The sequence below is a fragment of the Hermetia illucens genome, chromosome 1, assembly GCF_905115235.1.
Source record: "Hermetia illucens chromosome 1, iHerIll2.2.curated.20191125, whole genome shotgun sequence".
NCBI classification, from domain to species: domain Eukaryota; kingdom Metazoa; phylum Arthropoda; class Insecta; order Diptera; family Stratiomyidae; genus Hermetia; species Hermetia illucens.
In genome coordinates, this window is record NC_051849.1 from 48,690,391 (window position 1) to 49,267,106 (window position 576,716).

The following is a 576,716-nucleotide window of genomic DNA, read 5'->3' on the forward strand; positions in this document are numbered from 1 at the left end:
GTGGGACGCCGGGGTCATTACTCCAATGAAAATGAAAATGAAACTTATACCAGCATATTCCAGAAGGACGCCATATATAGATGTGGCTCCTTTAACCTCGAAAGGAACTATAGGCGCAGAATATTATAATTCTAACCGACAAGCCAGCAACTATTAGGACACGTGGGCTATACCGGCTGAATTCCAAACTAGTGTCGGAATGCCGTAACAGACTGAACACTTCCGGCTTACACAACAAGGTCTGGATATTCCTGGTTCTAGGCAAGGCAATAAGGTGGCAGACGGTAAACGAACAGAAACCCCGCTACACGGGCCAGAGCCATTCTGTGGAGTCAGAAATGGGCCCATGTCTACTACGCTAAAAAAAAACAAAAACGAATGGTTAGAGGAACTGTACTGGGTGAACTCAACATGGTTGGAATAGTCCAGGGTGCTCATGGAAGGATATGGACCCATGCGCTAGGAAGATTTGCTAAGTCTCACCAAAAAGAGCCTTCGGATCATAGTAGGAATATTCGGTGGTCGTTGCAGACTAAACTATCATCATCATCAACGGCGCAACAACCGCAACAACTTAATAAGGAACTCCAGACATCCCGGTTTTGCGCCGAGGTCCACCAATTCGACATCCCTAAAAGCTGTCTGGCGTCCTGGCCCACGCCATCGCTCCATCTCAGGCAGGGTCTGCCTCGTCTTCTTTTCCTACCATAGTTATTGCCCTTATAGACTTTCCGTAAGGGAACATCTTCATCCATACGGATTAAGTGACCCGCCCACCGTAACCTATTGAGCCGGATTTTATCCACAACCGGACGGTCATGGTATCGCTCATAGATTTCGTCCTTGTGTAGGCTACGGAATCGTCCATCCTCATGTAGGGGGCCAAAAATTCTTCGGAGGATTCTTCTCTCGAACGCGGCCAAGAGTTCGCAATTTTTCTTGCTAAGGACCCAAGTTTCCGAGGAATACAGGAGGACTGGCAAGATCATAGTCTTGTACAGTAAGAGCTTTGACCCTATGGTGAGACGTTTCGAGCGGAACAGTCTTTGTAAGCTGAAATAGGCTCTGTTGGCTGACAACAACCGTGCGCGAATTTCATCATCGTAGTTGTTATCGGTTGTAATTTTCGACCCTAGATAGGAGAAATTGTCAACGGTCTCAAAGTTGTATTCTCCTATCCTTATTCTTCTTCGTGTTTGTGTTTGACCAGTGCGGCTTGATGTTGTTGGTTGATTCGTCTTCGGTGCTGACGTTGCCACCATATATTTTTTGTCTTGCCTTCATTGATGTGCAGCCCAAGATCTCGCGCCAGTCGCCGCCTGCTCGATCTGGATGAAGGCAGTTTGTATGTCTCGGGTGGTTCTTCCCATGATGTCGATATCGTCAGCATAGGCTAGTAGTTGGGTGGACTTGAAGAGGATCGTACCTCTTGCATTCATCTCAACATCACGGATCACTTTCTCGAGGGTCAGGTTAAAGAGGACGCATGATAGCGCATCCCCTTGTCGCAGACCGTTGTTGATCTCGAATGGTCTTGAGGGTGACCCCGCTGCTTTTATCTGGCCTCGCACATTGGTCAGGGTCAGCTCAGTCAGTCTTATTAATTTCGTCGGGATACCGAATTCTCTCATGGCCGTGTACAGTTTTACCCTGGCTATGCTATCATAGGCGGCTTTAAAGTCGATGAACATATGGTGCAACTGTTGTCCATATTCCAACAGTTTTTCCATCGCCTGCCGCAGAGAGAAAATCTGATCTGTTGCTGATTTGCCTGGAGTGAAGCCTCTTTGGTATGGGCCAATGATGTTCTGGGCGTATGGGGCTATCCGGCCTAGCAAGATAGTGGAGAATATCTTATAGATGGTACTCAGCAACGTGATACCTCTATAATTGCTGCACTGTGTGATATCTCCCTTTTTATGTATGAGACAGATTATGCCTCGTTGCCAATCGTCAGGCATTGATTCGCTGTCCCATACCTTGAGCACAAGTTGATGAACCACTTGGTGTAACTGGTCGCCTCCATATTTAACCAATTCGGCTGTAATTCCATCGGCTCCTGGCGACTTATGATTTTTTAGCCGATGAATTGCATGGACTGTTTCTACTAAACTTGGTGGTGGCAGTATTTGTCCGTCGTCTTCAGTTGGCGGGACCTCCAACTCGCCGATGTTCTGGTTGTTCAGTAGCTCATCAAAGTACTCAACCCATCGCTCTAATATTCCCATTCTGTCGGAAATCAGATTTCCCTCTTTGTCTCGGCAGGATGAGCATCGAGGTTATAAGGCTTCATCCTGCTGACTTGTTGGTAAAACTTGCGCGCCTGGTGCGGTTGCTCCCTGTACTTTTCTAGTTCACAGACTTGTTGGTTCTCCCAGGCTTCCTTTTTCCGTCTGTGAAGTCGCTTCTCCGCTCGACGGAGTTCGTGATAAGTCTCTGCGCGTGCCCGCGTTCTTTGAGAATGCAACATTACTCGGTATGCGGCATTCTTCCGTTCCGTTGCTAGCTTACATTCATCATCAAACCAGCCGTTCCGACTCCTTTTGCAGCTGGGGCCAAGTTTATTTGTGGCCGTATCTATGATAACGTTCTTCAGGTGGTTGTGAAGATCATTTGTTGATGCTTCATCTCCAGGTCCTCTGTTGACTGCGGTTATTGCGGCATCCATTTCCCTCTTATAGGTGTCGCGGAGGGTTGTGTTGTGGATGGCTTCAGTGTTCACTCTCACCTGATTGTCAGAGGGGATTCTAGGTGGTATTGTTATTCAAGCTCGGAGCACCATGCCAACGAGATAGTGATCCGAGTCTATATTGGCCCCCTGTATGTTCTGACATTCATGAAGGCTAAGAGGTGGCGGCGTTCGATCAACACGTGGTCAATTTGGTTGAAAGTGGTCCCGTCTGGAGAGGCCCACGTATGTTTATGGACCGCTTCCAGGTACTTCCAACAACCATTTCGTGTGACCCTGCTAATTGAATAGCCCGCAGTCCGTTATCATTTGTTTTTTCGTGTAAGCTATTGGAGCCAACGTATCGCCTGAATACGGGCTCCTTCCCTACTTGGCTGTTAAAATCCCCAAGTATGATTTTGATATCATATCTGGGACAGGCTTCGAGGGTTCGTTCTACTGCCTCGTAGAAGGTATCCTTCTCCGACTCTGCAGTCTCCTCTGTAGGGGCGTGAACGTTTGTGAGGCTTATGTTTCTAAACTTGCCTCGCAAGCGCAGAGTGCATAGCCGTTCGCTTATGTTTTCAAAGCCGATAACAGCAGGTTTCATTTTTTGGCTGACTAAGAAACCTACTCCGAGCACATGGTTTACTGGATGACCGCTATAATATATGGTGTAGTGGCTCTTCTCCAGGAAACCGGTCCCTGTCCACCGCATCTCTTGCAACGCTGTTATATCAGTCTTATATTGGGACAGGGTATCGGCTAGCTGCTTATCAGCCTCATATCTGTACACGTTCCATTAGAAAATGCGCAAATCGTTATTCCGTGTTCGTTGCCGAGTCCGTCGTTTTAAAATCCGTCCTATCCGAGGCTCCTGTTGTGGCTTCGTAACAAGTTGTTTTCCGTGTAGGGTTGTCAGCCCCACCCAACGCCCAACCTGCAGGACCAGTTGGTACAATTTGTCCCGTTTTTAGGCGCGGGAGACTCGCCTTCTTCATCCTTCTCCGTCTGCAGCTTTTCGTCAAGAAAGAGCTCCCAGCGGTCACCACGTGGAGGTGGAGATAGGGTTTGATAGTAGAGCTGTTGGTGTTGGTTCAGCAGGCATTTCCCAGGTCTTATACTTCATCGTGGGTACCAATCCATGTTTCGCCCCGGGACCTATACTACCCTTTGACCACCTAATCTGACTAAACTATCACTCCTTTAAAAAGCTAAGGCACTTAAAAAGAGGGTTATTATTGGATGATCATGGTAAAGTTTTATTTGTCAGCGATACCCTCGGAGAGGGAGATAATGAGGAGGGTATGTATGAGGAAGAATGGGGACTCTCTAACACCGCTAAAAAATTTTGGGGTTCAACACTGGTTGAACTTGTATTTTCGTAATTAAGAGACTTATTGGTAGAGCAATCATCATCGCTATGTGTATAGAGAGTTATACAAAGGGTGGAAAGGCGGGACCTGCCTTTCCTCTTACACACTCTCTTTGCCCTCCTTCTCTAAGGGTGGCGCTGACAAATCAAAATTTTCGACGACGATACTCCCCATTTCAAGCGTCATAATTCTTCGAGTGAGTGTTCGCACCGCTATTTACAAACGGAGTTTGAGGGGGAGTATCTCCTGCTGTTCCCCTTACACCCTCCTTTATATCAGAGGGGATGGAGTTGAAAGCGAAGGCGTAAAGCTTTGTCATGAAAATAACCCCATTTAGAAAATAAATAAAAAAAGCTCCTTGAGATTTTCTTTTATATAATTTACTGTCACGTCGCTTTCTGGAGATCTGCCTTCATTGTTTCTTCGAATGCAGATTGGTATTAACCCCATCTTTTTGATTAGTGCAAAAAACCCTGCATGAAACCGTTAGTCATTTTTTTTCAACATTTGAATATTTAGCTTGAAAAGAAGCTACTCATTGAGAAATCAATTCATCAAGTCTTGCGAGTTAAAAAGTGACAAACATTCGTGGGCTTACAAATAAAACGTCAAGAACGTCTCGGATAGGAAGTAACTTCACGGCTGTGACCATTCGCTATCTTTTTTGGTATGTGGGCCGCCCCTAGACAACGGTATCAAAGGTCCAAACAGTGCTCGTTTTCTCCAACTTGAGCGAGAATCCTGACGATATAAATTGCGCATTCTGGACCTAAATGAATTAAGATGGTAGAATTCTGGATAGTACTCCTCCCTCTCATGATTTACATTGTGCTTTCGTACTCTGTAAGGGCAAGTGGTAGCAGAGACTACAACATTACGGTCCAGTTTAAGGATCATCACAGTTGTACATGCTCTCCACCAGCGGAAATTTTCGATATAGTGGACAAGAATGCCTTCTATGAACAATCATATGTAATCAAGGGGAGGCTTCCTAAAGGTGACATTGTGATCGTAAAGGGGGATTTGAATGCCCAGGTGAGTTCTGACGACCCCGCCTTACCATTGGTGACACATTGTTCAAACACAGAACTTGCCTTAAGATTGGTTAGGTTTCAACTGACCGAAATCGTACGAGCAATTAGATGCAATCCGCTGTAGATTTAGGCCTTTTGGATGTTCGTAACAAAAGAGGCGTTTACCTTCGCCAGCATGCTGTCGCTTTTTACGGGGTTGGAAAGCTGCGACCCCCCAAGTTGAATATAGATCGTTTGTATGATCCTGTTGTTGCTTGATAGTGCTGGTCGATGAGCATAGGGTCGCTATCAGAAATGCTCTTTCTCAGGTACTGCACAGTTCGTCGGCCTCGTCGTCGAGTAATGGTGGGCATGATACGCTCCGACTCCGATATTGTGTGAAATCCCGGGAAGTTCAGCGTAGTGTGTCCCGTTAAAACAGGGAATTTGTTATTGCGCTGGTGAGGAAAGCTGAAGATGTCGCAGAACGTAATGATTACAGAAGTGTATATCACATCACGAAAGAGCTTGTATGTGATCGCAAACCGTTTGATAGACCCATGAAGGATGTTAACGGTCGACTCCTCATCCACGACGACGAGCAGCTAAAGAGAGTTCTTCCTCTTCTGGATGATATGGCCAGTCGCCATATGCAGATGTGGAGTGTTCTTCCAAGCAGAAGGAAAATCATTTCGGTCGTCAATGCACCCAAACGGAGTAAAGCCGCTGAGCTTGACGCTCTCCCCATGGAGTTATATATCGTTACACCTGCCATTTCTGCAGATCTGTTGCTTACACTGCTGTGGAAATCTTGAAAGTCCGAGAGAGAGAGTGGAAGAAGGAGATGATCGGTAAGATTCCAAATAAAGGCAGTCGTTTTGAGTGTGGCAATTAGAGGGATATCTGTGCGCACCATACCGTAGGAAAGGTAATAGCTAAGATAATCTTGAAACGCATAAAAGAATGCGGTTTCTGCCCCTAGCCACCTTACAATGACTGTATCAACCCCCCGCAGATTATTTTCGAACAGTATGCGGAGTTTATCCATGAAAAGGTGAGAGCTGCTATACTGTCCTTTGAACATTTCAAAGCACCTGGCATGGATGGCATCTATCCGGCAATGCTAAAGGAGGGTATGGAGCATTTAGAGCGACCTCTAAGAAATATTTTTCGAGGATGTCTTGCTCTGGGCTACGTGCCTTCTTCTTGGCAACAGGTTAAGGTAGTTTTCATACCGAAACCTGGGAAAGATGACTATTCTAATCCAAAGAACTTCAGACAGATCAGCCTGACTTCATTCTTGCTGAAAGGTTTGGAGAGACTGGTGGAGCGTCATATTCGTGGAAACGCACTTAGGTCACACCCACTTAGTGAAAACCAACATGCTTACCAACGTGGAAAGTCCTGTGAGTCTGCTCTTCATTCTTTGGTCACAAAGATAGAGGATGCAACTTTGAATGGTGAGTACGCGATGGGGGTGTTCGTGGACATTGAAGGGGCTTTTGACTGTGCGCCTTTTCAAAAACTTTGTGATGCCGCCAGAGCGCATGGTGTTGATGATGCTTTAATTAAGTGGATCCATGCTATGCTAACGCAAAGGTTGTTGTGCGCTGAGGTAGGGGTCGATCGCTACCTGACTACGAAAGCGACGAAGGGCTGCCCCCAAGGAGGTGTGCTTTCGCCACTTCTGTGGAGTATGCTGATCGACTCACTGCTTTGCGAACTGCAAAATTTGCCAATACACGCTCAAGCTTATGCTGATGACGTGGCTGTACTTGCTGTTGATCGGGATCTTGGAACGGTGTGTAGGAACATACAGCGTGCCGTTGATTTGATAGACAGCTGGTGCCTTAGACATGGTTTGTCAGTTAATCCAAATAAAACCACAATGGTTTTATTCACACGAAGGAGAAAACTGGATGGGCTTTGTCTCCCTGAGATGAGGGGTACTACCCTTCAACTCTCCGAAGAGGTGAAATATCTGGGGGTCACTCTAGATAAAAAACTTCTTTGGAACAAACATGTAGAGGTAAAGATGAAACGAGCTCTCACAGCTTATGGGCTGTGCAGACGGACCTTTGCCTCGACATGGGGACTCAGGCCTCATGTGGTAATGTGGATATACGTTGCCATCATTAGGCCGATGTTCGTATATGCATCCGTAGTGTGGTGGGTTAAGGTGAGACAAAAAGGTTTTCACCGTAAACTAGATGCACTGCAAAGAACTGTTTGCCTGGGTATCACTGGTGCCATGAGCACGACATCCGGCGCAGCTCTGAATGCATTACTCAATTTGCAGCCCCTGGATATATTTATTCAAAGCGCTGCAATGAGAGCAGCTCATAGGCTAATTCGATTAGATCTATGGGAAAACAACGGATATGGGGGGCACAGAGCATTGGAAGAGCTACTGAGAGGACTGAATCCAGTTCTTACAATGCCTTCCGATTCTCGTGTCCCCATACATCTGTTTGGTAGAAGATATGAAGTTACCCTGAAGCGTAGAGAGGACTGGGAAAACCCAGAGGAATGCGTGGCGGGATATACGGAAGTCTTCTACACCGATGGCTCAAAAACAGAAGAGGGTTCTGGAGCCGGAGTCTACCTCTCGAATAAAAACGAGAAGTGGGCTTTTCCTTTGGGACAATATGCAACGGTTTTTCAAGCCGAAGTTTATGCGATCCTAAGGGTGACAAACTGGGTGATTGACGAGCGGTTGAAGGGCAGGCGCATCGCAATCTGCAGTGACAGTCAAGCTGCACTGAGGGCATTGAGCAGTCCTTTGATCACCTCGAAAATCGTTCAGGAATGCAGAAACCGTTTGAACTCTATGTCTAGATTCAATACGGTGGAACTACTCTGGGTACCTGGTCACTGCGGCATAGAGGGAAATGAAATCTCGGACGCTTTAGCGAAAGAGGGGTCAATCTCCCCTGTGCCGGGACCGGAGCCAGCAATTGGGGTATCAGTAGCATTGGCTAAATCTGTTTTCAAAAACTGGGAACAAGTTTCCCATAACGACAGGTGGCAGAGCTTAAATGCTGCTCGACACACCAAACTTTTCCTGCCAGAACCCAACATACGTACCGCAAAATTTATCCTGTCGAAAAGCAGGAGGACTTGCAGGTGTATTGTGGGCATTCTGACAGGCCATAATTCACTAGCTGAGCATATGTTCAGAATGGGAATTACCGAAGATGATACGTGTCCCTCCTGTAATGAGGAAGCGGAATCCACGGAGCATTTCCTATGTGAATGCCCCGCCTATGGACGCATCAGGTATCAGATCTTTGGTGCCGATGTCCTCCAATTGCGACGGGTTGCATCACATCCACTAACGGAAATCCTGCGATACGTTAACGAATCCGGAATATTCCGTTAGACGGGGGAGGCGAGTACAATGGGCCAACGCGGCCTGAGTGCTCAGAAGCTGTAGCTTCTCCCCCACCATACACACACACACACACACATGCGGAGTTTAGATCTTCGCTTCACCTGCTCTTCATCGATTTCGAGAAAGTTCTCGATACGTTGAACAGTAATACTCTCCTTGGAGTGCTACACATAAGACGGGCATTTTAGAGAAGCCGATAGGTGGCATATGATGCCGCGAAATGTTACGTGCTGCATTGAGGTAAAATCTCAGAGGAATTTTATTTTTTTTTTATTTCTTTTTGTTATCGGTGACGCTTTCCATGCAGTCTTGTCGGAGCGGACGTTGATGAGTTCAATGGAATTATTTCTTCCAACACTTCGATGGTGATGGATCTTGGTCAATGGATCTGGTTTTGGAAGGACATTCAAGTAGAGTTGGACTGAAAATAAACCCCAAGAGTCTCAGCCAGGTTCTGAGTCTCACGGATCACCGCACTTTCCTTATCTGCATTGATGGGCCGAGCATGGAAAGCATATCTGGTAAGCGTGGTTTGTCCCGACGGTGGCACCAAACTGAATGTTTCCCGATACATTTACATCCGCTTTCGCTGCCCTGTTCAAAATCAGGAAATACCGCTATTTCAATACCAAAATCAGAGTCAGAGGGTCAAAAATCGGATTGCGTGTTACGCCATTCAGTGGAACCCATTATCCCAAGATCGCTTCAAGAGCGCTTGGTAGAAAGAGTGCGGGCATCTCGGAAAGTCCTGGGGACTGAAGCGCATTTCAAGTAAACAACGCAAACAATGGCACGTAGGTGTTTGTTTATTCAGTTTTAATATAATTTAATTAAAAACTTTTCAATTTTTAGAAATTTAGGACATAGAGCAGTTTATTGATTTTAGCTGCATTCGTGGGCCAACTTTAAAATAGGAGGTCTCGGTAGTTCTACTTGAACTATACGAAAATGGAAAACAATTCATCTATCAGATTTTGGGCGTTATTTAAATGAATTAATCCAGCTTTCTCTAATGGAAACTTTCTCATCTCTACCAAGTGGACTCATTCAAAAATGCAGATCGGTGAATACAACTAAAATCCCCGGAATATACTGAACCGGGATTTCCAACAAGGATCAAGTGTGTATAATGAGTTTCGAAATAATCTCAACTTTTCAATTAAACTTTTGATGAACTTTCGTGGAAATTGCATTATCTATTCCGGGTGCATGCGAGTGCAGACACTTGTTCACGTACGAATACGTTACGTTTATTTCGCAAGTTTCATGCCAACAAGTGCATGAGCATCAGCCTCATGTAGGCTACACATGCATGGGGTATACTTGGAAAAAAATTTAAAACAATTTACATTGCACGTTGCCTGGAAGCAAATGAAACAACCCCTTCAGAGTACGATGCAACTTCGGCGTTAAGTTACAAAATGGCATGTCAACGAGTTTGATAAAGAGTTTCCTTATTTGCATGTTGAAAACCGACTCCAGGAAGGAAGTATCGATGGTGTGTGTAGGCACGTGTTGCTGAAAACTTCAGCTTATGTGAGTAACCGAACGGTGAAATATGCATCTTTCTCAAAAAATATATCCGTGAGCAAAACCTCGTTACCCACATCCTCTCCGTTTATTTTTGGGTATTACACATGTAAACGGGAGTGACAGGAAAATAAAATCCACTTTCATTTGGAGCAGGAATTCACCTCCTCTTTTGTGTAATATTATTTGAAAGTGAAAAATTTATGATAAGTTCATATGAATTGGAAATTGAGGAAGGCAGGATTTTATGCTTCATAAAAGGAGGTTGGTACACAGATTAAATTCCTTAGGATTCGCTGAGTAGTAGTCAAAAGAGATAGTAAATGGGTCGTAATTTTCAGAAGGACGCTAGCCGTACCAGCACCCCTCTTTTACAGCAAATTTGATTTGATTGATTTTAATTTGACAGGAGTGTGGACCTATTGAGTGGCCTGATCTGATTATGATCCAGATTAAGGTTCCATTATTCGACAAGTCTTCCAACGATCTTCCGCGGTAGTCGCCGGAAGCAGTCGTCGGACAGACCAAGAGCGTTCAGGGACTTGGAGTAGTTTCATTCAACTGACAAGAATCTGTATGCTTTCTATTTATGTTGTAATGATATGAGTGGTAATAGGAGATCAGGCCGATTATCCTGAGTGGCCAATAACGACCTAGAGGGCAGAGCTATCCCGAAAAGCTAAACAAATTGGCAAAATTGACCGTGAAGGTCTGCCACAAAGATTGAAACTCTATCAAAGTGCTCGGTCGACACGTTCTTGCACGCCTCTGTGCTAGCCAGGCTCGGGAATGTGGGGGGGTCCTTTGAGCGCTTTGATCCCTCACGCTTCATTACTTAAAACAACGTGCCTTTTCCGATGCGTGGGTCCGCACCGGATTTTTAAATTCGATTTTACAAGGAATTTCGCGACGGCCTATCGATGGACAAACAGAACGCGAGCTAAATTGGAAAATAAAAAAAACCGGCTCGATCGCGCGCGTGGAGCCGTAAGTCTCCGGACCCGAGTGCCGCGATCAAGGAGGGGAAGATCCACGACGGATCACCGTCTCGATTGCCGTCTCTTCCGTCTCAGATCTTGTACGAGGCGCGGCCTCTGAGGTTCCCACCCTTCCTCGACATCCTCCGGCCAGTGATTCGTTTAGAGGATGTCCCTTCAATAGGAATTCTGCGGGAGTAAGGAGGAACTAAGGGGAGGAAGTCCTCAAACCACCATCACTCTATTCACATTTCATTGTTTATCAAATTCTATAATATTAATCATAACCACAAAAATGAAAATAAAAATAAACAATTGGTCAAATTCAAAGAAGAAAATAATAAAAAAAATGAAAAATAAATAAAAATAAAAAGAAAATAAAAAAAAAATCAAAACAATGACTCACCCAGGTCGTCACGCCGAGCTCGGTTGGCGGCTGGTGTACCTATTTTTTGTTTTTAAATTCAAAATATTAATAATTACAAGATATATGGTCCTTAGAAAAAAACTAACGTTAATTCACTTTCGGTCTATAATTTCGTACTTCACTTTTTATGTGTTTGTGTTGGCTTATACACAGCGCGGGAATTCCGACACTTTACTTCTGCCGCTAAATATTAACTTCATTCATTTGATATTTCGATTATCTGTCTTTTCAATTGTTTTTCTACTTTTTGCTTTAAATCACTGTGCATTTATTATTTGTTAACGATTGAACGATTTGTCAACGATTTGAACTTATTCACTGAATCTTCGTTTAAAAATCACTTGCGTTAGGGATTAGCACGAAATGGTGTTAGCTTTCTTGATTGAATTCCTTTCTTTCGCTCGCGAAAATCTTCACACCTTCGGATTAATGATCCTCTTCTCTTCTCCAAGACTTTAAAAATTCAATTTTTCCTCTTCCTCGATCCTCAAGCCAAAAAAAACACCGCTCCTTCTTTTTTTTCCTCCGTCCTCACTCAGCACCAAAAACCAAATCCCCTGCCGCCAAAACTCTTCTCCCCAGCAACATCCTCGCTGTCTTTGTTCGTGCACCGCTTCTATTCCCGCTACATAGCCTTTCTCACTCGGCAATGTTGCGGCAACATGCGCCTGCAGATGCGGCAAATCATTCGCCTCCTGTCAAGATCAATTCGCTCGTATGCATTGAATAATGTGCAATCTGCGGCGAACATTAAGGCGATTGCACACTATTAAATGCATTGTTTAAGCAAATTAATTAAGAAAGAGCCGAATGAAATTCCGCTCCCGTCGCGCAGCCGCGGTCACTACAATGTTTTATAAGCAAACCGATCTGGCAAAGGATGAACTGAAGCAATTACCCGAGGCTGTTCCCTTAGTACTGGAATCAGTAGTAACAAAACTTCAAGCAATGGTGGAACAGCATACGACGAGGGCTACATGGCCAATGGGGAACTTAGTCTTCAGTATGCGGATACCAGTTCCGAGTAAGACCCTTACCCTAGTGGCTGGGCTAGCCAGGGTAGATATTTTTCCCGGATCACCAGTGGGGTCAATACATGGATTCCAATTTAAAAACGAACGGCAATATAAGATAGAGATAAGTGTATGCTAAGCGCATCGTGGGAGATATCGAGGGGATCTCTGGGAGCGGGGCGGTAGACGAACTACCGATTTGCAGCTTGAAAACCACTATCTTCGAGTACCGACTGCAGTGCTACTTCCTCGAAAGCGTAGACGTCGGGGGGAATAAGGGCCGACAATAATGTCAACCACCAGAATGCAGGTAAAAATCGAAGGTGGACTGAAGTCCTCCTCTGAAGCTAATTCTGAGTATGTTTGTGAAGATTAAGCAGGCCGGTACTGCCGACGAGCGGGATGAAAATATCAGGCAGTTGCCCAAAAAATGCAAAAACAAATATCTGGGAAGCCAATAGAAGGCGAGACCTACCGCTTTGAAGCCCAAACGATCTCAGAATTAGGACAAAAAACAAGACAAGTAAGAAAACTCTGCAATCAGCGAAACAGCAACGGTCGACCAAAGAAACCCTTGGGCGACATAACCGGGAGTCATTTTAGGGTGTGCTGTCGGGTGGTGATTCCATTAGCGCAAACTTGCGCCACAAGTGGGGACCAGCGTTCACGATTGGCTGTCGTAGATACTCATCAAGCATCTCAGTAGATCACGTCTGATCGCCAAAGATTTACATTGATAAGAATTAGCTCGTTAAATTCTTCCATCTTCGAAATCCTAGGATCTCCATAGACGAATGTGTGGTGGTCAAGGAGAAGAAATACCAACTGAACAGCCTTTTCAACTCTGCATAAAATATTCATCATATCGAAACTAGACAACGACGCGGCCAAAGAATTGATGAGGAAGTTAAAGATCAACCTTCGACGGGGACTGATGAGCTGCCTACGTAAGCAGATCACGCGACAGCGTAAATAAATTTACAATACTTGAAGTCTGCCTTAACTGATCTGCTGATCTTCCTCCCAGAGAAAGACACCGACTTCAAATAAATACTGGATCTCCGGATCGAAAGAGGCCGAACTGTCAAAGGGCTCCAGAGTAAATAATGTCATGTATTGCACAGCACAAAGTAGATTAATTGGGATCTAGATTATATATCCTGCTCAGAAAGAGCCTGCGCCTCTTTCGGTGTTCACACCCGTGTTACAGCGAACTAACCGCGGTAAAACTGATGTAGATAGGAAAGTGGAGAACGTGTCCATATCCTCAGCGTACGACCGATTAACCCAATCGGAAGAATAACAGTATCTGACGTTTCTCATCGATGCGAAGAGGGCAAGTTTGATGATAGGTTACGCCAATATGAGGTACATGTTTTGAACGGTTCGAAAATCAGGGATGAGTTTTCCTAGGCTTCATTTTTAACACAAACGTAACCGCGTGTAACAGGCGCAATACAACCTTAAACTTTCCCACCTCGGTGAATTGTAACGGCCTGGAAGAGTTACTTAGTCTTTAGAGTTTTGTGACCGGAAAAACATAACAAAAAGGCGTTGATAACGTGAAACCTGTTAAATTTGAGGAAGCTGACTAGAGAGCCTTTCGATATCTACTACAGGCGTAACTATTAAGTCATAGCCGTGCTTGGTATAATTCGATTATTAGGACTACCAAGAAACGATCCTGGTTTGGTTAATAATAATAATCGTTGGCGCAACAATCCATATTGGATCAGGGCCTTGAATTGTGTTAAAGCACTTCATTTAAGACTGGAATGGAACACTTCAGGATTACAGTACCCTATAGGAGGCAATGTGGTCAGCATAGCGCTCGCCCGAGATTATTACCTTGATTTGACTCAGGTACTCATTCACAGCTGAGTCGACTGGTATCCGACGTCAAATCACGATACAAATTCCACTGCCACCAGTAAGATTTGAACAGCGGTTTGGTTACTGTGAGAATATTGAGAGCATCAGCGATTCTCGAAGAGTCAATGAGAATCTGGCTAAACATCATAGGAGGCTTTCTTAAAAGGTCAGAGGGCTTTTTGACGGAATATTCTTTCTTTTCTTTTGAGTAAGATTATTATATTATATATTATTATCTTAGCTGTAACCATGGATATGGAGGGAGCATTTAACAACGTGAACATCAAAGCCACCATGGATGATCTCCCCAGAAGAGGATGGGAGTCTTACGCGATGGGTAGTATCCGTGCTGCTGCCAGGGTAATCCACTCTGATCTGGAAGGTAGTCAGTTGGTCAGAGCTGTGAATGAAGGGACGTCCCATGGCAGCTCTCTGTCACTCTAGCTGATAGGGTTGAAGGAAATGTCGCCGATAGTCGACAGAAGCAGGGTAAAGATGGTGGCGTATACTGACGGTAATATTAGCGTCTAGGTGAGATTATGAAGGACGCTTTGAAAAAGATGTACTGGTGAGCTGCGGATCCAACCAAATGGAACTGGTACAGTACACCACCAAGACAAAAGCACCCAAATTATTGATACTTTTCTCCAATATAAACTATGTGGGTATAATTCTGGATCCTTAGTTAAATTAAAAACTAAACGTGGAACTGAACGTAACAAAGCTGTATGGCCATCTCTGTATGCATTAAGATCTTCGGATGGAAATGAAGCCTCTGGCGGACGATGATTTTTTCAATGAACACATCCGAGTGTACAGGTGGCTCCTGCCCGGCCTGATACCCTCAATGTACTCCTAAAGCTGGCATTCCATATTTAATGCGCTGCATCGTCGGTATCTCGACGAAGTTAATAAGACGAACTAGGCGGACCCTGACCAATATACGAGGCCAGATAAAAGCAGCAGGATCACCATCAAGACCATTCAACATCAACAACGGTCTAAAAGAAGAAAAAGAGGGGATGCCCTATCATACGTCCTCTTTAACCTAGCCCTGTAGAAAGTGATGCCCGATGTGGCTGTGAATGCGAGAGGCACCATCCTCTTTAAGTCCACCCAACTACTGGCCTACGCTGACGATATTGATATTATTGGAAGAATAACGCGAGATATATAGTCTACCTTCACCCTGGTCGAGCAGACGGCGCGAGATCTTGGGCTGCACAATAATGAGGGCAAGACGAAGTACATGGTGGCAATATCAGCGCCAAAAACCAAAGAACGAACAACATCGAACCGCACTGGTCGTACTTGTGTCCTTTGAACAGCATTCACGGTTTCAGGAATTGTGGCGTCAAAATGGTGCACACTATTGCTAATTGGGCTCGCCAGCGCGGCCACTGACACCTACCTACCCTCATTCGTGCCCCCTGAAAATTAAATAAAAAAAAAAATTTACTCTCTAATTTAGCCAGATGGAACTGCTTTCATTTATATTCTTGTGAGAAACATTATTTTGAATCAACATGATCTTGTTTCTCAGAATTATATTGCCAAAAACAGGTCTCCAGTGGAGCCGCTGCTCCGACGACTTAAATCTTGGATGGTGGCTATCCTAATGTGTTGAAAGGTCGTACGGTAGAATCGCATTCAAATTCTTGGTGTAGTCTGAAGAATGGAAGTCTCTTCCACCCCCAGCAACGCTGAGGAATCTTCTTGCACGGAAGAATGCAATTACGGGCCTATATACTGCTGTTGTCAAAAATGGAAGCTCAGCTAGTTACTTATACACCTTTATTTTACTCGGTTCTTAAGGCCCCTTTCGGTTTAGAGATCTAAAAAGCACTTATCTCTGCTTTTAACCGTGCCATGAACAAAAGTTACCAACAACCGGATCTCCTGGAATCAAGCGTCTGATCTTGATCACTTCCGTTTGCACGTTTCCATTTTAACGGAGAACTGTGAAACCTAAACGCTGACATCGTTACTCCCAATCCTTCTGCCGCAGATCTTATTATTTTTGAGAGCCAGCACTTAGGAAAATGGGGACTATGAACGCCCAATCATGCACTATGGTACATCATTTTACGTTGAGTTTAAAGGGGATCCCCATATATGCAATGGGGGATGGACATTTTTTTTACAGAACATGTGTCATGTGTGGTATTAAAGCTATAGTAGCTCAAAGTCGTCTCTCCTGTGTAAATTAACCTCAACCCAAAACACTAAATATTAATATCGCATTAAAGTGAGTAGAATAACATGCTAAATGCAGATGAATAAATGAATCAACTCTAATATCCTCACATAAGAAACACACAAAACCTTTCATAATTGAAGCGTCGAACTTCCAGTTTTCGCGGTATTCCTCAGTCCTCATGCATTTCAAGCTCTGGTGCGATTCGAACGCGTTCCAATAAGTACACGTGAAATTTTGTAAATAATACATATAGGGCTAAAGTGTCCAAAAAGATCGCCGGTTACATTCCCGAGCCTGGCTGCACTGAGGGATGCAAGGGTGTGTGCACTTGCATAGGTGCTGGCAGAACTTCACGGCTCTTTTCCTTAGGCTTTGGGATGAGCCTGGTGGCTATTGCCAATCCTCTATCCCTACGTCCATTATACCATTACAGGCGTTTCTTATAGTCTTTATATATTTGGCAGGTCAAGGAGGTTCTTATTATTTTTCCTTATATCCTTATCGTACTTTTTTTGCACTGAAACCGGTTTTAATGCTGGCAATGAATTGTTATTTCTGCACTAAGAGACTTTATTAGATTGCCAACTCCCCAAAGTAGCTTATGGTAGCTGAAAGTTGAACATACAAAGTGAAGATAAAACAAAAACAACTACCAATCCCTCCCCCACTGAAAATGATGAAAATGGTTTTTATAGCTTCCGTTGCTGGTTATATATTATTCTGCTGATGGCGACTCTAAACTCGTATCAACTGCAATTTTACCTTTTCGCTGGGAATTGAAATTCCACCAACTATCAAACTGTCAGAAGCAGTAAATGTTTCAGAGCGTATTTAAGCGGAACGAAAAGTTTCACCATGAAAATATATCATGGCGGGAACAAGAGAGGGAAAAAGAAAATTGCAGAAACCAATCGACAGGATAGGATTCAATAAGCTGAGTCAGTCATATTCTCGGATGAGTGGTGCTAATAATTCAGGATTATAGTAGAACATACTATATCTCTCAAAGTGAGCCATATTGTTGCTCAACTGGGCTTCCTATTCTTTTATTTATTTATTTATTTCGGAGTTGTTCTCAATGTCGAATCTGATTATTCTGTGATCAGATATAAGGGCTCATCTGACACCCTCCAATTCCTGACCAGCCTGTTCATTCGAGTATTTTCTAGAGAGTCAGATATTAGACATAAGTCTAATATCTGTACATAAGTCTAATATCTGTTGTCTAGCGCTGGTCACAAATGGAGTGTTCCCAATGTTATATATTTCTAGTTTATTGCTAGGAATAAATTCAAGAAGGTACTCAGTTCTTCGATTGGTGTCGCTGGTTCCCCAGACTTCGTGATGGGCGTTGGCACCGCAGTCGACGAGAAGTGGTAACGCCCTCTTCTCACAATATTTCACCAGTTTAGCAACTCTTCGAGGGCCTGGTATGCTTTCCCTCCGGTGTCTCCTCCGAGGTGTCTCTCCTCGGCTTTTCTCTGTGCACGTGTACAGGTACGTTGCCAAATCGATAGTTGATATGGCAATATGGCAACTCCAACGGTTGATTGCTTCCAGCGATCGGTCATCTACCCCAATTCCCATTCTGAGCGATTAAGAGGTCAATGAGATCGCCCGTCTCTATTGCTGCGGCTTTCGGGAGAAACATTGTCACCATGTGTGCCCAGATATAGCATCCCCACCACATGACGACAGTTCTGCTCCTTCGCAGCCTGGCAATTTGGGAACTATATTCCTAAGCCACTCTGCAGTGTCCTCCGTAGCGCGGTCCACCAGTATGTGATCTAATCGAAAGCATATCCCGGTGAACCCAAGTTTTGCAGTCCATCCCTTGCACATCTGCCTGATGAAAAGGTCATCGACAGTTTCCTGCTCCTTACGAATGAGTATTTTCTCGGAGAACTTTTTTGGCAATATGGTCAGTCGAATGCAATTGACCGCACTAGCATAGCTAATGGTGGTCTTCGCGATTCCTGTATTCACACCTGACCTACCCGGGTTTTCTCCCCTCTTGGGTTCAGGTTTGGATTTTTTGGGACTATTCTCCCGAAGCTTATCTCCGCTGCTCCCCGCTTCCTGGGCTCCGATAAAGATGGCTTATGTCTGCCCTGAGCCTTCTTAACGGCCTCTGCTGGTTTCAGACCTTCCTTCAGATAACACAGGTACCATTTAGCACCTACGCCACTGAGACTTATCTCCTTTCGGAAGGCCGATAAATTGATCTCAGACGTACTTTTGTTTGTCCCTGCTTTTTGAGTAGGGGGGTTTGTTGGTTCTTCTCCCGCTGTCTCGATATATTTCTACTAAGTTCTGTGTTCTGTGAAGAATTCCCTCCTACTTCTCCTGTTAGCTGTCAAAGCCACAAAAACAATTGACATACATTACATTGTGCGCGCATTATATTCTTTCAAACAATGAAAAACTTCGAAAACAGGCAAAGAAAATAACATTTGCGAGTAATATTGGGGATACTTTTTTGCCGCGAAAAATGGATAAAATATGATAACTCGAAGCGTCCGGCCAACCAGGAACATCGATGCAAAGCCGAATATACACGGCAATAAGGTAATGTTCTGTGTTTGGTGGGATAAAAAAGGGCAGTTCCATCACGAGTGTTGCTGAAATCAGGTGAAACCATTACGGGACAGCCATACAGACAACAGTTAATTCGTTTGAACGACCATTGATAGAAAAACGGCCGGAATATGACAATGCTGCTACCGATTAAAAATTGCCTCGAGAATGGTGGCTGAGAAGTTTTACCGCACTTCGCGTATTCACCAGACTTAGCGCTAACCGTCAACCATTTATTTCGTTCAATGTAAAACACACTTACTGGAACACGCTTCACTTCTGCACATGGTATCAAAAATTGGTTTGATTCTTTCTTGGCTTCAAAGGAGCAAACCTTTTTCCGAAGGGGAATTTATTTGCTACTAGAAAGGTGAGGAAAATAATCACAAGTCATGGATAATATTTTAAATGAAATGTATATTCCTTGATTAATTAAAATAAAGCATTATTTTCATTCAAAAAGGTTTGCTTTTGTAGCCGACAGCTAGGTGGCGATCACGGCACTTAGTTCCAACCAGGTAAACTCCAAACTGATATGGGAATGCCTTGAGAGACTGAATAAGCTCGGCTCGCATAATAAGGTCTGGACACTCTGGGCTCCAGGTCATGTTGCGTTGAGAGGCAACAAGGCCGCGGATTAACTGGCCAAGAAGGGAACAGGGACGTCTCTACATGGACCAGAACCCTTCTGTAGAAAGTAGCACACCATTAAAAATGATTGCGTAGGTTTCCCAGAACGCGCTCTTCTGTATTCTTAGCAGTTCCCCAATTTCCACCACTTGTAAAGTGGCATCAGCTCATGGTGTAGCAAGCGCAGAGTATAATCAGCACACTTTCGGTGAACCAGGGATCAGTGAAGGGTTTAGAGAGAATAATCACCAGGAGTATCTTCTCTTGTTTCAGAGTTAGCAATGACTCTGGTTCTTTGCTAAGCACTATTTGGATTTTCAGAGAGACCCTTCCCTAAAAGCTTTCCCAGGAGTCATCCCTCCCTCAAGTTTAGCGTTCGGTACATTTTGTAATGACCAAATGTGATTGGGCGGTTGTCAAAAGACTACAAGAAGGGAGAGCTATCCCGTGAACCGGAAAAGATGGCGAAATTGGGCCCGTACCGGATTTTGAAATTCCCAAATAGGGAATTCGCGGGAGCTTATCAAATTAAATAACACCTCGAGGGCCCGAGCGAAACCGAAAAATTCCAGACCCGAGTGTTGCGATCGAAAGGGAGAATCCACGACGGATCAAATCCTCGATCAGAGTTCCTCCTGATCCAGACGTATGTTGAGGCACGGCCTTAGAGTTTCCCACCCTGCCTTGGCATTCCCAGGCCATTCTATTAGAGAACGCCCCTTTATAAAGAAAGTTCTGCGCGGTCAAAGAATTCATGTTGTTAGTATATTCAGACATAGAAAAATAAATAAAATAAATAAAAAAATAAACAGAATAAAAGAAAGATCATAAATAGAAATAAAATAAATCCACAAACTTTTTTTTGGTAAGGATTTCAAGTAAAATTAAAACTCTCTCGTCAGATTGACGTTAGAAAAGATGACCCTCTGTCTTTTAGAGGGAATTTTCGAAACGTAACAAACAAATCGTCCAACAACTTTTTTGCCTTTGAGCTCTAAAGAACAATGGACTTATTAGCATTCATGGGGCATCCACAGAAATTATGTTAACACCGATCTATTCAGTAGGGGTTGGGACGTGCGTTTATGGTTCCTCTAAAGCCGTCGGTGCTCAGGGTTTGATTCGGTCCTATTGCCATCCATATTTCATTGTGGCGCTTGTCAGCATCATCGCCTTTTGTTGTCACGATTTTTTTAGTTATCGTTATCGTTGTTTATTCGCAGTCTCATGCGCTCATGATTTTCATAAACCCTTATACGAAACATAACGCGTAATTTACACCTACGTGCCCTTGTGCATCGTTTAAAACTTCAAGAAGCTTGCACTCTTCCAGTACTATTTTGTGACAAATGACTGTTGGGTGATACACTCGTCGACCATCGAGGGATAGTGAAGGTTTCGTTTTCTTCTTAAGAAATTGCCTATCCACTCCTACAAGAAAGGCAGTACTTTATCGTTTACGTGCCCGCTGTCCCCGATAGGATTACTAGTTAAATAGATTACACACTATTTAACAAAAGTAAGTTATTACAGAGGAAAAATATGACATTCTAATATTGATATGCTTTACTGATCAACTGGTGCTTCAAAGTGGCGAGGGTGTAGACGGGGCAGCAACCCTATTGACTGGATCAACAAGGGGCCAAAGTAAACCTCCATGCGATGCAGTAGGTGTATGATCCAAGATAATGAGACCAGAGTTTGCACGGGGGTCATCTTAAGTGGATTTGGTCACGAAGCCACACCATGGGGACAAGGATAGTCCATCGAGTTCATATGTCTCAGGAGAATAATGCGGCATACATGCTCGGTCCGGTTATTTGCGGCTGCGCCCTTAGTGGTAGTTTTATAGCGGCACATCGGGGGCACGAATCACAAGCGCATCGGAGTGCTGAATTCACCTTTGCTGATGCATTAAATGGCCTCGAACACAGGTGACTGCCTGAAAGGAGGCTGGGCCGAGAAAATGTCAACAGACTAACAGTCGGCATGAAGGGCCGAAAGAGAGAAGTTAAAGTTATTATTCGTTTCATCTGAGTTTTTTTTATTTTTTATTATTTTATTTTTTTTATTTATTTAACTTGATCAAGAACAAAAGGCCAAAGTGTCATGGAGGTTGTGGATACGCGATATCGCGGCAGAGCCCTTCGGGAACCAAGCATGTAGGTGCGCTGTTCGATTCGGGTGTAGTTCTTCTTTTTTCGGATGAGACTTTAGGTAGGTCTTCCATCCACCAGTATCAATACTGAATCCTCACTCGGTATAAAATGGTACCGGGTTGTCACAACAAGGCTCTTACTATGGTCACCACCACAATTAGAGCCTTGTTGTGATTAAATAATCAATCCCTGCCTTAAAAAGACGGTGATGTTAGGCTGACACGATGGGTACGTTAAATCATCAGGACGTAACTGATCAGCTCAGCTCGCAAGCACAGAATTCGTTGAATGACAGAATCTTTAGTTGAGTCCAAAATCTTAGACCAAAATCTTATAGACCTGAAAGCTATAATATTTAAAGGACAAGTTGGAAGGTAAGACAATTGAGAAATAAACGGGTAAAGATTTTCTCCAAAGTTTTTCCTCATTTTATTCCTTTTTCTATTTTCCTTTTAGCTCAATAGTTCGGGAAAGTTTCGTCATTATAGAAATACTCATTCAATCTATTTTTAGAGAATTCATTTCATTAGGAAACTGCTTATGTATTGTTATTCCTACGTTTATGGTCCTTTGTTGTTTCCCAGAATGATAACTGCGCTGGAAAATTTCCAGACTAGACCTAGGTTCTATGGAAATTTGAATACTTCTTCAATGAATGAAGTCTACGTAGAATTTAACTAGTTCATATGCATCCCTTACTTTTGAAATTCCAAACGAATGAAGAATTCTTACAATTGAAAAATACCCCCACTTGCTAGCTGCCCAGACGGACGTAAGTGTGCCATGAAAGTAGTCCTTCCGACGTAAGCCTAAAGATTGCTTGTTCCAGCAAAAAAAATACAAATTGCAGGCCTCGTTAAGCTCGAAGTGTTTCGGTTTTTCCGTGAAGGCAACAAGCACAAGTGTCCATTTGATACGTTTCCGCTATCCATCCAAGAGGAAAATTGCCTTAAAAGCTTTTTCAAAACTAATTTCGAATCCAAGCATATTGTTTTCAAGCCTGTATTCGTTTCCTTGTCGAAACTTGTTCCTTAGTCCTGTTGTCATTTTCTGTTGTTCTGACTCTCTTTAGAGTTCCACCCGATTTGAGGCTTTGACTCAATTTATGCCATTAGTTTTATCCCAACCAGGACAGTGCCATCGTGGAATGCGTTATAGGATAGGAGGGTGGGAATTTTATGCATTTAGGAAATTTATAGAGGGAAATGAACCGTAGAAATTTCACTTTACATTATAATTTGGTATATTAGCTTTTCGTTCTTTTTGAGGACTTTTTGTTTTCAGAAGTTTTGGAAGGTAGAGAGGTCAGGCATGTATATGAATAGTAAAGAAAGCATATCGAATGTTTGGCTATCTTAAAGGTGAACTAATTGTATGAGAAAGTTTAGTGTGCATGGACTTACTTTCATTCTAAATGATCAAAGTGTTCACATCGATAGGCGCATGTCATTTGGTGATTTAAGTTGTGCAGCGCCTACCATGAGATCTGGAAAAGCAGCGATATTAATTGAAGAGATAGAGAGTATCTTCTGGAATTCATCCTCAGTGATAAGTGAATATATAATGTAGGGAACACACCAACATTCGTGACCAGCACCAGACAAGTAGTACTAGACATAATTCCAGGGAACACTCTTATGAGCGGTTTGGGTGAGGATTGGAGGGTGTCGGACAACATTGAAGACAACTCGGAAGTAAATAGAATAGTAAGAAATCCTGGGAGAACAGACTCCGACTCCTGCACAAGACCCTTGTGTAGGACAACATGGCTGATCTACAGACGGTGGCATCATGGAACACAGTAACATCTAGGCAATATAAATTGATAGTCACACCTTCTGTCTGTCTGAAGAAGGAAGATGAGACATTTACTGGGAATGAGGAGGACATATTTTGTCTGTTTCTCAGAACCCATTTCCCGGGTCTTACTCCACGATGGACCTAAGGAAGAAAAAGGTGAACTGGAAACTAGGGAAAGAAGTATGCTCGGAAGTTAGAGTAAGGTGAGCACTGGCAACCTCCAAACTACTGAAATCACCAGGAGTAGCTAACATTTTCCGTACACTCTTCCAGAGCCTAAAGCCAAAAAAATATCTTAGGATCTCGCCTAAGAGTGGTGAGGCGCCGCACAACCTCACGATATATACCAAGTGCATGGAGACGGGCCAGAGTGTTTTCTATTCTGAATACGAATAAAAAGGATCTACTTCACCCTAAATCTTTCAGACCAATCAGCCTGGCATCGCTCGTATTATACTTAAAACGGTAGAGGAGGTCATAGACAACAATATTAGAACTAACGTTCGAATATGGAATCCCCCATGTCAGCACGCATACTCGCCAGAACTATCAACCAAAACTGCCTTGTATCAGCTGGCGGATATATTACGTGATACCATAGAAACGAAGAACTGAATTCAGCGCAACTTCCGGGGTGTTACATAAACTTAAAACACTGGCTTTTTTTCTGGTTGGAGGTGGAAATCTTAAAAAGACGCTGCTGCGCCAGGTTGCAGCAGTCTGTGGGATTCCCATCCACTAAAAGCACCCCCACTTCTCTGCCCATATCCTCGCGGGACCACCGTGAAGGATTACTTCCCGAGGAGGGCTCTGGTTTGCACCAGCACAACTAAGTCACGTATTCATCGCGCTTTCCGAGCACGTTCCAGTTCCTTCAGCTTCTCCTGTATTGCAATCACTGCTCTGTCGATCGCACTCCAGTTTGCTGGGCACCTCAGCATCTCCTCTACGAAATTATGGGACCTGATAACTGCATTGAGAGCATCGTTTAACCTCCCTTTTTCATTCGCGAATCTTGACAGTGAAACACAACATTCTCCAGGTCTTCGGGTGTAGCGGCGCAATCAGTCTGGGGACTCATCCATTCCAAAGCGATACAAGTACTCCCTGTACCCACCATGTCCCGTAAGGAACATCGTTATGTGGTAATTTAATGTGTATGGCTCCAGCGGCGTTTTTCGGAATTATCCCACCACTGCAGGCTATTTCCTATACAGCTCCTTTCCTAGTGGCTTTCGGCCGGATACACCCTCCTTCTCCGGTAGAGACAGTGTGCTTCATTCGCCAGAAGATTCAAGGGAATTATTTCCGCGATGACACACACTGCCTTACCTGATGCCGTTCTATATACAGTACACAACGTCAACGCGATTGCCCGGTATGCCGAACTTACCCTTCTTTGGTTCGCTGTGTTATAAAGTGCGCACGCTCAGACAGGAGCCGCATATAGCAGGGTGGATTTCTCCACCCCTGCGATGAGCAGCAAGCGACTAGATTTTGGCCTTCTAATACTTGGCATCATCCTTGCTAGAGACGAACTTAACTTCGCTGCTTTTCCGCGAGCATAGTCCATACTTGAAGCTCAACTTGGCATCGATCATTACCCGCACGTATCTAATGATCGATTTTAAAACGACCGCGTGATTTCCAACGCGGTTTTTACAGAGTTGTTTTTCTGCGATTGATAATAAGGACCGCCTCCGCCTTATCTTCCGGCAGTTCCAATGTCACCATTTGGAGCCATGCTTTAATAGCATGAATGCACTTGCTGACACAATATATTCCTTCGGTCCGTCGTCCGGCTCGTATCAAAGAAGTCTCTCCGAAAGGAAGCAGCCTGTTGTATATCACCCCCTCCAACATCTTCCCGTTGTGTCTAAAAGACAGATAGGGCGACATGAAGAGGGTACGCCAAGTGGCTTTTGGGGCTTTGGTACCAGAACCAACCTCTGTTTCTTCCACTGAGCGGGAAACACTCCTTCAACCATGCCTGATTCAAATTTACTTATGAACCATGCGGGCCTGAGTTTAGCATCCAACTTCAGGGCTTTATTCGGAATCCAGTCCAATCCTGAAGCCTTATTGTCCCCAATTCGTCCATAGATCTCCCGTAGTTCCTCTTCGGTCACACCGAGGATTGTGAAGACGTTCTGTTGAACCATTGGATGAAGTCGGCTTTCTTCTTGTTGTGGGAAAAGGATTGGGATTATTTTGAACAAGATTCGCGGGCACGTCACTTGGGGTGATTTTTGTCCACGAATCTTGTTGATTACAACCTTGTAAGTAGCGCTCCATGGATTCGTATTTGCTTCAAGGCACAACTGCTTGTAGCAATTTGTAGCAACTTTGAAGATCGCAGAATTCTTTCTACGACTGCTGATATTCTGGCCTCACTCTAGTCCTTTAGCAAAATGTCCTCGTTGGTAGACACGATACTCTCAACAGCATGATTTCTTGGTTTCACCAGTAGTTTGGTTTTCAACTGTGAAAGAACTTGCGATGCGGCATTGTAGAGTCACAGGCCTCAGTTATCCGTTGATATAACTGGCTCCCTTTCTCAGCGCCGTTGCCTTCGGGTCGTAATCTCCTTCTAAAGCCGCTAGGAATGCCTCTTCCTCGAAAGCTACAGTGAACCGCCAAGCTATCCTGGTTTTTCCGCTTTTGATGGTTACTCGACTGTTGCCTCCCCCGTTCCTGATGTCGAGAAAGATGGCTTTATGATCACTATGGGTATAGTGCTCTCTCAACCGCCAGACCTTCCCTCTCGCCAACGAGGTACTGAGGTAGGTTAGATCGACGATTGTGCCTAGTCCTCTACCTCGAAAGGTGGGCACGCATCCTGCGTTGGCGACTGCGATATCCACCTCCGCGAAAATATCCCCTGTCTGTTTGAAGAAAGAACATTGGTGGAACATTTACCGAGGATGAGGAGGACACGGTACACCATCATCTCAGAACTCATTTCCCGGGATCCTACCCCACAGTAGCAGGCGACGACATTCTGTCTGACACCCCAACAATGAATAAAAAGGGAAGAAAGGAGAAGTGGAAGCTGGAAAAAGAGGTATACTCAGAAGCTAGGCTAAAGTGGGCTATGGCAGTGGGAACTCTCAAACCACTGATATCACCCGAAGTAGAAGGCATTTTCGCAACATTACTCCAGAGAGGCCTAGGGATCATCTGAAGGTGGTAAGGAGAAGCATAGCCAAGGGGTATATATAAAGGGCATAGAGACGGGCAAAAGTGGTCTTCATTGCGAAAGTGGGTGAAAGGGATCCTTTTCACTCTAAATCTTTCAGACCAATTTGCCCAAATGCAAGATGCCCTGAGTCGCAAGGGAGTGGGAAATACTCTGACTTTCTGGATGGTCAAAATACTAGAAAGCAGGCAACTAAAAGTACCGACAGGTACAAATTTTATTGTCATGGATACTATTCTAGGTTCTCCACAGGGTGCGGTACTACCGCCGTTTATGTGGAGTATGGTAGTGAATGAACTCCTGGACGTGTCAACAAATACTGGAATACAGGTCCAGGGTTACGCGGACGGCATTGTTTTAATCTGTAAGGGCAAATGTGAGAATACCGTACGTGGTAGAATCCAAATTGGACTAAAAGCTGCTAGTGCCTTACCATTTACTAGGAGACGAAATCTTGGCCACCCGAGAGCCATAGGGATACATGGCATGGAGATGAAACGAGAAACAAAGGTCAAATATTTAGGAATTACGCTATATCAAAAATTACTCTGGAAGGCAAATATCGGAAACACTTGTAGGAAAGCCACGAGGGTCTGATGACTTGTAGGTCCATAGCAGGAAAAAATGGAATTGGAGTCCGAAGATACTACTTTGGATATACACTGCAATAGTAAGGCCAATGATTACCTATGGGGCGGTAATATGGGCAGAAAGAACTGAATTCAGCACACAAGGCAGGGAGTTACACAAGCTCCAAAGACTGACTTGCTTGTGTATCAGTGGGGCAATGAGACATGCCCAACGGCATCTCTGGAGGTCCTTCTGGGATTAACCCCTCTTCATCTGCACATACAGATCCAGGAAAGGAGGGCAATATTCAGGATGGCCGGGAGTATCAGTGAAGCGGGAACTGCCTAAACGGAAGGAAGATTGATATTCTTTCTAGGCGGTACCTCGAACTACTGATACCAAGGGATAATATGACAACGGGGTTTCACTTTGGTAAGAAGTTTGAAACACGCTGGAGTAACAAGGCAAACTGAGCAAGCGTGCTTGGAACATACTGCTTAAACCAGCAACTGATTACTTGGTACACTGACGGATTCGTCACAGCAGAGGGAGCGGGTGCTGATGTCATTGGTGCAAGGAAAATGTATTTGGAGCCAATCGGTGTTGCTATTCTCACCGATACCCAAGCAGCGATGAAGGTACTTAGGTCCGATCAGGCGAACTCTCAACTGGTATGGGAATACCTTGAGAGACTGAACATGCTCGGGTCGTTCAACAATGTATGGATACGATGGGTTCCATTCATGTTGGATCGGTAGGCAATGAGGAAGTGGATGAACTAGCCAAGAAGGGACGCCTTTACACGGGCTAGAACCCTTCTATGGAAGCGGAAACGGTTTCATGGCTATGACATTAAAAAATAAAGAGGAACGGTTAGGGGAACTATACTGGGCGGGCCAAGCAGGAATGGAGCAGTTTAGGGTGGTTATTGGATGATTAATAGGTACATTATAACCAGCAAAAAGGGGCACAATATTTCTTTGAGGACGCGTTGGCAAAAGTTCGCACATTTACTGTGGTGTTAGTGCCGTGTATGTGATGCAGTGTGTTGGTGTACGACCACGTGGGTGCGAGCATAGCTGTTTATGGCTTGCCACGTGGGATGGGGAAGCATAGTCAAAAAAACCAACTAGGCGTCATCGGCATGCCGACATGCGAATATATGAACGACAAAAGCCACGGGTCAGTAGCTACCTCGTATCTACCCCACCAATACACAATGACATTCCGTGCCCCCTTGAAACTAAATTTACTCCTCCTCCTTGCAGTTTTCCTCACTAAAGTTGAAATAGGCGTTGATGGGCAGTTTGGTAAATAATGCTTGCGCTTCCTATCTCAGAGGAGGATTTTTTTCATGGGCCTTTGGCCATCTTTAAACCGGCAAACTCATACCTGCGAGTGATGGTTGGTACTAATCTAAGCGCTAGAGAGCACCTAAGGCATGCTTGCTGTCCATAATATAGCTCATAGTGAGAGTCGTTCGTTCTATTCCACTATATGCATTGCAGGCATGATCTCTTGGCATACTTGCATGAGAAATAAATGTGTTGAGCTACACAAGGCATGTGAGCGGAAATGCAGAACGCAGAAAAGCGGCAAGCTCGATGTGCGCTGATAATGCACATTGGAGAAGTCCTTAATGAGCCAGTGGACGAGTAAATTTATTTTTGACATTGTTGGGGATAAAAGGAATGCATGGTAACCTATCCTCAAATCTAGGAATAGTGTTGGTGGTGGTTCTGTTGCTAATTTGCCTGTTGGAAACCCTCTTTGTTTTGGGCAAATGATCGTCATCATTTAATAGGTTTTAAATGGTTTTATTCCCCTTTCCCTTTTTCCTTTTCCTGAATTTTCCTTTCGGATCGATGTGAATTTATTTTGGAAAGGATTAAATAAACTCATGTTTCAACGATCTGTGGTCATTCTCTCGCGCTAAGACATCGAAGAAATTTGCTAACAGTACCAATGATAATTGAAATTTATTTATAAACAGTAATCAGCCAGTAAACGATGTAGTGCTTAGTATCTTTCGTAATACTGAGTATAAGACACAATCGTATATTTTCCTTTCGCTATTCAGTTTATATTTCAACTATACAATTGTTCGTAGCCTAACTGAATGATCACCACCAACAATTATAATATTTGCATTGTATTTAGTTACCAATCTTTATACAATCAATTATTAGCTTGATAGCTACTACTCGAGACTAATGGCCTAGGATTGCCTCCATCTAATCACAACTACTACCATATCTAAACATGTTCACCCTAATTGCGGTTAATTTGAACTTATCCCACATCTATCATATAATTAATTTCCACAACAGCCCTCATTGTTGTGTCAATTATCCAGGATATCTTATGGTTAACGGATAGGCTGGAGACCCAGGTATTCATTCAATTCCGAAATGCGGGGCGACACTAATTGCGTAGAATCCAGTCCATAAATGTCCGCATCGTTTCATTGAAACCTCCCTTCAAGGCGTCAGTGGTAATAATATTGTAATTCTTTTGCATAAACACCGCCCCAGATGACGCCACTCTGATATTACACGGTTGGGATGTCGTTTAAATTTATTTAATTCCTGTCGGCTTTTTGCAAAGTTAATGCAAGTTCCGCTTGTACGTTTCAGCACTTCAGAAAACGGAACGGAAGTTAACCTTAGCAGGAAAAGTTGGAAAAACATGGGAAAACTGGTTTTTCAGGAACATTATCCAGATAGCGCCCAACGTGGGGAAGGGTATGAAAGAAATCGGTATACATTTCAGTTTGACTGAGGATTAGAAAGTAAACCTTTCTCAATAAAATCTCTGAATGTCGAAGATACTCGGACAACCAATGTGATGAGCCTTGCAGGTTTAATCTGCAACACTGTGCGAACCTCCTAGGATTAAATGTTCGCCAGTATTACCTAGGAAATATATTTCCCTAGTTGTCACATTGCCTGGATATTTGTCGTAAAGTATTATTCTCGTGAAGCATCTGTGTCGGCGGAAATCTAGCAGAAATCTTAATGGATGTTCGCCCCCAGATACCCGAATATTTTGTCACTTGTTTTTAATGCGCACACGGGGCGTTTGCACGTAGACAAGAACTTATCAGAAATGTGGAAAATATTCCAAAAACATAGTTTCACGTTCCAAATTAAAATAGATTAGCTTTTTTCGTCAATTATTTTCCGCACTTCAGGCTACTGAATAGATGGAAGGCGTGACTCTGTTTGGCATGAATTTAATTCAATCAATTTAGCAGGGATTTCTTTGAATTGATTGCGGTAGTACTTTTTGGCACGATTTCGAGTTATTATTATTTGATGAATAGTATTTGATATACCTGATAGGTGTTATTATTATTATGCAAATAAGCCAGAAAATGGGGAAAACGAGTATTGCTTTCAAGAAATGTACGCATCAGATGCCATTAATGAGGGTTCATTTACATACATTTCCTGTGCTCATCAACTCGAATAAGTGTCAGCTGGGCAAGGAATAACAAGTACCACTTTTGAATTCCTTATGTCTTCCGAGAGATTTGGCTTCAGTTCGAAATTTTGTGAAGAAAAAATAGTTATCCATACTATGGTACTTTGTGGAAATTTTAACCAATTTTTAACCATTTTTCTCCATTATATCTCGCGCTATTGACTGACTAAAACTGGAAAATGAGTTAACTGCTGGATCCCTCTAGCTTTATATGAACCCATCGAGTCAGTCATTACACATTTAAGTATATTAAATTTTTGGTCACAGTTTCAAACAGAGCCAGTATAGTTGATTCATTGCAGGTTTCGCAGTGTATATGCTGGAAATAATGTTGTACTTTATCTTAAGATAAAAGTTGGGTTTACTGTTGAAACGCCATTTAAATGTTAGCGAGAGTTGGAATCGGACTTCAGAAAGATTTTGAGTTTTGATTAAGCGATATCCTTTCCCGATACTGGTTTATACTGAGTGCAGGCTCAGCATTCATACCGGTGGATACGAGGCCTATCTAAAACCTCTTCCACAACTAAGGGGTACGGCGTCCGAGTGTAAAGCCCCACTCCACACTTGAGCTCACGAGGAACTCCGCCCACGATAAGGGCTCAACTGAAACCACTTTAGTACTCCCATAAAAGGACCAAACGCGCATAACCCAACTGAGAGCACACTCCCCAGGAATACTTCTACAACATATAGAGCCGTGGCGAAAGCCACTTCAGATGAGTCCCTTGCAGACTTGGGTCTGATAGTCTTCCTCGAATGTGTAGGAACAGCACCGCCCGACGGATAGACTGGAATCAGCTCAGTGAGGAGAACTGCAGCTAAACCTTTTCGCTAGTCTATTTCTGCTCTGTGTACAACACAATACATAGGACATCACAAGACAACCCTAATAGAAACACACTGCTGGTGTCTACTACGGCAACTATGGTCATTCGCCCATCATGCTGCAGATGAATCTGCGTCGAGGAACTGCCTCCTTCATCGGAAATCAGCACAGGTGCATGCGTTAGCACATCCAATCGTATCACTTCTAGCAAGGGACTGGCTGAAATCGAAGATATCTTTCACTACGTGAACGCCCATGTCGTATAGATTAAGGATGTCACAGTACACTGGACTGGGTGAAATCATCAGTCGTCCTTTTTCACTTAATAATTAAGTGCTGGTCCCAAAAGGGGGGTTTGTGGACCAAAAAAATTGTACCACTCCATCATCAAGTGGATGAGAACTCTTCGAGCGCTCGTACTCGTATCCCCCCGTGAACAAGTAACGTTTCCTCAGCCGTTCCTCTTCATTTTTCAACGTCGTTGCCATGAACCAATCTTCAACTCCACAGAATGACTACGGCTCTTATAACGGGGTCGCTGCTCCTTTCTTGGCCAGCACACCCGCTGCTTCATTGATTTCTAACCCGATCCGACCTGGAACCCAGAGTATCCATACCTTATTGAACCAAGAGTGTTCAGCCCTAAGGGACTGACTGACTTTTACACACCAGTTTCGAATTTACTTTGAATTTATTTAAATGTATTAATAGCATAGCGCTTGATATATGTTTCTATGATTACCCATTAGTTTAAAATGCATTTTCCTTGGATCAATGACCCAGCGCCTGCTTCCTCTGCCATAAGGGATCCCTCAGTGTACCAGGTAATCAGTTGCTGGCTTAAGCTACATGTCACTTTCAGACTCTCCTAGTTTCCCTGTTGCTCCAACGTGTTTTAAGCTTCTTATCAAAGTGGAACCTCGTTGTCATATTATCCCTGGTATTAGTAATCTGGGATGCCACCTAGAAAGAATATCAATTATGCGCTTCCCTGATCGCATTGCTATACGTCTGCAATGCCCTTTCCTATTTCTACCAGTCACGGCTTGTTTCGCTTGATTGAAGAGTTTTCACATGTCCTTTCTTATTCTGACTAGGTTCCTGCTCCCTGAGTAGGTCCCTTGATGACTTGACTATCTGGATAGCTGGTCTCTGCACTGTTTCTAGCTCTACTTCGCTCTTGATGTCACCGCGCATCTGTAGATGGGTCATGTTTTCAATCAGGTGCCTTGAGTAGGAGCAGTCTGTTCTCGTGGGATTCCTTATTATTCTATTTGCCCTCAATGTCGAATCTGATTATTCTGCGATCCGATATAGAGGGCTCATCCGACACCCTCCAATTCTTGACGAGGCGTCATCAAGATGTTCCATAGAGTTACGTCTAGTACCCCTTGTCTTGTCATGAATGTTGGTGTGTTCCCTTCGTTTATATACTCCTAACTGATCACTGAAGACGAATTGCAGAAGGTATTTACTTCTTCGATTAATGTCACAACTTTACCAGACTTCATGGTGGGCGTTGGCATCGCAGTCCAGAAGAAGTGGTAGCGCCTTCCCCTCCCAGAATTTCGTTAGTCTAACAACTAATTGGAAGGAATCCGGGTGTCGTCTACTGATAAGTACCCTTATGTTACGACTGCCTCTCGAGTTCCTCCTCCGGCTTCCAATCAGACTTGGACAGCCACGAGGTTTCTAGTTAGAAAATCTGAAAGATAGATAAATCTTAAGTTTCTTTTGCGAATGATACAGGCCCTTGTCTTTCACCAGCGGAATCCAAAGTTACCTGCATATCTCCTTCTTGCAGATCGCGAATCTACCCCCGGTACACCAAGGGTTCCTGAGCCAGCACCTCTTCTTGTTACTTGCTTTTGCAATTACCGAAGATGCTGCTATTGCATGGTGGAGGTTAACCTGGGCAATTTTGTTTCCGGCCATGGGCTCTATTAGTGCGTCGAAGCATTTCATTGTGCGACTTGATCTCAAGAAAACCTAAATCGAGGTCGTCCAGTTTCTACTCTTTTGTAGGGGAATAGGTCCACTTCCCTGCTTGGTTCAGCCGGTTCAATCTCTAAAGCTTCCACGTTTCATTCAGGCGCCTCCGTAGGCTTACCTTGCTTGATTTCTCCCTGTGCATGACTACTGATATGTTACCAAATCTGTAACTAATGGGGCAGTTACGACGTTTAATTGCCTTGAGGGATTGGTCGTCTTCCCCTGATCGTGAGGAGTTCATCTTTGCCCTTTTCCTTGCTTCTATAGACTTTCTATAACCGCGTTTTTGGTAATGAAGAAGCTTAGAAGCTTTCCCGCCTCAATCACTGCGGTTTGGGAAGGTATAATAGATAGTCATCAAGTGTGCCCTGGTATATCATACCCAGCGCGTGTCGACAGTTCCTTTCAACCTGGCAGTGTAGGGACTATAATCCTATGCAAGTCCGACGTATTCTACGCTGCGCAGTCTGGCAGTAATACCTGGTCGAAAGCACATGCCAGTGAACACGAGCTCCTTATTCCATTCCTAACACATCTTCATGACGATGAGGTTCTCAATTATTTCCTGCTTCTCACGAGTAAGCATTTGCTCCGCAAATATTTTCGGCAATATAGCCAGTCAAATGGTCTTTACCATAATAGTATACCTAACACCGGGTCTCTTTGCTCCTGCCTTCACCCCTGATCGCCACGAGATTTCGCCTCTCTTGGGCTCGGGTTTAGATTTCTTGGAAATATTTCCGTCTTGAGGGCTGACTTCCGCTGCTCCTGGCTTTGTTGGTTCTGATGTTAAAGACTTAGGTCTGCACTGAGCCTTCTCGAGACCATCCTCTGGTTTCAGACCGTCCTTCAGATATTGCAGATAAGATTTGGCAGCTGCGCCAATGAGACTTGTCCCTGTTTTATGGACGAGGCCTTTATTGGTTGTGATCTTCGCAGTAGACCACTGTTGACCTTGGTTCCACTGCTTGACCTCCCAACTTATCCCTCTTTGGGTGGCCTGGCTTTCAGTGTTATGGAAATGTGCCCCCGTCTGATGGGCCAGTTTGTTTGCGATGAGGGGTCCCCTTTGAATATTTTTAGTTGTTTGCGTTCGTTTGTGTACTCATATGGTTCCCATGAGTATGGGGGTTTGGAGGTCTGCCGTACCATAGCCCTCCCTCACTCACTGAGGCAACCACATATCAATGAGGCTCCGTTCGACTACAGTCAGTTACCCCCGACTGGAAACTATCCAATGGCCAATGGATTTGGGGAGTTGTTTTTCGACTTCTTTGACTGAACCCGTCGGGTTTTGCAAATAGTAGGGTCACCTCGTACAAGGTGTGGCTATTATCACCCATAAGCGGTCTTGATTGATGAAAGGTTTGGCTTTTGCAGAGCCACACATCCAGCTCGAAAGAGATAAATTGGCTCCCAGAAAGCTGTATTCCACATCAGTCTAACCAGGCATTTGTTGACATCACTTACTACACCGCTTCATGTAGCAGATCTATCACAGAAATTTTCGGGGCGCTGAGCTCGAACTGTATTTCCACTACCCGATCGCGAGACTATGTTGGTGTTATAACGCGCTTCAGCTTGGTGTGTTAGACTTCCTCTGCTATAACAACAGCTAGCTATAGACTGAAGTTTCTAAACCCATTCCTAATAAAAAGCAGAACCTTCTCCGTCAAAACGATTATGTATGTCTTTGCAAAAACACCAATTGAATTGAATGGTAAGATACATTTATAAATCCTCCGGAATTTTAGTTTCATTTTCGGTTTACTATCCATCAACTTAGTTTCAAATGTAATTTAGTTCCGTCCGGAAGATCCTTACTGCAAAATGATGATGGCATCAGGTGAAAGAACGGAAAACTACTTTCTATAGTATCTGAGTATCTGAGAAAGTTCTTACTTCAACGTGAATTGCATCATTGTTACGCGTTAGTACTTCTTTGTCCAAATGCAGAGTGCTTCCCCCATCACCATCTTCAGAGTATGACGGTAGCAAGAACCAACAATAAAAGGGAAGAAGGAAGAAGCTAAATTCCACGAGACGGAATCTAGTAGAAGAAGCGTAAATCCGATCCCCCGGGGCGTCTTGACTTTGTTGATAACATGGAAAAGGAGGACCACATGAAAATAAACCGTGGGAATAGTTGTATTGTGGCCGACTTCTACCCTCTAACCTTTTCGCAATTGTTCCCACAATAAGGAGTCGCGGATAGGTTCCGCAGGCTTACCTGTTCAGGATTATAGTTCTTTCTCCAGAACATTACTCTTGGAGCGTATACATTTCGGAACTTGTTGTGTTCTACTTTCGTGCTTATTCGGCGGAATACAACCTCATTTCTGGAGGCAATGCAAGAGTTTGAAACAATGTGATGGATTGGAAAAAGGAAGTAATTGTTGGAAGGGAAAATGTCGACCTCCTTCAGCATTGAGCGATGTAGAGCAGACTCATTTCTATGATGGGACTTCCAAAGACAAAGGAGTACATTTTGAAAATGAAACTTTATTTTTGTGCGATGAGACGAATAATGTCCCAGAACGCTATTGTGAAAATGCTTTGGGATGTTGATGATTATAAATAAATGCTGTAGAATGTTGATAAGTAGAAGGATTATAGTGATTTTCGTACTATTAAACTCTTTTCATTCCATGGTAGAGTCGCTGATTACAACCTTATCAATGCAACATAAGTTGGAGGTTGGAGCTTTTTTCATTACAGAGTTTCATTTTGCTTAAGCTCCTATCCTTATGTATCTTTATTCTGTTTCGAGAATAAAACTACAAAATCATATTTCATGATACTAGATGAGATAAAACTTCAAATACTATTTCAAATTGGATAAAATGAGGCAAATGCGGTCAATTTCCTGCTAAAAGTCCTTACCTTAACCCTCCGAGCATAGAAGTATTTGGTCAGGAAATTCACCGTATTGGAATGATTCCAGAAATCCCGGAAATTGCTTTGAGTACGAGGGTTTACCTCTCATTAAAAACATTCTTATTTCAGGAAGGGGTTTACGTTCGCTGAATGTAATTTGGTAGCCCCTAAACTTCGCCATGTCTTTGTGGAAACGGAAGATCCAATCCATTAATTCAACTCTTACCAGAAATTTATTTAAAATAGGTTTTTGTTGATTTGTGTATTCTCCGACTTTGTCTTCGAATAGGGAGTACTTCATCCCTTAACCTTTCCAGTAATTAAAAATGAAACAACTTTGAAAATACAAAGGAAAGCTGATTAAAGGCAGGTCAAATATTGAAGTTAGAAGTAGAATCCTTTCCGTTGTATTCTAAATTAAGTGAACTAAACGTAGCCTGGGAAATTGATGGTTTATAAGAACTTCCTGGACGAAAGCGTCCCTGATGAAATTAAGCTTTAAAAATAGTCCTCCCTCGTGAAAATGATATTCAACAAAAGCGTATTTATAGGTTTGTCCTTGGTAGCTATCAAAGCGAGCACAAAGCTCATTGACGTTAGTTCTTTTTTTCTTCCAATTTCATCGATACCGAATTCAGAAACCTTCTTTCTCCCCAATTGAAGGATATTGACGCAAATATATTCGAGTTCAACGGCCATTTCGGGAGAGTAAACTATTGTAAAATATGTTCCTGGTACCGAAGATACCTCGAGACCATAACAAGTATCTGGGGTATAACAAAAAGGAAGTAGAAAAGGGAAATTATATTTCATAAGGCTGGTATGATTTTATGGCAATATAAATGTAAATCTTAGTGGGGTCCAATTACATAAATCTTACCGACAGATTTTGTTACAGCGGCAGTCTCCACAGGACTCCATCCACAGCTGAAACCGGGGGGCTTGAGTGAAAGTCCGTGGCGTAACTACTTCAGCTCGGCAAATTGAACAGGACACGCCGCTCGCGTTTTCGCTGATAGTATTTGTCTCCCGGAAGAAGCTTTTAGGCGAGCTATTGAAACCTTCTTGGGCGCGCCTCCGACGTCGAGAGTAAAGTATTGCGGAGCACGCTCCAGGACTTTGTGAAATCTGTCCTATGGTGACTGGAACGACCTCCGCACGTCGAGAACTGACTCGCTGGGAAGTCTCAGTATCTCCCCGTACACAAGTTCCACGGAGTTTGCAGCAAACTCCTTGCGACTGATTGTCCGTAGGCTAAGTTGGACTTGCGTCCTGTACCATCTTTCGAGCATCCCGTTGGACTGATGGTAGTAGGCAGTTGTCCGGTGGCATTTTAAGCCAAGAACTCTGCCTAACTCCGAGAAAAGAGAGTATTCAAACTGCATTCCCGGGTCGATGATCGCCGTTACACCAAAGCGTGGAATCTACTCTCGACAGAAGGCTAGACAGACAGACAGCTAGAATCCGCGCCAAAAAGGCGCGAGTTCCTTCCGGAAGCCACTGCAACCATAAAGATTGGAGCGGAGCCATTCCCACCATGTCCCCTGCCAACCAACTAACAGGGTGTCCGGTCGCCCAGCATGAGTTCCGTCAGTACCTGATTCAGCTTGGTTGTCTCACTCACTGACAGACCCCGTATTAGGTGTTGCTTTAGTATTCCATATGGGCGCTACATCCAACACGTCGAAAACGAGCCCAATTGATTCCTGAATTGAAACGTGTGGTGTCAAATGTCACGCCGGTTAGCGCAAATTTTGCTTCGAGCTGGCGGAACCACGCCTTGGAGCTCTTCCGCAATAAAGGTGGTACGCACACGACCACGGCGACAACCGGTTGTGTGGGAACTGTTGCACCTTTTTGCTAAGTGGTCATGACTAGAGTGGAGTGTAATGGAATAGGCACTAAAACAACCGCAGAAGAGTTACTAAAAGAACGGAAGCGAAAACTGCTCCAGCGGAGTACTGGAGCGGTGCGCACTACCAAAAAATTCCCACCGACACTTGCGGCGAGTGTACACTTTTTATTCTCGTATTTATATGTAAAAGTATATATTCAAGGTATAAACACGGAGTGAATATTGTACTTCGAAGACCCAAATGAACCGTTCGTTCCCCATCTACTCCTCTTTTCGATTTTACCGACTCAAAGGTTTTGGTTGGACTTCACTTGTATTGCCTGAATGGCGTTTGTTTTCCTCGAGGTATATTTTTCGCCCTTGGCCGTGTCATACATGTGCCGTGTCGAACATGGCCATGTTTTTAATTTGTTAGCGAACAATGTGTTTGTCGTTTATAAATTCGGACAACGCTATTATTTTCATTTGCAGCAAGGCGAAGGATAATTTGTCCTTCATTTGGTTTCCCATCTGTACGCTCCCGTATTTATTAGTTTTCAGGGAGCTTCCCCGACTTCTATCTTTCACTAACATTGGATTCGGGGAAAATCGCCAGATCGTCGGGCTTCTCCTAAATGTATACAGAACTAGTTCCTCCGATAAGTATAGTCACCCCACTGTGAGCTGATATGAAATGCAAAGTCTGTGAAGCATCTCGACACATCTTCGCAATGAGTGTTCTTGGGAGTTTGTACTCCTCTTAAGGAGTGAAGTATTCTGCTTCCGGTTTTAACTTCTTTTCTCTCTTTTGGACATTGAAGGATTCAGTGGAGATGCCATCCCTCTTCCCTAATCAAATGGTCTTCGATTAGTAAAAGGAAGAAACCAGGGTCGGACCGGATGTGGATATCAACAAAAGGAAAGTTTTTAGTCTTGAAAAATCGTGAAGAGAGTCCGTTGAGGTGCCATCTCCGCATGGGGATTAATGGGCCAGATAAGTACATAGACATAAGGAAAATAATTATGTAATCAAAATTTGAAAGGAAATAACGTTTGTCTATAGAACTGGGAATCTTGAATCAGTTGAAATTTTCTTCTTCGAGTCAGCCTAATAACTAGGAAAAAATCTCTTCGCAGAATGGATCATCATCATCAACGGCGCAACAACCGGTATCCGGTCTAGACCTGCCTTAGTAAGGAACTCCAGATATTCCGGTTTTGCGCCGAGGTTGACCAATTCGATATCCCTAAAAGCTGCAGGGTATGCCACGTGTTCTTTTTCCATCATAGATGGACTTTCCGGGCTGGATTATCCTCACTCATACGAATTAGGTGCCTACCGCAACCTGTTGAGCCAGATTTTATCCACAACCAGACGGTCGTGGTATCGCTTATAGATTTCGGTGTTATGTGGGTTACGAAATCGTTTATCTTCATGTAGGCGGTCAAAAATTCTTCGAAGGATTCTTCTCTCGAACGCGAACAAGAGTTCGCAGTTTTTCTTGCTAAGAACCCCAGTCTCCGAAGAATACATAAGGACTCGCAAGATCATTGTCTTGCACAGTGAGAGCTTAAACCTTATGGTGAGACGTTTCGAGCGAAACACTTTTTGTAAGTTCTGTCGGCAGCCAACGCAGATTTCATCGTCATAGCTATTATCGGTTGCGGTTTTTGACCCTATATATAATAGGAGAAATTTTCAATGGTCTCAAAGTCCTCCTATCTTTATTGTTCCCGTATTAGCAATGCAATTCGTTGTTGTTGGTTCTTTGGTTTTGGTACTAAAGTTGCCACCATGTACTTCGTCTTGCCTTCTTTAATGTGCAGCCCGAAATCTCGTGTCACCTGCTCTATTTGAATGAAGGTATACTGTATCAATATCGATACAATATCGTCAGCATAGGCCATAGGTCGGGTGGACTAGTGCCTCTTGCATTGACATTTGCATCGCGGATATGTCATCCACTTATCTTAGAGCGTTATTGATGTTGCAGGGAAAACTCTGATCGGTTGCTGATTTGCCTCGAGTGAAGGCTCGTTGGTATGGGTCGATGGTGGGGCTATCCGGCCTAGCAAGGTAGCGGCTAATATCTATAGATGTTACTCAGTAATGTGATACTTCTATAATTGCTGCACTGCGTGATACCTTCTATTTTATGTAGTGACAGATAATGACTCGTTGCCAGTCGTCAGGCATTGATTGGCTGGCACGTGGAGTATCAGTTGATAAATAGCTTGGTGTAGTTGGTCGTCCATATTTAACCAGTTCGGCTGTAATTCTATCGGGCTTGGCAACTTGTGATTTTTAAACAACAGCACTTGCCCTTCGTCTTCAGTTGGTCGAACATGGCAGTATTTTGGTTGTTCAGCAGTTCATCTAAATACTTGACCCATCGCTTCAATGAGCTTCGAGGCTTCATCCTGCTGACTTATTGGTAAAACTTCCGCGCCTGATGCGGTTGCTCCCTGTACTTTTTGAGTTTAAAAACCTGCTGATTTTCCCGGGCATCCATTTTTGGTCTGTGAAGTCGCTTCTCCACTTGATGGAGTTCATGATAGTCCTCTGCACATGCTCACGTACTTTGAGAGTACAGCATTGTCTAGTATGTCCGTTCCGTTTCTAGCTTATATTCACCATTGAAACAGCCGTTCCAACTTTTTTTGCGGCTAGGGCCAAGTGCGCTTGTGACCATATCAATGATAACACTCTTCACGTGGTTGTGAAGATCATTTGCTTATGCTTTTTCTCCAGGACATCTGTTAGCTGCGATTATTGCGGCATCCATTTCCCCTTTATAGGTGCTACGGAGGGCTTTCTTGTGAATGACTTAAATATCCACTCTCACCTGATTGTCAGAGGGGATTTTAGGCGGTGTTGCAATTCGAGCTCAGACCGCCATGCCAACGAGATAGTGATTCTAGTCTATATTGGCCCCCCTATATGTTCTGACATTCAAAAAGGCGGAGAGGTAGCGATGTTTAATCAATATGTGGTCAATTTGGTTAAAAGTGGTCCCATCTGGAGAGACCCACGTTGGTTTGTGGACCATTTTCCGCGGAAATTAGATACCATTTTGTGCGATACTGTGCGAACTGAATAATCCGCAGTATCATTGGTATCTATGGAGCCGACGTAACGCCTAAATATGGACTCCGTCCCTACATGACTGTTAAAATCTCCAAGTGTGATTTTGATATCATACTTGGGACAGCTTTTGAGGGTCAGCTCAGCTGCCTAATAGAAGGCATCCTTCTCCGACTCTGCAGTCTCCTCTCTATCCTTATATTTTCAAATTTGCCTCACAAGCGCAGAGTGTATAGCGCTTCGCTAAAGTTTTCCAAACCGACAACTGCAGGTTTCATTTTTTAGCTGACTAGGAAATCTACTCCGAACACGTGGTTTACTGAATAGCTGCTATAATATATGGTCTAGTGACCAGCGCATCTTCTACAGCGCTGTTACATCAGCCTTATAGTGAGACAGTTTACCGGCTAGCCCGGTTTGTACAGGGAGCGTACATTCTAGGAGAAAATGCGCAAATTGTTATTCCGTTTTCGTTCCCGGATTCGTCGTTGTAAAATCTATCCTGTTCGAGACTCCTTCGTAACTTCAGTTTTCCGTCTAGGGTTGTCAGCTCTACCCAACCCCCAAATTGGAGGACCAGTTGGTACAGTTTGTCCCATTTTAGGCGCGGGAGACTCGCTCTAAGACCTGTACTACCCTTTGACCGGCCGATTCACTTACAAGTATGTATTTACGATCCTTAAGACTTCAAAACAAATTTAACGATTGCAAGCCATCATGATAGCATTTTGAACACCATCTTAGACAATTCAGCGCAAATTCTTCTTGTACTACAACGTAAGAGGCTAGATATCACTTGAATTTATACGAGCCAAATGTAGGTAAATTAATGGTACCTATCTTTCCTGTAACTTTTCGAAAGGATTCCACCACCCCATGAAGCCTACTTATCAGTATTAGCATCTTCGTAAGTGTAGACATTTTTTTGCTTCAGCTCTCAACTTCAGCTTTAAGCATCTTAAGATCATGTGACCAACAACTTTAAACACAAACGTGTCTTGTTTTTCTTCAGTTTCCTTTTTTCCGGATATTCACCCGCATCTTCTTAGATTCGTTGTAGATGCCACCGTGTATTTATAGACGCACTTGGAAGTAACGTGTATAAAACGAATTGGTATGTCTGTTTACATACACACATTGTTCCTTTTCCTGGCACACTGTATTATAGCATAAAAGCTGTGATGCAAAAAGACTCCTTTTGCAAATGAAGTCTATGTTATGTCCTATGTGCTTGGCGGAACGCGGTGCTGAGATACCTCACCTACAGATATTTCTATTGGGAGAATAGTATCAGAAGAGACGATTGAAAGGAGGAACCTCCTCATAGCATTGGTAATAATGTACTCTCAGTGTGAGGTTACCGATGGAAACGAATCTGCTGAAATAAAAGCGAAAGTAGCTTTTCTCGGTTCATAACAAAGGAGCTGATTTCGTGCATACTTTTATTACGTAAATCAGATTTATTTGACAGATTTGTTGACAAAGGTGTTTGTTTAAGGAGGAAAATGGCGAAATGTTACGTAATTTTTGAGAGAATTGTTTGCCATAAATAGTGCTTAGAAAGTTTAATGAAATAATGCAGATGGGCTCTTGGGAAGGGGCAAGGAAGTTGAATCAGTTATGATAGTCGGCATGAATGGGAATCCACAGATTGACGAGCCCTTTGTTAGGTTTGCCTTTGTATATAGCATTATGAATTATATAACATACCTCGCTATTAATAAAACTTTGAAGGGGATGGCGTATTTCCTACTGTTACCTCTTGCTAAGACAGAAATTCTCATACCACACAAAAAGCAATAACAACGACTCAGCTCCTCTTCTTCCCTTTCTTCATTAAGCTTTGTCTCATCATCATCAACGGCGCAGCAACCGGTATCCGGTCCTAGACCTGCCTTAATAAGGAACTCCAGACATCCCACTTTTGCGCCGAGGTCCGCCAATTCGATATCCCTTAAAGTTTTCTGGCGTCCTGGTCAACGCCTTTGCTCGATCTCAGGCCTCAGGGTCTTTGCTACTGTAGTTATTGCCCTTATAGACTTTCCGGGCTGGGTAATCCTCATCCACCGCAACCTATTGAGCCGGATTTTATCCACGCCCAGACCTACACAGTATCGTTCATAGATTTTCTCATTATGTGACTACGAAATGCCGCATGGCAATGAGCAATTCTCAAATTACTGTCTGTCATACCAAGCCAGGGCTGTTTCGGTGGGCCTTGCGGTCGTTTGACATTAGCCTGGATTTTAAATCCAGCGAGACCTGGGTCTAGGCTTAGATTCTTCACTCATTCAACTACCGACCAATCCAATTGGGAGTCAATCCTTAATGGACGAGCCGAAGTAGGCCCCTTCTGTCAGTACTTCTGATCCCAAACTCCAGCCGTTGGGACCTGCTGAAGCTAAAGTCTTAGCCACCGGCATGCATCTGCCTTTGGGTAGAAAAAACCCTTAGGAAGAACTGCCTTCACACAAACTCCCTCCACAACTCCCCCTGCCAAACTTGAGGGGAAACAATCGTCCGACGCATCTGCAGCTAAGAGCAAATCGAAACAGCAGTGCCCTTTGACGGTTCTAACCAACTTAAGGGGAAATTCCTCCAAGGCATTAAGATCCGTTTTGAGTCCCTAGTTGTATACCGTAAAATGTTACGGCCAAAATTTGTCCACGAAAGCACGAACGAGTGACTCAGACAGTACCAATCTTCCCCCAACGATATATGGGAGGGGACCTCTGAGTTGTTTCTGTGGCTTCTAGAAAAGGAGCGTAATGTTGTTGGGTTTCTGGGAAAGCCAGCCTCAACTGCTCGGCAAAAAGCAGAAAGAGCCGGTTGGCCGGGAACTTTCCCTACTATCGGCTTTCCCGAACCGGATATTAAGAACGTTGGGAAACAAACGGACTGCCGGCTCTACTACGGACTTCGTCACGTTGCAATTGTCGACTTCTAAGATTATTGAAGGGGTCGTGCAGCCTACGGTATCTTCATTTGAAACGTAGATAAGGTGCCATCTTCTTTAAATGCGCAACTTTACGTGAAACAAAACTTCATTAAAATCGGTTTACTGTTTATCTGTCTTTCTTCATTGTTGGAAGGTACAAAGGTTTGAAAACTGTTACTTTCTCCTGTCACGTAATTATGTATGTCTCTTACTTACTAAAACGAGTTCCTTCTTCTTCCACTTTCCCCGCGGAGTTTGCTCTAAAGTTGAGGGGGAGCTGAATCACTTCTTAATTACTTCTTTCCTAACCTGCTAGAAAATAGTTCCTAACACTTTTTCGACTTGTTTTCAAGACTTTAGTGACTCCCGAATGAGCTCTACAATATTCTCAGTTGAATCGCCGTGCCTGAATCAACCAATCCATCTTCGAATATACGGAATGATTCGGCATGTCCAACGACCAGTTTGTAACGCATCCCTTCTCTTTTGCCATTCTGCGGGAGATTCCCCGGTGCCAACTGTCGTCGAAATGCGCTTGACTTCCCGGTTGATACATTTTATTGTAGAAACGCCGGCCTCCGTTTGCTAGGATGTCTATGGGGAGTATTCCTACTAACACCTATGCTTCTCCTAAAGTTATTCTGTAAGGACGGCATGCCTAGAGTTCTCTCAGCCTATTCCTAGTTTTCTACAATTAGCGCCCATACTGGAACTGTGTAGAGTAGCTCAAAACTAACAGCCCATGAAAAAAGAAGACGTGTTGTGGACCAGCAATGTTTAGTAGGATTCTCGAGACGGTTAAAGCGGTGCAAGACGCTTTAGTTGTTGCACAGTGAATGTGTTTCTTGAAGCTATGACTTTTTTCGACCATCACTCACAAGTATTTAAACGCTGGTTGGGAGTAAATTCTTCGAACTACTTCTGTTTTGTTTTCAGTAAGGGACCTTGGACAGAACCCTGTGCACACTGCAAGTTATTGGGAATATTTTCAATCTATCGTCGGAGTCGCAATACAGCTTTCTAACCAAGCGAAATTCAATAGCAATGTATACACCGTATCACGAGCCCATCGTGTGAACGCGTCACTCTCAGCTTCGGCAATAACTTGGCTGCTGCTACTATTTTGGCAGCCATGTCTTTTCCAGATCAATTCGCATGCGGTTACCTCATTAATTTAGTGCTCCGCCGCCACAGCTCACTAGCCGTTTGGCTAGAGGAAAGTCCACTCTGAAGTAAGCAAATGCAAGGCAAACTCCTCCCTTCTATTTCGACAATTCCGACAATTTTTAACAGCCACTACCTGACCAAAAGCACTTCAAATATGCTTCGATGTTGGTTTATCCCAATGGATACACCATAGGGAATCACATCAAGAGGCGAAGTCACTCTAGCTTGGTCACTTTTTCACTCTACGTGGCATACGTAACGGCCCTTTTCTCGTCTCTTATGCCTTCTGCAATTTATTTTGGAACCTTTCGACATTCTTCGTCTGCAATAAAGGAAAGATAGACCTGGTGGAGTATATGTTCGTCATCTCGTCTGCCAGGATATCAATCTGAATGATTCCCGAGATGACGAACGCTGCATCACCTGAGACAGTCCTGAAAGCAACGCACACCCTTAAGGCTTTTCTTCTGTAGACTGCACTCAGTTTGCGAGCGTTAACTAAAACCTACAATATCTTGCCCTACACTAGAGCTGCATAAAGCTGGATCGAGCGCACTACCCTCTCTATAAGCAACCTAGAACCATACCGTGGCCCTTCCACGTTCAGCATCATCTTTGTATGCTTTGTCGCAAGCATACCACACGTGTTGTTTTTAACTAAACTTCACCTCTGTCAACACTATTTGATCGCAGACATAATTTTATTTGCGGTGCTTGGTTAAGACGACTGCTTACGTTTTCCCGTCCGCAAATCGAAAACCAGAACTCTTTACAGGACTGATTGCTTCGCATGACAACTAGTGCTATAACATCGGGGTAATCCACCACTGTGGCTTGAAGATTAAGTACATGGTTTTACACAATGTTCCAAAGCAGTGGGTCCAGTGCGGAGCCCTGTGATATACCCACGGAGACTACGTAATCCGGGGTCCATTATCGGTGCCGTACAAAGCCTCAGTTCTGGTAAATAGCTATCGATAGTGGCAGGGGGATAGGCGGGAATACCAATCAGAGATTCCCGTATTAGGTTCCAATTCACTGAAATGAATGCACATCTCACGTCCACAATCACCACCACGCAATATTTGCTGGTACTACTCTTCCCATGAATTATATCTTCGGCCATGTCAATAACCAATTTAATGGCATCAATTGTTGAGAAAGAGATCTCCTTGGCTCTCAACAACCAGAAGTAACCTATTATAGAATACTTGCTTTTCTCAGTTTGCATTCATTGGAGTTATAGAAAACAATATAGAATGAAAATTGGTGTTTGAAATTTAAGGGAAATGAACCAGTTGGTAGATTGTTTTAAAAATAAGTTGTTTTAAAAATAACAGAAATGATGGCAATTGTGAAATAAAGAAAGATAAATGGGGTAAAATAAAGGGGTGGAGAAAAATGTGAGGGTAAAGAGACTATTGCACATTATCGAATGCATTATTTGGTCAAACCGGCCCCGAAAAAGCGAATGATATCCCGCTTCTGTCATTGAGCCGCGGACACCACAGTCTGTAAGAGGATGGAAGTTTACCAGCCTAAGGCAGCAGTACTAACTTCTACCGTGTCTATGTTGCAGAAAATATCCCCTCGGACAGGCACGCTTCGAACAGCTCAGTGAACATCCCCGGTATGGATTTCAAGGCAAGCTTAAAGGCACTATTCGGTATGCCATCTAGACTTCGAGCTTTGTTGTCTCCTATTCTGTCTCCTATAACCCCTCCACGGTTCCTCATAAAAGGATATGGCACGTGAAATGAGCGATTTGTCCTATCACGATTCTGTAGTCGCTTTCCCATGGGCGTACGTCCGTTTCCAAACAGAGCTGCTGAAAGCATTCCCTCTTGGCCGCTGGAGGATTAGAGGGATTTTTTTATAGGCGCGGTCTTGTCCATGATCGATTCTACCCATTACCTTCTGAACCACTCTTCTGGCTCAGCGGCAGGCTGATCGGAGGCTGGCTAGTCCAGTATACCACCAGTAGTTTGGTGGTCTACTGCCCAATAAGGTAGGTATGAACGCGTCATATGCTTTAGCAAGGAGGTGGCCGCATGGAGAGTATCTTTCCGTAAAGGCACCTGTTTTATTAAGTTTGTCTAACCATAACTCCATGAAGGATTGCCGTCTGTCTGTCGTATGCACTTTCCTCATGACCAGTTAAACCTATTGACACGAAATTGAGTAGAAACGTTGAGCGGAACACATGCGGTGAACTACTTCCTTCGTCGTTGAACTTAACATGTAAAAGATGGGTGCATTGCTTTTTTTACCGAATATTGTCATTTAGCCAAATTACCCTTAGTTAAAGGGGATGGTTACAAAACATTGCTGATTTCCACTGTAATCACTCCCTAGCATTTTTCGTCATATTACCCCAAGAGTTAACATAGATATTCGCATCGCATGTTAACTGGTATGATTATGGTGTGAGCTTCTTACCAATGAGAGGTGTTAACAGGAATTTTTCACTTTTAACGTTTATATGATAGCCGTGAATCTATGCAACTTTAAATCTGTCCAGACCAACAAGTTCTGAGTCATTTTCCTCTTAACGAAACTCCTAGCAGTGAAACCTATTTTCAGTGACTATCACTCCCGTCAGTGAGCCAAATAGTGTTAAATAGCTAGGCCGAGAACAATCCGTCAGGAATGTACACAAAACCACAACAATTATTACTCTACTGAATCCTACCAAGGAACACTCTAACCTTTGGAAAATTTCTATAAATTCTGACCCCATCATCACTTCTTGAGTAACATCAAACTTCCTTGATGTAAAATTTTTGCTTCTATTTTCAAATACCAAAGAATCATTAAAACCCCATTGAGCACCCACAGTAATAATTTTATCTAAACCAGATCACCATTGAAGCATGTTGCGTCCCGACTCCTTTACGTTATTATGAACTTTGAGCATTACCATAAAAAGACCGTAAAATGTTTTAATCAAGAAACTTTATAAATCACTCCAACGCATAGCAGCGATGCCTTCTAGCACTTTCCTATGCCACCCGACCATTTAGCGTCCTTAAATGTTCAGCTCTGACTCGCTTCGGAGCGTGTTGAAACCACTTCCCGAATTCTTTGCCTGCAGTAATAATTGGAATTCTGTTGTCTACCACCACAAGGAGGATTTGGTACATTTTCACGCTGCGAAGTGAATTGTTCGGGAAAGAAAAATTCTTGTATTTATACTAAATGAAATCATGTATTTTCCCAGGATTTAATGGACAATAGTATTAGTGGACCAAAGTAGGAGCGAAGCCGCTTTTTATTAAAAAAAGAAAATATTTTTGCAATCCTGATGAATGAAGGTACTTCAAATATAAAACTAATGGGTCAGAAGTGGTAACGTGTTTGTAAGTGCATCGCGTCTGTTAACGGCTCCTTTCATTGGAAACCTTTCCCAAAATTTCAAGCAACTCTTGTGTCTTTTCTCGGTTTTCGCAGACCTTTTCTTTGTGATTTCATTCTTTGCACTGTTCTTAATGCCCGAAGTAATGTGACAAATGGTTCCAGACTAGTTCTCTAATGATGGAGAGGAGTTTAATTGGTAGTCCAACGGAGTGCCGTAGAGGGAGTCTAACACTCTACGCCAACCCTCTATATAAAAACAAACTGTTCTCTAATTAGCAGATTTCTCTAAGGCGGTAGTTGCGTCTTTACCTCGATTTTGATGGCACAATGTGCCACGTGTACTGGCCCAAAAAGAGCAAGTGCCACTGCCATAGCATGGTTGGAGTTAACATAGTGGAAAATAAAGGACCAAAACCCCTCGCCCTACGCAAAAGTCAAACCGACCAATTTTTGTTCGGCCATGCTCCCATCAATACTGTCAGAATTGCAGCTCGTCGTGGAATTGGAACTGTAGTCTTCTCATCAAAGCTTGGGTCGAGTAGAACAAACTCCTGTGTTAAAAGCCATGGAAATAGATGCAACCTCTCTCACTAACAAGAACATCATTACTAGCCTACCTCTCCAACTAGGATCAACGCTGCATGATTCGTCCTTTCCCAGAGCTTCATATCCTGTTTTAGGCGAGTAGTAAAAAAAGAAGGCAACATTATCCCCCTACCACCGGTAGAGTTCATGGATACGATCGAAAACACTCAGTTAAATAATATCCCCCTTAAAATGGCAGGAGGACAAAAATTCTTTTAAATTACAATTCAAAACACATCAGATTGAAAAGCGGAAGAGAAGTCACCAACTACTTTATTGACCTCAATTTCGATGAATCACTTTTGTATTATCCACTCGCAAAACTTCAATGATCAAAAACCCCCGGGGGAGTTTTACAGACTGATAACCTTTACTCCACTTTCCCGCATCTCATTAACTTTCCCAGTTATAAGCCTAATGCCATCGCAACCGGTGACTTAACCGCTAGAATCTCGATCAATGGCAAACCCTACACCTCTGCTTTAAACTTCCTCAACAATGGAAAATATACCTTCACGGGTAAAACCAAATGCAATGTCTCCCACAGATCAGCCCCAGACAATCACTTTATCCATTGCAACAAACACTATATCGTCCTGGAACACACTGGACAATTCTACAATTCCACAATAGATGAGAGTCCACCCTTGAGAAGGCATCCCCTCATACCTGCAAACTGCATTCTCAAGTCATCCTTTCTGGTCAATCGAAAAAGAGTAAATCCCAAAATATGATGGCAGCCACATCTTAAGTCTTTTTAAGGTTTTGTGTCTGTCTGTCCGTCACACGCATTTTTCTCGGAGACGGTTATAGCGATTTATACCAAATTCGGTAGAAAGGTGGGAACTGTGAACGCTCACGCATGCAGTGAATTACATCCTTTTACGTTGAATTTAAGGGGGGGTCCCCATACATGCAAAAGGGGGGTGTCAATTTTTTTTTCATCAAATATAGTCACGTGGGGTATCAAATGAAAGGTCTCGATTAGTACTTTTCAAAGCCGATCTTAGTTTTGACATTCGTTGGAAGGGTGGGGAGCGCGGGGGGTTGAAAGTGATCACTTCTTTAAGGGGGCCATTCTCAGAAACTACCAAACCGAAAAATCTGAAAAAAATCAAGAGGCTGCCACTATATGGTGCCTGGGCTCCGAAATACCTTCCATGCCGATATCTGTTTAAATAAAGTTAATAATGGTATATTACTACTATTTTTTGTAATTGGCTAGAAACCCCCCTTAAGTTCATCCTAGTACCATGAAATTTTGCAGTGATATAGGCTATAATATAGAGCATGATCTTACCAAGTTTGGTGGAAATCGCACTATTACTAACAAAGTTATAATACCTCAAATTTGTTGCTTCTTTGAAAATTGAAGACTATGAATGTCAATATCACCCGAAAGTGGATACTCTCACATAATATATGGATATATTACGTGCTACCTACAAAGAAATACACAAAACCTTTCGTACCTGAAGCGTTTAGCTTCCGGTTTCCCGACTTGTTTTATTGCAAGAAAGGCAGCTTTGAGAGATTCTAGAGTTTTCTCCAACCGGGTCACCAAAGTTGGACTGAAGAAAACACAAACTAACTTGATGCGTGCGGTAAATAACTTGAAATGGAATAGAATGGATCCCGATACCACAGATTTCTCGCCTAAAATAAACAACTTCAAGTAGGCGCAGGGGGAAAACAGAGGAGTTTTCGTCATTTGAGACAGTCAAAATGAAAGGCTGAGCACGCTACTCATGCGGTGCCAGAAGCCTCTAGCCCCTATGGATTCCAAAATGATGTATCCCTTTGTCCAACAATATATTGCTTCATAGTATTTAGCAAGTGCAGAGGCCGTTTGGCTCTGAAGACAGACCGAATCACATACTAATATATAGCTTACGTTAGTCTCTAAGCCAAAGTGGTTCTCCTTGACTCTCTAAACCGCTTTGGGATACATCTCAGCCCGCCGAACGAATGAACTGGCATTAAAATCATTCCGATTCCTAAGAAGGGAAAAACCTCAACGACCTATGCAGTTTCAGACCCATTTCGCTAATCTGCGTCTTCACGAAAATTGTGAACTCTGTAACTAAAGACAGGTTGGCGACCTTGCTTTAGAACGGACAGTTTTTACCACCTAATTCCTACGCATACAGAAGGGGCTTATCCACGTTATCTGCATAAAGACTTGCTTCCTCCACGTCATCGTTGCCAGAGGCAAGGGACGTTATACTTAGGCCACCTCATTCGATGTTATAAACGCATACGAAAAAAACAGATTTTACGATCCTGGAGAACATCTTGGTGTCGATTGAAGTACCCACCGCCATATCGATCTAGATATCTCTAGAAACTTCCTCAAGGCTATGCCCTCAGTTCAGTATTGACTAACATATACACTCATTCCTCTTATACCAAAATATTCAATGAGATTATCATTTTCTAGACAGTAGCTTCACGAATTTGCAAACAGGGGTTCTATGGTCAACCTAGTGGTCAACCTCGAAAAATCAAAGAACTTTTCGATTAATGGCACCTGCCTAGAACAGAAAAAAATTGTGCCTAGGGTCATAAGCAGTTCGTTTGCCAGAAGAACACAGATGAGGTGACTTCATCATCATCAACGGCGCAACAACCGGTATCCGGTCTAGGCCTGCCTTAATAAGGAACTCCAGACATTCCGGTTTCGCGCCGAGGTTCACAAATGCGATATCCCTAGAAGCTGTCTGGTGTCCTGACCTACGCCATCGCTCCATCTCAGACTGGGTCTGCCTCGTCTTCTTTTTCTACCGTAGATATCACCCTTATTGACTTCCCGGGCTGAATCATCCTCATCCATACGGATTAAGTGATCCGCCCACCATAACCTATTGAGCTGCATTTTATCCACAGCTTGACGGTCATGATATCGCTCATAGATTTCGTCGTTATGTAGGCTACGGAATCGTCCATCCTCATATAAGGGGCCAAAAATCTTCTCGAGGATTCTTCTCTCGAACGCGACCAAAAGTTCGCAATTTTTTTTTACTAAGAACCCAAATTTCCGAGGAATACATGAGGACTGGCAAGATCATTGTCTTGTACAGTAAGAGCTTTGACCCTATGGTGAGACGTTTCGAGCAGAACAATTTTTGTAACCTGAAATAGGCTCTGTTGGCTGCCAACAACCATGCGCGGATTTCATCATTGTAGCTGTTATCGGTTGTGATTTTCGACCCTAGATAGGAGAAATTATCAACGATCTCAAAGTTTTATTCTCCTATCTTTATTCTTCCCATTTGACCAGTGCGGTTTGGTGTTATTGGTTAGTTGGTTTTGGTGTTGACGTTGCCACCATATGCTTTATCTTGCCTTCATTGATGTGCAGCCAAAGATCTCGCACCGATAGCCGCCTGCTCGATCTGGATGAAGGCAGTTTGAGGTGCAAAGTAAAAAAAGTCGCTTAATGATATACAAAATCGTCATCAGATCCTTAATTGACTACGTAGCTACATCCATCCTACTCGCCGTCAGTTATTCCAAATCCAACCTGAACTCTTTGTTGGCTACAAATTAAAAACTCTTCTGCTTGGGAGATGCCCAACCACCTTCCAAATAGTTCAAGGAAATCCTGGCTGTAAACGGCCTTTCCGTCTTGACATATTGTGAGTCAACAAGCGATGAGCACCTTGTCTGCAAATACAATCTCAACTCCAATGTTTGCAGGCGAGCTATAGCTAAGACATTCGAACAATGTACCTTACAGCTAAGTCGAGAAGATGTCATTCTTACGGGGACTGACGCCGCTCACCGGAACAATCAGACCTCATGTGACTGCATATCCCCGATATTAACTTTGATAGAAACCATATTCTGAACTAAGTCTCCATCACTACAGCCAAGCTAGTTGCCATCTTTCTAGCCCAGGAAAAAGATGTCAGCAATGTGGCCATAGTCACATATGAGTTCCATATCTGCGATCTACTAGCTTCCAAAATACCTAACAATTTTATGACACAAAGAATTTTCAAAATCCCGGGTCATTTTCTGGCCCAAAAAGTTCATCGGGCCTTAGGGAGCAACAGCCTTGAGAAAGTATGCCGACTGTAATGCCCCGGAAACTCCGGCAATGCTTGTGTGCTATTGCACTAGTCTGCTTAACGATTTCTAATGACGTCGTTACGAATTGAAACTTTTATTTAAACAATCGAAAATAATTTAATAAAGGAAAAAATATATTCAAACCATAGAAAATAATTTACGAAAGGAAAGAATAATGGAACCACTTTTTGAACAAAGCGAGCGATCCGTCGTCGTTTAAGGCTGGAGGCAGAAGAGAAAACGAACCGTCTCCATGTGGTTCTTTCTGCCCCCAACTCATGGCACACTTTCCTCGCTAGTCCTCCACTCCCGTGGTGAGCTCTTCAAAGTGGAAAGTTCCGCGCCATCTATTTATTCGCATTCGCAACATTCGAAATAAATTTCCAATGCTGCAAATCCTGCCGCGCCAAACTTTAAATGAAATGGTCCATTGGCTACCCGGCAACGCAAATGCTCAAAGAACCACCCTGAACATACCATATGCGTCGGTGGACCTTTAGGGGTCATGAATAAATCTATGATGGAGAAACGGAATAGCCACTTCCAGAAAAAAAAGAGTTTATTTCCTATATGGCTTCTTTCCTCAAATACCTCAACTACGCTCACGTCTATTCCCTCTCTCACGAGTCATTGACGTTCTCCAAATGGCTCTGGATTTGGTAAGCAAGGTAAGTAGAGTTGAACACGTGCAAAACGAAGTTCTCAGTCTAACGAGTAATCGTCATCTCCCGTGATTTCTGCCTGCGGTGGCACCATTTCGACTTTTTTTAGGAGCAGGTTAAGTGAATGCATTTACGCATAGTGTGTTGGACTCCCGCGACAGTGCGCAGTCGGAATACCAACCAAACATCTCCCTGTCATCAGAGAACCAATCTGGAACCGTTTGACACATTACTTTGGGCTAGTCCCTGCTCTCCCGTCTCCGGGAGCCTTTAAGTCAGAGGAAGGGGGTACCTTTCTCCGTTCCGTCGTCCACCACTCCATTACAACACACACAATCACGAAATCACGCCTTCCCAATCCTGTGCAGGTAGAATTGAAAACGTCCATGCCCACTTAGAAGTTTGGTAAGAAAGTAATCTATTTCACCGTGCGTTTGGTTCAGTCATGGATTAAAATTATCGATAGGCCACGCAGTCCATCTGTCTCTTCGCTCAGAGAGAGTTGCCACTCAGTAAGGGTGCGTTGGCGTTCTTCACGAGCAACTACCTGTCTTCGCCCTTACGGCTGTAGATAGCTTTACATTCCACCGCCGATCACCATCACGCCCAGTTCTGAGACTTCTCTGCACTTGTGCAAGGCGCTTACGATGCATTTCCTTATCAAGGGCATCAGCCTATACCTCCGCTAACTATAGCAGAACGGACTGCATTGATCCATTAGAATCTCGCCATTAGCGTATTCAACACCGAGACTGCAGCTGCAGGACTGTCCGTTATGTGGCTATCTCGTCTACATAAACGACCAGGCCCGCTTCTTCATATTGAGTCTCTGCAGACTATCGTAAAAAGAGTTCCGGAAGTCCGGCCCTAGGATGGATCATTGTGCTACTCCCGACGTGATTTCCATCCTCCACTGGTTCTCTAGCGTTCCATAGAGCAGCGAGCGGTCTTTCTTATAATCGCTCAATATCCCCAAAAATAGTGGCTACCATATCTGTCCATCTTACGGTATTGAAGGCTTTTCTGACACCAAGCATTATGAAGAACACTACCCCTCGGCGGCTGTGTGCCACGGCTCGATGAACCGCATCCACGACTTGCATAACATCACCGACAGTGGATCTCCCTGTTCCGAATGCGAACCGCATTGGAGATAAGTCTACAGAAACGCGGATCGCTTCAGCGAGTCTACTCTCAATGAGCTTTAATAGCACTTTCTTGTCCGTGCCAAGCATACGCAGCTGTCGGTATGCAGACGGCAGTTCCGCGTCTCCTTTTTCCTTGTTGATCAGCGCGAGTCTCGCTACTTTACCGCGACAAAGAAAAATACCCTCCTTCAATCAAGCGTTGAACGCCCCGTGCATCAAGCCGGCGGAATACCAGTTTGTAAGCTTCCGCGAGGATACCATCAGGACCTGGTGCCTTCTTGTTTTTCGTGGTGAGAAACGCTTCTTCGAGTTCTCTTATCGTATAAATGGGGCAATCCTTAACACTTTCCACGTTATTGACATCAACCCGTACGGGATGTTTAGGGAATAATGCTCGTACAATGCGATCCATCTAGTCGGTACTTAGTATGCAGCGCTTCCGCAGAGCCGCGAATTTTCAGATGACAAGCTTACAGCCAGGCTCCCCCCCAAAGGTCCCGATTCACCTCGTTGACCACGCCTTGCAAGCCACGAGTTTTGCTTCGATTTATCGCGCTGCGGAGTACCCTTTTTGTTGACCTATACTCTGCCTTTATGACGCATGCCTATTCGATTGCGTGTAAGCGTTGTGCCAACCTGTGGAGCTTATGACACTCCCTCCGTAGGTCAGCTATTTCTGCCGTCCACCAGCACATAGAAGGCTTGTCACCGCTGGGGCCTCAACGGGGCATGGAAAACTAACACGCTGTCGTTATCAGGTTCATCACTGATTTTACGATAGTATCAGCTGCAACGCTACCAGCCCCCGAAGCAACCTCCAGCGCAACTCTGCCTGCTCCAGAAGCTTCGACGAACTTTCCGATGTTCACCCTCACGACATTCCAGACGCAATGGGAGTCCGGGCTGGGGCACACGCGAATACGATGTACTGGTGATCACTTATCGAGAAGTCTTGCAGGACTCGCCACCAGTCCACCGATGAGGGCAGAGATTCCGACGCAAAAGTGATGTCAGCTATGCTTCCTTCGCAGCCTGGGCCCCGAAACGTTGGCGTGGGTCCGGTGTTTCAAACTACGAGTCTGGTTCTCGCCGCCATTTCCAGAATCCGTTTCCCTCTGGCTGAGGTATGCCCCATTCAAGGGTGCTAGCATTAAAATCACTACCTACTATGATTCGCCCCTCGTGCCCGAAACAGCGTCCTCCAGAGCATCTAGCCGGTGTCGAAAGTCCGGCATCGTCTCATTTGGCTTCAGGTAAACGCTAAAAAACATTATTCTTAAACACCGAATCCAGACAAAGTCATTCCCTCAACCACGGACTAGAACACGAAGTCGGCCGTCGTTCCGAATTCAGTCGGCACTAGATTAGCATTTACCTCCACAGAAAACTGCGCAAGCAGATGGTGAACGCTCGCACTCCGGTGCGAGTTTCCTCACATATTGCTAAGGGACTTCCACCACGGCGAGTTTTTGACCTCGAGTATTTACAGAGGTGATATCTTTCCGGTCATTGGTTACCTCGGGGCATTCACGCTTTATGGCCTTCTCCACAGACCATTTTTGTGAGGTACTCAGGATCTTGGATTTCTAGAGAGCACATAGGTTCCCGACTAGAAACAAGAGCCTTCTCCTTCACTAACCCTTTGACCGCTTCGCCAGACGTACTCTTGCTAGTCGTCTTTGGGCCCAGTTCCACGAGGACTCCGCCACCCATATGGAAGAAACCTCTGCCCCGTTGTCTTCGGGTGTCATCCTGTAGTGGATTTCACTTAGAAATTCTGCAAATGTCTTGCCCTTCGTTGGCTTAATGAGCAGACCCAACATCTAACCCTGTTTCTTTTCTCATTTTTTCTGCTAGTAGCTTTGGACAGAGTAGCCTGTTTTTCCATTCATCCTTCTTGGTCTTCTTTTTTTGGGCTCTGGAAACTACTTCCATAAAGCCTCCTTCAGGCGCGTCGTCCTCTTTCCGCTTTTTCCCCAGTCCTGTTTGCAGCAGTCTTTCTGCCGTCCGTTTACTGCCAGCAGTGTTCTCAGCAAGAAGTGCGGCTGTTTCTGCTTTTCAAGCACATGCTGCTCTCTACGTCCGCCTGTAGAAGAAGATACCGTCCAGTAGTTCCTCCAGTTCCATCACCCCGTTTTTGACCTCTTTGCTGACGTTCCTCTAAAGGTACGTTGCCGATCGAATACGCTTGACCACTGCCGCGTATTTCCTTATGAGCCTTTCGTCTTCGGCTCTAGCTAGGGCGGTCGATTGCATTTTTACTTGGTTCGTGTCCGAATCTAACTGCTCAGGACTAGCGATTCTGATTGGGCTTTTTTCGAAACAGGGGCACTACAGAGTGTTGGAGTTGCCGTCCCCGCGCCGTCAGTCGCGCCACTTGGTATTTCAGCACTCATTGTCTCTTTCGCTGATCGCTGCGGTGAATGACGCATTTTTGTGCTGCACCGAAACGCACTCAGCCTTCCTTCTTTCCTGCTATTTTGTGTTTTTTTTGTATAATTAGATTTATTCCTCATGGAAAATTCACAGCCAGTAAGGAACAGGTGTACCCTCAAGGACACAGCCCCTGCCCCAGTTACCTGAGGTCTTACCTACGCTTAGCTAATCCCGGAACTCACGGACAAATCAGCCTTCGGTCGGGGCAAAGCGGTACACTAACACCCGTTCAATGCAGACTACCTAACCAGAGATCCGAAGGGACTGGCCCCTGATTCACGCCACAAATATCACATTTGCAGAGCTAGGCTCACATCACCCCATCGACAGAGAGCTGTCGACGGCTCCGGGGACTCCCAGTGTCTCGACGTGTACCGATCATTCGGAATTCTCTCTTCATCGAGAGGATTTCTCGAACTCAAGTATACTGTCTGATAGAGAGTCAGAATTACGTACTCGGGCACCTCGGAGACGTCACTCCCCGTGCCTTCTCTAAAATTTGGAAATGTATAATAGTTATCTCAATACCAACATCTACTTGATAATTTTCTGTGCTGATGTTTTTTGTTTATTGCTATATACGAGGAACATATGGAAAGTGACCAAAACTGTCCCACGCCTCCGTCAAGACCTGTCTACTTCGTATCATCGGAGTACGCTGGCCTGATACTATTACAAACGAAGAACTTGTTCGGCGCTTAGTGCTGACAACCATACGGAATGTGATCGACAGGGGAAATGGCAGTGGATAGGTCACACACTAACGAGGGACAAAAACTACATTGCTGAGTTATGACATGCAGTGCAATCCTCCCTCCTGAGATGACCGACGAGTGACGAGTGTTTTTGTCTAATTTACTTCAAATTACTTTTTTCTTTTCAACGCCTCGTTTATCTTTCACACTTTTGGTTGACATAGTGTTGTTACGGTCAGATGTCAGAATATTGGCCACCACCAGCTCACTGGGAACCTTCTCAGACCTGAGTGACAAACAAGTCCCACAAAGACGCATATACTATTATTACTTCACGGAAGGAGTCTTCCTTAATATATCGACTACACTGGTCATATAGGCACTGTCCTAGCTACCACTCCACTTTGCAGACCTGGGTGATAACCAAAACTAACACCCACACACAATTTATGTTAATACTTATTCTACTATAAGCCCCGTAATCTTTATCTTTTAACCATCAGCTGATGCTCTACAACAAGGAAAACAATTCCAATGTACAACAAAAGCGATTTTTTTCAATTCCCTTAATAGGATCAATACCTCCTTAAGTGGTCCCCGAAGGGCAATGGCGCTCATGAAAATAATTATATCTAAGCATGGAAATATAGATCTATTTTTCACCCCGCTAACATTTCCGGGTTATTCGAGAGCAAGGACTAAATATGCAACCAAGCGTACACACATCTGCATTTGGGCTGTGGAAATCAAGGATCAATACTGGGATCCAATTTAATTTACCAATCATTTCATGCTCCCCGAACCACGAATTCGGTCTTTCTGAACCGTACCATCCAGCAAAGGTTGCTCCTTCACAAATTACCCCAATTTTCATGACATTGACGATGGGAAAGGTCCTTTGTTGGTTACAAATCTGACAATCTATCACCTTCCTCAATAGCATTAATTTCGCGTCTTTTTTATTTAAACAATCGACCCAAAGACGACAAAAGCTATGAGGTCGCCTCTTGATTAAAATTTGACCCAGGCCGTTTCTGGGAAACGAAGGATATGACAGATAAAGTAACGAATGCCACAAAAATGAATTTAAAAGGATATGAGTCGATTAGAAGATTTTTCCACGAACTTTCAGATGTTTCTATTGTTATTTATGAGATGAAAAGAAGTTCCCCAAAGGCCATAAATTATGCATTTTTGAAACTTGGAACCCTAAAGTATTGTTTTTGATTTTTATTCTAGCACATACTTATACAGGTGAATTTAAATATTCAGGAAAGACTTCATTGAGGATAGTCTCTCACCTGCATTTCTATTTACATAATACAAACGCGACTATCAAATGATTGCGTTGATTTGAAAAGATGCGACCTGATTTTCTCAATTCCTTCTCAAACGAATTTCTCTACGAGTTTGCATTGCTGAAAACAATTTTAAAAGGATAATGTGGAATCCTAGGCCGGGATTATCTGCTCTTTTATGTATCTGAAATATTTCAAGTCTGCTGGAGACGTCTGTATCTCGATATTTGAATTGCAATTTATAATTCTAATAACCATGTCTAGACGTTCATGGATGTTAGCATTTACATTGAATCAAGGCCAATAAATATTTATCAGAAATGATTGGTTAAACTTTTTGTATGCATGTACAAAAGATACGGATTGTAATATTAAGTAAAAAGTTGGGCTAAACTTTCTTGAAGTAGACTAATTTCTAGTTGAAGAGCGATTCTCATTGATGCATGCATTGGGCTTACTCCGTTCTCAGTCTCAAATAGCATGATGAAGGTGAAAACTTTAAGATTTTTCAATAGATTGGCGAATAAGTGCGTAGGTAACTTGTTAAGATTTAAAAATAGCAATGGCAATTCTTTAGCTGAATTTCGGGAGTTATTACTGTGAAGTCTGAAGGATGCCTTATATAATAGCTTAAAAGATGTTCCAACAGCGCTTCTAATATACTGAGTCCGCCATAGCTGATACCAAGAGAGTATGAGGGAAGAGGAGGAAATTTTGAAAAGACACTAGCCTGAACACGTCTGTGTATGAGATTTTTTCCCCCAAAACCACTCTCGACTCCTCCCCTGCCATTAACTCACTCTAGCATAGTCTCCTTTCTTCTAGTCTAGTGTCTGCAACAACGCTTTTCTCATTTCCTCTGTCTTCTGCGTCTTGGTTTGGATATATCCAATTAGGCAGCTGATCGCATCGCAATCCTCCTGATATGCTAGTATTCCAGGCACAACATTTTCTGGAACTAACACCTCTCTTAGAGTTTCCTTTAGGTTCGACCTTCCTCCCGTGGCGAAGCGAGCAAATTGTACGACATGCATTTCTCTTGCTCTTTCCTTTCGCTTTTTCCAGCACTCGTTTCTCCCGGGTGTCGTTTCTCTTTACGGGTCATTTCATTTCGCTTTAATGTATCTACGGATAGAATGGAGACAGGTCCCTCAATAACTGCGTGGCAGTACCCCGTTGGCCGTCACGACAGACGAAATCCATGAGTCCACGTACGACCCGTGGTGACCCCATTCTCGTGACATATTAAGCCAGATAGCTTAGCTCTAATAGACGGTGGCAGCGTTAAAATTTCTTTCTAAATTGACAGAGACAGTCGGTGCTTTGTGTTTCGCAAGTAAAGCTAGACCACGGTCTAAATACGCTTCCCGGAAAAGGCGATCGAGTAGTAGGTCGGTGGGATCTTCGGCAAGTACTACTGCCACCACCATAAATTCGCTGCAAAAGCCACAAAGTGTACACCTGCACTTTCTCCTCAAAAAAATAAACTTGTCGGGAGCTCTGATGACGGCTACTCGAAATACAGCAACAGGTCACCTGACAATTTACAACCCCTTGTGCCGGCGCTATTAACTTGTCGATACAGGCATTGAAGACTCTATTTCCGCAGTAATTAAAACTCGCGGCAGAAAATTCCCCTTTGATCCACACGTATGGCTACAGGCAGGTGAAGATAGTCCAGGACTTCGTCGAACATTTTCTTCGCGCTTTATTATCACGGATATAAGCGTTCCCATCTTAGGTACAGGTTTTCTGTGCTTCTATGGATTGCCAGGGACGCCACACAACAGATCTTTTATCGACCCCACAACTTCCTTTCGGTCATCATGAGATTCCTTGGCCGCCTGATTGCCACTGAAGGTATGCATCCGACCCCAGTCAAAGTGCAAGCGATTTGAAGCTTCCCGCTTCCATAGGTAGTTGAAAATGTTAGAAGGTACTTGGGCATGTTAAACTTCTGTCGTTGTTTCTTGACCAAAGCTACCCACCATCTTATATTTTCTGGGCCGAAGACCAACGACCCCACCTGATTGCGTGGTCCCCAGAGACTACCTAGGTGTGTACCTTGAGACTACCAAGAAATAGCTGGTGAAAGCTACAATTCTCGCATTCTCTCAGCAAGATGCACTCCTAGCCGTATCCAACGATATCTCATCCCCGTAGGCGCTGCCCCTTAGCAAAAGGTAAACCAAATTTGGCAACTGTCACCTACGAGCTGGCACTTACGATCGTGAGTTATTAACCGGGATCCTAGCAATTAAATACTTCAGGTAATCCATTGAAAGCACGCAATCGAGAAAAATTGGGTCTGTTCCTGCACAACAAAATAAAAAAAACGTTTTTTTCTAAAAATTCCACGAGGACAGTGGAAATTATACTCTCCAGTTCCTCTTTGACTCCGTTGCAGTATGGACAATCGGGTGAAGTGTTAAATGTAAACTTGTACAAATAGTGGTGATATCCTACGTCACATGAGAAACTGAGGGAGATTATAATTGATCTGGCTCTGTCGTTTTTCCGGCCACTTCTTGATGGCAAAGATCAGCCGGCGTGTCTACCGACTTTTTCCTGATCCTCTTGCCATCTATTTACAGATCTCATTTCTGAGTTGACGAACCCTGCAAAACCGGTGACAGTCTCGAAGGCAGAGCACACCCTTAAGGAGGACATCTTCCTCCCTGTAGACTGCACTGAGTTCATTACCGGTAAATGAGATCTGTAATGCCTTTCCCAAAACTGGGGCCGCACAGAGCAAGATCGAGTTCATCACCCAACCTATAAGGAACCTAGAAGTATACCCTGATTCTTCTATGTTCGGCATGATCTTCGCCAGGACCATAGTGGTAGACGATGCTTTGTTACTAACGCACTGTACGTGTTCCTTGTAGGAATAATTTATTTCACGATACTTGGTAATACTCTCTAACCCTTACCAGCACTGATCCCTCCCCATGATTATAATCCATCATCTTCGAAAAGCTTGATGACTGCAACCAGTACTATTTTGTCGTTGTAAACCACCACCGGAACTGGAAGATTAAGTACATCTTTGCGCACGACGTTCGAAAGCATCGAGATAGATGGGAATATTAATCGTCGCCAAGGATTCTCATATTTTTTCCGCCCGTTTAATTTTCGGCCCATCGGACCGGTGTAATTCGAACGACTCCGCAGAAATTGCCGGTCTGAATTTCATGGTGACCTTACTAGCCCTATTTAGATGGCAGTTGAGATCTGGGGTTTCGCTGACACCGATTTTAGCCTTGATCTTCAGCAATTCGTTTCAGGTAACGGCAGAGCCGTCGTCACATTCAGAGGCCGCTGTAAGCCGTCAGTGCTTCCTTCTTGATAAGGAAATAACCCTTGGATGATTTGATAAGATGAGATGAGGGTAGAGCACGTGGTCTGTGAAAACGACCGACCTTTAAATCGTCTCATTTGAATTCTATATGCACTCCCCCAAGAGTTCCTTGAAGCATTCCTTGTTATCCCGTTCTGAAGATTTGGTGGGTGTCCTTATGGGCATTCTTCTTTTGCTCCTGATAGACCCTACTTACCGTCCTCTAAGCCTGTCGTACGGCTTGCTGGAATGCTAATCTAAGGCTGACCGGTTCACTATTCCACCAGTTGTTGGGTCTTCTACTGGGGAATGAGCATCTCCTTGGCATGGAAATGTCATATATTTTACTTTATTAGCTTGGTCTAGCCAGTATAGAATTGCTATGAAGCTCGGATCATTCAAAGCTTTTGTAAACCAGCCTGAAATTTGTTGGGTTTCAAGCGTGGTGATGTTCTGCCCCTTGGCTCCCTCCATAGTTCAAAGAAGATTTTCTAGTGTTTCCCTGAAAGTGTTGCCTTCGCTGATGCACCATGGCATACCACGGGCCAGTGCAGAGGTGACAAACGTCAGACTTACGATTGAAGGGGGTCCGAAAGGCGCTTACATCACCTCGGTCGGCGGGAGTTACGTCCAACTGCCCAAAAGATTGTGATAGATATCGCCCCCGCATTTGCTTGTATGCTAACGTGCTCCCTCGAGTTCAAGCGCAGAAGTCACTAGCATTTTTTTTTTTGGACTACATTACCTTGTGTCGAGGGCAAGATTACCAAGCATTTCCTCAAATTCAGATAGGCTGCCCGATTCGCAATACTTGTATTGCTCGTCGATCGAGCGGAAAATTTCAGGAAGTTAAGCATAGCGTGCGTTGTGACAAAAGGTAATCTAGTATCGCGCTGGTAAGGGAGTGTAAAGGTATTGCAAATAACTATGGTTACATAACGGAAGAACTTGCTATTGGTCACAAGTTTCTGGACGATCCTATGAGGGTCGTTATTGGTAGACTCCTCATCCATGATGGCGAGCAGCTTAAGTGGTGGAGGGAACACTTCACCACGATTCTCAATCATAAAACATCTGATGAAGTTCCACCTCTTCAGGAGAAAATGGCTAGTCGATGTAACATGCGAATATGGACTACTCCTTTCCTCCTTTTCTAATCTTTTTTGCCATCAATAACGTCAAACGGAACGAAACCATTGCGCGCCGCTTCATACTATCGCTGTCGAACTAGGTAATGTGGCAGCTCGTCTCCCCGTGTTTTCACTCAAGTCATAACCTGACGTTAGAAGTGAACCTGTGCGTCCACCAACCCTCTTTAGACTCGTCCCATCTATAATGCCAGAGATCATACTTGACCTTGCCACATTTTTGCGTTGTGTGTGCCCCCTTATAAGTCTTGCATAGCACACCGCCCTCATTTTTTTCGGCAGAATGTCGATTGAAATCATGACCGCTACTACAACGGCTGCTCAAAGCTATCAGATGGTAAACCGAATTTACCGGCTTTCTTTTGTAAGGGTTTGCAAACGCCTTCATACACACAGGCGACACGTAAAACAGAATGGATCGCACCACTCAAGCTAGAAACAACCTCCGACAATATTTCGACTGCTACTAGTTGCCTTTAGGCATGTATACTCTACTTGCTCCCTAAAGCTCAGTTTGACGTTAATCATCACCCCCAGGTATATGATTGCCGGCTTCACACGACCGTATGTTCACTGACTTTCAATTTCACGGTTTTCTTCTTTCTATAGTAAGTCATTAAGACCACTTCTGCTTTCTGGTCCGCCAAGGTCAGCCCGGCTCTTTCTACTCAGGACTTTTTTAATCTTGCAGTTTCCGCGGCATAGAGCTCTACATCCTCGGGGTGCTTTGCTGAAATAACTACACCAACTTATTATACATGACATTTCAAAGCAGGAGACCCAGTATCGAGCCTGGTAGTATTCCCACTGTGACGATGTCGCTTTGAAGCCCTCATCTGTATCGCGCATCTCGGAGAGGTATTTTTCGACCGGATTTGCCAGCGCTCCTTTAATGCGATTCTAATAGACGGAGCTAAATGCATTTTAAACATCTAATAGCAACATTGCACAACAGCTGCCAGAACTCAGCACGTCTTCTGCCAGATTTACCAGCATGCTAATTTCATCCACCCTAGAGTGTGCCGACAACCATACTACCGCACCAATTGTCCACTGCTGCTTTCGACGATAGATAGCAATCTCTTGACTTTCTACATCATGTTCTCTATTTTATCCAAACGGTATATATATGATTGCCTTTCACCACTTGGTAGGGTATAGCGCGTCAAACACACCTACGTCCCACCGCTCGCAGTTACCTAAAATGCACTTCAGCTCCCCGCACGACATTCTGAGATGCCCGCACTCTACTGTTCCGCGCCAAGTGCCAATCGGTAAATCGGGCGACTAGATACTTTCCAGATAGCTTACTAGGTTTGGAAAGCGACACCAACTTTTGCTTTTTCATCTGAGCATATTCTCTGTTCAGTTTTAGGTTTTATTTTAAGCATGCTTCGAAGATGTTGACCAAAAGGTCGAGCCTAGTCTTCAGAGGGCCTTTAAAGCTCGGTTAGGAATACCGTCCACCCCTGGGGCTTTATTGCGTTTATCCTACAACATATTTCCTAGAGCTTCTCTTAGGTTATTGGCGGAATTATGAACTCGTTGGGCTGAACCAAAGTTTGCCTTCCGCTGTTTTGCCGATAAGGAAACAGAGTGGCAGCAATCTTTTTCAGAAGGCGCGGGCATTTCCTTCGATGAGAGATGGCCTCCGCAAGTTTTCAGTTCCTTTTGCACCCATGATTGGCTTATTTTAAGCAACCACGCAGTTGTCCGTGTATCTCCTCTCGATCATCGCTACTAGGTTTTCCCCTAAGCCTCAGGTAAAGCCTCCTTGCCGGAAACGTGCCGAAAGCAAAGTTGCAATTTTGTTGTTCCACGAGCGTTACCATCGAAGGCTATATAAGGCTTGAGCCTTGTGGAGAATGTGTCCTTTTCAAAACCCCCCTGGCATTCCATGATACACCCTTGATTTCCATGCAGGTTGCCTGGTGATCTGGCCTATATGATATCAAAAGTTTACGAAGGTTTCTTTGGCTTTGTAACTGCGGAGGTGTCCATTCTGACAACAACTGTCCTAGTTGCAAGGACTTGAATCAGAAAAGACGTTTATTTACTACAGGCGTGAGTGGAACTTCTGGCATGCCTACTATGTGCATCAAATAACCTAGATTTGGTTTGGTGTTCGATAATTATTTATTATGTATGGAATAACTGACTATAATTTCAGCAGCAAATCAAACATTACATATATATACCATTTCACTGACTGAATGTCAACTTCTTGATCTTGTCGGTCCGAGTTTGTGTTTATTTTCCACCACTCTTATATAAATGGTTCCCATTTACCCGTTGGTTATAGCGCGTCAACCATACTTACGGGCCATCACTCGCGATTACTTGGCTCTATCAGCTCCCCCAACTGTTTCTCGAAACGCCTGCATTCCTTCTCAACTGTCCTGTGCCTTCGGGGTGACCCACTCGTTGGGCATCTTGGAAGAGTAAGTTCGACTGCATGACCTAGCCAGCAATGCAATTGTCGCCCCTCTCAATGGGTGATCTATCCACTGCTACTTTCGCCTTCTGATCACATCACATATGGTACCAAGCCTGCTCGCAGACCAAGTTCTTCGTTTGCAATGGTATCAGGCCAGGGTGCTCTGATGATACGACGCAGACAGTTTTTAACAAAACCTAGCCTTGAGCTTTTGAGTGAAAATGAGGTCCCTTATAAAAACATAGAAAAAGCATTTACACAACAATTCCAACTTGGACTGGGCGTTGGGATAACTGCATTTCTAATTTTTTAACAATACAGCGAAAGCAGATGTAGCACTGCTATTGCGTCGAGCGACGCCCAGTTCGGTACCACGGAAGCCGGAAACCACGCTTTATAAATAATAGTTGATCAACGCTTTCGATGCCCTGCCCATTAGTGCAGATAGAGAGAGTATCATGACCCGTCAGACTGTGAACCTTGACTTTTTTGGTGTTTATCTTCAGTCCAACTCCACCTGGCTTTCTGTCCAAATCCAGAGCCATTTGGCCAAATTCCATGACGCGATGAGATAGCAAACAGATGTCGTCTGCGTAGTCGAGGTATTTGAGGAAAGATGTCATTGTCCATTGAACTCCTCCATGTCTTCCGGACATGTCACCATGAAGAATGTCACCAGTCTTGTTGTTTTTCATTTGTACAACATTAAATGTTTTGATAATGAAACTCGAGTAGTGTCTGATTGAAAATAACAATCAGAATAAAAAGGCTGTGCAAATACCATACACTCCATTAACATATCACAACCCAGCATCACAAATCTACAGTTTTTCTACTCGTTGTACAAAGAGAGGTAGCTGCTTTCGAAACTGTATGGGAGTCAATCACAAAGTGTAAGTCATCCTTCACAAAATAACAAATATTTTCCGATATTAAAGTATCCTTCTTTGCTTCATGGAAGAGAATCCAATAAATTCTCATTATTGTTTCTACCACAAATATTGTAAGCTCTGTCTGCCTAAGTAGTATTTATTCGCGACCTATCCCAACCCAAATCAAATGAGAAATCTTCGCAAGGATCTCGAATCGCTCCCGCCTTATAGCGTATTTCCGAGAATCACAATGGCGATTCCGTCACGTTTCCATTCTTAGACACTTGCCTCCTGCGTTCACTGCATTATTCAACACTAAAATTCAACTAGTCACTTTTGGGAGATTCTTAACTGCAATTCGTATTCATGCAAGCGAGCGAAAAACGGGTTTGAGAATGTCCTTATAAATAGAATACAGAATTCGTCATTAGTGCGCTTAAAGCATCGTAGAAATTCAAAGCATGTTCCGGTTATCGTCATAATGTCCACAATAATTTCGCAGGATGATGGCATACATGCACAGGAGATGATTTTTAAGAAGAAAGTCACTCCCAAGCAAGGCCGCATCCCCAAAGTCCCATGACGGTGCTTACATCTCGTACTACTTCTCTGCTTTGTGTATAGCTGGGTCGATATAAGAGTCATTCTCAGGAGCTAGTTTTCAATGTGTACACTGGCTCTCTTGTTTGGCAAGTGTATTTGATGTCAACGAAACGTGAATGAAGAAAGTCCTCCACTAGGGATTTGAAGGCAAAAGAACTTTCCGTCACTTTTAAGTATAAGTTTCATAGTTTGGGGATGTGATACCATTAAATTAAGGAACTCAGGAAAAAACAGGCGCCTGGGTTTCTGGTGGAGGTGCAGATATTTATACAACTTTATGCATCCAGCGCTGGCATAGGTCCAATGTTATCTTTAACTGGCAGCTATTAGTCTGTGCTAACATTGCTCGATATGCAAATACTTTTACTACGGGAAAACCTTAAGTTCTGCTCAGATAAAGACATGGGTTTGATGAGTTTTTAAAAAAACTGCTTCGTTGAAATAACTTCAGAATCCTTCTGCCGTTGATACGTGCAGCCGAGCGTAAAACAACCCATTTTAAAAATAATATGGAGGGTGGAAAATAGTTCAACTTAAAAGTTCGGAACCCGAAGAGAACACGGGAGGAGGGTTTCTTTCCATTTCTTATCGATAATAATCGAGGAATGCTCCACATTTGGAAATGTTGAGAAAAAGGATAGGAGAGTCGAATTATGTCAGCTTAAAGTGAAACTGGGTCTTAACATGAAGTATTCTGTGAGAAAATGCACTAAAGTCGTGTACCCCGAGAGAAATGGAAATAAAATGGAAACATCTTCCTAGAAATTCTTCGTATGTGCTCACATAAAAAAATTCATGTCTTCATAGCTCATAAGTGACTTTCCTGGAAAATGTGATCAGGACAATGAAGGAAAGACACTAACTGAAAGGGTTGAAAACACACGAAAACAAACCGATAAGTCCTTTAAAAAATGACTAGAAGAGCAACCAATTCGCAGAAGTTAATCATACCTCCGTAAATTTGCCTTGTTGACCACCCTCGATTGAGAAGAGTGTCAAGAAAATGTATCATGTCAGTTTTGAGTTACGGATGTAATGCTGTTGGGAATAGAGTTCACTGAAAGGACAACCACATTAGGGTTCTATCAACAAATGCAACAGCCACATTCTGATGAGACAGCAGATAGCTTGCATTATAATAAAGTAGTTGCTATACTTAAAATTAGGGGGGTTTGAATGCAAAAGTTGTCACAGTACTTTCTAGTTAAGTGTAAATATTAGCAGATATATGTATATGTTATAAACTATTTATCCATCCACAGGACCAATGTACTGCGTATCACCCACTCACAACTTTGTGGAGCATAAGCCCAGTTTTTTGGTATTCTTTTTACTGTTCTACGCCAGTGCCCTTAGTTAGGCATACTAATCCACCTTGGACGAGTAGATTTCACAGCATGACGCAATCTGCAATGCAATTGTCGCCCCTAATTAATATGTGTCCGATCCACCGCCATTTCTGCCTTCCGATCACATCATATACGGGCCTGCATACCCGTCGAGTTGTTCGTTTGTAATAACATCAAGCCAACATACTCCGGTGATTCGACACGGACAGGTCTTGACATAGGCTTGGAACTTTTGAGTACCAGTGGAGGTTACTTTCCATGTGCCACCTCCATATAACAACACAGGAAAGACGTCCAGACAAAAATAGCATGGAATAATATCGGTGACTAAGCGCAACCCGCTTTGAACCTCAAAATCCTCTGAGATTTTACCCCTAGAACACCCATAATAAAGAGAAAGAAGGATGTGCCGAAGGGGGAACCGTCAAAAGATGTAGTCACACCAACCGCATCTGAGCGTAAAGGATTCGGGGAAGCACCTCAGGATCGAGAGCCGGACCCATTTAGGAGAAGCTCATTATGACATCTCAGTGTTCAAGGCGGTAAAAGGCCTTGGCCAAAGGAACTCCGTTAACATCCCATGTGGAAAGAAGAATAGAGGTTACTCTCGACAAAAGGCGCTGGAACAGAAATCCGACCAGGTAGAGTCATATTTCACTTTGCTTCAAGCGAAAATTGATGAGATGTTGAAATTTTCCAAAGATAAACACAGTCAAGCATATTATAAGATCCATAAGGGTTCTATATAACAAATCGTAGGAAGCTGTGAAAGTATCGAAGGGGATCCCTAGATTACTCCTTTGATGGTAATGCCATCAACGCAGATGACACCCAATCGTATACTCGAGGATGGACAGGTAAAACCTGGATGCGGGAGAAGGAAGACGAACATCCAGGTTCCCAAGAAAAGTGTATCGTTCACTTTGAGTGCTTAAACCACTAGCCCCGCCAAGGGAGCTAGATATTCTATCAAAAAGTACGCGACGATTGAACTATGGTTGGGTCAAAAAATCTAAAAAGTAGAAGGAGAGAATGAGGGTCCGGTTCAAGGTCCATCATTTCAATCACGGGTACTAAACAGACATACTAAGAGGGGTAAAAGCTGATCCTGATCTACCTAAACCTAGACAAGGTCATTTCTAAAGCAGAAGTCTGCACTGGCTTAGCAGAGCGGTTAAAGCTGCATAACTTTTAGGAGGCATATATTGTAAGCATCAGAAAAGTGCATGGAGGCACACAGACGACGACCATCCGGCTACTAGCAGAGGTAGCGTAAAAGCTTCTGGATGCAGGAAGGTCCGTACTGAATAGGTAGTATCTCGCCTTTGTGTGTCTCATGTACAGAAATTTGGCGAGGACATACACAATTGCTGTTGATCAGTCTGACCGATGTAGACTATGTGAGGAAACGGGTCATATTGCCCAGAAATGTTATAAGGATCTCAAATGCATGTTGTGAATGGACATGAATATTGTGAACCGGCAAGTGTCCTGAGTTCAAAAAGCGCTAAATACAGTGGGAAAATGTGGTTAACCCAAATCAACTTTATTGGCTGTTCAACATCTGTTGCCACCCATGAACCGGAGGTGCAAGCGCCTATAATAAGTGAACCCTACCGGTGGGACAACTTTGTGAGTATGCGGGGACAGAAATGGGTATCGATATTGGACGAATTGATCTTGGAGGCAAAAGGATGGAGACCAAAAGTCATCGTCAGTTCATTGACGAATGCAAAAGGAAGTTATCTCTTAGAGGCTTTCGAAGCTCTGACCGTCTCCACCTTCCCGACACGCGACAACGGAGATGTTTGAACACGTCTCGAGGTCCCTCGAGACTTGTTCACATATTCGTGTGGACCCTTCTCGGAGGCCGCTGCAACCAGCAGCGATCAATCGTTCAAGGTCGACGTTTGAGGCGGGGCCAAGTGAGCGTCCTTGTCGAAGCTTAAGGCTTTCGACGACCCGGCGGCCGCTTCAAAAGAACGTCCGCGAAGTGTCAGATTCACCCGGTGACCAGCCAGTTGGGTGGTTTCAGCAGGGAGCGGAGTGGTGTGGCAACACATCGGAGGCGCGACCCTGAACACCCCCACAAATTCGCCTCTGTCACCACATTAGACGGCCGTGAAAACTGCTGACGCTCTGACAGGAGACCGAGATGAAAGATGTCAAGATGACGAAAAAAACTCTCGAGTAACGGTCGGCGCGAGAAAAGGTCACATACCAGACTTCGGAGAAGAGTAACGTCTTATCAGACCAGATCAGCTCGCATGAAGGAAATTCTCCCAAAAAATCCAGACCTGAACCCAAGGGAGGAGAAAACCCGGGCAGGTCAGGAGTAAAGGCAGGACCCAGGAAGCCCGCCATTAGCTATGCTAGTGCGGTCAAGGGCATTTAACTGGCCATACTGCCAAAAAGGTTTCTCGAGCAAATATTCACTCGGGAGGAACAGGAAATCATTGAGGAACTTGTCGTCAAGCAGATGATCAAAGGTTGGACGTCGAACCTGATGTTCACCGGGATACGCTTTCGACCAGGCCTGATACTGGTGGACTGCGCGACGGAAGGAACCGCAGAATGGATTAGAACCATAGTTCCTAGATTGCCAGGCTGGGAAGGGGTGGAACTGTCAACATGTGCTGGGGATGATATACCAGGAGCCCACATGGTGACAGTTTTTCTGCCAAAGGCCGCGGCAATAGAAACGGAAGACCTTATGAGACTCCTAATTGCTCAGAATGAAAACCTTCATACTCGACTATGGAGAGTCTTCAGAAGCAAGGTGGAGGGCAAGAGCAAACTCCTCACGATCAGGGTAGATGACCGATCCCTGGAGGCAATTAAACGTCGGCGTTGTCATATCAAATACCGACTTGGCACCATACCCGTGCATGTGCACAAGGAAAAGCCGAGGAAAGAGACCTCGGAGGAGGCATCGAGTGAAAAACTTACCGAGGTCCCTGAAGAAGTCGCGGAAGCCATAGAGGCGGAAAGAACTGGATCAACCAGGGAAATAGACCTGCAGCCCAGTGAAGAGCAGAAGCTGGACGACCTAGACCTAGGACCCCTAGGGCTCAGGGTGGACAGCGACGCGCAGGAAAGCGCCATGTCGGAGGAGGAGGGTGACACTCCGACAGTGGAGTAGAGCTCCAAACAATAACGGAGACAATGGCCAGCATTAAGATAGCCCAGATAAACCTCCACCATGCGAGAGCTGCCTCTGCAGCGATTGCAAGGGCAAATTCCAAGGAGAACAGTGGAATAGTGCTGGCTCAGGAGCCCTGGGTGTACCGGGGGCAGATTCGCGGTCTGCAAGGAGGAGGCATGCAGGTAATTTGGGACTCCTCTTGTGGAAAACCAAGAGCTTGCATAATTCTCAAACGTAATTTAAAATACATATGTCTTTCAGAGTTCTTAACCGGGGACCTTGTGGCTATCCAAGTCACATTGGAATCCGGGAGGAGCACTCGAGAAGCAGTTGTAGCATCGGGATACTTCCCAGTAGACGAGAGCCGGGCTCCACCGGAACAAGTCGCAAAGCTGACGAAGTATTGCGAGGAGAGGGTGTTAACACTTCTTCTCGGTTGCGATGCCAACGCCCACCACGAAGTCTGGGGAAGCAGCGACACTAATCAAAGAGGTGAGTACTTTCTCGAATTTATTCTTAAAAATAAGTTCTAAATTCACAACGTAGACAGGAGGTACTAGATATAACTCTAGGAAATACCCTTATGAGCGGGATGGTCAGGAATTGGAGGGTGTCGGAAGAACCCTCAATGTCTGATCACCGGATAATCAGATTCGACATTGAGGGAAACTCCGAAATAAAAAGAATAATAAGGAATCCCAAGAGAACGGATTGGGAATCCTACACAACGCACTTGAGCAACAACATTGCCCACCTTCAAGGGGGCGGTGACATCAAGAGCGAACTGGAATTAGAAACGGTGGTGGAAAACCTCAACACAATCGTCATTGACGCATATGAGGCCAGCTGTCCGGCCAAGACAGTCAAGTCATCAAGGGATGTACCATGGTGGAACAAGAACCTAGCCAGAATGAGAACAGAGGTTCGAAAACTCTTTAACCGGGCAAAACAATTCGGGGACCGACGGAGGTATAAAAATGCACTGACTGCGCATAGCAACGCGATCAGGGAAGCGAAACGGAACAGCTTTAGGGAATTCTGTGAAGGGATTGAACAGATCACAGAAGCAACCAGGCTGTACAAGGCTGTAGCCAAAAACAGGGGAATATCCTCTGTCTGCTTGGAAATGGAAGATGGGACATTCACCGAGAATGAGGAGGACAGGGTACACCTGCTTCTCAGAACTCATTTCCCGGGGTCCTACCCCTCGGTGGCAGGCGACAACAATCTGCCTGACACCCCAACAACGAATAAAAGGAGAAGGAAAGAGAGCTGGAAACTAGCAAAAGAGGTGTGCTCAGAAGCTATTCTTAGATGGGCAGTGGGAACTTTTAAACCAATGAAATCTCCCGGAGTAGATGGCATTTTCCCAGCACTTATCCAGAGAGGCCTAGGAATTATCTTAGAGTCTCTTCTGAGGGTGGTAAGGGGGAGCATAGCACTGGATTACATACCAAAGGCGAGCAAAAGTGGTCTTTATTCCGAAAGCGGGTAAAAAGGATCCTTTTCACCCTAAATATTTCTGACCAATCTGCCTAACAACGGTGGAGAAGGTCATAGACAACTATATTAGAACTAACGTTCTAAAGCGTAATCCCCTACATCACTATCAACACGCTTACCGGGCAGGACGGTTAACTGAAACTGCTCTGTATCAGCTGACAGAGGTACTACGGGACGCCATAGAAACAAAAGAAATTGCACTGTGCGCGTTTTTGGATATCGAAGGAGCATTCGACAACACATCGCACACAGAGATACAAGATGCCCTGAGTCGCAAAGGAGTGCGAAACACCCTGGCATTCTGGATGGGCAAAATGCTAGAAAGCAGGCAAATAGATGTACCGACAGGTACAAATTCTATTATCATGAACACCACTCAATGCTGTTCACAGGGTGGGGTACTATCGCCCCTGATGTGGAGTATGGTAGCGGATGAACTCCTGGATGTGCTAAGAAATACTGGAATACAAGTCCAGGGTTACGCGGACGACATTGTTTTAATTTGTAGGGGCAAATATAAAGATACCCTCCGTGGTAGAATCCAAACTGGACTAAGCATTACTAGTGCCTGGTGCAGGAAGGTGGGACTGTGGATTAACCCAGCCAAAACCACCATAGTACCTGTACACTGTACACTGGAAAGCGTGAGCTTGATCACCTGAGCCATAAGATTACATGATATGGAGGTGAAACGAGAAACAGAGGTCAAATATTTTGGAATTACGCTAGACCAAAAATTACTCTGGAAGACACATGTCGGAAACACTTGTCGGAAAGCCACGAGGGCACTGATGACTTGCAGATCCATAGCAGGAAAAAAATGGGGTTGCAGCCCGAAGATACTATTTTGGATATATACTGCAATAGTAAGGCCAATGATTACCTATGGAGCGGTAATCTGGGCAGAAAGAACCCAACTCAACACACAAGCCAGGGAATTACATAAGCTCCAAAGGCTGGCTTGCGTGTGTATCAGTGGGGCAATGAGGACATGCCCAACGGCATCCCTGGAGGTCCTTCTGGGATTAACCCCTCTCCATCTCCACATACAGATGTAGGCAAGGAGATCAATATTCAGGATGGCCGGTAGTATGAGTGAGGCGGGGAGCTGCCTAAATCGAAGGAAGATTGATATCCTTTCTAGGCGGTATCCCGAATTACTGATACAGAGGGACAACATGACAACGAGGTTTCACTTCGATAAGAAGTTTGAAACACGTTGGAGTAACAAGGCAAACTGGGAGAGCGTGGCTGCGACATACGTCCTAAACCAGCAACTGATTACTTGGTACACTGACGGATCCCTCACAGCACTTTGAGCCAATGGGCAGGTACACTAGCATATTCCAGGCGGAAATATACGTCATAGACAAATGTGCCTCCTTTAATCTGCAAAGGAACTACAGGGGGCAGAACATAGCTACTCTCACCAATAGCCAAGCAGCGATCAAGGCACTTAGGTTTAATCAGGTGAACTCTAAACTGGTATGGGAATGCCTTGAGAGACTAAATACACTCGGCTCGTCCAACAGGGTCTGGATACTTTGGGTTCCAGGCCATGCTGGGTTGGAAGGCAACGAAGCAGCGGAAGAACTAGCCAAGAAGGGAGCTGGGATGCCTTTACACGGGCCAGAATCCTTCTGTGGAATCGGAAACGGTTTCATGGCTATGAATCTAAGAAACGAAGAGAAACGGTTGAGGGAACTATATTGGGCGTGCCTACCAGGGATGGAGCAGTTCAGGGTGCTTATTGGGGGATACGAACCCATGCGTACAAAGGATTGCTTAAACCTCACCAAAAAGAACCTCCGAATCATAGTGGGAATTATCACTGGTCATTGTCGGCTGAACTATCACCTAGGGAAGCTAGGGATATCTACGGACACTGCCTGCAGGTTTTGTGAGAAGAATGACGAAACCTCTATACACGTCCTGGGACAGTGCCCGGCACTTGTGCAAAGTAGGTCGACGCATCTAGGAGAACACTTAATACTAGATGCGAAGCTAAAAGAACTGGAAGTAAGGAACATACTAAAGTTCCTTACGGTTATAGGCCTGCTTGAGATACTATGATCAATAGGTACACTATAACCAGTAAAAGGGGCACAATAGTTCTTCAAGGACGCGGTGCGACTTTCCCTTAACGGAATAATAATAACGTCTTAAAGTAAATAAAGTCTAGTAAAAAAAATAAAAACGGGTTTTTATTTTACATCGGATGAAATATCTCCAAAGTTTTTATTTTTTAAGGGAAAACCCATCTCGAAAGTTTCATGGACATGGGGAAATTGGGGGTTGTTTTAGTAGGTAAAAATCCTACAAGGTGGTGTGTCCAGGACAGTGTCATTTGAAGATTTGCCTGAAACCGATTTTAAAAAGCTTTTGTTTTATACAAAACCTTAAAAAATAAGCTAAATGTTCCTTGAGTGTTTGAAACTGTGGTTTCACCCATTTCTCTAATTTGACGTAAGCTTAACACCTGAAGACACCAATCAAAAGTAAAGAGTTAATAATTACACTCTTAGTTTCAGTAAAAATGTTGGCAGAGCCTTTTATTCAAAACCATTAACCGTGGCATTAATTTGTAAGTAAGTATTCCACATGCGAACGATAATCATCGTTATCATCGGCCCATCAACCGGTATCCGGTCTAGGCCGGCCTTAGTAAAGAGCTTCAGATATCCCGGTTTTGGGCCGAGGGCCGCTAATTCGATAATGCTTAGATACATTTGAAACAGCTGCTTTCTATCGGTATCCAATTAAGTGAAAAAGTTCTATATCCAATTTGAAAGTATGGACAATTATTAGATATTCGTTTTCGTGCAATTACTGCTAATCGGGTTAAGTAAAGTCTTCCGTTTAACCAACATCGAATATGAAGTATCTAATGCTTGAAAATCTGCAGAAACCGCAAGTTCAAGTAGCGGTTATATCCCATTTAATGAGAGAATCTGGCAGTTTGGTCAATTAAGCGGGCGAAGTCTGTTTACTTAATTTCTTTTAATTATTTTTCCACTTACAGCCGAGCATCTCATCTGCTTAATGGAGCTACGTATAAACTTCCTGTTGCATTGGCGTCAATGCTAAAATCAAAAATTCCACTCTGAACGTTTATTTCGTCGACATTTTAGAGAATTTCGCTATCGTTTGCCATTTACATATCCATTATCATCCAAACTAGCGGTAATCCAGTTTTATCTAACCAAGAGAAGTTCACAAGCACCACCCCGCCCACACCGTAGAACGGGAAAATACTATTGATCGGTGGATCAGGTGGATTGCGTGCTTTGGCCATATGTTCCGACGAATTGGGAAGTCTCTTGACCTACCTCGATACCTCCTCGGGATGGGGCCGGCCACATGTTTGATTGGAAAGATTAATATTTACATTTTCGATGGGGGCATGTGAAGGTTGTTAGTCCGCATATCTACATGACTACACGCCAGTATCTCCGCTTTAATGGATGTGAATTTTTTGGGGCTTTAAGATATTTAGGAAAAGTTTAATCTTTTCTCTATTGCAATTACCTGCATATAAGATATTTCTTTTATGAGCGAAATTCAGGTATATCTCAATGTATCTACGTTAGTTATGTATCTAGTTAGGTCGGCATCGGAAAGTGATCAAATAATGCAAATATCAGGTCCCCCGTGGTTAACCAGCATTTTGAGATTTTTCCATCGCCAATCTGAGCTGTGTGTTCCGGCACACTCCCAGCCACGTAATCTTTGTATCACTTGATCTGCAGATTTTTCGCCATATGGTCTGGATAATTTGTTTTCTGAATGCTGATCACTTAAATAATTCTACGAATCGCATCTTTCTCTGTCGCTGTAGATATCGGATCATATGTGTGCGGAGTACAGGTTAGTACACAACGCAGCCCACCTTCCCCATTAAGATCTTAAAATTCTTGGAACACGTTCACCTACACATATGCGTCAGTTATTATTGTGAAGCCGATATTCAGTGGTGTAGTTTTAGATAAATGGTGAAAGACAAAAGATCGATTTAACAAGCTTAATTTTGTGTCTATTCCATTTTTTTCAGAAAAATCATTTTTGGGTGTAACTATGCTAGTGGCAATATTTCAGTTATCTAATCTGATTATCTGCATTCCAAAGGAAAAGCAACCCCTATTAGCATAGATTCCCTTTCTACCCGTCGGTGTGTAAAACAAAACCTTATTAGAATCGGTCTACTGTCTATCTGACTGTCTTTTTTTTGCGTTGGAAGGTGGAGAACCTACTGCTGGCTGCCATGTAGTTATGTGAGATTTCTACTCACTAAAACGACTCTCATTCTCATGGCTTCATTCAAACCATCTCCGAATATCCAGAATAATGCCGTATGTCCAACGACCAGTCTGTAACTCGTCCCACCTCTTTTCCCACTCCTCGAAAGATTCCCACCGTGTCAGCTGCCATCGAAATACGCTAGACTCCCCATCTGCATACGTTTTGTCGTAAATTTGCCGACTTTCATTAGCCAAGATGTCTATGGGGAGCATCCCTGCTAGGACATATGCTGATTCTCCTGATGTTGTCCTATACGTACTGCATACCCGGAGTGCACTTAGCCGATACACCATTTCTAATTTTCGGCAGGTCACTTTGTTATTCAGAACAGTTGCCCAAACTGGATCTGCGTAGCGTAGTACGGAGCTGACTATCTTTGAAAGCAGAAGACGTCGACTTTGTCTTGGCCCACCAATGTTCGGTAGTATGATAACTTCGAGATCGTTGCCGCGATGGAAGACGCTTTAGTTGCGGCGCACTCATTGTGTTTTTTGATGTTGAGTCTTCTGTCAATAATTACTCCCAAGTATTTGAGCGATGGTTGGGGGTAATTTGTTTGTTCTTTCTTCTCTTGCTGATGTGAATTACTTCTGTTTTGTGTTCAGCAAGTGAAAGGTCGGAATTCCTCCACCAGGAATTGCTCTCCCATATCGCTTCATTTGCGTAGATCTCGACCTCGTCTGGATACTTTGCAACTATTGTTATTCCGATATCATCGGTGAAGCCTATAGTTGTCACGTTGTCCGGAAGGCGTAGCGTTAGCACTCCATCATACATAACTAGCCACAGCAAGGGACCTAGGACAAGACCCTGTGGCACCCCGCAAGTTATCGGGAATATTTTCAGCCCATCGTCCGAGTCAGAGTAAGGTCTTCCCCCAAGGAGAAACTCAACAACAATGCGTACAATGTATTTCGGTGCCTGTAGCTTGCCGAGTGCCTCGATGATTTTTTTCCATTTTGCAGTATTGGACGCATTATTACTTCGAGGGTTATTACTGCGCTGCATTCTGCTTCTTGTATTGCAGCCCGAGCCAAACCAGTCACCATGCTGATTGCGGCCACAGTTTATTTCGCCTTACGAAATTCGAATTGTTTGTCGGAAAGGCTTCCTTCCTCTTCTACAACAGCGAACAGTCCTGCCGCTGTCCTGACGGCTACTTTCAGGGCAATGTTAGGGACTCCATTTGGTCACTCTCAGTCAACCTTTTCGCTGCGTCTAGAACCTCCTCATTTACTACTACCTGAATTTCATCGAGATTTAAATGTACTGCTGGATGACTTGTACAATTCACATCTACTGGGAACAGAGTGTTCACAATATTCTGTAACAACTCTTGACAAGTAATCTGCGGGGAGCGCTCGCCTTTTAGTGATGACATCACCGACCTGTATGCGTCATCTCATGGGTCAGAGTCAGCTTCAGTACATATTCGCTTGAAATGTTCGGATTTGCTATTTGTGGTAACTACTTGCAATATTTTCCTCGCATTTTTATATTGCACGTATAGCTCGTCGAACTCAGGTCGATTTCTCCTGCGCTGGAAGCGTCTCCTAGCTTTGAGACACTTTTTCCGGCATTCCTCAATTTCTAAATTCCACCAGAATTTCGTCTTCGGAAAGTGCTACGCCGAAGTATCGGGGCGTCGCATGCCCGCTACAATTTTTCTACGACCGTTTTTTCGAGAATCACTTCCTCGAACATTTCCGCGTCGAACTTCTTGGTTCCCCAGCTCATCGTTATTCTTTTTAATGATGATAGCCTGACGATTGTTGTGTGTATACTCCTCGCTGCACGCCACCGCAAGTCTCTGACTAGAATATCACTGACGAAGGTGAGGCCTACCCGCGATTGAAATTCTCCCCTCCGAAATGTGTTGGCTCCCCCAGAGTTGGCAAGTATCACGTTCAAGTGCGAGAATGCCCTCAGCATTATTCGTCCTCTTGCGTTGGTTTCTCTGCTACCTCATTCTTCTGCCCATGCGTTTAAACCACCGGCTATTACTTCGGGATTGTAGCGACTTCATTGAAGGATAGTTTCTCCAACAATGATGTGAATACCTCTAATGTGAGGCTCGGTGCTGCGTCACAATTATAGATGTATATCCTCCTATCTTGGCACGGGCAAACCCGTCCTCTGGATGTTTTTCCGCATCTTCCATAGCTTGACTTTCGCAGCTCCATATCCCTTACTGTTTTTGTCTGCTAGCCATACTCCGCTATGCAGATTCTCATATTGTTCGGATACAATGGCAACGTGGACGTTGTTTTCAAATACGCATTGGGAAAGTAGGTCTTGGGTCGCTCGACAGTGATTTAGATTGATTTAGATTTTTTTCTTTTCAGTCTGTCTGTCTGTCCGTCACACGCATTTTCTCGGAGGCGGTTGTAGCGATCCGCACCAAATTCGTAGGTAGGAACTGAGAACGTTCATAAAGTGCAGCATACAGTGAGATACATAATTCTACATCGAATTTAAGGGGGGAGTGTTCATTTTTTTCCATCAAATATAGTCATGTGAGGTATCAAATGAAAGGTCTCGATTACTGCCTTCCGAAGTCAGTCTTAGTTTTGATATTTGTTAGAAAGGTGGGCAGTTCGGGGGGTCGAAAGTGATCATTTCTTTAACGTACCCATTCTCAGAAACTACCTAACCGAAAAATCTGAAAGAAAATTCAAGAGGCTGCCACTATATGCTGCCTAGGCTCCGAAATACCCTCCATACAGATATCTTTTTTAATAAAGTTGCTACAATTTTTTTTACAATTTTCAGAAATGATCGAGCCAATCTATGCTATTAACTTGGATGAGTTCATATCTTATGATGTGGAGAGTTGAGTTTCGGAAAATGTATTAAGATCACGCGTCACAAATACAGTATTTAGCTAAAAGTTCTCACCACTAAGGATGCACCAAACTTACGATTTTTCCTGAATGGGGGAAAGAAAAACCAGGAACTAAGTGAAAAGGAACCGGACTAAAAGGAGGTATTCACTGTAATGCCCAATTTTGAGAAAATGGGATCTAATTTATGTTCGAGCCGGATCGCGTAATTAATTCTTATCCCCAGGAGAATAAAGAGATATCAGATCTACCATGAGAAATAATATAAAGGTATCGAGGAGGGCAAGCCGAAGTTTCGCACAACTAGTGGATAACTGGCTCACGGCAGGCCCCAGGATTGAATTGGAAAAACGGACTAAGGATCAATTGAAAGATGAAACGGCGGTCCAGAAAAACGGAGCGGAACTTTCTACATGTTTTCCAAAATATGTATGTCTTTGCTTTGGCAGTTGTTAGCAAATTTCGATGCTAACAAACTATTTCTCCTTAAATTTGCATTCATGATTGTCCTCTTTAATCCAAAGTGTTAGTGGCTATGCGCACTAAAGTGGTTCTTTCTTATTCTGCCTTTAGCGTAGGAACACTACATCAATAGTGTTATTCAAGAAATTAGTTCTCTTGTCTACTTTCGGTATTTGACCCCTGCCATGAGCACGAAGTCTCATTTTGTAAACCCCACCTGCAACTGGCACGCCACTGTCCTTTAATTGAGGTATCGTACTTTGCAAAATAACATAACATTTACATATGCAATAACGTGATCATTATACATCATATGGGAGGATTACAGACTTTATTAGTGATCGCTTGGATTAAAACTGACGCGCTCGTCTTTCTTTGTGGCAGCTTGTCCCCGCAGAAGAGCTCAGGCGATTGTCCCAAAGCTTTATAAGGTTAAAATAACAAATCAACGGATTATCTGATGGCAATTTGTATTATAAATTACTAATATCTCGACTTATTATCCACTTGGATAAATGTGAGAGACTCACTTTAAATTGTGTTCTTATAAATCAAATATTATTTGTTAACAGGCAACGCATCTACCTTTAACGTATCTAGTAAGAGAGAGTATCTGTTGGAATAGAAAACAGATTAGTTATCTTTTTTAAACAAATGTATTATTATCTCCTTCTTACGACCAAAAAGTTGGCCGCATTAGGGATTAGGTACTCTAGGAATTCCAGCATTTGATTACCCTAACGAGTAAAATGAAACGGGAAGACATCATAATGTAGCAAATATTAAAACTACCCTAGAAACGTCCGCTACAAGGTCATATTTTCCAAATTATGTGAGTGATTCTTAAAATATTTAAAAAAGCTAAGAAATGCTGATATCTTACGATTTAAGATAAAAAGATGGCCAAAATAAGCAATAAAATGTAGCTAACTACAGTTGCCCTGGAAGCTTACTTCAACCATCCTTATCAGCATAGCGTTAGATTTGTTTACTTAGGAGTTGTTTTCTAAATTTGCGTACCAAAACTAGTCCTGACATAGGTCTCAAAAGGAACTATCATTTCATCGGTTTTCTTCAATTACGTTTCGCTACTGGACCTGCTGGCAGACGAACTGAGCTTCCGTCTCCAAATTCAAAACCGGTCGTCTTTATGACTTTTGATTGTCGTCCAATAGTAGGAAAACCTTCTTACTACGCAAACGATAAAAATTTTAAGCAACTCGCCCGAGAATGTTAAAGAGCACTGGGTTGCCCTCAAAAGCCTTTGTTTTTGATGAGGTGAAGTTATCGGCCATGACCCAAAAGGACATCACAGGACCCAGCTGATTGCGGAAACGTCGGGATGGATGGATGAAAATAAAGAATGATAAATGGCATCAAGGTATTCAGCTTACAAAAACTGTTTCAGTGATTTTTTCAGTCCTCATGTATTCCTCCGAAACTTTTTAGCAAGAAAAATGTCGAACCCTTGTAAAACCTTGTAAAACCGATATATCTGGGGCCTAGACATGATACTGGTTGTTGTGCCGTTGAAGATGATCAAGGAACTCAAGTGGAAGAAAGCTGCGACCTTAGGTGGAGGAAAGAAATGGTCGTTAAGATTCCGATGGAGGGCAGCAAATTGCTTAGCTAACTATCTAGAAATATTAGCGAAAACCACCTGGAAAGAACATCTTGAAAGCCGGGACGACACAGGGGAGAATGCATTTCGCCCTAGATACTTCTGTAACGATGACATCAACCTTTGCAAGTCATTGTGGACCATTGCACGGAGTTCATACCCCGCGTCACTTGCACCTCGTTGATGGCGCAATATGTCACATACTCAATCGAGAGTAAAATTTCAGAGGAATTTAAAATCCAAAATGGAGTTCATCAGGATTGCCTTCTGCTACCGATATTATTTCTCCTCGTTATCGATAATGTTCTTCATGCCATTTTGGCTAGAGGATATGGAAGTTCTCAACGGATTATGACTTTTATCTTCAACGAAAACTACGCTGATGACATCTGCTTGTTCTCTTAATGGGTCATTGAGCTGTGGATTTGGAAATTTAGAATGAAGAGAAACAACAGGCATTAAGGTTCTCAGCCTGACCGTTATTATTTCCCTGAAAAGGCAGACATCGAACAATTTATGTATTTAGATAGTGTTTCTTCTACCGTTTGCAGTGCTAACCTAAATGTCGCACTACATGCAATTAACTGGGGCAATGGTTCCCAAACCAGAAAAACGCACCTACATGGACGCAAAAAGCTTCCGACGGATCAGTCTGGAGTACTTTCTACTAAAAAGACTGGAAAGACTAATCGATCGGCTCATAAACGATACTTTCCCAAGTGGCGACTTTACTATAGCCACCAAGGCTACCTGAAAGAAAAATTCACGGAGACAGCACTCCAATGAGCCAACGGAAAAAAATTAAGAGGCAATGTCGAGAAAAGGATACGCCTTTGGCGCATACATGGATATCGAAGATTACTTCAAATTTGTCTCATTCGCGGCATGAAATCGACCGGCTGATAATCAGTTGGTTCCTGAAATGATAGAATGAAGGAAAAAATCCTCATATTAGGCGGTCAGAAGTCTATTGAGGGCTGCCCACAAAGAGGGGTTCTGTCCCCTCTGTTACGATGACTGGAGGACACAAATGTCTTCGTGGAGGCATTGGTGGACGATCTAGTCATAATAATTACAGCGAAGTCTGCGGACATAGTATGCGACCCTCGGACATCATCTCGGCGTGGTGGGCGAGCTTGTGGCAGTTTAGTACTGCACTAAGGGTGTCCAAAAGCACATCAAGATGGAAACAAAGATAGTAACTTTCCATGTGGTAAGAGGCCACAGACTTCGAATCCACTCGTAACCTTGAGAAATCAGGTCGTGGTCGAGGCACAAATTTTGGAGGCCTCACCAAATTCATGTCCCCAAGGAGAAATTTGTGAAAGACATATACCCAGTGTCTACGTTGCGGTCAGCAATAAAGGATAGTACAGCAACTACCTTGATGAGGGGAACCGGAAACCAGACTAAGACCGGCCTGCCGGTGCAACTATTGCCTTACTTTTCTAAAATACGGGAGAGGACGGCTCGGCAGAAGAAACTTTAGCCGCAAAGGAGAAAGAACTACAGGCTTGCCTGTCAAAACCTTCTTCTCCGCTTGCACCCGGATAAACGGAAGAAAGGGAAGCTGGTAATGCGGACGTAACTCGTCTAAGCCGGTATGTGGGAACAGATCCATGCAGCCCGGAAACCATGAACCTGGAGGGGGGGGGGGCTTCTAGTCAACGACAGCAAAAGGCACTGCAAAAGAAGGCGAGGTTTCTTAGGAGTGAGGACATGGACGTTGTTAACCACCAAGTGGGGCGATACCCAAAGAAATCGGACGCAAGAAAGCGGAGCTGTTCTGATAACCGTGAATGTAGGGTGCGCCCCTACGTTTGTGGGACCAAGAAGAAGTGAAGTAATTGACCTAAAAATATGCACTTCAAAGTTGTTAGAGATGATTAGAAACTAGCGAGTGATAGATAAAGTCTCCCTCTCAGAACACTGTTACTTAGAATTAATTCTGACTATTGCAGGCGACCAGCTGATAGAATCCCAGGAAAATGGATTGGACAAAGTTCAATAAACTTCTTGGCGACAAAGTTGAGCTCCCCAGGCGACTAAAGACTCCTTTGGCGATAGAAGATCAATTGACAACTCTGAATTGCGCACTTTTAGAGTGCTTTGAAGAGGCTTGTCGTATTTCCCGAGGCCAACGTGATAAAACGGTTCCATGGTGCAACCAAGGAACCGAGAACTGCAAAGACTCAGGAAATCAGCCAAACGACTTATAAATCGTGCTTGCAAAAGCACTTTCGCAACTCACAGCGTAAATGTAAGAGACTCGTAAAGCATTCGAAATGAAACTATTTTAGAGCATACAGTGAACTGAAAGATGAAAGGGAGACTTCGAGGCTGTGAAGAGTCCTTAATAAGGATAAGTCAGTCAAGTTGGACTCTCTTAGAGAACCGGATGATACTTTCACGAACTCCAAAGTTCAATCTACACAGACTCTCTTGGAAGTACACCACCCGTCTCAGAAGTGGGAAGAAGTGAATTGGCGGTTTCTGCAAACCCTTCAACATAAAGGTGTTGCAAGGAGAATTGAGACACTATGGGAGCAGTTGTTATCAATGAAAAAGCTAGAGCTGCTATGCTATCATTTGAACACTTCAAAGCACCTGGTATGGATGGCATCTACCCAGCGATGTTAAAGAGAGGTATAGCGCAATTAGAGCAATTTCAGAGAAATATTTTTCGAAGATGTCTTGCTCTGGGCTTCCTCGTGGCAGACGGTAAAGATAATTTTCATGCCGAAGCTTGAGGAAGATGACTATTCAAATCCAAGGAACTTCAGGTAAATTTACTTAACCTCATTTTTCTTGAAATGTTTGGAGAGAAGTCGCTAAACTCGCACCCACTAAATGAAAACTAACAAGCTTACTAACGTGGAAAGTCCTGTGAGCCTTTGGTACGTAATTATGAAAGGCGAGCAGACGATGGGGGTGCTCGTGGACATTGAAGGGGCTGTGATGCCGCCAGAGAGCATGATATTGACGAAACTCTAACAGAGTCAATCTACGCTATGCTGACGCAGGGATTGCCCTGTGTTGAAGTGGGTGCCCTCGAGAAGGTGTGCTATTGCCACTTTTGTGGAGTATGCTAATAAATTCACTACTATTCAAGCTTATGCGGATGACGTGGCTGTGCTGGCTGCTATTCGAGATCTCGGAATGATGTGCAGAAATACACAACGCCCCGACAATTTGATTGACAGTGGGTGTCAAAGGCATAGATTTTGATATCATTTAGAAAAAGGAGGAAACTGAGAGAGCATTGGAAGAGCCATTGGGAGAACTGAATCAAGTTTTCACAATGCCTTTCGATTCTCGGATCCCCATTCATCTATTTAGTAGAAGATATGATGTTATTTGAACCGAAGAGAAAACTGGGAAGTCCCAGAGGAATGCATCTCAGGATATACTCTCATCTTCTACACCAATAGTTCAAAAAAACAGAAAATGATTCTGGAGCTGGAGTTTACTTCACGAATAAAAATGCGATGTGAGCTTTTCCCTTACACCGGCTTTCAGGCTGAAGTGTATGGGATCCTAAGGGCGGCAACCTGGATGATTGATGAGCGGTTGAAAGGCAGGTGCATCGCATTGAGTAGTACTTCGATTACTTTGAAAATCGTTTAGGAATGTAGAAATTGATTGGATTCTGTTTCTAGATTCAATAGAGTGGAACTGGCTCTGGGGTGATCTCTGTGGTTAGAGGGAAATGCAATCTCGGATGCTTTAGCAAAAGATAAGTTCTTGTCGGAAAGCGAGAAGACTCTCAGAAGTATTGTGAGCATTCTGACTAGCCATAAATTCCTTGCTGGCATATGTTCAGAATAGGAATTATCCAAGATGGTAAGGGTCCATCCTGTAATGAGGAAGCGCAACATTTTCTATGTGAGTGTTCCGTCTACGGACGCATCACACGTCCGATTTTTGTTGCTAATGTGGTCCAACTACAGCGGGTAGCATCGCATCCACTCGCGGAAATCCTGCGATATATAAACAAATCCGGGATATTCCGTTAGACGGGGAAGCCGAGTACAATGGACCACTAACGTGTGAGTATTCAGAGGCTTTGGATCAGAGAAGGATCACCCACTGAAATCCACGTTTTATGAACCTCTGGAAACGAACCTATTTTGGCATCCCTGAAAAGCAATTTCTCATATATTTGACCAATATATATTGGTAGCCTATTCTGCCACAAAATCAGAAATCATTCAAACCGCATTTTTATAATTTCAGCAGAACTGCATCATACTTCCGAAGACCGTGTTTTGTTCTGCCCTACATACCACATAATAACCCCGAGTTACTTGTTCATTTCTTGTATCAAATTTCCGATTCTTGCAAGTAAAAAGTGACACAAATTTTCATCGATATCTTAACTTCGGAGGGAAATGTTTTTTATGAAGTAAGAGCGAGGAAGAAAATATTGTCAGGCTCGAGGATATAATTCTCTAACTTGCAACGACTGGCAAAATCAACCGAGATTCCAAAGCCCTATCTTACTAGCCATCGAAAAATACGACAGACGGTCTACAAGAAAAAGTTGAGAATTTGTGTCGTTGTCGTCGCCATGTCCGGGTTGTGTTCAAGAATTAATGGAAGAAATATTATTGGCTTTCTCGAGGGTAGAGGACATTACAACAAGAGCAGCCAGTGAGTTCCGGGAATATCGATTCACTTTGGATCAGGTGCTTTTGTGCCCTTCACCGTTTTGCAGGCTAAGTATTTATGTACATTCGGCTCGAGACACCCAGCGAGGTGGAACTACTTGACGGCAGGGTATTTCCTGATAATAAAATTGAAAGAGGGCAGGACGAGAGGGATAAATTGCTGCCATAAATCTTAGCGGGAAAAATCTTAACTTTCGCATTAAAAAGCCATTTAAGCAAATCCGGATGTCTACAGAGATGGAGTTCCGAGTTCATTTCAAAGGAGGTAAGAAAGTTATTGTTCGTGGATCAGAATTGTAGTCACAGCTCCATTGCTCCTCAAAATCTTTTGCTTAATAAACGCAGCACTTCACTCCCGACCAAGCAGTGATAACTTTCAAAGGATATTCATGCACACTCTCTTGCTTCTTTTACAGTCAAAGCAAATCCAGCTATTCCGAGGAGAAATGGATACTCTCAATCTCTATTCAATAAAATGGGATGTAAATATCAATAAAATCGTATGCTAATAAGATTTCCACCCAATTGTTGGTTTTGATGATAGCGAAAATTATTTGATCCAATTTTTTATACAATATTGTGTAAACACTGCACGAAAACCCTACATCTACTTTATGTACTTTCAGCAAACAATCTAGATCAAGATTGATGGACTCCATCTCCTTTGTTTATTCTGTAAGTTCGTTGGGAAGTTCCCAATTGATTTGTTTGCTTTCTGTCTAAGATCTTCCGGTGACGTCTAAGGACGTCTGATATGACCACCCAACTTTCCTCGTGATAGATGTTTCTTTATGTAATTATTGAAAGCAAACACATGTCCTGAAAAAGGTACAAATGCAAGTCATAACGTATAAGTCCAGTAAGAGATAAAATAAAATGGATGCAGGTATGACTAGGTTAGCTTTTGTAGAAATTTTGAAAGTTCTTAGAAGAGTTAATTTCAATGTGTTTGAATTATCAGGCACAGCGTATAGATAAAAATAGGAGTATTTGTGGGAATCTACCAATAGAGAATAATCATCGCCAAATTAGAAAATTGCAGCTACTTATTTTTCCCGAATACATCTTACTTTCAAGGTCGTTAGTAGAACAAAACCTTCCCAGGTGGGGCTTTTTTTGAGGTATTATGTGAAACAAAAGCTTACTAAAGTCGATTCAATATCTGTCTGTATGTCCATATGTCTTTTTTGGCGTTAGAAGAAAAGGTTTAAAACCTGCTGCTGGCTCTTACCATATGGTTATGTGAGACTGACTAAAACCATCTGCTTCTCTTTCGCTTACCCCGGGGAACGACATTTTGGGTACCACCTCGTAGAGCAGGATCAGTTACGAACTGCCACGCATGTCGTTATTTGCTACTTTCCTCCGAAGCTTTCCACCGCCCTCACAGTTGTTTCAGAAGCTAGCAAGTGGTCCACGATATTCTCGGGTGACAATCGCGCTCCGGTGTCAATTTACGCCTCCGCTCTATGTATGGCGAACCTCTGACAGTTAAAAACCATATGCTTCCCATCCTCCGGAATCATTCCGTCATATTGGGCAATATGGGGACTTGTCACTACCGAAGCGATAAAGGTGACCGATTAGGAATTGAACTAGGTGAAACAGAAAAATAGAATAGCTAGATGGGAGATATTAGATCCGATTGTTGATACAATATTTCAAGCTGCGAATCATCAAATCTATTTTGCTATTCCAAAATAGCTTCACTTCGTGCTAATTATCGACGAGAGGTTTAAGATTCGCTGACCCTTGTTCGCCAAGAGGCCATCCTTGCTATCACACAAGCGGCTTCGTCTGATGACGTTAGCAATGCACTCAATCGATGTGGCACTGCGATTCTTCTTCTATTTGCTTCTAACTTCAATGAGGATGTCCAGACTGGAGTTGCATAAAGCGTGAGAGAACTGACAACTCTACTCTGTCTAGGACATTCTTGCTAGCACAATGTAGCAACTCTGGAAGCTTTTGTTATTAAAATCTCGAGATGGGACTCGAATCTCAGTCTTTGGTCTATCACGACCCCCAAGTATTTAAGCGTTGGCTGCGAACGTATGATGTGTTCGTCAATTCCAATCTTTATCGACATTTGCTTCCTTCACTTGGTGATCCACTTGGTTTTTTATTCTGCGATCTTTAGACCGGCGTCTTCTAGCTAAAATCTAATTTGAAATGTTGCCTTATTTGTGAGGACCTCGATCTCATCAATATCGTGTAACTCGAGAGTCAGCCCGATATTGTCTGCAAAGCTAATGATTGGGCAGTTGCAACTTCAAAATTTTGTCATAAATTATTATCCATAGGAGAAGACTGAGGACCGATCCTTGTTCCATAAGGATCGGTTGTTCTATACATCTTAGGTCCGTCGTCCGAATGATAACGAATTAGCTTTCCCCGAAAATATTCTATTTGCACTAGATATTTGGGAGCGCACAATTTTGCCAAAGGCTTTCTTCACATCGAGATTGACTATCTTCATCGCTTCCTCTGCTACTTTCGTCACCATTTCGATCGCATTGCCAATAGATCTTCTCTTTCGGAATCCAAACTGCCTATCTAAGAGACCACTTTCCTTTCTGCGATCGGTACAAGCCTATTGAAGATGACGCGTTTGTGTGTGACACAGGATTTACTCGAAAACGGCTGAACCGATTGTCACGAAATTTCTTAAGAAAATGTGAATGAAATGAAGATAAACGCCAGCTTCCGGTATTCCGACTTGATGCCAGACTCTACTGACTAAATCCAACCAAAAGTTATCAATACTCACTCAGTAGAACCACTGTACTGGTACCGACTCACGAAGCTGGTCCAGTCACAGACTGCTTTATTTTTCCAATGCATAAGATTACAGTCGCTATCTGTTTGAACTGAACAGTTTGGATCAATTTGCATTTCCTCTCAATTTCGGCTTGCCTCAGTTGATGAGCTATTTGTTTCATTGGTGTTACCACTACCTTTCTTCTTCAAACATATAACCCACCATTAAGCACCTGTTGCTGACTAATTCTGTTCCAAAGTTTCTTCTTACAATTGTAAACCTAAGGAGAATAAAGACGACATGCCTCGAATCTTGCTCCGCTCCTTGATAAGTCTCTAAGGCCTTTCGTTAGGACATGCATGGCAGTGTCTTTTGGTGACAAGTCCCGCGGCAGGCCGACCAAGTAAATGCATCCAATATCTTTAAAAATTAAATGACCGTGTTGAATCCTAAGTCAGGGAGAAATGCTAGGGGGTTACGCAGGACAGGTCCGGGCCCATCCAGAAATGGGCTAGGGCTCTTGATCCCTGGAGGGCATCAGGACATAATTTAATTAGTCCTAGCTTCACTTCAATGCATATTCAATATTAACCAGCGAACCGGTCAATTTTGCCGAAATTTTAGCTTTTAGGATATATGTTGAAGAAATACGGTGAGTTGAACGAGACCTCAAGTAAGAACCTCAATTCACAGTGCTATTGATGACATCGATGTTGTCTTCATATTATGCCCATCAAACTCATCTTATTTTACATTCAAATCAATTGAAATAAAATGATAATAAACGTTGGGTCGATACTTATGGACCAAGGCTATGATGCTTATTAGAGCACTTTATTGAAGACCTTAACGGTGCACTACCGAACCACAGTGCAGTGTAGGCGACAATGTAGTCAGCATTGTGCCCGCCCATGATCAGAGTAATCTCTGATTTTACTAAGGTACTTATTCACAGCTAAGTCGATTGGTATACAACATCCAGTGACAATACAAATCCCTTTGCCACCAGCGACATTTAAACCGAGACCTTTCGCTGTCAGAGCCTAGTGCTTTAACTACTGAACAATTTAGAGATGAAAAAGGCCTCATCAAATGGTTCAAATAGGGTTTTCAACACTAATAATTTCAAGAACGGCCAATGTATGCGTTGCGAATATTCTCCACTTATTTTAGTTCTGCGTGCACAATGCCAATATTCCCAAGTATTTAACCGCTTTAGACTAAGGAACGGATACGCCGTAAAGCTTGACTAGGAGGCATGTTCGGTTTTTCAATGTGAAGATGTTAGGAGAAAATTTCGTGTCATTGACTTTGATTCTCCAATGGACCATTGCTGAACTGGTTTCATTTTATTCTCGGGGTCTTAAGATGCAATCCTGGGGTATATGTGCAGAGTACTACCATATCGTAAGAAGACTGTATACAGGAGATTCAATTCCCAGTGCATTGTTCGGAATTCAAGCGGTTCATCCCCTGATGCTCAAGTTCTGGCAGAGTGAATTAGTGCTTGACAATTGGCAACGAGCCATTATCCGCCCCATACATGAAAAGCAATTATAGAAATACTACGTTGCTGAGTACTTTCTATGAGATATTCTTTGCTATCTTGCTAGGTCTGATAGCCCCATAGGCCCAGAACATCTTTTCAGCAATCGATGGAAAAACTGTTGGAATATGGACATCATCTGCACCACCTTTTATCGTCTTCAAGGCACCTATGACAGTATAGCCAGGGTAAAACTGTTCAAAGCCAAGATAGAATTCGGTATCCCAACGAAATTAATTAGACTGACAACATCAACAAAGGCCTAAGACAAGGGGATGCCCTATCATGCACCCTTTTTAACTTGACCCTCAAAGAAATAATAATGCTAATTCAAAGGGAACCGTCATCTTCAATTCCACTCAACTACTCGCCTATGCTGACGATACTGACATTATGGGAAGAACCACCCGAGATGTACAGTCTACCTTCATCCAGATCGACCAAATGGCGTAAGATCTTGGGCTACACGTTAATGAAGGTAAAACAAAGTGCATGGTAGCAACACCAAAAACCGAAGACATAAAAGCATCAAACCGCACTGGTCAAACAGGAAGAATAAAGATAGGAGACTACGACTTTGAGACCGTTGATGATTTCTCCCATCTAAGATCGAAAATTATAATCGATAACCGTTAGGATGACGAAATCCGCGCACGATTGTTGGGTGCGAACGGAGTCTATTTCAAGAAGAATTTTGCCTCCCTACATGAGGATGGATGATTTCGCAGGGTCTATAACAATGAAATTTATGAGCGATACCACCGCCGTCTATTTATCGATAGAATCTGTCTATGGATAAAATCCGACTCAATACGCTGTGGTACGCGGGTCAAATTATTCATATAGGTGAGGATAATTCGGCTCGGAAAATTGATAAGGGCAATATCTATGGTAGGAGAAGATGACGAGTCAGACTCTGTATCAGACGGAGCGATAACAAAAGTCAGGACGCCAGACATTTTTTAGACATTACAAATTGGTGGATCTTGGCGTAAAGTCGGGATATCTGGAGTTCAAAATATGCAATCCTTTGGCAGGCGTATAAAATCCGAATATTGCATAGACCAAGACCAATCGGCAAAACATCTAACGGTGAATACGGACTACTATGTCTAACCGCCGAATGCATAATCCAAATTCTGCCGCAGAGCGGATAAACTTGCCCCAGGATATGCGGCTGTTTGTAAGACGTATTCTAGGCTGACTCCACTCAACTGGAAAGGTCGAGGTTTCAATACTCTGAGTGGGGTAAAGTCAAACCAAGACTGGATCGATGAATGGAAGTCGAAGGCAATACACGGTAGACATGTGAATTGCCATTTGTCGAACAGGTGGCTGTGTTCAGGACAGCGTCCTTATGATTCGAACGTTGGAGCATATTATTTCTGGCAGCACTGTTTTGGCACCTGTGCAGTGCATGAACAGGCAAACTGCTTTATGTAAAGTTATTTGTCAAAATCTTGCCTACAGGAAGTTCTAATTGATCGCGATAGACCACACAACAAACTTAACGCGCTGCTAGTTGACATGAAGGAACGCTCCGTGTATATGATTTATATTGCTATTTCTCATAATAGCGATTTACTGCAACTCTCACGTCTGGTTGAAGCCATACAGAAGTATATCATTGTGCATACGTGCTCGATGTTGCCAAGAATTTCCGATGAGTTCTCCCATTAGTCTGGTACCACCAGTGGAGCCCTTGGCACTGTATTAGGTAAAATCCGAGATTTGCAGAGATTGTGACAACTCGGAAATAATAATCGTTGGTGCGGGAAAGTCATGGTCTTGAAGCGTTTTAGAGCACTTTATTCAAGACCGTAATGGTAAGCTGCAGTACACTGTAGGAAGCAATGTGGTCAATATTGCGCTCGCCCGTGGTTATTTCCCAGATTTGATTCAGGTGCTCATTCACAGCTGAGTCGACTGTTATCCGATATCCAGTCACGACACAAACCCCCCTGCCACCAGCAAGATCTGAACTGCGGCGTTCCGTGCGACAACCTTGCGCTCTACCCACTAAGCCATCAAGGCACGGTTTAAATGAGCTGCTAGAATTGCAAGTCTTTCGATGGTCCAGTTTAAAAAGTCAACACAAGGCTCCTCAACCACAATGACGTGCAGCTTAAGAGGTGGAAGTGGCACTTTACCACGGCTCCCAACCGTATGCCTTCCTACGAACTTGTGCTTGTTGTTTATGAAGTGGCAAGTCAAGATAATATGCCTATGAAACCATTCCTTACAATTAAGCGTAGTAAAGGACACTGGTACCCCTGCAGAATTGTTGACCACAGCCCCGCTAGTTCCTGTAAAGCTCCTGCTTCCACTTTTCGGAAATTCATTCGAATCCGATATTTTTCTCACGGAGTTCAACAAGGTGATGATCGTCGAGATAGTGACAAAGGGCACCCATCATGAGCGCAAAAACTGGAGGGGCATTTGCGTGCTTCCACCGTCGGAAATATAATAATTCTGGAACATGTCAAAGAACACGATAAAAACTCAATCGATGGAGAGCTGGTTGCTTTTGACTTCGGGTCCTATTCCACTAACCACATCGACACCTCCCGGCTAATTTTGGGGTTTAGATGTCATCCGCACCAGCTTTTAACTGACTTGAAAGAAAGCTTTCGACATCGTCATTGGAGAGTGTATCTCGAATGCTTTGTGCAGGAAGGATATTCCCGAAAAATTAATAGTCATTATCAGACCGATATGATATGATGGCGAAAAGTGTCGCGTGCTCCACCGAGGTAAAATCTCAGAGGAATTTGAAGTCCAATGCGGAGTCCGCCAAGGTTACAGTCGGCCACTGATATTATTTCTTCTTGTTATCAGTGGTATTCTACATGCTGCTCTGAAGACGTGGAAGGCTTCAATGGATCAAACCATCTTTCCTCAAACCCCTACGTTGTACTGTTAACTACCGACATATAAACCTTGTCCAATGAGTGTTGGGTTTCGACCAACAGCAGCCACCTTTATCACTTTATCATTATCAAACTTTTCCCATTTCTCCTCTTTTTATAGCTCTAATCCCAAAACAACTCCAAACAGAAAATTGTGTTATCCCAAGCTTCAAGTAGCCGTGAACGTTCACTGGAATAAGGAAATGGAATAAAAGAATTAGATGATTTTATTGCTGACAATGATATGCAGTAATGCAAACAGGTGAATCACCCCCGGGGCTATCTTTTGCATAACATTGAAATATCTTTCTGCATCAGAAGTATCTCTCATGACATAATATCAAGCACCAATATTTGACTGGGAGTCTTCTTCGCAAATCTTTGCTCAAACAGGAATTAAATTCCTGGGAAAAGAGGTGACCTGAAATCTTAATATTCAAATGCTTGCTAGAGATCTCAAAACTTGCTGCATCTGTTCTTCTGTATCTAGTGTATATTAGAATGATTCATCTCCACTGCAAAGGCTATTGCCTGAATAACCAAAGAGGATAAATTTTCAATATTTCTTTAGGATACAGCACGATTGTTGCGCTTCCCCTTTTGCAGAATACTACGGTTACCATAATTCCCCATCGAGTACTGCGCAAACTCCCTATAAGTCCTGTTGCTTATTTCTCCAGCATGAAAATATTCCCCATCTTCCCAATCACCAACTGTTGTTTCTAGTCAATAAAGGATATCCATGTGCATCTCCTTTGCAGCAAGGAGCCCCATACAATATGAATGCATATACCTGAGGTCTAGGATACTGTGGCAAATGGGGACTGGTCTAACAAAAACTGGGGTAGGAGGACAGAATATTAGGTTCAAGCCAAATTGAAATTGGCTCAGTCCCGCGTTCGTCCTGAAACCGTTCGCGTGTAACGAATCATCGAGAATTACATTCAACGCGTTTGAACGTTTTAGGCTTCCCTGTAACCATTTCTACTGAGCAGACTCTGTTCCCAGTTAGAAGTGAGACCAGGTAGGAAACGGAATGAAGCGAGCAATTTCGCGTAAGTTGTAATGTGTCACCAAAGTCTGGACGGAACTGGTGCGAAAATCTTAAAGCAGTTCGTTTTGAGAGTTTACTGAAGGTGGTCGGTGATCGGGATTCTCGCGCAAACAGAAAGTATCTTTTAGGAACTTAGTGATTATAATGTTCTTCCACTTCAGTGGGTTGTTTCGAGAACGGAAAATATATTGGACTCCGCGGCTTTTGATTCCTCATATGGAGTGCTTTTGAATCTTAAGATACAGCTAAGCCTAAATCTGGTGTCTAAGCTGTTGACGATTGGCAAACTAGTATCTGAATCAACCTCGTTTTCTATAGCGCCAGCCTACGTGCCACTATCGGTTCGATATAATAACTCCTCTGCGCTGAACATAGTCTTTGGCGTGTGACTGAACATTCGGCGTGCTAATGGAGTAGGCTGACTGCCGCGGAAAGTAACGGACGCTACCAAACTTTGCTTCAACAAGAATGGCGCCAAGTCGTTAAGAAGCATCTTATGGTTCACTACTAACGTTCGTCTTGTGAAATGTTCTACATATCCCCGGGTGGAATTTAATAAGGACGTGAAGTTCCAAACTTGTGCATTTCTCGAATTTTTTTCTGGAATTTAAAAAAGAATTTAATAATACAAATCGCTATCATACCGGTTGGTGTGGGCAATCTTTTGTGGAATTTCACCTTCTAAAGTTACTAAAGTGCGTGTGCGGGCGCTTGAAGACGCGAGCGATTTATTGGAGCAATTTTTACATGAAATCTTAAAATTTGGAAAAGTTTTGTAAGTGTCAGATATAAAGGTGATTTGTTGATAAAAATCGTAATAAATCCGAAGAAAAGTGGATGAGGTAAACGACTCCGAAATAAATCAAAGTTGAGAAATTTTGTATTGTGGATAAATTCTGTGGAGAGTCGTTAAGTGTTCCATTCATCATTTATGAAAGCAATATCTGCAGCAATATCCAATCTATTGATATTGATCCAGTCGTCGTAGGCCAGATATCCGCACTAAATACTTTGCGGCCCACATGTTTTTAATAGACCTGGACCGGCTTTGATTCCGGCAACTAGCTTCGGCCGCAACGTTCCGCGCGACGTAATGTCTTGGAAAATTTAATTGCTTGTAAGTAGCATCTTAGAAGACATCTGAGGTTTAAACTTGTTTTAATTTAATGAACTTAGCCTTAATTGGGATATCCTTCTTGATAAGCTCCATCCGGTGGTAAAAAATTTGCGATAGTTTGAAAATGGACTGCAAAAATGATTGGTTTGTTGTGTATAAACGCTTTGGCAGGGAGTGCCAAAAAGTAACATTTATGGAGTCAATAAAATTTGATTTTTGCTTCATTGCTGTTCTGTAGTTGAAGGTACGCAAAGATTGGAGCTGTGCGCCAGGTTTTTGTGAACAATAGATAGATTAAATTAGGCATTGTATTTAATGTACATGTTTACAAGGCTGTAGGAGGATGGTAGGATGGCTATAAATGGAAACTGGTATCATTGCCAACTCGCTTTATGATGGTTGCTTCGTAGTTAGAAAAGTTTTTCAATAATGTGTTGTTGCAAAACAATCTAAGATGGAGTGTGTAAGTAATTTTCGCAATCTTAGTGAATTCTAAAAAGACTAAGGAAGATAGTATTGCTTGAAAAAATTTTGTTCTGAATCAGAGGATCATATGCAAAAGAATTCCCTGACTAATTATGAAACCATTCAACCTTGACTTACCTGGGAGATGGAGAGACATTTTTCGCAGCAGGTGTATGTAAACTGGCTTCACTATGTGTGCTAATCAAAATAGAAGGCTCCAAAGGAGGTCTTAATTTTTGAGTGGCATAATACGAAAGAAGTTGCGAGTTTAGAAGGAATTCCATGCTAAAAGTGATTTTCATTTTACTGTTAAATTGTTCAGAATTTGGTTTGCATTGGTGGACAGTATGCATGTTTCTATTGGCTAATGATGTATAAAATAGCCTGATGTTCACAATTTTGTTTTGTCCAATGAGTCCATTGAGGATGTTATACGAGGTTTTTCCTTTTTCGAAAAATTATCAAGTTATACAGGGTGCGGCGCCGGAACTTCCCTATTTGAATTCCGCGCCACACAGTGGCCGCTAATGTTATGAAAGGGCGACTTTCTTTCCTCACAATCCTTCGATTATCGCAACTCAGCGTGCATTTAGAAAAAAAAAACAAGTCGGGAAACCGGTTTGTGTTTCCCTATTTGGGGAGCATAACGTGGTTTTCCATTGGCTCTGCGATTTAAATATCTCGAGTCAATGTTACCAGCCAATGCAGAACTGCGTAATGAAATTGTGTAATCATTAGAAAAATAGAAGGATCAGGTCGATCATCCTATGTGGCCGACAACGACCTAGAGGGCGGAGCTATCCCTAAAATTTAAACAAATTGGCTAAGTTGACCGTCAAACCATCGGCGCGCGTGGAGCCGTAAGTCTCCGGACCCGAGTGCCGCGATCAAGGAGGGGAAGATCCACGACGGATCACCGTCTCAATTATTGCCTCTTCCGCCTCAGATCTTGTATGAGGCGCGGCCCCTGAGGCTCCCACCCTTCCTCGACATCCTCAGGCCAGTTTATCATTTTGAGGATGTCCCTTCTAGAAGTTCCGCGGGAGAAAGAAGGAAAAGGGAGGGAGGAAGTCCTCAAATTACAATTGAATTACTCAACCATAATTATATTATCATCCAAATAAATTTATAAACATGAATAATAAAAAGAAATAAAAATAAAAATAAAAAAAATAGTTAAATTGAATGCAAGACTAAAGGAGAAAACAAAAAAAAATATGTATAGAAAGCAAAAGAAATTAAAAAAAATAGAAAAAAAACAACTTACCCAGGTCGTCACTCCGAGCTCGGGATGATTCTGGTCTACAAATTCTAAAATTTTTATAAAAATAATTATAAGAAAAATTAATTCATCATTATATATTTATGTTATTCTAACTTGACGATTCCTTCTCGGGCAAAATATGAAACACTTGGCATCAAGCAGGCATATTGCTTAAATTCTTACACAAACGATTATGCTAGAATCCACACGTTTCTTAGCTGTTTAAAATCTGTCGTTTCCTACGAACGACAACCTTTCCGGAATTTCTATCAACGTTCGAAACTTCCAATCACTCCCGTTTCTTCTCTGATTCAAAACTCTAGTCCTCTACCAACGACAATTTTTCCCGAATTTCTATCAACGTTCGAAATCACTCCTTTGCTTCTCTCGCCCACCGTTCACCAGCCAAAAGGAAACTCAACTCCTCCTTTTCTCGCCCACAGTTCTCCAGCCAAAAAGAAACCCAACTCTTTCTTGTCTCGCCCACAGTTCTCCAGCCAAATAGAAACTCAACTCCTTCTTGTCTCGCCCACAGTTCTTCAGCCAAAAAGAAACTCAACTCCTTCTTGTCTCGCCCACAGTTCTCCAGACAAAAAGAAACTCAACTCCTTCTTCTCTCGCCCACAGTTCTCCAGCCAAAATGAAACTCAACTCCTTCTTGTCTCGCCCACAGTTCTCCAGCCAGAAAGAAACTCAACTCCTTCTTCTCTCGCTCACCGTTCACCAGCCAAAAAGAAAACTCAACTCCTTCTGTCTGTCCCGCTTCGTCTCCTCTTTTCTCCTGCGGAACTTCTAGAAGGGACATCCTCAAAATGATAAACTGGCCTGGGGATGTCGAGGAAGGGTGGGAACCTCAGGGGCCGCGCCTCATACAAGATCTGAAGCGGAAGCGGCAATAATTGAGACGGTGATCCGTCGTGGATCTTCCCCTCCTTGATCGCGGCACTCGGGTGCGGAGACTTACGGCTCCACGCGCGCGGTCGAGCCGTTTTTTTTTCTTTTCTATTTTCCAATTTTAGTTCGCGTTCTGTTTATCATTCGATAGGCCGTCACGAAGTCCCTTGTAGTGTCTATTTTGGAATCCGGTGCGGGCCCACGCATCAGAATAGACACGTTGTTTTGTAGTAATGAAGCGTGAGGGATCAAAGTGCTCAAAAGACCCCCCCCCCCCCACATTCCCGAGCCTGGCTAGCACAGAGGCGTGCAAGAACGTGTCGACCGAGCACTTTGATGGAGCTTCAATCTTTGCGGGCGGACCTTCACGGTCAACTTAGCCAATTTGTTTAGATTTTTGGGATAGCTCTGCCCTCTAGGTCGTTGTCGGCCACTTAGGATGATCGACCTGATCCTTCTATTTCCACTCAAATCATTACAATTGCTTCACGCATTAACGCAACCTGGATGAACTAGCATTCCACAATTGGTGTTCTTTGTGATCGACGTATCAGCGCACATCCCAAATCTGAAATTTACTGCAATGTCGTCCGTCTGACGCTCTCTATAGTTCTGAGTATTAGCTGACTATAAAAGATAATGAACGGCGTCTTGCGGTAATGGGGACGAACATGTTGCATTGCGCTGGTGGCGTGACATGTTTTGATCACGTCTGAAATGAGAATATCCCCAATCGACATGGGTTTGCACCGATCGTGGAAAAACTGCGAAAGAGGCGTTTTCGATGGTGTGGTCATGTAATTCACGCTAACGGGAATTAATTTACCAATATTGGTCTGAACATCGAAGTCAATGGTAAGCAACCAAAAAGTCGGCCGGAACAACGGTGGCTTGATATGCTGGACGGCGATTGAAAGGCCTCGCGATTACATCCTGATCAGGCATTTGATAATATAAAATGACGAAACCGATCACGACGAGCCGACCCCGCTTGTGAACGGAACAAAGGCTGAAGAAAAAGAAAAAGATGTGAGGAGCGACGCGTGCACGACAGCTCCGTGTCACATGACTAAAAAATTCAATGCCCTCTATTTTTTAAAAAGCGGATGGATGATGGAAGCCCCTGTATTGATAATAGCCAACCTCATACGTTTCACACTCTGAGTTTAATATTATTAGTAAATTCCAAGAATGTAACCTACATCAAATCGGGAAATCGGAAGCCGGGCGGTTCAGTTATGAAAGGTTTTGTTTGCTTCTTGTGTGAGTATATTTGTGTGTAGAAATATCCCATTTGTACGAAGCCTGTTAAAAATATGCATTTAGCATGTCAGATTTAGTACTTCGGGTTATAAATTTACACGGTAAAGACAACTTTGAGCTACTGTAACTTTGTTACTAATAGTATGATTTTGATGAAGCTTGGAAATAATATGCTTCATATTATATTTTATACTACTACCCAATTTTCCCAAAAATATGATAATATACTATTATTAACTTAATTTGAACAGATATCGATATGGAAAGTATTTTGAGGCCTGGGCACCATATAGAGGCAGCTTCAGGAATTTTTTTCAGATTTTTCGGTTGGGTATTTTCTGAGAATGGGTCCGTTAAAGAAATCATCCCTTTCCACCCCTCCCACACCCCGCTTTTCTAACAAAAAACTAATACCAGCTTCGAAAAGTACTAATCGAGACCTTTCATTTGATACTCCACATTCTCTACATTCTGCACGCAAACATTCAGTTGCTCTTAGTGTTTCTAATCGCACAGTAAAGCGCATTCTTCATGAAGTCCTAAAATTTCGTTCATACAGACATTGGTGCAAAAACTTATTATACGCGGTTTCAATTCACGAAAAAGGGCCTGTGAAGCCTTTGTCGAAAACCTGCCTTTTGACGCGTCTGTGTTCTTCAGCGATGATTCACCTTTTCAGCAGGCGATATGGGGGTGTCGCGAACCCCCGAGAACTTCATGAGGAACCCCTGCATGCAGAACGTGTGACTGTGCATTATCGAGAGATGGCATTATTGAACCCTGGTTTTTTCAAGAAAACGACAAAGCAATTATAGTTACTTCTGGACGTCATATCCAGGTGATTGAAGAATTTTTCCTTCCCAAATTTGAATAAATGAATCTGAGGGATGTGTGGTTGCAACAAGACGGGGCACAGCCCACACGGTGCGAACATCAATGGCTCTCCTTTTCCTGAATGCGTTATCTGTTTGAAGATTCGCCTTGAATGGCCAGTACGCTCGCCAGACTTAGTACCCTATGATTTTTTAATAGGTATATTTCAAATCCTTCGTGTATACTAACCGTCCAAAGACCTTGGGTATGCCGAAGACCAATATTCGTGCTGTTATTGTTTACCTCGACACGGACACACTGGACAAAGTGGAATAAAACTTTCGATTTTAACTATCTCAAAGTATTGGCCAGAACGGAGGTCACCTTCAAGATATTATTCTCAAAAAGTAATTAAATAAACTTTAAATGTACCTCTATGTAAAAATAGAAAGGTTAAAATGACATTTCCAACAATTAGTGATATTTTCAAAAAGGAAATTCCCGCGCCGCAACCTGCATTAAAGTCCGCTTCTTGAAAGAGTTTAGCCATTGCTCACCAGTGCATTTCTATATAAGGTACGTTTTCAAATTATAGAGAAACTTCAAAGCATTTCAACCTCTTTAATTTGGTAATACCTACAATGGTTTGTAAAGCAGTCCTCACCTGCTTAAACTTCTGTCTCAAGAATCTCTAACTCGCCGATATTTAGCTTGTTGATCATCACTTCGTAAATCAGACTTCCCTCTCTACCCATCGGCAGGATGGGCACCGAGGTGGATATGATTTCATCCATCTTGGGCGCCTGGTATGGTTATCCCCTGTGCTTTTCGAGTTCGCAGACGTATTGATTCACGTTTTTCTGTCGGTGAAGTCATAGGATTCTGCGTGTTCTTTAAGAGTGCGGTATTGCACGATATGCAACATTACTCCATTCCGTTGTTAGCTGACATTCATCGTTCGGACGAGTCGTTTTCACTTTATTTGCTACTGGGGCCAAGTATTTTTATGGCCGTCTCTATTATAACGTTGTTCAAGTAGTTGGGAACATTACTTGCCGATGCTTCATCTCTAGGATCTCTGTTGGTCACAGTTATTACGGCATCCATTTCCCCCCTTATAGGTGTCACGAAGGACTCTGTTATCTGTTATCAGTGTTTACTCTCACCTGATTGTCAGAGGCAAGGTGGTATTACTATTTGAACTAAGAGCACCATCCCAACAACAGGTCCGAGCCTCTATTGACACCCGTTCATATTCTGACATTCGTCAGACCCTGAGATAGTGGCGATCGATCAATACGTGATCAATTTGGTTCAAAGTGGTCCTGTCTGGAGAGGCGCACGTATGTTTGTGGACCGCTTTCTGCGCAATCCAGGTAGTTTCAATAGACATTTCGTGTGACACTGCTGATTGGATAATCCGTAATCTGTTGCCATTTGTAATTATATTAATAATAATAACAGATCACCTGATTACGGGCTCCATCCCTACTTCGTTGTTAAAATCTCGCAGTATGATTTTGATGTCGTACCTGGCGCAGACTTCAAGGGTTCGTTCTACTGCTTCGTCGAAGGTATTCTTCTGGGACTCTATAGTCTCCTCTGTAGGGGAGTGAACCTTAATGGGTTATATTTCTAAATTAGCTTTGCACACACAGAGTGCCGTTCGCTTATATTTCCTATAAAAATATAAATCGAAATAATTATTTCACAAGTCTATGAGTACTCGATAGTCGCCTTCGCGGCTTGTGCTAGTAAATATTGCAGCCCACATCCATAGTTATTTAAAGCCAAGAATCTGCATCCCCACATTCACATGCACACGAAATACTTTTCTAACCCCGGGCAGAAGAATAACAGTAAAGTATACTCAGCATCGGCATCGTCGATTTTCTGCAAAGAACGGTAATGTTAAGTGAAATCACTTTTGTAATGTGGTAATGTTTGGTAATGCAGAGATGTTGGCAATGCGGCGATATTTGGTACTGCTGTGATGTTAGGTGTAATGTTTGGATTGCGCTCGGTGATGGTAATGTGATATTTCCCTTTAAGGTGATATCGCTTTTGTGATATTACAAACATCACCCGCCGATCTTTAGTCAAATAACAAACTCCTTGCTGGTTTGCAACATACTCTTATTTAAATTCTGATCAACAACTTTGGAAGTCGTCGTTTAAACTCAAGTCAATTTATTGTGAATTATTCGATAATCATTTTCGAAAAGGTTGCACGGTGTTCCTTTAGCGTTCATCACGGCTAGCTTTTCCCATACTTTTTTCACCTGGCGTCACCAGATAAGATGGTTTCATAACTCTCTTCTTAGGTTTTGTTCAGGAAATACAGAAAGTCTTGGCTGCAAACATTCAGACTTCATAGCTTTATATAATAGGTTCAAACTAATACTAATTTTTTGATATGCCATATCATCATCATCAACGGCGCAACAACCGGTATCCGGTCTAGGCCTGCCTTAATAAGGAACTCCAGACATCACGGTTTTGCGCCGAGGTCCACCGATATCCCTAAAAGCTGTCTGTCGTCCTGACCAAAGCCATCCCTTAATCCGCGGCGGGGTCTGCCATGATTTCCTGTTCATTCTTTACCATAGATCTGTGTGTGGCTGTGTATGTGTGTGGGGTAAGGAAGCGGCCTCTGAGCACTCAGATCGTAGTGGCCCATTGTACTGAATTCTCCTGTCTAACGGAATATGTCGGATTTGTTTATGCGTCGCAGGTTTTCCGTTAGTGGGTGCGATGCTACCCGTTGTAGTCAGGACGCCCGCAATACTCCTCCAAGTCCTTCTGCTATTCAATAGGATATACTTTGCAGGTTCCGATAAGAAAAGTTTGGTGTGTTTAACAATATTAAGGCTCTGCACCTGTCATCAAGGGAAGCGTGTTCCAAGTTTTTGATAGCAGCATTAGCTAATACTGCTGATACACAATTACTGGTCATAGTTCGGGAAAGGAAAATTTAACTCTCTTTTGTTAAGGCATGCAAGATTCCATTTCTATCTACACCAGAATAACCAAGTGCCCAGAGTAGTTCCCTTCAACCACTCGTCAATCACCCAGGTTTCTGCCTTTAGAATCGCATAAAGTTCGGCTTGAAACACCGTTGTATATTGTCCCAAGGGAAAGTTCCATCCTCCCGCTTTTATTCGAAAGGTAGACTCCTGCTCCAGAACCCTGTTCTATTTTTGAGTCATCGGTGTATAAGATGTCAGTATATCCTAACAGGCATTCTTCTGGTTCGTCCCAGTTTTCTCCTTGTTTCAAGGTAACTTCATATCTTCTACCAAACAGACGGATGGGGATCCAAGAATCAGAAAGCATTGCAAAAAGTAGATTAAGTTCTAACAACATTTCTTCCAATGCTCTGTGCCCACCATGTCTTTCGGCTACTCTTGTTGCAGTGCTGTGACTAAGCAATTTCCGGGGTTGCAAAATTGTGTAGTGCATTTAGAGCTGCACCAGAGGTCGTTCTCATGACACTGGTAATATCCAACCAAACAGTTCTTTGCATTGCGGTTTGCTTGAGCAAAAACCTTTTTGTTACATCGTAACCCACCAGCCTATGGATGCATAAGCGAACATCGGACTAATAATAGCAACTACATAACAAGAAACCTAAGTCGTCATGTCGAGGCAAAGGCCCGCCTACACAACCCATAAGCTGTGAGAGCCCACTTCCAGAATAATTCCCAGGTATTTCCCTTCTTCGAAGAGTTGGATGGTTGTACCGCTCATCTCTGGAAGGTAAAGGCCATTCAGTTTCCTCCTTTTTGTAAGTAATACAATACTTTGTTTTATTTGTATTTTGGTTGGATTTACATACCTGAGTCGCCAATTGTATGAACAGCGCGTTGTGTATTTCTATTCACAGCGACGTCATCTGCATAAGCTTGAGCATGTATTGTCAGATTTTACAATTTGCATAATAGTGAGTCGATCAACATAATCCACAGAAGCGGTGAAAGTACACCTCTTTTGTAGCAGCCTCTTTCGCTTCCCTTGTTAATAATAATAATAATCGTTGGCGCAACCATCCATGTTGGATCAGGGCCTTGAAGTGTGTTAGAGCACTTCATTCAAGACCCTAACGGTACACTAGGAGGCAATGTGGTCAGCATTGCGCTTGCTAGAGATTATTACCCTGATTTGACTCAGGTACTCATTCACAGCTGAGTCGACTGGTATCCGACGTCAAATCACGATAAATCCTCCACCAGTGAGATTTGAACCGCGACTTTCCATACGGCAGCCTAGTGATCCAACCAGACAGGGATATGGAATTGACGGGCCTCGGCGTAAAACCGGGATATCTGGGCTTCCCTTGTTAGATAGCGATAAACATCCACTTCAGCACACAGCAATCTCTGCATTTGCACATGATAGATTCATTTAATTAAAGTTTCATCAGCATCATGCTCTCTGGCAGCATCTTAGGCTTATGGAAAAGCGCAACCGACCACAAAGGTCCCATCGCGTACTTGCCTTTCAGAGTTGCATTCTCTATCTTTGATATCGAAGATGTGGGAGTAGATTCACACGACTTTCCACGCTGTCAAACGTGTTAGTTTTCATTTAGTGGGTTCGACCTTAGCGCCTTCTTACGAATATGACACTCAAAAAGTCCCTCCAGACATTTCAGCGAAAATTATGTCAAGCTGATTTGCCTTGAGTTCTTTGGATTTGAATGGTCATCTTTCCCAGGCCCCATCTGCCACGAGGTAGGCACATAGCCCAGAGCACGAGATCATAGGAAAATATTTCTCAGAATCTGCTCTAAGTGGTCAATGGCCCTTCTTTAGCATCGCCCGATAGATGCCTTTTGCGCCAGGTTCTTTGGAATGTTCAAAGAATAATACAGCAGCTTTCGCTATTTCTTTGGTAACAACCGCTCTCTCTGTGTCCCAATTCCTCTTGCAATACTTTTGTTTTTGTTTTGCAGAAACTCCCAGTTCTCTCCCTTCCAGTTCTGAGACCTGTTCTGTTGGGGGTGTACTTTCAAGAGAGTCTGTATAGACTCAGCTCTGGATTTCGTGTTCCATCTGGTTTTCTAAGAGAGTCCAATTTGGGCGACACATCCTTATTAAGGACTCCGCACAGCCTGGAAGTCTCCCTTTCACCTTCCAGTTCCTCACAGTCTGCTCTAAAGTTGTCTTATTTCAAAGTTGTGAGTTATTGAATGTTTAACCAGTCTTCATTCTTATTGCTTCTGCAGCACGATTTATAAGTCGTCCGGTTGATTTCCTAAGTCTTTCCAGTTTTCGGTTTTTCAGTTCCACCACAGAACCGTTTTACGACTTTAGCCCCGGGAAATATGACAAGCCTCTTTAAAAGACTCTGAAAGTGTGTCATTCTGAGTTTCAAATTGATTTTTTATCGCCAAAGTAGCCTTTAGTCAACTAGAGAGCTCCACTTTGTTGCCGAGAATTTCATTGAACTTTGTCCAATCCGTTTTCCTAGGATTTCATCTTTATATTAGAGTGTGTTCACCTGTAATATTTAGACTAAATTCTAAGTAAAGCTGATATGAGAATGAGACTTCATTTAGTAGATTGTTGGACCAATTCCGTCAATTCTTCTTTGCCCTACGAACGTAAAGGCGTACCCTAAGTTCGCGGTCATTAGATAAGCTAGAGTGATAAAATCAAACAGCCTATGCTTTTCTACACTTGCCTTTGTTACTTCCCCAACAAATATGCTGAGCGTTCGCATCACAACCTATTAAGAGGTCGAGGCCATTTGATTCTGCATACACTACCAGATCCCTTAGCTCTTGCGTTGGTGGAGTAAGCAGACTAAGTAAGCAGAAACAGCTATGATTTTTTTTCTCTTACCATTAACCTGGTATTGTAAATTGACGGCCAAATTGTTTCACCATGGTTGCCTCTAACAGTTTTGAAATTAAGACACAGGTCTTCGGTCTTAAAGACCTCTCACCGGAAAAGATCCTAGTCCTCTCTGCTGATCCGATACCACAGATTTTGTTACAATGGACTCATGGTTCTTGCACCAGAAATATAAAAGGACAGTCCTGCAACTTGTCAGTAGAAAGGAAGGCTTTGGCATGCTCCAGGTTAATTTTGCTAACCTTTATATTAGTAGCCATAAATGCAATCTAATGTGAAAACCACTACTATCTGAAAAGTCTATTGCGTCCAGTGTAGAGACGGAAAAGAAGGTTCTGACAAGCGAACCTATAGTTCCCTCTCCTTTCCGGCTGAAGTGTCCTTTTGCCAATCCTTAGTATTTTCTGGAACAATTAGGCAACACTGTCATCGACAGGTCGACCTTAATCAAGTTTCCAGTTCTTCCCATCAAGGAAATTGCTGTTCTTTTGTGGCTGTCCATACGGTAGACACTGGGAGTAGGCTTTCTACTGAAGTCGAGAGTATGTCTTACAGAGGTCTCTCCACGGGGGAACATTAATCTGATGAGGCCTCCGAAATCCGCGCCTCGGTCACGACCAGATTTATTAGAGTCGCTGATGGTTTCAAAGTCTGTGGCTCCTTACCACTTGGATAGGTACAATTGATTGCTTCCATCTTCATGTGGACACTCTTATGACCTCTAGTAGTAACCTACTACAGGCTTTTCCACCACGACAAGGCAATGTCCGAGTGAGAGTACCATAGATGTTATCCTTATAGACTTTCTGGGCTTGATCATCCTCACACATATATATTAGGTAACCTACCCACCGCAGCCTACTGAATTAGATTTTCTTTCACGTTATCTAGGCTTCGGGTTCGTTGATTCTCTACTCTGCTAATAAGTGGAGTGCAAGTCTGGTTAGAATGAAACTGGTTAAAGGAAATATGAAGAACGACGACTGAAATTAATAATGCAACTCAATCAACTGTGCTACATAACTAACGACCTAATCCCAATTTACAACCTAAAACCTATGAGGCCTTCGATTCTAATGGAAATTGGAGGAGAAAACTTCAATAATTCGATTTAATTTTCAAGTTTTCTTCAGGATGGTCCTAAAATAAATTACCCAATAGAATGTCCTCAAAGGAAATAACTCCTTTATATGTGCAAATGCAAACTTTCCAATTAACATGTCCAAAGTCCTCAACAAGCAAAGCCCGCACTAAAAAAGTTTCGTCCCCAAACCACTTCATCACCCTCTGCGACAGTGCCATTGCCTGCCAAGACCACAAATTAATCAAGTCACTTGGGCAGTCTATTTTCAAACCAATTCCATTAGCATACATCGGAAACCTCGATTCCAGCAAATTTGCATTTACCCCTCTTAATGTTATTTCAACTAATGAAAGTATCAATCATGACTTGTGAGTGTATACGTGACGATAAGGACAAGGATTTTACGTAGAAAGTTTGCCAAGGATTCGCTTTGATTATAATCGGCTCAGACACTATTTGGTCGTTAGACGGAACCATTCGCAAACAATTTCGTCCTCGTGGCTTGGAGCCGCCCAATAATGTCATGGCAAGCATGAAGTTTTTCGGTATGAGATGGATTTTAGTCATCCGCAGGAAGGTTACATTCGAAAGGTTATTGCCTCCAGGCTAAAGAGTGAATGTTTTCTGTCAATGAATCATAGTCACATCCCTTTTCATGTTACTTTGTTCTGCATTATTAGGATCAATGTTGAAGATGTGGGAGTGGGAATTTTGGAATTTGCAGCTTCCGGGAATGAGCTACGTTTCCTCGCTGGTGGAGGGTATAGAGTTAGCAAAATTTTTTCTTGGAAGTTCTGTGAATATGGAATATTCATTGAGCAAACATTTTGCTGTTAGCTTAAGGATACTTGGATTTGGCACCAGTAAATTTCCGCTTCTAATAATGGAGCAACATTTGGTTTAGAAATAATTTGTGTGATTGATTTTTTACAGCCTTGTTCTACTTGTTAGAGTTTACCAGTCTTCTCGGTCGAAAGTTTGATTCAGCTAAAACGGAGACTTCATCGCCAAAGAAAGCAGTTCTTCGATTACGGATCCAACTGTGACAAAAAAGGAACAGTCTACAGCTCGTAAACTTGAGGAATGGCCAAATGCCGACGGCAAAAAACGACACAAGGAGAAAAAGAAGACTCGTCCGGAAGTAATTATTATTTCCACGAAGGAGATATGTCCTACCTTAAAATCCTTCGCAAAGCCGATCCGGAACTGGCAAACCTGGGTGGCAGTGTTAGCCGTACGCAAAGGGGGGATCTGTTGGTGGGACTAAAAAAATCTAGCGAGAAGATAGTGGATAGCTTTCGCGGCCAGGTGAGGAAGCTGACGTGAAAGCACGGAAGCAACAAATAGTGATCGAATACAAAGATCTAGACGAGGGGCCATTACGACAGGATATCTGTGCGGCGCTAAGGGATCAATTCAATCGTAGCGACCTAGAAGACCGTACCATCCAAAGGATGAAGAAGGCATACGGAGGTACACAGACCGATGTTATTAGCTTGCCGGTGGAATCAACGATTAAACTGATTACCGCGGGCAAGGTAAGAATAGGTTGGATCGTATGTCGACTTAGGTAGCAAATATCTGCTGCTGATGCTTCAGATGCCTCGGCTTCCCTAATTTTGCAGCAGCATGTACTAGCGAGTACAATAGGTCGAGAATGTGTAGGAAGTGTGGAGAAGAGGGCCACCTTAGCAAAGATTGCACTGCCGATCCGCAATGCATGTTCTGCAAAGGGAGAACGGGAATAGATGACCGGCAAGCTGCACGTGGTGGCAGGTGCCTGGCATACAGGAAGGAGCTGAATCGTAAGGTCAAATGAGGTTGATAGAAATCAATCTCAACCATTGCGAGGCAGCTCAAGACTTGGTCTCGCCAACCATTCGAGAGTCGAAAGTGGATGTGGCGGTAATATGTGATCCGTACCGAAATTACCTTAGTGCTACGTGGGTGAAAGATTCATCGGGAAACGCGGCGATATGGGCATATGGACGGCAAGTCATTCAAGAAACAATGGCATTCTCGGGAGCCGGCTTTGTACGGGCAAAAGTCAAAGGCGTTCATGTCTACAGCTGCTATGTTCCTACTAGTGGTTGCAACATTAGCGCAATATGAGAAGATTCTAGACAGCTTGGTGTTGGACGCTAGAGACCACAGCCCCTGCCTCGTTGGCGAGAGGAATGGTCTGACGGGTGAGTGAGCACTATACTCACAGTGATCAGCAAGTCATCTAGGGAGGCGACAGTCGAGTGAACATCAAAAGTGGAAAAACCCGATACATGGTGGTCCACTGGAGTTTTCAAGGAATTGACATTCCTGGCAACTTTAGAAGGAGGTTACAATACGAATGGAATGGCTCTGGAAAAAGTGAACCAGTTACGCCAACGGATAACTGAGGCCTGCGATTCGACAATGCCGCGACGCAAGGTTCTTCACAGTAGGAAACCAAATTACTGATGGAACCAAGAAATTGCACTGTTGAGAGCATCGTGTCTGCCAGCGAGGAGGCTTTGCCAAAGGACCAGAGGGATGACAAGAATATTGCCATATTCGAAGTAGTAAGAAGGCTATACGGGAAAGTAAGCGGAATTGCTACAAGCAGTTATACCTTGAAGCAAATACGAACCCATGGTGCGCTACTTACAAGGTTTTAATTAACAAGATTCGTGGACAAAAATCACCGCAAGTGACGCGCCTGCGACTCTTGTTCAAAATAATCGCAATCCTTTTACCACAACAAGAAGAAAGCGGACGTCATCCAATGGTTCAACAAGACGTCTTCACAATCCCCGGAGTGATCGAAGACGAACTACGGGAGATCTGTGGACGAATTGGGGACAATAAGGCTACGGGAATGAACGTGATTTCGAAGAAAGCCCTGAAGTTGGATGCTAAAATCACGCCCGTATGGTTCATAAATACATTTGTTTGAAGGAGTGTTTCCCGCCCAGTGGAAGAGGCAGAGATGTTGGTTCTGCGCCGAAACCCCAAAAACCACCTGGCATACCCTCTTCATATCGCCCTATCTGTCTTCTAGACACTCTGGGGAAGATGTTTGATAGGGTGATATACAACAGGCTGCTTCCGTTCGTCGAGCTAGTGGGTGGTCTATGGGAGGGGCAGTATGGGTTTTGTAAAGCGCGGTCCACGGTTGGTGCCATTGCAACGGTTGTGGGAAACATAGGCCGCTGGTGAGTGTTGCGCGGTGGTAGCGCTGGATGTTAGGAATGCCTTTAACTCAGCCAACTAAGGGCACCCTGGCTGTCTGGGTGTTCCTGGTTACTTAGCTCGGATAATCGACAGTTACCTTTCGGAGAGAATTCTTTGGTACGAAACGGACTACGGAACCACACACACGCAGCAGGTTTTCCCCAAGGTTCCGTACTGGGGCAACTGCTGTGGAATATAATATATGACGGAGTGCTCGGCCTTCGCGTGCCAAGGGAGGCAACATAGATTGGCTTTTCAGACGACCTGGCAGGGATAGTAGTTGCGAAACATCAACAGGACGTGGAACTGTACGCAAGTGAAATCATTCATGCTATCAAAGCATGGCTCCAAATGATGAAATTGGACCTGGTGGAAGATAAAGTGCAGGTGGTCCTTATTACCAATCGCAAGAAAACAACACTGTCAAAATCCGGATTGGTAATCACGAGGTCGTTTCAAATTCGATGGTTAGATACCTGGGGTTAATGATCGATACTTAGTTGAGTTCCAAGGGGCACCTAGACTATGCTCGCGAAATGGTAGCAAAGGCTAGTTCATCTCTAGCAAGGAGATTTCAAATATTGGGATGCCAAAATCTAGTCGGCGGCTGCTTATCGCAAGTGTGGTGAAAGCCATTCTGCTATACCCGCTATATTTCCACCTCCACCCATGAAAAAAGTTGCTTTCCATTTTCCTCTTTTTATTTGTTGTTGGGGTGTGAGGCAGGGTATTACTCTCTTCCACTGTGACGTTGGGTCCCAGGAAAGCGGATGTTTCTTGTCCTTCTCATTCTCGGTAAAAGCTTTGTATAATAGGAATCCTTCTATGGTTTCTTCGATCCTTACACAGAATACCTTGAAGCTGCTTCGCTTTGCTTCCCCCATTATCAAGGATTTGTTGTACATCTATCAATCCTCGGTTTGTTTCGCTCAGTTAAAAAGCTTTCGCGCCTCAGTTCTGTTTTTTCTAGGTTCCTGTTCCATCAAGATGCATCCTTTGATGACGAGGCTATCTATGCCTAAAAGCTAGCTTCAATTGCAAATAATAATAAGGCTATAAGGACCACAGTGGGCCTAACTCGAGGAAGCCTTAGCCTTAGTCAGAGGTTATGTATGAGAAAAGCGGAAATTGCTTATCAGCCTGCTCAGTCAAATCATTCAGCCAGTAGTTGATGCTACTTCTGTCATCTTTAATATGCCCATAACAGTGGATGTATGTAACCATTAACATCCTGAAATGAATAACAACAGGGCATCGGTTCCTTGTCAAGTTTTTAAAACGAAAGTAGAGCATGATAATGGTAGCGTGAGTTTCCTCGAAACTTTCTCCTTTAAAGAATATTACTTTGTTGGACGTTTCTGAAACAAAAAAAAAACTGAATAGCACCGGGAGCCAAACAATAAAAAAAATGCAGCAACTGTTCAGGAGCCGTAATTTCAACAGCAGAGTTTCGAAAATCAAGGGAAATATATGTCCCAAATATAGTTCAACTCATTAAAAGTATGAAAGCTTTTACGTTAAACTCATCTTTTGAATATCGAACCTTTTGCCCCAACTTTACTAGCGAAACAGACTTCGTGTTTGCATAAAGGATTATACTCCCACACAGAATTTATTCCAGCTTGCAAGCATATCAGAGCTTTTTGTTAAATTATACGCTACAACTGCTCTCATCTAGAAGGATTTATTTTCTGATCCATTCCCATGATTGACTGTCTAATCCATCTATTGATTTTCTGATTCTTTCCTTTTCGAGTGAAGTCGTGCCAATAGTCCGTGAATTTTGGGGCAAATACTGAATGATTCCGCCCCGAGGAGTTTGGTTCTCACCGCCTCAGTGCATACCTTTGCCCAACAAAGTTGCCTCGGCACCCACATTCGCCATCCATAATTTATCGATCCCTTCTAGTCATCGCTGGTGATTTCTTCCATTCATCCATTTGAAATCCTTCTGAGCTCTATACGTATTTGTATAGGTGCTGCACAATTTTTCCAACTTTTCATCACTTTTCGCAGACCGTCTTGAACTTGACGTCCTAACTGAATTGTTGCGGAGACTTCTGAAGAGCGTGGAATGGAAAATGGATTCGTTTTCTTAAGATGCTCGCTCAACAAATACAAATTCGAATAAGCCACGCTTCACTTCAATTTTCCTCTATTCCTACATTTTTAGCTTTCCCGAGGTTATCATTTTAACTTTTTATTCTCGAGTGCGTCCGACGTTTGAAAGTGCAAAGGAGAAAAGGAAGCCAGTTCCAAATAGAATGAAAGGTTCCGACAAAGTCTTGACACGTGCATACGTCTTTTGACAGCCATACACATCTATCGTCGGGTGCTGTTCATTTCTTGCTTTTCCTTGCCTTTTTCAGCAAAATGAAAGTTAAACAGTTTTCAATCTGGAGCTATACACTTACATAAATAGATGCAGATACAATGTATAGCTACAGGTATGTATCCAAAAGTTTGAAAACAAGTTCATGCCTTCCATTCATGGTCGTCCTTTCAGTGAACATCCATTTGAATAAAACATGTCTCCTGAGGGAATTAAAGCGAAAGTTAAAAGGTCCTCTTTGTATACCGCGAACAATACTTATCCGGGAACGGTATACCTACTCTTTATCAAATAATAACTTGAAATGGATAAGAGTATCTATAATTAACCCCTTTCATGCACTTAATTGAAATTACTATTCTTTACTTGGGCCTGAATTTTATGAAAGTAAATAATGGAAGAATCCTTTTTAGATTTTAGTATGTTCTGAAGTGATTTTTAGTTGGGTACTCATTTGTGTGTGTGTTTTAGGTGGGGGGGCCTCTGAGCACTCACAACTTAGTGGTCCATTGCATTCGCCGCGCGCCTAATGGAATATCCCTGATTCGTTTATGTATCGCAGGATTTCCGTTTGTGGACGTGATGCTACCCGCTGCAGTTGGCGCACATCAGCACCAAAAATCTGATGTCTGATGCGTCCATAGGCGGGGCCCTCACATAGAAAATGTTCCGTGGAGTCCGCTTCCCCATTATAGGATGGACACCTATCATCTTGGATAATTCCTATTCTGAACATATGCCCAGCTAGTGAATTCTGGGCAGTGAGAATGCCTACAATTCTTCTGCAAGTCTTCCTGCTTTTCGACAGGATAAACTTTGCAGTATGTTTGTTTGGACGGTTTTTGAAGTGATCAAAGTGCTACTCAATGCCCTCAATGCAGCTTGACTATCGCTACAGGCTGTTTAGATCGCTTACACTTCAGCTTGAAAGACCGTTATGTATTGTCCTAAAGGAAAAGTCCACTTCACTGCTCCAGAACCATTTTCTGTTTTTGAGCCATCGGTGTAGAACACGTCAATATATCGTGACATTCTTCTGGTTGGTTCCAGTTTTCTCTTCGTTTCAAGATAACATCATATCTTCTACCAAATAGATGTACAGGGATCACTACCTGAGGCCTAAGTCCCCATGTCGAGGCAAAGGCCCGCCAGTCCACAAGTTGCATACATACATGTTTGCTCCAAAGAAGCTTCTTGTCTAGAATAACTCCCAGATATTTCACTTTTTCGGAGAGTTGAAGGGTTTACCACTCATCTCTGGAAGGCAAAGACCATTCAGTTTCCTCCTTTTTGTAAATAATACCATTATGGTTTTATTTGGAGTTACTGAAAGTCCATGCCTGAGACACCCACTGTCATAAGCTTAAGCGTGTATTGGCAGATTTTGTAGTTCGCATAGTACTGAGTCGATCAACATACTCCGCAGAAGTGTCGATAGTGCACTTTCTTGAGGGCAGCCTTTCGTCGTTTCTGTTGTTAGGTAGCAATCAACACTCACTTCAGCACACAGCAATCTCTGCGTAACCATAGCGTTGATCCACTGTATTGGAGTTCCGTCAACACCATGCTCTATGGCGGCATCACAGAGCTTTTGAAAGGGCGCACAGTCAAATGCCCCTTCAATGTCCACGAGCACACCCATCGCGTACTCACCCTTCAGATGTGTATCCTCTAACTTTAGCAACCAAAGAATGAAGAGCAGACTGACAGAACTTTTCACGTTGGTAAGCATGTTGGTTTTCATTTAGTGGGTGCGACCTTAGCGCCTTCTCGCGAATGTGACGCGCAACCAGTCTCTTCAGACGTTTCAACGAAAATGATGTTACGCTGATTTGCCTGAAGTTCTTCGGATTTGAATAGCCATCTTTCCCAGGCTTTGGTAAGAAGACTACGTTCACCTTCTACCAAGAGGAAGGCACGTAACTCAGAACAAGACATCCCCGAAAAATATTTCTTAGTGGTTCCTCAAAGTGTTCTATACTTACTTTTAGCATCCCTGGGTGGATGCCATCCATGCCAAGTGCTTTGAAGTATTCAAATTATAGTATAACAGCTCTCGCCTTTTCATTAGTAACAACCGCTCTCGAAGTATCCCAATTCCCCTCCCCGCCTGCGTATTGAAGGGTTTGCAGAAACTGCCAATTCACTTCTTCCTACTTCTGAGCCCTGTTCTTCCGGGTGGTATACTTCCAGGAGAGTCTGTATAGACTCGACTCTGGAGTTCACGCAAGTGTCATTCGGTTTTCCAAGAGAGTCCTACTTGGCCGATTCATCCTTATTAAGGACTCTGCACAGCCTGGAAAACTCCCTTTCACCTTCCAGTTCGTCACAGTATGTACTAAAAGTTAGCCAGTCTTCATCTTTATTGGTTTTGAAAGCGTGATTTAGAAGTCATTTGGTTGATTTCCTGAGTCTCTGCAGTTCTACCACTTTGGCCTTGGGAAATAGGACAAGCCTATTGACAGCATTCTAAAACTGTGCGATTCAGAGTTTAATTGATCTTCTATTGCCAAAGTAGTCCTTAGTCGCTTAGGGAGCTCAACTTTGTCGCCAAGAAGTTAAACTTCGTCCAACCCGTTTTCTTAGGATTTCGTCTTTGTATTACAGGCTATTCGCCTACAATAGATTAAATTCTAAGTAACGATGATCTGCGAGTGAGACTCCATCTAGCACTCGTCAGTTTCTAATCAACTCTAATAACTTGGAAGTGCAGATTGTTAGGTCATTTACTTCATTTCTTCTTGGCCCCATGTACATAGGGTCATCAGACCAGCTGAAGTGATAAAATCAAACAGCTTCTGCCCTAACAAATATGCTGAGTGTTTGCATCACAATCTATTAAAAGTTCAAGGTCACTTGATTTTGGATACACTACCAGATCCCTTAGTTCTTGCGTTGGCGGAGAGCGGAAAGAATCCTAAGGTGGTCGTCAGTACCAGCATACAGCTTGATGTCATCTAAGTACATCAAGTGTGTCAGTTCGCACTTAGCACGTAGGCCATATTTGATTGCAAAACCATGCCCTGTAGCATCATTCAGTAGCCATGAAATGGGTTCAATGCCATGCAAAGCCAGAGGGGACTCACCGAATCCCCCTAGAAAATGCCCTCCTTATACAGATGGGCTCTGAGGTATTTTTTTTTTTAGTTTCGGGAGTAGAGTAGGTGAATGCGTTTATGCACAGAATGTTGGACGCCCTCAACAGCACGCTGTCGGACCACCAACTAAACACCTCCCTGTCATCAGAGAACTAGCCTGGAACTGTTTAACACATTACTTCGAGCTAGTCCTCCCGCTCTCCCGGCTTTGGGAGCCTTCAAGTCAGGGAATTCCTTTCACTAACGGGAGGGGAGGGGAGGAAGGGAGTTTTTGTTAGTTGAGGAAACCCCTTATCGTTTGATCCCTCCGCCGGTCGAGTTCGATCTTCTTCGCAATGTGCAATACGATTCCAGCTGTTAGCGCTGTTCAGCATCTCTCTGACAATGTTGTCTGGAGAGAGCTCCCTGTGTCTGCACAAAGCCGCTGATGAAAGCCCTACCCCAGTTCCCTGAGGCCTGATCTACGCTTAGCTCATTCCGGAATTCACAGACGGATCAGCGCTCGCTCGGAGCAACGCGGTCTACTAACACCAGTTCAATGCACACTTCCCGACCAGGGTCCCGAAGGAGCTGGCTCCTGATACACACCAAAACTACCACCTTGGCAGAACTACGCTCACATCACCCTGTCGACGCCGACTGAGAGTTGTCGACGGCTCCGGAGACTCCCAGTGTGTCCCGACGTGTATCGGTCATTCGCGGTTTGCTCTTCACCGAAAAGCTTTCTCGAGGCTACTACCTAGGACGCAGGTATATTGCCAGCTAGGGGGTCAGAACTACTTACTCGGGCACCTCAGGGACGTCACACCCGGTATCGTAAGCGACCCGTTAAAAGTCACTAACGACCCCTGGCTCTGAGGTATTACCACCCTCGGATGTACGCAACTGATAAGATGGTATGCCACCTTTGCATGACTGTCGCACAAAACTTTATTAGTTTCGGATCAATGCGATTCAAATATAGGACATCGATTAGTCAGATACACGGGACGCTATCGAAAGCCTTGGCATAATCTATATAGCAACCAAAAAGGTTTCTTTGGCCTCTAGTTGCTTGTCCTACAATTACCGAGTCGATAATGAGTTGCTCTTTGCAACCCCTTGACCCAACTCAGCAGTCCTTTTGCTCCCCGGACAGAATGTTATTGGTCTCGAGGTGCGCATTGACCCTTCCACTAATAATGGACGGTTTGAATTTGTAGAGGGTTGGTAAGCAAGTAATCGGTCTTGTGTCTGCGGGTCCTGCACCGTGTCCTTCTTTGGGATAAGGAAAGTAGGTAGGTAGTGAGGAATGGTGGAAACTCCTCCGGCTAACTCATGTCCTGATTTATACTGTGTGCTAACCAACTATGTACACTGGTAAATTTCTTATACCATAAATTCTGCACCCGATCCCGACCTGGGTCCCTCCAGTTCTTCGAGCTGTTTATGGCTCGTCGAACTTTCTCTTCGGTAACATCCGCAAAATTCATGCCCGGCGTTTTGGCATGGCGGGTGCCTTCGGCTGTGATCCACTCAGCATGCCGGGCGGGTGATTCCCAGAGTCCACTTCAGTATTCTTACGCTTCCGTTACCGAAAACTGCACTGCCTGGACACTCTGCTGGGATTCGTTGAGAAATTTGAACAAGCTTCGCTGGTTTCTCGCGTGTGTTGCATTCTGGACACGTCTGGAGTGATCTTCGCCATACCGTGGTAACCGACTGCATACGATAGAAAATTTCTGCTTTAGTGTCTCCAGAATTTCAACTACGGGAGTGTCACTGGGGATGGCATAGTTTCTGTAAACCCTCTGCACTTTATTTCGCACCCGTTTGCTGGCATTGCCAGTTCTGATTTGTATCAGCCTTGCAATGTCCTGCCTTAGTGAGTCCCGCCGACGTTCAAGACAATTTTCCATGGTAGATTTCCTTAGTCACTCAAACCAATAGCACGAAAGCGAATCTTCTAACTGGGCAATCTGACAGCCGGGACTGTTCCACAATACACAAGTGATTGTAGTTGCATTAGCGACATATCAGCATACAGTCGAGATGCAATCTCATCATTGATTCGAAATAGAATTCCCGGAGTTGCTGGAGATGCATAGAGCCTGGGAATACCTGGTTTATGCATTTGTGAAAGTTCTATACACGCTCTTTGGAATTCGTCCCGAACCTCAGCGGAAATCTCGGCTGGACGGTGGAGAAGAGTGCTTCGGCGAGTACTGAAACTGTTGCCTACAGTGCGGCGTGGTGTTTTTGATGCCACCGCCTCTGCCCGCACCGACTCCTGGCAACCAGTTTTTGCGATCATCTGAAGTCGAACACGCTCCCAGATGATGGTCGGGATTGTGTTGCTGCGAGTTATAAAGCGGTACTAATCTGTGACTCGCCCACAGTCACGTGTACGAATTGCAGGAAACGCTCGACGAATCTCTGGTGCAACAAAAGGGCGGTAAGATATTATACCCGCCGCCGCCGTTATTTCATAGTAGGAGCGGATGGTTAAGAGGTTCATTGCTTCAGTCTACTTCATCCATTGCCTCCCCGAATCTGCTGATGTGGCTGTCACAGATTGTAGCGAAACAGCGGCAGCAGGCGGAGCAATGCTCCTGGTCGTCGTGGCACCGCCCCACGACTAGCGGTTTCGACGCCGTGTTGACCATTATGGGAGCCCGATCCAGTCACTAAGTCAGCCGACTTCCGCTGGTTATCCGTACCGGACCTCAAATTTCTCCTTCTTCTCATTTTAGGTGGTGGTTTTTTTCCGTAGCTGGCAGGTGTAGTGATAGCTTCCTCAGTGAATAATCTGCAGGACTGCAAAGTTCCTGCATTTTCCTCAGCTACTCCCTGAGACACTACGCTGGTGAACAACCATTCGGACCGAAGCTATCCATCCCTCCTCCTTGGGCTTGGGACCGCCTACGGAGGAGTTATTATTATTATTAAGACATTATCCTGCAAGTTGCAGCTCCTCTCTGGTAGGATAGAATATTTCTCTTTCGGTTCGTTTCTGCACCCAAAAGGGTTACAAACCCTTTCCCAATTGCGTCTGTGGCCCTTTGCAGTATAACGTTAATTTTAAATTATGATGAAACAGAGCATTAATCCATTAATAGTGGAGTAATGAAGATGAATAAATGGAGACTATGGGGATGCCCTCTATTCCATGTAAAAGAATAAAGCTTAAAAGGAAAGGGCCTTCGCTTCAGTGCTCTAATTCTTTCACTATATATACTATCCATGTACGTGTGTACAACCTTTCCTATTTCGAAACCTCCTGCAATCCTATGTCCTGAGAAGTTGACTCCAACAGCAAGCTATGCTTGTTCTCGACGTCCTTTTCTCATCCCTCCCGTCGGAAGTTTCGCTCAAATGAAAAAAAGTTAATCCTGCAAAAAACACTATATGAGTGCAAGTTAGCGAGAATTTTTTTAACGAATGTTTTACCTTTGAAAGTTCAGACAATGGTTTTGTTTTCTCTTTTGTCTTGAATTTTAAAATTTTTATAATACTTTGAAGAAACTATGGAAGGAACAACAAAAAATGCACAATCAACATCATTTTCAGAAAGGATTGAATAAAGGTTTTCGGTCTTTTCGTTCACTTCCTGTGAAAGTTTCTTGCTGCTGTTGTTCTCGTCTCGGGGAAATATTGCAAAAAACTATGATGGTAACCTCCTGTGTATAGTCAGGCTAGCTCTTTTCGCATCGTTTGCTAAAAACACCAAGTCCTTTGTTCTAACGCAGAACTGAACTGATTTAGTTTCAAGGAAAGTTCATAATGGAATAAGATATGCTTCATGAAATGGGGAGATTGACATAGAGTGTGCACTGTGTATAACAAATGCAATTGAGGAATAAAGGAATGAATATGTAGCTAAGAGTGGCGAAGCGAGTACAACCTTTGTGGTGAAACATAGACGCAACAATTAAAGTGGTTGCTATAAAAATTATATTCAACTGAATTGACGTCCGGATAAAATTTCGGATGTCTCATACCATCAAGTCAAACTCCGGTTGCTTCGGGTTTGAATTTTTTTGCAGTTCTCCTACGTAAATGCTGGCTATGTCCACATGGTATGCCATACAATCATTTGGTATGCTAAGTGGTTAAATTTTGTGTAATATTCAACCAGTTTCCTATAGAATGCCCACCTTTGGGTTGTCGTACCTTTTGGAGAATGGAAGAATTTGTACCAAAATTTGTGCTCTTATGGTGTGCATTCCATTTTATGCAGGCTAAAGTAAGTTACTAAGATGATTTGCGAAGGATTCTCTCCAGTCTGAGATCCATTTTGAATGTCACTGCATTGCAAATATATGCATAGTTTGCAAACTTGCATTACTTCATGGCGATAGGTCCAAATCACTTTCGGCATAAGTTACCTGTGAGGTATATAAGGTAACTATGACGCTACCCGGGGTCTAACTGTCCTGTACAGAAAAGGGCATAAATAAGGCAAGGAGGTATCCAGCTATACTCCCTCATCTTACGCGAAAGTATCCATTTACGCTAGGTGGACACATGTAAAATGAATGCAAGGATTATCTGATTCATTTAGGGCCCTTCCTCATGTTGGACCTCTTGTAAAACTGGAAACGGACTCAGTAGAAAAGCATTTTTGTTATGATATTCAGATACGTATAAACACAAAATTTTACATTCCTCTTCCTGATACCGTTCAATACCAGCATTTGAGGAACTCTGAAATTTCTTTTTCCAGCGTGAACTAGGTGGATTAGTATGCCAGTGAACCGGGTGGATGTTTTGATCCCATGAGCAAGTCGGTTGAGCATTGCGCTATAGTAATCTTTTCAGGTTTGCAGTGCCTACCGCTTTGCGGCACGAGCGACAGTTCAATCACCTTGTCCAGTGACAATCTGATGGGAGAGTGCCTTTGTCATTATGCAGCTTTTCTTCTTTTCTCACGTCTCAGTACCCTTTAGCTTCTCCAGTACACTTCTTTTGATTCCCTAATTCCTAATGTTTGCTATTACCATCACCAATTTAGGAGGATCAACGAAAGCAAAAGTGACATTTGGACAGCTGGGCTCAAGTAGTATGTAAAAAACTGCTGCCAGAAGAAGATTCGCCGCAACAGGCACGGACATAGGCGAAAGTCCTTTTATAGTGATTTGCTAGAAAAAAGTACCGAACAATAACGAAAAATGTGGAAAAAATTTAATTAAGCGACTTTGCAAACAGGAGCATTACATTGGTTGCGTTATCGAGTAACTAACTTAAGAAAGAAAGCATAATGATCATTATAGAGAAACAAGAGACGTATTGCGCGGGGGAAAATTGGTCAGCTTTGTCGAGGTTATTCTGGGTTGATTAGATTAGCAAGGTTGGGAAGGAATGCCACCGCATGTGGTACTCTGGTGATTGGATGTTGTTGCGTGACGACCTGTGGCTAATTCTAATTGTTCCACGAAACGCAATCAAGGAGAGACTTTCTTGAGCAGCCGAGAATCAAGTCCAACGATACTGGAGGGGTCTTCATTGTATAAACAGCACGGTATGTGACTACACATCGGATAATTCAATGCTTTACCTATACTCGGAACGCTTATCGGTTTTTCAAGCCATATTTTCAAGTCAGCGTTTTTTCTAACGCACATTGGCGCCAAAATTTCGGTCTCCTAGTGGAATTTTCAAATCTGGCTGGGAACTCTAGAGGTTGGATCTGATGATATATTTGAGGCAGGAGAAGCAAGCAGTGAGGACGGGATCCGCCGTGGATCGTAGCACTCGGATCCGGAGTTCTACGGCTCCACGCGTGCGTTCGAGCCGTCATTTTTCTTTTCTTTACCTTTTCTAGGTTGGGATGATTTTTCGTTAGGTTGTCCCCTGCTTGGTTTTTTTAAGGTTCCGGAGCAAACCGACGCATCGGTTAAGGACACGTGAAACTTCTGTGAGATGTCAGGACCTAAAGTGTAGAATCCCTTCTGTTCAATGATCCACTACCACGATCTCCAAATTAGCCACATCTTATGACGACCATCCCCGACGTGGCCACCGACCTGCGGAGCACCTGAGAGAAAGCATTTTTAATGGCGGCCTAATGCTCATGGATATTCTCATGTTTTTGACTCAGGATGTTTGTCGTCCGATCAGGAAGATAATTGCCTAGCGACAGCAGTTGCAGTTCTCCAACCCTGCGAAAAGTGGCGGACGCAATACGCAACCGACCGTAAGCGACTATCAGATGGTGATCACTTTCGAGGCGGATATTAACGCCTCTCTTGTTGATTGCAAAATGAGTAATTGCTAGTGGAAGGTATACTTCTCAACTATATCGGAAATCTCTGTTTGTGCATTGCACTATACAGTAGTCATCATCATCATCAATGGCGCAACAACCGGTATCCGGTCTAGGCCTGCCTTAATAAGGAACTCCAGACATCCCGGTTTTGCGCCGAGATCCACCAATTTGATATCCATAAAAGCTGTCTGGCGTCCTGATGATCGCTTAATCTTAGGCAGGGTCTGCCTCGTCTTCTTTTTCTATACAGTAGTGACGCCCTTTAATCTGGACCAAAATCTTTCAGTAAAAACTATGTCAGAATCCGTCTCTCGGGCCAAGAGAAAACATGCCTTGCGGTTACTGTCAGTAGCACTCCGACACCGAATCCACGTCTATTACCACTTGGTTTTCCAGAGTACAAAAGCACAATACCACAAGAGGGGGAGGAGTATTCTCCAGAGTCCCCCGATCTTACTTCACTTAGGCACAAAATATCCAACTTATATCGCGTGAATTCTCGCACGAAAAAAAAAGCGGGATGCTGGTGACTCTTGATATATTAATGTCTGTGCACATTCCAGGAATAAATCGTAAACTGTTTTCGATAACTAAAAGTCGCATTCGTGATGTCAGTCACTATCCGAAGCTTCGTAGTAAAGTTTGGAAATTTGCAGGTTGCTCGCCCACAAATTTCCCTAGCTTTCTCTTTTTCTGTTTTTACGGCAAGTAGGGATTACTCTGAGTGCATTCTTAAACCTCAATTCACATGGTAACGTTGTTAGCTAGCCGAACATTTCGAGTTGCTCTTATGGTAAGCAGTTCTGGTGGTCGCAAATTAATTTTCAAAAATAAGGTTTTCTCTGCAACACCTGTCAGGCTTTGTAACTACGTTCAGTCTCTTACAATCATCGCTAAGCATTCATGTACCGTATTTTTTACTAACCTTCCATGCTTAAGGACTTTTCGAGGGACGACAGAAACCTTTCTGCATGAGATATTCGAACTCGGAATTACTTGGTTTAAGGCGCGCCAGCTTCTTCAATATAGTGATGGACTCCGCTCTGTGTTTCTGCTTGAGTGGCTGAGTTCAAAATGTTCGGGTAAAATAAAACGCTTCCTGATGGTGACGTTCCGGAAGAAGTGACTGCACTCAGGAGACTTCTCGAGGAGTCTTTGCTGTGCGGATTTAGCATGAATGACTCCTCATGTGTACTACCAGGTAAATCGGCTCCAGTAATTGTGTGAAAGACGTTGGCTACGCAGAACTTCCCGGCGAAATCCTAAATCGACCATTAACGTTTTCAGCCCGTATGTACCGATGTTGGTGGCATTGGCGGCATGCAGTGAGAATGATACTTGTTCACATTTGTAATGCTGATCTTTCCTATGGATAACAGAGGCCTTCTTGCCTGTCGCTGAAATGTCGAAATTGGATTAGTTCTTTTCCTGATCAATGCGGCATGAGCACCGATCACGCCACTAACGCGTGGCGGATCCAAATGCATTGTTGAATTATATATTATGCTAGCTCCACTCTAGTATCAAGTTTTGAAGCCGACGTTGAGATAAAATCACAGTTTTCAAGAAATTATTGATCAAACACATCACGTGAGGAAGCTGGGACTTCTTCTGATTCCCTAGTCTGACCATACTCATACGACTGATCGATATCTTCTACCTAGGTCAACATTTCCAGCCAGCTCACTGACAACTTTGCCAAATCGAAGATGGCTAAAGTAGAAAATACGACCCTGACGTTAATCCGGTCCAAGTTGACATAGCCACGTTGCTATAGAGGACATCGCATCAGTAGGTCATTTCAGAGACACTTGTCCCAAATTGTATGTCACGCGAAAGAAAGCGGTGCTGGAAAAGCATAAACTAAGGTTCGCACCCTACGATCTGAATCAGTAAAATTCAAAATACATAATGTATAAGTGAGGTTGATATATGTGATTCGCAATCACAGTGGCGTTTTTTGATAAGGATCTGGTTGAATTGAAAAAGCAATTAAATTATCAAAGAAGCGCGTAATAAATATGAGCTGAATAACATCATAATTAAAGCGAAACTATCCAAACTACCTGACACCAGCGAACACATAGAAGGCTATGAAAGACTGTGAATTTCGGTTGCTGGGGATGTACCTAAACATCATTCACATCAACACTTATTAGGGGTTTGCTAGTGAATTATCACAGGAGTCGTTCGTTATTTAATGGTGTATGGCAGGTGTATCAAAACCGCTTTGTGTCTCTGTTGGTGTTCATCAAAGAAGCACCCTCTCACCACTCCTCTTTGTTCTTGTTATGGACACCGTCCAGTGCCCTCTACACTGCTTTATGCAGATGATGTTTTCCTAGCATCTGATATCAAAAATAATCTCGCGCAACTTGTCCAAAAATGGAATGATCGCTTAATGCAACTTGGTCTCAGATTGAATCAACCGATCCCGACGAAACAGGCACAATCACTGTCAGCGGCAATAACCTGCCTAGAACTGAGCGATTTAAATACCTCGGATCAACGTTATCAGCCAATGGAGAACTGCGTTATGAAATTACTTCACGCATTAACGCAACCGTATCGACGTATCAACGAACTTCTCAAATCTAAAATTTACCGCAGCGTCCTATCGCTTTCCATAGTTCTGAGTGATAGCCAACTATAAATGAACGGCGTCTTGCGGTAGTGGAGACGAAGATGTTGCGTTGGACTTGTGGCGTGACACGTTTTGATTGGGTTGCATTGATCGTATGGTCACGCAATTCGTGCTAACGAGAATTCACGTGCCAAGATTGATTTGAACATGGAAGTCGAAAGTAAGCGAGCAAAAGGCCGGCCGAAACAATGGTGGCTTGATACGCTCGATGGGGATTTAAAAGCCTCGAGATTGCGCCCACATCAGGCATTCGATAGTGTCAAATGGCGAAGCCGATCATGACGAGCCAACCCCGCTTGTGAACGGGAGAACGGCTGAAGAAGAAGAAGAAGATGGTAGGACTTAACATAACGAAAATTTGACGCAAGGTTTCTTGACTGAGGCATCGGATTCTTGATTAAAGCGATCGGTAAGCAACCAAGATTCTTCTGAATTGCATCAATTAATGGTTGGTACTGATCATATAATATGAAGCAGAAGGAAGTCATTCCTTAATGGCTAGTTACTCCTCAGCAGCTTAATAAAGTGTTAACGGAAAAATGAAATCGCAAACATACCGTCGATATACTTCATTATGAGTGGACATTATTCATATATACATATATAACATAGGGAACACCCCAACATTCGTGATCATCACTAGACAAGAGGTACTAGACATAACACTAGGGAATACTTTGATGAAAGGGCTGATTAGAAATTGGCGGATGGCGGATGAGCCTTCTATGCGAGATCCCAGAATAATCAGATTTGACATTAAGGGCAACTTCGAAATAAAAAAATAGTAAGGAATCCCAGGAGAACGGATTGAGGCTCCTAGGCAACGCACCTGAACAACAACATGGCTCGCCTACAGAGGGAACTAGAAACAGTGGTAGAAGATTTCAGCAAGGTTGTCGTTGACGTATATGAGGCCAGCTGTCCGGTTGAGCCAGTTAAGTCATCAAGGGATGTAGCCTGGTAAAACAGGAACCTGGCCAGAATGAGAACAGTGCCCCTAAAACTTTTCAACCGGGCAGAACAAATCGGAGACCGGCTGAGGAAGAAACATGTACTGACTGCCTATAGCAGGCCAATGTCTTCTGTCTATCTGAAGAAGGAAGATGGGGCATTTACCGGGAATGAGAAGGACAGGGTACATCTGCTTCTCAGAATTCATTTTCCGACATGATAGTCCATGGCGGAAGGCGACAACAACTTGCCTGACACCCTAACAATGAACAAAATGGAAAGAAAGTAGAACTGGAAACTAGCAAAAGAGGTATGCTCGGAAGCTAGAGTAAGGTGGGCAGTGGAAACCTTTGAATCACCCCGTGTAGATGGCATTTTTCCAGTACTACTCCAGAGGGGCCTCGAAATCATTTAGAGTCTCTTCTGAGGATGGTAAGGTGCCGCATAGCCTTGGGATATATACCAAGGGCCTGGAGGCGGACAAAAGTGGCCTTTATTCCGAAAGCGGGTAAAAAGGTACATTTTCACCCTAAATGTTTCATTATAATTTTCCTAACGTAGCTCGTACTCAAAATGGCAGAGAAGGAAATAGACATGCGCAATCCCCTACATCACCGAACGGATGTATCACGGTATACCATAGAAACAAAAGTAATAACACTGTGTGCATTTCTGAATATCGAAGGAGCGTTTGCTAACACATCGCACGCAGAGGTACATGAGGGGAAATACCCTGGCTTTCTAGATGGTAAATACCAACACTACTATGATACTATTGTCATGAATACTACTTAACATTGTCTACGCGGCACCATGACCGCTTATGTGGAATATGGTAGGGGATGAACTTCTGGATGAGTTAGCAAATACTGTGGAATACAAGTCCAGGGTTACGCTGACGACATTATTTTAATTCGTAGGGACAAACATGAGGATACCCTATGTGATAGAATCCAAACTCAGGAAGGCGAGGCGGGGCTCTTAATCTGCGAGCCATAAGGTTACATGGTATCGAGATAAAATTAAAAACAGAGGTCGAAAATTACTGTGAAAGACACACGTCGGAAACATTTGGTGAAAAGCTACCAGCGCTTTGATGACTTGCAGGTTCATAGCAAGAAAAAAATAGGGTTCCACCCTGAAGGCACTACTTTCACTGCAATAGTAAGGTTTATGATTTACTATGAGGCAGCAATCTGTTCAGAATGAACTGAACTCAGAACACAAGGCAGCAAGTTACATTAATTCCGTCTGCATGAGTGGGGCAATGAGGATATGCCCAACGGCATCCCTAGAGGTCTTTCTGGGATCAACCGCGATCTCCAGGTTGGCCTAGAGTATCAGTGAGGCGGCGAGCTACCTAAATCGAAGGAAGACGGTACCCCGAGTTATTGATGCCGAGGCATAATATGACAACGTGTTTTCATTTCGGCAAACTGGAAGAGCGTGCTTGCGACATACGAAACCTCCTTCCACGTTCTGGGACAGTGTCCGACATGTAGGTCGAGCCACCTAGAGGAACGAATATATTAAAATTGCTGACTGTTATTGGCTCGCTTGACATACCATAGTTAATCGGTACGCTTTAACCAGTGAATGGGGCACAATAGTTCTCTAAGGATACAATGCATGTTGCCTTAACAGAATAACGATAATACTCAATTCATTTTCAGATCAGTAGCCAGCAGGGCAACCAAAGCAGTTAGATCTATGTCTCCCGAAAGTCAGCCATTATTGCTATTTTCTTAACCCTACTTTATTTAAAGTGTTCGCAAGATCAATACTTTTTTGTCCTTGAGAAAGGTATTAGCGTTTTCTAATTGGTCTAATTGATTCAGATTTCGACGTGAGCTACACGAAGAGAACGGGGTGGTAACCTGCTTTCTGTTAGTTTCTATGCTTAAATCTCCAATACATCACTAGGTAGGCCTGCCAATTACGCCTGAACTGTCTGCAATCCATCATCATACACGCACCGCTAAAACGGACGATACGACCAGTTTCCAATGTGGCTGTGAAAGGTTTTGGGACGTAAATTTTAGATATTTTGATGTGTGAGCATTTATAACAGAACGCGCACTTACTGTCTAGAGGGCCTGTCCGACGACCATCCACCTGACGCTTGAACCCACGTATGCACCGGTTTGCCTGATCTCTTTTCCGCCCAGCTGGATGACTGAATGGTTTTTCAATCGATCATCGAATAAAATTCGTTTGTATTAATTACTTTTTCAACTAGTGACATTTATGTAGTTTCCTTGTTACCAATTCCATCAAAATATGTGTCAACTATGTCCTATTTTGTCAAATTATTTCTTGTATCAATTACATTCAACAGTTGGAATAGTTTTATTTACTGAAATAATTTCCAAACTTCATTCCATACAGAAATCTAAAAGTATTTCTTTTCTCCATTTCAGATATCCCCATTGACTCTTTGGAAGGTTCGTGCCTAAAAGGCTCCAATTGCTATCAGTCGCTTGAAATCTTGTGCCAACAAATCCATCCAAAAGACTCATTTTGTGGACACACGCTAGCCCAGTGTCTATATATGGTTCATTCAATTCATGGTATTTGTCCAGCTGTAAGAGCTAAGGCTTCCCATGTTTGTCGCCGTGAAGTGCGACTAGACGGAACTCGAACCAAAAGTGAAAATAAAGGACACGGAACAAAGGAAGTCCTGCGAGTGTTGGTCGCGTGAACGGCCCACATCACACAACGCCCAAGCAATAAGTAACTGAAAAAACAGCCAATATGGCCATGGAGTGGATAACAGCTATCGATAAGAGGTAAGTTGAAATGTTCACGGCGCTGAATCAAGGTTTCTCGTTGAATTGTTTTCTGCTGGAAATGGGGCTATGTTGTGGCAAACATTTGGTTACTTTATCCATTCTATTGGTTGTGGTGTTGTGGTTAGATGTGTTTGGTACATGTGCAAAAATAATATGAATTTTTCATTGATTTGCTATTTTGACCTGCTTCTTGAAGGTAGTATGGAACAGAGTGGGTGTCGAGGATGAAATGTAGATCATTTAACAGGTCCGAATTAAAAAGAATTAAATGCGCTAGTTTCTGCATGAAATTAGGAAGGAAAATGGAGAGTCCTTCAATACTATTTCAAACGAAGAATTCTTTGCGTTTAAAAGAGAACTCTTCCCCTAAATTTCTGTTCACTAACTACATAGAAAATATTATTTTTTGTTTAGACAATGTATACACGAGGAATAATAGGAGGAAAAGAGTACTATTTCTAGATAAGATATTAGATATTTGCATACCATAGTGTCCGTATAGCTGAGTGGTTAGAGCACAAGGCTGTAATACGGGTGACAAATGCTGACCACATTACCTCCTAAAGGGTACTGTAATGCTGTAGTGTACCGCTACAGTGCGCTAACACACTTCACTGATCCAATTGGATTGTTGCGCCAACGATTATTATTATTATACCATATGCAGCAGAAGAAGATAGTCTTATCCAAAATGAGGAAATGGATCCTCAAAGAGAAAAAAAAGCGCTTTCCGCCATTATTAGACAACTTTAAATTTGGAAAAGTCTGCGAGCCGGACAGGCAAGAAGTCTTGCAAATAAACATACCGGGGAAGATATTGTAGGTTGGGCGACGTACATTACGGGAATTAAGAAAATAACGCGGATGATTACTACTAGGATGGGAGTAACTAGCCAAAACACCTGTCCACTCAACATGCGAAAGAACGGTCAAGCACAATGGTAGAACTCGGATTTGACAAAACAACAAGGGCGGTACTCAATCGAGATTTGAATTCTGATTCAGCTGTTGACTGGAATTGATACAGAGGGGCTCAAACTAACTAACAAGCTAAACGATCACCGAGGGAAGCTTTTACGAAAAGAGTAGCTTCTCGAAATGACCGTAAAATTGAAGTGAGAACGTAGTCAGCAACTGGTAAGCTATGTTTATTGACTGGTAAATACACAAGAGGCGATTTAGAAACGAAAAATTCCGTGAACTGCACTAAAATACACTTTCCAGGGAACATCCGAAATAAGAGCTCAGGTCCGACAGCCGTGCTTAAACCGCAGCCTGGAAACTAGACTTCGGCATGCAAAATATTGTTATTGTGGAAACCCAAATCCACCAACACAAAAAGGTCCTAGCCTATTTCCTTTTTACTAAAAGGACTGGAAAGGCTAGTAGATTTGCTCATAAGGGATATAAGGGCAGTTTCTTTATAGGAAACTTGCCTTCCAGAAAGGTAAATCCAAATAAACAGCACTCCTCAAACTTACGGCAAAAAATCAAAAGAACTATTTTTTCACGTTAGCCCTTATACTTCGTCCCTGGAGAACCATAGGCCTTTCCGCAAGAATTTATGGACGATCTAGCCGTAATACTTGTCGCCAAGGTACTAAGAGCTATGCGGTGCTACTGTGGTGCGGAGAGAGGTGGAAATTCAGTTCACAGCCAAATATCCCGACTTTTGCTAACATGGAAGCATTTCAACCAAGAATAATATCAGAAATACAGTGGAATGCTCTGCTACTGCAATAAGTAAAATCTGCGTATTTTCACTACCAAGGGTTCGCTGGATGCACGCATCCATGATTAAATTCATTTTTAAGGTTGTGTAAACACAACCAGCTTAACTGATTCGTCGAAATCATATGACGCTCCTCCGTCCGTGGTTGACAGTAAAACTGCCAAAATGTCCAAGGGAGAAAAGCAACTTTAATGTTGTTGAGGGACTCTGGTGTCCCTGGTATTCCACTTAGCGAATTTAAAGTTGTGTTTCCAATTTTTTTGTCACAAATATTGAGGAAACAATCAGTCTTAAAACAGAGCCTCAATGTTCCAATGGTTGAGGTGAGCTGCTGGCATATTTCGTCATTGCGTTTTATCCAATAGGCGCGTCGAGTCCTTCACCCCGAATTGTAGTTTTTTTTAGGGGGCTTCTTCTGTCGGACGCGACTACTTATTTACATTATAACTTTATTAACCTTTTTAAGCTGTAATATTCGTAGCTGACTCGGTAAGTCATGTCATTATCCATAACCTATGACACACGCCTGGTCACATGCAGCTCTGCATTTGCAACTCAATTCGGAATTAACTTGGTACGTCGTTCTAGGTTAAAATCTATATTTACAATTCAAGCTAAAAATGGGAAATTCGTGATATCTTTATCTGAAATTGGTCCAAAGATTCTAAAGAACTATGTCATCCTTTTGAGTTTCTACGATTGCTAAAAAAATCGATAGTGATGTGAAAGTGATCTCAGGCACTTTTGAAAAAGCATCCACAATACAATTTGCTTTACCCGAAATATATGAATACCAGAGCTAAATTGGTTGACATAATATGGCCCTCTAAGTTGGAAAATAAATCGTCTACCTCTAGAGAGAACATGGCATACATATTTCAGGCTTTAGGCAGTTAGCAGTTGAAATAATAAAACTCGTTTTTAAGGTTTTGTGTGAAACAAAACCTTATTAGAATCGATTCGATGTCTGTCTGTCCGTCTGTCTGTCTTTTTTTTTTTGAAGAGGTGGAAATCTTCAAAAAGACACTGGTTTGGACACACCAGCGTGTGGGATTTTTACCCACTAAAACCACCCCCGAGTCCCTCCCTGCCCCGCGGAACCACCATAAGGTATTACATCACGGGGCGGAGTCAGCTCCCTTTAGCTTTGTCACCTTTCTTCTATACGCGGCGCACGTGACCGCGTTTTTCTCCTCTCCTCTGCTTTTCGCAGTTTATCTTGAATAGATGCGATCATGGAGTTGACCGCATTCCAATTTTCTTGATATGCTAGCATTTTCGGCACCAGATTTTCTGGTACCAGCACCTCCCCTAGAGTCTCCTCTAGATTCCTCCTTTCTTCCACAAATCTCGGACAGTGGAAGAATACATGCTCTGGGTCCTCTGGGACTGCATTGCAATTTGGACAATCGGGTGAGGTCTCCAATTTAAACCTGTGAAGGCATTGGAAATATCCTCCATGCCCCGTGAGAAACTGGGTGAGATTATAATTAATCTCACCGTGTCGTCTCTCCAACCACTCCTTGATGGCAGGAATGAGCCTGTGCGTCCACCGGCCCTTTCCCGAGCGTTCCCACCGCTCTTGCCATCTATTTATGGATATCTCCCTTTCAGTCTTCTTCATCTGCGATGGGGAAGAGGTTGGCTTTGCATTCTATATGTTCGCCATCTCATCTACCAAAATGTCAATCGGCATCATTCCAGAGATGACGAATGCTGCATCATTTGACACAGTCCTGAAGGCAGAGCATACCCTCAGGGATGTCCTCCTGTAGACTGAACTCAGTTTGGTAGAGTTCCCTGACATCCACAACGCCTCCCTCCAAACTGGGGTTGCATAGAGCATGATCGAGGTCACCACCCTGGCTATAAGCAACCTAGAGGTGTGCCGTGGCCCTCCAATGTTCGGCATCATCCTCGCCAGGGCCATACTTGCAGTGGATGATTTGTCGCAAACATACCGCACATGTTGCTTATAGCTAAGCTTCCTGTCTATCACCACTCCCAAGTATTTGATGGTCGGCTTGGAAGCGATGATATGATTCCCGATTCTAATACAGGCGTAATTTCTCTTCCGGCGCTTAGTGATGAGGACCGCTTCCGTTTTTTCCTCCGCAAGCGTCAGACCAGAGCTCTTTAGCCAACTTTTAACAGCACCGATTGCCTCACTTGAGTATAACTCAGCATCTTCGAGATGCTTTGCGACAACAACCAGTGCTATGTCGTCAGCGTAACCAACCACTGTGGCTTGCCCCGGAAGGGGAAGATTAAATACATCGTTGTACATGATGTTCCACAGTAGTGGGCCCAATACGGAGCCCTGCGGGACACCCGCGGAAACAACGTACTCCTGGGGTCGGTCATCGGTGTCATACCAGAGCCTCCTTTCAGTTAAATAACTATCGACGATAGCAGCGAGATAGGCGGGAATACCAACCTTCGCTAAAGATTTCCGTATTAGATTCCAATTGGCCGAATTGAATGCATTTTTCACATCCAGGGTTACTACCACGCAATATTTGCTGGTACTACCCTTTCCGTGAATTGCATCTTCGGCCAAGCCAGTAACCAATTTGATGGCATCAATGGTTGATCTGGCTTTACGGAACCCATACTGCCGATCCGAAAGGCCGCCTTGACTCTCAACAACCGGGAGTAATCTATTATAGATTACCCGCTCTAGCATTTTGCCCACCGTGTCCAGGAGACATATGGGTCGATATGAGGATGGTTCACCTGGAGGTTTACCTGGTTTAGGCAGAAGTACCAACTTCTGCCGCTTCCATGCCACTGGAAATATTCCCTCGGACATGCACGCTTCGAACAAGTCAGCGAACATGTCCGGTCTGGATTTCACGGCAAGCTTAAGGGCCTTATTCGGTTCTCCGTCCAGGCCCGGCGCTTTATTGTCTCCTATTCTACCGCAGATATCCAACATCTCGTCTCTGGTGACTGGCGGAATTGCCGCCACATTCAGAGGTGGTTGGAATGTTTCGGTGCTCTCCTCTTGCGGGGGGAATAACCCCTGGATGATTTTTAGCAAGAGGGTGGGGCACGTGATCTGCGGAGATGAACGGCCTCTCAATCGTCCCATTACGATTCTGTAGGCATTCCCCCACGGGTTTATGTTCGCTTCTGAGCAGAGCTCCTTAAAGCACTCCCTCTTGCTTCGCTGGATGGCGAGCTTGAGGTTTTTGCGGGCTGCCTTATAGGCGCGCTCTTTTTGTCCCTGTTCGACTCTACCTACCGCCCTCTGAGCCACTCTTCTGGCTCGGTGGCAGGCTGATCGAAGGTCGGTCAGTTCATCATTCCACCAGTAGTTTGGTCTTCTGCTGGGGAATGAACACCTTCTAGGCATGGACGCGTCACACGCTTTGGCAATGCATTGAGCCAGATGGACAGCTCTTTCCGTAGAGGTGCCTGCTTTATCAGGCTGATCTAACCACACCTCTATGAAGGTCTCCTCATCCAAAGATTTTGCAGACCAGCCTGAAATCTTTCTCGGTTTCGGGCATGATAGCTCTTTGGCCTGTGGCTCGACACATGTCTCAAAGAATATTGCCTGGTGATCGCTGTGGGTGTAGCGTTCACTGACGCACCAGGACATACCACGCGCCAGCGAAGGGCTGACAAAGGTCAGGTCTACAACCGAGCCTGACCCCCCTTTCTGGAAGGTGTTTACAGCGCCTTCGTTCGCCAAAACTATGTCCATCTGTGCAAAAGCTTCTAATAAACTGCGCCCCCTAGCATTTGATTCCCTACTACCCCACTCTAGGGCCCAAGCATTGAAATCACCAGCAATCACCTTTGGACTTCGTCCCTTCGCGTCGAGAACAAGATTATCAAGCATTTGCTCGAATTCAGGCAGTGTCAAACTTGGCGGGGCATAGCAGCTGTACACATATACACCACTTATTTTCGCCCACACGGAGCCACTGCCTGCCTGACTTGCAGTACATTGTATGGCCTGTCGACCGCAAGCCCATATCGCCGCTCCACCCGTCGAATCTTTGACCCATATGCCACCGTGACGGTGTCGATACGGTTCGCTTATAATGGCGATTTCCATCTTAGATTCAAACGTGGTCTGCTCAAGTAAATCCTGAGCGACCCTGCAATGATTCAGGTTTATTTGAATAAACCTCATTTTCTCATTGCAGTGAGCGCCTTCCTAAATTCTGGACATTTACCACTTCCGGCAATATGCCGGTTATCCTGTCCCCCTTTTACTTCACACAATAGGCATTTGGGGTCCCTATTGCAACCTCTGGCAATATGACCTTTCTCCCCACACCTTCTGCATCGATCGGATCGATCAATGCTGCTGGTGCATGCCTTCGCGAAGTGCCCAAACATGAGGCATTTAAAGCACCTCTTCAGTGAAATTTGTTCCCTTAAACGGCAGACAACCCATCCAATCCGAACCGTTCCGGCATCCAACAACATCTGTGCTGCCTCCGCTGGTACTCGTATTGTGACCGTTTGAGTACCACCATAGGCTTTTCGCAAGCCCACAACTGACTCCTCGGTAAGTTCTTTCAACTTGAATTGCTCCTTCAGAGCAATACAAATTTCTTCTTTCGATGTTACTTCATCGAGATCCTTACATTGTATATAGATCTCATGTTTTTGGGCACGCACTGCGGCATTCTCCCCAAGTGAGTTTTTCACTTGAGTGCGAAAGTCATCAGTTTTGCCCACGCTGGATCTTTTCAGTTCGAACACGAGATCCCCTTTCTGGGTTCTTCGAATTCGGTTTACATTTCCGCTCAGATCTTTTAGATCGGGATCCGCTGTGACCTTTTTGAGTATCTCCACGTAGGACAGATTGCCCTTACTGGAGATAACAATTACATCTGGACGAGTTCGCACTTTTGCTTTTCGTTCCGCTTTTTTGTTGGTAACTTTAGTCCCATCCATCCATCGTTTTCGCTGGTCTTGGGCTTCGCAACGCTGGTCGAGTTTCCTAGATTTGCTGTACGGTTTCCTCCTTCTGGCCTGTTAGTGTTGGTTTTCAGGATGTCCTGTCCGCCTTTTTTTCTCTTAGGCGCCTGCTGATTATTTACAGGGTCCCCCTCTTTTTCACGTACTCGCTTATTTCGCTGGAATTCGATGGTAGTACGGTTAGGCGTCACTTGGGTCGCTTGTGATACTGTTGGCACAGCGGGGTTCGGCGTGTTCTTATTATTCTTTTCCTCCGTCTGTGATCTATTGTAGAGCACTCTAATAGCCCTCACCATATTCTTTATGGCTTGGTGCACGTTGTGCTTGTCCTTGATAAACTCGGACAGCTCAACTATTTTTGCCCCAAGCTGGGTGAAGGGTAATTCCTCCAGATCGGGACTCTGTTCCCTATAAGTCCCGGCAGGGTTACTCCTTTTACATGGTCCTTCACTTTTGGCGTTTATTGACCTTGCCTGTACTTTGTCCTTCATCGTCTTTGGCATTGGTGGAGATCTCAAAGTTGATGAGCTTCTTTTGAATGGATCTCTTCCTTGTTCCTGGATCTTGTATTACGTTTCATTCGCAATATTTTATTATTCTTGAGGACGTTAAGTAATTATGGTGAACCTGAATACTCCGATAGAGCTTCAATATTTGCAGGCCTCGTGATCGGCTCCAGACGCTCTTGACAGTGCCCAAAGGCGACTCGACATTTTCTAAATTCATGGCCCAACATTCGTTTGGATTCGATAATTAAATGAGTGGGAAATAGTCTACTCTGGCTCTTGGCTTTGGTGTGTCCGATAGAGGTACAATAGTTTCTTAACGTTGATCCCTTTCAACTTTTTGATTTCATGACTTTTCCCCAAAAGCTAATGTTCCTTTTCCCATCCGATCATGTAGAATAGAGTTTCCTGCCCTATTCTTGGTAGTATACTATAAGAGCTAGTCGTTTGTTGTGTTTGCCTTGGAGAGTGAACGCCAATAAGTGATTGCCTTTCAGAAGTCTCTGGATCTACGGGCCTTTGCGGCTATATCCTGGAAGGTATTGCCGTCCGAGCTTCTGAGAAGTGTCTTTCCTGACCTTTTTGCGAAACATCAATCTCAACTGTCGGGATGAAGATACTGGTGAAATGAAACTTTGGTGGGATACGGCGGCAGTTGGCAAATGCTATACTTAGTAAAATCGGTTCACTGTCTGTCTGTCTGTCACACGCATTTTCCTCGGAGATGATTGTAGCGATTGACACCAAATTTGGTGAAAAGGTGGGAACTGTAAACATTCCCGCATACTGTGAGTTACATCATTCTAGGTTGAATTTAAGGGAGGTCCCCATACATGCAATAGGGAGGTGACTTTTTTTTCACCAAATATAGTATATGGGGTGTTAAATGAAAAGTTTCGATCAATACTTTCCGAAGCCGGTCTTAATTTCGACATTTATTAAAAAGGTGGGGAATGAGGAGGGTTGAAAGTGATCATTTCTTTAACGGCGCCATTTTCAGAAACTACCCCAGCCAAAAATCTGAAAAAATTCAAGAGACTGCCACTGTATCGTGCCTAGGCTTCGAAATACCCTCCATACCAATATCTGTTCAAATGCAGTTTATAATATGATAGTATGTTACTATAATATTCAGTAATTGGCTGCAGAACCTCTCTCAATTTCAACCTAGTACCATGAAATTACAGCAATATAGGCTATGATATAAAGTATGATCGTTCCAAGTTCGGTGAAAATCGCACTATTCGTAACAAAACTATAATGGGTCAGAGTTGTCACTTCTTTTCAAATTCAAAACTTTGAGTGTCAATATCACTTGAAAGTGGATATTCTCACATAATATGAGCATATACTGCGTACTATGTACTAATGGGACAAACGCGGACTCAAATATTTTTATAAAAGAAATACACAAAACAAAAGAAATACACAAAAAGGGTTCAGCTTCCGGTTTCCAAACTTGTTACCTTTGCTTTTTAAGTTCTCTTCCTATTTTGTGATATCCTCATATCTTTCAGTTGGTTTTCTCCGAGTTTTGGTTGCTTCCGATTTTGAAAAAATTGCCGTCAACTTTCATCTTCCCTTAAGGTCAATGGAGCTCTGCTGAGCTAGCCCTTCGCGCGCACCGCGCTGATTAACGGTGCCACGGAGCCACGTACTTTTACATACTTGATGATAGGTCTGGATCCGATAAGTTTCACGGACATAACGACAGATTCGGAACTGATCCCAGGGACGATTGCTTAATTACATCTCAGCTGATTGTGTCTACACAATTATCGCGTTCTGAGAGCTGGTTTTAGATGCTACACCCGGATATTTGCCCATTAACCAGTTTTTATTCTGCATGAAGGCTTTGACACACTCAACCTTACAGGGAGATTTCGGTCCGCTGCGTACTAATATATAAGTCCTTTTCAGAGATAGAACAGCAGATTGGTACTGGGTCTATCAGTTTTGGGACGAGCAGTAGCCAGCAGTTCACCTCATTAGATGACTGATATATTCTTGAACATGTAACGCTGCACGCAAAGTCCAAGATTTTGGCAGTTATTATAAAGTTGTGCGTTCGCTAACTGCGAGGCTGGAAAGATCCTTAACTTAAGAAAAATTCAAAGAGATGCTACGTGGAGTGCTAAGACCCGACGTTCGGAGGCAACTTCTCTACTTTCCGGCTAAGACGGATCGCGAGCTTTGTAAGTTAGTGTCCCAGAGTGATGAATTAGAGAACCGTCCCGCAGGTTGTCGAGGTGGTGAATGTGAAGGCTCCTCAGGAAGTCCTCATTCTGGGAATCGTGATTGTGATTTAAATTTTTTCTGTTGGAATTGCCAACAGTTTAGACATTTGTGGGAGGATTGTTCGAAAGATTCCGAACTCCATGATAATGGTTATGGTTTTGCAAACGTGCCTATGCCCTTGTGTCCAAAATGTTGAGTTGCAGAGGCCAGTGTTTTATCTTCTTTAAGAACCAACCAACTGTCCTCTTCTTCAGTATTTTATCTTCCCCCGAATTACGTATTTGTTTAAATTAGATACTTTTAGCCAATAAAACGGAAAAATATCTTCCAAGACAATTTTCATTTTAAGATTTCGGCTAACAAATTACCTCCTTATTCAAACCAATTCTGTGAATATTTAAGGCATAACGGACATTTCGCATATTGTCCTCGTGAACATCTTCCTTATGAGTGTCGCTCCACTTATGATATATCCGTATAATCCTACAAGTAATAGTGGCATTCTCCCCTATCTGCAGTGTGGGCTATTGACCTAAATGAGATTGAGGCCCACATAATGAATTATTATTACCGAAATCCGAGTTACTTTACCACCGTATAATGCGTAATAATAGTTTTTCTCTTCCGTTAATTCTTCGTGAAATAAACGTTAGAAGTTGATAAATCAGAAGAAGCCTCATCCTTTTGGCAAAAAGGTGAACTCTTAGCTTCACTTCCAACTCCCGTCTCCCTTTCCAACCACTTGCTCTGACATCTGACATGCCCAATTTGTGCGTATATCATTATCCTTCAGGCTTTTATGTAAGCCACAATTTCTTTCTTGGTAATGAGGGAGGTTACGTCTGAGATATTAATTTCGTATAAAAGTCCAATCCTGATAAGATCTTAAAGGAGTATAATTAAGACTGCGATTACCTCTCCTTTGTATTGTACTTTTCGTCAACCATCATATCGATTTGGTTACCAGACTTTCCACCACATTTCAGAAATTAACGGGGATGGTCAGCAGCATATCGATTACATTAGCTGCTCACCTCTAATCAGCTCCTTCGTATTGCCTACGAAAACAGCATGCACGCATCTAAAATCAATTTCCAACAGCCACGTGAAGGCAGTAACTTTTGCTGTTACTATTTATAGAAGGTCTTACGGGCTCAACGCTATCTTCATCTAATGTAATCGAATAGATATCGCCACAAAGCAATGACTTTATTTATTTGCTGAGGTTTTCCACACACACTCCAATACCAGTCATGAATGATGAGGGATGACGCTTGCAATACGGTCAAGTTTCTTTCACAAGTTTTGATCCTATTTATATCCAATCTTGTACTTTTTTGCTGATTCGAGGTAATAGGAAACCTTCGGCTTGAAGGTTTGATGTCATCAAGGGTAGATGTTTGCCGTAAAAGTTAAAAATATCCTTGAACCTAGCGTGAATCACTAAGTATGAAAATAGGATCGACTTTTGAGCTTCGACGCGTACCTTATAATTATTGACAATGAGCTTTATGTAGGTGCTAGGAAGTGATTTCGTGTAATCAATTCGTTTGAAGTGAAGTGATATCTATTTTTGGTCAGTTTTCAGTGACGCATAAACTTCGGGATATTTTTGTGAACGAAAGGCTGGCAGGACGTAAGTGGGAGTTACATTGCAAGGAACTTTATTTCAGCTGATACTCAATATGCTAATCTGTACATATGAACATATATGCATAGTAGCTTTATTAGAATGAAAACTAATCTAATCTGAATATGCTAGGTCTGCATACTGCCTTCTTGGTAAAGTCACAATTTATGTGTAGCTCCTTCATACTATTTCAAAATTGTGATATTGTTTTCGACCACTTTCTTCCTATTTGGTGTCATCAGCTTGCTGAGTATGCCTTCAAAAGACAACAGTAGTAAAGAGCTGCTGAATATTGTCTTTACTGAAGGCTGTACATATAATGTGAGAATATGCAGTTGGTCATACGATCTAAATTACGTTATTCTTTCCATTGGCAATATGCCACAATATAGGAAGATTCCTTTCCTAGCAATATTAGGTAATCCAAAGTCAAGAAAAAACAGGAACAAATAAATAGCAAACGGAAAACTATAACCCAAGAGACCCCACTGACTTCAAGGTCAAAGAGCGCAACAACACCAAATGGGGCTCCCTAACTTATTAGACATACAAGGCACTTTATTCGGTCAACTAACACCGGAGCCTATGACAGCATAGCCATAGGGTAAAACTGTACACGGCCATTAGAGAATTCAGTATTCCGACTATGTTGATAAGACTTGATTAGGTTGACCCTGACCAATGTGCGGGATCAGATAAAAGCACCAGGATCACTCTCGAGACCATTCAACATCAACAACGATCTAAGACAAGGGGGATACCTTATCAAACGTCCTCTTCATCCTGACCCTGCAAAAAGTAATCCGTGATGCAGATGGTAATGCAAAAGGCACCATCCTCTCCAAGTCCACGCAACTACTGTCTATCCTGCCGATGTTGGCATTATTGGGAAAACGACCCGAGATCTTCCGTCATTTAGATCGAGCAGGTGACGCGAGATATTGGGCTGCACGTTAATGAAGATAAGACGAAGAAAGTGGTAGCAACGTCAGCACCAAGAACGAACCACATTGAATCACCCTAGTCAAACGAGAACAATAAAGATAGAAGACTACAACTTTGAGACCGTTGAAAATTTCCCCTATCTAGCTATGACGATGAAATCCGCGTACGGTTGTTGGCTGCAAACAGAGCCTATTTCAGCTTCCAAAAATGGTTTCGTTCGAAGCGCCTCAACATAAGGTCAAAGCTCTTACTGTGCAAGACTATGATCTTGCCAGTACTTATATATGCCGGACTTGGGAGGAGACTTAGCAAAAAAAATTGCGAACTCTTGGCCGCGTTCGAGAGAAGAATCCTCCGAAGAATTTCTGGCCCTTTAAAGGGGGACGGAAGATTCTGGAAGGTGTATAATGATGAAATGTATCAGCGATATCGCAACGGTTACGGTGGGCGGGTCATCTAATCCATATGAGTAAGGATGATCAAGCCCGGCAAGTCTATAAGGGCATTATCTATGGTAGAAAAAGAAGACGAGGCAGACCCAGCCTAAGATGGAGCGATGGCGTAGGCGAGGACGCCAGACAACTTTTAGGGATATGGAATTGGTGGACCTCGGCGCAAAACCAGGATGTTTGGAGTTCCTTATTAAGGCGACCCTAGACCGGATACCGGTTGTTGCGCCGTTGAGGATGATGATGCTTGGCGGATGGGATCTTTCCTGAAACATGGAAAAAACAAAGGTTAGTGTTGTTGCCTAAACCTGGTAAACCTCCTGGTGAACCATCTTCCTATAGGCGTATATGTCTATTGGATACTATGAGGAAAATGTTGGGGAGAAAAATCTACAGCAGATTGGCCCCGGTTGTAGAAAATCTAGGAGGCTTATCAAGCTGACAATTCGGCTTCCATATGGTCAGATCAACGGCCGACGCCATTAAACTGGTCACTAGTTTAGCTGAAAATGCTATGCTATGCAAGTATTGTGCTGGATTACCTTTCACATGCAAAATGCGTTCATCTCTGCCTGTTGGAACCTTATAACCAGCATCAAGGTGTGGACGAAGAAAACGCATGGTGAGATAAACTATGATCTCACACAGTTTCTCACTGGACATGGCGGTTATTGTAAATACTTCTATAGTTTTAAATTGGACAGCTCACCCAAATGTCCCAGCTGCGACGGTATTCCGGAGTATGTTTTCTTCCATTGTCCTAGATTCGCTGAGAACAGGAAGAATCTAGAGGAGACATTGGGAGGAACACTAGCACCGGAAAATATAATTGGAAAAATACTTGCATGCCAGGAGAGCTGGAATGCAGTGAACGACACTGTAGGGCGGATTCAGTGCAGATCAAGAGAGGCAGAGGAGGTGAGAAAGGCGCAGTTGCGAATGCAATTGATAGGCGAAGAAAGAGGCTAGAACCATGTCCACCCCGCGGTGAAATACTTTGTGGTGTTTCCACGGGGAAGAGGGCAGGAGTTAGGGGGTGGTTTTAGTGGGTAAAAATCCAACACGCTGGACCATGTGTACCATTGTCTTTGAAAGATTTCCACCTCCGGAAAAAAAATAGACAGACAGTAAACCGATTTTAATAAGGTTTTGTTTTACATAAAACTTTAAAAATGAAACTTTGGTCCTCTGGTCAGTTTATGATACCCCTCTCAAAATGGGTTGCTGCGACTTAATTTGCCCAATTGGTATTCAACGTGGGTTCTCCCTAGTTATGGAAAAATATCACAAATGACCATTCTTACCAAAGAGTAAACTCCACTGGGATGATTGAAACATCACTAGCAAGTTAAACTCAGAGATGGCACACTGAATGACGTTTATTTGAAAATCTCTTGAGGACGGATCTACTTTGAAAAGGCTGATGAACATTGCCGCTGGTTATATTACTAGGTTTCGGCTCATAAGAACTATGAAGTCTATCTTGGTCCACTTTTCTTTAGTCGCAACTAAGACCTCAAAAAAAAAAGTATATGCAGCGGTAATAAATCGTAGTGATTTATTGGAGCATTTGCTTGTCATATCAACTGTCATGCTATTATTCCTCAGAAAATAAAAGATACCAGGGAAGGACGAGTAGCATCTCGCGGCATAAGCAATAGATGGTTTCTCATCTGCAACTACTATGTTGGCTTTACCCGTAGTGAATGGTGTGTAGTAGAAGGACGAATCAGAGGTTTGGTGAGCTAGAAAAGGCTACAAGTGTAAGGGCAAAACATGCCTATAGATTATATTTTAGCGACTAGGGGCAGTAAGTTCCAGTATCTTACGCAAAACTTTACTTTCTTCTAATCTGGGTAAGGAATACGATTTTCATTAATACGCCAAAACACTTTTATCTTTTTAACATTTCTACATCCTCCTTTCATTTGAAATTCAAACCAAATAACCTTCACATACAGGATCTCAATATCAAAATTTCCTGCTTAAATATCCCTTAAAGAGCGACTGAACATGGAAAAGGATTAAAACTTTCACTTATCTCTTCACATGCTTGGAAAGTTTTGTAGAAATAAGTCCTTGAAAATCTGCTGAACGAAAGTCGATGTAGTTTCTCTTTGTTGCTTGATGCCTTTATATCAGATTACACATCCCCCTGTATAGCTCCAATGAGCTTCTGAAGTACTCTGGGAATGGTTTCATGAATATTCCACTTGACCACAGTTCTAAAGATGCTGCTTAGGAACTACATGTGTGTGATTACCATATAATGCTCTCTACCATGAACGACCATATCATTGATATCGAATGGTTGCGCTTAAGACCGCTATTAATTTTATTGAGACAAATATTTACTTATTCACTCAATTGAAGGGAATCCAGCACTATCATATCTATTTGCAGTATCAAATGAAATGAATGGAATGTGAAGTAAAGATTGCATTTCTATCGACTTATGGATGTGAGTAAATGCAGACCAATGGATTTATGTTCGCTATAAATGCACAGCTACATAAGCTGTGCATTTACCGTATTGATGCATTGCCTGGGAACATCCATCAGCAGAAATTGCATGTAATCCTCTTCGTTTCCACACCTGGTTCAATTCTTCAAATTATATAGCGGAGCTAGTAGATTGATGGATTTGTCCTAACGTACCATTCGATTTGTCCTGCGAAGCAATGGCTTTTTAGGGATTTCAGAGTAAGGGAATAACCTCAGGCTCGCATACTGCCTTAAAATAAATGACCTTTCGACGTGAAGACGTTTACCTCAGTCTACATAAATAGGTCGAAAGGCTGAAGTGAATAATTGTCCATCCTTAAAATCAGAAGCTTAGACTGTGCTTTTAGCGAAAAAAGACTGGTGAATTTTATCAAACAGGTTTCCCCAAATGTGACTAACTTCCAATTGGAAGATAAATTTTCAAACTCCAAATTACCTTATAAAGATACTATTATCTCTCTTGTAAATGTAAATCTAATTATATTGATCAATTCGTCTTTCAATTTAGTGTGTAATAAAGTGAACATTTAAGAGAGTGAACACATTTCTATATTAATAACCCGAAACAATCCAATGGGATGTGTTAGAGCACTTTATTCAATACTGTAACGGTACACTACAGGATTACAGTACCCCATAGGAGGCAATGTCAGTATCAACTATATCTTCAGCTGTTTCTACTTCTCCTTCTGGTAAGCATGACTTAACCAAGCCCAGCGATTCAACACAATCATTGAATTGCTATCGACGTGTTTTCGGCGGATTAGGAGACTTCGACTTCTGAAAAGGCACTTTCTACTTTGGCTAATAGTGTAGCCTCAACATCTTCTCAGGCGTCTGTGCACCAGGCCTCTCAATCTGAGTTGATTTCATTTGCAATGTCTTCCTACATCAGGGTAGCTTCAACTGGCTCTACACCCCTGATTCAGCGGCCCCTATGCGACGAGTTAGGGTCTACCGATTTCTAATCCGGTCTCGCTCCACCGCGCCTTCAACGAGACAATATCCGCAGCCTCCTCAGCAGGTCACGAAATGGAACACAACCACTCCACTTTTTGACATTGTTCCCGTCGCCAACGAAGCTCCACTGGAGTATATAAAGAGCAAAGTTGGTTTACTTTCTCCTCTGTCCTGCGAAAACTGACAAAAGAGAACAACACAGACTGGGTGATTGCGTCTTTCAAGGTGACTTATCCGGACGAACCTGACATCCCCGGCAACCCTTCTTTCTGGCCTGAACGTGTATTCATGAAGCCATACAAGCACCCCAATTCGAGGATAAATTTCAGCACAACCCGCCTGCCTCGCCGTAACTGGATTCATGTTAGGGGTTTAAGAACCAAGCTGGGGGCCTTCAATTTATCTGCGCTGTCTCAATAACATCATGCCATCTGTATGTCCGAAAGCTGGCTGGACTATGCCAGATTAAAGTTCGAGCTCCCAGAAGGGTATTTCACTTTGCGATGTGGCAGGGACCATGATGCATCTCGTAAGTCTACCGTCGGTTGGGTTTGTCTTAACTGGTTACTGTCAGATTGCCTTTCCTGAAGTGTTCGCATCTTTCAACTTAGTTCATATATTAAGCCCCAATAGCCCCGTTAACCTCTTCCTTCTTAACTGTAGAAAGCACATTTCTCTCCCTCTGTGTATAATCTACAACAAACTTCTAGAAAAATGCTGAAAAGAGACCCTTATTATCTCTATCCTCAAGAGCGGAGACCCTTCTCTTGCTGTGAACTATTGCCCCATTTCTATTCTCATCTCTTGCTCTAAAATCCCGGAAAGATACGTCAACGACTGGTTAACCGCACACTTTGGTCACCTCATTGTCAAAAAACAGCTTGATTTCATAAATCATAGATCTTCGGCTTCAAACCTTCTGGTTCTTACCAACTTCTTTAATTTACGACAAGTGATACATGCTTTTTATGCTGATTACTCCTCGTTACTCTTAGAAACATCCATGAATATTGCTGTGTAATCTAGTCCCCCTTCCGCATCCGTGACGGTCGTGCTCTCGAAGCTGTGTAAATTCACCCGGACTCTCTTTTATGAAAAGAACCTTCCAGGGGTTGACTATCCGTCACGACTCCGCACCCTCAATCTCTCCCCCCCCCCTCCTGCTGCAACGCTGCATCTTCCTTGATATGTGTACTTTTTGCAAACTTTGAATTGCCTGATGGAGTGCTTTGCCATACGTAACGCGGACCTTTTTGAAATACCCTCTGAGCTCGAAATTTACTTTGACTCCCCGATCCTGAGGCTATGCCGGTCCTACAACACCCTACAGCTTGGGTCTTTTGACTCTGTCTCCTTCTCTAATTTTAAGCGTAAGGTAAGCTGTCTCTGAGTAAATAGGGTTGTGACAGACAGACATTAGATCGAATCTAATAAGGTTTTCTTTTACACAAAACCCTAACAAAGCGTAATCTGCGTCGTCCACCATTCTTTCTCTATTTTGTACCTTCCCAATCTTGCGCAGGTAAGGTAGAACACTTAGAAGTTGAGTAAGGAAATAATCAATCTCAGCATTCCTTTGCTTCCACTACCTAAACCTAAATTGCCAATGAGCTACGCAGTGCATCTGCGTCTTGATTTATTTTGCCACTTAGTTAGTCTAGCTGGCCGTTCTTCATATGCAACCACCTCTCCTTAATCTTCTCCCTTGCCTCTTAACAAGGAGGGTGACTGGAACTGTTCACTACCACAACCCGTTCTGAGAAAATACGGTCGGCTGATGCCACTCCCAAACTCCTCGTCTTTACGCTTGAGGAAGGCGCTTACGATAGACCTCCCTACCAAGAACACCAGTCCATACATCCGCCCCGTAAAGCAGAACGGACGGCGTTGCAATCCTCTTCTAGTATATAAAGGGCCCCAATCATTCGCTATTAACTAGCTTAAGGACGAGAATCCAGCTACAGCTTTGTCGGCTGCTGTTCTGATTTGATTTCTTGAACAAGCACGATCTTCAAGTCGAGCGTTCACCCAGGGTTGGTTCTGACCGTATAGTCAGCCCACCGATCCGTATGGTTGGGGTTATCCTTCAGATAGAGATGAGTACTTCAGTTTTTTCCGGCGAAAGGCTGAAACCATGCGCAGCCATCCATCTGCTTACACGTCCCATCAATATGCTAAGCTTGCTTCGTGCCAGTTCAACAGTGGGGTCGGCAACAAATGCCGCAACATCATCCGTGCAACTGGTCAGGTACGACTCTACAGGCAAATCGAGATTTAGCAGACTATGATAGGATGTATTCCAAAAGTTCGACCTTAGATTAGATCCCTAGATCTCAAATAATCTATCTATATTTTCAAAAAAAGGTTGGGGCACGGAGTGAATTTTCTGATGTGCCTAGTATATCTGCCCATCTTACAGAATTGAAAGCATTTCTTATAGCAATCGTTACCAGGAACACTACCCGTCGACATCAGCGGCTGTGTACCTCAGAATCCTATCTGAGGGCTCCATAGCAACATCCACCCTTGATCTCCCAGCTCTAAAACCGAACTGCCTTGGAGATAAGTGCTTGGGAGTATGTAACATACAGAGTGGCCGATATACAGATGGCAGCTCAATGTCTCCTTCCCCTTTCCTAATCAATACGAACCTCGCCATCTTCCTACGGCAAGTGGTGAACGCAACGAGCAGTAGGTCTGGCCGATGGTGGAACACCAGTTTATATACTGCTATCGGGATACTAACTAATCTTTCATAGTGGGAACTGCTTCCTCAAGCTCGTTTTGTGGTAAAAAGTAAGCAATCCTTGGTGCCTGCCTCACTATTGCCGTAAGAAATGTTTAAAGAATAATGCCCGTATAATGTGATCCAACTGGTCAGCATTAAGCGTGGGGGGTTTCCGCAGAGCTATGATTTTACGGGTGACAAGTGGAGTCCCCACGAATTCCCATTTACCTCGTAGACTAGGTCCTGCCAACAGCGAGCTTTGTTTTTTTCTAAGCTGTGTGGTCCCTTTTTAACAGATTTGTACTCTAAGATTGTGATACATTCCTTATCCGGGGCATTTAAAAGTTATGACAAATAGCGAAGCTTGTGGCACCCCTTCCGCAAGTCGCAATTTTCACCGTCCACCAGTCTTGGCTGAGTGGCTTGTGGGGCATGGAAGCTTTGCAGGGCATTGTTATCATTTGCAACTGCGTCAAATGCAACCCTACCTCTCCAGCGTGACTCTGCCTGTTCCGCGATGTCCCAGGCGCATGAAGAGACCGGCGCTGCATGCCGGCAAATAGCGTCAACCACTTTTAAAGAGATGTATTGGTTTTTACTTACCAGGACGACGCTAGTGATCCCGATGCAAAGGTTACGGCATGGATGCTGCCTTTGCAGCCTGGTCGCGGCAATGTTGGCATGGATTCGGGATTTTAAACCATAGGCCCGCGATTTCCCGGGGATGTTTCCCTCTGGAATCTATTGTTATATTCGTGTCTTAGCCCTTTTGAGTTCTGCTCTGAAGATTGCACATAGCCCCGATCCCACAGTGTGTGCCATATTCTCAGTAAATGCGCACGATTTCTGGAGAGAAAGCAATTCTCTTTTCGTTGCAAGCCTTCACTTTCTCACTTATCGAGCCGCATCTACGGCATGCTACTCTCCTTTTAGATCCCCAGAATTTGTAGATGTGTACCCATAGTTTAAGCACCTGTAACACTTGGTGCCGACTATCTGCTTTCATACCGTTCATAATACCTATCCAATTTTTATTTTCCCCATGTGAAGGAACTTCCTTGTGTTTTGCTAGGCAACTCATACCACAGTGAGTTTTTGGCCTCAAAAATTCGCAGAGTTGATATCAATCCGGGCATTAGTTACCACTGGACATTGATGCTTAATATTCTCCTCTACTTTGACTTTTTTCTTCTTTTTCTTTCAAGGTTTCGAATTTCAAAAGAGCCCACAGGGTCTAGACTAGAAACTAGAACTTTATCCCCCAATAGCCTTTGGATCGCCTTGCAGAATATTTTCTATTTAAGTTGTCATGGAGACAATTCTACGAGGACTCTGCCAACTTCCGTTTTTCATATGGAAGACATTTCTGCTCAACTATTTTGCTGGGCTTGATCTACCGGAAATCTCTTGCCTTCCCTCGCTTTAATGAGCAAAGGCGATGGTCTAGTCTTCCTTCGTTTCCTCGTCTTTTCAGTTGATGAATTACTATTCAGAGCCGCTTAGACTTTGGACATACAGTTCTGTGGTGGCTTCGTGTGTTGTCTCTTTTTCCTCTTCTTTACCTTCTTTTTTGGACCATTTGGATGAAGTCTCCCTCAGGGGCCTCTTCCTCTTTTCACTTTTCCACTATTCACTTTGCAATGGACTGTCTGCAAACCATTTGGCCTTTACAGTGTACTCCTTTCCCAAATTGAGAGTCATTCAGTCAAGGTCCATGACTTGCTGAGGGAGGAAGCAGATGATATCAGCGTAGTCGAGGTATTTGACAGAAGAAGAAGTCCATTCAAGCGCTCTAAATTTTTCAGCCAAAACAGCAAGAAGAACGATAACAAGAAGAAGTTATATCGGTTGGAAAATTCACCTTTGTGTTTGATTTTATTATATATTTCTTAGAGATTGATTGATGCTTCATGCGACACATAAAATGTTGCATCCTCATATGTCGTTATGATAATTAGTTTTCCGGAAATGGCCACCTCCCGCATAGGGCACTTGAGATATATTCCCGATTGCTTTCGACAGCCTTCCCGAAATCGATAAAGAGCACGTGAAACGGAAGCGCAGGGTTTCATCCCGGATTTTATCACATCCCACAATATGGGAATAGTTTCCTTTCGGCTCCATGAATGGGGGGGAAGTGTTATCCGTATCGGAAGAAACCTATGGAACATCCGGCTCCTTCTTGATTGTATCGCCGGAAAATACATTCTCTCCGCAGAGCACCTGTTATATGGACGATTTGCATTGTGCACAGGACATCTGATCTATCTAAGTCTCCGTGATAAGTATAATTTCTAATTATCAGAGGAAGAAAAACCTCTAGTTTTTTGGCACACAACGTAGACTGCAGTAATAACATCCTTTTAAGGACTGCATCGTCCAACCTCCAACAAAAAAATGATAATACAATGGGAAACATTTTTCTGGATCTTGTGGCTCTACGCAATTATCCTCACGTGAACCTTCCATTCCTACATACCATGGGAACCCACTCGCTGCGCCAGAATTTAAACAAGACGGTATTGCAGACTGCACTTTTAATTTTCAACGAGTGAAACTAATGATGAACTCTGAAAGAATTTATCTTGGTCACAGGCCTGCCAAGGGGGGAGTGAAAAGAGGCAATTCCCCCCGGACCAAAGCTCTTCCAAGGGCTCGAGATGGGAATTCACGCCAGATCCGTACCATTTTCACCCCCAATCCGATTTTTTTGCATAATGTTCATCTCGCGACCAAATTTTTTCTCTACGGCCCTGCTTGGTCATGATATCTTCCGGATGATCATTCGAAACACTGAAGCTAGCTTAATAGGGGAAAATGCCAATAAATGTCTCTCACAGAAGAACGAGTCTGCAGAGATGATATTCTGATCGTTATGGCAACTGAATGTGCAGATTTCACGACTTGAAAAGCAAAACGCCTGGATAATACTTCTGAAGCTAAGTAACCAGAAGAAAATTTCGGTACCATTTTGGGCCGTATGAGGCTGGCAAAGTCATCGTAATTTGATTTGAGTATCCGGAGCCACTGGGGCTACATTCTTGGAAGCAGCGTTGTTTTAACTATTTTTTCACTTGATTAATTTCTTAACCCATCTACTCGTAGATACTAGAAGATACTAGAAGGCATTTCGGTAGTTAATTTTCTTCTTGCTTGATTTTTTCCGCTCTTCCTACTTTCCTTGTTTCGAGGAAGGAAAATTCCATCTCCATCGAGTCCGAAATCGCCTTTGGCGGGTTGAATAATGACCTTTCATCGGTCATCTGGTAACGTTTCCGTAGAATGACTGCTTCAGGTTTGTGCAAAAACGCTGCATTGTATTCGTCCCTAATGGCTTTTCACTTCTCCAGGTCGTCTATCTGGAATTCCGTTCACATCCCAAAGAACTAATGCCATTAGCCCTGAGCGCCCTATTCTTCCGCCATTACTTTACCCCCGGCAAACATATTGTAATCCGATTTTTGTTCGTTACTTCAGGACGCCATAGAAAACTATAGTGAGGGAGAGTCTATGTACTTTAATATTTCCAAGTAGTCTGAGATATATACGGAGTTCCTGCTTTGGAACAAGGAGCTGCGGCAGGCATCTTACCCAAAGTTTTTCATGTGCAATTTATTCTGAAAAATGAAATATGCGCCCGAATGAATTAATAAATTATATTCTCTTCCGTCTTCAGTTATGAGAAGTTTGCTTTTGAAAGATATTATTTTTTGTAAGGATATTCTTTCTGAATGGTTGGATTCCTTTTTATTCAGTTCGTGATAAACCCATTCCGTTTCCATTTTCCATTGAGTGCAGGACTCATAGCGTCCGAAATAATTAAACATCGCCTGGGATTTTTCATTCAACTTCCGAACCATTTTATAAATTAAGGAACATCAAAGATGCAGGTGCTCGGGAGCACTTTTTATCCATTTTAAAACTCCTATTCATGCTATACTGTTCCATCGCCTGCAGCGCTGTGTTCATGCACTAGTATATATCGGATTCCGTCCGTTTTATCGGAATTAACATTCGGTGACTTTGCTCTGCTTGTAAACTACCTTCCTTTGTACCCAAATGTCGACATTTCGTGCAATTGAAAAACTCGATTACGATCCCTTTGAGCAGTGGAGGCAGAAATTGAACCTTTGAAACCAGTTCACCTACTTTCCAAGTTGGAAAAACTTTTCCAGTAATCCATTTACTGAGGCTTTATGTGGTAGTCTGGAATCAATTATCGGGAGCAAATGGTTTTTTGCTAATATGATTGCCCGATGTGAAGTTGATCGGAAAACAAAATGGACTAAGGAAACTGTGTTATTTGATTATGGGGTGAAAGTCGTAAAATGAGTTCTAGTTCAAGGGGGGAAGTTTGTAGCACGAGTATCTAGTACGTAATTGTAACGTGTAGATGAATGAAGCTACTGTAAGGATGCATCCTGATTCGAGTCTCATTTCACCGTGAACATAAACATACTATCGATGAAGTGCAGGAGCAACAGGGATACTTCAGCTTGACAACGTCGTTTATATTCGTACAACAAAAGTTGAGAAAAGCTTCTCCGATAATTTTATTATTAACAGAATCGGAGCAACAGGAGCAAATTCCAGTTTAGGAAAGGAATTGTGATACAAACTGGTAGGAAGTTGGGCTGTAGGAAGTTAACGGAAAATGTTTTGTAAGACTTCGTATCCCAATATTCCCAAATAGTAACACAATTACCTACCCTATAATGCAGAATTCGGATCATAAGAAGGGATTTTGTCATTATGAGCCTAGAGCGGAAAAGGAGCTGAATAATGGAGGGTGAAAAACTCTTCTTTTTCGTTAGAAAATCACCATTTACCTCGCCATCGTTTGCGCTTACCTGAAAAGCCCTTTAGCTCGCTTCACGACTTCCCAAGATACCCCATTCCTCCTCTACTGTTCTACGCTGCCCTGGAACAACCCGCTTATCGGCCGCCTTTGCAGAACGGATTCAACTACATAGCGTAGCCCGCAATGCAGTTGTCACTCCTCCTTAATGTGTGACTTACCCGGGTGTTACTTACGACTTCCGATCACAGTGCTTACGAGGGTTAGGCCTGTGCCCTGACCAAGTTCCTGGTTTGAGATAGTGTCAGGCCAACGCATTTAGATGATGCACGGCAGACAGTTACCAATGAAGGATTGGAACCGTTGAGTAACAGTGGAGTTCACTTTCCATGTGCTATTCCTATGTAGCAACATAGAAAGACTACTATCACAGAACAGTTTCAACTTGAATATGGTGTTGACAGAACCGTATTTCGCGGTTTATGCAACACAACGAAAGCGAATGGTGCGCTGTTAATTCGTCGGCCGATATTCAGTTTGGCGTCATCTACGGTAGCAACCACACTTCCTAGATATGCAAATTGATCGACGCCTTTGGATGCTCTGTACAATAACGCAGATAGAGCGGTTTGTTTCATTGTCCAACTCTACTTCGCTCTCTTTCCAAATCCCGAACCATTTGGCCAAGATCCATGACCCGGTGAAAGGGCAAACGGATTTTATCAGCGTAGCGGAGGAGAAGGAAAGGAGGGAAGATGCCATAGTTCATTGAACTCCGAAAACAAGACGAAATAATATCGGTGACAGGATGCAACCCGGACGGATTTCGTTTGGAACCTCAAAATACGATTTGCGATTTTACCCCGATGCAGCACGTGACATCCTATGTCGCTCATGATGCACATTATTTTCACTGGAATGTCCCTCCGGTATGTAGCATTCCAGATATACTCCCTGTTTTCCACTCTCCGGGAAAGGTCTAGGATTACCAAGAGAGTGGAAGCTGCAGGTGCGGCGGTAAATAGTTTAGTTTAGTTAAATGGGGGGGAGCCGCAGCTCCGAGCACTCAGGCCATTATTAGGCCCATTGTAATATCCCCGTAAGTTGCCTATTCAATGGCTTCCCGCCTACGGTGTTCGCAGGCTTTAGCGAATCTGAGAACATTCTCAAGAGGCAGAGAGTGTGCAGATTCCTCATTGAAGAAAACCTTGCCAAGGTGTCTTCGTCTGAGATCTGAGGATGCCGGGCAGCTGCATAAAAAGTGCAGGGCTGTCTCCTCCTCCTCCTCACATTGGCTGCACACAGCCGAAACCACTACCCCAATCTTTTCCAAATGGTAGTTTAAGGGGCAGTGTCCCGTCAAAAGCCCTACTAGGGTTTTCATGTCCCACTTCTTAAGGGACAACAAAAATGCCGCTCTAGTGGCCCTAGGCTCCTTCACAAGGATTTTCGCTTGCCGGCAAGAGTCCAAATTTCTCCACTCGGTTGCATGAATCCTTGCAATTTCACCCTTCAGAGTAGACTTGACACTAGATGGTCGGTTTCCAAGAGCTGGTTCTGGCCCCACCATTGTGGATCCAGACCCGCGGCGAGCCAGTCTATCAGTCCCTTCATTACCGGCGATTTTAGAGTGCCCCGGCACCTACATCAGAAATGTTTCGTTCAGTCGGCCAAGTTTCAGCAGCGCCTGATGACAACTCCACACCAACTGGCTTGATATGTTATTGCCATTTAGTGCTGATAATGCCGCCCGACTGTCGGAACAGATTCGAATGGTGCGACCCCTCCATTTTTGTCGCAGACATTCTTCTGCTGCCTATGAAATGGCATATATCTCCGCCTGGAATATGGTCGTCATTTTTTTGAGGGGTCGGGCCAGTTCTATAATCGGATTCTCCGAGAACACACCTGCACCCGATCCATCCTCCGTGACTGACCCGTCAGTGAAGATTATTAGGTCTGTAATCTGAAAAGGCTCATGGCCACTTGTCGACCATTCTTCTCTTTCGGTGATTACGATAGTGTATGTCTTTTCAAAGACGAATCTGGAAACCATATGATCGGTCGGCATCAGGGCTACCGGATGTTTTCCAAGGAATTTCCAGATAGACGCATGCCCGTTGGATTGGCCGCCTTTCCACGCCCCAATGGTATCGAGCCTATATGCGTCGTTGGCTGCTTTCCGTTTCACCTCCAAATGAATGGGGGGTAAATTTAGGATAGCTTCAAGTGCCGCAGTCGGCGTAGTACTCATTGCTCCAGTAATACTTAGGCAACCAAGTCTCTGAATCTGCGTTAGCAGCTTCCTGCTGTCAGCAAAGTTCAGTCTTGGCCACCAGACGATGCATGCATACATCAAAATGGGTTTTATTATGGATGTATACATCCAATATATCCGTTTAGGTGAGAGTCCCCAGGTCTTACCTATCGCATTCCTACAGCACCAGAGCAATCTGCAGGATTTTTGGTATTGTTCCTGGATATGATGCTTCCACTTTAACTTGGAGTCGAAATGTACTCCTAAGTACTTGACTGTTTGTGCCAGCTGGATTTCCGCCCCTGCTAAGGTGGGTAGCGTATAGCTGCCCCACCTGGCGTTCCTAGTGAACATAACTAGTCCAGTCTTCCTAGCGTTAACCGTGAGTCCATTGCGGAGGCACCAGCTGTGGATTACATGCAGAGTTGCATTCAAGCGGTCACATACTGTGTCCGCAAACTTGCCGGTAATTATTACGGCTAGGTCGTCCGCAAATGCTTGCGCGAAGACTTTTTTGTCCTCCAGGAGTCACAGCAGGGTATCCATCACCAAAAGCCATAACAGTGGAGAGAACCCCTCCCTGGGCAGCCCCTGAGACATCCTGCTTCAATAGACTTCTGGCCGACCGATATGTGGATTTTTCTCCGCTCTAGCATGTGAAGGATCCAACTGATTAGCAGCGGTTCGATTCCATGCTGTCTTGCCGTATCACAAATTGCCGCAAATGAGGCATAATTGAAGGCACCTTCGATGTCCATGAATGCGCCTAAGGCGTATCCTTTATCGGACATCGCCTTTTCAATTTTTGCCGTAAGTTCATGGAGTGCTGTCTCCGTGGATTTGCCTTTCTGGTAGGCGTGTTGACTTTGGTGAAGTGGCCATTTAGGAATGTGTGTATCCCGCGGCGGTAAATAACTCTTCGGGAAGACCTTCAAGTCTAGCAGCTTTACTCTGTTTCAGTGCATTGATCGCAGAAATGATTATGTTATGATTATGTTATGACGACTTGTGAATGAAACGGCATCTACAAGACGAGGAAGCTCATCGGATGTGATACGGTTGATAACCGTGGTGAAGTGTTCTTTCCACCTCTTCAGTAGAGCGTTATTGCCATCCTAACCATCAAGAGATTGATGAACGGAAATCATGGCATTCAGCGTCATCTTCCACTTCCCTAATCAGCGCAATAGCAAATTTTCTCTTGTCACATGCGTACACTACATTGAACAAGCGTCACGTCTGTCATCGCTCGCAGCGGTCAATAGAGCTTTCAGATGGTGATTCCTTTGCAGGCTGATGCCAGCGTCTTTCTTGTTAAGCACGTCCAACAGACAACTCTTAAATCTACTGCTGACCCCAAAGCGGTCGATCTGATTGCTCGTACGGTGCTAGTCAGTTGAAACCCAGCTTATTATTACGGTCGCCAAGGCCGCGTTTCCCCAATACATTTTCAAGCAAGGTAGGTTCTGGCAACGCCCTATCAGATCAGCCATCATGATCACAATGTTACCTTTTAGGAAGTCTCCCCTGAACTTGCTTTTAATTACTCAAACATCGTTTCTCCACCATATTCGGAACTCTCCGTTTGTGTGTGACGCTCCTTAATCTGGACCCGGATTTTGCAGTTAGAAGTTTGTCAAAAACTCGGTCTCAGGTCCAAAGAGCGCGCCTTGCGGTAGAGGTAAAAAACAACCCGACACCGGATTCGTGTATCCTACCACTTGGCTTTAGTGTCGCAGGAGGGAGAGGAGTATTCTCCAGGCATACAATATTCAGTTTATATCGTTGGAGGGTTGAGGACCATTGCTACTGTTGTCGAGGAAAATTCCAGAAACCAATCGTATTCCATTTTCGATAACGTCATCGGCGTGAGGTCAACTCATATCCTCTTACGACAAACAGGCAAAACAGCAGCAGAAAAGATTGGTGAGTGAGCTGCCTCACCACCAGCGGGTGCCAGGTGTTATTTACTCCCTTAATTCCCTTCCCTTAAATTGATAGACGCGACATGATTATGAACTACATTCAGGTCAAAAACTACTTACTCTGATATTAGTTTGAGCATTGAGGGGATCATCAATATCCACTTGATGGCGGACCGGACTAATTGTGGAGAAACTTTCCCCCACCTTTTTGGAATGTAAATGCTTTTAATCATGGTGCCCTACGGCGGAGATGAAGTAACGTGTGACAAGTTGGGTCTGCCTTTCAAGAAGTCCTATTTCTTTTCAACTGATGTTGGTTACTGATCTCCAAAGCCAGCTTGCTCTTGTAACTTCACAGATAGAGCCTTCGGAATTCTAAAACGCCTTTATATTGTGCTATACAGCTTTTCAATACCAATTGGGTTAAAAAAACCAAGAGAACTCCACTTAATGCAAACCAAATTAATCGTATTATACTCTGCTCAATTTTCATTATGAACGTGATCGGGCGGGCTAACACCCACATCTAACCCAAATTAATTAGTTCATGAATTTAAGTAGCACCTGGTGGCAGGCTCATATCAATTGGCAATATTTATTTGGTACTGATGGCGCTGTTAAGTTATTGGAATAGATTAAAAGCGTGCGAATCTAGCAGTTTTCATGTTGGCATTCTTCCCCTGGTGCTATATAAGTCCTAAATATTGTCGAAATTTTTCTAAAGGGTGGGGTGAGTTTTAATCTTTATAACTAGAATTTATAAAAAATATATTACAATCTCAATAACTAGGCTTTACTTAGCGCATATCTCATATTCTTCTGGGAAGTTAGGATTCTTTTTTCATGACATCCGAGGCTCGGAGCAATCGACTCTTTTGGTTCAAATGATGGCTTCTTCCAGTTTTTTTGAAAAGTGGGCATTGTGTTAGTAGCTTTGTCCAACGAGTCCTCTCATCAGTTTTGGGGTTTTGCAGGTGGTCGTTTACGTTTAGCATCCTCACTGAGCACAGGATTCCTTCAAGGAATCGACGGTTTCGTTATTGCCTTTTTGAGAGTTGTTAACAAAACTATCGACTTAATCCCTTGGTTGGCGTCTATCTTCAAGTTTGTATCATTATTTTGGTCTTCTCTTCGTTTATTTTGACTTTGTTAACAGACTCTGGCAAGTGCCAAAGACAATCCGATCTGAGCAAACCCAACAAAGAGAAAGAACACAGCTAGTTCAACAACCCAAAAGAACGGAGATAGTGCTTTTCACCCCGCATCTGTAACTTTACTTTGATCAATTCCTGAATTTTTCGGTCTGCCTTCGAACTTTGCAATGCCCAACAACTCATCCATGCGATCTATTAAAATATGGTCTTATGACCATTAGGAAAATATCCTACGGCCAACAATCGCCGAGAGTCTTCCACCTCCGTTTCTCCTTAAGCGCTTTTCGTAAAATTCCATCATGCTGAGAATCATCCAGCCAATTTCTGTGTTTTCGTATTCTACGTTCTAGACATTTAATTGATTCGAAGCAGGCACTTTAATTTTGAAAAATTTACCGAGGTTTTTACTAAAGACTAGTAGCAAATTCCAAACAGCTCATCCCATGATAACTATCTACCACTTTACTTTCCACTTCATGGACCTTCTCGTCTTGGGACTCTCGGAGCAAAGAAAGAAGCTAACGATCATTTTGATATTTGACAACTTAGATCCATTGGCAGTCCCCTAGCTTGGTTTCAATCCGCAGTCTGTGCCAAAACATCTTGTTAGCTGGTTTTGTATCCCTACTTGAGCTCTAAACTGAACCGACAATTATCGTTCTGAACTTCAAATTCAGAGAATTTTTAGTTCAGTACCGAGTACATGTAATACTGGAGCGCTATACTAATCTTGCCCAAAATCCTTATTCTTCCTAGTCCTCTTTCTCCTTCCCAGAATACATTTATAGCTTACAATCGCGTGAAAATTTATACCATCAATTACATGGAAAAAGTGATCCCAGATCCATTCCATCCATAAAGAGAAACAACCAAGAACGGTTACTTCAATAAAACCAAATGTCTCCATTAATCATATCGGGTGGTAGATTTTATTCTTCCTTTTCTGAACGTACACCTCTAGTGATAAAAGTCACGAAAATTGAAGCGGAAAACTGAATCGTATAATGAGAGCCGCAATGAGAACTTCGCACGCAATAAGGCTATTCATAACTCCACGGAGGTGGAAAGCAAGATAGGAATAGGAGAGAGCAATGCCATTTGACGAATTAACGATTTCATTCTGTTTTAAGGAAGCACTAAAGCAAAATGGGTAATTACAGCTTGGACTGACTGAATAAAAGTTACCCTTATCCTACCCAGTAGTAAATGGCATATGGGGGAAAGTATTCATTACTCAATCATTTCGCGGTAATGTCTGCAGCTGAATACATAATAGAGGCTTTTGGGTTGGAACATATTCGTACGGATGATATTTCTTACAAAATGCATTGTATGTATATCTGCTTCCCAACAATAAAACCTGCTATGTCTGCTATCCACCCTGCTACTTTTCTATTAATTTTACTACTAGTTCTCTAATCAAAGTGAAGGGATTGGAATGGGTAGGAATAATGTTCAAATTAGCTAATTATGTATCCAGAAATTAGATTTTTCTTTGACTTTGTTTATCTAGAAAAGCTTAGCTACGCTCTGACTAATGTCTTAATTCTTTTCTAAGAGGGATGTTGGCGCTAAATAACGAGCAAGACAAGCTCCACCAAGCACCAATGAGGCACTAGTCATTAAAAAATAATATAAATTCCGTTTGATTTCATTTTTTGAAGCATTTCATTTTCTTTGAAATTGCTTCAATTTTATTATTGATGTTGCAAACCAAATTACATAGATAGCATCATTACAAGGCAGTAGAGGCTACAACTCCCCCAACTCGCCCATCGCATTGCCGAAACTATTAATCACAACAAGTTATTGACTTACCAACATTCAAAGTACATCTAACAGAATTGAACATTGAACGCTGTAGACATCGATATTAAAGGAATATCTCACGCCAAGACTATGCTAGTACCAATATAGAGATCAAGATTTGACAATTCGCGATTGTTATTCACCAGAATTGGCTCTGCTTCATTCCTTGCCCCCCCCCAGCAAAAGGGCCATGGGGTACTACATGACCGAGTAAGGGTCATTCTAGTCCATTACCTTTCGATTCAAAGTAGTCGAGATTCTATTTAAGATAGATGTATTTATTGGTCCTATGGAGACACGCCGATTTATTAAAAGTCCGCCTAACTTACCTTCTTATAACCTTTTGTACAGCGCTCCAATGACAGTTCCTTCATATTGAGTGGTACACTCATTTAACATAGTACCATCAAAAAGAGTTAGGCGATTCGATGGCCAAGTTGGTTAAGCAGCAGCGAAAGGGTCTCGCTACTCCGGCTTCAAATCCAAGTTCGCGGTTGGCTTATCGCTTGCTCTACGCTCCACAAGAGGATGAACAGATATGTAGCAAAAAATATGATCCCTATTTTATCCCGAACGGACTGAAGGGCGACCAGCCCTGGGAGGGGGCTCTTGACAAATTCTGAGAAAATCGAAATAGGGACGAACTCCAGTGTAATTACACTGTATTTCAACATATCCCTTCTAGATACTTTCCTAGCTTTTGGAGGTAGTCATAGATCACTACAACCCGGGGCCGCTGTTGCAGAGCTGAATACTTCCTCACTACTAATGATAAAAAAATTCTGGGTACAAATTTAAATTCTTTTAACGGTATACCAAATGCATGAAGTCCGTACGCAACGTGGTTGAGAATCGCTCAATAACATCACAGTGGCTTTTCATCCTTTGGATATCGTTAATCACCATGAGTGGAATATATAGACGTCACATGGTTTGAACAAACCAACCGAATGGGTTTATCGTTAACGCCTATTACTGTGTCACAGATTAAGAGTGAAGTGCTACTGAAATACAGGATGCGGCAGCATAACTTCCTTTTTTAAAATGCGCGCCACTCAGTTAGTTGCTGTCATAGCGGAGCACTAGTGGTCTCGTTCAAGAGGGGATACTGTAAAGTTTTGTCCCGACACGATTCAGTCGCCATCATGCGTTGGAATAGTGAGAAGCGTGCCTTTGCCGTTGAGGTTTACTTTTCAAGCGGATGTTCAGTTATTGCAACACAGCGTGCATTTCGTCGTGTGGGTCGGTTAACAAACAAAACATGCGCTACTGGGCTGACACCAACCCTCGAGAATTGCATCAAAAGCCTTTGCATTCACCCAAAGTCACAGTGTGGTGTGTAATTTCCTCAGCTGGAATTATTGGTCCCTGGTTTTTTGAGGAAAATGAGGTTACAGTGACAGTGAATTCGGACCGGTATGTAAACATGCTACAGAATTTTTTTTTCCCACGGCTAGAAAATTTGGATTTGGGGGACACTTGGTTCCAACAAGACGGTGCAACAGCACACACTTCAAGAGCACCGATGGCTGTTTTGAGGGAACACTTTCCAGAGCGCCTTATCTCAATTAGAGGCGATTTGGAATGGCCGGCACGCTCTCCCGAACTGTCTCCTTGTGATCTTTTTCTATGGGGTTTTTTGAAATCCCGTGTTTATGTGAACCGTCCAAGAACCCTACAAGATTTGAAGACCAACATCCAAGAAGAAATTGTCAACATAACACCTGCTATGCTAACAAGAGTCATGACAAACGCCAGAAATCGGTTTACGCAATGTATGGAGAATGGGGGACGTCACCTAACAGATTTGATCTTCAAAACAATGTAAATAAAAACTTTAGACATGTACCTACATTATAAAAAATAAATAAATATTTTCCGATGTATACAGTAGTTTTCATTGAGTTTTGAAAAAAGGAAGTCATGCTGCCGCACCCTGTATAACCAATTGGTCTTCCTAACTAGGCAATAAATTGTTCATGAATTTTCATTTGAACTCGGTATGAAGTTAACAATTAACCGGACTGATCAGAAGACAACATGAGTATTTCATCCGTAAGGCGCCCCATCAACCCAGTGACCAGAAGGTTAATAACTGGGATTGGTGACAGAATTTATAGTTAGTCACATTGACGTCAGTGGAATTTTGGGTGATTGTTTCGCTGGTGAGATTTTTGTCTCACAGGGTTCATAGCCTGATTTATCTCTCCACAATCAACATCTTTGAGTGAATAATAGAGGATGTACATGATGTGTTTTACCATTCCGAGTCTCTCGGCTTTAGAAGAGAGTTGAGAAATTGAAAAAGGAAATTAGTGGCGTCATAGAGGCAAATCTTGGAAATTCATCACGAAGTGTGCATGGATATGACACCCAAGTCATTTAAAATGACCACCATCCCACTGATATGCAAATCACTAAAATCCTCAAGGCGGTAAACCAGAAACAATATATTCTTATTGCATCCACATTGAGCTTCCAACAAAGGAGAGACAGCACCTTATTCTCCCAAAACTACACAGGATTTTAAAACAATCTGAATAACTCCAGTCTGGATAGCAGCTTCAATCTACGTCAGGCAACAGACTTCTAGAGGAGCTTTCTTAGTTTAACCAGCGACGGCAGAGGGACTCCCAAACTTTATGTGTTCATGTGAGCCTTTCCTCGGAATGACTACGTGTGATATTTCCGAAAACGAAAACCGCAGGTAATTCTAAGGTCAATGTGTTTGGAGTTAACAAAATACATAACTTTGGGTAAAGCCCAACACAGAATACTGAGACACCTTTTAATCAGATGATTACTGATCCAAACCTAGTTCCACGATTCTTCATCAAAAAAATAACTTATCTCACCCAAAGAAGCAAAGTGTTTCTCACCCTTCGTAAAGTTCACCAATTACTTCACACCACCTACAGGATTCTCACTTCAGTTTCCTGTGAGAACATCAGGTTTCTTGACGTGCATAAATTGACAGCTTGGGAAACTCCAGAGACTGTAAAGAATAAATAATAATCCATGCAGTGATTGTCCAGCAATATAGCTACTATCAACGTCCATGTGGAGCATAGCGCGTCGACCGGTTCGTGGTTCTTCACCATGTGCCTTAACTCACTCAATGATTTTCTAAGCAACTTGCATTCCTGCTCCACTGTTCTACGGCTTGTCACACTCGTCCGACATTATGGGATTGTGGATTGCGTTGCATGACGTAACTGACAATGCAGTACGCCGATAAAGTTCTCCATATATTATTGTCTTATTTCAAAATACTCCGATGATATGAAGCAGATATTAACTAATGAAATCTTGGAGGTTTTGAGTAACAATGGTGATTTCTTTCCATGTTAGTGATGAGATAATTGGATTTTAAAATTCAAGATTTTGAACGAAAAAGTAACAGCGAATTTAGGGCATCGAGCTACGTGAAGTTCGGTAAGATCGTCGGGGAGAAAATATGTTTTGCCATTAATGCAAACATGAGGAGTGCGATTATCGGTCAAATTCAAAATATTTGGTTGTTGTTATTTATCTTCAGACCGGCCCTTCTTTGATCTTTTTCCAAATTCATTTAACGAAGGTCCGTGATTCGGTAAGAGAGAAAGAAGATATCACCGTAGTTGGGAGGTATGAAGAAAGATGATATCGTCCATTGAATCCCACCATGTTCTCCAATCAAGACAGCATGAAAAATGTCGCCATGCTACTAGACGCAATCCTGACGGATTCCGTCATACGTCACCCCTGAACGTTCCTCGTGCGTATGGAATTCCAAATGCCCCGTTCACGCTGCCAAAATCAGTTAAGAACACGTCAAGCGGTGATCTAAGCTCCTGAAACTGTCCCACAACAATCGGAAGGATGTAAATGTGGCCATTACAGGAGGTGCATTCTCGGGAAGGGGCCTGCTCTCGGTCTATCAATTCTTCAAGGTGTACCTTGATGCATTCCACGATGATTTTAGCTAACATCTTAAATACCCCTTCAATTGTCGTACTCAGGACTGGTGCCCTTAGGTGATCATCCTCATCATCCCAGCATTTACGAACGAGAAAAAGGAACAACTCTGCACCCGAAGTTCCATAGAGACCAGTCGCGTCCCGAAAAGACAAAATTTGATTTGAATGCAGAAAGGTAGAGGCGTATCGATCAACGAAAAGAGGTTGGAGTTATGTTGATCATTGAGAGGGAGGACAAGCGTTGCATACACAAGCTTGACTACTATGAAAAAGTATGAGAGGTGCAGGGAAGGCGCAAGAGAAACGGGAGGCTGCCTCAAATTACTACAAATTACACCATATACCCTATTACCAAAGATCTAATAATGTATTATCATATTATATTTTTAACTCTGTTTTAGCAGACAGAAATTAGTTTGAAACCTGCCATATAGAGGCATCATCATGATTTTTTCTTTCAGACTTTTTGGGTGTTTAGTTTGACCCCTTAGTGCAAACGGCCTCTTTCCGCTTTCACCCACTGCCTCACTTTCAGCTAATATTGAAACTAATCAAGACCTCTCTCTCCTTACGCCACATTGTATGTATTAAGAACCCCACACTCATCGTGAAACGATGTCGCTAATCGTTGTATGTGCGTTTACAGTTCCAGCCTTTCCAGTAGATATCATGTAAATAGTATTATCACTTCAGAGAAAAGACAGACAGAAGGACGACCCATTGCAAGTAATCTACCATAGATTGCTCCCAGCTATTGACAGCCAACAAGGTGTTTCAGATCGGCAGTATAGGTTCCGTAAAGCTTGGCCCAAAATGTGTTTTACGGAAAGGATAGTACCAGCAAATATTGAGTAATGATGACTCTGGACATTAAGAATGCATTTAAACTATAGGAATTGTACTCAAATCTGCCATTCGGAGCCTAAAACGTTAGTTCCGGGCAACGGCTGGTACTTGCAAGATTAAAGGCACTGGTATGGCATCGGTGATGGACACCACGAGGTTAACGATAATTTCTGTTTATATATTTGCAATGAATACTGAAGTAGTGAGTTTGAATTGAATTGAATCTTACTCGGTTGTAACCCGGAATAATATGATGGTGAAACATTTTGGCATAGCACAGAAAATTGCCTCCACGTTCTACCAAAGTTTTCTCTCACCTTGTGCTTCATCTCGACGAACGCAAAATATTATGCAATTCCTCAAATTGAATGGAGGGACTTTCACTTGATATAATGATAAAAGAAGACACTTCTCAGAAGTTTGGTGAGCAATACCTCCCAACATACAGTTGCGAAAGTTTGTAAATCCAGGCATTACTGGAAGTCAGTCCCCTACTAGACTTCTTCTTTTTCTTTTTCAGGGTTTGTAGCGCTCAGAAGCGGGATAGCCTCGTCTTGACCGGTTGTGGCATTTTTCTCTGTCAAAAGTTTGATCTGGACGCAGTCCCGAGGCTTCCAAATCACCATCCAGCATTACAAGCTATCATTGTTTCGACCGGCCTTTTGGTCGATTCCCATAGAATTCGATGTTCAGACCAATCTTGACGAATTACGTGAGCCTAACAAACATCTCTCTTGCAATTTTTCCACGATCGATGCAATCTCTTATCGATTGCGGATATATTTATTTCTGATACTTTCCATTACGGTGAGCCTCGTTCATTGTTTTTATAGTCAGCCAATACTCAGAACCATGTAAATTTTGTATCTAAGACGTTCGTTGATGCGTCGATCACAAGGGACACCAGTTGTGGAACGCCACTTTATCCGGGTTGGGCTCCAACGTGAAGAAATTTCATAACGCAGTTCGTCATTCGCTGATAGCATTGATCCGAAATCAGATTTCCCTAAACGCTGCCTGACTGGTGCGCTTGCTCCCTCTATCTCTCGAGTTCACAGACCTGTTAGTTTTCCTAGACTACCATTTTCTCTCTGTGAATTTCCATTTCCGCTCGACGTAGGTCGTGATACAGGTATGTCTGTAATTGTGGCAAAATATGTTTGTGCCTGTACTAATGAGAACATTTTTCAGGAGACTGTGAAGAATTTGTCGATGCTTCATATCCAGGATTTCTATGCTGTGGTTATTGTGGCATCGATTTCGCCCTACGCTTTCGCTACGAAGAACCTTATTATGGATGGCTTGATGACTTCAGTGTCCATTTGCACTTGGTTAATTTTGGCTGAAAGTGGTCTCGTGTCTATATTTGTTTTTCAATCTTGTTTTTAAGGGTTTCTGTGAAACAAAATACATGTGAAAGGGGAGTGTAAAATTTGTTTCCATCGAATATGGTCATGTGTGGGTATCAAAAGAGAGGGCTCAATTAGTACTTTCCGAAAATGGTCTTGTTTCTGATATTAGGTGAAACAGGGGGGGAGTGCGGACCCAAAATGTGTGCCCCAAACAGTGAAGCAAGTCTCGTTCTCAGAACCAATTCATTCGAAAAAAATCACAGTGGCTGTTTTGAGACCTAGACGCCTAGAGGCACTAACCTGATTTTCTTCTTTTTCTATTTTTGGATTTGACCTCTCATTTGGTACTCCAGATAAATATATTTACACCCCTCTTTTATTCACTTACGAATATATTGGGACCCCACGTCATTAAATTCAGCAAAAATCAATGTCACTTGCTGCATGCATATGGGATCATAGTTCCAACATTTTCACCAATTTTGTGTCAATAGTATCGCTGTTTCTGAGAAAAGTCAGTATGATAAACGGACGACAGGTAGACATACAGGCAGATGACCCGTTGGAACGGGTGACCAACAACGGATTGCTCCAGGTCTTAAGAGCCCAGAAGATGGGTTCCATAAAGCCAGATAAACATAAACCCCTGATGCCATAGTTACCATGGTTGCTGGCGTGCCAAGTATGCGCTTAATGAAAAACATCATCGAGTACCTTATAAGTGAAATCTTCAGAATGTGTCTTAAATTTATCCCGTTTAATATTCTCAATCTCGAACGAAATGTCACTTGGTAAAAAATTCGCCTACTAGTAAGAATGGTAAAGTGATTTACATATTCAATGTTGATTGACAGCGTCCTGTGTTGAAGCATATCTGCACCCCAAGGGTTTCAGTCAAAAGTTGTGAGTCACCCACACTGTATGAGGCCACCCGCTCCTCATGATGGACGGTATTATTATCAAAATGCTCAAGGGAGAAATGTCACTATCATAATGTCGAACGCCACTGGGCTTCCATTCGAAATATGTAAATTTGCATCTTCAATTCTATTTTCACGAGCAACGAGGAAGCATTGAACCCTGCAACAGAGTCATAAATTTTGGGGTATAGCATAGAAAGGAAGATAACTGGCGCGAACTGATGTGCAGTATGCCATCACTGTAATTCACTCAATCAGTCTTCACCGGGATTTCGAATTTTCGATGATGGTATCCTCCTTCAAATCAATACAAGAAGGAGTAATCTGGTGGTACTTGTATAAATTCCTTCTACACTTTCTATTGGAATAAAGCTTAGAATAAGAATGAAATGGAAACAAACCTTAAGGACAAACAAATCGCAAAATACGAATTGCTAATCGAAGTCATTCTAGATCATCAATATTCCTGCGGAATTGCAAAAAAGCCTAGTCGTATTATTATTACGAATAAAACCCAACGTTTAGAGCCACTACTCCTCCTCAATTGTTATGTAAATGTTGATCCCAACAGATCCCTGTCTTTTCATCTTGTGTCCTTCGAAGGAAAAGCATTTGCCTTTCCTCCCGCTTAGTCAGTCAGTCACTCATACAGATATTTACATACAAAGTCTGGAGTTTGTTTGATCCTTCCCATTTTTTATACGAGGAAATATACATCCACATTTTATTTTCATCCCGTCAAATATCTCACCTCATTTTGACAGGGAATTCCCTGCTTTTCTTTGTTGCGGGAAAACTCACTTTGCTGATTGATGTGGTGCCCAGATTTATGTTGCTTTAACGAAACCTAACACTTCATAAATCCAAATTTAGAGGAAAAATAATAACCAAATAAGGACATTTGCGTGTGTATGTATGTATATATGTGAAGCACATTTGGCTGAACAGAAAGGAATTTCGTATTCGCTTTCCACATGTTTATGTGTCATTTCGTCCAGGATTTTCCGACGCATCACGCAGCGATGAGTCAATAGACGGCCATGAAAAATGGGCGAAATTTTTGTGTGACGGAAACATATTCTTTATTTGGGGGAGCTAAAGAATGTAAGGTTCAACAAAGCTTGAATAGATGAGTATATTTCGTTCTAAACCGCAACAAGGTGGAATGGCACAATTCGTGGCAGATCGATATCAGAATAAAATGTTGAACTTCAGAGGAATACCTTGAGCATGCTTTTAAAATGTATATCAATTTAAAGGTCAAAGGAGCTCAATGAATGAATCAATTTATAATAAACGATTTATTTTATCAACGAAATGTAGGCGGAAATTATTGCTACCGAGATTGATCAATACAGTTATTATTATTCCCTCCTAGCTAAATTCATCCGGTCCATGGTTCAGATAATTTATTCACGAATCGCAGCTACCTTCCGCCTTCGGGTGAATTTCAATTTTTATTTGGGTAATTCATAACTGGCTCCTGGGATAATCGTCGGCATTATAACAATAACAATGCTCTGGCCTTTAAGTGCGTTAATTATTCGTGACATTTGAATTCAAATATTCAAATACGGAAGCAGTGGAAGGGTATTCCGCGTCTATGAAACCGATGAAACTCAATAAAGTTTCCTGAAAAATGTCCAATCGTGATAAACTTTATTCGAAATTTGTCGATATTTCATATATGCTTAAACGAGACCACTGACTCGCACACGCTGCCTCTGCTGTGAGGGATCCGTCATTGTACCAAGAAATCAATTGCTGGTTTAAGCCGCATGTCGCAGCCACGCTCTCCTGCTTTCTTACTCCAACGTGTTCCAAACTTCTCGTCGAAGTGAAACCTCGTAGCCATGTTAGCCCTTGGTATCATTAATTTGGGATACCGCCTAGAAAGAATATCAATCTTCCTTTGGTTTAGGCACCTCCCCGACTTACTGATACTCCTGGCCATCCTGAATATTGCCCTTCTTTGCCTTCACCTGTATGTGCAGCTGGAGAGGGGTAATCCCAGATGGACCTCCAGGGATGCCGTTAGGCATGTCCTCATTGCCCCGCTGATACACACGCAAACCCGTATTTGGAGCTTATATAATTCCCTGGCTTGTGTGCTGAGTTCGGTTCTTTCAGCCCAGATTACCGCTCCATAGGTAATAATTGGCCTTACTATTGCAGTATATATCCAAAGTAGTATCTTCGGGCTGCAACCATATTTTTTCCCTGCTGTGGACCTACAAGCCATCAGAGCCCTCGTGCCTTTCCGACATGTGTCTTGCAGAGTAATTTTTGGTCTAGCTTAATTCCGAAATATTTGACCTCTGTTTATCGTTTCACTTCCATATCATGTAATCTTATGGCTCTCAGGTGATCAAGCTTACGCCTCCTAGTGAATGGTGGTTTTGGCTGGGTTGATCCGCAGTCCCACCTTCCTGCACTAGGCACACATCACATAGGGTATCTTCATATTTGCCCCTACAAATTAAAACAATGTCGTTCGCGTAACCCTGGATTTGTATTCCAGCATTTGTTAGCACGTCCAGGAGTACGTCCACTACCATACTCCGCATTAGCGGCGATAGTACCCCGCCCTGTGGATAACCTTGAGTAGTGTTCATGGCAATAGAATTTGTACCTATCAGTACTTATATTTGTCTGCTTTCTAGCATTTTGCCCATCCATAATGCCAGGGTGTTTCCCACTCCCTTGCGGCTCAGGAAATCTTGTATCTCAACGTGCGATGTGTTGTCGAATGCTCCTTGGATATCCAAAAACGCGCACAGTGCTATTTCTTTTGTTTGTATGACGTCCCGTAGTACATCTGTCAGCTGATGCAGAGCAGTTTCAGCTGACCTTCCTGCCCGGTAAGCGTGTTGGCAGTGATGTAGGGCATTACGCTTTAGAACGTTAGTTCAAATATAGTGGTTTATGACCTTCTCCACCGTTTTGAGTACGAACGATGTAAGGCAAATTGGTCTGAAAGATTTAGGGTGAAAAGGGTCCTTTTTATCGGCTTTCGGAATAAAGCCCACTTTTGCCCGTGTCCATGCCCTTGGTATATATCCCAGTGCTATGCTCCCCCCTTACCACCTTCAGAAGAGACTTTAAGATAATTCCCAGGCCTCTCTGGATTAGTGCTGGGGAAAATGCCATCTCCTCCGAGTGATTTTAGTGGTTTCAATATTCCCACTGCCCATCTTAGCCTAGCTTCTGAGTATACCACTCTTGCTAGTTTCCAGTTCCCCTTTCTTCTACTTTTATTCGTTGTTGGGTAAGACTCGGGGAAACGAGTTCTCAAACATTTACCTTATTCTCGGTAAAGGTTCCATTTTCCTTCTTCAAACAGATAGCGAATATTCTCCCGTCATTGGCCACAGCCTTGTAAAGCCTGGTTGCTTCTGTGATCTGTTCGATCCCTTCACAGAATTCTCTGGAGCTGTTCCATTTTGCTTCTCTGATTGCGTTGCTATACGCAGTTTGTGCATTTTTGTACCTTTGCCAGTCCCCGGTTTGTTTCGTCCGGTTGAAGAGTTTTCGTGCCTCTGTTCTCCTTCTGGCTAGGTTCTATAGGGCCACATCCCTTGATGACTTAACTATCTTAGCTGGACAGCTGGCCTCATATACGTCAATGGCGACTGTGTTGAGGTATTCCACCACTGTTTCTAGTTCCGGTTCGCTCCTGATGTCACCGCCCCCTTGAAGGTGGGCAATGTTGTTGCTCAAGTGTGTTGCATAGCATTCGCAATCCGTTCTCCTGGGATTCCTTATTATTCTTTTTATTTCGGAGTTACCCTCAATGTCGAATCTGATTATCCTGTGATCAGACATAGAAGGTTCATCCGACACCCAATTCCTGACCATTCAGTTCATTGGAGTATTTCCTAGAGTTATGTCTACTACTTCCTGTCTAGTGCTGGTCACAAATGTTAGAGTGTTCCCTAAGTTATTTATTTATAACTTATAGCTAAGAACAAATTCAAGAAGGTACTCGCCTCTTCGATTGGTGTCGCTGCTTCCCCAGACTTCGTGGTGGGCGTTGGCATCGCAGCCGAGGAGAAGTTGTAATGCCCCTTTCTCACAATACTTCACCAGTTTTGCGACTTGTTCTGGTGGAGCCTGGATTTCGTCTCCTGGGAAGTATCCCGATGCCACAACTGCCTCTCGACTGCTCCTCCCGGCTTCCAATGAGAGTTGGATAGCCACAAAGTCTCCAGTCAGGAACTCTGAAAGACATATGTATTTTAAATTACGTTTAAGAATTATGCAAGCTCTTGTTTTTCGCAAAAGGAGTCCCAAATTACTTGCATGCTTCCCCCTTGTAGACCGCGAATCTGCCCCGGCACTATTCCAATGCTCTCCTTGGAACTTGTCCTTGGAATTACCTCAGATGCAGCTAATCCATGGTGGTGTTTTATCTGGGCTATCTTAATGCTGGCCATTGGCTCCGTTATTGTTTGGAGCTCTTCTGCACTGTCGGAGTATCGCCCTCCTCCTCCGACATGGCGCTTTCCTGTGCATCGCTGTCCACCCTGAGCCCTAGGAGTCCTAGGTCCTGGTTGTCCTAGTTCTGCTCTTTACTGGGTAGCAGGTCTATTTCCCTAGTTGATAAAGTCCTTCCTGCGTCTATGGCTTTCGAGACTTTTTCGGGGACCTCGATATGCTTCTCACCCGGTGTCTCTTTCGAGGTGTCTTTCCTCGGCTTTTCCCTGTGCACATGCACGGGTATGTTGTCAAATCGGTAGTTGGCAACTCCGACGTTTGATTGCCTCCAGCGGTCGGTCATCTATCCTGATCGTGAGGAGTGACCCTTGCCCCTACCTTGCTTCTGAAGACTTTCCATAGTCGCGTATGGAGATCCTCATTCTGAGCTATTAGGAGGCCCATACGGTCTTCGAATGTCTTCATCTCTGACCTGCCCGGGTTTACTCCCCCTTGGCTTCAGGTTTGGATTTTTTGGGAGCATTCCCTTCATGCGGACTGATCTCTGCTGCTTCCCGCTTTCTCGACTCCGGTAGAGATGACTTAGGTCTATCCTGAGCCTTCTTAAGGGCCTCTTCTGGTTCCTTTAGATAGTGTCGGTACCATTTAGCGCCTATCCTGTAGTGCGCTGCTTGACCTCCAGTGAAGATTAACGACGGATCAAATGTCCAAATGTCCGTTGTTCATCTTTCCCCTCAATCGCGGCGTTTGAGTTTCGAGTTCTTTGACTCCGGTATTTTTTTACTTTCCATTTTATTTGCCAACTTCGGACACCACCTCAGGCGATGTTTTGATGTGATTCAAACGCACTGGATCAAGGAACTACGATGACTTGGTGAATAACATAAGAGATACTTTAGCGTCGAAAGGACTCCCACCCTCAACGTTCCGAGTCTGGCTTGTGCAGAGTGAAAGCACATGTTGAAGGCAGTATTCAGATACTTCAAAGTTCATTTCCATTTTTCAAACTTTTAGCTACACGCTTCTTTACGCCTGCCTTATTCCCATCCCTAGAACACTTCTCTTTCCTTTCGCTTGATAGTATACTTCAAGATTGTGTTCGTGCTTGTGTTGGTCTTCGAATTTATCATCTGGTAGCTGACTGCCTTGCAGAAGTCTTTGGATTTTTGTTTTTGCGATTATATGCTGAAAGGTATTGCCCTCTGAACTTCTAACGATTGTCTTTTTTTATCCTTATATGAAATGACAGCTTCACATCAACCACAACTACGCGCCATCGCTCGCAATTGTCGCCCCTACTTACAGTTCGGTACCACCGTCTGGAGAAACCACGATCCTTAGATATAGAAACTGATCGATGCTTTCGATGCTCTGGCCGTTGGTGCAGATGGGTAGAGTACGACGACCCGTCAAACAAAGATTCTTGGTTATCTTCAGTCCAACTCTACTTGCCTCCCTTTATAAATCCAGAACCATTTGACTAAGATCCTTGACTTAGTGTGAGAGCAAACAGATGTCATCAGTGTAGTCAAGGCGTTTAAGGAAAAATGCCACAGTCCATTGAATTGCTCCACGTCTTCTGGAAAAGAGATGTCACCACTAGCGAGAATAAATAACATCCGTGATAGGATGCAACCTTGGTGGACTCCGCTTTGTACCTCAAATTCCCCCGAGACTCTACCTCGATGCAGCACGTGACACTTTGCGCCATCGTATGTCGCTCTGGTAATAGCTATTAGTTTCTCTGGAATGCCCCTCCTGCTTATAGCACTCAAGATAAACTCCCTGTTCACGCTGTTGAAAGCTTTCTTGAAATCGTTGAAGAGCCCCAGGGAAGATCTAAGCTCTGCGTACTGTTTCAAAATGATCCATAAGATGCTGATGTGGTCGATGTAGCACGATCCCAGCGAAAACCAGCCTGCTCGCTGTCGATCAAGCTTTCGAGATGTCCTTTGATGCGATCCAGAATTATTTTAACTATTATCTTTGCGACGGTAGAAAGCATGCGAGTACCGTTTCAGGTGCCGTACTCAAGACGAATGGCCCTTTCCGAAATCTTAACTATCGACACCTTTTTCTAGTCCCTAGAAAAGTTCTCGGATTCCCAGGATTTCTTTTTAAAATGCTCTCCAGAAAGGAGTCGGGAGACCGTCAAGCCCATCCATCTTTTTTAATTCACTGATTGAAAAAATTAAAAACGTGGATTGGTAGCCACGAAAGTTCTCGGATTCCCAGGATTTCTTTTTAAAATGCTCTCCAGAAAGGAGTCGGGAGACCGTCAAGCCCATCCATCTTTTTTAATTCACTGATTGAAAAAATTAAAAACGTGGATTGGTAGCCACGATGGAGCATACAACCTGGGAAACGCCTGTTGAACCAACACCGGCAGCTCTTCTACCAAATCTTGTCTCCACCTCCGCGTGATAATCGCTGGAAGTTCTTTCTTAATGAAAAACTACAGACGGAGAAGGATGAAGGCGAGTCCTCCACGCCAAAAAAGTGGGACAAATTGTACCAACTGTTCCTCCAGGTTGGAAGCTGGGTACGGCTGACAACCTTACATGGAAAACCGATGTTAGGAAGCCGCAGAGCGAGCCTCAGACAAGATGAATTTTGCAACGACGAACTCGGCCATGAAAACGGAATAACGATTTGCGCGATTTTGCGATTTTTTCTTATGGAACGTGCGTTCCCTTTACAGACCGAATGCTGTTCAGCAACTAACCGATACCATGTCCCAAAGTAAAGTTGATGTAAAAGCGCTGCAAGAGATGCGCTGAACTGGGAACCCGGGAGCCAAAAAATGAAATCGGCTCTGAAAATATAAGCAAAAGGCTATGAAATTTGCATTTGGGAGGCAAATTCAGAAATATAAACCACATAAACGTTCACGCCCTTACAGAGAAGACAGCAGAGTCGGAGGTAGTTAGCGGACTCACGTAGCCTCTCCCCAGTATGTACCATACTGGTATATTTCAACAAACACATATCCGGCCTGTATCGCGAACAAAGTTTTCGTTTGTTATTGAGTCAGAATGTTCCGATGATACGACGGGCATTAATAAAAGTGGGGATCACTTTCCATATACTATTCCCGTATAGCAGCAAAATGAAAACACCGGTGCGGAACAATCTCGATTTGGTCCTGATGTTTGTAATGTTTGGCATTCACCCCCTTCACGTCTACGCTTCATCGTCCACAGTTCGCTGAAATGCGTTTCAATTCCACCAGGATTTCCTTAGGTCGCTCCCCATTCATCGTTCATCGCAAAGTGCTCTTGGAGCAGCCCGCTCATCAGCCATATTTGGAGAGTGAGTTTCCTGCATGGCTTAGCTAACAACGGAATGGTCGCTCCTCTTTCATGTGCGATCTGGGTTTTATCACACTTCCCGGGGCTCTCCCTCGTAGCGGAGGGATTTGCATAGAGGCTGAATATCAAATTGCAGTCGACTCAGCTGTGAATGAGTACCTGAGTCAAATCGGCGTAATAATCCTGGGCGAGGGTAATGCTGACTGCATTGCCTCATGTAGTGTATTGCACTGTAACGAATAAAGTGCTCTAACACACTTCGAATCCTTGATCCAATTGGACTCTCGCAACAAAGATTGTTATTATTATCTTCGGTCTCTCACTACTTGCTTCTGTTTCCAAATACAGAGCCTTTTGGCCAAAGTCACGGCGCAACCAGATGCCATTAGCGTAGTCGACATATTTGAAGAAAGATATCATGGTCCATTGAACTCCTCCACGTTCTCCGAACAAGCCAACCTGAAAGACAAGACGAAACCCCGGCAGACGTCGCTTTCAACCTTAAATTCCTCTGGGATTTTACTTGGGCGCACTAGGGGCATTTTGCGCCATCATATCTCGCTCAGTTTTTATGGAGTACCCCTCTTACGTGAGCGCCCCAGATACATTCCAGGCTGCCACTGTAGAAAGTTTTATCGAAATGGGTGAAGAGTAAGTAAAGCTTAGATCTAAACTGCACGGTTTGTTCCAAAATAGTCCGTTGGATGTTGTTGTGGGCAATGAGGAAGAATCAAGACCGGAGATTAACCTGCACTCTGCCGATCAAGTTTCTGAAATGTTCTTCGATGCATTCTAGGATTATCATTGCGGGGGAAGGAATACGCAGATTCCCTTTTAGTTACCGCATTCAAGACGAATGACATTTTCGAAATTTGAACGATCGTCCCCTTCTTCCACTCCCTAGAAAGCCCTCGAATTCCCGGTATTTTATTCAAGTTGAAGAATACGAACACTCTAAGGACCGTCGACACCGTTATCAACGAGCGTAAGCACATTCCACAAACAATGCTCCCCCTCCTCGTATGCCCTGATGCGATAGTCGCAGGTTGTTACTAGTAGGGCAGACCCCTTATCCGACATGGGGTAACGTTTCTACAGCAGGAGAATTTCGAAATCTGCAAGGTTTTAGCCGTAGGAAATGCTCTGAATAAATGTACAATACCCACCTCAAAGGGAGTCATTGGCTTAGTAGGGTAAATATGCAATAAATTAATAGCAAATACTACTGGGGACTCCACCTACCCCCTGAGAACCTTGGCTGACACACAGCTATTCAGAGTATAACGACTCGTCCCTCCTCCTTTCTTACGGGCTTAAAACTGTCTTTGGGGAAATTCTCTCGATAAATTTTAGGATGAGAGCCTAGTGCTAGACCATCGCATTTTCTAAGACCTCATGGAAGCTCTTTCGTGGCGCGGCTCCTATGTTCAACCAATGTGGCGTCCATTTAGGGCCGGTAAAAGCTGTAGAAATTTGGGAAATTTTCACTATTGTCATTACGGTCACCAAGAATGTACCTGCTCATCGCATATCCCATTAAGGTGTTGTTAAAGCCCACTTTAGAATTCGCATCCTCAGGAGTCTCTTCCTAGACTATGTGCGGTTGCTCAGAGGAAACGTAATTGTGCTCTGTATCTACCTTCATGTAAAGTTTTTAAATTATTTTGCGCCACCTAAATAAATCCAAATGCGCAAGCCTGCATGGCAAGTTCATCAACTCGAATTTCCTCGAAGAATTCCAACTGTTTTCCCGGGAATCGATGGAGTTTATCTACAAACCCGGCAACAGCTGTCGAATGAGGAACTGCCTTGCTCATCAAAGTATTACTTTCTCCCATTTTTAGCTTTTCGAAATACCATATCTATGAAGGTGAAAATACATTTTCGTCCTGCTCGATAAAAATTCTGAAAGGCGAAGGGAACTGAACTGAATTGCATATAACACCTCACAGAACTTCACCCTTTCAGCCAAGAAAAAGGCTAAGAAACTCTGGTATTGTTACACTTTGGACACTTTTAACTCAAACTCGTTCGCACGTATTGCTTCCGAGCATCCTTCACAACATTCGATTTCAATGTTGGAGCGTTATCCGAAGTAAATTTATATGCAGCCCCTGTTGTCCCGATTATACGAGTTGAGCTCTACTCCCCTTGTATGCTCATGTGTAATCGATAAATATCCCATATTTTTCAAACCCCTAAGGATGTGAGAAAGCGAGTGTCATCACTTTACAATTTGTTAGATACCTCAGATGCTGCTAGCAAGGATGAAATATGCAGGACTGGGTATATATCGTAAGTGAGTCATGACAATGAAATGCCAGAATTAAGAAGAAGATCGTGCATAACCGGGTTATACTGCATGAAAAGGATGCTCCACCTGAATCTCTTGTATATCATTATGATTTTTAAAATCTTAAAACAGCCATAAGAAAGTAGAAGGATATGAGTTGAATATTATTAAATCGCACTCGACTCATGATGATGCTCGTCGATTATGGAATTGTCGCATCGATCCGGGAAATCTGCAAGGAAAACTAAAAGCTAAGGAGCGTTACTTCCTTATATTTATCTACTATAAACTTGCAACCAACACTTACATATATATTTTATTTCTTTCCTATAGCTCTTCACACCGCTTGACCCATTAAAGTAAGCTCTTCCAATGGGCTGGGTTAGTAGGACTCTTTCTCCTTAATTAATTGAATTTTCCTATCCACTCCGAAATTTTTCAAGAGGTCCCCCGTCCGTTACTTTTTATGAGACTTTGGGGACTTTTTACTACCTGTGGGCTCTGCCTACGAGTATTTCTCTGTTGAAATTTTCGTAAATGATGAGAATCTTTTATTTTATTTTTCTACAATTAATAATTCAACTTATGAATACTTCATCATCTCCTATCTACCCTCATCAATTTAAGGTGTATATTCGGACGCAAGTGATAGACATTGTCTCCAATAATTTGATTTTGGTTCTCATTAGTCATCGATTGGAAAAAGATACATATAGGAAATCGTATGTGTCAATAAGTGACATCCTTCATCTGATGCGAAACAGTTTACCTCTTCGAAATTGAAGGTGTTGAGCGTCATATTTACATACACAGATCTTTGCCTTGGATTCGTTAGTGGCCCAAGCCCGTGATAGGCATCTCTAGACGTGAGATCAACACCACACCGCCCCACAATATCCACCTTATACCACCTATATACCAACCAATTAACTCCACACTGTCCACACTACAATGCGACATCCCGGTTTTTTGCCGATGTCCACTAATTCGATATCCCTAAAAGCTGTCTGGCGTCCTGTCCTACACCATCGCTCCATCTCTGCCTCGTCTTCTTCTTCTACCATAGATATTAACGTTGTAGACTTGCCGGGCTGAATCATCCTCATCCATATGGATTAGGTGACCCGCCCACTGCAACCTTTTGAGCCAGATTTTATCCACAAGCTGACGGTCGTTTTATCGCTATGGAATCGTGCATCCTGCAGAAAATTCATCGGAGGATTCTTCTCTCGAACGTGATCAAGAACCCGGGGTTCCCCCTTTTGATTTATGGGACAGATAATGTCTCGTTGCCAATCGTCAGGCATTAATTTGTTGTCCCATATTTTGAGCATAAGTTGATGAACCGGTTGGTGTAATTGGTCGCCTCCATATATAACCAATTCGGATGTTCTGGCTGTTGAGCAGTTTGTCAAAATACTCAACCCATTACTCCAATATGCCCGTTCTGTCGGAAATCAGATTTCCATCTTTGTCTCGGCAGGATGAGCATCGATGTGTATAAGGCTTCATCCTGCTGACTTCCGTTCCGCTGCTACCTTATATTCATCGTCGCACCAGCTGCCTCGTAGCAGCCATCCTTTTCCGACTCTGCAGTCTCCTCTGTAAGGGCGTAAACTTTTATGAGGCTTATATTTCAAAATTTGCCTCTGAAGTCCAGAGTGCATAGCCTTTCGTATATATTTCCAAAGCCGATAACAACAAGTTCCACTTTTTGGCTGACTAAGAGACTGGCTCCGAATACATGGTTTACTAGGTGGCCGCTATAATAAATGGTGTAGTGATTCTTCTCCATTAAACTGGTCCCTGTCCATCGCTTCTCTAGCAACGTTGTTATATCACCCTTATATTGGGACAGGGTATCGGCTAGCTGTTGAGTAGCATTCCGTCGGTACATGGAGCGCACATTCCATGAGAAAATACGCAAATTGATATTCCGTTGTCGTTGCCGGGTTCGCCGTTTTAAAATCCACCCTGTTCGAGGCTTCTTCCGAGGCTTCGTAACAAATGACTTTCCGTGTAGGGTTGTCACCCCTACCCAACCCCCAACCTGGAGGACACAATTTGTCCTGTTTTTAGTCACTGGAGATCCGCCTTCAACCTTCTCTGTCTGGAGTTTTTCATTATGGTAGAACTGCCAGTGATCACCAGGTGGAGGTGGAGGTAGGGTTTGGTGGTAGAGCAGTTGGTGTTGGTTCAGCAGGCGTTTCCCAGGCTGTATGCTCCGTCGTGGTTACCAATCCACGTTTTAGCCGTTTACAAAGATACTTGCATCAATACGCACACTAGATTCACGCTACTTAAACTTACTTCATTTGCACTTAATTTAGATGCAGATATGGGCGTTATTGTTGAACATAGAACCTAGATTTTATGGTGAGACGGTCAAAATATGGATTTTTCTAAAAACCGTGGTCCTTCCAATATGCATAGCTAGATAGCATCATGGTCCAGATATATAACTCTAGATGAGTGTATTATTAAACAACATAAAATAATTTGGATATAAGTCTAGATGAAGAGGAAGAAGCTCGCCGAAGGAAAAGCCCTGAAGTCCCGACAACAACCCACCACAAAATTTTAAGAACAATATCAAAATCGAAAATGGATTTTATATGGAAATTCCTTGAGTTCTTAAAAATCGAAAAATGGGACATCATCTGCAACTCGTTTAACGAATTTAATGGGAAATATATATGTGTATCTACGGTTTCTCGGTTTACTCATTCTTTGGTGACATACTGCGCGCCAAGCACACTTACGTGCCATCGTTCGCGGTTACCAGAAAAGCCCTTCAGCTCCCCTCATGGCTTCCCGAGACGGTCGCACTCCTCCTCCACTGTTCTGCGTCAAGTGCCTTTGGGGCGACCCACTCATCGGTTATTAAAGTAGACTCCACTGCATGTCGTAGGCAGCAATACAATTGTCACTCCTCCTTAATGTGGGACCTATTCATTGTTACTTCCGCCTTCTCATCACAGTGCATATGAGCGGCAGGATTGTGCGCCAACCTAGTTGGTCGTTTGCGATAGTGTCAGGCCAGCGTACTCCGACGACACGACACATGATATGCATTTTCAAATTTTAGACAGGCGCGAAAGCGTATCTAGTCCTGTTAATGCATCGGCGAATATGCAAATGGCAGAAACCACGCTTTCTTGATATATAAATTGATCGAGGCCTTCGATGCTCTGCCCATGAATGCAGATAGAGAGAGTGCGATGATCCGTCAGACTGAGAACCTTGGTTTTCTTGGTGCTTATGTTCAATCCAACTATACTTACCTCTCTTTACAAATCCAAAGCCATTTGGCGAAAATCCACGACCCGGTGAGGGAGCTAAAAAATATCATCAGCGTAATCGAGTTGTTTGAGGAAAGATGTCATAGTCCAATGAGAACGTCACCAATAACAAGAAGGAATAATATCGGTGACACGATGGAACCCTGGTGGACTCCGCTTTGGACCTTAAAATTCTCCGAAATATAGTCTCGGTTAACGCTTTCGAAAGTTTTCTCTAAATCAATGAAGAGAAGCAGCGATGATCTAAACTACGTTGCGTGACACTTTTTGTAAAGGCAATTTCAATCGTATTGAATTATGTCGAATCACTCGTCACTCAGGCAAAAACACTAAATTTACAACTGATCCTAATGTACTCTCAAATTAATTTTTTGTAGATAAATTTCTTCTTCACTTCGAATATGGGGTGATGGGGAACTTGGAACATTTGGAGTCCGACTACAGGCTCTGAAGAACTACGTTCTAGTCCAGACTAATTGCCGAAAAATCGACTGCGGCTGAGATATTGATCTCGGTGATAGGAGACGAAGTATCAGCGACTAAGTTATCTTTGCCGGATACATGTTGAAAGCCCGATGTATACTCACTGATGAAAGCTAAGTGCCGAAGTTGACGAGGGGACGATTTTGCGTATGACAAAAGCTAGAAGCTTATGGTCCGTGAATAAAATGAACGAACTGCTTTCAAAGAAAACGGAAGTATTTGATACACAGATACGCGGCTAGTAATTCACCATCATAAGCGCTGCAACTCGGTTTAACGAGATTCAGGTGCGTTGAAAAGAAACCCAGCTGTTATCAGCTTCGGATCATCATCTGGTGAAGAGCAGCGTCTACTGCGTTGTCTGAGATACCGACGAACACGACTAAGGGTGCATCCGGTGGAGGAAATACCGAAAATGTAGTGTCCACCAGCTGCTACTTGGTGATTTCAAATCTTTGGACAGCTTCCCGAAGCCACAGTACCTCCCACAATTTTTTAATCTTGGGACCAGACAGGAAGGAGTTAAGCAAGGCCTGTTGGTAGTCAGCTCTGGGCAGGAAACGACGGTATAAGTGTACCATGCTCAAGAACCTTTTAAGATCTTTGAACGCCGTTGGCATTGGAAAATTGGCGATCGATTGTACCTTGTCTGGGTTGGGTTGTATGCGGGCGATGGAATGGCCTAGAAATTTCATCTGCTGCTAGAGAAAATTGCAACCTTAGGAACTAGCCATTATCGAACAAATGTTGAAAAATGCACTCGAGATGTGTCAAATACTCAAACTCGATGGAAGAGGTGACCGAAACGTATCCAAGTAAACAAAACGCAATTGGAAGGTTTGCATATGCCCTGGTTTATCAGTCGGTTGAATTTTTTCAACTTCACCAGCATACGCAGAAAGTTTGCGACTACTATGGGAACACTCTGGTAGTCTGTGTCTACCAGAAAATTCTGCTTACTAAGGGGGTGCACTGTAAGGTGTCGTGTTACTGCGATTCAGATTGACCTCATTACGTCCCTTACCGAACTCAGTTTTTTGGAACATGGACTGTTATTTTTAGTGGCCTGATCTGCAAACCTGCGATGGTACCACCACACGTTTGTCAGTGTGGGACACCAATGTAGGACACTCTAATAAACAAAAACAACAAACAATCAACCCAATTTGGTCAAAGACTTTATTTTTTGGTTCCCCAAGAGATTTCCAGGAGATTCTTACTACTTCCCACTCAACAGGCTTTGTTCATTGTTTTAAATAAAATTTCAATAATATTGCCTGCGTTGCGTGGAGGTCCATATAAAAGGCCAATTGCCCCCAATCAATGACCATGTAATGAATTCATTGTCCGTTCGGAAAGGAACAATCAATACCAAATAGGATTTCTATTAGCATAGACTTCCCTAAACCATTTCTTCAGTGCGGCTGACGAGATGAGAGGTGCTTTTTGCAACCAATGAGAGGAAAATACAAGGCAACTTCACGTTTCATATACAGCCTAATGCTTTTCTCAGCACAAAGACGAAGCTACCACGGAAAGGACTTTCTCATCGAAAAATCAACAAACGATCGGTTTAGGGCGATGACCTCAGTTTTTTAGACGGCGGGGAGTAGTTTTAATAGCAGATTTAGGGGATGGTCCAATTGGCTTAATATAACTGTGGCTGCTCGCCCGCCAATAGGAAAAGTGTTCGCATTCTCAAGAAAAAACTGAATCACTTTAATACCGATAGCTACAGGCGTATCGCTATCCTATCTTCCTCCGCCAAAATCTTCGAGTAGACTATAAAATCGCAGATATACAAGCACTGTGGTGCCAACAACTCAATCCCTGACTTCAAGTTCGCCAACTGACCCAGACACGCGGTTGATCACGCCCTCTTCATTTTGAATTCGGGCATTCTTCTGAGATTAACCAGTAACCCCCGATAAAAGTCTATTTCCTCGATCTACGGAAGAGTTTCAACTCCGTATGGCATTACGGACTCGCCTCTAATCTTTCCAGAAGCTTAAACTCCTACCTTCTGCAATTCTATCCTCAGCTTCCTAGATGGGTCCAAGTCCCAAGTCCACATGCAGTCACACCTCTTGGAATTTCACTCATTTCTTGTTGGCATTCCACAAGTACCAGTTCTTTCTACCACCCTCTTCCCCTTCCTCACTGCCGATCTCCCTAAACCACCGTCACATCCGCACCCCATCCAAGTCCTCCAATACGGTGACGATTTGATCCTCTATACCACCACCAAAAAGATCCTGATAGGTCAGGCTTATCTGAGTTGTTATTTAGAGGAGCTTCACAAATACTTCTCCAAATGGAAACTTGCAGACATGGGAGACAGTCCTATTTCATAAAAACATCTGTTTGATGGCGAACATGCGGAGGGATTACTCTATCCCTCAAAATCCACGACACTCCAATTCCAACCGTTAAAGAAGTCACCTATCTCAGGGTGACCATGAACTGCCATCTGTCGCACGTACCTCGATGTCACCACCACTAGGCCGTGCATCCTAACGCCCCCGAAGGTTAACCTTTTTTGCTATGAACAACTTATCCGTCCCCTCCTCATTTTGAGCTTTATTTTCTGGTCCGACTCTTCCTCACTGCGGCACCAAGAGCGCTAAGCCCTCCCCCACTGTCGTAACACCTTCAGAAATCATGACCTGCCCAAATACAGATCCTGTACGATTCCAGTCAAACCCCGCACATCGACCCCCAGCTTTTAATGCCCCTCAACTTCCTGACCAAGTGCCAACCTCATCCCAACCAACTTACCGCCCAGGCCATGTAGATCGAGATCGTTGAAGAATACCTGCTGAGAACTCTTCTGCTCCCTCAATTTCTCCTTACCCTCCAATCCCAACACCGACGACGACGTAGTCTTCTCCACGGGTAACTACTCCCAATCCCAATTCTGCAAACCCCCCATCATTAGAACGCATTCCTGCTTTTAGTCCCAAAACTCCTCCCGTATGCCTCATATCCACAACCTCGATCCCCCCATTGCCCACCCTGTTTTCTAAAAGTTTCAGCGAGTGGATTAACTTGTTAGATTTTGACCTTAGTTTATGCCTTCAATTAAGATAAACTGTTAAGATAGTTCCTTAGTTAGCATTTAGTTTTGCATTGTAATTTTCTTAGGAGAATAAAAAATATTGTTTGCCAAATGTTGTTTTAACTGTGGCTGCCCTTCCTTCAGCCTACTTACTTACAATAATACATGAACGGTTGAGTAGTTTGGGAGCCCTGAGGCCGTTCAGTTGGTTTTGGTAGAATCACTAAAGTTGGCCGTTATCTTGCAAGTATGACAAGGCTAATCTGTCCTTGTTCAGAGTTAAAAATCCTTTTGTCCTCAATCCTGCAACAGCAATTTATGTCATCCTATGTTGTCTCGCCTTTCCGTTCCAATTTTTTGTCGATGTTCATTGCCACCCTTTCTATTCAATATGGAGCTTACTTTCTGGATTGCTAACAATAAAATCGTCTTTGAGCAGGTTGGTTGACGCCAGACTGATGATCACAAAATATTTATTATCGCTTTCCACTCTGGTACACATTCCCACTTTCAATTGCATCTTTCTCTCCCCACAGTTTCTGCACATGGTTTAACTTAATGGCAGTGCTAATGGTATATAATTTGCCTGAACATTCAACCACTCCTCTTTCCACCCTCGTCTTCATGGTATCCTTACTCTCCATTTATCTGTAGTTCTGCATTTTTTGCTATCCCTCGATATCATTCTATTCCCATTAGATTCAAAACTATAATCATAAACGGAATTTATAGTCAATCGTGCCATCTGCTGCAGTCGGAATGTACCCCAATGTTGCCCATTCAAGCTTCCACTTGATAGCAGGAGCTAATGTAAGCGTTCATGCAAAATATGGTACTATAAAAATCGATATCCTTTTGCGGAAATTGATGGCACTTTTCCACGTATATGCTAGTTTGGGATGTTCATCGGAAAACGAAAACTACTCTGTTTCCTTTTCAAAAGTTTTTGAATGGACGCTCAAAAGGATTATCGAGTTCAGAGGATGCCGAAGTAAACATTTAGAGGAAAACCAGGTTACTTGGAACTTATTCGAAGTATTGGAACTTTTCAACGATGAGCTAAAGTTGATTGAATTAGTAGAAATAGGAGGAACTTACAACCAATAAGTAGAAGAACATTAAAAACTTCCTCTTCCCTTTTTATTTCTTGGAACTACTTTGGCAATTACAACCCGAAAGCCGATTTGAGCCTTTAAGTCAGATAAGACACAAGATTTCCCTTAATTTATCCAAAGCTCTCTCTATCCCTCCAGCGAAGGAAGACCACCTTCACATTAGTACATCCATCAGGAGTAGATGCACATTGAACACACTCGCATGATTTCCGGAAGGTATCAAGGATTACGTCCTAAAAACGTGACCGTAATAAAATTGCAAAACCACTCTACCAGGTCTCGGGGCTCAAAGAATAACGACCATAAGTTTCCTCTTCCTTTGGTGTCTTAACTCCTCTTTGGTACAACATATGGATAAAGCCATTTCAATAGTCTAAAGTTTTTATTCCTTTTTCTTGATTCCAGACCGTGCGATAGGAATCTACGAGATGCCGAGCTCATATCCTGCCGTCTCCGAAGAGTGGAGCCACTTTGTCGTTTACCGGGATCTGCCTTACAGCAGTTGGCTATGTGCGGTTTCTATGAAGACTTGGAGAAAGGTGTAACATGTAAGTAACTGTAATTTCGTTATTTGAAATTTCAAATAAGATACTCTCGTTTGAGGTGGGGAGCTCTGTAATTTTAAAGCACGTCTTAAAGAAAATATTTTTAGCCAACTTTACCTTAGATGAAACAGAAATAAATACAACCAATGGATGGAAAAAACAAGACTGGCCAAACGCTCCGGATGGCGTAGCGGTTAGAACACTAAGCTATCGCAGCAGGAGAGCGCGGACGGATTTGTATCATGAATAGAAGTCGGAAATCAGCCAAGCTCTGAGCCAAATTACTATAATTGTGCCGTACGAACTCAATACTAACCATATTGCCTCTTAGTGAACCATTACAGTGTTGAGCGCTCTAACACTCTTCAAGTCCTAAACTTATGGATTGTTAGATTATCGGTGATTAGTAGGTAAATCCGTCGAAAACTCCCTGTAACATCGAGCACCTTTGCAAAATGGTATATTTTTACTTGTTATGAACCAGATTGTGCGAGAGTTCCAGAGCATCAAGGGAGGTCGTAAGAGATTTGGGTAGAATACCTGAAGCTGCCAATATTATGCAACTACAGCCACCCTCTTGAGACACCAAATTTCTCTAAACGTGTCTTATATTTCACCTTCTTCTCTGTGTATTTCCGCTCAATGTTGCTGTTGTAGAGAAAAGCAACATTAATAAGAATCATCTATCCCTTCAAATAACAGGATATCAGGCTTATTGTTTGGAATATGGCGAACAGTTAAAACTTGCCGGTCCTGATGCGTGCAGCATTATCAGAGTCAGGTGAACCAACTTCTCTAACGCCGAACCACAAATTCTGCACTGGTCGTTCTCTATCCACTCTTTCACTATGAGCTTTTTACGGGTGATGATCACGCTGTGCTGGATCGTGTCCATAAATAGCGACGTGTTAGCAAAGATTTGCTCGCGCATAGCCATCTGTCTGACATATGGATACCGACAAACAGCTGCCAGAGAGAACTTCATGTTTACGGGGCATTGTCTTTGACTTTAATTCATCAATCTGCTCTTGCTCTGACTTCACCCCACTCAGAGGATTGAAGGATCGATTTTCCAAGTTGAGTGAATTCAGCGTACAATCTGCCTCTAAACAGCCGCAAGCGAGGAACTCGACGCTTCCTTGATATAAAAATTAGCGATTCGACTTGCTTGTGGAACCTCTATCTCCAATGGCACGAGACATCCGCTCCACGGTAGAATTTGTCTGAATCCTCCGCTGAACGTGTTTCATATCGGTCTTCGTCCACGGCAATATTCCGAATACATATGTTAGCAAAGGAGTAGTGGGTACATTCATGTGCTTATTTTATTCTTCCCCGAGAAATGCGAACTCAGCACCAGCTTCAACGTGGCAGTCATTCGGACGAAGGAGCATCCTTCAAATGGCGAACCCAAGCACGGGGCAGAGTTCTTAGATACTTGTAGAAATCTATTTGCATCATAGCTTGGATGCGGAGGTCGCCAATACTATGTCCGGGTTCGACACTAGTTTAATTCCATCCGAATTATATAGCTGAACGCCATACTGTTCGTTACAGTCCTCTGAGATGGTCATCAGTTTCAGCATACAACTTGATGCCAACTCAGTTCATCAAGTCTATCAGCTCGCACCTACTACCCAGATCATATTTTTTTGCGAAACCATTCGTTCTAGCATCGGTAACCATGAAAGGAGGTTCAGCGCCATACAAAACCTAAGGCGGCTAAATGAATCCCTAGGTTTTGTATGGTGCATATGTGAGTGTGCTCTGAGTTGTTGGTACCTTAAGATAAGAGCTCTGGTAAAGTGGTATTCCTTCTTTTCATGACTGTCCACGAGAATTTTATTAGTTTGAGATCAATGCAATACAGACGTAGGACATCAACCAGTCAGGTTCGCGGAATGCTGTCACAAGCCTTAACGTTATCAATATAGCAACCAGTGCCAGTGCTGATTTGAACCAGCCTAGCAATTTCCTGCCTTGTTGAGTCCCACCGACGTTCCATCTCTTCAGTGACTCAAAACGATAAAACTGAGAGTAACTGAATTCATTTCTGAAAATCATATACACGCTCTTTGGAATTCGTCCCAAACCTAAGCATGGACTTTAGCTTTGGGAGTATTGAAACTGTATACACATCGTGGTGTCATGTTCTTTATACCGCCACCTGTGCCTGCATCGGCTCTTGGTCACTGATCCCCGCGATGACCTCCGGTTAATGACGACCAGAAATATGCCGCTGAGGCTTATTAAACGAAATAGCTACAACAGGCGAAGCCATACTGCCAGTCACCGTGACGCATAGACATAAAATTGCCCTACGATTAGCGGTTTCGACACCGTGCTGTTCATTACGGGAGCCCGACCCAGTCACCAGGTCAGATGACTGACGCCGATTATTCATGCTGCACCTTAGACTAGATTTGAAAGTAACGCGTAGATCGATAAGTACGCTTTCATTTAATATAACATTCATTGAAACAACTTTACACATCCCATCGGAATATACGAGAGCCACCAACCTAAAAGTTGGTCAAGATGATGTCATGCATCGGTCTTTGCAATTCCGATATTCCCACGAAATCTCGCATGAATGGATATAACCGCTTGAGGAACTATTACTTGAGACTGACCGTCTGCTGGAAGTTGCCAGATTGCTCATCAGTAGCGTCCCCTGCTGCGGATACGGCTATGGGAAATCCACCCGTGATAAAACGACGAAATTGAAGGAAGAGAAAAGAAGAAAGCGTACTGTCCAAGGGTTTGGAACACTAGAACTAGTTGCTCTTGGAAGTGGGCAAATAGGCTCTTCGCCATTGAGAACCGTTGACTACTGTTCCTTACTGGTAGAAAACATTGCCACCATGATATTTGATTCTATAAGCAGCTTAGAAAAGGAAGCGTTTAAATCCAGTACAACGATGCCAAGAACTCCTACAGCAAAAACGCAAGAGGATTCTCCCAGGAAAAAACAATAAGTGACATGTTTAAGTATTTATCATTACTTATATTTATTATAATATTTAAGTTAACATTTATTATTAAATTAGTTATACATGTTATTTGACCTAATTTTAGTCGGCGGACTCAACTTCCGTTTTCCTATTTTTAATTCAAAGGACTTCAGTATTTATTCATATATTCGAACTTAATATTACAAATCAGAGACATTTACGAAAAACATAATTACTGCATTAGATTAATTTTTTGTGTGTCTACTACGTTTTAGACAACAACTCATGGCACACTTTTCTGCGATCTTCCACTCCCGTGGCGTGCTACGCAAAGTGGATAGATCCGCGCCATCTATTCGCTCGCACTCGCAACATTCGAAATAAATTTCGAATGCTGCGAATCCTACCGCGCCACATCACTCCGCCCCCAGATGAAACCTAGGGGTTTCGGCGACTGATCCCCGAACTTCGTTCGCCGTTAATCCACAAAGCGGACACGACGTTGCTTCGGGGCGCACGCGGGTGTCTGCTGAGGGACAATCTCCGACGCATCAAGGCGCCACCACCCACTCGACACTCGTCCATACCTGCCAGTTCGCCCAAGGAGCTGGACACTTGCACGCACGTGCTGATCAGGACGGATGCCGTCCGGAAGCCGCTGCAGCCTCCATATGAGGGCCCGTACCGCGTTCTCGAGCGGGGAGAACATTTCTTCCAGCTCGAGATCGGTGGTCACAAAAAGGCGGTCTCTTTGTCCAGGCTGAAACCCGCGTGCGCCCCGAAGCAACGTCGTGTCCGCTTTGTGGATTAACGGCGAACGAAGTTCGGGGATCAGTCGCCGAAACCCCTAGGTTTCATCTGGGGGCGGAGTGATGTGGCGCGGTAGGATTCGCAGCATTCGAAATTTATTACATATTAATAGAGCTTACTCCAAGCACAAATATTAACTAATCAAATATTGAAATTCACAAAAGTTGAATTGAGAGCTGCAGCTTGTAGAGACCAGGTTCTGCATTTTCCTGTCAATATCTACCATTGTTTGACACTACGTGGTATCAGCTTTTCTATTCACCTTCTCAGTTTTTCAACATAAATCACGAAGTTCTAAAGTAATTTACTGGCAATTTGTTCTCTCATTTGCAAACAATATGTTGGTAGAACTGGAACTATCATTGTTATTTTAGTTGGGAGGTTTCTGTTTGATAAACTTTTTTCTTATTTCCATCCAACTTGGACTTATTTCATGCCAATTGCCGAAATCGAGCACCACTGCCAGTTCACTCAATTTTTTTGTACTGATCGAATCGTGTTTTTGTCCTTTCAGCATTCGCTGCTGAATAGACACTTTCTCTCCAATAAACTCGGATTTCGCTAAAGGTTTTAAAACACTTCGTCCTTATTGTGAATCTTCCAAAGATTTGGCATTCAGAAAGCTTTCGGGTACGGGATTACTGCACTATTACTCTGCGTTTTACTAACACAGCATGGCACACTGATGCAACTGCAAGGTCCGCCTGGGCAGCATGGATTCGGATAACATGGATCTTGATAGGATCCACTGTTATCTGTACGTGGGCAGCATGGATCTGGACGTGGGCAACATAGGTCAGCAGATGGTGGGCAACGAGGACCAGGGGGAGCTGGGCAACAACTAGCAGTAGGACGGCCATAACAAAGATCGTAAGCAGTCAAGGTCGGAAAAGAACGCTTGGCTGGGCGGCAAATTTCATAACAAGGGGGAGGATATACTGGACAGCAAATACAGCAAGTTCCACACTCTTTCCCAGGTCGACATACTATTTGTTTTGGTTCGCATGGCTTACAAATCTTCATTGGCTTGCAGGGCATACAGCACTTTGTTGTAGATTTCGGAACTTTGCACTTCTCCACACAGTATGGTCGGCTGCAGCCCATATTCCATGATTGAGGAGTTGCGTATACCCAGATCATGCAAATCCTTGGGGTGTAGATCTGAATTTTACCACAAGAATCGATGCCAATTCCTCCAACGGGACCGCATTCGAATGTAGTTATTACGTTCAATGTACTAAGAACTTGTGCGTTATCTTGACAAGAGACTATCTTCTGTGTTAACGAGTATTTTGATATTACATAGTTGGAAACTGCCAGCGATACTGCTCCCTCTCCGTTGGCGTAGCAAACACCACGTCCAGCAAAATTGCAGCTGCTGTCAGCAGCGAAGTAATTGCCACACATGTCAAGCACGCAGATCCCGTATAAATTATAAGGCTCGGTGCAATTGTTAAGAGGCATTTTACATTTAGAAGCAATTTTCTTCATGGCTTCCAGAGCCACGCTCCTTGCCGAGGCTTTTTGTTTTAAAGCGTCTAAAGCATCGAACGTAATCAATTTTAGCCTCAATTTTTTGTGTGTCTACTACGTTTTAGACAACAACTCATGGCACACTTTTCTGCGATCTTCCACTCCCGTGGCGTGCTACGCAAAGTGGATAGATCCGCGCCATCTATTCGCTCGCACTCGCAACATTCGAAATAAATTTCGAATGCTGCGAATCCTACCGCGCCACAATGTGATGGTAGGGACCAGAGGATGCTGCTCAGGATCAAGAACTGCATCTTTGAGGGAGAACTCATTGAATCTGAAATCTCCTTCAGTTCCTACGACGGTGGGAAACGTGGGTTAAAGCAGAGAGGTCACCTTGGCGCTGAAAAATGTCAGTCTTGGAAGAGTTACCTCCATTTCACTTAAAACTAAAATTGTTGGGCTATTAGAATTCGTTAGATACAAGCACAATCCTCAAGAACCAGTCAAGAAGAAAGTAAGATTCATGAGAGTGTGGGGAAAAGCATCAGCAGGATCGGGAGAAACTAAAAAGTGATCTGAAAAAATCCGGAGAGAGCGTGGCGATCAAGTCATACAGGAATGTATCATGCAGCTCCCAATTGGCTTCGTATGGACCAAAATAAGCGAGATATACATCTAAATTTGCTGTGCTCCTCCAAGGCTTATGTTGGCTGAGTCTGAGGACATGCTGTTCAGGCTAGTTTTGAACGAGAAATGTAACTCATTGCTGGTTACTTTATTACATGAACCACGGGATGAAGAAGTTCACTAACGAATGCAAGAGGACATTGGGCTTTGAAAACCTTCGACCAGTTGAACATGATATTCGCTGATGGCGCTCATGAAAAGGATGCTCAGTTTGGTTATGGACCTAATTTTCGATAGTCCTTCATTAGCTCGTGATACGTCTTAGAACGGTTGTAAACAGAGACCTAGCTCGCTGGTTAGTTAAGGCCGAACGTGTTTGGGAAATTCTTTAAGGAATTCTTTCTGGTATGAAAACATCAAAGGCTACTTCGGCTATGTGTGTGTTTTTTTACATATAACATAAATGGCATATGCCGGTGTTGTCAATCAAAAACTCACTGAGGAAGAGGACAATTGGTCTTTGAAATACCGGTATATTAGGATTAAAAACTTGTCCTTCGGCATTTAAAAAATAAAATTGGTCTTTTTTCCATCAAAGGTTAGTATTGTTTCATAAAGCTAGTAAGCCTTTTAATGAAGCATTCTCATATAGACCCATAAACTTACTGGTGGGTAGAAGAAAATGCTGAAGCGAGTAATAAATAATAGATTGTTCCCTTCTCCTTCTTTATAGTCAGATCAATCAGACCATTAAAATGGTTTCGCTGACACTGCAATACATGGAAAGATTGTATAACAATTATTGCAATAGTGCTTAGTCTTAATTTTCAAAATACATTCAAACTGGCCAATTGGAAGCTAGCAACGATTGGTGTAACCGATTATCAGGCTACACTCGTCTATAGCGACATAAGCTAGCCGGCTACCATTATGGTTCGTGCCTAAAACAGGGCGATGGTTTTTGCAAAACATTGTAGGGAAACGATCGCTCGCACCAGTGTGGAAAGATAGGTAGGTAGGTATCAGCGGCCGTTCCGAGGAGTTCAATCAACGCCTGGTACGCCGTTTTGATCCTAAGACCGTGACTGCTGTCATGAGAGCAAGGAGGTAGAGTAGAGTCAGCCCAGATGTTCAGAACTAACTCGCAGCATTCACGAACGAAAACAGCTCTCTCGCCCTGAAGCTAGAAACCTCTCCGAGGTCCCCAAAGAATGGTTTACCTAGTGTCCGTTACCTGGCAATAGCTAAATCTGGGTAATCGCAAAGAAAGTACCTGAGGGTTTCCCCATCTTCCCTGCAGCTCCGGCAATGCGAATTGTAGGGTATGCCGAGCCTGGTGCATAGTCCACAATGAACCGTGCACACTGTCGCATTCTTGAATGCATTTGCACGCGTCTGGCATAGAAGCTCTTGCGATCGAGTTCTGTTCTAAGCAGACAAAATCTTTCTTGGCTTTGTACAGGTGATAAACTTTCGCCATCTGAGGTACGCGGCTGCTAAGTAGTGCGAGTAGATTCCGCCCGTGACAGTCATCAGCAGTACACAAACTGTACCTGCCGAAGGACTGCCAAAAGCAGAGCCCCCCCCCCCCCCAGAAGAGGGTCAGATTAACCGTGCCACCCACATTGCTCAGCATGTTTCTGCACTGCCCCATCAGCCTGGAAAATGTCGTCGCTAAGTGCAAGGCCTTAATCGCCGCTTGGCTATCGGTCAGAAAGGCTATATTACGCTTGGGCTCGGATCATGCCTAGCCATCGACAAACTTCCAATGTCGAGAGTAATTCCGCTTGAAATACACTCGCGAAACATGAAAGACCATACGACTCGGATACATTTCGTGTATTCGAGAAAACCCCGTACCGACCATCCACCTCCACGGACCATCTTTGATTCATCGGTGAAGAATACCGTGTCATAGCCTTGCATAACGCCGCCTGTCTTCCACTTTGCTGTGGTTGAAAAGTCCACAGCAAGGTTTATCGTAAAATTCAGCTTGCATGTGGCGTAGCCCGTGAGGAACGCCCAGAGTTCCCAAGGCACTTCGTCTAGGATGTTACTATGGCCGTAGGCCGTGTCCACCATCCGGACTCACGTAGTTTGACGCACTGAATGCTACCATGTATTTAATGTGGAAGTATAGGAGGAGAAGATACAGGAGTACATTGAGAGCATCTGCCGGGCAAGACTGTAGAGTAGCACTTACAAACGCGGTCAACTTGTACTTCCTCAGGCACTCCTTATATGGCCTCCAATATTTGCGCCTGTAGCAGATGTTGAAGATCTCCCTGATCAGCTTGCTTAGGCTGGACCGATTCATTCCACCACCACCATGACAGTGGCAGTATTTTTTTGCTGTATTTAGCAGGGCACGACACATTTGATTCCAGTTCGTCTGTCGTGCCAAGGCTGCTAATTTGCGCACCGGAGAATTTGTTTTTGATAACTTGATCAAACTTCCTCCACTCGATACTCCTGGGGTCCCTAAAAGACTTGGAGACCTCTGTGGTGAGATCTAGACTGAAAAGTATCCAATTATGATATCAGAATGATCTCTACGACTCTTCTACTAACCAGTTCTTCACCCTAAGAATCCCGTTGTCGGGTAGTAGGATGATCACAGTTCTCCGAAGTGGGAAAATGTAAGGTTGGTGTACTGCCCCGGTTACACGCGGATAAGTTTGCATTAATAATATAATCAAAGAGTGACTCACCTCTTTTATTGATTTCTGAGCTGCCCCAAAGCGTATGTCTTGCATCGGCCTTGCAGCCTATCAACAGGTTGGCCTTGTTTGGTGCGATGGTGATCGTCAAATGTTACAGTTCTCTTAAAGGAGCAGATCGATATTGGACTGTGGCGCGGCAGGATTCGCAGCATTCGAAATTTATTTCGAATGTTGCGAGCGAATAGATGGCGCGGATCTATCCACTTTGCGTGGCACACCAAGGGAGTGGAAGATCGCAGTAATTATGTTTTTTCAGACCTGTCACTGAATTTAATTATTAAGTTGAAAATTGCTAAAGAATATGGAAGTCCTTTTTGAAAATAGAATTTGAGTTGAGTTTACTGTATAGAATCCAATTAAGTAATTATGATTACTTATTATTTTTATTGAAATATTTAAGCGAACTCAATGCGAATTTTATACAGCAAACTCAACGCGAATTCTATACAGTAAACTCAACTCAAATTCTATTTTCAAAAAGGACTTCCATATTCTTTAGCAATTTTCAACTTAATAATTAAATTCAGTGACAGGTCTGAAAAAACATAATTACTGCGATCTTCCACTCCCTTGGTGTGCCACGCAAAGTGGATAGATCCGCGCCATCTATTCGCTCGCAACATTCGAAATAAATTTCGAATGCTGCGAATCCTGCCGCGCCACAGGACCATGTACGCCGAGTAAAATATACACGTTATCTGTCCCCGCTTGCTCCATTTTGAAGAAAAGCGTGCAGACTCTTCCTTGCGAGGATACATACCCTACGTCTGTCCTGGTCAGCGTCTTCTGTGCTCTCGAATAAATTATAATATTTTCTTTGAAGCCCTTTGGTGGTTCGGTCTCCTCTGATCCAAGGCTCCTGTACTAATGCGATCTCTTTCTCTAGTAGGAAGACAGTGAAGCCCATGGTGTTTTACGTATTCACCTGACTTAATCCTACGGTCCTCTTAAGACACGGATTGATTTTGTGACCACAATCAGAGCCCCGCTGAGACAAACAACAATGGTACCAGTCTATACCAAGTGCATGGCTTAGCATTCATACTGGTGGATGCAAGAATTACTTAAATCTCTACCGAACTATGGAGTACTGCACCCGTGTTGATACGCAACACCACGTCGAGGCCCGAAGGTCTCTTCTCGCTTGAGCATAACCACAACCACCATGAAACTCCCACTAGGGGGGCCAACCGCAAATAACCGAGCTGTATTCACATACAACAGGAGTTCACCCGAAGTATGTGAGTCCAGGGGCTTTCCCGGTTCCCATGGTACCAGTATACCCCTGGTAAGGTTTCGTGACCAATTTGCCACTTCAGATGAGTACCCGTGCAGACTCGGGTCTGATCGCCCTAATTAGGCCTTTGGAGCATTCGCCTACTGAATCACGGTCGGCAAACCAAAGTGATTACAGCGTCTCCCGGTGCCACCACTATCGAGGTTCTCCTCGGCCACTTGGTTTTGGTATGGCCGATAGGGTTGCCGCCCCATCTTCCTCGCCGCCACCTCTGAGCACCTCTAGTAGGAAGACAAGCAAATTTGCCGAGGGCAATCCGACGGCTGGAGATTCATTTGCAGTTTCCTCAGCATGATCTGCTTGCATGGGAGCTAGTTAGTGCCGGTCGGACCATCATCTTCTCCAGCAGCTCGGTGGTGGCGTCGATTGGATACCGGTCGTCGTGCAGTTTTGCAGAACTGGACACTTTCACCATTGAGTTCCTGACTCTGAACCACACTTTATAGTCCTTTTGCAGTGCCTACAAGCCATTGATATGGAGATAAAATGTTTGGCTGTTCATCCGCGATTTCTCCTCGTTAATCGCTACCTAGTTGTCCATGGAAATCCTGGTGTTTTGAAAGAGGAGGCATTGGACGAGCTTGTCGTTATCCATGCAGATCTTCGTCAATCAGATCCAAGCAACCGGTCCCCTAGGAATCTGCCCGGAGGGGATAACTTTCAGCCTTGGAACCTCTCAGATGTCTTTGATTATAAGAACACATGAACCGAGAAAGTTCCTAGAGAATTGGTCGTTGTTAACTGACAGGTATCAAAGCAAGGGATGCGTCCCATGCGTTCGCCTTTGGCGTTCCAGGAGATGACCATCTAAGACAGCCAAGTCTCAGCAATCGTCCACATCTCCGGTGCTGGTTCGCCTATAGCGAAATTTTCATTCGACAGCACCACACGCAAGTGGCTGCTGGCCGCGTCGCTGAAGGGTTTCGCAGTTCGTGGCTCGTCGGCTGGATGTTGCTGCTTACCTTTCTGCATAGGTTGTTTAGCGTTCGAGCTCTTGGACGCTTTACTCCGTTTGTGTTTTCGTTCGACCTCGTCTTTTGATCGATTGTGTTTGAGAACGGTGGGCCTCGTCTTCAACTAGTCTGCCAGGCGTTTGCTGTTATATTCCGCCAAAAGCGCCTGGTATTTAGTGAGGTCCTTTTCATTCTGCTCGTCGACAGTGCCGGCCTCTTTATTTCCAGCAACCTTCTGATAATATGCCTGGTCTTCTCGTACTGGCTCTTGAGCAGGGCCTTCGCTTATTAGCCTTCTTTCCGGTGATCGACTTTGTTGTGGATGTTTGCTTTTGAAGGGTCCGCGATGCACCGATGGTTGCGCGTTAGGAGTACTATGGCTGATACTCGCTACACCCAGCTTGACGGTTGTGTATTCCAAGCCAGAGACCACTAACCCGTCTGCTGCCTCACTCTGGGAGGTTCCTGTGGTTGGTTTCAGCACAGCAGTGCTACTGCTTGTATCGATTGTACTGCTCTCTTGGCTACTGTTTCCTGGCTGGATGCCAGCAGCTCGTCCTTCCATGATGCGCTTGGCATCACCATAGCTTCTTCAATCGTGTCTTTTATGTATTTTTTCTTGAGCCCATGTCCTGGTCCAGTAACCAATTCAACAAAAATATTCCTTTAGTTTTGATGAAATTTTTGGCATAAATTTTGAATTTTGGCGATTTGGAACTCCAGTATTATCAATAATCTATCGTGGGTGTTGCCAAATAGGATGCAATAGTGTGCGGCTTATAGCTTTATAATGCTTTGCCCAGGTGCCAATTTCAGCAGCTTCACGGTATACCACGTGCAATGCCCAAAGAAATTAGCACCGTTTACAACGAGATCGAATTAACAGTATACTGTGCCTGCAGAATTGTCTCAAATGATGCAGCCCACGCAGTAACCGAAAACGAGCAATCATTGAGCAGATGACAATAATAATGGAGCCGATGGACTCTCAGTTCCAAGACCATGTTTTCCTGTATTGTCCTAGTTTCTTAGAGGGAGAAGGAATCTAGAAGGGACATTGCGAAGGAGGGTAACACCAGAAAATCTAATTTGGGAAATGCTTAAATGCGAGGAAAACTGGAATATAGTCAAACCCATGGAGGGGCAGATTCAATGTAGGTTGCGAGAGGAAGAAGAAATGAAAACGTGCCCGCGACTAATACGCAGATCGAGCAGGTGGCGCGTGATCTTAGGCTGCACATCAATGAAGGCAAGGCAAAATATATGGTTTCAACGTCAGCACCAAAAACCAACCAACCAACAACATCCAACCGCACTGGTCAAACAGGAAGAATAAAGATAGCAGACTACAACTTTGAGACCGTTGATAATTTCTCCTATCTAGGGTCGGAAATTACAACCGATAACAGCTACGATGATGAACTTCGCGCACGGTTGTTGGCTTATTTCAGTTTACAAAAGCTGTTTCGCTCGAAACGTCTCATCATAGGGTCAAAGCTCTTACTGTACAAGATAATGATCTTGCCAGTCCTCATGTATTCCTCGGAGACTTGGGTTCTTAGCAAGAAAAATTGCAAACTCTTAGCCGCGTTCGAGAGAAGAATCCTCGGAAGAATTTTTGGCCCCCTACATGAGGATGGGCGATCCCGTAGCCTACACAATGGCGAAATCTATGAGCGATACCATGGCCGCCAGGTTGCGGATAAAATTGGGCTCAATAGGTTACGGTGGGCGGGTCACTTAATCCGTATGGATGAGGATGATCCTGCCGGGAAAGTCTATAAGGGCAATATCTATTGTAGAAAAAGAGGACGAGGCAGACCCTGCTTGAAATGGAGCGATGGCGTAGGTCAGGACGCCAGACAGATTTTAGGGATATCGAATTGGTGGACCTCGGCGCAAAACCGGGATGTCTGGAGTCAATTATTAAAGCAGGCCTTGACCAGGTACCGGTTGTTGCACTATTGATGGTGATGATGCAGAAGTTAAGAGAAGGTTTTAGTGGCTAGAAATTCTGTGTAATCACAACATATGTTTACGTATCTTTTATGGATTTCCAGATCAGCAAAAAAGGACAAACGGGCAGATAGATAGGTTGACACGGACAGGTAGTTCGACTGTGTGGACAAGCAAGTTGCTGGAAGCCATCGAGATCAGATGGGACAGCTGTACGATTAGAGAGGAAGTACCTTCTGCTACGGCTATAGCAGCAGTACAAGTAATCATAGATGATTTGACTAAAAGGACGCGGGGTAAGGAATTACTAGCGAGACCCCGAATACATTTTTTGAAAGATACAGGCTTTGGTGAGAAAGACAAGGAACAAATGAGATCTATTCAATAAAACCACAATCATTTTACGGTCGTGGACAACCATCTGTATTGCAAGCATCAATATCTTTCGTGAAGGAAAAGTATGCTTAGTGGCAGTTGGTACTTTCATAACCAGTGCTCTTAGGAGTAAAATGGCCCGACTAGATACAAACATAGTGCCCATCAAGTTATACTGTTACTGCGTAATGGAGAAGAATGATGTATCTGAGAGACATAAGGTCATGTCGTTGACATAGAAATGTTCACTAGCTTATTTAGGGAAATTATCAGCAATGCGTTCGCAGTTGGTAATAATTCTATGCCAAGTCACAGAAATAATGCTCCAGACTAACCAAATCTTGTTGGAACAACAAAACCAGGTAATTGCGTAGCCGTGAAGACGAGTTCATAATTTCCTGGGGAAAGTTAAGAGTGAGTAAACCCCCCAAGTTGCCCAGGATACCTAATACCCACATGCGAACGAACTTCGATCAAGCTAATTAAGGAATACCAAACTTAAAAGACAGAGACGGCTACCGGTAAGAACACCTCACTTACTCGAGCGAAAAAGTGCGGAATTGTGGAACTTCACTAACTGGAATGATACACATCATTAGAAGGCCCAAACTCACCGAGAAGGCCCCCATATAGCGTGCATATCTACTAGGCACCAGTTTGGCAGATGGCCCTTAGTGCTAAAGCGCACAAGTTGAAATTATCGGCAGTATGTCATCTCCAGAGATTTTTATTGTGACGGGCTGTCATATATCAGTCGACTCTGTTATAAATGAGAACCTCAGTCATATCAGGGTAATAATCTCGGGTGAGGACGATGCCGACCACATGGCCTCCTACAGTATACTGTAGTTGGATGAAGTGCCTTAACATGCTTCAAGGCCCTGATTCAATTGGATTATCGCGTCAAAGATTGTTATTATCATTATTATATCGTCTGAGGATAGTAAGAGTGACGAATACATTCCGAACAACGTCAGATAAAGCAGTATTCGCAATTGCAGGAATGATACATCGAGGTTTTGGCTGTGGGTTGCGTAGAGGGTACGGTAGGAAGGTACGCCCATGCCTAAGAGCAGCAATGGAAGGAATGAACGCGCATAGCTAGGGTGTACCATGAGTATTGTGATACCCACCAAGGAAGATGAACACCGAGATGGACGAACAGACAGACATACGGCCAAAGAGGCAGTAAACCGATTTTTTTGATGGAAAACCTTGAAAAATAAAAAGTTTACCAACCAAGCATCTTCATTGGTTTTTAACATCGTAGGGTTTCCTAAAAACTATCTTAAGAGAATTTTATTTCGAACCTGTAGAGAAACCAAAAGTATGTGACAGATGTTATAAAGGCCATTCTTCTTGAGAACGCGACACCACTGTCAAGACTAGGAACAACGATTCCGGCGTTGAAACGCTTTTCAAGGAAACTAGGTTAAGAGTAAGAAGTATGGTAAATAAAAAGTTCATTTCATTCATTTTTCTACCACACATTGAGGATGAAACTTTGTGCCCTTGACTGTTTTATGTAAATAATCAGGACACGTTCAATAAAAAACTCCTGCGATGAGTCAAACGAATTTGTAAGCTACCAACCCGAGTTTAAGCTAGCAATAAAATGCAATATTTTCGGAAACAGTAAATCCATGTGACTACTCTCTGGAGCATATGTGAAGGCCAAATAAAATTGGCACCAATTTAGTCCATAGATACGCTACGCTAGCATATTTCCCAACATTTATGACCCACCCTCTTTTTGTCTATACTCGCACGTATGCAAAATTTAACTTTAATTTGAATTTCACCCCCCAAAATTGACAAAAGACTTTTACTTACCGAAAATGAATTGTTTTTCCCTTACAGTGTTTCGAGCCGGAGAGCAAGGTCGTTTCTGGTATGCCGTCCTGGGTGGCTCGTTGGAAGTACGTTATCATGCACCTGACACCGAGAGCAAGGTGAGTTGGATAAGTGGTGTAAGTAAGCATAAGACATTATGTTCTCTTGTGGATTCCTTGTTGTAAGTTTAATCTTGATTGGCATTCCTCGGACAAAGAAAGGAGGAAGTGTTCTCTGCTCATGCAACTTGTGTTCTTGTGGTGGAAGTGTTTCGAGTTAGTTGGTGTCCTGGAAGCATTCGTAGCACCGACAATAATAAAGTCTTGGCCGAGGAAGTGTAATTGTTTTGGTTGACGTAGTTCACCCTGCCTTTAGTACGAGTTCTTTGTTTTACTTAATAAATTATTTGTAGTAATCATGTGTGAGGTGGGATTAAGTAAGTGTGGTCAAACAATGGTATTTTAATATGACAAAATTAGGAAACAATTTACTTCTTACTACTTTGTTTCGAATTTTATGGTTATATTACTATCCTGTCAAATTAGTTTCTGTTTCTAGCTACTAAGCTGTTCAGATTGCTTAGTGTAGGACGCATCTTTCACTCCTTCGTCGAATATAGAGTAACCACATCGTTCCTATCCACATTTTTCCTTTATTTATTGTCGATGAGACTATGCTTCAATTTTACTATCATCACACTTAATACTACGCAAATAATCAACTTGCAGCAGTCCAAAACAACGTTATCTAGAGACTGATGCTTAATCAACTCAATCATCGCGCCGTCATTTCATTCTAGGCACGAATTTCATGAAATAAAAGCAGATGGATATAATTGGACTAGTGGTTTCTAAAAATTTATTCTCTAATTATCGTGTAAATTAGCGAAAAAAAAAACAGAGCCTAACTAAAAATGTAGTGGGTTTTGGCCATTCATTCTGTTACTTACGAACCATATCAGGTTAGCGAAGCGCTCTGTTTTTTCACCCTACTGAAGGAAGGCGTTGCACTAACTCTCTTTGCAGAGTTTAACCGGATCCCTTTTTCAATGTTAAGAGAAATTCAGGACAGCTTTTGTAATAGATAACAAGAGTTTACTTTAATTGTAAGATTTGAGTTAGGAGGCAGTAATCAACATCGGAATGGAGGGATCACCAATGTGGCGATAAAATTCTATATGGCACGAAAGGGAAGCGTAAAAAGGGAACAAAAAAAGGGTCAACCGCATGGCTGACTGACACAAAGACTGATTGGAATGCCTCCGCCGGTGAACACGAACTATAATACTTTACTCCATTTTCGAATTGACTACCCCAACTCGGGGCTGCACGTTTTACAACTTGCCTAGTGGCATCGAAGATAAAGGTGCGATTGACGTTGCGAAACACCATTGCCGCCAAATAGATTTTTACACTTCATTTTTACAGAGATAGAAATAGCATAGAAATACATCCGGCATATTGATATACAGTTGTCAATTTGAGATGTGCGTGTACGATATCTTCATTTTCAAAAAGCATAGCTTAGACAATTTTAAGTCACATCAAAGAACACTTCGAATATTTGATCGAGGAGGAACAAGTTGACTTCCGCTTGAGATTCACCAGCGTAAACAAAATAAAAACCATCCTGATCTGATTATGAGCAATAAGTGGTATCTGTCATATCCTTTACTAAATGCATGTGATACTATATATCTTTAGTTACAGCTGCCTTTGGTTAAAAAGTACCAACAGATAGGTATATAGTGAACCCATTCTAATCAAGGCCCGTCAATTTAACCTAAAATTGGGGTAGGATTACTGCTAAAAAGTTTGAGAAATCGAATAAAATAGTAGTGGCGTAGCAATTTGTCACTTTGCTTCAAGGTTTCGTTCCGTTTAAAAGTTAATAATACATATTTTCCGAATAATCCTAGTATTGCAAATGACGCCCAACGCCCAAAATCCCTAAAATCATAAAGCTTCACGGGGTATCGTGAATTTGCTTCAGATTGACCACTTGTGACAGAACTAAGATCTGTTTTGGACAGTAATAACCGAGACCTTGTATTTGATACCATATGGCTGTTTAGGTAAACAAAAAATCGTACAACCCCGTTCTGCAAGTATGAGATCCACCCTCTTTAAACTCAATTTAGAATGACGTCCTTACTGGATGCGTGATGGTCCATAATTGCAACTGTCTTACCTGATTTTGCATCAAAACGTCTAACTATCTCTGAAAAGAGCGTATGACAGGCAGACCGTTTAGCTTTGCAAGAATCCATAATTAGGAGACTTAACAATGCATATGGAGGCACGTCAATGCATACAAAGTGGAGGAGAAGGTCCTACATTCGAAGGGCCGAAAGTTGACCCTGGAGTGTTGGTAAGAAAAAAACGGCGTCGACTGTCAACATGTCGCAGATAGAGAGAAAAATCTCAAGTGTTTAGGAAAGGATGGGCTGTAAGATGTTTTAACGGTGCTATCGTTGAGGGGATAGAGTGTTAGCCTCACGGTCTTGTTGCTCCGGGTACGAATTCCGGTCGTCATAGATGTGTTTTCTTCTTCTTTATACTTGTATCGGCTGCAGTAAGCTTATCATTTGCGCAATAGTGTGTATATGAAGTATGGTGGAACTGAAACTGCAGCACAGACCACAGTAAACGGCCATAACCAGCCAATCTTATCGCAACAATAACAGCCGGAATGGGCCAAAGATGTAAATGGAGAGGCGGCAAGAACGTGAGGAAATCCAAGCCATCCAAGAAGTGGTCGAGTTTCCAGAAGTTGGATTCATCAAAATTGAAATAGTTGGCAACTACATATACGGTTGTTATACACCGCCAACGATGGCGCAATACAAGGAAATACTAGGTGTACTGGTTTCGGATGTAAGAAGTCGAAACCAAAAATGTATAGCGGCTTGGGTATAATAGACGATTTGACGTGATATGTGAGTACCACCTTGGGGAGAAGAATGATCTGTTTTGCTAGTGAGCACTATTTTCACAGCGAACCTCACAAAATTTTTATTCACACCAAAAATGGGTGGTGTGCGATCCCGCGCATAGCGAACTGGAAATCAGGGTTGGTTGGTGAAACCGTTCGAAAGGGATGATCCCGATGGTGTGCCTACAGAAATGATAACACAAATAATGAAACCCATCACGAAAGCATGCGATGGTGCCATGCAGAGACCGTGAACCCCCAAGGTGAAACTATTGGTGGAACGGAGAAACCGCGACGCGCGCAGACTTTTGAAGAAGGAAAATCTTCCAACGACTCAAAGAAAGATGTAAGAGTCTACGCGGGCTTTCGAGGTAGACTTAAGCAAGCTGCACATACCATCAAGCACGAATATTTTAAACAACGTATGGCTTGCTATAAGAGAAAAGAGGGGGCGAACACCATAACTGACCTCCTTGCATCTAGTTCCCGATATAGTGACGGCGTATCCCCCAATCTGCCTAAGCCCTAAGAACATCGTCAGGGAGGTGCTGAGGAGGAAATTCGCTGCGCTCTGTAATAAGAAGAATTTAGCTGAAAGTTGGGAAAGCAGAGCGCGTAAAGAGAAGGCGAAATGCGGAAGACTTGGTTGCCTTCTGTCCTTCCAAGCAATGTTTTGTGACCAATCCGTGAGGAACCTAGCTAGAGTATGATAACTTACTAAGGTAAGAGGAGAGGTGATTTTAAAATGATACAGAATATTTTCTTGCTTCCAGCAAATAAAGATAAATGTGATATTTAAAAGATAGCAAGTTTCATAAGAATCTTGCATCAATCTTGGCAAAGAACAAAAAAGAATCGAATGGAATAGTTTTCCATCGTGACGATCGGACACTAGGTTTGGTTGCAACCTTGAACTCATGTTCCCATGAGGAAACTCAGATCCTTCACATATTCAATTTAGAACAAATTCAATTTGAGCCCGGTCGTCGGCGGATTATCCGAAGCAGGCCCTTTCTCCGAATGCCCCTGATGCTGGAGTGAATTGAAACAGCGGCAGCACTCTGACGTTTCAAATATGCCAACCCAAACTTTAGCAAAAAAAGCTCAACCGGCAGCAGCTTATTCGCGCCGCGATTTGAATATAGACCTACCAATTCCCCGCATTATGCGAGTTGCTGCACTTTTCTTTCCAGCCGACCTTTCGTAGACATTGAGTCTAGGCTTTCCACTGAAGTGAAAAGCATGTCTTCCACAGATTTCTCCGTGGTGGAACGTGAATCTGGCGAGTCCTCCGAAATCGGTGCTTCAGCAGAGACTTTATTGTTCAAAGTCTCGGGTGGATTCGAAGTCTTTGACTTCTTATGACTTAAATAGTTCAAACTCGGTGTAGTGAACTGCTACAAGCTTCTTCTTCTTTTTCTTCAGCCTTTGTCGCGTTCACACGTTCGGTCGGCTCATCGTGATCAGTTCCGCCATTTTATTTTATCAAATGCCTGATCTGGATCCAATCTCGAGGCTTTTAAATCAACATCCAGCGTATCAAGCCACCGTTGTTTCGGCCTGTGTTTTGGTCGTTCACCATCGACTTCGATGTTCAGACCAATCTTGGCAAGTGATTTATCGTTGGTGCGAATTACGTGACCATATCATCGAAGACGCTCCTCTTGTAGTTTTTTCACGATCGGTGTAATTTCATGTCGATCGCGGATATCCTCATTTCGGATGTGATCAAAACGTGTCGCCACTAGTCCAACGCAACATATTCGTCTCCATTACTGTAAGATCCCGTTCATCGTCTTTTATAGTCGGCCAACACTCAGAATCATAGAGACCGATAGGACCGACGGCATTGCCGTAAATTTTAGTTTTGAGACGTTCGTTGATACGTCGATCACAAAGAACAACCGCTGTGGAACGCCACTTCATCCAGGTTGCGTTAATGCGTGAAGCACTTATCGTGTTGCATGAGGCGATCATTCCATTTTTGGACAAGTTACTCGAGATCATTTTTGCTATTAGATGCTAGGAAAGCATAATCTGCATAAAACAGAGCATAGGGCGCTGGATGTCCCATGTGACAGCGTTCATAACAAGAACAAAGAGAAGTGGTGAGAGGGTGTTTCCTTGATAAACACCAACAGAGACACGAAGCGATTTTGATACATCTGCCACACTTCGAACTTTACTTTTCGGAGCCCATGAGTTTTTCTGGCACTAAGGGTTGTCGCAGAGCATACCAGATGAGTTCGTGTGGTACACGGTCAAAAACTTTCTCTAGATCCAGAAATGCAATGTAAAGAGAGCGATGTTTCTCACGGTGTTTCCCCATGAGTAACCGCGCAGCGTGTATTGTGCCAGTAGGTCCACAGTTCTTGACAAATCCGGCTTGATTCATGGTTATTTCAATTATTTCCCAAATACGGTTGTCAAAATTGCGTTCATTCATTAACGAATGAAGCAGTGAATAGTGGGATCAGCTGATATAATAGTGAGCTTTATCAGCCGATCATCAAATCGTTCGACTTCTTTAATGGTATCACAGCAATCCTCTGAGACGGCAATGACAACACCGTATTGAGTGTGTCGGCTACCAAAATAGAGAAGTTTATAGCCACTTTTACCGCGTTCGCGTTCTGTATCGCAGCTTTTGGCACCAGACGATCGGGTTTCTTACAGAGCGCAGATATCAATGCGCACCTCCCAAAGGGCTCTTGCGAGTTTCCCGGTCTTTCCGGTTAGGGTGCCAACATTTGTTTTGTTCAGACAAACTTACTTACTTCCTAACGCCGTCCATGCATCAAGAACCCTGTGTCGCGTCGACTGAGGAGGACGCCCCAGCATTTTTCCGAGGCTTGTTACTCGATCCGATCATCTTGTTTCTAACAACATTGGATGCATTTTCGTGGTCGGCTTGTCAGGGAACCTGTCACCAAGAGAGATCAGTTAGGATTAAACATAGTGGAATAACTCCAACTACACTTTATTTATCACTTTCCCTGGTCTCAGCATGTTATTTTGGTTTTACTGAGGACAGTACAAAGTACATTGCCTCAAATCCTCCTCCTTTACTTGGGCTTGTGACCAGCATACTATGTTAATAACATGGCGGAGTTATTACTCTGCTGGATATATTTACATCTAATCATACAAATCACTTTTGTTTATTTCTAAGCAATCACACCTTTTCTGTCCACCTATCAAAGCTGCTGACCGGTATTTACCTGTCAGAAAGCATTTCTAATAGGAACTAATTGAACTGAAAAGGTTCAAAGGTAAAAGCACCCTCCCACGTGAACACATGGAAAGCAATTGGGAAAGTTTCCTGTGTTTTCTAATTAGAGAAGAAATCGATTGAAAATTCGATCATCCTTATAGTTTTTTTCGTGCCTTTATTTCCAATGGCACATTTATATATAGATAAGTATGCTATCCGTAGATTCCAGCTGTTTCAAAGGAAGCCTGAAGTTTTCCAACAGAAGGTTCGAGCTAAATTCAACACTTAACCCGGAAGGAGACTCTGAGTGACTAAATCCTCAAAATACCTTTCTAGATAATAATGCTGCCAGTTTCACGAGAAGTGCACCAATTTAAAAGTGTCACCACTTCGCCACAATTTAGGCACTTGTAATTGAAACCCTAGGAAGTGTCACTTTGAAAAACATCTTTTCCACAATTCAAGGAAGATCTCATCCTCTTCGAATAAAACCCTCGTCTGGTTTCACTTGCGCTTCAGACAGATTCATTAGCAATTTTCACCTAAAAAGTTCCTCCATACATCGTCCTTTGATTTACAATGAAGTTGCTGTTTCCCTGCACGTCGTCCTTCTCCTCCAGACCTGAAATCTGATTCTTTAGCGAAAAATTTCAAAAGAAAATTGGGGTCATGTGAAGCGTTTTCTCTTTAAAATTTTCATGAGGAGATACAAAGGAGGAGCTGCTGAAAAGGATGACAAAGTCGTTCTAGGTCCGTGCTAGAATGGCTTATACAAAATATTCTGAAGACAATGGGCCCCGTTTGGTTTCACGACGCGTATGTACAATAACGAATTTTCAAGAAGTGTCGGGATTAATTCATAAATACGTTCTAGGTGTTGGCAGTGAAGAGGCCTTCGCTGAACAATGCATGGCTTATTAATGTAATCATAAGCTGGAAGGCGAATTCACATGAACGGATTTTCTCAAAATGAGAGTTTTAATTAAACAGCGACAGTAAAAGCGCTTTATAAGATGGGGACGAAATCCTCTTTTTCATTGAGATTTTCTTGAGAAATAACAAGCATTTTGTTATATGAGGAGTTTGGAAGTCATTATCATATAAATAAAGCCACCCATATAAATGGGAAGGGTTCACGCTGTGCCAATATTTGCTAAACAGTCATTTATATGGCAAACAAGATGTTGACAATTTGAAGTCGCTAGAAACTTAATCTTTAATATAGAAATATTTAAGGACGAATTCTTCAGAAGTAAAATTGCGGCTCACTTCCCAAGTTCTGAATTTTAAACTAATATCATCGAAAACTGATTTCGTGGGGTACAGCAGATCACCTACAATATTCCGCCTTAGGTGATATGGTCTTGGTAGGTTAAATTGTCACTTTGACGTTTCTGAGGATGCCTTGCAGACGAAGAGCCAACGGAGTCGAAATGTTGGTTGTTGCTTGCTGGATGCTGGGTGCAGTTGTAAAGAATTACATCACTAGATGGAACTTGGTGGTGCCACCTTATATGCTTGGGAAGATGCGGATGTTAACGAACACCGGAGAATGCAACGGAGAGGCTAGAGTGTATGTACACATCGATCGGAAATCAGCCAGCCGTGACTGTAGTGATCTTGAAGTTGAATCAGCGTTAACTGAACCTCAAATGGTATATTAATGACATTAGGAAGCTTTGAGAATACGTGCAGGCACGAATTGAGATCCTTAGGGGCAAACGGCGACCTGTTGCTACGGTAGAGAGCAATTTTGCGGTATCCTTTGGGAGGTACTAAACAAAAAATCAACGGAGGAAGCATTTGAATCCTCATTACGCAGGCACCAAGACTGAGTAAAACCATAGCAAAATGTCAACCCAGCGGGGGTTTTCCACGCAACATATGATGGCAGCTTTTAAGAAATTTCCATGTAGACCGATAAGGTTAAATCCTAGTCCTCATACAAGCTAATAGTTTAGCTGTAAAAAGCGCTGGCTCGAGTACCCTGGTTTGTTCACAAAGAGGCTTCAGTTATAGAATTTGGGGATTGATCGACTAACTGTATGGCTTTTGGACAAAACAAAAATCTGCTTAACATTGTTGATCAATATCGACAACAATGAGAGGATGGAAATGGTCCAACGCTATCCAAATAGAACCCTCTTGTTGGAGATTTCTTCTTTATGTAGCTTCCCGATCTGGACTTCTAGGAGCTGATACATCCGCGAGCGCAAGAGATTCTCTCTGCGAACCGTTGAACTGTCGACCTAGAGTTAACATAGGTGTTTTCCCACTTACAATGTTTACCTGAGTAATAAATTCACGTAGCTCAGTATCCTTTTTTCGCTTAGCTACGAGCTCGTCTGTATGGATATCCGGTGGAAAGGTATTGGCGTCTAGGCAAGATAACGTGTCAGTAGTGAAATTCGTGTGGAAAGCTGTCTCTGCCTATGGAGACACGCTTTATTGGGTTTTTATGGAAATGCGATTACAAGGGGTCTTAATAAATTTTCAATCATCTTCGGATTGCCGCTTCGATTGACAGTGAACAGTATCTACAATGGAAATTTGGTTCAGTGTACGGAGAAGCTACATAAAAAAAAAGCACGTCTCGCAGACAAGTGACGATATACTGAATGAATTTCATAGGCTACCGAACAGGGACTGCGATGGTATTTAGACGACAATAACTGTCATATTGTCTGCACGTTCCGTTCTTGTCAGGTCCCAAATATTAAGGGCTCGCTTAAGAGCTGCCAAATAAATGGCTTCCCTTTCTAAAGTAAATAGTCAAACTCCTGTTTGGCCGCAGGAAGTCGGCGCCAAAGATGAGTTGGGAAATGCCGACAACATAAAGTTTCCAAGCAGATCGACGTCTCAGACATTGGCTAACATTTAGTATTTGTTAACAGTGGGTATTTTCTCTTTTTTTTTTTCGTTGTAAACAGTTTCAGACCAGATATTGTTAGCTCCTTTAATTATAAAGAATCTAGGATTACGGATATATCCGTATCCAAGTTATTCAAACCGTGGTGACCAATTGAACGGTCAAATACATAATACAATTTAAGAACTTCATTGACTTTCGCATGACAAGTAACGGTGCCACAAGTTTTCCTGCTGATTGGCCCAGATGCATGGTTGCCTACGCTTTTATGAGCGCCACTAAATTTGGTGTGAAGGTATGACAGTTGAGCGTTTGAACTTGACTGTCTACATGGTGAAAGATGAGCACGCTATTTTAAGCGAGTGATTCGTCTATGATCACGATTTTTTCTAGACCAACCAGAGACGCAAGGATGGCTAATAATTCCTCCTTGACATGAATCGTGAGGAATCGTGGGAATCGAGGATATATTATGTTGTTCCCAAATTTCCAGGATACAATGGGCTAAGGGTTACCTAGACGTTACCTGGCAACCTCTGAAACCATTGCACGAAAATCTCATCAGCAACGGACTCACTGAAGTAAGGGCTTATTTCCAAAACAGTACGGTTTTAGAGCAGCATTGACCGTGGATACATCAATGCTGTCATGCAAGTCGTGGAGGGGTTCATTAAGCTAAGGCACACAGCCGCCAATCTCAACGGGTGGTGCTCCTCGTAACGCTTAATATTGGAAACGCTTTTACTTCCGTAAGTTAGAAATACATGATAGGCACACTAGACAGTTCATTCCAGGTGCCTGGTTATCTCTTGGGCATATTGTGGGATCATCTGGCAAACCGCTTCTTATTTGGTGCTAGAGAACGGAGATCATACCAGGGGTACCATAGGGATCCATACTAGGGCTGGACGTCTGGAATGCCTTCTAAGGCAGCCTGCTAAGATCCGACAAACCCGTCGTGCCTGATCGATTATGCACATGATAAACACTGTTGACCAGGCGCAAAGCAGATTTGAGATAATTACGTGATGGATAAGTGGATGGATGACTTGTCATGGTTTTAGCCTTCCTCTGGAAAAAACTGAAGTAGGCATACTGATTAAAAGGAGAATCTGGATCTTGCGTCTGACACCGAGTGGAGAGTAAATAATGAGTCAAAGTCAACAGCTAAGTATATTGAACTGACGCTCGACTCGAACATAAGCTTTTTCGAACAGATCAAGGCAACAACGGACTAAGTCGACTAATGGCGAACATTGGGGGCATTATATCTAGCAGGTGACGTCTTCTAACCAGCACAACGGGGTCTGGGCTCCTTTAAGTCGCGGAGATATGGGCTACTGCTCTGGGCAATGAGGTGTATCGCAAGCGCCTTGCCCAAGTATAAAGATGGGGAGCTATATAGACACCATGATCAAATACGCGGGAATGTTTCCCGATGCCCATTAGCAGCTTTAGCCCAAGCAGGAATGGAGGCTTTCAGTCTTCTCTGCATAAGATTGGGGAGGTACGATCGCAAACAATTATTTCTTCTGTAAAGGGGCTGTGGAAGATGTCGATTACACCTAGTATTTTTCGATGCCAGTCTTAGTTTGACCATTTGTTGGAAAGGCGGGGAGTGAAAGAGATCCAAATTGATAATTTCTTTATCAGACCCATTCTCAAAACCTGCCCTACCCAAACATCTGAAAAAAATCATGAAGCTGCCTCTATGCGGTATCCAGGCCTCAAATACTCTCCATATCGGTATCTACTCAAATTAAGCTAATAATAGTATATTACTATACTTTTTAAGGTTTTGTGTAAACACAAAACCTTATTAAAATCGGTTTACCGTCTGTCTGTCTGACTGTCCGTCTGTCTGTCTGTCTGTCTGTCTGTCTGTCTGTCTGTTCATCACACGCATTTTCCTCGGAGACGGTTATAGCGATTGACACCAAATTTGGTAGAAAGATGGGAACTGTGAACGCTCACGCATACAGTCAATTACATCCTTTTACGTCGAATTTAAGGGGGGGTCCCCATACATGCAAAAGGGGGGTGTAAAATTTTTTTTCATCAAATATAGTCATGTGGGGTATCAAATTAAAGGTCTCGATTAGTACTTTTTAAAGCCGATCTTAGTTTTGACATTCCTTGGAAGGGTGCCGAGCGCAGGGGGTTGAAAGTGATCACTTCTTTAAGGGGGCCATTCTCAGAAACTACCAAACCGAAAAATCTGAAAAAAATCAGGAGGCTGCCACTATATGGTGCCTGGGCTCCGAAATACCTTCCATGCCGATAGCTGTTTAAATAAAGTTAATAATAGTATATTACTACAATTTTTTGTAATTGGCTAGAAACCCCCCTTAAGTTCATCCTAGTACCATGAAATAGTGCAGTGATATAGGCTATAGTATAGAACATGATCTTACCAAGTTTGGTGGAAATCGCACTATTACTAACAAAGTTATAATACCTCAAATTTGTTGCTTCTTTGAAAATTGAAGACTATATATATATATAAGACTATATATACACAAAACCTTCCGTACCTGAAGCGTTTAGCTTCCGGTTTCCCGACTTGTTATTTTTTGTTCCGGAGAAGGTAGAGCTCAGCCGGTGGAGAGTCCGGACGGCAGGGTTTCCTTGAACTAACAATTCCCTTCCTCCTCTTCTCACTTTTCTTGGTGAAGGGGCTCTATGTTCTCTCTCTAGTTCTGTGACAACATGAAGGTGTTTAGTTGGTAGCCCGACAGAGTACCGTTATGGGAGTCCAACACTCAGTGCGTAAATGTATTCTCCTACTCTACCCACAAAACAAAAATTCTGTAAACCATAACGTATATGACTCACTCCCCGACGCTTTTATGCCACCTTTTATTTCATTGCAACGCTAGTTTTTGATTTGTTGTCATACCAGTCTACGAGACACGATTGACGGTACCAGTGTTCCAGCTTCTGACAGGTCTTCCGGAGAATTCTTTTTTTTGGTCTCATTGATCGTTTTTTGAAGTGTATGCTAGGCGTCGAAATTATTATCAATTTCGACCCAGGTCGAAGCAATGAAGATTTGACAATAAATACTTTTAACCTAGAGGAGTTTCTCCCATCTGCTTCCTGAAACACCTTATTGTTACATGACCATTAAGGCTATGGGAACTGTTCCTTCCTCCTCTCTCAAACGGACCTGGGACCTTTGTTGGCAGAATTCTATGTTTTATGATTGGAATTTATATCTATAATTTTAGCGATAAAAGGTGGACATTCTGCGACTAAGCAAAGTAAGATAGTGCAACTCCGACAAACAACCCTCTGCCTCTGTAACACTGTGTATTGAATTTTGGCAAGCTAGGCGGAAAGAAGCGTGAATATAGTGACGGATTAATACTTAGCGCAACCGGTAGATATGTCCTCGAGCCCATGAATCGGTACCAGACAGACTACTAACTGCAAGATTTTGGTCTAGAATGAATAACATATCAATAGCACAACGTGAAGTCTCGATACAGAAGAAAAGAAGGCTTTCTATGAGTAACTGAATGCAATCCAGGAGAGACTTTGTAAAGTTGACATTGCATGGTGATGGTTGATCTGAACGTTATAGTGGACTCTGAAAACATCTTGTTCAAACCTATGATAGACACATAAGGTCTGAGAGACCATAATGACAATGGCGATAGGTTCACAGCTTTTTGCAGCTTCCACTGCTTCGTCATTGGTGGCACACAGTCCAAACACAGATTTTGCCATTAGATCAGCTGGATTTTAACTGACCGGTAAAGTTCTACTAATCAGATTAACCACATGGTGTTCACCAGTAAATTTAGGATGTGCTAAACAAGATACGCGCTAACATTGGCCTCTCGAACGAGATCAATACTTGAAGAGTCTCGACCCCTGAAGCTCAACACGGGGCGCCTTCAGAGCCTAGCGGCCGCTCCATAGTAGGGAAACTATGTATCTAGCTGGCCCGACAGCGGGCATGTTGAATAATCCACCCAATTGATTAGGCCATCATCCATGGTGTTTCTTTCTTTGATGCAAGTGAAAATGACGCTCGTAAGGGATTACAAGCTGGAGGAACAGAAGATAGGAGCGACATTTCACCACCCTTCTTAACCGTATAACATTTGGGTATGCCACCTATTGAGCGTATTGGAAAGAGGAAGAGTAAAGAAGGGAAAATTATTTACACTGTAGAAAGCAACGTCCTGGGAGAGGTTGCAATTCCGAATTTATTGCTACTACCATCATCGTTTTTCTTGAATTGATTTCGAGCTCGAACACCATAACTATATCTTTAGTAGCATAAAGTTTTTAAATTTTATTTACAGTATCTTTCTGTATCTTTCTCGCAATAAGTCCCAAGGACTTATCCCATAAAAATAACGCTATTTTAATATGAAATACAACACATACCATAAGTATCCTTAATTTCGAATATACTGAATTGAAAGAACACAAACATAATGAATTCCTCCAAGCTTGCATAAATGTGCCAAAATTTGTACAGACATAATTTAAGGGCGTAAGGAAATACTCCCTCACCCTCATTCCAGAATATTTACCTATGCAGTTCCGTTTGGGTGCATTTGTAAAGATTTTGCATGCATCGACTGGAACACTGAATTCGAGTACCTTCCAGCAAACTTTGCTTGTTGCAAAGCAAAATTTTGAATTTCAAAATGAGGAATGTAAAACAGGATTCAAATGAAAATCACACATGGAAGAGGAGTTTAAAATAACAATGGAATTCGCATTTCCCAGAACATAAAATATTCAAATTCTTCTGTTCACCACGTCCCAGTTGTGCATCCTCCTTAGGAATAATGAATGATTCCGAACCTGGGAAGCTGTCAACCTGCCAGCACACATTTCACTGAAGGTTATTTACGAAGTTTCTTAATTTTCTGTCAGAAACGTAACGTGTAACTTTGACGCTTTTAATCCATCATTTTCCCACAAATCTGAATGACTGAATGATGGATCAACAAATCTTTTGCTGGAGATTTCCGAATATTGCAGTGAGCCAAGCATCGATTTATGACGAATTCGTCACAGATAACTTTTCCGAATCCAATCAGCGCTTTATTTTCTTTTCGTGATCAAGTTATTCAGTGCAACCATGGGAAAAACGTGTAATTTTGTTCCAGATTGGGTAATAAGATACACGGCGTGATGTTATTTCCGCCACATTTCTATTTGGATTTTATGTTTTTCCAAATGCATTCGGAATTGGTGAATGATCATGACTTCTGATGGAATCACGATTTGCGCTGTTTTTATTCCAATCAATATGGTTGAATGAGCTATACGAAATGCATTAAGGAAATATATGTATGTATGTATATTGAAGACGAAAATTACACCAAAGACATGGTTGGTCAACAAACAAACTTAGAGAAGTTTAGAAAAAAACGTAAATTGTTGGAAGATATTTGGGAATTGGTTATTATCGCCGGCAAGACTGAACTATAACGAACAAAAAATTCGTCTGCAGAAAAACGATCCTTGCTGAAGAACTGATAACAGGATGAAATCGGTTTTATCAGTTTTATAGCAGAAGTTATCAAAGACGGAACATGACTCTGTGGACGGAAAAGTAGGAAAAATAACTGTAGCCTGAATGGTTTGAAAATATACGCCCTTTCCATTAGTTGTGGTAATTATGCTAGTACAGCAGATATTGTCTATTGTGGTACATTGACTGTTCCTAGGTAAGTGTTTCCTGTACTAATTCTTATACCATGTATTTACTTTTATTTGTATTAATGTTATTCCCTTTATAACGAATATTTAATCAGATTAATCACATTGGCCGTCAACATTAAATCGAGGAGATGATTTCTAGGTGTACATTGGTTTAGAAGGAGATCACCACTTGATGGTTTCTTTCCCTTGCTTGCATGTCTGGTACGGAACCTATTTACCTATTTATACTGCCAGAGTGCTTGGGTTCCACAAGTACCACAAAGCCGGTTTCTGATTGTTGTCCGGAAATGGGAAAATTATTTCTCTGACCTTTCAGCAGACAATTCCACTCGGACAGAGAATACTGTTGAGCACTAAGCCGTCGTCACAAGTGCTTTTTCTTAGGCAAAAACCCGAAGGGAGTGACTGACGATGGGAATACAGCCCATCAAACAGCACAGGAAACTACAAGCTCATCGACGAGCATAAGAAGCTGGAGGTGCTTGACCTGTGATACGGTGTCATATCTCGGGAAGCGCAACGTCAGAAAATAGAATCTACCGCAAATAGCATAATGACTGATAGCGTAGACTCGGACGGCTTTTTCAGGTGTTCGGTCCGGTTCAATCAACAATGTCAACAGTAGACCCTTAATTGGCAAGGATAAGCTACTGGTAGGCGGGAAGACACTTCGTGTAGTTTTCAACCAAGCATCTACTAATTTTCACCTCTTCTGAACAGAATGGCCGACATGTATTAGCTTTTCGAATAGGAGTAAAATCATTTCGGCCACCACTGCATCCAAGCGTGTTAATGTCTCCGGGCTTGGTCCGCCAGTGGCATTCTTCCCTCCAGTCTACCCATTACTATTACTTCAACTTGCTTTAAAAGCCTGAGAATCCGTTATGAAAATATCTGACAAAATGTGGAATATTGGCGATTCTTTTGCTGTTCCTGAAAAGTACTGGCATCTCTGCCTGAAGATTCGCATCGAATAGTAGTCAATTGAACCTATTGGATGGTCTACAGTTGTCTACCCTAAAAATTTTACTGTTCATTATGAGAGTAACATCCAGCTATTGTTTTTTCTTAACACTTGTTGAGGCGAAAGTGAGGGTTAAGCCTATTTTTTAGAAAGGTTAGTCATCATCATCATCATCCTCATTACCAATGGGGCAACCACCGGTATCCAGTATAGGCTTGCCTTAGTATGGAACTCCAGATATCTCGGTCTTGTGCCGGGGTCCACCAATTCGATATCCCTAAAAGCTGTCTGGCGTCCTGACCCACGCCATCGCTCCATCTTAGGCAGGGTCTGCCTCGTCTTCTTTTTCTACCATAGATATTGCCCTTATAGACTTTCCGGGCGGGATCATCCTCATCCATACGGATTAAGTGACCCGCCCACCGTAACCTATTCAGCCAGATTTTATCCCCAACCGGACGGTCATGGTATCGCTCATAGATTTCGTCATTGTGTAGGCTACGGAATCGTCCATCCTCATGTAGGGGGCCAAAGATTCTTCGGAGGATTTTTCTCTCGAACGCGGCCAAGAGTTCGCAATTTTTCTTGTTAAGAACCCAAGTTTCCGAGGAATACATGAGGACTGGCAAGATCATAGTCTTGTACAGTAAGAGCTTTGACCCTATGGTGAGACGTTTCGAGCGGAACAGTCTTTGTAAGCTGAAATAGGCTCTGTTGGATGACAACAACCGTGCGCGGACTTCATCATCGTAGTTGTTATCGGTTGTGATTTTTGACCCTAGATAGCAGAAATAATCAACGGTCACAAAGTTGTATTCTACTATCTTTATTCTTCCTGTTTGACCAGTGCGGTTTGATATTGTCGGTTGGTTGGTTTTCGATGCTGACGTTGCCACCATATATTTTGTCTTGCCTTCATTGATGTGCAGGCCCCGTCAGCATAGGACAGTAGTTGGGTGGACTTAAAGAGGATCGTACCTCTTGAATTTACCTCAGCATCACGGGTCACTTCCCCCAGGGCCAGGTGAAAGAGGATGCATGATGGAGCACCCCCTTGACGTAGACCGTTGTTGATGTCGAATGGTCTTGAGAGTAATGCTGCTGCTTTTACCTGGCCACGCACATTGGTCAGGGTCAGCCTAATCAGTCTTATAAGTTTCGTTGGGATACCGAATTCTTTCATGGCCGTGTACAGTTTTGCCCTGGCTATGCTATCATAGGCGACTTTAAATTCGATGAATAGATGGTGCAACTGGTATCCAGATTCCAACAGTTTTTCCACCGCTTGCCGTAGAGAGAAAATCTGATCTATTGCTGATTTGCCTGAAGTGAAGCCTCTTTGGTATTATTATTATTCTGTTAAGGGAAAGTCGCACCGCGTCCTTGAAGAACTATTGTGCCCCTTTTACTGGTTATAGTGTACTTATTGATCATAGCATCTCAAGCAGGCCTATAACCGTCAGGAACTTTAGTATGTTCCAAATGTTTCAGCTTTGCATCTGGTATTAAGTGTTCTCCCAGATGCCTCGACCTACTTTGCACAAGTGCCGGACACTGTCCCAGGAAGTGTATAGAGGTTTCGTCCTCCTCCCCACAAAACCTGCAGGCAGTTTCCGTAGATATCCCTGGCTTCCCTAGGTGATAGTTCAGCCGACAATGACCAGTGAGAATTCCCACTATGATTTGGAGGTTCTTTTTGGTGAAGTTTAAGCAATCCTTTTTACGCATGGGTTCGTATCCCCCAATAAGCACCCTAGACTGCTCCATCCCTGGTAGGCCCGTCCAATATAGTTCCCTCAACCGTTTCTCTTCGTTTCTTAGATTCATAGCCATGAAACCGTTTCAGATTCCACAGAAGGGTTCTGGCCCGTGTAAAGGCATCTCTGCTCCCTTCATGGCTAGTTCATCCGCTGCCTCGTTGCCTTCCAACCCAGCATGGCCTGGAACCCAAAGTATCCAGACCTTGTTGGACGAACCGAGTGTATTCAGTCTCTCAAGGCATTCCCAGACCAGTTTAGAGTTCACCTGGTTGGACCTAAATGCCTTGATCGCTGCTTGGCTATCTGTAATAATAGCTATATTCTGCCCCCTGTAGTTCCTTTGCAGATTAAAGGAGGCACATTTGTCTATGGCGTATATTTCCGCCTGGAATATGCTAGTATGCTTGCCCATTGGCTCAAAGTACATTTTCCTTGGACCAATGACACCGGCACCCGCTCCCTCTGCTGTGAGGCATCCGTCAGTATACCAAGTAATCAGTTACTGGTTTAAGCCGTATGCCGCAGCCACGCTCTCCCAGTTTGCCTTGTTACTTCAACGTGTTTCAAACTTCTTATCGAAGTGAAACCTCGTTGTCATGTTGTCCCTCGGTATCAGTAATTCGGGATACCGCCTAGAAAGTATATCAATCTTCCTTCGATTTAGACAGCTCCCCGCCTCACTCATACTACCGACCATCCTGAATATTGATCTCCTTGCCTGCATCTGTAAGTGCAGATAGAGAGGGGTTAATCCCAGAAGGACCTCCAGGGATGCCGTAGGGCATGACCTCATTGCCCCACTGATACACACGCAAGCCAGCCTTTGGAGCTTATGTAATTCCCTGGCTTGTGTATTGAGTGGGTTCTTTCTGCCCAGATAACCGCTCCATAGGTAATCATTGGCCTTACTATTGCAGTATATATCCAAAGTAGTATCTTCGGGCTGCAACCCCATTTTTTTCCTGCTATGGATCTGCAAGTCATCAGAGCCTTCGTGGCTTTCCGACAAGTGTTTCCGACATGTGCCTTCCAGAGTAATTTGGTATGGGCCAATGATGTTCTCGACGTATGGGGCTATCCGGCGCAGCAAGATAGCGGAGAATATCTTATGGATGGTACTCAGCAACGTGATACCTCTATAATTGCTGCACTGTGTGATATCTCCCTTTTTATGTATGAGACAGGTAATGCCTCGTTGCCAGTCGTCAGGCATTGATTCGCTGTCCCATACCTTGAGCACAAGTTGATGAACCACTTGGTGTAACTGGTCGCCCCCATATTTAACCAATTCGGCTGTAATTCCATCGGCTCCTGGCGATTTATAATTTTTTAGCCGATGAATTGCAGGGACTGTTTTTCCTATACTTGGTGGTGGCAGTATTTGTCCGTCGTCTTCAGTTGGCGGGACCTCCAACTCGCCGATGTTCTGGTTGTTGTTCAGTAGCTCATCAAAGTACTCAACCCATTGCTCCAATATGCCCATTCTGTCGGAAATCAGATTTCCCTCTTGTCTCGGCAGGATGAGCATCGAGGTGTATAAGGCTTCATCCTGCTGACTTGTTGGTAAAACTTCGGCGCCTGGTGCGGTTGCTCCCTGTACTTTTCGAGTTCACAAACTTGTTGGTTCTCCCAGGCTTCCTTTTTCCGTCTGTGAAGTCGCTTCTCCGCTCGACCGAGTTCATGATAAGTATCTGCGCGTATCCGCGTTCTTTGAGATTGCAACATTACTCGGTATGCAGCATTGTTCCGTTCCGTTGCTAGCTTATATTCATCGTCAAACCAGCCGTTCCGACTCTTTTTGCGACTAGGGCCAAATATGTTTGTGGCCGTGTCAATGATAACGTTCTTGAGGTGGTTGTGAAGATCACTTGTTGATGCTTCATCTCCAGGTCCTCTGTTGATTGCGGTTATTGCGGGATCCATTTCCCTTTTATAAGTGTTGCGGAGGGTTGTGTTGTGGATGGCTTCAGTGTTAACTCTCACCTGATTGTCAGAGGGGATTGTAGGTGGTGTTTTTATTCGAGCTCGGAGCACCATGCCAACGAGATAGTGATCCGAGCCTATATTGGCCCCCCCTATATGTCTGACATTCATCAAAGCTGAGAGGTGGCGGCGTTCGATCAACACGTGGTCAATTTGGTTGAAAGTGGTCCCGTCTGGAGAGGCCCACGTATGTTTGTGGACCGCTTTCCGCGCAAACCAGATACTTCCGACAACCATTTCCTGTGACACTGCTAATTGAATAATCCGCAGTCCGTTATCATTTGTAATTTGGTGTAAGCTATGGGAGCCAACGTATCGCCTGAATACAGGCGCCTTCCCCACTTGGCTGTTAAAATCCCCAAGTATGATTTTGATATCATATCTGGGATAGGCTTCGAGGGTTCGTTCTACTGCCTCGTAAAGGGTATCCTTCTCCGACACTACAGTCTCCTCTGTAGGGCCGTGAACGTTAATGAGGCTTATATTTCTAAATTTGCCTCGGAAGCGCAGAGTGCATAGCCGTTCGCTTATGTTTTCAAAGCCGATAACAGCAGGTTTCATTTTTTGGCTGACTAGGAAACCTACTCCGAGCACATGGGTTACTGGATGGCCACTATAATATATGGTGTAGCGGCTCTTCTCCAGGAAACCGATCCCTGTCCAACGCATCTCCTGTAGCGCTGTTTTTCATTAAGAAACAGCTTCCAGCGTGGAGATAGGGTTTGGTAGTAAAGCTGTAGGTGTTGGTTCAACAGGTGTTTCCCAGGTTTTATGCTCCATCGTGGGTACCAATCCATGTTTTGTCCTGGGACCTATACTACCCTTTAATCACCAATTGCAGGCTGATAACTAAATTAATCGATAGAGAGAGGAAAAGACAGTAAGATAGATAAACAGATGGAGAGATAGACAATGAATTATTTGACCCATGAAAATTGCGTTAGATTTGGGCAGCTCTAAAGCATGTTGATCAGTATGTGCCCATGTGAAATTATGTAGCCTTGGATTGGCATCCTTATTTACTGCATAGTAACTGTCTATTGTCATTGTCAGTTCTATGGAAGCGATGTTATCTGGTTTGGTTTTGTTATATTAATTTCTATGCAATTGAATCCTAGAGCAACGTTTCTGTTATATCCTTCGAGTTTAATTATCGCAATAAGAGCTCTAGGCGCAAATTTCTAGTATATAATAGCCTTGTTTATGCAAACGCATCAGATTCCATCGTTAACAGTCCTCGAAGTGACCTCATTAACCCCATGCATTTCATTCTCATTCAATTTCAAAATATCATTTATTTACGTACATCGCCCATTGTTCCAACTGGAACCCACATGTTTTTTAATTACTCAGTGGGAATCTGATTACAGATGAATACGATATCATTCACCCAATTCCTTGTGTTTCATATCATGCGTTGCAGTCAAAATCAACAATTATCGTTCGATTTACACGCATCCATCATCGCCGCCGTAAAATAAGATACGAAAAGTATGGATCCAATTGCCTCAGAATTCTCCCAACCACTATGGCACTTTGCCATGATGAGCACTCCAGTAACTTGAGAATGCAATCGCTTGGAATAATTGTCTGGCGTTTGTTATTTTATCTCTCCAATAAATACGATCCCAATAAACACAAGATACGCACGTTGGTGCAGCGCAATCTGTAAATAACACAATCTATAATAATCAGCTTCATCACACATTTTCTAGGCGGCATCCAGATCGGGGTTGCCTTAGTACGTTAGCGTGAATGTGGGATGAAGTCTGACATATATTTTAGATTTGAATGGCGTTTTTACTTTTATTAGCTAATTCAATTAAAAATAGATACAAAAATTAATAAAAGCGACTTTATCTTTCTTTCTAGGTAAGTCACGATATCACATCATTTATGCTCAAAACTAACGTCAGCGGAATCGAATAGAATTTTTCTAACAAGTGAGTATGCATATCTTTTGCTGCATTTAGTTTTCCTCTGGAAATAATAGAATATCTTCAATGCACTTAATTCTACGTCACTTTTAATACGTTAGAAAACCAGCACCAGATATGAGCATGTATGGTGGAACCTATAAAGTAAATTCAGCTGAGGTAAAATACTTTAAACGAGCAAAATTCTTCTAGATATGTAAAAGATGGATAACTTCGTACGAAGAATCGTTTGTTGAATCATAGAATTCAGTTGAAGCAAATATAATAGTTTCTTAACTTAGCCACGATTATGATAATTCATCCCTTAAATTACTTTTACCTTCCTCTCAGAATCGGCTGCTATGAAGTCTCAACATCTATACGTCCATTTTCTGGCGCTCAATATGCAAAAAATAACGATCTCAAAACTACCCCCAGGAGAGTTAAGCATACCCAAATGTATGTACCCCTCTAGAACTTCAAACTCCAGGAAGGGTAACACTTTCAATAAATGCGGGGGTGTAGAAAATATGTCGGATGCATGCCGCGAATTTCTGTTTGAAAATTTCAACAAGAGAATCGTCATCTCATCATTAACAATTTAGAATCCGTCGTTCATCGTTCAAGTGTGCTGTCCCAAAACACAAACAAACGAAAGAATGAACAAACACAAGAGCGAACAGACGGACATCTTACAAGACGTATCTGTTCGCATACAATATCCCAATCAAGCATTTAAAGTAAGAAAACGGAAGGAATTAGCCACGGAGATTAGTGGGTCTCTATGGAATTCAGGGGATTAAATATAAGAGCGGGTTGCCAGAATGAATAGATGGGAAATTCGGTCTTCTCATTCTACGTATAAAGTACTCATCTACTTAGGAAGATATCCAAACTTTTCGGTCAAATGAACAATTCGAATTTTCCCACAGCGTGGCGGAGGTATTGCGCTATGCCATTTCGTTCCAGCAGATTTTGAAATGGCTCAAATTGGTCTATTTATTTGTGAGGAGGATAATACCCTATCACAGCTGTCCGCACACCAATTGCTTGTTCGAGAACAATTTCAAATTAATTGCCCCAATTGGCTTACTTCCGGAAAAGCGAGTAATCTGATCCGATTAATTTGACTCATTTACTGGGGGGAATTTGTGCAATCTTTCGGATGTGTAGATTTACTCAAGAGCATATGCGGAGGTTTCATCACTCTCCTCATATAATCTACAGACAGTGTCCGTAGATATCCCTAGTTTTCACAGGTGATAGTTTGCAGGGACCAGTGAGTATTCCAACTATGATGCGGACGCTTTTCTTGGTGAGATTTAAACAATCTTTGAAGCGCTTGAGTGCCTATCCCCTCATGAGCACCTGGAGAGTTCCATTTCTGGTAAGTTTGCCCTTAAAAGTCTTCTCAACCGTTCCTTTTCATTTTGCAATGTCGTAGCCATGCACGCATTTCCGACTCTACAGAATACCTCTGGCCCGTATAGCGGCGTCACTACACCTTTCCTAGCCAATCTCATTGCCTTCTAACACAATTTGGCCTGGAACCCAGAGTCTCCAGACGTTGTTGAACGACCCGAGCGTCTTCAGCTTCTTAAGGCATTTCCATACCAGCTTGGAATCTACCTGGTAGGACCTAAATGTCTTAATAGCCCCTTAGCTGTTGGTTGGAAAAGCAATGTTCTGTCCTCTATAGTTCCTTTCGAGGCTGAAGGAGGCACATCTGTCAATAGCATACATTTCAGCCTGAAATATGCTGATATGCTTATCCATGGGTTCAAAGTGCGTTCTCCTTGAACCAATGACTCCGGCGCCCGCTGCCTCTGTCGTAAAGGATACGTCACAGTACCGGCTAATCAGTGGCTGGTTTAGGCCGTATTTCAATGCCACGCGCTCCCAGTTTGCTCTGTTGCTCCAACATATTTCAAACTTCTTATCGAAGGGAAACCTTGTTGTCATGTTATCCCTTAGTATCCGTAGAGAACCAGATACCACCTAGAAAGAATATCAATTTCAGTCGATTTAGGCAGCTCGACTTTTCACTGGGAGTGCCAGGCATTCTAGAGATCGCCTTTGTTGCCTGCATCTGTATGTTCAGACCGATAAGAGTCAATCCCAGAAGGACTTTTAGGGATGCCATTAGGCAAGTTCTCATTGTCCTACTGATCCAAACATTAGCCAGTCTTTGAAGTTTTTGTAACTACCTGACTGTTTTATTGAATTCTGCCCTATAGGTAATTATTGGGCTTACTGTTGCAATGTATATCCAGAGCAGTATTTCCCTTGCTATGGACGTGAAATTCATCAGAGTCCTTATGGCTTTCCGACATATGTTTTTAAAATGTGTCTTCAAGAGTAATTTTTGGTCAAGTGTTATTCGCAAATATTTTACAACTGTTACTCGTTTCACTTCTATGCCATGTAATCCAATGGCACTGAGCTAATCAAGCTTTCGTTTCCTAGTAAATGGTACTATATTGGCTTTGGATGGACTCATGCCTTCTTGCAGCAGTTGCTAGTGTTTCGCAATCTGGTTTAGATTCTGTCACATAAGGAATATTCATATTTGCCCCTACAGATTAAAACAATATCATCAGCCTAACCCTGGACCTGTATTCCAGTGTTTGTTAGCCCTATTTGATCAGATTGGTCTGAAAGATTTAATTTTCACTTTAAATCTTATTCTTTTTTACCCACTTTTGAAATAGAGACCAGTCTTACTCGTCTCAGTGCACTCGGTATATATCCCAAGGCTACGCTGCCCCTTACCACTATCAGAATCATCCTAAGATAGTTTCAACATATCTCTGAAGTAGTGTTGGGAAAACGCCATCTACTCTGGGTGATTTCACTGGTTAAAGGTTCCCAATGCCCATTTTACTCAAGCTTCCGAGCATACCCCTTTTGCTAGTTTCCAGTTATCCTTTCTTCCCCTTTTGTTCGTTGTTGGGGTGCAAGATAGGATGCCATTGCCCTCCGATGTCGTCAGTCCTTCTCATTTTCGGAAAATGTCCCATCTTACTCCTTCAAAAAGTCATTACATCAGAAAGATATTGCATAATCTTTGGCTATTGCTTTATATAGCCAGGACGCTTCTGTGGTTTGTTTTATTACTTCACGGAATTCCCTTCAGCTATTCCATTCTGCTTCCCTGATTGCGTTGCTATACGTCGTCAATGCCCTGTTGTTCCTAGAAATGAGCCATGTCTTGTGTGAGAGTCTTAGTCTATTTTCCTAGGATTCCTTATTATTCTATTTACTTCCGAGTTGCCCTCAATATCGAATCTGATTATTCTGTGATCCAACATAGAAGGCTCATCCGACACACTCCAATCCTCGACCAGGCCGCTCATCAGATTGTTCCATAGAGTTTTGTCTAGTACCGCTTGCCTCGTCAGGAATAATGGCATGTTCCCAACGTTGTGCATTTCTAACTTATTACTGTGGACGAATTCCAAAATGCATTCGTTTCATCGATCGATGTTTTTGCTTCCCCAGGCCTCATGGTGGTGTTGGCGTCGCAGCCGAGAAAAACTGGTGCCGCATTTCTCTCGCAGAACTTTGCTAGTCTAATGGTTAATTTCGCAGGGTTTTTAGCCAGCAACGTTATCCTTTGAACTTGCCCTCCAAATTACTGCAAATGTGCCGTTTGCATGGTGGGGGCTTAAATGGGCTATTCTATCGCGTACGGAAGGTCCCGGTTCAAATCTCACTGGTGCCAGTGGAATTTGCATCGTGATTTGACGTCGGATACCAGTCGACGCAGCTGTGAATAAGTACCTGGGTCAAATCAGGGTAATAATCTCGGGCGAGCGCAATGCTGACCACATTGCCTCCTACAGTATACTGTAGTGTACAGTTTCGGTCTTGATTGAAGTGCTCTAACACACTTCCAAGGCCCTGATCCAATATGGATAGTTGCGGCAACGATTATTGTTATTAGTCTATCGCTGGCCATCAGCCCGGTTAGTGTTTAGAACTCTTCACCTCCTAATCCGACAAGGCATCTAGAAGGTATAGGTCAAGGTTGTTTAGCTTCTACTCTTCTATGGCCAGCAGGTCCACTTCCCTGCTCGGTGTTGCCCTTCCAACCTCTATGGCCTCTGCGGTTTCTACTGCGGCTTCGGTAGACTTTCCACCCGATGTATCCTGGTGTTCAGAGGTGGCGGCGAGGAAGATGGGGCGGCAACCCTATCGGCCAAACCAAAACCAAGTGGCCGAGGAGAACCTCCATAGTGGTGGCACCGGGAGACGCTGTAATCACTTTGATTTGCCGGCCGTGATTCAGTAGGCGAATGCTCCAAAGGCCTACTCAGGGCGATCAGACCCGAGTCTGCACGGGGACTCATCTGAAGTGGCAAATTGGTCACGAAACCTTACCAGGGGTATACTGGTACCATGGGAACCCGGAAAGCCCCTGGACTCACATACTTTGGGTAAACTCCTGTTGTATGTGAGGACAGCTCGGTTATTTGCGGTTGGCCCCCTAGTGGGAGTTTCATGTGGTTGTGGTTATGCTCAAGCGAGAAGAGACCTTCGGGCCTCGATGTGGTGTTGCGTATCAACACGGGTGCCGTACTCCATACTTCGGTAGAGATTTAAGTAATTCTTGCATCCACCAGTATGAATGCTAAGCCATGCACTTGGTATAGACTGGTACCGTTGTTGCTTGTCTCAGCGGGGCTCTGATTGTGGTCACAAAATCAATCCGTGTCTTAAGAGGACCGTAGGATTAAGTCTCACGACAGGTGCCTACGTAAGACACCATGGGCTTCACACCCGATGTATCCTCGGTAGTACCCTTCCTTGATTTTTCCATGTGCACATACACAGTTATTTATGTTAAAGTAACTAATAAAAGTGTCCAGATAATTGAGTGGTTAGAGCACAAGGTTATCGTACGGAAGGTCGCGGTTCAAATGTCACTGGTGGCAGTAGGATTTGTATCGTGATTTGACGTTGGGTACTAGTTGCCTCAGCTCTGAATGAGTATCTAAATCAAATCAGAATAATAATCTCGGACGAGCGCAATGCTGACCACATTGCCCCCTACAGGGTACTATAATCCTGTAATGTACCGTTACGATCTTGATAAAATGGGGTAACGCACTTCAAGTCCCTGATCGAATTGAATTGTTGTGCAGTTAATTGAAGCTAATAAATGATTGTATACAGATCTTCTCCAATTGGAATGAGATTCGCAGTTGACAATTTTTTTCGAAAGCCAGGTTTTGTTTGAAACCCTATTAAAATCGGTTTACTGTCTGTCCATCTATTTATCAGTATTTTTTTTGGTTGGGGAAAATCTATGAGGGATATGCATTTGGGTCGAGGGCATGCATGCCGTACTCTTATCGATTAAAACCTCCCATATTTCGCCACACTCTCTTCACGGGACCACTATTCTGGTTTCGCTTCGCGACGCTATTTAGTCGCTAACGACTCACCACAGACGAAGATGAATTAGACGGTACTGTTCTATGCAGTGCTAATTACAGTAGCTTTGCTTCTATAACTCCCTTCACCTTCTGCGGCCTTTAGCTGCTCGTGTATCCGCTTCTCTGTTGCAATTACCACGATATCACTTACAAAGTTTTCCACCATTAAGAGGCGGCCCTAACTTGTATTTTTGAATCTTCGGCAGGGGAAGGAAACGTGTTCTGCATCTGTGGTTGCACTTTTAGATGTAGGACAATTGACCGATTTATCCAAACCAAATTTATTGGAGGTGCTCGCTTTACCCCCTTGCTCAAGAACTAAATCATATCATATTTCGTATCACCATGGTTTTCACATACTTATATTCACGATGTTCGCCAACCATTTTTCGGCTACTCCAATTCTGTTTTTCACACAACCAATGACTTTATTCGCTCAGATTAATCGCCTAGGCTCGCTTCCTTCTTTGAAATAATAAAAACTTCTTTTTCTTATTCGCTAGTGTAGATTTTTATTTTGCAAATAGCGATATTTCGGGAACCACTTGTTCCCTTCATCAGTGCTTTCTTCTTCCCCTATAGGCAGCTTGTCTCATCGGTTCAAATATCCACACGAGACGCAGCATGTTCAGAGAGAGCAGATATTCAGCCTAAAACTTTCTGCGTTTTTTAGGATGTTTATCGCTTGTGCCATGCATAAAAGAGCAGAACTGACAACTCGTGATAAAGGTAATCGTTGTTTGCGTTTTGGAATACCTATATTTGAAAAAATCGTTGCTAATGTTGCACTGACAATCACTGCTTTCTGCCCAATAAAATTTAAACGGGATTTAAAGCACAGCTAGTCAAAAGTTACTTCCAGGTAGTTCAGTGATAGCTAAAAGCAAGCAATACGTGCGCCGATGCGAATTTGAACCATTTTCTTTTTTCGCCGCGAAGTTTTCATACAGATCCCGACGTCAACGGCTTGTTTGGTACTGGGTAGCTCCGCCTTCTTTGCAATGCCTTCTACTGTCGTCAGTTCACATACCGGTGTTAGATCAGCTGCATTCTCATCACCACCTTCCACATCTTCAACTTTTCTCGGTAGAGACGGAGGGGCAAGTTTTTTTCCTTTGTGGCAAAAGTTTTCTTGTGCCATACCTTCCGCTTTCTTTTTCTAGAAAGTTTAAGCGAAAATGACACGGACAAACTAGCCGTAATCAAGTTTCCATTTTCTCCCATTATTAGAGCTGTTCTGCTCTCCTTTCTAGCTGATCATGCCATAGGCATTAAGTTCAAGCTTTCGACTTAAGTGGGGAGCTTGTCTTCCACAGATATCTCCTCTGTAAAAACATGAATGAAACCGCTAAGGTGCATCCCTCGGGTACGACTTGATTGCCCAAAATCGCGGTTGGTTTCGTAGTCTTTGACTTCTTAGCATTTAGAAAGTCAATATCCGCTGTTTTTATGTTTTGAAGACTTTGAAACTGAAACGTGGTGTCGAGTGCATGTTCGGCATCGGCTGGCTGCTGGAAGTTGACGTACGCGTAGCCCAGGGACCAGCGGGTGCCCAAGCCGCGGCAGACGCGAATCGACAGCACGAGCCCCGTCGTCGAGAACTTCCCGAAAAGCATCGCTTCCGTGATGTCCTCGTGCAAGTCGCTGACATACAGTGACGCCATTTGATAGTTGGGTCCCGCCGCAGGATTCACTTTCGCACTAGCTCCCGCAGTTCACTTTCCTCCAGATGAGAACTCCGATGGTGACTTCACGACGACTGATCACAGCCCCTGTACTCCTCACTCCTCGCAAACTTCTGGAACGGCGACAATGACGACGCGGCTGGCTCCAAAGATACGGCTGCTGGAGAAAACTTGGCCAAATCATTTAAACAATGCTTATATCGGCGTCTGTACCTATAAGTAACCACATTTTTGAACTTCAGTCAGACATAGACATGCGTTTTGATGGAAATGAAAAATGGACCGAGAACTTTGAGATCTCCGCTTGGATGGATTCACGAAGTTAATCCACCGTTTAACTGCGCGTGTCTCCCCTTGCAGCTCTGCGAGCTGACTCAGCAGTTACTGAACCAATTGTGTTAACCGTGTTTCGGCTACTGAAGGCGATGGTGTTTGTATGGCTGACGTTGCTTCCATGATGCATGTTGTCGAGAAAAGTGCAGCGTAGCGACGGAGGCACTGAAAGGGTTTCTCGTCACCCGTGAAAGTGCTCTCCATGAGCTACCTTGTTTTCTCCTGCTGAATGGCACACAATTGCTTTATTAATTCCTCGCGTAAGCGGTTACATAGGCTGTTTGCCACGGACTCTGTAATTTTGTAGCAGACTTCGGTGACATATCGCGGTGCCAGCACCGCTACGAATTGCAAATATTGCTGTTGTTGGTCTTTTATGTTATACCTCACAAAAATTGCCTCCACGATGTTAGACCAAAAATAAGTTGTAGAGATTGCAATCTGAAAAACTTGGTACTCAGTTTACCGTGGTCAAAGTCATACTATTGCCTGCAGGCGGGTTGCAGGTTCTCGGCGTTCTCGTTGTCACTGCTTTTGCGTTTACCTTGAACCCGGCACTTTTGAAATAGTCAGGGTAGGTCGATGGCAGAAGTCGAAAGAAAAGCCTTTTATATACATAGGCAATTTAGAAGATATTTTTTTTTCAAAATTGCACGGTCCTAAGTCCACATCCACTTGATGTCGGATCGGACCAAATGAGGAGCAACTTCCCCAGACCCCTCGTTTAGGGCTTAACACCCAAACTTTCAAAATATTAGGCGATGATGGCTTTACGGTTTCATACCAGGGCATAGGCAAATCCTATGCCTTGGGAGCAGCGTGACCGAACCGACTCGGAGATGTTAAGTGCTTCTTTATATAATTCGCAGAACATAACATAACTACGAATTTGATTGGGCATAAATCTGCCAATATTTGAACAAAAGGTGGCCAGAGCTAAACATATTTTTCTTAAGAATTGCGGACCCCGTGTGTTCTGCGAATTATATAAAGGAGCACTTAACATCTGCGAGTCGCTTTGGTCACGCTGATCACTGGGCAAAGGTGAGGCAGCGGGTTTTGTTTACAAAATATTATGTGTAAGAATTCCAAAGGAATATGTTTTAATAAAAACATGATTTTATTGGGTAAACCGTCGTCGCTCGAGTGACAAAGCGATCCTTTGGTATTGTAATATAGAACAGAAATACTTTTCAAGCATTTCAGTGGAAAATGTCGTGCGATAGTTACCCACAATATTACCCTAACGACTTTGTTATATCATGATTTCCGTCGCTTCGGATAATGCAGGACTTCCGGCGAGAATACCATTCACAATCTCAATTCTCTCTTTATATATGGACATACACTCAAGATAGAACCATTCCCGGTAAAAGTAAAAACCATCTGAATTTTCTTTGTCCGAATAAGATCGAAAAATCTAAAATGCATCAAGAATATGAATCTTCATAAAGTAACGTAAAATCCCGGGAAACTTCCCATAGTTGACAACACAGAGCTAAATATCATATAATTATGCATGCGCCACAATCACATGAGACTCCCCAACATTCCACGGCATTTCTCTAGTTGATCAACAAAACCGGTGGCTGGCTAGTGAGATGTGAAGGCCGCCGTTTCCTCCTCTACTTTTCGTCGTGGAATCCGCTCTCTACCCAATGTAAACAAAAGCGAAGAAAAGCATATTTTTAAGAAAAGTTTGCCGACTTCTCAAGTGCGTCGACAGAATAGTGACCGTGGAAAACTATATGTTTGCCCCTATACCCAGTGGCTGGGTAACTATCGTCCAGTGTGGAAAGCCGGAACTCCGGCTAGACATCCAATTTTCATCGTAGTGTATCTTCAGATAGTGTATTTTCATTCATACTCACAGTTTGTTTTGCTTATCTCCTCCATCCGCGGCAAGGTTTTCTCAGTGTCGAAGAGATTTTTTCGCCCATGGACTATCTGGGTACAACCATCCACACATCTTGAAATCGTGAAGACAGAAGATTGTGCCTGTGACAAGATAACAAGGGAATACTTTTCTGTGCAATCGTACATATCTTTGAAGTGGTCTCGTGTCGCCGATTAGAAGATTATTGGCAATTTTCCAAACGAGAAGATATCATTTCCTTAGAAAGATCAAGATTTTGTTTTCGACGAATTGGAATGAAGACAGAAAACCTTGAGAGCACGTGAGTTGTGGAGATTCGGCAGTGGAGTGAATCGCATCCTTTATTGTCCTTGATATGTGCTTTGTGTGCCAAAAGTCGGTATAAGTGTGTTTTTTGTTGAAGTGGTATCTTGCCAACGCGCATAAAACAGGAAATTAATCTCTGGAGAGGATATTGTGCTCGAAGCAGAATTTGGAAATGTTTGCTCCTTAATTGCACCAGAAGAATAATCCGGAACCATGGCGGTTGCCAAGGAAGCTACGAAGCATAATGGTAAGGAGATATTTTATTTATGTATGTACGTTCGATTACATGAATTTCTTGGTGAGATTTTTACTCTTCTTTCATTTTATTATACTTACTCTAATAAAATGTCACTTTTAATGCTTTCTGCTCGAGGTAGGTTTTCTTGGCAAACTCTTTCCCAAAATAATGATATAAGAAAGATTTGAATTGGCAAATCTTCGACATATAATATACATATATAATAGATATATGTTTTTACTAAGTAGCAAGCAAAACTTTATAGCTGGGCTTAGGACGTCATTTTCTTCCTAAACCAATTTTAAATTCTTATTTAATGTCATCATGATCTTCGTTTGAGATATTATACGACCACGGAGCCCCACTAAAGGCGATACGATTTTAAAGAAAAAGAGGGAAAATTATTATGATTCCTTAAGGAATAAGTACATCTTAGATACTTACTGTCACTCGCTTGTGAACTTTGGAGTTAACTAACAGTTGCCACTGCTGAAATTCGATTAAAGTGTAAGAAATCCGTGTATTATTGAAAATTAATTGATGTCGCTTTCTCTTCGATTCCATCGGTGACGATCCTGAATGCTGATACTTCACCGCGAAAGCAAATGTTTCTGCATACACCACAAGAATGATGTGGCGAAAACTGACCATGCGTCTCCACTACCCGGAAAAAATGCGTACCCTAATCTGTTGGTTATTAGATCTGTGACAAGATGGAACTTCGATTCCAAATATTGCCAAAAGATAAGGTTGAACTTTCCAGGGTTTCTATTCAGAAGTGCATCACTCAGCTACGCTGGATGAAGGAGAGGGGATACCATTTTTTTAGCCTTGTAAATTTCAGGACGTATCCGGATAATTAAGTGGTTGGAACACTAAGCTGGCATACAGAAGGTCACGGTTCAAATCTCACTGGTGGCGGTGGGAACCCCCAAAGTCCACCCCATTATTTTCAGTTTTCGGTAAAGGAAACAAATTTCCTTTATCGAAAACTGCACTGTCTGGACGCCCTGGTGAGATTCGTTGAGTGATCTGAAAAAAATTCCGCTGGTTTCTCGTACATTGCATTCATGTCTAGAGTCTGGTGTCTCACTCGGGATGGCATAGTTCTGGTAAATCTTCAGAACTTTATCTTTCACTCCGTCTGCTGGTGGCATTGCAAGTGCTGATTCGAGTCGGTCTACCAATGTCCTGCCTTAGTGAGTCTCGCCGACGTTCCAGATGAATTTACAATAGTTGATCTCTTCGGACACTCAAACGAATCTTCTGACCATGCAATCTGACAGCCGCACGACGAGATACAAGTAGTTCTACTTGCAGCGGCGACATATCAGCACACAGTCGAGAGGCAATCACATCATTGACTTCAGATAGAATTCTCGGAATTGCACGTTCCCTGATGATAGCCGGGATTTCGTCGCTGCGAGTAATAAAGCGGTACTGGTCTGCGACTCACTGGACAGTCACGTCCGCATATTACGGGAAACGCTCGCCGAATCTCTGGTGGAACAAGGGGCGGTAAGGCACACTGTTATTTCGTAGTAGGAGCGGCCGATAAAAAGGTTTATTTCCTCAGCCAACTTCATCAGCTGCGTAAACGAGCCTGCTGAAATGGTCGCCATAGATTGTAGCGAAGCAGCTACCAAGGGCGGAGCCATGCCTCTGGTCGTCGTCGCGCCTAGACATCGAACCGCTGCACGATAAGCGGTTTCGATATCGTGCTGTCCATTACGGGAGCCTGACGCCGTCAGCACGCCAAACGGCCGCCTCCGGTTATTCATACCGGACCTTCAGTTTCTCTTTCCCCTCATTTTTGGATTTGAATTTTATATCTAATCGCCAGGTGTGCCGAAAGATTCCTCAGTGAGTAATCCGCATGACTACAGTGTTCCTGCACTCACCTACCACCAAGCACGCTGCGATTACGGGCACCCATTCAAACTGAAGCTATCCACCTCCCCTTCTTTCACAACCGGGCTTCAGATCGACTACGACGGAGTTTTTGTTCTTATTATTATTGTCTGAGTTGCCACAATCTCGGCAGATCCCCAATTTTACTTAATACTACCACTAAGTGCCAAGCGTTTAGGCTCGGAGGATCCTACCTACTTAAATTATAAAGGGACGCTGATTGTGGTGGTCAGTGATAGGTTAATGGGAGAATCCGCTGAGAACTTTCTGCAATATCGAGCACATATGCAGAATGGTGTATGTCGAGGGAAGCCGTGAGAAATTTAGGTCAACACCTGTAGCTGACATTATTATGGAAACTTGATTCTTTGATTTTCCAAGTCATGGCTCACCGTCTTCTCCACATATTTCCATTCGGTCTTGCTATTAAGGGGGACAGCAATATCAATAATATACGCGGAGCGACCCGTCTTGTCAATTAACACGACATCAGGCTCTCATCAACTAACAGCACGTCAAACACTTAGGCCTGCTTTCTGCATAACGTTTAATACGTTAGCTCTTGTCTTCTGGATAGGTCAATGTGAAGCTTGTTTTCACTTCTTCGCTTTTCAGTTTCTGTGTAAAACAAAACCTTCCTAAATTGGGTTTACTATCAATCTGTCTTTTTGTTTTTATGCCGATGGAATATGAAGAACTCCAAAAGCTACCGCTGGCTCCTGCCATACTTTCATGTGGGACTTTTACCCACTAAAACCACCTTCTTTTCCTTCTACTTTCCGCCCGGGAATCCCATATGATATGACTTCTCGGGGCTGGATCAGAATTTATCCTACGTTCGTGTTAACATGCGTATTTATTACTCGTTCTTTCTCCTCTCCTGTTTAAGCTTTTTATCGATGGCTGCAATCAAATTTCGATGTCGGTCTATATTCTCTTTGATTTTATTATACGTGTCATTGCATTTTCGGGTGTAAAGTGCTCGCCGGTTGTAGCTTCCAATTCAACCCTCTGGCTGCGAATATCGGGCGATGAAATAAAACGCGCTCTGCGTTCTATGTAATATTCAGGCACTTCGGGCAATATGGCGCATAGTAATAAGTACTACTTTCGTCTTATGTTCTGCAAGCTGTAAACCATCAATATCTAATCAGGATTTCATGTCATAGATTGCTTCATTTTCATAAGCCTCTACTTCTTCGAGGAGGTGTTCAACAATCGTCACACCAATGTCATTCGTCAAGCCAATGGAGGCCACACCAGTAGTCAGGTTTAGCGTCAGTACTCCGTTATACATAACAATCCACAAAAGTGGCTCTAGGACGCGGACCCTGGTGGAACTCGACATATTGTTTGGTATAATTTCATTCTTTCATCTGATTCGCAGCACTGAAGCTTATCGATTAGGAAATCGAAAACAATGCGCACCTGGTACTCCAGGATGTCTTAGTTGATTAAGGACTCAAGAATCTTGCCCCATCTCGCAGAATTGAAGGCGTTCTTCACATCGAGTGTCATCACTGCACATCATTTATCCTCGCCAAGAGTGGGGTCTTAGCTGTGTTAGCCACTAGGATATTCGTTGTAGACCCCCCGCCCCCCCATTGGAAAATTCTCTGATTCTCAGAGAGAGCGCCTTCTTATTCTGCAATTGGAAGTAATCTGTTATAAATGATTCTTTCGAATAGTTTGCCGGTATTATTTAGAAGACATATCGGGCTGTAAGATGAAGCTTCACCCAAAGGTTTGTTTGACTTGGGGGCTAATATTAGTTTCTGTCTCTTCCATTGTGTAGGAAATGCTCCTTCTTTATGGCATGTGGTAAACGCCTTAGCAAACATATTTGGCGCTATTTTCACACAATTGTGACCACATTGCCTCCAACAGGGTACTGTAATCCTGTAGTATACCGTCACGCTTTTGACTGAAGTGCTCTGACGCACTTCCAGGCCTTGATCCAATTGGATTGCTGCGCCAATTATTATTGTTTTTATTATGTGCTGCTGCCTGGATTGTGGGCATTGTCTATTTCACTTACACTTCACGCAGAAGAAACAATTGGGTCTTTCTTCGCAGTCTTTTGAAATGTGACCTTTATATTGCTTATACGGTACAGATCGGACTTATCATGTATGCTAATACAGTTTTTGGCCACATGCCCAAACTACGAATACCTGAAACACCTTTTCTGTTCTCGCAGTCGGAAGATGACCTAACCAATCCGGACTTTACTGGCAGTGATTGCTCTTTCGGACGCTTCGAGTGTTAGACTTATGTACGCAGTTTTTATGCCGCCGTATGCCTACTGTAACTGTAGAATACATGTCTTGTGGATTGACTATATTCCCAGCTGAGATCGTAGGGCTTGGTAAATTTCCTCCTTCGCTATAATCTCATCAATAACTACGCGATTTTTACTTAACTTCGCTTCTGCTGTCTCACCCAATAACGACGTGATTTTTTTCGGCAGGCCTTCTGGCTTCTTTTCGCCTGGTTTAAATTCTGCCAATGAGTCCCCTTTTGCCTCTGCCATATGCGGTTCACACTTTACCTAGCTCTGTCAACAAGGTGTTTGTTTTGACCTTGAGCAGAATATCAGTGTATGTAACTTCAATTTTTTTCGTTATTGTTAGCGTATCGAGCCGGCCTCTCTTTTGCAGCTTTTCTACCTTAGTCCAACCTTGAATGCATTTACTGTTTTTCGCTGTAGGAGCTGATAGTCTTTCGTGTTATTGCTTGCTTATTTGCCGTGGAGGCGTTTTCTCTACTTTCTATTTTTGGCTGTGTTGTGGAGATTGCGCTTACCCATTAGACTCTCTCAGTCTTTTACAGAGCTCCGGAGTTTACTTTGTGCCCACTATACGTTGTGCTGATGCATCCATAATAGTGAAGAGGCTGCTCTTAGAAGAGAGTGCTCTGCCGATTTCTGCCGGTTTTTTACCGTCATTACTTTCTTTGAATCCCTCTCGTACTTCAAGATACGCAGCTCTAATAGGATGCACCTGATCTTTCATTGCGTCATGGACATTGTGTCGACAACTGACATACTCTAGACAATTTTCTCTCATCATTCCAAGCTTTGCTGTCCCCTCAGGCTCGCTACTCGCATTATTCACCGAGGCGCGTTGGCTAATTTTGTCACTATTATCAGGCTTCGCTATCAGCGATCGTGTTACTTTATTACTCCTCTTGAATTGGTCGCTGCCAATATTTACCCCTGGCGTCTTCTCGCCGCACCCTTGCTGCTGGGAAGCAGATTGGACACCAAATCTAGTGGAAAGATGGGAACTGTGAACGCTCACACATACAGCGAGTTACATCATTCTGCGTCAAATTTAAGGGGGTTTCCCTATACATTCAAAAGGGGGTGTATTTTTTTTGTTCATCAAATATAGCCATGTGGGGTAATAAATGAAGGGTTACATCTTTCTGAAGCCGGTTTTAGTTTTGATATTTATTGGAAAGGCGGTTAGTGCGGAGGTCGAAAGTGATCACTTCTTTCACAGACCCATTCACAGAAACTACCCAACCCAAAAATCGGAAAAATGAAGGGCTAAGTGGTAGCCCTAGGCCCTGAAGTACCCTCCATACCGATATCTGTTCAAATAAATTTAATAATAGTATATTACTATAATTTTTAGTTATTGACTGCAAAACTCCCCTTAAGTTCAATCACAAAATTGCAGCAATGTCGGTTACAACATTGGTCATGATCTTATCAACTTATTATAGGGCAAAGTTGTCGCTTCTGTGCAAATTCAAGACTTTGAATGTCTGTATCATGCTAAAATGGATGTCCTCATATAATATATGCATACATTACGTGCTAGGTACTAATGGGACAAATGTCACTTTTTATAAAAGAAATACACAAAACCTTTCATACCTGAGGCATGAAGCTTCTGGTTTTCTGACTCGTTTTGTATTGTTACCGAGTTTCCAGCCTTGCGGACGTGTGCCCTATACCTCAAGTCTGCGTATGGCATGTTTGTAGTATTTATCTCCGGAAGCACGATAAGTTGAGTTTCAATTGTTGAGGTGACCAGGTGTTAGTTTAGCTCCGTTCGAATACAGTTACTTCCAACTGCAAATTATCTGATTGACCGGGTTCGCAAATCATCCTGAATTGAGGGACGATGAGGGAAGGTCGCCAATCTAGATTTATAGCCACACACTTACGGCTTTGGTAAACCTAGGATCGATATTTTACCAGTAGTTTGTGCCCTACAATTCCCTGCCCTACAAAGTTAATACTTCTTTCTATGGTTGTAAAGTTTAGTATTGTCTTGACGGTAACAGATAGAGCTTCGTTAAGGATGCCTACTAACCTTGGGGCTCAATTTTGGACAAAAGCTTCACCATGCTTTAAGGGAGTCCTTTCATGTTTATTTCAACGACTTGAACTTACCTCAAGGTTGTGTAGATTATTCTCGCTTAAAAATTGGGGGAAAAGGGAGTTGTTTTTATCCTCCAGCAAATCAGGATTAATAGTCGATGGCGTCTTATGTCATAGGTTATGGTCGGCTTCTTTGGAGTTTTTCAACTTCACTTTTCGAAATTACTGTTTAGTGTACCTTCTTTACCATGTCATTTATCATACGGGCGCTCAAATTTAGGTCGGTTTCTGTTCCACTAGCTGCGATTTCTGGTCCCGCATCAACCTTATCGCATTTTTTTTTTTGTTTTCCTAACATACTTAACACTATTTCTCTGATAAGAAAGGATGTCTAACAGTCATTGCGTGTTACCTTAGGTACCATTTTGAATGCCCTTTCACTTTTTGCATTGGGGGCAGATAAATTATTTTCGTATTTTTAGAATTTCAGTACGGCGGTCTCACTTTATTTTATTTTTACCTTTGTACACAGTGTTCAATTAATGTTCGTTGTGTTATCCCGACCTCAATTTTTACCACTTGCCCAGCTATATTTTGAACATTATAACTCGCTAAATAAGAAAGGAGCATATTCCAGACAGGAAGCTTCATTAGTGCGCGAAAATCTTCGACACTAATTATTTCTTAATTTTGACGTATTAAAAGCAAAACGTGGGCTGTCAAGTGTTATTATCATGGAATTTTCAAGTGAGACAAGTGACTAAAATTTGATGCACAAAAATAAAATCTCCTTGTCCAAGGCCTAAAACCGGACCCATATTGATCATCTCTTCCAATCAATAAATAATGACATTTTCTGCCCCAAGTACAAATGTAGGAGTACTTGCTTATTATCTTCATATAAATATATCCACTCATTTGTCTCCATTCTCTCCACATGAAATCGAATAATCATCATAATCTTCATTTCCCAATTGCCCTATGATTCTTGACATTTGCCCAGTCTGTAATATCACTTATACGGGTAGCCATTTTCTACCATCTTAATGAAAGACATAATAAAACTCAGTATTATTTCGCCGAAAGTCCCAGCAGGGAGTATCCTTCCGTGAGACGGAAGCTAGAAGGCTTTGAACCATTTTCCTGAAAACTCAAGGCAAGAAAATTACTGAGAAGTTCATTTGCGGAAATGGTAAATTGAGGGTCAGGATATTTTTTAATTGCACAAGTTCATTTGGCGAGAAAAGGTCAAATTGGATTTCTAAGTTTGACTTCTGCAGTTAATTATGTGGGTGCTGGCAGAGCTTTTTACCATTTTCCCGAAGGTATTAGCGATTTCAGAAATATATTCTTAATAAGTCGAGAAACCGTAGCGAAAGGTTTCTTCAGATACGGAAAGTCTTCTGGTTTTTTTTGTCAAGCGAGACATTTGGAGGCGTGATTATTCCATTGGTATGCTTGTATGCAACTAATCATTTAGTTGTACACCGTCTTTTGTCACCCGTTTGCACAGTGAATTTACTTTGGAGAGGATAGTGCTGCTGTAAAAGGTCCCTTGAATTGGCATTAACCTCTTATGAAGGAGGAGCTCTCAATTAAAATAGATAAAAAAAAATGAATGGAAAAAAGTAGCTAATTTAATTATTATTTTAGTCAATTCCTCTCTATTTCAAGATTAACCGACGAAAAAATTAAAGGTTCCCTACTTTTGGTCCCCCATCTTACTTCTAATCACTCTCAATAACGCTCAACTGATATGCGGGGGCAAAGGAAGGTATTCCTTCTCAGACACCATCTATTTCCAAGAGATATTAATTTTTATTGGAATGAAATGTTATGAAATGCATTGTTATGCCATAATTGTAATGAACAGGCCCATGGAGAGGATGAGGGGATTTCAATCATGGGGGTGAAGTAGAGAAACTTCAACAAAATTAGAAAAATTATGCAATTTCTAAGAACCTGCACGATTTTCATTCCAGGACGGGTTTGCTTTCCTTACAACGCTGACAATTAGAAACTTTCCCATTGGTTAATCTTTTTTTTCTATTAGCAGAAAAAATCTATGAAAGGACACTCGTTTTTCTGGTGGAAATTGCACGTTTTTTTGACACTCACATCTCACTAAACTACGACCAATCTCACGATCATCGACTTTTCCTTCGTATTCAATGCCAAGCGGATTGTGAAAGTTATTTTATATAATGATTTTCTTGTAATTTTTGTGATACCCCCGGTTCTACGGTATTCAAATCATCTTGTTTTTATATTGTCTTGAGTGGGGCTGCCGGAGAAATTCATTTGGTTGTACTCAGTATTTCTCTTTCTCCTATTATATTCCTTCTCATTTCCAATTTTCTAAATCCCACCACAAATCCACATAAATAATAACACCGATCGACAAAACACATTTTTGAAAAGCTCTTTTGATAATTTTGACAATTTTTTGATGCGCTGAATCTAAAAATGAATTTTGCTTTGCCGTAGCATATCATGTTTTTCCACAAATAGGGTATCTATTTTTTCATTTTTTTCCCCGACAAAGATATAAGATGTGGATATGAGAAATCCTATTTATTAATATATTAAAAATCGTCATCATCAACGGCGCAACAACCGGTATCTAGTCTAGGCCTGCCTTAATAAGGAACTCCAGACATCCCGGTTTCGCGCCGAGGGGCCCCTACGCCGTCGCTCCATCTTAGGCAGGGTCTACCCCGTCTTCTCTTTCTACCATAGATATTGCCCTTATAGACTTTCCGGGTGGGATCATCCTCATCCATACGGATTAAGCGACCCGCCCACCGTAACCTATTGAGCCGATTAAAAATGGTTCTTTCTAACTTGAAGGTGCTTATTAAGGGAAGGTAAGGTTCTTCGTGGTACCTCTTATGAATAGCGTCTGTAATGTCCCTCTGTAGTATCCAGCAGTACTCTGCCATCATTGTTATGCTCCAATTTCCTCGATATGTTGATGGAAAAGCCCAGATGAGATTGAAGAGGTGTACCTTTAGTTCCATGAGGCTCGAAAAGACTGTAGCATTCTTCTATATTTGTGTAATCAGGATCCTTATTGTTCCCGAAAAGCTTCACCACAGCATCCTTAAATTCAAACCATCATTGGTTCTGCAGATCTGCAATCATGTTGGCAAACTGCTAATCCATAAGTAACTTTCTCATATCTGATCCAACAAATCAACTTTCCTTCAATTTCACCTTCGAGAAACTTGGAAACTTTTTTTTAGCCAAGTACGAGTAGCTGAGTGGTTAGAACACAAGGCTGTCGTATGGAAGGTCGCGGTTCAAATCTCACTGGTGGCAGTGGGATTTGTATCGTGATTTGACGTCGGATACCAGTCGACTCAGCTGTGAATGAGTACCTAAGTCAATTCAGGATAATAATCCCGGGCGAGCGCAGTGCTGACCACATTGCCTCCTACAGTGTACTGTAGTGTACAGTTACGGTCTTGAATGACGTGCTCTAATGCACTTCAAGGCCCTGATCCAATATGGATTGTTGCGCCAACGATTATTATTATTATACTTGAAACATTCTCCATCTCTTGGAAGAGATTTGACAAATAGTTGTCTAACTTAAAGATAATTTTTCCCGGAGGTACCAAGTTTTCTCACAGACTAACATATTGTTTTGTCCAACCATAAGCGCACTTGGCTCGCAACTCTCAATCGATCAGCATTTTCTTGGTCTCGACTGTCCCAAAGACTAAAACCAGTCGGAGAACTGGAAGCTCGACGCTTCAGGTATGAAAGGTTTTGTTTGGTTCTGATGTGAGTATATTTGAGTTCAGAACTATTGTGTGTAGCCCGTATATGCATTCAGCTTGACAGACTACCCGCTTTAGCGTGATACTAATATTTAATACTTTGCGATACAGAAAACAGGCAGCTACTGTAACTTTGTTAGTAATAGCATGGTTTTGATCAAACTTGGGGATAACACTGCCCATAACTCTAGGATAAACATACGTGGGCTTCTAGTCAATTTCCCCAAAAATATAGCAATATACTATTATTAAGTTAATTTGAGCAGATGTCGATACGTGATTTTTTGGGTCTGTTAGAGAAATCATCAATTTCGACCCCCTGCACTTCCTGCCTTTTCAACAAATGTCGAAACAAAGTAGTAATCGAGACCTTTCATTTAATACCCAGCATGGCTATATTTGATGAAAAAGAAATTTCCCTTTGCCCGTCAATTACATTACAAGTGGGTCTTTCTCACCTCTTCTGCCTCCCTCAACCTGCTTTGAATCTCGCCACCATGTGGTTAACTGCATTCGAGTTCTCCAAGGTTACAAGTATATCCCAAATTGAAATTTTCGGTATTACTGTGCTTCCGAATTCCTCCTTCCGATGTCTTCTCTGCGACCACAGCTTGATGCTGGAAGTCAGCCTATGCATCCATCTACTTGACATCATTTCGATTACTGCGTAGGTCGCTTCATCTGAGATTGTTCTAAGGTTTTTAAGACGGTCCTCCCACAAACTACACATGAGCATTGCATTTGGTATGCAGTGCAGTTGCAGCGTGTAGCAGTATGGAGCTCATCGCTGTTGCTATAAACTGTCTGCCTGTATGCCCTTTTGTCTGTCGCACGCATTGTTCTTATTATTATTATATGTATTACCTGCATTGCTAGTAACCCCTCTTAAGTCAATGCTAGATATTCCAAATCTAGCAACAATACCATAATAGATCTCCCGAATTCCGGAAAGTTTGATGGAAATCCTACTGCTGGTGACAAGGTTATGGCCGGTGAAAGTAGCGAGTTTTACGTAAATTTACTGCATCCTAAAGCATAGGCGCGTTCATAGAATGTCAGTATCACAATAAAGTGAACAGTCTGACATGATGGCTTTTTGCAATGGCCAAATTAGATTTGTCAATAGCCAAATGACTATCCTAATTACCCAGAGACGACCAAAGAGGAGAACTATCTCAGCAACGTAAAAAGAAAAGCGAATCTAAAGGAAGATAAACAGGCGCACTAAATCGGGAAATTAAAATTAAGAAAATAACGAACGGGGAACCGTAAAACTCCGGACCCGAGTGCCGTGATCAAGATGGAAAATCTACGACAGACCGCATTATCAATTGATACTTCTCCTGCTTCAGATGGAGAGGCACTACACTTGGAGTTCGCTCTAACTCCCTTGGCATCTACAGCACATAACTTTGGAAGATGCCCCTTAGCTTGTTGTGAGCCTTGCGAGTAAGTGCAATCACCACACCATTATATATACTCTTATTTGTCTGAAATCGTCAATGAGATGGCTGACCTACCATATTTCTTCCTCCTTACAAAGAGTTGACAATGAAATTACGACGAAATCCAGACCAATCTATTCTTCGCTATTTGAAAATCGGAAAACTAGCCGGAGATGAAATATTGGAGGACAGCCAGGCACAACCTCTTGCTACCTACCCCTGTATTGTACCGAATACTCGCCTACAACCAACATTGTCCTCCGACAAAGGAGAAAAGACCTCTTCAATAATCATGAGTATCGAAACAAGGGCATTTGCATTTCAATGTATTCTATCAAAAGCGAGAAAGAGCGAAATATTGATCATAGCCTCATGCTACGTACCTTTATTTGCAACCTAATACGAATTATCTCGGCTCTCATTCCGGCCTTTCTTCCTTCCTTTGAATCGGCAGCTAATCGAATGTTGAGGATTGGGGGCGGCCAGGGGCAGTTCTTCGCTACTTACCTCAATTTCCATCCTGATGTGCGCAGACTTCCAGCTTCTTCATCGCCACAAGAGAGGGAGGATCAGTAATCGAGCGTCGAAATGTAGAAAGAATTGTCATTCATATAAAGGAAGAAGAGACAATTCCCAAATTCAACACAAGCGAAGGCCAGGACATGACACTCCACAGGGTCTGGATGCATCTCCAACGACACCTTTAACAAAGCTAAACACCCTAACAAGAATGACTCAACTTCCATGGTATAACATCAGGAAAGGATAGGAAATTGTACAAAGTGACTTGAAAAATGAGCCTTAGTAACACAATAAGTTGAGAAACTTTTTTATCTCTATCCGATTCACTAAAACAAAGTTGGGAGTCGGAAAGGATTATCTTTCACAGGTTTACCTAACAAATATTGGGCCATGAATCTAGGAAATCTGTCAGAATGCCAAAGCAAGGTGGAAGCTCCAAAGTGAAATTCGTTTGAAGTAGTTGGGCTCGAAGGAAATGAGGGATTTTCTTTCAGATCGGAACAATTTAAGCTTCATTCCAGGTAGATGCCGTTATCAATCAAATGAAAAATTTAGGCAGACAGAGGTAAATTTTTAATAAGGAAATGGGTAGTTCTATTAGGTCCGGTGGGCTTCTTACCGTTTAGATTAAGAGTCGAGAGATTGTGTTGTGGAAGACTCAGAAAATCATGCGATTCCACTGGTTTGACTGCAGTATTTTTAACCAAAAAGGTCACTAACCTAGTGTATGTAGTGTTCAAAGAGGAAGTTTTTGCTGTTTGTTTCAAAAATTAAGGTCATTTTGCATATCGGTGACAGGAGAAGCATTGATTGATCATGCGATCTGTTGCGGATTTTTCTCCTCGATCGCGGCACACGGGTTCAGAGTTTTTTCGGGTCAAGGGGCGCGGTCAGGACGTTATATTTTTTTGGTTTTAATTTGCAAATTTAGCTCGCCTATTTATCTTAAATTAGATTCGCTAGATATTGGGTTGGTTGGTTTTTTAGATTCCGGTGTTATTATCAAAACTTCGTTGGAAGAAACATATTTTTGACTTCTCAGTTAGCAAGCAGACAGTCCTTGTAGTGATTTCTCAAACGAAGGTTACGGTCCTTCTGTGTAGATTTGACTCTTTTATCGAATTGGCTCAGGCTCTAATGATGGCAGAGGCAGCCTTTGTCTCGTGGGCTTCGTATGATCTGCCTACTTGCTAAAGTCTCTAAATCCATGAAGTTACTTATTATTGTGAATTCCCGAATTCTTGCAGACACTCGTTTTAAGGAAATCTGTCTAAGTATTTGCTCTTTGCCTGACAAAACCTTGGCCCATTCTAACTGGAATGACAATTTATTCTTTGGGTCGTCAATTTTGCATTCTTCAAAGCGTCAAATTTGTTGTTCTCCCGTGGGTATGCGATGGTCGAAGCCTGCTGAGGTATAGCTGAATTTTGAATTATGATTGCTGATTTTGGAAGCAGCGAAACTGATTTCCACGTGTGCTATCCACAATTCAGGACAATCCTTACAAATAGCGAAATTTGATTTCCGACTACGGTGTCCGACTTGGGGTCGAACCAGTCGTCTTGCCATGTTTTGCTGCTGCTCGCATCGGTCTCGTGTGATAGCTACCAAGCTGCGATCATGACTTTTTACTCCAACAGTTACTCTCATCTCTGCACTGCCAGCCCTGACTAGAGGGAGATGGAATGGGGAGATTCCCGCCCGGCCTGAAATTGTCTCCGCGACCGGCCTAGAAATTTCATTGCAAAAAGATATAATAGGAGGGCCCGCATAATTTTCGACCCAGGCCATGTTTTTCCGCACAATTTTCACCCCCGAGCGGACTTTTTCTCTATGATCTATCACTATGCTATTTCTGGCGGAATAACTTGCTATCTTGCCAACTAACTCATGTGAAGTTCTGACAATGTGACCGGTTAGTAAACAGCAAGAACTTATTGACAAGTTTTGGTTAGAGGTCAAAATAAACTGATGAATAATGCTTACACTGCAAGAATTATTTGCATTTGGAAATACTAAATTAGATATTACCCAATGAATTCCTTTCATATCCAGTATGTGATATTTCTTTTCATACCTAGTTTGAACGACACCTATCCACCTGATTTCAAAATTTAAATCTAGACACGAACTACGACTCCTTTAAAGCAAACAAATCCTGCATCATGTTTACATCATTCAAATATCTTCAACGTTCCTTTCGCAACAATCTTATTTATAACCTTCCACAATGTATCTTGTTCTTCTTCTTGCTTGGCAGAATAACCCTTAAAGCTACTCCAAAATTAATTCAATTCCTTAAACGTGCTGTTTTAAGATCTCCAATATTTTCTTCAGCGAAGTTTGCTCCTGGTTTCTGCCACCATTATGTCCTGTCCTCGTGTACGTCTCTCACTAGAGTGACTCTAAAAGTAAACTCGCCTTCCATCCGATCGTGTACGTTGTTTTGTGCAATGTCCTTCGATTGTATCGTGGAAGGAATTTTAGAAATTTAAGAAATTCGTAAATGGAAGGTAGAGACAAGAAGCATTTACTTGGTCCTTCCGTTCCACTGGTCTGATAAATGGACCATTAAGCGGCCACATTTTTACTTCAGTCGTTTTCGTTTTACAGCTTCGAAGGTGTTCCGTAGACGGTGGTCCTTAAAGTGAAGGATACTCATTCAGGAAGCACATTGGAGAGCACAAATTGTATTGGAAATGAACCTCATAAACCTTCATTAAATTAGGAAATAAATGGCAATTCTGAGGAATGGTTGAACGTCAACAGTTGTTTGTTTTCAATGATAATTCAATGTCATTCATTCTCCTGTCGAATAATAATATATCCACAGTTTAGCGACCTAGTTGTTCTGGTTAATTTCTTCAAGTCTCTGACCTGTTGTAGCCAATTTATTATTAATTTCCCCCATCCTTAAAGGTGAACCAACGGAAGAATGGCGGAATGGTCCTGTTGTCAATGAGCGAGGAGGGCAGCAGAGTTGAATTCATTAAATTTTTAGGGCGTTAGATTCATCTTTAGTTTTCAAACAAATTGAAATTTGCTGGCGAGTCAATTTTCAGCCAGAGGAGGTCCAGGAATTCCTTAAAGCAAGTCAAAATGTATTCATAATACGGTTTGATTTTTCTAAGAATTTCACATTTTTTGCGATGTTACAGTCGATTTATGGCTCAGCATGTTAGCTAAGTAACAATTTAGCCTGGTGTGCCGTGGTGACGAGTTCTATATTTGTATTCCTTAGAAGATAATTAGTTTAAGAACAAAACAACTGCCTTCTTCTTCTCTTTGTTATTTACCCCACTTATTTGAGGTCTGCTTCTCCTATCCTAATGGCCCAAAATTTCCCCACATTATTCTTCAAATTTTCTTGCTGTTTGTCAACAGTATTCCGGGCCAGCGATATGGCTACATCAATTATGGAGCACACTCGTTCTTCCTTGACAAGCAGAACTAGATCAGGTCTATTGTGATTAATGGTGTGGTCGGTGTCAATAGTGTGATACCACAGTAACTTGACCCGATTATTTTTCAAGATTCTTTGCGAAGTATACTTGTAATAAGGATGGTAGATTGCCACAAAGTTATACTTCAATGCAAGGTTTTGATGGAGAATCTCGCAAATGGAGTTATGATGGTTGGTGTACTCGGTACTGCTCAACATCCTGCACGTAGATGTTATGTGCTGGATGGTCTTCCTTTTGCATTCGCATAACCTACAACTGGAGTTGAGGATTGAGGAGTCGTGAAGGATGTACCGTTTGTAATTTTTACAAAGCATTCTGGGATGAAGTGAGTCTCATAGAATAGTACATCGTTAGTCAACCATTTGCTGGAGGCCTCGATGTCAATGCCTGGCAACAACAAATTTTTCATATGACTTCCGTGAATGGGTTTTTCTTTCCACATGTCGATCTTCTGTTGGACTGAAGTAACGTTCAAAATGGGATCCCATTCTCAGTTTCGGAAGTCCAAAGGAGACAAATTATTGTCTACCATGACGCTAGCCTGATGTAATTCACTAGAGGTTGGTTTCTCGAAGAAAAACTCACGAAGAGATTGCACTTGATTGTAGTGGAATGCTTTCAAATCAAGTACCCCCTTCCTCCCTTATGACGTGGGATGGTTATCCTCAATTTTTCGGTAGTTCTGTTATGCATGTTGCTTATTGCAAGAAAAACTCTTGCTCGTTTATTGACAGATCGGTATTACTCCACTGTATCACACAGAAAGTATATGGAAGGCCGGGAATGACGAAGGTGTTGATTGCCTCGGTTTTATTTTCATGAACAGTTCAGTTTTCAGGGCAAGATCGAGACGCCGTTCACATTCCCCCACCAACTTAAATTTGTTTGATTTTCGGTGAAAGCTCTTTTAATACCTGCGATTGGAGCATACCGCAAGTTTCTACTTCAGCACCTCGAGGATTTCTTCGACTAGCTTATTATTAGACCTACCATCTGCCCAATGATGTTTGCAACGTATCTGTTCATTCGTGATGGATTTCCAAGAAGTGCTTGCCAATCTTCTTTTTCAACTTTTCGACTCTTTTGTGAAGTCGAAACATCCACAATGGTAAATTCCTCCTGCGCGTACCTCTGTTATTCGTTCCAAGATGTTGATTGTGAACCAAAAACCATTGCAGCCGCAACGTTGGCCAGGCTACGAACCTCTGTCACATTAATCTCGCTAGCCAAGCGATCAGCCAAAATTTTGTCAACGGCAGCAATGATGTTTGTAAGAAGTGCGGAAGTAAACTCTGGTTTTGTGATCTTTGACCTAGCGTCTGAGAGAATCTCTGCATATTCTGTGAATGCGACCTGGAATGCGGTCAAAGCCTCATTATAAATTGGGGCGACATCCCCGGTTAATAAGCTTCTCCTGATTACTGGCTTTTTGGACTGCCTTATAGGTGGAGTATTCAAGTTGCTTCTTTATTCAGTCCAATTTCTTAAAGACTCCAGACCGAGCTCGAGTGAAATTTCGTGGAAAATTTGCTGCCTAGTTCGTAGGGCAAGTCGATTATTTATCACTATCACTCGATATTTATTGACGACGTTCTCCTCCGGAACATGTCTTAGTTGCGAAAAGCGGATTATGAACGGGTCATGGGGTCGGTATCTGTACACTGATGGATTCCGTTCCAAATCCGTGACACGGTAACAGGCGCAAAGTTAGTTCGTCCAAGCCATACGACACCTAGGTCTTCCGTTCCTGGTGATTGACGTCATGAACGCCAAAACAACTTTCAACCATATTGAGTACTGGCTTCGTGTTCCATGGGTCTCATAAGCGGAATTTAAACGATCATCCCCAATTTTATTTCCACGGGGAATCAATCAGCCTTGCAACACAGCCCCAATCTTGCAATGCCCCATGGTTACCTTCAAAGGTAGGGAAGGTATTTGGAGGGGAGCCGCTGAAATACAGTGTAGCATCACTGCAATTCATCCGATCGATAGGAGCGTCGATTTTTTCACCCTGGATTACCGGATTACAGCCACTTATTTTCAAGGTTATCTTGCGATATTCCTAGTACAGCCGCGGAAGCTACAGCGGGCGCGTGTGGGATTCGCATCCACTAAAAACCATCTCCGATCTCTCCAGTCCCAGCCCCGCGAGACCAACATTAAAGTATTACTTCGCAGAGTAGGTTTGCCCTTAGGCACTCGTCCTTCCAGCTTTTCTTTCTCTTTGCTCCTTCAGCAACTTCTCCTGTATTTTCACGATTGCTGAGCAAACTGTAAGTCAGTGCTCCTTCGACCTCATCACCTCCGAAATCAAGTTCTCTGGGCCCACGCTTCTGTCCAACGCTTGGCTTAAGTCCCTTCTCTCCATTATGAACCTTGGGTAATGAAATAAGACTTGATCTGGATCCCCCGGTATGTCACCGCATCTAGGAGAATTTGGTGAATCATCCAACCCAAGGCGGTGCTGGTACTGCCTGTATCAACCACCACGTCCTGTGGGAAACTGGGTAATGTGATATTTGGTCTCCCCATGTTTTCGCTCAAGCCACACGCTAATGTTGGGAATGAGCCTGTGCGGCCACCGACCCTTCTTAAGCTTAAGATCATGTGACTCTGTCCTTGTCGCATTTCTGCGCTCTGCGTCTTGCATGGTGCAGCACACTCCTTTCTTTCGCCAGAATGTCGACAGGGATTATACCTGCTACCACCAATACTACATCATCTGATGTGGCTCTAAAGGCACTGTAAACCCTCACACCTATCAGTTGGTAAACCGAGTTCACCTGCTTCCAAGCGCCTCAGCCCACACAGGCGACGAGTAAAGCAGGATGGAACGCACCACCGTTTTTTGCTTTGGGCAAGGTCATCCTGGCCCTTTTTAGCTAAGACTTTACCGCTTTTACTATTTGCGTTCCGTAGACCTCCACATCTTCTGGGTGTTTTGCTGTAACAACCACAGCTAGCTCATCAGCAAAGCCGACAACGTAGTTCCCTCTGGGATGGTAAGAACAAGCACCAGATAATGCATGGTATTCCACAGCAGAGGATCAAGTGCCGATCCCTGTGGGCCTGGACCTAATCCGTCCCGTACCAGAAAGTCCTCTCTGAGAGGCAGTTTTCAACCAAATTCGCTAAATACTCGGGGACACCTATATCAGCCAATGTCCCTTTAATTTTGTTTCAGTTGGTCGAGTTGAACGCGTTTTTGACATCCAGCGCCAACACGGTACAACAGCCTCCAAAAATCAGTGCACTTTCATCGTAGAGTGGGAACGTCGGAAACCAAACTGGCGTTGGAACCATTGGTGGCTTCGACGATGGGTAGGGGCCTGTCGTAGATGAGTCTCTCCATCATCTTCTCCATTATATCCAGCACTCAAATAGGACGATACGATGCTGGGTTTCCAGGTGGCTTATCAGGTTTCGGAAGTAACACCAACTTTTGCTTTTTCACTGGAGAAGGAATACTCCTTCTTTTAGCCACGCCTCGAAGGTGTTGGCGAAAAGATTACGCCTAGCTTTCACTGTCAGTTTCAAAACCCGGTTAAGGATGCTATCCAAACCTGGGGCCTTGTTGTCACCGATCCTAACACATATTTTTCGCAGCTACTCAGCAATTACTAGAGGTATTATGCCCTCATTTAGCTTGACAATAATTTGCCTTCCCCTATTTTCGTGGTGACGGAGCAGAGTGATAACAATCTGTTTCAGGACGCGCGGACATGTCACCTGGGGTGATCTTTGCAGCCTTTTCATTACCACTCTACAGGTATCGCCTCAAGGGTTTACGTCGGCATGGTCATACAGCTGTTTGAAGCAGTTCTTTTTGCTCCTCAGAATGACTTCTTTTAGGCAGCCACGCAGTTGCCACCAGGCTTTCCACTGAGTCTCTGGCAAAGCCTCCTTGCTCGGAAATATGCATCTCGCAAACTTACGGTTTGGTCGTTCCATCTATACTTGGGTTGCCTAATAGGGAGCAATCGCCTTCTAGGCATAGTAGCATCGCATGCAACGCTGTTACCCATTGGGTGATTCGGATAGCTTTCTGTCTAGCCGTACCATTCAGGGATATGTTGGGTTTGAGCGCCGCGGAAAACGTATCCCCCTCTAAAGCTTTCGCTGTCCAGCCGAGTATATCACCCGGCAATCTGCGGGAACTCTTTTTCTAGCTCGATTCGCTCTGTCACCGTGAATATAGTCCTCACTGACATGCCAAGCAACTCTACTGGCTAAAGTGGCACTCACGTATGCCAAGTCCACTGTAGACCCCAGGTTCCTTACCCGGAAAACAACATTCGCCAGTACCACGTCTAGCTCCGCGAATTCTTCGAGGATTTGCTGCTGCCTGCATTGTGCCGATGGTTCAGCCCCTCCTTCCCTTTGCACAGTAGACAATTTGGGTCTTCTCCACAGTCCTTACTGATGTGGCTCTTCGCTCCTCATCTCCGGTATTACTTCGACCTGTCATCGGCACTGGAACATGCCTTGTCGATATGACCGAAATCAAGGCATCTAAAGCACCGCTTTGGCGATACCTGCTCTCTAAAGCGAACCTATTTTAACTCTCTCCTATCAAAAATGATATATTTAACCCATTTTATTCGAACTTTGCTAGCGGTCAACAGTTTCTTCTATGTGTTATATTTTAAGCTCGAATCAGTGGATAAACTCGAAGAAAATTAAATCAATTTTCAATGGTAATGTTAAAAGAAGTTTCCACGGTTTTTGCTTTCTTCATTCATTTGCGAACAAAGGGCCCTAATAATATTTTCAATTTCCCCATCCCGCTTCTGAACTTCAAGCTTCCTATTTCTGGCATCTATAGAAATTACACCCACTATTATCAAAAGGAAAAACATCTCCGCCCATTCAGAAACCAAAAAAACTGTTTACCGAACCTAATTTTTGAGCACCCAACATTATTCCAAGCAATTTCAGTTCCAATTAGAATAACGAATATAAAACTGACCTTGAACAGTCTCTGTACGCATTTGCCGATCCTGTACTGAGAAAAGGACATCTTATTTTTACCCATATTTTGTTCGTCCATCTTTTCTCATTTTTCTTGCCTCCACATCGATGAAACCCACAGTCACGCTAAGTGGATGCTCTCCTGCCGTGTAATTGTTCCATCAAAACTGGACAATTAGCAACAGCGCGCCTTTATTACTCCTCTGCTGATAAGCAATTAAATAAATTTCATTAATTAGCCGACAGGATATATTGCTGGAGCTGTTGGTGTATCCTAGAGGAGAGTAGAGAAAATGGAACGATGATATTAATAGCTCCTGCACAAACACAATAAATATTCACTTCTAGAAGAAGGGAATGAAATAATAGGGTATTTCGCAATACACAAGCATCTATAATTAAAAATATTTTTTTATTTATTTCCTGCATTGGATTCATGATTAAATCTAAAGCTCAGTATTAGAACTCGCGTTGGTTAGACACAGCGTCTGGTGCCATGTGTGCACCTTACTTCGGTTCCACTGGCTGACCGAATTTTTTTATTTATTTTTATTAATATGTTTAATATACAATGGAGGTTGTATGTGAATGTAAAAAATATTTCTTTCGGGATCCTATGTTGAAGGGATTTCATTTTAATAAAGACAAATTGTCCACTTGCTGGCAAGAGCTAACGCACGATCCAAAAATCAGTGTAAAACGTGATTGGTGAAACCTAGCTTTGAATTGACATGGGGTGAGACTACTGCTATTAGTGCCAATCCTTTCTGTATCATAATAGTTATATCATTATAAAAGGATCCGATGGAAAAGGAAGTTATATCAAAGCGAAAAGCTCTATTTCGATGACATGATGTGCTTCAACTTGAAAAATCGTTGCATATGGTCCCAAAAGAAAAGCTCACTTCTGGTTTTTGTTCAAGAGGCAGACTTCGGCTGCAGAACTCTGCTCAGTTTTGAGCCATCCGTGTAGAAAACCTGCGGGTATTCCGCCACGCATTCCTCTGAGATTTCTCAGCTCCCTCTACGTTTCAGGGTAACTTCAAATCTTCTACCAAACAGATCAGATTCTACCCGAGAATCGGAAGGTATTGTAAGAACTTACATTACATTATTGGGTGCCTCTCCAAACCTTTTAGACTGAATGATGTGAAACTTATTTGTCTGAAGTTCTTTGAATAGAATAGTCATCTTTCCCAGGCTTCGGTATGAAAACTACCTTAACCTTTTGTCATGAGGTAGACACGTAGCCCAAAGGAAGACATGCCAAAAAAATATTTCTTAGCAGTCGCTCTAAGTACTCCATACCTCCCCATAGCAGAAGTGTTCAAAGAAAAGTATGACACCTCTCACCTATTCATTGGTAACAATCGCTTTCGCACTTTTTCACTTTATTTTGCAAAACTTACATGTTACTTACACAGGAGTTGCAGGAACCGCCAATTCCTCCCTTTTCTTACCACTTCTACCGAATGGTGCACTTAAAGAGGATTTATATTGATTCCAGTCTGCAGCGCGTGAAAATACCACCGGGTTTTCGAAGAGAGTCTAACTTTGCCAACTTATCGCTTTAAGGACCTTGCACAGGCTTGAAATCTTGAAGTCCTTCGCTTTTAAATTCATTCAGTTCATTGAACTTTCCTCAATTCGTTTTCCTTAGGTTTCCTGTTTGTATTGTATTATGGACTGTTCGCCCACAATAGCCAGATTGAAATCGTAATTTTGTTGATCTGAGAGTGAAATTTCGCATAGTACCCGCCACTCTGTAATCAGCTCTAACACCTTTGAATTAAAGATTGTTAGATTAATTACTTCATTTCTTCTCGGTCCGATCGCATTGCTCCCTTCTGTGTGAGTCGAAAACCATCATTGTTCTATGCTCTGAAATTGGAGATGTTGCTCTAAAATTTCCTGATATGATCATTCTATCTTTCTATCTTTCGAGGAAAAAGTAAAGCACCATATAATGATTGCCCCTGACTAATTTCAGACTCTTTTGGTCCAGTTCGAAACTTGTGAGACTTTCCACGTTTGTGTATTGGTCCTCCCTGGTATTCATGAGTTTTACTGTACATCCCCGAGCCTTGTTCACCCAACAGGCGGATGATGTCCTCGGCCTTCCTTCGTGGGCTATGTATCCAGCAGTTTCTGTCCTGCGGAGCTCAGTGTACACAATGATGAACTTGGGCCGACTGCCAGAATTTAAAGCCGGAATTACCTGCTGGAACTACTTCAAGGCTGCCTCGTCAGGGCATTCCAAATGGAGGATCCCATCGCGAAAACTTAGATTGGTCAATCTTGGCTTAGTTAAAACTCCAGCATTTTTTACACAGGCATTCCCAGAAAATGATAAATTGTCCCTTTGCCATTTGACCATCCTTGGAGGAATCTTTCATAGTAGCGGTCAGAAATGAGGCTGCAGGTTGCGAATACGTCTTCTTCCTTCCCACTTTCGTGTCCATATTCCTATGGAAGGGATCAGCTTCGTTTAGATCTTTCTCGCTAGTTTGGTCACCTCTCGGCATACCCGTCCTAATCCTCACAGAACGCACGGATATTGGCACTGGTGTGTAGCACATTTAAACTTTACCCACCACAGATGTGTTGGTTTTAAGTTTCTTGCGAGCATTACCTCTGACAGGGGAATCCGGTGCATCCAGTGTGGATCTCACCGGGGTTACCAGTTTATTCCCAACTTCCGCCGAAGATTTCGCTTCCTTGTGCAAAATTTCTCTAAAAATTACCGCACTAAGTGTGTAGTCACGTCCATTTCCTCCTCCCCAAGGTGCTTTACCTGAACTTACCTTCCAGATTCTCGATATCCAGGTTCCTTTTCTTCCACCCTTCCCGGTAAGGGTGAAGGAGAAGTTTCTGACAAGCCTAGTGTTCTACTGCACTTGAGCCATTGGGAGTACCTAAGCCTCGCGGCCAAACCCCCCTCCCTTACGGGACGGCTTATTGTTTAATGTAGCATTAATCCTACGGTCTTCTTAAGACGCGGATTGATTTTGTGACCACAATCAGAGCCCCGCTGCGACAAGCAAACAACGGTACCAGTCTATACCAAGTGCATGGCTTAGCATTCATACTGGTGGATGCAAGAATTACCTAAATCTCTACCGAACTATGGAGTACGGCACCCGTGTTGATACGCAACACCACGTCGAGGCCCGTCGCTTGAGCACAACCACAGCCACAATGAAACTCCCACAAAGGGGCCTACCGCAAACAACGGAGCTGTACTCAGATACGACAGGATTTCTCCTGAAGTATAAGAGTCCAGGGGCTACCTCGGTTCCCATGGTACCAGTATACCCCTGGTAAGGTTTCGTGACCAATTGCCAATTCAGATGAGTCCCCGTGCAGACTCGGGTCTGATCGCCCTGATTAGGCTTTTGGAGCATTCGCCTATTGCATCACGGCCGGCAAGCCAATGCGATACTGCGTTTCCCGGTGCCACCACTTGGAGGTTCTCCTCGGCCACTTGGTTTTGGTTCAGCCGACAGGGTTGCCGCCCCGTCTTCCTCCCCTCTACCTCAGAGCGCCAGAAGTTTCTGACAGGTTGAATTCAACCTATGATTTTCCGCTTAGTGGCTGAAGTTTTCTTCTGCTGAGCTTTTTCTTCCACTTACGAGTAGATTTCGGCCGTAGTACCGTGGACCCAAGCGGAGAGTTGCCGTACTTTCTCTTCCAGCTGGCTTCAAGCTTTCCATTGAGTTGGGAAACATGCCTTGTACAGATTTCTCCATAGGGGACATAAATTTGATGAGGCCACCGAAGTCTGTGCCTCAGCCGCGACCTGATTGCTCATAATTGCGGGTGGAAATATGTGATTTCTTACTACTTAGAGAGTTCAAGTCTGAGGTGAGACAACAACCCGATTTTTTTTCATGAGATGAGTGGTCCTGACTCTCCTTAATGGTGAACCGCGAAAAATTGAGGAATTACTTTTTCCGTCTAGTTCAGGGTCCAGGGTGAAAGCTCAATTTTTCAAAAATCTGCCAAGACTGAGGCTTAGACCAATTAAGGTTTTTGAATTGATGTATACGGTGCCAACAACACCTGTAGCTGCTTTCTGTTATGTAGCTATTTGAGGGATGTCAACCTTGATTTCCATGTCATTTGTCATTAATGGACAGTAATGGACATGAACTGCAAAATAAGAAAGTGTGAGAATGAAAATGGACACTGATCTTGGATCGTTTGAACAGAATTTAATCCTAATGACCTCCGAAATCTTAAGGAGGAGGAAAAAATGCTAACATTGCTGGATGCTATCATTTATTTTATTTTCGAGAATTGAGCTGCAAAAAGCGAGGTATAGTTCTACTAAGGAATCATTATGGACGCTCGATATTGTTACCCTGGTTGACTTAGGAATTTATTTACAACTGAATAGAATGATAAGCGACATCTGGATCCTACCAGAGTTAGGTCAAACTAAAAACAACAATTTTTAGGTATTAGTATGAAGCGATACTGTGAAGTATGTTAAGCCGATCGGTTGAACTTTTCATAAATTATTCTATACATCAATAGTTCCAGTCCAAATCACAATTATGTATTTTCATGGTTTGGCAAGAGACATTGGACCATCTCATTTCCAGCTGCACTGTAATGGCACCGGGACAATACACTAAGAGGCATAATGCTATATGTAAGGTGATTCATCAAAACTTTGCATATAAGCATGGGCTGATCACGAGAACCTGCCCGATTTACCGAAATGAGCTACAAGCAGTACTTGATAGTTTCGCTTACAGTATGTATTGAGACTGGCAAGTTCTAACTGATCGGCACATTCCACACAACAAGCCTGACGTGCTGTTAGTTGACAAGACAGGTCGCTCCGCGTATATTATGGAGTTTGCTAGTCCCCATAATAGCAACATTAATGGAAATACTTAAAGAAGCACTATAAGCCACTGGCTCCGAAATCAAAGAAATTTGGCATCTCGAGAAAATTGTAGTTGCACCTAAACCCCTCACGACTTCTATCGATGTCCTGGGACTCTTACATAGTCTGATTCAAAGCATGCAGAAGTACACAATTGTCCATATGTGCTCAATGTTGCGGGGAGCTCTCAACGGATTCTCTCATATAACCTACCACCAGCCACCCAGCACCTACCACCAGAGCCCCTTTATCATTTAAGTAGGTAGGATCATCTAGACCTAAATGCTTGGAACTAAGTGCTAGTATTAGCTAAAATCCGGCATCTGCCAAGACTGTGACAACTCGGGGATAACACGTAAAAAAAGGATTGAAAAAAAAAATTTTACAGAAAAAAAAATGAAAAAAAATAAAATATCAAGCATCACCTAAGGAAACCCTGGAAAGCCCCTATAATTTACACAAAGGAAATGGTCGAATTTTCAACCCCTCTAAATTGTGGATGGGAAAAGGGAAGGTTCACCACTTGGACACCGATGAGAGCTAATGGTAGTAACGCCACCCTCATTAAAATGTTATAGCGCTTCTTACTTTTCATTATTACCATATTATAATTTTCGATCCTATTCAATGTAGGGTGAAAAAAAAGGTCCCCCTCGTACATTCCGTTGAGGAATTGCGTAAGCCCCCGGAAAGTTACAGCGCTTAAAATTGCGCTAGCTGTCTTCATACTTCCCTTTTTTTAAAACTCCGTTAAAAATCACACTGGCCGTGTCCCCTCTCTCCCATTACATGGTACACAACAACTCGAAGCGATCGGTTTCCCCAACTGGAGTAGGACAGTATCCCGAAAAAACGCTATTTTCATATTTTTTAACGATATACTTCTCGGGGGGACATTTATCACCGCGATCTGCACGGGATTGGAGAGAGGGGCTCACTTTCCTTTCCATTCCCAAACAGTTCTTATAATAGTTTCCCCTCCCTCAAAAATATTTATTTCGTGTAGATAAATAAAAGTCGGCGAGGTACTAAAGAAAGGGTAAGTTGCTTCTGAAATGCGTACCCACAAGAAGTTAACATGTTTATGGGCTCGGAAATTACAGCTTTCGATTATTAGAACAAAAACTACAAGAATGGAAAACGACAACTATTTTATGCGGACAGTTCCTAAGTTTCCTTTCGTTTTAATAAAAACTTTACATATCTTTTCCTTCGATTGTGCTACAGCCCAAATGGGGCCTTGGTCTCCCGGATGAATTGACTTCAATTATCTCGACCCAAAGACCGCGTCTGGCAGCTAAAAGATCTTAGAATTGATCTGCAACCTGCGTTCACTGAGTCCTCCCAACTGTTTCAAGACTTCCCCTTTGGTCGGCTATCATAAGTTTTGCCTTTCAGCACTCGTTTCGGGATCCTTCCCTGGTGCATTCATTCGATGTGGCCAGCCCATTACAATTTCCTGATTTGACTAGTCTCGATGTTGGTGGGTCGTCAAATAATTCATACCATTCATGATTGTATCTGATTTGCCAGCCATCTCCATCCTTTACGGCTCCGAAAGTTTTCGGAGGACTATTCTCTCGAAGATATCGATCCGACATTTGCGTGAAGGTCCACGTCTCGCATTAGAGCGGGACAAATTAATATCTTGTAGATGCGTAGTTTAGTGCGTCTGTTAATTTTTCTCGATTTCATTATGGAGAAGACCGCATAAAATGCTTTACAGTAGTTATCCGCCTTTGATTTCCGTGATTTTCGTTTCCGCCTTTCAATAGTAGGGTTCTTAGGTGGACTAATTGGTTCACCTGTTCGAAATTATGCTCACCCATTGAGATGTTCTGTATACTATCAGCCGCCTTTTGAATTTGGGTCATGGATTTCATTTTACATTCATTGAACAACTCGATCACTTTCTTCGCACCAAGCATCAATCGGGTAAGAATATCCACGTCGTTTGCATGCGAGTTTTGTTACGCGGATTTTACCAGTAACATACCTCTGGTATCAACTGAGTACGTATTCGAACACCAAGTTAAAGAGTGTGGGGTCGAGACCATTCCCTTGCTTAAGTCCTGACACTATAGGAAAGCTTTGTGTTAATTCATTTTAGATTTTTACCTGGCACTCGTTGTTAATCATTGTAACTTTCACTATCCGGACTAGCTCCGGTGATATTTTGATCTTGATCATTATCCTATACAGATCATACGAATTACGCTATCGTACCCCCGACAGAAATCAACGAACAGTCGGGGAATACCGGTGTCTGGTGCGTTGTCGATTGTCAGCCACCTTGGTATTATCAGATGATGTTTTCTGTATACTCTCTCTGTACATATAGCTTCATTTAAACGAACTTACCTATCTAGTTGAGTTTTCCTACCTCCACCTACGTTGCCAAACTGTTCTCTAATTGTTACCCAAAGTAATCCCAAACTGATTAGAAACGAGGCTTTTTTCCACATGAATTAGTCCTTCTAGCTAGCTTCTACCTTCTCCTAAGCAAATTGGTGAGCTGCAATCCAAAAATCTTCTGATAGATGGTTTGCTACAAAGGATCATTGTGCATCTTTGATTGAAACTTCCGAAAACACTCTTGCCACTTGCCTAGATTCACTCTGTGTTCTTCAACAATTGCGTCTCTCCTCCTCCTTCATCGGTCCGAAAATCCTGAAGTTGGTCTTTACCCTTGAAGGTGGTTTGCCTCTACCCCAAGTCGTTTGGACTTTTCCGCCTCCATCACAAATTTATTTTCCTTTTCTTAGATGGAAAATTTAACCTTTTTTCGACCTTCAATTGATAAACAGAAGCTGCTAAACAGATACTTCACAGACGCTGTGATATCAGGTTTTCTTGACGCCAACTTCCTCTGCGAACAACGAGTCAATTGATATTATCAAGTGATAAACAATTATCTTTATGTCATTACATAATATTGACGCCCCACACTGGATGCGTACCGAGCATCCAGCAACTTTCCCCAGTAAATATTATCTTCTGTGTTTGTTGTGCCCCTGAAATGATGGCTTTATGATCAATTATACCTAATTAGTTTCATCAAACTCATATTGAAAGTCGTGATAAATTCTGCTTTCCTAACTAATGATGGAGTCGTTTAGAACATTATGGAATCTTGGTTGGAGTGTTTTATGAAAACACTCATATACTCTGTGTACATATGTGTCCCCCCTATGAAGTGTATGAATCAAAGTGTTGGCTTAATGTCGCAGCAATGAAACACTGTAACATCACGCGAATCCCGCGTTTCGGTGACATTATAAATTGGGACTACAAATTTGATAGATTTGGTATGTCTTGCTAACATATTGTAGCAAATTTGTCAGAAAAGAGATTCTGAATATAATTTTATAAGATTGTTGTGTTTTTTATGTTATTTGCGATGTTATTAGTAATAAAAATGTTTGTATCAACATTTCAAGATTCTTAAGTAAATTTTACTGGATACGTTTTGAAAAAGTTTCAATTTTACAATGAATCATCACAAAGAATGAAGTTAAGTCCCAGTTCCGGTTGAACCAGATACAGCTTTTCTTTATTAAAAAGAGAATGTTATGAAAAGAAGCGTATTGGAGTGGGCAGATTTCCCTTTTGCAATTAAATTATATGATCTGCGCTAAACCCTGGTTCGTGCACAAAGATGAAAAAAGATACTTTCCATTTCATTCGGTCTGACATCGAGTCCCTCAATCCTTAAACAAAAAGAACTGTACGAAGTCCCATAGGAACACAACCAGTGTGACTCGGGGCACGCTGCGCAATACTGCTGCCGTGCTCCTGAATATCGCGCAGGCTATCCGAATGCAATTCTATTCGGTTCCGCCGTTTATCACCTCTGTCTTGGAGGAGAACAAATGGCGATCCTTCCTTCTGGCGAATCTTCTTGAGGGGCTTCCTTCTATTTTTTCCTAAAAATGAACATTCACAACTGCCACCCTTTTTAACACTTTCTGGCCCGAACCTTGTCTGGATCCTGGTGGACTCCTTCAGGGGAAATCGTGTGGCCTAAAAACTTTGCCTGCTGTTGAAGGAGATTGCATTTTTCAACGTTCAGTACAAGACCGGCCCGAGGAAGACTATGAAAAATGCATTCGAGATGTTCCGAATGTTCAGAGTCAGAGGAAGAGGTGACCAAAACATCATCCAAGTATATGAAACAAAAGTTTAAGTTTTGCAGGGCAGAGTGGATGAATCTCTGAAAAGTTTGCGCTGCACCGCACAGACCAAAAGGCATCCGTTTGAACTCGAAGAGTCCAAAAGGTACATATTACGGTTTCTGGAAACCCTTCTGGAAATACAGGGATTTGATGGTATGGAATGGGAATGGTCTGAGCATTCAGACGTCTGCAATTGACATATGGTTTCCATTTGCCTTCAGGCTTGGGGCAGCTATTTGATGGTCTGCAAATTCCCTGCTTTAAAAATGAATAGAATTCTTTCTTAGCAACAGGAAGTTCTGGGGCAGTAATGGACGCATCTTATGGATATTTGAGCCATATCGGGACGCATCATCTTTAAAAATGATTGAAGGACTGATAAAAGAGCAGGTTTCAAGTTTTCCTGAAGACCTGAGCAAATTTATGGGTTCTATAAGATATCTATTCTGCAGATTCGCTAGCAATCCATAGTTGCCTAGAAAGTCTGCACCTAATATGAAACTGCTGATGTCCGCTACAACAAAACACCATGAAAACGTTCGTTGAAGTCCCAGACTTACGTCCACTTGCCGCTATCCATCAGTGTGTATGGTTGATGAATTTGCTGCCTCTCGTTTGAGTTACTGCGGAATCAGTTTGTGATTCTGCGATACCGGGCGAACTGAGACGTCTGCGCCTGTGTCGATCAGGTAATGGCGCTTGCTCAAGGGATCATATATTGTTATGCGGCGTGGAGCTGCGTTCTGGGTAACCGCCGCTGGAACTCCCAATGAGTTCAGTTTTTTGCAACCATAAACGATCAGGGGCTGGTATACTTCTTTGCTTCGTCGGCAAAGATGCGGTGATACCAGCAAATTGCAGGACTCGTTGAAGTCCCCAACGCGCGATCGCTCATTTTGGTTAGCATACCGCGAAGGAGTTCGGGACCTACACGCCGAAAGCAAAGCTCCTACTGTTGCCGCGCCAGCTTAGAGACGGTAGCCGTGAGGGTTGCCATCATCTGCTGAAGCTCGGAAATTTGGCCCCTAGCCTCCCGCAACACTAGACTGACCACGTGGCGCGCATGCTCCTCCTGGATTTCGTCGACTGTGTTTGCAAACAACTCTAGAGATCCGGAGTCCCCACAGACTAAGAAGGCCTGGGCGCTCTCTGGGAGTCGCTGCAACCACAGCAACTTCAGAAACTCAACCCCAACCTTATTCTCGCCCAACTGCTTCATCTTACGCAGCAGTTGGCTTTGAGAACGGTCACCTAAGGTGAGTTCCGTCAGCAAGTGATTCAGCTTACCGACAGTCAGTCCTGGGAGTTTAACTTGAGTACCTTAATCCCACGGTGTTCTTGAGACAAGGATTGAGAATGTGACCACCATCAAAGCCCCGCCGAAGCAAGCTACAACGGTACCAGTCTATACCAAGTGCATGGCTCAGTATTCATACTCGTGGATGCAAGACCTACCTAAATCTCTACCGAACTAAGGAGTACGACACCCGTGTTGAAACGCAACACCACCCCGAGGCCCGAAGGTCTCTGCTTGCTTGAACGTAACCACAACACCCATGAAAGGGCGATGCAAGCGGTGGCGTGAATCTTCGTTGAGTTCACTTCAATTTCAACAAAGTTTCGCAATGTCAAGGTAGAAGTTATTTGGACGATGCGTGGAGTGGAAATTTGTGCATCCAAGTAAGGTGTTGTGGCCTATCAAGTTGTTTGCATTTCCGAATCCCATAAAGTATAGATGCAGCGTCTGGTATGGTGCGTTCAAGTCTGCAGTACAGATCTTCCTCACCCCTTTTGCTCTGCTCGCTTTGATCGCCTTTTGCATTTTCACGGAATTCAGGAGGTCAGCTAGTTGTTTGCTTCTTAATCATCACTCTGCACGGTAGTTAGGTCGCCTACGGTTTATCGTAGCATTGTTCACAGCCAATTAGGATTTTTGTGTCACGAACACGAACATTTTCACAGCGCACTGTTACTAAATAATCCCTGGTCTTTCCAATAGTAATTTAATTTTAATTTTTTTTTCCGCGGTTTCCGATTATGAGATAAATGTTAATTGTTTTGTTAATTCATTTATATTTATTATATGATTATTCTTTTATGTTTTGGTTGATGGCTCTCTGTTTTTTTCCCTGCTGACGGCAAACTGCTTCTGGGAGATTGCTTCAACGATCCCGTGACTGTCAACATGCTGCCAACAGGTAGGCGAGCCACTCAGCCGGGTGAATTTCGAGCCGTGGTGATACGCTACTTTGGTGTGGAGCTCGGACGAATCTCCGGTAAGCGGCTTCGCACTGCAGCGCCTCCACACTGTCAACGTATTAGGTTATCTTACACTGTTGTTGAACGAACACGGCATCTTAAAAGTGGGTGGCAGGCTTCAAGAAACAAATTATCCTTCTACGCTAGTACTCCATATTACTACCGGCATCTGACATAAATATGTGGATGCCCAAGGTCTTCTAACAGCTTTCTAATGTTCCATGGTAGCACATTTCGCCTCCAATTGCTGTAGTTGCATCGGAGTAAAACAGTATCAAAGAATATTTTAGAACCAGATAAAACACTCATTCACCAAGGAAGAAAGCCCCCTTCAGAAAAAAATCAGCCTTTTTTCTATCAAATTCGGCGTCACACTTTGGCCGAGAAAGAAGAATTTAGCCGTAGCAAATAAGGCTTTTTGGATCATCAATATCAAGTACGAAAGATCTGAGGTACCCGATTCACCACACCAAAGGCAAACTTTACTCGTTTCGAAGCATTTATATCGTTTAGATAGTTAACCACTATCGATTTTGGAGCAGTCATCAGCAGCAACATAAAAATGATGCTGTCCAAAGTCGCAATTCCCAAATTCAATGGAAATTACCTGATTTCTTTTTCTTCTCCAGCTTTTTGTCCCATTCAAAAGCGAGGTGGGCTTATCTTGATGGGCTGGCCCTATTGACTGGGCCATAGGCCTGATCTGGATGGAGTCGAGAGGCTCTCAAATCACCGTCTAGCATGTCAAGCCATCGTCGTTTTGGTCGGCCGCTTAGTCGTTGTTCACCAACTTCTTGGCAAGTAGTTACTGACACTAGTCTATGAATATTTAGGACCTTCTTTTACTGGACCTACTAAGTCAAAACCTCGTAAAGGATATGCATACATTATATCAAGAATCGCTTACTCATCCATGGAAGCGACAGTCTATGACGGATTTTGCAGTATTTTTGCAAAACCTGTTCCAGGCATACGAAGCGCTGAATACCAAACCGAAACCGAAAGTCACGGGAAACCACAATCCCCAACAAGGTCTCTAACACCAGTTATACCAGTTATACATAACTATCAACAATATATTGTTGACAAGAAGAACTCTTGTACATTCTACTTACTACAGTTCAAACAGCCTAGATACGGGGTAATAGCAGATACTGAGAAAATTGGCTGTCAGGTTGGACTTCGTCGAGCATATAGGAAGTTCCAACTGAAGCTTTGAAGACGCAACCCAAAATAACCCGTCAGCCCTCTAAACTTTGTTACACATGGTACGCAATCGGCACAATATCTAACAGCATTTGGAAACCTTGGACATAAAGGAGCAGACCCTTGAGGGCCCAGTTGTTGGAGCAGACTTAAAATGGCACCACCCTAACAAGTTATCAAGGGAGTTGGGATCTTGATTACAAAATTGACTTTTAATAATGCAAATGACTGAAGCCTGAGCAGATTCAACGATACCGACGCAAGTGAATATGATAAAATTTAATTTCCGGTTCAGAACAATTAATACAATTCAAATAAAATCCGGCAATATTGCAACTTTTCCGTTATTAAATATGCCGAAGCAATTATTTAGTTTGTGCAGATTTCGCCTTTCAAATGGAGCTTCTAATTAACAAACGCATATTATTTCACGGGATATTATGCAAATATAGAAAATATAAATGGTATTGACTCAGAGATTCAATTATTTCCGGTGAATATAAATTATTTACAATTATCGAACTAACACCATCAGCAAATTACAAAATTAGAATTGAATTTAGCCAATAAATATAGAACCAATAACGACTTCACACCACCGCCGTTTCCATGAATTCAAAGGCCTCATGTTTCGTCATTAAATTCTAAAATGCCAATTTCTCAACCCATGCATTACTCACTGGGAAATAGGAACGAAAATCGATTTTCCAGCATATAAACATGTTTGTGTGTATGTATTTTGGGGAGCTGAATGTCGGAACGTTTCGATTTGGAGCCCTAAAAAATTCTGTCTTCTATGTGTGAATTATAAATAAGAAAGGCATAAACTTCTCTAGCGAAACACGCCAAAAATAGAACATTCACTCCAAAATAGTTCAAGGCGGATTTTACGATTAGACACTAATCTTGCCAGGGAGTCATCTTTCACAGATGACCTACATGGCCAAATGGCTTTGCCACTTTTAGGCAGAATGATTAAGATTTCATCTTTGTGTACCATTCGTATGTGCATTGGAATCGCTTACAGAAGATCTAAATTAGATGGACCTATGTATCGATTTCTCGTAGGACTTGACTCCGAAATCTTTGTCAGGTATTTCTTCATTCTGCGAAATTCACACCTATTAGTAGGGTTTAAGTCCTTTCGAAATAATTTTCCAATCAGCGCCTATGAAGCAGAGGATGAAAAGCTTCTGCCTTCGTGTAGAGGCCAAGTTTCTTGGGTAGGGTATCAACCTAGTCAGCACCAAACTGCGGTAAAATCAAATTATTTGTCAAATACTATTTGACTCCCATGCAATTTGGCTTTGCTAAACATCTACCGTACGCTTGGCGTAATTACTTCTACGGGCATTGCTAAGTTGCTGATCAGAGTAAGTGTTGTCGATAATGATTACTTGACGGTAGCATCTAACCGCCTCTTAGCAACCTCAGTATTGGCACAATCTCTCATCAAGGTCTAGACAGCGGAAGCAGCAGAAGCCTATAATTTTCGCCGTAACGTATCGTAAAATGTTTGCTCGGGAAAAATATAGGCATTCGAGCCTTTAAGAGAGAAAGTCTCTTTGCTTTCATAATAAGACTAGATTGGTACTCACTCCTCAGTCTGAAATGAAATCTTTCAGCCTGAACGTTTTTGAAAAAATAAATCCTAAATTGGTTTGACATTTATTTTTAGAAGCCTCCCTTGCTTCCATGGTGCTATAGTCCGATGTCGGCCCTTAGCCTCCCGAGATTTTTGTCTCTATTCTTCTCTGTTAAGAGAACGCGTTTTCCAGTTTCGGAAACCGCGCACTGTATAAACCACGTTATCCACTGAGTTCTCCCATCTGCTTCGTCGTTTTCCTGGTAGTCATTTACCTTTCACCTTGCCTTTGACTAGTCGTCTGGGAGTTTTTTCGTCATCTGCATGGCCTGCCTAATGAAGCTTTCCATGTTAATATGGATGGTAACTATATCATTCACGTTGTAAATCGCGTTTTCTTCGGCCTGATTGGTGTTTCACGTCTCGTTGCCGTAACCCGATCAAAATTTTATATATTGTAATCTTCTCCTCCTGTGTATATTTTTCTTTATCAGAAAAACAGTAAATTTTTTCGCTGTTTCTGTCATAGTTTCTTTGTTTATTTTGAAGCCAATTGATGCTGATTCATCAAGCTTCACCAGAGTTGAATTTACCCCGCCTTCGGACGGTGTCAGATATCTATATCATACGCATAGATCTCGGGTAATTTACCATTCAGATTCACTGGCATTTTTTAGGTAATGTACTCCAGAGCGATGACAAAAAATGTAGAGGTCTTATTTTAGTCGGGAGGCTGTATTGAAAAATTTTGTTACTTGGTTTCAAATAATATTTTATAATGTACCGATTGTGTGAAATTGTGGAATTGTGGTATATAAGAGTAAAAAAGTTTAAAGGTTTGGTGGACATCAGTTTTTTATTTCGACCATTTCTTCTTTAATTTCCCACGTTGATATTCTCCCTAATATTTGCCAGCAGTATTTTTGCCAAGGGTTTTGATTCCTTCTGTATGTGGGCTAAATGGGTCAGGGTTACCTAAAGGGCAAATGACACCTTTGTGTCATTCTTCCGCCATGGTTTCGTCAAACCAAATGCCGTATATATGCTCGTGGTCGCTTTCGCAATTTGCCTCCTGGTATGAGCGTTCCTCAAGAATGAAAAATTGATCAATCTCATTAAACATCGTCCATCTGGTGAGGTCCATATGGTGTTGTGGAGACTGCAGTTAGGAAAATAAGTCCAAAAGATTATCATATTTCTATTGGAAGCAAACCGTACAAGCCTGCTTCCGTTGTTGTTAGTTATGTCGTGGAGACTATGCCCCCCGTTAGTTCCATGGTGGAGTAGCTCTTTTCCAAGCATTATGTTGAAGTCTTCGGGTACTACCTTTGCGTCGTTCGAGCTTAGTGAATCGAATACAGACTCAAGGCAAGTATAGAATTCGTCTATTACTGAGTCATCATTGTCTTCCCTTGAAGCATATATAAATACGTTCATTAGACAATCGTCGAAACATTTTGTTTTACTCGAAACCCACCAACTCTTTTCTTGACTGGTTTGATGCGGGCGAAGTTCTTGTGGACGATAAAAGCTATACCGCATTCTCGCGTTCCAGATTTTTCCCACTTTTGAAGACATTGTACGTTCGGAGTCAAATTCCTCACTATCTAATAATTTCAATTCCTGGATCGGCAAGTCATTTTTAATGCACTTTTCGAACTATTCAATGATTCCTCTAAGAGCGTTAGTTCTGAACAAGGAATGCACGTACCAAACTTCTAGCCGTTTTTTCCTTTGCGGTTTCGTAGTATGTCCGATCCGATCTGAAGCTCATTTTTAGTGTGGAAGCGAATAGAATGTCAGCCTGCTGGGCAACCCCCAATCTGGAGAACCAGTCGGTTCATCTTTGTTCTGCTTATGCCTAGTACATGGCCACGATCTCTCGTCTGAAGCTTTTCATTACCCAGCCGTCACCAAAGTTATGGCAATAGTTAGATTTCGTAGTAGAGGTAGTGAATAGTGAATCAGCGTGTATGACCCAAACATTTATTGAGTATTGCATGTTGAACTACTACTAAAATGCAACAGTGAGGAGCATCTTTTGTAAGGAGTGCCTTACAAACGGTTTCGATGGATCAACACCGCAGTAAAGTAATAGGTAATAAGCCTCCAGCAGCGGAACGGCTCAATGGCGAAAGCAAACCCGAGGCAACGAGGCGAGTAGTTGACGCTCAGTTAATTGGACCATCACACTGTGGTTTCTTTCTTACAGTAGGTACCCTCACGTTTTTCCTTTAGTTGTGTTCCAGTTTGATACTAGTGGCAGTAGTGGGAAAAGTTTTTCATCCAATGAGATGGAACGCTTAGTCAGCTTTGCGTCAACGGAACGGAATGGAACGGAGAGTTTCAACCAGAAATAATTGAAATATGGCCACCCTCATCAATAACTCGTACAAGAACTCACTGAGCTACAGTAATGGATACCACCCCGTCGCTTTCGAGAGCTTAGATGCGATGCCGTCAGGTCCTGTTGCTTTCCCCGATTTCATGTGTTTTATTGCTTCCTCGACCTCAGTTGTGGAAGGCAGAAGTGGAGGATAAAAAAATTCTTCAGCTCAAATCTGCTGGAAATACTGCCACCATATATCCATCGTGCCTGGTCGATCGGTAAGCCAAATTCCGTTCTTGTCATTAACACTACAGAAGTGTTCGAAATCCTTTGTGTGTTGGTGTCGATTTTTGGCAAATCGATGCAGGTCTCTCTCACCATCCCGAAAGTCCAGTTTATCATAAAGATCTTTACAATGGACTGCACGGGTTAAAGTGATCGCTTTCTTTGCTTTTCGGTTGGCATTCTTGTAAATTTACCAATTGGCCAGTGTTTTATCAACGAGAAATTTGTGATAAAGGCGTTTCTTTGAGAAGCCAGTTATTTCAGTAGATGAACCGCTTACCAGGCTTGGTGACCTCGAGAGCTGCATACGCCACTTTGTGGATCGTGTTTTGAATTTAGTTCCATTTTTTTCGACATTCGTTATGGCTGGTAATTGTATAGATGACATTCGACAGACAGTCAGTGAAGGTGGCAAAATAACGCCGTTTGTGAGCATGTAGCAGATTTGCATTTTATTGTTTCCACTATAAAATGTAGGAGGATGAGGCAATTGTTTGATAATAATTTATATTGAGCAGCGCCAGGACAATCGCACCTCCAATGCGGGTCCAAATACAAAACCTTAAAAATCAAAGGAATTTTACAAAAGTTCACACAGCTTCTATGGGTTTTTACTATGTCTGATAATTTACTTTTTAAGGTTTTGTGTAAAACAAAACCTTATTAAAATCGGTTGACTGTCTGTCCGTTTGTCTTTTCTTTGGGCTGTGGTAAATCCATCATGGATACACATTTGGAATCCAGGACACGCATCCCGGACTTTTACCAACTAAAACTTCCCATATTTTCTCTACACTCTTCCCGTGGGACCACCGTTCCGATATTGCTTCACGGGTCTGTTCAGTTCTTAGCTGTTCACTCTAAATGAGCTACTATCACTTTGTGTGGCATTAATTGCAGTAGCTTCCCTTCTATTTCTCCGCTGTACTTCTGCTGCTTTTAGTTGCTGGTGGATCCGTTTCACCATTGCAACTACCGCGTCGCATGCTGTATTTGATTGCACCATGTACCTTATCCGATTTTCCACCGTTAAACGGGTATTTAGCACTGTTTCAAGCTTTTTGCTTGAGGTTTTAAATCTGAGGCAGGCGAAGAAAGGTGGGATAATCGGGTGATTCATCTAGACCGAACCTATATGGTAACTACTGTATCCACCGTACGCGGTTAAGAACTGAGTCAGATCATAACTCGTCTCACCGTGGTTCCGCATAGTCCACATCCTTATGTCTCGGATAAGCCTGTAGTCCACTGGCCATTCTCCGCCTGGTCCTATGCTGTTTGCCATGCAGCCAGTGACCGCGACGCTTACTTTGTTTGTTTAGGCTTGCTTCCTGATTTTCGTAAAGACGACTTGCCTCATCGGTTAAAATATCTACTGGGACCATCCGCGCAATCACGCATGCTGCCTCATAAGATGTTGTTCGGTAGGCGCAACATGTTTGGAGAGCGCTTAATGAGCCATCAGGTGATTACCACTCAGAAGCCACTTATTTACTGGCCAATTCGCCATTTAGGATACTTTTTCACCAAGCTAAGATAAATATTTTCATCGTTTTTCACTTATTTCCCCAGTGGACGTGACCTTCAGGAGCATCAACAGGCCTAAGACTCCACATAAATTCTGAATTTGATACTGGTTTGGATTTTGAATTAATGATGAGTCATCTACCCAAAGATAGTTATTTATGGCTAATCGCGTAAACCAGGCTGTCTACCTTTAAACTGTGCAACGATTGGCCTATATTTCAACGGTTTTTAATTCTTCTCTCCTATAGAAAAACACAGCCCCTAAAGTACTCTGATTGCCCTGCTCTGTTCCGATGACGTCAAAAAGAAGGGAATTCCGCAACAAAATACCCACTCTCCCGAAAACATCTTTAACCTTGAAGGTCGCTTAGCACTCACGTCGAATGATTTCAATGTAAATATCGCATTTCTGGGGATATTCGTGAGGCTAAGCATATTTCGGAAGTTAACGAGCAGATGTGTTACATTTCCTCCTCAATGCGGGTCGATCATGTGGGCACGCATATCTGAATGGGATATGAGGATGTGGGGAGGCATCTATAGAATGCTATTCATCTGAAGCTCCCTGCTTCTGCCAAATACCTGACAATGAGGTGTTTATACGTGTGTGTCTACGGGTGGAAGTTCGACTTGTCCGGAAGGGAATTCCTTCTAGCAACATTTCGATTTGACTTGATTTATAGCATCCCAGCTTGCTGGATCAAGTGAGCATCGCTGTGCCCGATGGATGGTTGTGAAATTTATAGATTTTGGCCGGGTAGATGTAGCCCATGGAAGGGTAGCATTTGCTATGATAAAATTCTATGGAGGTTGCTAGAAATGAACAGTGGAAGGATTTGTTATAGTGAAAATATAAGCTTTGGGAGTCAGGTGTATGTGGAATGAATGTCCTGAACAGGAAGTTCTGCGAATATTCAGAAGCAAATGTACAGAGAATATTGGGCTGAATTTAAACTCTTCATATTCATGGAAAATATTTGATGATGAATTGCAGCCTCCAACATTATTGAACGCAAAATGGGGAAACTGGATATTGTTCCTAAGCTAGGAATAGACATAGTCGATTAGCCCGCAAGGGTGTTTCTGATACCAGTATCAATGGCTGAAACCTAATAACTCGTTGTTTTGATGTCTGGAGCTGAGCTCAAATCAACATTTCTCATCTCTTCTGGGCATTTCATGTAACCACACTATTTACATTTGCAAGCGTTGGTGTATCTCCACCCCGTGTTTAATGGCGAATTCCTCAAATAGCTACAGATGCTGACCGTCAGATCGGATGACACCATACAGAAAAATAGCCAAGCGCAACAATGCGTTCAGTAAAAATTGAAATGACTGAACCGGATGATTGCTGACCACTGAGGCTGGCATTTTCTGGCCCCGACAGAAAGTACTCATTCCAAAACAACGAAAATGAAAAATGATGGAAATAATCATAAAAGTTGAAGCTGCTGGCACTATACAAACTTTGCTTCTGATGGAATATGAAGCTATGATGACACCGTTTCACTGCAAATTCCTGCACACGCTTGAATATGAGACAAAGCAATTAAGGGAGTAAAACAAAAGGCAAATGCATGAAATTTATAGAGTTTTTCCGGAGCTCTAAAGCATATATGGATTACATCACTTTATTTCCGATTAATGTTTGATGTTGGATAAATTAACAGAGCGGCACATGTAGGTCATATTTTACATTTTTGGATGCACCTAATGCGTACAAATCACTTTAGCACTTTATTGAAAACGATATTTTCTCTCATTTTGAGTGATCACAGCAAACTTATCCAAAAATTTAAACATTTCGCACTTTTGCCAAAGTTAAACAATCTTTGGTCTATGTATCTATCTATCTATGGTACAGAAAGTTCCAATTACACGTTAAAAATTGATGTCGTCGTACCAGTATGTGGCAACTTCCTGAAATAATATTGAAAGTGAGAAATGAGGCACTCGGAAGACAAGCAGCGTGTTGACTTTTATTAATCATTGGGACACGGTTAAAGATTAGAGATATATAGGTGATATGAAATATCACAAAAGTGATATCTCCTTAAAGTGTAATATCACATTACCATGACTGGGCGCAATCCAAACATTACTCAACATTACAACAAGGAGTTCAAGTCGAGGAGGATTTGGCCTATAACATACCTATAACAGAACTAGCTCGCGAGAGCTCTTGGGGCTAACGCGTGCCAATGCATACAAGATTTGATGGTCTTGCCACGGACCACTGGCCTATAGAGTACAATGCCGCCAGATTCGGCATACTCTACAATTCGCACTGCCGAAATTGCGGAGAAGGGGGACACACCCTCAGACACTTACTTTGCCCAGCTCCAGCTAAATCCAGGCTACTATTGTTTAGGGACCTCAGAGAGATATCTAGTTACAGGGTGGGACAGCTGCTTTTCTTCGTGACTGCTACGGGCTGACTCTCTCCTAGCTCTTTTCACAGCAATCATGACATCGTTTGTGGCATCAAAACGCGATTAACAACCATTACGAATGTGGGAGAATCGTGGAACCAAATTAAAGACAAGATCCACAAAGCGGCCTCTACAACCCTCGAGGATACCGAATCAGGTAAGGAGCACATCAACCGGGATACTTGGCTTTGGAATGACGATGTTGAAGTGAAGATTCGTGAAAACAAGCGTCTACCACAAGTTTCTTGACGGTGAAACCCTTGTCAATTGGCAAATTTATAAGAATACCAACCGGGAAAGCAAAGAAACCGGCCGCCGCCACACATTACAAAAATCCTTACGATAAGGTGGATACTCGGGATGGCGAGGGAGACCTGTATCGACTTGAGAAAAGCCGATATCGGATATCAAGAACGGTACTTTGCTTACCGACCGTCGCGGCGGATAGATGGCGACAATATTTCAAGCAGATTTCAATTGAAGGATTTGTTCATCCTCCATTTCCACATTTGCAGCAATTCACCTGTCAGCCCAACTGAAGTCTAGCAAGCAATAAAAGGAATGAAATCGGGGAAAGCCACTGGATCTGATGACACCGCATCTGCATTTTTTAAAACGAAGAGCTGGGACCCAACACTGAGGCTTAGTAAATTCTTTAATAGCGTTATTCATTAAGGTAGAGCACCATCTGATTGGCAAGAAAGTATCACAGTTCCAATATGGAAAAAGAATCAACCTGTATTTGTCACGAACTATTGGCGCAACACACGCAACACCGTGAGAAGCATCGTCTTCTTTACATTGCATTTCTGGATCCATAGAAAGCGTTTAACCGTGTGCCATACGAACTCATCTGGTATGCTGTACGACAACACTTAGTGTTCTACCACTATCCGAAAAGTAAAGTTGGAAGTGTGACGGGTGTGTCAAAACTGCTTTTCGCCACTGTTCTTTATCCTTGTTATGGACACTGTCACATGGCACCTCCAACGTCCAGCGCGTTATATACTGCTTTATGAAGATTATGTTTTCCTAGCATCTGATAACAAAAATTATCTCGAGCAACTTGTCCAAAAATGGAATGACCGCGTCGTGCAACACGGTCTCAGATCGAATATGAATCAAACTGTATTTTTGACAACCGAACCGAACGGGTACAATCACTGTCAATGGCAGTGACCTGCTCAGAACTGCACACATTAGCGCAATCTAGATGAACGTTCCACAACTGATGTTCTTTATAATCGACGTATCAACGAATTTCTCAAATCTAAAATTTACCGCAATGTAATCCGCCGTGCTGGTCGACTATAAAAGACTTGCGTTAACAGAGACGAAGATGGTGCGTTGGACTAGTGGCGTGACTCTGATCACATCCGAAATGAAAATATCTGCGATCGATATGGGATTGCATTGGTATGGTCATGGTAAATGGTATGGTCATCTATTAAGAAGATGTTTTGCGCATCTTTGCTAGAAATCAACGAATAATGACATTAGACCCTGCTCGCATGAAAGAAATTACGCAGCTTTATCAAACGAAATTGATAGCGAAGTTTTTGGCACTTCTGTCTCTTCTTGGCCACAAACATACTTGGCCCCAGTCGCAAAAGGAATCGGAACGGCTGGTTTGACGATGAATGTAAGCTAGCAACGGAACGAAAGAATGCCGCATACCGAGTAATGTTGCATTCTCAAAGAACGCAGGCACGAGCAGAAACATATCACGAACTCCGTCGAGCGGAGAAGCGACTTGGCAGACGGAAAAAGGAAGCCAGGGAGAACCAACAAGTCTGTGAACTAGAAAAGTACAGGGAGCAACCGCACCAGGCGCGGAAGTTTTACCAACAAGTTAGCAAGATGAAGCCTTAGACCTCTCGATGCTCATCCTGCCGAGAGGGAAATCTCATTTCCGACTGAATGGGCATATTAGAGCGATGGATTGAGTATTTTGATGAACTGCTCACCAACCAAAATATAGGCCAGTTGGAGGTCCCGCTAACTGAAGACGACGGACAAATATTGACACCACCAAGTATAGGAGAAACAGTCTGTGCAATTAATCGGCTTAAAAAACGTAAGTCGCCTGGAGCCGATGGAATTACAGCTGAATTGGTTAAATATGGAGGCGACCAATTACACCAAGTGGTTTATGAACTGATGCTTAAAGTATGGGACAGCAAATCAATGCCTGATGAATGGCAAAGAGGCCCATACATAAAAAGGGGAATATCACGCAGTGCAGCAATTATAGAGGTATCAAGTTGTTGAGGACCGTCTATAAGATGTGCTCCGCTATCTTGCTAGACCGGATAAGCCCTATACGCCCACAATATCATTGGCCCTTATCAAAGAGGCTTCACTCCAGGCAAATCAGCAGATCGGATTTTCCCCCTCGGCAAGCGATGGAAAAACTGTTGGAATATGGATATCAGTTACACCCTCTTTTCATCGACTTCAAAGCCGCCTATGATAGCATAGCCAGGGTAAAACTGTACACGCCCATGAGAAAATTCGGCATCCCACCGAAACGAAAATAAGACTGACTAGGCTGGCCCTGATCAATGTGCAAGGCCAGATAAAAGCAGCAGGATCACCCTCGAGACCATTCAACATCAACGGTCTAAGGCATGGGGATGCCCTAGCATGCGTCCTCTTTAATCTGGCCCTGGAGAAAGTGATTCGCGATGCTGATGTACATGCGAGAGGCACCATCCTTTTCAAGTCTACCCAACTACTGGCCTACGCTGACGATATTGACATGATGGAAAGAACAACGCGAGATGTACAGTCTAACTTCATCCAGATCGAGCAGGCGGTGCGAGATCTTGGGCCGCACATTCATAAAGGCAAGACGAAGTACATAGCACCAACGTCAGCGCTAAAACCAAAACCGATTGAACGAACAACGTCGAATCGCGCTGGGCAGACGAAAACAATGATCTTGCCAGTCCTTATGTATTCCTTGGAGACTTGTGTTCTTCGCAAGAAGAATTGTGGACTCTTGGCTGCGTTCGAGAGAAGAATCCTCCGAACAATTTTTGGCCCCAAATGAAGATGGACGATTCTTTAGCCTACATAATGACGATATCTATGAGCGACAACAGGTCGCGATGGGCGGGTCACTTAATTCGCATGGATGAAGATGATCCAGCCCGGGAAGTCTATAAGGGAAATATATATGGTAGAAAAAGAAAACGAGGCAGACCTTGCCTGAGATGGAGCGATAGCGTTGGTTAGGTCGCCAGACAGCTTCTAGGGATATGGAATTGGTGGACCTCGGCGCAAAACTGGGATGTCTGGAGTTCCTTATTAATGCGGACCTAGACTAGATACTAGTTGTTGCCCCGTTGATGATGATGCATTTGTGATATTGCAGCGGATGAACCTGCATCGTGATATCGGAAGTAGGGGCGTGGTTAACGTCGTGGGGCAATATCACCGTCAAGTTGACTCGCTGCGCACTTATTTTTGCAGTAATGAACAGGAGAGTCCATGTGGTTGTTTATAAGAAGGTAGACTGTGTGCTGATTCCACTTAACTTTAAAAGTCGATCCCTCAATTCTCTGAGTGGGAAGGAGCGAATGGATAAATGGAAGTCAAAGGCAATACACGACAGACACGTAAATTGTCTTTGGCATCCACTTGTCGGTTTACATTTGTCAAACAGATGGATGAATGCTGCGGATCAATTTGCTGAGACGGAGGGATTTATGTGCGCCATTCAGGATTGTATGATCTCCAACCAATCTTCGGGAAAGCGACTGGAGAACAACTAGTGCAGAATGTATGCTTCTGCGTTAGCGACGTTGGAATATTTCATTACCGGCTACACAGTAATTGCACCGGTACAATACATCACCAGGTATAATGCTGTATGCAAGGTGATTCACCAAAAGCTTGCACACAAGCATGGGCTGACCACAGGAACGTCGTCGAGTTACCAGTATGAGCCGTAGGTACTACTTGATAGTTCTGCTTAGAGATGTATTGGGACCAGCAAGTTCTAACTGATCGCCACATGTCGCACTGCAAGCCTGACGTGCTGCTGCGTGCTGACAATACAGGTCGCTCCGCGTATATTATTAATGCTGCTATCCTCCATAATAGCAACATTGAACGGAAAATACGTGGAGAGAAAGGGAACTAGGAACCACTGGCTCAGGAAATCAAAGAAATTTGGCATCTCGGGTGGGTGGTTGTAGTTCCCATAATATTATCAGCTACTGGTATTGTACCTAAATCCCTCACGTCTCTCCTTGATGTCCTGGGACTTTCACACAGTCAGGTCCAAAGCAAGCCCACTTTCACACAGTCTGGTTCAAACCGTGCAGAAATATACCACTCTATATGTGTTCGATGTTGCGGAGAGTTGTCGACAGATTCTCCCTATCCTATTTTTACTTTATTAGCTAATTCTCCTTCCGGCAAGAACAGTCCGCTCGCTGGCTCGACTGCTGCCAACCGCCCATGGATAACGCTTTTCTGATCAACAACTATCTTTTCACAGAATAATCGAAGAAGTTAATTTGATGATGAGAGCCTGAAACCATCACCGACGGTAGAGAAAGATCGTCAATGTACTTAGAGCGCTCAACCAACAAACTTGAATGGGCACACCTAGTTACTGGGCCTTAGAATATACTAGTTTTTTAGCATTGCTTTTAAAGGTTGGAGTAAAGTATGTTTGATGTGAAGAAGGAACAAAATCAGTTTTGCCGAAAATCATTTATTTATTAAACAAACTGCGTTCACGCTCTCTCCTCAAATTAAATCCAATTGAGAATGGAAAGCGCTCCTTCCTAAAGCTGGCACCATTATTTGTTCATTTAGAATCACAGTAGGAAAGACTTAGCAGCTGGAATAGGACAGTCGGTTTTGAAAATATCGACATTTATGATGACGATATCTATTCCATCATTAATTTGTTGGATGTAGGAGGAGAGACATAAGATTGAGGCTTTGAACATAAATCACAGGGAAAATTTGGCACCTTTTGTTTGTCGTTCCCGTTTTGAGAGTCCTCTGCCGAAATGGTTCTGGTGTTGGAGTGTCATCAATTGTCCTCATGTCGTCACAATTGTAATTTCTTAATTAAAGTCCATCAAATTCCATCAAATTTGCACAGCAAATGTCATACTATGAGGTATTGTCAATTTTGTAGACTTAACTTGCTCTATTAGTAAAACAAGACTATGAACATTCCCGCCTACTTGGACACTGTAATTGTAAAGGATAAGAAGTAGGCACGGCGAAGATTCCATTCGGAATTGTTTATTATGACCTTCTACCTGTTTTTCTTTATGGGAACTCAGGAAGATTCTAATTAAAATCGGATTAATTTCCTTTGGAATATTCAACATGTTTTTCATCTACGAAAAGAGCCTCTGAAGGTTATCGTGTTCATATTACGTCATTGTCATCTTGCGGTTACCTCGCACTCTAAAAGACTCCCCAAAAAAATGCTCAAGATGAAAAGAACCAATCCCATATGGTATAATGATTTCCGATTCACTAAATTACATTCTCAATTCGTTTATAATGCTCAACATAACAATCAACAACTTGAGGATGTCCCCAAGATCCCTTGAGACGTGCCCAAGACATGACTCAAGCGATTTTCCTTCTTTGTCTTCAATTTTTTCGGCGATTTCCCGACAGTAGCTCGAGTGTGTCATGGAATACGGCGGAAAGTTCACGTCTAGCATCTTAACATTTAACACATAATGGATGGGACGAAATGCTAAGCACTATCATGCCGTCCTATCTCAAAAGATGGAGGAATCAATTGCTTTCAATAATTGGCAGGATGCTGACGAAGATGAATGATGCTGAGAATCGCTGAGGTTAGACCTACTCGAATTACCGCAGTTAAAGATGATAGCATCGTTCTCGGAAACCGTATTGCGGTTGTCCTCACCCTCAGAGGATATGGCAGGATACATTTGTATGATCACATTATAATATTTATGTATATGCTCATATATGCCCAATGATGCCATGACAATGACAGAAGTGCCTGCACTAGAAATACAATTGAGCCTCTACAGCAGCACCTTGAATATCTTGAATAGGATAATGGCTTCGTTACGTGACTGCCACTGTGGCTCATGGTTCGTTGGTTTCCGTCAAGAGGCTGAGATTATGTTAAAATGAGGATTGATGATGATGTGTTCGGTGTTCTGGAAGGGTGAATAAGTTTCCATTACTATCAAAGAAGGTATAAACTCCTCAGGGAGAGTAGCTTCCCGTTGGGAGTGGTAGGAAAAATTTGAGGAAATTTATCTAGCACCTTTTCCTCCATTGAAAAATTTGCATTTTTATGGTTATATTTTTTCAAATTGAACTTCCAGCTAATGGGAAAGGCATGGTGTAGGCGTTTTCAGTATCCTACGTAACACCGGCAACCACCATTGTGAGCGAAATTAGGATGAGTTTAGGGTTTACAGTACTTTGGCTTCATTGTTTTTAGATTTTAACATTTTTTCTATTTCCTCCGGTTTTTAATAAAGGTATGAATGGATTTGAAATAGATAAGGCTGCTGAGTGCGAAATCCCAATAAGGTGGATGAAAACTTCAAAATAGGGATGAATGCAATTTCTTTTTTGGGAAGCGCTTGAAGAGCTTAAGGAATCTTGAGAACTAACCTAGGAAATTTAAATTGGTTTAAGAAAGGCTCCGTTGAATAAATATAACGAAGAAAGCAGTAGGTGGAGAGTTAACAGGTTCCGACTTATCTCTGGGGAAGGTTTAAGATCTAGAACGCGAATAAGTCTGGAACCCTTTGTCACATTACTTTTGGCTAGCCTTGCCGCTCTCTCGGCTTTGGAAGCTATAAAGTCTGGGAATTGGAAACCTGGGAAAGTCTGGGAATTTATTCCGCCAACGGAGGAGAAGTTGTTAGTTGAAGGAAACCCCTGCAATTTAGTCCCTCCACTAGTCGAACTCAATCTTCTTTACAACAAAAAGAAAACAAACATAATGCACAACATGACTCTATTTCTACTTCTTCAGCATCTCTCTGACAACGTTGTCTGGAGTGAACTCCCTTGTGTCTACATGAAATTTCTGACGAAATCAATCACACCTTAAACGAGAGAAAGAGGTGTCATCGGCGGCGTCCGCCACTCCATTGCAAAACACACTATCAGGGGATCGTGCCATCTCAATCTTGTGCAGGCGCCATACTTTCAATTTAGCGACGATCTAAAATACCTATCAGTCGCGCAGTCCATCTGTTTCTTGGTTCATTTTGCGAAGAGAGTTGTCAGTCGGTTAGTGTATGTTGCCGTTCCTCAGTATTTGTTGTTGCGGCTGAAGACGACTTTACGTCTCTTAGGAATGAGGGCAACGAGGATAACTCCCGCCGATCCTGAGACTGTGCGATAGGGGATGCTAGTCGCTAAGCTCCCCGCCTTAGGCACTTAGTATATAGCTCCTTGCGAAGGGCAGCAACTCATACCTCCGCATCGTAGAGCAAAATGGATAGAACGCCGCCAACATTTACCATTAGCAAACCCAAGGTCGAGACTCCACCCGAAATCTTGTCGAGGTGTTTAAGGTATTTAATCGCTATCTGGCCTCTCATAGAGCAGGGAGTGGTTTCTCAGATAATGCCTGAATACCCAAAAGAGATAGCCCAGCACGTGGAAGGAGTTTTTTTAATGTGCCTAACATATCTGACCATTTTACGCAATTAAAGGCGTTTCTGACACCAAGCATTATGAAGAGCACTATCCATTGGGATCGGCAAATGTGTGCCTTGGCTCGATGAATCGCATTTACGACCTCCATAGCAGCATTCCCCAGCAGCACGGATTGCTTCAGCGAGCCTACTCCTGACGAGCTTTTTGAGCATTTTACCGGTCATGTCAAGCATACACAGTGGTCGGCATACAGATGGCAACTCAGGGTCTCCTTTTCCGTTGCTGAACAGCGCGCGTCTCGCCATCTTCCAGCGACAAGGAAAAATGCCCTACATTTAATGCTTGAACAGTTGATGGAACACCAGTTTATATAATATCCGTCCATCTGGTCGGTACAAAGAATGCGAGGTTTCTGCGGAGCCCGGATTTTCCGGTTAACAAGTTTGCAAAGGAATTTCCTCGCATCCCCATTTACATCGTTGACGTTAAATTTCCGCTAGCCGCAAGGTTTGCTTTTATCTACAGCTATGCCTAATAGCCCCATACGATCAGCACAAAATCGACAAATACCAAAGAGGATGCAAATCTAAGGAACACGACTAATTTAACTGCAGTCGATGCAAACATATCCGGTAGCAGTAAAACTTTATAAGGTCGTGACAGCATTCGGTATCGAAAACTAAATAGTGGGTTCAATGAAACTCATTGATGTAAGCATCCCACGTTGGGCGCCATGGTTCATCTTAATCTGGTTTATTGATTCGAAATAAGTAAGGCTTCATTTCCGCAATTCACTTTTGATTTTTGTCAATTTTATCATACATTCTGCGACGACGAGGAACTTGTCCGACGCATTAATGCCAATCCTAGCAGACCTAGTATCAGTAGATACTCTTAAATTCTCCTTCGCAAGAAGCTGGTTTATTCTGTTATATCAGATGTTAGCAATGAAGATGATTAAAGAGTTCCAAAGCAGCTGCATTTTAGTGGTGAATTTTAGCAAAGTAAGCTTGTGTGATTCATGTTCCCCAAATCAGTGAATATACATATCTCTCAGTGAAACCAATTCTTTACCGTATATCCGCATGTTGGATCTGTCTAAGCCAAGCTGCACCACCTATCTACAGTCTGTGGCTTACCAGAGTTACTAATTAACAGTTACAAGTTGGCCGAGTACGAGTTCCCCAAAAAATCCAAATCGGCGGTTTTCACTAAAAGGTGTCGTAAAACTTTTCAGCCCAGTGAGATAAAGATATCCTGTTTATGTAACCATCGGTTTTAATATTCGTTATCCACTTTATAAAATGCTACTTGTCCATGGATGGGGTAGGTAAGTTTATGAGCTGAATATTGGACTCCCGTAACGTTAAGCAATGCGGATATGAACTAAATTCTTTCCCATAATCAGATAACTAGTCAGGTACCGTTTGATAATTTAATTCGGGCTAACGCGCTCCCACCTCAGGGAACCTCCAAATTAGAGATTTTTATCACTAACGGGAGGTAAAAATAGAAGGGAAAGTTGTTCGCAACCGATCTATCCGACGGTCTACTGAAAAGGAATGCGAACTTCTCTTAGTTCTCTTAAATATCTCTTTGACAATGTTGTCCCAAGAAAGCTCCCTTGCGTCCGCATAGAGTTACTAACGAATCCCATCCCATCTTCCATAAGAAAACAAGCTGTAGCTTTCTCCTTTACAGAAGAAACAGCCAAATAATTATGCAGGTAAGTTTGAAGGCCCCTATGCCCACTTAGAAGCCAGATGCGGAAATAATAAATCTGATTATGTTTTTGGTTCTGCCACTGACCAAAATTTCCTATGACTCGCGCACTCCATCTGCGGCCCGGCTCATTTTGCCAAAAGAGTTGCCACTCACCCAGGACATGTCTTCGTACGTCGGGAGAACCACCTTTCTTGAGCTCTCTTTCTTGAGCTTGCCGCCTGGGCATTTGCACAATATGCTCGCTATACACACCCTTGCTAAGAGCACTAGCGCATGTCTCCACGCCGTGGAACCTGTGGAGGTAGCGCCCTCAATGTTTGTCATTTGCCGATTTAAGGCAAGGGTTTTGATTTGCTCGAAAAAGCTCATCTTTAAATCGACCATTAATCTTCTTCTTTGAACTGAATACTTTGGTTTTTTTAGCTTAAGACTCATAAGTATGTTCATTCCTTTACTCGTCCCACCAATATGCCAAGTCTGCCTTCCATCGGTTCAACAGTGCGTTCGGCAACAATCTTAGCACACTATCTTGAGACATTTGCATTTCTGTGTCACTACCTACGTGATCTCTAGTCTCCTAAGAACCTCGAGCGTCTCATAGAACAGGGAAGGAAAAATAAATTAAATTAATAGCTAAGGAAGGAATTTTATTGCGAATCTATCGTATTTTTCATCTTACGGAATTAAAGCCATTTCTAATATTGAGCATTACTAAGAGTTCAACCCGTCCAGTATTTCTTAAGAGATGCTTCAAATGGGGAATGTCCCTTCTATATCCAAAAATGCACACGCTCTTTATTTTGTTTCAATGCATCCTGTAATACATTCGTCACCTGATACAGAGCAGTTTCGGTTGACCGTCCTGCCCGGTAAGCGTTTTGACACTGATGTAGTGGTTTCAAAGTCCCCAATGCCCACCTTACCCTAGCTTTTGAGCATACCTTTCTTGTTAAATTAAAAGAAGGACATAGACGGCTACGGTTTCTTACCAGAGTAAAGGCAACTCTTGCGACACCGCCTAATCTCTATCCTGGGAGCAGCGTGACCGAAGCGGATCGCAAATCTTATATGCTCCCTCTTATAATTCACAAAACATGACAAGGGTACGAATTATAATCAACGTAAATCCGCCTACAGTTCATACCAAAAGCTTGGCTGGAGCTCGACAACTTTTTTAGGGATTGGGAAGTCCAAAGTCCGAACCAATTGAAGCGTGACGGGACCAAATGGAGAGCAACTTGCTCCCGATCTTGATGGTCCACGGAGTCCTCTCTTTGGGTTTAACACCCAAGCTGCTCCCCATTTGGTCCGGTCCGGCGTCAATTGATGCGGACTTAGGAATCCGCGATCCCTAAAAAACTCTTTTGTTAGTTTCCAGTTCTCATTTCTTCCCTTTTTATTCGTTATTGGGATCTTAGGCAAAATATTGTCGCCTGCCGGTTCATAAGACCCCAGGAAATGAGTTCTGAGAAGCGGGTATAGCCCGTCCTCCTCTTTACCGGGAATATCGCATCCTCCTTCTTCAAAGAGACAGAAGACATTGCCCCGCCTTTGGCTACAGCTTTGCAAAAAATAGTTGCTTCTGTGTCGTCGAACTCGTCATAGAATTCCTTTCCGTTTTAGTTTCCTGATCACTTTGCTATACACAGTCAGTGCAATTTTATACCTCTGCCAGTCCCCGGTTTGTTTTGCCCGGTTGAAGAGTTTTCGTATCTCTGGTTCTGGTGAAGTTCTATTCCACCAGAGTACATCCCTTGATGACTTAAGTGTCTTAGTCGGACAGCTGGCCTCATATGCGTCACGGACGACTTTGTTGACCTTTCCACCACTGTTTCTAGTTCCAGTTCGCTCTAAATGTCACCGCCCCTTAAAGGTGTACCATGTTGTTCCTCAGGTGCGTTGCGTCGCAATCCCAATCCATTCTGCTGGGATTCCTTGTTATTATTTTTATTTCCTCAATGTCGACTATGGTTATCCTGTAATCGGACACAGAGGGCTCATCCGACACCCTGCAAATCCCGACCAGCCAATTTATCAGAGTATTTCATAGAGTTTTGTCGAGTACCCCTTGTCTAGTACTGGCCACGAATGTTTCAGTATTTCCTATATTACATATTTCTAACTTATTACTAAAAATTAATTCAGAAAAGTACTCACTGCTTCGATGGTGACGTTGCTTCCCCAGACTTCATGATAGGCGTTGGCATCGCAGCCGAGGAGAACTGGTAACGCTCTCCTCTCACAGAACTTCACTGGTTTAGCGACCAACTCCGGTGGGGCCCGGATGTCGTCTCCTGGGAAGCAGCCCGATTAGCCAAATTACCTGCATGCTTCCTCCTTGCAGACTGCGAATCTGTCCCGGTACACTCAGGGCTCCTGGGCCAATACTATTCCAATGTTTTCCTTGAAACTTGCCCTTGCAATTACCTCAGATGCAGCATGGTAGAGGTTTGTCTGGACTTTCTTAGTCCTGACCATTGGCTCCCTTATTGTTTCTTCTCCACTCTCGGAGCATCACCGTCTTCCTCCAACATGGCGCTTTCCTGTGTGTCGCTGGCCACCCTTAGCCTTAAAAGATCTAGGTCTAGGTTGTCCAGCTTCTGCTCTTCACTGGGCAGCAAGTCTACTTCCCTGAATGATCCAGTCCATTTCGCTTCTATAACCTCCGAAGTTTTTTCCGGCGACCTCGATAAGTTTTCCACCCAATGTTTCCTCTGAGGAGTTTTGCCTTGGCTTTTCCCAGTTCATGTGCACAGGTATGTTGGATATGGCAACTCCGACGTTTGATTTCTTCCGGGGATGGGTCATCTACCCCGATCGTGAGAAGTTTACCCTTGCCCTTCATCCCTGCCTCTGAAGACTCTCCGTACTTGCGCATGGAGATACTCATGAGCCTGGCAATTTAGCAAGCCACTTTGCAGGGTCCTCCGTCGCGCAATCCACCAGTATGTGTCCTGGTCGAAAGTATATCCCCGTGAACACAAGTTTCATAGTCTATCCCCTGCATGTCTGCCTGACGACAAGACCTTTGATAGTTTCCTGCTCCTCACGAGTGAGTATGTGCTCGGGAAACATCTTTGGCAGTATGACCAGTCAAATAGCTAATGGCTCCGTTCAAATACAGTCAGTTACCCCAGACTGCAAACTATCTAATGGGCACGGTTTGCATGCCACCCTGGATTGGCGGAGGTGTTTTTCGACTCCGCAGTCTAGATCCGTAGCGTTTTGTTAATAGTAGGGTCACCTTGTACAGGGTATGGCTATCACCGCTCAGTAATGGTCTTGGTTAACAAGAGGCTTGGCTCCTGGAAAGCCCTACCCTAGAAAAGAAACAGATCACTCACAGAGAGAGATAGGTTGGCCCTAGGGAACTATATTCCGCGTCAGTCTATCCTGCAGTGCACTACTTGACCCCTTCCTTTGTTGTAAGATAATCTAGGTATCGGATTTATAAGCCAAAGACCCTAGGCTAAAAGGCAAAGCCTTTTCTTCCAGTAGCCCCGTGACCAGCCACCAAATGTACACTTATCCTCTGTTCCTGCACCTATATATTTCATCGAGGATTCCACCAGCTTCTATTTTCCGATTGGAGGACACTTCTGCTGCAGTGTCTTCAGCCTTGATAATATAGAGGACCTCACTGAAAACTTGCACCTTTTCATTTGTTGCTCCGCTATTCGTATCGTCCTTGACTTTTGACAGGTCGTCTTCACTTTTGGCGTCCCGTCTAATCCAGAGAAGAGTTCCTCTTTTCGTCTTTTTTCAGTTCGTTCTGAAACACTCACTGTCTAATTCCACTTGTGGGAAGGAATGCTGTCCAGTAGCTCTTCCAATTCCATCTGTTCGTTTTTCAAGGCTATGCTGACGAAATCGAATTAGGTCTGAGTCTATAGCCTCTCTCTCTCTATGACTCTTACGATATATAAGTCATGTCGAATAGCTTCGTTTTATTTTAGCGCAACATATACATACATTAGGTATTTCGTTTCCAATAATGGACTTTAGCGGTATAATTTATCACCAGGCCTTTGGTAAAGGTAGTACGTAAGCGATAATTATCAACCTCGATAATGGCTTCGAGCTAGAGCCTTTTTTCACGTTCTCTTTTATGTTCAAATAGGACGATTGAAATGACCAGGACGACCGTAGTGGAGCCGTACAATCATCTCAATCTCACTGTTAACTTCGTTTCAATCACCTCATTGAATCCGCATTACACAAAAGGACATTAGCTCCTCGTAGAGGGCCTATTGATTTCACTTGGTAAACTGCCTGTTAACGAGTGACGCATGGCCTTGCAAATCAATATTAGAATGTCGGGCATTATGAGCTCATTACAAGCGAGTGTTTGATATTGATATGCTGAATGCATACGTAATTCGCCAACGCAGGACAGATTTGATTGCATGCTGTGAACTCAATTAGGAAATTTCTACGGATGACATGACGCACAGGACGAATGAAAGTAATTGGATTCAAGTTTCAGTCAGATTGACTGCCATGAGGTGTATGACACGCATAGTGGAAAACTGTGTGAGCACTTTGTAGAGTGACTGGGAGCTATGTAAATCTCGCCGGAAGGATCTTGTGGCATTTGTCTAGTAATTGGTTTTCTCGTTCCCAATTACAAACTGATGTGAGGTTGTACGTACGTCCTTAGAAAGTCCCTGACAGGCACAGCAGTTAAGCGATGAATTCTAAACACATTCTGCTGACTGGCATAATTTCGTTTCAACATTTACGCTGATTTATTTGTATTTCCCCAAAAGATTTCGGAAAGAATTCGGTGAAGAGTGAATGGCTCTGAGTGGCGTTCCGCGAGGCAACCCCAAATATCAATCAGGGAAAATCATTTCATAGCCAAATCAATATTTGTTCATGAAAATGTTCACCCATCTATTGAGACTAGATTATAGTCTTATCGAGCCAATTTTGATAGGAGTACGTTAACTTGTTTGTGTACCTATCAATAAAATTATCGAAAGTGGTTTTTGATGAGCGCCTCCTAGTCTTATCGATGAGTCACTGGAGTGCTCGAACAGATTTGAGATAGTAAGTATCCAAATCAATATGATGAAGCTCGTTGTTGGTTCAGTTATCGCCCCATATTTTTAATTAGCTTCGATGTACTCAGATTTTTTTTGCTCTCTTGAAATTAATCCCTCTTTCTATCCTAAAACGGAAATTACGAACTAAATGAATTGGAGGATGATCGAATAAATAAGTATTCTTTCTTATAACAGATTTCATTTGGGTGGCTCTGCTTTTTGATGAAATGTACCGCCCAGGAGTGGAAAGTTTGTACTTCACTACGAGATACTGTCAGTCAGATATAAAAACTTGGAACACTGGAACTTAGAAACACGAAATTGTGCAAGTTCCTAAAGTCGTTCTAGAAACAATGTCGGTCCTATTTGAATTAAAAATAAATGATTGGCAAAGGAAGTCTCTGGCATCCGAAATTTAGATATTTATAGAGGTGGAAATAATGATGTGTCCTTTAACATAAAAGAACATTGTCCCAAATCGGGCGTCTGATTTAATATCCCAAACGTATAAAAAGAATCGAGTTAACTTCTCGTCTGTGAATATTAATGTATGCACGCATCATCGTAATGCAAGAGGAACGTTAGAGTGTTAAAATTACCTGAGAACCAATTCCCTTTCGGTTGGGTATTTTCTGAGAATGGGTTCTTGAAGTAATTGACCCCTTTCAGATTCGCGCACTTCATCCCTTTATAAAAAATGTCAATATTAATCCCTGCATCAAGTACTCCTCGAGACCTTTCATTTGATATCCCACATGGAAATATTCGGTAAAGAAAAATTGTACACCCCCCTTTTGAATCTAGGGGACCGCCGACCCTCAAACTCAAAGTAGAGCGATGTTACTCATTGTATGCTAAAGGGCTTTCGCAATTAGTACCTTTCCACTAAATTTCTTATCAACAGGAGTAACTGTATCTGAGGAAATGGGTATGACAAATAGGCAGAGAGACGGACGGCCAGATAGACAGACCTTAACAATGGAAACTTAATAGAAAACCTCCCTTGAATTCACTCGTCCTTTAATATTATTGGAAAGATGGCTAGCGGCAAATTTAAACCACGGTTTAGAACTAGACCATGTCGATAGTTCAGCAGAAAAGCTAATTCCGATGATGAGGTGAGAGCCTGAAGTTTTCAAATAAAAATAGCCGCATATAGTACTTCTGCAGCCAGCAGAGGACAACATGGAAATCGGAACATAGAACATCAATTAAATAGCAGCCCTGCGTTGACTTCCCTTTGTGAATTGTAGCATCACCTTTGGAAAACGTGATTCACTACGCCCCGTTACCTCCTGTGGCTACTATCCGCAATAGAATCTCGAAATACTGGTACCCGTGTACTGTCATGGTATGATCGCTGGTAATGCCTGACCACCGTGGAATGCGAAAATAGATTAGGTCATCCAAGCGACGGTGAATCCAACTTTTACCATCGACTCCGAAAAAAAACTAGTTTCAGTCGAAGCCTGCTATCGAGAGAAACAATATGAAAACCTTTCCCCAGCCAAAATAAGCACCACGAGGTTAATGGGTCACAAAGCCGATCGAAAACCTCATGCACTTTTAATACCCCTATCCCTTTCAGGGCTTTTTCAACCCCAAAACAAAATTTAGGTAGGTAGTATAAAGTAATTATTAAATTCCAATATATTTTTATTCCCATTAATAAATTTTTTAAATTACAATTACGGCTGATGGCTGACTGCAGAATGAACAGCCTAGTTCCTAAGCTGGCTCCGCGGCTGTTATCCTACTACCAACAGGTAGCGAGTCACTCAGGCGGGTGAGTTTCGAGTTGTGGTAAGTTGTGCTGCGGTACTTTGTTGTGGAGCTCGGGTGAATCTCCGCCAAGCGGCTCCACACTGCAGCACCTCCACGGTAGGCAGGTATCAGTGGGCACTCCAAGGAGCGCCATTAGTGCTGTGGCGCGCCGTTTTGATGCCACAAACGCCTAAAACCGTGATTGCTATTGTAAGAGCAGAGTCCAGCCGGTTCAAATCTTCAAAGCCAACCCGTCGCTTTCACGAAGGAAAGGAGCTTTATCATCCTACAACTAGAAATCTCCCTGAGGTCCCCAAAAAGTGGTTTACCTAGTGTCCGTAGTTCGACTCTACCTAGGGTAATCGAAAAGGAAGTGGCCCCTCCTCCCTGCAGATTCGGCAATGCGAATTGTAACGTATGCCGAGCCTGGCGGCATGGTCCTCTATGGGCAAATGTTCCCTGCAGACGGTCGTAATTTTCTATGCATTTGCATCCATCTGGCAGAGGAATTCTCGTGATCGGATTTTATCATAAGCGGACTAAATCTTTCTTGACTTGGCACAGGTGGTGTGTCTTCCCCATCTGAGCTCCGCGGCTGCTAAGTAGTGCGAATAGATTCCGCCCTTATCAGTCACCAGCGGGACACTGACTGCTTCGGATCAAGGATTACACTCAGACACTTTACAGGAGGAAAGAGCCAGTCTTTGTTTATTTAACCGCGGTAGGTGCAATTCAGGTAGCCTTGTATCGGTGGTAAATGACATCGGTTCCCACTGGCACTCCTTCCCCAAAGTTCCTTCCATGATGCCACTCAGAATGGAGGGAAGCGTCTCTGGCACTAATATCACCAAATCGTCGGCATACGCCATCACCTTCACCCCGTTCTTCCCCGAGATTCCCAAAGTTTCGTCCATCACTATTAACCAGAGCAGCGGAGAGATGGCGCCACCCTGGTTTGTGCCTCTGTTCACAGTTCCGGTCAAGTTGTTGCATCCCAGATCCGACTGGATTATTCTGTTTCTTAGCATACATATTATCTAATGCGTAAGATACCTCTCCAATTCAATACTGGTCAAAGCTTCCGCTCCGCTGGCCGGAAAGTGCCTTTGGAATAGCAGCCCCAAGGTTTCACCAGAGGCCTTTCGCCTTTTTAAGAAAGGTTGGGGTCCTGTGTTCTTTGGACAGAATCTTACTGAGCCTTGCGGAACTTGACCAAACTTCTACCAATAAATCCTCTAGGGGTTTGGAGACCTCTGCGGCGAGATCTAGACTGAAAAGTAGGTAACTATAATTTGAGAAGGATCTTTTGTCAGACACTCTCCAGTTCTCCACGCTAAGAATCCCATTGTTAGTTAATAGGATGATATCAAGGACCAATCGATTTTTATTAATAATAAGATCAAGAAATGATTCATTTCTTTCATTGATTTCTGAGTTGCCCCAAAGCGTATGTTTTGCATTGACGTTGCAGCCTATCAACAGGTTAGCCTTCTTTGTTGTTATAGCGGTCGTGAAATGTTTTAGTTCTTCTGGCGGAGCTAATCTGTCGAAAGCTATGTAAGCGGAGGAAATATACACGTTTCTACCCCCACCTGCTCTAGTTTGACCACGACTAGGTCGCTGAAACTCAGGTCCGGACACAAAAAAACCCGCAAACACTTCCTCGTGGTTCAGTCGCTTACAATAGAGGACTCCTGTACTAGTGTGATGTCAATGTCTTCCTCTAGATGACAAGCAGATTAGCCAAGGCACACTTCGAGTTAAGCAGATATATCTGCGTTACCCTCAGCATAATCTGCTTGTGTGGGGGGTTCGTCAGTTCCAGCCTATTCGTCTGGGAGTCCCCCTCCTTGATAATTATCCAATCATCCTTGGGAATCCAGGGATTTTTAAGGCGCAGGGATTGGACTAATTCATGCGAATTTTCGACAACCAAATGCGAGCGACCGTGAGGAAACCTCTTAGCGACACACGAACCGATAAAGTCCCTGGAGAATCGGACGGACCAGCTGAGAAATGCTCTCAATGACTATCTCCGACAGGCTCGCCTCATCGCTGGTCTACAACTTCGGCGCTAGTTTGCCGCTAGTGGAATTCCCATCCTCCTGCGTCACACGTAAGTAGCTCCTGGCCGCGTCGCTGAAGGGTTTCACAGTTCGTGACTCTTCGGCTGGTTCTTGATGAATTTTTATCTCCAGAGGTTGCTGAAGTTTCGCAGCAGTTGCTCCGACGATTCTTCCATGAGAGAGATGCGTTTTTGGATAGAATCGTCATCTGTGACGAAACTTGGATGCATCATTACACACTCCAGTCGAGGTGGCCAGTATGGAGTGGAGGATGAGCAGCAAGGGGGCGCGAGTGAAGACCAAGGCGACATTGTCAGCCGATAAGGTAATGGCAACTGTTTTTTCTATCGAAATGGTGCTGTTCATATCAATTTTCTCCATGAACGATTGACTATTGATGCACAGTATCGCAAGACGCTGGATGCCGCAAAATCATCAGAAGCATGATTCTTCTTCACGACAACGCAAGACCTAACGGAATACCGGAAGCTCGCGCTTCGGGTATAAAGGTTTTGTGTTCATCTTATGTAAGATCCAACATAATCCTTCATATTTTTCCAAACTACGAGACATACGTACATATTACAGCCATAGATATTAAGCTCACCCTAAACAAACAAACTGCCTATTTCCGAATACTGTACACATATATGCACGTATATAAATTGATCGTACCCATAATTCCGATTTACTTCTTATATCTATTTGAATTAGGCACTACCCGCAAAATTCATTAGCACGCATATATTATATACCTTCATACACACATGTCTGGTTGGCAAATAACTAGAAAAACTAAAACAAAATAATTCTCTGCGACCCAATTCATAAGAACTCATTTCGTTGTAGTATTGACGAATTGATATGTGATGATGACGTCATGCAGGTTGTAGACTGCACGAGATTTACAAAAAATTGTAAAGTTTCACCCCCTATAACTTTGTTAATAATAATTGGATTTTCTTCAAACTTGACCAAATTGTGCATTATGTTCTTCATTACACGCATGCCACTTCTGTACTTCTAGGGTGAACATAAGGGGGGTGCCGGGTAAATTTCTAAAATGTGGAAATATACTATTATTAAAATTATTTGTGCAGATATTGGAACCGGATATATTTTGAGGCCCAGATTTCGTAGAGATGCATCACTGTGATTTTTTTCAGATTTTTCAGTTGGATAGGTTCTGAGAACGAGACTTGTTACACTTTTTGGGTGTCATATGTTGGGCCCTCACTCCCCTATGTTTCACCCAATATCAAATATTGAACCAGTTTCGAAAAGTACTAATTGAGACCTTTCATTTGATACCCCACATGGCTACATTCTATGAAAAAAAAATTTGCACCCTCCATTCACATGTATGGGGAGCCCCCCCTTAGACTTAACGCAAGGTGCCGCCACTTACTGCATGTAAAAGGAACACCAGATTACATACTCTCACCAATTTTCGTGGCAATCGGTCCAGCCGTTTCCGAATAAATCGGGTGTGACAGACAGACAGACAGACGGACAGACGAACAGACGGACAGACGGACAGACGGACAGACGGACAGACGGACAGACAGACAGACGGACAGTGCGATTCTAATAAGGGTTTGTTTCACACAAAACCTTAAAAACTGGACTCCTTTAAATGGGAAACCTTAGGACATCCTCAGTAAAGTCCGTACTTGTCTCCTTGCGATTTCCATCTTTTCGGGCCACTAAAAGAAGCACTTGGAGGATTGGCGATTTGACGACGATGCAGCAGTGAAGGTGTTTATGTGCCACTCGTCAAGAATGCCCAAAGAAATTTAATGCCGACGGGATTCAAAATATCCCAATTCGGTTTAAAAATTGTATTTTCTTACCAGAAGAATATATACCAAAATAAAACACAAATCAGAAGAATTTTTAAAAAATTAGACCCGCTTATATTTGATACGCCTAATTAAGTTAATTTGACCAGAATTTCTAAAGTGCCATTCAGGATTGGCATTTCTAGATGGATACGCGACGGGGACCCGTCCGGTGTAGGTACATTACCTTTGGTAGCCGGCATATATGGGTAAATGTGTACGCTCCTCCAAGTCTTATTTTAACAGAGTTCAAAAACATGCTTCGGCGGACTGCTCTGCGACGCCCATGAATGCACACAGTTGTGGGACAGACATTCGTTAGTTAGTAATAGAGCCAGTAGTAGATTTGCAAGGCCAGAAAGGAGAAAACTGTCAAGCTGGCCAGCGAAAGCAATGGTCCAGCAAACCTTTATAGAGGGAGAGAGCTTTGTACATGAAAATCCTGGGGGTTTAACGTGAGTACCTGCCGTGAAGGCATAATCCCACGGTCCTCTTCGCACACGGATTGATTTTGGGACCACAATCAGAGCCCCGCCATGCAAGCACAGCGGTCCTGATTTATACTGAGTGCAGGCTCAGCATTCATACCAGTGGATGCGAGGCCTATCTAACACCTCTGCCGCAACTAAGGAGTACGGCACCCGAGTTGTACAGCGCAACTCCACGCTCGAGCTCCGAGGAGCTCTGCCCGCGATGTAGGCATAACCACAACCACCATGAAACTCCCACTAGGGAGCCAACCGCAAATAACCGGGACGAGAACAGATCCTCCAGGAATTCTCCTGGAGCATATGCTCTCAGAGGGCCGTCCCGGTTCCCATGGTACCAGATAACCTCCGGTGAGGCTTCGTGGCAGAGCCACTTCAGATGAGTCCCTTGCAGACTCGGGTCTGATCGCCCTCCTCGAGTACGTGGGGACGGAAGAGAGCTTTGTACAGAACAAAGGGCAGATCAATGTTAAGACGAGTCACATTCCGTGAACTGCCTAAATTTTGCTCGGGTTGACATCGAGTAGAATAGCTGCCCGGAGAGCGATAGGCAAAACTTTTAAAGAAGGAAGAGGGGAAGTCTATAAAGAAACTTGAAAAACGGTAAGGTAAACAACTAGCTTACGGTTTTTCAAAGTAAGGCAATCTCTTGAAAGGATTCTACTCCCGGTGGAACTGGCCATACGGAGCATATACCTGCATTAATTTCATAATCATTCAGGTGTTATTCCTCAACTTATCAAATAATAATTGCATCCGCGGTAATAATATAAGGACATAAGGTTTTGGGTCTGGAAACCTCTGAGGCCTTTAAGGTCGTAGTAAAGACAAGGTGGAACAGATTTGGCAAGTTGCGTCTAACATCTATTGCAAATTAGATTTTTTCAGCATTAAGTTGATGGAAGAAGCTTGCGTTGGTATCTAAAGCTGATAAGTCTTCAGATGAGGCATCTTTTAAGAGCTATAGAGAAATTTCTCAATTGGGGTCTGATTGCTATGAAGAGCTTATGACCTAGACGATTTTCAGGTTGGCAGTTTGTCTTTCCTGTACCGGATGCTGAAAATCTTGGGATATGAGACTGCATCAAATTTGGTCATTGGAAGTCAAATTGTAGAGTCACTAGCGGCAACTGATATCAAGTTTGCTTATAGCTTTTCCCAAGGAGGCGCGGGAGAGCAGCGTGATTATGAGGCAACATTTCATGAGTAGCAATTGCGCTGAATGAAACTGCAAGACGTCTGTTTTCTTTTTAAATTGGGTGCTTAATCCAAAAGAGGAGGCCGTGGACGAAAAAAGTGGGGAAAGTTTTATCGTTTTTAAGTGGATGGGGGATTCATGACTCTCTCAATCCTAAAACAAAAATAAGTTCTGTTTCATGCGGCTTAAGCTTGATCTAGGCGAATTTTTCGCCTTTAATGAGTTAAATCCATGCCGTGCTTGTGGATCAATTTATATACAGTAGCGAATAACACTTTGCAATCACTTTCAGGTACATTTGTGCAGGGGAGAGCAATGCGAACGTGGGGTCCTCAGTAGCATTTCAAGCTCAGTGATGATGAACTGCGGATGGTGAAAGAGGTACAGTAGAAAGTTGTGCCTATTACACGATGAGTCTGGCGCCTATTGAAAGGCAAGGTGAACGGGAAGCAACCGCCAGAAACCCCCCGAAACGGTTAGAGGACTCAGTGAACAATACCAATTGCAAGCTGTTCAGTTTCCAAAATGGGAAGGTGCTCCAGAAAACTGGAGACCAAGATTTTAAGAGGCCGAAGACCAACGTCGGTTCGTAGTTCCATAGAAGGAGATGAGAAAGGACTATAAGAAAAAGAGAGCGGTCTAGGCAAGGATTATATCGAACGCAGGAGATATGTGTCATACTTTTAGTTTTCTCGGGCCTGAAGAGAAGAGTGAAGAAGAAGGTGATTCTCACCTCAACTGCAGGATGATAGAAAGGTCCACATTGTTTTTTTCCCAACGGCCCTGCCTGTAGTACAGAATTATCACTATCACCACTTGCATTTAATTAGAGATACTTGTGCTCACTAGCTAGCAACGAAAGCTTTTGACCAACCTAACAAGACTTCGGATGAAAAGCTGACTTGAGTTACCTTTGAATCTTCAACCTTCCACCGTTTTCAAATTAATTACACTTGAAAATTTATAAAATCCCTTATCTTTCATAGAGCAAGAAGTTTCTGCTTTCCCTATTTCCTTCCGTGTCATTGGGAATGAATGAAACTCATTAGAAGCTTCGAAAGTAATCAACGGAAAAGCAAAATTTCCTTTTCGGCTGTTTTCTGATCTAATTTAATTGCATTCAACAGGACTCGATGGGAATTCAACAAAATTGGAAGACCCGTCGGTTCTAGGTGAAGTGGAAATTAAAAGGAAATCTCATTAGAAAATTATCGAAAATTCGATTGAAATTGAAAACGGCAAGGGAAGGCGGTTATTTGTGAAATTGGAACGTAATTATGAGCTCTTGGGAAAAGGGTTACCTAGGGAAACTTCGTAGGGAAAATGTTGATAATTATGCTGAAAAGGTTTTATTGCTCTTGACAACTGAACTGAGGGCGCTTTCCTTTACTTTTGGGGAGGTTAAGAAAACCCTTGACAATCTTTCGGTCAGTAAACAATTACGAAAATGCCCAATACAATTCCACAGTTTAGGCCTCAATGACGCAGACCACCTCTATTAGCGAACTACTTGTTTTCCTCTGCAAGAACAGTCAATGTCCATTACCCGAAAAACTGTGAATGTCAATGTCAATTACCTCAGGTTAAATTTTAAAATAGCAAGAGTCCTTGGCTGGCGTGGAAGTCAAATGCTATTCCGTTGTAATCACTTCCGACGGAAATTCAACTAAATATCAAAATTCAACTCCAATCCTCTGCTTAGTGCTAGCAATTTTGTATTTTCGATGGTTGAATTGCGTCTCCCATCAACTTCCAGTTGGTTAATTAAACATGAAAGCCGCCATAGACCAAAGTACATGCGAGAAATAAACCCGCGGATATTCATTTTCTAATTAACCTCCAGCAAAGAGTTCACATCGTCGATACGCGCGGAAACATGGGGAAAACTACCATCTGCCATATGCAATTTGTGGCTGGAAACAACATTTTATTGGGTACCTGTGCATGCCTCCACAGAATGTAGTGTTTTAAAGGTGTTCGATCGAATTCCAGAATAAATGACTGAAACACATTTCGCGGTTTATTATGGAAGGCTACATATTTTATGCACGCGCATTGGAAGCATTGATGGGAAGAGAATCTCTCCAGCTCCCCATGGGTACCAATCGCTCTCGGTTATTGGGTTTCAATGGGGGACGAAAAATGGGGTCTGGTGTTATGAAAATCGGTTTCGTGATGATAATGGAGGGAGCCACTTTCAATAATGTGCTGCAGTACCACATTTCATAATCAGCCCCGGATATTGTCACGATGTAGGGATTTATTTATTGATAAGCCGAGATGTGCTATTTTTAGGACAAATATATCGATGAAAGTGGATTAGGGAGCATGGACAATATGCGGTATTTGCAGATAATGCGAAATAAAAGTGTTTTCATTTGGATAAACGACTGAGTTGCGAAAATGCGCTTCGAAAAGGTGAATGAAATGCTGAAATGGTAATCCATCGAACTATCTGATAAATGAGGCCAGTTACGATGAGCTGATATAGGGAAGGTCTAAGCTTATTAGCTGCGCCTTAGCTGGAATTTGACCGAGATACTAACTTTTGTGGTTATGAACTCAAAAGAGAATATTCAATGTTCAATGTTATTACTATCCGCAAGGTTTTCTGTATTATCCTTCCAGCTTATTTCAGATAAGATTCCAACTGCGAAATTTCTGTCGATGTCGAAAGCATAACAACTATTATACATTCTTCCCAGAATTTTCACCAAAGTGATAGCTGAGTCCATTTTAGTGGACGTCTTTTAGTAGCTAAGGAATTATATTTGTGTCCAAGAAGAAGGAACCTCATATAAGAGCAAGGTAAGAATAACTTGGCCCCTGGCTTGTTGCGGATAAATTTGGGTCCTAATTGAGGATATGAGTTAGTAAATCCAAGATGATGAAGGCTCATAAAAGGAGTATAGCGGACCAATCACGCCTGCGAAATGTGAAATGTGCTTCAACACACCCACGACTTTCCCAGAAGCTTGCATTCCTCTACAACAGTTATGTGTCATAATCCAAGCACGATCTAAACGACAGCCATCCTGGATAATGAATTATATTGCATGGTATAACCAACAATGTAGTTATCGCCAACATTAATGCGTCAACTTTCAACTTTTGGTACTGTAGCCCTTTGGTCAAAATGTTCACAAGTATCTGGTTCGCATGTCAGCAATCTTCTCCACTTGTTATTGTTCAGTCCAGAATACTCCGATGACAGCTTGGAGTTTTTGAGTAACAGTGGTGGTCACTTTCTATGTGCCACTCTCTTATAACAACAGCGAATATCTGATCAATTTGGAAACTCTGGTAGCGATGATCGAGAAAAAACACAAAGAGAACTACGTGGCCACTTAAAAGAAGCAAACGGTAGTCCAACTCAACGAGTGGGTAATACCTCCAGTAACTGAGGAGGAATTATGGGAAATATGTGCTAGGATCAGTAACAACAAGTCCTCGGGACTGGGTAGTATCCCTGACAGAGCTTTGGCAGTCAAGACTGGACCCAACTTTTTTGCTGCCATCTTCTAGGCATTCTAATAGAAGGAATGTTCCCCCCTCAGTGGAAAAACAAAACACACTAACCCACCTGGAAATCCAGCATCATATCGTCCGATTTGTCTGCTGGATACAATGGGGGCAGGTGATCGAGAGAGTTATTCACAACGCATCGTCACAAGCAGCAGCTTGTTGGAGTGCCAATATGATTTGCAGCGCACCCACTGTACGATGGATCGATCTGACAAAAGGCGCGCTAGTTTCTGACAGCTGCTGTGCCGTGTTGGCATTGGATGTCAAATATGCCTTGAAGTCCGTCAACTGGAATCAAATTAAAGAGACGTTGGCTGACACAAGTGTTTCCGGATATCTGATGGAAAATTACCTCACGAAGAGGTCTCTCTAGTAAGAGACGGATGGAGGTCCGCAGGAGCACCTCGTCATAGTGGGTAAAAACGGTAAAATCCTGACTGGAAAGGCCCGGGTAGACCTTACCTTTATAAAGAACCGCAGAACGAAAAACACTGTGAAGATGGAAGTCGGCAAACATACGGTCGTCTCAAAGGAGACTATCAAATTAAGGAGAGGGGACCAACTGAACTTCAGTTACTTCCAAAAATGTTGTGAAATGACGAAACACTATCGGCGCTTGCTTCTAGCCGGAATGGTGCGATTCATTCTGCTTTATGCGTCACCTATGTCACCCGTGGTAGTGCTTGCAAACGCTCTGAAATGAAAGTAAATGAATTTTAGTTACCGGGTAATTTGAGAGTTTGCAGCGCTTTTAGAACCATGTCAGAGGAGGGGGTCTGATGGCGATGGGCGTGATCTCAGTCGGCATTCTGGCTAGAGAAGTGGGCACACCGAATGCAAGACTGTGACAAGGTCAGAATCCTATCATCTTTGGAATGAAGATGGAATTAGTCTATATAGAATCGCTCTTCGCAAAAGCTCATTCTTGGCTTTAGGGTATGATTTGAGCGGAAACATGGGAAGATCAATTATCACATTACCCGGTTCTTCACAGGACATGAAGGTTGCCACATCCAGTATCTACATCACATTGGGTTGAAAGATACACTGAATTGTCCTAGATCCGGTGGCATGCCGAGGAAGTCAGATCCAAGCGGAGTGTGAGCACGAAAAATGTAGTTGCGAAGATAATTATACAGAAGGAACTGCTAAAGTAAGAAAGAAAGCGAAAAGCAGAAATGGGGAGAAGCACAAGCACCTAAAGACAAACCCACTCCACGCAAAAGTAATACCTAAATCGTGGTCTCGCAGCGCTGTGGCTGAAAAGACCGCGGGTGGTTTTTAGTGGTTACAAATTCCACATGCACTCGTTCTAACTGCAAAGTTCGCGCGGTTGACTTGGAGCGAACGAGGCTTTCTAAGAATTTCCACCTCCGTGTACGGAAGAAAAAACAACTTAAACTGGAGTCTAGGCACCATATGATGGCAGCCTGTTGATTCTTTTTCAAATTTTTCGGTTGGGTAATTTCTGAGAATGGGTCTGTGAAAGAAATTATAATTTACGCCCCTTGCACTCCCCATATTTCCAACAAATATCAAAACGAAGACCTGCTATTAACCGAAAGCTTTCATTTGATTTCTTTTTAGGGATTGAGCGGTCCTAAGTCCGCATCCATTGAATGTCGGACCGGACCAAATGGAGAGCAACTTGCTCCCACTCTTTATGGTTCACGGACTCCTCTTTTTGGATTAATACCCAAAGTTCAAAAATGAAAAGAGAGGCGAGCCACTTCGGTCACGCTGCTCCCAGGGTAGAGGTGGGGCAGCGTCTGAGGAGTTGCCTCTGCCCTGGTAAGAAACCGTAGCCGTCTTCGTCCCTCTTTTCACTTCATTTGATACCTCACATGATTATATTTGGTGAAAAAAATGTACATTCCCCTTTCAAATATATGGGGACCCTCTCCCTCTTAAATTCGACGTGGAACTCACTGGAGGTTCACAGTTCCAACCTTTCCCAAAAATTTGGTGTCAATCGCTGTAACTGTGGGTGTGACAAACAGACAGACAAACAGTAAACCGATTTTAATAAGGTTTTGTTTTACACAAAAGGCATGTAAGGAACCTAAAAATCAAAGAAGTGGATCCATCGTCCCAAAATCAGTAACGAAACGGCAAGCATGGGCCTGTCAACGGGCGTTTTGTTTCAGCTGCATTTAGTTGTTGGCGGACCTAGTTTGGATATCCAAAGTTTTTCAGGAGGGTTTCCTTCGCGGGTCATAATGTTCAATTGCGATAATTATTCTTTACCATTCCATTCTTCTTTGTTTACTAATAACGTCGCCCAACGTTGGGACAAAAAATCCACCCCCCCACTTGTTGGCGGACTGAATTAGTTGAGAGGCAACTTACTTCCATCGTTGTGGTCCACGGACCCCTCAGTTTTGGGCCAGCACTCAAGTTGTGCTGCTCCCAGAAGAGAGGTGAGGCAACGTCTGATGAATTGCCTCTACCCTGGACAAATCGTAAGTACAATTCTTTTCATCTTTCTTGTTTTGGCACACTTTAGAAGATAGTCATTTTGTCTCCGTGAAGGCGGATCATTGTATCTATATACACACCTATATGCTAAAAAAATTCTTATTTGATTGAAGCGCGTCAATTTCTTGTAGGTCGAAGGAGGTTAACTTTTGTAGGTACAAAAGTATAAGATGGACATCCCTTTTTAAGCTGATCAACCGGATAAAATTAGCCAGCTCTCTTGCTTAGTCAAGGTTTTGACCAAAATATAAATATATATAGATCGTTCATAAAATCGTCTGTATTTAACTACATGTATATTCCAACCCCATTATAACAGGCAATTTGCATCTAAAATATACTACTGGACTTATTATTCTTACTTTCGTTTTCTTCTTTTCCAGGTAAGAACATGTTAACGCAGCTTTCGAATTGACTGACAAATGAATGACTTTCTATAGTAAGTAGTGTCCCTTTTCTCAATCATTTAAAAACGATCTAGGTCTTGTAACTATCTGCAAGTTTACGAAAAAAGTGTGTGATTGCAAACTTCGATATGTACACATAGTGAGTGCAAGGAAGGCTGGACTATTTGTGCTTATTGGTAACTCTATCGGAGCTAGCTACAGGATAACAACTCTATCAGGGTCTATTATTCTCGACTTCAAAATAAGGGACAAAAAATACATCCAGAAACAATGTTGAAAACTTTTTACTTCAGTCTGATTTGAACCTGAATGGAAAAATTTGAATTGACGGAAAACATTTTTGTCAAAATACCAGAAGCCAAACTCTTAAGAGGGATATCAAAACCCCAGTTGTGCACCTGACAGCAACTGCTCCTTAGACTATTATCTGGAAATAATCCGAGGAGGCTTCTTCGGATTGAGATGAAAATATATCAGAAGAGTCTTCCTCAATGAAGAATCATACAATGGGTATACTATACAAAGTCTAACTGTTTGGTGCTGCAGCTCGCCATAATTTTTCATCATATATAATATAGCTTTCCGCAGTCTATATAACGACAAAATTTATGAGCGATACCATCATCGCCTGGTTATGGATAAAATCCGGTTCAATTGGTGGTGGTGGGCGGGTCGCCTAATCCGTATGGTTGAGGCTGATCTAGCCAATATCTATGGTAGAAAAAGAAGGAGAAAGCGTGGCAGACCCTGCCTGAGATGGAGCCATATGGTAGGCCAGAACGCCAGACAGCTCTTAGGGAAATCGAATTGGTGGACCTCGGCGCAAAACCGGGATGTCTTGAGTTCCTTACTAAGGCAGAGCTTGACGGAATACCGGTCGTTGCACCGTTGATGATGATGGTATAATATAAATATCGACCCCATTTATCATGAAATATAACTTCAATTATACTTACTAGTACTAAGTATGTGTTTGCACCAGACGGCCTGGCGAACGTTGGCCTCCAACTTGTTTAAAGTAACTTAATTCATAGTCCGAACCGAAGACTTCGTCCTCTAGGTGTTTGAATCTAACCATGCTCAACTGGTCAGGTCATTCTAGTTTGCCACGTCCTTTTTATAACTATTCTGAACTCCGTACTCCACAAAACAATGCCGGAATTAACTTCGTTCTCACGTTTCATGGGTGTGCTTTCATTCCTTCTCGCTCCATCTGGGTATAGCGGTATCTGTCACCAGCCATTTCCCTTCTTATTCCTCCCAAAATTGAGTTAGTTATTTATAAACTTGACGGCAATGTGGGTTTCCATGGGTCTTCTAAAGTTTTTATGCTAAATACCCCCCACTTCGCCCTTCCTTTCTCTTCTTTGTTTCGAAGTCTGCAAGGCAAATGTATGTTAAAGATTAGCTGACCTCGCGCAATATGCGTCTAGTAAATGGCAGCACTGCTTCATAAGAGATCATTCCAAAACCTCCAAGTTTCTCGGTTTTACCATCGCTATTGCTAACTATTAAGCAAGATGATCTACATCATTTTCTTTAATCTGTCTGAAGCAAGTAGTTAAACAGGGGACTCTCTTGTCAAAACTTAACGCCTTTTTTTTCTCGATCTATGAATCCTATGGAATATTTTCCACATGCTCTAAGATAGATCAGGGTTTCTATAAGTAACTGAATGCAGTCCATAAGAGGCTTCCTGGAGGTGACACTGTTATTGGCAATTTGAATCCGAAGGTTGATTCTGATAACACTTTATTGGGACCTATGAGAGCGAGATATGCTTTAAGGGCCATAATCACAGTAGTGAAAATTGTGTAGCTTTGTTCAGCTTCACTCCATTGGCATTGGCGTCAAGTTGTTTGAGTGCAGACTCTACCGTTCCGCGCTAAGTGCCCTTGATGCGACCACTTTGGAAAAGTGAATTCATACCATGCAATCGTTGCCCCCCCCCCCCTTAATATGCGACCTATCCACTGCCACTATCGTATGGGCGCCAGGTTTCTTCGCGCGTTCTTCGTATGAAATAATATCAGGCAAGCGTACTTCGATGACATGCCGAAGGCTAGTGTTCCCGAAGGCTTGGAACCAATATATGACAGTGCGGGTCACTTTCCATACGTTACTCACATATAACAACACAACAACAAGAACACTACACAGAATAGTCTTAAATTGACCTTGGTGTTCAGATAACTACGTTTCCAAATTTTGAACAAGGTAGCGAAAGCGAATCTAGAGCCGCTAATCCGTCTATGATGCTTGAGAAAAGATATCATAGCCCAATCAACCCCTCCACGTCCTCCAGATAAGGCAGCACGAAGAACGTCACCAATAACAACAAGAAATAATAACGGTGATACTCTCCCTCTCCTCCTAACTATAAGGACTGCATTCTCGCCAATAAGTGTGTTACTGATGAAAACGCGAACGAGTGGCTAAGGTGGTGCTGCTCCCTCCTTAGCAATGTGTGAGAGAGTGTGTTACTAATCCTGTAAAGGGACTTTGAGCTGCCATCGTTTAAAAAGTACTTCCTCGGGCTTGCTGAGGAAAAACTAATGGTGCTGAGATTTTGGAAGGATTTGATGTACAGAACAATCTCAACACCTCCGTATGGATGCTGGTCAGGCGGCAGAGAGGCGATATCCCGGGAACTTTCCTTGCTATTGACGTTCCCGGACCGGATGTTAAGAATGTTCGAACCCCACTTTCTTCAACTTGGTCAATTGAGGGGTCATCGACATTACGGTGGCATCCCCTGACATTGCGCTTTTGTCGGGGAGTGGAAAGTATCAAACAACATAACACTCTTGGATCACAGGCGCTTTGCTTTTGTAATGCGCATGGATCCCTTTCCAACCACTCCATGTTGGAATTGGGAAGACAACCCAAATAATCCCAAGTAGATAAGAGAAGCTTACGAAGAAAACTGTCGACTGAAGACACAAAAAAAGGTACAATACCATGGTGGGGCTCGGATTTGGCAAAACAAATCGTGCTCTGAAGTCGGACAGAAGTATATTGAAGCAGGATGCCTTAGGCGCTGTCCACAAGGAGGGCTCTCTCTCCTCTGCCATGGCTCCTGGTAGTGAAAACCTTGCTATAGCTCTTCGAGGATGCAAAAGTGTTCGCACAAACATTTACGGTCGATCTAGCCGTTATATTTATTGGCAAGTATGCGGGCCCATCTTTTCATCGACTTTAAAGCCCATTCGACATCAACGACAAGGGGATGCCCTATCATGCGTTATCTTTAACCTGGCGCTGGAGATCGGTGATGCTGAGGTAAATGCAAGAGGTACGATCCTCCTTAAGTCCACCCTACTACTGGCCTGGTGACGATATCGACATCATGGGAAGAACGACCCGAGACGTTCAAAGTGCCTTCATCCAGATCGAGCAGGCGGCGCGAGATCTTGAACTGCACATCAATGAAGGCAAGACAAAATATATCGTTGCAAAGCTAACCCACCAAAAACATCAAACCAGACTGGTCAAACGGGAAGAATAAAGATAGCAGACTACAATTTTGATCCAATTGATAATTCTCCTATCTATGGTCGAAAATTACAACTGATAGCAGCTACGATGATGAAATCCGCGCACAGCTGTTGGCAGTCAATAAAGCCTATTTAAGCTTACAAAAACTGTTCCGCTCGAAACGTCTCACCATAGGGTCAAAGCTCTTACTGTACTATGATCTTACCAGTTCTCATGTAGGCTTGGGTTCTTAGCAAGAAAAATTGCGAACTCTTGGCCGCGTTCGAGAGAAGAATCCTCTGAAGAATTTTTGGCCCCCTACATGAGGATGGACGATTCCGTAGCCTACATAAGGACGAAATCTATGAGCGATACCATGATCGTCAGGTTGTGGATAAAATCCGGCTCAATAGGTTACGGTGGGCGGGTCAATTAGTCCGTATGGATGAGGATGATCCAGCCCTGGAAAGTCTATACGGGCAACATCTATGGTAGAAAAAGAAGACGAGGCAGACCCTGCCTGAGATGGAGCGATGGCGTAGGTCAGGACGCCAGACAGCTTTTTAGGGATATCGAATTGGTGGACATCAGCGCAAAACCGGGATGTCTGGAGTTCCTCATTAAGTCATGCCTAGACCGGATACCGGTTGTTGCGTCGTTGATGATGATGATGGCACAGTATGTGACCGCTTGAATGTAACACATTAAATCGACAGTTGGCGCCTCCACAATGGACTCATGGTGAACGCTAGGAAGGTTGGACTAACAATGTTCACAAAGAACGTTAGGTGGGACAGCTACATGCTATCTACCGTAGTGAAGATGGAAATCCAGCTGGTACAATAATCCAAATATTTAGGAATACATTTCGATTTCAAGAAGGACTCCCTGGAAGGACCGTATCCTGGAACAATAACAGAAATACTGCAAATTGCTCGGGTGCTGCAAGATTGCGATAGGAAGATCTGGGCGCTTTCACCGCAATGGATTCCCTGGATGTTTATATCAATAATAAAACCAATTTTGATGCAGTCGAGACTTAGGTTCATTGAGTGACTGATTCAAAGGCTAGGCTCTCTAAGTATTACCACAGGAATGAGTACTACGCCGACTGCGACTCTCGAAGTTACCCTAAATCTACCCCCATTCATTTAGAGGTGAATCGGAAATCAGCCAACGACGCATATAGACCCGATAACATTTCAGCGTGGAATGGCGGCCAATCATACGACACGATCATGCATCCATCTGGAAATTCCTTTGCAAACATCGGGTAGCTGTCATGCCAGATGATTTCCAGATTCGTCTTTGAAAAGACATACTTTGTCGTAATCACCAAAACAGAAGAATGAGCGGTAAATGACAATGAGTCTTTTCGTATTACATTATACTCATGGAAGATGGATCGGCGCAGGGGTGTTCTCAGGTAGTTCAATTTATAGAACTGGTCCGACCCCTCGTAAAAATGACGACCATATTCCAGGCGGAGATATTTGCCATTTCATTGGTAGCAGAAGAATGTTTGCGACAAAAACGGAAAGGTCACGCAATTCAAATCTTTTCCCGCAGTTGGGCAACATTAACAGCACTATAGAGCAATGACATGTCAAGTCAGCGTGGAGTTGTCATGGCCATCTGAACAAAGCATTCCATTCCATACCACAAAGGGGTTGTCCTTAAGAAGTGGGACATAAAAACCCTAGTAGAGATTTTAACGGGACACTGTTCCTTAAACTACCATATAGAAAAGATTGGTGTGGTGATTTCGGTTATATGCAGCCAATAAGACGAGGAGGAAGAGACGGCCCTGCACTTCATATGCAGCTACCCGACTTCCTCAGAGAATGTATCTCAAATTCGCAAAAGCCTACGAACGCCGTAGACGGGAAGCCATTGAATAGGTGATAATACAATGGACCTAACAAAGGCCTGAGTCCTCGGAGCTGTTCCCCCCATTAAACAAAACTAAACTACCTCTCTGAAGGGGTCCAGCTCATTGGCGACCAAATAAGGGTAAGATATCTTTGGACTTCGGAAAGGAATAAACAACTATGAGTGGCAGGAAAAGCGAAAAAAAAATTGAGCACGCAGAACGATGAAATGAGTCATTCCTTGTTGTGTATTAAGCGGCGTTACGGCAAAGTATATAAATAAGTCACAGCGGAAGCAGAAATTATTGATAAAGATTAGGATGACTCTACAACTGTATTGAGTATTACAATGCGCCGTATGCAGCGGTTGTTTACTATTCTGTTTCAAGAGCAAGAATGTAGAATATGGGCCAAGGGATCATATAAAGTTTCCGCTGAATTAAATATAGGTTTAAATAAAGGTAATGACGTAGACTCTTTATTAGGCACGTCCATTCACTAGAAAAGGTAAACAAACAATGAGTCGCCATGGACAGGGTTTCGTATTACGCAAAGCGTGAAAAATTAAAGATAACTACAAATGGCAAAAAAGTAACAATTTTCATTTCAGGAGAAGAATTGAAATCAGATATTCTTTGTTCAAAAACTAGTGTTCCCAGAAATATAACTCAGTCATACGTCTACAATTTCGTTGAACTAAGTAAGGCGTAATGTTAGGAATTAACTTTATGTCTATTTAACGCTGGAGGATCTTCATTTCAAACAGCTCAAGCCAGACATAGTGCACAGAAGACGCAACTTTCTCGGCCTAATTCCCTTCTCAGTGAAACATCTCATGTTTGTGAACTACTACAAACCGCAGAAAGTTAAAATTCCCAAAAAGAGATCTCGACTTAACCATTCGCTACACTTTGCACATACATATGTTGCAATTAAACAATTCACAAGCTTGTCTGAGCAGCCTAGAAAAACCTACTGCTGTTTACGAATTTTTGCGACAATCCGGCATGTGCCGAGTATCTGTATCTGAACTACCGGTTTCCAAGCTTAACTCCACCAACTTTTACTATACGCCACTGCCAAAAGTGAGTCTGAACCCAGTCTATAACTGATACTGGACCCACGCGACCGCGGATAGCGGTTTTCTCGCGTATGAAGCGAGCGTGCAGTAAACATTCAATTGGCGTTTAAAGCTCGGAATCAGTAAATATAATGTTGATTAGCTGTTGATCTGTTTGCATCGAGAGTGCGGCGTTCCCATGCGATCCATGTCATTGGCAGTTTATCAGTTTATCATGATACCGTAAAGCTACTTGTGATAGTCCTAGTCGTGATATGTTCTAGTCCAAGTGTGATAATACCCGCTTTGTGTCTCCCATTGCGCTATCAGTAACCCCGACTACTGAAGTACTTCAACAACCTAAAGTATTATGAAATTTCATCAAGTGTTCAAATAGTGATAGCCACCTTGTGAAGTATTCTATGCAATTGAGCCCGAACGCAGAGCTGTGAATAATCCTTGCAAATTCAGTTCCCAAACCCGATGGCCTGTTGTGCATAATTCCCTTTACAACGTCCTAAATAACCGCGAACAGCACAAAAGGACCATTAACGGTCCTTGCTCTCGCTCCCAACAGGCATCATGTGGCTTGCCCAGAAAGGAATTTACGAGGTTCAAAAAACTTTCGAGCGACAACAAAAGGTATTTAATGGAATTTTAAGCTTTGTCTCCACTTCAAGTACGCAGCGTTTACGTGTGCTTTTTGTTTTATGGCTAATTTTGTTCTGAAACTCATATCGTAATGTATTATTCATAGTGTAAACAAAATTCGCGACAATAAAGTTTTCTGCGATAGTACCATTCGGCACACGGCCAAGTGGCTAATGCACTTGTAGCGAGCTACATTCAGGGGTGAACGGTTGAAGGCAGCCACTACCGACATTGAGTTGGTGGATAAAGCCGGATCTTCTTGCTTCGCGCTTGACAGTAAGCCTATTAGCGGATGGTATCAACCCTATGCCTGAACAACCTTCAATTTCATTACCAGTTCAAACCCATTCCGAGGAACAGCACACAATGTTTCTTGTTCAATTATGGGAAGGGGTATAAAATATGGGACATAACATTTTACGAGCTAGAAATACCTAAGCTTTTATAGGTGCAAATTTTACTACTTCAGTAAATTCAGGCTAGAAATACCATAAGAAAAGTGTTGAGATGTCCTAAGGAATTTGTATCTTTACTAAGCATTGCAACCTTATTTGATGATATAATTTTTTTATCTTATTTACGGAAATAATTTACATGAAGACACTTGAAAAGATCTTTCACAGCACTCGTTTCTGCCGATAAGACTCCCATTTTCTAGTGATTTGAGCCAAGAGATTCCAACTGGCGAGTTTGAAGTTGAATAATCTGTGCTTATAAATAATTTGACTCTGAATCATGGCAAATTTCAAATTCACATCCAAGGCCTTTTATCAGAATATTTTCTGTATTCACCAAGACCTAAGATCGTGACTATTGCAGGAATGGCAATACGAGCAGAACCTAGCTAGCTCAGATCTTCAGAGCAGCTTGGAACTTAGAGATTTTTTTGAGTCCCGAAGAACTGCGTGCCGAGCCTGATGGCATAAACCCGTAAAGACCAGTGGAAACCGCCATAAATATATATGCATTTGCGCCCGTCTGGTCCTCTCGAGGTCAAGTTTGGTTATGAGGAGGTAGGTTACTCCTCAGCTTAGTGCAGGTGGAGATTCTTTTCTATCTAAAATCATTGGCTGTCAAGTAGGTAGGGAGGACTATGTCCACCGAAACACTACCAAGAGCAATGGCAGAACTGCACATACACACGCGGTTCTTTAATTCCTATTAAGCTTCTTTCTATTGTACTTCCTGTTCAGCGCCTGCCATCATATAATGGGTGGGTGGATCGAACCACGGCTGTGTACATTTAAAGTCCTCCTTGCCGAAGGCATCATTTTTCAACAAAAGTCATATTGTTGGCAGAAAAGATCATCCATCCCTTATTAACCCTGAATTCTATGTTCAATCTCCAATTTAATGTAAGATTCAGGATCGCACCCAGATAGTTTCCATTGGAGGAAGGGATGAATCTTTTATTAATTAAGACGCGGGAGATGGAATTTTGGTATCATTGGCTTGGTGGTGAAAAGCGTTTGCTCCGCTTTTATTGGATTTATGCCGAGTCCGCATCTTGCAGCCCACGGGCTCACTTTTTTTGGCGATTCGTCGATGATTTCACTTACAATAGAGGGAAATATCTCGGAGATTAATATCAGCAAATCGCCGGCATACAAAACCACCTTCCCCCGCTTTTGTCCAATATGCGTAGAATTTCGTCCATCACTACCAACCAGAGCACCGTAGAATGGCACCACCCTGGGTCGCGTATCTCATAACTCTTGTTTTGTCAGAACAACTGGATTGTCCTAATTCTTAGCGTGGATACTATCCAATGCATAAAATACTCCCGCAACCCTATTTTGGTTAGAGTTCTGCTGGTACTTGATACTAACGCTGAATGTTCCCTCTACATCCAGGAGCTAGAGTATATTGCTTGCACTGCAGCGGCCGCTCAACCATGGTAATTACCTCGTGAAGAGCGGCTTCTGTTGATTTGTCTTTGAGGTAGGCGAGTTGAGATTTGGAGGAGGGCATTCTCTCCATCATCGTTCTTAACTGGTTATCTAGAACACGCTCTACCGTCATCAGAAAGGTATCACAATATCGCGGTTCTAGGTTCAAGTCCCAGTCGCCATGGGTGTCTGTGTTCGTCTTGTGTTTGTCCCGCTGCTGTGAGCTTATCACCTGCACAACGTTAAATGTCTGATAGTGAAACTAAAAGCGTAATCTGACTGTGTGGATGGTCTATACTCCGCCAAGGAATGAATAGGAAACACTATAAATGGGGCACCTTGTATAGCCAGACTTAGACTGAAAAGTATCCAACCGTGTTCTGACAACAATCTTTCATTATACATTCTCCAATTCTGCATCTTGAAAATCCCATTGTCGATTACAAGGGTAGCATCAAGGATCTCTTCCCAGTCGTCGCAATTCTCCGAGGTTGGAAAATGAAAGTTTGATAGTTTTTGGTCTTAATAAAATGAAAGAGAGACTCACATCTTTCGTTGACTTCTGAACTGCCCCAACGCGTATGCTCCGCGTTGGCATTGCAGTGTATCACCAGGTTAATCTTCCACGCAGCAATGATAGACGTCAGACTTTGTAATTCTTTTAGTGGACCTGATCGGTCAGTAGTGGAGCCTTCTAAGAGGAAAAAATGTACGTATTCCCCACTCCCGCTTGCTCCAGTGTTACCGAGGTTAGCTAACTGGAACTCCGGATACAGAAAAGTATCTTGTCTCTTTCTCTAGGCTCATCTCGATCAGTATCTCTTGTAGTTCGCTTTTACAGTACTTCTCAGTACCTTCAGTGCTGTCCATTTATTCAGAGTAGGAAAGGTTGGTCCCTGCCAATAACACAATTCTACAAACTTCTCTCGTTTGAAAATTGGCCTATATCACTATCGAAACATCAACTTTTGACGGTAGGTTGCCTACATTTCTTGAAGGACAGCCTTTTGACCCTGTGGCTCCGCGTTCAAATGCTTGCTCAGCATTAATATTTGCGTTTGACTTGGTGTTTTCTCCACAACTATAGTCAGCACAATATTCTGTGTGATGGTAAAGACAGTGATCATCAATTTGTTGGGGTCGTGCTAATTTCTTGGAGCTTACTAAGGTAGATGAGTGCGGAGGGGAATGGGGACAGAAGCGATTTAGCTTGAAGCCACCTCACTTCGTTTAAATTCAGAACAGCCAGTTGCTGTTCTCGGCATTTTTGTTTAAGTTAACGACAGGCTTACATGAATTTGCACTATCAAGCTTAATTCGTAAATTTCTATTCATCTGTAGTTACAACTTTGAAGGGCCCTCATTTCCACAGTCCGATCTACCCCCTTGGTTTTCCGAAGTTTTCGCCTTTACTCTTCTTGATCGAGCGACTGTATCCCCAATATTGCAAACCAAGCAGCATGTAAATTGCATTGTTTGCTGAGCCCTCTTGCATGTTTAGGTGTTTTCCAAGGAATTTCTTCCTTTCCAACTTGCCTGGAAATTATTGTGTTCTCCATATGTTTTTAAAAGCCTATCTGCTGGAGCTTTCGAATCTCAATATGGTAGGCACCTTTTCGTTGGACTTATAATAACTTTCCGGCACAATCTGTTCTCTCTCATTCTCCTCAGGCTGTACACCTCTAATGGACCCAAGATTTTGCTGAGGACTCGTCGTTCGGAAGCATTGAACTTTTGCTTTCAAATTCTCACTGCCTATGTATTTATCTGTTTGTTACACGCACTTTTTTTCAGAAACGGTTCACCTATTGACATTTGATAGAAAGGTCAGAACTGTAAGCCCCCACATTACATTGCGGCAGGTTGAAATTAAAAGGGGGGCTATGCACCGGAAGGAGTGAGCTTCCAACTCCATTTATTTGCAATTTGGGATCGATATCTTACTCTGATTAAATAATGTCTATTTATCGTAATTCACCGCGGAACAATCGTGCGAAAAGGGGGTTAGAAGCAGCTCGTTCCTCAATGACGACGCAACCAGTCTATCAATGACCCTATCCGGTGAGGCCCAGTTCTCTAGTAGGTCCTACGATAGGAGAAACAAATCGATTAGATTGCCATGATTATGCTGGAGCGTTTTCGGAAGTTTTTCCGTGGAGACTGCGTACCATAGCATTTCCACGGTGGACTAGCTCTTTTTCAATCTTTGCGTTGACATATGGCTGCTATTTACCCCTTGGTGGGGTATAGCACGTCAGTCATACCTACGCGCCATCACTCACGTTACCTGAAATGCCCTTCAGTAGCCCCCTCGACTTTCCCAGACGCCCGAACTCCTTCACGTCTCTCGGGGCAGCATGAAGAATGTCAACGGTAAACACAGGAAATGATATCGACTATAAAATGGAAACCTACCGCTTTCGACCTCAAAATCCTCCGAGACTTTACCACAATGCTGCACGTGACATTTTCCACGATCATATGTCGCTTTGATTGAAGCTTTAAACCTTTCAGGAATACCCTTCCTGTGTAGAGCATGCCAGATAAACTTCTCTTAGCAGCCCCTTTTTTGGACGGCGCGATGGTTAAGGAGATAGAGCGTCGGTCTCCCAATCGCTGCTTTTATCTGACTTCACACTTTGGTCAGGGTCAGCACGATCAGTCTTATCGATTGGGTGGGGATACCGAATTATGTCGAGACCGTGTACACTTTCACCCTAGCGAAAAGATGATGCAACTGATGACCATATTCCAACAGTTTTCCCATAGCTTGCCGCGAAGAGACAATTTGATCTGTTGCAGATGTGCCTAGAGTAAGGCCTCTTTTTTATGGGCCAATGATGTTCTGGGAGTTTCCACTATTTGGCCTAGCAGATAGCGGAGAATATCTTATGGATGGTACTCAGCAATGTAATACCTCTATAATCGCTGTATTGCGTGCTATGTATGGGAAAAATAATCTCTCATTACCAGTCACCCAATCACGCTGCTCTGGGTTCGAACCGCAGTCCCCATCGTCATGGGTCTCGATGCTTTGAGCTTATCACTTACACAACGTTAAGTATGACGATAGTGAAACTCAAGCGCAATCTGGCGTATACTCCTCCATGTATGAGCAGAAAATACTAATCCCCTTCTTCCACTCTCTGGGGAAGATTTCCCAAGATTTCCGCATGAGTTGAAGCAACAGTCCTGCAGTAACTGCAGGTACAGCGATAAATAATTCTGCGGGGAAACCGTCAACCCCAGCGGCTTTACTCCGTTTGAGTGCCTTTATGGCTGAACGATTTTCCTTCTGCTTGTAGAAGCATTTCGTGTCCACATGTGGCTAGTCAGCATAACATGGGGATATGCGTTGCAATTGCCGAATAGTGTTTTCCCGTCTTTGGAGAACAGTGAAACAAATAGTGACTCAACGCGACCCTATAATTTGCAATTGCCTTCGGTTGAAACCTGCATATACGTTAATTACCCAAATGTCCAAGAATTTGTTTTTTACTCGAAGCATACCAAATATTTCATTGATTGAAATCATTTTTGACCACAAAACCTATGCGGAATTCTAGCTTCTCAGGCATTTGTCAGCTGTCAGACAGTTCTGGAAAGCGAGCACACGCTTCAGGTTCCTTTCCCCGTTCCATTACTGTAGCCGTTTTTCTATTTCCGATCTGATCAGAGGGTGAGCACAGGATTCCAAGACAATAGCATGCTTCGATCAGGTTGTCAGTTTGTTGCACAGCTTTCAGCCTATACACCCAAAGTTGTCTGGCGCCCTGGCCATGCCATCGCTCCATTTCAGGCATCGTCTGCACGTCTTCTTCTTCTACCATAGATAGTACCCTTAAACTCGTACACCTTCTGAGCTGGATCATCCTCACCCATGCAGATTAAGTGACCTGTCCACCACAACCTATTGAGCCGGATTCTATCTAGTGCCAAACAGTCGTGGTATTGCTCATAAATTTCGTCATTATATAGGCTACGGAATCATCCATCCTCATGTAGGGGGCGAAAATTCCTCCAAGGATTCTTCTCTCGTACGCGTGGAACGATATGAAATTTTTCAAGTCTCCGAGGAATACATGAAGAGTGGCAAGATCATTGTCTTATATAGTAAAAGCTTTGATCCTGCGATGAAAGACGTTTCGAACGAAACAGTTTTTGTAAGCTGCAATAGGCTTTGTTGGCACCCATCAACTGTGCGCGAATTTCATCGTTGCAGCTGTTATCGGTTGTGATTTCCAACCTTAGATCGCAGAAGTTATCATTTAATCAGTGCTATTTCACGCTATTGTTGGGATCTTTTTGGTGTTGACGTTGCCATCATGAACTTCGCCTTGCCTTTATTAATGTGCAGCCATAGATCTCGCGCTATTTCCTCGATCTGGATGAAGGTAGATTTCTGGTCATTTCTCCCATGATGTCAACATCGTCAGCGTAGGACAACAGTTGGCTGGACTTGGATAGTGCCCCTCACATTTACGTCAGCAGCGCAAAACACTTTTTCCAGGGCCAGGTTAAAAGGGATACATGAACGCATGATTCAGCATGTCCCTGTTGTAAACCGTTGTTAGAGGTAAATGGTCTCAAGTGTGACCCCGCTGCTGACCCCATGCACTCGCCAGGATCAGATCAGATCAGATCACACTTTTACTCTAGCCGCCTCGAAGTCGATGAAAAGATGGTGCAATTTATGGCCATATTCCAACAGTTTTTCCATTGCTTCCCGTACAGAGAAAATCTGATCTGTTGCTAATTTGTCTGGAGTGAGGCATCTTTGGTATGAGCCAATGATGTTCTGGATGTATGGGGCTACCCGACCTAACAATATAGCGGAAAATATATTATAGATCCGCAACGTGATACTTCCAGAATTCCTGCTTTGGGTGTTATTTCCCTTTTTATGCATGGGGCAGACAATCTCTCTTTGCCAGTCATCGGGGATTAATTTGCTGTCTCACACTTTAAGCATAAGTTGATGAACCACTTTACGAATTGGGTGGGGTTCCATATTTAACCAATTAAGCTCCTGCGACTTCTAATCCTTAAACCGATGAATTGCTCGGAGTATTTTTCCTTGCTTGCTGTTACCAGCCTTTGTCCGTCGTGTTCAATTGGCAGATCCTCCAATTCACCGATATATTGTTAAGCAGCATATCAAAATGCTCAACCCATTACTCTAATATGCCCATACACTCAAAAAACAAATTTCCCTCTTTGTCGTGACAGGAACGAGTATGGTGCGGTATAAAGCTTCATCCTAATGACAGTTTCTACCAGCTACTTTCTCCCACCTGATAGGAAGGCCAGCGTGTAGCTGCCCCCGTTACCATTCCTTGTCAACATAACTAAAACCGTCCTAGTATTCACCGTAAGTCGATTATGGAGGCACCAACTGCGAATTCAGCTGCATTCATCAACATCATCATCAACGGCGCAACAACCGGTATCCGGTCTAGGCCTGCCTTAATAAGGAACTCCAGACATCCCGGTTTTGCGCTGAGGTCCACCAATTTGATATTCCTAAAAGCTGTCTGGCGTGCTGACCTACGCCATCGCTCCATCTTAGGCAGGGTCTGCCTCGTCTTCCTTTTCTACCATAGATATTGCCCTTATACACTTTCCGGGTGGGATCATCCTCATCCTTACGGATTAAGTGATCCGCCCACCGTAACCTATTGAGACGGATTTTATCCACAACCTGACGGTCATGGTATCGCTCATAGATTTCGTCGTTATGTAGGATCGTATCTCTTGCATTCACATCAGGATCACGTATGACTTTCTCGAGGGCCAGGTTAAACAAGACGCATGATAGCGCATCCCCTTGTCGTAGACCGTTGTTGATGTCGAATGGTCTTGAGAGTGATCCTGCTGCTTTTATCTGGCCTCGCACATTGGTCAGGGTCAGCCTAGTCAGTCTTATTAATTTCGTCGGGATACCGAATTCTCTCATGGCCGTGTACAGTTTTACCCTGGCTATGCTATCATAGGCGGCTTTAAAGTCGATGAACAGATGGTGCAACTATTGTCCATATTCCAACAGTTTTTCCATCGCTTGCCGCACAGAGAAAATCTGATTTGTTGCTGATTTGCCTGGAGTGGAGCCTCTTTGGTATGGGCCAATGATGTTCTGGGCGTATGGGGCTATCCTTCCTATCAAGATAGCGAAGAATATCTTATAGATGGTACTCAGCAACGTGATACCTCTATAATTGCTGCACTGTGTGATATCTCCCTTTTTATATATGAGACAGATAATGCGTCGTTGCCAATCGTCAGGCATTAATTCGCTCTCCCATACCTTGAGCACAAGTTGATGAACCACTTGCTGTAACTGGTCGCCTTCATATTTAACCAAGTCGGCTGTAATTCCATCGGCTCCTGGCGACTTTTGATTTTTTAGCCGATGAATTGCACGGGCTGTTTCTCCTAAACTTGGTGGTGGCAGTATTTGTCCGTCGTCTTCAGTTGGCGGGACCTCCAACTCGCCGATGTTCTGGTTGATCAGCAGCTCATCAAAGTATTCATCAAAGCTGTATTCAAGCGCTCCCATACTGTGTCCGCAAACTCCCCGATAAATATTACGCGTGGGTCATCCGTAGATGATCTTTCTGTTCTGTTGTGTATCAAAGTGTCCATCACCAAGAGGGATAACAGAGGAGAGAGAACTCCTCCCCCCCTTTTGGCAGCTCCTAGGATATCTTCCTTCATTAGATTTCCGTTTGACCATTTTTTGGATCTTTCTCCACACTAGTATCTGAAGAATCCAACTGATCAATAGCGGATCGATTCTGCTATCTTCCCCGACCACAAACCGTCGCGAATGAAGCATAATTGATGGTACCCTCTGTATTCATTAATTTGAATAAGGCGTATTCCTTTTCGGATATCGCTTTTTTTATTTTTTCCGTGAGCTCATGCAGTACTGCCTCCGTGGATTTACTTTGCTGGTAACCATGTTGGCTACAGCCATGCGGCGGAATCAATGCATCACTTACAAACCAATGTTCTATGTCCCAGTCCTTTTATTAGAAAGAAGTTGACTGTTTGGTTGGAAGCTTTTTGCGTTTATGTGGGTGGGTTTTCCGACTTTGGGAATAAGTACCAGCTTTATTTACATCAAACCAAGCACCCCTAGACTTGTATCGCTGATACAAGCTAAAAGTCCATTGTACTCGCTCCAGTGAAACGACCATTCATACTAAAGTCAAGTCTCTTGAGTTGCAATTTTGGGTGCTGCCTGGGAAGCGCACTTCAAGCGAATGGTTTGCCATTTCCTTATCACTTCTTCGACCTGTACCTCCCGCTTTGTATCTCTTTCAATGTCGAGGTTGCCCCAAGTCAGTTAGTCTCTTTGAAAAAGCGTCATCATGATGACCGCTTAGTCGACCTTATTATAGTATATTTTAGAGCTTCCTGAGCATCATTGTGCCAATTGCAACCGATAGCTGAATTAGACTTCAGAGCTAAGTTGAGTGGTGCAGTTGCCGTTGTCCTTCATTTTGCCAAATCTGAGTTCCGAGAAGGTGTTTCACCCTTCTTTGGCATTTCCATTCCCATACTAGTTGTGATCATCTGGGTTGTTTTCTCAACTCCACCAATGGATTGAATGGGTTTCCCTAGGATCGTAATTCAGGAGCTCAGTTCTCCTTTGCACGTCGCTCAATCTGTCTTCCACGGATTCTAAAATGTAGCAGAGGCCGGTGGTGAGTGCAAAGTGCCTGCAACATGATATCGTTCAATAATGTCCACTTTCCGACAGAAACAGCCGTGATACCGGTAACTTCTCGCTTGATCGCATTGGAGGAAGTAGATTCACTACCCCCAAGTTGAGGATCTGAATTTCGGTTTGTACTAGATATTCTAGTAGTCTCAATTCCTTGGGTTGATGTTAAAAAAAACCCCAGCAGATATGATGGGCGTTAACACCGCATTATAGTATTACCCCATTGCCGCAAGTTCTAATGAATGTTCCACTAGAAACTTCGTCCTCGTCGGGATTCCCGAATTTCGAAAGTCTCACTTTTCTTTGAAAAAAGAAAGGCGATGTGAAAGTAGCTTCTTCTCCGGTTTAGGATGCTTATTAAAGGCTCCGCATTTACAGACCATTACTGTTTGCGCCAGTTCCATTCATAAAATGTCAGTGATTCCATGTTCAGGCAATAATGTTAATCAGTTACAATGCAAACTCTGTTAATGAACAATGAACAAACCACACATGCATATTTAATGAAGACGGATCTCGAATGTGTACATGCTCGCATTCCCTACACTGTTTGAATTATTCACCTGAGTGCCGAGTAGCCTTGTTGCCGTTACATCAGGTGAGATATGGCTTATTACTGCTTGTTCCACTGTACGTGCGTTGTATAACATGAAATGTGCGAAACACGTACTGGGGAACTTTTAAAACGTTACCCGAACTTGAGAGGTGGAGGACGGAAAGCCAAGTGATAGGGAAATTAACTGATAATTCAGGTGCAATGTAGCCGCAAAAAGTTTCAAATTCACTTGACCATAAAACAAGGTACACACTTTCCTTCTCAGGTTTCACGGCGAGAAAATGGGCAAAATGGATAAATTCTTGTTTACAAAGTTAGGCCGATTTTCCGCTAAGGTGGGGTAGCATTTATCGAGGCATCTAGCAGGTTCCATAGTTGCATTAAGATACTATTAAAAGCTATTTGTTACAGGTGAGTCGAACAAGTGCAGCGAAAGCCAACCTGAGTAGTTATTCGCGCAGCCCGGCATAACCATTCCATATTTATTAATTGTCCAACTGGATTTATTGCCTGTTATGAAACACTCATTTGTTTGCGAACAATAGTTGAGCATTTAAGTTGTAATTACTTAAAAAATTCAAACAATTTAAGCCTCTTAAGAGCATTTACTACGTAATGGTTGTTTAGGCTCCGAATACCTAGACGCCGCAGGTTCACTGAGAGCACAAATTGCATAATAATCTAAATTTTATTTTCCGACAAATTAACCAAATGTGCTCCATCATTTAGTTGGAAGTTTTTAAAGATATTAAAGCCATCTTTGGAGTATCTTTATTTTTCCTCCGGTCGCTCTTGCGTCAAATTTCCTGAGTGCTAGTTCGCATGCGGCTACTAATTGACCCAATAAGGCCATTTTGCCAACAAGTCAGCATTTCCAAGTGATAAATTTACTATTTCCGATACATTTCCCATTGCCACTGGCTTATATGCTCATGTATGCAAATGTGTCCGCATATGAACGCGCGCCTTTGTATCTTTGTATCTTATTTATTATTGTTTACACTTTTTATGAGGTGTGCGCCCAATTTCCATTGATGGCGAGGCTGCATTTATCAATGGTACTCATCAGCTATTCATTGCAAAGTTGGATTCAAAGAATTCATAGAAAAATGGCGCTTTCATAAATGGCGGTGGTAAAAATAGCAATAGCTTTTGTTAGCTTGGTTCAACGTGTAACAGTTATCCGTTCGCAAGAACTTGATGGATTTTTATATGCACATTGGAATCGTAATGTTGATGAGGTGCCGCTAAACATTGGCTAGGAAGCGTAGAAGGCGGTCATGCAATTTACACACAATACGGTCGTGTCTGCATATTTGGAGATCGTGCTTGCTTTGACCTTTCATCATAGCATATTTCCTTACAGTTTGCTATTGTAGTATTGCGTTCTTTGCCATTCATAAGTATCTGAGCATAATAGTTCGTTGGTCAGGTATCTGACTTAAAGCTAATACACCATAAAATTGTTCTTACGGTTGGGGTTCATCGTAATGCAATATTTGATTACACATTGTACACAAGCGTTTCCCTCTTAATGAGTTGACCACAAAACCCAAATAATTTAGGGAGATGGATTGCTATCAAAACAAGTGACCGGCACTTGATCTTAAGCTGTAATTGAGGTTTTACCTGTAAAATCTAATGATCTATGAAAAAAAAGTTTCAACTTCGATACTTTCTGTACAGTTGCATCAACGTAAGAGGAAGAGAGGCCACCGCCGGAAATTTTGAGCAATTTCCCTCGAAACAATGCACCTCTCGAAGCTATTGATTAAAGGCTGAGTGTTTGCAATTAACAACGTTTGAAGAAAAATATGTTTACATCAAAGTCAATTCAGGTTTCACGTCGCCTTCGGCAGGGCCGACAGAGGCCATCATTGCATTTCAACACTAATGTGACCACTTCAAATATTGAAATCAAATTGATATGTAATATCCGCCAAGCATATTTTCCCCTTGTATTTTTGCAGACATTGCCTCCTGCACTTTTAGTTCACTGGCCCCACAAAAATTTAGTCACAGAAAATTTTCATCGTCATCATCATCATCAACGGCGCAACAACCGGTATCCGGTCTAGGCCTGCCTTAATAAGGAACTCCAGACAGCCCGGTTTTGCGCCGAGGTCGACCAATTCGATATCCCTAAAAGCCGTCTGGTGTGCTGACCTACGCCATCGCTCCATCTTAGGCAGGGTCTGCCTCGTCTTCCTTTTCTACCATAGATATTGCCCTTATACACTTTCCGGGTGGGATCATCCTCATCCTTACGGATTAAGTGATCCGCCCACCGTAACCTATTGAACCGGATTTTATCCACAACCGGACGGTCATGGTATTGCTCGTAGATTTCGTCATTGTGTAGGCTTCGGAATCGTCCATCCACATGTAGGGGGCCAAAAATTCTTCGGAAGATTCTTCTCTCGAACGAGGCCAAGAGTTCGCAATTTTTCTTGCTAAGAACCCAAGTTTCCGAGGAATACATGAGGACTGGCAAGATTATAGTCTTGTACAGTAAGAGCTTTGAGCCTATGGTGAGACGTTTCGAGCGGAACAGTTTTTGTAAGCTGAAATAGGCTCTGTTGGCTGACAACAACCGTGCGCGGATTTCATCATCGTAGCTGTTATCGGTTGTGATTTTCGACCCTAGATAGGAGAAATTGTCAACGATCTCAAAGTTGTATTCTCCTATCCTCATTCTTCTTCCTGTTTGACCAGTGCGGTTTGATGTTGTTGGTTGATTCGTCTTCGGTGCTGACGTTGCCACCATATATTTTGTCTTGCCTTCATTGATGTGCAGCCCAAGATCTCGCACCGATATCCGCCTGCTCGATCTGGATGAAGGCAGTTTGGACGTCTCGGGTGGTTCTTCCCATGATGTCGATATCGTCAGCATAGGCCGGTAGTTGGATGGACTCAAAGAGGATCGTACCTCTTGCATTTACATCAGGATCACGTATGACTTTCTCGAGGGCCAGGTTAAACAAGACGCATGATAGGGCATCCCCTTGTCGTAGACCGTTGTTGATGTCGAATGGTCTTGAGATTGATCCTGCTGCTTTTATCTGGCCTCGCACATTGGTCAGGGTCAGCCTAGTCAGTCTTATTAATTTCGTCGGGATACCGAATTCTCTCATGGCCGTGTACAGTTTTACCCTGGCTATGCTATCATAGGCGGCTTTAAAGTCGATGAACAGATGGTGCAACTGTTGCCCATATTCCAACAGTTTTTCCATCGCTTGCCGCACAGAGAAAATCTGATCTGTTACTGATTTGCCTGGAGTGAAGCCTCTTTGGTATGGGCTATCCGGCCTAGCAAGATAAAGGAGAATATCTTATAGATGGTAGTCAGCAACGTGATACCTCTATAATTGCTGCACTGTGTGATATCTGCCTTTTTATGTATGAGACAGATAATGCCTCGTTGCCAATCGTCAGGCATTGATTCGCTGTCCCATACCTTGAGCACAAGTTCATGAACCACTTGGTGTAACTGGTCGCCTCCATATTTAACCAATTCGGCTGTAATTCCATCGGCTCCTGGCAACTTATGATTTTTTAGCCGATGAATTGCACGGGCTGTTTCTCCTAAATTTGGTGGTGGCAGTATTTGTCCGTCGTCTTCAGTTGGCGGGACCTCCAACTCGCCGATGTTCTGGTTGTTCAGTAGCTCATCAAAATACTCAACCCATCGCTCTAATATGCCCATTCTGTCGGATAATCAGATTTGCCTCTTTGTCTCGGCAGGATGAGCATCGAGGTATATATGGCTTCATCCTGCTGACTTGTTGGTAAAACTTCCGCGCCTGGTGCGGTTGTTCCCTGTACTTTTCTAGTTCACAGACTTGTTGGTTCTCCCAGGCTTCCTTTTTCCATCTGTGAAGTCGCTTGTCCGCTCGACGGAGTTCTTTCTTTGAGAATGCAACATTACTCGGTATGCAGCATTCTTCCGTTCCGTTGCTAGCTTACATTCATCGTCAAACCAGCCGTTCCGACTCCTTTTGCGGCTGGGGCCAAGTATGTTTGTTGCCGTATTCATGATAACGTTCTTCATGTGATTGTGAAGATCATTTGTTGATGCTTCATCTCCAGATCCTCTGTTGACTGCGGTTATTGCGGCATCCATTTCCCTCTTATAGGTGTCGCGGAGGGTTGTGTTGTGGATGGCTTTAGTGTTCACTCTCACCTGATTGTCAGAGGGGATTCTACGTGGTATTGTTTTTCGAGCTCGGAGCACCATGCCAACGAGATAGTCTTCCGAGTCTATATTGGCCCCCCTATATGTTCTGACATTCATCAAGGCTGAGAGGTGGCGGCGGCCGATCAACACATGGTCAATTTGGTGAAAGTGGTCCCGTCTTTAGAGGCCCACGTATGTTTGTGGACCGCTTTCCGCGCAAACCAGGTACTTCCAACAACCATTTCGTGTGACCCTGCTAATTGAATAGTCCGCAGTCCGTTATCATTTGTTTTTTCGTGTAAGCTATGGGAGCCAACGTATCGCCTGAATACTGGCTCCTTCCCTACTTGGCTGTTAAAATCCCCAAGTATGAATTTGATATCATATCTGGGACAGGCTTCGAGGGTTTGTTCTACTGCTTCGTAGAAGGTATCCTTCCCCGACTCTGCAGTCTCCTCTGTAGGGTCGTGAACGTTTATGAGGCGTATATTTCTAAACTTGCCTCGCAAGCGGCGAATGCATAGCCGTTCGCTTTATGTTTTCAAAGCCGATAACAATAGGTTTCATTTTTTGGCTGACTAAGAAACCTACTCCGAGCACATGGTTTACTGGATGACCGCTATAATATATGGTGCAGTGGCTCTTCTCCGGGAAACCGGTCCCTGTCCATCGCATCTCTTGCAACGCTGTTATATCAGCCCTATATTTGGACAGGGTATCGGCTAGCTGCTCATCAGCTTGATCTCTGTACAGGGAGCGCACGTTCCATGAGAAAATGCGCAAATTGTTATTCCGTTGTCGTTGCCGGGTCCGTCGTTTTAAAATCCGTCCTATCCGAGGCTCCTGTTGTGGCTTCGTAACAAGTTGTTTTCCATGTAGGGTTGTCAGCCCTACCCAACCCCCAACCTGGAGGACCAGTTGGTACAATTTGTCCCGTTTTTCGGCGCGGGAGACTCGCCTTCATCCTTCTCCGTCTGCAGCTTTTCTTTAAGAAAGAGCTCCCAGCGTCACCACGTGGAGGTGGAGATAGGGTTTGGTAGTAGAGCTGTTGGTGTTGGTTCAGCAGGCATTTCCCAGGTTTTATGCTCCATCGTGGGTACCAATCCACGTTTCGCCCCGGGACCTATACTACCCTTTGACCACAGAAAATTTTACCAAAGTTTAAAATTAGTTAATTAAGTATCAAATTTTAATACTTTTCCAAAAAAACTTTTTCGGGAGCCCGACATGTGCTATAAAAAGAGGCATAGGCATTCGCTTCGACAGGGGCGACGGATCCTTGATTCTCTTAATAGACTTATAAAATGAGAAGAAGCGAGAGTATTATCTCGAACATCGTAAAGCTAGATACATGTATGAGAGGGCAACATTAAAGTGTCACCTTATTGTGATGCGTTCTCAATATTCTATTCATACCGGCGGTAGCGAGGGTGAAGTATTGGAAAATGTATAGGACATTTACCAGTCACAAGTTTCGAAAAATAAACTACATCATCAAAGCTAGCAATTGTTCAAGTGTATATGTCAAATTGTGAATAGAGCATGTTGCATTTTGTTTTTAAAGCACCGTTTTTTTAGACACTGATCAATAATGAGCACAACGCAATACACCAATGGAGAACCAAGAAGACCCAAAGCCGAAAACCTTAAAACCAAAAGTTAATCTCCATAAGGGTCCGTTCGGTCGAAACGCATCCTTCGAAATTATCCGTTACGAACATGACCATTACTGGCCGCATGTGCATGCACTGGTCCCCCTAAAAGCCGATAAGTAAGCGGAGAATGCTGATTCCTAATTAGCATGACGCCTTCAATCTGGAGGTCGGGATATTCCGTCGTCACTTGCTACGAAATTTGAGAGTGGCCGGGCACTCATCTCGCCAGCGTCGCAAAAACTCCTAATGACCTCGGCGGAACCACTGCCATTATTTGGTTCGGTTGACTGCAAGATTAGGTACGTAGGTGCTGACATCGCAAGAACTAGTTGTCCAGTGATAGAGGTGTGACAAGCCTGGAGTTAAGGCAAGCTTTGATCCAGATAGCAAGTGCGCCTAATTTCTCAGCTACCTTCCTACCAAACGGGTCAAATACAGATCATATGCAAAAATGTGGCTCTAGTTCTACCGTTGCGAATCCAAACCCTTGTGGAGCCAGTCTGTCAGCTTCCTCATTACCAATGATATTTGAGTGCTCTGGCCCACACAAAATGAATGTTTCTTTTAGTCAGCCAAATTTCACCAGCAACTGGTGGCAACTGTTCAATGTTAATAACGCTGCTTAACTGTCGAAACAGATTCGAATGGTACGACCCCGTCATTTTTATCGTTACCATTTTTCTACTGGCCATAAAATGGTATATATCTCCGCCTGGTATATGATCGTTATTTTTCCGTGGGATTGGACAAACTTCATAATCGGGTTTCCCGAGAACACCCCTGGGGTGAACTTGTTAAGAGAATGTTACCATGGAGTGCCTTAAGTTTTTTTTTTCTTTAAATAAGTGGCCATGCTCAGAGAAATCAAACAGAAGTAGATCGAGTTTCTGGCAGTGCGGTGTGAAGAAAACCCGGTTATTCGCTGAAGGTGGTACACGCGTCTATGTGCTTTCTACTTCATATTAGACTGAGCTTATGTGGAAAAGCATAAAGGATAGTCAAATTAACCTGCAGCATGCCAAAGTCTTCCCTATCTGCTGGCAGTGAGGCTGAAAAAGCTGTAGAATAGTCCCAGCCATAGATCCGATCTAATAAAATCCATGTCATCGGGTCAGTTAAGGAGGCTATGATGATGGTTTCATAAGATCAAGAGACAGTTATATTTCCAGGACCTAGTGACGGTTATCTTATAATGCCAGATCAATGGCGAGAGTGAAAACATCATAGTTGCCCCTGTTTATTTAGCCCCTGGCTTTTTGTGCCCTCTACTGACGCAAGAACTAAGATATCTGGTAGTGTATTCAGACTCAACTGTTTTCGAACTTTAATTAGGTTGCAATACGAGCATATTATGTTTGTTGAAGGAATAACAGATGTAATACTAGAGAAGAGAAAATATTTTTTCATCACTTTCTTTGTTTTTTTTTTTTGTTTTTTGTTTTTGCTCTTCTTTCTCTTCAGCGCTTGTCCCGTTCACAAGCGAGGTCGGCTCATCGTGTCGGTTTCATCATTTCGTTTTATCAAAAAACCTGATCTGGATGCAATAGTGAAGCTTTCGATGTTCAGACCTTGGCGAGTGAATTCTCGTTAGCGCAAACTACGTGACCATACCATCAAAGACGCCTCTCTCGCAATTCTCTACCCTATATCGATCGCGGATATCCTCATTTCGGAAGTGATCAAAGTGTGTCACTCCACTAGTCCGAAGCAACATCTTCGTCTCCATTACCGTAAGACGGCCTTAATTGTCTTTTATCGTCACCCAACACTCAGAACTACAGAGGGCGACAGGGCGGACGACACTGCGGTAATTTTTAGATTTTAGACATTCGTTGATACACTTTCACAACAGAGTTGTCCTGTGGCTTATAACATTGATTATGGACTGGTGGGTGTTTGAAGAAATCTCACTGTCAGATAGCCGATACCTAGAATTCAGTCAGCATTTTGAACACGAAAAGTCTATAATGTAAATACGGTATCCTAGGAAATCGAAGGAAACGCAGAAAGCATACCGCAAGGAACTGAAAGCGAAAGAGAGACTTCAAGGCTGTCTTGAGTCCTTAAAAGGGATAAGTTGGTCTCCTTTGGAAAACCGGATGGTACTTTCACGAACTCCAGACCGGAGTCAGCGCAGACTTTCTTGGAAGTACACCCTGCGGGAGAACAAGTGGAAAAAGTAGAAACGGGCACCTTCAACTCGAAAGTTGTCCAAGAGGAACTAGAACACTGTGGAAATAGTGGTTACCGACGAAAAAGTGAGATCTGCTATATTGTCTTTCTTACACGTCAAAGCACCCGAAATAGACAATATCTATCTAGCGAGGGGTATAGAGCATCTGTTGAGAAACATATTTCGAGCATGCTTGTTCTGGGCTACGGGCCTACCTCCTGGCAGAAGATCACAGCAGCCTTCATACCGAAACCTTTCGCAGTTGACATGCCTTGCAAGCTGTCAACCGAGATCTCGAGGCGGTGTGCAAAAATATACAACGCGCTGTTGATTTAATTGGTAGTTGATGTCTTAGGCATGGACTTTCAGGAAATTCAGGTTAAAATTCAATTATATTATTTACAAAAAGGAAAAAACAGGATGGTCTTTGCCTTCGGGAGACGACCGGTACAACCCTTAACTCTCCGAAGAACTGAACCATTTGGGAATCATTCTTGGTGAGAAGCTTCCTTGGAACAAATATTTCGGAGCGTACGAAATTTTATTTCTCAGAAATATGACCGAATGGGGTATGAAATGAAAAGGATTAACCAGCATTTTTCGAAACTGGTTAGAGTACTAATAAATATATAGATTTATTGTTGGCAAACGCGGAAAGGGTAAAGGGAAACGGGCGGAAGGCAGAGGGTTGATTTTGTGTGATTCAGGAAAATTGTTTCTAACTGCGAAGTAATAGCTAGCGGCAGAAGATTATTCTTCTTTTTCTGATCAATCCAGAAGCACAAATGCTTCCTGTTAGTTAAGGTTGTACTTTACATCTTTAGCGCTAGATCGGTCGATTTTATTAAAAAAGGAAGCAGCACTGTCTATTGTTGAGACTTGAACTGAAGTATGACCAAAAGTAAACTTAGCTGAATTCGTTTGAGAAAATTTCTGTTTTTTGTGCGAATTTTTAAAATCTAAGTCCCTGCGTGTAAAGGTTTGAATCCGCGGTAAGCAGTAGCTCTAGTCTAAGTCGACTACGACGGCAACATCAGCTTTAAAAAAAAGATAAGGGGCAAACCGCGATCAGAGGCTGTTCTCATCAAGTCGAAAGAAGGGAGATCTTTTGCAGAAGTTCTTCAAGAAGTCCACAACAACGCTAAACCAGAAGATACTTGGGTAGATGTTAAATCTATCCGGCGACTCGAGCCGCCGATATTCTTGTTAAGCTTGGGTTGAAGACCGATAAGAGGAGTACGTTCTGCAAGACGGTGCTGAGCATTCTAGTCACAAAACAGTGATCTCCAGTCTAGAACCCATGTGCGCCCTTAAATTACGGGATCTGCATTGTCGCACTAATACGGAATCGATAAAAAGGAATTACTCAGATGTCAGCAACCTTAAGATGGGAGTTACGTCTGTCAACTCAAGAGGACAAAAATTGTCCATTGTCATTGTCCCTGAGAAGATGGTCGCCGGCTTCTCTATTGCGGAAAAGTAAAGATCGGGTGGCTTATTTGCAGAATAAAGCAAAGGGCGGTTCCAACCCGATGTTTTAAGTCCTGGGCATACTGACACATAGCAGGGTCTTACGAGGAGTGGGACAGAAACACTTTGTGTTACCAGTGTGACGAACCTCGCCACCAAACGAATACCTATGAATCGACAAAGCGTTGTATCCTTTGCAAGGACCACGGTGTGCTCTTGTTTCCGATTCTAGGCGGGGCCAGGTATTCAAACAATTGTTACAGAAAGCAAAACATCAAACACCATGATCCAGCAAGCAAATATGCATACGAGTGCGACTGCTCATGAACTGATGGGGAATATGTCCCAAGAGAAAGAGCCAACTTGTTGCTTCTCAGCGAAGAGCACCGAGATAGAAGCTCACCATCATGGTATGCCGATATATCTGGCATTGGGGTGAGAGATACAGTTAACTTGTGAGTGCGGGTCCATGCTCTAGGAGATGGCTTCATTCTGCGGAAGTGACGTTTTTCACTCACTCCGAACAAATCTATCCCCGCTTTTCACGATATGCTCGTCGGCGTAGAGGACAAGATTCGAGACACGGAAGGGAGAGTTCTAGTTGGAGAAGGCTTTAACGCCAGAGCCCTCGAACGGGGCATACCTTAACCAGATTCTCGAGACACAAAAATTTTGGAGATGGCTGCCAGAACAGGACTTATTGCCCTAAACAGTGGCAGCTTCCGAAGGCACTATTCCTGACGTAACTTTTACTACGAAGTTCTTAGTCTCAGCGATTTATCGATGAAGTGTTCGTACGTAAATGCAAGCCGATCTTGCTGCTCGACGCAGTGCTAGTGAGGCAAAGGCAACCTCGAGGCATCGTCAGCATATCAGGATCTCATCAAGCCAAGGTTGACTGAGGTAATCGTTGCTGCTAGAGACTACTCACCAACACAATATGGCTTTACAGCGGGGCGATCCACAATTCATACTACTGTAAGAAACGCCTTCAATTCTGCGTGGTGGTGCCAGATGCTTGAGGAACTGGAAAATCGTTTCCATACTCCAGGCTACCAATTGTGCATATTGAGGGGCTATTGAATGGACGGTGCCCTAATCTACAAGACCTGAGATGGACAGTGTTGAATAAGGGGGGGGGGGGGGGGGATCTATCCTCTCCGAACATTGGAAAACGCCTTATACGATAGTCTTCTACGACTCGAGATGCCGAAGAATCGCAGCTGATTGGATGCGCGGATGATTATCGCACCCACGGTTGAACAAGCTCATCGCTTACTGGGAATGGTCATGTGGCGAATAAGCGTTTTATGAAGCCAGCGATATTTCACCGCAAGATAAATATGAAGATTCACTTCTTCGAGCAGATTCACAATACCGCAGACAAGCTTACAGCTAGAATGAATGCGATTTGCCGGCTGATGTCCAGTTTGCGAGGTCTCTTTCCAGGAAGCATCGCTTGCTGATGAATGCGGTTCAGTCCGTCCTTCTTTATGAAGTATGAATTGACTCCCTCAGTAAGGAGATGCACCTCGAGCGTCTAGCGCAAGTACAAAGATGAGGAGCTCTGCGAGTTGTGCCCGCCCCTTGTACCGCCTCGGAGCCTGCAGTAATGGTGATAGCGGGAGTAATTTTGGTCGGTCTTCTTGCGGCCGACCGGAGGTTTATATATCTCAGAACAGGCGATAAGGACGTTGTCGCTTGTAAAAAAAGAGCCCGTACTGTCTGCACATGGCTGCAATCTTGGAAAAGAGAACCGAGGGGGAAGATGGACCGTGCGTCTAATAAAAGACGTACGACCATGGATCAACCGATAGAACAGTGAGCTTGACTATTACCTAACCCAGCTACTCAACGGACATGGATATTTTCAATCTTAACTGCACATATTCGGGAAATCACTGTCGCTTGACTGCATTTATTGCTAGGATGTGATGGATGATGTCTGCCACACCTTTTTCTACTACAAAAGGAGGGAACACCATCGTCATCGCCTTTCAATAGAATGATGTCTTGGGTCCCAGAACACCATAATTAAGGCTATGCTGCAAAGCGAGCGTCGAGTGGCACGTTACACTCAAGGCATTCTTAAGGCGAAAAAAGGGGATCAGAGATTCCAAAGTAGCTGAGACTCCCTGAACCCACGGGGTTTGGCTTCTGTACTGAATAGACCTGATCTGAGGTAATGTGTCAAACGGTTCCATAATAAGGCATGAGCAACATTGAAACTATTGTCCTCCTCTATGTTGGCTTTAAGGTTTTGTATCAAACAAAATCCTTTAAAATTAGTTTGCTGTTATGTTTAAGACAAACGCGTCTTCAAATGATGCTATTAGCGAAATAATGAAATCAACGAGGATAGCAAATATTTTGTATATTTAGAACCTCATAAGAAAGATGGATCGATAGCGGTTAGAACACTTAGCTGTCACAACGAAAGGTTCATTGATTACAGCGGGATTTGTATCTTGAATAGATTTCGGATACTAGTGGACTCAATTGTCAAAGAATTATATAGGAAGCCCAGGTTACAAACATTTTGCTCACCCAGGAAAAAAGAAAAACAAATAGGATAGTGCCATCGGTATTCGGTTTAATTTATCCTGGCTCTTGTTCTGACTAAGAGGAAAGTAAGTTTAGAGGCCTGAGAAGGCCAAGGACGGATCTCAAACTTTGACCATGAAGGAAGATGATCGAAAGTGTTAGAATACTCATTTCTACGTGTCATGCATATGCATGTATATGAACAGGTAGAATTAGCAAAAGTAAATTTAGCCTTCACGGCATGACTCTGTATTTTAATGATTGAAGCGTTTACAAGTTTACACGTCCAAGACGATATGGCGTTGATATTACAGACAAGCTGGGCAGCAATTCATCACTTTTCATCACGCTCAGTTATAATTACTATTTTCATCATATCTGCCTAATCTCTTAAGCTCTTTATATCCAATATCAATCTGAAATTTTAATATGGCCCTAATGAATTCGGAATTGAAGTATTGAGCGCTCGAATGCGGTATTGCGAAGTCGAATTAATTTTAGCTAAACGTCGGAAATATCATTGCATTTACCTGAAAAAAAACTCCATTATCCATAGCATGACGCAGCGCATCTGGCAAAGGCCGACAAAGCCTGACGTTGCAGAAGCGAAAGTCCAATGAAATTGTAGCGAGCACAGGTAAAGACTTGAATCCAATAAAAACCTGACAAAATGCAACATTACCAGTTCTTCGGCAGCTAATTAAATCTTATGCCAAAGGTAAACAAATTCCAAGGTGCGAAGAAGCCGCTGCACACAAAGCCTCAAATTGGAATTGTGCAATAACCATTTCAGTACGCATTTTTCCTGCCGAGTATGCAATTACAAATAAGTACCCGTGAAATTAACACCCAGCGATTATCACACATCAAAGCTGAAGAAGGCAATGATAAATTGGTTCAGATCTGCTATCTTAAGATACATATCTCGGAAAAACCGTAGCAATCATTGTTTGTGTAACATCGACATTGAAAGCGATTAAACTCGACAAGATGAATCCAATTTGCAACAGTTACACAATGAGCGAGATACTCGTATTTATGCATGGATCTCGGATGATATAATGTTGAACGTGTGAGATACATGGTTTGAAGCAGATTCATTTTGGTAGATTCAAGCAGAAAAATGTATAAAATTATTAAATTTCTTGTGTGATCCACATAAACAGTGGGGCTTATTGCTTTGTTTGGCCACAACCGCAAACCCGATCATTTTAAAGGTCAATGCTGCATGAATTTTTGAATTATTGAATTGATGAGCGTCTACCAATTTAGATTTTTCTGGTGCTAGCAGTTTGGGGGCTGAGAACCGGGCATGTGGCTAGATGTCTACTTTTCGATTGTTGTTTCAATTGTTTCAAATGATTAGGCTGGAAGCGACACAAGTGGATAATGCTCTCAATTTAGTGGTGACAACTACGATATTGAGGTTTTTACGTAGTTAAGATATGGACCGAGATGTATAGAGATGGAGCTTTTAGAAAGATTTCATATATAGTCTGTTCTAATTGTCCCCTACCCAAGATATCTACATGCAAATGTGTAGATATGTACTTAATTCAGCAATTGTTCACACTTATGAGAATGGTCTGATACGTAACTCACTTAGAAGCAGCACCAGAGAACGACAGGGAGGTCTACATTAGAATTTATTGTCTTTTTATTTAGATTGAAAACAACGATATATTTTCATAATTCATAACTAAACGAGGGATACATACATATATCTTCTTAACTATTGTTTCAAAATATATACCATTCTTTTCAAAGTCAATTCAATTTATAACAATTACATCAGATTTTCATCTGGTAAATTATTTATATTGGCTGCCCTATATTCCCGAAGCAGATTCCTGGCTAGAAAGTTAGGGTGAGAAGTGTGTTTTCCTTTCCAATTTACTATGTGTTGTGAGATTCGTCTCTTATCGCTGGTTTTTGAAAGCCTCTGTGTATATTTGTTGTATTTGCCGAGGTGTTTATCGCACTGTAGGCACAAGAGTCTCATTTCAAAAACTTGCACATATAAAACGATCCATCAACGAGTGAAAGTTTACAAAGAAGAAAAAAGGAAAGGGAAGCTTGTGAGCTGGGTCTTAAGAAAACACTCAAGGTCATCCTTGCTCGTGTTCAGAGGCGGCTAAACGGGATAGGGTGCAAATTTTGAAACTTTATTGCTACCGAAACGTTAACAACGCCTTGCAGTCCCTATCCAATCCTATCTCACGTCAACGACCTTTGGCTTTCGAAAACGGACTATGATTGGTTTCTGGAATGTAGACACATTTCTTGATAGTCCTCAGAATGCTCGCTTTCTCCAGCTTGAGCGGGAATTCCAATGACATAAGCTGGATATGCTGGGCCTAAGCAAAGTAAAATGATGGGACTTTGGAGAATAGTCCTTTCTCTCTTACGGTAATGTGCTTTTGTACTCTGGAAAGCCAATTGGTAGCAGACGCGAATGAGGTGTCGAGTTGCTTCTGACCACTATCGCAAAACGCGCTCTAGTAACTGCAATATTCTGGTCCAGATTAAGGAGCATCACAATTGTATAATCCTATGCACCAACGGAAACTACCGGTACAGTGGAGAACGGTGCTTTCTAAGAGCAATTAAACGCAGTTCGGAGGAAGATTCCTAAAGGTGACACTGTGATCGTGATGGATGATCTGCTAAGGTGGGATTTGACAACAAATTGCTTGGACATGTGATGTAGAAACACAATCTTAGCGACCGCAATGGATAGATTTTTGCAATTACCGTCCCCTCATAGGTGGCACATTATTTGAGTGCAGAACCTGCCATAAACTCGACCACTTTGCGATCAGCAATAGGTTTGGGAGTTGTCTCCGGGATATGCATAACAAGAGAGGATTGGGAAGCTGCAGCGAAATTTAGAGAATTTCAGCATTGTGCACGCCATGGGAAGAGAAAATTTGCTATTCCGGTCGTAAGGGAAGCGGAAGATGTCGCAGACCGCAATAATTTCGGAACTGTACCCTGCATCGCAAAACTTTCGATGATCCTAAGAAGGACATTAACGGTCGGTTTCTCATCCACAATGATTGAAGAAGTGGAAAGAATACTTCACCACGGTTATTAACCGTATCACATCCATACTTCCTTTTGTGAATGAAATGACTAGTCAACGTAACATACGGATATGGATTGTTCCTCCAAGCAGAAAAGAAATCATTTCGGCCATCAATGCATTCAAACGGATTAAAGCGCTCGACGATTTCCCCGAGGAGTTATATATCGCTGCACCCGCAGTTAATGCAGATCTACTGCTTCCACTCGTTTGGAAATTTTTGGAATCCGAAGCCTTTGCCAAAAAGTAACCAAAAGGGGATGATCATCAAGATTCCAAAGAAGGGGATCCGTTTTGAGTGGGACAATTAGATGGGTATCTGCGTGTTCCTGCCGTTGCAAAGATAATAGCTAAAATAATACAGGAACGCATCAAACAACATTTCGAAGGCTTGATCGACAGAGAGCAGGCTGGTTGCCGCTTCGAAACCTCCTGCATCAAACACATCAATACCCTATGGATCACTTTGGAACAGTGGGCGGAGTTTAGATCTTCTTTGCACCTGCTCTTCATCGATTTCGAAAAAACTTTCGATATCGTGAACAGGGAGTGTATCTAGAGTGCTCCACGCAGGAGGGGCATTCCGGTGAATCAAATAGCTATTATCAGAGCGATATATAATTGCGCAAAATGTCACGAGCTGCACCGATGTAAAACCTTGGAGGATTTTGAAGCTCGAAGCGGAGTTCGCCAGGGTTTCATCTTGTCACCGACATTATTTCTAGCAATTCAGTGGACGATGATATCCTTCTTCAAACACCTCGACTACGCTAATAATATCTGTTTGCTTTCTCACCGGGTCATGGACCTTGGCCAAATGGCTCTGGATTTGGAAAGAAAAGCAAGTGGAATTGGACTGAAGATAAACACCAGCAAAGCAAAGGTTTTCAGTCTGACAGGTTATCGCACTCTTCCTATCTGAATTGCTGCACAGAGCATCGAAGGCATCGATCAATTTGTATATTTAGGAAGCGTAGTTTCTGCTGATGATGGCACCGAACTGAATGTTGCCCGACGCATTAACAGCGCTAGATCCGCTTTCTCTGCCTTGCCTAATATCTGGGAATGCAATTATATCAACATCAAGATCAAGTTAACACCGTTCTATACTAGTGTTCTTTCTGTATTGCTATATGGAAGAAGTATTTGGCTAGTGTAAGCTTTCGTCAATACCTGTCAGCATCGTATCATCGGAGTACGCTGACCCTACGCTATCGCAAATGAAGAACTTGGTCGGTGCAAGCTTTTTGTGAAAATGTTTTATTTTATTATTTGCGAAAGTCTGAGTTTGATTTGAAAAAGGGTTTATTTCATTTATTAAAGTGTTAATTTTATTTGCAATAGCGTTAATTTGAAATCTTGAAACGTTAATTTAATTTAATGAATCGTCAATTTGCCTGTCGAATTGTATATTATGAACTTTATTTTCTTATGTTCATTTTTATTTTTAATTTACGAATGGTAACAAGAACTGTGTAAGAGAGTAACTGACTCACGATATGTCGATATTTGCAATAAATACACTGGATTTATCCGTACTTAAAAGACGGTCTGGTCCTTTTATTTATATTCTGAAGCCAACCCCAGGTCAAACACCAAAATCACGAACAAAGTAAAATATTTTCTTGGCAAGCATGACGTGTCTGTTGATTTCATCTATTTCGTTGTTGTCCCTTCTGAGGGGTTATCCCTATATCCACAAAACTAACGCTCTTTCCAAGTTGTAATAATTTAGTACTGCATTTGCCGCCTTTCTCTGGGTTGTATCATAATTTTGGTCTTCTGTTCGTTTATTTCTAGGTCATCGCTATTTCGTCAATTTTCCCTGGCGTCTCCTTACCACTCTCCCTGGATCGTGCCAGGATATTTATATCGTCCTTATAGGCAACTGTCTGGTATGATTTGTATAGAAGCATACCAAGGAGATCCCCTGTTAACTTTCGAATTAATAAGCGTTGTTTAATAATACTGGCTAGTGATAGTTTCGTAGTTCTATTGAACGCGATTCAAATGGTTTCAGAAGAAACTCGACGGCTGCCGGTTTTAGTTCACCTTTTGGTGAAGTTCAGCGTTTGAGACATCGACGAACACGGCTAGGCGTGCATCTTGTTGAGGGAATGCCAAAAATGTAAAGTCTACTAGCTGCTTCTTGGTGATGTCGTTCATCTGGAGGGCTTCTGGAGATCATCTGCTATTGCTTGGTTTTAGGACCAGACAGATGGCGTTCATAAGGGACTGGTGGTGAGCGGGGACAGGAAATGACAGTGATAGTTTACCAAGCCCAACATTCTTCTGAGGTATTTTGCCGTTTTAAGCAGCGGGAAGCTCGCGTCTGCTTGTGCTTTGTCTGGGCTGTATTGTACGCTGGCAGGGATGATGAGATAGCTTGGAAATTGAAAAAACCTGTGATTGAAAAAATTTGCATTTTTTAACAGGCCCACACCTACTCTACAGACCGTCTTTGATTCATCGGTAAAGAGTACTGTGTCATAACCTGGTAACAAATCGTCGGTCTTCCACTCTGCCCTGGTTGGAAAGTCCACAGAATTCCTCTTCAAGCTCAGTTTACGTGTAGCGGAGTCTTTGGGGACGACTCGGGATACTTCGTCTAGGATGTTACTATGAATTGACAAAAAAAAATTTGCTGAACCGAAGCGTTCCATCAAATCAAAAGTTAGAATTTTTAAGTGGATCGCTATAAAGAAGTCGGAGTTTTCTGAAAATATAAAGAAGGAGAGGGCTCCAGGTGAATATAATAATTACTGTACATAAAGATAAGAGTATTGTAAGAAAATAATAACGGAGAAGATATAATGTTTGATAAAGAACATATAGAATTCGTAGCGAACCCACGAATTTTTCATCACATATTTACTACGTGCATAAAACCTTTTAAGAGAGGTTTTCTCGGTAGATTTAGGATATTTTGCATTTGATGGTTATGAAAAGACATAACGGCGGAAACTTGAAGCATTATTCCCGCCAAACAAAACATTCCGGTAAAATAACACTAAAAGGTCTGCTGAGTTTTCCCAGCTAAATTTCCAGAACAAACTATTGCACTGTTCTGAAAAACGAAAAAAGTCCAGTCGTCCTTTATACCATCGACATTCTCGAACACACCTTGTATACAAGAATTAAGTTGAATCTCCTTTGAACATCATCAGTCCCATCTGGTCCTTTAGTACTCTTTTATCCAGTCTACATCGTTGTCTCCTAATTACCAACTTGCAAGAATCACAGTGGAGATAAGCCGAGTAGGAAACGAGGAAGCGAAGGAAGTAGAACGTAGGAAACTAGATATTTAGATTTGCATGCGAGGATGTTATTTCCATTTATTGCTTTCTACAGGATTTCTGTTTTTCTTCTCTACATTGCAGACTCCGGTTACGCTATGCAACCTAGGAGTGGGTGCAACGTTTGGAGAATCCATTCTTCATGACTTGCCGCGAGACAGTACGGTCGTAACAAAAACAACGTGCGAGTTACTACGTGTTGAACAGCAGGACTTTCGTTTAATCTGGGAGGTAAGTTTTCCCTTTGAGTTTAGTTGTACATGGATGTTGAATGGTGGCTTGGTGTTGAAGTTTATCCTTACTTCGAGCTGTAGAAATTTGTATCTTAGTCCTGGTGTTTGTACTGCACCAAATGAAAATTCAAGCCAGTGTGAGAACCTGTGAATGAATGCAAAAGACAGAAGGTCTCAGCTTTCCCTGGAACTTTCGAATGCTCAAGTAAAACCTGTCCGCAATGCAGTTCAAATGCAATTTAGATTATGCTCGCATATATCTGATGCAGCAAGTATTCTTCTCGGAATTCAAATCACAATTCCATATCTATTGACGTACCTCGTCTACCTAATTCCGGATAGACATATAAAACATAATGAAACCTGAAAGAGGGCACTCTTATTTTCTTGCTACACATTTTATAAGCGTAATAGGAAATGAACATCCGCAGCAGCGGCGGTGAATCTATGTCAGCGCCATATAAGTTACATTCCGAATGCACTAAATCGTGCACAACCAACTAATCGAATTCCCTACAATCAAAGCCACGGAAATTAATTTCTCCCAAGATATCGTTTCGATGCTATCTCGGCTTTATCTTCTTTGTAACCGTCGCTAAATACGATGTCATGAAAATCTTATCTTGATGGCTCGATTTTTCCAACATTTTCTTCTTTTCCAATTATACTCGTCGTCGCTGGTTCTGTGACTCATACTAGATGTTGTCGCTTACCTTGCTGCACCAGCGGTGGCAAGCTAACCGCTTTGAATAGAATAGAATAGAATAACCGTTCCGCCCTGGAGCCGTAGATAAATTTATTGCAAACATTCTCTTGCTATCTTTACGGTCCGTGTAATACGAGCCCCGAGGAAAGTTAGCTGGGAGAAAGACGAGAAACAGGTGCAGCGCCCATTTTACCTGGAGCTTACTTAACATTCTCGTTGATGCGATAAGATAAGATTTTTGAAGGTTACGTTCTATATTTGGGTAAAGATATTGCGATATTGAACCCAAATTTGGATTTGTCGAGTAGAATTTGGGTGCGTGTGATTTACGCATGAAGTGATTATAATTTTCCTGATAGTGTTTTTTCTAATTCGATTGTGTAAGATTTGAATTGACCATTATTGTGTTTTCAAAACAAATGTTAAGAGTGAGTAACGAACTCTCGATATCTTATCACGAAGGCATACGTCTATACATTGGGATTATGTGCATATCTATACCTATTAGTGTGGGTTTTATTAAGTGACGTGATCTGACACACGCAGAGGAAAGAATAATGAGTAAATTAGAACCGGGTGGATCAGTTAGTTTTGTTTAAGCTTTTGTTTCTCCCAGTAGAGTGGAAGTTGTACATTTTTCCGAAGTCGAGAAGGTACCCGTGGGTCTGAAAATATGCCATAGTGTAAAAAGCAATCAACCGAGGATTCCCTCCCCTCCGGGAGATGCCGAAACCTCTTTTTGCTCAGAATAATTGTAATTTAAAGTATTTACTTAGAACTTTTCATAGTTTTCCATTTAAAGAAATAATTGAGTGACAAAGCCTTACGGATTTTTTGAATGCTTCAAAGATACTAGAATCTCGTTGGAACAATATGTGGAGCAAATTTGCATATCCATTTTGCCCTTATGGTCTTATATAGGTTAATAAATTTGCTCTACATTATCAACCCATTATAATTAATTGCAGGACAATTTTGGTTGACCGCCCTGCCCGGTAAGCATGTTTATATGGATGTAAGGGATAACGCGATATGGTCAGCAGCACTCTCTAAATGATCGATGTTATTAATCAGGTTCTCTATCTAAGCGCCCTTGAATTCCTTTCTACCCTTTCTATTTCAAAGCGGTCCTCAATATCGAACCTAATTACTCTGTGATGCGATATAGAAGCTCAACTTTCAATTCTTAACCAGCCCATTCATAAGGATATTCCGTAGAGTTTGTAATGATATTAAGTGGGTAGAATGATCAGAGCGATCATCCTAAGTGGCCGACAACGATCTAGAGGGCAGAGCTATCCCAGAAAATAATAATAATAATAATCGTTAGCGCAACAATCCATATTCGATCAGGGCCTTCAAGTGTGTTATAGCACTTCATTCAAGACCGTAACGGTACACTACAGTAGACTGGAGGAGGCAATATGGTCAGCATTGCGCTCGCCCGAGATTATTACCCTGATTTGACTCAGGCACTCATTCACAGCTGAGTCGACTGGTATCCGACATCCAGTCACGATAACAAATCCCACCGCCGCCAGTGAGATTTGAACCGCGGCCTTCCGCTACGACAGCCCAGCGCTCTAACCACTTGAGCCATTCGGACACACGCTATCCCAGAAACCTGAAAAAAATGTCTAAGTCGACCGTGAAGGTCCGTCCGCAAAGATTGAAGCTCCATCAAAGTGCTCAGTCGACACGTTCTTGCACGCCTCTGTGCTTTTTAATTTTCTAGCCAGGCTCGGGAATGTGGGGGGTCCTTTGTGCACTTTGATCCCTCACGCTTCATTACTACAAAATCAACGTGTCTTTTTCGATGCGTGGGTCCGCACCGGATTCCAAAATAGACAATACTAGGGAATTCGCGAAAAATAAAAAAAATGGTTCGACCGCGCGCGTAAGTCTCCGGACCCGAGTGCCGCGATCAAGGAATCAAGGAGGGGAAGATCCACGACGGATCACAGCCGCGATTATTGCCTCTTCCGCCTCAAATCTTGAATGAGGCGCGGCCCCTGAGGCTCCCATCCTTCCTTGACATCCTCAGGCCAGTTTGTCTTTTTTGTTTTGAGGATGTCCCTTGTACAGGTTCTGCTGGAGCAAGGAGGAAAAGAGAGGGAGGAAGTCCTCAAATTACGCAAGAATTTATATTGTATTACGTATTAAAAAAAACAAATATATAAATATATAATAAACAATAAAAAAAAATTAAATTAAATTAAAGAAAGGAAAAAGGAAAAAAAAACTAAAAGAAAAAAAATAACTGCAAACCAAAAGAAAATTTAAAAAAACTTTCGCAGGCCGTCACTCCGAGCTCGAAGGATGATTCTGTGGTACAAAGGAAGTTCATAACATTACAATATGAAAATTCCAAAATATAATTTATAATTGATTAGTTCATTTCTTTGTTTTTATTCTTTTTATTTTGTTGAACTAAAAAAGAAAACCTTTTCGTGTTCGTTGGCTTCTGCATATGCTGCGAAAACAACTCTGCCAAATCCGCTAGGTGAATGTGTTGTTACGGGCAAGCCTCCCCGAAAATTTCACATCCACTGGAGCCGCCTCTTCGCCTTTCTTCCGCTGTTCACTGATGTAACAATTTATTTCCACGAATGTTATAATTTTCTAATGTTAATATTAATTTAAACCGCGTCACGGCTAGTTTTCGAAGCAGTCCCGGAGGCTTCCTTTGTCCAGAACAGAGACGACAAAGGGTTCGTGCGGTTCACGTCTCTTCAAAATTTCCCCTTAATTCCTCCACCAAACTACTTCCTCGTCGCGAATTCGATTCTTTCTTCTCAATAATTCCTCAATTGAAATCTTCAAAAATATCTCCTTTGGGGAAAAGAAAAGTCACTTTCAACTGTTCACTTCGCTTTTCTAACTCTCTCCACAATCTCTCGCCAAAAAAAACGGTCATCCCAATCCACCCGCCAACAGTTCAAAACAGACTCCCCTGGCCTTCGGTCTCACGCCTTTTTTCCGCCCAGCACCGCTTCACTTGCCGCTAAGTTGCCTTGAACTCTGTCTAGTCAATGTTGCGGCAACCTGCGCATGTGCCTGCGGATGCGGCAAATCATTCGCCTCTGCCAAAATTAATTCGCCCGAATGCATTCAATAATCTACAATCTGCGGCGAACATTAGGGTTCTTGCATATTATTAAATGCATTATTTAAGCAAATTAATTAAAAAAGAGCCGAATGGGATTCCGCTCCCGTAGCGCAGCCGCGATTACTACAAGTTATGTCTAGTATCTCTGGCCCTCAAGAAGGTACTCTCCAGATCTAATTGTGTGGAATGGTATCGCAGCCGAGGAGAAGCAGCAATGACTTCCTCTGCAGAACCTCATCAGTCTAACTACCAATTCCGATGGGATGCAGGTGTCGTCCCCTGAGAGATAGCCTGAACTCACGACTGCCTCCCGAATTCTCCTCAGCTTCCCACGAAACTGGGGCAGCAACGATGTTTCCGGTTAGGAACTCTAAAAGACACTATAGTTTAAATTAGGTTTAAGAATTGTGATTTTTCGCAAGAGGAATCTCAAATTACCTGCATACTTCCTCGTTACACAATAAAAATCTACGAACGGCACGCCCAGAATTCTTGAGCCAGTACTATTTCAATTTTGCTCTTCGTAATTGACCTTGAAATCACTGAACATGCAGCTGCAGCATAGGTTTACTTGGGTTCTCTTGGTCCTGGCTCTTGGTTCGATTAATCCTTGTAGTTCGTCTCCTGTGACAAGGCAATCCACTTGGTCCGGTTATCCAACTTGGCCCAGAATATCCAGGTCTACGACGGGCGGACGCCCTTCGGGGATCTCATTAGGCTTCTGATGTGTCCTCCAAATTATTTTTCATTTGTTTCCTCCTGATAAGGCAAATACGGCGCCTAATACCGCCAGGGATCGTCCATCTACTTCAATCTGAAGAATTTGCCTTTATTTTCCTCCTTGTTTCTAAGGATTGTATATTACCACGTGTATTCTAAATATTTACAAGAGCTGTTTGAGAACACACTTCCACGTTCGCATCATTCAGAGGGTTTAATCGTCGTAAGAGGACTTAGCTACTCCTCCCACGGGTGAGAATGTTTTACCCAAAAACAACGGGGTAAAAGGGAACTCCCTATCGAGACGTGTTTTACTGAACGAAGTGCAGAGTTGATCGATGACAGCTTGTTATCCCAATATCTTTGGTCAAGACCGATATAAGCGTATATTGCAGACAACAGTGAGCGAATTACCTTCTATGAGGCGTTTGCTTGCGGCAAGTATAAAGCAGTGTAAATATGTTGAATGTCATACTAATCCAGAAGATCTTTGAAAGCCGCCGATTTAAATTGCGCCCCATTATCAAACGTTCTCGATTCAGAGATTCCAATCACATGAAAGATCTCGTTCTTCAAGTATTCAGTCACCACATTCGCGGTAAACCGTTTAATCGACTCCACGAAGTGAAACTTCGAGAGAGAATTGAGAACGACTAATAAATCAATGCTTCCGGCGCAACATCTGGGGTATGGGCCAATCAAATCGATACACAAGCGCTGAAGCACCCGATCCGAGATGAGCGCTTTTCCCATTAGAGGCTGAAGCGTTTGGTTGGAAACCTATGATGTGTTGCACGTTTCACAATTATGTATGATTGAATGAATGTAATCCATGATCTGTGAAACCATTTAGGCCAATAAAATCAGAACCGTTGTCTTCTCAAAGATCTACCAACCCCCCCCCCCATTTGCACTTCAGGGACGACCTCAGTCGTCAGCTCCTCTGGCACCGAAAGCTTTCAATTTTATTGCTCTTGCAGCTTATCTCCTAAAGAATGGTTGATTCGTTTGAATACCACTCCATTGTATACCTGCAGATGTTGTAAACTCTTTAGTTGTGTGAGGTAAATAGTGAGGAGATTGCTTAGTTCGGCCAATTTCTTGTTTTTCAAGCTACAATCTAAGTCTAAACGGTATTCGGGCTGGCAAAGTACATGTATTTTCCAGCTGGCTCGGGTGGGCTAGAGGTTGGCTGGAAAGGTTTTTACTGATCTGTGGACGGTAATAAATTGGGATAGATTGAGGTCGGGTTCGCTGACTAAGTTTTCAAAACATTGGTCGCGGATTCATCATCATCAACGGCGCAACAACCGGTATCCGCCTTAATAAGGAACTCCAGGCATCCCGGTTTTGCGTCGAGGTCCACCAATTCGATGTCCCTAAAAGCTGTCTGGCGTCCTGACCTATGCCATCGCTCCATCTCAGGCAGAGTCTTCTTTTTCTACCATAGATATTGCCCTTATAGACTTTTCGGGTGGGATCATCCTCATCCATATGGATTAGGTGACCCGCCCACCGTAACCTATTGAGCCAGATTCTATCCACAACCTGACAGTCATGGTATCGCTCATAGATTTCATCGTTATGTAGGCTACGGAATCGTCCATCCTCATGTAGAGGGCCAAAAATTCTTCGGAGGATTCTTCTCTCGAACGCGGCCAAGACTTCGCAATTCCTCTTGCTAAGAACCCAAGTCTCCGAGGAATACATGAGGCTTGGCAAGATCATAGTCTTCTACAGGAAGAGCTTTGACCGTATGGTGAGACGTTTCGAGCGGAACAGTTTTTGTAAGCTGAAATAGGCTCTGTTGGCGGCCAACAACCGTGGGCGGTCATTCTTCCCATGTTGTCGATATCGTCAGCGTAGGCTAGTGCGTGGACTTAAAGAGGATCGTACCTCTTGCATTTACCTCGGCATCACGGATCACTTTCTCGAGGGCCAGGTTAAAGAGGACGCATGATAGGGCATCCCGTTGTCGTAGTCCGTTGTTGATGTCGAATGGTATTGAGAGTGATCCTGCTGCTTTTATCTGGCCTCGCACATTGGTCAGGGTCAGCCTAGTCAGTTTTATCAATTTCGCTGGGATACCGAATCTCTCATGGCCGTATACAGTATTACCCTGGCTATGCTGTCATAGGCGGTTTTAAATTTGATGAAGAAATGGTGCAACTGATGTCTATATTCCAACAATTTTTTCATCGCTTGCCGCACAGAGAAAATTTGACCTGTTGCTGACTTACCTGGAGTGAAGCCTCTTTGGTATGGGCCAATGATGTTCTGGGCGTATGGGGTTATCCAGCCTAGCAAGATAGCGGAGAATATCTTTAGATGGTACTCAGCAACTTGATACCTCTATTGGTCGCGAATTCGTGGATTTTATTGAGAAACTGTTAGTGAGCGTTAGGCAATTGGAAATGGAATTCTCTGGGTTCTATGCACTAACGGATATGTTGCAAATATATTTCGTACATCAGCGTTTATAGGTAAACCATACAATTAAAGATGAATGTGAGGGTTTGTGTTGGTGGTGCAGGGAGGTGGGAATGCGGATCAACCCAACCAAAACTACCATAGTACCATTCACTAGGAAGCGTAAGCTGGATCACCTGAGAGCCATAACATTACATGATATGGAGGTGAAACGAGAAACAGAGGTGAAATATTTGGGAATTACGCTAGACCAAAAATTACTCTGGAAGACACATGCCGGAAACACTTGTCGGAAAGCCACGAGGGCTCTGATGATTCGCAGATCCATAGCAGGAAAAAAATGGGGTTGTAGATGGATTGGATATATACTGCAATAGTAAGGCCAATGATTACCTATGAAGCGGTAATCTGGGGAGAAAGAACCGAACTCAGCACGCAAGCCAGGGAATTACATAAGCTCCAAAGGCTGGCTTGCGTGTGTACCAGTGGGGCAATGAGGACATGCCCAACGGCATCCCTGGAGGTCCTACTGGGATTAACCCCTCTCCATCTGCACATACAGATGTAAACCAGTAACTGATTACTTGGTACACTGACGGATCCCTCACAGCAGAGTTAGCGGGTGTCGGTGTCATTGGTCCAAGGAAAATGTATAATACTTTGAGCCAATGGGCAGGTGCACTAGCATATTCCAGGCGGATATATGCGCCATAGACAAATGTGCCTCCTTTAATCTGCAAAGGAACTACAGGGGGCAGAACATAGCTACTCTCACCGCCAAGCAGCCATTAAGGCACTTAGGTCCAACCAGGTGAACTCTAAACTGGTATGGGAATGCCTTGAGAGACTGAATACTGGCTCGTTCAACAAGGTCTGGATACTCTGGGTTCCAGGCCATGCTGGGTTGGAAGGCAACGAGGCAGCGGACGAACTAGCCAAGAAGGGAGCAGAGACGCCTTTACACGGGCCAGAACCCTTCTGTGGAATCGGAAACGGTTTCATGGCTATGAATCTAAGAAACGAAGAGGAACGGATGAGGGAACTATACTGGGCGGGCCTACCAGGGATGGAGCAGTCCAGGGTGCTTATTGGGGGATACGAACCCATGCGCACAAAGGATTGCTTAAACCTCACCAAAAAGAACCTCCGAATCATAGTGGGAATTCTCACTGGTCATTGTCGGCTGAACTACCACCTAGGGAAGCTAGGGATATCTACGGACACTGCCTGCAGGTTCTGTGAGGAGGAGGACGAAACCTCTATACACTTGCTGGGACAGTGTCCGGCACTTGTGCAAAGTAGGTGGAGACATCTGGGAGAACACTTAATACCAGATACAAAGCTGAAAGATCTGGAAGTGGGTCACATACTAAAGTTCCTAACGGTTACAGGCCTGCTTGAGATACTATGATCAATAGGTACACTATAACCAGTAAAAGGAGCACAATAGTTCTTCAAAGACGCGGTGCGACTTTCCCTTAACAGAATAATAATAATAGGTGAGGGTTTGTTTTCTACAGATCAGCTTTCTAAGAAGGATGTAGAATTTAATCATTGCTTAATTAATCTGGTTCAATCAGACCACAACTTCCTTAATTGTGCATCACAACTGAAGACAATGCCCCTTATTGAGTCCTTCTGCGAACTGCTAAGAGGTATTTGGGTGTCGAACTGAAAACAATAGAAGGTTTCCCTGAATTCCCATTGCTGCTAATATTCTGTGGAATCTGTTTTAGGATGTGGTATCCTAAATTTGTAGATTCATATCATTTATACCAGAGGATTTTACTCCGAAACAAATTTCATGTTCGGAAACCACTTTAAATTTTCCATAAAGTTCTGGTTGAAATTCAATGCTATTCCCTGGCTCGGGTGAGATAGTGGCTTATTGTTCCATCAGAATAATCGATGTAAATTTTCCATTTCAACAAACGGTTATCGTTCGTTATGATTAGCTGCTTCAAGGATATCGTTGTAATGTTGTTAAAACGGGACGCAAGCCGGAACCGGAACAGTTGTGTGGTGTAATGAACACTTTCCGCCATTGCATGAATTATTCAGAGGTGCTAATTGAAAAGGTAAATTTACATATCAGCACCAGCATGCACCGCTTTGCATAGCCAGCGAGGTGGATATAAGGCTAATGTAGGCGATAAGCCTATTCACATGGCATAGAACCTTATCGGGCTCAGTGCTAACGTGTTAAGTTATCAGGTGTCGTTTAAGTTGATGTCTGACTTGGTTATCTAGAGATTGCCCGTGAGTAGGGAGTAGTTCGCGCTTTGGAAGTATCGCAGTACGTGACTGTTAATAGAAACTTGTGGACGCTTGACAGAATATGTAGGTATTTTATCTTGTCCGAAACAAATTAGACTTGTTTGATTGAGCCAGTTTTTTTCTCATATTTATTTTGCTTTCAGATTAAGTTAAGCTTTCCTATTGCTGGAAAATGTCTAATAAATTGCAAAGAGCATCCAAAATTACTAAGTTTAATATCGTTTTAAGTATGATGTGAAAATGTTTTTATTGCTTGATTTTTAAAAGATACTCCTAGACTTTTAGAGTCATTAAAGCTTGCCTTTTGTCATCTGAGGACTCGATTGGACTGGTAAGGTATGCTGATCAAAATTCTATGACCTTCTGTGAACGGTCGTTCCGATAAGGGATTCAGTAATTTCTCCTAACTTCTGGCTGCTTTTCCGCAGCTAAAAGCCTTGGCGATGTTTACTGCATAAATGCAATAATCTTTGTCCAACGAAGAGGGGTTTCCTTTACATCAAAGTGTATTTTGATGAAAATGTCGGCCATTCAGAAGCAAATCGGGTGCGCCAGGTGCCTTGAGTATTGAATATTGGTTCACAGTAAATTTTCAAAATATAATAATGTATTATTATTAACTTTATTTGAAGAGATATCGTAACGGGAAATATTTTGAGGCCTAGATACCAAGTGCATGGACTACCATGATTTTTTTTCAAATTTTTCTATTGGGCAGTTTCTTGGTCCTTCAACTACTTGACCCTTTCGGACCTCCGCATTCCCAGCTTTTGTTAACAATGTTCAAATACGTAGTTTGAACTAATAATCGAGACCTTCCGTTTGATCCCCAATATGACCATACTCGGCCACAAAAAAGTTTGCACCCATCTTTAAGCTATGTCGGCACCCCCCTTTAACTTCAACATGCAGCAATGTAATTCACCACTTATGTGCCGGTTCTTAGTCCCCCACCTTTACATCACAAGCAGACAAACAGACAGCGATTTTAATAAGGTTTTTTCTTCAGCAGAGCGTTCTACCGATCGATGGAGAGGGTTTATACGTTTTATACGTACTTGTAATTCGCCACTAGTTGGCGCTCCACAGGATCAATTTCAGCGAATAATGGCTCCGTAGTCTCATCTGTTATATGAGTCTTTATGTAAAAATACGGAATATAGTTTCCACAACCAACTATTAAATCTCGCGTCCACTCACAATGACATTAGTTGATCGATATAATAATGACTATTTGCTTGGATGGTGAGATGTTAAATTCTGAAAATTATTGAAAATTCGACCCGAAATTTCGGAGATTGGAAGATCAAGCAGACATGCACGGCATCTGCGAGCCAGTAGAATTGCTAAAATTATGAAGAACGAGACTCACGGCTGGAAATAAGACGAATCAGAGTTTCTACTTTAGGAGCTGCTAAAACATGAGCAGGATAAATAACACGCCGGTATGAGAGCATATCCCCCAAGAATTCTTGCGGGGCATCTGCTTAAGAGGGCCACCCCGGTTCCGGTGGTATCAGGTAACTCCGGTAAGCTACGTGATAAGAGCCACTTTAGATGAGTTCCAATGCTAGTACGCGCGGACGAAGTGCAAGGACAAATGTATCATCTGGGTTTTGTACTTCTTCTAGTGCACGAAGAAAATCCGCAGTTTTTGCAAATATATCTAAGCAGAACAACGTCTGCAGGTTCAGCTGGTTTGGTATGAAAATACCAAAGGAAGTCTTGGCAGATTCATTGTCCATGCTGACTGAGACCTAAGCATTTCCAACTCCGTTTCCGTTCCGTTTCTTTGAAGTCCATGTCGGTACTACTGCAGATGTTAATAATGCTGATAATTGAAGTGCCTGGTGTACAAATATCAAAAGTTCTTTGCTTTAGTGTAGACTCTTCGCGTCTCTTCAAACCAGTCTTATATACGGATAAGTGCTTTCTATAATATGATTTTGCTGTGAACAGAGAAAGGATAGGAGAGGGATTAAGGGTGCGCTGCTTTGATTGTAAATTGGATGTGATTGTGATAAGGCACACTATGTGCAGTAGCTACGACCCTTATTTGCTTCTCTGTTGAGCAGACTGTTATCAATATTACAAAAGTCGAAAACTATTTCAGCGGAAAAATCTTTCATGCTTTTCTGGCATCTTCCTAGCAATTGCGCCGATGCCTGACATTTTGGAGATTTTATATATGATATTATACTATCGTGGTTTTCTAAGGTTTTGTGTAAAACAAAATCTTATTAAAATTGTCCGCGACACGCGTTTTTCTTGGATACGGTTATAGCGATTCACACCAAATTTGGCGGAAAGGTGAGAACTGTGAACGTTCACGCATAGAGTGAGTAACATAATTTTACATCGAATTTAATTTAAATATAGTCATGTGGGGTATCAAATGAAGTTCCCGATTAGTACTTTTCGGAACCGGTCTTAGTTTTTGACATTTGTTGGAAAGGTGGGGAGTGCGGGGTGTCTAAATCGATCATTTCTCTAACGGCCCCTTCTCAGAAACTACCCAACCGAAAAATCTGCAAAGAATCACGAGTCTGCCACTATTTGATGCCTAGACTCCAAAATACCCTCCATATCGATATCTGTTCAAATAAAATTAATAATAGTATATTACTATAGTTTCTGGTAATTGGCTGTCAACCCCCCCTTAAGTTAATTTCAGTACCACGAAATTTTGCAACAACGTGGGGCACATTATGGATCGTCAGTCTACCAAGGTGGAAATCCCACTATTACTAACAAAGTTATAATAGATCAAAGTTGTCGCTTCTTTGCAAATTCAAGACTTTGAATGTCATTGTCACCTGAATGTGGATATTCCCACATAATATTGTATATGCATATATTACGTGCTAGGTAATAATGGGACAGATGTCTTTATAAAAGCAGTACACAAAACCGTTCATGCCTGAAGCGTCCAGCTTCCGATTTCCCGACTTGTTAATATACCTGTACGCGGAGAATTGTTCTCTTCTTAGGGAGTGACCTCTCTAAATGACGCAGAGAAACATCGGTTTAGACGAAAGATCTAATCGAAGACGATGAAAAGTTTAGTTAATTTTAACTTGGATGTTGATTTTGAGGTAAATTTTTTGAAGCATAGCATTGGATGCAGAAATATCTAAGCATCGTTAAGAGAGAGCTTTTCTAAGGCAATGGACGTTGAATGATAGTAGATGACCTCCTCTACCGTAGGGGTTACTTAAGGATTTTAAGGATTGGACATTTACGCTGGAAATAATTTTAACTTTATTTTTATTTATTTTAATGGAAGGAGTTTTAGGGATTAAATAAGTTTGTGGTAGTGCTGGTCGATCAGGGTTTTGACCCTCTGCTTGGAGGTTTTAACGGATTCGGTAGGCTAGTTTTTGTCAAAAATCTGGCGACTTAATTAGTCTAGGCAACCCATCAAACAACCTCACAGCGAAGTGAACTTTCAACAAGTGTGGACGATTAGAGTTGGATACGAAGCATTTTTTCATGATGAAGACTAGAATTTTGTCAACACTGGTCTATGCTTCGGTTCTGTTCTACTTTATGATATTGGCGATCAATATTAGATAGTCTATGATCTTATTCGTCGTGAAATGATTGGGACACAAGGATAAAATAATGGTGACATTATTGGGATTGATAAGTTGTTTGAAACCGAATATGAAATCGAAGATGAAGTGATGGCAACCTCGGAAAATATAGGAAATCTTGCCGATGTTTATCAAAAACAAATATTGCTGTCTGGTTTCACACAAGATCGCTATCTAAGGTTTGTGTTCATCGTGTTAGAGCCAACGATGGCAACCAGATTTGGAGTTAATAGTCTATTCAATAATCCCAGCAGAAACTCCCTTCGCACGCAGAAAATAGGAAAAGTACCCTGATGGGATCGTGCGCTGATAAAATAGGATTCTGCCGCGAAAACCTTAAGGGAAAATTTTGCGAATGGAGGACAAAAAATTGTTGTTGTTGAAATCTCGACGCTTTAAGTATGAAGGCTTTTGTTGATTTTTAATGTAAAAATAGTTGGCTGCACGATGGTTCCACCTAAATATCATGTGCACGGACCATCAAGACCTTTTCTTCAGATTTTTGGATTGGTTGGTTTCTGAAAACAGGTCCTATCAATAATTGACTCCCCTCGGACCACCAACCAATGTTAAAACAAATACATGCTTCAAAAAGTTACTAATCGGGTCCTTTTATTTCATATCATATATATTCGGTGAAAAAAAATTTACACCTCCCTGTTACATATAACGGAACTTGACTGCATGCAAGGAGATTCAGAGTTCCCATCGTTTTACCAAATTTCATATGAAGAGAAGTAATTGTTTCTGAGAAAAAGAGTGTCGCAGACAGACAAACGGACATACAGTAAACCGATTTTAATAAGGTTCTGTTTTCAAGAGATTTGTTGTTTGTTGAGCTTTGTACGGTTGGGAACAAGTAATTTAGTTGGGCGAATATGACGTTTACGTGAAACCAAATACAATTCATGTTGTGGTGCGCCATTTTGGCACTACAACTCCCAAGATCATGCCTTGTATGAGGAGGAGAGGCAAAGTATGACTGGCTGGTGGGCTGGCCTTCTGAACAATGACCTCCAGCTGCCAAGATTTATTATATTAATCTTGGTATGTCACAGCTGAAGTTTCTTGGTGTACGCTTGCATCTGGAAAAGTGAACACAATTCATAGGGAACAGTAATGCTCTTCAGTGTTCTCTCAGAGCATTTCGTTTAGCAGAGGAAACTTTGAACAGCATCGTGAACACTTCGTATGATACCATTATCCATTGCTACGGTAAATCCTAACCTTGTGAATTATCCGAAACCATGAATAATAACAAAAATCTCGATTTTATTTGCATTACTGCTTTCGTTTTTTAGCACTGAAAATTTCTAGATTGTTGTCTCATTAGAGTCTTATCACTTTAATTTTCCTTTAAGAGGAGGAAAATCAGATAAGTAAGTTATTAAGTCGGAACTGAAGTCAGCAAAAAGCTTGAGAATTTTCCACTTTTCACATTAAAAATATCGAAAAACATTCATCGATATTCCACCCCTTCTGCACCGATCTTCACGAGTGCTTCAGGTGCGCTGGACAGGTGCTGAAGAGCTAGTTCACGGGTTGGCGTATTTATTGTGTTCGGTTCCGTTCCTCATAGTCGCATAAGTCACACACAGTGCGTCACATCATACTCTCTCCTCAGCTCGTGTCCAACTCGAGCTTTGTTCGCGGGTGGTAATTACCTGAAAGTTAACATTTAGCCAACGTCACCGCCAATAGAACTATCCGCAATTGTGGCGTACTGCATTTGTCATGTTAGCGAAAGGATTTTACGGCGCCTGGTCAAGATGACAGTCACACATTGGTCACAGGTTGCAACTGATAATTGCAATGGTTGCACTCTGTTGCGGTTCCGCGGGTTTAAGGACGGTGCTAGCTTCTATGAGCATGGAAGGTACCAGGTGCGGTTATGTTAGAGACTCTTTGTTTACGGATAGTGAAATGCCATAAAATGCAACTAAATGAAGTTTTCCAATGCAGACTTTTCCTAACATATCATCATTTCTCTCCTTTCATTACAGAAAAACAAGGAGTTAATGAACGACATCATCACAAACAATAGCAAGTTAAAGAATGGTAAGTAGAAGCGTTTCCTTCTATGAAAGATATGTAGAGTGTCGCAAGCTAGATTAAGAGCGCTAATTCGTTTCGCTACGTAACTAGAATACGTACGTACGCATATATGGTGCACATGTAAAGAAAGCGTTTATTAATTATTCCTCGAACTGAAAGTAGAATTTTATAATGAACTCTGCACTTAAGCAGGCGGACTGAGCAAATGAAATTATTAAAATCTAGATGGAATTATTTGCATAACTTTTCAAATATTGGATTTGTCGGAGAGCGTTTTAGATTTTGTCATCGTCCACATATATGGCTCTGTTATTTCTAAGTGCCAAGTTCCAATATGTTGGACTCATCGTTTGTTATAACACTTCTTGTCACTTTATATTAGGCAACTTGTTCTTCATAAATTTCTGGAGACACTTCTTTAAAATCTGCTTGAGCTGGTGTTTTCTATGAAATTATTATCAAAAATAAGGAATGCTATAATCCCATGAAGTATTAATTTTCAACTAACTCTGCAAACATTCAATAAGCTCAGAAAATATATTGACTGTTTTCATATAATTTATCCATATCTCTCTGATTTGTTTTCCAAGATAACTGATGGCTTCCTTATCAGGAACATGAACACATTTTTGGTGCTATCACCGGTGAAATGAACTTACTGATTGGGAGTTTTTGTAAAGCTTTCATGACGTTATTAAAGTTGATGTGAGGCTACTGAATTTTAACTTCGTGAAGATGTCAATCAATGAGGAATGAATATTTTGCATAAAAGTAATCTGCATTGCTGCCGAGGGATCAATATGTCTCTTGATGAAAAATTATCATCGCTAAATGCATATGTATGTGACCTTATATTTGGCCTAGCTGCAGTGGTTTAATACCCACATTTTTGCCCGATGATAGTTCGACTTTCCCACTGTGACTGTGACATTTCTACCTAACAGAACTCTCTTCCACCTTACCTTAGAAACAATCATAAATTTTCATAAAATTTCTTTTTTAGTAAATATCGGAGTTTCGTCCTTTTGTAAGCTTTCTGTGCATACACTCTATAACGGAATGTATCGAATCCCAACCCATTTTCCATGCTGATACTATCCGCTGACGATGTTAGCGATCCTCCCTATTTTCTGGGAGAAACGGACCAGTTACGGTCCTTGTTTTGTTTCTATCCTGGACTCTTCCTGATGCTTTTTTCTGAAACACCACCGCTCTCGCTTTAAGGTCTTATGTATGTAAACCTTTATTCAAATGGGTCTACTGTCTCTCTGTCTATAGATGTTAGAAAAAAAAGTTAATACTGCGTCAGTATGCAATGTGTGGGATTCTCGCTCATCCCAAAGGCCTCCACTTTCTCCTTGACTTCGAGGAACTAACTGAAGCCGCTGCATGTCACTAGTTACTTACCCTAAATCAATTGCTGATATACAAGCGCTTCTTCTCAGATCATTCATCATCATCATCATCCCTTCTAGGCCTGCCTTAATAAGGAACTCCAGACATCCCCGTTTCGCGCCGAGGTCCACCAATTCGATATCCCTAAAAGCTGTCTGGCGTCCTGACCTACGCCATCGTTCCATCCCAGGCAGGGTCTGCCTCGTTTTCTTTTTCTATCATAGATATTGCCCTTATAGACTTTCCGGGTTGGATCATCCTCACTCATACGGATTAAGTGTCCCACCCACCGCAAACTGTTGAGTCGGCTTTTATGCACAACCCGACGGTCGTGATATCGCTCCTAGATCTCGTCGTACGGAACCTTCCATACTCATGTAAAGGGCCAAAAATTCTTCGGAGGTTTGTTCTCTCGAAGGCGGCCAAGAGTTCGCAATTATTCTTCCTAAGAAACCGGGTCTCCGAGGAATACATAAGGACTGGCAAGATCATTGTCTTGTGCAGCAAGAGATTTGACAATATGGTGAGACCTTTCCAGCGGAATAGTTTTTGTAAACTGAAATCGGTTCTGTTGGCTACCAAAAACGTCGTAGTTGTCATTGATTGTGATTTTCGACCCAAGATAAAAGAAATTATCAAGGGGCTCAAAGTTGTAGTCTCCTATCTTTATTCTTCTCGTTTGACCGGTGGGATTTGATGTTGTTCGTTCTTCGGTTTTTGGTGCTGACGTTGCCACCATATATTTTATCTTGCCTTCATTGACGTGCAGCCCAAGATCTCGCGTCGCCTGCTCGATCTGGGTGGAGGCAGTTTGTATATATGCATAATTAGTTACCTCCATATTTATTCAATTCGGCTGTAATTCCATCGATTCCTGGCGATTTAAAAATGTTAATCCAATGAATTGCAGTATTTGTCCGTCGTCTTCAGTTGGGAGTACCTCCAACTCGCCGATGTTCTGTTTGTTCAGCACTTCATCTAAATGTTCAACCTACCGCTCCAATATGCCCAATCTGTCGGAAATCAGATTTCCCTCTTTGTCTCGGCAGGATGAGCATCGCGGTGTGTAAGGCTGCATCCTACCAACTTATTGGTAAAGCTTGCGCGGCTGGTGCGGTTGTCCCCTCTATTTTTCGAGTTTGCAGACCTGTTGGTTCTCGCAGGCTTCCTTTTTCCGTCTGTGAAGTCACTTCTCCATTCGCTGGGCTTCGTGATAAGTCTCCGCACGTGCCTGCGTCCGGTATGCAGCATTCCCCCTTTCCGTTGCTAGCTTACGTTCACCGACGAACCAACCGTTTCGACTCTTTTTGCGGCTGGGGCCAAGTATGATAACGATCTTCAGGTGATTGTGAGGATCATTTTTCGAGGCTCCAAGACCTCTACTGATCACGGCCCGACAATTTACCCTTTATAGGTGTTACGGAGGGCTGTGATGAGGATGGCTTCAGTGTTGACTCTCACCTGATTGTCAGAGGTGATTGTAGGTGGTGTCGCAATTCGAGCCCGGAGCACCATCCCAACGAGATAGTGATCCGAGTTTAAATCGGCCCCATATTGGGAACCACTTCGTGTGAAATTACTAATTGAAAAGTCCCCAGTCCGTTATCATTTATATTTTGATGTAAGCTATGGGATCCAACGTATCACCTGAATACGGACCCCGTCCCTACTTGGCTGCTAAAATCCCCAAGTGTGATTTTCATATCGTACCAGGGACAAGCTTCGAGAGTTCATTCTGTTGCCTCGTAGAAAGTATCCTTCTCCGACTCTGCAGTCTCTTCTGTAGGGGCGTGAATGTTAATGAGGCTTATATTTCTAAATTTGCCTTCCAAGTACAGAGTACATAGTCGTTCGCTTATGCTTTCAAAGCCGATAATAGCAGGTGTCATTTTTTGGCTAACTAAGAAGCTAACTAAGAGCGCATGATTTATTGGATAGCTACTGTAATATATAGTGTAGTGGCTTTTCTCCAGGAAAGCAGTCCCTTTCCAAAACATCTCGTGCTGTTCCAGCATATTGCGACAGGATATCGGCTAGCTGCTTGGAACAGCTGGTTGGTACAGGAAGCGCACGTTCCGTGAGGAAATGCGCTAAATGTTGTTCCGCTTACGTTCGTAGTTTGTAGTCGTTGTATTGTCAGCCGAGTTCAAAGCTTCTTTTGTGGCTTTGTAACTCCGATTTTCCATGTGGGGTTGTCAGCCCTACCCAACCCCCAACCTGGAGGACTAGTTGGCACAATTTGTCCCGTTTTTGGGCGCGGGAAAATCGCCTTCATCTTTCTCCGTCTGTAGTTTTTCGTTAAAAAGAAGCTCTCAGCGGTCACCACTTGGAGGTGGAAGTAGAGTTTGGTAGTAGAGTTGTTACTGTTGGTTCAGAAGGCGTTTCTCAGGTTTTATACTCCATCGTGGGTACCAACACAAAGTTCGCCCTGGGACCTATACCAACTTTTGACCACTATCATTACTAGGTATAAGACGGTGCTGGGAATCACTTCGGCCACAACCAATATGAGACAATACATATCCCGACCAACCAATATTGTATATGTTCGTGCTAGCGATACTCTTTTGTCGTTCTCTCTTGTTATGACAGGTTTGCATGAAGCCATTTGCCAGAAAGGAAAAAAAAGGCCAAATAACTGCTCAATTTTCGATTATGGTAACGCACTGCCACTCAATGCCGTCTCATTAGTAGTGAATTTTTAGCTATAGATGACCGAGATCGCCCGGTTACAAATGCCTACTTTACGAGACTGACCACTGCGTTGTGGGCATGCACTATTGGACAGCTGCTGGTGCTTTGACATGCTTCCTGTTACGTTTATGCTTTCGCATACTATCCAGTAAAGGATAGAAGCGATACGGCGATAGTTGTCCAGATACTTTGTCACCCTTGGTAGAAATCGAACCGTTTGTTTGTTTCACTCACTCGGGACGATGTCCTTTTTCAAACAGTTATTAAATGTGGAAGTGAACCTCCCTGGTCTCTTCTTTTTGTCGCCGCCTTCATGGCTATGCTTGGTATTCCGTCCAGCATGAATACTTTGGTCGTCAACTTTTCGCTGGCATTAAAGGACTCATCTTTTGTCACAGCTGGAATATCATTTCAAGGGTGCATTCTTTCGTTCACAATTGTATTGCCTTCCTGCGAAAATAGGGTGGCCAATATCTTCAGCAATAAAACTGGGCAGTTGGTTTCCCGAAGGGGGTTGGGGGGCTCTGCCTTCTCCCGGGTTGATATCGACCTTTTCGCAGGGATCCTCAAACGATTTTTTTTCCTCAAAATCCCTTTTAGCAGTTTATTCGGCAACCTTTATATGTCCCTCTTTTCAAGGTAATAAATAATCTGCTCATCATTTGCGCGGAAGTAATATCTTCTTACAGGCTTAGCCTACTGTCGCCGGATTTTATCATTGTACCAGGGTTTCGGTAGTCTGAGCCTTGGTATAGATACATCAAAAGCTGCAATTGTGTTGCTGAAAATTTACCTAGATTTTGCTTTCACCGTACCTACTGGTATGGAGCTTACTTCAAATATACCAGTTAATATTGCCAGGTTAGTCATCCGTCCTTCGAATATACCGTTCTCCTGCTCTCTATAACACTAAACAGTCCACCTTATTGGCCACTATGCGTGTAATGTTCATTAATGTGATAGATGACTTCCCTCATCAGCCCACATCTAACAAAGATAATATCTTCCACTAGGACAACCCTCTCTCTCGGTATAGGTACTTCCGATACTAGCAGCAAGCATAATGACCAACGTCGGAAGGGTTTTCAGCAGTATCGGTCCACTGTTGGTCACAACTTTGCTTCCCTGGCCGTTAGACCGTGAAATCTGTCCGTCTATAAGTCTTCCTGCCCATTTGCCACATGTACTTCGTTTGTTATAAGTACTGATACTAAAAATTGGAACTGTGAACCACATGCAATGAATGACATCTTTCTAACTAGAGTTTAGGGAGGAGGGTCCGCATGTATGCACCAGGACGTGTAAATCTTTTTTTATCGACATAAGTTGTTAAAAAGGGGTGGGGATTTAGAAAGTTGTCACTTTTTCGAAAAGTTCACTTTTCGAAACTATTCAGCCAGAAAAAATTCTGGTGGTGCTAGTACTTGACGTTCATGGCTCAAAATACTATCTATCCGGATATAGACTCAACTTAAATATAGACATTACAATATTTTGTAAATGTGATGCAAACACCCCCTTAAAGTTATGATAGAACTTACAAGTTTTTCTAATAATATAGATCATAATATGGAGTACTACACTCCCATGCTTTTGAAAATCATAATCCTAAATTCTGTGAGATAAAGAACTTTTAAATGGTTGTGCCTATTATTGAAAATTAAAATGTTGCTTTCAAATATTACTTCCAAACCGATCCTTTGATACAAAACACGGATATAGCCGGAGAAAAAATATACATTCTTTGTAATTAGGGTGAGCCTCCCCTTCCCTAAGCTCCACACAAAATCATGCCATTCATTACATTGGATTCCACAGCCTTCGTATGTCCACCAAATTTGGGATCAGGTACAAGCATTTTATTATTATGATGACTTAGCAGTTGTTTATTTAGTGGATCGCGGATAGTCTAGAGATGTTAATGATGATGTCTAAATGGGCGACCTATTTTACTGTTAAAGTGGGAGTTATTTTAAGTTCCAGGAACAGCCATGTGATGCTCGAAACTTCATCCTGTTTTTTCTTAGAAGATAATTGTTTCACGTATTCTTCGTATATTTGTATATCGTGACATCATTAGCATACTACGGAATCTTGATTGAGGTAGGTGTTTGAACGGGCTTAGAATTCTTCGCTGCGAAAAATGAAAACAGCGCTGCAGACAAAATGCCATCTTACTGGATTTGGGCTAGGTTGGGATATGGGGCGGCTTAGCTATTGTTGAATTTCTACATGGGATTAATCATCATCAGCAACGGCGCAACAACCGGTATCCGGTCTAGCCCTCCAGAAACTCCAGATCTACCGGCTTTGCGCCGAAGTCCACCAATTCGATATCCCTAAAAGCGGTCTGGAATCCTGGCCTACGCTATCATTCCATCTCAGGCAGGATCTGCCTCCTCATCTATACGGATTAGATGAACCGCCCACCGTAACCTATTGACCCGGATTTTATCTACAGCCAGACGGTCATGGTATCGCTCATAGATTTCGTCGTTATGTAGGTTGTGGAATCGTCCATCCTCATGTCATGTCAAGTCTCCGAGGACTGGCAAGGTCATTGTCAGTACAGTAAGAGCTTTGACCCTATAGTGAGACTTTTCGAGCGGAACAGTTTTCGTAAGCTGAAATAGGCTCTGCTGGCGGCCAACAACCGTGCGCGGATTTCATCGTCGTAGCTGTTATCGGCTGTGATTTTCGACCCTAGATAGGAGAAATTATCAACGGTCTCAAAGTTATAGTCTCCCATCTTTATTCATCCCGTTTGACCAGTGCGGTTTCATGTTGTTGGTTGGTTGGTTTTTGGTGCTGACGTTAACACCATATACAGTATTTTGTCTTGCCTTTATTGATATGCAGCCCAAAATCCCGCGTTGCCTGCTCGATCTGGATGAAGACTGCTTTTATGTCTCGAGTGGTTCTTCCCATAATGTTGACATCGTCAGCATAGTGCACCGTCCCCTCGCATTTACCTTAGCATCACGGATCATTCTTTCCAGAGCCACGTTAAATACAGGGTGCGGCAGCATAACTTCCTTTTTTCAAAACTCAATAAAAACTATTGTATGCATCGGAGAATATTTATTTATTTTTTATAATGTAGGTACATGTCTAAAGTTTTTATTTACATTGTTTTGAAGATCAAATCTGTTAGGTGACGTCCTCCATTCTCCATACATTGCGTAAACCGATTTCTGGCGTTTGTCATGACTCTTGTTAGCATAGCAGGTGTTATGTTGGCAATTTCTTCTTGGATGTTGGTCTTCAAATCTTGTAGGGTTCTTGGACGGTTCAAATAAACACGGGATTTCAAAAAACCCCATAGAAAAGAATCACAAGGGGACAGATCGGGAGAGCGTGCCGGCCATTCCAAATCGCTTCTAATTGAGATAAGGCGCTCTGGAAAGTGTTCCCTCAAAACAGCCATCGATGCTCTTTAAGTGTGTGCTGTTGCACCGTCTTGTTGGAACCAAGTGTCCCCCAAATCCAAATTTTCTAGCCGTGGGAAAAAAATTCTGTAGCATGTTTACATACCGGTCCGAATTCACTGTCATTGTAACCTCATTTTCCTCAAAAAACCAGGGACCAATAATTCCAGCTGAGGAAATTCCACACCACACTGTGACTTTGGGTGAATGCAAAGGCTTTTGATGCAATTCTCGAGGGTTTTTGTCAGCCCAGTAGCGCATGTTTTGTTTGTTAACCGACCCACACAAATGAAAATGGGCTTCATCGCTAAAAAAACAATAGCACCCTCGGGAAAGACATCAAGAAGAAGCTCACACGCGTTCATCCGAGAATTGAAGTCACGTTCTGAAAGTTCCTGCAATATCGCCATCTTATAGGGATGAAAATGAAGATCATCACGAAGAATTCTTCTCACAGAACGATCGGATAGTCCAAGTGTAGATACGTGTTTGCGCGCAGAACGCCGTGGCAATCGCAACATTGACGCTCCCACTGCTTCAATGTTCTCAGGTGATCTAACGGGCCGAGGGACTCCAGTTCTTCCTTTTGTCGCACTTGTAGTTTGTCTGAATGTAGTGACCCATGCAACAATTGATTTGCGGTCTCGGAAGGGAGCCAACGGGGCTAAATTAAAACGATTCCGAAATGCACGCTGTGTTGCAATAACCGAACATCCGCTTGAAAAGTAAACCTTAACGGCAAAGGCACGCTCCTCACTATTCCAACGCATGATGGCGACTGAACCATGTCGGGACAAAACTTTACAGTATACCCTCTTGAACGAGACCACTAGCGCTCCGCTATGACATCAACTAACTGAGTGGCGCGCATTTTAAAAAAGGAAGTTATGCTGCCGCAGCCTGTAGGACGCATTAAAGGGCATCCCCTTGTCGTAGACCGTTATTGATGCCGAATGGTCTGCTTTTATCTGGCCTGGCATATTGGTCAGGGCCTAGTCATTCGTATCATATTCGTCGAGGTACCGAAGGTACCGAATTCTCTCATGGGCATGCACAGTTTTACCTTGGCTACGTTATCATAGGCGACTTTAAATTCGATGAAAAGATGGTGCAACTGATGTCCATATTGCAACAGTTTTTCCATCTTTTGCCGCACGGAGAAAATCTGTTCTGTTGCTGATTCGCCTAGCCTCTTTGGTATGGGTCAATGATGTTCTGGGCGTGTGGGACTATCCGACCTAGCAAGATAGAGGAGAATATCTTATAGATGGTACTCAGCAACGTGGTACCTTTATAATGGCTGCACTGTGTAATATAACCCTTTTTATATATGGGGTAGACAGTGCCTCGTTGCCAGGCATTGATTCGCTGCCCCATACGTTGAGCTTGGTGGTGGCATCATTTGTCCGTTGTCTTTAGTTGGCGGCACCTCCAACTCGCTCCAATATGGCTCCGGAAATCAGCTTTCCCTCTTTCTCTCGGCAGGATGAGCATCGAGGTATATAAGGCTTCAACCTGCTCACTTGTTGGTACAACTTCCGCCTTGGTGCGGTTGCTCCTTGTGCTTTTCAAGTTCACAGACCTGTTGGTTCTCCCAGGCTTCCTTTTTCCGTCTGTGAAGTCGCTTCTCCATCCGATGGAGTTTCCATTCATTTCCCTCTTATAGGTGTTGCGGGGGTATGTGCTGTAGATGGCTTCAGTGTTAAGTCTCACCTGATTGTCAGAGGGTATTGTAGGTAGTGTTGTTATTCAAGCCCAGGGCACCATACCAATGAATTAGTGATCCGAGTCTTTATTGACCCCAAACCAGGTTCTCTCAACAACCATTTCGTGTGACACTGCTAATTGAATAATCCGCAGTTCGCTATCCCTTTGTATTTTTATGTAAGCTACGCGAGCCAATCTATCACCTGAATACGGGCTCCGTCCCTACTTAGCTGCTAGAATCCCCAAGTATGATTTTTATATTATACCTGAGACAGCTTTTCGTTAAGAAAAAGTACCCAGCGGCCACCACTTCGAGGTCGAGATAGGGTTTGGTAGTAGAGGTGTTCGTGGTGGTTCAGCAGGTGTTTCCCAGGTTTTCTGCTCCATCGTGGGTACCAATCCTCCTTTCGCCCTGGGACTTGGTATGAAAGCATTTGCTGATTTTTTATGTCAGAATATTTGGCTACACGATGGTTCCATGGCTCGTATTTTACATAAGTTGAATACACCCGATATTCAATTCGATGTATTACTAACATTTTATTCGGTGGTGAGTAGTTATTTGTCGCGAAGTAAGGAATTTTGACCTACTATGATTTTGATAATAATAATAGGTTTTCCAAGAAACTTACCAATGTGATACTTCATATTACTGCACGGATCTAGGATGAAATTAAGGAGTATTAGTAGTAAAGTTTCAAAATATGGTTACGGAGAGTATTTGGGTAGTTTCAAAGAACGAGTACTTCAAGTAAACAAAACCTTCAAAAACCAAATGTTAACAGCAGAGGTAACGGTGGAAGTTGAGGATAATGAGAGTGTTTGTTAACTTGTAAATGAGCCAATCCTGCCATTTGGAGTCGAAAAGTTTTCTTAAATTAAGAAAGAAAGCTATCATAAATATCTTCCGTTGATACCGAGTAAGATTTGTTGGTTGACGATTAGATAGTCGGAGATAATGTCACTACTATCGAAATATAAACCTGGGATTTGATAACCTTCCTGAATAGTTTGGCTAGGCCTGGAAGGATGGAGATGACTATGAAAAAAGATATTATTTTAAATCGTCTTGGGAACGGAAACGGGCACATCTTCTGTTTGCAGGGAGGTGAACGTTAATCACGTAGTAATTTATAGGCAAGGACAACTATGAACCAACGAATTTCCAGGATTACGGTTGGAACTTTATTAAACTCCGACATTGTGTGTGCCTTAGAAAATGATCCAGGTTAGACTTTTGAGGCATACACAATTTTGTCGTCAAAGCGATTGAAGGGTAACATGATTGGAACCGTTGCCGAAAATCCAGCTCGATTAGTGTACAAAGGGGGTAGTTATGGATGTGATGACAATAACTGGGAATGCTACTTCTTTGCAACAAAAAGAAATAATTCCCTGCTATCCGGGCAACGAAAGTTTCCATTGCAACTGGAAAAAAATAGATGTTTCATCTGTTCAAATATAGCAGTTTACGCACTCTAAAAAGATAATTGAAGAATAGGAGAGGAATTCACCAAATTTTTCATCTCTGATTCCAACAAATATCTTTTCTCCACCAACTTAGGTAGTAGTGTATTGCGATGTATATATTTTCTTACTCTTGAGCATCTTGCGTGCGGAATACTAAATTCCTACCTTCCGTTTTCATCTCCTGTAACAAAAGTAATGTAATATCGGCGCTGTCGTTCTTGTTGGCATTGTCAACGTCGTTGTCGACAATTACCTGAAAATTATCTCATTTAAGTCCGCAAATGGTTCGTAAGCGTTTTGTTGATTTATGTATGTGCTTGGAATTTTTGTTGGGTTTTGATACTCTCGGTTTACTCCGATATTGGTACTCGTAGATTGCTGTGATGTGCGATAAGATTAGATACCGGATCGAACGCTCAACGTTTAGACTGTTTACTAAAGTCGACCGCGACGGGTTTAACCCATTTTGTTGATATTTTGTCGTAATTCCGCCTTGAAATGGATTTATATCCATTTGCGTTAAAATTGCCGATTGTTTGTGAATTCACGTGAATTTCGATAAAAAGTTATTTTGTATGCAGCACATAAATGAGTTCATTTTCGACAACAAAAATATGTGAATCAAGTGCAATCAAAGATCGATAAAACATGATTTCACTGTTGCATACATCTCGTGTTGCAATTGATATAGCAATAAGTGAGTTAAAAAATTCATTGCATTTACATATGTATTATTTGCCGAAATGGAAAGCTGGACTGGCAGTTATTTACTCGTTTCACTGAATTCGCAGATAGGACAATGGTTTCCTGAATACGAGCAGCTTGTTTTGAAGGGCAATTCAAATTTTGAGAAAGTTGGAAGCTTTCTTTGAATCAATTCATAGATGCCTAGTTGACCGGTGTAGCCACTTTATTTTATCAAAAACCTCATCTGGATGCAATCGCGAGGCTTTTAAATTCCTATCCAGCCGCCGTTGTTTCATCCGGTCTTTTGGTCGCTTACCACCGACTTCGATGTTTATACCCACCTTGGCAAGTGAATTCTCGTTAGCGCGAATTATGTGACCATACCATCGAAGACGACTCTCGCAGTTTTTCCACGATCGGTCCAACCCCATACCGATCGCGGATCTCTTCATTTTCGATGTGATTAAAACGTGTCACGCAACTAGTCCAGCGCAACATCTTTGTCTCCATTACCGCGAGACGCTGTTCATAGTCTTTTATATTCAGCTAACACTCAGAACCATAGAGAGCAACAGGACGGACGACATTGCGGGCGATTTTAGATTGGAGACATTCGTTGATACGTTGATCAGAAGAACACCAGTTGTGGAACGCCACTTCATCCAGGTTGCATTAATGTGTGACGTAATTTCATAACGCAGTTCTCCATTGGCTGATAGAGTATTTAAATTGCCCAGTTTTGGACAGGTTAGTGCCGTTGACAGTGATTATGCCTGTTTCATGGGGATTGGTCGTCAAAAATTGAGTTTTATTCAGATTCAATCTGAGACCGTGTTGCATGAGGTGATGGTTCCATTTTTGGACAAGTTGCTCGAGATCATTCTTATTCTTAGACGTTAGGAAAACATCATCTGCATAAAGCGGGGTATAGGGCGCTGGACGTTAGATACCCTGTGTGACGGTGTCCATAACAAGAACAAAGAAGAGTGGTGAGGGGGCGCTTCCTTGATGAACAACAGAGACATGAAGCGGTATTGATACACCCGCCACACTTCAAACTTTACTTTTCGGGTCGTGGTAGAGCAATTGAACCCAACGCATGAGTTCTTCTGGCACTGAGTGTGTCGTAGATGCCTGGTTAAAGCGAAGTTATATAGTTTGACTGATTTAAATGGTTTTAAAGGACAGTAGATTATCCAGAGGGAGCAATATTTTATGATAATTTTGGGTTTTCTTCGAAACTCATTTTGGGTGTTTGTTCGAAGATATTATTTTAAATTAGATCGAAGTATGCATCGTTCACGACTTTTATCACTTTGTGGTTATCTCCACTGAATCCATTAGCTTCCCAACTGATGGGAAATATTTTATCGATACGAAAAGATGAATTTCCTTCTTGGAAATAGGTAATTATAGAAGCGATTTGGCGTACGGATTTTCAATGTACAATGCGCAGTTAAACTTCTTTCACGAAATATGAACTGTAATCCCTTTTAGGATTATGAGTATACTTTTTGACTTTAATGTTCGTCACCACGATAAATACATAGTTGTACGAAAAATTACATCAAAAATAAGTAAGTGATATCGGAAATACAACGCTCGTTGGCCAATTGCTTTTCCTTGAACTTTGTCGTAGTTTATAGTTGGTTTTTAAGTGTCTCTCATAGACATCCCGCCGTAAGTTTTCTATTCGCCGAAATAGTACCTGAACCCCCTTCAAGCAATTATATCTTGGATTCATCACTCAGCTTATTTGTATTCACTCCATTAATTTCATAGTTTGTAATATGAGTCAGAGGTTGTGAAAAGTGCACAGAACTAAAGGCACGTCTACCTAACTGGAAGCAAGAAAATGCCTATCGTTATTACTAATTGACCAGCATTCATTTTAGTTAGTTTCGAATTATTTTTTGAGCCATAGTAGCAGAAATAGAAGTGTAAGTTCGGGCTTGGTTTATAATTCAAGTGCTGAAACTGAAAACGTTTTAGGAAACAATTCTTTCGAACGAGTGAGTAAACTGCCTTTCTTTAAGATGAAGAAAAACTACAAACGTAATAAGGTCGTTGGGGTTCATCTTTTATTGGTTGGTACTCCGAGAGGTTGACCTGTGGTTTACTCTTGTTGGCTGTCGAACTAAAGGGAGTACGCGTATCTTTCCTCTGGGCGGCACTGGGAATCCATATGATATGTGGTGTTGATGAGTCTAATACCTCGGGCCATGAAGCAATTGCTCAACGCACAGCGCAGCCATACATGACGACAAACACTCAAATCATACCCATCAATGAAAAGGAAATCTAACGTTTAAGTTATTTGGAAATGCATCTAAGATTTATAAGAACATGGGGAGAAACATCATCGCCATTAGTGGTGCGATAACCGGCTAGGACCTAACCATATTCAAAGGTTGAATTTGCGTCATAGAAAGCAGGGCCTACTCCATTGTCTCTTACGATATTGTCCTTATGACATTCCTCGCAGACTCTTCCTGGTCCACACCTTCGCGTCATCGCTCGCGGTAACCCGAAATGCACTTCAGAACCCACCAGGACTTCCCGACCTTCCCCCATCTATTCGCCGGCCACCATGGGAGAGTGGATTCCACTGCAATACAATTCTCGTCCCTCCTTAATGTGTGAACTATCCGCTGCCACTTTCATCTTCGGATCATATCCCCCACGACAGGAATGTCCGCCGGGTTTACAATAGTGCCCGGCTAGCGTATTCCGATGATGCGACGCAGACAAGTGAACACAAAGGCTTGGAGCTTTCGAATTGCAGTGGGGGTCACTTTCCATGTGCTGCTTCCATATAGCAATAAAGAAACAACATTAGCACAGAATAGTTTCAACTGTATCTTGGGGTTGAGATAACTGCATTTCTATATTTTAGACAGGGTAGCGAAAGCGGACCCAGTACTGCTGATGCGTCGGGCCGTCGGAAGAAATGACGCTTCCTAGACATACAAATTGGTCGACGCCTTCGATGTTCGTCCCTTAATGCAAATGGATATTGCACGATGACCTACCAGACTCAGAAATTTGTTTTGTTGGTGCAGCGATAAATAAATCTGCGCAGAGACCATCATGCCCAGCGTCCTTACTCCATTTGGGTGCATTGATAGCCACATTGATTTCTTTCTGCTTAGAGGAACATTCCGTATCCGCGTGTTATGATGACTAGCCATTTCATCCATAAGAGATGGAACTTCCCCAAGTGGTATACGCTTAAGAACCGTGATGAAGTATTGCTTCAACCTTTATAGCTCTTCGTCATCGTGAATGAAGTGTTGACCGATAACTTCCACCGCAGGACCATCAAAAGGGTAGCGACCGCATACAAGCTCCTTAGTGATGCAGCATACACTTCTGAAATCATTGCAATCTGCGGCGGGTTACTCAGTGCATCCGCCGTCCGATCAGTAAGATAGTTCTTTCACTGTCGATCGGCAGCTGTATCTCATATAGGCGAACGATATTGAATTTAGGGAATTGAAGCTCTCCCACCCTGCGAGAAGCGGCGGACGCAACACGCCAATGAACATGAGCGACCATCAGATGGTGATCCCTGTCGAAGCTGACGTCAGCGCCTCTCTTGTTACGCACATCTAGGAAACAGCTTCCAAAGCTACCTGTGATCGCGCGATCCGATTGCTCGTGAGACGTCGGTTAGTTGAAACCCAACTGGCCTTGTCACTGGCTGTGCGCTCGAGCAATGTGCCATCAATGACGAGGCATTGGAAGTTGCACCAATCTACGACCCCCCTACTATAACGGCTGCGAGAAGTGGCGGACGCATCACATTAACGAACATAAGTAACCATCAGATGAGGGTCCTTTCTTGTTACGCACATCCAGAAGACAACTCGTAAATTTATTGCTGATCTCAAAGTGTCGACCTGATTACTCATGCTGTGTCGGTCAGTTGAAACACAACTGACCATATGGCAGGCTCTGTAGCAATACCAATAGCAAACAAGACTGTATTTCTCCATCACATGTTCGAGCAAGAGGCTGAGCCCATTTTAAAATTCAGATTATCCATCACGATCATAATGTCACCTTTAGGAAGTCTCTCCAAAACTGTGTGCAATTGCTCATAGAAAGCAGCCTTCTCCACCATATTAGAAGTTTCCGTTGGTGCATAGCATTGCAGAATCGTGATGCTTCCGTCAGTAGCCGGCTCCCAGGTTAAAAAATCGTGCTTTAAGGTAGCTATCAGAAACAACCTAACACCCCATTTGCGTCGACTACCAGTCGGCTTTCCAGAGTACAATAGGACATCGTCTCAAACGGGAGAGGAGAACTCTACGTTCCATAAACCAACCACAGCCGATTTTCGATAGCCAAAGGTCTTCAGCGCGAGGTCATTCCGTATCTAAGGCGTCGCTGACGTTTCGGTAGCAATAGAGTTTCAAAATCTGCATTTTTTAGTCACCTCTTGCAATAAGCAGGAAAGACTTTGAGTGTATCCCAAAGCCTCAACTCATTGGCGTATTTCTTCTGATTCCAAGCTGCAAAATGAGTTAACTAATTCCAAGTTGACTAGTACGTCTTGAAACTGTTTCCTATGATATGGGTCAAGTTATAGCTTTGAAGTTGATACCTTGACCGGATTTAGTGCATCCCCATTTCAAAGGGCAATGCTAGTAGCTTATGCCGTCTGTACCTGCAAAGTATATTCCAGATGTTTTCATCCATTAAAATAGCATTTCATATTCAGTTTTGCTTTCCGTAAAGATTTAATTAAAGCTCTTAAGAAATTTTATTCATAATACTCCCGACCTTCTCCTCGGAAGGCCATTCCGGCTCTCCTTGAATATGACATTAATACTATTGCCTGGACTTATCAATCTCGACATCCTGAAGATCATCTTCTCTGGTCCGCCCCTATAATCTCGATAGAAATGATTTACTTGCCAGCTTTCAGGGAGGAAATATTAATTGAATTTTACGAGCATCATAATATTTTATGACTTTAATTACATTACATTACCCCATGTAACATCCCCACTGAGCACACTTGGAGTGAATTTTAATGGTGTTTTAATAAAATTCTACAGGTTTCGGTCAGGGCGTAAGTCCTGCAGCGCCCCCATCACCCACGAAACGGCCACTGAGTCCAGATCACCCCAATCCGGCGTTCCCAATAACTGAGGTGAGTGCACTTATTTTATGTTCTGGTTTTAATACCAAAGTTTCACGGGAAAGTAAGTATCGGATCAGAAGGAGAGATTCCTGTGGCTCTGATAGTATCGGAAAATGAACTTTTTAGAGGTTGTAACGATGTCCTGTTAATGTCTTTCCAGTCACCGAGTCCTGCTATGTCCCGGATGGGATGGGCGCTCAGAACTCTTCTCGTTGCTGATAGTGGTAGCTGTCTTCGTGATAGAAAGGTAAGTAGGGGGAGAATTTGAAAGTTGACCCTTAGATGGTGTACCGGGTTGTTTGTCTTCATTCAACTTTCCCAGACATTAATATTAGATGCAAAGAACAAACTAAATATACCAAATTCAAATACCAAACTGCAAATTACAAAACTGTTTGGGTATACATATAAGAAACACCGACCCATTTTCTACGTTCAACAATCCCCACGTTTAATCCCCGTTAATAGTACACGACTCCTGATATTGACCTTTCTCTGTTTCTTTACCTCTTCATGGCCACATTTAATCCATTCGTTCCACGCAAAAACTTGGCGCTCTCCTTGCTAACAACGACGTCGGACTTTGAAGGTGTCTGGAAAATTAATTAGAAAGTGTGCCCCAGGAACGGAGTTGGTTGACTGGCTCCAGAATTTATCGCCCATAGTTCACACCAGAGCCCAGGCAGCGGGGATGTGGCAGGCCCTCCTAGAGGAAGGAGTCTTGGCACATGGTAAGAATTGTGAATCACAAGATGAAACGAAAGCTTATAGCGATGGCACATTATGCAAATTCATGACTCGTTTCGAATTCCAGTTAATAAGGAACAACCATTTAAGGATAAGTGCTTTTTGTATCGGTTTCGTGTTGATGAGGAGGGAACGGGCGGCGGTCCTCCACAAAGTGATGATATAAACGCCGCCAATGAGCACGTTCGAGAAGCTTTAAGTAACCTCTTACATCGAGGACCAGATGCTACGCTACGAATGATTTTGAGAAAACCGTAAGGACTTTCTTCACGTTAAATATATTTTGTTACAAAAACAAGTTTCAGGATTGCTTGCTTGGTACTTGAACGTTTATTTGTTTTTTTCTCTTCTAGGTCACACGAAAGGACACAGGAGGAATTAGAATTAGTCTTCGAGGAACTTTTGCATATAGCAGCGCTGAGTCATTTATCAACTAGTATTAAACGTGAACTAGCGTCGATAATTGTTTTTGAAGCACATGCGCAGGCGGGAACAATACGTGAGTTGAATATAATTAGGGTTGAATAATTGTCGACTGCTACTTTTGGAAAAGAACCTTTCGGCTTTAGTGCTCATTATGCTTCCCCGTAAGGAATGTAAATAGGACGCTGAAGCCACATTTTTGAAAAAGAAATGCCATATGAATGAGAAATAGTAAAATTACTTAGCCCCTCAATGTACGTATTCACATCATCGTCATCATCAACGGCACAACAACCATTATCCCGTCTAGGCCTGCCTTAATAAGGAACTCCAGACATCTCGGTTTTGCGCCGGGGTCCACTAATTCGATATCCCTAAAAGCAGCCTGGCGTCCTGTCGTACGCCATCGCTCCATCTTAGGCAGGGTCTGCCTCGTCTTCTTTTTCTACCATAGATATTGCCCTTATAGACTTTCCGGGTTGGATCATCCTCATCCAAACGGATTAAATGACCCGCCTATTGAGCCGGATTCTATCCACAACGTGACATTCATGGTATCGCTCATAGAAGTACCTAATTTAAACTTGAAGGGGAACTCGCAGCACCTTCCATGACACGGGGAAACTGGCTGAGATTATAATTGATTTCCCCACGCGTCTACACTTACATCGCTTAAGGTGATGAGGCTGCTGCCATCTACTTATTGATTTCTCCCTTGAGGTGCTCTTTATCTGTGAAGAAATGAAGTTTTTACTACTTCTATCTGTCAAGATGTCGATGGGCATCATCTTCGAGTTGTTTCCAAAGACAAGCTATACTTTCAGTGCTTCTCTGTAAATCACACCGATTGCATGCATATAGTGCTATTTCTTATATTTTCATTTCGTAAAGCAAGGTAGAGCTTATAACCGTGGCTCTAAACGCAGCATAGTAACCTATATTGAGCATTATCCTGGATGGTCTACCGCCAAAATACTAAGAAATTAAGGCCTCATTCAGCACGTCCTCATTTTTGTAAGGTCTATCGCTATTTTACGGAAATTTATTTCTAAGCCTCTTAAAGTATTCCTTCCTTCTTTATCGGGCAGCTAAGTTGGGCCCGGATTTTTCGGGGGGCTGGGTGTAAAAATTTCTATGGACAAAAGGGATATTAGGGAGGGGGCACGTGATTTTTACCCCAGACTCGTATAACTTTCATCCGAGATCTTATTTTTCCCACAGTTTTCACCCTGACCCGGATTTACTTTCTACGGGCCTGCGTGTATAACACAATGAATTTCCCTGCTTTTTCAATAAATAGCCACTAACTATACCTTGGCCCTCTGATATTGCGATATTAATCATCATCCTCACTAGGGATGAACTATTTCTTGCTGCCTGCCTTCGGGCATAATCATCTCAGATTAGCATAACTAATTATCCACAGGTTTCGAATGCCAAGTTCAGTTCTTTGGGGTGAATCGTATTTACAACCGCTGCCAGGTCATCTATAAAATCAATTAACGTTTCATTCTCTGGCACGTCGAGGGGATAGCATTCCGTCATACATAACGTTCCGGGATAGAGCAACCTTGCAAAATAGCTGTTGCCGCAATGTATTATACTTCTTGGCCATTCGTTGACATCGTACCAAAGAAGTTTTTTCAAGAGGCCATTCTCAATTAGGCGAGTTAACTAACTGGGGACCTGATTGACTGATTTATAAACATTCCTCATATTTAGCGTTTGCTAGCCGAATACACTTTCAAACGACTCGGACCTGTACTTAGAAGCTTTGTTAACAAATCTTGCTGCTTTTAACTTTGAATGTGTGAGGTCCCTCCGTCCCTAGTTCGCATCCCGAGGCATTTTACGCGCCAGTTGAAACGCTTAAAAGGTTAAATCCGCAACTGTATCTGGTTTGACAGTGGACAGTGGACGTTTACATCGCCTATGCTAGGATCACATTCTCTTCAGCAATATGTCCGCTATCCAGTCTCTACTTTTCTTCACTTAGTATGCATTCGGGGCCTCAGTTGGACTCTTTGGTAACGTTTCCCGGCTTCTTACTTTCTACGTCGGTACCGTTAATCAATACCGCTTCAGAATACCGCATTCGCGTACTGAAGTCACATCTTTCAAACGAGAGGCAACCTTTCCAATGTGGACCATTCCAGCGGCGTACTGTTTAATACAACTACATGCTATTTTGAAACTTAGAATAGATTTCTTGGTTCCCCTGAATACAGCTCGAATGTTTTGTGGTATGCACTTTGGCATATTTAGCGAGTTGTACACTGTTATTAGTTTCCTTGCCGTCCAACATATGCCTGTTGCTACCTATATCCTTAAATGTCTCTCGTCTCGAAGCGATTCTCGCCACTATACAATTTCCGTCTGCCAACTTATCACCTCTTGAATAGTCATCCCCTCCGGCTCTACTCCGACACTATCCTGCCAGGTATGCTCACCCTGCTTACAATTTTTTTTCTCCTGTTCCCTACCTTCTTGCATGGCCTCCTCCTGTCATTTTACACCTTCCCCTATGAACTCCTCTCCATGGTCTACTGCTTCGCGTTTGTTTCGCTCCTGTTGTTTAGTCGCCTCCTGACTGATCACTTCTTGTGGTTCTCGAATATCCTGGTACTTTCATTCAACTTGTCAACTCCCCCTGCCATTTTTTAATTTCTTCGACCATCTCTTCCATCGGCTTTAGAATTTCATTAGCGTTCTCACGCTGTATCACTTCCTTCTGTATATTCACTTCCTGATACATTGGCTTTTCATCTCGTCACTCTGCAGTTCTTTCTTTTTTGATGCCTGCCTCCAAATGCTTTTCACTTTTTGTTTGTTTTTCTGTTAATTCTTGAATTTTTCCCTTTTGATCTATAGTAATCTCAGTCTGATCGTGAAGTCTTCTAAGTGGTGCCTTATATCTTCCTTAATAGACGTTATAGCATTTTCCCATTCCCTCTATAAGTTTTGACTGCTTTTATTTTGTTGTCTTAGAAATTCGTCTGTTGCTTTCTAGATTATTCCTGTTGATTTCTAGTCGACTCATCCATTAATTTTTCCTGCATGCTCGAGAGCTCGAGACTCTCGATAGTCGATGCAGGACCATACTGAACTTCACGTTCCAGAACGTTATCACCTCACAACTGCAAAGTCGCGAAATCTCTTTCGTAATTCCACTCTGTTCTCCGTTGTAGAAAGTCCTAATAACGCCAGCTGACCTTGAGTTGCTCCATACTTAAATCCTCGAATGTAACCATTTTGGCTTACTCAATCCCACCACCACTGTCACCAGTTGCTACGTTCTTGCTTGATGTAGCTCCTATCACTGGATTGCTTACCACGAAACGAAAACCCGTCCTATAACTTTCATATAAGCGTTTATTTTACACTAAATTATACAACCATACTGCATAATGTATAACAGAGCAATTCCTTCAAGTGGTAAATATTGACGCGTATTTAAATCCGACGCAATCTGTTCTACCTCTAGAACTAGACTGGCTTCGTGGACGGACCTCCGACTGCGATACATTCCAGAAAGGTATATAAAGACTTTCCTCAAAAACTACTTTGCCCATTTGACACGGTCTGTTATACAATGTTGGTATCCTATTTGACCGTTTCTGCCAGTTGGATTTTCACCCTTGATAAGGTACTTGACCGTTGCTAGACTGTTTATGCCAGCGGGACCTCCATCCTTGATAAGGTGGCTTGCAGGTAGTTGCCATATCTAACGTTCAAACATAAATAGTTTAGTCTTCCTAGAACTCACTGCGAATCTGTTATGGAGTCACCAACTGTGTTCTCTATAAAGTAGTGTTTAAGCGGCTTGGTGATATCGTTCACGACGTAGTCAACTCCCCAAATACTGTCTCTGCCCTCGGAGCAGCATGATCCAAGCGTTTCACAGGTGTTAAACGCTCCTTTTTATTTGGAAACATTTCCACACAAAACATAATGTGAGTGCGAATTATATCGACCGTAAATTCGCCCTTCTTCAGAGCAAAGCTTGGCCCGAACTAGAATTTTTGGTTAGAAACTGAGGGATCCTAAGTCCGCATCAATTTCATGCCAGACCCGACTAAATGTTGAGCAGCTTGCTCCCAATATTTTGGTTCATGGATCCCTGCTTCCGGGGTTAGCACCCAAGCTATCAAAAACTGGAGACGAAGACTGCTTAGCGGTTTCGTTTCATGTTTCGCGAATTATAAAACGAAGTGTTTAAGACTTGCGAACCGCTTCGGTCATGCTGATCCGAAGGCAGCGGTGAACCACCGTCTGATTAGGTGTCTCTGTACTCGATGAAATGGTTAAGCTGTCTTGGCTTCTTCTTTTTGATAACGTGGGTTCTAAGCCCATGCAAAGGTGAGAGCTGCCATACTGTCCTTTGAACATTTCAAAACACTTGGTATGGATGACATCTATCCGGCAATGCTAAAGGAAGGTATGGAGCATTTAGGGCAAACTCTAAGAAATATTTTTCGAGGATGTCTTGCTCTGGGCTACGTGCCTTCCTCCTGGCAATAGGTTAAGGTAGTCTTCATACCGAAACCTGGGAATGATGACTATTCTAGACCAAAGAACTTCAGACAGATCAGCTTGACTTCATTCTTGCTGAAATGTTTGGGGAGACTGATGGATCGTCACATTCGTGGAAACGCACTTAGGTCGCACCCACTTAGTGAAAACCTACATGCTTATCAGCGTCGAAAATCCCGTGAGTCTGCTCTTCATTCTTTGGTTACAAAGATAGGGGATGCGGCTTTGAATGGTGAGTACGCAAAGGGGGTGTTCGTGGACATTGAAGGGGCTTTTGACTGTGCACCTTTTCGGAAACTTTGTGATGCTGCCAGAGAGCATGGGTTGATGATGCTTTAATTAAGTGGATCCATGCTATGCTAACGCAAAGATTGCTGTGCGCTGAGGTAGGTGTCGATCGCTACCTGACTGCAGAACCAATGAAGGGCTGCTCCCAAGGAGGTGTGCTTTCACCACTTCTGTGGAGTGTGCTGATCGACTCACTGCTATGCGAACTGCAAAATTTACCAATACACGCTCAACCTTATGCAGATGACGTGGCTGTGCTTGCTGTTGATCGGGATCTTGGAACGGGGTATAGAAGTATAAAATGTGCCGTTCATTTGATAGACAGCTGGTGTCTCAGACATGGCCTCTCAGTTCTGAAGTTTGCCTCCCTGATATGAGGGGTACTACCCTTCAACTCTCCGAAGAAGTGAAATATCTGGGAGTCACTCTAGATAAAAACCTTCTTTGAAACAAACATGTAGAGGTAAAGATGAAACGAGCTCTCACTGCTTATGGGTTATGCAGACGGACTTTTACCTAGACATGGGGACGCAGGCCTCTAGTAATAATAATAATAATAATCGTTGGCGCAGCAATCCATATTGGATCAGGGCCTTGAAGTGTGTTAGAGCACTTCATTCAAGACCGTAACGGTACACTAGGAGGCAATGTGGTCAGCATTGCGCTCGCCCGAGATTATTACCCTGATTTGACTCAGGTACTCATTCACAGCTGAGTCGACTGGTATCCGACGTCAAATCACGATGCAAATTCCACTGCCACCAGTGAGATTTGAACCGCGACCTTCCGTATGACAGCCTAGTGCTCTAACCACTGAGCTATCCGGACAACCAGGCCTCTAGTGGTAATGTGGATATACGTTGCCGTCATTAGTCTGATGTTCGTTTATGAATCCGTAGTGTGGTGGGTTAAGGTGAGACAAAAAGGTTTTCACCGTAAACTGGCCGCACTGCAAGGAACTGTGTGTCTGGGTGTCACTGGTCCCATGAACACGACATCCGGCGCAGCTCTGAATCCACTATCCAATTTGCAGCCCCTGAATATATTTATTCAAAGCACTGCAATGAGAGCAGCTCATAGACTAATTCAATTAGAACTATGGGGAATCAATGGATGTGGGAGGCACAAAGCATTGGAAGAGTTACTGAAAGTACTGAATCCAGTTCTAGCAATGCCTTCCGATCCTCGTGTCCCCATACATCTATTTGTTAGAAGATATAAAGTTACCCTGAAGCGTAGATAGAACTGAGAAGTCCCAGAGGAATGCATGTCTTCTACACCGATGGTTCAAAAACAGAACAGGGTTCGGGAGCTGGAGTCTACCGCTCAAATAAAAACAAGAAGTGGACTTTTCCTTTGGAACAATATACAACGGCTTTTCAAGCCGAAGTTTATGCGATCCTAAGGGCGGTAAACTGGGTGATTGTCGACCGGTTGAAGGGCAGGCACATCGCAATCTACAGTGATAGCCAAGCTGCATTGAGGGCATTGAGTAGTCCTTTGATCGCCTTGAAAGTTGTTCGGGACTGCGGAAACCGTTTGAACTCCATCTCTAGATTCAATACGGATGCTTTAGCGAAAGAGGGTTCAACCTCTCCTAGGCCGGGACCGGAACCAGCAATTGAAGCATCAGTAGCATTGGCTAAGTCTGTCTTCAAAAACTGGGAACCGAAAAGTTTGCCAGAACCGAACATGCGTGACGCAAAGTTTATCCTGTGGAAAAGCAGGAGGACTTGCAGGAGTATTGTGGGTATTCTCGCAGGCCATAATTCACTAGCTGGGCATATTTTGAAAATAGGAATTACTCAAGATGATACGTGTCCCTCCTGTAATGAGGAAGCAGAATCCACGGAGCATTTCCATAAAACCTTTGGTGCCGATGTTCTCCACTTGCGACGGGTAGCATCACATCCACTAATGGAAATCTTGCGATACGTAAACGAATCCGGAATATTCTGTTAGATGGGGGTGGTGAGTACAATGGGCCAACACGGTCTGAGTGCTCAGAAGCTGTAGCTTCTCCCCCACCACACACACACACACAAGCCCAAGAGGAGGTGTCGTGGACATTAAGTGGATGCGAATTTAGAATCGCTGCGAATTAAATCATCCGGAAGTGTTCCTAAAAAGATCTCTTTGTCCCTTATGAGCTATATCAAGGAAGAGAGAGTTCAAGGCACTTTCCATGTCCATGTACATGCCTCAATCCTTTCCGAATATTGCCTTTACAATTTTTGCCGTTACATTTAAAATACATTGAAAAATAAAGGAGTTTCTGCATTGTTTCTTTTTTACTGTATTTCTTCCGAAGTGAATTCACATAATATTTTATGGGATTTTCTCTCCGTACTGTGCATTTGAATGCAGCTACATTCAGCTTCTTCCTGCCTCCAATTCCTTTAATGATGTCTTCTATCCACTTTCCTTATACATTCACCTTTTTCTGAACAGGATTCTCTGTAAATGCAGAACGCGCTTTTATATCCCTGCCAGAAACTACTGCTACCTAGCTGATATTAAAATATTAAAAAGTTCAACGTCCTGTAGTAGATTCCGATTTGTGCCCTTGCCAATTGTTTGGTTTTTGAATTTAAGCTTAGTCGTCACAAAATCGATATCAATATCTTCGCACCACCTACCCCAATAACATCTCAAATGTATCTAACAAAACATTTCAATTTTTCTCTGTAGCCAGAAAGGTAGACGCTTTCACTCGGGTAATTTCAAAATGACACAGTTTTCTCTGCTTTTCTTTATGTAGCCGAAGTCAAAGTCCCTTAAGCAGCCTAAGGCTAACCATTTTCAGAAGAATTTATTAATTTCGAAAATTTCCCCAAACTGTTTTCCGATTCCAATGGAAAACAATGTTCAGGATCATTGCCTTGAGAAAAGTAACAATGCCTTCCTTCTATTTTTTTTACTTCAATTCAACCCAGGACAAATTTAATGATGTTTTCTGTTTTCCCACGATTCTACTTACAGTCTTTAATCAAGGTGACGAAGGTCGCTCGTGGTACATTCTCCTGAAGGGATCCGTTGACGTTGTAATTCACGGTAAAGGAACAGTAGCTACCCTCAAGGAAGGTGACGACTTCGGAAAATTGGCGTTAATAAATGATGCGCCACGGTAAGTCTGGATTTTTTTTTCTGCTTTTCAGGTTTGTTTTGTTTTTTTAATACACTCAATTTACATAGTAGTTACTGGAGGACATTGTTTTCGGATCGACAATTTAATTAAGATTAAATTTCGCTTGATTGCCTCCTTTATTAATTGACAATGAGCTTTTCTACATTGAAGTTTTGAATGGGTTGAATACTAATAGCCAGGGCTATTGAAAATCGTTTTATTTTCAAAGCACGTTGCCAAACCTGAATTAAATTTTCATTGTTGCAGTTTCCAATCTGTTGCCGGAAAATGTCGTTACCTCTACATTTTACTTCTCAACACTTCCTTGGAGTTTGAACAGTGTCACCCATCAAATTTTAAATGTAGAAAAGTTCGCTTTATACTAACAAAACATGTTAATATTAATAATCTCCCAAATTTTAACAACAATTAATCTAGAGCTGCTACCATTGTACTAAAAGAAAACAATTGCCATTTATTACGGGTGGATAAGGAGTACTTTAATCGTATTTTACGTGACGTCGAAGCGAACACGTTACGACTTCAAGAACATGGAAAGGATGTTCTGGTATTGGAAAGGGTAGCTAAGCAGCGAGGACATTCTGCTTTTAAGTATGTTCTATATTTCGTAGATATTTTAACGTTAATGCAACTATAGTTCATCCCCACCAGCATCACTTTCATTACCACAAATACACCATTTCCATTGCATTGCACATTTTGCATATTTTTTTTACTCCCTTCGCATTATATTTTCATTTCATAAAAACATTCCTTTGGCATAAGATCGTTCGTTTTTTTCAGTCAGTAGAAATTTTTCCAGTCCAGTCATTATCATGAAAACTCAGATCCTCTGTGCACGGTGTTTCATAAAATCAGTCCTTCCCTATTGGGGAAAAGAAGACTAATTAACCAGGAAGAAGTATAGTCTAGGAAAACTCCGATTTGCTAGAAGTTATAATGACGCATTTCCATGAAAATGTTTCATCTTTGCAGAAATTATGATGGTCACAAATGACGATAAAAAATGAAATGCATCAGCATTCGATGCAGTTTCTATTCAGCTTATTTTCAAGTCCCTACAGACAAGATGGGGTGGCTTAAAATCTGTGCTCTCAGCATTTGGACTCTGAAATTATTACCTGGAAAAAATATTTGAATCTTTTGACGCAAGCAAGCGTGTTTCCTACCCCATAGTATTTCAAAGGATGCAATTTTGAATAGTATAGTGAGTACCCGGTTCTTCCTTCCAAATGGTAATTTGTGGTTGGCGACTGCTTTGATGATTGCCTGCTGTTTTGATTACTCCAACTTACTTCACCGAAAGATTAAATCTTATAGAGCATCCTTATATTTCCAGGCAAGTTGCTAATTAATGTAAATAAAGTTTGCGTGGTCTCTGGATCCATTGGATCCGATTACGTCTGATTATGCGCTCCTTAATTAGGAATTTACTGTCCTTTTTTATACCGGTTTGAAAAGATTTTTCGTAGAAATAGAAACTCACTTAGTTCCAATATCTTCTAAGTAATTTGAATTCGTAGCGGAGATGTTCAATGTGCCCTACTATAAAGCCTTTCTTATTTCTCTAAAAAAATAAGTTTCGATGGAAAGGAAAAAAGAATGGATTTCTGTTGTTAGCAACAAACTTGACTGATCAAAACAACATCCTCCCAAAATTGACGATATATTGAAAACACCGACAGCTTTGGTGACCTAGTTAAAAACTAGGCAAGCTTAGCTGGGGAGTTTTGATCCAGCTGCCGTAAAAGTACTTGTCGTTTTTTTGACCAGCGATAGCTTATCGAACATAATGTACAATATTTTAATCAAAGTCCTTTATTTGATCGACCGAGGTGGGAAGACCCACGATCTTTTGTCTCAGGTGAGGTGCGGTTTATGAGATTTCCAGCTAACTCGGCATCTCTTGCTTACAAAATATGCGAATGCCCCTTTTATGAAGGGTAAAAGTTGAAATCATCAACTCAACTCCCAAACCCCGATGAAGTGATATCTTTTTGATATCGACCAAACTTTACGTTTTAATTTTCAATCTAAGCTCTGTACCAATAGGTAATAGATAGGGAGGGTATATTAGGCGAAAAAGAAGGCACCTCTCTCTAACCCTTTTAATATATTGTGGCGGTCACCCCAGAGGGAAGGGCCTCCTTAAAAAGTGATGGTATCTTAAGGTGGACTTATTTGTATGTTGTAGCAGAAAGGTTTAATTTTTTTCTCGGAAAAGGTAACGAGGAAATGGGGACAGGATGTCCCCTCAACCCCGGTGAAAAATTGCATTGTTCACGTTTTCTGACAAAGTTTTGGGGATATGTAGGAGAAGGAGAAATGTCTTTACTTTCTAGCCGTTTTGGGAACTTCTACCTCTCCATGAAAAAGACACGACGCCCTCAAAGGCTGTTAAGGCAATTGTCGCCGCAATTTACAGGAGGAGGAGGTTGTGACTGGTGTTAACATTTGCATAAAAGGAGCATTTTCCGCAACGAACTATGCCCACTTTGTCCGTTTTGTTGAACACAACATCTTATTAAAATCGGTTCATTGTCTTTTTTTAAGGAGATTGGAATTTTTAAAAGACTTTGGCCTGGACAATCGACCCCACAAAAAGTGCGGGATTTTTGACCATTAAAATCGGTGTGCCTTTTTTTCTTCGTTGGAAAGTGAAAAGCTTCAAAAACCACCATTGGCCCCTTCCGGGCGGCTATGTGGGACTCTTACCTTCTAAGACCACCTCCTTTTCTTTCGTCCCGCGGTACTGCTATTTGGTATTACGTCACCGCGCTGAATCAGAATTTATCATGCATTCGTGTTTACGATCGTGCGTCTTGTAGCTTCTAGTGAGGCTCTTTAAACCCTGGCATTAAAATAACACATAATCTGAATCCTCTGCCATGTTCGGGCACATTGGACAATATGGAAACTCCTCATGAACAAATCAATGGAAGTATGCTCGATAGCTTCCGTGTCCGCTCAAAACTTACGTTAGGGCGAAACCTACTTCGCGTGAAGTTGCTCGATCCATATCTGAATATCCCATATGATTCTGTGAGTCCACCGGCCTTTCTTTCGTTCTACTATTTCTTCCACTCCGCGATGGTTTCACTGCCTCCGACGGGTAGAAAACTTTGCGGTGAAATACGTTCGATCATAAAGGCGTTGTCCTTCTCTCGCCAGAATATCAATTGGAATCATCCCTGCATTAAGCAGGTCACTTCATCGAATAGCGTTCGATAGACGCAACATGATTGGAGTGCAGTTAGACGATATGCAGCTCCAGTTTTTCCTTAATTTTTTCAGTGCATCCGCTCACACTGGGGTTTTATATGATAGGATCGAGCTAAGCGTGCCCCACGAAGCCGATGGTGGCCACATTGGTGGAAAGATCTAACGTCGGTATTCCGTTATACATAAATATCCAGAAGAGTGGTCCTGGGACGGACCCCTGTGGAACTCCGCATGCTGTTTGATATGATTTACGTCATTCATCTAAGTTGCGGCACAGAAGCCTATTGATTAAAAGGTCGGTATTAAGCCGCACCAGGTACTTTGGCCCTCCCAATTTAATTAAGGCCTCTAGTATTTTGCTCTATCTTGCGGAATAGAAGACATATTTCACGACAAGTGTTACCACTGCACGATATTTGTCCTCTTCGAAAGTGGCTATGTTAGACACCAAGTTAACCGTAGCAGTTGTAGATCTTTTCTTTTGGAATCCGAACTAGTCGCTTCGCTTTTACTTCTTACTATTACCGCATGTAATTTTTTCCGGTCCACTTTGGATTATACATGTAGCTGGTCCTATCCAGGTCGGTTTCTGTTTCGTTAACTGTGTCGTCTGGTTTCGGGGCAGCCCTTGCGGCATTCCCTGATTTCAGAATTCCACTAGAAGTTCGATTCTCGTCTCTGGGAGACAGTACGCCTTGACGTGGACTCGTCGCATGCTTGTCATAACTTTTCGTTATAGCTACTGGCATGAATTTTGGTAGAGAGGTTGGAACTGTGAATCTAGGTCATAATAGCACCATACTGAAAAGTTTAGTGGAGATCCTACTATTATTAACGAAGTTACAGTAGGTCAACGTTGCCTCTACTGTTTCAGATTTCTACTGCCCACCAGATACAATGTTAGTACTACATCGAATTGAATATCGGGTGTATTCAACGTACATATATATACTTCAAGCTTTGCAAAAATTGAAGTACTACATCCTTACATGAAAAATTAACAAACCTTTCATACCATGTTCTTATTCATGTCGGCGATCAAACCGAAATTCCCCATGCCCATGATCCTGTTTAAAAAGTTCCATATAAGGTTCAGCTGCTTGGTGTTTATTTTCTAGCAGCCCAACCGCTGTTACTGCTTCGACTAGTAAAGATATCGAGAAAGTGTAATCTAGAATTGACATTCTATTGGATTTTCATTTGTTCGGTCCCCTTGCTTGTCCCATAGATTTTGCGGTCTGATACCTTGGGAGAATTTCGGTGCAGTCGAGAAAAGAGAAATATGGTGGACAACTTCTGTGATCGCATAGAAAGTTAGGTCACCATTCACCAAATGTTTTCTAATTGAAAGTGAGCGGCAACGTTGTATGCAGAGGGGTGTTTCCACATGCATTACTTCTTTCAGAGGCATACGTGTGATGATCAGGGAAATCTTTGAATATAATATGTGTTAAATAATCGTTATCGAAGACTGTATAGGTGCAGCGGACCTTTCGTCCTGTTTCTTCCACCGTTTCCATTTTCTCGGCTTCAGAGGTTTATGGAGGTTCTGTGTGACTTGCTTTAGTAGCTTAAGTAAATTAAGTACTATTAAAACCTATATCTGTGGAGGTTTTTCCATTTGGGGATCCCTTTCCCTCCCCATTTTATTTGCCTCTAAGACTTACTTAGCAAAAAGACTGAAAACTCCATACGTCCAACCTTACTGATCCCTAAGGCAAAAAACGTATCAAATAAAAGTTCGATCTGTTGCGTATCTACTCCTGTCGATTGCTTACATGATTCTTGGCTTGTCTGCCTTAATACGCAGTCCAGCTGTTATCTTTATTTTATCATATTTCGAGGTTAACTTCGTCCTTTTCAGAACTTTTTGGATTCTAACTTCATTGTGCTGGGAATTCTGCTCGTCATGGTATTAAGACTCGTTCTGTACATAACGGAAGGGAACTGAAGTATCCTTACGACCCTTTCACATTCCCAAGCCTGGCTACCAGAGAGACAAAGAAACGGGTGTGGCAGGGGAGTCTCATTGAAACTATACTTAGATGCTGGCATATGCTCAACTTTCGCCACTTCCGTTTTTTGGAAGGTACAAAGTTTTGCTCTCATAATTGACCCATCATCTCCATAACTACAAAGTACCATAAGAAAAAGGTTGAATTCAATCGAAAAATACGAAAGAACCTTTCCTCAAAATCTATACATGTACATAGTAGGCAGCCTCTCTAGATGAAAGACCAACTGTGATCTGAATCTGATTTCCGGTTAAAAAGATCTGCTAATGTAGACTCTGAATTTTCTATTAGCTAATACTCGTAACGTTCTCCATCTTGTCTGATTTACAAAGGTAATTTTTAGATTTTAAAGGGGGCTTATTAGGTAGATAGCTCCTCATTGTTGGACCATTCGAGATGAAATGACCCAGGGAAAAGGATCCAGCTCACCTTTTTTTCCAATCTGAAAATGGGTCACTCGCCTGTTACCTGAATGTTTCACCATTTTTGCTTATACAGTTCCTGGACAATTACATGTATTCGTGGATGTGCGATTGGGTTCCAACTGTGTTGGGGAAGCAATTTTTTGCCTTTCACCCTGCCTGATATTTTTGAATATTCAAGAAGTTCCCCTTACTATACCACAACACTTGACATTGAAGATCTTAACATCAATGCCCACATACCCGGGTACCATGTGGTTCACAGAATAAGATACCAAGGGAAGATATTCCCCATTGACGTGTCGAGAATTGGCCGAAATAGTGAAGCTTTGAATCTAAGGCTAAAGAAATCATCATGGAACGATGATCTGGTTGAGCACACCACGAGAGGGCGAGGCAATTCAATGAGATGCGGGAGGTTATTTCATCCTCTTCGTTCTAGATCGTTTGTAGATGCTTCCATAGAGGGCAGTGAGCGCTTGTTAGACGTGTGAAGGTCCTCATGTAGCTCCCAGTTCCGAACTGGTGTTCTTAGAGCACCCGCCGAACAGGTTGGAAAGTATGAGATATACGTCTCGGCGGTCCACGTGAGAGTGAGAGAGACACTTCAAACCAATCAACGAATTGGCGCGTTTCCTGTAAAAGGTAAATTTTTCAACGCGCTTGGCTAACAAACGTGTAGGGTCCAACGGCCTTGTCTCAGTTATTATTCGATTACCACGTGAACCACGCACATGTCGACTTGTGAAAATAGCACATGTCGACTTGAAAACAAAACACTTCATGAGCTCACGGTAAAATTGAGATAGAATATCCCAAAAAAATACACTTTAGGATCACTCATGGACATCGAAGGCAGGATAGCATGGAATCTATGGTGGAAGGGGCTACCCACATGGAGGGCTTTTCTCCTCTCCATTATGGTGCCTGGTAATGGATACCTTTCTATGGTCCTTGGAGTACTCAAAGTTCTTCGCACAGCCATTTGCAAACGAAATAGCCGTAATAATTATAGACAAGTTTGCGGAACCGTATTTTACCGTTTGAATTCAATTCGCTTGACGGAGAGGAATAGAGATGACGACTGACGTCGAAAAGTAGTGCCATAGAAGAAGAAAGAGGTCCTGACTCCCAGCCTACATAGTTTTAGTGGTTATAATATGCCGACCTTGTAGCGTTTCTCATATCTATGGCCCACCTACCGATTATTCCGAGTGTAGGTTGCAATCCCAAGATGGTTTCCTGCAAGTGGATTCCCCCCCGCCCCTCATTGCCATCAATGACTTTGTGCCACGCTTGCATTTCAATATTATTCGATTTTTGGCCGGCAGGGTTTTGAGGTTTAATAAGATTCCCGAACCAGTTTGAATCTGGTTATTACCGCCTGAATGACAGAAAGAATATGAATTTGATCAAGTTTGCACTATTTCTGCAAATTTTCTTTGATACACATTCGAATAGTAATATGTTGACCTGATTCTGACATATTATGCTTGGGCTCCATCCTTACTATTCGGTAATAAATATCTTCGTGGTAGGTTTGTTGCTCAATAATTTTCATCTGTCATCCTGGGATCTCGTGCGGTGGAAAAGGATTTCCTGGAGACACCACGAAGGGGTAGTCTCCCGGCTTGATGTTTGTCGATAATTTAACTAATGTATGTGTAGTTCTGGCGTTACTCCAATCTTTACAACATTTCAAGTTCAGGTGAATAGTGAGAGCTAAAATCAAAAAGGAACTCCTAAAGGCAAATTATACATTAATACACTTACGGCTTCAAGAGTCGCGGAAATCTAAAGTACTCGTATCTAAAATTTTTCTTAACTTTGAGATATACTATTCTATCTGGTTTAAAATCTTCCATGAAGTACGATTAGCTATACTGTTCAGAAGGCTACCATTTACACTATATCATAAGCAGCAGCAATTATTATAATACAAATCCGAGAAAGATAGTTTAGGAGCCAATTTAAAACCATTCGATTTCGCTCGACCAAAGTAATTAAATACATATATTGGGAAATATTGAATCTGAAACATTTATGTCAGAAGCACTACTCGTAGTTGATATAAATCAGATTCTGTCTAATCGATGACTAGCTTGCTCGTGCAGAAAATACCATTCGGATTCGTAAATCCATAAATCTTATAATTCCAAATCAATGCATAACAACTTCTAAACATGTTCATAAAAGTTATCGAAACCATAAAATCAATTTAATACAAATATGAGCTAACATTTAGTACTTGCTCAAAGATTCATCAAGATAATAAACTTAGCAAATGAGCCCTGTAAACACCATTGTCATACAATATTTCCCATTACAATAAAACTTTTCCTAAAGTAAACCGTGCTGTGAATATGTATTATCCATGTATATGTACAAACTTTTCCCACAAAAGGTGACAACTTTTGTATAGAAGACAATAAATACCTGGAAGGTATCCATAACTGTCACCCTTCGCTGTTCCAATTGTCGTTTGAATGAAAATATTACGTCCCAAACATCTTAAAGGCTATATTGCTATCGTTTCTATTTTATTCTTCGTTTTGTTTCAGCTAATTAGATGCAATATATTTCACATAAAACGTTACGCACAATTGGCTGGACTTTATGAAGAAATGCTCTCCAATATTTCTTCAATATATCAAAGTCCAACATCCTTGGTGGATAGATATATCTGTCCATATGGCTGCTACGTCTAAATAACTTATTTCTTCAACAAGTTTAACCTTGGGAAATTCCACTTAAATGAAAGAACCATTCGATACTTTTCAAGTTCACTTGAGAAGTTTTGGGAATGCCAATGAGCCCCCCAAATATTCAACATCTTTGAGGCTCAACCCACAATTCCTCACTAGAGGATTCTCGTGAATCAACTAGTCAATATCAAATTCCGAACTGAAGACAAGCAAAATATCTGTAGTCTCACAAAGATTTCTTTGTATTTCATAAATAAAAACTTTTCCACATTGTAATATGTTATGAAAAACATTTAGATAGAATATGGGTGTTCCCACCAACTTTATGCTTTGAGGGTTGCCTGGGAAGATGCCACTATTTCAGTATTTCATTTCCTCTTCAAAGAAAAGCTATCATTTCTCTACAGGAAACTCGTGAAATATTTATGCACAGCTCAATAACTTTATTCCGTTCTCCCTTTGAATGTTCATCCTTCTGAGTTGTGATCATTTTGATAGGTTCAAAATTGCGGTGCTACTTTGTTTGCCCTAGGGTGAATGTGAATTCGAACTCCGAGAAATACTTTACACTCTGACAGGCAAATTAGAAAATTTTCAAGTGGAGGTGGGAAAATTGTAAACGAGGTCCTTATTTGTAGAAGTAGACGGGGACTATGTAGAATAAATATATTAGACGATGTGTTGTAGGGAGCTTATGTGGGCCGGAAGCTGGGTGGAGGGATACAGGCAAAAGGTAGTGTAATAATTTATCAAGTTTGAAAATAATTTTCCTCAGATATAATGAAGTCGTGAAATGGCTAAACGGCAGCTTGCCTATTTACACGAGCAATAAAGTGTTGTTTGTGGGGAATTGGTTTTTATTGCTCGAACTATGATTTATGGAGCTGAACACATAGCAAGGATAAAGGGAGAGTTTTAGTATTTCGCTTGTCTGCAGTATCGTACGGTAGTAATACTTCTGTGAATAAAAGAACACTAAAGTCTCTGATTTAGATTCGTGCTCATTCTGACAGAAATAAAAGGTAAGATTTATGTATTCTGTACCGTCCCTTTATATCTTCAGGTTGAGCACCCACCACCGTTATCAGCTTTTGGCCATACTTTTCAATTCTTTCATGGTCTTCCCTCCAAGTTTACAATCCTCAAGTGCGGTCCGAAATACGTATTCAGGGAAATAAAAACTAAAATCATTGACAAAAAGGAAAGTAGAATCTGGTTGTTTGTTCGGACATGAATTCTGACAATGTAAATACGTCGGGCGCAACACGCAATACAATTTGTAACAGAACTGTTTACGCACTCTGTACATTCGGAAAAACAAAAATGAACACTCGGTTGTACTCATTACATATGTAGAGCTTTACAGTCTCCACCAAATTTCATACAAATAGGAGTAACCGTTTCTGAAAAAGTGTGTTTAACAGACAGGCAGATAGACAGACGGACGGTCTTCTTTATAAAGAAACCTGAAAACCCTGTAAGGTAGTCATCCAGTGTAGCAAGAGAGGAACGCTTGAAGGAACTCTGCTCGGAAGTGAACAAAACATGTGGGGAGCATCTGTAAAATCGCCACGGGCCGAATCAGAAACCATTCATTTCTGCAGATCAAATGCCTGACCCTCATGTTGAAAAACATCCAGGGCTTATTCCCCCAGCGCTGACACCTTCCGGCAACCTCCGAAATGACGGCGATTGCCGCAGTCACTGAAGAGATGTTGCCCCGGGCCTGGACGGAGTACCGACTATGACCCTCAATCTCACCATGAAAACTAGGCCTGACATGTTCGCTGAGTTGTTCGAATCGCATATGTCCGACCAGATATTTCCTGTAACATGAAAGTGGCAGAAGTTGGTGCTGCTGCCTAACGCTAGTAAATCTTCAGGCGCGCCACACTCGTATAGACTCGTATGTCGCTTGGACACAGTGAGGAAAATGTTAGGACAGGTAATCTATAATACAAGTAGATTGCTTCCAGTTTTTAAGACCCAAAGGAGCCTTTTTGATTGTATATATGTACTCCGTTGAGCTAGGTCAGTCATTGATGTCATCAAGGTGGTCCGCGGGTGTCGCAGATGGCTTTGTATTGGGCCCACTGCTGTGGAACACTATGTACGACGATGCCCTTAATCTTCTGGTTCGGGAAGAAGCACCAATGATGAGCTACGCCGACATAACACCGGTTGTGGTCGCAAAGTATTTCAAAGATGCCGAGTTGTACACATGCGAAGCAATCAGTGCTATTAAGACTTGGATAGAGAGTTATGGTCTGACATTTGCGGAGAGAAAAAACGGAAGCGGTTCTCATCAACAAGCGCGGAAGAGAAATTATTCCCGTATTCAAATGGGGAACCATATCATCACTTGCAAGCCCACCGGAAACTCATTAGACGCTGCCTTACCTCTTCCCTGAAGTTCACTTGTATATATAATATTTCGCAATAATTACCAGCTGTAGCCGCTTTTAGTCACCCTGCTTCCTGGAGACGAAACCGTCAGTTACGCTTTTGAAATTTTTGAGTATTTCACTCAACAAAAAGGGGTTCGTGGACCACAAATGTGGAAGAAAGTTTCTTACCAATTGGTACTGTCCGGCATCGTCTCGTTGCGGACTTAGGACTCACTCATTGCTCAAGGAAAAATAACTTGCAGTACATTTGCGACCAGGCACCCACTGTAAATATCTCAGTTTAAGGAGAGGCATTGTAGATCTCAGTTAACGCTCCTAAACTGAATGCAGTCTGCAGAAGGACAGCCCTAACGCTAGACTGCCTCCGATGATGCAGCGTTCGCCATGCTGGTAGAGGAAACACCAGTTACGAACATCGTTTATATAAAATAGCAAAAATCTAGAAAAACGTCTGCTAATCGGGAAACAAGGACATGGCCTTCGCAAAAAAAAAGATAACTATGGGCTTTGCTTTTGAGCCATTCCTCTAATGCAGCGTAGGCAATACTCGCGCTGAATTTAGTCAAACTCTTATGTGCTTGTGAAAGATCTACCTTTTATAGTTAACAAAGGAGTTTTAACCTTCTGGTACTTACGCCAAATACGCCAGAGACACTTCAAGTTTTCGGAACACCTGGGACAATTCTACACTGAGTTCAGGATTCATCATTACCTTGTGCAGTTTGGTTTTAGCAATTTCCAAGGATCGCCTCCTTGAAAATATCTAGAACGCCCACTAATTTCTTTACAATTTTCCGCTCTTTTTAAGTGAAACGGGTGCTAGTAGTAGTAAACTAGATTAAGGGTTTTTAGGCTGTATAAATGGGGAGAAGAAGAACATTTTTAGAACTAATTTTAAAACATAAGGTAATAAAAACAAAGCAAATATATTAAAAAGATATATATCTTTATAAGTGTAGATTCCAGAAGAAAGAGACGAAGGAACTGGGATAGAGGGAATTATGAAAATACTATTTAGTGGTCGCGCTATCAACCTCTAAAGGGGAAATGATACAGTGAAAGTGGCAGTGGATAGGTCATGTATTCAGTGGAGCTGATTATGTCTGGATAGCTTATGAATAGATCACTCTAAAAACACACGACGAGCAGAACACATTGTGACAAGACGGTAACGATAACGTGTAGGTATGATTTTTACTTCCGACACAGAGTTAATGACAGACACAGACAAATAACTACAACTACGGATTCACCGGAAGGAATCGGATACCATAAGAAATGTTTAATACTGGATCTTTTATACTGGACCATTACTTTAGCGATGATCTGGTGGGTGTGTCGGAACAACAAAAGACCATTTCGGTGCAAAGAGGGTGGCAGGGTCTGCTAAAATATGATGTATTTTGTTCGACTCCTTTCGGATACTCTTTTCTAAGATGATGCTTTCAGTAAGACTAGGTTCACGCTGATAATCCAGGGGTGGAGGGCCGAGGATGTGCTTGGTTTCATTACAGCGGAAATTTGATGTCTCGCGAGTCCAAGTCATCCATCATACTATCCTATATCAATTTTGATTCATTGTGGGGAGATATCGCGAATGTGTGAGAATTGATCGCCGACCCAAACGGCCCAGGTACTGTATACGTCAAAGGAGTAAGGGGCGAATATAGCCAGTATCACTATCTTCAATCCTCCTGTCGCAGATGTCGTCATCGTAAGAAGCTGTTGTGACGGAGGGGTATTTGAGGTCCCCTTAACAACTCTGACTGCAGCGGGCAATACCAGCCAACATGCGTTACGGCAACAGTTCAACCCAACTGATTGCAAAAATCCAAAAGCCCGTATTGAATTTACACTAGCTCTTTAATTCGAGGATCTCTTCTTCCCTTTCCTCCTATTTTCCCGTTGACGTCATACAACATATAAAAGGGGCATTCGAGTTACGTGTTTTTTTGCTCCACGTGCGCAGTTGAGCTTTTATTTTTTTTTTGCTTATCAATTTCTGCTTCCCGTACGATTTCCTAACTTCTCAAGATATTTTCCGTTTTGTATCTCATGTTATGGTGCGGTCTCACTGATTGGAAGACGGAAGTGGCAGTGAATAGGCCACACATTAAGAAGTGGCATAAATTGCATTGCGGGCTAGGCCATGCAGTGGAATCCACTCTCCCAAGATGGGTAAGGAGTAGGTCCCCCAAGGACGCTTGGCACAGTACAGAAAATAAGGAGTGCGAGCGTCTCGGAAAGCTGTGGCGGGTGCTGAAAAGCATTTCAGGTAATCGCGAACAATGGCACATAGGTGTGGTTAACGCGATGTACCTCACCAAGTGGTGAATGGCAACTATATGCTATTATTAAAATCCTAAAATTTGGTTTTTGTAGCACGATTCAAGAACGTTTTCGGGTGTCATGCAGTCGGTTAATGGAAGAGCTTTTATTGGCTCTTCATTGACTGTTTGTAATCTAATATCCCATATTTACTACCAGATCGTTAAATTATCCTGAGACCATTATAAGGAGGTGACTATTCACGTTCAGTTCCAGATTTTCCAACATTTTTTTGAAATTCTCGCAAAGCCACTCGACATTGCTGTAAAATTTGGCACGCAAAGGTTTCTACAGATCCTTTCTTATATCATTTTCGCCTACGAACCCTCATATCATCTAAACTCTTGCCCATCAAAAATCAACATCTAATCAAAATAGAAAACCGTCTTGAAAATGTTACTAAACTTCACCACCATTAAGCAGGGCGAACTGTGTATTGTTGACAGGCAATTGTCTCGAACACATCTTCATCATCAAATTTATTTCGCCCGATTACACAATGGGAAAATTGTTGAACTACTGCCCACCAAACGCTTCCTCTATTGTGAAATTTTAGCTCGGGAGTAAGGATCAGAAGGGTTGATTTTGGGAGCATAATCAAATGTTCTTATATTAGTGGGGCCATCCGTGAATTTTGTTACGTAAACAGTGTTTTTGCCCCGTTGTAGTATCGGCCAAGGTGGGTCTATTCAAAGGATATGCCTTTTAAGTGAATCTTCCAGAAATCTTTAAGATCAACGCCAAACGGGTCAAGGTTTCCCTAAACAATCAAAGGTTAAAGTATCAAATTGAACCTTTGAATTAAGTACACCTGGCACCAAAAATGATAAATATTGAATGCCATTTTAAGTGAGTTTTTATAGATTATTTTGAATGGGGGCTACTTTGCTTTGGTGGCCATGCACTTTAGATTTTATTTGATTATTATTTATTCATGCTGAAAATGAAGGTAAACTACATCAACAGAAAATTAACAATTCGTTCTCTCGCCATTTCATTCCCATAGAGAGGAATAATGCATTAGTTAGTCCTGGAACTGTAGGATAATCACGGATTGGAATGAACCCATGCAAGCCAGTGAGCTGCATGCGTTAGTACGTTGAATATAATGCGATTATCGTTGGATCCAACTTCATTATCCATATATGTAGAAATGTATAAAACTTTATATAATATAAATTCCAGACACCCCACGCTGTAGTCGAGAAAATATGAGGAATTTCATTTCTCCGTCATTTACATGGACCATACGAAGTTGCCTTGGTATTTAATATAGTATGCCATATAAAATTTATTCGGAAACATCCCTTACTCCGGGTGGAAGTTGAAATGAACTGGCTAATATTAAGCCATACATACATGAAGCCATGTGAAGATTATTACATCTAAGAGCAATAATGGAACTAATAATGGAACAAGAAAATTAAATTTATAATTGAAGTTTACAACCATAGCTCCACTCTGACTTTATTATGAGTGAAGCACAAAATGGTATTTTACGTCACTTAAGCTGAGTACATTAAGTATCTTAGAATAGATGATGAAAGCAAGAGTTGAACAACTTTCAGATAAAGTGAATTCTTTTTTAAAGATGACGAAAGAACTGAGATAACAATTTTTGAAAATTTCTTTGTAGTTTACGTCAAGCTAGCCGCATTTCTTCTATAAGGCTTGAGGTATCCTTCTTCCGCATCTTGGTTGATGACGGAGCTTTCCAATTTTTCCATACTTTTCTTATCAGCACCCAGTTTGTTTTTTCAAAAAGGACTTTCGACAATTTCGTCCAAGGGAGAGGCAACTCATCAGTTGTTGCTTCACTTCTCCTTTGTAAAATATAACTATAAACCGAAGATCAACGAGTTACTGATAATCTGTTGTGCCAAATTATAAAGTGTAGAATTTGTGAGTAAAAGTTCCAAAAATAACATTTTAAATTGAAGTGAAAGTAGAATATAATTTTAACCCTTTGTAACTTTTCCAAAACTTACTCGCCTACTTTGTAAGTATTTCTACGCCTTATCTACACTAACAACGGAGCTGAATTCAATAATTAATTTTTTTTAAAGGTTGTTTTCATTAATTCATCCTTACATACATTGATGCTCATTAAAGTTGATAATTCATTCTTCCATATCATCCTTCATTCCTTCAACTTTTTTATACTTTTATATTTTAAGGTTAAAAAAAAAAACAATATTTACCTATATTCAACTTTTTCAATTACTGTGTTGACTAAGATATTTGAAAATTTCTCTAACAGATACACCGTCATGTCCGGAACACCGTCAAAAATGCTAGAGCATTTGCTTGAAACACGATTAGGAGGACAAGTGGGACCAAATGATCCATTTTTGGATGACTTTTTATTAACACACATAGTATTTATGCCAGTACCGCAACTAGTCGATGATTTAGCGAATTAATATCCTTTTCAAATCACTATCAGAAGATTTTATTATAAATATTTAACCTTAGCTTAAAGATAAAAGATTAAATCTGTTATTATTGCATAACAGACACTTTTCCAGATATTAATCGAAGTATATCGAAATGCTCATAAAGTTAATCTATTGCACTATTTTGTTAAAGTTCCATTTGAAAGTATTTCCTTAACTCACAATGCACTTTTCATAGCGAAGGTGAAGGTTCGCAGAGTCCCGAGGATCGGGAGTATATGATAACGTTCCGTAAACGTGTCGTTCAATTTGTACAAAAATGGGTTATTGCAGTGCGACATGCTGTATTCGATGACCCGATTGTCTGTGATTTTATTGAGGTGAGTACATTGACTTTTGCTTTGGTAGATTTTTTTCATCCTTTATTTAGTAGTTGCACGATTATATAATAGTAATCAATGAGACAACATTTTAAATTTAGACGCAAAGACACACGAGGAAAAAATGTGGTCTCTATTGCGTTCACTCTTGATTATTACCCTCATTTAAATTAAATATAATACTTATTCGCAACTGGCTTTCGAGGTCCAGTCACGACACAAGTCCCTCTGCTACCAGTAAGATTAGAACCGCGATTTTTCATTGCAACTCATTTGTGCTTTAAACACTAAACTAAACAAAGATGAAAATGCCAAAAAACACAATTGTATACTTTTGAAAACTAAGATAATCATTTACCCTTTTTTTAGCATTGTATTGCTATGTACCTGTTAATGCTAGTGCGCAATTAAATACATTTTTGCTTAACGTATCAGTGCATGCCAAAAAAACTACATACAGGCGAAGTAAATCTAGGCAGCATGGAATGTCATCGCATATACGCGAGTTAGGTACGAGGCGGCTAACTGGCGCGTATCTCGATAGCGCCTAAATGGTTTTCACACCAATGTCGGACCTTGTCCCGATGGGCTAACCTCTTCCATCTTAACTATAACAAACGCATTTCGCTCCTTCTGTGTATAATATACAACAAAATTCTAGAAGAATGGTACTTTCCCCATCTCTGAAAAGAGGTCCTTATCATTCCTATCCTCAAAAGCGGAAACCCTCATCCTGCTGTGAACTACCATCCTATCGCTTTTCTCTGCTCTTGCTCCAGAATCCTGGAGAGATACGTCAACGACTGGTTGACGAGGCAATTCGGTTACCTCATTGTCAAGGAGCAGCATAATTTCATGAAACAGATCTGCTGCTTCAAACTTTCTGATCTTTTATTTTTTTTATTTGACTCTGTTTCGTCTCCGCTGTCTGTGTCTTTTGCAGTCCAACCTTGATACTTTGGTTGGTTGGTGCGCGGTTAACAAGCTGACACTGAATTTCAGCAAATGCCATTGGATTTTCTATTCGCTTAGACACTCCCCAACACCCCTTTCCTATTCTTTTAGTGAACAACCTTTTTCACTACTGACCTCCTTTCGAGAGCTGGGTGTAATATTCTATGACGAACTTCGTTCCAATTCCCACTTCGCTCACATCAATCGAGATGCTTTTTTCCTACGTTCCTGCCCCGACTCAATTCAGCCTTCTTTAATACTCTTCAACTCCTTTGTCAGAAACATTCTTCTTGTCTGGTTCCACTCCCGCATCCGTGACAATCGCGCTCATAAAGTTGGACAACGTAAATTCACCCAAAGCCTCTTCTTCAAAAAAAACTTACTCCAGTTGACTATCCGTCACGGCTCCGTACGCTCAATCTCCTTCCCTGCAGCAACGCCGCATCTTCATTAATACGTGTACCCTTTTTGAACCGTGTAATTGCCTGATGGACTGTGAATTCTGATATTATTTACCGCACTGCCTTTTATAGTGGACGTAGTGCGGACATTTTGGAAGTATCCTTTGCGGAGCTCAACATGTATTTCCGCTCCTCGATCCCACGGCTATGCCGATCCTATAACGTCCTGTAGCTTGCGTCCTTTCACTATGTCTCTTTCGTTTTAAGCGTGAGGTAAGCCATTTACTTGCTTCTCCCTCTGAGAGCAATATGTAACAAGGAATTTGCTTGTTTATATATTGTCCTTAATTAAATAAATAAATAAATTAGGATTTTGTAAATAATCCACAATCCGTGGCTTCGGAATAGGTTTACGATAAAATTGAAAAAACTGAGCGACTTATATTAAATAATGGACCATGAATGGAGAAGCTCACATTGAGGATTCATAACCAAAATCTTGAAAATCAAATCGAAAATCTCAAAAGGTTTTGTAGATTCGGTGGTACTCTTAAATTGGGATATACAAAACCAGGGACCTTTCACGACAATGGTGTATAAGCCTGTAACGTAGTTCATTATCTTATATTCAAACGATGGAGGCTAAACTTTGGTTTAAGGCTTAAGGCTCAGATTTGAATTTGACTACTTGTAGTCAGTGCAAGGAGAAAACGACCCTTCATTTAATATGCAGGTCTTCAACTTCCTGGAATTTAAGATAAAGACACGTTAAAAGGACTTCCTTCTATGAAGGATATGCACATACAGCAAAAGATCGCAATCGACGTAGAAAATTGTTTGAAAATGAGCCCTAGGGGACAATAAAATAGCCCTGTTGTAGCTTAAGTGCTTGAGACACTGATTTCTTAAACTAGCTTATGATCATCCGGGAAATTTGATTTGACAACACCTTGCTCGGACTTATAATGGAGGTGCGTAGCGACTGTTCGACCGTAAGCCCTGCCGCAAAGTTAGTTGGGTTTAGATTGACCCACGTCAAACATTTAAGTAGATCAACCACATTACAACCAGCGGTGCATTTAAGAGTTGTCTTCTGAATAGTTGAACCAAAAGAGGTGCTGAATTTGGGCTACCTTTCTAGCTCACTAGGAAGCACGATACGGCTCCCCGCGATATCGTTTATCTTTGACGGCAGTAAAGTTATTAGAAGCTGAGAATTATCTTTATCGTTGTAGGCGAGTGTAAGCGTGATGCACGCGAGGATATCATAGATCGTGGCTTTATGAGAAGTCGTAGTGTATACTGTGAAGAAAGGATTTCCACGATCGTGCTGGCAAGTGAATCAGAAATAAACAACAACAATCTTGCTGTTGTATGTATATACATTTTGCAGAAGTTCTTAAAGTTTTCAATGGCCTTGTGCAGGCAGTAGTTTTTCCACCCATGTCGCGTCGTGTCACCGTGTTATTCTCACCTAAGACATACGTCAACTGAAGGTACTCGTGAACGTGCTGATTAGAAGCTGGATAACGCATTGGGTAGGTCATATATCAAGAAAGGGCCCCAATGGAACGCAGTGAAACTCACTGCCTGAAGATGGCTGATGAGTGGGCCATCTTAACGTTACATAGCGCAATCTTCTCGAAAAGTCATAATGGCGGTTGAAACACACCGGCAGGATTGATGATGACCAGGATGTATTATTAATTTTAGCATACAAAAAGAGGAGCTCCGTAAAAAACAGGATGCATTGCAGAATCGAGGGTGGTTGAGGTCAGGAAAATCAAGCTTCAGTATTCCTTCGAGTGAACTAAAAGCTTGTCTCCATACTCCATCCGAACGGCCCCCAGCCTAGACCGGGAAGACAGTAGCAACTTGACGCATGAACACATTCAGGCTTCTTGGCAGTTTTAAGGTATCTGACACCGTGTTGATCAGGTACTTTTCCGCGTCTCTACTAACCATTGCGAACCATTGGAGCGCCTAGAGGTAATGATAGACCCATGCAAGCAACAAGAACGGCGATGACAGGAAATGCCGTGCCGCGAAGAAACTGAAACTGTATATATTATAATCTGCCTGTAGCCTCCTTAAAGAAATATAAAATGTCATCAATCCAGGAGGGATCTCTACTCAAAAAGATTTGTTGAAGGTTAAAAACTTACTATACCATCTACACTTAACCCGGGAGATTATGCGTTTGCTAATTTTCTAGCCATGCAAGTTTTACATATGTTCGAATCTATGTTTCCAAACTTTTTGAGAAAAACTTTAATATACTTGTGATTGGTTTGAAGGCGATTCAGTAATTTTCCTTCTGAAGCTGTAAGCGAATGGGTAGCCTCCGGTTAAATTGTAGGTAAAGCAGCGTAAATTTTAGATAAAAATAGGCCTTTCTCACGTGGTGTCACCGAAAAGTCATGCTCCCCTTCTCTATAGGAGTGTTCTTGAATTCCCTTCAGAACATCTACAGGGGAGAGTTCGACAAAACTTGTGGGACAAGAGCCTAGAGCCTTTCGGGCTTCTTCATGGCTTAACTTCTCAAGACTTAAAAAGGGGTGTATTTTGTCCACTAGATGATACGATAGCGTAGTTTTGTTGAGTAATAGACAAGTATGGAGAGAGGCTGAAGCCTGAAGCACGGTAAAAAGTTCAGCCGCTAAAACCGATTTGACATCCAAGGGAAAAAAAGGGAGACTTGCCTTCCATCCAGACCAACCACCGCACAGGCAGACCCACCACGGATGAATGCAGTCCTTGATTTGAAGCCCTCCACCGACTTGCTACATGCACCGCCAAATTATACGACAGGATAACCTGAATCTTATTAGAGGCTGCGGTAATAACATTGGGAATTACAGTGTCAAAGAAGCTCCGGAACAACTTACAGAGGAGAGGAGAGACCATTGCTAGTATTTAGGTTCTTAATCACCCAAAGTTTTAGCATTACTTTTCTTTAATTTAAGAAGTTCTTTGGCAGGCAGGACGGGCCTTCAGAAACGGAGAGGCGGCTCAAAGCAAAAATCTGGTACAATGGGGTGATCCTGGTCAGCCCAGCAGTTGAGCTTGCTTTTGAAATTTTTTGGCGGACTCATAGTAGACGTAAGGGCATATTCTATAATGGGCCTTGCCACAAATCTTTAGAGGTTGATGGCCTTACGGGGTGTGGGACCCCAAGAAAAACCAGTTGAAAAGTTAATCAACCTGGAAGTTCAAGTGGCCTCTGACCGAGCGCTTGCTCTTTATATCCCTACCTGAAAAGGTGATGGATTTGACATAAGCAAGTGTAAGATTATTAATTTTAATGAACAGGGGTGTTATCCTAGTTCTTTTGAAGGATACAGATTGAGATTTGGTTATGTTGATTTGTGCGCCGAATCTTCAGGATTCATCAACAAACGCATTTACCTGCCTCTGCAAACATTTGGAAGTCAACAAAAAATCGTCTCCAGTGGCCAAAATGAGGAAATTGTCCGCCTATTGGAAGATTTCAATGCAATCAGAGCATTTATTATGCAGAGATCTCCTACAGACTTTAAACAACATTGGACTTAAAATGTATCCTTGGGAATGCCATTTACAATTAAACGCCGCCTAGCCCTACATAGTTGTAAGCGTCGATTGGACATTATCCTTGACACTCATAAAACAATTTCAAGAGGAAAGCGGAAATGTGACATTATGTCACTAAGGGTAACTAGATCAACCTTCTCATAGGCATTCTTCATATCCAGTACCAAAGCCAACACCTGCTGACCTTTATCTTTTGCTAGTGAAATGTGCAAAAGGATAACATTTTGGTGTCATCTTCTCACCTCCATTAATTGGTACTTTAAAATTTGCTAATTGCGTCAACTATTCGTGTTAGGGTCTCATTCTACCTGCTCCTTGGAATACCTTCAAGTTTCTTTAAACTTTTCTTTACATACTGAAATTATGATTTTTTAAACTTTATACTACAGGATTTGGCCAGCGAGGTTGAGGTTGATCCGGAGCTGAGTGAAGAAGCCGGAATAATTCATCATGTCCTCACACAATTATCTCGATATCAAGAAGATAGGAATATGCACGCTGGCCAGAAATGGAAACTTCCACCAAATGGTCAGCCAATTTGTCTGTTCAGTGGAAACCCCACATCTTCAAGGACAGTTATCCGACCGGATGATGATAGTACGTATGCAAATTTATTACTAGAAAACCTCAATGACTCTCCAATTAATCAACTCTTGAGAAATTTCAAATGCTCTTGCTGGTAATACATTTCCTCTATTTATAGTTATTTTCCGTGTTTACTGTGCCGACCACACTTACTGTACCCTGCGCTTCCCCCTCCACACTACCGCTGAGATAATAAAAGCATGTGCGGCCGACAAACTCCAGCTAAATCGAGGTCCAGATGATTTGCAACTGGTTGAGGTTAAATCTAATGGCGAACGGTCAATATTCAAGGACACAGATGTTAGCGTTCCAACCGGGCTGAGCCTTAATGGACGGATTTTCGTATCGACCAAGGACCATCTCGATGCTCTGGTAATTTTTTAGATAATAGCAGTTGCTGGTTTGAAAAGTCATGAGAAAAATTTTTTTGTACGTAGTTAAAATTACGAAGGATATTAAACAAACACCTTTTTTAAGGCTACACTGAACTGAAACCCAACAAGTAACCATAACGTTTTAATTATGGAGCCGACTTTTTCAACTTATGAGAAATTGGAATGCACCGGTACATAAATCAACACAGGATTATATCCCCTGTTAAGAGTACTTGACTATCAATGCCGGGTTATATCGTTTAAACCTTAATTCAACTATTGTTACGACCAAGGAAAAAATTTTACTTATGACTATATCAAGCTTCTAGAAACAAAAGTACCAGCAAAGCTGGAAGGCAGATAATAAATTACCATTTACTTTCTTTTTCTTCCATTTCATTGTACCAAATGAAGACACCTTTACCCGAACAAGAGGGCCCGACGGAAGGACTAGACATCGACATTGAAGTGCTGAGTACGAAGGAGCTGGCATACCATATAACCCTTTTTGACTGGGATCTGTTTTGGGCCGTTCATGAATATGAATTACTCTATCACACTTTCGGACGTCATCACTTTGGAAAGGTAACGGCCATGAAATCCCAACTATCCTTAAAAGCCATAAAGTTAAGTTATATCCGTACGGCTTTTAGCATGATTTTGAACCGTAACGAGTTAGGATAATATTTACATATGTTTCGGGGACGTTGAGTCGAATGTTTGAATACACAATTATTTGCATGCACATTTGCTCGTGTTTGGATTAAAGGCTCCTGGATCTAATAACGTGAATTTCCAAGGGTAGGCCCAGTATATGGGAGGATTTATTTTTGAATGCCATGCTTAGGGTTCGGCTTTGAGTTGAGATATTCGTACGGTCGTGCTTAAGGGATTAGAGAATGTAGACCGTCTTGACTTTTCATATAATTTGGGAGCCTTCCACATCTGAAGGGTAGCTGAGTGTACGCGTTTGATAAACTTTAATTATTACATTGTTTTGATCATTCTGAGCTATCCTTCGGATTTATGTTTATTTCAAGTTTCAGTATCCGCTTATATGTGGCATTGTTACTAAATATATCTTTTTCGCATTTTTTTTTTTATCATTTATATTTAATTCAATCGCGAAACCCAATATTGATGAAATTTGAAGCATCCTACTCAATTGTAAATATCCTTGGGTGGTTGTAATTTATCCCACGATTTGCTCCAAGCCTCTTGCAAGTACGTTTAAGGAATGCGAGTTAAAGTTATGTAATCTCATTAGTGTCCTTGTCAGTTTAAATTCATCAATCCACCGTCTAGACAATGACATAAGCCGTAATTCCTCTCATCAATTCGCCCCAAGGAATCCATAATGTTGTTTGGATTTCTGCTCTAAGGATCCATGCGTTAAGTAAAGTTAACGATATTGACATTGAAGAATTGCTTCAATAGAAACCTGTTGCGGTCGATTAGATAAAACAATACAATAGGTAGCCACAGATAACATTCGGGGGGGGAGATATCTGTTTGATTTGAACAACTTCAATAGCTCTAATACGAATGTTTGTTTGTCCTTGCAGATAACAGCGAATCTCGACGTTTTTATTCGGCGTTTCAATGAAATTCAATATTGGGTTGTTACAGAAATCGTTTCAACAGCGAGTATGGGGAAGCGAGTTGCTTTGTTACGAAAGTTCATTAAACTGGCGGCTTAGTAAGTAACTTCCAAACTTTCTTTTATATACCTTCAAAAGAAATTATCTAATAAATGGAAAATAAACTTCGCTTCGATAACGTTCTCATTACTCCATTTACAGCTGCAAGGAATACCAAAATTTAAATGCATTCTTTGCGGTTGTTATGGGACTGTCGAATATGGCGATATCGAGACTGCAACAAAGCTGGGATAAATTACCGTCAAAGTTTAGAAAGTTGTATCAAGAATTTGAGGCATTAATTGATCCTAGCCGAAATCATCGAGCCTACAGAGTCTTCGTTGGAAAGCTGCAACCACCAGTAATACCCTTCATGCCGCTGCTATTAAAGGATATGACGTTTGCACATGAAGGTAACAAAACGAGCCTGGATGGCCTAGTAAACTTCGAGAAAATGCACATGATGGCGCAAACAATGCGAACGATTAGATTTTGCAGATCTCGACATTTAGGTGAGTAAATGCTTGTTTCGTTATATAAATTTCATTTTGAGCTCAAGGAGAAGAGCAATGGACGTCAACTATCGTTTATCTCTAAGCACGAGATGTGATCAACAAATGAAAGAATTGAGTTTTTTAGCTCAACATACCGTAGCAGCACTATAGTGCCATTCGAGCCTTGGCTCTCCAAATGCCTTCAACCGTCCCTGTTCAATAACTGCTTCTGCAAGTTGCCTTTACCTAAAAGTGAAGCGACGTCGACGTCAACTGACTCCTCCCACCGTATTCTTGGTTTGACAACTGGTCTGTGCTAGGATTTTTCTTAGCCGCTTCCCTTACAGGATCGCGCGGTTTACACAGCGCCCTGACCTACAGGGAATCGAACTCGCTGAGATTAGTAAACCCCCCGCACTTCCTTCCTTCCTCCACAGGTCTCGCTAGGATCAGGCTGCGGATACTAAGGAAACAATTCTTTAGCCCTGTGAGTTGGGACTTAAGAATACAGTCCTCCCTATTTGTTGTAAAAGGTTACTAAAAGGAATAGAAATTTGGGGGCTAAAAATCTGGAAATTTTAAACTTTGATACTACCAAAACGTCAACAACGTTTTGGATAAGGACTGACCTCACGGCTACGACGTTTGACTATCAAAAGCGGACTATAATGACGCTAATATTAGGTTGTTGCAAATGAAATAGCCGTTTTGGTACTAAAATTTAAAACGACTATAAAGCTTACAAAAATTTATTTATTTAATCAAAATAGGTGCCAGTCGATTCAAAATACTTCTCCCAACGAGATTCTAGAGCATGTGTGCCAGTTCCGTAGAAGTCCAACTGTCGGGTGTTGATAAATTCGTCGAATGCGATTTTGACAGCCTCTTCGTTCCTAAATTGTTTTTCCGCCCAAAAATGATCCAAATACCGAAAAAAGTGGTAGTTGGTTGGCGAAAGGTCCGGTGAATATAGTAGATGAAGCAGATTCTCATACTGCAATTCGTTCAACTTTTGAACCATTGTTCTCGTTACATGTGGTCGTACATTGCCGTGAAGGAGTATCACACCATCTCTTTGACCAATCTCGACCGTTGAATACTCAATTTTTGGTGCATTTCCTCGAGTTGGGCACAGTATTTCTGTGCATTTATCGTTTCCCAGGTGCCAAAAAAGAATAGTAGATAACTCCAGCTTTAGACTACCAAACAGTCATCATTACCTTCTTCGGATGGAGGCTCGGTTTCGGCATATGTTTCGGTGGCTCATCAGCATCAAGTCATTGCGCTGATCCGCGACGATTGTCGTATAATATCCACTTTTCTTCACATGTCACTATTCTGTGCAAAAAGGGGTTGCTCCTGTTGCAGGAGAGTAAAGAACTGCAAATTTCCATTCGAAGCGCTATGTTTTGCTCCGTAAGGGTTTGCAATACCCATTTGCTGAGCTTTTTCACCTTTCCAAGTTGTTGCAAATGCCGGAAAACTGTCGAATAGTATACGCCCAGTTTCTCTGCAATGTCTCTCACAGATTGACGTGTGTCGGATTCGCCTAGCACACGCAGCTCCTCGTTATCAATCGATGGTCCTGCATGTCCACGGGGCTCACTTTTAAGGTTTACGTCGCCTGACCGGAATTTTTCGAACCACCGCAGTGTGGTTCGTTCACTTACCGTATCAGCTCCAAATGCGCTGTTAATGTTCCTGGTCGCATCCGCTGCTTTATGACCGAGTTTGAACTCATACAGAAAAAGTATACGTTTTTGGCTCTTTTCCATCCTTTTTTCCTTTTCATTCACTGTTATCACAACGGTGGTCAAAACTGAAATGATTCCTTGATTAAATGTATTGGTATTTATACTTGATTATCCGACGCCAACAGTGACAACTGATGGTGGTTTAATACAGCAAAATCGCAACTAACTTCACTTGATTGCCAAATCGGTCATTTCATATGCAACAACCTAATAGATAAAGGTATCGAGGGTCTCCAGGATGCTCATTTTCTCCAGCTCGAGCGAGAATTCCAGCGAAATTGGACGTTCTGGACTTCGGGTGATTAATCCTCTCCCTCTTGCGGCAACATGCTTTTCTAGTCCGGCAAGCCTAGTAGTAGCAGACACGAATCCGGTTTAGGATTGTTACCGACGGTTATCATGAGGCCACTTGACCTGGGAGCCGGTTTCTAACGGGATTCTGATTGCAAGATTGCGGTCCAGGTTTGGGGCCATTATCATGTACAGTGCTGAGCACCAAAAGAGATTTCCGATATCATCATCATCCTCATTACCAATGGAGCAACCACCGGTATCTGGTCTCGGCTTGCCTTAGTATGGAACTCCAGACGGTCTCGTGCCGAGATCCACCAATTCGATATCCCTAAAAGCTGTCTGGCGACCTACGCCTTTGCTCCATCTCAGGCAGAGTCTGCCTCGTCTTCTTTTTCGACCATAGACATTGCCTTTGTAGACTTTCCGGGCTGGATCATCCTCATCCTAGGCTACGGAATCATCCATCCTCATATTGATGCCCAAAAATTCTTCGGATGATTCTTCTCTCGAACGCGGCCAAGAGTTCCCAATTTTTTCTTGCTAAGCAGCCAGGTCTCCGAGAAATACATACATGTACAGTAAGAGCTTTGACCTTATAATGGGGTGTTTCGAGCGAAACAGTTTTTGTAAGCTGAAATAGGCTCTGTTGGCTGCCAATAATCGTGGGCGGATTTCATTGTCGTAGCTGTTATCGGTTGTAACTTTCGATCCTAGATAGGAGAAGTTATCAACAATCTCAAAGTTGTAGTCTCCTATCTTTATTGTTTTTGTTTGACCAGTGCGATTCGATGTTGTTCGGTCTTTGTCCTGACGTTGACACCATGTACTCCGTGTTGCTCTGATTCATGTGCAGCCCGTGATCTCGCACCGCCTGCTCGATCTGGATGAAGGCAGACTGAATATCTCGGGCTGTTTTTCCGATAATGTCAATATCGTCAGTGTAGGCCAGTAGTTGGATGAACTTGAAGAGGATGGTACCTGATGCATTTACATCTGCATAGCGAGTCACTTTCTCCAGGGCCAGGTTAAAGCGGGCGCATGGTAGAGAACCCCTTTGTGCTAGAGGGTGATCCTGCTGCTTTTTAATGCTTATTAATTTCATCGGGATACCGAATTCTCTCATTTCGGTGTACAGTTTTATCCTGGCTACGCTGGTATAGACGGTCTTGAAGTCGATGAAAGATGGTGCAGCTGATGTCAATATTCCAGCAGTTTTTCCATCACTTGCCGCAGAGAGAAAATCTGATCTGCCTGGAGTCAAATCTCCTTGGTATGGGCCAATGATATTCTTGGCGTATGGGGCTATCCGACCTAGAAAGATAGCGGAGAATATCTTATAGATGGTACTCAGCAACGTGATACCTTTATAACTGCCGCACTGCTGAATCTCCCCTCTTTATGTATGGGTCAGATAATGCAGTGTTGCCAGCTGTCAGGCATTGATTCCCTGTCCCACACCTTGAGCATCAGTTGTTAAACCGCTTGGTATAGTTGGTCGCCACATTATTTAGCATATTCGGCTGTAATTCCATCGGCTCCTGGCGACTTATGTTTTTTAAGTCGATGAATTGCACGGACTGCTTCTTCTCTGCTTGGTGGTCGTGTTCAGTTGGCAGGCCTTCCAGCTCATTTCGGTTGTTGGGCAGTTTATCAAAATACTCAACCCATCGCTCCAATATGCCACGGGATGTGTAGACGTCCAAAGAATTTCTATAATTAAAAATACACAAAAATCTCGCCATGCTATTAACATAGTGTGCTAGTTCCAAGCCCAGGTAAAGGAGGGGAGGGTTTGAAACAACGTGCTCTGTACTATCCTCAGTAAAACCAAAATAAAATGCTGAGATCAGGGAAAGAGGTAAATAGAGTATAGTTGGAGGTATTCCACTATGCTAAATCCTACCTGATCTCTCTTGGCGAAAGGTCCCGCGACAGGCCGACCAAGAAAATGCATGTAATGTCGTTACAAACAAGATGATCGGATTGCGAGCCGACCCCGCTTATGAACGGGACAAAAGCTGAAGAAAAAGAAAACTTCTCACAAAAATCGGAGCATTTGTTGATTCGCAAGTGATAGTCGACACTGGCCCTTATCAACCGTTATTGCCATTTACACTTTGAAGATCGGTACGATGTGCGATGACGAGGCATTACCGTATTACTCGAATATGTTTAGTGTTGCCCTGTAATGTGATATAGCATCGACCGCATAAAACATTACTTATCTAAAGAGTAACGTGATCATCACATTTCCTCTAGAGATGAAGGGGTGATGGTGTGATGTTTGGTGATGATGATGGAGGCGATGATGTTAATGTGATATTTCACTTTAAGGTGATATTACATACACCACATACCCATCTCTAGTCATAACCAATAGGTCCGTCCTTATCCAACATTTACCCCTAGTGGGGTTGTTTTTAATAAGGCATAAAATCCTCTCCAACCTCCTTCTTATTCAAGTGGGTCCTTGGCGGAGTTAAATCCAGATAATTTTTTTGATATAATTGCCATAACGGAAAAGTTTTATCCAGAGCTTTAATTTCGTACATCTGAAATATGATTTACATTTATATATGTAATTAATTTAATCTTAAAGGGCCTTACTTAATGAGTGCGGTCCTAAAAAATACAATCATGAAGATATGACAATTAGTGAATTTTTTCCTCTAATTCTAGTATTGGATCCACCATCACCGAAAAGTGAAGGGGAAGTTCGTTCGTATATAAGCTGCTTGCGAGCCATTGATAATCAGCGTGTCCTGATGGCCATGTCACAGAAGATTGAACCCAACCGCAAAGTATAAGATTTTTAGTAGACATAAAAGTTATCTTAACTTATGGATATAATATCTGCTTGTGGGGTCATACCCTAGGCACATGTATATTTTTTTATGGTACAAATTATGCTTTTTATTTATATCGCACTGTTTTGTAGTTTTTTATTTTATTTTTTTGTTACTTTAAGTTAATTTATTTTTAAAAATGCTTGCGAATTTCGTAATTTGTATTCTGTATTTTTATATTGTATAAATTGTTTTGTACTATTTGTGATAATCTAATATAGTTTTAATAAACCAAAATCGCATAGTTATATTAAATCTATCGTAAATATTGAATATCATTTATCACTATTAAATATTGTTTTGGATTCGCTAGTATTGTCTTCGATAGAAGTAGGATTGGAGGAAAATTTGGTATTTATATACAAAAATTATAAAACGAAGTCTTATGAATATTCATTGGAGAATAACAGCTAAAATATTTTATGGTAGAATCATACAAATATGCGCAGGACGACAGTCAGCATAAACTTTAGAAGAGTTTAAAAATTGGTGGCAAGAATTAACGTATTTCGAAATTGACTCTAATCTTAATAACGATTGGTAACTGTCATAACACTGATATACGTTGAACACAAATCCAAGGCGAATAAATTTGTTAATGTTAGAAATATTTACAAAAAAAAAGTATATATTTAGATCTGTGATTGGCAAATTAAATTTAAACAAAAATATTTTAGAGAGAAGGAAATATATGTCAGAAAAGTTTTAAACGGAAGTATAAGATGAATTCAAAAGTTGTAACAATAGCGATAAGTTTGGGAAAAATGAATTTTGTAACACGCAGTCGTCGATTTGATAATAAATATTGTTAGTTCTTCAAATGAATGTTTTAATACTATTACAAACTTGAACTTGTAAACGCAGGTTGTCGAGTAAACCACTCCTACGCTAAGTCTACTCTTTCGAGAATTTCCCATAATATTTTATTAGTTTTATTTTTTTTTTTACCCAGGTTTTTTTTATTGTTTTTTTCTGTATCTACTAACGTTTTTGTTGAAACTCTGATCTGTGAGATAAAATCATCGGCAACCTGTGAGATTACAACACTCTACAGGCTACTTATGTTAAAAGTAAGAAGACATAGTTGAACAATTTTAATAAGAGCGAAACCAAAAGTTTGTTTAATATAATTTTCAGACTAGACAAACTCGAAAACAAAATAAATTGGAAGCAAAGAAAACTGGATAAGGGACCCCAATAAATTAATGTTAATTATAGAAATAAACAAGAGAAAAGTAAATCTTGGCTCTATGTGAAAATAAAATGATTGTAAGACTCAATTCTTTATTGATTCAATGTGAATTATGGTTTTGTTAAATGAAGTTTACCATCTAAATTACCTTCAACCGAATTTCTCAGCCTTTCATTGGATGTAAAGCTTTTTTACAGTCATGTCTTTGTATTTCCTTTTCATTATAAAAACGAAATATGAAAGCAATAAACAAGACTTAAATCTAGGGAATTTCTTCAGTAGTTTAAAATTGTACAAGGAAATTATATGAAACTAGTAGAATGTCTCTCAATATTAACAATTCATCACTAACTAGAGGAATTGGTTGCCAGGCAGGGTTCATATTGGTTTTGAAACAAAAACAAAATTGAAAATCAGTGGTCATTGTAGCTAAGCAATCAATACCTTTTTTCCTTAGCACATCTACGTAACGTTGTTAAATATTTCCATAATCAGATATACAAGCATATGTAATATGTATTGAGATGTTCATCTTCCTCTCTAAGTTCTGTTTTCAAAGAATGTCCTTTTGAAATTGATTCCAAACAAATATGTAACATAATTTTCTAAATTCTCAGTAACAAAAGTGAAAAAAATAACCTAAACCGGTAATGTATGAACTTACCTTTAATGTTACGAGTACAGATTGGCTGAATGTGATTAGAATTGACAATCCAAATCAAAATCTTAATCGGATATTACTATAAAAATAACATTAGATCTAACTTTCAAAGATAAATGAAAACGGAGGGTGAAAACTTTAATTTTGTAAACAAGGATGAATGTTTTTCTAAAAATACTAATTTTGTCAAATCCGGTTTCCCGTCAAACTCAGATACAATTTAACATCAAAATAGATAAAAATAGAAAATTTTACGTATCTTTCTTACATTTTCTCACTACATTTTTTCGAACTTTGATACTCCAATAATAACAGTTTTTTGAAAATTAATAATATCAACTAAAAATTTACTCACTGTAAGATAAAGAAAAACTCCAAGATAAGATTACGTTGAAGTCGATTTTTCTTGAAATTTCCTGATTTTGAGACAAATTTTCCACATAGAATTTGATCATTTAATTGATAGTTTTGGAAAATATAAGAATAATTTCGAGCTCTTCCTATATGAATAATTATTCAATTCAAACTTATGATATTAATAAAAAACACAATACCCCACTGTTAACATTTACAAAACACCAAAAAATATATTTCTATTGTTAGGATTTTTTATTTCTGAAATACTTTGAAAGCTTTGTTAATTTGCGTCCATGCTTTGCAACTGTATACAAGACACTTCGAAAATTACCATTCTATTTTTTCTAAATCTAATATGAGTAGTTTTTAGTGGAGGCATGATATACATACTGAAAATAAAACTTTGTATTGAATCTTTCTCATAATGTCCAAAATTTAAGATTGAAAATCGAATAAAGAGAAAAAAATATTCAAGTTCTAGAGTTCGGATGTATTATATTGTTTTTTTTCAAGATCAAGACTAATTCGGGGCATGAAACCATCCAATACGTCTCAATGCTTGATCGCGATGTCCTCGGACATGACTTCAGAACTATAAGTCCCTAATCTAAAGCAATATGTTTGCCACATTAGTCGAGAAGCTGCATGCGATCTCTGACTGCCCGTCTCTTGGAACCATATAGGACGAAAAGTCGAGCAACGGTGGAGTAGAGTTTGAATTTAAGGTGTTCATTGATAAAGCAATTTATTATTACTATTTCCGATTTATTGCAATCTCAGCTAATGCGGTATTTTATTTAGGTAAAATTAGTATTAGTAGTAGCATCAAGTACCAAGCAGTTAAACTCAAGCGGACCTACTACTGAAAAAACGTAAAGAGGACCTTAGAGATGCCGACTAATGGTAGGTTACTGACAAAAGCGTGCACTTTTGCATGGTTTCAACCGGACTGTGTGAGGTTCGAAGCATACCCAAGGGGTTTCCGGCATAACATCTGAATCTGACAATTTTATGGGACGCCAAATTACCTTGAACTTTCGAGCCAGTGGCTCAAAGTCCTTCTCTACGTATTTTCGAACAATGCTGCTATTATGGTAAATATACATCATCATCATCAACGGCGCATCCGTATCCGGTCTAGGCCTGCCTTAATAAGGAACTCCACACATCCCGGTTTTGCGCCGAGGTCCACCAATTCGATATCCCCAAAAGCTGTCTGGCGTCCTGACTTACGCCATCGCTCCATTTTAGGCAGGGTTTGCCTCGTCTTCTTTTTCGACCATAGATATTGCCCTTATAGACTTTCCGGGTGGGATCATCTTCATCCATACGGATTAAGTGACCCGCCCACCGTAACCTATTGAGCCGGATTTTATCCACAACCGGACGGTCATGGTATCGCTCATAGATTTCGTCATTGTGTAGGCTACGGAATCGTCTATCCTCATGTAGGGGGCCAAAAATTCTTCGGAGGATTCTTCTCTCGAACGCGGCCAAGGGTTCACAATTTTTCTTGCTAAGAACCCAAGTTTCCGAGGAATAGATGAGGACTGGCAAGATCATATTCTTGTACAGTAAGAGCTTTGACCCTATGGTGAGACGTTTTGAGCGGAACAGTCTTTGTAAGCTGAAATAGGATCTGTTGGCTGACAACAACCGTGTGCGGATTTCATCATCGTAGTTGGTATCGGTTGTGATTTTCGACCCTAGATAGGAGAAATTGTCAACGGTCTCAAAGTTGTATTCTTCTATCCTTATTCTTCTTCGTGTTTGACCAGTGCGGTTTGATGTTGTTGGTTGTTTCGTCTTCGGTGTTGACGTTGCCACCATATATTTTGTCTTGCCTTCATTGATGTGCAGCCCAAGATCTCGCGCCAGTTGCCGCCTGCTCGATCTGGATAAAGGTAGTTTGTACGTGGTAAATATACGGTTGTTATTAACCTCTTGGTGGGGTATATGTAATGCGTCAACCACCCACATACGCCATCGTACTCAGCCTGAGATGTGTTTCAACTCCATCATGGACTTCCCGAGACCTACAGGTACATAGATACTGTGACGATAAATCGCAGAAGAGTGTCCACAAAAACTTGAAGCCTTTGAGTATCAGTGGCTGTAACTTTCCATGAGCTGCTCCCATATAACAACGCTGAAAGAGCATTAGCACCAAAAAGCCTCAACTTAATCTTGGTGATGAGATAACCGTATTTTCAGATTTTGGACAAGTCAGAGCAATCGATTTTAACGCTATTAATGAATCGAGTGGCATCCAGTTCGGTGCCACCTTCAACAGAAACTATATTTCCTAAATACATAAATTGATTAATGCTTTCGACGTTCTGCCCATTAATGCAGACAGGAAGATTACGACAACCTATCAAACTGGTAACCATGGTTTTGTTGTTATTTATCTTCAGTCGAACCCTACTTGTCTCTCCTCCCAAATTCAAAGCCATTTGGGCAAGGTTCATGACCCGGTGACAGAGCAAATAGATTTCATCAGTGTAGTCAAGGGTTTTGCGGAAAGGTACCATGGTCTATTGAATTCCTCCACGCTTTCCAGACTAGTCAGCATACAGAATGTCACCAATAAGATGAAGAAATAATATCGATGGCGAGTTGCAGCTCTGGCGGATTTCGCAATATATCTCAAAATTCCTCTGAAATTTTATTTCGATTCAGCATGTGACATTGGGTTCCATCATATGTCGCTCTGATACTATAATAACTATTAGTTTCTCCGGAACGCGATCAAAAATACTGCTGTTCACGCTGTCGAAAACAGATGAAGCGAAAATCTAAAATCCGCGCAATGTTTCAGAATGATTCGTAAGATGTTATTGTGGTCAATGCCGAAGGGTCCGGAACCGAAATCCGCCTGTTTTCGGTCGATCAAACTTTCGATGCAATATGTATGCAGATACCTCCCTCCCTCCTTGCACTCAAGACGGGTTAAGTTCTTTGAATTCTTAACGATCATTCACTCCTTCCATTGCCTAAGATTTCCAAAATTCGGATACAAATAGAAGCAGCTGATCTGCAGAAATGGTAGGTGCAGCGAATAATAACTCTGTGTTGAAACCGTCAAGCCCAGCGGCTTTACTCCATTTGAGTATTTTGGTCGCTCTGATACGGTGAGGAACTGTGGTGAAGTGTTTCTTTTACATCGTCAGCTGCTTGTCATAGTACATGAGGAGCGCACTATTCATGTCCCTCACAGGAAATTTTGCGACCACACCCAAGATTTTGCTTTAGACGGTATAGACTTCTTAAGTCATTGCATACTATGGCAATTTACACTTTCATAACCAGTGCAATAATATCCTTTTGTCACGGAGTATACAACGCTGAACTTCCCGTGATTTTGCATTATATCAGACTTCGAGCGCGTCATGTCTGTCTCATTCGCAGCGGTCAATGAAACCTTCAACCGCTTTCGCTCAGCGATCCACTTCCATGATTTCATGGTCAGCCAGGTCTTATACCGAGCGGAAGGGTCCTGCTTGGCATCCGAGAAAAAAGCATTTTTGACTCCAATCCTGCGGCAAGTGGCAGACGCAACTCTGAAACGAATCTGCTGTTGACGGCACAGTGATCAACCTCATTAGGCTTACGGTGTCGGTCAGTTTAAACGCAACTGGCCTTATGGCAAGCGCTCTGTATGAACAATGTGCCACAAATGACGAAGCGGTGGACGTTATAGAAATCCAAAAACCTTCCACCATTACCGTTACGGTTGCCAAGACTGTGGTCTCCCACCAAATGTCCAAGCAAGGTGTTACCATATCGCACCTTGGCATTCAGTTCACTAATGAAGGAGCCTCTCCTGAATTCCATCTCCACTACATCGGATGTCTTCGTTGGTGCATAGCATTGTGCAACTATGATGCTCCTTAACCTGGAACCTTGCAGTCTGATCTAAATAGCGCCCCTTGCGGTGGCAGAGAGACAATCTTGCACCAGAGTACAAAAGCATAGTATCTTTTATATGGCAAAGGGTACTCTCCAGAGTCCCACCATCTTATTTCGCTTAGGCCTAGAAAGTCTGGCTTATATCGTTGGAATTCTCGTTCCAGTTGGAGAAAGCGAGCATTTTGCGGTACCTTACTGTTTTTGAGGAGAGTGCCCCGATTCCAGAAACCAATCACGGTCCGTTTTCGGTAGCCAAAGACCTTCTACCCAAGGCTTAGTTGACTTTTCGATAGCAGTATAGTTTTGAAATTAGCCTACAAATTTTTACACATTTTAGTCGCCTTTTGTGGCAAGTAGGGAAGACTTTGAGTGTATCCATACACCCAAACTCACAGGGCGCGGCACTCAACTTTGTTAGTAAGGATAGGATTTCGACTAAACTTTCCAGTATACTGCTTTATATTAAAACCGATATTACTGCAAAATTTTACAAAGGTTGGGTAGTTTCTGAAAATTTGAAAAATTTTGCACCCGTCTTTTACGGGTTCTACAGTTTCACCCTTACCACAAAATTTCGTATCAATAGGTGTTAACATTTCTGAGAAAAGTACGTGTGATACACAGGCAGGCAAACGGGCAGATAAATGGAGTGTTAGAGGGACAGACAGACGGACTGACAGACAATGAACCGATTTTAGTAAGGACTTTGTTGAGAATACAAAAGCTTAAAAATCACGGGTGGCGACCGAAGTGCTAAATTTGATAATACTTCAGGTTAAATTATCTCGATGACCAGACCCAGATATGACCTCACTAAAACTTATAACTTTTCAGTAACATTAGTGGTCACTCTTCATATGCCAAACCTAGGTATTAGGATAAGGAGAATATTGGTGCGGAGCGGCTTCAATTTATTGTCCGTGTTGAGAGAAGTGCATTCTCTGATTTTGGACAGAACATCGAATGCCTCTTTAGAACAGTAAATGGATCGAGCGAAATCCAGTTCGGAGCCACCGTGGGCAGCTTTACACTTTATAGTATACAAACTGTTTGATACCTTCTAGACGTTGCCCACTATTACCGCAGGTAAGAGTAAATGACTTGTGAAACTGAAAATCTCGGTTTCGCTGATGTTTAATTTTCGTCGAAATTTGCCTCCATTTTTACCCAAGTCTATAGTAGTCGCTGCGGGGAAAAATTGGTGCAGATCAACCTGAATTTGATGTTGGCGTTTAGATAGCTTTGCTCCCTAATTAACAAAACTAGATTTAGGATTGTTAATGCATCGGGTTTACCGTCAGTAGGAATAACACTACTTTTATCTATAAATCTCTCGACACCACCGGAATATGGCATATTAGGCAAATAGAAAGTGTGCAGTAGCCAATCAGATTCAGAATCTTTTGTTTGTGTTTAACTTCAGGTGGATTGCGTTAGCTGCCTTCTTCAGTTTCAAAGTATTTTTATTGCGCACATTCAGGTAGCAACTCCTAAATCTACTCCCGATCTCAATGTGGTTGACCTAATTCATTGTCCACGTTCATATCAAACATTCTTCGTTCGTGAGGAGCAATACAAAATTGTGACGCTGTTTGTATTTGAACAGAATCTGGCAGCCAGTATAAAATCAGCAATCGGCTTCGAAATAAGGGAAACGCACCTTACGGTAACTGCCAACAACAATCCAGCACTGAATTGCGAAACTTCATCGCGTGACAGTTACCCGTACGCCTATCCCGTACTTCACCAGTGATTACCTAAGGGCATAATACCCCGACAGCATGATGCAGACATAAATTGCTGAAAGTCTTGAGTTTTAAAATTACATCATTTTCCACGTGTAACTTCCACATAGTACCACAGAGAAACAGTGGCGTAACACAGTCCCAACTAGATGTTGAGAAAGAACAACAAACAGAGAAGGCGGATCTTGCGTTGTTAGTAAATATAATAAGACCAAGTTCGGTGCTAGCATTCGCTTCGACGCATTTGACGTTCTGCCCATTAGTGCCAGTAGGAAAATTCCGATGACCAGTCAAACTGAGGCTCTTGGTTTTGTTGGTGTGTCTTCAGCCCGGCTCTGTTTGCCTCTTCTTCAAATCCCTAACTATTTAGTGAAAGTTCTTAGTTCGGTGAGAGACCAAACAAATGTCAATGTGTTTGAGGAAGGACTATATCTACACGTTCTCCAACGAAGGCAGAACGAATGATATCACCGATAAGGAAAAGGGAAAGTGTCAGTGACGGCATGCATTCTTGTAGGACTCTGATTTAGGTTTTAGCATGTGACTTTTAACGCCTTCATGTGTTGCGGTACTAATAGCTAATAATTTCTGCGAAATGAACTTTATACCTCGATTATTCCAGATTTGCCCCATGTCAACGCTGTGATGAATTGTCTTAGAACTAATGAGCAGACGTGGCTGAAACTCCGGAAACTATTCTATAATGGTCCGATGAGTGTAAATATGGTCATCGCACAGTCACACACTGGGTCGTTCAATCTTTCGAGACGTTCTTTCATGCGATCCCCGAAAGCTGATAGCACGCAAATACGCCTTTAGTTGCTGCATTCAAAACGGGTGTTCCTTTTCGCATTCTTAACAGTCATCTCGTTCTCCCGCTTTCTAAGGAGGATCTCATACTTGCAAGATTTCCGGGGGTTCCAAAGAGTAATTCCGCATTCGTACCGCCAAGACCAGCGGTTTCATTTCACTTCAGTGATCGAATTGTTTGCAGGAGGAGTGTATGTCTCCATGCTAGGGTGGTTTGCCATATTATCTACAACAGCTGGAACTTCATTGTATGATAGGTAATGAATAAATGAATCATGTTGAAGTTCCTTTCACCCCTTCAGCCACTCATTGTCATGGATAAGAAGTCTAAAATTTACGTACCTCACAGGACCTTGCCTTCATCAATCTACTTCTACTTCTCTGCAGACTTTTCATCTTGAGGCATGGTCGACAAGTTCATCCGCATCAGAGACAAAGGCACTTATATTGTTATTATGGCGATTTTATTAGGAATTGTTCATTTGTGCAATGTAAGATGATAGTGACTTTTTTACGCACGTTCGGAAGGCTGGTGTCATATTCAGGAGATAACTCCTAAATCGACGGCTACTGCTGGTAGCGATGTTATCAATCTGATTAAATGTTTATTGTTGAACGGTCCAAACTCAAGCATAAAGCATGCGGCGTCGATAACAAAGCGGTGCCCTTTCAGCAATCTGCAAAACTAACAGCGTTGTTATTACGGTCTCCAAGGCCATGCCTCTACATAACACGATGGTGCAAGGTATTGCCAAAGCGCAGCGGGGCGTTGCACAATTGCGACGTTCCCTAGTTTGAAGCTGGAGGGGAAGGAGCATCCTCCAGTACCCCAGTATTTTAGTTATGTCCAGGATTTTCAATCGATATCACTGAAAATTTCGCCTAAGAGGATGTAAGCATTCCAGAAACTAGTCTAAGCCCGTTTTTGGTGACCAAAAGTCGCACACGTTTTTGGGTTAGTTCCTATAGAATGCGCTGTTTTTGTTTCACTTAGAAGAATGTTTCGAAATACGCAAGTTGCTTGCTTACAAATTTAATCGCCTTTTGTGGTAAGCGGGGTAAATTTTGGTATGCTCTCAACCTCAGTTCAATTTATTTAACGGACAATAAACAGAATAAACTCCAATTACTTATTGCCCCTTGGAGGAGGAGAAGGCAATAATCTTCTGCTATGCTTAAAACTACTTGGAGAAAAAGAGTTAAAAGGACCAAGCTGTTGTGCGTTGTAACTTCGTTAAAGCCTTGGAATTGGGGGATGGAATTTGACTTCCACCTCTCCAAAGGGCACGTTGAAAATGTCTGCGTTATGTGTGTTATAAGACGCCAGGTGATTTCGTTAGAGGCGCGCAGATTGCCTAGGTTAAATTAAATAGAAACACAGTAAATAGACGACGATATAGCGAAAAACAGCTTAAGGTCATCGTCACAGAGCAAACAGGGATAAGTAAGGAGGGGAGAAGGTCGTTTATAAAAAATGAAAATAATAAAGCGTCGGGAATAGATCCCTGCAGGACGCCAGAGGAGGGGGAAAAGTGCGGGTTGCGCATCCATCAAAATAGACGCGGAAGGATCAGTTGGATGAAAACCATAAAACAAACGGCATGGCAATGCCTAGAGACGAGAATTTGATCGAAGGCTTTAGCAAAGTCAGTGTAAATGGTATGCACTTCTTGCCGTGAATTTAGACATTTGGCGACAAAGTAAGTAGAGTCGAGCAAGTTGGAGGCAGTGGACATACGCCTAACAAAGCAGTGTTGCTCTTTCAATATGTGGTGACTAAATTGGGCGGGCAACCAGTCGTTGACAATTTTTTCCAAGATTTTGGAACAGGAGGAGAAGAGGGAAATGGGACGGTAATTCTCCGCAATCGCACGATCGCCACTTTTGTGAATGGGAATGATGAAAGCCTCTCTTCACAAACTAGGCAAATAATTCTTTTCGAAGCTTTTGTTGCAAAAAAGGCATAGGGAAAGGGTGATGGACTGACCAGCTTTAAGCAAAAAGAAGTATGGAAGACCATCATAGTCAGGGCCGACATTAGCATTAAGTTTGCCAATGAGGTACCCGACAAAGAGAGGGGAAAGAAGGGTAATGGTAGGCGATGCGGGAAGGGCTACATCCACTAGCGGAACGGAACAGGAGGGGGGAATATAGGCTGGGGAAAAGTGGTGGCAGAGTAAATTTCAAGATAGTTGATGGATACAATGAAAATTGTGAGAATTGTAACGCTGAATCAGTAATGGCAAAATTGTAAATTTTATTCTTTCGGTTAGGCATGCGCTCATTGTCATATCATATATATTTCTTTTTTTTAAAAAAAAAACATTATTAAAATCGGTTTACTGTCTGTATGCCTGTCTGTCCGTCACATGCATTTTTCTCGGAGGCGGTTATAGCAATTGGCACCAAATTTCGTAGAAAGGTGGGAACTGTGAACCCTCACGCATACAGTGAGTTACCTTATTTTACGACGAATTTAAGGGGGCAGGGGTCCCCATAAATGCAAAAGGTGGGTGTAAATTTTTTTTTCATCAAATATAGTCATATGGGATATCAAATTAAAGGTATGGGTTAGTACTTTTGGAACCGGTCTTAATTTTGACATTTGTTAGATAGGTGGGGAGTACGGGGGGGACTTGAAAGGGATCGTTTCTGTAAGGGGGCCATTCTCAGAAACCACCCAACCGAAAAATCTTCCGGTTTCCCGTTTTTTTTGGTATTTCAAAGTGTAGAATAGTTATATCGCGCGACAGGGGAGTGGAGTCGGCATATCTGAGCATCAAACTCGAAAGCAAGATAATGGGTTTTAGGGGCAACGTAAGACGGGGCATGAGGGGATTGTGAAAAGCAACGCAAAAGAAGGTTAGAGAGGATAAGATCAAGAGTCCGATCTAAGTGATTTCCACAAAGATCAAATTGGAGGGCGGAAAAGGTGTAGATGAGAGGGATAAAGAAAGGGAAGAGTGGGAGGAGTTATTAAGAAAAGAGGGAAGGCCAGAAGTAATAGGCCTGGAGGTGTAAATTCGCCACAGAGGACGAACAGAAGTGAGGGGAACAAAACGATTAGGACTTCTAATAATCTGTCAAAGAAATTCTCGTACAAAGAAGGGGGCTGAGGCGAGGAAAATATACACAGGATATGATAAAGGGGCATACGTTTGGCGGAATGACTCGCATGGTGACAGAATTGTAGATGGTGCAGAAAAAGGAAAAGATGATTTCGGCACGAAGAAGGGACTTGTCTTACCAAGCGCAGCGCAGTCTCTGTCACAATGAAAGGCAGAGGAGCAGGGAATCTAAAATCCTGTCATCCAACCAGATTTCAGAAATGTAGATGACATGATGCTGTAATTCTAAGGCAGACAGTTTGAAATTCAACAATTTGGTCCTTAGACCCCTTACATTTTGATAGAACAATGTAAAATTATGAGAATCATTTAAGGTTCGGCGTGGCAGGCGGGTGAATCGGAAATTTGCACGAAGATTAGCTCTCGGATAAGGCTTGCTGAAGACCCTTGTGGCCAAGGGAAGATTGGACGATAGCATCGAAATCGTGGGGGTATGTCACTTTGAAATAAAAATTAATAGTCTTCAATTCACTAATTTAGAAGATACACATACACCACAAAGGATGAATGCATGAACTTCGTTAACCTTTACGATAGTAGATAATGTCTATGCCGTCACTTTATCATTATAGCAGCCACGGGACAAATGTCCCCAATCATGATTTATACTGTTTTTATCTCAATTCAGCGCTTTAAGTATTCATACTGAAGGTATTGCCGGAATATCAGTTTAAATGTTGCTAGGATAAATCATACATTCGAATTTCCGCCTATATTGCGGTCACTAACTTTTTAGTAAGAAAGTTGACAAGTTTAATCAATACCACTATGTTATATCGCGTTGGCGCAAGAACATTTGCAAGGCTCAAGAAAACATTCAGCTTTATATTTCATTGCATTGCATTTTTCGCAATCCTACCTCCCTACCTTGGCTATACATTGCACAACCCACAGAGGATAAAATAACCAGCCCATTCCCTCCGGTATCAAAAAAAAATTGTTAAATTTGATTTCATGGAGTTGAATGTTACCGATGTGTCTATGAGAACTACAGCTGATTATTTACGGTATGAAAATATGGTAAATAAGAACTTTGGAAAAGTCAATATGAAACTATCGATACCCACAGCAGTCTTAAATCTCCTTCTATCTGAGTCAACAAATGGTGGATTCGTTAGCAATTCTCCACATAAAATCTGTTGCCGAAGGTCCGTAGCCCAAACAAATGTGGAAACTATGAATTAGGGATACAGGTAATCAACAAAATGTTATTCTAAAGAAGAAAAGGAGTTGAGGACAACTAGATGTATTTTCCAGGTGACAATGTGCCTTTTACGAAAGAAGAGACGGAATCCTGCATGGAGAATAGAAATTAGTCCCATTTCAACTAAGCAACATAATAAAAAGCTTTTTGAGGTAACATAGAACACTTACGCTAAATTCAATTTGCAATGAGTTTTCTGTAAAAGCATTGTCAACATCGCACAAAGCTGTCCTCCCTTAGAATAACGTGAGGCAGATAAAGGTCATTTTACAATTTTTTGACGATACTGGGCACAGCGTAAAAACGAAAGGAAATTTTGTTTATTGCTGGAGAGATCATGTTCGGTGCTATTTGTAGAAAAAGTTGAAGAACTTGGTTCTTGTAGATCGATTGAAAAACGATTCGTCTAAATGCCACCAATTACCAAGAATATACCATATCTGCTCCTTTAAGTAGGATTCTCTCCACCATCTAGTTTAATCGTCATCGTAGGACATCTATAATCACTGGTCTCTCTCATAATTAAAAGCACTACACATAATCAACTACTTCATTATTAAAAGCACCACCGTCAATAGTGGGTTCCCACTAGTCTAGACTGTCCAGCAGAAAATTACAATATCATACAACTTCCAATTAAATCAACCCCTAACCGACCAAGTACAGATTACGCCACTAAGGAAATAATGCGGGACTTCTGATATCATCTAGCATTAAATAGGCGATAATTTCCCAGGAGATAAGCATCTACCAGTGTGGAGAATGTATCCGACACCATCGACAATATTATCGCATTTAAAGGAGGCCCCAAATATTTCCCAGATGTATGAGTTAATCGTTTCGAATGGACGAAGACGATGTCGATGAGATGCTATCGAAATTGCTCTGAGAATACGATATGAGGAGACCGTTCAGTGCTGGTATTATCTCATAAAAGAGTTCCCTAAAGGATTTGCGAAAATGTGAATGGGTTTTATGCAGATGGTTTTTATATCCTAAATTTTGGGGAGTATTGTATGAACTCCCCATACTTGCTTTTCAGGTTTTACGTATTCAGCAGAAGAGAGTCTTACTTTAAATATTTTAGTCGGATTTTCGAAAGCACCAACATTTATTCATATTTCCGATAAGAAACTTATTTCCAGTTGCAGTCACAGTGAAATATGCCGTATTATCACTGAAAGAAATTAATGTTTACTGTCCTCTTTCGACATGAAATATCTCTTAATTAAGCTAACGCAAGGTCCGCTCCTGATATCAACCTAAATTAACGTTCTCATTGGAGCAAACGCTATCGCGATCAATTATGAAAGCCCTTCATTAATATTTACAGCATTTGGCACTGACTTAATTACTCATGTGTATTTGCTATCATCAATCTGTAGGATAAATTTGACTTCTTTGTTTCCTACACACAAAGCTCGCGGACGGAAGATGTGTTCTCATAAGGATATCTAGGTTAGCGTGTGGCTATAAACACATACTTTTATGAGCAACTGATATCAGACGAGAGCCTGAAATGTTTCTGCCTCTGCGGACTAATGACATCAACCCCTGCCAAGAATATTCATTAATTTTCTGATACTTTTTGCGACTGCTGGAACTAATATGACAAACATTAGTGCTTGAATGATTTCGAGTGAAGGTTCCTGCTTCGTCGTTATGGTTATTTCCTCTTAATTTGTGTAATTACAGAATTCAGCAAGCAATAACTATAATATTGTTGATGCCCTATTGCAAAAAAATGTCTGTGCCGAATTCTGTACGAATGGATACCTAAATGAGATTGACCACAGGAGCTGATTTTCGGTGCTACGTTCTAGTCCTAGTCCCAGTCCTAATAACTGGGAGTTAAATGTTTGAAACAGTAAAATTTTAGGCATTTCAAACTCAATCAAAGCACTACCACATCTAATATCGTATAGGCCGTTCAGTTCGGCCTGTCAGTTACGTCGGAAGTGCCTGCAATCCACCCGGCAGCCAGTTGAAGCGAAAACTCCATCCACATACCGGAAGGCCTTGACACGAAAATTTGAGATAATTCGAGCTTAAACGAACATGTCCGGCTAGTTGGCTAAATCATTTTTCATTCGATCACCGGCCGCCTGAAGGGTCCAAACTGATAGGCCTGGCGCATCCCATTCACGTGTGGCGTACGTAAAGTTCTACGTTTCGGGTGAGCAAACAGTTGAGCTGTGAGTGCCCTAATTGGATCATCGGAACTTAGAGTAGAAAGAGTGTTTTCAGTTTGAGCACAGTTTTAGTTTAAATTTCGTTAGTCAGATAACCAAGGTATCCACTTACTGACGGATCTAACGCTTGGCGGCCGCACCCCCAGTCAGCTGTTTGGGGAAATAAATCAGGTCGACAACGGTTCCCTGGAGGTCTTGACCGCGGTTGCTGATAAAATCAACCAGGTACATGTGAGCCGTGTGGTTTCGGAGGTAACACGGGAGGTCGCCGACGCATTGGAATTGTAGAAGCAAATGACTACGCTTACGGGCAATGTGGCTGGTTCGGGAAATGAAGCAACTAGGTGAAGACAAGGTGACTGCCGGAGGGCACGCAGGCCATCCTAGGATGTCCTAACGGCGGTAGTTTGGAGGTGTTGACCGCGACTGCGGAAAAGATACATGAGATGCTGGTGCGTCACATGGTGACGGAGGTGTTTCGCAGGTTCGGCGACATGGGGGACCTGAGGGGAGTACAGTTGCAAACTGGTTCAAGAGCCAAGTCGTTAAATGTGAGTTCGGGTGGCCGCACTCTGTGCTGCCGCCATGGGTTTACACGCCAAGCCATGCACTTTTCTTGTGAACCCAAAAAAGTAAGTTCGCTGGGGGCACAGCGACGTCTACCCGAATTGCAGCAATACGTCTCCTTGCTGTGTACGACACCCTTAGGGGGGTGCAGTAATATGGTAGACACAGGCCCGAAAGTGTCGGTCTTCCCCGTCTCCAGACCCAACAAGCTATTTGCTCACCAGTTGAAATTAGCGGCAGCAAACTCCACTACGATCGCAATTTACGACCACAGGCAAGCAGACATGAGTCTTGACTTTCATCGGATCGTTTCCTGGCGCTTCATTTTCGCTGGCATCAGTGTCCCCAGGTTAGGGGCGGAATTCCTGTGTCCATATTGGCTGCTGCAGCCTCTCTGATGGATCCCACGGCATCTCTTCGGTCGTTAGGGAAAATTTCAACCTGCTCTAGCAACAAAACTCTTTTTACCATTTTTGAAGACGTTGCCGATTCACACATTTGGACACTCCTCCCAAAATATCGCAATATTATTACCGAATGTAGTTTCTCAGTCAGTTAAGCATAATGTTCAGCGTCACATCAACCCTAGTGGTTCCCCAATCGTCTCGAAGGTGCGTCCTCTACTTCCCCAGAAGCTCGCTGTTGTGCGAAAGCAGTTTTAACAACTACTTAATTAAGGTATATGCAGACCTTCAAACAGCAGTTGGCCATCGCCAATCCATTTACACCCCAAGTCCAATCTTGTGGAGATTCTTTTGTATTCTATATAGATTACATAAAATGCTCAGACGTTTCCGGACCGGTACTCCATTCCACTTATCCAAGACTTAGCGCATTGTTTGGCAAACTGTCGTGTTTTCTCGACTTAGGATGTCGCCAAAACCTACCATCAAATCCTTGTAGTCTGCAAAAAATGAACGTGCCTTTAATCTTTATGTTATGTATTATACATAGTATAGCCATAAGTTCTGTCAGTCGATGCGTATAGCAAGAAATATTAGGCCGCCGAAACTGGTAACACTGCGCACGGAGGGTCCGAAGGTCAGTAGCGCGTGAACCACAACATGATGAAGTTCGGCAACTACGAAACAAGAATCGCTATTATTGCGTTGCGCCAATGTCGCAACACGCCGAAAAAATTCATAGTTTGTTAAAAAAGCTGCCGATAAACGAATGATTCATTTTTAGGACATGAGCTCGATACCGCGAAATAGCTGATGTGGTTGACAGGTCGCGGGTGTGGCGCCCACGCTCCGTACGTCGCCCGAATGTCGTGCATGCTGCGCGTGAGTGTGTTCGTCGCAATCCTCTCCGCAAGCAGAAACGAATGTTGGCGGAAATGGGCCTTTCAACTCGAAGTATGAGTCATATTTTACTAGAAGACCTCGGTCTTCGTGCGTACCAGTAGTGGGTTAGTCATATGTTAACACCAAAACTGAAGGAACTCGGTGTGCTGCTCCTGGTAGATAAATATGGCAAAATTCTATTTTCTGATGAAAAAATTTTATCATCGAGGAAAAATTTACTCGACAAAATGATCGACTATATGCTCACAATTGTTATGAAGCCAAAGTCCAACGTCGTCATTATTCGACTTCTGTCATGGTATGGTGGGGGTCTCATATCCCGGAGTGACTGATATTCATTCATTCATGCGAGAGTGACGAAAAGATGTTAGAGGACAGACTTCGGGCCTGTATAGCTGCTTTTTTTTCGTTTGAAAGCTCTACGTTTCCTTTTGCAAATGGTGTACTTTTCGATTGATTTGGTGTTTACTTCGTGAGAAATAAAGATTTGTTTGACAGACAGAACTTATATATATGTATATGATTTTGTTGCATATTTGGTAAAGCATTATATGTATAATTTCAATTTTTGGAGAAAATTATTATAAAGCGTTCATTGCCATTTTCTTCATTTTTTCAAGCGAAAAAGGAATGTGCCCCGTGCGAACTCAGTATGTTGCAGTGCGATTCCGTAGCATGAGCCCCCTTGCAAGAAAGATGGATAGCGGACGTCCGAGCAAATTAACTGAGACTCTGGATCGTCTGCATGTCCGTATTGTGTGATTGTATAACGACCATTCTGAGTGGCCGGAGACCCAATAAGGAGAGCCATCCCAAAAGCCTCAAAAATTTAGTGAAATTGACTGTGAATGTCCCCCGCAAATATTAAAGCTCCATCGAAGTGCTCCGTCGATACGTGCTTATACGCCTCTGTGCTAGCCCGACTCGGCAATATGGGGGTCCTTTTAACGCTTTGATCCCTCACGTGTGATTTCACAAAATTTCACGTGTCCTTCCTGGAACGAGGGTCCGCACCGGATCTTGAAAAATACACAAAAATGGAGATTTGCGTACACCTATTGAAATGGTCAACACTGGAACTAAATTTAGAAATGAAATACAAAGAAAAGACGGCTCGACCGCGCGCGGGGGCGTTTTATGAGGCGCGGCCGCTGAGGTTCCCCCCCTGCCTTGACCTCTTCCGGCCATTATATTGGAGGATTTACGGTAATAAGAGTTTTACGGGGTTAAGGAGGAAAAAGGAAGAAGTTGAATTTGAAGCAAGAATTGGTTCACATTCAAAATTATATTCATGCAAAATATAACTAAATAAACCATCTCAAATAAAGGAACCAAAAATAAAATATAAGTAAATAAAAAACTGTTTTGAAATGAAAATAAAATAAAAGGAACCACTACCGATGAAAGAAAACAACTATATGAATAGAAACGAACATAAAATACCTCACCAGAGCTCTGGTCATCACATTTTTTTCCCCCAACAATTTTCTCCAAACCTCAAAACCAAAAAGTGAAGAGTATTGAATAATCAAAAGAAAAAAACAAATAAATCAAGGATTCACTTAAGTTTGTTAGTGCTCCAACTTGTAGATTTCAATGTTAATAGCTGTGATTACAGGTGCTACAATATTTCTTTCCATATCTCTTTTTTTTCCGCTTCTTAAAGGAGTTCCATAAAGATGTGCATTCAGCACGAAACAGGTTCAAAGAAAAACCCAATTCTCGGTGACTGTCAGGAAAAGGTGTATAATTCCGCATCTTGGCAGGCGCGAAGCAGCCTAGCTGCATAGTGTTAGCGGGACTAAACTATTCCTCGCGAGTCCTTCCATCATTGTGATTTCTTCTGCGATCAATGCGCAAGTATCTAGTTTGCACTACTTGTAGCTGCCCTGGTCCTGCACGGAGTCGAGGGCGTATTGTCCTGGACACGGAACAGCACAGCAAATACAATTCGAGTATGAGCAGGCGACGGCACAACTTTTCAAGCCACTTTTCAAGACCGCCGGTCCAGCTCATCAGCTGCCCATCGATCAGCCAATCCCGGTCCCGCTAATTTCGTTCCCGGTCCATGGCCTTGAACTTGAAAGTTCATGCCGGCTCAGCGTGAATCAGATCATTCCCCTCAGCCACGAACCATCGCCTGCCTGCACCGAATAATCAGTAATATGAGCAATTTTATAAAAAACAGAATTTAAATGGCTTGAGTGAGCTTGACAACCAACAGCATCAAACCGCACTGGTCAAACACAAACACGAACAAGAACAAGGATAGGAGAATACAACTTTGAGACCGTTGACAATTTCTCCTATCTAGGGTCGAAAGTCACAACCGATAACAACTACGATGATGAAATCCGCGCACGGTTGTTGTCAGTCAACAGAGCCTATTTCAGCTTACAAAGACTGTTCCGCTCGAAACGTCTTACCATAGGGTCAAAGCTCTTACTGTACAAGACTATGATCTTGCCAGTCCTCATGTATTCCTCGGAAACTTGGGTTCTTAGCAAGAAAAATTGCGAACTCTTGGCCGCGTTCGAGAGAAGAATCCTCCGAAGAATTTTTGGCCCCCTACATGAGGATGGACGATTCCGTAGCCTACACAACGAAATCTATGAGCGATACCATGACCGTCCGGTTGTGGATAAAATCCGGCTCAATAGGTTACGGTGGGCGGGTCACTTAATCCGTATGGATGAAGATGATCCCACCCGGAAAGTCTATAAGGGCAATATCTATGGTAGGAAAAGAAGACGAGGCAGACCCTGCCTAAGATGGAGCGATGGCGTGGGCCAGGACGCCAGACAGCTTTTAGGGATATCGAATTGGTGGACCTCGGCGCAAAACCGGGTTGTCTGGAGTTCCTTATTAAGGCAGGCCTAGACCGGATACCGGTTGTTGCGCCGTTGATGATGATGATGATGAGTGAGCTTGAACTATGAAATTTAAGGGAAAGGCACCAGTTGTTGGATTGGTTCAAATATGAGAAAATTTAATAAGTAGAAGTATTAAGTCTTGTATTTAAATAAAGGATGGCATGCGACCAGAAAAAATGCGAGAATAAAGAAATTATTACACATTATTTGATCAAATCGATCCCAGAAAAGTTAATGAATTACCGCTCCTGTCGCTAAGCCGCGGACATAACATATGATATACCCATGTCTCAGTTTAGGACAACTCGTGGAAATGGGGAGTCACGGTAGGTACGGCTAGAGTTATTTGACGGTGGATACTGAAGTTGGTCTTTTCATGAATTGTTTATGTTACGAGGATAGAGGATAGAGATAGAAAACCACATGCTTTCCGACCCTTTCGATTGCTTTGCCCCGTTTCGAAGTAACAACTGCAGGACAGCGCTACTTTGTGCACGTTTTCTTTTATCAAAAAACAAACCATAAATTGGAAAAATTATTTTGAGCATGTTTGAAAGTGATTTCCTTTATGAGTGGTGAAAGCGGTTTCTTTATGAGAACTTTTTTCAAAAATTAAGATTATACATCTAAATTTATATAAAATATGATATGATTTTTAACGGAAATCATCTTTAAAAACTTTGAGAACAATCTATTTCGCCACTAAGGCGCACTAAGGGCAATGAGAAGACATTGCAGACTTTTCCTGAGATGAAGCGATGGTGTATGCGACTGATAGTGCTTAGGGATACCGATTTGGTGGAGCTCGGTGCAAAACTGGGATGTCTGGAGTTAGAGGAGGAGGAGTATTCACATACTATCAGCTGTCGCATGGCATCAGCTAAAAATAGTTTATATTTTCCGTTTCACATACTATTCGTTGATTTCGAGGAGGCGCTCGACGGCGTCGGAGGAGTATTGCGGAGGAACTGATAGCTATTATCAAAGCGACATATGATGGTGAAAATGTCACGTGTTGCTTAGAAGCAAAATCTAAGACGAATCTTGTTGCCCATATTATTTCTTCTTATTATCGGTTACGTTTTTCGTACTGTCTTCTCCGGAGGACGTGGAAGATGTCCATAGACCATGACCATGACCCAATCGGGTCATAGGCAAGTAGTGTTTCACTACTGGATAAGCACGAAGAAGACCAAAATTCTCAGTCTGACTGACAATCACACTGCTCCGATTTGCATTACACTGCCAACAAGTTTATCTACCTTGGTAGCACTATTTCTGTTGATAGTGATATCGAACTCGATGTTACCTGACGTAATAAGAGCGTAAGATCAACTTTCGCTGTTCTTTTTAAAATCATCAGATGCAGATACCTCAACCCCAACACCACGATGGGGTTGTTCTACGCTTATGTTCTTCCTATGTTGTTATATGGAAGGAGTACATTGGAAGAGACCACAAATGTTACTCGAAGGTTCAAAGCCTCCGCCAACAACTGTGATACATAGTCCCTGACGAAGAACTATTTCGGCGTATGGGACATGTACCGGTGATGTGTTGATCAGAAGGCGAAAAAAACGGTGGGTGGGTTACAACTCTATTGTGGTCTATGACATGCAATCGAATCCACGATCCCAGAATGGTCGACGAACGATGAGCCCTAGGAGGGATGTAGGCATCTCGGGAAAACGGGAGAGAGTGGAATCGCAATCCGGCGTACTGATAACGATGCAACTTAGGTGCACGACGTCATACGATGTGGTGTGTAGCTTAATCCTTTTAAGATTTATTTTACTTGGTTATTCCGCTTTAGCAGTATTTTTTTAGCTAAGCACTTAGTAGCTATGCACCTAAGTAGCTTCCGAAATATGTACGTATATGCAGAGTAAAAAAATTCTTGTAAGAAAAGGAGAAGCTACGGAAGATGCAAAACTTTGATGTAGACCGCTCATTACTGTGTCAATCACACAAGTTTGCAACAGTTCCGACAAGCGGGGCCTCTTGTGGTCTAACTCTGGAATTGTAATCTTTTTTCCTCCAGAAAACCAATGAATAATAGAATTATACTTCCCAGTTAGTGTATAAAATTCCATATCGATGCCAGCTTTTTCATTTGTGTCTTTCTATATCATAAATATCAACCATGCATTATTTTTCTTGCAGTGATAATCAAAGGTGAAATTAATAGCATTGAACGCTCTTTACAAAAGGAAAAACGATTGATTTGTTTTAAAATTTGTCACTGAAATGGAAGAGAATCAATTTTTCTTATGTGACCCGACAGTTACTTTACATCTTTCCAGGAAGAGAAATAAGAATGGATTTTATGAGAAACACTCAACAACAATGCCATGGCAGACCGTTTAGAATCAGAACCTATCAAAACGTTTCATTTACCATTGAGTTGATTTCACCTGTCCTTTTACTCATCAGGCTTACGATAAAATATCAAATTTATTGGAAGGTACCGAATAATAAAAACGGACATTTATTGCATATTGAAATTTGATTTGAAGGAGCGAATTATTTATATGGCTAAGTCCATAGTATAAATCCTCGGAAAAAGGGAATGAAACGTGAAACATTTAAGCATAAAAAAGCAGAAAACGAATCTGAAAATAAGAAAGCGAACAGAAGATTATGTTGCATACATTTAAAAGGATCGCCCAAGAATAAAGCTCAACTCCCGTGAATTTTGTCCCTTTTTCATGGGAACGAATTCAATTCAAATGCCGTAAAATACAATTTCCCTTTGCGACTTTTCCCTGGGAGAGTCACAGCACGAGATTGTAAATAACTGAGGGAAAAGCGAAATCAATTCGCCAAATAGAAAGTGAATGTTTTATTCATGTTAAAATATACAAACTTTTGCTGCCTGCCTTCCGCTTTCGGCCAAGCGTGCTTCTAGTCCCGTGGATTTATCTTCCAGTCAAGTACGTCCCCCGTTTTAGTTTCCGTTCATTCTACTCGTGTATTCGCATCTAAAGCGATGAATTCTATTATGAGAGATTTGGTACGACAGAGAAAAGCTGTTCTGAGCTCCATGTCCTTTCAAAGCGGATGTAGATTCCATATAACAATCAACTTTATCTTGAGTGGATTTAAACGGTTCGGTTCCTCTCTCGGCATTGACCAGATATTGTTTCACAACACTGCGTTAGCACAGCTAGTTCAACTCTATCGCCGGAAAAATACTGTTCACTGGATGTGTTGCCACGGAGTCTTTAACGTTGCATACAGAAAAGGATCGACTATAACTGAAGTGAAAATATATTCTATTTGGAGAACGTCTCTGGCAGATATTTCTATCAAATGAAGATTCTTTTCGCATCAGGAGTATTCTGCTTGGAATGTTCCACGAGGATTTTCTGATTATGTCGTGGAGCAATGTGAATTGTACCCGCTTAGCTGAAACAGGAAATGTAATAAATGGAGGATGACTACCGAAATGAAGATCCTGGGGGTGAAAATAGAATAGATTAAGGACAATTATTGAATCAAATATACTCGGGATACCTGCAAAGAAATGGAAGGATAAAGATGTAGGCAACAGAGTGACGCAAATTAATGGCAATAATTTATCACTGTCACTTTAGCTCTATTTTCCTTTTTAGTACCTTTTCTGATTTTTTGTTCGAGAAAGTAAGTAGGCAGTAATCCCGTGATAAACTGAGGTGATGGTCATAGATAAACATCGTCACTAGAAGATAACCAAATAGTTAGATAAGTTGTGATAGCGCACCAGGTAAACATTCCAATCAGCTCAGCTTTACGAGTCAATCTGGAATAGAGTTAAAAGAATTTTTGTTCATCATCACGTGCGTTCAAGAAATTAGATAAAACCTTGAATACAAACAAGAGACATTATGGAATTTGCAACAAAAAAGGATATTTTAATATCCGTAGCAAGGTACATGTTTTCGCTAGTATGAAGGCAATGACATCACGAAAAGGAGAGGATTAGTTTACGACTTCAGAAATGGAACCCACGAGGGCACCGAATTGAGGCTAAAATGATGATGATTACATTTTAAAGATGAAAGATGCGAGGCGAAAGTATCGGACGTCGTGAAGAACTATTCTGCCTTTTCGATAATTGTTCTGTGCCTGTCACAATTACAGTATATTAATCAGCCCTATAACCAGCAAAAAGCCCATGATGTCGCTAACTTCAAGGAAGTTCAATTTTTCAACTAAAATCAGATAATGACGGAAGTGACAACTGAAGGTGGCTGTCTGGTCTATCGGGACTTTTGAGGAAGAAATATTACTCGTGGCTACAAAAAAATGGTTGCATTCACTAGTTAATAGGGCGTAGCACGTTAACGCACCTCATACAAAGGACACTTAAATGCACATCCACGCCTTCCAGGACTTTCCGAGAACTCTACATTCCTCCTCTACTCTTCTGCCCTAAGTGCTTCAATGATTCGTCGGCCATTTTGGAAGAGTGGGCTCTTTAATGTGTGACCTATCCATCGCCTGTGACCGACAAGTCTTTTGTCTGAAATAGTGCTGCTTTTAAGTGGCAGACGGGGCAGCAACCCTGTCATCAGAATCAAGACCAAGTGGCCAAGGCAAACCGTAATACGTGATGGCATCGAGAAACGCTATATTCGTATTGAATTTCTGGTTGTGATGCAGGAGGTGAATGCTCCAGGGATTTGGGCGATCAAACCCGAGTGTACACGCGGACTCATCTCAAGTGGTTTCGGTCACAAAACTTCACCAGATTTTATTTGGTAACATGGGAACCAGTATAGCCGTTTATATTTCTTAGGGAAATTCCTGGGGTAACTGTTCTCAGTCTGGTTATTTGCGGTTGGTGTTCTAGTAAGAGTTTCATGGGCATTGTCGTTACGTCCACATCGCGGACAGAGTCCTTCCTGCATCAAGCGTAAAGTTGTATTGCACCACCACTGCGCCGAACTTCTTAGTTCGATAGGGACTTTAGGGAGGATGCATCTATTAATATGAACGCTGAGACTTTTATTTCTCCTGGGTTTGTCACAATGGGGCTATAATTGTGATCACAAAATAATAATTAAGAAGACCGTGGCGTTAGGCATAAATGGTGCGAATCCACCTTGAATCATTCGGACATAACTATCTGGAATTGTATGCGGTCAGCTTACGCAGACATGTGCTAACGAAGTTTTTAAGTTTTCTGAAGTGTCGTTTACCATGTGCTACTCCCATATAGTAACATAAATTAGCACAGAACAGTCTCAACTTGATCTTGGTGATGAAATAACAGTATCTAGCGCTCTAAATGTATTGGAAAACAACCAGCTCGGTGCCACTATCGGCCGAAACCCCGTTCCTACAAATTGATCGGCGTTACCATACTCGGCACACTAATGTGGATGATCTGTCAGACTGACAGACTTTAGTTCAATTCCACTTGCTCTTCTTTCCATTTGGACAAGTTCCATGATCCGAGGACAGAACAAACGAATGTCATGAGCATGATTGAGGTTTCTTAGGATAGATGTCAAGAGCCGACACAGTCTCCCACCTCCTACGGACATCATCATCAAAGACGGTATCCGGTCTAGGTCTGCCTTAGTAAGGAACGCTAGAGACTCCGGTTTTACGCCATCCTGACCTACGCCATCACTCCATCTTAGGCAGTGTCTGCCTCATCTTCCTTTTCTACCATAGATATTGCCCTTATAGAGTTTCCGGGCTGGATCATCCTCATCCTTACGAATTAAGTGACCCGGCCACCGTAACTTATTAAGCCGGATTTTACCCACAACCAGATGGTTATAGTATCGATCATAGATTTCGTGATTATGTAAGCTACGGAATCGTCGATCCGAATGTAGAGGTCCAAAAATTCTTCAGAGGATTCTTCTCTCGAACGCGGCCAAGAGTTCGTAATGAAAAACCTCACCGATAACAAGAAGAAATAATATCCGTGGCCATCATATGTCACTCCGATAATAGCTATTAATTTTCCCAGAATGCCTCTCCTGTGTAGGGCACTCCACATACACTTCCTGTTCATGCGAAATGTTCATATTTCAAAATGATTCGCAGTATGTTCCCGTGATGAAGGCAGGAGGATTGCCTGTTCTCTGTCGATCAGGCTTTTGGGAAGTACTTTCAGACTTTCTGGAATCATTTTGGCTATTATCTTTGTAATGGCAGGGAACACGCACATACCTCTTTAATTGCCGAAGTTGAGGGCTGTCCTTCTTTGGAATCTTGACGATCATTCCCTTCTCCCACTCCCTGCGAAAGGGCTCGGATTCTTAGGATTTCCTTGTAAGTTGAAGTAACATATTTGCAGAAGCCGAAGTTGAAGCAACTTGGCGCTCTCCCAGGAGAGAAGTGGGGGGTGCACATAATTGCAATTTATTTTCCCCAACAAGAGGAAAACTAGATTTAGCTAAAGATTTTGTTCGTGTCTTTTTGAATCTTGACGCTATCAAGGAGTAACCGCTTGTGATATGCGAGATTGTAGTGATTCATGAGAACATGTAGATTCTTCTTCTGTTTGTTGCTATCGAATTCTCAAAAGTCACCTCGCGCGTTTTTTTCAGGAATAAGGTTCGGTATGTAATGCCAGTTTGCTTATACTAGGTGGTGATACTAACTACCAGGAATTCTTTTATTTCAGCCAAAAGGTTCTTGTTGACGACAAGTGGTGATTGCAGTTGCAAGATTACTGGGTTGTGGATTTATTTGAAAGTGAAACCATTTATGCTATCAAATCATTGATACATTGTTGTTAATATCAAACTTGAGCCGGAGGAGGGTGCGCACGGAATACCGGCCAAGAGATTACACTGCGCGCTTAGGTCAGCGCTGCGTGCCTCGTCGCAGGAATGATCCCTCAAGGTTTTCTAATGAACAAAGCACACTATCTCAACTAGAATACTAAGAATAATAAGACGAATAATTCCCAAAGGGGCCAGTGAACTCATCCACTGATCTCGTGTACTGCAAGATGGGTTCAACTTAGAAACAGTGAACTAAGTTACCATCTGATATAGTTCCTTATATGACATGGTGGTTATTTGAGGTATATAAATCGATTTAGGTCTAATAAGTCTCTCCACTCTCCTGAATGCAACACTAAACTTAAGCATCCAGAGTATATGGTGTTCCATTGCCCGAGACTAATAGAGGAGAGAAGAAGGTTAAACCATGCGTTCATCGTAGACATTGAATCCGACACTTGAAGTTGAAGCCGGATAAGATCTCAGTTAACGCCAAAATAGCGTATTCCAACAGAAAGTCCAGGAACCGCAACGAGCTGCACTTTGAAATCATGATCTAAACGTGATGGTATGGTCGCCAGAGTCCTCGCAAAGCAAGAATTCAAGGAAAGGTCGAGTGGTTTTTGTAGGTAACGATCCCACACCCTCCTGCAACGTGGCACAATAGCATTTTTTTAAGATTTCCACCTACGTGCAGTCATGTACATTGAACCAAGATTTACATGTAGGTTTCATTGCTTTTCTCATAGAATCTGCACTCTATCCATAGTTTTTATTGCTGATATTTTCGCCTACAATGACCCGGGTCAGGTTTGAAATGCCTCGAATGCCGGATCAAGTACAACCATGGGCTGTCCGAAATATATGATAAGTCAGAAGTTAATCCCATCATAAAGATGTAAAAATGATAATGCGATGGCCACGCTAATACATGAATAATACTCGCATACCTGAAAAGATATTCGAAGGAAAGCTCAGCAGACAGTCCTGGTGGTTTGACGTGTGTACCCATCGTTTAGACCTTACCCCACGGTCTTCTTAAGACACGTATTGATTTTATGACCGCAATCAGGGCCCCACTGTAACAAGGAGGAACGATACTATATTAAGTTCATGGCCCAGCATTCATGTTGGTGGTTGTAAGATATACCCAAATCTTTAACGAACTAAGGGGTACGGTACCCGGGTTGAAAACGCAACTCGATGTTTGAGGCTGAAAAGTCTCTTGCCGCTCGGAAATTACCACAACCAACATTAAATTCCTACTAATGGGCCAACTGCTAAGAATCGGTCTAAAAGCACATGTCCCCGGTCTAAGAATACATGCCTACTGAGATATAAAAATTGAAAGGGGCATCCCTGTTCCCATGGTAAAGTGAGGCTTTGTGGCCGAAGCTACCATACTTCAAATGAGCCCCCGTCAGATTCTGGTCTAATCGCCCTAATTAAGCCTTAACGCATTCTCCCACTGCATCACTACCAGCAAGTTAAAGTGAACACAGCGTTTCCCGGCGCCACCAAGTGGAGGTTCTCCTTTACCACTTGGTGTTGATTCGGTCGACAGGGTTGCTGCCCCGTCTACTTCCTCGCCACCTCAGAGTATCAGTCTGAAGGGTAAAATCCAATGAGAAAAGCAAAGAAACGCTGAGAGAATTCAATACACGACGATAGGACATCACTGCTGAGATTGGAATTGCATTTTGGAGGCTGTAGCCCAAAACGGGCTATATCAGCTCAGTAAGAACGGCAACAACACTGCACTGTGGATACAATAAACAGGATACTAATCCTGGCAAGAGATGTAATGAATCTTAGCAGGTGTCAACGCGTGTTGTATTGACAGAAGCTGACCTTTTTTTTGTGGAGCAGAACGGTTGAAAGGAAGAGATTTCAATTTATGATTATATCACTTCACCATGATTATGTGAAGGCTTCATTTAATAGGGTTTATTTTCGCTGCTATGTATGGTTGCATTATTACCTAAATGCCAAATAGCATGTCAAATATACGCTCTCGCTGTCGGTTCTTTATTTTTATGTGTCTTCCACCCTTCAGGTCTTCCAGACATTGAAATTAAGAGAAATATATCGCATAATATGCAGAATTCTACGGTGTCTATGAATGTGGGGAAAATAGCGAAGAAAATCATTTATTTGCCAGACAGGTTGATTTCTTTCATATTTTTTCAATTCAATTTTCCCAAATTGATTCAAGCATATCGATCATCATTTGTACATATATATACGCTTGTTTTACCTCAGTCTGTTCTCAAAATAAACATAAAATCCACCGCGCTCTACACACCCTCAGTTTGGGGAAAATGAGGAAAAATATTCCAAAAGAAAAAAAATCCCAGCGCCACATGAGTTACTGATGAGCTCACAGTGGGTTGAATTTTATTGATGTTCTCTTGCCATTTCAGGAATTTATCATTTGAAATACAAAAAGGGAAAGGAAAAGTAATGGGGATTTTGTACGTAAGGAAAATAGATGGAGCGTAAGAAATATTTGGGATAACATTAAAGAAATGGAAAAGGTAAAGTTTTTATTCCATTTCAGAGAGGTTTCCAAATATGATTACCTTTACACCACACAAATTTATCTATAGCTCACGCACAGGATGAAGCGGTTTTCTTCACATTTCTCAGATTTCTACGTAACCATTCAAAAACTCATTCTAAAAAGGTTTCTTACAGAAAATATAATCAGTTATTCTGTTTGTTGTGGGAACGTGATTATTTCAGTTTTGTTTGGTTGGCTTTGCGTGTAATTCGGAGATATTCCAAAGCCAATCTAGCAAAAATAACTTCAAATAATTTCAGGAAATAAATTTGAGGGAAATCTCCTTGTTCAGCCATGAAACCACCAAACTTATTTTCTTGGCACAACCGAAAATAATCACTAAATGTGTATCATTCAGAATGGGGTGACTGTAAACTAAATTTCCCTGTAGGGAAGTATTCACAGGAAAATTAATCTAAGGGTTGAATTTGAAAATGGGAATTTGCTGTCTTAGCTATAAAGTTGTTCTCTGTCCAAGCGACTGCTTGAGAACGGAGAAAAAAAGCTTAATTGGCTTTAATTGATATCCAGGCTCCTAAGTAGAAATTGGCAGAAATTGGCCGGAATGGAAATAATGCGAGCCCAACTATTATCCCTTTAGATTTAGCTATTTTCTTGTATACCTACATTTCGGGCGTCCGTATAAATTCCGAAATTGAAGGAAATTGCCCTCCCCCCCCCCCCCCCCAATCGCAAATATACCGCCACCTCCCTTATTCTCCGCCTGCATCATTCACTGTCTGGATAATTTGCAACGCGTGGGTTCCAAAAGTTACATAAAACTGAACATCATCATCAACGGCGCAACAACCGGTATCCGGTCTAGGCCTGCCTTAATAAGGAACTCCAGACATCCCGGTTTTGCGCGGAGGTCCACCAATTCATATCCCTAAAAGCTATCTGGCATCCTGGCCTACGCTATCGCTCCATCTTAGACAGGGTCTGCCTCGTCTTCCTTTTCTACCATAGATATTGCCCTTATAGACTTTCCGGGCTGGATCATCCTTATCCATACGGATTAAGTGACCCGCCCACCCTTACCTATTGAGCCGGATTTTATCCACTCATGGTATCGCTCATAGATTTCGTCGTTATGTAGGCTACGGAATCATCCATCCTCATGTAGGGGGCCAAAAATTCTTCGGAGGATTCTTCTCTCGAACGCGGCCAAGAGTTCGCAGTTCTTCTTGCTAAGAACCCAAGTCTCCGAGGAATACATGAGGACTGGCAAGATCATGAAAGCTTTAACCCTATGGTGAGACGTTTCGAGCGGAACAGTTTTTGTAAGCTCAATAGGCTCTGTAGGCTCTGCGGATTTCATCATCGTTGCTGTTATCGGTTGTGATTTTCGACCGTAGATAGGAGAAATTGTCAACGGTCTCAAAGTTGTATTCTCCTATCCTTATTCTTCCTGTTTGACCAGTGCGGTTTGATGTTGTTGGTTGGTTCGTCTTCGGTGCTGATGTTGCGACCATATATTTTGTCTTGCCTTCATTGATGTACAGCCCAAGATCTCGCGACGATTACTGACTGCTCGATCTGGATGAAGGCAGTTTGTACGTGTCGGGTGGTTCTTCCCATGATGTCGATATCGTCAGCATAGGCCAGTAGTTGGGTGGACTTGAAGAGAATCGTACCTCTTGCATTGACCTCAGCATTACTTTCTCGAGGGCTAGGTTAAAGAGGACGCATGATAGGGCATCCCCTTATCGTAGACCGTTGTTGGTGTCGAATGGTCTTGAGAGTGATCCTGCTGCTTTTATCTGGCCTCGCACATTGGTCAGGGTCAGTCTAATCAGTTTTATTAATTTCATCGGGATACCGAATTCTTTCATGGCCGTGTACGGTTTTACCCTGGCTATGCTATCATAGGCGGCTTTAAAGTCGATGTACATATGGTGCAACTGCTGTCCATATTCCAACAGTTTTTCCATCGCTTGGTGCACTGAGAAAATCTGATCTGTTGCTGATTTGCCTGAAGTGAAGCCTCTTTGGTATGGGCCAATGATGTTCTGGGCGTATGGGGCTATTCGGCGGCCTAGCAAGATAGTGGAGAATATCTTATAGATGGTACTCAGCAACGTGATACCTCTATAATTGCTGCACTGTGTGATATCTCCCTTTTTATGGATGAGACAGATAATGCCTCGTTGCCAATCGTCGGGCATTGATTCGCTGTCTCACACTTTGAGCACAAGTTGATGAACCACTTGGTGTAACTGGTCACCTCCATATTTAATCAATTCGGCTGTAATTCCATTGGGTCCAGGCGACTTATGATTTTTTAGCCAATGAATTGCACGGGCTGTTTCTCCTAAACTTGGTGGTGGCAGTATTTGTCCGTCGTCTTCAGTTGGCGGGAGCTCCAACTCGCCGATGTTCTGGTTGTTCAGTAGTTCATTAAGGTACTCAACCCATCGCTCTAATATGCCCATTCTGTCGGAAATCAGATTTCCCTCTTTGTCTCGGCAGGATGAGCATCGAGGTGTATAAGGCTTCATCCTGCTGACTTGTTGGTAAAACTTGCGCTCCTGGTGCGGTTGCTCCCTGTACTTTTCGAGTTCATAGAATTGTTAGTTCTCCCAGGCTTCCTTTTTCCGTCTGTGAAGTCACTTCTCCGCTCGACGGAGTTCGTGATAAGTCTCTGCGCGTACCCGCGTTCTTTGAGAATGCAACATTACTCGATATGCGGCATTCTTCCGTTCCGTTGCTAGCTTACATTCATCGTCAAACCAGCCGTTCCGACTCCTTTTGCGGCTGGGGCCAAGTATGTTTGTGGCCGTATCCATGATAACGTTCTTCAGGTGATTGTGAAGATCATTTGTTGATGCTTCATCTCTAGGTCCTCTGTTGACTGCTCCCTCTTATAGGTGTCGCGGAGGTTTGTGTAGTGGATGGCTTCAGTGTTCACTCTCACCTGATTGTCAGAAGGGATTCTAGGTGGTATTGTTATTCGAGCTCGGAGCACAATGCCAACGAGATAGTAATTCGAGTCTATATTGGCCCCCCTATATGTTCTGACATTCATCAAGGCTGAAAGGTGGCGGCGTTCGATCAACACGTGGTCAATTTGGTTGAAAGTGGTCACGTCTGGAGAGGCCCTCGTATGTTTGTGGACCGCTTTCGGCGCAAACCAGGTACTTCCAGCAACCATTTCGTGTGACCTTGCTAATTGAATAATCCGCAGTCCGTTATCATTTGTTTTTTCGTGTAAGCTATGGGAGCCAACGTATCGCCTGAATACTGGCTCCTTCCCTACTTGGCTGTTAAAATCCCCAAGTATGATTTTAATATCATATCTGGGACAGACTTCGAGGGTTCGTTCTACTGCTTGGTAGAGGTTATCCTCTGCAGTCTCCTCTGTAGGGGTGTAAACGTTAATGAGGCTTATATTTGTAAACTTGCCTCGCAAACGCAGAGTGCATAGCCGTTCGCTTATGTTTTCAAAGGCGATAACAGCAGGTTTCCTTTTTTGGCTGACTAAGAAACCTACTCCGAGCACATGGTTTACTGGATGACCGCTATAATATATGGTGTAGCGGCTCTTCTCCAGGAAACCGGTCCCTGTCCATCGCATCTCTTGTAACGCTGTTATATCAGCCCGATATTGGGACAGGGTATCGGCTAGCTGCTCATCAGCTTTATCTCTGTACAGGGAGCGCACATTCCATGTGAAAATGCGCAAATCGTTAATCCGTTGTCGTTTGCGGGTTCGTCGTTGTAAAGTCCATCCTGTCCGAGGCTACTTTCGTGGCTCCGTAACAGGTTCGGTTTTCCATGTGGGTTTGTCAGCCTGGAGGACCAGTTGGTACAATTTGTCCCGTTTTTAGGCGCGGGAGACTCTCCTTCATCCTTCTCCGTCTGCAGCTTTTCGTTACGAAAGAGCTCCCAGCGGTCACCACGTGGAGGTGGAGATCGGTAGAGTTAGAGAGTTAGAGTAGTAGAGCTGTTGGTGTTGGTTCAGCAGGCATTTCCCAGGTTTTATGCTCCATCGTGGGTTTCGCCCTGGGACCTATACTACTTTGACTACCATTTTTAAGTTATTGTTTAGGATAAGTGAGGGATCCTAAGACCACATCCACTTGATGTTGGCCAGACCAAATGGAGAGCAACTTACTCTGGCGTCTTTTTGGTGCACGGATCCCTCGTTTGGGGCATGGCACCCAAGCATTTAAAAAATGCATCGACAAACGGCTTCGTCCAGGGCAAAGGCAACTCGTCAGACGTCATGAGCGCTTTATAGTAAATTTGTTAGTAATCGTTTGATTTCTACCAAATGCACGGCCACTTTCAGACCATATTCTGTGAAAGAAAAACCTTGAAAAATTAATATATATAAATGCTTTGAATGAAGAAATTTTTGGACTTGCAACTACGTTTTTGTGAATTTACGTGACTATCCATCGTATCGGTCTAACCCCACCGTCTTCATAAGACGGATTGATTTTGTAACCACAATCTGAGCCCCGCGGTGAAAAGCCCAGCGGTATCAGTTTATACTGAATGCAAGATCTGTATTCATACTGATGGATGCAAGACTTATCTGAAGCCTCTAATAAAGTAGGGAATACGGTACCCAAATTGTACAGCGCAAACTCTCAACCAACACGAAACTTCCACTAAGAGGCCAAACGCAAATAACCGGTCCAAGAACACATGCGCCTGAAATTCTCCTCATGCATATGAGCTCAGATGGCTCTCCCCCTTCTCATGGTACCAAATTACCTCTCTTAAGCCTTCATGGCAACTTCAGATAAGTCCACGTGCAGCCTCGCCCAAGGCCTTGGAGCATTTGCCTGTGTATACAAGGTTTCCCGGTGCCACGTGAGGAGATTCTCATTAGCACCTGGTGTTAATTCGGTCGACAGGGTTGCTTTAGAGCACCGCTTCGACTTACAGCATAACTTTTAACGGTAAAGTTTTAATTTCCATAGTTTGCTATAGAGTTCCTATCTACAACCACGACTGGCCAGTTATCCCATTTAAAAGGTCAGGGTGCCCCAAAGTGGCAGTTTGTTGATATCAATATGGTAAAGTTTGAGCTTTCAGCCTTGCGCCATAGGAAGTGGGAAAAGTCATCTCCCTCTAACTTCATCACATTCACGTTGAAAAATTGTGGGGATTATCTCCTTCCATCCCCCATGAATAGATGCGGCTCTTCAAAAAGGGATTTCAGGCTACTTATTTTCCTCAGAAGGCGAAGTAGCTTACCTTACGCTTGAAACTAACGCAGGAGACAGAACCAATGGACCCAAGTTTAAGGACGTTGTAGGGCCGCCATAGCCTCAGGATGGGAGAGTGAATCTCAAGCTCCACGAAGGGGACTTCAAATGTTTGCAATGCATGTACTATGGAAGGGGATGCGGAGTATAATATCGGAGTAGGTTGAGCAGTCCATCAGGCAATTACCGAGTCTGAAAAGGTTACACATTTCAAGGAAGATACGGCGCTGTTCCAGTGAAAGAAAATTGGTGGTGCAAGGCTGGAAGGATAGGATACACAAGGAAAGCTTCTTATAAAATGAAGGATCGGGTTAATCGGCATTTTATAGCTCCAGGAACAGTCACAGTCCCAGTTTCGGAAGGGGGATCAGACTACGCAGAAATATGCAAGAATGTTTTTAACAAGCGATCGAAAACTGTTAAGGAGAATTGAATTGAGGTAAAATCAAAGGAGGAACGTAGGGTAAAACCATATACCTATATTGGAAGCGCGATTGATGATGTCATTGGAGTGGAAATTGAAACGATGTTTGTAATCGAAAGTTATCCCATGTCTTGAAAGGAGGTTAGTAGGATTTTTCCACCAAAAGAGTAGAAAAAGGATGTTAGTTGGGTTTAAGCGAATAACATAGCAAGTGGAATTTGTGATATTTAGCGTCGGTTTGTTAATCGCGCACCCACGAACCAGAGTAGCTAGGTGGAACTGCAAGAGAATACATTCAAGCATAGACGAAACAGAGGAAAATAATGTATGGTCGTTTTCGCAAGTTATATGCAGGTAGGTAGGGCTGGAGGGGGGATGTTAAGAAAAAATGGGAATAATAAGGGGCCAAGTATAGAGCCTTGGAAAACACCAGAAGAAGGAGAGAAGAAACATTCTGGGTAGCATTGAGAAGAAACTCTGCAAGACAACAGTTTGATACGTAGGACGAGAGCAAATGATGAAGATGATTAAAGAGGGAAAATTGAATAGAAAGAGTTTGGAGAGGAGAATATTATGCTCAACGGTGTCGATGGCTTTGATGAGTACTGTCGAGAATTAAGACACTTAGCAACGAAGTTTAAAGCAGTAGATAGATGTTTTACAAAACGATGTTGCTGTTTCATTATGAGGTGACCGAAGTGCCAATCTAGGACTTTGGAAAAGAAGAGAGAGATCGACAGTTCACAGCTAAAGAGGGATCTCCACTTTTGAGAATGGGGATAATAAAGGCCTCTTTCCGACGACGTGGAAAGTAATATTCATCGAGAAGTGTTTTGAAAATTATACGCAACCTGAAGGACGACGAAATGAGTGATAAGTGATACCCCGACTGGCTGGTTGTGGATAAAATGAAGCTCAATAGGTTGCAGTGGGCGGATCATTTAAGCCCGGAAAGTTAATAAAGGCAAAATTTATGGCAAAAAAAGAAAACTTGGCAGACCCTGCCTCAGATGGAGCGATTACGTAGACCAGGACACCAAAACCTAGGTCTAAGACCGGAACATCTGAAGTTCTTTCCTATGGAAAGTCTAAACCAGATACCGGTTATTGAACCGTTGATGATGATGATATCCAAAGGGAAATGTATTGTTGACAATTAACCAGGAAGAAATTAGGAAGCCCACTGGTACTGAGTCTGATATTGGTGTCAAGGCTAACAATGAAGAACTTACCTTACTTAGAAGAGATGAGAAGAGTAATAGCGGGGGATTCGGACCATACTGCACCTAGAAGAGGTACAGAGGGCGTAATCTTCTAGGAGGTAAACACGGAAGAGAAGTAAAAACAGAGTAGATCGCAAGATTGTAATGGGGAGTTGGCAGTGGAGTCAGAGAAATTGATTGGGTGGGGTTACGTGAATAGCGAGTGTAAAACCAAAATGATTTAAAATCACCACGACCAAGACAGCTTCATCTTTTAAAAAATATCCCTTATACGTTTTTTGAATCAAAAAATTTGCAGCATACCGCATAGCAGCGAATCTTCGTGGTAAACCATGTTGCGTAAGAACGCAAACAAGTAGAGGAAGAAGGAACAACGGAATGTCGCACAAATTGCTAAGAGCAGCTTGATCATACCTTGAATTAGATAATACGTGATCCCAATAGATTCAAGCTAAGTTGAGATTGTCAAAAATGGCTTTATGGAAGTTGAACTTAGCTGATTTACGCGCGGTTTTAGTTTGAACGAAAGAGATATGCTTCAAATTCAAGTGGAGCGGGAAAGGTGGTGAGCGTCGATTTACGGGGATGTCCAAGGAAATATGGTGTCCAAGCAGGTTGGAAAGGAAGAGGTCGAGAGGGCAACTCAAGTATTTTTTAATGGGGTTGAATTGCAGGGCAGAATAAGTATTCATAAAGGTTGTGCAAGGGAAGGGAAAGCTAGGATGATTAGACTAGTTGAAAATGGGGGGGGGGGGGAAGGGGGGGTTGGGCGGTCAGAATTTAAAATCTCCCGAAAGGGAAATAGGGTGGAAAGGGAACCTGACAGTAAGGTGCTCCGACAAACAGAGGAAAAGGGCAAGCACTTGGGAAGCATGTATATACAAGATAAAATGAACGGAAGGGAGTTGGGCGGAAGATACGTAAAGCAACGCAATCATAAGGAAAGCCAGATGAGGAGAAGTCAGGTTTGACACAGAGTGGATGTTTAATAGCAGCTATAACCCCATCGCAAGTGGACTTACGTGATGAAGCTCGGTCTCAATGGCAGCATAAAATGGAATATCCTTCACGAAGCTCGGAGTTTAATATTTTATCGGCCAAGTCAGGTTTCAAAAATATACATGAAATGATGTTGCAGGACCTGCGGGATAAATGTACTGCTTAATGAAAACGTCGCCAAGCCAGAAAGAAATATAGCCGATAACCTCGGTCGCGGTTGCTATCTTTTATTAGTTTAACCCAAGACGTTTATGGAAGTAAGCCAACTTTGCTCTTGGTGTATTCCAGGACCTTGTCTGTAGAAGTAACGAACACTACCAGGAGACAAATAGCTGCTTTGGGACTTATCCACCTTTAAGCCGTAGCCATTGGCACGAATAGGCGAAGTACCTGTATTGAGAGCAACGACAGAATGTGAAGCTTCCTTGGCGTGAATGAAGTCAATAGCTATATTGCGATCCGCTACGTGCTGAGAAGGCTTCGGATATTGTCCCGTTGAAACCTCGCAGGAGCGAGACAGAATCAGAACTTTGCAGGGGTAACTCTAGTGGTCCGCCGCGCAGTAGGCTATGTTGTATGCTAGGTCGCAGGCCGCGAAGTAGCCTGGACAGCTTCCGGTGAGGTTTGTTGAAAGTTTTGTCCATGCGGTTCCAGTCGCTGTCAGATGGAGGCTAGCATAGACAAGTGTTGATGGAGTAGGCGAATCACATCCGTAACCGCTACGTTGCGGCAGCTATCATAACGATAAGAAAATTAGGTGGAAAGTTTACTAGTTATAGATATAGAGATATAGTAAAGTTTGGAATGAAAGAAATAAAAATATAAAGCAAAGATTCACTCCCGTGCGTGATGATCACTTGGGTAGATTATGATAATATGTTGGTAAAATTTAAGCTACCAACACTACCCATAAATGGGGAGACGATAGGACCTGCAAATGAAAAGGAAAGCTGCTCCTTTCTAGGTTCGCTGAAAGCACGGGTGGTAAGCTCACTCATTGAAGGAAAAAAAACTATTCCTAGTCCATTTTCCGAAGATTCATTCAGTATCTTGGGGAAAAGTGGTTGTTACCACAGGTAAAGGTTTAGTGCATTTTATTTTATTTGCCGTGGGCCAGCCTTGAAGCCGATTTGTTTAGAATTAACGAATGCTAAGTCAGCAACCAAACAATTAGTACTCGAATCCTTGTAAGGTGGCCGACTGGCCCAGCTGTCCTTCAACAGAAGAAGCCTTAGAAAGGGAAGCTGGTGATGTGAATGGTTTGTAGAATCAGATATGTGCTGATCGGAAACATCCTCAGATGCAAACTACTTTGCATGAAGAGATGGCACCCTTTATGAATGAGGACACGGATATTGCTGCTTCACCAAATTCGCCAATCCTCAGCGAAGTCGATCGTAAAAGAACCTAGTGTTTGATAGTAGAGTGTGAGCGAAGTGTGCAGACACTAAAAGGAATCCAAACTACCGGCGGTATCCTCTTGTAACTATTTTCCATGATAAAAAGGACTTCACTCATGTCAAAAACCATAAAGTTTTGTCAAATGAACCTGCAGTTTGATAAAGCCTACTCCTTTCCATTAACAGTAAGTACATCTTTCCTGCGGCACTGGACCACATCACATAATTAACCATTTGCATATGATATTCTACCGAAGTTTTAATGGTTGCAGTTTTCATCTTTACTGACCGAAAAGTTTTGATCCCTTTTCACTTTGAAATATTTGTGCAACATTTCCATTCGAACCCTATAAAAATCAATGTGAAGTAAACCAGCATTGACATTTTTATGTACATATATCGACAGGGAATTAAAATTTAACAGCATTCCTTGTCACAGCAAATTTAATGCAACATCAAACACTGCAGAAAAGCCAAGCATAAAAAATACAAGATTCCGCCATTGGAATATAAACGATGTTGGCTTATATCGGGCCATAAAAATTATTTTTATGAACACAACATTCTGGAAAAAAGCTGGCGAACGCGAAATCACATGAACTTGAGGATTATATGGAATATACTCTTGTGGATGTAGGTCATAAAGAGTTGTAAAATGTACATATTCACCCTCACAGAAGTGCACACTATAAAAGTCAACCAACCACGAAAAGTTCAATGGGAGTCATTTAGTATTCCGTTGCTGAAAATTTAGATGACTCTGCAAAGTTTGACATTAAAAAAGTAGAGCTATGAAGAAGTTCTTTGTATTACCGTATATAGGAGTCCATATTATGCATCCTGAATTTATAAGTATAAAGATAAAGGTTTGATGAAGTATATTTTCGCTTTCTTTTGAAATATAGCCATCATTTTCCACTTGTTATACCCCTATGCATAACGGTTTAATAATGCTGCCTGAATGCTTAATTTCGATAATGCTTCCAGTCGGCACAGTTTCTCCTTTTGTCTGTCACAATGGGTTGCGGCAAATGCTTGCGATGAACACGCGCAGGTTCTACCTTCAACTCCATATCTTTGACAAGCTTTTTGTGATCGCAGAGTTTATATTATAACAAATACTTTGGTGGCCTTAATTCCAGATGTGTTATGAAGTTTAATTTTTAGACATTGACTACAGCCTTTCAAAAAAATTATTAGGAAATTTTTCCAGGTAGGTGTTTCCAGGTGTTTTCAGGTAGATCTACCTCCTTCCGTTTGCAATATGACCACTGCTTGACATCAAAGCACCGACGGTTTGCCTTTTTACTGCTTCGGTTGGAAGACTTATCGTCGCTATCTGAATGTCACTGAACGCGTTCCTAATTCGTAAGTCATTAGACGCCGTCATCGATTGTTGTCCTACTTCGAATTACTAGGCTTCACTAAATCCTCGCACTCGTTTACTATCAAATGCTGGCTCGTCAGTAATTCAAGAACTTGTATCGATTTCTATTTGCTTTAAGTTTTAGAATCAGTCAGGCCTTTCCGTGTATGTCTTATGTATGCAACTGTTTCGACGTTACATAGATTCTCCTCATAGTTAAGCTCTTCTTTGGTAAGAATTAGCGCGTTCGATCTCAGTTTCTGCATTCGTTTCTTTCTACTCTGGTGCAGCTAGAATATTCGTCCTTTTCTGGGAAGACCGGTAAGCTCTGTTAATTTCCGAGCTTGCACTGGCGTGTCTATTCACCACTCTTCCGCTTTGACGCCCATCCATGCCTGAGTTTCAAATCTTGCCACCCACTCGCGGATACCATTATTGCCGGTCACTGAATCAAGACTACGTAGTTTCAATTTGCGAGGCTCTATAGTTCTTTGCGGCCAAATTCCTTTAGGTGTATGTCTCGAATGATTCTTGCAACCACCTGCCGAACTCTCGCAACCACCTGCCGAACTTGAAGCTCAGAAGAGAACTTTCAAAAGTCTCGAGGTAATGGAGAAAAACTCTGAAAAAGACAAATCCTCCAGCAAGAGGTGTGGGTGACCGGTATTATGGTCTCTACGCGAATTTCAAGAAGAAATGCAACCCCATTCGAAGTAGCTCTGTACAGAAATCCTTTACCAGCAAGCCTTGCTTGCGGTTGGAAGCACAAAGCAGTCGCAAATCTAATGGTAAAGCTTCAGCAGATATTGTGCAACTACTCCACGAAATGTGATATCAATCATGGGATCCTATAATTATTCGTCCCTTAAATCTGGACGCTGAAATTTTTCGCCTCTTCGAAAAACATGTGGAATATTTCAAGGACTTTCCTTCAATAGATAAATTGTGCTTCCCCTTCTCAAATGTTATCAAATGATTACTTCTACTAAAGGAAATCAACCGGCCTTCGATCAAAAAGAAATATTTTTCAACCTCTGCCGCAAAAATGCGATGTGTCTTTTGTACTCACCTACTATTTTCTTATACAAAATTCAAGGATTTAAGCATCCTCTAAACTCCCATAATCAAGAAAAGGCTAAGTAGTAATTACCAATCCTGCAACACAATAAGCCTGTCAGAAATGGTCAGCGGGAGATTCATTGATGTCTGATGTGATTCCTAAAACTAGCCAATGATGGCGATCTACCTGGAGTAAGAACATCACCAACTCTCCCTTTCATGTATTCCGAAGAAGACTATTCTGGACTGGTGTTTCAAAAGGCGGTGCTGCTGGAAATGTGAAAGGCTATGTTATCTTTTTGTATGCATGGTCACTACCACCCAGATTAGAAGGATTCACATCGGTTTTGGAGAAATTTTCCTCTGTTGAATCCGTTCATCATCATCAACGGCGCAGAAACCGGTATTCCAGGCCTGCCCTAGTAAGGAATTACGGACATGCTATCTGGTAGCCAGGCCTACGTCATGGCTCCATTGAGAAGGGTTTGTCATGTCTTCTTTTTCTTCCATAGATATTGCCCTTATAGACTTTCCAGGTTGGATAATCCTCACTCATATAGATTAAATGAGCAGCCCACCGTAACCAATTGAGTCTGAATCATCCATCCTCATGAAGCATTCTTCTCTCTAAGAGTTCGCAATTATTCTTGCTCTCCTCGTCGTGGTGGGGGAGCTAAGGATGTCCAAAACACCTGAAGGTAGAAACAATGAATTGTAACTCTCCAAATGATAAGGAGTCACAGCCTTCGAATCGACCCGCGGCTTCAAGAAATCAGATCGTTGCCGAGGCACGAATTTTGGTGGCCTCACCAGATTCATGTTAACCCATGGAGAAATCTGTGGAAGACAGGAAAGGAGAGAGGAACTGGAAATCTGAATACGTCTGGCCGGTCGGTGATATTGTTGCCTAATTCTTTCAAAAAACGTTAGGGAACAGCTCGGCAGAAGAAATCTTTAACCGTAAAGGAGGGATTGCAGGCTGCCGTTAGAAACTTCTCCTCTTCCTCTACCTAGAAAAGCGGAATAAAGGGAAGCTGGAAATGTCGACGCAACTGGTCTAATTCCGGAACGTGGAAATAAATCCAAGCAGCCCAGACATTGTGAATTTATGAAGGCTCCTACCCAACGACTACGGAAGGCACCGCGAAAGAAGGCGAAGTTTTGTTGGGAATCGAGACATGGAAGTTACTATACTACCAAAAGTAGCGACATCCAACGAAATCGAAAGTAAGAAAGCGGAAATTTCGCTGGAAGATGAGGGCAAGCTAGTAACCTCGGGGAGATCGACGCTTAGTGTCTTCCAGCACAATTTTCCATCAATGCTGACCACAACTCGTCACAGTATTGCTTGCTCAACTTTGTATTAATTAAAATTGAAGATGAAAATTAAATAATTTGATCCACCTTGCGTGTGAATAGTAATCAAAATTACTAAGAAAATAAAATGAAATTATTTATTTATTTAAAACACCAAAAATTATTAACTTTATTACAAGATGCGCGTACAACAAACAATTTTTTGGGTTATGATGTTTACGCCGCCGCGGTTAGGAACAGAAGAGACCGACTTATTTCCATGCGGTCCTTACTGTCCCAAACAACGGCATTTTTCCACCGCTAATTCTCCACTCCCCCGGTGCGTTCAGAAAATGAGTGAGTGGAGAGTTCCGCGCCATCTACCCGTCCACATCCGCAACATTTGAAATAAATTTCGAATGCTGCAGATCCTGCCGCGCCACATCACTCCGCCCCCAGATGAAACCTAGGGGGTTACGGCGACGGATCCCCGAACTTCGTTCGCCGTTAATCCACAACGCGGACACGACGCTGCTTTGGGGCGCACACGGGTTTCAGCCTGGACAAAGAGACCGCCTTTTTGTGACCACCGATCTCGAGCTGGAAGAAATGTTCTCCCCTCTCGAGAACGCGGTACGGCCCCTCATATGGAGGCTGCAGCGGCTTCCGGACGGCATCCGTCCTGATCAGCACGTGCGTGCATGTGTCCAGTTCCATGGGCGAACAAGCAGGTATGGACGAGTGTCGAGTGGGTGGTGGCGCTTTGATGCGTCGGAGATTGTCCCTCAGCAGACGCACCAACCCCGACTCCGTGAGACCCGATCTCTTGTCGAAGACCGGATCGCTTGGGAGTCTTGGGTTCTCCCCGTACACCAGCTCCGCGGGGCTGGCAGCAAATTCCTCTCGGCGAGTTGTACGAAGGCCGAGTAGGACGAGAGGCAAGACTTGAGTCCAGGACGGGTCGTCGCGTGCCATAATGGCGGCTTTCAGCGTCCGGTGCCAACGTTCCAGCATCCCATTGGATTCCGGGTGGTATGCCGTAGTCCGCTGGCGTTTAAAACCCAGGAGTTTGCCTACCTCCGAGAAAAGAGTGGACTCAAATTGCATTCCCTGGTCAGTGATGACCACTGCAGGGACGCCAAAGCGAGGTATCCACTCTCGGAAGAGGGCTTCGGCACAAGATTGCGCCGTAATGTCTTTCAGAGGTATTGCCTCAGGCCACCGCGTGAACCTGTCGATGATTGTGAGGCAATACTTGTAACCGTGCGAGTCTCGCAAAGGCCCTATTATGTCGAGGTGTATGATGTGGAAACGCTTGGTAGTGCGGGGGAATGAGCCCACTTCTTTCCTTACATGCCTGGAGACTTTACACTTTTGGCATGCGATGCACTCTCTGGCCCTTGTTCATGGAGGGCCAGAAGTATTTTCCGGTGACTAACCGGTTTGTTGTCCTGATGCCGGGGTGCGCCAAGTCGTGAACTGCGTGGAACACTTCCTTGCGAAATGTGGCCGGAATGTATGGCCGAGGTCCCTTTTCCGAGTCTTCGCAGCAGAGCGAGAGGTTTGAGCCGAAGATTGGCAACTCCCGAAATTTGTATTTGGGGTTGGACTTGAGGCTCTGAAGTGCTGCGTCATCCTCCTGCGCCTTGGCAATAGCCGAGAAATCGAGTGAGGCGGGGATGTTAACCTCGGAGACACGAGACAAAGCGTCAGCAACTATGTTGTCCTTGCCGGATACGTGCTGGATGTCTGACGTGAACTGGCTTATGAAGCTCAGGTGTCGAAGCTGACGAGGGGACGCTTTGTCGGGCTTTTGTTTCAAAGCATAAGTGAGAGGCTTATGGTCCGTGAACACTGTGAACGGCCTGCCTTCTAGGGAGAGACGGAAGCATTTGATGGACAAGTACGCGGCGAGCAGTTCGCGATCGTAGGTACTGTAGTTCCGTTGAGCGGGATTCAACTGTTTCGAGAAGAAGCCCAACGGCTGCCAAACTTGATCCACCTTTTGGTGAAGGGCAGCACCTACTGCGATGTCAGAGGCATCAACAAAAACGGCTAGGGGTGCATCTTGCTGAGGAAATGCCAAAAGTGTAGCATCGGCCAGTTGCTGTCGGGATTTATTGAACGCGCGGACAGCCTCTTCAGACCACACAATCTCTCGTGTGTCTTTTGTTTTGGGGCCAGACAAGTACGCGTTCAAAACGGACTGGTGATGGGCGGCCTTGGGCAGGAAACGACGGTAAAAGTTTAGCATGCCCAAGAACCTCCTCAACTCCCTCCCTGTTTTTGGACGCGGGAAGCTTGTGATTGCTTGCACCTTGTCTGGGTCGGGCTGTATTCCTTCAGAGGAAATGGAGTGGCCGAGCAATCTCACCTGTTGTTGAAGGAATTTGCATTTCTCAACGTTTAGGACTAAACCGGCCTCAAGGAGACGTTGAAAAATGCACTCGAGATGGGCTAAGTGCTCAGACTCAGTGGAAGAAGCGACCAAAACATCATCCAAATAGACGAAACAGAAATCAAGGTTTCGCAGGACTGAGTGGATGAACCTTTGAAAGGTTTGCGCCGCATTGCACAATCCGAAAGTCATTCGGGTGAACTCGAAGAGTCCAAAGGGTGTGCATATTGCCGTCTTTGGAATGTCTTCAGGAGCTACTGGGATTTGGTGGTATGCCTTGGCTAAGTCCAAGGTCGAAAAAATGCGGCAATTCGCGAGGTGATGCGCAAAGTCGTGGATGAGGGGAATAGGATATCGGTCAGGAACAGTCTGTGCGTTTAGCCTTCTGTAATCCCCACAGGGACGCCATTCGCCATTTGGCTTAGGGACCATATGTAAAGGGGAAGACCAACAGCTGTTTGAGGGCCTGCAGATACCCTGTTGAACAAGTTGTTCAAATTCTTTCCGCGCGATAGCCAGTTTCTGGGGTGGTAGAGGACGCACCTTCGAGAAAATCGGGGAACCAGTAGTATTTATGTGGTGCTGCACATTGTGCTTCACTGGTTTCGAGAGACTACACTCGGTAGTAATCTGGCTGAACTTTTGGAGGAGTGTCCGAACACGAGAGTCGGTGATGTCTTCCAAAAGAACGGAAAGGTTATTGTCAGCGTGAGATACCATTTGGCCCAACGAATTAAGGTTGGTTGTGGGGTCTATAAGGGACTTATTTTGCAAGTCCACCAGCAACCCATAGTGACACAAGAAGTCTGCGCCTAATATGGGGAAGCTGACATCCGCCAGGATGAAACGCCACGGAAACGTCCTACGCAAGCCAAGACTCACGTCCACTTGCCTGTACCCGTATGTATTGATGCGGGAGGAATTTGCTGCCGCCAGTTTGAGGGGTTGTGGATATAGTCGATGATGCCGGGGTATGGGAAGAACCGAAACCTCCGCACCCGTGTCGACGAGGTAGTTGCGCCTGCTGAGGGGGTCGAAAATAGTTAGGCGACGTGGCGCTGCGCTCTGGGTGGCCGTCGCCAAGACCCCCCGCGGACCTAGTTTTTTGCGGTAGGCGCGAATTTGCAAGGTAGCGTACATCTTGTCGCTTTATCTCCGAAGTTACGATGATACCAGCAAATACCTTGGTCCGCAGGCTGTCTTGACGACCTGCTACCCGAACGCCCTTTTCGTGTGGCAGACCGTGAGCGAGCTCGCGACCTGGCACTCGAACGCTGAGCGTCCAACGTCGCCCGCATCTCGGCCACGCTGGCCGTTAAAGCCGCTATCTCGCGCCGTAAGTCGCTCACCTCATCCGACTGTGGTTGAACGGCCGCTATGGTTGGGCGAACCTACACCTCCTGTACCTGGTCGGCCGTCGCTGCTAGTTCCTCCAAGGAACCGGAGACGCAGGCTAGGATCGCCTGGGTGCCCTCCGGGAGCCGACGCAGCCAGAGCGACCTGATCAGATCGTCGCCGATCTTGCTCCGACCCAATTGCCTCATTTCACGAAGCAATTGGCTGGGAGTTCGATCACCCAACGTTAAACCCGCCAGCAAGTGGTCTAATTTTGCCGACTCGCTTGCCGACAGGCGCCTGATCAACTCGCTCTTGAGCTGCGAGTACGATGCCGACTTCACTACGTCGGACACCAGAAGGATGGACTCCTCGTCCAGGCCGACCACCGCGTAGTTGAAGCGGGTCGCGTCCGATGTGATGCCGGACATTTGGAACTGCGCTTCCAAATGCACGAACCACAGCTCGGGGTTCCGCCGCCAAAACGGAGGAACGCGTACGGCGAGGGCGGTCACTTGTGGGTCCGATGGCCCTGCCGCGTCTTTGCCGTCAAACGACATCTTGTTTCACGAAAAGTACGAGTTGTGATGCAGACGCGGTGAATTTATAACGAAACGCGGTGAATTTTACTCCGACACGGCAGGCCGCACCCACAAATGCACGCACGAACAGAGAAAAGACGTCCGAAGCGGACGCTCGCCAGCGCAGACCGAAAACACCACCAATGAAATGGAGAACCCGCGATGCGAAACACCTAACGCCGTCTCTTGCAGCGATTTCAATTTTTATTACCACTTTTTAACTTTTACTAATATTATTAACAATTAGCGCGAAAATTTCTAAAAATTTCAATTAAAATTACTAAGAAATTTCAAAACTAATGACAATAAAATGATAATTAAATTTGATGCTTGATATCCTCTTGGGATGAACGTGATCGGACGAGAACTGGTGGATCGTTGTGTATGGCCGTTGGCTTTCCTGCGTAACTCCTTGCGTGTGCTACTTTCTAGCCGAGCTGGCTGGACCTGGCGTAGACGAACGGAGATTTATGCGCCTTCGACGAAAATTGAAGCGAAGAAAGTTTACTCGAAGTGCCTGCCTGTGCCCGTTGTAGAGTGCTGATGGGTTGCGATGCGGCGTTGTTTACGTCGTCGGCTCGTAGCACTGATGGGATTTTGTATGCTTTCGTATTCACAAAATTTTCTTACTTAATATCCACGAGGATGACGATGGCGGAAACACCAGACTTGATGGCCTTGGGGTTCTGCTTTGCGGCGGCGCTGGTGCGAATTCGAGCTTCGGGCTTCTTTGCTTTTATCGGGGTCACCACTATTGCTTGCTCAACTTTGTATTAATTAAAATTGAAGATGAAAATTAAATAATTTGATCCACCTTGCGTGTGAATAGTAATCAAAATTACTAAGAAAATTAAATGAAATTATTTATTTATTTAAAACACCAAAAATTATTAACTTTATTACAAGATGCGCGTACAACAAACAATTTTTTGGGTTATGATGTTTACGCCGCCGCGGTTAGGAACAGAAGAGACCGACTTATTTCCATGCGGTCCTTACTGTCCCAACATTTTTCCACCGCTAATTCTCCACTCCCCCGGTGCGTTCAGAAAATGAGTGAGTGGAGAGTTCCGCGCCATCTACCCGTCCGCATCCGCAACATCCGAAATAAATTTCGAATGCTGCAGATCCTGCCGCGCCACAACAGCAAACCAGAAGACTAATAAGGACGAGATTCAACGAGCCGTTAAGAGAGGAAAATCTGACAACAGAGAGAGTCAGAACAGGACATGTCTTCAAATCAATAGTAGCTAGACACATCGCCGCGAAGAAACAAAAGGAACTTAACGATTTCCGAAAATTTGGTGCTTTGCTACAAGAAACCCGGAAACAAAAGGATTAACGGCAATCTTGGTAACATTAACAGTTGCCTATTTGGATTAACAAGTAAGTAAGTAAATAATTTAATATTTAAAATTTAGGTATTTAAAGGACAAATTGAACTATAAACAGGTTAGACTAAAAGTTATTAAGGAAGAAGACAACTGATCCTCGGAATACTTGTATATGAGAAATGAAAAATAATCGCACTCATAAACAAAACCAACATGACAAGCACTGATCAGATAATCCGGAATCAGAAGAAATCAATTAAGTTCATTTTTCAATCAGCATCCACTTCGATCCTTTTTATATCTCATTAGTGTCTCCCTGTTTTATTCATCCTATCTCCTCAGCAATTCATTCACGATATTCCGATGAGGCTAACGAACCATCAACCCCCAGTCGCCGTCGTTCCAACCCTAAACGATGAAGTCGAATCCTCCATACATTCTTCATTTAGAAATTCGAAACAAAAACATCTCTCTCGCGATTCAATTGGGAAAAACTTTGTTAAATATACTTTAATGTTTTTAATGCGATTTCCCTTTAGATTTCCATAAATTTTCATATTTCAAAAGGAAAACGTTTCGTTTCCACGTATTGTGGCATCTTCCACAATAAATTGCGAAATATTTCTGAATTTATGGAAACGCTACGCTTTACTGAATTCATTTTGGGGAGTCGGCAATGTTTGTATACTTTACAGTACAATCAGTGATTTAATTTTGGCATTTATGCAAATCAATTTCAGGCTTGATAAAATTTTGGCTGATTCCAACGCTGAATATAATTGAATGAAAGAGGAAAATTCCGACGAAGACGGTCTTCAGTCGTTTTATGAAGTGAAAGGATTCATAGATTCTACAAAGGAACAAAAGGATTAGTAAGAGATTTTCCGCACATGTATGCAAATTAGGAAATGAGTATCAAATTGCAATATTGAAAAGACTCAAAGAAATGATAAAACATGTCCTTTTTATTTTCTCAAAATAAAGTCTCTTTGGAATAACACATGGAGGGGGGGGTCTGTTTGGAAAAACTCTGGAGGCAGTGGTCTTAGATGCGCAAAATTTGGTTGCTTACTATTTGTAGGGACCACATTTTAAACTTTTTTTAAAGGGAATTTAGCTTTGGTCATGAAAAACAGTCGTTCCACCCCACTCCAACCTGGAATGTTTGGACCGAGTGACGGACGAGGTATCGAATACTATGACGGAAACATTCACCTCGCCTCTGATGACAGAAATTGCCTTTTTGGGGCTTCCGTCCCCCATTTACGGTTAACTCCTACTCTTTCGGCTCTACACGCAGTCGAGTCGTTATTGTTTTTATGTAAAAATTTGAAATTCTTTCCAATAGGCAACGACTCGGAGTTTTCCTTGTCCATAGATGAAGTTTCCATTTTTAGAAAATTTCTGTTGCCCCTGGGAACCAGGCACGCGATTTTCTTTTGTGGTCGGGAATGAGAGGCTGAAATGTCAAACGGACTTCTCAATATTCCTAAGCCTGTCTATCCTAGAAGAATGTAAGCATGTGACACCAGGACATTTTAGTTGAACTGGCGGACCTATACGGCCAATATTCCCCAATTAGCAAGGAATATTTCGCTTTGCCCTTTTGGCTCTCCGACAGCCACTTCAATTTATACCCTGTCGTGAACCATTTGTCTTTAGACTTTGAACTTCGTAGCTAATTACCTCTTTAGTAGCGAGCGCTATGGGCTGAAGCGTATGCCGTCCAAGCTTCTAGGGAGTATCTTTTCCTACCTATACGTTGGATGGCAGCTTTCCATGTTAGTTGATTTATCGTCAATCCTTTCTTTTTGGTCGGTTTGTAGGTAAGCTATTAATGGAATATCAAGGCAATCGACGAAGGTGATGCACTTTTTCCGTCCGCATTTGCATGCTTTTCGGATTTCTGATGAAGAAAATGAAATTTTCCCGGGCTTTCTCCTTACTGATTAGATGATTCTTTATTTCATGACGAAAAGGAACTGATCACAAATATGTGTCACTATAGTGGTAGTATTACTGTCTTATGATATCTAGCAGTTTTTATTTAAATTTCGGGCTTGAAGTCGGTCCAGACATGGGGACATTTAACGCTTATTTGCTGACGCATCCGATATTTCATCTCCCTCTACACTACTCTACTAAGTACCCAGAGTAGTTTCACCATATTGAATCTTGAAACAGAGTTCAATCGGTTTCTACACTTCTGAGCGATTTTTAAAGTAGCCAAAGGGCTGCTCAATGCCCTCAATGTAGCTTGACCATCAGTACAGATTGCAATGCCCTTGCCTTTTATCCGCCTGTCCATCACCCAGGTTGCTGCCCTTAAGAATCGCATAAATTTCAGCCGAAATATCGTTGCATATTGTTCCAAGCAAAAGCCCACTTATCGTTTTTATTCGAGTGGTTGACTCCAGCTTCAGAACCCTGTTCTGTTTTGGAGGCATCGCTGTTGAAAATCAGTATATCCTTACACTATGGTTTGTCCCAGTTTTCTCAACGTGCCAAGATAGCTCCATATCTGCTACCAAACAAATGTGTGGGAATCAGATAATCAGTAGGTATTGGGAAAACTGGATTCAGTTCTCTCAATAACTCTGGAAATACTTGTATCCCATACATCAATTGTTTCCTCATAGATTTAGTCGAGTAAGTCTGTGAGCTCTTTTCATTGCAGTGCTTTGAATAAACAAATCCAAGGACCAAATTGAGTAATGCATTTAGAGCTGCGCCGAATGCCGTGTTCATGGCACCGGTAATCATCATTCTAATGAGCCTTGATGGGCAGTTTCCTTTGTCGATGTTAAGTCGCTTTTCTGGGTCACCCTTTATTTCTAGGCTCCCCTATACGTCCGATGTGCAAGACTGACTTACATGTCACACGGGTTCCAGGCTATCTGTTGTTACTGAATGCCCCATTTCAATTTTGACAAACTGCCCAACAACCAGAATATCGGCGAGTTGGAGATCCCACCAACTGAAGACGAAGAACAAATCCTGCCACCACCAAGCATAGAAGAAACAGTCCGTGCAATTCAATGGCCTAAAAATCATAAACCGCCAGGAGCTGATGGAATTACAGCTGAACTGGTTAAATATGGAAGCGACCAATTACATCAAGCGGTTTCTCAATTGATTCTCAAGGTGTGTGTCCCGTACATAAAAAGGGAGATATTACGCAGTACAGCAAATGTAAATATATCACGTTGCTGAGTATACCCATAAGATATTGTTAGCAATCTTGCTAGGTCGGATAGCACCATACGCCCAGGACATCATTGGCCCATACCAAAGAGACTTCACTCTAGACAAATCGGCAACAGATCAGATTTTCTCTCTGAGGTAAGCGGTTTGAAAATGATTGGAATATATCCACCAGTTTGACAATTTCTCCTAATTAGGATCAGAAATCACACCGATAACAGCTACAATGATGAAATCCGTGCATGGTTGTTGGCAGCCAACAGAACCTATTTCAAAAACTGTTCCGCTCGAAACATCCCGCATGGAGACTTGAGTTCTTAACATAAAAGTGCAGTCATGGTGGAGGCGCAGTCAAAGAGCGGAAAGTTCGGATCGGAGAGCGTCTTTAGTATTTGATTAGTATTGGGAATAACCATTTCTTATGAAGGTTTTCTGCAAATAACATGCTTGATATCGATGAACGAAATTACTCGAAAACCAATAAACTAATCCTTTTGAAATTTGCTGCCTTATCCCATACGTCAAAATGTAGTGTTTACTAGTTCGTTTTTTTTCCACAAAAAATTGACCATTTTTAAGGTATAGTGTAAAACAAAACCTTATTAAAATCGGTTTACTGTCTGTCTGTCTGTTTTTGATTTCTTTTGCTTATAAAGATGGAAAGCATCGCAAACCACAGTGTAGGACTTTAATCCACTAAACCACTTCTCTTCACCCGCTATGCCCCACGCAACTATCTAGAGACATTGAATCGTAGGGTGGCTTAAAGCCTATCGGCTTACTTCTACGGTGAGAATACGCTCCCTGCTGCTTTTTCGTAAGCGCTCTAACCGTCGAAGCTCCTCCTGAATACAGCTCATGATGCCACTAACTGTATTCCACACTCCTTGGGATTCGAGCATTTGCGGAATGCTCGTTTTCACTTCGAAGCGTCTTGTCAAGAGAAGCTGGAGTAGTTCGCTCTTATTTACAGATCTCGGACATACGAAGAGTATATGCTTCGGATCCTCGTATTCGTTTATACACTCAGGATAGAAGGGAGAATCGTCATGTGCAAAACGATGTAAATACCTGCAGTATCCACCATGTCCAGTTAGAAATTGGGTTAAATCATAGTGGACATCCCCACGGCTGCGCGTAATCCAACGCTGGATATTTGGAATCAGTCTGTACGTTCACCTTCCCTTATGGTAATAATCCCACCGTTCCTGCCACACCCTGATTGGGCACGGTCTTCCTTCTCATCGTCGATCTTCGGCATTCTGGTCACTGTGTGCTTTCCAATAGTCTAGTGTTCGGCTATCCTCAGCCAAAATATTAATGGGCACCATCCCAGCGATTACGAAAACAGTAAAATGGATGAACACACTCTGGCTAGGAGAAGCCTCCTCGGTGGTTTGGGTCCTCTAATATTGTTTATGCCAAGGTCAATCGATGATCCTGCATAATGGATTTATTCGATGAAAGGCTTGGACTATTTCGCATTTTGTCCCATACGAAACCGTAGAGTTTCTTTCAGTTTGGCTGCTGACCAGTATAGCCTCAGTTTTGTGTTCCGCTAAATCTAATCTATGATACCAACCAATCCTTGATCAGCCTAGCTGATGTCTCATATCCTCAGATAACATGTCTACTATAATAATTGCGATGAAGTCTGCATATACGATAAGGGTAGCTTGCCATGGGAATTTGATGCGCAGCATATGGTCGTACATCACGTTCCAGATTAGTGGGCCCAGCACTGGTCTTGAGGTACTCCGCCCGTTATCAAATATTGAGCCTACGTCGGTGTCGTAGAAAAGCTTTCTATCCACGTAATAATTCCTGGTGATTAACTGAATATAGGAGGGAGCATTTAGCCGGTTTAAGGATCTTATTATATGCTGCCATTGCGCTAAGCTGAAAGCATTCCTTACGTCGAGGATGATGATGTATTTTTGGTACTATCCTGCTACATTATAGCTGCAATTGCTTCCTGTGCCAGATTGACTACTATGTTGATAGCATCCACCGTTGATCGGCCGACGCGAAAACACTATTGTTGTGTGGACATGCCTCCCGCTTCTTCTACAATTGGGAGCAGCCTGTTGCATATAATGCGCTCCAGCAACTTTCCTATACTGTCCAACAAACAAACGATACGACGATGGCCCTCCAAGTGGTTTACCACTCTTTGGTAACAGCACCAGATTTACCTTTTCCACTGAATCGGGAATGTGCCCTCTTCCAAGCAGACTTAATAAGTGGGAACGAACCACTCCGTTTTTGGTTTTATCGCCACCTTCAAAGCCGCGTTCGGTATTCCGTCCAACCCGGGTGCTTTTTTAGCCTTTCGCAGGGAATGATAAGCTCATCCTCTGTTATACTTCGGATATCCATTGTGGGATGCTTTCGACTGCAACAGAGCACTTGCTTTGCTGTGTGAATTGAGTGGTCACTATTCTCCGTGCTTCAAAAGCATCGGAGGCGTCAACATGAGTAATCCGAAGCCAGCCCTTATTAACGGCATCTTTCTGAAGCGAATCCAAAAACGCATGTTATAATCTTAACAAAATTCTGAGCCGGATATTTTGACGATACTTTCGCAGTTGGAAAACGGAATGAACGGTTGACTCATCATCGACATCTAATTTGACAACCATAACCAACTTCCATCATGTCTCATCAACATCGGCTTTTCATTGAACTAGCTTACACGATAGCCTGAATAAAGCTGTTCAAATCTCCAAGTATTATTTTGACATCATACCTGAAGGAGTCCTTCTCTTACGCAGCAGTCTCCTCCGTAGGAGCGTAAACGCTAATGAGGGTTATATTTCTAAAATGGCCTCGCAAGTCCAGAGTGCATATGTTTTCAAAGCCGATAACAGCAGGTTTCATTTTTTGGTTGACTAGGAAACCTACTATCCCTGTCCAACGTCCCTCTTGTAGCGCTGTTACAGTCTTATATTGGGGCAGGGTATCGGCTAGCTTCTGTCTAGCATTTGATCTGTACAGGGTGCCTACGTGCCTACGTTCCATCTTTAGTCGGCTTTCGTTGCCGGGTGCGTCATTGTAGAATCTATCCTTAAGTTTTCCGTGTAAAGTTGTCAGTCTTACCCAACCCCCAAACTGAGATCCAGTTGGTAATTTTTTCCCGGTTTTTGGGGGCAGGGGACCCGCCTTCATCCTTCTCCGTCTGCAGCTTTTCGTTAAAAAATATATGGGCTAATTCTCGCTTTTAAAAAATTTCTGTTTGGATGGTGTCCGACTGTATATTCTCTCCTAGTTGATGTTTTAGGTTGTAGAACAAGCAGTTGCATCCTCCTGTCCCTTTTTCCGCATCATCTGGGATTCCCAAGGGTTTTTTCTTTGGTACATGCTTACTCTCATTTTTCATTAATGACCTTCCGTCTTTACTTATATGTCCTTGTAGTCTCTGTTTAGACGATTTAAATGGACATATTGTCTCGTTGATGTGACAGAATAAGTTGGCACTTATTGGCGGCACACATATTTCTTTAATTTTTCTCTAGAAACTCTTTCTTATTCTTTCTTTCATTCGGGTGGTCAGCTTTTATCAGTTATTAAGCTTCAATTTAATCTTGACTATATCCTACATCCCATATATTCGATTCATAATAAAATAAAAATTCAATTTCAGTTAAAAGTCATTAAATTTATTGAATTATCCACTTATTCTCGTTTATCCTACTTTTATGGTATGCAGCTTTCCTATATAGTACCTATATGGAATCGGTACCGTCCCGCTAGTATGCATGCATTCAGGATCATTAATACTTTTCGGTAATCCTGTTTCAATAACGTGCACAAAATAGATTTTTGGATATTTTGCTCGTTGGATATCTGCAGACATCAGAAGGCCTACAAAGTTGACTGCATGGTGGGATTACACTTAGTTGATGCAGTTTCAACAATTTCCAAAAAAATCCGAGTCCTTCCAATAAAAAATCTTTACAAGCTGAAATGTTTTCGCTGGCGCGTTGTATAAATCAATCAATTCCATTCAGAAAGGATATTTTGATGTCTGCACGTACTTTTACTGGCTCTTACTCTAATTGGACGCAAAAGCCATGAATATGTAATCTAGATGGTTTTCATGGCATAGTCAACAGTTGTTTGCAGTACGGAGAGCTAACTTGTTTGCAGCCAATGGAAGCTTTAATAATTCAAAGGAAAGCCTGCACCGCTTCGATGTTGTTTGCTCAATAAAGCATTTATGTTTCAGTGGCATTGTGAAATCCCTTCCATGGCACTAAAGTGTGGATTTGTTTTGGCGTAAAATACATACATACATTTTCACGTCGGTTTTATTTGAAGTAGGAACATGATTCCACTATTTCCAGTGTATTTCGTCTTAATGGGGTGGTTTCCTCTATCCCTCCATATTACAGTGTAAATGTTCCTGCAGAAGGCAAGGTTGATTTTTCGCTTTTCAATGTTAAAGTACGTGTGAAATTTATAATTATCCGCAACAGACTAGAAGGCGTTTCTATAGGATGGGAGGGGAGAAAGGCAGAATTTCCACTGACCAAAGTTTTCTTGAGGCCCGGAATAAAGAAACTTCAACCAAATTAGGTCAATTGTGCGATTTCAGGAGGTTGGGGCTGATGTGCTCCACTGACCCGATTTTTCCTTCCTACAGTTCTGTTAACTGGATAGTTTCGTTTGAATTGATAATCCGGAGTTTGAATTAATACTACTCGATTTATTATTCATTTATTGAAAATTAGTCGATTAGTGCATAATAGCCAATTCACGCAAAATTATAGCATTTTCTGCATGACTAGAATTGCATAGTTTCCATATGTCCAATTAATTTATTGGCATTTAATTAATAAAACTGTTTCACAGAAAATTAGGTGTAACAGACCGACTTAAAACGTTGCCGAAAATAACTAAAATACCACATTTTATGATGCATGTTTTATGCTGATTTCTGAATTTTGGATATTTTTCAATGGACCATTATAACGATGGTATCCGGATGGCTCAAGTGGTTAGAGCGCTGGGCTGTCGTAGCGGAAGGTCGCGGTTGAAATCTCGCTGGGGGCAGAGGAATTTGTTATCGTGACTGGATGTCGGACACCAGTCGACTTAGCTGTGAATGAGTACCTGAGTCAAATCAGGGTAATAATCTCGGGCGAGCGCAATGCTGACCACATTGCCTCCCGCAGTGTACTGTGGTGTACCGTTTCGGTCTTGAATAAAGTGCTCTAACACACTTCAAGGCCCTGATCCAATATGGATTGTTGCGCCAACGATTATTATTATTATTATTATAACGATGACAGAAACGTGACCTTTGGTCGCCTTAGAAGGCTAGGGCAGATCATTAGTATAAATCCACCTTATTCCAATAGTTGTGAACTTATTTTTCAGTTAACAAAGAAATTCTACTCCGTATGCTGCGTCACAAAAGAAGTTGTACGTTGAGGAGCAGCTTAGGAAGTAGAAAGAGTACTCACCCTTCGGATGCGGACAGCTCCTAAAGAAATCTTCTCGGCGAATTGTTCCCAGTAGCTATAGCAGTTTCTGCAAAAGATATTACTTCCACTTATCCGCGTGGCTTTCCTCTTCTAGTAGTTTTGCTGTCTTCAAATAATAGGACGCGCCAGTGACGTATCTGGCCGTGGTTAATGAAAGGGGAACTGACGCCAGCCAAAAGTCAATGAAGACATATTTTTCCTAAGGGTGGACCATCGTCTACAACAACGATACAGAAACCGACACATGGTGCCATCAAAACAATCGAACCTGGCAGCGACAGCAAACCCTTGCGCCATTTAAATCTGTAATGATATAAATTGGTTCTGTCGATTCTCAAAAGACCATCTTGAGTGATCGGAGATGACCAAGAGGTGAGAGCTATCCCAAAAATCTCAGAAGATGGTGAAATTGACCGTGGAGGTCCGCTCTCAAAATATTGAAGCTCCATCGAAGCGCTGGCACGTCTCTGTGCCAGCCAGGCTCGGGAATATGGGATGGTCTGTAATGATAAGAATGGAATAGGCGATCAGGTCGATCATCCTGAGTGGCCGATAACGACCTAGAGGGCAGAGCTATCCCAAAAATCTAAACAATTTGGCTAAATTGACCGTGAAGGTCCGCCCACAAAAATTGAAGCTCCATCAAAGTGCTCGGTCGACACGTTCTTGCACGCCTCTGTGCTAGCCAGGCTCAGGAATGTGGGGGGGTCCTTTGAGCGCTTTGATCCCTCACGCTTCATTACTAAAAACAACGTGCCTTTTCCGATGCGTGGGTCCGCACCGGATTTTAAATTCGACTCTAAGTAGGATTTCGCGACGGCCTATCGAACGAAAACCAGAACGCGAGCTAAATTGGAAAATAAAAAAAAAAACCGGCTCGACCGCGCGCGTGGAGCCGTAAGTCTCCGGACCCGAGTGCCGCGATCAAGGAGGGGAAGATCCACGACGGATCACCGTCTCAGCTGCTGTCTCTTCCGCCTCAGATCTTATATGAGGCGCGGCCCCTGAGGTTCCCGCCCTTCCTCGACATCCTCCGGCCAGTGATTCGTTTAGAGGATGTCCCTTTAATAGGAATTCTGCGGGAGTAAGGAGGAACTAAGGGGAGGAAGTCCTCAAACTACTTCAGATTATGCAATCATTATTGTACTTGTTCAGCTTCAATACATAGTAAGACAAAAATTAAAATAAAAATAACTAAAATGTAACACTTAAAAGAAAAGAATCAAATAAAATAAAAATCATAAAATAAAAATTATAAAAAGAAATAGAAGAAGAAAAGAAAATAAACGAATAACTTACTCTGATGTCACTCCGAGCTCGGATTGATGTTTCTAGTATCTATATTTTACTTTTTTTTTTCAATTCAACATATTAATAATAACAAAACTATTATATATAGTCCTTAGAGAAAAATTAACGTTAATTCACTTTCTATCTTATAATTCAGTACTTCACTTTCAGGTGTTTGTGATGGTTTATACACAGCGCGGGAATTCCGACACTTTACTTATGCCGCTAAATATTAATTTCATTCATTTGATATGTCGATTATCGGTCTTTTCCATTGTTTTTCCATTTCTTTGCTTCAAATCACTGGGCATTTATCATTTATTAGCGACTGAACGATTCGTCCACGATTTTAACTTATTCACGCGTTAGAGTTTAGCAGGAAATGGTGTTAGATTTCTTAATTGAACTCTTTTCGTTCGCTCGCGAAAGTCTTCACCTTCTCGGATCAATGATCCTCTTTTCTTCCCCAAGATTTTCCAAATTCACTTTTAGTTCCTCTTTCTCTATTTTCACGCAAAAGCAACCCAAAAACCCATCTCCTCTTTCAACATCGAATCCAGTTCCCCCTTTTTCTTCTCGTCTCCTTTCCTTCTACGTCCTAGCGGCACCTTCCTTCTCCACGTCAACCAGACCAACTCCTCCAAGACAAAGCCTCACTCACGTTCCTCTTTTTCTTCTCGTCTCCTTTCCTTCTCCGTCCTCGCGGCACCTTCCTTCTCCACGTCAACCCGACCTCTTCTCCAAGATCAAACCTCACTCCCGTTCTCCTACACTCACCCAGCAACATTCCTGTGCTTTGTTCGTGCACCGCTTCTATTCCCGCTACATAGCCTTTCTCACTCGGCAATGTTGCGGCAACATGCGCATGCGCCTGCAGATGCGGCAAATCATTCGCCTCCTATCAAGATCAATTCGCTCGAATGCATTGAATAAAGTGCAATCTGCGGCGAACATTAAGGCAATTGCACACTATTAAATGCATTGTTTAAGCAAATTAATTAAGAAAGAGCCGAATGAAATTTCGCTCCCGTCGCGCAGCCGCGGTCACTACAGGTCCTTTTAGCACTTCGGTCGCTCACGTGTCATTCTACCAATATTCACGTGTCCTTTCCGTTTGCGTGAGTAGTTCGCACCGGATCCTGCAAAATAAATATATACACGGAGATTCCGGTACACCGAAAACAAGTCAGAATACTAGAAGCTCGCGCTTCGGATATAATGGTTTTGTGTTCATCTTATGTAAGAAACTTCAATGCACATTTTTCTATCCGTATATAGCTACAAATCCAACATAATCCTTCATATTTTTACAAACGACAAGACATACGTACATATTGCAGCCATAGATATTATCCTCACCCTAAAGAAACAAACTGCCTATTTCCGAATACTGCACATATATATGCATGTATATCAACTCGTACCCATATTTCTGATTTACTTCTTGCACAAAACCATACATATGTACATATATAGTACCAATATTAAATACGGCTGGTTTAATGTACAAATATATCTATCCGAATTAGACACTACCCGAAAACTTCATTAGCACGCATATACTATATACCTACATGCACGCATGTCGGTTTAGAGTAATTGATATTTATATACAAATGACTCAAAAACTAGAACAAAATAATTCTTTCCGATCCCATTCACAAGAACTCATTTCGTTGTAGTATTGTCGAATTAATATGTGATCATGACGTCATACAGGTTGTAGAGTGCACGAAATTCACAAAAAATGGCAAAGTTTCACCCCCTATAACTTCGTTAATAATAACTGGATTTTCCTTAAACTAAATTGTGAACAATATTATCCCTTACACTCATGCCAAATCTTGTACTTCTAGGATGGACATAAGGGGGGTTGCCGGGTAAATTTTTAAAATGTGAAAATATACTATTATTAACTTTATTTGTGTAGATATCGGAACCGGATGTATTTTGGCGTCTAGATTTCGTAGAGATGTACTGTGATTTTTTTCAGATTTTTCGGATGGATAAGTTCTGAGAATGAGACCTGTTACACTTTTTGATGGTCATATTTTGAGCCCTCGCTCCCCTATGTTTCGTCGTCAAATCAGTTTCGGAAGGTACTAATTGAGCCCTTTCGTTTGATACCCCACATGATCACATTCTGTGAAAAAAATTTTGCACCCTCCATTCACATGTATGGGGAATCCCCCCTTAAACTTAGCACAAAATGGCGCCACTTGCTGCATGTAAAGGGAACACCAGATGACATGCTATCACCAATTTTCGTGACAATCAGTCAAGCCGTTTCCGAATAAATCGGGTGTGACAGACAGACGGACCCGTGAAGAGTGGTCAGATCTCCCATCAGGCGCGACCCCAGCTGGCGGATTGGGGCATACCTATTGATGTGTAAATATGTGTTCATCCACTTTTCTTTTCTGACTGTGCATGGGCTAGTGTTTGCTTATCTCTGTTGCGTGGACCAATATGGATATGGAAAGGATACCCAGAACATAAAACCACCATGGAAGACGAGAGAAGGAGTAAACTTACGGTGCAGGGGCTCGGAACCCCAGTACCGGCGATATCCCTCGACCGCAGTGCCTCGATGGTGGACAACTTGGCCACCTTGGCATATAATGTTACAAGTGATTTGGATCTGGAGAAGGAAGTGTTCAAACGAAGTACGACTTTACCGAGAACACCAGTAGCAAGAACAACCAAGGCTGAACTGAAGACGGATCGTTGGACGACAAAAACTATGACAACACCCACCGCTTATAGGGGGCGGAGTCCCGATCCGGAGGAATTACCCTTTATCCAGCTTGGTGCAAAAATAGTTGAGTTGTCCGAGTTCATCAAGGACAAGCACAACGTGCACCAAGCCATAAAGAATATGATGAGGGCTATTAGAGTCCTCTATAATAGACCGCAGATGGAGGAAAAAAATACTAAGGATACGCCGCTGCACCAACAGTGTCACAAGCGACCCAAGTGACACCTAACGGTACTACCATCGAAACACGGCTAAATAAAGGAGTACGGGAAAAAGAAGGGGATCCTTTAAATAATCAGCAGGCGCCTAAGAGAAAAAAAAGGCGGACAGGAAACTCTGAAAAGCAGCACTAATAGCTCTGAAGGAGGAAAGCGTACAGCGAATGTAGAAAAGTCGATCAGCGTTGCGAAGCCTAAGACGAACGGAAACGATGGATGGACTAAGGTTACGAGCAAAAAAGCGAAAGGAAAAGCAAAAGTGCGAACCCGTCCAGATGCGATTGTTATCTTCAGTAAGGGCAATCTAGAAGGCTAAGATCTGAGCTGAAATGTGAATCGAATCCGAAGAACCCAGAAAAGGGGTCTCATGTTCGAGCTGAAAAGATCCAGCGTGGGCAAGACTGATGACTTTCGCACTCTTGTGAAGGACTCACTTGGGGAGAATGCCGCAGTGCGTGCCCAAAAACATGAGATTTCATACAATGTAAGGATCTCGATGAAGTAACATCGAAAGCAGAAATTTGCACTGCTCTGAAGGAGCAATTCAAGTTGAAAAAACTTGCCGAGGAGTCTGTTGTGAGTTTACGAAAAGCCTATGGCGGTACTCAAACGGCCACAATACGAGTACTAGCTGAGACAGCGCAGAAGTTGTTGGCGGCCGGAGAAGTTCGGATTGGATGGGTTGTCTGTCGTTTAAGAGAACAGATTTCACTAAAGAGGTGCTTTAAATGCTTCATGTTTGGGCACTTCGCCAAGGTATGCACCATCAGCATTGATCGATCCGATCGATGCAGAAGGTGTGGGAAGAAGGGCCATATTACCAGGGACTGCAATACGGACCCCAAATGCCTATTGTGGGGGAGAGCTTATGGAATTGTGATGGGACAATTCAGAGGCCGTTCATCTCCGCAGATTACGTGTCCCATCCTCTTGCTAAAAATCATCCAGGGGTTATTCCCCCAGTAAGAGGAGAGCACCGACACATTCCAATCACCTCTGAATGTGACGGCAGTCCCGCCAGTCACCAGAGACAAGCTGCTGGAGATCTGCAGCAGAATAGGAGACAATAAAGCGCCGGGCCTGGACGGAATACCGAATAAGCCCTTAAGCTTGCCGTGAAATCTAGGTCGGACATGTTCGCTGAGTTGTTCAAAGCGTGCATGTCCGAAGGAATATTTCCAGCGGCTTGGAAGCGACAGAAGTTGGAACTTCTGCCAAAGCCTGGTAAACCTCCAGGTGAACCATCGTCATACCGACCCATATGTCTTTTGGACACGGTGGTGAAAATGTTAGAGCGGGTAATCTATAATAGATAACTCCCGGTTGTTGAGAGCCAAGGTGGCCTTTCAAATCGGCAGTATGGGTTCCGAAAAGCCAGATCAACCATTGATGCCATCAAATTGGTTACTGGCTTGGCCGAAGATGCAATCCACGGGAAGGGTAGTACCAGCAAATATTGCGTGATAGTAACCCTGCTGCTATCGTCGATAGTTACTTAACTGAAAGGAGGCTCTGGTATGACACCGATGACGGACCGCAGGAGTACGTTGTTTCCGCGGGTGTCCCGCAGGGCTCACTACTGTGGAACATCATGTACAACTATGTATTTAATCTTCCCCTTCCGGAGGAAGCCACAGTGGTGGATTACGCTGACGACATAGCGCTGGTTGCTGTCGCAAAGGATCTCGAAGATGCTGAGTTTTACTCAAGTGAGGCACTCAGTGCTGTCAAATGCTGATTAGAGAGCTCTGGTCTGACGCTTGCGGATATCAGGAGGACAGCTCTGAGGGTATGCTCTGCCTTCAGGACTGTTTCAGATGATGCAGCATTCTTCATCTCTGGAATGATGCCGATTGACATCTTTGTAGAAGAGATGGCGAATATATACCATGCGAAGCCAATCTGTACCTTATTGCATACGAAGAACGCTGAGAGGGCGAGATCTATAAATATATGGCAAGAGCGGTGGGAACACTCGGGAAAGGGTCGGTGGACTCACAGGCTCATTCCTGCCATCAAGGAGTGGTTGGAGAGACGACAAGGTGAGATTAATTATAATCTCACCCAGTTTCTCACGGGATATGGAGGATATCTCCAATACCTTCACAGGTTTAAATTGGAGACCTCACCCGACTGTCCAAATTGCGATGGAGTCCCAGAGGACCCAGAGCATATATTCTTCCACTGTCCGAGATTTGTGGAAGAAAGGAGGAACCTAGAGGAGACTCTAGGAAAGGTGCTGGTACCAGAAAATCTGCTGGTGTGTCCAGACCAGTGTCTTTTGAAGATTTCCACCTCCTCAAAAAAAAAAAGAAAGACAGACGGACAGATAGACACCATCTCGATTCTACTAAGGTTTTGTTTCACACAAAGCGTTAAAAAGAATATCACCCGGATAAAGAAGCATTCCATGTGACTGCAACTTTCGCCGAGGTAGAACTGCAAGCACTTCTGGATAAAAAAGTTGAAAAATTACTGTTGTACTTAGATGAAGTGTTAGCTACTTTTAGCCCAGATGAGTTGGCTTCTCTTGAACTTGTATCAAAGTGGGGATGCGATGGATTGAAAGCAGCGATGAATCTGACGGAAACATTTTTCAATCTTCGCTGATGCCTCTGCGACTTACGTGCACTACCAATAAAAAAGTAATTTGGCAGCATCCGGGGCCATCTTCACCACGTTATTGTAGACTAATGAGGATCAGATTTGTACATGAAAGAAAAGACGTGACCAACGAAGGAACAAATTATTCCAAAAATAAAATAAGCCAACTAGAGCCAGCAAAAGTGGGTGGAAAAAATGGACATATTTTTACGAAGCACCAATTGCTGATGATAATGGTTGATGCAATGCTGGGTCAGACAATACATCTACAAAGGGGTGCTACACTTGCAACACTTCGCAAAAAAACTTCATTTGGCGTTATCTGAAACTAGACTAACTGAAGAAAATTTAGAGTTTAGTTTATCGATTTTGCATGCCAGGATAAGATTTTTTGAGACACTTCAACTCGAGAAGGGCCTAATAAGTGACAAAATACGAGAAATACAAGAAAAATTCAGGATTGAGCTTGGACTTATCGTTGATGTGGCTAAGCCTCGCTATGGAACGAGTAATGATGATAATACTAGCCGAAAGGTTTTTCAACAATGCCGAGATGTTAGCCAACATGATTGGACTGGACCAAAACTTGATTGTAAGATTCGCGGCGGTATTGGAAATAATATCTAGTGGCGATGAAACAGCAAAGTTGTATGTAGAGTTGTATCCTTCGCATCCAATGATCCCAAATGTTCACAAAATTTTAATGCACGGCCCGTCCGTTATAAAGTATACCCTGTCACCCAAAGGAACTCTATCCGAAGAAGCGACAGAAGCCGGAAACAAACATTTTCGGCAATATAGGAGTCAGTTTGTAAGAAAATTTTGAAGAGAACAATGCAATGCAACATGGATATATTAGATAGGCTACTTCTAACGTCAGATCCATTCTAGAGTAGCGGAAGACCAACACCGCCAAAAGCATCAAAACCAGTTAGTTCAGCGGCTTGGATATGGTACTCCGGTGGGACATCACTGAAGATGACGACAATGAGGATCCTACTATTTTGATTGATGATGACGAGTCTAATCAGGATTCAGACGAAGAAAGGTGGTCCTCGGAGTGACTTTTATTTATTTGTTTTTGTTTTAACTTAATCAAATATAATTTTCTGCACTAAATATCCTTTTTTTTTATTATAGAAAATCGTTAAAAGAAGTTTCAAGGCTATTAATGGTATACTTTTATTAATTAAATATGAAAAATGCAACAAAATAATTTTGTCCGTTTTTATGCGGCGGAGCTCCAATTTTATTTCTTTGACATCCCCCTTAAAATGAATTGTTTGCATTTATGTTTATTAGCATTTCGGTGTTAATTTTCTCAGACAAATTTTACATCAAAGTGGAATCCACCGAAAATGCCTATTCTAAGGTCAAATAAGATAAGACCAAAATTTGCACTCAAATCATATATGCAGTGTCATCAAATTGTTCCCATTAAACTTCGCATTGTTCGCATTGCTTTGCACTACTACCCCTTAATTATACCTTCACCACAATTTAATTTATTATTTAATAATTTTATTTGTATACTCATCCTTTAAGTTCAACTCAGGTATATCTTTTCACGGAATTGAGAACTGCGAAGAATTGAAAAGATGTCCTTAGGACCTGGAAAATTTATAGCTCCATAAATGCAAAAATGTTGTAAAAAAAGTAGAACCTTTTGCATGGTCTCCATGGAAATTGACGAAATCATCGGTGCATTCAGAACAGCCGAACGTTGACTTCTCTCCATAACAAGAAGTAAAGATTTCTGACAAAGAACATCCTTACAATTAGGGAATAACTCGTAAGCAGAAAAGCTGATATTAGAACTCTGTAATAAAAAGAAAACCCTATAAAAGCCGAAAATATTTAAGTTGTGATATGGTAGCTATACACGTACCGACTCAATTAATTGTGTCCCCAAATAGCAATTGCACGCAATTTGAAAGATTTGGGAAACAAATAGCAGCAGCCGACCTATAACTTCAAGGCCGTTAACTTCGGATAGAATTTGATACCCAAGAAAGCACAAGTTGAAAGAGGAGGCCGCTAAATTTAAAAGTACTGAATTTCCAAATATTTTGTTGACGATTGAGCTCATCCTAGAAAGGATTCATTAATCAAGTCACCCAATAAAAGCCAGTATTTCATTGTTAATGCTACCTCAAAATTTTGTTATGAAGTTCTATTGTTGATTTCAAATGTCTCCTTTGATAGAAATCAGGCTTCGAATTTCGAAATTCTTTGCCGATATAATCGAAAAGCATGCATAATAGGGAAACAAGGTGACACAGGAGTAAATCAGAAGCAATAATTCCCGTGCTGCATACATGAATGGCATACGCTTGGTGGAAGTAAACGATGCAATATATCCAAAGCCACTTATCCTGAAAATCATTAATCCCAGTGGGAGTTGGACTGTGATACGCAAATTTTCCAAATTGGTAGTAATGAACAAATGATTGAATCAAGGGTGCCAAAATGAATGTATAAACAGAAAAGGAATTCGCAGCCAAAAGAAACCAAATCACAATTTTCAGTCGTTTCTCATAGAATCCATAATTATAGAGAAACTTATCCCTTTTGCTCCTAGGAAACATTTTATTCAACTCCAAAACCAATCTGCACAAATCGTCCCGTCTGGTGAAAACCGAAACCAACTTGCCATAAAAGATTGACAGGTAAAAAAACGGCAACGCTGAACCATTTAAGAGATTGTGTGGATCTTGATATATAAGGATAAATTGGCTCAGAAGGAAAATATTCAAATTAACTAGATTAACACTGAGGAAAATTCTTTGCAACTTCACAAATTTAGAATCATATAAAATGTCTAACAAATTAATCCCTATCACTCTATAACAAAGCAATGAAATGCTCAGAAAATTTTTCAGATATATCATGATGATATCTACAAATATGCTTCGGTACTGTCCAAGGAATCAGGACCCTATTTTGTGGAAAGCTGGCTTCTACTGACTCATTGACTGATTAATTGAGAGGTTCTTGGCATATCATATGTCCGTAATACCCATTTTGTAACAATACAATAAACCTAATCGCCTATTAGTCCAGGCAAAGAATTCTATCTTTAAGTACATTTTAATTGAATGAATTAGATTTATGCTTTCATTCAATGTTTGTGGCATGCATTGTACGTATGTAATACGTTGAAAATTAATTTCACTTAACCCTAATTTACTTCACTACATTTACATCCTTTACAGCAAATTACTTATTATATGGTTGTAATAAACCAATGGATCCAGTTTCGAAACATATACTCGTATATATTTGGTTAAATTATGATTATATCTTGAATACGGTAGTTCATTGAATATATTTCCTGAAGAGTTTTATATGTACATACACATACGTTTGTATGTATGTATGTATGATTGCAATGTCTTCACCCGCGTTGAAATGGAATATTATACTATTCAAAACAAATTTGGAGCCTTCCAGTGACAATGGGAGCTCACTTTCCATGTGTTAAACAGACAGATATTATCAGAGAACAGTCCTTGATAAAGGTGTTGAGATAATTGCCCTGCATTGCTCCACATTTTGGGCAAGGTGGGGAAAGCGGATCTCGCGTGCGAGATCCACCTCGGCGTCAACGTCGGCAGAAATCACACTTTCTAGATATACAAATTAATCAACGCCTTCGATGTTCTGCCTGTTAATGCAAATAGGGAAATTCCGATGACGCGCCACACTAAGAACCTTGTTCTTGTTAGCATTTATATTCAGTCCCTCTGTTTCCAAATCACAGCCATTTCGCCAATGGCCATGACCCGGAGGAAGAATAACCAGAAATCATCAGCGTATCCAAGGTGTTTGTGAAAAGGTGTCATAGCCCATTGAACACCTCTACGTCCCTTGGACAACGCAGCATAGAGAACGTCACCGATAACAAGAAGACATAATATCGGTGACAATTGCATCTTGTCCTGGCAGACTCCACTTTCCCCCTTAAATGATCCTGAAATTTTACCTCGATGCAGCACGTGACATTTTATACCACCATATATCTCTTTGATAATAGCTATTAACTTCTCCGGAATACCGCTTTTGTGTAGAGCACACCAAATACAGTCCCTGCTCACGCTGTCGAAACCCGTCGCGAAGTTGATGAAGAGCTGTTGATGCGAAAATCGAAAGTCCGCGTACTGTTCGAAAATGACTCGTAAGGATGTTGATGTGGGTACTGTGGGGGAATCAGGAACGGAGTCCAACCTGCTCTCTGTCTATTAAGCTGTAGAAGTTTCGTTTAACGCCAGTCAGAATGATTTTAACTATTATCATTGCGATAGCAGGGACACACAGATACCCCTCTAATCACCGTACCTAAGACGGGTGCCCTGTGAGTTGGGAGTTAAAAATATACTCAAAATGTGCCCTGTTTATCGTAAAAGGCATCTAAAAGGTATAGAAATTTGCGTGCTAGCAATCTGCAGCTTTTTTAACTTTATTGCCATCAAAATGTCAACAACGCCTCCGATAGGGACTGATACTGCGAAGACCTTTGACTATCGAAAATGGATTGATTGGTTTCTGGAATTCACGTACGCTCGTGGACAAGGGTAGCAGGAGTATTCAAAATGCTCGCTTTCTGTAAATCGAGCGAGAATTTGAAGCTGGAGATCCTGGGACCAAGTGAAGTAAAATGGTGGGACTCTGACAGTACTCCTTTCGCTCTTGCCACAGTTATGGCGATGTGCGATTGTACTCTGGAAAACGGAGTGGTAGCAGAGGCAAATCCGATGTTGGGTTATTTCTGCCGGCTACCACAAAATGCGCACTATTGACCTAGGAGTTGATTTCTGACAGATTTCTGACTGCAGGTTAAGGAGTATCACAATTACAGTGCTATCAACCGCGTTTTCTGATATATCGAAAAAGAATGCTGAATGATGGATTCCCCTCTGTTCATGAGACATTGAGATTGTGATCATAAGGAGTGATCGGCATGGGAAAGTGAGATCTAACAACACCTTGGCCGGACATTTGATGCGGTTTTGGCAGTCGTCACGATAAGGTTGAAGGTTTGTGGATTTCTGCAGTTTCCGATGCTTCGTCCTTTTCGATGGTCCTCCTTTAATGGTCCTCATATAGTGAAGGTAAGAATACTTCATCACTGTTCTTAACCATAAGCCATCCGCTGAAGTGTCGACTCTTGTGGATGAAGTGGCTAGTCACCATTACGTGCGGATACGAACTGCTCCTTCGAGAAGAAAAATCATCTAGGCCATCAATGCACTCAAACATGGTAAAGCCACTTGGATCGTCGGTCTCCCTTCAGAGTTGTTCACCGCCGTTCCTGCAGTTACTGTAGATCTTCTACTTCCGCCTGTACGGAAATCCTGGGAATCCAAGACCAGCATCCTGTATATATAGTAAAATTCTGAGCGGCACTTAAACGCTTCTTCGACTCGGTTGCAAAGGTGAGGCCGTTTGTTAATGATTGCGAAGTCATTTATGAGAATACGTTCTACCGTGAAGCGGATTACATTATTCTTCAAAGATTATCCTAGTAAACCATCATTGGGTAACTCACTAAATAGGCCTTTCATATGTTTGCAAGATTTTAAAAAGCGCCTTAACAAGCAGAATGAACTGGGAGTAACGTTTCATAAAGTGATCCATGAATGCTTTGCAGTAATTTGAACCAATCACGATTGCAGGGAAACCACTGATGCTGATGATTTGCGAATTGGAAATTAAGCAAGATGACGTGCCCTTAACAAAGAGATGAAAACCACAACCGATAACAGCTACGATGATGAAATCCACATTCGCGTAAATGAGTCATTTATTATTATTATTATATTGTCGCAACTTTCTGCGCCACACCATTAAGTTTCTTATAGAACTCAGATATCAATGCCCCTTTTCCGAAAGGCCTTATGAGTTTCTTCATTTTTAGAGCGACTGTACCAATAATTAAAGTGGAGGCATATAACATATTTGCTTTGGTCGCACTAATTAACTTACGTTCTGACGCTATCCCTGAATCAAGAAGTCTTGCCCATTTCTCGACAGGACCGGGCCTGTTCTGCCTGAGGTGAACGCCCTATTAGTGTTTCGAAGTTTTTTTCTCAACATGATCATTGTCAGTTTTAATGACATTTAATACGTTTTCTTGGTCGGTATGTCGCGGAATCTGTCACCAAGAGAGGTCAAGTCGGATTTAGCCCAGCGGATTAACTCCAAATGTCTAGTTACTTTGCTGTCCCATTTTCATAAGCAGGCCAAAGCTCAATTGATATTTGTTTTGAAATTAAGAAAATCCTGACTCCACGATCGACTTGAGGGCGAACCAGACCAATTAGAGAGAAACTCCCTCTCAATTATTTTGAGTCCATGCACGCCTTTTTAAAATCAGTTCAATGCCTGTTTGTTACACCCGATTTACTCCAAAACGGCTAAACCAATTGTTACGAAATTTGGGGCAACATGTGATCTGTGTGTCCCTTTATATGCAGCGTGGCACCATTTTGTTTCAAATTTTGAGGGGGCTCCCCAGACTCGCGAAAGAAGGGTGTAAATTTTCATTTTACAGAACATGGTACTTTTCGAAACTGGTGTCTTTTCGGGTATTGGGTGAACCATAGGGGAGATTGGGCACAAAATGTGTACCCCAAAAACTGAAATAGGTCTCGTTCTCAGAACCTACCTAACCGAAAAATCTGAACATCCCAGTGATGCAATTATATAAAATTTAGGCGTCAAAATACATCCCATTCCGATATCTGCGCAAATAAAGTTAATAATAGTATACTATCATGTTTTGGAAATTTACCGGAAAGCCTCCCTTAAGTTTAGCCCAGAGTGACGTCAGCATAGACGATAATATAGGACATAATCCTGAAAAGCTTGAAGGCAATTCGAATATGATTAACAAAGGCAAGGCATTTCAGGTAAATTTATGGCACCCAAGATATGTATGACGTCATCATCATATAAATGCAGTGGAAGCCACTCTCTCAAGATGGTCGAAAATTTGGTTGCTCCAAGAGCACTTGCCGCAGAACAGTGGAGAAGGATTGCGGGATCTCAGGAACTCCTGGAGCGAGTTGAAACGCATTTTAGTAAACAGCAAATGATGGCGCATAGGTGTGGTGGTCGCGCAACACAAGCTATATAAAAACCCATAGAAGTCATATTCACATGCAATGTAATGGGGGCATACTCCCAAACACTCTGTAGCAACTCTTAAATGCCCGATTCTAAGTTTAAAATCACCATTGATAGGAATGGAAGAGGAGGTGGTAATCTTTATATTTCCGTGACAAATCTGGTATGATCGAAGAGATTAGATATCGTTTGCTATTTGCAGTTTAGCCTAAAACTGATAGACCAGTAGCTTCCTCCAAATTACAATTTTTATTTTTCAATGTAGATATATATTTCGGTAACAACTTAACCCTTCATCGGTGCAAAGCCTGAGGTTTGTAGTTTGTAGGAAGCTATTGGTCTATCAATTTCTGGTATGATCGGTTTTTGCACTAATTTTCATATTTTTCTGGACAGTGTTTATCCAGTCTCAAATGAGGTTTCGCTGGGGTTACGCTTCGGATTTCAGCGCAAAATCTTCATATAAAATTTTATTATCAGTTTCCGGAGTTAAAACATGTGTCAAGGTAAATTTCTATTTTTGATGTAAAATGTTAATAGGACATTAAAAATAAAAAAGCACATTTTTTTACAGTTGCAATTTAATGAAGGAATGCAAAGTTTACACTAATACGCTAGTTATTAGAGTTTAACCCACTGCAAAGGAAACATCGATAATTTAACCACGCTGTCGCACAGAGTTCAGCACCGCAAAAAACTGGAAGGCTACACCCACCACCTAAAAGAAATTGAGTGTTATTTATATTAGTACCCTTGAGGCAAATTCATTTACAAACTCTTCTCATTGTTTCCATAGAAATAGACGAAAGCATTGGTGAATTCAAAACAGCAGGAGTTTGACTTCTTTTCATAATGAAAAGTAAGGATCTCTGCCAACCAATGTCCTCGCAGTAAGGATAAATATTGTACACAGAATTATTAATATTGAGGCTCTAAAAAAAAACGAATGTTAACCGTATTGAAAATTGGCTCTAGTTAATCACAACGAACCGACTCAATTAATTGTGTCCCCAAGTAGCAAGCACAGGCAATTTGTGCCATTTGAAATATCAGCAACAAAATACTACTTAGGAACTCGAAACTATCAACCCCAGAAGTGATCCGGAATCCGAGAAGACAAAGGTTGAAGGATGCCGCTACCAAATTTAGAACAATCGAGACTCCGAAGACTTCATTAACTGTTGAGCTCATCCTAGAAATAAACAGAATCTTAGCAATTATATCTGGCGGCACCAAAACATCGAATCAACCAAATATGTAATTTACCATAAAATCTTGTTATGAAAGTCCACGGTATCTTTCAGGTGGTCACGAAATTGTTCTTTCAATGTTGTAAATTCTTTGGATATGTGGTCGAAGAACATGCATAGCAAAAAGATAAGATGGCACAAGAACAAATCAGCGGCAATAATTCCCATACTACATATGTGAACGGCATACAATTGGTGGACGTAAATTAGGTAATAAGAAAGCAACTGTTTGTCCTCAAAATTATCGAACCAAGACAATGACGGGAGATGAAAAGTGAATTTTCCAAAACGATAGTAATCAGAAAATGACTGGGCGAAAGGGGCCAAACTGAATAAGTAAGTCGCAGCGAAACACATAACAAGAAGAATCCTGACCATAACTCTCAATTGCTTTTGGTAGAATTCAAATCTAAAGATAGACTTATCTCTTGTACTTTTTGGGAAAATTGCATTCATTTCCACCAGCAATTTATATAAAGAAGTTCTCCTGGTTAAGACCGTAATAATTTTTCCGTAGAATATTGCATTATACAGAAAGGCTGAAGGGACGGGAGACCCATTTATAAGGTTGTGAGGATTCTTGTATGTCGCATAAATTTGACTTGATGTGTAGAGGATCAAATTACACAGATTCACGGAAAAGAATACTTCTTGAAAATTTACATATTTTCGACTAAATAAGTTGTCCCATAACCCAAGCCCAATCACTTTATAATAAAAGAGTGGAACTTTCAAAAACGCTTTCACATGCAACATTTAATATCCAAGTAAGGACGGTTCGAGAAGGTAGGAACAGACTTTATTTTGCGGAAGTACATTTATTACTAAGTTTAGTACCAAAAGGCTTCCCGAGGGGAAGTATTGCATTAATATCTATTGAAATGTAATAAAAAATGTATACATGCTGCTAACCAAGGATACTATTAATCATCTTTTAATTGATTGTTCATTTTTTCAGTCCAGTTTCACATTGACATTGATTTCTGGTGACAATTATGCTGGTACGATGCATTGTAACTTACATACTTGATTGCACGCAATTCAGAGTTGTACTTTAATTCTGTGCTTAGAATTACTTAATCATTACCTAAATACATAATTACGAAAACACCTGTTGCTTTTTATGAATCGCTACTTACACATAGATTTTGACTGAGGTTTCCAAAACACTGGAATTGGCATTATGGAAAAGCCGCTGGTTAGCCTAACTTAAAACATTTGTTCCTTCTATTCACTAACTAAGCGGCATCTCTATGAGGCCTTTTGGGTGTGCCTTTTGGTATGAGTTCACCGAAGTTAGAGAAGTCAGAGGGAATAGATAGTCCACAAGTAATAGGACTGCTCGAGGGTCTGTGATGGACTACGAAAATAAGCCTCTTTATAATCCGTTCGTATCAAGAGAGTATAGGTCCCAGGGCGAAACGTGAATTGGTATCCCCGATGGAGCATAAAACCTGGGAAACGGCTGTGGAAGGGATGCATCTTACAGCCACGTATCCGTTAACGTAAACGAAATAACGATTTGCACATTTTTTCATGGAACGTGCGCTCACCGTGCAGACCAAATGCTGCTCAGCAGCTTGCTTATACCCTGTCCCAATGTAAGATTGATGTAACCGCATTGCAAGGGATGCTCTGGACTGGAACCCGTTTCCTAGAGAAGAGCCACTACACCATATATTGTAGTAGCCATCCAGTAAACCATGTGCTCGGAGTAGCTCGGAGTCAGCCAAAAAAATGAACCCTGCTGGCTGTGAATGTATAAGCCAAAGGCTATGAAGCCTGTCCCAAGTATGGTATCAAAATCATACTTGAAAATTTTAACAGCCAAATAGGGACGAAGCCCGTATTTAGGCGATACGATGACTCTCATTGCTTACATAAGGATACCAATGATGATGGACTGTGGATTATTCAGTAATGGTTGTTGGACATCCGTAGCTAACAGATGTCCTGGAGATGAAACAGCAACAAATGATTTTCACAATCACCTGAAGAACGTTATCAGCCGGAAGAAAAGTCGAAACGGCTGATTCGACGATGAATGTAAGCTAGCAACGAAACGGCAGAATGCTGCATACCGAGTAATGTTGCATTCTTAAAGAAGATTTTTGACGAACTCCTTCGTGCGGAAAAGCGACTTCGCAAACGAAAAAAGGAAACCTGGATGAAGCAACTAGTCAGCGAACTCGAAAAGTACGGGGAGCAACCTAAGAGACGCGGAAGTTTTACCTACAAGTCAGCCGGATGAAGCCTTATACATCTCGATGCTCATCCTGCGACACAAATTGCGAATTGGCTAAATATGGAGGTGACCGGCTGCACCAAGCAGTTCATCAAGTGATGCTCAAGGTATGGGAATGTGGCATTGTCTCTCCTATACATACAAAAGGAGATATCATGTAGTGCATCAATTATAAAGATGTCACGTTGCTGAGTACCATTTATAAGATATTTTCCGTTATCTTGCTATACCGGATAGCCCCTAGTAGCAGGATCACTCTCGAGACCATTCAACATCAACAACGTCTAATATAAAGGGGTGCCCTATCATGCGTCCTCTTTAATTGGCCCTTGAGGAAAAGATGAAGATATCAATGTAAAAGGTACCATCTTTTTCAAGTCCACCCAACTACTGGCTTAAGCTGACGCAGCTCAGCAACGCTATCTGTATCTCCGAAAGTTGACTAGACGGAGCTCCCCAACGGGTACTCCAAGTTCCGCTGCGACACGGGCCGGGATGGGGTCCTTATTGCAATAAAAGATACACTCCACGCCGAACTCGTCTTCTCCTTCTCTGGCTTTTCTTTTGACTATGTTTTTCTTCGTGCCTCCCCGCCCAACTTCCTCTCATTCATTGTATCTTGTGTATACGTCTCCTGCGCTTTCCCTTCTCACCTGTATGTAGAATTGTTTGACAGTTTGTCTGAACTCTTACTGTCAGATTCCCTTCCCTCCCTTCCTTCCTTCCTCCCCATGCTTCACTGGCATAATCACCTTAACCTTCTAATTCCTTCGAACAACCTCTCCCAATCTTCCCTTCTACTTTCTTCTTTTATCAACACTTGCTCCGCCCTGAAATTCACCACCAAAAACTCTCGATCTTCCAACCATTCCAACCTCCCCGAGCGCCACGTCTCTCTCCCTGCGCTTGAATTTAAAGTGAACCCCCCCAGTTCAAACCACAAAACCGAGCGAAAATCTACTAAGTTCAACTTCCGCAAAGCCAACTTTGACGGTCTGAACTCAGCTTTAGCACCTTAGAAGCAAGGTAGGATATGCTATCACAATTCGAAGAAATTAGGATGTATACCATTTTGACTGGAATTTCATACTGACTGGAAGTAAAGAAAAACCGGATCTGTTTCCAATTCGATACATCACTGTCGAAACCCATTCCAGAATCGATAAAGAGCGGATATAGTCAATGTCTAAACTCCGAACACTGTTATATGGTTAAGAACCGTGTTAAAGTGCTCCCTCAGCCTATTGAGTTGCTTTTTATCGTTGATGAGAAGTCGACCGCAAACGTCCCTGACTGACGAGAGCTTTAGATCAGATGGTGGAGTAATCGGGAACATGGAACTTATAAGACCTGACCTTAATCGAGTTGCCTTCTAGACATTGGTAGTAAAAAGTACACTGAACTCGGGCTCGGAAAAATCATATGCAACTGATTCTCACCTTCGCTTACTACTCGCTAAGGCGAACAATTTTTCCAAATTATGAGTGTGGTAATTGGAGGGGAATCTTCGTGTATCTGCCGTTGCAACGGTAATAGCTAAAATAATCAAAACATCGCGAAAGCTTGATCGATAGGAGGCAGTCTGGTTTGTCCACAAGATATTCCCGCATTGACCACATCAGCACCTTAAGGATAATTTTGGAACAGTACACGGAGTTTATATCTTAGTTGCGCCTGCTTTTCATCGGTATTGCGAAAGCTTTCGATAACGTGAACAGAGAGTGTATTTGCAACGGTCTACGCATGAGGGGCATCCCGGAGAAACTGATAGCCATGATCAGAGCGACATACGATGCAGCAAAATATCATATGCTGAGGAAAAATCTCAGAAGGTTTTGAGGTCGAAAGCGGGGTTCGCCAGGGTTACATTCTGTCACCGATATCATTTCTTCTTGTTATCGGTGACCTTCTTTATGTTCCCTTGTCCGGAGGACGTGAAGAAATTTAATGGACTATGACGACTTTCGAACACCTCGACCACGCTGAAGGCATCTGTTCGCTTTTTCACTACATCATGGACCAAATAGAGTTGGGGTGAAAATAAACACCAACAAAACAAGGTTCCTAGTCTAATGGGTCACCGAACTCTCTTTATCTGCATTTATGTGCAAAACACCGAAAGCGTCTGTGTATCTAGGAAGCATGGTTTTTGCCGACGGTGGCAACGAACACGATGTTGTCCGACACATTAACAGCGCTGCACTGTTTAAAATCTGGAAATACTGTTATTTTCGCACAAAGATCAAGTTGAGACTGTTCTCTGTTAGTGTTCTGTCTGTCTTGCTATACGGCATTAGTACATGGAAAGTAAACTCCCCCATTACTGAAAAGCTCCAAGCTTTCGTCAACACCTGGCTGCGCCGTACCATCGGAGTACGTTGGAAAGACACAATCTCAAACGAAGAATTTGGTCGACGTACATGCCTGTCACTCATAAGTATGATGATCGAAGGGCGCAAGTGGCAGTGGGTAGGTCACACATTAAGAAGGGACGACAATTACGGGCTACGCTATGCAATAGAATCCACTTTTTGAAAATGGCCGAAGAGTGGGTTGCCTTGGCACTTGGAGCAGAGCTTGGTGGAGGATTACCGGCATCTCGAGAAGTCGTGAGGGGAACTGATGGGCATTTCAGGTAACCGGAAACGATGGCGCGAGGGTGTGCTTGACTCGCTATACCCCACCAAGGGGTAAATGGCAGCCATATAATATTAGGGGCTTTTGTGAACCGAATATGATTTATTATCTATTCTCATTGTCCGAATCAAAAGAGTCTTGAATAACTTGATAATGAATATTAATAAATACTTCTATCTGCCCGAAGCTAATTCGCTGCCAACGATTGCGGGTATGTACAAGGATCTGATTATCGCTACGAGTGGCGAATCCGGTACAGGGAATTAGAGTTGGAAGAACAAGGCGGGACGAAGCCAAAAATCCTGGAAACATGATCGAGGAAATAGGAGTCAAAACGAAGGTTGCGGTAGAAGCCCCTATCCGAGCCGTTATCGACGTTTCGGGAACAATAAAATCTTTAAAATTTTCAGCTTTCTAAATTACAAATTTTCCTCCCTTTTAGGGAGTATTTTGAGTGTATTCACCAATCTCAATTCACAAGACTTACCGGAACTAGTGTTACATCCAGGTCTTGAAATGAGGCCCGATATGAGTGAGTATGAAAATAATACTGGGGGGCATTTGACTAAGCATTTAAAAAAAACAAGGGCAAAAGGTTTCGACCAGGCTCAAATAACTCATAAGACTCTTCTTCACTCCTTCCCTGGGAGGAGCATGACCGAAAGTATTCAGTTGTAAGCACGACATAGGTGCGACTGCGGTTCACTGACAGAGAGCATTTTGCTTTGAAAGGATTACACCTATTGCCACGAAATTTTTAGAAAGATTAGAGCTGGAACCCCGGGACATGTGGTCGATTACATTACTCTACATTGAACTTCGGGGGGGGGGGGGCATACACGTAAAAGAGAGGTGCAAATTTTTTTTTAAAGAAAATGATCATGTGCTGTATTAAATGAAAGCTCCCGATTAGTACTTTTCGAGGTAGACATTGGCTGAGTGGTGTTGCCAGACCCACCATAGCATTCAGATTTCATTTCATGATGACAATAGCGCCTCCTGCAGAGCATTAAGTTGCTCTGCATCGGAGTTCTTGGCTGGTGCGTAACACTGCACTATTGAGATATTCCTCATCCTGGACCGGAATATCCCAGTTAATGTTCTCTCTGATACCGGTTCCTAAAACAAGAGGACGACTCTCTATGGTGGTCTGCAGTCTATGGAATTTTGGTTTCAATGATGAAATATGGTTAAGATAATCTGGTACTTCTTGTATTTGAGACCACTTTTTGCCCACTCCTCGATAATTCCTACAGAATTCACACGAAATTTTAGGGGACCCTCCGTCTACGTGGCTTGAGAATACCAAACGCCGCATCCGCTAACATTCTAAGCCAGATGAAACATCGATTGAAGATGGGACCGGTGCTGTACTTCTTCTTTAGATCGTTACACTCGGATCTCGACTTCTACGGTTCCACGAGCCCGATAGCGGAAAATTTTCCGAAGAACTTTGGGCCAGTCCATAAACTTTAGGTTTCTTCAAGAAGCACATGCACAGTCTTGCCTTCAAGTCTTGTCCTTTTAGTGAAGTCATTCGAACATCATTCGGACCGATAAATACGCGCTTTATTACGGTGATCAACATAAATCTGGCATGTAACTTATTACGTGTTTAACACTATAATTTCCGAACGACTCCAAATATCAAAAAATCACTTTGCCCATATATTCTACACTATATTTAGATACAATTGATGCCAAAAAGAAAATTAGATTCCCCGGATCCGACACACGGGATGACCCCCTTAATCCATATTGATGAGAATGATCCAGTCCGGAAAGTCAATAAGGGCAATATCTATGGCGGAAAAAGGAAGACGAGTCAGTCTTGCCTTGTCTTTTTTTTAAGGTTTTGTGTAAAACAAAACCTTATTAAAATCGATTCAATGTCTGTCTGTCTGTCTGTCTGTCTGTCACACGCATTTTTCTCCAAAACGGCTAAACCAATCCGAACGAAATTTGGTGGACAGATGGGAACTATGGAATCCCACGCATACAGCGAGTGGCATAAATTTAGGTGGAGTTTAAAGGGGGGCTCCCCATACATGCAAAAGGGGGATTCAAAAAATTTTTTCACCGGATATAGCTGTGTAGGGTATCAAATGAAAGATCTTGTACTTTCCGAAACTGACATTAGTTTTGGCATAAATTGCAAAGTGCGTGAGTAAGGAGTCAAAATGTACGCATTTGAAGTGAGACAGGACTCATTTTCGGAAACTACCCAACCTAAAAATTCGAAAAAAATCAGGGTGGTGCGCCTAGATGAAATCTAGGCCTCAAAATATGTCCCATTCCGATCTCTGCTCAAATAAACTTACTAATAGTATATTACTACTTTTTAGAAATTTACTGAAAAACCCCCCTTAAATTCATCCTAAGACTTCCGAACTTTGTACCAGCATAGGGGACAATATTTCGTATATATGTGCTAAATTTCATGGAAATCAGGCAACTAACGCCAAAGTTATAGCAGTTCAAACTTAGCAATTTCGCGCGAGTTTACTGTTTCCAAAGCCATGCAAATCAGATACTGACGTCATAATTACCCGGAATAATTGACATTCGCGTGGAATATTAAAGTCACATTTATGAAGAATCTATTTATCTGCAGCCCTTTTTAAGGTTTTTTGTAAAACACTTATGTGAAATCTAATCTTCGAGAGATGTCCCATTCCGGTATCTGCTCAAAAAATGTATTAATAGTATATTATCAACTTTTAGAAATAGACTAAAAAACTCCCCTTAAGTTCATCCTAAGTGTACTAAATTGTGCACCGACATAGAGGACAGCCTTGTGCATACACATGCCAGGTTTCATGAAAATCCAACTATTAGTGGGAAAGTTATAGCAGTTCAAACTTATCAATTTCGTGCTAAATAACAGCATCCTAAGCCATACAAATAAGATGCTGACGTCATAATTAACGAGAATAATTGAAATTCGAGTGAAATATTAAAATTCCATTCAAGAAGAATCTAATTCTCCCTAGCCCTTTTTTATATTTGATGTTGGTTAAATTGTTTTCATTCGCTAATAATATTAACCTGAGGGCGTGAAGCGTATGAGGTTGACCATTATCAACACAGGGCTTTCCATCAAATGATTTATTTAAATCGCTTTCCAGAAAATAGAGGGCAATGGAATTTTTAGCTATATTACACGGAGCTGTCGTGCACTCGTCGCCCCTCACTTTTTTTTCTTCAGTCTTCAGTTCACAGGCGGGGTTGGCTCGATGTTCTGACCAATACTGGTTGTTGAATTCTCGTTAGCGAGAATTACGTGACCACACCATCGAAAACGCCTCTCTTGCAGTTTTTCCACGATCGGTGCAAACCCATATCGATCGCGGATATTCTCATTTCAGACGTAATCAAAACGTGTCACGCCACCAGTGCAATGCAACATCTTCGTCCCCATTACCGCAAGACGCCGTTCATTGTCCTTTATAGTCGGCCAACACTCACAACTATAGAGAGCGGCAGACGGACGACATTGCAGTAAATTTTAGATTTGGGACGTGCGTTGATACGTCGATCACAAAGAATACCAGTTGGGGAATGCCACTTCATCCAGGTTGCATTAATGCGTGAAACAATTTCATTACGCAGTTTTCCATTGGCTGATAGCGTTGACTCGAGATTTTTAAATCGCTGAGTTCTGACAATGGCAGTAACCTGCCCTTCGAGATACTTAAATCGCTCAATTCTGGCAATGGCAGTAACCTGCCCAGAACCGAACGACTTCAATATCTCGGGTCAATGCTATAAGCCAATGGAGAACTACGTTATGCTCCTTACATAGGGAAGCACAATACCTTTTATACCTGAAGCGTCAAGCTTCCGGTTTCCCGACTTGTTTATTTTTTATTATATATATTTTTCAGGTTTTGATGCGGGCGCAACACACCGGATCAAAGGCAGACATAATTTTTTCAACAGAAGTGACAAATGAGGGGAGTTCCCTAAATGTTAGAGCCTGGCTGCCACAGAGACTTGTAAGGGCTCATCGACGGGGCGCTCAGGGAAGCTGCATTATTTACGGGTTGACTTTCATTTTAGCCAATCTTTTTTTAGTTTTTAAGATAGCTCTACTCTCAGTTGGCTACGGTCAACTCGACTCACCTTTGACTATCATGCAATTTATCGCTTTTTCCCAGTCTTTTCCAAAATCATTTTTTCTAAATCTACCATTTATAATTAGTTAGACTTTCCCTTAAATCTTAAGCGGATAATCCCGTGTATTAGGTTTAAGAGATCGATTCTTCGTTTTACTTTATTTGTATTTATAGTGAAGAATATTTGGATAAAAGGATTTTCCGATATTTGGAGTGGTTCGAAAATTACAGCGTCAAAAACTGTTAGCTCTGTCTGCCCTCACTCAAAGACTGGATTTGCTTCAAATGCGTTTTTCTCAAACTATACCCTGAGAATCGGAGGTAACGAAATCTCAAGATCTACCAAATGAGTTGTCCTTTAAATTTTGAAGAATTTTTCGGATCACATTTGAACGGTCTGCATCTCATTGGGCCATTTTCGCCGTGCGAAAACATCAAAATTCACAAAGAAAGGTTAAAGTGCTACCAAAATTTTGCCCATGCGAATTTTTTCAACAACAAAGACTAGTTTATGAATTAAAACCACCTTTAGCCCAGGAAACACCTTTGCTTCAAGATTTGTCGATAACTTACCCTGTACTTCAGCAGTGGTAGACGATGTCGAACAGATTGTAAAGGATAATATTAGCAAATATGAATGTAGTATGATAAAACATTGGACATTGGGCGATATCCACTTCCCAAAAAAATCCCATATAAGCGGAAAAAGCATATTAAGCTTTGAAATAAGTTTTTTCTTCTTAAAAACAAATATTTTTTTAACTGTCCGTAACATAGGAAGGTAATGTTTTTTTCAAAATTTTACTTTGGAACTAAACTTAACCCAGCAGGAATATACGTTAGTCATGCTAGGTTAACGTCGTATACAATCAACTTTTATTATGTACCTGGGCACATGTCTCAGAAAGATGTTTCCATCTGTATAAGCATTGAAACATGGGCATATGTTTCGAAACATGCGTAAGTACAAGAAGTGCTAGCTCCCATGTTTAGACGCTTTTCCATGTTTCTAAACATTGCTTAATGTTCCCGATACATTGTATCGCAACATCGATTTTCAAACATGCTGCTAGCAGCAAGTGTCTAGGCGATGCGTATAGTGTAGCCGCGGACGACCTTCTTGGGAGTCCCCAAGTGGCTTCTGTGCCTATGCGGATGACCAAGCAACAACGACTAATCGGCTCGTCACCATTCAAAAGACTTAAGACAGTAACTCGACTGCTGCGAATAAGGCGGGAAGGTTTGCTTCGTCTTTGGGGACTGCAGTTGGATCAGTTAAGCGGAATAGGCCGCAGAATTAAGACGCCTTCGCTCGCAGAGGAAACGTCTCATGAAAGGTTCACTCCACACCGGAAGGAGAGCACACAGTTTTCTTGCACGCAATTGTTATTGCTCGACCAAGGGAAGTGAAAGAAGCAAAAAATATTCCAATAGATCGTTCTTTGTGTTATTTCTGCTCCAGTACGGTCCTCACTAAGTAACGACATGTTCGAGAAGTTGATTATTTAGCGACCGATTCAGTTTTTGTCGATTCGCTGGCAATCATTTTTCATGTTCTTTTCGGCGGTATCCTTCGCGCATGGCTGCTCAGAAAAATTGATCATTGCCGAATAGCAGTTTCTACCTCGGTTCGGTCTTCCATTGCCTAATTCTGGGTAAATCAATAGTGCAGCGAGTATTGTGAAACACGCCTGTCTCCCCCAAATAATAGGCTTACGGCGTTACGGTTTCTGTAATTACATTCACCGGTGAAGTGCTTATTAGTGCAACAACTGCAATCTTAAAAATGAAATCAGCAAAGAGTGTAAACCGTGTCTGTGAGTTCTTGAGCAGTAGAGTCTCGGCATCCGGTCCTGTTTGGAGTATCCAAATCGGCAGCTACTCAACATGTCCGCATGCAGCCAATGCACTTTCGGCCGAGAGTGCAATGGAGGAATTGTCCAATGCACTCCCCTACAGCGCAGTGCCAGGACCAAAACCGATTCCCATACTGGGAAATGCATGGAGGTAAGCAATCTGAGCTAGTTCACTGCATCTATCTGCACTTAGAGCACTAGATAACTACCGGAAAATTTTACAACAAAACGTGATTGCATTTCACTGCATTGATACTGGCGAATGGCGAGTTATTCGGCTTAGCATGGACTTGAGTGGATAGACGTGTCTAGTGGCTTCCACTTGCAGTTGCATCAACTTTATTGTGCTATTGAACTTTCACAAGAAGCAAGCAGAGATTAAAAGTTTTACCTCTGCATGCAATGCTATTCGTAAAAGGAAAAATTACTTAATTGGGAATGGGCTGGATGCGGAAGAGTTTTGCTATTTTTTTTCAATTTTCAAAACATCTGGTTATTAGTACACTAAAGTCATAACTATTTAGCAAGATAATGAGCAAAAAACGCAAGTTCTTTGCATGGATGAAGGTGGAAATCTACCCTACCCATCCCCGGGAACTAACATGAAGTGATGCCTCATCCCATTGGATAATGTTGTTAATTCCGGCTGTTGTGGCATTTATGCATTCAGTTTGCTTTTAATCACGATATTTCCTTTATGAAGTTGTGGGGACATCAGTCAATCTCCTTTTCTTCTCCACGAACTTCGGAAGATGGACATCCGCGACAATCGGGTGACTTGTCCAGTCCGAAGCGAAGCAAATATTTTTTTTAACTATAACCCGTAAAGGAATATATTAGGCACCAATTTAATTTACCGCCCTATGAGCTCAGCGACTACTTTCGAAATTCTCCAACCGTTGCTGCCAGTTCTTGTACAGTCTCCACTAGGTTTTTCAAAAGGGCGGGGTGACTTCGGACAAGTTTACCTTTTTTCTCCAGTAAAAGTAGCGTTCTTCTCCGCCAGAAGATAGATATCATTCCTGATCGCCTAAAAGCAATACACACCATTAACGCAATTGGCTGGTATCTCGAACTTACTCCCCTTCGGTTCGCAACGTTATCCGTGGCTCTTTCTCAGATAGGAGAAGCGTAGAGGAAGGATGAATTTGAACCTCTGCGATAGGCAGCCTGGGAAGTGAATATCCTGGGGGTTTAATATGAACACCTGCCTTGTGGGCATGATCCCATGGTCTATTTCTGAACACGGATTGATTTAACGACCATAATCAAACTCTAAAAATCCCAGCGAAGCTAGTCCTAATGATTAAAAATAAGAGCCAGCTAAAAATCGAAAATGAACTAACACAAAGCTTTCCTATGTTCCTAGTATCAGGATTTAAGCAACGGGATGATCTTAACCTGACCCCCTTTAACTTTGTGGCCCCTATTGATACCAAAGGTACCCTACTGGTAAAATCCGCGCAACAGGTGACGTACGCAGACGATCCGCCCAATCGACGCTTCGTGCAAATGAAGTGTTCGAGCAGTTCGAGTCAGCAGCGAATGAAAAACGTTGCAATCATCATCATCAACGGCGCAACAACCGATATCCGGTCTAGGCCTGCGTAAATAAGGAACTCCAGACATCTCAGTTTTGCGCCGAGATCCACCAATTCGATATCCTTAAAAGCTGTCTGGCGCCCGAAACTACGCCATCGCTCCATCTTAGGCAGGATCTACTTCGTCTTCTTTTTCCGCCATAGATAGACTTTCCGGGTTGGATCATCCTCATCTATACGGATTAAGTGACCCGCCCACCGTAACCTGTTAAGCCGGATTTTACCAACAACCAGACGGTCATGGTACCGCTCAAATATTTCGTTGTTATGTAGGTTACGAGATCGTTCATCCCAGGATTACATAAGGACTAGCAAGACCATTGTCATTGGAAGTGAGGAAAATATTTGGAGGGCTTCGTGAACGCAGATTGCAGATCAAAGATTTTCTAGCTGGAGGACGCGATGTTTAGATCGAGATAGTTGGACTTGTTGCACTCGGAAGGCCAGGGCTCGATTTGGGCTGTAGTGCTATAGAAGAATTAAGACCCCGCCATGACTGGCACTCATTCCAGCAGATGTGAGGCCGCCTTAAAGAGGTATGGCCTTGTAAAGTGTAACTCAAGCACTGACCTACAATAGGCGCTACCCACAATATGAACCCCAACTATCATGAAACTTCGACAAGGGCTAATCGTAAATAACCGTGCCGAGAGCATGTCCTCCAAAAATTTTCTCGGAGCATATGGTTACGTTAACGTTGCACGCAATAAATTAAGGATGTATGGAGTCCTCCTTCTGTCATGATCAGCAACAGGCAAAAAATTTTGACGCGTGGAACATTAAGTTGCGTGGGTGCGCTCGGTAAAATATGTGCCCTGACTGCAGACCTCTTAGTTGCAATCGCAGCGGTCTCCAGGGGTACTCGTCCTAATCAGGTCATGCGTGCAGAAGTTCAGATCTCTGGGCAAATTAGTAACGTTTCGCGTGATTTGCGGGTGGTCGCGGCTTTGGCTTCCGCACTGCATTCTAGAGCAGCGGCAACAATCCAGCAGTTCGACCTAATATTGGGGAGTTCCCGTATATAAATTCCGTGGGGCTTGCGGCTAATTTCTTGCGACTGGCTGACGGAAGGCCAAATACAACAAGTGACAGGAATTACGAACAAGAAAGAGGTCTTGGATCACTACAGCGGATTTCAGCGTCTTGTATCATTTTTCGGCCTCTCGCCTACGGCGTTCGCAGGCTTTTGCGAATTTGAGAGCATTTTCCAGAAAGGGAGAAGAAAACTTTACCAAGGTATCTTCGGCTGAGGTCTGACGTCTCGAGGAGGCCGGGCAGCTCCAAACGGAGTACAGGGCCATCTCTTCCTTCCCCTCACATTAGTTGCATATGGCCGAGACCACCATTCCAATTTCTTCCATGTGGTAGATTAAAGAGCAGTGTGCCGTTAAAAACCCCACTAACGTTTTCAAGTGCTACGTCTTAAGGGGCAACAAAAATTCCAATCCAGTGACCTCAAGTTCCTTCACAAAGATTTGCGCCTGCCGGTAGAAGTTCAAATTTCTCGATTCGGCTTCGTGAATCCTTGCCATTTCCTCCTGCAGAGTAGACTTGACAGTGGCTGACCGGATAGCAAAAGCTGTAAGCCAGTCTGTCAGCTTCCTCAAAAGCAGCGAATTTTGGGCGACCTATTACCTACATCAGGAATGTTTCGTTCACTCGGCGAAGTTTCAGCAGCACCTGATGACAACTCCACACCAACTGACATGATATATGGTTACTGTTTCGTGCTAAAAGGACACCCGACTGTTGGAACGGATTCGAATGGTGCGACTACTCCATTTTTGTCCCAAACATTCTTCTGCTGAAATTTTATATATCTCCACCTAGAGTACGGTGGTCATTTCTCCGAAAGGACGAAGCAGCTCCATAATTGGATTTCCCGCGAACGTCCCTGCTCTCGATCCATTTTCCATGACTAACCCGTCGGTGAACATTATTACGTCTGTAATTCCAAAGGACTCGTGCCATTTATCGACCATTCTTCTTTTAAGGTGATTACGGCACAGTATGTCTTTTCGAAGACGAATCTGTCAATTATGCGATCGACGGGCATCAGGTAGCCCTGATGTATCTTCATTATGCAGTCTCTTTTTTCAAATACTGAAGGTTAAGGATAGAGATCCGAAAACTGTTCCACCCAGCTAAAACAAATTAGGGACTGGTCAAGGTACGAAATGATAGTTTCGACGTGTAGCAATGAAATCCGGGAAGTTCATTACAACTTACATTCCAACGCGTAAGACATTAAATCCATATCTGGATAAAAAAATTACATGAAAACCAATTAGTGCAGTATCAACAGGGCCAACCCTGTGATCATTATTACTATCCAAATTCGTCAGTGAGGGGTTCTATGGTTGCTAATGATTAGTATCGTAGTAGTACTTCTAGAAAAGCTAACTAATACTGGAATAAAGGTTCATTCTTATGTGATGATATAGTATTAATATGTATGGGTATATATATAGTATACTCGTATGTAAGCATAGAGACATGCTATGGAAATTATACAGGACCAAAAAGTTACTCTTCTGATACTATTTCAAACGAAGAGCTTGGTCGGCGTACAGGTTTGACAAGCATGGGCGATGCGATCGGAAGGTGAAAATGGTATTGGATAGGTCACACATTAAGAGGGGCGACAATTCCATTGCTGGCTATGTTATGTAGTAGAACCCCACTCTCCCAAGATGACATACGAGCGGGTCGCCCCGGGAGTATTTAACGCAGTCCTGGGGAAACTGAAGCGGACTTCAGTGAACCACGAGCGGTGGCACGTAGGTATTGTTGACGCAGTATACCCCACCAAGGCGTAAATAGCAACCATATGTATTTTAGAATTGACTCCACTTTATCTTCACATACAAATGCGGGAAGATAAGATAGTAATAAAAACTTGTTGTTTCTTTTTCGTTGGTGTGGGTATTTATTCTTGCAAATACCGATATTTCGGGAACCACTTGTTCCCTTCATCAGTGCAAACTTGTTTGCAAACACTGCACTGATGCACTGATGAAGGGAACAAGTGGTTCCCGAAATATCGGTATTTGCAAGAATAAATACCCACACCAACGAAAAAGAAACAACAAGTTTTCATTACTTCAATTAATTAATCGTTGGAAACACCGCATAATTTCACTCTGATAAGATAGTATTTAGATAGTTCCAGGTATCGACGAGACCGAGAGCTACCTAAACTGAAGAAAGATTGAAATCCTCCTTCCTCTTCAATCTCCAGAGAAACTGCAGGCGTTGGAGCATTGCTATTCTAACTAATAGCCATCCACCAATAAAGGCAATCAGTCCAACTAGATGAACTCTAGATTGGTATGGAATAGCTTGACACAATAAGTAAATACATTCAGATCAAGTAAGTTCTGGATGCTGTCGGTTCTGAACTCTATCGTCTTAAAAGGATTGGAACAAGGAAAGGAGCAGAAATGCTTCCTTATGGACCAGAAGTTTTCCGTGGAGTCAGAATAGAGTTAATGATCCTAACACTCAGAGAAGAAGAGGCGCAACGAATAGGAGGAATTAAACTGGGTAAGGTTAGCGAAAATGGGATAGTTCAGGGTATTTAAAGGGACATATGTACCAAAGTGCTTGCAGAATTGTCTAAGAGTTTAAGGATCGTAGTGGGAATATTCACAAGTTACTTCTGGTGAAACTATTTCCAATGGAAGCTGGGAATATCTAACGATATCATCTCTCAGAATGGAATAATTATGATGAGCATACTTTAACAATCAAACGGTCAAAATGATTTTTTTGACCCCAGTGCAAATTTCCTTGATATTATTAATATCGTGGTGAATATGAATATAAAAGAACTTCCGGGTGTTCTATATTGAATTAACAGGTGAAATAATGGCACTCTATCACAGATGTTGATCGACATTCTGGAGAATGATATGACGTTAAGTTTCTCTGATTGATATGTGAAAGATTTCGAGAAAGATAAAGTTTCGTTACGACCAAAAAATCGTCCTGGGATAAACGGGAGGACCCACAGCAAATAGATACCTGCGAATCATTGCTGCTAGTCCCTGGCAATGCGCTTCAACTCCTTCCAACATGTTCTAAAGATTCTACACTCCTCCTACGTGGTACTCAGCCATATGTTTCTAGGACGTGTGTCGACTGTCCTGGATAATGGGGAACACGAATAATTACAAATCTCAATTAAATTCTCACCGAAAAGTTGGTGCATTCCAAAGATACCTTCACAGGGATGGAAGACGACTCGCAGTTTTATGAACTCATCAGACGATCATCATCATCATCAACGGCGCAACAACCGGTATCCGGTCTAGGCCTGCCTTAATAAGGAACTCCAGACATCCTGGTTTTGCGCCGAGGTCCACCAATTCGATATCCCTAAAAGCTGTCTGGCGTCCTGGCCCACGCCATCGCTCCATCTTAGGCAGGGTCTGCCTCGTCTTCTTTTCCTACCATAGATATTGCCCTTATAGACTTTCCGGGTGGGATCATCTTCATCCATACGGATTAAGTGACCCGCCCACCGTAACCTATTGAGCCGGATTTTATCCATAACCGGACGGTCATGGTATCGCTCATAGATTTCGTCATTGTGTAGGCTACGGAATCGTCCATCCTCATGTAGGGTGCCAAAAATTCTTCGGAGGATTCTTCTCTCGAACGCGGCCAAGAGTTCGCAATTTTTCTTGCTAAGAACCCAAGTTTCCGAGGAATACATGAGGACTGGCAAGATCATAGTCTTGTACAGTAAGAGCTTTGACCCTATGGGGAGACGTTTCGAGCGGAACAGTCTTTGTAAGCTGAAGTAGGCCCTGTTGGCTGACAACAACCGTGCGCGGATTTCATCATCGTAGTTGTTATCGGTTGTGATTTTCGACCCTAGATAGGAGAAATTGTCAACGGTCTCAAAGTTGTATTCCCCTATCCTTATTCTTGTTCGTGTTTGTGTTTGACCAGTGCGGTTTGATGTTGTTGGTTGATTCGTCTTGGGTGCTGACGTTGCCACCATGTATTTTGTCTTGCCTTCGTTGATGTGCAGCCCAAGATCTCGCGAAGATTAGCGCCTGCTCGATCTGGATGAAGGCAGTTTGAACGTCTCGGGTGGTTCTTCCCATGATGTTGATATCGTCAGCATAGGCCAGTAGTTGGGTGGACTTGAAGAGGATCGTACCTCTTGCATTCACCTCAGCATCACGGATCACTTTCTCGAGGGCCAGGTTAAAGAGGACGCATGATAGCGCATCCCCTTGTCGTAGACCGTTGTTGATGTCGAATGGTCTTGAGAGTGATCCTGCTGCTTTTATCTGGCCTCGCACATTGGTCAGGGTCAGCCTAGTCAGTCTTATTAATTTCGTCGGGATACCGAATTCTCTCATGGCCGTGTACAGTTTTACCTTGGCTATGCTATCATAGGCGGCTTTAAAGTCGATGAACAGATGGTGCAACTGTTGTCCATATTCCAACAGTTTTTCCATCGCCTGCCGCAGAGAGAAAATCTGATCTGTCGCTGATTTGCCTGGAGTGAAGCCTCTTTGGTATGGGCCAATGATGTTTTGGGCGTATGGGGCTATCCGGCCTAGCAAGATAGTGGAGAATATCTTATAGATGGTACTCAGCAACGTGATACCTCTATAATTGCTGCACTGTGTGATATCTCCCTTTTTATGTATGAGACAGATTATGCCTCGCTGCCAATCGTCAAGCATTGATTCGCTGTCCCATACCTTGAGCACAAGTTGATGAACCACTTGGTGTAACTGGTCGCCTCCATATTTAACCAATTCGGCTGTAATTCCATCGGCTCCTGGCGACTTATGATTTTTTAGCCGATGAATTGCACGGACTGTTTCTCCTAAACTTGGTGGTGGCAGTATTTGTCCGTCGTCTTCAGTTAACGGGACCTCCAACTCGCCGATGTTCTGGTTGTTCAGTAGCTCATCAAAGTACTCAACCCATCGCTCTAATATGCTCATTCTGTCGGAAATCAGATTTCCCTCTTTGTCTCGGCAGGATGAGCATCGAGGTGTATAAGGCTTCATCCTGCTGACTTGTTGGTAAAACTTCCGCGCCTGGTGCGGTTGCTCCCTGTACTTTTTTAGTTCACAGACTTGTTGGTTCTCCCAGGCTTCCTTTTTCCGTCTGTGAAGTCGCTTCTCCGCTCGACGGAGTTCGTGATAAGTCTCTGCGCGTGCCCGCGTTCTTTGAGAATGCAACATTACTCGGTATGCGGCATTCTTCCGTTCCGTTGCTAGCTTACATTCATCGTCAAACCAGCCGTTCCGACTCCTTTTGCGGCTGGGGCCAAGTATATTTGTGGCCGTATCCATGATAACGTTCTTCAGGTGGTTGTGAAGATCATTCATCATCATCTCCAGGTCCTCTATTGACTGCGGTTATTGCGGCATATATTTCCCTCTTATAGGTGTCGCGGAGGGTTGTGTTGTGGATGGCTTCAGTATTCACTCTCACCTGATTGTCAGAGGGGATTCTAGGTGGTATTGTTATTCGAGCTCGGAGCACCATGCCAACGAGATAGTGATCCGAGTCTATATTGGCCCCCCTATATGTTCTGACATTCATCAAGGCTGAGATGTGGCGGCGTTCGATCAACACGTGGTCGATTTGGTTGAAAGTGGTCCCGTCTGGAGAGGCCCACGTATGTTTGTGGACCGCTTTCCGCGCAAACCAGGTACTTCCAACAACCATTTCGTGTGACCCTGCTAATTGAATAGTCCGCAGTCCGTTAACATTTGTTTTTTCGTGTAAGCTATGGGAGCCAACGTATCCCCTGAATACGGGCTCCTTCCCTACTTGGCTGTTAAAATCCCCAAGTATGATTTTGATATCATATCTGGGACAGGCTTCGAGGGTTCTTTCTACTGCCTCGTAGAAAGTATCCTTCTCCGACTCTGTAGTCTCCTCTGTAGGGGCGTGAACGTTTATGAGGCTTATATTTCTAAATTTGCCTCGCAAGCGCAGAGTGCATAGCCGTTCGCTTATACTTTCAAAGCCGATAACAGCAGGTTTCATTTTTTGGCTGACTAAGAAACCTACTCCGAGCACACGGTTTACTGGATGACCGCTATAATATATGGTGTAGTGGCTCTTCTCCAGGAAACCGGTCCCTGTCCATCGCATCTCTTGCAACGCTGTTACATCAGCCCTATATTGGGACAGGGTATCGGCTAGCTGCTTATCAGCTTCATCTCTGTACAGGGAGCGCACATTCCATGAGAAAATGCGCAAATCGTTGTTCCTTTGTCGTTGCCGGGTCCGTCGTTTTAAAATCCGTCCTATCCGAGGCTCCTGTTGTGGCTTCGTAACAGGTTGTTTTCCGTGTAGGGTTGTCAGCCCTACCCAACCCCCAACCTGGAGGACCAGTTGGTACAATTTGTCCCGTTTTTAGGCGCGGGAGACTCGCCTTCATCCTTCTCCGTCTGCAGCTTTTCGTCAAGAAAGAACTCCCAGCGGTCACCACGTGGAGGTGGAGATAGGGTTTGGTAGTAGAGCTGTTGGTGTTGGTTCAGCAGGCATTTCCCAGGTTTTATGCTCCATCGTGGGTACCAATCCACGTTTCGCCCCGGGACCTATACTACCCTTTGACCACCAATCAGACGATACCTTGCCTCTACCGTGACTGATCATTGCAATGTATTGGTCGCTTTTTCATGTAGATTCATAAACACGCTATGGGTATGAAAGATATTCAGGAGAACGAAATCGCAAGCCATATTTTCTAAAATATTGGGCTCTTAATATGAAAAGGGGGCTCCGTGGTCAAAAACAATGGGAGGAACTTTCTTTCCAATCGGTCTGATCCTATATCGGACTCAAAATCCCTCAACCCAAAAAAATGAATTAGACAATTCACTTATCTGTTTTAGTCTCGAAAGAGCCGAAACCGTTTCCTTTCATTATTTCAGATACGAATGACATTGAATAGGACATTAATATCGGAAAGGGAAGTAAAGGAAATGCGTCAGAAAAACTGGAAAGCAGGTAGCAGCATGCAAAGGTGAATTCAGAGTAGGCTAAGGGGAAAGGAGAAACTGGGAAAGCACGATGACGGGTACAACCGAATTGTAAAAGTGGAGCTGGATAAATCTAAGCAATGTCTTCGGTCTAATGTCGTGCAGAATGGACTTTAGTGGGTAAAAACCTCACGCACTCAAAAAGTGAATGTTTTCACCCATTCATAAGGAAGCCAACCTCATATATAGAGTTCTTTTTCCGTTTAGAAGAATCCCACAGAGCATAGTACTTCCTTTTCCCGGCTGCAGAGAAAATTATCAATTTCTGATTTGGGGAGTTAACTGTAGAGACGATCTCCTTTATTTTATTATTTGGCTTGAATATTTTCTGCACACAACTGTTCCAAAGAACATTTTTTATCTCTCTATCTGTCTGACTTGCAATGATAAATCGATCACGAAGGAATTACTTTTGACTTGAAAAATCTACACCAGAAAGCACACTAAAGATAAATAAGTGTTTTATAACTTCCAGTAGCAGCTAATATTTTGGAATATCTTGAAGACACAACAAAAAATCTTAGCAAATATTTACATGTAGCTAAAAAATCACCTTTATCTGCAATGCTAAGTTTTACTTTTTTGAAAAAAGCTTCAACATTTTAGTGTCAGTAGCGCCCATGAACCATCATTCGGCATCTCAAAACCATTGTGTTTATGTCGCTATTCTTACGAAAATCACAGCAGAAATGTAATCATCTTCAGGAAGACATTGTATCTGTTATCGGTTATCGACGATGTGATAATGAAATTTTGAGAGGTAACCCATACTCTTTAACGATTGAGTGAAAACTTTTCAAGGCCAAGGTCGAGTTTCATTTTCGGTTGTTAGCGAGTTTATAAAATATCTACACATGTCAGTCGACAGTGACTTCTGTTTATATTGATTGAACAAATATAACCAAGTCTCTACGATTCTACTGAAATGTAATTAGCATCCAAAATCTTGGTTCAAGATCAATTTGTTTAGAAAATGTTTGTCCCACAAATGGTTAATTTTGATCGAAATGATAATCAGGTGAAGATTTATAGGAAATTTGTTAACAAAAAACCTCATTATACATACTCGTAAAGTTCGTAGTCACCCCCTAAGCCGGCGATTAATGAGCAGGGAAAAGCTTAACAATAAAACTGAGAAAGGTGCAAAGTCTGCGCATTAAGATGCGTCAGCCTCCCTGTCAGTAAATTCTGGAAGTTAAATCTGGCGCTTTGGAGCTTCGTTCCATCTCATCCATCATTTACAAAAACCATCTGTGCTCACCCTGGTGCAAACCTCTTTCAAGGGCGGATGCCACGATGAAAGAATGGAGAATTCACGTGGAATTGCATCCTCATTTCATATCTAATTCTACCTTAGATGGAAGTATGATCTAAACACTTTCCGTTCAAAATAACATACATTAACCTACCTCTTTTAATTATCATAATTTCGAGAACGCGTTTTTGTCTAAGTAGGTCTCTCGCTTTCTTAGCGAGTATTTCAAATCAAGAATATAGAAAGAAAGAAATGGAAATAAAGGAGCAGTTAACTTAGAAGGCAGTATGCATCTGAAATAAAAACAGTAATGAGTATTTTGCCGTAAAACCGAGCGCGAAACCTCCAGGTGTGAAAAACTTTATGCTTTATGCTTTTTCGCTGCAGGAAGACCACTTTGACATGCTATTACTTCGTTAATAGAGGTATCATTTCCAGCAAATTTTCTTGTACCGTGTCCCATATTACATTACATTTAACAAATTTTGTTCCTCTGCGATAAATGCAAAAGATTTCTTGATTTAAATTGACATTTCTCTACCTCTATTGGTATCTTCCATTTGACACCCCAAACTATATTCGGCGAAGGAAATTCCCCACCTTGGTAACACTTGTGTGTGTGTGTGTGTATGAAGCTACAGCTTCTGAGCACTCAGGCCGTGTTGGCCCATTGTACTCGCCACCCCCATTTAACGGAATATTCCGGATTCGTTAACGTATCGCAGGATTTCCGTTAGTGGATGTGATGCTACCCGTCGCAATTGGAGAACATCTGATGCCTGATGCGTCCATAGGCGGGCATTCACATAGGAAATGTTCCGTGGATTCCGCTTCCTCATTACAGAAGGGACACGTATCATCTTCGGTAATTCCTATTCTGAACATATGCCCAGCTAGTGAATTATGGCCTGTCAGAATGCCCACAATACACCTGCAGGTCCTCCTGCTTTTCGACAGGATAAACTTTGCGGTACGTATGTTGGGTTCTGGCAGGAAAAGTTTGGTGTGTCGAGCAGCATTTAGGCTCTAATAACACTTGCTAATAATCTTATTTCAAACAAATTAAACATGATATTTTTTTTATCATTATCCCTTTTTCTTCTTATGGTCTGGTCTCTAACTCCTATTTCAGTTTCTTTCGGTGTGTTATTAGGTTTCTGTTTTGTGTCACATAAACAGCAGTTTCAAGCCAACCTTGGATCTTCTGGATTGCTTCATTTACTGCTGCCTCAACCTCGTGAAGGTGCTATGCACCACAACCACGACAATATGGTCGGCATCACCAACTACTTTACTCGCTTCGGTAAGGGCAGGCGTAAGACTACATCGTAAATGGTATTCAGTAAGAGTGGACCCAGCACCAAACGCTGAGGGACGGTTGCAGACGCACGGTAGTAATTTGTGCTTTTCTCTGTGTAGCAATTTAGTTTCCTGCCTGTGAAGAAGCTAACCACTCAGGTACCGGGGTAGTAATAATCCTCGGCAATTGAAGGAATTCTCCACATCTGATGTGGCCACCGCTCAGTACTGTTTTGATCTCCAGCGCTAACTATAATCTTCGATTGCAGCAGCTGCGATGTCCACTTTGATGGCATCGCCGGTGGAGAGCTCTTTCCAAATGGCATATCAGAAAGAGCTCTTTAGTTTTCAGCGGCATAAAACAATCTGTTGGAAATTATTCCCTCTCTATTTTTCTATCCTATCTAGAAGGCATATTGGGCAATATGAAGAAGAATTTTGGGGGTCGTTTATTTCTTTTCGGTAACAAAATCAAACGTTTTTGCTTTCATTTTTTTTGGGAAAATCCCTTGGTCGAGACTTTTTTGCATGGTTTGTATAAACGTGATTGGTCCCGTGCGAACGGCAGCTTTCGCTGATTTGTTTGGAGTGCCATCAGGCCTCGATGCTGTTCTTACACATGTAGAGCAATTCATCTTCAATGAAACTAGGAAGGTTCTCTAAATTAGTGGCTCCGATTGCTTCAATTATGGATTATGAACAGGTTAATTGTGGTGTCTTCTTTCCCTTTATTTTAGACATCACTGCTCTGCAGACTGTGCTCAAGGGGTTCATGTGAACTTCCTTGCACAGATTTATAAAGTTTCTGTTTTTAGCTTCTTTAGTCGTTTTCTGCAATTAGTTAAACAAAGAGAACTGTTCTTGGAACTCCAGTCTTCCTTTCGCTCCTTGGACGATTTTTCGGACATGCAGGTATTTTGCTCTGATTTCCTTTTATTTTTCCGATCCAAAAAAGCAAAGCAAATCTCTTCTGCTGGGTATTCTTTTCGTCATGACAATGGTATGATTATTTATTTGGACAACTTTTTCGCTGATCCCAGCTTCGTGCTGGCCAAAGTTGAGTTGATGCTGCTCAAACACATCTTTGTCAGAGAAGCTATCCTCCTATTTCGAAGCTATGGATTTGGTATTGTTCATTTTCCAGTTCTCTCTAATTTGGAACATTACCGCCTGTAATCAGATACCGTGATCATTCATCAATTTTTATCAATTTTCCCTCATCTTAGTCAAAGGGAACAGCTGATAAAGGCGATGTTGATGTTGCAACCCATACTGACTTTACGCTATATGCAAGATTCACGGTTATTATGAATTCCATTTCAAGAGATACAAACGTTTCGATATCTAGTGTGTACGCCCGAAGCTTCATAGTGTAACATTGTCTGGAACTAATCTATTGTCCAACTGGGCCTTGCGAAGCAACTATTAAAATTGATGCCGTATATTTTAGTCTTTGCTCGCCTTCCGACTTTTTAGATCGCATATTCCGCACATCCACATTGCAGTTGTTTACTCCTGTCTTAAATCCATGTATTGCTATCTAGAATTTTGTATCGCTTTCGGATTAGTACAACGGACACTCTATCGTATATTACAATTTCTGCCAGGAGTCGCCCGACAATGATTGAGGTTTATTTGCATTATCTTCACGATGACTTCATAGTATTCAAGGCAGTCCTAAATATGGTGCCGGATAGACAATCTAGACTATTATCATCCTTCCTGCTTCCAAAGCTTCGCAACTTCCACTAGAAGGACAAACGCCACCGTTGTCGGCCGCCGTACGCTTTCCGCAAATTTAGTGTTTCTAAGGATATTGCATCCCTAATTCTAAGCCATATGTGTGTGTATTTGAGGTGGGCGGGGGGGAGGCAAAGCCTCTGAGCACTCAGACCCTAGTGGGCTATTGAACTCTATTCTCCCGTCGAACGGATTATCCCAGATTCGTTTATGTATCGCAGGATTTCCGTTAGTGGATGTGCTACCCGTTGCAGTTATAGCACATCAGCACTAAAAATGTGATTTCTGTTACGTCCATAGGCGAGCCACTCACTAGAAAACATTCCGTGGATTTCGCTTCTTCATTACAGGATTGACACGTATCATCTTGAAAAATTCCTATTTTGAACATGTGCCCAGCTAGTAAATTATGGCCAGTCAGAATGTTTGGTTTTGACAGGAAAAGTTTGGTATGTTTAATAGCATTAAGGTCATTATCGGAAGCTTATTCCCAGTTTTTGATAGCAACATTAGCCAATGCTACTGACACCCCAATTTTTGGTTCCGGTCAGGGTATAGGGAAATTGAACACCCTTTTGCTAAAGTATCCGAGAAAGAAAGTGATCCGTGATGCTGAGGTAAATGCATGAGGTACGATCCTCTTTGAGTCCACCCAACTACTGGCCTATGCTGACGATATCGACATCATGGGAAGAACCACCCGAAACGTACAAACTGCTTTCAACCAGATCGAGCAGGCGGTGATTGAGGCGAGATCTTGGGCGGCACATCAATGAAAGCAAGACAAAGCATACGGTGGCAACGTCAGCATCGAAAACCAACCAATCAACAACATCAAACTGCACTGGTAAGATGAAAACAATAAAGATAGGAGACTACAACTTTGCGACCGTTGAAAATGTCTCCTATCTACGGTCGAAAATCACAACCGATAAGAGCTACAATGATGAAATTCGCGCACAGTTGTTGTCAGCCAACAGAGCCTATTTCAGCTTACAAAGACTCGAAACGTCACACCATAGGGTCAAAGCTCTTACTGTACAAGACTATGATCTTGTCAGTCCCCATGTATTCCTCGGCAACTTGGGTTCTTAGTTAGAAGAATTGTGAACTTTGAGCCGCGTTCGAGAGAAGAATTTTTGGCCTCCTATATGAAGATGCACGATTCCATAGCCTACATAACGACGAAATCTATGAGTGATACCATGACCGTCAAGTTGTGGATAAAATCCGGCTCAATAGGTTAAGGTGGGCAGGTCACTTATTCCGTATGGATGAGGATGATCCAGCCCGGAAAGTCTATAAGGACAATATCTACGGTGGGAGAAGAAGACGATGCAGACCCTGCCTAAGATGGAGCGATGGCGTGGGTCAGGAAGCAGACAGCTTTTAGGGATATCGAATTGGTGGACCTCGGCGCAAAACCGGGATATCTGGAGTTCCTTATTAAGGCAGGCCTAGACCGGATACCGGCTGTTGCGCCGTTGATGATGATGGTGATAGGTAACGGTGTTTGATTAGCACGTAATTGAAATCATTCAAGTCCATTACCCAGGTTTTTATTGTGGGCTTCAGAGATGACTGTTTGATACATTTTGAAACATATATTCTCCTAGAGAATTTGATGACTCCTACCATCCTCAACAAAAAATTGCGCTTACTTATTTCTTTTAGAGAAAGAATTGCATGCGCTGGAAATACGCATTCCGTTTGAAAAATATCAAGAATAAAAAAGGTGAAAGTGCGTGCTCATCCAAAATTGTGCGAATTCATTAACCTGCTACACATCAGTACTCCCGATGGAAGAAGAAGAACGTGGTAGTCTTGTAAAAAAACTCAGTTAAATTGAATAAAAAGACACTAATTTGAAATTCTAACAGAAATGAAGATATCGATAGAGAAACACGAAATATGCAATTAGTCTTTTTTAGCAACAAATACAGTTCTTGCAAATGCTCTCTTCGCAGCGTACATTAATGTGAAATATCCAATTAACAACTAGAAATTGTGATACATCATTTCTAAAAAAATATGTATCCACCTAATTCGAATTGCATAATTATTATTAGTTATGGAGTTTTGATTGATTTCAAATACTCCGGGCAGTTACACCAAATTAGTATCCAAAAGCGAAATGATGACATTTTAATCAGATACATTATCCAGTTTAATTCTCTACGCAACAGTTTTGTTTCTATTCTGACATGCTCCATTGTGTGCTCATTTATTTGGATGAATTGATTGATGGTTAGTCTGCCCAGGAAATAGTTAAGTTTTTTCCTAGATATTTTTCAAGAGAAAAGGAATGTATAGAAAGTAACAATAGATGTTTTTATTTCCTATCTTGCTTCCATAACTCGTAAAATTCAAAGCGGTCAAAATGCTTACTCACATTTCAAGGTTTGTCAAGTAGTTTACCACGCATGCACGCAGGCACGCACGTTCATGTTACCGCTATGAAAGAAAAGCCACAATTATGAAAATGGTTCCAGTAAAATTCATCTCATATTCAACGGTACCCACAACATGAGTAATTTGATATACATACTCCAAATATATTCATTATGTTCATAGTTGGTTTTCTGTTTTGATTTTGTGCTTTGTCCCACAAATTTGGACAAATGAGTACTTTTTTAAGTGGTCAATTCATCCTAGAGTATAAAAATATAAGCATATTTCCGAAGAAATCAAAGGATTTTATTATAGTAAAATGATGGATGGTTCTCATAGGTTCTGTCTGAAAACCTAATTATGAAATTGACCTGGCACCAGGTAGGAGATAAATGGCTGCGACAAAGCTGACGGTGTTGCATCATTTTAATCGGAACGGACAGTCAAATGGCGTTGTAAAACTGCAATCAATTGCTGCTGAACTTCGGCTGATTGACCGAGACGTTGAATACGTGAGTGGCAAGGCACTTGAACTTCGCTGATAATGAGGCGACTGGTAATCTGGTTCGTCTAGGATTTGGATCGCGGGGTCAGGGCCAGCATTGGAACTCATGCCGTTTACTGTTTGATCTACTCTGAAGACTGAACTGATTTTGGAGAAGTTTAAATTATCGCCAGCAGGCAAAATCTTTGTGAAAGAACCCGAGGCTACTAGTGAGGCTTTTCCATAAAAAGTGCCAAATAAAAACTCAGCTGCTCTTTCAACTACTACTTAAATTCGAGGCGGTTATCTCGGCTATATGTAGTCAGTATGACCCATGCAGTTTCCACCAATCAGAATTGTAGCTTAAACACTGTTGCCTGGATGAAATACAACATAATACACGTACTTAAATGTTTGGCTTTTTACCACGCAGCATTCTGCCGACTCGTTGTCCTTAGAGAAAAACGGTTGCTGGAGAAAGTAACTTTAAACTGTATTGTTTTGTTGATGTTAATATAACGAAACTATACAATATTCCCAGTATCTCGAACCTGCGATACCTGCACTATACAATTTTCCTTCCACATCCACAACCTCGTCTTATTTTCTTCTTTGTATATTTCTAACTTTATTTGTGCTTCCCTCACAATATTAAGCAACAATTCCAACGGCCTGATAGACTTGAACTTAGTTGGTTTTTATGTTCAGGAAGACCCATATCCAGCATTTTTATGGTCAGTAAGTAAGTCTCCATTTTGATAATGATAATATTGTCAAAGGAAGTGACGCCATCGCCCAGAAGGTGCAGTACTTCTCATTTTGAATGGGGAAACCAGATTTGAAGGCTTTTTTGACGTGCTTTTTGAGATAGATTTTTTTAATGTGGCAATGGAAATATGCATTTGTACTCTGGATAGTCGGGTTATAACAAATGCGAATCCCGTATCGGGTTGTGTATGACGGCTACCAAGAGGCGCACTTTCATGACTTCCAACTGCAAGATTCCGGCTCAGGTTAAGGAGCACCACGATCGTTCAATGCTACGCATCAACGAAGACTTCCGATATGGTGGAGAAGGATGCTTTTAGCAATTACACGCAGTTCAGGGGATTCTTCTTAAAGGTAATATTGTGACCGTGATGGGTGATTTCAATGCCAAGATGGGTTCTGACAACACCTTGCTCGGTCTTGGCGACCGTAATGATGCTGGAAAGTTTGTGAATTTCTGCTGCTTCCACGGCTGCGTCATTGGTCAGTTGGATTTCAACTGATTGACATCGTATGAGTAATCGGATCGACCACTTCGCTATCAGCGATAGATTTAGGGGTTGTCTCCTGGATATGCGAAAGGGATCACCTTCTGATGGTTGCATACGTTCACTTGCGTGCTGCGTCCGCCACTTCTCGCAGAGTTTGGGAGCAGCGACCTCCTAAGTTAAACGACCCAGTTGTTGCTCCAAAGAGGGAGAGCAATCTTGCTGATCGCAGATGCATTAAGGGGGTCATCTCGTGTGAAGACCGTTTTTTTACCTTTTTTTGAAAAATTTTTTGGAGGACTGGATAAAGATAGAAACGTGATATGTTTACTGATATCTCTAGTATATGTGATAAATTGTTCAGCTTGATAGCGTAGCTAGTTTTTGGAATACGTGTCAACTTATGCACACATTTCCAAAAAAAGGTATTTTTCTGCTGCCACGCTGGCGGGCGCTGTGTTCATCTGAGGAAAAAAATCTAAACGGAATTTTAATTGTCCACATTAAAATATGTGGACAATAGTCCACAGTCCGCAGACTAGGATAATTAGAAAATATTAAAAAGTAAATTTTTGGTGGGCTTTTAAACTTATTTTTTTGGATTTTGGTGTTTTTTTACGGCTTTTTTTATGAATAAAAAAAAGTACCCTTCCGATTGCAATTATCCTAGTTTGCGGACCGTAGAAATATGTATTAAAGAAGTCGTGCAAATTTCAAAGAATTTGGTTGAATAGATTTTGAGCTATGGTGGCAGCCGATTTTCAAGATGCAGTTTCGAGAAAAATGCATTTGAAAATTTAAATGTGATTATCAACAGTAAAATTTTAGCCCACCAATCTGCTATACCGCGTCCATAGAGAGCACCCTCCGTTTCTTCAAAAAAGTCTTGCAAGGCCGATTGTGGCTCTCTGGTTTCAATTCTCACTCTTTTAGCGAGGTCAGTCGATCGTCGTTCGGACCGCCAAATTCGCGCTTCATTACGGCGGTCGGCATAAACCGGACATATGTGACCAACTTGACATCCCATTGTCATTAGGATTTTGAGAATGCCATTGAATCCTTCATTGAAAATAATTACAGCCAGAAAAGTGGCTATTCCTACGACCTTGGCCCCAGAATGAAGGTATTTAGGCGTGAAAGTCCAGATCAATGCATTTAATGACTAATTGTTATTCTGGGTCTCTGCTCCTAAACGTCTGTTCAAGAGATCATCTCGTGACAAATCTTCGTAGATTGGTTTGATGACTGTTTCAACCTCTTCAGTCAAAGGTGCTTTCTCGTAGTGGAAACTATCCAGTTCTCTTTAAGCTTCCGCTTTGCGCCATTTGCACCAACTGTCCTCGCCTGCTGGACAATTTGGTTGCTGAGGATTTTCGTCTCTAGAACATTTATGGAAGAAAGTTGCCCAAATTTCTTGCTTCATTCCTTCTATCGAGTTTGCGTGTCGACGAGAAGCTAGCCCAAAAAATGTAGTCAGGTCGTTAATAACCTTATCAGTAAGTTCTCCAGCCCCTTTTCCACCAATGCCTTTGTGATTCTTCTTTGCATTTCTAAGCCGCGTTCCCATTCTTTTCTCGACATGTCCTACGCATTCCTTTTTTACTACTACGTATATTTTATTATTTGCAGAAATTTACAGAAATACCGGAGAAAACTCCTGCAAAATCCAATATACAATATACAAACCTTCTCGCAATTGGAACATCCATATTCATGCTTGCTAAAAATTTCTTCGCTGATATTGATGCAAAGTCCTTTTTCTTCTCTAATAAGTATCGATTCCCATGAAATACTCGTTTTTTAGTGTGAGCATGACGTTGAACGTTAAAGCGATCTCCCTCCGTACTATCCATTTAAAAAAATCACTGAACACACAAACAGCACAATACTTACAACAAAATATAACTGAGTATGCCTTGAAAGCCTTTCAGTGCTCACTCTAGACTGAATTATGGAAAATCCCTTTGCCCACATATTCTCCACTATATATAGATACAATTCATGCAAAAAAAAACGATTTCTCCAACCCGACACGCGGGATAACCCCCTTAAGTAACTCACCTGAGAGTATCGATGCCCATTGATCTTACATAAAAAATGCTTTTTTCTGGACTGCTACACAGGTCGTCAGCCTCATCCCGAAGGGACGTTACAAGATGTGGCTAAGTTAGGAATAGAGCGGGTAGATGAACCAAAGAGGTTAAAGTCTCTATTGACTGCTGCGAGTGATGATGGGCGTGAGGCGGTCGAACTTCGACACCAAGCGAAATACCGGAAAATCAGCGTAGTGTATACCATGACAAGAGAAAATTTGCTATTGCGCTGGTAAAGAGAGCGAAAGAGAGAAATCATTTCGGCCATCAATGCACTCAAACTGAGTAAAGCCGCTGGACTTGACGGTCTCCCCGCACAATTATTTTTCGCTATTCGGAACAGTGTGCGGAGCTTAGATCTTCGCTGCACCTGCTTTCGATAGCTCGAGCAGGGATTCATTTGCAGTTCCCGTGCAAGGGGCCATTCCAGGAAAACTAATAGCTATTATCAGAGTTCTTCATGCTGACTGGTCCAGAGGACGTGGAGAAGTTTAATGGACAATGCATCTTTCCTCAAACACTTCGACTACGCTGATGAGATCTGCTTGCTCCTTTCCTGGATCATGGATCTTGGCTCAATGGCTCTGGATTTGGAAAGAGAGACAAGTAGAGTTGGAGTGAAGATAAACACCAACAAAACCAGGGTTCTCAGTCTGACGGGTCATCATATTCACCTTATCTGTATTAATGGGCAAAGCATCGAAAGCGTCGATCAAATTGTATATCTAGAAAGCTTTGTTTCTGCGGACGGTAGTACCCAATTGGATATTGCCCGACGCATTAACAGCGCTGCCCTGTCTAAAATGTAGAAATGCAGTTATCTTAGCACCAAGATCAAGCTGAGACTGTTCTGTGCTAGTGTTCTTTCTGTGTTGCCACATTTAATTTGCACATGGAAAGTGAACTCCACTGTTACCCAAAAGCTCCAAGTGCGCTGGCCGGACACTATTTCAGAAGAACTTGGTCGGCGCACAGGCCTGCCACTCGTACGCAATGTGATCGGAAGACGAAAATGACTGTGGATAGATTGCACTTTAAGAACGGGCGAAAATTCCATTGCGGGCCACACTATTCAGTGGAACCTCCCAAGATGGCCGACGAGTGGGTCGTTCCAAGGGCACTTAATGAAGAACAATAGAAGAAGAGTGTAAGCGCCATGGGAATCGTGGTGGGAGCTGAAGGGCATTTCAGGTAACCGTGAGCGTAGGTGTGGTTGACGCGCCATACCCCACCAAGGAGTGAATAATAATAATAATCGTTGGCGCAACAATCCAATTGGATCAGGGCCTTGAAGTGTATTAGAGCACTTCATTCAAGACCGTAACGGTACACTATACTACACTTTAGAAGGCAATGTGGTCAGCATTACGCTCGCCCGAGATTATTACCCTGATCTCACCGAGGTTATATCAGGATGCAAAACCCACTGCCACCAGTGAGATTTGAACCGCGACCTTCCGGACGACAGCCTTGTGCTCTAATCACTCAAGTATTCGGACACACCAAGGGGTGAATGGCAATCATATATATATTACAAATCGGGAAAACGGAAGCTGGGCGCTTCAGGTCTGAAAGGTTTTGTATATTTCTTTTATAAAGACATTTGAGTGGATATTTGTCTCATTAAACTATAGCACGTAACATATGCATATATTATGTGAGAACAGCCACTTTCGAGTGATACCGACATTCAAAGTCTTGAATTTGCACTGAAGTGGCAATTTTCACTTATTGTAACTTTGTTAATAACAGTGTTATTTCGTTGCTATTTCAGATTTTTCGGGTGAATAGTTTCTTAGAATGGGTCCGTTAAAGAAATGATCGCTTTTGACCCCTCGCATACATACCCACATTTCCAACAGAGGGGAAAGCTAAGACCGTCTTCGGAAAGTACTAACCGAGACTTTTCATTTAGTTCATCACTATATTAGGTGCGAAAAATTTACACCCCCCCCCTTTACATGTATGTGAACTCGACGTTATATTCGCAGTATTCAGTCATAATCTCTTTTCAAAATTTTTTATTATAATAGAACCGCTGGGAATGTACGATCATTATATCATACTGCCTTGCTTCTATTTGAAATGGGTGTATCAAAAATATAACCAAAACTGGAGAAGATTCCTCATAACTGTGCTAAATACTTTAAAGAGGCTCTGTAACTCACTGTGGAGAATAAAATTCTAGGTTTAGAAAGTTTGCGCATAAATTCAAAAAAAGTGCGAATGGATGGACTCACAGCAAGAAGGCGTATCATCATTAGGTGTTAATGACGACAGTCGTTTTCATATTGCTGGTTTTGAATTAAGATTCAAATTTATGCAGCTGGAATTCTTAATGATCTTCCAGCTACCTTAACAATATTTATTTGTCATATTGGATTAAGCTTGTAGTATCTACTCGTGAATTTTCTTCTTTTTCCTTATATTCATTTAAATATTATAAGTATTTCTTCGGAAATCGGCAGGTCTTATTTCAAATTACACTTACCATGTTTGTGCTGAATTCTATTCACTAAAATCTATGCATAAGTAGACATACGTACATAAATGTAGTCACAGATTTCTGAAAATGTACTTAAGTAACCAAGAAAATCGACTAAAATCGTGAGTGAAGAGCTAAAATCTAATTTTAATACATAAAATGGCTTGATTGCATAGATAGGTGATGTGAATCTTAATTATTTGGATTATTCCCGAAAAATCATTCCAGTCTGTAGTTACTTATTTCTCGTTGAAAATTATAGTTTTAAATGCTTCCTATACTCTTAACACGTGTGGAGCATTATGACAAGCTAGAGTTTTAAATTAAAAGGCAACTCATCAGACCTGGCCTGGGAGCAGCCGAAGCGATACGCTCCTTTTTATAAATCGCAAAACACGTAGGTGGGAATTATATCGGACGTAAATCCGCCCACAACCCGGAGCTAGAAATTTTTTGTTAAAGAACAAAGAAATCATAATTCGTCTTCGCCACCTTTTAATTATTGATACTTGGATGAGGGAGAGATGGGAGCTCTTGGAACAAAAAAAGTGAAAGTAAGTCGCTCTCCATGGTCTGCTCCGACATTCGATACGGACTCAAAACTCCTCAAAATTTGCAGATCCGGCCAAGCTTTGATCTAAAGTGTGGGTGAATTTACTTCCAATATTATTCCCATCCAAGTTGTGCTTTTCTAATTATAAAAAGGATTCATGATAAGCATAAAAGCAAGAACACCGTCCGAAAAACCTAACAAGCTGGCAGATATGAGTAATCACACTTGCCACCAAATTTCATGTTAATCGGTGCAGCCGTTTTCGGGAAAGGTTAATGTTATAAACAAACAAATAGACTGACAGACAGACGTACAGTCATCGATTCGATTTTAATAAGTATTTGTTTTACACAAAACATTAAATGCAGCTTAAAAAATCAGAAGAGTGAAGGGTTGACGAGGATATACATATTTTAAAGTTTTCAAAAATAAAATATAATCAGTCATAGTAAAATATATATATATACATTGGTGACCTCGATAGTCACAAAGAAGACCAGCGTTGAAACGGGAAGAAGCCAAATGTGTCCGCGGTCTCGAACAAAAGCTCCACGCGGAGAAAAATACGTGTCCGCGAGCCTCAGTACATTGAACACTTTCAGTTGAGTCTCGCAATCGCAACCTGCGTGGAGTAGTCGCTTGTAATATACTATATACCATTCACCCCTTGGTGAAATATAATTCGTCAATTGTTGCCCCTACCTAAATTGTAACCTACCCACAATCACTTCCGTTTTCCATTGGCAGTACGTACCAGGTCTATGCGCTGACCAAGTTCTTCGTTTGAGATAATGTCAGGCTAGCACACTCCGATGGCATGGCGTAGACAAGTATTAACGAAAGCGTGGAGCGTTCAGATAGCAATGCAATTTACTTTCCAGGTCCAACTTTATCATGTTGTTGAGGTAACGGCATTTAGAAATTTTAGACAGGGTTCCGAAAGCGGATCTAGTGCTGTTAATGCATCGGGTAACATCTAGTTCAGTGCGACAGAAACCACACTAGATATAAAAATTGATCGACGCCTTCGAAACTCTACTCATTAATTTAGATACGATGACACTTCAAGCTGAGAACCTTGGATTTGTTGGTGTTTTACTTCAGTCGAACTCCACTCGCCTCTCTTTTCGAATCCAGACCCATTTAACTAAAATCCATGATATAGTGAGAGAACAAACAGGTGGCATCTGCATAGTCGAAGTGTTTAAGAAAGGAAGTCATTATCCATTGAACTGCTCCACGTCCTCCGGACAAGGCGAAGGCACGAAGAACGTCATCAGTAACAAGGAAAAATAATATAGCTGACAGAACGCAACCCTAGCGGAATCCTATTGTTCCCCAAAATCCTCCAAGATTTTCCCTCGGTGTAATACGTGACATTTTGCGCCATCATTTGTCGCTTTGATAATTGCTGTTAGTTTCTCCGTAAAGACTTCCCTGCGTAGACCACCCCAGATACGCGTCTTTTTCACGTTATCGAAAGCTTTCTCGAAATCGATGAAAGGCGGGCGCAGCGAAGTAAGTCGCAAAAAAGTCGTTGTCATTGGATCGGCACCTAACAAGTAAACGGCCTTCGGACCAGCAAAGTTAATAATTGATCAACCGCCCAGGCAACGAAATGCAAACCTAATGGTGGATAACTCTTCGGACGGGCAAGGTGCTCATGGAAAGTGGTGGCCAAGTGGACAAGTGAAATCTTTGTACGAGTACCGACTCCTACTGAAGGACTCGACAGACAGCGGGCAGGGCAGCAAGCCAGTTTGCTTGGCAGAGCTCCCTTAATAACTGTCATGGCAGTACGGGTGCCACCGTTTTGGCGTACAAACCCGGCAGCATTGTTCCGCCAGCTTGAAGCGCAATTCGCTGTAGCTAGCGTCATAGTAGACGCCAGACGTTTTAACCACACGCTTGTTGAGCTGGATAAGGAGATAATCGAGCTTGTCTTCGATCTGCTTGAAAACTTCACTTACTGACAACTAATGCTTGATGACTGTGGGCTAAGCTAATTACTGCGCGTAGTTTTTTTATAATAAAGCCGGAATCGTTTTGCAGAGACTTTCAGAGAACATACAGGCTATCTTGGCATATGCAGATTCAGGCTTGAAAAATATAGTCTGGGTACTTCCCACATCCAGGAATCATAAATAAATACCGCAATCATTAAAAATAGTGGCAGCAAATTCCCCGTCGATTCGCACATATGGATAGAAGCAGACAGACATGAGTCTAACATTTTAAAAAGCATTTTATTTGCGCTTCATTATCGCGTATATCACCATTCTCATCGTCGTCGCAGAGCTTCTGTGACACTATGGATTGTTAGTGGATCCACAAAACCAATACATCATTGACCCCACAACGTGCCTTAGATCAAAAGAAGAATTTCATCATCCACACCCAATACTATTTCTATCGTTTTTAAAGATATTCTCGCCCACATATGCACGCCCTTCCTCAAAAATGGCATTATCGCGTTTCTTTGAGCATTTTAAACTCCAGCACCACATCAACACTGCTGGATCCCCTAACTTTATTAAGGTGCTGCCTTAACGGTCAACTGTCCTCTTGATTGCATGGTTTGCAGAGGCTGACCAGACAACAAAGCTTTTAGCATTCCCTCAGTAAGATGTACCCCTAGCCGTATTCGTCAACGTTTCCGACATCACCGTAAGCGCTGCTCTTCACCAAAAAGGCAATCAAATCTGGCAGCCGTTGAGTTTCTTCTTCAAACAGCTGTAATCTTTTCAACAGAACCACAGCACATATGACCGTGGATTATTAGTCGCATATCTCGCAATTAAATATTTCCGATAATCCCTTGAAGGCAGACCGTTTACAGACCATAAGCCAATCAAATAGTAGCCCGACAAAGCGTTCCCTCGAAAATTCTGCAGGTAAGCTTTATCACCTAATACACTTCCGTCATTTGTCAGGTGTCTGGATAGGGAAACGTATTTTTGGACGTGTTGCAGAGGTCAAAATCCCCGCCATTGCCAAATTTCCAGCAATTTTGGATGCGCAGAAGAATGACGCAGTTCTCCACAGCTTCAGGAACAACTCAAAATACTCCTATCTTAGGCTAAACGCCAAGTATATACTGCGAAATCTCAAACAAGAGATCAAGGTACATAATCCTGCCAATGCCCGCAAAGAAGTATTTCACGCCGTTCAAGATTTAACAGACTCAGGCATGCGGAAAACCAATCGGTTAGTCACCACAAAGTATTTCTGCCCATTCATGAACAAGTCAATTAATTTTTGGGCCAGATAGTGCATCGAATGCCAGAAGTACAAGAATACGAACGTTTTGAGGAAAGAGGTAGATGTGGTCCCTCAGTTCATCAAGTTTCTTCTTTTTCATTAGCCCTTGTCTCGTTCACAAGCGGGGTCGGCTCGTTGTGATCGGTTGCACCTTTTAAAATCCTCGTCCAGCTTGTCAGTCCACCATTGCTGTGGCCGGCCTTTTGGTTGTAGCCCATCAACTTCTATGTTCAAGCTAGACTTGGCAAGTGATTTGTCCTTAGCGTAAATTACCAGACCACACCATCGAAGACGCCTCTCCCGCAATTTTCTTAAGATCGGTGCAACTTCATATTGATCGCGGATATTCTAATTTGGGATGTGATTAAGGCGTATTACGCCACTAGTACAACGTAACATCTTCGTCTCCATTACCGCGAGACGCTGTTCATTGCCTTTTATAGTCGGCCACAACTAAGAATCATAGAGAGTGACAGAACCGACGACATTGAGGTAAATGTTAGATTTGAGCCGTTCGTTGATACGTCGATCGCAAAGAACACCAGCTGTGGAACGTCACCTCATCCAGGTTACGCTAGTGCATGAGGCAATTTCACAATGCAGTTTTCCAGTAGCTGATAGCATTGACATGAGATATTTAAATCACTCATTTCTTGGCAGACCGCTGCCACTGACCGTGATTGTGCTTGTTTCATGAGGATCGGTCTTCAGCTTTATTCAGAATCAGTGTGAGACTGTGTTGCATGAGGCTTTAGCCTGTTTGCTGCTAAATCATTCGGAATCTCTCTATATTTTCGTTATCGATTTGGTCACGTCGGATATGTGGACATTTAGCAGTAAAAACATTAAAAGGCAATCATTCCACTTTAAAGCAAGTTGGTGGAGATAAGCTTTTCTATGAGACGCTAGGAAAACATCATCTGCATAAAGCAGTGTACAGGGCCCTGGAAGTTGAATGTCCCGTAATGTTCATAATAAGAAGAAAGAGGAGTGGTGAAAGGACGCTTCCTTGAAGAACTCCGACAGAGACCATACTTCGTACTTTCGGATAGTGGCAGAGCAATTTAATCTATCGCAAGAGTTCTTTTGGTACAATATGTTGTCGTAGAGCAGACCAGATGAGTCAGTGTGGAGCACGGTCAAATGTCTTCTCTCGATCTGGAAATGTAATGCAAAGAGGACGATGCTTTTCACCGTGGTTGTCCATAAGTAAGCATGCAGAGCGTATTGCGTCCACAGTTCTTGACAAACTTTGTTTAATTCACGGTTATTTGAACGATTTCCTGAATACGGTTGTGAACAATACGTTCAAAAATCTTCTTGATATGGGACAGCAATGTGAATATTCTGCTTGATTACCTTTCATATTGAAATGGTGATGTTTTCTTTCCAATCAGATAAAGTTCTACCTGCCTCAATAACCCGACTGAAGAATTCACTGAGCCACAGTGTTGGATCCCAGCTCTTCGCTTTCTGGAGCTCAGATGCGGTGTCGTCAGGTCCTGCTGCTTTTCACGATTTCATTCATTTTATTGCTTCCTCGACTTCGGTGGCGCTGACAGGTGAAATTGCTGGAAATGTTGCCAGTGCTTTTTTAAGTGGAGGATGAACGAAATTTTCCGTTGAAATCTGCTCGAAATATTCTCATCACCTAACATATCTGCCGCGGATCGTGGGTTGATAAGCAAAGTACTGTTCTTATCATTAACGCAACAGAAGTGTTCAATATTTTGTGTGCGTTGGTGTCAGCTTCTGGTGAATTAATACAGACCTCTCTCGCTGTTCCGAGCTCCCAATTCATCGTAGCGATCTTTGTAACGGACCGCTCGGGTAACAGCGATCGCTTTCTTTATTTCACGGGGTTCTTGTAAATTTGCAAATTGACCAACTGTGAAAGTTGTGGTAGAGGCGTTCTTTTTCACAGACCTTCATTTGGACATGTCATTCTAAAGCTAAATATCTCGGTTGGTGAACCGCTTACCTGACTTGGTGAGCCCGAGGGTTGCTTAGGTTGCTTTGTGGATCATGTCCGTAACTTGGCTCCACGATTCTTTCACATTCGTAATGGCTGGCAATCGTTTCTTCTTTCCATTCAGGTTTATATAATGCTGAGCCTCATCAGCCGGTCATCAAAACGCTCGACTTCTTTAATGGTATTTTAAGAGTTCTGTGTCAATCTCTTAATATTCGTTACTCTCATAATTGTTTCTTTCAACTTGCAGTAATTTTTCCAGAACTATTCACACCTGTTTTATTTAGATCTGCAAATTTGATCAACTTGAATAAAAATGTCCATCAAAATGCGATAAGTTGAACTACTTGTATTTATAATTATTATTTTAGTTTTAGATAAAATTCGAAATCAAACTTTTTGATTATTTTTCAAAAGACTTAAATGAACATTTTCTATTTTTCTCATAAATTAAAGCGACCTGCATGGTCGACGCTTGGGAACTCACTATCTATTCAATTATTTTCAAAAATGTCAATTCAGTGAGCAATGCCTACTACGCCACGGCGAGCACCGGTGGTGACATCTGTCTGTCGAATTAACAACTTTCGAAATAAATTTCGAATGTTGCTGACCGTGGTGCGCTACAGTATCACGAAAAGCTGGTAATACCAACATCGTATTGAGTGTGTGGGCTACCAAAATAGAGAAGTTTATAGCCATTTTTACTGCATTCGCGTTCTAAGTCGCAGGTTTTGGCACCAGACCATCGGATTTCTTGCAGATGCACAGGAATCAATGCGCTTTTTCTAAAGGGCTTTTGCGAGTTCCGCCGTCTTTTCGGGGAGTGTGCTACTATTTTGCTTGCAGACACGTATTTATTTTGCTCAGTCAAAAGCACTTACGTCCTGACGTCGTCCATGCGTCAGGAATCTTTGACCATTTCTCGACAGGAACGGAGCTCGTCCTGCCGATTTGACTGAGGTGAACGCCTTGCATTCCTCTGAGGCTTAGGATCTCTCAATACGATCATTTTGTTTTTTTACCCATTTGATGCATTTTTTTGGTCTGTCTGTCAAGCAACCTGTCACCAATAGATTTTAGATAGGATTTAGCAAAATAGAGTGACTCTAACTATACCTTCTTTGTCTCTTCCCCTGACCCCTGCATTTTATTTTTGTTTAACGGCGGGTAGTACAGAAGACATGGCTTCAAACGCTCTTCTGGGCTTTGAACTGGCATGCTATGTAGATAATATGTCGCAGTTAAAATCACCGCGCCGAGAATGCAGTTCGAATCTTCTCTTTGCGTCGGAGTTAAGCAAATTCCAGGGCTTTTAACGCCACCGAACAACCGCTTACCACTCACTGTATAATCAGATTCTTGAAGGATGGCACAGAAACGCCACTATAACCTTTCTTGGTCGCAAGTCCTTTCACACGTTCTATTTGGGCTTCGGACAACTTATGGGAAAGAATTTGCTGCAAGCTTCGTGGAGCAGATATACGGGGAGAACCCGAGATTCGCCAGCGACCCTGTACAGTAAGTCGAGTCTTAACACCATCGGATTGTAGCTCGAGGACACGGAAACTGAAGCCGTTACCACTTGCCAAACCCCGTGAAAAACGTGATCAATGTGCCTAGGAATTTCGACCCCTGTACGCACTTCCGTATTAGGACACATTTCTGCGAGCCGTTGCAGCCACCTTATGAAGGACATGTTGAGATTCTCGAGCGAGGCGCACAACATTTTAGACACGTTCAACAGAGTCTCCCTGATCCGACTTTAGCTTTTATTCCCGAAGCAATTGCACGCAGCAACCCTTTGGTTTAAACTGGGGGTGGAGTGCTGTGGCGGAGCAATTTACGTGATAAACACATTCAATTGTGAAGCTTCTGGAAACGGTTAAAAGGACTAGATACAGCAATATGTTTGCTGAAGGAAGTGGACATCAATAGGGAAATGAACCTGTGATAATGGTAATTTTAACATTTCTGATTGGGATATAGATTTATCAGGGTGGTGTGTTGAATAAGAACACGATCAAAGAAAAAATTCTGTAAACAAGTAAATTTGATCATGGATATGACAACTAAGTCAACTCGTTTACATATCAAAAAGCAAATCTCAAATCTTTTATTCATTCAAATTTCATGACCTATATTTTTATAATTCTTTTATCCAAATATTACTACTCATGACTTAACAAGTCAATATCAATTTTCTACTTCATCAACCAAATCCATTGCCAAAATAATATTGATCTTGCATCTTGAAATCTATGACCTTGACGTTGAATGCATTATCCGCTACTTTCTTCTGCTTCCAGCGATCCGATCATAATCGCAACATTTCATAATCAAATGCTCAATCAAATATTGCATGCTTCGCCTCTTCAAAGCATCTTCCAAGTGGCAAACGTTAGATACACAAGAAACCGGAGATTTTTTTGTGGTGGATTGTGTTTTTTTGTTGGCCAGCTTTGTCGTGAAAATGATCACAAGAAGCTACCACAATCGGCAGCTCATTAATGAATGAGTTGAATGAATACTTAGGCTGGATAATAGACTATTGAGTTAGTAAAATGAAGCATCAAATATTTAATGACTCGTGACTTAAGTTGACCGTGTTGCGTTAATGTTAACATGGATGGCATTGCACCTGCGGATGAATTAGCATCTAATTATGATACTCGAATCAATTATGACATGATCGGAAAAAATCTTATGCAATATATACACCTTTGATTTATTGGGTTAAAATTAGCATATTTGATCGAAATTGTTCAAATAGGTTGATGGATAGAGCATACTTGAAAAGAAGTACTGAACTTTGTTGACAATAAAGTTTTGAATTCGTATCTCATTTGGTTTTGTATCTAATATTGAGCGAACCAACTGCTGAAGAATTGTTCGGCCATTGTTTCTAGCTAATTTAGAGGGGGAAGCAATGTAATTTTATTATATGCGTCCAATGGATGCTGTCCATAGGCTTTACTTTGCTTTCCCTCTAAAATCAACCCACAGGCAAAATTTTCAAAACCCGCGATAAGTATTACATCAAATCTCATATGAATTGTTCGGAGCAGATAACCATTTACATGCAATTGTTACAGTTATTTCCACATAAATTTACGATCACCAGTGCAGAACCATTGCCAATAGGCATTCAACTGGAAACATTACATATTCGAGATCTTACCTTGATAATGAAAAATTACATGAATAATTTCTGAGGTTAATAAAAGTATCTACAATGTCTTAGTCGAGCGTTCCTACCAATGCTCGAGTCATGGGCCAATTGTTTTGTTCACACCGCAATGGCTTGTAGGCACAATTATTCAGTGAAAGCTTGTAATGTGATATCTAACTATTTCGTACCGTAAAAGTGATGTCTTTCAGTCCTATTGAAAAGTACAAAGTACAGTTCAAGTTGGAAAATTATGAAGTAGGTAAAAATTTCGAGTTACTGTCTTAAATCTTTTGTTTTAAGTTATGAAATGCGAAAATGTTCTTCACAGAGGATGACTCGCTTCTGATATTGGTTGACTGAATAGTTGACAATAAATTATTAACAAGTGCAATAGAGCTGTGGCAAACAAATTACGGGAAATATTATTTATCAAAAGGTTAGAGCAGATCCCTTGTCAGTTCGATCATGGAAGAATTTTAAATATTCTTGGCATTTTCTTATTAATTGAGTTAGCATTTTTCTTTCTAGATGTAACACGATTGCATAGTATCACAAGTGTGCAGTATAAACGCTTTCTCTTTTAATTCATGGTGATTAGCTGTATCCCCAAGTACAGCAAATGATGATGATCATGTCTTTACTTAGAAAGTGTGTTTTAACGACAAGCTAATTAATTGCCACGCACTTAAAAAGAACCGCAAGATATGTAACTTGTGTACGCGATTGTAACCGAAAGTGACACTGGCATACTTGTTACGATGTTCATTAAAAGCGAACTCATTATAAAAATTAATCCAGTTAAGAAGATGGGAAGTAGGTGCATCATCCAAAGCGAGCCTGACGACAGGTTACGAAATATTAGCAAATTAAGAGTAGACATGTAACTACTTGCCACAAGCAATAAATCATCTATAATTACATAAATTGTAAATAAAGATCAAGTAAATATTGGTATCAACCTCATGGTTTATTAGTTATCTACTGCCGCTATAAAGATAAAGTCAGAGGAGGCTCAGCAATTGAAGTAAATTTAGACATTTCGATTATATTGTTGCTATAAAAATGCCTGGCAAAATATGACAACCTGCGTTGTCCAATTAAAAACATTTATAGCAATAAGGTATTAAATAAATTATGAAATGATTCAAGCAGTCAATACACTTTCAAATATGATAAAAAAACTATTCGTAGCTGATTTTATTCTTGTTTAAATTTCTTCACACACGCAGCAGATTTTCAAAGAAATTAATAATAATCCTTGGGTCCTAATAGCTAACCTGGAAAGCTTTAGAATGCTTTCCATTTGTCATTCCGGATAATATCCTAAAATATCCCCATTGACAGGTTAAGAGGACCATTAAATGTGGCCTAGTTTCTACCCACTATGGATAAGATCATTTTCAAAACACACAATGGAGGACAGTTGTTCAATAACCGGTGTCGATATTTTCATCAAATTTATAGACCCCGCATGAATTGTAATGACATAACTTGATTGGTCGATCGCCAAAAAATCATTCTTAGTAGCTGGAAATGACCAAGAGCGGAGGACTATCCCAAAACTCCAAAAAAAAGTTAGCGAAATTTACGGTGAAGCTCCGCCTGTAAATACTAAAGTGTTCCATCGGCACAGGTGACGGGGTTCAGTTCCACTCGTGTCATTTTATAAAAACTTTACGTGACCTTAACCGATGCGTGAGTCGGCACCGGAACCTGAAAAACAAACAAACGAGGAATATCGCTCGAACCTAACGGAAGATCTTACATTCGAGCTATAAATGATATAACCTAGCGCGTGGAGCTGTAACACTCCAGACCCGAGTGCCACGATAGAAATAGAAGATTTACGACGGATCGATCCTCAGTCGATACTTCTCTGGCCTCAGTGGGGCCCGGCTCAGGCCATAAAATTGAGAGGATGTTCCTTATTTGCTTGTTCTTCAGGTTCGGGTTCGGACCCATGCATCGGTTAAGAAGTTTTACAAAGTGACAAGTTAGGCAATCAGGTGTTTAAAAGGAGCCTCCCCTACATTGCCGAGCCTGACTAACATAGAGACAAACAAGCCTGTGTCGACGGAACACTTCAGTGGAACTTCAGTATTTGTGGGCGGCCTTCAGTCAATTTCTCTAACTTTTTTTGAGGTTTTGGGATAGCTCTCCCCCTTGGTCGCCTTTTGCTACTAAGGATGATCTTTAGGCCATTGACCAATCACGTCATGTCAGTGCAAAAGGCTTCCAACGTATGACCCTACATTTTCTAGGTTCATGGTCTAACATTCACTTGGTTCTGAATAGAAGATATTCTATTCCCACTCGAAACTTCGTTTTGGTGAGAGGTTGTCTTCTATTCGTACCCAAGCCTAAAATTGATAGACCAGTAGTTTACTCCAAACTACAATTTTTATTTTATAGTGTAAATATATATTTCGGGAGCGACTTACCCCCTTCATCAGTTCAAAGCTACTTGATAGTAGCTATATCAACACTGTAAAATAAAAATTGTAGTTTGGACTAAGCTACTGGCCTATCAATTTCGTTTTGATGCATCGGATAGAGATACAGCTTTGTTGGCGGCTAGACTCCACGTACATTTAACTTCATCATCATCATCAACGGCGCAACAACCGGTATCCGGTCTAGGCCTGCCTTAATAAGGAACTCCAGACATCCCGGTTTTGCGCCGAGGTCCACCAATTCGATATCCCTAAAAGCTGTCTGGCGTCCTGGCCCACGCCATCGCTCCATCTTAGGCAGGGTCTGCCTCGTCTTCTTTTCCTACCATAGATATTGCCCTTATAGACTTTCCGGGTGGGATCATCTTCATCCATACGGATTAAGTGACCCGCCCACCGTAACCTATTGAGCCGGATTTTATCCACAACCGGACGGTCATGGTATCGCTCATAGATTTCGTCATTGTGTAGGCTACGGAATCGTCCATCCTCATGTAGGGGGCCAAAAATTCTTCGGAGGATTCTTCTCTCGAACGCGGCCAAGAGTTCGCAATTTTTCTTGCTAAGAACCCAAGTTTCCGAGGAATACATGAGGACTGGCAAGATCATAGTCTTGTACAGTAAGAGCTTTGACCCTATGGTGAGACGTTTCGAGCGGAACAGTCTTTGTAAGCTGAAATAGGCTCTGTTGGCTGACAACAACCGTGCGCGGATTTCATCATCGTAGTTGTTATCGGTTGTGATTTTCGACCCTAGATAGGAGAAATTGTCAACGGTCTCAAAGTTGTATTCCCCTATCCTTATTCTTGTTCGTGCTTGTGTTTGACCAGTGCGGTTTGATGTTGTTGGTTGATTCGTCTTCGGTGCTGACGTTGCCACCATATATTTTGTCTTGCCTTCATTGATGTGCAGCCCAAGATCTCGCGCCAGTTGCCGCCTGCTCGATCTGGATGAAGGCAGTTTGAACGTCTCGGGTGGTTCTTCCCATGATGTCGATATCGTCAGCATAGGCCAGTAGTTGGGTGGACTTGAAGAGGATCGTACCTCTTGCATTCACCTCAGCATCACGGATCACCTTCTCGAAGGCCAGGTTAAAGAGGACGCATGATAGCGCATCCCCTTGTCATAGACCGTTGTTGATGTCGAATGGTCTTGAGAGTGATCCTGCTGCTTTTATCTGGCCTCGCACATTGGTCAGGGTCAGCCTAGTCAGTCTAGTCGTCGGGATACCGAATTCTCTCATGGCCGTGTACAGTTTTACCCTGGCTATGCAATCATAGGCGGCTTTAAAGTCGATGAACAGATGGTGCAACTGTTGTCCATATTCCAACAGTTTTTCCATCGCCTGCCGCAGAGAGAAAATCTGATCTGTTGCTGATTTGCCTTAACTTCATCTTTTCCAATTTTAATTAACACGACTTTTCCTCAGAAGAAAGTCTTTCTAATTCTCATTTTCCAGTCCCACCTTGTATAGTAGAGCTTTCTGTTCCTTGCTTAAGAGTTTGTCATTTTTTGTGTTCGTCTTTGAGACTTAGTATTTCGTGTGTGATTGGCTTCCAGATCTCTCCGGATCTACGAGCCTTTGCGAATAGTGTCTTTCCCTACCTTTTTGTGAAACGACAATCTCTTCGTTCAACAATTAAAAAGATTGGTATTCCTTCTTCTTCGATGGGATGACGTAACAGGTATGGTGAAACTTTGCTGGAATTTGAAGGCAGTCAGTTAAACACGCTCTTGTTCTGTTATCAATATTTCATCCTCACCTTGTTTTCTAATAAGGAAGGTTTTACTATCATCGAATTGAAAGTAATCAGAATCTCCATGAAACTCCCACCAGAGCATCAATCGCTAAAACCGAGCTGAGCGCACACCAGACAGGAATTCTCCCAAGCCATATGAATTCAGGGGCTATCCCGATTTTCATGGTACCAGTATACCCCCGGTAAGGTTTCGTGACCTATTGCCACATCAGATGAGTCTCCGTACAGACTCTCCCTAATTAAGCCTTTGAAGTATCCAGCGACTGCATCACGACCAGCAAAACATAGTGAGTACACCGTATCCAGGTACCACCAAATGGAGGTTCTCTTCGGCAACTTGGTTTTGGTCCGGACGACAGGGTTACTGCTTGTCTTCATCACTGTCACTCTAGGCCACCTAAGGATAATCTAAGACAGTATCTTCTAACTAAATATTATTAATAGTATATAGTAGTTTGTGAATATGGCTTTCGGGTGGTCAAGCTGGCTGAGCGTCAACCTGCTACTTTGCTGCGCCCGAGTTCGAACGCCAGGTTGTTAGGGATGCATATTTTTCGTCTTTCCGCGTTCTTTTATTATGGGCTTATTATTTCGAACTGATTGAAATTTAAAGGACGCAAATAAAAATTCAATTAAAAAAATAATAGAACGAATAGATAGTTTTCCAGCTAGCGGATGAAGAGTAGGGTCGGTTAATACAGGGTACCTTGAACTCCATAACGCTTAGTTGCTTAGGTTGGACTCGCAAGGGGTTGGGATGTAAGCTTGCAAATGTGTGCTATTCCTCCTATTCAAAAGGTTGAGCAGCGTTCGAATAAAAGCTAGCTGCCTTCCGGGACATAGAAAGAGGATTAAAAAATATTAGTATCAAAGCCATCAAGGAGGCTCTAAAGAGGATACGATTGGAGGGGTATCTTATACATTAGATAATATAATAATAATAATCGTTCACACAACAATCCAATTGGATCAGGGCCTTGAAGTGTGTTAGTGCACTTCATTCAAGACTGTAACGGTGCCCTACAAGATTACAGTACCTTATAGAAAGCAATGTCATCAGCACTGCACTCGCCTGCCAAGTACTCATTCACAGCTGAGTCGACTGGTATCCGACGTCAAATCACGATGCAAATCACACTGCCACCAGTGAGATTTGAACCGCGACCTTTCGTACGACAGCCTTAGATAATATACAAGCTAAAAACCATAATAATCTAGTCTGATCTGGTAGGTAGCCACTAGACCAGAGCTGAGAGGAGAGGGACACTTCACGGTAGCGCCATCTTCTCGGTACTCTGGTTGATAGCGATGAATGAAATTTCATGTATATCAAACTGAAGCAGGGTGAATATGATGGCGTATCCCGACGATTTAGTAAATTGATGTCAGGGATGTTTCCTTCCGTTAAGAGTGAAATCATTGAGGGTGTCTTTACGAAAGGTGTGCCTGGGTTTTGCAAGATGCGGAGCCATAAATCCAACCAAAATGGAACCAATGTTATTCATAATGAAGACAACGGTATCTGAATTCCACCTCCTGCGGCTAAATAAAGAAAAATTGGTAATTTACTTTAATGTTAAGTATTTGGATGAGATCCTGGATTCAGAATTACATTGGAGGCTGAGCACAGAACTTGCAGCTGTAAAGCCTTCTATGCCTGCAAGAGGACCTTTTTAAGGAAATGTGCCTTCGGCGGGGAATGGCTCTCTGGAAGTAAACAACAATGATTCGAACTAGCATACGGTTCGATTGTGCCTTAGCAGGCAATCAGTAAGAAGTATAGTAGAACCAAGCTTCATATGATTTAAAGAACCACATGTATAGATGTTTCTGGGGCTTTGCAGTCCTGCCCAGCAGATGACTTTAATGTATTCTTTCATCTTCTTCTATAAACCTCTGCATTATGTACGTGCTAGGGTGTAGTGCTGATGGATCAAAAATTGTCAATGATCCGAGTCATACTGTTTCCCAGGATTCGCCACTGTACGGCTGTCTATACCTAGGACATGACCCAAGGCCCCAAACGTAACATAGCCATTTTGACCGACAGTCATGCGGCCATTAAGGCTTTGTACTTAGTGGCAGTATCCTTCATGCTGGTAAAACAGGGCAATGGCGCGCTGAATAGTTTAGGTGGTTTCCTCTGGGTTCCCGGGCCTAGGAACTTAGAGGAGAATGAGCTTCTTATGATCCCAACATAAGGAGACAACTATGAGACGGATAAGTATCCCATATTCGTACCTATTTAACAACATCAGGAATTGGACGGAAAAGTTTCAATTGGCAGTTGTAAGTTCGAGTCGATCGTCCATCTTGCGGATTATACTGGGAAACGTCAAGGACCCCTTGGCAGCGGAGGAAAAAAGCGGGATTTACCGAATAACGTGCAGCAGTTGTGATAAGTTATACATAGGGCAAACTAAACGTTTGATAACGATTAGATTTATTCAACACATCAAGGAAGCGGTAAGTAGTGTTCGGAAACAAAAGTCGTGGATAAGATCATCAGTTGCGGCGCACATGGTCGAAGAAGGTCATACCATTCAACGAGAAAATCTTGAACTCCTGTGTCATGCAAACCAAACGACACCCTTGTGGAAGTTTAGAAATTTTTGTGGCTTTGAAGATCTGAACCGGCTGGAATCTGTTCCCCTTGCTCTTCCCGCAGCAGTCAACACAGCGCTGATTGGGTTAGGGGACGTTTGCTGTAATCATACATCTTATTCTTCATGACTTACTTACAATACATTTAATCCAGTTTACTTTTATATCATCGCTTCTATGCTCAACTACCATAAGGGCTTCTGTCAACTGTATCTTATTCATTATATTTTTCCCGAACATTTTGGGTTTTTCATTGATCTCCAAAGGCTTTTAGTGGGGTTAAGTTCCGGTGAATTATTAGGCCAATCAAAATCTTTGTTTGGTTTTTTTCTAAAAAATGTTGTTCTTTTTTGGCCTTTTGGCACGAAATAGAGTCGCACGCAAATGGAAATTCGCCATTTGATAACCATTCGTGTATCATTCTAGTTTTCAAGACCTTTATATATTAGTCCGCCTCATTGGGTTTTGGACAATTTAAAGGCGCCCTGTACTTTTGTTGTCAATCATTGACCAGGCTATAATATTGAATGAATGCTTGATCCTTTTTACAATGCAATCTTCTTTAAATTTTTCACCAGGTCTCCTTTTCAAAAAACCTAATTTATCAGTCGATACATATACCGATGACTTGTTAGAAAAAAAAACTCAGAAAAGATTGTTGAGTTTGGATTTTCCAAAACAGAGATTACATTCAAGCTAAATGGCTGACTATTTTTATTAAAAAGAAGTCAAGACCTTTTTCCAAACATCAACATTAAATTCAAATATTATTTGCATTTATAGAGCCACTTTTTAATAATCACAGGGGTAAGAATTGGTTTCTTTGATCGACGTCGACATGAAAACTCAATTTCTGTACGCGACATCGAGCTAACCTTACTAATATTGAAATGTTAGCATCGTGGATGTGTCACATTATAGTCACTGAAGCAGCCTTTCTATTTTAGACGCAAATTTCTCTTATTTTTCACTCATCTCTAGGCAAGGTTAACCTTTTACCACCGCATTTGCCATTCCATTTCGTTTCAATTGTAATTTTGCACCAACTTTCTGTCTTATCCTGTCTATATCGCGGCCGCGAAACATTGTATATCAATGCAATAAGTTATCAGTATTGGCTATCAACTTTTTATCTCAAAAATTAAGGTTTCTATCTCAGAAATTATTCGTCGGGGAGAATTTAATTTTTCTTTATATTAAAAACATATAATATAACCATGTCATATATAAATTAATTCAAAAACTAATTAATGAATAAATAAATACTTATCACGGCATAAAAATCACAAAACTTAGTTGAAATAAACTTAAATGATCTGAAAATCAATGTAGAATAAGTGTACGTCCTAGTTGTTTGGACATATATGTCACAAAATTGCAATATCCACTCTAAACTACGTTCAAAAGCACAAAAATATAACAACGTTAGCAAAAACAAATATATTTCGAAAGCAATAATAATAGCAACTAAATAATACATATTTAATATGAAGAAATACCATGTTCTTAAAATTGGATGAATTTAGCCACCCTCTGTATATCCTCTCATTAACTGCCTCCTCAACAGACTCTTCCTTTCTTAGAATCTTCGTCCCCAAAAGGTAAGTTATAGGCGTGAAACCAACTTTGCTGCGTTCAACTCGACTGCCTTTTGAATCTATCGGCGTTGCCTAAGGTGTTTTTTCAGATTTTGGCACTCGGATATAGGAATATATTTTATAACGGTTTCAAACATTTTGTAATAAGATTGTTGTGATCCTGGATCATGAAATTTTGCCTATGCAGATTTATAAAAATTTGAGTTAAGGCTATTTGGTAAGGAAATTTCAACATATACCAGGCTCAGTAGTATTCAAAAGTATCGTAGTTTATAACACAACAATTCGATCAAATATCATAATTGTTTCAAGCCATTTTACATATGGAATATGTTATCTACGAGAGGTGACCTTGCAGATACATGTCTATGTTTGGAATTTTTAACGTAATTCAAAAATAAAGATCAACTGTGACCAACATAGTTTGGGATCGGTTTACAACTGTCTATTTGTGGTAATAAAGTATATTGCTTCATGTCATAAAATATGTATGTAGCCGCATATGTACTTTCTATGTGGGTAGGAGGCCTTCTGTCTACATGCATATCATTAACTACCTAGTTGGTTCATGTAGCCATTCATAGAATTAACATATTTGTATACAGATGCAATATATGCATTTAAAAATTAATGAAGCTTTTTTATCAGCATTTGTGTCACAATGGGAATTATGAAACTGGACCCACCTTTGCGATTATTCTATAGAAAACTGATACTTTTTTGAAACTGCATCCAAATTTTGGTCGGCCCAAATGACCTTCATTATACACGTGGAGCTGGTTGTGCTACGTTATCTTAGCTTTACTTCAATATTACCCAAATTTGGTTGGTAACCATTTTCTTAGGTGATGAAATTATATCCAGATCTACCCACTTTGCCCATTTAAATGATCTGACATGGTTTTAGGTAAGATGTTTTCTGTCAGATAACGATTAAAGACACCGACATCGTTGAAGATAAAACAGAAAAACTAAACCAATAATCCACGTGCATGTCAATCTTAGCCAATGAACGTGCAATGCAACACATCTCTATTACAGAAGCTATCACATGGGTAGAATTGCTAACGATATTTCACCTCTTTATTGTTAGCACCCAATAAATAAACCATAATTCGTACGTAAGGTGAAGTAGTTAGTCATACCGACGATACTGCACATATAAATGCAAATTGAATCTTCTTCAAAACACATATGTGCAGCATACGTATGCCCCTGGCGACCATTGCAATGCATCTTGCGTCATATTTATGGCATTGTTTGATAACATTTTTATGGCAAGACATCAAATATGCTCAGGCACGCTCAGTCTTTAAGTAATACTTGATGTTCCATTTCTTTTCCGCTTTCCTATGTTTGAAGTAGATTTATAATGTCTAACCCGAGATTTCTGAAATTATATATGGAAAATAGTTCAATTGTGTATATCAACGATTGTTTGCTTTATTTTGAGGAGAAAGGGATGAAAATGTTCTCAAAATGTTGTTCAAAGATTGTGTCCTAGTTTCCTCTGTTGGACGTCATCTAGTTCCTCGCGGCATGATCATCGAAAGGAATAAACTTTCATTATCAACTGGTGCTATTACTTTTTAAGGTCTTGCGTAAAGTAAAGCATTATTATCGGTTTACTGTCTGTCTATCCGTCACACGCACTTTCCTCGGAGACTGTAGCAGCGATTGACACCAAATTTGGTGGAAAGATAGGAGCTGTGAACGCTCACGCATACAGTGAGTTACATCCTTTTACGTCGAATCTAAGGGGGGTCTTTATACATGCAAAAGGGGGATGTACATTTTTTTTTCACCAAATATAGTCATGTGGGATATCAGATGAAAGGCCTCGGTTAGTACTTTCCGAAACTGGTTTTAGTTTTGAAATTTGTCGGAAAGGCGGGGAGTTCGGGGGGTCGAAAGTAATCATTTATTTAACAGGGCTATTCTCAGAAACTACTCAATCGAAAAATCTGAAAAAAGCAGGAAGCTGCCACTATATGAGGTTAAGGCTCCGAAATACCTTCCAAACTAATATCTCTCCAAATAGAGTTAATAATATTATATTACTATAACTTTCAGTAATTGGCGGCAGAACCCCCCTTAAGTTTATCCTAGCACCACGTAGCAATGTAGACTATAACATGGAGCTTGATCCTACCAAGCTTGGTGGAAATCGCACTATTACTACCAAAGTTATAATCGGTCAAAGTTGTCACTTCTTTGGAAATTCAAGATTTTGAATGTCAATATCACCCGAAAGTGAATGTTCTAATAATATATGCGTATATTATGTGTTACGTACTAATGGGGCAAATTCACATTCAAATGTCTTTACAAAGGAAACACATAAACCCTTTTATACTTGAAGTGCCGATCTTCCGGTTTCCCGACATGTTCATTTTTATGCACTTCCTAATCATACCAAAACCTTCGGTAACCCTTGCTTTCATACATCATCAACTAATCATTTGTTCTTTTCTTATTCATGGCCCGTCTTAAAGCATCCGCTATAATATCAGATTGACCAATATTAGATGCAATGCGATCACGCTATGTATCTAACAAACCGTTCATGATCCTTCTTATAATTACTGGAATCTATCTATGGTTCTCCACTAATTTATTGGCTATCAATTTGCTTCAATTATGAAACAATTTGTTGCGATTAGTGACGGCGCACATATGTTAGGTCGATTTGTCCAATTAAGATGGTTAAAATTATTTTACAATGCATTTCGGCTTTAAATCATATATTGGTATGGCATTTATTGCTCCTTGTAAAATTACCATGTATTTCCAGTCAAAACATGAAAAATGAAACCGTAAAAATAATTAATTAAGTGATAATAATTTGAAGGAACAAAAATACATACGTACAAAATTAGACGGAATTTTATTATTTTATTACAAATCTTGGTCGGTGTCTGAAATATTGAATTTGGGTCAGCCGGTAGTAACATTTGAATCGTTTCAGGGCAAAATAATTCTGATTTGATCCTCTTCCTTGTTTGATCCATGTTTGAGAACTGTCCCGTTTTCTGACGTAAACTCCGAGAGCTCGCTTATCTAGACACAGTGAGCCAGTCACCTTACACATTGCGTCTTTGCACTATAAACTTGCGAAACGCAAGTGCATATTCAATGTTAATTAACAAGCAAAGTATCCATTTTTTAACCAATTCAATTGTGATAAGTGTCGCACAAAATTTAGTGTCCTCCATAGTAGTGCCGGTAATATTGGAAAGCATTGTTTTAAATGCTTTCCAATATTACCGGCACTACAAACTTAAAAATTCCAATTATATCCTGGTACGCTTTTCAATCTTAAGAAGATGTACAAGTAAAAATTTTAGACCTTCAATACCAAGAGGGGTCCAATTTTTTTTCACCAAATATAATCATCAATCATAATGAAAGGCCTAGGTTATTACTTTCTGAAGTCTTTCTTACTTTTGACATTTGATGGAAAGGAGAGGAGTGCGAGGGCCCAAAATACCCTCCCTACTCGTATCTGTTCAAATAAAGTTAATAGCGGTACATTGCTATGATTATAATTTTTCATAATTGACTGCAAACCCCTTTCGAGGAAATCTTGAGCTTTCCGCAAGTCGTTAATGTAGCTCGATTCGTCAAACCGTTTCCTCAGGAGTACAGCTTGGTAGCAATAAATATGCCTTCGCTTCTAGATTTCGCAAAGCCCTTTTATAAAGGCTACAAACTTGTTGTTATGTGTTAAAACCGCAGAAGGAAACCAATAATTAAAACTTTATTTAATTTTATAATTGAAATAACTTTATAACATAAAGTGGACGAGAACCTAAAAACTTTGTATATACTCTTTTCTTAACTGACATGTCAAAAATCCATTTTTAAATTCAATTCTTTTGTCGACCTAATCCAGGCCTACTCCGCCACGGAGAACACCGGTGGTGGCAACTGTCAATCGAATTAACAACATTTGAAAGAAATTTCGAATGTTGTTAACCCCGCTGCACCACACCCACCAGCCCCCTCCCCCCTAAGCTCATCCTAGAACCACGAAATTATAGAAATGTAGGCTATTAGAGAGAATAATCCTTCCAAGTTTGGTGGAAACCGCACTATTACTAACAAAGTTATAATAGGTCAAAGTTGTTGCTTGTGTGCAAATTCAAGGCTGAATGTCAATATCACGCGAAAGTGGATATTCTAACATAATATATGCATATTAATTGCTACGTACTAATGGGGTAAATGCATCGATTCTCTACTGACTTCTGTCATGACACCGACAAACACGTGTCGCAGCCAAAAATTGTTTTTCGATGTCATGGTCGCCGCTATTAGCACCTATATGCATCCGAAACGCAAGTTGCTCGCTCCGTCACAAAGCACCTCATTAGTGATATCTTTTCTCTTAAATGATAGATTACCTATCCCACTCGAACTTTCGGGCCGCTAGTAATTTCTGTATCTCTTCACTGGTAATCGTATTTTGGTCATTTGACTGCCGCCGTAGGCTTTTTTGAAACTCATAGTAAACTCCTCTCCAATTTCCTCCAATTCAACCTCTAAGATAGTGAATCTTTCTCCTCTGGATGTTGTTTCACCGAAATCCTTACAATGTATACAGATCTTATGTTTTTGTGCACGCACCGCTGCATTCTCCCCAAACAAAATTTTAACTTAGCTATGAATGCCATTCGCTTTGCCCACGTAGGATCTTTTGAGCTCTAACATGAGGTCCCGGTTCTTGGTTCTTCGGATCCTTCTAGTGTTTCTGAATAGCTCTTTCAGGTGGAGATCACTTCTCGCCGTTTTAACTATCCTCGTGCATACTAGATTACCATAGCTGTAGATAATCATCTCTGAGTCAATTTGAACCTGCTTTCATCTCCGTTTTTTTTGGTAACCTTGCTCCATTCGTTATCAAATAACTTAGGTTTCAATTCGCTAAATGACACTTATAATTACAGACACCTCCTCTCCTCCTTTTCAAGCTTTAGTTGCATTTCTCCTTATTGCTTCCTTTCTTGTCAATTAAAGAATCCTAATTTTCCCGTACTCTTTTATTTGGTCGTACACATCGTGTCACTTGGATTACATTAACAGTAGTCGGCCAGAAAATGTCGGTCTTCCTTCTACAATCTGTTATAAAGGACTCTAATAGTTCTCATAATATTTTTATGATACGTATTATACTGATTCTTGACAAACTCGGACAGTTTAACTGTTTTTGCCATAAGCTGTAGGAATCAGGGCTCAGCTCTTTGTGTGGCCCAGCTGAATTATTTCTTTTATAGAGTTCTTCACCTTTGGATTTTTGTCACGTTCCTTTACCTTGTCTTTTATCGCGTTAGGTGCCGACGAACATATCATCTTCTCCTAAATGGGTCTCGTAGCCCTGGAGTACCCTCTGCAGTCATCTCTCTTGAACAATTACGATGACCTTTCGTTTTTTATTAACTAAAATTTTTAGAAGAAGTCTAATTGCCCCAAGTAGAGCAATTTTTATATATTTGAACAAAAATACATAACTCTAAAAATATAAGTATATGTCAGAAAAACGGAAGCTCGGCGCTTCAGGCAGGTTTTGGTGATCTTTCATGTAATAATATTCGGGTACACGATGGTTTTATTTATACATAGGTGGTAGTATATATGCACTGAACGTTCTCGATATTCAATTCGATATGGTACTAACATTTTACCCCTTAAGGAGTGCCAATTTGACACAAAATAGGGAATTTTGACATATTGTAACTTTGTTAATAAAAACAGGATTTCCACCAGATCCCTTATTAAAGCCTATATTTCTGGAAAAATTTTAAGGGTCTAGGATGAACGCAAGGGGGTTTGCAGTAAATTTTAATAGTATATTAATGTACTATTATTAACTTTATTTTAGGAGATATCGGTATGGGGAGTATTTCGTTGCCTAAATGTTATATAGAGGCATCATCATGCTATTAAAGGTTTTCTGTGAAACAAAACTTTATTAAAATCGGTTCAATGTGTGTCTGTCTGTCAATCTATCTTTTTTTTGACTAGGGGAAATCCATCATGGATCCGCATCTGGAATCTAGAAAAAACATGCCAGGCTATTACTGACTAAAACCCACATTTTCTCCACACTCTTCCCGCGAAACCACCGCTTTGGTATTGCTTCGCAGTTCTGTTCAGTTCATCGCTGCTCACTCTAACCGAGCTGTAACAGCTTTACGTGGCGTTAATTGCAGTTGGTTTAACTGCTGATGGATCCGTTTCACCACTGCAACTACCGCGTTCCATGCTGTATTTGATTGCATCATGCACCTCCTTAGATTTTCCTCCGTTAAGCGGGTACTTAGTTCTGTTGCAAGTTTTCTCATTTAGCTTTTAAACCTTGGGTAGGCGAAGAAAAACTATTTTGCATTTTCGGCTGCACCTTCACACGTAGGACAATCGAACGGTTTATGTAGACCGGTCCTATAGAGGTAATTCCTATATGCAGTGTATCCGGTTAAGAACTGAGTCAGATCGTAACTCGTCTTACTGTGGTTAGTCCACATACTTAGGTCTGCGATAAACCTTTCTGTTCACTGGCCATTCTCCGCCTTGTCCATGCCACCAGTGACTGCATACGCTCGTTTTGCTTGTTTAGGCTCACATCCTAATTCTCATACAGGCGACTTGCCTCATCGATTAGAATATCCACCGCGATCATCTCCACAATCTTGCATGGCGCCTCATAAGATGTTCTTCGGAAAGCGCAACTTGTTCGGAGAGCGCTTAACTGAAGGTCGAAACTGTCTGCGATTTTCTTCGACTTTTATCGCCGACGCTCACACTGCGTATAAAACAACAGAGCTGACGACTTGAATTAAGAGTAATCGTCGACTGTGTTTCGGGCCGCCTACATTTGGAGGCATCCTTGCTTATGTTGAGCTGATAGCCCGCGCTTTCTGCCCAGTAAGCTTCAAATGGGGTTTAAGGCTCAGCTTGCAGTCGAATATTACTCCCAGGTATTTTAGCGATGGCTGATAGCTAACAACATGCGCCCCGATGAAGATTCCAACAGTTTTCTGTCTCCGCCGCTTTGCAAAGAGCATCAACTCCGTCTTGAGTTCGGCAAGCTCCAGTGGTCTTTAAGCCAAGACTTGATCGTCCGTATTGTTTCGTTCGCATATACCTGTGCTTTGTCAGGGTGATTGGATGTTATGGCAGCTCAACGTCATCTGCGAATCCAACGATAACAGCTTGTTTAGCTACCGGAAGCCGTAAAACACCATTATACATTAAGTTCCATAGCAGAGGGCCAATAACTGACCCCTGCGGAATTCCTGCCGTTATTACATACATCTCCGACCCTTCGTCGGAATCATAAAGTAACTTCCGCTATCGGATGTAATCGAAGATTATATTTAATATATATTTTGGCGTGCGTCCATCTGACAGAATTGAACGCGGACGGATCAGTACAAGCTTTCGTGTTTTCCACTTTGTGGGGAAGTCTATAAATACCCGAGCGAACATGCTTGGTGCCATTCTCATTGCTAGTTTGAGCGCCTTGTTAGGGATTCGATAGGAGTACTGCGGTACGCCGAACCCTTTTCGTTGCGTCCAAGACTTCGTCTGTGGTTACTGGAGGGATGTCTTCGGTACTCTTTGGTATCATTGGGAAGATTGTTTCCGGATGTTGGAGGAACAATGTCGAAACTATCTCCCGCCATAATCTAGGGCACATAATAGGAAGGGACCTATTATGCCTTTTATTGCCGACATAATCGACTTGTATGCTGCTCCCCATTCTTTCAGTCTGTCTGTTCCACTAGATATCCTCGGAGATGACTGAAGCAATTATCACGAAATTTGATCAAAAGATGTGTAGTCTGTGTGTCCTTTTACATGCAGCTAGTGGTCTCGTTTTGTGTTAACTTGGCTCCCCAGACATGCGAAAGGGGGTGCAAACTGTTTTTCCACAAAATATGGTTATGTGGGGTAACAAGTGAAAGGGCTCCATTAGTACTTTTCGAGGGCTCAAAATTTTTGAAGGCTCAAAATGTGTGTCCCAAAAATGTGTCACGTTCTCAGAATCAACCCACCCGAAAAGTCTGAAAAAAATCACAGTGACGCATCTCTACAAATCTAGGCTTTGAAATACATCCCGGTACATAGATGTCTCTACAAATAAAGTTAATAATAGTATGTTACCATATTTTGGAAATTTGCTCGACAACTTCCCTTAAGTTTGTCCTAGGAATACAGGATTTGGTGCCAGCTTAGGCGATAACATAGGAAATAACTCTTTGAACGCAATCTAACTATTATTAACAAAGTTATTGAAAGACAAATTATTGCACTGAATGTAAATTGATTGCATTCTAGCACGTGTATGACGTGATCATCATATGTATAACGTGAACTTATATGAACGGCGGAGTGCTTGGAGACACCTTCGCTTTTTTTGAGCTTTTTTTAGTTATTTGCGTGAATATATTTTAGATAAATTTTTCGTCAATATTTATATCTTTAATTTCTATGTACATACGAATTAAAGATTTGGCTATATATGACTTAATATTTTGCATTCTTAGCTATGTACAAATGGAAAAACGTGCATAGAGAATTGCTCACATAAGATGAACATAAAACCTTTATACCTTTATACCGCCAAGCTCCCGGTATTCCCATTTGTTTCTAGATTTTTCTGGTGAACGGTTTCCGAGAACGACCCTTTTATTTAAGTGACCCATTTATGACCCACTTACTATCCCATTTCGCAATCGGCTTCAAAACTAAGACCTGATTTAGAAAGTACTCATTGAGACATTGTCCGGTAAACATATTGTGCGCTTTGACCCATGATTCAATATTTAAATTTTCTGTATGTCTTTTGGAATAGAAAGTTGCAATAGTTGAATGAATTCCTTGAAAAAAATCCATCTTTTCATAGACCTACTTCTGCAGTATTCGAACTGAATTCGTTGAACTCCAAAATAGTACGTTTGTATGATTCTCACATTCAGGATCACCTACTATCACGTAAGGCTTTATTTGCCTCACATAAAACTGAACAATATATTTATAGATACAAACACTGACTGCCCATTTTCAGGATTGCAAACGGATACATGGCCCAAGTTACCAACAATTTATCGATTTAACAGCCGTGCAAATGTATTTAGTGACCCATCATTCATGCCGCTGCATATTAAATTTACAGCTCTTTCAGCGAACGTTCGGGCACGTACCCCAAGCATTCCGATCCACTACCCCCTCTGAAAACAATTTAAAATTCAACGAGTGTCCACAATGAATATTAATCCGATGGATGGCTTTTGCAATAATAAACGAACTTTGTCTGCTTCGCTTGATGACGTTATCATTTCGACGAATATATATACAATGAAATGAATAAATGGATTAGCTGGAAAATATAGGTGGCTTTCAATTTCATTAACCAATTTTGAATGCTTCTTTGTTGGCATTTTTTCCGGGGCCTGGTTGGGATGTACGCACTCCACTTCATGAATAGTGTTGGTCGAAATCTCATTCGCTTAACGAAAAAGCCTAATTTGGATCCAAATGAATCCACAAAAATTTGCATGTAGCAAATAAATCTTCTCAAAGCCCATGTGCACCTCTGCTTTTCCAACTCATTAATAATTCAACATCGAATATTTTAAAGACATTGGAATTGTGGAAGCTGCATAAAGTGAGTCTGCATGAAGAAAACCAGTCATAAAAACGCGAGCACTTCCGAAAACCTGCATATAATGTTCCGCGTATTTGGATGATGCAAAAAGGTTAATTTAAGCTCGAAATTATAGATACAATGCAATAAAAATAAAGATATTCAATGAAGCTATTTAGTATTTCTCCATTTTGTTAAGCTACGCCCAAATATACTCGTACTTTCAAAGTAATGTTTCTCCAAAATAAGAATAGCGTGACATTGCAGCATGTAAAACGTGCAAGTATGTCGAGTATTTTGGGTAAACAGCTCCCCAGGCCTCTAGTTTACGGTCAAGGTTTTCCAATATTTATTTATGAATGCACTTGCCAGTAATTTGTAAATTATATGTAAATTATTTTTGGAAATAAAAATCAGAACATACATACATACTCTATATATCATATTATTTGTGAAGGATGAAGATCCATTTACAACCATTCATCATTTTTCCAGACTTTTCCCGGTAATTGGTCATTACGCGATATCAGACGTGGCTAAGATTTCTTATCAACTCTACGAAGAATACGGACGAATTGCAAAACTTGGCGGATTGATGGGAAGACCCGACTTACTATTTGTATATGATGCTGATGAAATTGAAAAGGTAAATATTGTTTCATGTTTTCGGTAGGGATCCAATGTGAGGATAAATATTTCTTCAATGTGACGCAGAAGCGCTTTATTAATGTTTATCATTTCGTACGCACACGCTTTCCGAGGTGAGCACTGTGTGTTGACTCTCATAGTTAGTGCCATTGCAATCTGATTTGATTGTGCAACCTTCAAGCATGAGAGCGATTTATAATTTGAAAATTGTCAATGGCAGAATATGTAAAAAATGTTCGAACGTAAAGATAAATGTACACAGCGCACTATAATTACTCATTCTTTATGCTCAAATTGGCCAGAACTGAAATATTGCTCTGTACGAGCAGCCGCTGAAACATGCTTTCGTGATCCTTCACTAATCACTGAAAGCTGGGTAGGTTGATATTAGGCGCCACTCCGAGAAGTCCATTTAGCGCTGTGGTGCGCCATTCTGATGTCACAAACTCCTAAAAGCATAACTACAATAGGAAGAGAAAGCGCGGGGAAGGGGTGGAGTCTAACCTTCCCAGATTTTCAGAGCCAGCTTGCAGTATTCACGAAAGAAAGTAGCCCCCCTTTCCGTAACTAGAGATCTCTCCAAAGTGTTCAAAAAATCTTCTTTTTCTTCAGTCTTAGCCCCGTTCACAAGCGAGGTCGGCTCGTCGTTATTGGATTCGCCATTTTTCTCTATCAAAATGCCTGATCTGGATGCAATCGCGAGGCTTTTAAATCCGTTGTTTCGGCCGACCTTTTAGTCGATTACCATCGACTTCCGTCGTGACCATACCATCGAAGACGCCTCTCTCCCCATGTCGATCGCGGATATTCTCATTTCGGATGTGATCAAAACGTGTGATGCCACTAGTCCAACGCAAAATCTTCGTCTCCATTACCACGGGATGCCGTTCATTGTATCTTATAGTCGACCACCACTCAGAACCATACAAATCAATAGGACGGACGACATTGTGGTCAATTTTAGATTTGAGACGTTCGTTGATACATCAAATCACAAAGAACACCAGTTGTGGAAAGCCACTACATCCAAGTTACTGCTGCTGACAGTGATTGTGCCTGTTTCATGGGGAACCGTCGTCAAAAATTCAGTTTTATCCAGATTCAATCTGAGACCGTGTTGCATCAGGTGATCATTTCATTTTTGGACAAGTTGCTCGCAATCATTTTTGCTATTAGACGCTAGAAAAACACCATCTACATAAAGCAGCGTATAGGGCGCTGGACGTCGCGTAACCCGTGTCAGGGTGTTCATAACAAGAACAAAGAGTGTGGTGACAAGGTGCTTGCATGATGAACACCGACAGAGACACGAAACGATTTTAATATACCCGCCACACTTCAACTTTCGTATGACACACGGTGAAACGCTTTCACTAGATCCAGAAATGGCATTCTTATCAATTTGACAATTGGCGAGTGTTTTCTCGTAGAGAAACTTGTGGCAGAGGCATTTTTTTTCACAGACCTTCATTTCAATATCTGTTACCTTATGTCCGCAGTCTGGCTGTAGCTAGAACTGGGCAGTCGCCTGAGGGTTTCTGCCTCTTCTTCGCAGCTTTGGCTATGCGAATTGCAGGGTATGACTATTCTAGCGAAATGGTTCTCTACAGATCAGTGCCACATGTAGACCGCCGTTATGATGCTCTCCCGATCGGGTTTTGTTATACCCTTAACAGTTGCCAACAACGCTGTGCCCAGCGATGGGCTGCCAAAAGCAGAACCCCGTCTGGTCAGTGTGTCAACCCACTCATTCCCCTCTATGTTTATATGACTGGGATCCCAGAGGACGTCCATCACTGTCAACCAGATCACCAGAGCGTACCTCTGCTTAGAACTCGGGCTCCCAGACCAAAATTATCCAATGCAAATGATACCCCTCCAATCGCATACTGGTTAAGGCTTCCTTCATTGGCTTAGTACTAACTTTGTTGAATGCTCACTGGGTGTCATGCCAGTGAATATTCCTGCCTAATGGCAGCAAGGAACAAACTTTCAAAACTACCCTTAGGTATATCTGATACATAAGCCATACGCAACGTCTAACAAAATCTGTGATACTGGTTCAGTAAAGGCGGCTAGGACCGTGAGCCTACGTCCTGATATCAAAATTGTAAGAGGTAACCATGCTGGAGCAATTCTGTTCTTAGGATCTAGTGGCGGTCATCTTCCACAACTAGGTCGATGGCAAGAGGAGAAGCGTCATAGTTGCCTCCGCTACTTACCTGACAATTCTTTGTGCCTTCCATCGACGGAGATCTGGTAGTGTATGCACAATCAAATGGTTTTAGACTCTTAATAGGTTGTGATGGGAACGCTCGACATATTTGCTTCGGGAGTTGAAAATGCAATCCTAGAGGCGAAAATATATTTGATTTTATCTCCTCAGCTGCTCAAATGATTGTAAACTTTGAGAGGGCCAAGAAAAAATAATTTAATTGACCCAGCAATCTACACTTCAAAGCTGTTAGAGTTGATTAGAGGCTGGCGGGTGCTAGGAAAATTTTCTTTTCAGATCACCATTACTTAGAATTTAGTCTGCCTATTGCAAGCACACAACCTTGAATGCGAAATCCGTAGAACACGGATTGGATAAAGTTCAATGAACTTTTTCGCAAAAACGTGGAGTTTCATGGGCGAGAAAGTTTTATTTTGACGATAAAATATTAGCAGGAAACACAGCACTTCACAAATTAACACGTTTGTGTCTAGGCGGTAAGAAAGAATGTGAGGGTCACATAGCACAGAAAGAGTTATGGGAAGAACTGGATCCAGCTTTCGCCATGTCTTCTGACTCCCGGATTTCTGTATATCTGTGTGGTAGAAAATGTGAAGTTATTCTCAAACTGCGACGAACCTGAAGAATGCGTCCGTTGATTTGTATCAACCACATTTCTTTACTGCAGCCAAGGCTCTCCTAAATACCGGGCATCTGCTTCCGACCGACCAACGTGGGCTCCTCTGCTACAGTAAGCAAGAGCACCCCGTTATACATCACGTTCCGGAGTAGAAGGCCCAACACCGAACCTTGTGATACCCCTGCTGTAATGCTGTATTCATTGGGCGCGTCATTGTTCCGTACCAGAGAGCTCTATCCAACAGGTAACTCTCGATTAGCTTAGCCAAGTAACCAGTTGCTTTAATTTTGGCCAGTGACTCCTTAATCCAGTCCCAGTTAGCGGAGTTGAATGCATTTTTTACATCCGCCATCACAACAGCACAGCACTTACCAGAAAGCATTACCTCTCGAACCAATTCCACCACTCTTCCCACAGCGCCAATGGTAGAGCAAGCTTTCTCGAACTCATATTATTCATCCGCAAGACCATTCCCGTCTTCTACAATTGGGAGTAATCTATTGTAGATGATGGCTTCAAACATCTTCAACATAGTATCCAACAAACAGATAGGCAGATAGGATGCTAGGTCCCCCAGTGGCTTGCCTGGTTTGGGCAACAACATCAGTTTTTGCCTTTTTCATTGTGGAGGAAATACGCCTTCCGCCATGCACCCCTCGAAGTTATTTATGAACCAATTAGGTGTGGTCCCCACCGCCAGCTTCAGCGCTTTATTAGGGATGCTATTCAAAGCCTTGCCATCGCCGATCCTTCCGCAGACCTCCCGAAATTCCTTTTCGGTAACGCGAGGTATTACATTTACCTCGAATTGGGCCTCCATTTGATACCTGCTCCCCGTAGGGAAGAGCGTGTTTACAATTTTTTGTAGAAGCCGTGGACAGGTCACCTGAGGCGACCTTTGCCCCTGCAACTTCTTCATAACCTGTAACCATGTCATGTCTCGGTCACCTATCGCGCGATTCTCGATGCTTTTTCGGCCGCCGTGCCATTCAGGTCATCATGAACTAGCAGAGCTTTAGAGAACGTATCCTGGTTGAACGCCCTCGGCGTGCAGCCCGACATCTGTATTCGTTTTCTGCGAGCATCCAACCCGCCACTTGCCCACCAGCGACTTTGATAAAGATTGTCTGGTAGTCGCTGTGGGTATAATACTCACTGACATACTAGTTAGTTCCCCTTGCCATTGCAGTGCTCTCGTTTGGTCGACGATAAAAGCCAGGCTTCTCCCTCTGAACGTAAATGAGTTCTCAATTGGCAAGTACAACATTCAACTTTGTAAATGCCTCGAGCAGGATACGTCTTTTCTTGTGTGTCCTTCGGCGACTCCACTTACAGGCCCAGACATTGAAGTCACCCGCTATCATCTTCGGGGTATGACTCCTTGCATCCAACACCAAATAGGGCAGTATTTCCTCGTACTGCGCAAGTATTGCGCTAGGAGGAGCGTAACAGCTGTATACATGAATCCCGCCCATCTTTGCTCTCATGAAGCCAGCTTCCGGAAGTTGCATAACTTCCTGAATGGCCTGCCGGCCGTACCCCCATTTCGCTGCTTTACCGGTCTGGTCCCTGGTCCAGTCACCACCACCGTAGTTGCGGTAGGGATCACAAACAATGGCCACATCAATTCCCTTCTCTCTGGTGGTCTGTGAGGGGAGGTCTTGCGCGGCCTCACAATTTTTGAGATTGATTTGAATCAATCTCATTTGAGTCTTGTTTTTAGCACTCTCCTGAACATTGGACATCTGCTACTGCCAGTAATATATTGGTTGTCGATGTCCTCCTTTCTTTCACACCGGATGCATTTCCGGTCAGTTCTCCTAGGTGATATGTCCCTCTTCTCCGCATTTTCTGTACCACTTTAATCTATCGCGGACGCTGATGCACGCTGAGGCTATATGCCCAAAGTCGAGGCATCAGAAGCATCTCTACATGTCTCTGCTGGCAGGCTGATAACTGTAGTTTCCGTCCCCCATAAGCATTTCGCATCGATTTGACTGCCGACTCCTGTAGTTCCGGTATTTCGAACACCTTTTCCAGTGCTGCACCGACCTCCTTCGTGGTAACGTCATCGATATCTTTGCACTCGATAGTTACCTCCTGCCGTCTAGCCCTTACTTAAGCCTGCTGGCCAAGGGATTTTTCCATCTGACCGGGGAATTTCTCCGCTGTTTTATCATTCGACTTCTTTAGCTCCAGCATGAGGTCTCCCTTCTACGATCGCCGGTTGAAGCTGTTTCCTAGATCCCTCAGCTCTGGATCCGGCTTAAATTGCTTAAGGGGTCATCCCATGTGTGGGATCTGCGGAAACGAATTTTTTTGGCATCAATTGTATCTAGATATAGTGTAGAATATACGGGCAAAGTGATTTTTCGGTATTCGGAGTCATTCGAAAATTTAGTGTTAAACACGTGATAAGTCACATTCCAGATTTATGTCGATCGCCGTAACAAAGCTCGTATTTATCGGTCCGAATGAGGTTCGAATGACTTCGCTAAAAGGACAAGAATTGAAGCCAAGGCTGCACATGTACCTCTTGAAAATGTTTATAGACTAGGTATAGCAGATTAATGGTCAGTTAGGGTTTTATGAATAAAAATCGCATTCTACTTTTTAAATGCGTTTCTCTCGAAACTACATGTTGAAAATCGGCCACCATAGCCCAAAATCTATCAAACGAAATTCTTTGAAATTTCCAGGACTTATTCAGAACATATTTCTACGGTCCGCAAACTAGGATAATTGCGATTCATTCAAATATTTTTTTCATTCATTGAAGAAGCCGTGAAAAAACACCAAAATTCATAAAAAAAAGGTTAACAGGGCACCAAAAATGTATCTTTTAATATTTTTTAATAATCCTAGTTTGCGGATTGTAGTTAAGTCTGTACGTTAAAATGCCGTTTACTTTTTTCTTCAAGATGATCGCAGCGCCCTCTAGGGTGGCAGCAGAAAAACAGCTTTTTTGGAAATGGGTGTATAAATTGCTCAGTATTTCATTAACAAACCATGTGATTGGGCTGGAAAAATTACTGTGTACGCTGAAAATATTAATAAATATATGGTGAAAAATTCGTTTCTGTATCTTTATCCAATTCTTCACAAAAAAAATTCTAAAAGAAACCAAAAAAACGGCCTTCACACGGGATGACCCCCTTAAGAATGTCGGCATAAGTTGCTTCCCCCTTTTTGAAAATGACGATCACGTCTGACCGAATCCTCCTCTTCTCCTTCCTCATCTTGAAGACAAGATTGCTCCTTGCCTCCGTCCCTCGCACTTTATGCTCTGCCTCTTTTGCAGGCATCGCAGCTACCGCCTTTCCTTTGACATCTTTGGCTGTTTTCAATGCGTGCTCCGGTTTCTTTGAAGAAGTGCGTTTCATCGGTCCGGTATTTCATCCATCTCCTCGCGGCTTCTTTTTCCAGCGTTCTCGCCAAGTAACCTTGCCAAGGAGGTGTCACCTGTGTCGCCTGGGTGACTTTCTTGCTTGATTTACGCGCTCCTTTCTTCTCCTGGGCTCTGACATACGCCATTCTGATACCTTTGATCATAGCCTTAATATTTTGGTGGATGTTCTTCCTATTCTTTATCCATTATCTTCTCACCCAGTGCGACAAATACCGCTCTCGAGTGGTCGTTCGCTCGCTGACATTCGTCACACCCATCATTTGGTATCAGAAACACATGGCTGGGCTTGGCTTCCTTAAATTTCTCCGTTATTGTCTGACAAACACTTCGTTCCTCTAGCGATCTCGCTCGACTAATTGACGATCTAAGGAGCACTAAACTCATTCTGAAAGGATCCGGTATCGAGTTTGGTGCCCCTCCTGGATACCTGCACCGAGGCAGCACGGTCGGTGTTCATCGTCGGTCGGGAGCCGGTTCGTTGCTTTCCACAAACCGCCGGCGTTGGGTTTTCAAGCCCTCTGTTCTTGGTGCTGTTATTTTGTTGTTCACATCCATTTCCAAACAAGGTCTTTGCCCCAAATTCCGGCACGGGCTCGCGTGGCAATTGCCAGAATTTTGCTTCCCGCTACCCTCGTGCTCCATAGGAAATCATATCCTTCCAGTCGTCCTTTCCCTTCTTTAAACTGCCTGCCTACCATCAGCGCGCAGCCGCCGAAAGTTCCGTAGACCTTCTGGAATAGTCCAACCTGCTGGTCTCCAGAATTAGCTTAAACTAATGTCCGTCTATCTATCTGTTTGTCCGCCCTTTTAGTTGTACTAACTCAGGTGTTTCCCCTAGTTTAGGGTGCGCTACCTCCCTAACCCGCGGTTAACCCATCTCAGGAATACAGCAAAGTAGCGATCAGCTACATCCCACTAATACGTACGAGAGAAGACCACTTACAAGATGATACAGCTAGTTGCCGTACCATCTTGCGCCAGTAACGTATCGATATCTATTCAAATAATAATTATATATTGCTATGTTTTGGGGAAAATTTGAAAAGAAGCCCCGCTAGGTAGGCTAGGCTAGGTAGGGATCTATTTTAAAAGATTAATAAATACCAATAATCCATAACACACTATTAGCCATCAAAAAAACTCTAAATTCAAACGGCAAAATTTACTCCCAAATTACCTGCAAATCGACACTAAGACTTTACTCACAAAATGCACTTTTTCAGCTATTTAACAATTGCTTTTGGATATAATTTTCGAATGGCTAATGAAGCATTTTAGCAAATAAAGAAAAAGTAATCAACAAAAAAGTCACAAGGTGGTATTATCCCTTCAGTGTTTTGGAGACGACCCAGATGCGTAAATTGTACGGATTTTTCCGGGGGAAGGGGATGATACCATTTCGAGGCAACTTGCATTAACTTCTGTTTTAATGTTAATTTGTACTAATTCGTCAATGCAGATTGGACCGGAAATTGTTCTATTTTTTTTTAATATAGTGTAATCGTACTAATAAATTTTAATCCGAGAATAGTGGGGTGGTTACCGATAGATTTTAAGAAAGCCCTACTAATTTTGAAATTGAAATATTGTCTACTATGGCTGGATAGTAAATTTTTCTCTCCTAGATTTTGTAAATTCTGAGACAGTTCTCTTGAAATGAAGAATTTTTGGCGAAGTCATCTTCTTCCAGATACTAGATTAACGAAATAACAAATTCAAAACATTAAAAAAACATTTAGCAATTCTTACTGAGGCAAGACCTAACATTCATTTCCTATCTTCTTTGTAGAATTCCCCCTTCGTAAAAATGGTTCGCAATGTGCCTTGAAAAGGTATATCGACAAATTCTGTTACGGAATTGCAGTAGGGTCAGCCTGCACTTTTCTTCACCCGTTGATTGTATTGATGTTTCTGCCCATGTGATGGGACAAATATTAAAATAATGTATAAAGATCTGAAATCATAAATAAATCCATTAACCAATGAGTGAAGATTAATAAAATTGATGTGAGGTTTTCATATATTCTACTACTGCTTCTGTTCACATAATTCCAGTAGAGTTGACGGAAGCTTTCACAAACAATTTTTTTTCCTCTGGGCCGAAACGTATGATTATTCTGTCCATTTGAGTTTCGGAACCATTTCTTATGTTGAAGTGCTAAGTCAATTTGCTGAGTGAGTAGATCTGCTTTACATAATTTATTCAAAGCTATTATTGATGATCTGGAAAAAGTACCACAATCAATCAACTTATCTGTCATTCAAAATATCTCGAGAACATATAGTAAGCAATACTTATTATCTACCTAGTGAAAGCATAGATCTAATCTGGCGTAAGTAGTTCAAGATAAAAATGGCATTCCGGCCGCAAATTTTCCCTTAGTTTCCGCTTTTACAAGTTACCTACGTTTTCTTGGACTAAGCTAATTTCCGTTAATTGAAGAAACCTGGGGCTTAATGTCTGACCATCACGTCAACACCATGTATACCTTTCTAATTCCATTACTTTGTAGAAATGATGACTGAAATTGTCGTAATTCGAATTATGTTTGTTTTACATTCTTCTCGTTTTTGCAGTGCTACAGAAACGAAGGCGTCACACCGTTTCGGCCATCAATGCCAAGTTTGGTCAAGTACAAAAGTGTGGTGCGGAAAGACTTCTTTGGTGAGCTGCCAGGTGTAGTTGGAGTGTAAGTGTTTGTTTTTTTTCTACTTTTATTTTTTGCAATATTACTTCACTTTTTGAAAGTTGGAAAGCGAAAACGGAAATAAAGACTTTAGGAGCTCACTTTAATTTCAATTTCAATTCTCGATTGGTCGAATTCACGATAAATTGCTAGTCATATCCCTCTCAACCAATCTTTCGACTTAATCTTTCAACGTACACATATTTATTAAAATTACTAAGTCCTTTGAGTGTTAAAAGATCTTCTCAACTTATTTACGAGAAAAAAATGATAATATTCTTCCAAATTGTAAAAAGCATTAACTTATATCAGGCGCTTCAGATTCTATGAGAAAACAATATAACTGAATTGGTCTTATTTAATCACTCAATAATTTATAGATTTCCCTTTCTATTTTCCCATACAAAACGCAAAACAGGCATGGTGAACAATGGCGAGAGTTCCGGTCAAGAGTCCAGAAGCCTATACTTCAACTTTCCACAGTTCGACGATACTTAGCCCCACTTGAAGAAGTCACGGAAGACTTTTTGGAGCGCTGCCAACAATTGTTAGACGAAAACAGCGAACTACCGGACGATTTCGATAACGAAATCCACAAGTGGTCACTGGAATGTGAGTAGAATAGAAAATAGCGTTTAACTCTTCGCATAGTCCATACCCAAAAATTTAGCTGCTATTTGGCTTATCTGAACTGAAGCCGCAAGCAGCATCTGATATGGAAGCTTAAATAAATAGAAATTCACATTTCTCGTAGGTATCGGACGTGTTGCTCTTGATACACGTCTGGGTTGTTTGGAACCGAATCTGGCCCCGGACTCGGAGCCCCAGCAAATTATCGACGCAGCTAAATATGCACTTAGAAATGTGGCCACGCTAGAACTGAAGGCGCCGTACTGGAGATACTTCCCAACTCCGCTGTGGACTAGATATGTTAATAACATGAATTTCTTCGTTGAGTAAGTATAGCAGAATATTTAGTAATTCGCAACCAGGGAAACCACACTTGAGATACTTCCATAAATAGAGATAATTGCAGTAATCGCTTCTATTATCGGCAACATGAATTAATTATGCGAAAGTAGTGCAACATGTTGATTATTAGATTGTATGCTTTGCTTGTGAAAAACCTTTAAATTATATCTCTTCAGTGAAAGCATTTGCACTGTAGAACTAAATGTAGTACTGGTTGCTATGTTTAACGTAAATTATCTTCAAAGTCTTTGAATTCCTCTTCTTTGTGTAGCTGATCGTGGGAAATTAATCTTATCGTTTCCAATTGCTCAAGAGTTTAGTTGTTTATCGTTTTAAAGAATTTAATGATGGGAAAATACTATTGAAAGAGGTGAGGTAACATCTTGACATTACCAGATTGTAGCCGCAAATATCACCTAAGAGGGAAAGCACCCAGTTCTTTGGAAATATGTATTTATATACTACGTTTATTGATCAAACAAGGGCGATAAAATATAAGCACATGAGAAAGTTCTAAGTCCTTAGTGATTAAAAAGCGTATCTCTAGAGACTACCATTTCGTTTAGTATGTAAAACGTGAAATTGGGTGTATTTGGCCTAGCGGATAAATGCAAGCAATAGCAAATTATTTATATGTGTAAGTATTCGTATGTCGCCAATTGCTATCTGAGATTTTCCGTGCAGTCAATAATTGATGATCTGGAAAAAAAGTAGAGTAAATTCATTTGGTGTGATAGTACTAACGCTCGGTGCAAGAAATTCCTTTGAAACAGTTAAGTTTGCGGTGTGGCGTCGCATTTATATGAGGCGCTGTGCGAATGTTTCCAAATGTATTTGCCTTTGAACAAAACAACTAGAGAACACGAACAGATTCTTTTTCCAGAAACTACTTTGGAAGCTTTGGAGTGGTCCAAGTTGGACAGGCAACACCACATTCTTTGCACCAAAAGTTGTTCCCCCAGCAAGATGAGGACACTGACAGCTTCCAGCGACCTCTGAATGCAACGGTAATATCGTCAGTCACCAGAGACGAGCTGCTTCAAATCTGCGGTGAAATAGGAGACAACAAAGTTCGGGCTCTTAAGCTTGCCGTAAAATCCAAACCGAACATGCTCGCTGAGCTGCCGAAGCATGCATGTCCGAGGAGATATTTCCCCAGCATGGAAGCGGGGAAGTCAGTACCACTGCCTAAGGCTTGTAAGCTTCTATGTCAGGCAACCTACTACAAATGTATATGGCTTTTGGACACTGTGGGGAAACTGCTTGAGCGAGTAGTCTACAATAGATTGCTCCTGTTTATTTGGCGTCAGTGAGGCACATCAGATGGACGGTATGGGTTCTCCAATTCACGAAAATGGTAGTACCAGCAAATATTCCTTTGTGGTGACCCTGAATGTGAGAAATGCATTCAGTTAGGCCACTCGGAACTTAATACGGAAACTCTGACGAAGATTGGTATACCCGTCTATCTCGCAGCTATTACAGACAGCTTCTTTGAAGAACGGAGGCTATAGTGTCCCACAAGGCTCCGTACTGTGTTGTGGAATATCATGTGCAACGATGTTCTAAATCTTCCAGGTCCGGACAGGGTGGTGGAAAACGCCGATGATATAGCGCTGGTTTTAGTCGCAAAAGATCTCGAAGACGCGAAGTGATGAGTGCTGTTAAAGGTTGGGTGGAAAGTTCTGGTCTGACACTTCCAGAGGAAAATGCGAGAAGGGTCCTCATTACCAAGCGCCGTAAAGAAAATGATGCCCGCATTCAAATTAGGAATCATATCATCACTTGTCAGCTCATCCCTTCCATAAAGGAGTGGTAGAAGGGACGGTATGGTGAAAGAAATTATAATTTTACCCAGTTTTTCACGGGCATGGAGGATGTCAGTAGTACCTGCACAGGTTTAAAATGGATAGCTTCTCCGATTGTCCAAACTGCAATGGAGTCCCAGTGGACCCAGAGTACATATTCTTCCACCGTCCAAGATTTGTGTAAAAAGGGAAGAACTATAAGTAAACTTTAAGAGAGATGCTGCTATCAGAAATCTGGTGCGAAGAATGCTAACATCTTAGGGGACTGGGATGTTTTCAACTGTATAATCGCGTCTGCCCAGAGAAAAACTGTGAAAGGGAGAGGAAACGAGAAAAGCACGGTCACATACGCCTCGTAGAGACAAAAAGTGGCCACGTAAAAGAGAGCTGATTCCGACCCGTGGCGTATTACATTATGGTGGTTTCACTGGACATGGGAGAAGCCGGGTTGGTGGGTCGTGCACGCTGATGTGTCCAAGCCAATATCTTTTCAAAATTTCCTACTCCTCAACGAAAAAAAACAAGTCGGGATACTAGAAGCTGGGTGCTTCAGGTATGCAGGTTTTGTGTTCTTCTTATATGAGAAACTTTCTATGCACATTTTTCGATCCCTCGATAGCTAAGAGTTCAAAATACTCCTTCATATTTTACCAAATTCCAAGGTACACATATATACATACATATCAAAGACAAATATTGTGTTCATTCTAAATAAACAAAAATTTGCGTATTACCGCATGGCGACGCATACATATATAAATACGTATCTAAATTGATCTACCGCCTCTTCATATATTCCCACTTCCGCGCACAAAAGCATACATATATTGTTTCACACAAAACCTTGAAAAAGTGTTGCCAGAGCCCGCCGCGGCATTCAAATCAGCCATCACGATCACAATACCACTTTTAGGAAAACCTTCTGAATCGCGTGTAATTGCCCGTAAAAGGTATCCTTCTAAGCCATATTCGGAGTGAAATTGTGATGTCCTTTAATGTGGACCTGAAGTCTGCAGTACTAAGTCTGTCAGAAACGGACCCTGGAACGGAGGGAGACATCACGCAGTCCAGTAATTTTTGACGTATCACGTTGCTGAGTACCATCTTTAAGATATTCTCCACTATCTTGCTAGCTCGGATAGCCCCATACGGCCAGAATATCATTAGCCCATACTTAAGAGGCTTCACGCCAGACAAATGAGCAGCAGATCAGATTTTCTCTCTGCGCAAACGATGGAAAAACTGCTCGAATATCGCCATCAGTTGCACCATATTTTCATCGACTTTAAGGTCGCCTATACCATAGTCAGGGTACAATTGTACACAGTCATGAGAGAATTCGGTATCCTGAAGAAGTTGGTAAGACTGACTAGGCTGACCCTGACTAATGTGCGAGGCAAGATAAAAGCAGCAGGATCACTCTCGAAACCATTCAATATCACCAACACTGTAAGACAACTGATTCGCTCGAAACGTCGCATCATGGGGTCAAAGCTCTTACTGTACAAGACTATGATCTTGCCAGTCCTCATGTATTCCTCGGAAACTTGGGTTCTTAGCAAGAAAAATTGCGAACTCTTGGCCGCGTTCGAGAGAAGAATCCTCCGAAGAATTTTTGGCCCCCTACATGAGGATGGACGATTCCGTAGCCTACACAATGATGAAATCTATGAGCGATACCATGACCGTCCGGTTGTGGATAAAATCCGGCTCAATAGGTTACGGTGGGCGGGTCACTTAATCCGTATGGATGAAGATGATCCCACCCGGAAAGTCTATAAGGGCAATATCTATGGTAGGAAAAGAAGACGAGGCAGACCCTGCCTAAGATGGAGCGATATCGTGGGCTAGGACGCCAGACAGCTTTTAGGGATATCGAATTGGTGGACCTCGCCGCAAAACCGGGATGCCTGGAGTTCCTTAATAAGACAGGCCTAGACCGGATCGGAAGTTTAAATGTGCCGAATTAGAGAAAGCACTAAAGGAAAACTCGAGTCAAACTCAAGAAAAGCTCACATAATTATTCCGAGTTGATCGAACAACGATTTCAAAGCGTTTATATGCACTTAGAATTATCCAGAAGAAAGGACATTGGTTGTCGTAAGAGCTGAAACCGAGTGAAGTAGAAAACCAATTTTCTAGGTGCAAACAGCTGTTCACTTGACAAGCTTTCTTGCTTTGTATGGTAACTGGTGACGTAAAATGGATCTTGTGCGATAAGCCTCAGCCTAGAAAATCCTGGGTAAAACTCGACGAACCATCGACTTCTTTTCCAAGGTCGAATATTCAAACATCCAACCTCATACCCTTCATATGGTGGGTTCAGCTGTGTGTAGTTTACTATAAACTACTGAAGCCGGAGGAAACTTATCGCTACAAACTTCCGTTGACGCGTTTGAGCCAAGCATTGAAGAAAAAACGGCCTCAATTTGAACAGAGACATGATAAAGTTATTGGTTAAAATGACCATGCCGGGCCACTTGTTGTGAAACCCGCCGAAACATGCTTGGGAACGCTGAAATGAGTAGTTCTGCCCCACCTGCCATACTCGGCTCACATTGCTTCGTTCAACTACTACCTTTTCTGATCGATTCCCCATGCCGTGGTAGATCAGCAGTTCCCATCATCATCATCATCAACGGCGCAACAATCGGTATCCGGTCTAGGCCTGCCTTAATAAGGAACTCCAGACATCCCGGTTTTGCGCCGAGGTTCACCAATTCGATATCCCTAAAAGCTGTCTGGCGTCCTAGCCCACGATATCGCTCCATCTTAGGCAGGGTCTGCCTCGTCTTCTTTTCGTACCATAGACATTGCCCTTATAGACTTTCCGGGTGGGATCATCTTCATCCATACGGATTAAGTGACCCGCCCACCGTAACCTATTGAGCCGAATTTTATCCACAACCGGACGGTCATGGTATCGCTCATAGATTTCGTCATTGTGTAGGCTACGGAATCGTCCATCCTCATGTAGGGGGCCAAAAATTCTTCGGAGGATTCTTCTCTCGAACGCGGCCAAGAGTTCGCAATTTTTCTTGCTAAGAACCCAAGTTTCCGAGGAATACATGAGGACTGGCAAGATCATAGTCTTGTACAGTAAGAGCTTTGACCCTATGGTGAGACGTTTCGAGCGAAACAGTCTTTGTAAGCTGAAATAGGCTCTGTTGGCTGACAACAACCGTGCGCGGATTTCATCATCGTAGTTGTTATCGGTTGTGATTTTCGACCCTAGATAGGAGAAATTGTCAACGGTCTCAAAGCTGTATTCTCCTATCCTTATCCTTGCTCGTGTTTGTGTTTGACCAGTGCGGTTTGATGTTGTTGGTTGATTCGTCTTCGGTGCTGACGTTGCCACCATATATTTTGTCTGACCTTCATTGATGTGCAGCCCAGGATCTCGCGCCAGTTGCCGCCTGCTCGATCTGGATGAAGGCAGTTTGTACGTCTCGGGTGATTCTTCCCATGATGTCGATATCGTCAGCATAGGCCAGTAGTTGAGTGGACTCAAAGAGGATCGTACCTCTTGCATTCACCTCAGCATCACGGATCACTTTCTCGAGGGCCAGGTTAAAGAGGACGCATGATAGCGCATCCCCTTGTCGTAGACCGTTGTTGATGTCGAATGGTCTTGAGAGTGATCCTGCTGCTTTTATCTGGCCTCGCACATTGGTCAGGGTCAGCCTAGTCAGTCTTATTAATTTCGTCGGGATACCGAATTCTCTCATGGCTGTGTACAGTTTTACTCTGGCTGTGCTATCATAGGCGGCTTTAAAGTCGATGAACAGATGGTGCAACTGTTGTCCATATTCCAACAGTTTTTCCATCGCCTGCCGCAGAGAGAAAATCTGATCTGTTGCTGATTTGCCTGGAGTGAAGCCTCTTTGGTATGGGCCAATGATGTTCTGGGCGTATGGGGCTATCCGGCCTAGCAAAGTAGTGCAGAATGTCTTATAGATGGTACTCAGCAACGTGATACCTCTATAATTGCTGCACTGCGTGATATCTCCCTTTTTATGTATGAGACAGATTATGCCTCGTTGCCAATCGTCAGGCATTGATTTGCTGTCCCATACCTTGAGCACAAGTTGATGAACCACTTGGTGTAACTGGTCGCCTCCATATTTAACCAATTCGGCTGTAATTCCATCGGCTCCTGGTGACTTATGATTTTTTAGCCAATGAATTGCACGGACTGTTTCTCCTAAACTTGGTGGTGGCAGTATTTGTCCGTCGTCTTCAGTTGGCGAGACCTCCAACTCGCCGATGTTCTGGTTGTTCAGTAGCTCATCAAAGTACTCAACCCATCGCTCTAATATGCCCATTCTGTCGGAAATCAGATTTCCCTCTTTGTCTCGGCAGGATGAGCCTTCATAAGGCTTCATCCTGCTGACTTGTTGGTAAAACTTGCGCGCCTGGTGCGGTTGCTCCCTGTACTTTTCTAGTTCACAGACTTGTTGGTTCTCCCAGGCTTCCTTTTTCCGTCTGTGAAGTCGCTTCTCCGCTCGACGGAGTTCGTGATAAGTCTCTGCGCGTGCCCGCGTTCGTTGAGAACGCAACATTACTCGGTATGCGGCATTCTTCCCTTCCGTTGCTAGCTTACATTCATCGTCAAACCAGCCGTTCCGACTCCTTTTGCGGCTGGGGCCAAGTATATTTATGGCCGTATCCATGATAACGTTCTTCAGGTGGTTGTGAAGATCATTAGTTGATGCTTCATCTCCAGGTCCTCTATTGACTGCGGTTATTGCGGCATCCATTTCCCTCTTATAGGTGTCGCGGAGGGTTGTGTTGTGGATGGCTTCAGTGTTCACTCTCACCTGATTGTCAGAGGGGATTCTGGGTGGTATTGTTATTCGAGCTCGGAGCACCATGCCAACGAGATAGTGATCCGAGTCTATATTGGCCCCCCTATATGTTCTGACATTCATCAAGGCTGAGAGGTGGCGGCGTTCGATCAACACGTGGTCAATTTGGTTGAAAGTGGTCCCGTCTGGAGAGGCCCACGTATGTTTGTGGACCGCTTTCCGCGCAAACCAGGTACTTCCAACAACCATTTCGTGTGACCCTGCTAATTGAATAGCTCGCAGTCCGTTATGATTTGTTTTTTCGTGTAAGCTATGGGAGCCAACGTATCGCCTGAATACGGGCTCCTTCCCTACTTGGCTGTTAAAATCCCCAAGTATGATTTTGATATCATATCTGGGACAGGCTTCGAGGGTTCTTTCTACTGCCTCGTAGAAGGTATCCTTCTCCGACTCTGCAGTCTCCTCTGTAGGGGCGTGAACGTTTATGAGGCTTATATTTCTAAACTTGCCTCGCAAGCGCAGAGTGCATAGCCGTTCGCTTATACTTTCAAAGCCGATAACAGCAGGTTTAATTTTTTGGCTGACTAAGAAACCTACTCCGAGCACATGGTTTACTGGATGGCCGCTATAATATATGGTGTAGTGGCTCTTCTCCAGGAAACCGGTCCCTGTCCATCGCATCTCTTGCAACGCTGTTACATCAGCCCTATATTGGGACAGGGTATCGGCTAGCTGCTTATCAGCTTCATCTCTGTACAGGGAGCGCACGTTCCATGAGAAAATGCGCAAGTCGTTGTTCGTTTGTCGTTCCCGAGTCCGTCGTTTTAAAATCCGTCCTATCCGAGGCTCCTGTTGTGGCTTCGTAACGAGTTGTTTTCCGTGTAGGGTTGTCAGCCCTACCCAACCCCCAACCTGGAGGACCAGTTGGTACAATTTGTCCCGTTTTTAGGCGCGGGAGACACGCCTTCATCCTTCTCCGTCTGCAGCTTTTCGTCAAGAAAGAACTCCCAGCAGTCACCACGTGGAGGTGGAGATAGGGTTTGGTAGTAGAGCTGTTGGTGTTGGTTCAGCAGGCATTTCCCAGGTTTTATACTCCATCGTGGGTACCAATCCACGTTTCGCCTCGGGACCTATACTACCCTACCTATACGACGATATAAATAATTAGGTGGTTCCATGGATTGCATCCAAAAATGACGAGTTCTGAAGGATGACGTCCCAAATAACGAGAAAAAAAATATCGAAGACAGAATGTAACCTAAGCACGCATGTTTTGGGCTTCAAATTCTTTTGTAGTTGTACCTAGTTCCAGAACGTGATATTTTTCGCCGTAGAATTCCATCAGTTCTACATTAAGAAAGGTTTATGGGGAGTCTTTTCTCTGTCGATCAAGCTTTCGAGGTGTTCTTTTATATATTTCAAGATTATTCCAGCTATTATCTTCGCTAAGACAGGAAAAACGTTAATTAATACCAGTCAAATTTTGACATTAAAGACTGATGCCCTTCTTCGGGACTTTGATGTACCTTTTCTTCTTCTGGAATAAATGTCAGTTTATCAGGATTTGTAAATAAATGGATGTAGTAGCTTTGCAACTGTCGTGCGAAGCAATTTCGCCGGCGACCGCCAATGTTAGCGGGTCTCCTTGACTTCAGCGTATTTATAGCAAAAATACTTTGACTTCTGGTCTGCGGAGTGGTCCCTATACGTATATTAAGATGGTTAGCGATTATATCTATAAGAGGTTGAACTTCACCGAACGTACCACGCTAGTGTCTCTTACGCCTCTTCATTGACATTCCGCATAAAGTCACTGAAAGGATAACCACCAACTACAAGCTCTGAAATGGTTCAACGCAATGGTAATAACTCCCGGTCGCAGCGATGATTGCAACTATTAGTTTCTAATATTCATAGATCTCCTTCCGTGTTTTCGTGGTCAACCAGGTCTTGCCACGTCCTTTTTGGGGTCGCTGACATATAGCAACATAATAACAATTATCAATGCTCCCTGAAATATTCTTGCGAAAACTTTCCAGTGACCCCCTTCCATTTATCTTGAAATAGCGTATGGTATCCCTCCAGCTTACTCCTTTGTCAAAACGTTTCAAACTCCGCACGTTAATTATTAAGTTTTTTCAACTGTAAATGAAAGATTTGGCTTCATTAGTAGCTGGTTTCCGTCAAAAATTATAGCTTCTTGTTAAATATGAAGTACAGCTTGGAACCTGTATGACAATATGGCCGTGGGGGTATATAAGCTGACTTTAAAGAAATTGAAGATACTTCGGCTAACAGTATGTCGATTAGATTTTTACTAATAGGAATAAAACGTACCCAAATTTACAAATATTCACGTATTTCTATTTGCATCTAGGTATATTAAACACCATTCGTTGTTATAGTACTTCCTTATGGAATTACAATGATAACTCAAAATACAGAAACGCATATGCGGGTACATCTTATACGAGTATTTAAATTTCAGATATGATGTATAACCTGTACAGTTTCCTCTGAGAATTTTCGATATTTATGTGGCAACTTAATGTCGTAAAACCATCACATTTAACTATTAAAATACTCATATAAATTTCTTCAGATAAAAGTTCACAGACTTTGGTAAGGAGAATTGATGTGTAGTAATAAAACGCCTGGTTTTAAGCGTTTTCCGCTTGGTGATTAGTATTTTCGCAGATTGAAGGTGCATTTCGTAGGTGTAACTCTTGAAATGATACATATTTATAATGATTAACAGGCCTGTCTTTAATGATTTACTGTGTAAAGTTACATGAGCCTCTATCAGGCTTGGTTCATTGGGCTAGTGATCGGTGCGCGGGAAGTTATATGAAAGCTTATATAACCTGCATTTCTATCTTAATTTCTATTAGTGTGCAGTGTCATACTGCCTAGGATGCACTTTTCTTAGGTAGGGTAGGGTTAAGTATTCTACCAGGTGCATTAGCAATGAAAGATGATGTTTGGTTTAATTTAAAATTTAATATGGAGATAGTGCCTCCATAGATCCCCAGCTTCTCAAGGTGGTAGTTTAGCGTACAGTGGCCCGTGAGTATTCCGCCCTGCTCTTTGCTGTAAAAATAAGCGCGTAGCGAATCGATTTGGTGGTGATGTTGTGTCGCCACGTCAACCGCACCCCTGCTTCCAATGTCTCTAGGCAGGTTCATCCGATCCACAACAAAGTTTAGATACTACATTCGAAATTTGGACTCAGTAGACCATATTCGCCGCTGGAAATTTTCCAGATCGGTCTTCGTTCACGGCAATATTTGGAATGCATAAGCCAGTGAAGGGATAGCGAATACATTCAATGCGCTTATTCTATTCTACCCCGAAAGATGCGCTTTCAGCACCAGCTTCACACGTCGCAGGAATTCGGAAAGCAGAGCATCCTTCCGATCACCAACCCGAGCATGGGTTCCTTGCAGGACTCCAAGAAACTTGTAAAAGCGCGTCTCGTTCATAACTTGGATGTGGAGGTCTCCAATGTTATGGCTTAGACTCGGCACTTGCCTAATTCGAATTCCATCCGCACAGACTCCCAAGGCAGTCAACAGTGCCAGTATGCAGCTTGATGTGGTCTAAACATATCAAATGTATAATCTCGCACTTAGCACGTAGGCATACCTTATTTCAAAACCATGCCCTCTAGCGTCATTCATTGGCTATGTAAGGGGGTTTAGTGAATAAGAAGAAGGTTCTTCGCGTACGTTGCATTCTGAATACGTCTAAAGAGACTTTCGCCATACTGCCGAGTGATGTTTCACTGGGGCGTTATTCCGGTCAACCCTTTGCACTTTACTTTTCATTCGTCTGGTGGTATTGCCACAGCTGGTTTGAGTCAGCCTAGCAATTTCCTACCTTAGCGAGTCCTGCCGACGTTCGAGACGAATTTTCCATGGTGGATTTGTTCTATCACTCTATCTAACTACGCGAAAGCGAATCTTCTGACCGTACAATCTGACATCCACATTATAGTTACAGCAGCGTCATATCAGCACACAGTCAAGATACAATTCCCTCATTGATTTGAGATAGAATTCTCGTAGTTGCTGGAGATGCATAGTGCCTGAGAATACCTGGTCTATGCAAACGAATTATTTCCAACAATCCTATACCTGCTCTTTAGAATTTGTCCTGAACCTCAGTGGAGACTTCAGCCGAACGGTGAAGATGAGTGCTTCGGCGAGTACTGAAACTGTTGCCTACAGTGCGGCGGGATGTTGTTGATACCGTCGCCTCTATCCTCATCAGCTTTTGGCCGCGATGATCTCAAGCCGCACACTCTCCCTGATGATAGCCGGGATTGAATGGCTGCGAGTAACAAAGCGTACTGATCTGCGATTCACTGTACAATCACGAGCGCATATTGCGGGAAACGTTCGGCGCTTCCCTGGTGCAACAAGGGACGGTAAGATGTTGTAGCTGCCTCGCTGTTATTATCATATTTTGTTGTAGGAACGGATAATAAAGAAGTCCATATCCTCAGTTCCTTTTATCCGCTCCTTACGCAAAATTACTGAAGTAGTTGACACAGATTGTGGCAAAACAGCTGCAGCAAGCGGAGCTCTGCCCCTGGTTATCGTGGCGTCTAAGTGTCGAACCGCTCCACGATTAGCGGTTTTGATGCCATGCTGCCCATTTCGGAAGCCCAACCCACTCGCCACCTCAGATGACTCGCCGTAGTTATTCGGTAGCTTGATACGCTGGATGGTGATTTGAAAACCTCACGGGTGCATCCAGGTTAGGCAAATGACAGAACAAAATGGACCAGTTGTGAACAGGACAATAGCTATAGGAAAAGAAGATAATTAACTGACAGGCATTGTGGTAGCTTCCACAGTGCGTAATCTTCAAGATTGAAAAGTGCCTCCCCTTTCCTCACCTACCCCCTGAGACGTTGCGGTGACATGCAGCCATCCATCCCTTCTTCTTTCACAGCTGGGCGTGGACCGGGTACCCAGGAGTTTATTTATTTCCATAGATATTTATTTCCAGTTTTGAGTTTTAGACTTGACTTAAAGGCCTAGATAGCCGTCATGTTGGTTAGAATCGCAATATATGTAGGCATACTGGTCATCTGAACTATACTGGTATGCTTATGTATTGATTCCAACTACGTTTGCCTTAAACTAGTGAGCCCTGCTCATTTCTTATGCTATAAGGGAACCGTCAGTGTACCAGGCAATCTATTGATAATGGTGTAAGAAGGATCCTGATATTCCATTTTGCCACAGTTATATACAGTTTCTGTAATTCGCTGGCTGTTATGCCAAGCCTGATCGGTCTTCATTTTAATACAAATGTTATTACGGGCTTAACTGGATTTATGCACAGCCCTATGCTCCTAAAACAGGTGCTAAAAATTCCTGATTCCAATTCTGTCACATAGGTTGAATCCCTATTTAACTTTATAAATTAATACTGGTAGCTCTCCCAGGAGCGTGAATTAGAGAACTTCATTCAAGACTGCAACGGTACACTACAGTACACTCTAGGAGGCAATATGGTCAGCATTGCGTTCGTCCGAGATGATATTATTGCCCTGGTTTGACCCAGATACTCATTCACAGCCGAGTCGACTGGTATTCGACGTCAAATCACGGCAAAAATCCCACTGTCACCAGTGAGATTTGAACCGCGACCTTCCGTACGCCGCACGTATATCAACTACTTTACAAGACAATTTTGGGTTGTGTCAATGGCAATATAACCGCTTCCTGTTTGGAACTTCTACTTGCCTATAGACCCGGGTCTTCTGCATACGATGTTTTTTCGAAGTCACCTTCGATACGAGTATCCAAAGGACACCCATAGCTTGGTATGTATTGCATCGCGTAATACATTCCTCAATAGACACAGGGCAGTTTCGGTAAGCACGTTGGCGTAGATATTAAGGATTAAGCTTTAAAACATTTTGTCTAATGTAGCTTCCCCAGATCTTCTCCCCTGTTTTCACTAAAAAGGATATTAAACCTGAAACGTTTAAAGTGAAAATGATATTTTTACCAGCTTTCTAAATGAATACTACTTTTCTCTATTTTCATGTCCTTGGTATGTGCTCGAAAGCTACCCTTTACTGTCCTTAGCGGAGGATTTTGAATGACTTTTGAGTCCCTCTCGAGTAGTTTTTCCGAATTATTTCCGCCCACTGCCAGCCACTTTAATTGGAGTCAACTCTCATGCAAATACTCCACTTTCGGTGGGCACTTTTCACTTCCGGGGGTTGAATTTCACGTGGTGGGTGGAGGTTGACTTGGCCACAGCTCGGATGACCGTTTACATGTCTGGCACCTGTTGACTCGATTTCGATTCAACGGCAATGATTTTTTTTGCTTTTTTATGTTCTCAATTATAGGCGCTCCATTCACTGGGATTCTCGGAAACGTTTTTTTCTTGATTCACTGAATGCTGGGGATGTCATAAGTGCAAAAAGTCGTATGAATTCGATGGTCTTGAGAAATTCCCATACTTAAATGAGGAAAGCAGATAATTTCTACTGTTTACCGTTCGCTATCGGGGTCACCAATGTAGTTCCTATTATATTTTATTTAACATGCAGTTAATCACCAATTTTATTTTTAAATTATTCTAATATATTAAATCTTTAATAGTCGCGAACGGTTTTGCACCGAATTTTTCCTTAACTAACTGTCAGAATGCCGTTTGCAGAGTGTTCACAACTGAGTGCGTTAGTGTTTCCTGTTCACTTGTTGATGGAGTATATGGCATTCCCACAGTTAGACTGTACTTCAGCAGTTTAAACTTCTGACTGAATGCGATCGTCGCGCGCGTTGCTCGTGCCAACTCAACGGCACACGCCGGATGATTTCAGCGGTTCAAAATTTGACCCCGCCCATCTTCCTTTAGCTTCCGCACATACTTCGTTTCCTATTCTTCAACATTGTCTCCAACGTGTCTGTTATCGTGGGATTCGCCAGCGAATAGAACTACGGGAAATGAGTGTTGTGTAGCAAATGTGCACTGTTCATGCTTCCAGGGCAGATGTGAGGCAGCGTCTAAAGAGCAGTCTCTGTCCTGGTAAGAAACCGTAGCCATCTTCCTACCTCATTTAATATTGGAAACTTGGGTATTAAACCTAAAAAGAGGAGTCCGTGGACCATCAAAATTGGGAGCAAGTTACTCTCCATTTGGTCCGGTCCGGTACCATATCGATGCGGACCTAGAACTCCCCAAACCCCTAGAAAAAAAAGGAAATCAACTCTAGAGTTGTGAAGATACCATCCCGTTTCTAAGAGAGTCCAACTTGGACGACTCATCCCTATTGAAAACTTTCCACAGTTACTTTTACAAGCACGGTTCACAAGTCCTTGATCTCCATTGATTTCCTCAGTATTTGCAGTTCGCGGTTCTACTAGGAAGCCATTTTACCGCTTTTGCCCCGGGAAATAGCAGCCTCTTTAAAGCATTCCAAAAGTGTGCGATTCATAGTTCCCAATTGATCCTTTATTGTCAAAGGAGTCCTTAGTCGCCTAGGGAACTCCACTTTATTGCTATTGCCCTAATTGAGCGTGCACTTCACCACTTATTAAGCGTCCAGGCTACTTCATTCTGCATATACTACCAGATGCCTTACTTCTTGGCTCGGCGAAAGAAACAAAGAATTATTGGATAAATAAGCAGAGGCAACTATGAGAGTTGCCCACTTGCTAGTAACCTGGTATTGGAAGTTGACCCCAGGTCCACAGGACCAGGTCCTTAGTCTCAGTATGGTTGCCTCTAATAATTTTGACATCAGGACGTAGGCTCCCGGTCTCGAGAATCTTTCGTCGGAGAAGATCCAAGCCTCCTTTATTGATCCAATATTAAAGACTTTGTTATAATGAACCAGCAGCTCTTGTACCAGAAACAAACAAGGGTGGTTTTGTAACTTTGCTGCCAGTAGGTAGGAAGGGGCTTAGCATGTTCAAGGTTAATTTGACTAATCTTTATACTTTTAGACATACATCTAGTCTAACGTGTAAACCGACGCTAACTGTAGAATCTGCTACATCCACTGAAAGTTCCCACTTCTTTCGTTCGATTTTTCTGGATATTGCACCACTTGGTGGTGTAACACTGTCCATTTTCCCATCTGCAACGAGCTTTGCGTTATTTCTCAGTACCTTCCGTTGTCGTCAGGTTCACGGTGTCCGAGCTGCATGGATCTGTTTCCACATGCCGGTGTAAAACTAGCTGCATTCACATCACCAGCCTCCCTTTCTTCCGCTATTCTTGATAGAGGTGGAAGAGAAGGATCTGATTGTCAATCATGTAGTCAGCTCTCCTTTGCGGCTTAAGTTTCTTTCTGCCGAGACTTCCTCTCTCCTTTTCTGGACGAATTAGGGAACAGTGCAACCGGTGGGTTGGTCGTCGTCAGGCTTTCAATTCTTCTCATTAGAGGACTTTCTGTAATCTTATTTCTGGCTGATCGCGCCCTAGACACAGGGTGCAGGTTTTCTACTAAAGTGAGCCTGTATTCCATAGATTTCTTCGTTCCTCAGGCACGACTTGGTTGCTCAAAATCGCGGGTGCATTTGATGTCTTTAACTCCTCACCGCCTGAAGAGTTACAATCCTTTGCTTCCATCTTTATGTATTCTCGACACACTTAGTGTATAGTAAACTGCTACAGGCTACACGACCACGATACGGTGGCGTCCGGGGAGGTTTGCTGCTTCCATCTTCTTCCGTTCCGCAGCAGTGTTTCGAGATTTTTTAACATAGTTGATATTGGACGATTAAGGGCTATACATTTGAATTATGGTATATATTGTTTGGCAGTAATTTTAGCTTACGAAGCAAGGCTACCATTCTTACCATCAAACTCACTCTACCGAAGACGTGGTTTGCCTCAGAGTCAAGTTTGGTAGCTGCTAGACTCTCGATGAACTCATCCTTGGTAGATTGTTTAGCTGATCGGAATTAAGATACAACAGGGGCTGGCGCGGGGTTTAAATGTACTGTTTTTGCACAGTTGACACTTAAATTTAATTTTGCAATTTTGTGGAGCAAGTATTATGACGGTCAAGAAAAAGCTGGCATATGGTGGAATTTGAAGACGAACTATATTTTTCGCTCGATGAGAGCACCTTTAAAAAGCCAGTGAAGATACGTGTTGGCCTCTTTCTAATATTTTATATCAACTATCAAGCTGTTTCCTGTTTCATCAAAAACAATTTACTGCACAAATTGGGTTAATTTTGAAATACCTTTCACACAGAGATGTAACCGACGTTACAATTGTGGTGCTACACTAAAGCAAATCCTGCCCCTCGCTTGTAAACATAGGAGAATATCGATTGATCATTTGAATTTGTTAGCATATAAAGTGATCCGCACACTATATGAAGTCTGGTCTTAATCTAAAGGGATGGATTTCTAGCTCCTAAATTAACATATACTTAATCTTAATAAACGTCTTTTGTTTTTTAGTGTATGCATGAAATATATCGGAGCTGCAACACAAAGAATGAAATCCGGCAGCCGCACTACAAATGGAGAACCCTCATTGCTAGAGAAAGTCATCACCAGCGAGAAAAACGAAAAAATTGCGACAATTATGGCTTTGGATTTAATTCTAGTCGGAATCGATACTGTAAGTAGAATAGTATTACACAGCAATGGAGTTTCAAGGAGGGCTTTTGTGTTCCCAGATAAGTATGGCCGTTTGCTCCATTCTGTACCAACTAGCCACCCGTCCAGAATTGCAGCATAAAGTTCACGAGGAACTAGTTCGAGTCTTACCTGACCCCAAAACCCCTCTCACAATCCCCCTGCTGGATCAAATGCACTACTTGAGAGCGTTCATTAAGGAAGTTTTCAGGACATACAGTACAGTGATTGGAAATGGTAGAACACTACAGGAGGACACTTTGATTTGTGGATATCGAATTCCGAAGGGAGTAAGTTTGTAATTAATGCGAATGCCTGAGTGGTGCGGTCGTGATGCAGAATTCTGTATTGGTTCCGTGCATTAGCATGAATGGTTCCTGAAGTATTTTCCGAAGTCCTACTACCTATATTTACCTGCTTTCAGATCCAAGTAGTATTTCCGACAATTGTCACTGGCAACATGGAAGAGTATGTAACGGATGCTGCAACATTCCGACCAGAACGATGGTTGAAGCCAAATCAAGGTGGTGTTGAAGGCAAGCTCCACCCATTTGCATCACTTCCTTATGGGTACGGTGCTCGGATGTGCTTGGGAAGACGCTTTGCCGACTTAGAAATGCAAATTTTGCTAGCAAAGGTAAGGACTTCTGAGTTTACATAGTTACGGACATCCGGAAGAAATTCATACAATTTCTCTTGCAGCTGCTGAGGAATTACAAATTGGAGTTCCATCACGAGCCATTGAAATATGCGGTCACATTTATGTACGCACCGGACGGGCCGCTCAAATTCAAAATGCTTAAAATTTAAGCCATGTTATGCTAGTGTTCACAATTGAGAAGATCTTGTTTTATTGGATAATAATTGCATTATCTACCATAGAGGAGACGGAGAATTAAGTTCGAGTATCTTTTTCGCAGCAGATGCTACCATTCCGCTGGCTATTTATGAATACAAATTTAAATGCCAAAAATTGTATTATTTTATAACTTATACAGTACATTGTTATATACATTGAAGAAAATGAATAAACATTCATCAGACCACCACGAACGCTGATTTTGCTCATCTTTCAAAAGTAATTTCCGCTGTCACCAATTTTTCTAAATCACGTTGTATCCACGATTCACTCTTTCATTATCGGATTTTAAATGATTTCCATTACTTATTCCTGTAATTTGAATAAATTTCAAATCTGATAAATTATAGTAGTATAATTTACTCATCTAATAAAGTAGAAAACAGTCATCCAGTCCAGCCCGCGCGTGGCGAGAAAGACTTCTAGTGAAAGTGTGTGAATATGGTCCCGCGTCACCCATTTCTAGTAGATCCATGAATAATACATTGAATTTAGTTTGCTTCATAGAACAATAAAACCAGGTTTGGATACCTGCAAATTTCAGGTTACATCATAAATTAGTCATTTAATATATTTTGGGTAGGAATTCATATTGTTTGATATCTCATGATGGAATTCGGCCTATTTTTTAATCAATCAACGTGAGACGAACATTTTTTATGCATTACGGAAGCACATATTTTGGTAGAAGGCGGATGCTTTTGAAAAATATTTTTGGGTTTGGTCTCAACTCTCGAAAAAAAAGTAAAAACCGTCCTTGACAGAGATTTGTCGTAAATTGATTGAGAGGTTGATAGAAAGAACCAAAGTTATTTTTTTAACAACTCTAAAAATCACAATACAGTATAGTACAGAATTTTCACCTCCACAGTTTATTTGAAATTATTTATTGGTCCAAGGTTGAGCGAAATGGATATTTTAGTTGAAGGGTATGAAAGCAGAGGTAGCAATCAACCCAGAACGGTGAAGAGCAAACCGCAAATGACTAGTACACGTCGGGGCACTTGGTGAACTTCGGAGTCGTTGACAACTTTCCGCCGACGTGAAGTGGCCAGCCCCTGGCCCCTGGTCCGGTAATGTGCATTTAACTGGTATTAGTAGACAGACTTGTCTGGAACGAGCGCTAATTCTTCCTTCCGTGAGTACCGAGATCAGTCAGGAGAGGCGTAAAGTTTTTGGCGTAAGATTTTTGGCCCCGAGTACACCGGTTGCTGTCCAGCGTGCCTTAGTCTTTTGTGCAGGATGCGCTGATAAAAAAACCAGGCAGAACAAAAATTAAACAAATCAAAAAATCAATGCAATGACAGAGAAAGAAAGGATGGAACTGGAGGAACTACTGAACTACGCGGTCGAAAAGCAGAAACAGCCCCACTTCCTCCTGAGAATACTGTTGCCGCTAAATAAATTGCAAACAGCCCACTTCAAAGCGAACTGGGGGAGAGGCGGGAAGAGGAAGACGTGCCTGAAGGAGACTTTTTCAAGTAGTCTCTAGAGCCCAAAAAAAGGCAAAGAACTACAACAGGAAACAACACGCTTCGTTGTCAGAAACCCATTTGTTCAAAGACGAAGAAGCTATGAATCGAAACAGAAAAAAACAAGTCGAGAAACCGGAAGCTTGACGCTTCAGGCATAAAAGGTTTTGTGTTTCCCTATGTGAGGAACATAACGTAGTTCTCCATTGGCTTATAGCATTGACCCGAGATATTGAAAACGTTCAGTTCTGGGCAGGTTACTGCCATTGCCAGAACTGAGCTCTCTATAGTTCTGAGTATTGGCCGACTATAAAGGTCAATGAACGGCGTCTTGCGTAATGAGGACGAAGATGTTGCATGGCACTGGTGGCGTGACACGTTTTAATTATGTCTGAAATGAGAATATCCGCGATCGAACGGGTTTGCACCAATCGTGGAAAAACTGCAAGAGAGGCGTTTTCGATGGTGTGGTCATGTAATTCACACTAACGAGAATTCAACAACCAGTATTGGTCAGAACATCGAAAGCAATGGTAAGCAATCAAAAAGTCGGCCAAAACAATGGTGGCTTGATACGTTGGATGGGGATTTAAAGGTCTCAAGATTACATCCTGATCAAGCATTTGATAAAATAAAATGACGAAACCGGTCACCACGGGCCGACCCCACTTGTGAACTGATGGCTAAACAAAAAGAAAAAGATGTGAGGAGCAACGAATGCACGACAGCTCCGTGTAATATAGCTAAAAATTCCATTGCCCTCTATTTTCTAGAAAGCCTAAATGGCTAAATCATTCGGTGGAAAGCCCGGTGTCGATAATGGTCAACCTCAAACGCCTCACACCCCGAGTTTAATATTATTAGCAAATGCCAACAATTTAACCAACATCAAATATAAACAAGTCGGGAAACCGGAAGCTGGACGCTTCAGGTACGAAAGGTTTTGTGTATTTCTTAGTACGTAGCACGTAATATATCCATATACTATGTGAGAGTATCCACTTTCGGGTGATATTGACATTCATAGTCTTCAATTTTCAAAGAAGCAACAAATTTGAGGTACTATAACTTTGTTAGTAATAGTGAGATTTCCACAAAACTTGGTAAGATCATGCTCTATATTATAGCCTATATCACTGCAAAATTTCATGGTACTAGAATAAACTTAAGGGGGGTTTCTAACCAATTACAAAAAATTGTAGTAATATACCATTATTAACTTTATTTAAACAGTTATCGGTATGCAAGGTATTTCGGAGCCCAGGCACCATATAGTGGCAGCCTCTTGATTTTTTTCAGATTTTTCGGTTTGCTGGTTTCTGAGAATGGCCCCCTTAAAGAAGTGATCACTTTCAACCCCCCGCGCTCCCCACCTTTCCAACGAACTTCAAAACTAAGGTCGGCTTTGAAAAGTACTAATCGAGACCTTTAATTTGATACCCCACATGACTATTTGATGAAAACCAATTTTACACCCCCCTTTTGCATGTATGGGGACCCCCCCTTAAATTCGATGTAAAAGGATGTAATTCACTGTATGCGTGAGCGTTCACAGTTCCCACCTTTCTACCAAATTTGGTCTCAATCGCTATAACCGTCTCCGAGAAAAATGCGTGTGACGGACAGACAGACAGACAGACAGACATACAGACAGACAGACAGACAGACAGACGGACATTCAGAGGTGGTTGGAATGAGCACCGACACATTCCAACCACCTCTGAATGTGGCGGCAATTCCGCCAGTCACCAGAGACGAGATATCTGCGGTAGAATAGGAGACAGCAAAGCGCCGGGCCTGGACGGAGTACCGAATAAGGCCCTTAAGCTTGCCGTGAAATCCAGACCGGACATGTTCGCTGAGTTGTTCGAAGCGTGCATGTCCGAGGGGATATTTCCAATGGCATGGAAGCGGCAGAAGTTGGTACTTCTGCCTAAACCAGGTAAACCTCCAGGTGAACCATCCTCATATCGACCCATATGTCTCCTGGACACGGTGGGGAAAATGCTAGAGCGGGTAATCTACAATAGATTACTCCCGGTCGTTGAGAGCCAAGGCGGCCTTTCGGATCGGCAGTATGGGTTCCGTAAAGCCAGATCAACCATTGATGCCATCAAATTGGTTACTGGCTTGGCCGAAGATGCAATTCACGGAAAGGGTAGTACCAGCAAATATTGCGTGGTAGTAACCCTGGATGTGAAAAATGCATTCAATTCGGCCAATTGGAATCTAATACGGAAATCTTTAGCGAAGGTTGGTATTCCCGCCTATCTCGCTGCTATCGTCGATAGTTATTTAACTGAAAGGAGGCTCTGGTATGACACCGATGACGGACCCCAGGAGTACGTTGTTTCCGCGGGTGTCCCGCAGGGCTCCGTATTGGGCCCACTACTGTGGAACATCATGTACAACGATGTATTTAATCTTCCCCTTCCGGGGGAAGCCACAGTGGTGGGTTACGCTGACGACATAGCGCTGGTTGTTGTCGCAAAGCATCTTGAAGATGCTGAGTTATACTCAAGTGAGGCAATCGGTGCTGTTAAAAGTTGGCTAAAGAGCTCTGGTCTGACACTTGCGGAGGAAAAAACGGAAGCGGTCCTCATCACTAAGCGCCGGAAGAGAGATTACGCCTGTATTAGAATCGGGAATCATATCGTCACTTCCAAGCCGACCATCAAATACTTGGGGGTGGTGATAGACAGGAAGCTTAGCTATAAGCAACATGTGCGGTATGTTTGCGACAAATCATCCACTGCAAGTATGGCCATGGCAAGGATGATGCCGAACATTGGAGGGCCACGGCATACCTCTAGGTTGCTTATAGCCAGGGTGGTGACCTCGATCATGCTCTATGCAACCCCAGTTTGGAGGGAGGCGTTGTGGATGTCAGGGAACGCTACCAAACTGAGTTCAGTCTACAGGAGGACAGCCCTGAGGGTATGCTCTGCCTTCAGGACTGTCTCAGATGATGCAGCATTCGTCATCTCTGGAATGATGCCGATTGACATCTTGGCAGATGAGATGGCGAACATATACAATGCAAAGCCAACCTCTTCCTCATCGCGGACGAGGAAGACTGAAAGGGAGAGATCCATAAATAGATGGCAAGAGCGGTGGGAACGCTCGGGAAAGGGCCGGTGGACGCACAGGCTCATTCCTGCCATCAAGGAGTGGTTGGAGAGACGACACGGTGAGATTAATTATAATCTCACCCAGTTTCTCACGGGGCACGGAGGATATCTCCAATACCTTCACAGGTTTAAATTGGAGACCTCACCCGATTGTCCAAATTGCAATGGAGTCCCAGAGGACCCAGAGCATGTATTCTTCCACTGTCCGAGATTTGTGGAAGAAAGGAGGAATCTAGAGGAGACTCTAGGGGAGGTGCTGGTACCAGAAAATCTGGTGCCGAAAATGCTAGCACATCAAGAGAATTGGAATGCGGTAAACTCTATGATCACATCTATCCAAAATAAACTGCGAAAAGCAGAGGAGAGAAGAAAAACGCGGTCACGTGCGCCGCGTATAGAAGAAAGGTGACAAAGCTAGAGTGAGCTGACTCCGCCCCGTGATGTAATACCTTATGGTGGTTCCGCGGGGCAGGGAGGGAGTCGGGGGTGGTTTTAGTGGGTAAAAATCCCACACGCTGGTGTGTCCAGACCAGTGTCTTTTTGAAGATTTCCACCTCCTCAACAAAAAAAAAAAAAAAAAAAAAAAAAAAAAGACAGACGGACAGACAGACAGACAGACAGACAGACAGACAGACAGTAAACCGATTTTAATAAGGTTTTGTGTTTACACAAAACCTTAAAAAGGTCTAGGGAGAATTAGATTCTTCTTGAATGGAATTTTAATATTTCACTCGAATTTCAATTATTCTCGTTAATTATGACGTCAGCATCTTATTTGTATGGGTTAGGATGCTGTTATTTAGCACGAAATTGATAAGTTTGAACTTCTACAACTTTGACACTAATAGTTGGATTTTCATGTAACTTGGCATGTGTATGCTGTCCTCTGTGCCGGTGCAAGATTTGGTACATCTAGGGTGAGCTTAAGGGGAGTTTTTTAGTCAATTTCTAAAAGTTGATAATACACTATTAGTAAATTTATTTGAGCAGATCCCGGAATGGAACATCTCTCGAAGATTAGATTTCACATAAGTGTTTTACACAAAACCTTAAAAAGGGCTGCAGATAAGTATATTCTTCATAAATGCGACTTTAATATTCCACGCGAATGTCAATTATTCCGGGTAATTATGACGTCAGCATCTGATTTGCATGGCTTTGGAAGCAGTAAATTCGCGGGAAATTGCGAAGTTTGAACTGCTATAACTTTGGCGTTAATGGCTAGATTTCCATGAAATTTAGCGCATATATAGGAAATATTATCCCCTATGCTGGTACGAATTTCGAAAGTCCTTGGATGAATTTAAAAGGGGTTTTCAGTAAATTTTTAAAAAGTAGTTTGTTTTACACAAAACCTTAAAAACGAGGAAACGAAGAAGAACTAGGCCAGCCAGAAATTGCCTACCTACGAAAGAAGTATCGTAAGCTCCGCCATTTGGTCCAACGATTACACGCCCGCGAGGAGGCATGCGCACCAAATTTAGAGTACAGATGAGTCAAAAGGAGACTCCATAATGTGATAAACAAAATCAAAGCACGCTGTTAGTAGAACTTAGTCAACAAGCTAAAGGGGACCCGTGGGAACTTGGCTGTTTGCATGAAACAAAGTGATCGATGAACATCGAGTTTTTTGGTAACTATCTTATATCCGGAGCCCCATGATTGCGTGAGTATGTCGCTAACTGCTAGCATATTTTTAACTGTTGATTTCGTGGCGTAGTTCCCTTTTCGCTCCCTTATATTCTGCGCATCCAAGAGTTACTTCATCTTGGCCTCTTCCTGAGTCACTTCCGTCGCATACTCGCATCCCCCCGTACAAAGGTTACTTCCTTATTACTGAGTTCACTAATCCTTCAGTCGCAGTTCAGGCATCTGTGTCTTTGTTAGAATCGGGAATCATATCATCACTTCCAAGCCGACCATCAAATACTTGGGCGTGGTGATAGACAGGAAGCTCAGCCATAAGCAACACGCACAGTATGTTTGTGATAAATCATCCACTGCTAGTATGCCCCTGGCGAGGATGGTACCGAAGGTGGGAGGGCCACGGCATACCTCTAGGTTGCTGACGACACGGTGAGATTAATTATAATCTTTCCCAGTTTCTCACGGGACATGGAGGATATCTCCAATACCTTCATAGGTTTAAGTTGGAGACGTCACCCGACTGTCCAAATTGTGATGGAGTCCCAGAGAACCCAGAGCATGTATTCTTCCACTGTTCGAGATTTGTGGAAGAAAGGAGAAATCTAGAGGAGACTCTAGGAGAGGTGCTGGTACCAGAAAATCTAGTCAGTCTGGTAGCACATCAAGAGAATGCGGAAAGGAGAAAAGCGCGATCACGTGCACCGCGTATAGAAGAAATGGGGTTAAGCTAGAGTGAGCTGACTCCGCCCCGTGATGTAATACCTTATTGTGATTCCGCGGGGCAGGGAGGGAGTCGGGGGTGGTTTTAGTGGGTAAAAATCCCACACGCTGGTGTGTCCAAACCAGTGTCTTTTGAAGATTTCCACCTCCTTTACAAAAAAAAAGGCATCTGTGCCTTCCGGTTAGTTTATTCTTGAAAGATCTTCAGTTTTGCTAACGCCAAATTTCTCGATGTTTCACATGGTCAGGGCATTGGGAGGTTAGGAGGAGGTTACCACTTCGAAATTCTGCTACGACAGAGATAGTATCCTCGCAGTAACAACGTAGGAATTTCGGAGTGCTAAAAATATTGAGGACAATAACTCCCGTCCTGACAGCCATCTCCAAAATTTTCTTCCCTCAAGAATTTATTTGAGCTATGCCCCGTTCAAGGTCTCTGGCTTAAAATTCACCTCCAACTGGAATTCTACCTTCCGCTTTTCGAATTTCGTTCTATAAGGCCTCGAGTCTACTCCGAAAAGTGGGCATATAGTATATATATTAATCCGTCTGTGAAATAAACAGTGAAAAAAATCATTTCTGCATAATGAATCCAAACGAAGCCATCTCGTCGCAAATTGCAAATTGATCGCATTTCTCCCACTAATAGCAAATATATCGGCATTCCACAATGGTGATCTTCTATCTTGGTATTGCTCGCTAAAAAGCCACAAGTCAGCTATTCTTTTCTATTGTACGTAGTTGCACTCTTGTGGCTATATGCTTGCAGAAAGTGGATCGTGGTACTGGACTTTTCCCTTTTTGCACCTCTTCTTTGAAGACCTGGGCCCGCTCGGAACCGAGAACATAAGACACGTTTGGTTCACGTAGGTCGTAATCTTTACAAAAAATACAGTCCATATTTTCACTTATTCCCGAGTTCACCGCACATATATTACAAAATGCTTGTGTTTTATTATTTGCGAACCCCGGTTATGTGCTCGTTAGGCCTAGCAATTAGTTGGCGAGACCTACCCTTCGCTTCATTATTTAGACGATCCAGCCATCTTTATTTTACCGCAATGTAAAATTGATTCAATGTTATTTTCCGGGACAGTGATAATGGCCAATTTTTCTCATCTGGAGTTGACTTATTAACACCAAACTTGAGGGTGTCCACATATGGGCAATCCCTTCTTATTGCTTCCTCTACTTCTTTTTTGTTCGCTAGGAAGTCCAGATCTTTTGTTTTTATGGTTTCAGGCTGCAAACCACTGCTTTTGTGTCTAGAATGCTCTGAACTGTATCGCAGAACGTATCCTTCTTGTCCATCTTCGATTCAAGTGCGACAAGCGCACCGTAGGTTCGAGTTCGCCAGATAGATTTGACGTCTAACCCAGTGCCTTTTGGTTTTTCATTGTTACGGATTTCTCTAAAAAACTTCTGCGAAAGATCTCCTTTAGTTGGTGACTGTGGTTGGCGCCTTCTCTTTTTCTTTGGCAATGATTTTCTCGTCGTAGTTTATCTACTTTGCGGAATGCTGCCTGCTGCTTCATTGGTACCTGATATGCGCTGTTTTCTCGTTATCTCTTCTTATCGGTAGTCGATTCAGTCGGGTTGATGGTGCCACGATTTGCTCAGCGATTTGTTTTTTGTTCAGCTCCCCTTCGTTCTGTGATAAGGTCCAGGTTCATAACTTTTAGTGATGGTAGCAGCCTTCATTTCCGATAAGGCTAACCGATATTTCTTGAGTACCCTTTCTTCCTCTGCTCTTTCCTTTCGGCTAATGCCCATCCTCTCCGGTGAAATCATTCCGCCTGATTAGCGGATTCGTCAATTTTTTTTCCAGAAAAGGAAATCTAATGTAACTCGGAGGTTGTCATTTTTCTCGTGGCCCTTTTTCCGACCTCTTCTTCCCATTTTCACCGGTAGAACTATTGCCATCCACGCTGCTACTCTCTGTGAGTTTCTCATTTTTAGTTGCCTATCACCTAAGACAGTCAACTTGTGCTTCTTGCAGATGGATTTATCGAATATTCACCCATTTAAGTTGTAGGAAGCAGTGAATTAATAATTTTTACTATTACTAGTTTGATCACTGTAATGGTTAAAACTCTTTTTGTTCTTGTCATTCTGTTATGATTCTCAGCTACAAGTCGCTATTTCCGCTAAAAAGCGTAGTCGCCTTAAAGGATCCCCCTGAATGTTGATGCAAGCAAAGAGGCAACGCGTTAGTTGAGACAAGTCCTTTAGGAAGTTAGTGTTCACAGTCGGCATCAAGCGCTAGTTAAGAGTCCATCTCAACTGAGCTTTCAATCCCAACTTAATGGTGT

The 576,716-nt window shown here is 42.5% G+C and overlaps 5 protein-coding genes and 1 long non-coding RNA gene across 14 annotated transcripts; 3 read left to right on the forward strand and 3 right to left on the reverse strand.

Annotated features, from left to right (window-relative positions):
- Window positions 1-96,302: 96,302 nt before the first annotated feature.
- Window positions 96,303-410,105, forward strand: LOC119649168 (rap guanine nucleotide exchange factor 4). 9 transcript variants are annotated; one of them, XM_038051199.1, is made up of 21 exons: window positions 96,304-97,547; window positions 130,088-130,456; window positions 186,521-186,663; window positions 201,692-201,783; window positions 337,917-338,063; window positions 352,907-352,961; window positions 369,406-369,500; window positions 369,652-369,738; window positions 370,081-370,222; window positions 370,306-370,492; window positions 370,592-370,737; window positions 378,465-378,609; window positions 379,048-379,221; window positions 393,991-394,152; window positions 394,356-394,506; window positions 399,824-400,031; window positions 400,138-400,391; window positions 400,808-400,978; window positions 401,959-402,092; window positions 402,196-402,545; window positions 407,255-410,105. In XM_038051199.1, exons 2-21 carry the CDS (start codon window positions 130,422-130,424, stop codon window positions 407,380-407,382), a joined length of 3,006 nt encoding a protein of 1,001 aa, XP_037907127.1. In that variant the 5' UTR covers window positions 96,304-97,547; window positions 130,088-130,421; the 3' UTR covers window positions 407,383-410,105. The 9 variants fall into 9 exon arrangements, with proteins under 9 accessions (XP_037907133.1, XP_037907127.1, XP_037907145.1 ...); XM_038051205.1 differs by lacking the exon at window positions 379,048-379,221 and having other exon boundaries at window positions 96,303-97,547; XM_038051217.1 differs by lacking the exons at window positions 96,304-97,547; window positions 130,088-130,456; window positions 186,521-186,663; window positions 201,692-201,783 and adding an exon at window positions 232,082-232,886.
- LOC119649221 lies at window positions 267,548-268,282 on the forward strand. Its single transcript, XR_005249107.1, has 2 exons — window positions 267,548-267,799; window positions 267,986-268,282. It is a non-coding gene; the product is annotated as an uncharacterized LOC119649221 (long non-coding RNA).
- LOC119649213 lies at window positions 268,398-269,033 on the reverse strand. The gene is made up of 2 exons (XM_038051274.1): window positions 268,914-269,033; window positions 268,398-268,847 (listed from the first exon to the last, which is right to left on the reverse strand). Exons 1-2 carry the CDS (start codon window positions 269,012-269,014, stop codon window positions 268,412-268,414), a joined length of 537 nt encoding a protein of 178 aa, XP_037907202.1. The 5' UTR covers window positions 269,015-269,033; the 3' UTR covers window positions 268,398-268,411.
- A 62,230-nt stretch (window positions 410,106-472,335) lies between the features above and the next one.
- On the reverse strand, window positions 472,336-474,868 carry LOC119649569 (odorant receptor 85c-like). Its single transcript, XM_038051804.1, has 5 exons — window positions 474,849-474,868; window positions 473,015-473,707; window positions 472,752-472,953; window positions 472,527-472,682; window positions 472,336-472,474 (listed from the first exon to the last, which is right to left on the reverse strand). The coding sequence occupies exons 1-5, from the start codon at window positions 474,866-474,868 to the stop codon at window positions 472,415-472,417; spliced, it is 1,131 nt and encodes a 376-aa protein (XP_037907732.1). The 3' UTR covers window positions 472,336-472,414.
- Window positions 474,869-478,584: 3,716 nt separating this feature from the next.
- On the reverse strand, window positions 478,585-540,231 carry LOC119646607 (odorant receptor 85b-like). The gene is made up of 4 exons (XM_038047108.1): window positions 540,189-540,231; window positions 478,982-479,183; window positions 478,768-478,923; window positions 478,585-478,709 (listed from the first exon to the last, which is right to left on the reverse strand). The coding sequence occupies exons 2-4, from the start codon at window positions 479,180-479,182 to the stop codon at window positions 478,650-478,652; spliced, it is 417 nt and encodes a 138-aa protein (XP_037903036.1). The 5' UTR covers window position 479,183; window positions 540,189-540,231; the 3' UTR covers window positions 478,585-478,649.
- Window positions 489,463-567,628, forward strand: LOC119646606 (probable cytochrome P450 301a1, mitochondrial). Its single transcript, XM_038047107.1, has 9 exons — window positions 489,463-490,248; window positions 540,252-540,402; window positions 549,246-549,358; window positions 549,774-549,967; window positions 550,110-550,311; window positions 566,396-566,558; window positions 566,617-566,865; window positions 567,000-567,212; window positions 567,278-567,628. The coding sequence occupies exons 1-9, from the start codon at window positions 490,028-490,030 to the stop codon at window positions 567,383-567,385; spliced, it is 1,614 nt and encodes a 537-aa protein (XP_037903035.1). The 5' UTR covers window positions 489,463-490,027; the 3' UTR covers window positions 567,386-567,628.
- Window positions 567,629-576,716: the final 9,088 nt, after the last annotated feature.

What these genes read in the sequence shown, in the direction of transcription:
- LOC119649168 (XM_038051199.1), top strand. Translation starts at nt 130,422, where the DNA reads ATGGCCATGGAGTGGATAACAGCTATCGATAAGAG. An exon ending in CACCTGACACCGAGAGCAAG is followed by an intron (nt 201,784 to 337,916) that starts GTGAGTTGGATA and finishes TCTACATTGCAG; the next exon opens with ACTCCGGTTACGCTATGCAA. An exon ending in CGAATGATTTTGAGAAAACC is followed by an intron (nt 370,493 to 370,591) that starts GTAAGGACTTTC and finishes TTTCTCTTCTAG; the next exon opens with GTCACACGAAAGGACACAGG.
- LOC119649213 (XM_038051274.1), bottom strand. Translation starts at nt 269,014, where the DNA reads ATGTCTTCAAAAGTGGGAAAAATCTGGAACGCGAGAATGCGGTATAGC. An exon ending in ACCAGTCAAGAAAAGAGTTG is followed by an intron (nt 268,848 to 268,913) that starts GTGGGTTTCGAG and finishes ATATGCTTCAAG; the next exon opens with GGAAGACAATGATGACTCAG.
- LOC119649569 (XM_038051804.1), bottom strand. Translation starts at nt 474,868, where the DNA reads ATGTCACGTGCTGCATCGAG. An exon ending in ATGTCACGTGCTGCATCGAG is followed by an intron (nt 473,708 to 474,848) that starts GTAAAATTTCAG and finishes GCTTTGTTATAG; the next exon opens with AGTGATAGGGATTAATTTGT. An exon ending in CTTCATAACAAAATTTTGAG is followed by an intron (nt 472,954 to 473,014) that starts GTAGCATTAACA and finishes AATCCTTTCTAG; the next exon opens with GATGAGCTCAATCGTCAACA.
- LOC119646607 (XM_038047108.1), bottom strand. Translation starts at nt 479,182, where the DNA reads ATGAGCTCAACAGTTAATGAAGTCTTCGGAGTCTCGATTGTTCTAAAT. An exon ending in GGACACAATTAATTGAGTCG is followed by an intron (nt 478,924 to 478,981) that starts GTTCGTTGTGAT and finishes GTTTTTTTTTAG; the next exon opens with AGCCTCAATATTAATAATTC. An exon ending in CTATGGAAACAATGAGAAGA is followed by an intron (nt 478,710 to 478,767) that starts GTTTGTAAATGA and finishes AATTTCTTTTAG; the next exon opens with GTGGTGGGTGTAGCCTTCCA.
- LOC119646606 (XM_038047107.1), top strand. Translation starts at nt 490,028, where the DNA reads ATGAAATCAGCAAAGAGTGTAAACCGTGTCTGTGAGTTCTTGAGCAGT. An exon ending in AACATGAATTTCTTCGTTGA is followed by an intron (nt 550,312 to 566,395) that starts GTAAGTATAGCA and finishes TTTGTTTTTTAG; the next exon opens with TGTATGCATGAAATATATCG. An exon ending in TTCTAGTCGGAATCGATACT is followed by an intron (nt 566,559 to 566,616) that starts GTAAGTAGAATA and finishes TTGTGTTCCCAG; the next exon opens with ATAAGTATGGCCGTTTGCTC.